The sequence below is a fragment of the Poecilia reticulata genome, chromosome 17, assembly GCF_904066995.2.
Source record: "Poecilia reticulata chromosome 17, P_reticulata-male-v2, whole genome shotgun sequence".
Lineage (NCBI taxonomy): Eukaryota > Metazoa > Chordata > Actinopteri > Cyprinodontiformes > Poeciliidae > Poecilia > Poecilia reticulata.
The window spans coordinates 8452401-8920980 of NC_088846.1; the positions used below are offsets into that span (position 1 = coordinate 8452401).

Consider the following 468580-nt stretch of genomic DNA (forward strand, 5'->3'; position numbering starts at 1 on the left):
GGTTAGTTTGCCAAAAATAATTAGTGAGTTAAAGCACTTCAGTTTTTTTTGTGTTTGTTTGATTAAGCCACAAAAGATCGTTGCTAAGGAATTTGTGTTGAATCACAACCCACTTTCATATTGAACTTCTGAAGAAGAAACCAGAATTGAATTTAATGTGATAAAATCTGTATATAAAATTTGAACAAAGATGTGACGCGTTTCTTACTTGTTGAACACATGCAAATAGGCCTGTCACACTAATCAATAAATAAATTAATCGCATGATAAGTTAAAACAAACTCGATCGTTTTCACTTGCACAATTTATCATTTTTGTCTTTTTATCACCAAAAACCAGGTGATAAAAGTATAAAGTCTGGTCTCAACTGGCCCTTATTTTGAAGGACAGTTTTGTTTACAGACGTTTCATGTGTTTCTGTTTTGTTTATTTATTTTTGGATATTTAAAATGTCTCCCAGTTCCGGTGGTAAATGTTGATCACAATTTAAAGTTTATGGATCTGTAAACTGCATCCCCTGCATTATTATTCTAACTTGAAAAGGGTCTCAAAACAATAATAAATGTTGTTTATTGTAATAACTTCTGGCACAATTGATCATCCAGCAAAATTTGTTGTGCTACGTGCAAATTTACGTGTGTAACTGCTGCTTCATCTGATTTTATTACGTTTGTGTGCGATGATGGAACCACTAAAGCCTTTATGACAAACTCTTTTTACCGCTTTCTGGAGACGACAGAGGCGAGGAATCTCAGCTCTCTGCCAGAGTTTTGAATCGCAAAAATTGGTTGTGAAGCCAGATCCCGACCATAACGCCCAACGTGTTACTGGTGTTACTGGTCTGTTGTTCTGCCTAAACCTGTCCCTGCACCAGAGGCACAGAGAGAAGCGCAGGATTGGATTTTATTGAGTCGATCACAAATTCCACCATTAAAAGCGAAGGTCTGGTGAGGCAAATAACTATTATTGCCGTTTCTGATGCAACATTCTGCATGAATCCCGAGGGTCCTGCCACTTGACGTGCGGTACTTTGCTGCCTCCTGCGTTAGACGTTGCTGTAGATTGAAGGCACGTGCTCTTGGCCACTGCAGCGTTTGTTCTTTGTTCTTGTTTCCTCAAGAACAAAGTGGCCTACCGCACCAGGGAAGTTGCAGACAAACAGCTCGAGCAGCACAGCGAGTACTGAATGTTGACCCGGCTGACTAAGCGTGAGCGCGATGCGCCAGAACAAGCCTGATCCACGGCGCCGCTCCACCCTGCAGTTCACAGGACCCAGAGTGTTGTAGTAACTCGCTATATTTACTCAATTAAATTTACCTGGGTAATGTTTTTGGAAAAGAAAAAAAAAGTACTTTTAGGAGTATTTTTAACACGCTGTACTTTTTACTTTCACTTGGGTGATTTAACACTTATTCAACTGTTCTAGGGTAATTTTGATGAACTGAATCCAAAACTCACATTAGTTTTGTTCAGTCAGATCAACTTTCTGCAGCATGGATGTAACATGAGCATCAAAATGCATGACTTGTTCTCACATATGGGTCAGTTTCCTGAGAATCTGGGATCAATGAGAGATGAGCAGGAGGAGAAACTCTATCAGGACAGAAAAGAGATGGAGAATTTTGCACAATGAAGACGTTAAGTTTACATGTAAATTACCCTCATCGGTGTTTATTGTTCAGGTTATAGAAATCCATGCTTGTAGCAATTAATTAATACACTTTGTCAGAAAACAATATTTTTTCTCCTAAAACTGAGAAATGTGAATGGTAAAGTACTGATAATGTCACAAATGTAACCAATTTAGTCAGAAGAACGGATTGAGAAAAATGGATGTCACTAATGGATTGAGTATTACACAATAGTCCTAACACAGTAGGAAAAAAACAAAAAAAACTTTTTTTTAGTAACCAGTGTATTGTGATCAGTTACTCAGCACTTGAGTAGAATTTTTTACCAAATACTTATTTTTACTCTTACTTAAGTAATTTCTTGGACGACTACCTTTTACTTTTACTTGAGTGAAACCATGTTGAAGTAGTGCCACTTTTACTTGAGTACAGTTTTGGAGTACTCTACCTACATCTGCTCAGGGCCGATGTGGCGTCCCAGTACCAAACACTGCAAAAGCTGCGTCAGATAGTCCCATATAACGTGTGCAATCCCTTTACTATCACGTAACATCGACGCAAAGCCTTTGCAGTTTAAAATCGGAAAAGCTTTCGCACGTAAGTAGAACAAAAATTTCCCTCCGTGTTCTATGGGATTCACTCCTCGCCCCTCCTCCACTAAAGGCAGAGACTCCCGGCCCGGTCCCAGTCACTCATCCCGCTCGGCTCCCCTTTGTCTCCGCTGGACGGGGGGATTGAAGAGCGTAATTGGCCGAGCCCGCTCAGGTGAAAGCAGGCCTCTTGTCTGGGGACACAAAACCATCTCTCTGTGTGTTGTCTGCAGTAACTGCAAGGTCAAAAGGACACTCCACATTGGGGGACTCACACACACACACACACACACGCAAACACTCGCATAAAATACTCCTCATTCATCCTCCAGCCCCCGACAATTGGTGCAGCTACCTGGGAAAGGTAATTATTTGCTCTCATGTCCATCTTCTGGTTTCCGCAAGATTTAGCTGTCTGATCTGAAAGAAACCAGATCAGAGCCCCATTAGGGTTGGAGAGGTTTTGGTCTTTTCTTTTTTTTAAATGTTAACTTTTTAAACAAATGTATCTATCTGCATGTTCGTCAAACAGGGATGGTCTGTTTGTGCGTGGCTTGCTTTAGGACATTTCTCTCTGATTTTTTTTAAAGAGGTTTGATAGCAGAACTTTGCGGCTGCAGGTGTGTTTTGTAGGGAAAAAATCCCCTTCAGACACGTAGATAGTTACGTTTCACTGTTCGAAAGTAAACATTTGAAATCCGACAGCCGTGTTGCGGAGAACTAAAAGTCGAGTAAAGTGCAGCAGTGCTGCTCCGGTTCCTCTCCAGCGTTGTTCCAGTGACATGTCATTTCCACGGTTTTGTGAGTAAGCTTTAAAAAATGGGACACTACCCTTTGTGTTCTCCCCACAGCACCATCTGTTCGAATTCCTTGGCATACCAAGCACAAAGCAAGTTATATATGTCGGCACAGGCATTGGCGGCATTTGTGACGTCGACAGCAAATTTTTCCATCTCTGACTGGATGTTTCATAGTTTTATGGAAAGACGTGCAAAGCGCTGATAAACTCTTGCGGTTCTTTAGCCTAAATATTTGCCTGATTTGGGAGACAAACAATAAACATTTTTTTTCTGAAAATCCACATCAAACTTTACAACAACTCTTTACCAGTATGCAAATCACATCCTAAAAGGTCGACTCATCGTGCCTGAAGAGAACCAAATCTTTGAATTCGGGATGGATCATTACTTCATATGAAACAATTTGATTAAAAAAAAAAACACACAAAAAATAAAAATGAGCTCAATCACTTTGAATACAGGATGATATGGATGGCTCGTGCCATTGAAGAGAAAGTTGCCCCTTGTGCCTGGAAACTATTTCTGAGTTGATTTGTTGATGTTTTCGATCGTTATCATACTTCTCTGACAAAAGCAATTGGATTTTGATTGTAAATCTTCGGCCAACAGCACCACAAATCCTCTACTGTGCTTGAAGGTTGTGATGATGTGCTGCTCCACTTACTCTTCACTCCACTCTGGTCTCCAGTAGCTAAAAGAAACAATCATCTGTATCACAGCCTTCGTACCACAAATAGCCATTAATAACTGTATGGAAATATTGAGATTTTTATATATAAAAACGTAAAGCAAAAGGAGATTTGTTTTTAACATGCTTGCATGAATAGTTGCATTAATTGACATTTGAATCTCAATCTGTGTCTATGATTGTATTCTATTTGCATAAATTGTAGTATAGATGTGATTATTAGATGTAGCCAAATGTGAATCGGATATTTTTTGTACATAAAGTGCCCTGAGACGACAGTTGCACGTAAACCACTGCTATACCTTCGTCATTTGACTTTTATCATAAATATTTGATTTTCTGTTTGTTGCATTGTGGCTTTGTTCAGCTGCATGGATTGTCAATGTCTTGAGCCTGATGTGATGCATTGACCCAATACATCATCATATGATATGATACTTAATGTATCATATCAGTGGTTGATTGATTGTTGGAGTAGATGAGACATTAAACCATTGGAAAAAAAGAAAAATATCTACATTTTAATGCTGTTTAAACACTGTTATCAGGGGAGTCATGATGTGTGAAGGGTGTTTTATTATCTTCTTTATTCACTTGAGCAGGAATGAAAGAATATTGCCTATTTTCCAGGGAGGGACCAGCATGTTGTTTCTAACGTGGTTTGTGTCATTTTGAATACAGAAATCAAGCAGTTTTCAGATATTATTCCAAAGCTAAATGCATTTTTAAACCTGGTTGATCTATTCAGCATGCTGAAGATCTGCTTCTGCAAAAAGAACGAAGATGAAGAAATGCAAACACAAATATGTTTTGGCGTCTGTGAGTCAGATATTCTGCTCTTAGCTGAACAACGTCTTACACTGTGGAACTGATAATATCAGATAATAAATAAATAAACTATCTATTTTCTCAATTTTTCCTGATGTGTTATTTCTTTGTCCTATTTGTCTGTTTAGTTTGTTACTTTTAGAAATTGCGGAGTACTCATTAGCTTAGATCAACATTTAGCTTCATAGTTTTAATATCGGAGCAAGACCTAGAGGAACTCCTGATAGTTTACAAATCTAGAACAAACTTACAAAGTACCATTTACTTAACAACCAAGAACAAGAATCAAACATGGAGAACCAACATCTAGTTTCATCAGAACAAGAATCCAGAGAAGTCCCTAGTAGTTTATCATTTATTGTCGACTTATTCTTATTCTTACAATATATGTAGTTTTATACTTTTAACTTTTTGTCTTTCTTTTGGTTTTCTTGTTTGTATTTCCTTCTAATTCATGTGAAGCACTTTGAACTGCCTTATTGCTAAAAATGCCCTATATAAATAAAAATGACCTCATCCTACCTCAAACTTCAGCAAGCAGTAAGAAGCAAACAACCTACCAAAGCCTTGAAAAGGTAAAACTCTTCCTTCACAGATTTATGGCCAGCATGGGTGGCCCCATCTGGAAACGTCAGTGCTCCACACTGACACTGAATACGTGGTGTTATGCACAATACATCACCCTTTGGCCTCCCACTCACCCACGCTGTGCTCTGGGTGTCTTTAGTTTCTCTACGGCCCATGACAGAAAGGCAAAGAAATGAGGTACTTGAGAGAACGCTACGTCATTTGGCGTCTGTCACAAATATTTGATTTTCTGCTGATTGCTGCACTCATGACTTTGTTCAACTTGAATGGGCTGGATGAATCGGTGTCAGTGAAATCAGGAGCTTTTGAGCAACCATGTGATGCATGCACCCAGTGACACCCCGTCCCCCGCACAATATTTGGTCTCGCAGGGACGCCGACATTCCTCTTGTTCTGGTCTGATGCCAACAACGCTGATACGCCAAGATCGAAACTCTAAACACAGGCAAGTACACGAGAACCAGTGTACGTTGAGTGACAAAATATCAAGCATCATGTGTTTTTTTTTTCTGTCTTTTTTTTTTTTTTTTTACAAAACCATAACAATGGAGGTGATTTTGCCCCTTTGTCACGCATCAGCATAGAATATCAGGAAGGTAGCACAGCATGGCCACTGAAGAACAAGCAAAGTAGAGCAGCCCTTTTAGGACGCTCTCACTTAGTGCGAAAGAGAGCAAAACCAAAATTTGCCCACAGATCACTGCAGTGAAAAAGTATTTGTAGATTTTTTTGGGGGAGTCAAACCTGACGATTCAGATCAGACAACGATAATCTGAGTAAATGCAAATTGCATCTACATCATAAATGACATCAAGTATTGATGCCATATTGAATAATGGCAATATCTGAAAAGGTAATTGTCTCGTAAACTTTGTAAAAGGCTGCAACAGCGTTGACGATAACATGCAGGAGGGCATCTCGAGCAACTACCAAACCATTCTTTGTGTGTGTGTGTGTGTGTGTTTTCTGCAGGATAAACAAAGTCCACTTGGTTTTTTTTTTTGTCACAATGTTATGGTCAATATTTCCTAGTAGAGATGGGTCAGTCAATTAGAGTGAGTCATTAAGGTCTTGATCAAACAGTGAAACCTCAAAACTATCAAGCTACCACCGCTACGTTTGAGCGACACTGTGATGTTCTTTTTCTGCAGCGCTGTTAAAGTTTGGTGTCAGATGACGGTACACGATGAATCGGTATGTTTTTCCATTCTCTCACCCTGACTCTATAGTGTTGTAGAAAATCTTGTCAATCAATAAATCTAATTTTATTTGCATAGCGCATTTTAGCAACAAGGCACCTCAAAATGCTTTACATCTTAAAAACACAGAAATACAAAGTCATAGAAACATCAGTTTCTATGACATAGAGCAGAGAGTCAACAATTAGAACATTACATTTAGTCAAGCCCCTTAATTTTTCATTGATTATGTTTCAAAAGCAACGCTAAGCAACTTTTAACTTGTGATTTAATTACAGCTACAGATCTTTTTTGGGGGTATGTTTATGCTAGCTTTCACATTTGGGATAAACTTATTCCCCATTCTTTCCTTGCAAAATATCTTAAGTCCTGTCAGGTTGATAGTAAATTACAGTCAAACAGTTGTGTATGTGCATATGTGTGTTTTCTCATTGTTACATGAGCAACGATTTCCAATCATGTTGCGTTTCATTGTAAGTCTCGTAGCTCTGCCTTCTTTAATGTGTCATAACAGGTTTTATGACACGTAAAAGAGCACTGCCTTTGCAAACACACACCTACACACACACGCACACACACGACACTTCAGGTGGTGAGTGAATACACAGCAGTCAGTGAGCGAGAGGCTCTGGACAGCACAGAGCAGTGAAACTGAAGCTGAGACAGAGAGAAGAGAGACCGGTTCTTCCAAGTGCGCCCAAATAAAAGCGAATAACAATAGTTGGCCTTTAAGTTGGTCACTTTGTTATTCAGGCCTGGAACTGCTGTGAAATTTGTGATACTTGTGCCACTTGCATAGAAGTTACAGGGAGCTGAAAAAGTGTGAGGTAAAATGGAAAGTGTCGGTGAGGTGGAATGAAAAGACAAATCATTACAAAACACACTCCAAAAACGACAGATGCTGAGCAGGTTGCCAGAAACAAACACACCTATTAATTAACAAGGAAGAACTACAAAAGGCACAGTCACCTGTTGCATAAGTGTGCACACCTTTGAACTAATCTTTTGTTGAAGAAAAATTTTTAATGAAGTTTCAGTACACACCTAACATCAGCGATAGTGAATCTGATCGTCGTGAAATTGAGTTTTAGATTCCTTGACCATTATCTAAAACAATAGTTGCCGAGAAGTTACAAAAGATCTGATTGTCCAAAGGAATCAGTCAGGAGAAGGATGCATATTTGCATTCCAGAAACATTAATTGGTTGACATTATCAAGAAAATATGTCACGGCAGTGACATTGCTAAATCTGTTCGGTCTGCCGATATTATTAAAAAGGAAAGATACAAACTGGACAGGCAGGCAGACAAAAGCAACACGACAGAGTTGGAGGAATTTTCTGATATTACAAACTGTGTCCCAGATGCAACAACAATCTCCTATATGCTCAATATGTTTAGGCCAAGAAAGGTTGAGAGAAAGAAGTCTTCCCAAGAAATTAGATTTAAAAAAATATATGCTTCAAATAACCTAATTAGAAGACAATGAGGATTGAGGGCAAGAATTGTCCTCACTTTATAATAAAGTTAGATAGAATTTAAGAAACAAAGGCATCAAATGTCCATTAGTCAAGACCTGACTTCCTGATAAACACCTATCAAAGACGACCGAATACTGAAATTAAATCCAAGAGGTGACTCAACAACAATTAGTTTAAGTGTGTACTCATTTATGGACCTTGGTTATTATCTTGAAAGGTGAGACATCTGATTAACCTCAGAGTAATTAATTGTTGACAAGGCTGCTTTTGGAGCTTTTAAGTAACTACGTGCTCAGGACGTTATCGGCCTTAGTCAAGCTCCTAATTATATCTGATCGAGATGTAATTATGTTATGTACTTTTGATCTTATTATGCTAAAAGTTAATTGCTAATTGCTTTGTAAGCGTTTGATCCTACTTAACTATTGCACCGCTGGAATCTTAAATAAACCTTTATTACGTCCCAGTTGGCTAAATGCAACATCAAGGCAAAACATTTTTGTTGTGTGTGTTGTTTCCAGAGCTCTCCTTGCTTGAACGGTGACCGTTTGACCCAACAGGCGCTCAACTTTGGCCCCAGGAAGGCGGAATAAAAGATTAGAGCACCGCTAGTCGTTGCTTTTATTACTCCCCTTTCCCATGATTCTCCTGAGTTTGTGCCTATTTCCTGTCTCCCCTCCCTCCGTGTCTTGTTGATATCTTTCTGGAAGGTAGCGAGTCTGTCTCCTTGTTGTCGTCGCACTCTCTTTTTCTCCCCGCTCTAATCATTTTGTTGCTTTTTCATGCCATGCTCAGCGGCATATTTATCCAAGATAACAACTGGGTTTCCCCTCTCTATGCGGGTGATGGAGAATAATTGCTGTTGGTGTTTGTGTTTGCCTGTGTGTGTCCCCGTATTCTGCTAAACAAATTGTTCCTGCCTGGCTGTTCTGATGTTTTGACAGGAATGTACGCTTATACTTACAAATACCCACACACACACATACCCGTGTAGACACGTAATGAAAAACAAAGAGTAACGACGGGTATTTGTGGAAGCATGTGTCATACATGTCTGAATAAAAAGAAATGGAAAAAAGTAAGCATTTACCCCCATAATTTATTCAGTAAGTGATTAAGGTTCCGTCCACTAAGCTCCAACATTCTCCCTTTATGTTTAGCTCGTTAGGTAAAACTAGCTAAACGTAAGCTAGTAAACACGGTGTTAACATTCATCCAAAACATCCTGTTAGCAAACTATTAAGCTTTAATTTGCTGTGACAAAAAATGTGAGTGAACTGTTTTGTTTTTGTTGTTGATGCTAAAAGTAGCAACATTTAGTCTTTTTACCTGAAAGTATCAACTTCTAACATTTACTAGCTTTTAAGCTAGCAGTTGCCGACTTAACTTACCAGTTAAAGGTAGCAGCTTTGACAATTTCGAATGAAATCAGAAACTTTCAGGCTTTTAGCTTAGTAGCAAATTTTACAATTTTCAGCTTTAAAACTTTTTTTAAATTATTGAGCATAGATCTCAGTTACAGAGCATAGAAAGCCTGAGCATAGTTACTGCTAGTTACAAAGCAGTTTCTCAAAAGAAAGAATGAGTCGTCACAAAAAGCTACAAGAGACACTTCAACAATTTTAGCTTTATTTTAGCTAAAAAAGCAAGTTTTAGCAAAAGCAACACAATAGCATTTTTGTTTTTGCATTTTTAAATGAAATTAGCACCTTGTAAAATTTTAGCTAGAAATAGCATAACATTTAAGCTAGCAGTATATTTGCTTTTAAGCTATGAAAGTTGAAACTGTAGTTTTCTGTTTTACTACTTTCAGCAGTGTTGTAGTTACAATTTTATTTTTCATTATTACAAAAAAGATTTAATATGAGATATAAGGTAGTTTTAGAAAAAGTGAACAAAACTTTAAATGCAAATATAAGCAAAATTAAAGTGGTTCGTGTTTGCCTGCTAACATCTCTCTCTGTCCGGGCTGTTTTTGTATGTTTGTCGGTTCACAGCTGTAATCTCAGGTAATTGTGTTTGGAAAATGTCAGCTGGAAGACTTCCTCTTTTTTCAGAAAGAGTCACAAAAGAGAAACCTGAGCCTTGGGGGGACTCTTTATCTGTCTGTCACTATACTTGCCAAGTTGTTTTTTTTTTGTTGTTGTTTTTTTTTTTACACAAGGTCAGTTTGATAAGGCCTTTGATGAGACAAGACAGATGATTGTTGTCTCCAAGGTGTAGATTTTAAAGACTAAATTGCTTCTGTTTATTTTTCTCTGACTGGCCTATAAGAGAGTGGGACCAGGAATGTAATGGGACTTTTTTTTTTCTTTTTAGCATAGGTCCAAACTAAACTTACGCACTAACAAGCACAAAGTTTTGCTTACTGCTGTGTGGATACAGTTGGCGTTTGGCCAAAAGGCCAAGAGTAGCTGCATCTGTATCCTTAAACTCGTCTGAAGGTGACTGCGGAGTGAAAGTACAGGAAGCGAGTGTGAAGTTTTTCCTCAGGAAACGGAGTCCATTTCCACTTGGCTCGCAGGCTGGACCGGAATTTTGTTTTGCGTAAGCACGGCGGGTCAAAAATAACGGAGTATAAAAGCAGAGAGCTGCAGGAGGCTGCTGCTCACACACAGGCCCCTCAGGAGGACACAGGGGGAGAGAGAGAGAGAGACAGAGAGCCAGAGAGCTGCCTGACCGGCTCTGTTGCTTTGTGGAATATGCTTTGAAAACTTAAAGCGAACTTACAAGACACTGAACATGGGGTAGAAGTGTCATGTTTAATGTTAGGGTGTAAAAAAAAACAAAGTTCTTACTGTAAAAACATTAAATTTCTTAAAGGAGATAATGCTATTACCTTAACTACTACTTTAATCTTGTAAGAAACATTTTGAAATGATAATGGTATTCTTTGACCATAGCAATTGCAATTATGTATATATTTATTTTTCCTGTTTATCTCTTCTCTCTCTCTCTGTTTCCTACTGTTAACTTATCGAGCAGGAATAAGTAACAAGGAATGAACGACCGTAGGGTGCATGCGTGCCTGTGGTGGCGGTGTTTGGGGTTTCGGTGGGGGGATGTCATTAAGGAAACGTGTCGGCCAGGCCTTTGTTTACTCCCGGATCAACAGTCTTGTCTTGATGGGGCCCCACCGCTTCACGCGTTTCTGTTCGACAAAAACAGACGGAGATGATTTGAGGATGAATGAACGACGAGTTTCAGTTTGAAGTGACCGAAAATAATGGAGGGGTTTTAAAACTGCTTAAGTTGAGTGTGTGTGTGTGTGTGTGTGTGTGTGGGGGGGGGGGGAATCGACTCGCGTCGTTTCTGCTTTTCTGCTTACCTGGACCAAAAAACGAAAATAAATAAATAAATAAATAAAGTACAAAATATGCCGCCTGTAAAATAACTTTTATTTTGTTTGTTAAAGTTTTAAAAAATAAATTAATAAAAACAGTTTAATTGGGCTGTACGCTTCTTCACAATGTAAGTGACCTGGATTTTATGTCTGCGTTTCAGGTTTGGAGTCGCCCTCTTGCTCCTGCCTCAAGGAAAATGTCAGGTTTCATGTGAATGAAACTAATATGGATGTACCAATGCCTTCGGGGACTTCGTGTTTTTTTTTTGTTTGTTTTTTTGTAAACATATATCCTCAAAAATTGTACTTAATTCTGTTTCAGTTCTATACCTCTTATTCAAACACCTGCTCATATAAACTACAGGATATTTCTCGTTAAGTTCTTTTGGCACTTTGATCTCACCTGCTCAAGGAATTCCACCGTTTTTTGTTTTTTTTTACTCGACGGGGGAAGGTCGCGCACGCACAAGTACATGTGCGTGCGATTACTGCAGCCGAGGCCACACCTCCCGCTCTGAGTTGCAGCGGCGGTATAAAAAGTCCGTTTGCGGTGTTGATGCTCACATCCTGAATCCTGGAGCGCTCCCGAGCTGCTCATGCGAACCAGAACGTGCGCTCTGCGTGCACAGATACGTCAAAGTCTTAAACTCGCATTGATTGTTATACATATATAGAGAGAGACTTTCAGCATGGCTGTGGCTGTGGCTGAGGCACTGATGCCCGCCTTGACGTCGTTTCCAAATTTCAAAGCGGTGGATAATGTAAGTAGAAGAATATATGTTATCTTTAAAGAAAAAAAAAAACGTGCTTGGTTGATCACAAGCGTAGCATTTTCTTGTTGTTTTTCCTGACACGAGCTTAAGTTATTCATTTATTCCATTGCGTTTATTTTCAGCTTTGCAACATGGATGAGTGGGTGAGGAGCGGCGCAACAGGTGGAACGGGCAGCGCGCGCATCGAGGTCGACTTGAGCATCGTTCACTCTCCGTCTGCAGCCCACAAAGACGACGACGAGCTCGGGAAGTTTCTGGACCTCGAGTTCATCCTGTCGAACACCATCTGCACCGACTCTACTGCCGGGAACAGCGACAGAGGGAGCGCGTCTCCCACTCAGCAGCAGCAGCAGCAGCAGTGCGGGTACTCTTTGCCGGAGTCGCCGGAAAGCTGCGGCGGCGGTTCTCTGCCAGACTGCCCCGACCACCCGCCTTCTCACCTGGCTCAGGGCTACACGGGCGTCGTCGGCAGCTTCGCGGAGTCGAGCCCCGTCCGCAGCCTGATGGCGGAGCTTCTTACGCCCGACATGAGTTATCCAGAGGAAGGCGCTCCGGAGAGAACGAGCAAGGCGAGGGACAGCTGCGAGTACACCGAGCTGCGGGCTCTAAACGGCCCTCCGCTCCCCCACGCGGCGTCACCTCCGTCCCCGCTTGGATACAAAATAAAAACCGAGCCCGGGGTGCAGTCGTGCATGGTCGCTGCTGCCGGAGCCTTCGCGGAAGGAGCGTATGACAAACACCAGATGCGCACAGCCGCGGCTTTTACGCACCACCAGCCTCCCGTTGCGGCGCAGGGCTTCGGCGCGCACCAGATCCAACTTCAGGGACGCACAGACTGCACGCTGCAGCCGCAAATGAGGCCCCACCACCACCACCACCACCATCACCATCATCTTCACGATCACGATCAGAACCAGCTGTCAAGCCAGTACGTGAACGCACCGTACCACCCGCATTACGCGCACCGAGGTGCGCCACAGTTCCAGGGACAGTACAGCATGCATCCCCAGCAGCACCATCCCGCCGCCTCGCTGCAGGGGATGATGCTCACTCCGCCCTCGTCGCCTCTGCTGGACTTTTACGCGCACGACGAGGCCGGCTGCGTGAAGCAGAAGCGAGGCCGCAAGTCTTGGACCAGGAAACGCGCCGCCACGCACAACTGCGAGTTCCCCGGCTGCGGGAAGACGTACACCAAGAGCTCCCATCTCAAGGCGCACATGAGGACGCACACAGGTGAGCTGACCTTTGAACCTCGGCTTCATCTCATCGGCATTGCTGTGTTGTTGTTTTGTGCAGCGCGCGGCGCCCGAATTTCTAACGTTTTTGCCACAAGGTGGCGCTGCGCTGCAAATCCTAACTTCTGTTTGGCTTTTCTGTTCGCCAGGTGAGAAGCCTTACCACTGCAACTGGGAAGGCTGCGGCTGGAAGTTCGCCCGATCCGACGAGCTGACTCGGCACTTCCGGAAGCACACCGGGCACAGGCCGTTTCAGTGTCACCTGTGCGAGCGCGCGTTCTCTCGCTCGGACCACCTGGCTCTCCACATGAAAAGGCACATGTAGGTCACTCTCAGCTTACAGACTCTCTTTATGGACCCCCGCCTCTCACCTCCCAGGGTATCACTGTCAGCATCTCCAGAGACGCAGCACAGCAGGTGGCCAACTTCTAACCGAACTGCTGTATATGAACAAAATGAAGCATTCACACATAGGAGCGTGCCGACCTGCGGTCATTATGTACTTTATAAGAAGATGCAAAGTGGGAAATGGTGGAGATTTTATATTTTTTATGTTTGTTTATTTTTATTTTTTACTTTCTACAAGTGCCTCATTTCTACCAAATCAAGTGCCTCTGGTGGTTTTTGTATATTTTTGTAAAAAATAAAAAAAATAATTATGACAAACACTGGCTAAGTTATAGTAGTTTAGTATTTAACTAATTTCTTCCATCTGCCTTTGTTCTAAGTTATTGATAAGTTGGTGAGTGCCTTAGTCAGACTGCTTATTCGCTCACTGTGGGCCGGACCCAGGATCCAGGATTGTATACAAGTATATTATTATAATTTTTTTTTCTAATTTTTACGTAGTCTGTTTCTAAGAATAAGGTAAAATCAGGTCAAAGTTGCCATATTTTCCCTGAACACAACAGATGTCATAGCCTTGCTTTGCATTGTGGGATCAGCCTGCATTTCTCTTTCAGTCTTTTTTTTTCTCATCCAAGCAAAAAAGAGCAAATTCAGGTACTATGCTAGTTTTCTACAGAGCCAACAGACACGACTTCCTTCAGTTCATCCACACACGGCTCATTTTGCGGGACTACGGTCAGGAATGAATGAATGTTGAGCGACTGCGTCTAAGAATGAAGTATCCACTGTAACCACTGGTTAAACGGCTTTTACTTGAAACTAAAATGTAAGCTTGCATATGTACTGCTGACGAAATGCAAATGTTTTCCTATGTGCTCAAGGGCTCGGAATAAAAAAAAAGTACTTTTACAATAAACATGCTCTCGTTTTTGCTCATTTCAAACTGACACACAAGTTTATATCTTTATTTAACTTTTTTTCTTTATCTGCTCTTTTTGAAATCTCTCCATCAGTTTTAATTATAATTGTCATGTCATTGAATCAAGCTAAGGCTTGAGAATCTTTTATTAACCACACTATTGCTTTGAACTTTTTTTGTGAGTGTGAAATGGTCAAGCTGCTCTAAAATATACCACAACTTTTATTGTTAGGTGATGAGTTTCATTGTACTTGCAGTGTGGAACCAGTGGTGGCACGCTGGCTGCTTTCCGTGGCTCAATCAGCCATTTTTATGCTAACAAGAAGCAAATTAGATGTAGTCCAGCACCAAGAACCAACACAACCTTCACCGCATTGATCTCTAATAGATACTACTCAAGAGAATGCAGAATATTTTCAGGACACCATTAGAAGAAACCGAAGACCACCACAGCAAAGTCAAAACAAAGTGCTGGTAGCCACTTAATGCTGCTTTCTATTTAAACTCTGAAGTCAGAACACCGAACCTGACTTTACCATATTCTGACAGAGATGTGATGTTGCACTCAGTAACCAGGAAAACCTGTAATGGTACAGAGTGATAACAATGGGTTTTATTTTATATGTACCCAAAATAATGAAACATGCTCACTAATGGTAATATTAGTGAGCATGGTAATATTTAATGTGATACAAACTGAGAGAAGGACTGATAAATTGCTACAGCAGCTTTCACTGTCTTAAGCACACAGCAGTCATAGTGGATTTTTAAGATGGAATTGGTTAGATTTGTAATTTCAGGGAATTATTATTATTATTATTATTATTATTATTATTATTATTATTATTATTATTATTATTGTTGTTGTTGTTGTTGTTATTATTATTTATTCGTTTTAAAGTTGGAGATTTCTTAGTCTGTACGAGCTTTTATTTAATAGTAATCGGTCTGAGAATCGATCAGCTTCGTCGAATGTGCCTCCGCTGCACATTGATACCAACGGAGGCGCCCAGCGCCCAACCTGGAGATTTTAACATCAAGTAACAACTCTTATTTCCCCCTGTCTTAATTTGTGACAAAAGACAGCGAGTGTAAAACGTCCAGGTCTTTTCGGTGTACTGCTTTAACACGTGCTGAAAATAAGTGGAAAATATTTCATATACCTAGAAGAACTGCAGCTGGTGAGTTGACCAGGATGCCTTTCAAAGTTCGCTTCGCTGCTTGTGCAATACTGCCCCCTAGTGGTCATGCAGTTGCGTTGTTCAGGTCAGTGAATTTTATTCACTGAAAAGTAACAATAGATTCAAAACAAACTCTAAACAGTTGCAAAAAAACAAAACTATTGACCACTGTAACTTTGACAATAAAATGTTTCATGACATGATCCATTATTTTGAAGTCAGTTCATGTCTCCGTTTTTCTGTTGCATGTTTTTTGTTTGTTTGTTTGTTTTATTTCTAGATCAGAGGTTAGTGATAATGTGTATTTCTCCATATTAACCCTACATTTCTTCATCACCATTATTTTTGAATTGGTCACATGTAATTATCTAATCCTAAATTTCATGTTTTCATTAACTGTAAACAGAAAAATCACCATTAACAGAGATTAAGGTTTGAGTACATGAGTATGTGAGTATTTAAAGTATAAAACATGTTTTACTCAGTAAATTAACTGAACTACATTCATTTTTGAACAACATTCTTATTAATTGAATATGTCCAAACATAGTCTTTAACTATACTAGATAAACCTATTATGAACATAAATCAGAAATAGTCTTACTTCAAGCAACATCTAATAAGTAAATGAATACTTGTAATTCTCAGGTATTGTATTTCGTTTTTGTTTTATAATTGTGTTTTGTTTGGTTACAAAATGTATTGTTAAAATATCACATTTTTAATATTTAAGTGCTGCAGATGAACAAACATCACATTTCACTTTCAAAGGTTTGTGGTACCACATCCGGTCTATCACTTGTTTTGGAGCACCACATCTTGATATTAATATTAATTGTTTTTATTTCAACAGTGACTTCTTCAGTGAAATCTCCTTTTATTCCAACAGCTGCAACAAGGTCAAGTGTCGAGATCAGCTGCATTTCTCTCTGGAAAAAAACAAACAAACAAAAAACAACATCGACAGGCGGCATCTTTGGAGTAAAGAGTATTTTTCTTAATACTTAGTTTGTCCACTAGATGTCCCTCTTGATTTATCCCCCCCACCCCAATCAGGAGACGTCCTGATGTTTAATTAGGTTACACCAGGGGTGAAAGTAGTTTTAAATTCGTGGGGGTCTGTCTGTCTGTCTGTCTGTCTGTCTGTCTGTCTGTCTGTCTGTCTGTCTGTCTGTCTGTCTGTCTGTCTGTCTGTCTGTCTGTCTGTCTGTCTATCTATCTATCTATCTATCTATCTATCTATCTATCTATCTATCTATCTATCTATCTATCTATCTATCTATCTATCTATCTATCTATCTATCTATCTATCTATCTATCTATCTATCTATCTATCTATCTATCTATATATAAAATTGCTTCTTTGCGTGGTTTGGAGTTTCTATGCTGATGAAATTTTTGCGAAGCGATAAAAGCTGTGTAGCTCTTTTTATTCCCTCAGCCCACTGGCACCTTGAGATGCAGTGAGACCCATATTCTGAACATAGTCTTCCACATCGGGTTGATGGGGTAACAGGTCCAGAAGGGAACCACAGACATCTCTCCCAGGCCAGACTAGACACATAGACCATCTTCATCAGTTCATTTTAAATCCTGAATCGTATTCAAAAACAATGTAATTATTATTAATAATAATGTCATCAAAAGCTGCTAACGCTTCTCATCTGATGGAGACATAAGAGAGAAGCAACTATTCTTTTAAAAACAGATATAAACATTTGTTTACCAGTTCGTTTAATAGTTAAAATACAAGAAAAGTGTATAACCAACAGTCTCATAACCAGTTTACAGGAAAGCATAGAAATGGACTCATTTATCTCCTTCCCGACCATCAGCAATGTGGGCTGCTGACGCTGTGCTGCTGTTGTTGTCGAGCTCTCAGTTACACAGAAAAAGCTGGAAGATATTAAATTCTGTCTATTGTTTACGTTTCCGCACCATACAGAACAAATGTGTTCGAGTGGGTCGTTTACAACCCATCAAATATGGAGCAGCAGCATCATTTCTTTGGGATCATCCTTTATTCTATTTCTATTCTAACGTAAAATTATTAAACCAAAATTATTTATTTTAGCTCTTCTCCAAGCAGGCAAAATTTCTTGTCACAATTTACAACAGCAGCAGCAAATGTTTATAAGTTACATTTAATTTTACTTTTAAAATATTTTTAAGTCAAGTATGATTCAAAATTTTAAACCTGAGAGAATGATGAAAAATCCTACTTAAATTAATGGTTTTAATATACCATTGTCAATCTAAACTTAACATTTAACCATTACAATCCCTGTTTTAATCCATAGCCTCCTGAAAAATACCCTTCTGAAGTCCGTCATGGCTCCTCAAATGATTAAGTGACACAGGTGCAAAGGGTTAATAGTCATGCAGAACTGATTTGACTGTTTCCATAGCAACGATCAGAAACAAGACATTCCCCCAGAACTACAGTGACTCATTGTAGCTATGACCTCATCTATGACATAGATCAAAGAACATCTGAGGTTATAAATGCTTGGATCTCAAAACAAGAGGTTATATCCAAGGATCTCATTGAGTTTTAACGGTGTGTTTGAAAAAAATTAAAATGCAACAAATCGGCTTCGCTAGTTTGTTTTTCCCCCTCTCATTTGGAGCCGGTTATTTGGTGACAACGGGAGTGAGAAAGATGTTTAATAAACTCCTTCCAGGAATTACATTTGACATCAGTAGTTTCCAGGACGAAAATTACTATGATGAGTTTGATAAATATCTCTTTAAACCATCCGCAGCTGTGAAGAAAAACCCAGAGCAAGCTGCCCCGGCTGGGGCAGTTTGCTCATCAGGCCACAGCAAGCAGAATGCCTATGATGGAGACGATGATGATGAGGAGAATGAAATCCAGAAATCTCCTAAAGTTCATAGATTAAGAAGGGTTGGAGCCATAAGGAGGAAACAGAGGCATCAAAAAGCTCAACATCAACCTCTGCTCTAAACATGGAGGCATTAAAAGAACGGACACACCAAGAGAAATCTGACCTAGGGGACAATTTCTCTTATGCCAAACAACAAACGTCCCCGGCTGGGGAAGTTTGTTGAAAAGGAGACTTGAGTGTAAAAGCTCAACCTCTCCGCTGATGGTGGCATTCAATCCAAACTTCCCCGGCTGGGGAAGTTTGGATTGAAAAGGAGACCGTTGAGTGTAAAAGCTCAACCTCTCCGCTGATGGTGGCATTCAATCCAAACTTCCCCGGCTGGGGAAGTTTGGATTGAAAAGGAGACCGTTGAGTGTAAAAGCTCAACCTCTCCGCTGATGGTGGCATTCAATCCAAACTTCCCCGGCTGGGGAAGTTTGGATTGAAAAGGAGACCGTTGAGTTTAAAAACTCAACCTCTCCGCTGATGGTGGCATTCAATCCAAACTTCCCCGGCTGGGGAAGTTTGGATTGAAAAGGAGACCGTTGAGTTTAAAAGCTCAACCTCTCCGCTGATAGTGGCATTAGAAGACTGGACACATGAAGAGAAATCGTCCTAGGGAACGATTTCTAAAGAACAAACTTCCCCGGCTGGGGAAGTTTGGATTGAAAAGGAGACCATTGAGTCTAAAAGCTCAATCTCTGCTCTGACGAAAGCGACATGAGAAGACAGGACCCAACAAGAGAAATCTGTCCTAGGGAACGCTTTCTCTAATTTCAAAGAACAAACTTCCCCGGCCGGGGAAGTTTTCTGTGAAAAAGCGACAGCTGAGACTGAATACTCAACTACTCCTTTGATGAAAACGGTATTAGAAGACTGGACCCCTGAAGAGACCACTGTCCAGGTAATGATTTTTCCAATAAAATCAGGCAGGAGTGGGCATACACAGTAAAATGAAATTCCGTAAAAAAACAGGAAAATGTCCTGGTAATTTTCTGCCAGTACATTTTCTGTTTTTTTTTAATGGAATTTCCAGCAGAATTTTTTCCGTAATTTAACAGCTTTTATATGTTAAATTTTAAACATAGAAAACTGTTAAATTATGGAAAAAATTCCACTGGAAATTCCGTAAAAAAACAGAAAATGTACTGGCAGAAAACTACCAGGACATTTTCCGTATTTTTTACAGAAAAATTTGAACTAAAATACTGTTAAATTACGGGAAACTTCTGTCAGAAATTCTGTAAAAAAACTGAAAATATCCAGGCAAAAAGTTACCAGGACATTTTCTGTTGTTTTTTTTCTTCCAGAATTTCCATCAAAATATTTTCCATAATTTAACAGTTTACGTCAAATATACCAATATTTTGTTAACCCAAAACAGAAATTCTCTGTGTTTTTACTCTGTCTTTTGTGATATTCACACATTTTTTTTTAAAAAACTGTGGACCTATCCAAATACTTTTGTCTTCCAAACCATTGAAGTCTGTATGCTATACCATATATTAATTATAGTGTAAAATATATTAATGTTAATGTATTTAATATATTCTTAGAATTTTGTTTTGTTTCAAAATTATGCTAAGTCTACAGGAAATGTAGTTGTAGAACACAAAACACTTAGTTTGAAAGCAGCTCATGCAAAGTGATATAAAAATAAAACCATTCAACAATTTGCAGATTTTATTTTGCAATTTAAGACCATAAATTGACATGTCCTCTAGTCTTTATAACTAACCTTTGCTATTATATATTAAGAGTTAAACATATTCTTGAGCTTGCTAATGTTTATCTTCTGCACATCACAACTAATTTATTGCATTTTATTATACAAATTTCAACGTATAAATTAAATGTAAAGCAATCTTGACTAGTCTTTGTAGTCAAACAATTTTGTTAATTACTATAAGATGGAACATACAAAAAATTGCTTTGGAACATGAAAATCATAGTTGTAAACAGGACCATCATTCTTCAAAATAAATGCCAAAAAATAAATGTAATACAGGTATAAATATTTAGTCAAAAATCAAATGCTACATAAACCCAGCCTAATGCCAACGGCAGTGGAAGACACTGGATTCATGAGTGTGTTCTCTCTAGTCGCTGTGAACATAAAACAAAACAGTCCATTTTATGTTTATGTTCTGCAAAAAAAGGTTAATCCAACTCTGAGGTCCAGTTACCAAGAGCTTGAAATGTTCTGTAACCAGTTCTTGTGCTTCGCAAAGGTTCTTGGTGCACCAAGTTTGATGAGATGACCAATCACGTTTAAACTTCAAAAGGCTCAAATTTCTGGACTCATTGCATAACAATATTTTCCCGCTCATTAACCAGTTTTTGTTTCCTTATTTTTATTATCATTTGGATGGTTGAACTCAAGGTGGTGCTTAAAAACAAAACAACAACTTTTCAATAAAAGGCATAAAACAGAATAGAACTCATTTTTGTTTCAAAGTAAGACAGTTTATCTTTCAATCATTCAATAAAAAAAACCCTTTCATCCCAGTAACATTTTCCATTTCCATTTCCATCCTAGTGGACGTCGTTGAGACCTCCACATATCCTCGAAGCTCCTCCCAAATGCGAAACACAGCAAGTGAATTGTCTACCGAATGGTTTTAAAGAGCCAGTGGCAAATTTTCACGCCATCGTTGCGCATTCAAAAATGATATCAAAATGAAGCTGAACCAAACAGCTGGCAAACCAGCGCAGTAAAACAAACTGTTTTCAACTTCTATAAAGCTTCGGTAATGATGTAAAGCGTTCAAATCCTAAAATCAAACGCTCATTTGCACGTCCACTGCGTTTCTCACCGATACCAGTTTAGAATGACATTTTGAAGTCCTTCTTTCAACAAGACATTTTCGTTCTTGTAATGACAAAAAAATGAGGGCCGGAACATTTCAAGAGACAGGCATCAAAACACGTCCCTAATTATATATATATATATATATATATATATATATATATATATATATATATATATATATATATATATATATATATATATATATATATATATATATATATATATATATATATATATACTCGTATTTATTCTCAAAGAGTTTTAGTAGGATTTAATTACTAAAAAAATAAAATCTATAGTTGCATATTTATAGGGCTCCTTTGTTTTCATGGCTTTGCGGTGAAAAACGCCCTCCTGCCCCCCTCTCTCACCCGCAGCCTCTCCAACAGTTGTCATGCCGACGCATGTCTCCTCCTCCTCATCCCTCCAACCTGATCGGTCCTGACAAAAAGGTAAAGTCCCCGTCTGCATGCCAGAACCTCCGAACTGTCTCCCTCCATTCCAGTAGTGTTTTATCGTCATTATCATTCCTCACACAGCCACTATTCTTTCCCCCCCCCCACACTTTTCTTTTCTTTTTTTTTTTAAAAGAATTTTCTTCCCTATCTGGAAGTCCCGAAGCTTCCACATCTCCCCACCGCACTGAGCTACCACACCTGTCTGGAAGCATCGCGTTGGCTCAGCTGAGATCTGAATTCGAATCGTGGAATTCAGCGGATGTGATTTCATTTTTTTTTTTTTGTAGTAAGATTGGAGAAATAAAAAAACAAAACAAAACAAAAAAAAAAATTCAATCACCGGGGTGACGGGAGAGGAATCGTCGCGGCATGCTTACGTGACAAAAGAATGAGCAACACATGCATTGTGAGCACGTGCGCCTCCAGTCTTTACGCTGTCTGGTGACGGTCTTGGTCTCGCCATCACCACTGTTTATTTTTTTCCATTTATTTATTTCATTTTCTTTGACATTCCGTCTCGCAAAAAAAAAAAAAAAAACATATTGAGGAGTTTTGTTAGAGAGAGGAGTGGGAGAGAGGAGAAACTGGAATCCTGGTTCCTGCAGATCGATACCCGGCGACTTGACATCATTTGTCCTCGTTACTTACTTTCAGGTAAAGTGATGCAGACGCATCAGATGTGGGAGCCTCAGTTGGACAGAGAGCCCTCACATGTTGCTGACCCCCCGCCACGGATGGTTTGGATTAGAGAAAGAAATAGGAGGGATCTATAGGAGGAGGAGGTTTTGTTCTTTTTCTAAGGGGGTTTGACGTTGACCGGGTAGGAACCGAAGACCAAGGTGATGCAACTTCCATCTTCCGTTTTTGTTTTTGTTGTTTTTTTACCGGCGGGAAGAAATGAGTCGCGTGTTTGAGCAGAAGTGAAGGGCGCGCGCCGCTCCTCATCTCTGATCAGAAAGAGATACAGGGGGTAGGTTGGGTTTCAGCTCTGGTGTGTTTGCAGCTCTGTGTGTATGCCTGCACCTGTAACCGTAGCGTGTTAAAATCAGATCAGCGTCATGCTTGGATGACGCCTGTGTTGTCGTTATTTGCAGGGTTCACGTTTAAGGAGGAAACACATGGCACTGTTGTAATGAGACCCCATTCATGATCACTGTTCACTATGCAGAAAGTGAGTGGAGCTCTGAGGAGGGGGATTAGTAATGAAGGGAGGGGCTTGATGGAAGATTTTTCTTTCCACACTTCCTGTCCTGTCAAACACTGTGCTTAAACATTGGGCTCTATCATAAGTGACACAGTTTTCTTCTATAATTAACCACTGCTATAGTGGAAACAATACTGATAAGGAAACAATACTGATGTATAAGTTGGGAATTAGCACTGTAGCAATTCCATAATATTAATGTTAAAATTATGCACTTACCACTGCTATACTAGGTGCACATTGCTAGAACTGAGTTTTAGAAGATCCTTAACCTTCAACAATGCGTCGGAAAAATCGGTCTGAGATTACTGGAGCTTTGTGTATTTAGACGGTGGCACACTGTACGGCCAGCAGCAATATTCTGGGAAGTTGTGGTGGTTAAAACACACCCACATCAGAAACCCATCATCAACCTGACCCACTGATTGAGTGCCTTGGTAATGTTTACGTCAAACTCTGACCTTACCGTCTGAAGTCGAGAATTGACGGACCAGACAACATTTTGCCCGTCTGTCATTGTCATTCTTGGTGACCGTAGGCAAACTGCAGTCTCAATTTTCTGTTCTCAGCTGAGTGTTCAAGGGTTGCTTCGTTGTTCATTCAGCATAACTTAGCTGTGATAAGTTGCTATTTCAGCTGTACAGTTTCATCCTTCACTTGTTCGCCCGTTCTCTGATCGTCAAACAAAGCATTGCTGTCCACACAACTGCTTCTCATTGGATGCTTACTCTTTTTCTGGCCGTTTTTTTTTTTGTTGTTGTTGTTTTACATTGAAAAAAATCCAGTAGATCAAAAATTTTCTCAAACACATTGGCCAACTGGTCTGGCACCAACAACCAGTGAAAGTTCAAAGAAGTGAAAGTATTTGAAAGTGTGATTATTCAATCACTGAAGTCTCCCTTTCTTTTCCTTTCTGATGCTGAATTTAATCTACCTGCTTGTTACTGGTTGATTTGTTATGTGTGGAAAGCAGTTGAGCAGGTGTACCAACGTTTTTCTCCACGTTGGAGACGGGTTTTTTTTGTTGTTTTTTTTTAAATGACCATAGAACGCAAATATGGGAAAAAGTCCTGTTGGGGACACAAACAGAAGTTTGAATATTTCCTTGCAATTTGTATTTCAAAAACTCAATAGGTAAAAATTTTGACCTAATTAAATTATAAATCTCCACCTGTGTTAACCGCCTGTACCAGATGTGAACCATTTTTTTAAGTCAGGTGCAGCAAAAGTTGCAGTGGTGGAGATTTATTGGCATAAAAATGTCCAGTTCTCTATTAAAGTCCAAATTTTCTTCCGTCAATACATCAAGCTAGAAGGGATCCTCGCTGCCTCTGATGGTTGTCAACTTAACAAGCCGAATTAATTCTTAATTCCTCTGAAAGTGGTCAGGACTGGTGGATGTCACAGAGCGTAGTTTTTCCCATGACCTGGATCAGGACAGTTTTCACAGCATGGCTCTCAGACACTTCAGTGTTGTTTTTTGCCAAGCGTTTGTCCAGACATGTCTGGACATCTGGAATTCCCAAATGCTGCGGCATTTAGAGCATTAGGAGGGAGGAGGAAGGGAGCCGCGTGGACAGCAAAGCAGAAGATGATTAAAAAAGACAATTTGTGTGTCAGAGGTGTCAACACACGGCCGTGTCGTGACGGTCTTTGCGCAGGAGGACGTTGCTTTAATCTTCAGATCTTCAGATTTAAGTGGCTTTCATTTGAAGTGACAATTATGCTTGGTTTTATACGAAAGATCTTAGTTTATAATAAACAGCGAAAGAGATGTGTGTGAAGTCACAGACAAGATTTGGGCCGTGTTTTATCTCCAGCCACCAGTAGAGGGCAAGAACGTACAGCTTAGCTTTGCCATTTGGTTTGCGCTCTGGACTGCAATAATTCAAGGATGTTTTACAGCAGTGTTTCTCAACCTTTTTCGGGCCAGCGCCCCCCTAGCCTTTATCCAGGTCCCTCACCGCCCCCCACCAAAGAATTTGTAGGGTACTTTGCACTGAGTATTATTTTATTATCAATATTACTATCACTATTGTAGATGTTTTGATTTTTATGCTTGTTTCTGTATTTATCATCAAAAATAATTTCCCAGAGAACAAAAAAGCCATGGGAATAGAAATAATTTTCACAGGCGTCTACGAAAAATGCAATGAACATTCAAGTTAAAATTGGTAGGCCTAACAGCAGCCAATCAGAGTGGAAAAAATATTCTTGTTCTGTGCCCTAAATGTTGCACAAAATGAGCAGATAAAAGATGTACAACATGCCTGTTTAAACTTTGAACTATTTGCAAATGACTGAGCTCTGCAGCATTAAAACATGGATAGAAATGTAACTACATTAATCATAGCTCTTCTTCTCTTCAGTGTTTCTGTGAGTTTCTGGTGGTGCAGCTCTGTGCTGCCTTCAGGAAAATGGGACATCAGAGCATCATCCATAAAACTTCACCCACATGGCATTTATTGTTCAAACCACAGCTTTCAGTGGTAAAACAAAAGTTCCAGATCCTTTTCATGCCATACAAATATGAGACAGAAACATGGATTATATCTTTATATAGACCTGTCTATTGATTTATAGATAAATAGTTTTACTGGACAGAAATTACAAAGAACAAATCTGGTTCTTAATCAAATTCTAATGAGTCAAATTCAAAGTGACATGGAGTCATCAGCCCCATGACATTAACACTGGCATGAAAAATAATATTGAAGAAATAAATATATCAAATCTAATTAAACACATAAATAAGTGATAAGTTATTTACTGTTATGGTCTGTAAGATATATTTATTCTCAGTACTAGATGTGGTCTCAACAAACCCATGACATTTCAACAATATTATTTTACCTTTTATCTGGAAAAGTGTCTGTTTATTCTTGCCATACAGTCTCTGTATTAATAATTGCATGGAAGGTCTTGCCATACCAGTTTATTTCTCTGTATTTATTTTAGTTTATTAGTTTATTCTTCATTCATTCCGCCCACGTTGAGAACCGCTGTTTTATAGTCTTAGCAAAGACAAGATGCAGAAATGATTTCTTACAGCCATCAGGCATACCTGATCAGAGCCACAGATGCAATTGTGAAGTGAAATAAGGTGCAGTAAATTATGTAGTAGTTTTGCTTTAAAGAAATGTGGAGTAAACTGTTATGAGTGTGGGTTATGGTTAGGCTCATTAATATGATTAATTAAAAATATCCCCCCCACCCCCCTTAAAATCTCAGTCTGAGAGTCTGAGATTTTTAGTTGAGACAAATGTAGGGAATCGTTTTTTTGTTTTTTTTAGTAATATGTGAGATTTTAAAAAAATTAGACTGTCTATATTTGCAATCGCACTCATCTATAATGTCTGTGATTTTTGTCTATAGCGATGTAATAAATATCTCCATTTACTTTACAAACAGAAAATATTTCTAATTGGTAGGGTTCAGTGGATAATGCCTCCAGTTCTGTCTCATGTTGTGCATTAATAGTCCATGGGTTTTCTTTAGTTCTAACTTTTTAATCTTGGAATTCCCTTGTTCCCGTTTTAAGTTTTGGTTGCGTTGCTTCTTGTTTCCTTTTCTAAATTTCTTTTTGCGTCTGGATTCAGTTTCTTGTCGTCTTTCACTTTTACTTCATCAGCTCATCATTTTCTGCAGTGTTTAGGCTTTGCATTTTTTCTTTTGTTGTTGACAAATATTTTTCTTACATCTACATAATTTAGAATATTACTGAAACGTACCTCACCTAGAAAACAGATCTTCATATATTGCACAGATTTGTTACACATAGAGGATACAGTTCAAGTTTTTTTTGTTGTAAAAAATAAAAAGTATGATTATGACTTACAGTTAATCAAAACCCAAAATTTAACTAATCTGAAAATTAGATTGATAGGACAAAGAAAAAAAAAGATTTTTATGTCAAGCACTTGCCCTCTAGTTCAGAAAACCCTGACCTACACAATCAAGAAACTGGTGGCTGTTCACAGAGTGCAGTATCGAATCAAATTAATGGAAAGTCAAGTGGAAGGAAAGAGTGTGATAGAAAAAAGATGGCTGACTAACAGAAAGAAACTCTTGTTTAAGAGTTCACGGAGATTCACAAAGTGTAGACGACAACTGAGGTGTGGTATTGTATGCGTTGTAGCATGAACTAGAGGCAGTTTCATAAGCTCCTTACCTAGGGTATGGAGAAAAGAGACTTGGTATTCAATTGTCCAAAGTCCTTTAGGTTCAGTGTGAAGTTTCCTTAGTCCTTGATAATTTGGGATCAAATTCTTTTTCTAAGTTTGGTTTCATTAGATCCTACCACATTCACGTTCGACCAGGTTTTGGTTGGTTTTAGCCAGATTTAGTGTTTCCTTTACACACATTTCCTCCCCTACTCTTTTGTCCAGACACATAGAAGACATCCAACCAGTATTAACCATTACTCCTGCAACTTCTTTAACATTACTCTCAGAAGAGTAACTCTTGTTACTCGTTACTCTCAGAAGCTTTCCTGACCAGATTTTTTTTTCTTCTTCTTCTTTTCCTTCTTTTAGTTTAAGGGTCTGCACACATATGCAGTCAAGGAACTGGTTGATATTTTTCCATGATTTCTTCAGTTGAACAATTCAGGAAATAGTTCATTTTAAAGGTGATAAGATTGATTTCTACTGGTGTCATTTTAGCAAGAGTTAGCAGTCGTACGGTAAAGTGTATGCATTTTTAATGACTTTGGTAATTGTTTGAGTTGTACTTGTATTTGGCTGCCAGTCGTTCACAGATTCCTTCTCTGATCACTTCTGTTCTCTCTGATTGCTGCAGGAATTGGTTTCCAACCCAACTTTTTCTGCTCATTCTTCCTCCAGTGACTCAATTCTCAATACAATTTATTTTTAGTTCCTCTTGATTTCTGGTTAGTGCTCAGAGTGAAAGCAAAAGTTACAAGCTTTGGAACTAATTTTGCAACAAATTATGCATCTAATCAAGACAAATTTCTCACTTCCTCATACCTTCTGCTGCGTTTCTGTTGGTGGTTACTGTTCTTGTGCTTCAACGCGTTTGAGCTTAAAAGTTGTAGAGTACTTTCTAATATTGAATACCGCTTCTTTGAAAACTAAAATGACAGTTTGGATGCTGAGTCAAACATATGTTAAAAAGAGGTTTAAAATATTACAGAATAAAATAAAATATTGGAAATAAATTGAACTAATCTTAGATAAAATACTGAACTAATAATGGTGAAAAGAAGGGAAAATATTCAGAGCACTGATTAGCATTATCCTCAATAATACCCCTTTAAAAGAGGTTTCTTCAAATGAATCGATACTTTTTTATACTTTACAAATGTATCCAATTTTTCTGTATGTTTTGGGAAAAAGTATATTATGGAAATGTCTTTACAAAATTACCAGTGGCACACAAGTCATGACCTCAAACTAGCCCTACATGTTGATCGTTACTGAACAATTGGCCACTATTTTGTACTTTGTAAAGTTCCTCATAGTAGAAATCCACAACTTATTGAAATCTCATACCTGAAATCTCACACCTTCCTTGGACGTAAATACCATATGTCACAGAGACCCTTCCCCCTGAGCCACTCTTCATAATGGCAAGAGGACATCCTGTTCAGGTCAGGCAGATGGGTGTCGATCGCCATAAACCAAGAGACTGCAGATTAAAATGAGACACTCACGTAAACTTCTCCATATCTACAGTCAGAGAATCATATTAAAAGTTAAGCTTTGATAAACAAGATTGGAATAAGCATAGAGAGAAAGACGGTTTGAGTGGCATTCTGTATCTGAATTAATTTGACTTTGATCGTGACAGTTCTGATGTTTTGGTTTGGTTACTGTTTCAGGGCGAAGGTGGACATATGTTTGCGTTTTTGTCCTAGCTCTATAGATAATGTAGATTGTGCTGCATGATTGCTTGTGATTTGAAACACCACACCTCCTGTTGTCTGAACGACGTCTTTCTCTCATTCGCTCCATCCATTTGTTTTGTCCGCATGCGGAGATTGTTTGGATATATAAAAGGAATTAGGCTGACCAACATCATTTGGTGGCGTAAGCACTGAAGAATCTAGCTCAACCGCAAAATGATGATCGGGCAAGTACTTTTTTTGACTTGGTAGAAATGAAAATGTTGAGAGAGTGACAGAACAGATAGAAAGGATTTGCAAAAACTGGGGAGATACTCTGTCTAAAAACACAATACTCTGTCTAGCTAATCCCCTTAAGCCAATGCAGCTGAAGTTAGCATCTTCCTTGGAGCATTTTGTCTTTGCTAAGCTACAATGCATTTCAGTTTTGTATTGAATCTGTGTGGCGTTTAAACATACTGCTCCAAAAATCTAAGCCATTATTACAGATATATGTAAATATATATTTTCTGCCACTCTCTCAACTTTTCAATTTCTTCCAAGTCCCAAAAACAAAACATACAGGATTTTAGATTTCCCTAGAAATATTGTTAAACTTCTATTAAACCTCATTCTCTTGAACCCTCTGCTGCGTATGGTTTTGTGCCGTCAGATGGAAACGGCTCCGAATGCTTACTGACCTCATTTAGTTTTAGAAAAGGCTGTCCTTACTGTAATTTTTACAATTTTTAAAATTCTTTTATTTTTTTGCAACGGACAACTGAAAATAAGCCTCACATTGGCTTCTGCACTTGCAGTCCTGGTGGATTCTTGTTGGTACGAAAATCATTAAAATTTTACTGTAACATCATTTTTATCTTTACGGTTCAATCCCATAATTTTCCCCATTTCCGTTGCGGTGTTGATGGAATTAGTCCGTGTTTTTTTTTTTTTCCAGCTTTCCCAAAGTGATTCCAGCTTTGCCGCCTCTGTTTCACATGGTCCTGAACAAAAGCTCGAGCTTAGTTAGGGCTGCTTTGAGTGCTGCGTTAGTTGTACTTGGCGTCACATACGTGCACGAGTAAGGCCGTCTATCGCAACCAAACAGAACTTGTGGAGTCCCAATCTTGCTGCCTCATATTGACCTCATTGATTATAGACACAGCTGCTTTGTGAGGCCAACAATATGACGCATTGTAAACATGGCGAGCAATAAAAGGTGGCCGCTTTGTTTTCTGGAGGCTGCTTTGTTGTACATTGTGTCAGGGCCGGGAACCGGAGGCTCTCACACTGACTGACACAGTTCATATGCAGATCGCAAGAACAGAATGTATGACTGTCAGTACGATGTTGCATCTCCCCGTGAGACAAGTGCTATATTTAACTTAACTCGCATGCCTCTTATATTGTTGGCCTTGATTATCGAGCAGCAGAAATTAAAAATAGCAACAACGCTGTCTATCGTTCTGCTGTATACTTCTCCTTATTTTACATAAAGAAACACTTGTTCAGCTTTATCTTTTCTACATTAGCATTTGCATTTCTGTTGTTTTTTTGTCATCTTAAGCAGGAGTTTAAGAAAGTACATATCTATTTCCAGCAGAGGTATGAAAAATATGGCTTTCCCTGTCTTTGCTACAGTGTTGGTTTCTGATTTTGTCACTGTTTATACAAGATTTTTTCCATAAAGTTTCAAGGGAAATGATGATGTATGTGGAAAGAAGAAGGTTTTAGAGTCAACTGTAATTTTTTTTTCTTGTACAGCCACTTTTTTTTTTTTTTTTTGGCAAATTCTGCTTAAGTCAGCACATTGCATGGTTTAAACTCGGACAAAAATGAATGTGTTTCCAAAACGAAATGCTAATCCTTCCAGGAATGTTTTAGATATGTGTATACCAAAAGTACAGAGTATATTAAAGTATTCTCTTGTCTGCCTTCATACACATGGCAGGGGTTCAGTCAAAACAAGAGGACACCATCAACAAATGGCCCCCACTTTCATATAATAGTTCAAAAGTGACCTGAAGCATTGACTTTTCTTTTCGATGAAACTAAGAGATAAACCCAAAGATCCATCCTCGATAAACTCTCTGCAACAAACATTACACCAGACACGATTCAGACAGGCAAGTGACTTAAGTTAACTTGAGACGAGGCCACAAATTGTTTGGATTATTTTTCAGTGGATCCAAATTTACAGCTATTTAAGTTTTTTTTTTCTTCTGTTCAAGTAAAACCAATGCAATTTGAAATAATCACTGAAGTCTAAGCATAAAACTCAATTTAATTTGACACCGTAAGTTGTTATTTTTACTTGATCTAAGTTATTGTAAATCATTGATTTTTTATTAAAATGTAACCTTGTTTTTTCAACTACAACTTTTGACCCTAGATCAGGGCCGGCCCACGGCATAAGCAGACTAAGCAGCCGCTTAGGGCCCCAGAGCCACTAAGGGGCCCCCTCAGTCGAGCTATGTCTATGTCATTATAATATCAAAAACACACAATTTCACTATAAAGTGATTTGCTTTTACGATAATATATATTTGATAATGTTTGTAGAAATGATTATTTCATTGATAAAAATAAAATAAATAAATTGCTCTTGGAGGCCCCTAGTGGCTGCGGTAGGTACCGCACGCTTCGCCGGTGTCAATATCTGCCGTGCACCGTGCAGAGCATCCAAACGTCCAAAGCTCCGGTCAGAAGTTAAACAGTGTCTCAAAAAAGGACTTATCCTTCAGGGAGGGAGAAAAGAAAGAGGAAGAATAGAAAAAAGCCAAGATAAAGGTTCGTTTTAATGTGCCTTGGTAATGTAACAGATTTGTAAAGCTGCTAATAGAAAATTAGCTTGATAGCGACCTGGAATGGTCCAGTTCATTTATGCTAGGGTCTTTGTGTTTGTGTGAAACTGAGTTTAAACTTTAAATGAGTTGATTCTCCTGCTTGTCTCTGTATATTTCTGAGATGTTTTTGGCTTCAAAACGCCGTTTTTGATAACGTTTGATAACAACAATTAAAACTTCCCAATGTTTGACATTGTCTAGCAAAATGTTTTTACGTCAGGCTGCATAGCTGCTACATGGATGAGCTGCTCTATGCTGTAGTTGGGGATTTGTTGTTTGCTGCTGAGAATAATCATTTTGTGGCTAAAACAAACATTATTTCATATAAACTTCTAAGGTATGTGAAACTTCTGTTAAAATCATTTGAAGGCTCAGAATCAGTCCAGTACCGGTACCGGTCCACAATCTCAAGGGAGAAAGACTCACCTGGTATAAATTAAATTTTTAGCTATTGAAGTTACTAAGAAAAATTTATTTAATCAAAGAATGTCATGAAGATGTGTGTAGAGCTGAATCAATTGCAGTTTTCTAGCCAATCCCTGGTTACCGATCTTTAAAAAGCCTGACCTGCCGATTTTGATTTTGGCTGATATAAATTTGTTTTGTCTGAAATGTCACTAAATATAACAAGAAAGTCACCGAGTTGGCAACAGTGCGGTGCATATTGTTAACTGTAAACGTTCGGACCTGACATGTTGGCTCGGTCTGCCAGTCACACCTCTCACTGTAGAGCAGAAGAGGACAGAGACTGATTTATTAACCTTTGCTGACAAAGATAAGATTAGGGGATAAGATCAGCTTCACATGTAAGAATCGGCCAATCACGATCCCCCAAAATTAAGGAAATCGATGGCCAGAAATCGACCGGCTGATAAATTAGTTGGCCAGTAAATGTATCCTATATTACACATGTATATAATATAATATAGCTGGATAAACAGTTTTCTTTGACCGATATGTTGTTTCTCCTCCATTAGCGCATGTACGTGGAAATGTTGGTATTTTAAGAATCAAAATGACAATAATTCCTATTAACAAAAAACTTAACAAAATCAGGCAAAATAATATTTTCATTCAAAATAAAACTTTTGAAACTTTAACATAAACTGCAGGTGTGTGTCTGTGTCTGGTGAATTTGTTGTTAAAATGTTTGCTTTTCATTCAGTCGGTAGAGAATCCAGAAGTTTTACTGTTAATTAAAAGTAGCGATTCTTCATAATAAAATTTCTCAAGTAAAAGTGAACAACATAGTAAAAATACTCCTTAAAAATTAAATAAAAAAAATAATAATTCTGAAGTAAATGTAATTGTACCCAACTCTGCCTGGGTCAGTATTAATTGTGTATTTATGTTGGTGTTGACATTAAATAATCTTCATTGTCTGTCTTCTGCAACTTCCCTTACGAGTTCACCGAGGCGTCTTCGTGTTACTTCCTGCTGCCACTCCTTCCAGGATTGCCCAATCGGCTTTCCCCCGGTTCTTCACGTACGTACATTAGTGGAGTTTGTCAGTGGGCTGAAGTCAGAGCTGTGTACTTTAATCACAGCGTTCAGTCCTGGCCCCTGATCATTCCTGAGAGCCCGAGCCTGCTGCCCTCTGCTGATGCTGTCTTTCTCCTCCAGCATCTCTTTGTGGACGGTAGGGCTCAAGTTTGTAACCTAGTTTTGTTTCTTTCGGCCATCTTTTATCGATGTGCAGTGTGCTGTGTGTGATGCGTGTCCCTGGGCATTTTGGAGTTTCCATGGGCTCCTGAATGTGAAGCAGGCGTAGTGTTTGCATTTGGTGGAGTTTTTTTTTTTTTAAATGTGTGTGACCCTGAACGGTTGCTATATTTGGCCCCTTTTTCTTTGCTCGTGCTGAAATGCTTTTCTTTTTTATGACTGCTTTATGGAGTCAGATCAAGCAGGACGTGATGCTAACCAGCCGCTGTGCAGCCACAGCCTCAATATGACAGCCTGTTCAGCTGACATGAAACTTTTTCCTTTTAATATGAAGTATAATTAATGCTTTTCCCTTTTGGTGGTATGGGACATGTTTTATCCTGCATTTTTTGGTGTTGGGACCTCCAGTGTTGTCGTTAATTTTTATTTTTTAAGTTTCACTTTGGACTTTGGCTGCGTTTTCACTCTTCTGTCCATTTTCAGATTAAATGTTTTGTTTGGCTTTTCTAAACTTGACTCTAACTTATCAATCAATGAGCTAAAAATGTTCCCTAAACTTCCGATAAGAATGTGTGATAATCAGTAAGTTATACCCCACATAATAACACTTCAAGACACTTAAAAAAAAACAACAACTTGCAATTCAAGGCTGCTTATAAAGATTGTCAAAAGAAAAGAACACAATAAGTTAGATTTGCACTTTTTTTTTTACCATATATTTCTTTTTATGTTTTTTGTTATTTAAAAAAAAAAGATGCTTTTTATTTATTTATTTATTTATCCAGAAATGAGGCACAATTGTTCAGAAAACCTGTTGAGGCAAGAGAGCCAGGATGGGCTGGAGATTATGTCAAATTAATAATGCCGATTCAAAAAACTTCTATAGATCTGATCATGTTTTAAGGAAACAGTTTCATTAACATGAAAAGCCTTTTTTACAGGCTTTTATTTCCCTACTCTGACTGAAATGAATTGACAGATGGGACACTGAAGTTGACGTTGTATCTGGAGCTTGAGTAAAGGGGCTATTTAGCTATTTTTGAAGCTCAGCTCTGGTTGTTCTAATGTAATTATATGTAACTATAAAACATGTAATTTTAAAGCCTTCTATGCTTTTTATTCATTCTTTTAAAACCTTTATTGGATTTCAACTTCTTTTTGTTTGTTTTCCGAAAAGGAATAAAAGGTTTCAGAGTTTTAGATTGTGTTTAGAAGAATTTGTATTTAGTTTTAAATAATCCAGTCCAGTTTTGAGAACTTGAGAGCTTACTCTTGATTAGAGGTGAAATCCTAGCGCTAACTTCAGTTTTGTTCAACAGAAGCAAAAACTGAAGGGAGGAAACTCAGTTTATAAAGACTTTTTGATGTCTGGTGTTCCACTTGAGAAAACAAAAATCAAAAGAATTTCAATTACTATATTTAATCTTTAGTTGCAAAAAAACAACAACAAAAACAAACAAATGTGACGATGTCATTTCTCTGCTTTAGTTTAACCAAATAGTTAGCCTTTCACTTAATTTTTTTTCCATTAGTTTTTTTTTTTCACTAAAACCTCATGAAAAGAAATTTCGGACAGGCTGGGACTGTAAAAAATGTTTTGTTGGAACATAAATATTTTCCGCCACCTGCCCTCAAATCCGGACTTGGGGCCGTTTTCCTACTTTGGCCGTCTTACAGCCGTCTGAACGTTTCCCTAACAGTTAATCTCTGAACACAAAAGGCCACTTTGTCGTGCCAGCTGCTTTGCTACAGTATGCAAATATCTCACTACATGCTTTCGAAATTCTTTGCGTCCGCTGTCATTGACTTACATTTTTTTAATTTAAATTCTTTTAGACGTTTTAAGACATTCGCATTTACACACACACACACGCAAAAACAAACAAACATTGGTGCCACGTTAGATTTGTTCTACAGATCATAAAGATCGATCTGAATATTCACAAAAGGGGAGGGAACGTTACTAAAAAGTGTCTCCTTTTCCCCTCCGCCCCACCATCCCCTCCACCCCACGTCTCCCACCCCTCTCCTCCCTCCTCCTACCCCTCTCTGCCTGTCACGTGTTCTTTTCACAGCTTAGAAAAGTTTCTGGATTAAGGCAGAATTGACACAAAGCGGCAACGCCACTCCAAGCAACACTTGCGAGCGGCACAGAAGCGGTGGGGGGAAACCGAGACGGAGAGAGAGAGCGAGAGAGCCCGACGCGACGGGGTGAAGGCAACAACCCGGGGGCCCCTCAGAAGACGCCGAGAGCTCCGGTAGCCAGAAGGCGGACGAGTCCATTCCAGGCAGTGAGTGAGAAAGCAGCAGAGAGGCAGAGGATCTTTGCCGACGAGGTCCTGAAGGATGGAAGAGAAGCCGCTCTCTGGGATCCTGGTGAGTTCTCCTCTCGCGCGATGACACTCAGAACTTTGGGAGCACAAAAGGCACAGGGATGCGGGTCCGCGTCTCGGCGGCGTCACGCTGCCGAGATGCAACTGCCGGACCACCAGTTGAGTTGCTCTCCGCTTCCCTTTTTTTCCAGACCTTTCTGTTTAGTTGTGACATTTGGGTACTTTCCACACACATTCAAAACTTTTCATACATTTATTAGACCTCTAGAGACTTTCTGAAATCATTCTGCTGCTCTCTGTTTTTTTTTTCCTCACCAGAGGACTGATTAGTAATTTCTTGTTTCTTCGCATCCTGAGGTGTTTAAAAGTAAAAAAAAAAATATATTTCAATTCAAAGAAGAAAAGTTTTCCTCTGTTGTTGTTGTTCTTGTTCCCTTCATATCTGATATTTCTCTTTTTTTGAGAGAGAGAGCAGGTGAGAGGCTGATAAGACATTGGGCCAAGAGGTAAATGTGTCGGTATCGGGCCTGCTCTGAAGCAGAGCGTCAGTAATGTGGCGTCATTGACAGTCAGGTCACTTCTCCCTCCACCTCTCCCTTCAGTCCAAGTCCTCCAGTCCGTCTTAAGACGGCGATAAACACAAACCCAGACTTCCAGCTCTCTTCTCTGACGTTCTCTCTTGTTTGATTCGTTGCCTTTCTCACCCGGTGACATTTTCCCAACCGACTCTGTTGCGTCCTTTTAAGATGTTCGTCCGCGTTGAGGTGCACACCAACCGTTAAATTGCGCGCTCTCTCCTGTCCTGCTCTCTGTTGGAGGGTAAAGATTAGACTTTATATTTTTACAACTTTTTTGTATGTGTGTTGTCGCTGTCATGTTTCCATTTTAGTCTCAGAAAAGCCAGTCAGTGCTTTGACTTGTGAGCCACAGCTGGAGAAGCGCTGGCATTCATACATGATGGAAATATGAAGAGGTTTTTATACATGCGTTTGAATTAAAAGTGCTGGCGGCCCTCAGGGATCACTTTTAGGAGTAGCGAGGTCAAGCAATTATTCGCTACGATTGACAATTTTAGGAAATGTTCACATGAAAGCCCCATATTCCACGACAAATGGAGCATGGAATAATCATAATTTAGCTAATCAACATTGATTTAAGGAGTTCTGGAAGATTTTGCTCTCGATTTTACTCGTTTTGTCAGCTGTAAAATTTATTCACTTTGCAAAAATGATCCACCAATCAGAAAGGCTTGACTTTGACCATCGTATAACAAGCCAAGTTGATTTCTCTTTAAGAACTATAACAAAAGAAGACATAAATACGGTATGCAAAATAACTTTTTCAATCTTTCTGCTGCCAGCATTTGTTCATTCCTTATTTTGGGCAGCAAGAGGGCGAGAATAGTTGCTGTTAAAGTTTTTATATATTTTGTAAAGGAAAACTGTTCATGGAGAGCAGCGTTTTTTTATTAGCAGTTAGCATGATTAGCATGAGCGGCATATGCGTATTCCTTGAAAATGTAGACTCCTTACTTTAAGTGTTAAGAGTTCTAAAAAGCTGCCAACATTTCCAAATCCTGTTTGTTTTCTGACAAGGAGAGGTTGGAAACTCCAGAAGACCAAACTTTCTGCTGTCTGCTGAACGAATGGCTTGCTTCTTCTTTCTCTTTGGCGCATGATGTCAATAATTCATAGAAAATATAGCGTTCTTTTAAACATCTTCTTACACCGCTGTGGTTCAATGCAGTTCAGTTTTAAGCGTTGGATTGAGACAGAAAATAGAGAAATGGGAGTCTTCTTCACTCTGCAACACAGAAGAAGGTTACTGTCAGAGCAACATGGCAAAACTGAGATGGGTTCATTCATTTGTTAGTTAGTTGCCTGTTATCAGCAAATGTCTCAGTGCAACTGTGCCAAAGTCTTTACAGCAGAGATGTGTTGTTGTATATCTTCAATAGTATTTATAAACAAATTTGTCTTCGTGTTTCAAGAGGATTCGTGGTAAGATGTGCAAGTTGTTGCCACTTTGCGGTACACTGCCAAGAGATCTAAATCTTACCAAGTATTTTTTTTTGTCAAGTGTCTAGTGTAAATATCTCAGAAAACTTTAAATATGGCAAAATGACCTTACAAGTAACTTATCAGCAAGAAATAAGAGCTTGTTTCAAATCAATAATTACTTAATATTGATTAAAAAGTTCAAGTTCCGTTGGCAGCTTTTCTCACTTATAACGAGACATTTTTCCATGTAATAAGTGAAATAATATGCCAATGGAATTAGTACTTTTTCATCAATATTAAGGGATTATTTACTTTAAAAAAAGTTGCTATATCTTGCTGAAAAGTTATTTGAAAGTGAGTTTTGTCTTATTTAAGGATTTCTAAGATATTTTCACAAGAAACTTGACAAAAAATACTTTGTAAGATTTTGGAATTTTGCAGTGTAGCAGATTACTACCAGATCCTAAGCAAATAAGAATATATACATTAAATGCATGTATATTTGTATATTTTTGTCTATCAAGAAGATGCCAAATTAACCAGAAATTTTGCACAATCCTTTCTGGTCTACTGTCACAATATTTCGAACCCAGTTCAAAAAGGTAAAACCACAATCGGATGCCATTCACAATTGATCGTAGTCCCTTCTCTAAACAACACCTGACTTCTCTGCACAAATTAAAGTGCAGATTTCTCAACTCATTTCCCAAAAACGTCCCATGAAAAACAGAGTGGAGCGGGACACAAAAGTATGTAATTTCCTACAAATACTAGTTTCGACATCTTTTTTGAAAACTGTTGCACCGTAAACATGGCTGCTAAACCCTGGAAAACAAGAACTTTTGTAGCTCGCAGATTCCTTCCAAATTTAGTCTAAGCAAAGCACGTTGAAAGTCAGGCTTTTGTCAGTCTGCTTGACCCCCACTTACCACTTCTCAAGCACTCTCAGATATCAACTGATGGCAAACTCTCAGCTTTGAGTTTTAACCGCAGCTTTAGAAAGAAGCCAATCTGATCCTTTCTTTCTTTATTTCTTGGAGTGTCTGACTTGCATTGTCAAAACACAAAGCTTTGGTGAGAATTAGTGCAAACTCTCTCCTCTCTCTAATTTCTCCCTGCCGATGGCCGAGGCCGCTGTTCCCCAGAAAGGATTGCACAGTGATGTTTGCCCACTGGTGTCAGCTGCAACTTCAAGTCATCAGCAACCAATCAAAGAAAGAAAGTGTGTGCGTTTGCGTGTGTGTGTGTGTGTGTGTGTGTGTGTGCGTGTGTGTGTGTGTGTGTGCGTATGTGTATGTTGCTCCCATTGCCACTCGCCTCTTTGTTTCCTCTTCCTCTGAGTGCGCCCACTCTAACTCCACCCTCTCCTTAAGTTCTTTTGTCGGCCGCATCCTCCTCTCGCATTGTCTGACATCCACAAGGACAATTTGTAATTGTGATTTACTTGTCTAACCTTTTAGATGTAAACTACTCACCCAAACTGCTGTTTGAAGAGGGGAACATTGCCTTTTTCTAAAAAAGTTCCTGCTCTTTTCGTCAAGTTGGATTTATCTATACTAGCCCAGATGGTTGGTGGATGGACCGGTCACCATAAATCTCGGCACACACTAGGCGGTAGCTTCCTGCTACCATTTGGCTCGGTCCGTAGCCTTCTGCCAGTACTCTCTCTCTCTTTCTCTTTCTGTCCAAACTTAAATCTCCTGCCACCGCTCACTGCTCTCAATAAAAACCTCCATGTCCCTCAATCTCCCCGTTTGTCTTTGACTGCCCTGGAAGTGGCGACTTCCACCGAGCGGATGAGCAGATGGTGCCCTGGCATTAGGCTTTTCACCGGATGAACGGAGAGCTGTCTCTTTGTTTTCACTCCTTGGTGACTTCTTTTTGCACTCGCAGTCTTTAAAGTGTCCGCGCTTCGAGATGTATGTCGCGGGATGTGAGGGTAGGAGGAGGAGAAGGAGGAGTTGGGACTGCGGCGTTGCTGATTTGTTGCATTCACATGTCGGGCGGTGTGGACCACTGCTGCAGCTCCATCAACCTCCGAGGCCAAACGGGCGGAGGAGGTCACTCAAGTCTGGACAATGATCAAAGCTCACGAGGAAACAGAGGGGGGGGGTGAAGCGCAGGGTTTTAGTTGAGTTGAAGATCACGTTTAAACCTCTTTCGTCGCCTCGTAACCACGATTGTTCCTGTGCGTTTTGTACCAATAAAAGTGTAGGAAGTCTCTTGTTCTGAATTGCGGTTTGACTTCTGCTTTTACTGATGCGCTGCGCGTCCGCCATCACACCCAGATGTCCAATGGTGCATTTCCTCAAGTCTGGCTTTTTCTTTCGCCTCTGTGCAAGTGGGGTTTGTCTTTTTCTCTAAGCCGACTCGTGGCTGTCAACGCACTGCCTGGCAGAACTTACACCAGAGAGCTTTTAGGATCACAAGCTCCTCATGTAACATTGAGTCATCTCTCAGCTTTCCTTGAGAATTAGTCTCTGTTATTTAGCACAACAGCAACAAAAAAAAAGTTTTTTGTTTTAGTTGAATTGCGTCAATGAACTGTCTTAGACAGAGAAATGTCAATGACAGTAATATATGAGAAAGGAATATATGAAATCCTGGGTATTTGCCATGGCAAAAAAAAAGGACAGGAAGAGAGAGGAACCAATGACGTGGTGCTTCCTGAAAGAGAGAACACTTTTGAGACATAGATGTTTGTGCAGTACAGAAATTTCCAATTTTACATCAAGTTCCTGTACAATATTGTTCAACATTTGCGTGTTTTGTCACATCATAACTACAAACGTCAGTGTATTTTTTTTTTGTGATTTTAGGTGATAAACCAGCCCAAAACACAGCATTATCACAAAGTAGAATACAAAATCTCCAAAGATCTGATATTTATGGGTAGGCCTTTCACAATAACAAATTTTGCTGGATGATGAATTGTTCCGGAGGTTATTGTGACAAACAATAATATTGTTGTTTTGAGATAATTTTAAAGTAATAATAATGCAAGAACAAATTCTTACAGATCAATAAACTTTACATTTTAATGAACATTTACCACTGGAACTGGAAGGTCATTGTTGATGTGCTCGAATTCTTTTCGATGTTGTGTGTCTGTATGTGTGTGCGCGCGCGCATTTGTTTGTAATACCTTGTGTATTTTTCTGACACATACGACATTATGGGGACTGAAGCCTGGTCCCCACAAGGGGAAATGCTGTTTTTGGGTCAGGGATCAGATTTAGGATTAAAGTGTGGATTGAGTTTTGGTTAGGGTTACGATAAGGGTATGTATAAGGTTTAGGCTGTAGAAATGAATGGAAGTCAATGGAAAGCCCCCACAAAGACAGCCACGCAAACATGTGTGTGTGTGTGTGTGTGTGTGTGTGTGTGTGCGTGTGTGTGTGTGTGTGTGTGTGTGTGTGTGTGTGCGTGTGCGTGTGTGTGTATGCTCCATTTCCCAGGGGTTGTGGGACTAATGTGTGATGTAATCTGTGAACTGGAAACTAAACAGAAAGAAATAGTGGATCCTACAGCCAACACCTCCATGGGGTCAGGACCCCCACACACACACACACATGCAGAACACACATTAGAATCTAATGCAAACTCAAACTCTACAAAACAAACTTTGCTTTTTTTTTTTTTTTTTTGTTACACGTTTAAATATCAGCCCGGTGTCATGCGGCACAGGATAATTATTCAGTGGCTTGTGTTGAGTCAGAAATCGTTCTCGTTCTCCTGACGCCCGACTTTGTTAGCAGTCACGCTGCGTGTGCCGACAGATGCTTTCCTCCTCGGCGTGCTCTGCACCGCGTGCTCCACGCCGACCTACAGGTGAAAAACAGACATTTTATCTCTCTCGCCATCTCTCTCTCTCTCTCTCTCCACAGTTATGTAAGAAACATATTGAGTTGCCAGTCAGTCCGTTTAGCTAACAGCAGTGCTCAGCAACCGTGTTGACTGCCTCTGAGGCAGAAAGCGCCGACAAGCAGATGTGAACTGAGAGCTAGAGATAGAGAGAGACGGAGCTTAGAGGGCAGGTGGAGGAGGATGAAGTCAGATGTGATTTGGTCTCTTATTTCACTCCGCCTCCCGACTGGCCAGCTCGCTGAAGAAGATGGAAAAAAAACCAAACAAGAAAAGATTTCGTTCAACCGTACACAGAGTCAGTCGAACTGCTGCAACTGTGGCGAGCGTACAATTGAGACACAAGCGCCACAAGTGCCAAACACGTCCACTGCTGGGCCATGTTGAAAAGGTAGCTCTCACCACCCACTGACTTCCAATGTATGCTCACACACACATACACACACATGCTTTGCAAGAGGGAAATAGGGGCCTTTGTTGTGTTTGGGACCTTCAGGTTTCACTCAGGCTGAAAATTCTGTTTTCTGATGTTTCTTTCTTTTCCACTTTTATGTGAGTTTTAATGGGCCGTCCCTCGCCGTTCAGACCCAACAAAAGAAATAAGACAAGCAAGTTAAACAGAGGGGACGTCTCTCCCTTAATTCCTTCCTCGTCCTCAGAAGTCGCAGAAATTATGGACAGCGTCCGGACACAAGAGAGTTCCTTTTTTTTTTTTTTAATTATCGTTTTCAATGGTTTCCAGTTGAGCTCTTCTCAAAAGCCTTTTCAGAGGTAATTTTAGGTGATTTGTTGCACTTGAACTGAACCTGCTCTCTGGCCATGCGGGCGTTGAATGGCAGCTGTGAGCTCCTTCAGGACGAGGGTGGCCGTTTTCTCTTCTTGGAACAGTTTGTCCCGCCTGTCTGCATGTCCTGCATGTTATTTAAAACACTTCTTCATCTAAAGCCAACTTCAGCTCAAGAAACTAGAAATGGGCCGATCGGATATAATGCAGGCGGTTTTGCACCACCGATTTTGGGAAGTTAGTTGAGTTACTTTGAAGATCTGCTAGTAACTAAATATGTTTCTCTACTTTCTAGATCGGTTAGAAATTCAGCAGATTTTTCTTTTTTGTTTACAAACTTCAAATATCAGGTTCGGGCAAGTCGAGCTTAAAACCATCTGATTTCGTTCACCAGCTGATTTTTCTCTGCAGGTTGTGTAGAATTAAGCTTCTTTTGGCTTTTACTGAAAGCCAAAAGATTCTGGCGTGTTGATTCTGGTCAAACATGACAGATTGAGGTGAAGTATAGCTGGAGAAAAAAAACAATAAGTGAACAGTCCTTAGTAGGAAAATGTTACTAAAATAATCAAACCCCTCCAGATTACAGGACAGATGTTTTTTTAAGGCTCAGGAGTTAGAAGTTTGTCTGGTAACCAGCGGTTTACCCCCTTAAACTCCCACTGTGTTCTCAATCTTTTTACCTGGCGCTGATTGAATGCTTCGAAGTCCTCTGGACTTGATAAAGTGCCGTACAAGTAAAGGCCACTAACAAAATAAAATACTGTGTGTTGCAGGAAGAAAACTAGTGTCATTTCTGAACTGCTGGTCACCGATCCGAGCCTACTAAACTATAAAACATCTAAGTTTAGACATAAATAGACTCGTTTCAATTTTTATAAAAAAAAAGGGCTGTGTTGATTCCGTTAAAACATGATGGAGCAGATTTTCGGTTTACCCTCACAGCTGGGATATGAACCATCTCCGATGCTGCATCACCTTCCTCATCTCTGAAAAACTAATGCTCAGATTTTCAGTTATAGTCAACTACACCAATGATATAATGACAATAACGTAATCAGTTTCAAAACCATGGTTTTTTTTTCACTAAAAGCTTGAAAAATTGCTTCCTCTATCTCACCAGCTTTGTAATTTTATAGATTTTCTTCTTCGCTATGAACAGATTTTCACTCACTGGCTTTAATATCTCTGCATATAATGAAGAGCGGATTAGTTTCTGATCACGAAGCAGCAGCAGCACCTTGGACAGTGCTTTGTCTGCTTAGGGCACATTTCCTATTTTTTTTCTCCACTTTTTTCTTCTTCTTCCTCTTCCTTCTTTAACTTTTGTCACATTTTCTAGCGCAACTGTGACTTTTGCCACGTGAGGCCAACTTTGCTCACGTGTTCCCCACTTTTTCATCCCCAGCAATGGTCCCATATGTTTGTAAAATAAATAAAATAAAAATAAAAAAACGTGTGTGCCGTGTGCTTTTCCAGCCCGATTTGTTCCCATGCCTTCTCTCCGATGAGCCCCGCTCTCCCCGGGGGTCCGAGCCGAAGCCTCACGCTATTTATACAGACTGAACAGCTGGGGCCCTCCCAGCCAAAACAGTGAGGGATGGGGGCGGGGGTCGAAGGGGTTGGTGGAGAAACTAACATGGAGAACTTCAGGTTTAACCAAGCGTTGGAAATGTCTCTCTGTTCTCTTTTTTTTTTTTTTGCTTCCGTCATTTGTTTCTCTCCCCCCCCGGAGAGGCCGGGTCGTGTTCAGTTCAAGCCTGCTTGACCCACGGACAAACATCACTCTGTGTCTGAGTCTCCATTGTCCCACTTTCCATTCATCTTCAATGCATCTTTCTTCACACTTCTGTTTGTAAGTGAGATTGTTGAGTTGGACAAACGCTACAAAACTTCTGTTTTCCTCTCCTCTGTGACTTTTTTTGGTGCTCATCTTGTCTAGAAGTCCGGTGAAGTTTCGCCGACATGAGGCTCTGTGATTTCAGTGCTTCCTCACACAAAAAGCTCAGGAAGAATAGTGTGGACTCTGCCCGTGCTTCCTTCACTTCGAAGCCTCTCTCACAGTCAGGCGTTCCGTCGCAGGCATGTTGAGCTAATGAGAGGTGAAGAGAAATTAACCAAATTGCTGTAAGGGACAGATATATAAATTGTATTGGATGTAATGAGTGCAGATACATTCATTGGCTCTCTTCAAAGTTTTCTTATTGAAACAGATGAAGCCACACTGCGATTTGTTTTTCATTATTTGTGTTCAGATAAAACCAAAAAATTACCAGCCATTTTTTTAAACCATAGTTGAAGAATGACAGCTTTATAAAGAGCTATGTGTGTTAGTGGTGATGTGCAGTGTTTGTTGTCCGCTGTACTTATCGTCATCTGTAACAGTCAAAAAGCTCTGGTTTGGTCTCCTTACACCACATAGCTTCCTTAGCGTTTCCCACATGCCTTTTGACAAATTCTACTCAAACCTTGATATGAAGTTTCTTCAACAGTGGATTTCTCATAGGCACTGTTGACCGGTGAAGAATCCAGCCAACACATGTCGTATGCAGAGTCTCTCCCATCTCGACCGATGAAGTTTGTAACTCCTTTTGCGTAGTCATGGGTTTTCTATGGCCAAATTCCACATGTAACTTTTCATTTCTTGATTTAGTGAACTCCAGGAGGATGTTCAGATCCTTAGAGTTTTTTTTAAGATGGCACACATATCCAGCTAAAATCTGGTCATACTCTTGCTGATGATAACTTCATGTAGAAGAACTTGTTAAAGTATGAGGCTAAACAATTAGGGATGGATGATATTGGATTTTTGGGCAATATCCGATATGCTGATACACTAAAACTCATTCGGTCAATAGTCAATACCAATATTTTTTGCCTAGAATTCTCTTAATTCTCTACTGTGGAATTAAAATACTGCGTTATCTTGGTCAATTTAGCATGCTACCAAAGGCAAATGCTAAAAAATGTAAAAAGGAGGCTGAAAATGACGTAACACTTTAAACGTGCATTATGTTCATGACTTACACAAGACAGAGCCTCTCGTCCGTCATCGATGACATTGTAAAGGATAAAAAAAAATTAAAATCACCTGAACTCTTAAGGAAAACCCAGATTTGTTGGTCATTTCTAAAATCCATGATGCAGTTTTGTGGTCAAAATATAAATGTAAATAGGCTGACTTCTTTTTTGTTTTTTGGGTAAAGTAAAATGAGGCAAAGCAAGTCACACAATTAAAGAAATCACACAGTAAACCAGACACAAGTATTGGGAGTTAAGTTGAATTTTGCGACACATCAACAGATAGCCTGACATGCCAAAAATCTAACACTGGTTTTCAATTCACCGATTAAAAACCTGCTTCAGCTGTAAAGCCATAAAAAAACATTCATTCTTAAGTGGTGAATTATAGACGAAGAGTTTCTCCTTCCCACTGAGCAGTGAGAAAAAAATGCTTAGACTGACAGTTGTCCACACACGAGCAGCAACCTCCAGTTATAACAGGAAACACAAGTCACAATTGTGTTTATATTTGCAATTTATCACTCAACGTTTATACGTTTTGCCCTTTAAAATCACAAAGCTCCTTTTCAGCCAAAATATGGAACAGCATTAGAGCGATACTGTTTATCTGTGTCAATTATGCAGTGATATTTGAAACTGTTTGTTAATCCAGATAGGAATACTTTGAAAGTGAGCGAAAAACCATGAAAGTGGAGATGAAAGAGACAGAAAAAAAAAACTGGAAGCGAGGTGTTTTCCTCCCTGCTTGTCCAAGTGGTTCATGTTTGCCTTACCCTTTCCAATGGCACTGAAATGTTAATCTGATATGAAATATGCAATATAAGTCATTAACTTACAAGTTATTCAAATCTTGACAGTCCCTTGAGCAAAAAAGAAAAAAGGATGATGGTTGATTTCATCACTTCTTTGTATTTTACATAGCACAGTCAGTTAGTCCCTGTCAGTGACGCAGAGTTTTCAAATGTATTTGTTACTGTATAATCAGGAACAGTCCCAGAAAATAAATAGTCTTTTCAGTACGCCAATAGGTTCTCATGAAATTGCGCAACATCCATTGATAGTTTTTGTTTTTTTTAGGAAATGGAGGTTTCACCTGATTTACTTTTGTATATACCAAACAGTCATTTACTAATCAGATCAATAATTGTCTTTTGGTAAAAAAAATATATAGTTATTATTTGTGGAGTTTAGTCATCACTTTTGTCAAAGAAAACATGATCTGTAACGAATCATGTGGGTACAAACAGATGAGGGAATGATGGCCAAGGCATTTGCTTCATGTTTCAGATATGCATAATATCAATTATGATACAGGGTACATGTTCAATAAAGTTTTTTTCTTCAGCATTATTAAGAAGAGTAATTTAAAATTAAATCTATTGCAAATTCTTCAGAAGAAACGATGTCGGCTAAAATTAGTTTTGGGTCAAAATTAGACAACATAACCTCCTCTTGCGTTCTCTGACTGCTTTGAGAAATAAATCTAGCGTGGAGTGTTTGTGTCAGTACCATTTTTTTCCATCTTTGAATAGCAAGAAAAAAACATCTTTATTGTGCACATTATCATCCAGGTCCCAGAAACTATACAACTGTAACAAGAAGTATTAGAAGTGGAAAGAAAAAAAAAATCACTTGTTAGAAACAGCATCTGTGCATCTTTAATTAGAGTTAAATGACCCAACGTAATTGGACATCGGCTAGCTAAACACCCTCGCAGCCCCTTCGCTAGAAACCTGCTTAAGTCTCAATTATTTTAGTAATAGATTCTCATTAGTTGAGTACAAAGGGAATTTTCCATGACTCCTCCAATATGTAACGCCACAATAAATTAATTCTGTATATATTGCATGCATGTGTGTGCTGTGGTTCAAGCACTTTGAAAATATTTCATCCATTTGACCTAATCTTGCCAACTGAACCTTAACAAAAACAAGTTTAAAGGCGTCCTTCCTTATAGAGGAAATGATGGTCTGCTACAAAGTATACAAGTGTTTCTTTTTAAAACACTTCTTTATTGTCACGTTTAACTAGTTATATCATCAAACGCATCGAGATATCAAGCAGCGATAAAATTAAAATGCTAACTTCATTTATCAAGGGAGAAAAACCCTTTCTAAGCCAGTCTAATTATTAAAAACTGTTCAATTTCTCTGTGTAAAAAAAGACAGACATGAAATACGCCTAAAGATCTCAAAAAGTTATTCATTTTAACTCGAGAAATTCAACAACAATAAATGAGAAACAAAGTTATTGATATTTATCAGTCTGAAAACGTCTTCAAAGCCTTGTTTCTGCCATTTTGTCAGATGTAGTTCAACATTTTTTGCAAACACTAATTTGTTTATGTTTTATACAGATGTCGCTACTGGTCAGACCGCCTCAATTTTTTTGTATTTAAGGAATCATAATTATTTTCTTAACGGCAAAACCACAGCCTGTGCTGCTCCAAAGGCTAAATACACAGAAAAACTAGTTTTTGTTCTGTAAAAAGAGAACGTAACACAGCTGATGACCCTTTTGATGTCATTCCATCGAAAGATAACCTACTTTAAAGATCAACTTGTCTCCCGAACAGAGATTATAGCTTTATTATTCTACTAGAATACTTTAAAAAACTCACACGCCACGGTAAATTTCTTGCCTTAAAAAACCTGCAGGGATGAAATACAAGTCATGGCAAAACACACGATCTCCCCCTATCTAACAGTTTAAACTTTACATGCGTGTCAACATACGCAGTCGTCTGTCAAGAGCGTTTCCTTTCTTTGCCCTCCAGTGCTTCCCCTCAGCGCCCTGAATGGGGTGGCTAAATGCTAATGAATCTTTTATTGCGTCCCCTGTGAGATTCTGTCACTTTTAATTGATAGACAAATGAAAAGCATCCGGTCCGTGTTGCTCGTCTCGTGTTAAACATATCTGGAGGGCCTCCACTCAAGCGGCAGCAGCCATTGTCCACGGCTATCAAACACCCATTAGGCCAGGCGCCAGTTGCTTGTCAACTCTGGACGTCATTCACCACCGCATTCGCTCGCACAATTATTGCTAAGCGACTTACTGAGTGACAGGATCTCATACTGATTTTTTATTTATTTTTTTGTCAATCTCAATCACCCCTCAATTAACAATGCAGTTTTGCCTTCGACCACTTTACTCTCTTTTTTTTTGTTTTTTGTCGTTGTTGTTGTTGTGGGCGGCCATTAGCCATGCGGTGGCAAACAGACACAAAAATGTTGGCACTCAAACTGCGGCCCAGGAGGGGAAGCGCTTAGATTTCAAAGGGTGGTCGACTCTGTGCACGCATTGCTGATGAGGCGAAAGAGGTGGGCTTTCTGGCGTGGGCCGGCCTCTTGGTGTGAAACGGTGGGCGAGTGGAGGGCATTGGCAACGTCAGGGTGTAAAGACGGACGAGGATTTGGAAGAGTCAAGTACCGCTGAAAGGGGAAGTTGTTGGTGGTCTGTGGAGTTGCATGCAGCTGCTCCTGAAAACAAATGGAAGAAATAAGGGAGACAGGAAAAAAAAAAAGAAAAAAGAAAGAGGGGTTAGGTGGTAGGGGGGCAGTAGAGTCCGGTGGAAGGCGGCAAGCTCCTAACTTTTTTTTTTGTCTGCTTGCGTTAATCTGCTGAGAAAAAGCGTGAGGAAACTTGGCCGAGGGTCCCCCCCCCCTACCAGGCCTCCCCCCCACTTTACTCCGGACAGCTAAACTTAAAGTTGAACACCCCCGCTATCACCGCCACCATGGGTCCTCCTCTCTCCCACTTACTTGCTCTGTATTCTGTCTAGGTGCTGGAGTGACAACGAGCCATTCATTGTGGAGGTAGAGCAAAAAAGACTCTGGATCTTTCCTGTGTCTTTTTTTGGGAGATGGTGGGAGTTGGAGGGGATGGGGGGATGGCAGGGGCTGGTAAAGTGGGAGGTGTACTGCTAAACAGAAGGAGGGCAGGAGTATACTCCTGAAATGGAGAAATGTGACGGATAAGAGGAAATGTAATGAGTTAGTGGAGAAAAAAAGTAAGAAACGGTTGAGTAAAGAGTAAGGTGCAGAGGGAGTGAGAGTTGGAGGGAGGGGAGAGGGGTTGCGATTGAGGTTTGAGGCAGAACTGGAAGCACAGAAGGAAGGGAGGGGGAGAGAGAAAGAGAGAGGGATGGGAGAGAGAGAGTGGGCTACCATGCCGAATGAGCAGGAGAGGCGGAGAGGAAGCAGAGCTCCATCAGATGAAATGAGGTGAAAGTAATTCAGGCATTAATCAAGCCAGGGCAAAAGGGAGGGTATACTGTTTTCTCGCCCCCCACCCCCTTTTTTTTTTTTTGCTGCGGAACTGAAAGACAAGGTGTGAATGAAGGAGCCTACAGTGGCCAGCAGAGAAGCACCACCGGGTCACAGCATCAAATCATGTCCGAGTCGAACACCGTCACGGCTTCCACCGCAGACCAGGTCAGTTAAAGCTGTCTTCGTGATTGTATCTTTGTTTTATGGCTCGCGAGCGTGCAGATATTCCCCCGGCGTTACAGCTGTAACCCTCACGCCGGCTCGAGGACCGGGAAACGGTCACCCCCTTTGGGTCTTTGAAGAAGTTCCGACAAAAAAAAAAGAAAAAGTCCCAAGATCCGGTGAGATGTATATCATCTTTAGATCCTAAATCGGAAGTTGCGAGGGTGAGTCTCCAAGAGCAACTGTGAGTGAGTGTGTTTCTTGGACTTTCAAAGCAATGATTGTTTTTGCTCGGAGCTGCCTGGACAACGGTACAGGGTCCTGAAAGAATTGAATTCATCAAGACGAGCTATTGTCTACGTCGCCTTATTTTTCGGTGATCATTCAGGGGGTCGGTGACGACTCAATACCCCCCACACCACGTGAGGAGGGGAACGCAGCTCTTTAAAAACCCGACCACGTGTGGCGGCCCTGAAAAGTTTTATAAGTAATTGCAGTGGGAAGTCCGGGCAGTGCTGTGAGAGACGGGGTTGGTAAGGAAGTGGGCCGGTCTGCCGTGTGTTTGGGGGGGAAAAAAAAAAAAGACAGAGTGGGTTTGAAAGAGAGCAGAAAAGGCAGATATTTATGCCCCCTCCCCGTTCCTCCATCAGCCCCCCAGCCCCACCGCCACTTCCAGAGGGAGCTTTAATTGCACACTTTGGCACATCATCCCCTCGCTCCGCTTCCTTTTATTAACAGTCAACTTGACTGAAACAATTAAATCCTGTGATCTGTGTAAGATAAGACGTACGGTTACTTCCATTATGGCAGGTAAAGACAAAAAAAGAGAAAAAGGGGGTTGGGAGCGTGTTTGTGGGGATGCGCACGCTGCTGTGTTTGTGTGTGTGTGTGTGTGTGTGTGTGAGCATCCGACCTCGCTGCCGGCATACATTGTTAGCCAAGTCCTTGTTTCCTGTTTCCGCCTGCTACTCTCAAGGCTGAGTCAGCTTGCTGTAGTTCTGGAGGCACTCACACACACACACACACACACACACATGCAGATTCTTACCTTCAAGCATTTACACAAACGCTCTGAGCCTTTTTCTGCGCTAACACAACAAATACTATAGTACAAATAGCTGCCCGCCTGCAAATTGAAGGGATAAGTTGTGGGTGGCAGAATGATTTTTATTTAGATCTCCATAGTGTGTGTGCACACACAGTCGTACGCAGCTACCCAACAGGGTACACTTTGGAGTGTGGGTGTACGTTTAAGTGTGCTAATCCAGCAAATCTGGACAGTTTAGATTTGCTAACAGGCGGGCACCATATTTGTCCACAAGCGTTGAGTGGCAGGACTGTAAGTCTTTGAGACTGACAGGTAGCCCTGCCTGTCCATATGGATCCACATTTATATTCATAATTACTGACCCTTTCTTAGTTTACCATAGAAAAAATAAATAAAATGTCATCGGCACTAGATTACGAGCTAATCGCTGACTGGGCAGTGATTCGTGCCTTTTAAGATGACATTTGTTCCTACCTTCCTCAACTCTTTACTTCAGTTTTATATTTTAACCATTCCAGTCTGAAAGTTTTAGAACAGTTATTCCGCCTCCATTTGTATTTCACGTTTTAGCTACAACAAATGATCTCGTTCGCCACATGAAAAATGCTTATTAAACATTAAATCTTCTCCAGGAGATGGAACTTTCAAAATTTTGCGGCTGATCTCCAATCTGGGGTATTTGCAAAGCTTTTCCCGTACCGATTTCATCCTGATTCCTCTCTAAGAACTCTAATGGAGATTTTTACAGCTTTCATGCTGTTAATAGTCGATTTTTACAGGAGCTTATGTGATGTTGCAACACTGATGATGAGAGAAGAGTTGTAAAACGAGCTGTCACCGTCATTTCAAGTTGACATTTTAGAGTGGATGTAGCTGCTAGTGTGGTTAGCACAGCGATCCTTAATCGTGGGTTTTCTAGTAGACACGTGTTGAAAACATTTTTGCTGTGTTCTGCTCAGCCTCTGTGTTATCTGCTGATCGTCTTGCTCTCGCTCGCTTCACAGACATCTCCATTTATTTGCTGTTGAAGTGGGGAAAACATTACATATTTTTCAGGCACATAATTCCATTTTATAGCAGAATGTCAACAATCTCACCTGTAGTGGTTGTAATGGATGCATCCCAACCTGCACCAGGTTGGGATGGTGCAGGGAAATATTTTTTGGGAAAAGTCTCCACTGGATCCAGAGATCACTGTGATCTCGCTTCATTTCCCGTCATCGGCCTTTGCCTGTCACAGTGCCACACCAGGCTCTGAGGTTGCTGATTTAAAAGGACATCAAATCATTAAAAAGGGACAGCGTACAAAAAGAGCAGCCAGTCAGCAATGGGTTTTTATTAAAATATAAAAACAGTTTTTACAGGTGCTCTTTTACAGGTGCTTTTTAATTGGTGCTCCGCTGCGCCTTAATGGTGAAAAAAATAAATAAATAAATCATCTCATATTGTCACGTAATTACCGTTTGGACATTGCCTTTTTTCTTATTACATTCCACTGGACTGATGAGTGTAATCGCGTTTTTTGCAGGTTTGTACTGCCTGAGTTGATTAGGTCGAGTCAAGAGCAGATGGAGCTGATGAAGCTGATTGCTTGTGTGCACACATTCAGGCAATTAAAATCCAAACAAAGTGCGGGAGTGCTTCTCTGGTTTTGTCGGAGATCATTTGATAGCATTTAACTGAACACCGACGAAAAAACCCGAAGATAAACTAAGTCCGTCCAGTCTGCAGCTTGGTGCGTCTGAGTTAAACGCTCTTTTGCTCTCGTTATCAAACATGTCGCTCCATCTTATCAAAAGTGTTGGCAGTAACGTGTTTAACAAACGCGGGTTGAATATTCATAGTTTTACTTCATATTCCAGTAATTACAGTTTAATTTGTAATAATAAATAATGTTACTGATTTTCTTCTTTTTTTTTGATAAACCGGCATCAATCGGTTTTAATCTTTGAGATGATGAAAGTAAAATAAAATAAAAAATAATAAAAATTATTATCCGTCTCTTTTCACAAAATGTTTTATTGGTTTTACAACAATCAAATCAAATGTACACGAGCTTGATTGGCAGTGCGAAGACCCTCTGCTTGGCTCTGATTGGTTGTTTCTCAGCAGGAGGTGGGTATTCTTGCAGCTGACAGAAGGACCACAGGCAGAAGGGAGAGAAGCTCAATTTTATTTATTCATTTAGGACAAAAAATGTTTTACTGTCAGGACATAGTGAGAATTGGTAAAACAAAAAAAAAAAAATATATATATATATATATATATATATATATAGTTTTTTTACAAAAATTGCCTAATGCAGCTTTAAAATATGAATTTAAATACAAATCCACAAGGGATATGCATAACTTTAGGCTTGACCGTATATTTATTACTATGCATTTTATTTGTTATTTTTGCTAGAATATACAATATAACGGTGATATAAAGTAAAACTGAGAAAATAAAAATACTCATAAACAAGTTTTGAAATAGTTTTACCATGATTGATGAGAACTCCTTTCCATGGCAATTCTGAACTTATCCTCCATACTTTTCAACGTTAGTAAGCTGTGTAGCTACTGCTGACGGATTTTAGATAACCATTTTAATCCACGTTGTCAATCAGAACTCCTTAGCTATTTACTTTCTCATATTGCGGGAGCTGCTAGTGGATTAAATATCAAAAATGTTTCAATGTTAATTACATCATCACATAATTGTAAGTCTCTTCTAGGAGGACCAGGAGGAGCTAATGGATGCCACTATAGTGCAAGAAGCAATGAGTTACCATTATATTTAAGACTTTCCTTAATCTATTATAAGAACCAGATTATAAGAACCATATTTAAGACTTGTTAAATCTCAAAAATGAGTCAGACTTTTTTTTAAACTTAGCAGCAACCTCAAAAAGTTGATTTATTGCTTTTTTTTACATTAAAAGTATATAATTCGCTCAGTTTTCTCTGCAACACTTTTCCAACACGTCTAAAGTCATTAGGATTCATATCTCAGTAAGAGGCTGTTGACCAGGCTGTAATCAAAAGCATGTTCCAGCGTCTCTTTTGTCATTTCGCAGCTCGCAGCAGTAGCCGGACCTCAGCGCGCCGGGACAATAGTCTGAGGTCATGTGTATGATTTTCAATATATGCTTGACTGGTAATTGGAGTAATAAGAAGGTCGGATGGCTCCGGTAATTGCTGAGCGAACGCCGGTGATTGGCTTTGACGTGCTTTATACTGGGAAGAAAAAAAGGAATGGGGAGGAAAAAAATAAAATAAAATAAAATCAGACAAGCTATAATTACCCTGTCATTAATTTGAAGCGATGTCATTTTTGAAAAGTCGCCATCAAGTTACACGTGAACTTTTTTACACTCTGTTGTGTTTGAATTTCTGACTGACGCAAATGTTTGAAGCATTACACCTCAAAGAAAGTAGTTTCAGCAACAAAACTGGTTGTTGTTTTAAATAGGTTTTTAAACAGACTCATTAAAGTAGGCCATTACTGCACTCCAGCGCTCACCTTTTTGGTTCATCCCTATCCATGCTGTTGAGAATAAATAATTCTGTGTTTTCCTTCTGTCTCTGTTAGCTAGTTGCAAATCTAAAGATAAAGGAAATGGCATGTTAGGAAACACCCTCAAAGCTAAGAATCGAGAATATGACCAACTAGGTAATGAATTCTTTGGGTCGTAGCTTAGATAGAGGAGATCACAAACTCTTCTTGGGTGCCATTTTGTCTGTTGTCTCCTAAAGGTGGCATGTCAGAATGGACTGGCTGTATTTTGGTATTAATAAATAGAATTCATAAATACAACTCACTGACTCTTCTTTAACCTCATATATCAAGAACTCAGCATGGAGAACGGATGATTCTCTACAATACCAGTGTACCCGGGACGTATTTAGCCTTTCTGTGCCGCAGGCTGTCACCGTTTTAGCGAGGTGCGCTATAGCTTCTCCTGTTTCATTCCATCCTAAACGTGCTGAATAGAGCAGAGACTGATAATCTGGCAGGAACGTTTGAAATAAACATGGGCATAAATGTGACATGACTAATCAAATGAGAAGCATCCACGAACATCACACACACACGCGCACACGGCGTTTACGTTAGCTTGCCGCTCATTCTCAGCTCGGCACATTACATCTGTCCTGGGAAGCCAGCAGCAGGGGCCAGCGCACAGACACACACACAAAAACACTTGGCTCATCTGGGGGCAGGTGCTGGCAGTTTATGGAGCGCAGCAAAGTAGCTTGCATTTACTCTGAGCCAAGGTTTGGCAAGCAGGGGGAAGAACCGACACATGTGGAAAAGGGAGACGGAAATAGACTGAATTAAAAAAGTGGTTGTGTGTGGATGGATGTGCGTGTAGGTGTCCCTGCGGTGGCTCCGACCTCGGGTCTGCCTCCGTACTTTGCTTTGGTTTGGTTTCTGGGCTCACAGCTGCCCTGCTGAAGCATTCGCTTGCACTGCGCAACACGAGGCAAACTAATAAGACTTGCGTTTGTGGAGGGAGAACTAAAACTTTGATTTCAGTTTTAGTTTAAGTGATAATCTACGGAACCCCCTAGGGGACATGGTGATTTTTTTATTTTTTTATTTTTGCTTTTGCTTTCCCTCGCAATAAGCAAATATTGCTTACTGCAATCATAGAGATGAATCTTCAGATTACCATCACAAAAAAGACTCATAAAACTGTCGGATATGACTTTGTTACTCCGTGATAATAACTCAGAAATAGTTTGGATGTATTTTTTCTCTTTCGTTCTTATCGGCATCGCCAATAAAGTTAAATAAATATTTTATTATCACTATTGCAGTAGCATATTCTTACACAAAGAAATTATTGTTTGAAAAACATCAGTGGTATAACAGTTGAGACGTCCAGGAAATAGACATGTATGTCTTTTTTTGTTTTTGTCAGAATTGACTATTTTTGCATTAATTAGAGTATCCAGGTTTTTACTTATTGCTTCTCTTGGTTATAAATACACAGAAGCCAATTTCTTGTCAGCACATTTCAACATGGATTAAGCAGAAATAGCTACTGATCTGAACTTTCCCTTATAATAATATAAAGTCAGAGCAATAATTAAAACGTTTAAAGCAACTGGAGCCGGGACAGAGAAGGTAATTTTCCCGTCACGCGCATTGAGAACGATGGTAAGTTTACTGCTAAGAGAACGGCAGCAAAGAGTGGGATCCTGCGGTTGCCAAGTCTCCATAGCAACAATTTATATTGAGGTTTTTTGTACACGTCAGCAGCGCCGCTGTATATGTTTTACAGTAGCCAGCCTAAACTGTCTTATAGTAATCAACAAGTTTGTTTAGAATAAAAAACAGACAGGAGCAAAGAGGTCAAAGGTAATAATATATTTCCTCCACGTTTACCTCCTGAAAATGCCTTTGCCTCAAGTGAAGGCATTTTGTAACCAGGTAACTTTACTGCCGAAGGAGCCCGAGACCTTTGACTGTACCACGCTGTTGTGCCTGCACTTTTATGCTGATTCCTGGAACTCTTTATTACAAACCAGAACTAACGAGCCCATTGTGGAGAGTTCACTTCTGTCTCGCTCTGTGAGAATGGCATCAAGCCACCTCAGGCTCATGATGCCCAACATTACGAGACTTCCACTGTGGGAAATTGGTGGGGAAGGTCGTTGTCCCTAATTACACCCACTCTGGTTTAAAACAGATATTTGTAGTTTTGTCCTGCATATGTGTGATTCCTTTTAAGTCCTGTACTCATCCTAGGTTCTATATTTGTTTTAACTTGTCTGTAATACAAGCCAGTCATATTTTTTTTAGTTGAAACATAAAATTAAAGCTTTTTAGGTACAGTGGAAGCAAATGTTAATTTGCTTATGAAGCTGCAGAGATACTGAGAGGAAGCATTAACACAGCAAAATGATGATATACTTTCACAAATTATTGCTTGGGAAAAAATAATAAAACGCAGCTACTTTTGAAACTGGTTATTTGTATACACAACGAGAAGATATTTTCAGCCATATTCTGATATTAAATTCAATTCAGTTAAAAAAATACTTCATTTTCCCAGAGGGAAATGAAATGTTGGCGTAACTCATGTCATCCAAAATTCAGAGTCATTGTTGATGCTGCCGGCAGGAAGGATTTCTGGTCAGTATTGCAGCAAATCTGAAGAGGCTTCTGACCGAAGTCTATTGCTGTGTCTCGGTTTTGTATCTCGACAAGCTAACGGCTTAATTTCCGGGCAGCAGAGACGAGTCCTGGATGACATCATAGTTTGTTAGCAAGCAAATGAGCAACTACCTCATTTGCTCATTTGCAAATCTTTGGCTGTCTAGTTGAAAAGTCGAGCAGAGAGACGTTGGAGTCGTGGCCCATAAAATGATTGAAAGAGAAGGTGGTTTGAACTTCTCCCCTCTCTCTCTGCTCTGGTCCTTCTCTGCCTCCATGTGATTCAGATATTATTTGAGATGCTAACCAGCTGCTCCCAGTTTTGAAAGCAATACCATTTCGCCACGGTTGCACATAACCATGAAAACGTCGCCTATTTCAGGTCAGTTAGGATTAATACAATTATATTTTTTGGCTGATTGCCAGAATAATGACAGAGAGAGAGAGAGAGTATTCTGATGATCTTTTGTTTATTTCCTCAAAGTCAAATGTTTACATCTACTAAGACGTCCAATTGAGAAAATCCAGATGATGATGCTTCTTTACTAGTTAAGAATCTAATCTAATAGGTACATTTAAAACATATGAGTTAATTGGAGGCACAGCTGTCGGTGTGTTTCTGGGCTAAAACGCAATCAAAGGAATCAAAGAGAATCACAAAAGTACGGCCCGTCCTTTGGTACATTTTCCAGTTGGCTGAACATACCAAGTTCATCTGTTGTAAAAAGTATTAAGTATGCACCAAGGACATGTTCAGCCATCTTACTCAGGTAAGAGTGTTGTAGGTGAACATGCTTTGGTGCAAAATGTTGATCACACACCTAAAGCAGAAGACCATCAGAAGGTAACAGAAGATTAGCTGGTAAGAGAACGTCAGTATCTCCATGGAAACAAGACCTGCACAGAAATGGACTAAAGGGTTTCTTATTGAGGAACAAACCACAGCTCCAAAACCAACAACACAGTTTTTGGACAAAGATCTTTATTGGAGGGGTATGATGAAACAAAAATGTAAATGTTTGGCCATAATGATCACTGTCACATTTGGAGGAAAGCGTAAAAAGATATGCCTGGGAAGTACAAGGGAGCAACATGTTGTTTAGCAGTTTTGCTACAGGACCCCTCCTGCAGCACATACACCGGTTCACTTTACAAAATGCAAATCTAAAATTCCCTAGTAGAGCTACAATAAGGACTATGGCAGGCAGAGGAGCTTGATGCTTTCAAAACTGTCTCATACTGTCGCAACACAGATTTCAGAAACATCTAAAAAGAGACACAAAAGTTTATAAAAGTTACATATTTCATCTTTAATATGGAGAGATACTTCTACAGTGGGTGAATGTTTATGTAAAATGTATACTATTTAAAACTTGATGGAGGGGGGAAAAATGGGATAAATCAATATTAAATTGTTGTAAAATAAAAAAAATAATACCACTTTGTATGATGCCATTTGCAGTGCAATCAGGCATTTTACTATCGTATCAATTTTAGACCAAGGTTTAAACTCAGCATTTTGCAATAAACCAAAGCTAAGAACAAACTCTCATTAGCATTTAATGTGGTGGCTTTTTGGAAGCCTAGTGTTTAATGAACTCTGCAGGTCTCCACAGAGCAAAGCTTCAATAAATCGATCCCAATTACGTCGACGTCATGACTCTCCTCCTCAGCTGCCCTGATCTGGATGCATCGCATTTACATTTCGTTGCGCTGCAAGTTTTTGACACGGGGAGCGGGGGGGAAGAAGTTTAGGCAGAACTCTGAAACTGGGTGAGGAGAAAAGGCTGATGAGGCTTATTCATCAGCTTTGTCATGGATTTGCAGCAGGCAAACACCAGGGGAGAAAAGGAGCTGATGACAAGGCTCGGTGAGGCAGCATGTTCACCGTGTTAGCAAGGAAATGCAGAGGGGGTTAGGGCTGATAATGCTTGTTGAGTCTACATGTGTGGTGTGTGTGTGGATGTGTGTGTTCTCGGTGAAGCAGCACACTTGCTTTGCAGTATGAGGGATTAACGGCGGCTCCATAGAGAGGATGTTTGTTAACACTGGCTCCAGTGGAGAGTGCTGGGAGGAGAGCTAACAAGCGGGATGGTACAATGCTGTAAATTAATTAGCCAGGATGCCAGCTGCAGGGAAAGATCACTTTGATTAACTCTGTTTTGCTGTTTTCCTGTAGAAATTCAAATAAGTTGAGTTGGTAAAAACAACTGAAATTATTTTTGACTGGATTTCCTTTTTTTTTTTCCTTCTTCTTTTTAGGAATAATTGTTTGATCTTGGATCTAAAAGTTATGGTTATGATTGCTGATTTTTTTCTTCTAGATTTGCTAAAATACGTCTTCATAAACTAACACAGTCCAAATAGCCGCATTTACACAATGTGAAGTTTTTTTTACATGTTTCCAACTTCAAACATTCGATAGGATTTTAAGTCACAAACCAACACAAAGTAGCATGTAATTTTGAAGTGAAAGGAAAAACGTGCCTGGATTTCTAACTTAAACAAAATCAGCATGATGCATCCACCGCCATACCTCATAGTGGGGATACTGTGTTTTTTGTGATGCGCAATGTAAGTTTTCTTTTCTTTCAAAAAGGGACATTTTAATTACATCTTACCAAAGCACCTTCCAGTCTGTCTGTCCCACCACATAGATTGATTGAATTTCAGTTTCACGTCAAATTAAAAGCTTTTTCTTTGAGTTTGAGTTGCTTGGCTTCTTCTTCCTGGTAGGTAAAGAGTGTGTCTAAATGTCTACAGGTTGAGATTCCTGCTGACAGCCTCGTCAGGCTGTACCACATTTGTATTAGTTGTTATTTGGCAGCCATTTTGTCTTACACCTTGTGTGTCCATATGCTTTAGCTAAACCAGCATTTAAGTTCCCCTATGTGCCATTTTTGCAGGTCAGTTTGTCTTCTGTTTGTTTGAGGTTTGGTTGGTTCTGATTTTTGAGTCTCGTTTATGGAGTTGGGTTGCCTGATTAAATGTTGGCTTTGTTAATCGTGTTTCCATACTTTTGGGGGTAAATGAAAAATCCACATTTTGACTTAAACGCCCGTGTCCTCCATGCTTTACTCCTTGGTCCTTATATGTCCACAATATCACATCAACTTATCACATTAAATGAACAAGTCCACATCTATGGAGTGAAACACCTACAGCTGCTCTTTGTAAAATAAAGGTTTGTCATTTTCCTTCTTGTATGCTATTTTGCGTCAAGCTACACGGCGACATCTCGATAAAACACCTTCACGAGGAACTGTAGCTTCTCTCCTTAAGCAGACTATGGTGCTTTGGTGGTCAAGTGGTAGAGTCAGATCCTTCCTGTTGAGCTCATCTTAGTCCTATCATGATGATTTCCTTGTACCTCAACCTTGTTGCAGCAGCTTTATTTGTATGATATATTAGAAGGAACTTTACAGAAACATGCCAAAATTCTTATTTATTTTTCATCAACTCCACACTGCAGAAACACAAAATCTTACCAAGTAATTTTGGTCTAGTTTCTAGTTTCTAGTACAAAAACTCACTTGAAAGTAACTTTTCAGGAAGACATAGTGGCTTAATTGTTTTAAGTAAGTAATTCCTTAATATTGATGAAAAGTACTTGTTCCAGTGGCAGATAAATGAACTTATAACATGGGAGAAATGTCTTGTTATAAGGTGAAATAATCGTCCAATTGAATACGTAGGAATTATTTACTCAAAACAAGCATCTACGTCTTGCTAAAAAGTTACTTTTAAGTTCGTTTTGTCTTAATTTCAAATGTACTGAAATATTTGCACTAGAAACGAGGCCAAAAATACATGGTAAGATTGTTTTAGTTTTTCCAATGCAAATGAAAAGATTTGGTGAAATGATCTGTGATTTAATAGCAACCAGGTATATTTAGGGGGGAAATGAGTGATATAGATCTGTTTTTTTTTTTTTTCCATGCACATCATCTAGCTCATGGTCGTTTTCGTATAGTACGGCAACGCTACATCCTTGTTTGGATTCTGTCTGATTCAAAGCCAGGTGGTAAAAGCCATTTGTTGCAACCTAAAAGAGACTGGCTATTCTTAAGAGAAAAAAGACCTTTTCCGGGATTTTTTGTGACAAAGACTTGAGCTCTAAAAATGCAGGAATAAACGCAGAAAGTCACCATGCTTTAGGAGAAACCAGAAGCTTCCACGATGGGTTCTAAAGCAGTCGGTCGTCATTGCGCGATACTTATGCGGCCTCGAACCGACGCTTCAATCAGCTAAGCATGTCAGCACTACGATCAACAAAACAAGTCTGTGAGCCTCCTTCAGTTCTGACTCTACAGCCGATGTTGTGGAAACACTACAGCTTGAAGACGACTCGCACAGCATTCGCTCCGGCTTTTGGCAGTTCTGGATGCCGTATCTAGTGCTCTTGCCCTAACATAAACGCGCTGCTTATGTCTGTGGCTCTGTGTATGTTTGCGAGTGGAGGGGTGCAGGTGAACAGCTTGCGAGGGCCAACAGCTCCGCGGGCCAGTCTCGCGCATCACTTGACTTGCCATTCCCCGATGAAGGCCTACGCACAAATGAACTTGTTAAGCAAAAGTGAGAGAATACGAAACAGAGAGAGAGAGAGATGTAGTAGCTCCCCCTAAACCTGCCTGCTGGTCCACACAAAATCAGCCCTAACCCTAACCATACCCCCAAACCTTTGGCCCCTCCATTGCCAACTCTCTTTCTGTGACATCTTCTCTGAAGCTCTAAGTGTCTGTCGCTGTTTCAGTCAGCCGCTGCAGGTGTCCAAATCTCTCCTGAGATTTGGACACCTGTTTTCTCAGATTAAACAATGTAATGCCATTGTTTAATCTGAGAACATCCTATTTCTGAAGCTTCACAAAGGCCTGACAGGTTGCCGTCGTCCCACACTTGTAGAAAAAGAGGAACGAAGCAAAAAGATTTGGTCTCTGCAAGGCAGTCGTGGTTACTAAAAATTCACGGGACAATTTTTTATTTTTTTAAAAGAAAAGAAATTTTGTCATTTCTTACCATTTCTTCAGTGGTAAGAAATGACTATTGGCTATATATAGGTAGATAGACAAAGATTCTCATGGTACAAAAATGCTTCAAGGTATTGAGAAACTGATCCATGCATTGGTCATTAGTAATATTTTTTTCTTGCACTGCAAGATGAAAGCTTTACAATTCATATCTTTCTTTTGATGTGGGGAGACTAATGATGACGTTTAATCTGCATGGATTATGGTTTTTAATTGAACTGCTTCACATTTAGATTGCATCTTATCTCGTTCTGTGAACATTGGATAGCTGATTTTGAAATCTGGTTTTATTAATGCTAATGTGAATTTGTTCTTAGCTTTAGTTTGTTCCTTATTGCAAAATACTGAGTTTAATTATTATTGCATGTAAAAACCAAATCTTAATACAATAGTAGAGTGCCTCTTTCTACTGCAGATGACTTTTTTTTTTACAGTTTGCCGCTGCTCTTGACACCTGTTTCTAAAAACTATTTACATAAACATTGAATCAGGACATATTACCTGGCGATTACTGTGAATAAACTATGCAGTTGTGATATTGAGAGCTCTGCTGTATTAAACAAAGTTTTGGGTCCATATAAAGGTTTTTGTTTCTCGTTAAAGAGTTTCCTAACAGCTGGTTTAGTCTTTGTGTCTCATTAAGCATAAAATAACCTGGATTTAGATATTTCAATATCACAGTTTTTGTCAGTTTGTTCATAACAAAATATAATTTTGCAGTTTATATCCAATCCCCGCTTTTTACCAAAGCTTTTTCTTGCTGCTACAGATTTAATCTGATTCCGATCGCTCCTAAACACCCTTCCTCTCTCAGTAACGACTTTCACACTGCAGATTGTTGTTACTGTGATTCTGCATTGTTGATCAGGAAAAAAATTTTGATTTTCGGGTTTCCAACTGACCAGTCGTCAGTTTGGGCCATTCGACTGAAAATCATTTCAGTCACTTCCAGTCAAACCTTTTTTTAACTGTCTGAATTAAAAGTCGATTCAGCCACGAAACAGATCGGTGTTAGATTGCACAGGTGTTTGGAGACAAGGTATAATTTAAACTGGTGCTGTCGTTCACAATCCCACACTGGCGCTTCTCCTCGTTTTGATACAAAGATTAAGCTCTGATGCCTTGGAAAAGTGAAATGAACAGATACCTGTACTTAGAAGTTACGCTAGATTTAAATATGACAACATTGCAAGACGCTTTTTATGACCATCAGCTGGAAATTACTTACTTAGCGCGTGAAGAGACGCGTCGTGTAAGTGACCCTTGGTCGAGCAACCATTCATTTTTTCCCACCTTTTATCTAACAAGCACCCGAATCCCTCTCATCTTGCTCCTGACACCCAAGCTATTGGACTCAATTAATCAGCCATGGAGGGGGATTTATTCAATCCCTGCCCAATGGGATCCTTTGGTATGTGGCCCCAGCAGTAGCAGGTTGAGAAGCTACGGTCTACACTGTCTTTAGGCCCATTACTCACACCTCGCAGCCCACCGATAAAAGACGCTTTGAGCTGCCCGGTTTCGGGGGGGATCCGGTGGGCTTTTTGTGCCACAATAGCCAAGAGGGATTCAGTCGGCACAGACAGACGTGTTTACTAAACTCTGCATAGGTGCAGCAGGGGAGATTACGTGTGCCATTTGGAATAAGTGGAAGGGTGACCATTGGCTGGGAATCCTGGACTAAATGGCAACATGTTGTTTTGCCTGTTTCACGGGAATCTTTTCAGCTCTTTTGGACCGGCTGGGCTTTACCAAAGAGCAGGAAGAGAGATTCACACAAGACAGTAACGGGGAGAGCTTCACATTTAATGTCTGCAACATTTACATCTACGCTGTTGAGGTTTAAGCACAACTTTATGGGAAGGACTAGCAACGGCACGCTTCACTAAGTTGACCTTATCTTTGATAAACAGAAAACAGTGAATTAATGGATTGATGGATGAAATGGGCATAAGCTGCTGGATTTTTCACTGACCCTGATTAATGCTAGGAATTATCAGACCTGCAAAACATATTCCTGTAGAGAAGGTGTTGAGACTGAAAAATCTGATTTTCTCCCTTTTATCAAATGCACCGTGCCTAAGCCCGCTTACTGCATGTCCGCTAACGACAACAGTCTTGGAAGCATGGAGGTTTATGAGACTATTTTAAAGCTATGTCATTTCCATGGTCCATTCATGTTGTGAGAGAGAGTAAGAGAGAGAATAGACACTATGAAGACTGATTGTTGAGAGCATTTTTAGTTTTTGAGTTAAAGTGTAAATCTGCATTTTCCATAATGCAAACCATGTTTTCTGCTAGTATAAGTTCAAATCCACTGCCGATATCATTGCTTTCAGATTGTTTCATGGCAAGAGAAAGCAAAGAAATGTATATATTTGACTGACAATTTAGTTTAGATCATTCAGCTAGTAACAGCTGGTCAAAGCTGCACATGCGCCGCATATCAAAAGTCGGGCACAAAAAGTCAGATTGCTGCATCTCTGTCAGTATTTTTTGAAGTTGCTTCCAAGCCTCCAGACATAATACAACCTTCACTGTCATTGCGTGAAGTATGCAAATGCTACAAATCATCCAAACATAAAATAAAATAAAAGCAACACAACAATGGAAACCACAAGTCATTTTAGGTTTTCAGTGCAAGCTATTCTTCTGAAGGCACACCCAAATATTGTTGCGCATTTTCGTTGTTTGACCTTTCTGCTTTCAATGTCAAGCAGATGTCGATGCAGTTTCTTCACATCCCCCCCTCTCTCTTTCAAGCTGACAGTTTGCCTGAGCAGCTTCTGACTTCTTAGTGCTCATAACTCGTGTGTAATTTTGTCCCAAAGTTAAAGATGGTGTAAGCTTTGCCTTGACAAATGACAGCTGTGAACCAGCCAGCACCTCTTTCACAGAAACAGGTAGCACACATGCTACATAACCCCAGATACTTGTTATAGATAGATTATGGAGGATTCTTAACTCAACATTCTACATTAGAAATGAGATGTATTCTTATACAAGGTTAGGTTTCTAAGCATGGTTCCTACATAATTTGAGAAAAAAACAATTTTCTAACCAGAAAAGTAACAATTAACACTGTTACCTTTTAAGAGAAAACTCTTTAAAAGTTTTATGAATCCTTCCTGTGGTAAGTTCATCCATCCATGAGAGAAATATAAACAAATTTGAGTGTGGAAAGAATTAGAATTGCCTTTAAAAAGGCTCATGAAACATTGGTTAAGCTTTTATAAGCAATTTGAAAATACAAGAGGTTAACCCATCCTGGACTATGACCAAAAGCTGTAACGGATTTTTTAACAGAATTTTATTGAGTTATATATATATATATATATATATATATATATATATATATATATATATATATATATATATATATATATATAATCTACATATTTAGAATTTGAATCCGGTGAGCTAAGCCCGACGGATGTTTATTTTCAATAACGTCTTAATTAAAAAACAGTCTGATACTGGGTACTAAGGACGGGTCAGAGTTACAGCCGAATTTCCTGTTTGTCTGTCCCGTCATTATGTAAAATGTGTCCCTGGTTTAAATTTCCCAAAACAATGAAATGAGCTTGAGGGTGAACAACACACTGTGGGCTGTAAGTCTGTGCTGAGAGAATGTCCTAAGTTCACAGGCCACAGCTGTGCAGTCAGGGGCCGACGGCAAAAATATCTGCGGCAACAAGCAATAAAAACAAAAACAGTTCCACAAGACAATTTTCTCACATGTTGATAAGAAAAATATGATGGTTTGGGTATTACTAAAGTCTATTTTATTCACCTGGAGAAAAGCTGATTATATTCCTGAACAGAACTACGATTTGACTTTTCAGTTATTGTGCATTTTTATTTGCTGAACATTTGTTGTACCTCCAGTGAATGCGTAGACTTCCAAAAGAAAGTACAAATTGTTTTTGCTCCAAAAACACACAATTTTACCAAGTATTTTTGTCTCATTTCTAGTGCAAATATCTTACTAAACTTGAATTAAGACACAATTCACTTGAAAGTAACTTATTAGCAAAATATAGAAGCTCGTTTCAGGTAAATAATTCCTTGATATTGACTGAAAAGTACGAGTTCCATTTGCAGATTATTTCACTTATAACACGGGGAAATTTTCTTGTTAGAAGTAAATTCATTTGCCAATGGAGCAAGCACTTTCTCACCAATATTAAGGAAGTATTGACTTAAAACAAGCTCCTATATCTCGCTGAAAAGACACTTGTAAGTCAGTTTTGTCTTACTTCAAATGTAGTAAGATATTTGCACTATAAACAAGAGTAAAATTACTTGGTAAGATTTGGTGTTTTTGCAGTGTTGAGATAAATACAACTGAGCATGCACTCAAGACTTAGAATCTACCAAAATATATCTATAGATGTACCGTAAAATTTTATTTCTAACCTTAAAATTCAAATGTGTTTCTGAACAGTGACGCTGGCGCACAATGTTTAAGCACATCCACTTTTTAGTGCGCAGGCTGTTACCGAGTGAAGAAGACTAAAGCTTGCTTTTCCATTTGGACAAAACTGGTACAAGCAGGAGATCTAAAATCTGGAGAACTAAAAACGGGGCAGAAAATCCGGACTCTACCACCAACACAAACCCACATTTGTTTGCCTGAAACTAGCAGTTGAACCTTCACTGCAACAACCGCAGCTTCCTCTGAAAGAGAGAGGGCGAGAAAAAGAAAAAAAGAAGACTGTCAGTAAAATGTCATCGCTACGCAGTGGGAACGTCTAAATAAATTTTTTTCAGACAGCACATGACACGCACAGGGTGCAGTAGCAAATCGCTTTTCTGTTGCAGAGATTATCAGGCCTGTGCAGAGCTCTGCGTGTTACTGACTGCTTCCTCATTGCAATTGTAGAAGAAGATAGGACTAATGGGTCGGACTGAAAGCGGAAGTATTAGAAGAATCAGTCAAACAGGAAAAAGAAGCGTTTAAACAAGAACGCTGTGTTTTAATATTGTCTGAACCAACAGTGTTGTGAGGTGCATGTGATTTTTTGGTAACACTTTATTTGAAGGGGTGTATAAGACTGACATAACATCTGTCATGTGCATAAACGAGTCTTTATGAATGTTGTCATGAAGTGTCATTCGGTAAATAATGACACTTTTAATGCAAAGTTGCTGTAAAAGTTACATTAAAAGTCCATTAAAAGTGCCAACTTTGCATGATTTTGTAAATAATGACAATTTAAGGCAATGTTGGCATTTTTAATGGACTTTCAATGCAACTTTTACAGCAACTTTGCATTAAAAGTGTCATTATTTACTGAATGACACTTCATGACAACAGTCATAAACATTCATAAAGACTCGCTCATGTTCATGACAGGTGTTATGTCATGTTTATGACAGTGTCATGTCAGTCTTATTCACACCCCGTCAAATAAAGTATTAACAGATTTTTTGTTATTGTCATTTTTTACTACGTGAAAGGAATCTTGCTGGTCCTGCAAGAATCAAGCATCTTCTTCCACTTTAGAGTTGGCTTCTGCTGACAGGGAACTAAATGGTCCAAAGTGTGTGCTGGTCTCTCTAAAGACCAGCACAAAAACGCTGCAGGTCATGATAAGATAAGATAAGATGGAAAGGAATAGATGTTCAGTAAAGGGAACAACAACAAACTATGAAAACAGACATAATGGAACAAACTAATGTGGCTGAAACTATAAAGCAAAAATTACCCACAAAAAACAATCAAACCAAAAACCCAAACATCCAAGAACTGAGACACAACCGTGAAAGCATCATGAGGCTTAAAGGTGACATGAGTGGCTCCATGATGCTTTAAATTTGTCTTGTGGATTTGATTTAGAACTGCCTCTGTTCTTTTGGGGGGGGGGTTGTCATTTTTCTACAAAAAATACAGATCTATTGGTCCATAGACAGATCTGTGTAAAATTATTACACATGTTTCTGTCCTGTATTTGTATGAGATTAGGAGAGTACCGGCACTTAATGCACTGGGTAGAGAGTAAAAATGCCTTGAGATGACTTTTGTCAGAATTTTAGTGCCTCATAAATAAACTGAACTGAATTCAATTTGTGATTGACCTTTACCCAAACTGCTCACAATTACTCCAGACTGAAGATTTAAATGTCAGTAGTACGTGATCTAAATCAAATATCCAAAAACCCTGGCAAACAGATCGAGGACAGCTGAAAACTCAAGAGACTAACACTGATAACACTACGATAGACATCCATCATGAGCTTCAACGCTTCTGCAGTGAATCAGGGAAGAAACTCTGAAAAATGAATGAGCACTAAACTTTGCTTCTGCAACCACAGGAGCTTTAGCTTTGTATTTAACGAATGCTGCCATGAGACTAGTGAGAATTCAGTTTGAAGAGACAAAAACATGAGAAATTACCTGGGATTTAAACACTTCTTAACACTTTTTTTTTTTCAGTGGATTGAATTTTGCTTGTGGAAAGAGAAAAAAAAAAGACAAAAGAGCAGCTAAAAACATCTAACTCAATCACTGCATCCTTACGTGATATTTAATCAACCAGTTGAGCTTTTCAGAAGCCGAGTTAAAAGCACTGGAGCGGCTGTGGAAAGCAAGCTAACCGAATGTTAACATTGATCTTTAACCCTTGTGCGTGCGAGGACTGAGGCAAACGTAGAGGTCTATGGAAAATGATACAGGTTTTATGTGTGTGGGGTCGGTTGGACCCCATTTCGACATACAAGGGCTAAGAATGTGCAATAAGCACCTAATCTACCTGGAAGGAAGAATTTGCATTACAACTGCAGATATTTGGAAAATGGTGTGCTTCTGGATAAACCGCTGTGATCCCAACTTATGTCACACCCGGCGCTCGGAGTCTGAGTCTGCACAGAGCCGATCAGCAGCTTTGCTGGCATTTCCATCCGAGGCTCTGAGCCGGCATTCTTTACCAGATCAGCTCAGTGGAGGGAACAGTTCGTAACGGGACGTTTTGACGGAGTGCTGGTCTCAAACCTGTGTGTGAATGCCCTCGCAGAACAATCTGTTTAGCTGGAGTCTAATTTTAGCAGTCGGAAACCAGTTGAGCGAATGTTAGGTGATGTTCATCAGTTTATGAGGGGGACGAATCACTTCTTTGAACGCCAGTACGTGTTTGTAACATCACTTTCAGGATTTGTCTAGTAGGTGCTGGTCTTACAGAACTTTGTAAAACTATTAGCACCCCTTTAATATTTATGCAATTTGTGAGTAGGGTCAAGAAAGTTGTTTGTTAGAATATCCCAGTTAAAGTCTAAGCTTAAATCTGATTGAAACTCTATAACTCTTGATGTTTTTTTTAATTACTTAAAAATGATTACCCTCTAAAAATAGAAATCATAGGAATACCACAAAAGATGTGCAGCTGTAATTACAAAGTAAAGATGTCCTGCAAAAAGCTAAATTTTTTCATCTGTATCTTGAAAACTTTTTCACTTCACAACAATGCAGATAAAAAAATTCTTATTAAAACATTAATGTTTGTAGCTCCGGCATGACAAAAATGTTTAATAGTTAAAATTTTTATTACTTAGCGAGGGACCGCAGATGATAATAAACAAAGCAGAAATCTGTCAAAAAAAAATGCAGCTGGTTATTCCTGAAGTTTGTCTTGTTAGCTGCTCTTAGGTGTTATCTGTTTCGCTCTTATACGACGGCAGAAATGTCCAAAAGTGACATGGGTTTGAGCAAGGTCAGAGCGGTTATTTAAAAGAAATCTGGTGAAAGCTGCGGACTAAAACGAAGGACAGAAGAGAGGGGGACTGATGGTTACATAAAGCCCAGATGGTCCTGGAGAACCATGTGACGGAGGAGTGGATGGACGGAGGGAAGAAGAGCGTCTGCATAAGGAGGTCCAGGGAGCTAACGCCGCAGGCTAGCAACACCTGGGCACAGAGACACTCCGTGGTCAGATACCGATGTCGCCCTCAGGGTTCAGCTAGTTGCCTTAGCTCAGAGTTAGTCATCACCTTGGGTCCGTCTTAATGAGATCCCTGTTCAACATGTGCCGCTTTTCATTTCATAGCAGTTAAGTAAAAATGAGAGTCGTTGGTTCTTTATCGCCGGAGGATGAGTCAGACGTATTTAAAGGCTCTTCAGGGTTTGTCAGCTGCACAACTTAACACCTGCTTCAAAAACTAACGCTTTGCCATCTATTTCCAAACTTACAAAGAATTCATTTAATGTCTTACTAAACTCACATCTTGTTTTCAGGTGAAGCCATCGTTTTAGCACTGTGCTAACGTTAGCATGCCTGCTCTTTGCTTTGACATCATTTTGTGATTATGTTGGCTTGTAAACAGATTTTTACTGCTACAAGTTCAATTTCATCATAAGCAGACAAAACCTGCAGGGAAAAAAATAGCTGTCTTGAATGTTTCAAAACTGCCCAGTGTTTCAGCAGCTCTTTGTTGCAGCTAACTTTCCTTCACCATCACTTTTGTGTAGACATCTGAGCACAGGAACGTTATTGTAAAGGGGGAAAAAAAAGATTTAGATATCTCGATTTAGCTGTATTGCAGTATCGCAGGATCTCCACATTTAAACAGGCAGTAACTGATAAAAAAAAATAAAAAAAAGACTGGGCATTACAGCTCTAAGTATTGCTGGAGATGGGAAGACATGCAGTACGGTCAGACCGGAGACCAACAACAAATAATGATTTGCACATTTGAATGATCCTACAGCGATCATTCAAATCTAACTTGATGAAGGTTCTAGCATGTATATTTGTACGGTCAGGTTTCAAGTTTCCCAATTCATCTTCTGGCCAAACGGTGTCTCAGCTTTCCAAACAGTGTCCCAGTGAAGATGCGCGTTTCTGATACTTCTAATATATAACTTGTGTACATGTTATGAAGCAAAATGTTTCACACATGACGTCATGGCTGTTTGGAGAAACGACACTGCTGTCACCAGATGAAATTTATGTAATTTTAGCACAACTGTCAGCCATTTTTGACCAGTTTGCTGACTGTGCGTCAGATTTATGGGAGTACCAGAAACGCGCAAAGGTTCTGACTAGAACGTTTGATTTAATTAAACTTCTGATTAATTGATGCAGGAATAGCTTACACCAATTATTACAGATTTAAAAAAAAACTTATTTCACTGTTCTTCTCACTGTTTTTTCCTTTTCTGTCGCATGTTTCACATCAACAATCCAACTTTATCCTCATATACAATTGGTAGGTTTCCGCTCTAGAAGGGTTCTGGCCAACTGTTCTTTGCAAATCTGTTTAACATACAGTCACTTCAGACAGGCTTTTGAGCCCGAATGACTTTTTGGAATAACTTAAATGAATTTAAGTCCAGATTTTGATTAGACCATCCAAAGCCATTATTTTAAGTCAACCATTCACGCTAAGATTTGAATTTCTTCATGAAAACAAAGTGGAATACATCGTTTCGTCAATTAGAAAAAGTTCTCCAAGTCCTGGAGCATCAGAGCAGCCCCAGACCATCATACCGCCTCCACCATGTTTGATGGTCCTTTTAATGTTCTTTTAGTTTCATGCCAGATGTAACGCAACATTCCCCTTCCAAAAAGTTTCATTTGAAGTGGTGGTTTATTAGATATTTAAGACAGCTTCATCTACTTCCAGAAACCAAACCTTTGCTAGGTTAGTGAAAAGGAACTAAAGGTAATGAGGGTAATTGCAGTCAGTTCGAAACTCTACAGGTGGGGCAATGGCCAGATCGGTTTGGATTGAAGGACATTCTTGTTTGAAATTTTACGTTTTTACTCAACTTTCCTTTGCTTGTTAATAGTATTAGTTTGATGACATGAAACATTTAAGAAGAAATATTTCATAATCTTCTTGAAAGCACTTTTATGACTTTCATGTAAGTGTAAGTAAAAGATGTGTTTGTCTCAGAATTTATAAGCTGAAACGTCACTGTGTAGCACAAAATGCACGCCTATACTCAACATTTTCTTTCTGTTCTGTCCCTGAGCTACTTGTTTCAGATTCTACACACACACTGTGTGTGGGCGTGTGTGTGTGTGTGTGAGCCTGTCTTGGGCACATCAAGTTGAAGGAACACCAGAGATCCAAGGGTCATTGCTATTCCCAGAGTTTCGTCTCCAGTTCTTGTTTGTCTTGTCGCAGAGTCGAGTGCAACCTGCCACGCCGCGTGTTTGCGCATCTGCGTGTGTTTTCCGTGCACGCCCACACCTGGTCGCTCGCGGTCGGCACAAGCAGTACTGCCGACATGTCTGCGGGAGCGCGCGCACAGCTGCACACGTGTGCTCCGCCGCTTCTTGCTCTTCCAAAGTCAACTCCGGGACGGAGATGTTGTAATGCGCCACCCGCTGCGACGGCGGCGTCTCTGCTGGCGGTCTCCACCCACGCACCGCTGCAGCCGCCAGCTCACTCAGAGGCTCCCCCCGAGCAACAGTGCTTGTTTTGCTGATCTTTTCTGTCTGTCGCACCTGCAGTACGAAGACCTGTGGAAACGGAGGTCAAGGAAGCCGGAGAAATTGCGTTTGTTTTCCCTCCAAACAGCTGGACTCACAGACAAGAGGGTTTTTTTTGTTTTTTTTCTCCAGAAAAAATGGCAGCTGTTTATATGGTTGTTGCTATTTTGTCTAATTATTTTTTTTCCATGCTCATGAACATGATGTCTCTGTAGGGGCTGTGTTTGTTGGGAAAAGGTCTTTATCAGCGAAAATTTACTACTTCTGAGTTATGTGCGAGCAATAACACTGACTGTATGAAGCCACAGTTTCAAGGTATCTCTGTGTTTTCACAGAAAATGTGAAACAATCTGATCTAACTGCGTTACTTAGCAAAGAAAGTCAACATATCCTAACTGATACAGCATACTGATTATTATAGTTAAGTTAACTTTTAATAAGACAAAGACATGAGCAGAAATGCAGAATAAATGTAAATGTGAAGTACTTGCTCTGCAGAAGCAAAAAGTGTTTTATTAATCTTCTAACACCACTGCTACTGTTTTACTAAATTATTCAGTTACAGATAAGTCTTACATCGCCTCTGTTGTAGGAATCAGGACTGATTTCTGCCAGCTGATTGGCAGTGCACAGCCGCAAGCAAATTATTCTCCATACAGCCAGAGAAAACGCCTACCTGGCGCCTACCTTTAATACCTGCGAGTTGTTATTGTAACAGTCAGTGTTATACTTTAGCAACTGTATGAACAGCTCCTCCTTTTCTGTCTTCAAAAGTCAAATGATTTTATGAATATATGCATAAATACCATTATAGTGGGTTATTTTTACTCAGCGATATGATACCTTGACAACACTGACACCTCCACATTGCCGCTGCAGCCTGACAACGGCTTGGCGCGTCGTCGAGCCTGAACACCATGAAACTGAAAAGCTGAAATTAGTGTTTAGAAATGACCTGGGAGGAGGAAGCAGAGATATTTAAACACGTTTTCAGCTCTTCCCCATCTAAAGTACTAAAGTCAAACATGTGCTGCGGCCCATCGTTTGGACCATTTAATCTATTTTGCCGTTTCGTCGCAGCTTTTTGCTCAACTGAGTCGGCAGAACTCAGTCAGTCGATGTCGGATTACTTCCAGCCCGTGCGCGACACCTCGAGCTCTACCTCGGCGATCTGAGTTTGCAGTATTTATCTGTCATGCAGCAGCGACACAAGCGCCGTCATGTGAGCAGCGCACAGACACAAACAGGACCGACAAGACACACAGCTGAGGGTGCGGGGCGTAGGGGTCACGGGAGAGCGGCCATCTGATGCCAGCAGATGGAGCGATGGAGGGAGGAGAGCAGAGGAGAAGTTGGAAATCAAGGCGGCACAAAGTGGATGCTGGGAGGCTTTTCTAAAGGCACTGATTTCACTTCCCATCCTTTCTGCTCCAGCGAGCCCACCTTATGCTCCACTTCGGGGCAGAGGAGATAGAAACGTCTGATAATAACCATGACACTTGAATAACCGAACTTCACATTCAGCTGAACAATCGCGAGAAAAAGATAACTCCTTCAGATGCGCCCAGCAGAGTCTTAGAGCTGTTAGAAGTGAGGCTGAGGCCAATTTACGGGATCAATAAGGTTTTCTTTTTTTTAATGTGGAATGTGAAACTGCTGGACTCACTGTAGCAACACTTATCCTGCAAAGCCACGCGCTTTCGCTGCAACCTGAAGTCACCTATGTGCCTCTCCCTTTCTCTTTGTTACAGAATGGAGCCGTTCCAGGGGAGCCCGTGAAGAAGGATGAAAACTCCCGGAGGGGGAACTGGGGCAACCAGATCGAGTTTGTCCTCACAAGTGTGGGCTATGCAGTGGGCCTGGGCAACGTCTGGAGGTTTCCCTACCTCTGCTACAGAAATGGAGGAGGTACGCTGTAGTGGCGTTACTGAGGGTGCCCGCACATCCTTACAAAAGGCCTTAAAATGTCTTATTCATTTAAAAATTGTATTTGCCCTTTGATGCGATTAATAAGAGGTCTTAAATTTTGTGGTGGCAGGAATATTTAATTTTGTTTATCATATGTAGTTTATTTTTCTCTTGAGACTTTTCTGTCAGGCAAAAGTTTAGCCACTGCCGAGTCCGTAAAAATGGCTGCCCTTCTTGGGGTCCACATCATAAAAACAGCATTTATTACAAAAGCAGTTTCACTCACATAACACATTATTAGAAACATCTTCATTTTGTTCTGTTAGCTGGTTAGAGTTTTATTTTCTTTTTACTGCTAACTAGCTGCTGAAAAAAAGCATTTCTAGCTAGTTAGCTTTTTTGTTGTTGGGTTTTTTTTAAAAGAGAAATGTTTGCTTTAAAGTTTAGAAATACCTTGTTTTAAATTATTTTTTAAAGAATTTTTCAGTGCTAGGGGCTTTTATTGGACAGTAATCTGTCAGGGATGTTGCACACAGAAGAGGAGAAGGACCAAACTGTGCAGTATATCTATGATAGAAGATTGAAAGACATTTAATTAAATTTGCCTAATTTCATTTAATCTCCGTTTACAATTTAACCACAGCATTTCAAACATGCCCAGTGTGTCGACTGTTACAGAAGCATTACCTTGTAAAAAATATACACTATGGTATTCTTTTGAATTTTAACATAAAAAAATAAATCTGAAAAGTGTGGTGTACATGTGTAAGTAGCTCCTTCTACTCTCATAGCAGTAAACAAAATCCAGCAGAACCAGTCCAGAAGTCAACTAACCCGTGTATAAAGTGAATTTAATCACAATTACAGCCACAAACCTTCACTCCTAGATTGTTTAGCGGTTGTACTTCATGTATCTGACGCACAGGTGGGATCTTGGTAGAGAGCTGCGTTCACATGCCCTGACTCTGCATGTGTCGGTAGATGTTGTGTAGCATGCAGGAGATGGCCGACTCTTTAGCCGTAGTGACGAGGTTTCTGACTTTGCCCTGGATCAGCTGGTACGACAAATTACACCAGAAAACACACATACAGATGTTTCTCACGGTTGGGTGTCTAATTTCTGCTTGAGCATGGCTGGACGGCCTCAGCTGGACATTTACTGACCCTTCATGACATGTTCTCAACACAGATGAGGTTTAGCTTTGCTTACTTGCTCTGTTTCCTTTTACTTGGAGTGCTATGTATTCCTGCTAAGTAGATGATGCAGGTTTGATTTCTTTTCAAAAGTAAAACGAGTCGACTTGCAATTAACACGTACCTGGTTCATCAACTTGAAGAAATTAAGAAATAGGATAAAGTTGGGAAAAAAAATTTTTTTTGGTTCCTGTTTGGATCCTATTTTTTCATTTGGATCCTGTTGAATTTGTTGTCTCAAACATCTCTCAGAAATGTTTCCAGGGAGATAAATGTCAAGATTAGTGCTTGAGACCAAAATTTAATTTTATTATTCATAAAGTGGACAAGCAGTCGCATTCGGACATGCAGCTCTAAGTCCACTAAAATGTGCTATTAACTCCACATTTCACTATCTAAATATGAGTTCCTCCCACAAATATCCAATTGCAAATTTACAAGGACAAACATATTTCCAACTACAGTTACCAGTTTTTGACTACGTTCAAACATTAAATCTGCAGGCGCCACAGTGCTGGGGAGGAATCTTGTTTGGGTTGGCATTTCTAAGTCAGCAAGTGATGTGAATGTTTATGCAAAGCTGTTAAGTACAATAGTTGGAGGAATATTCCTCCTCTGTTAGTTTTAGTCTGAAAAAAGGACTTTGATAAAAATAAAAATGTATTTGATTGTACACAATTATTACATATGTGCACAAATGTGTTCTGTACAAACTTGTAATAGGTTGTAAGAATAAGAACGAAGATCTTGCTTTGGTTTACAGTCATTTTCTAAGTCATTTTGCATTTGACATGGATGGTTTTTACAACTGACATGATTAGAGGACTGATACCAAAAAAAAACATACAAACAAATAATTGACACTTTCTGTGATGTTTTTTTTTCTTGTTTTTTTGTTAGTTTACGGTATTTGGTAACTATTTCACACAGTCTGTGCATTGTAAGCGGCGATGGTCTTGTAGAATCTGACACTTAGGGTGTCATAGAAATATATGTTAACGTGGGGAGGCTAATATCCGATTCTTAGCAAGAATGGACGGACCTTATGTTGTCTGACCCTAAAAGATGGATGAAAAGTGTGATTCGTTCTTTTACAATAGAAACTGCAACTTTTTTAGTATCTTAAAATTATAATGCATTACAATTAGTCTTTTCTGGGCTCAATTGAAAATTGATTCCTGTGGTAATTGTTGGTCTGTGGCCTTACAAATCATTATTGATTTTTCTCTGAAGTCAGAATTGCTCTGTCCTGCGAAGCAAGTAGGAGGCAGACTATCCATAATCAGCATAAAGTTCTTTGAACTCTACCGTAAAGCTTACAGTTTATGGAGAAACGTTTACCGTTTTCAACTTTATGTTCAGACATGAGCAGGGCTCCACCTTTACACAAATAGACGTAGTCATTTTCACGTTGTTCTGAAGCTTTTTGCTGCAGTTCGATTGAAATCAGCTATTTTCTATATATCTTTGATTAATTCTGGTAACCTAGCAATAAGAAATGGATGGACTTTGGGTTCTGTAAAAGTCACAACCTACCAGACCTCCGCCTACTAATTATGAAGCTTAGTTTGACTCATAGCTAAATTGCTTTACTTTAACAACAGTTTATCCCCCTAACACCTCCTTTGTACTTATGCAATGTTTAATGATGCAGTGCATAAATTGCCTCTCACGGTTGCTCCCTTCTAGATCTTTCTGTTATTTGGATAGCAAATTGAAATTCGTGGCAGCATTTATGCAATTAGTTCTTTTTAATTACCTGTAAAATCAGATGAAATATCGTATCTTGACTTTTCGCCCCTTGTGTCTCCACAGGTGCCTTCATGCTGCCATACTTCATCATGTTGGTATTCTGCGGCATCCCTCTCTTCTTTCTCGAGTTATCCTTCGGTCAGTTTGCCAGCCTCGGCTGTCTGGGTGTCTGGAAGATTAGCCCGATGTTCAAAGGTAAGCGTTCAAATGTGTTTTCGTCCAACTTTTGGTTTTGCAAATGAACTAAGCAAACGGGACAAAAGAAGAGTTGTGAGCACACGACATTTCTAGTCAGTGATGCAAAAATGTTGATTGACACGACTGCAGGACGTTTCACGCCTTTATTTTTGTATTTTTTTAATTCTCCTCTCCCCGTTCAGGAGTTGGTTACGGCATGATGGTGGTGTCCACCTACATCGGGATCTACTACAATGTGGTCATATGCATCGCCTTCTACTACTTCTTCATGTCCATGACGAACCTGCTGCCCTGGACGTACTGCAACAACCCCTGGAACACGCCGGACTGCAGCGGGGTGGTCGGCAGCGGCGCCCAGCTGAACGGCAGCCTGGTGAACGCCACTACCAGCCTAGTAGCCGGGGTGACGGAGGTGGTCAACCGCACCAAGAGGACCAGCCCCAGCGAGGAGTACTGGAAGTAAGATCGAGTTGCTGCAAATTCAAACTAAGATTACAAAAGTTTTTTTCTGATGCAGAGAGAAATTAGCGTTTTCTTTCTTGTCTGTGCAAATGTAATTGCACAAAGCCTTGCGAAGCAATCCACAGTTGGTATGCCGAAGACGTCTTGCTGACTGAACAACTTTTATCTGTACTCATCACTACAGTAAAACACAACGACCAGCTAACCTCAGTCGACTGAGCCCTACAGGATTATTCTATTTATGCCGATCGAAATGAAATTACACCAGAAATTACACAAGATAAGTTTGCATTGAACACAGCTCGTGTTTGCTGGCAGTCGTCAAATATTTGAACAAGATGTGAGTAAAGGTTCGACATTTGGACAGTGTTGGATTACATCAGGACAAGTGGCATACAGCATCTCACGAAAGTATTTAGACCTTTGGAAATGTTTTCCCACTGCTTCAGGCTACAGCCACAAATCATGTGAAGGAAAAACTGAAAGTGGTGCATTATTTTAAATTGCAATTTCAGATTCAAGTATGAAATGTTAGGCTGTGGATTTGTATTCAGACTCACCAGCTCTCAATTTTATTTACATTATAAGTAAGCTATAATAATACATCTATGTGATTTTAATTTCAGATCCTTTATAGAATAAAGACAAGAAGGCCGTTGTTGAGTAAAGAAATATAGTTTTAATAAAGTTAACTGCAGGGTCTGTACTTAATTAATTAATCAAAATTAATCACATTTTCATCAGAAGTGTAAAAGAAACACTGCTTTAAAATGTGTACTGTTGACGCTAACGTTAGCATTTTGGACGTCTGTGTTGCTGCAATACGTTTTGTATTGAGATGCGATTTTAGCCAAACTTCTTTTTCCACAACTTACACGCAACAATATTCTTCTCCAGCGTCCCATCAGAAAGTTTTTCAAAGCAAAAGTGAACCCCCAGCGGACCAAGAGAAGCGACTTTGTCGTCAGTCGCTGTTGTTAGCGGACGCTACTTGTGCGTCAGGTTTACAGGAGCACCAGAAACACGCAAATACAGAGGTTCCAGCAAAAAAGGGGAAAATAATTATTGTGTTGAAAACATTTCAACATGTTAAAATCTATGTAATTAATCCATTGAAATTAACGTGTTAAACTACTGGCTCCAGTTTACATATAAACTAACTCAGGGGCCTGGGTAGAAAGCCATGCCTAGTACCAGGAAATAAAACAATATTCTGTTGAGAAACAGAAAATGTCAGTAAAAATAAAGTGCATAAACACTTTGAAGTTTCTGGTTGTTGCGTAGCAAAATGTGAGAAGACATGGATGGAGAACAGCTAATTTGTGGTAGCCTCCTTTGTTATTCTACAATATGGAAACATCAGATTTGGGAAATAGTAAATGAAACGTGTCGACCATTTGATCATTCGTTGACTTTTCCTTTCAGGCACTATGTACTGAACATCTCTGATGACATAGGAAACTTCGGGGAGGTCCGCCTCCCCATCCTGGGCTGCCTGGCTGTTTCCTGGTTCGTGGTTTTCCTCTGCCTCATCAGGGGCGTGAAGTCTTCAGGAAAGGTCAGGTCACAAGTATAAATTCACAGCGTTTCTCATATTTGCAGGTGAAGCATTTCAACCGATTTCAGCAGCTCTCCGTGTCGACTGTGTCCATGTGCAGGTGGTGTATTTCACAGCCACGTTCCCTTATGTCGTTTTGACTATTCTGTTCATCCGTGGGATCACGTTGGACGGAGCTATAAACGGCATTAAGTACTACCTGACTCCACAGTGGCAGAAGGTTCTTGATGCAAAGGTACGTACTGATCTAACTTGGAAAATATTTATTTTAAATTGAAGTGTTTTATTTTTATTTTTCCTGGCATTGCCTCTGTTTCTTTGTGGTTTTCTCCCTGCAGGTGTGGGGAGACGCTGCCTCGCAGATCTTCTACTCCCTGGGCTGTGCCTGGGGCGGCCTCATCACGATGGCTTCTTATAACAAGTTCCACAACAACTGTTTCAGGTAAAGACTGACGAAAAACACGATTTGAAGGAGTGGTGCAGTAATTTTAAAAAAATTAATTCAAAGTGCAGCACAAATGTAAAAACGGTACAAGGTGATTTTACCTAAAGTACTAAAATTCACTTGCAGCTGCGTTAAAGGGACATTTCAGGATTTTTAAGGTTCTTGTTTCCTGGTGAACTTGGAGTTTTACCATCCCAAAAATAACTATTAGTAGTTGGTTACTTACAGATGATTATAATTTAAAAAGGAAATGGATGTTGGAGGTGGTGTACCACCAATCATCTTCCTGAGTGAAACACCTACTCGGTATGAAAAATATCTCCTGTTGTCCTACCGTGGTGTGAAAAAGTGTTTGCCGCTTTCTTGATGGACTTTTTTTTTTCACGTTTGTCACACTTCCTTATTTCAGAACATCAAACCAACATAAGTAAGCACATAAGACAGTTATTAAATGCATGTGTTTTATTATTAAAGGAGAAAAAAAAAAAAAAACTACATGGCCCCGTTGCCCCACAAACCTTATAAATGTCTGGTCCACCTTTAGCAGCAAATTTCAATATTTTGCAGTATTTAAAAAAAAAATTTTATAATGCAAACCAGCTAAGCTCCATTAAAAAAAAGATTCCATCTAATTAGCTGAAGGACACCCGTAAAAACTACCAGATTACATCTCTGGATCTCCATAGACAGAATGGATGTGAGGATTTGCAGACGTTCTCCATTCAGAGTCTCGCTGTGGAGGAATGACCAAAGCAGAGGATGACACGATAAGTGGTGGCCCACGTCTCTCCTCATTATGCAGGGTGACATGTGCATCTTTTCTCTACGAGTCTGGAGTGCTTCTCTTTTGGTCTGTGCGCTAAGTTGTTAGTGATGTTGCCGTGGCAACATGTAAATTCAGGGAATATAGCTTCTGGTAATCATTGTGGGAAGGGATGCATTTATTCAGCTTTTTAGTTTAAAGTTGGAGGGTTTTTTTTTCTTTCTCTAAAATAATACCTTCCCACTTTAATTACTTACTTTCTGATACTTGTATTAATTATTTTTCTACCACAGGATCACTGGTTATTATCAGTGTTTTATCTTATAAAAATATTCATACACCTTGAATATTTTTTTTTATTCTTCCACATTTTGTCATTCTTTAACCACAACTTTAAATGTATTGTATATGGCCCAACAGAAATATGAAATTGAATGGTAATGATTCATAAAAGGTATTATTACAAATACGCATTTGAAAAGTTTTGCGTACATTTTGTGTTAATATCCTTTTACTCCCAATTGAACCAGTTGTCGTTACTTAATTAGTAAATAGAATCTACTTATGTGTATTTTTAGCTAAGAATTACTTGAAAAAAAGTTTGATGGAAAATGTCCAGTGATTCTGAAACCGGTCTGTACTTAGTGTACTAGTTACATTTACTTGAGTAAATTTTTTTTTAGAAAAAATCTACTTTTAGGAATATTTTTACTAACCTTGTTCTTTTTACTTTTACTTCAATAATTTTATTGTGAAGAATCACTACTCTTACTTCAGTAAAATGTTTGGATTCTCTAACAACTGAGTGAAAAACAAACATGTTTTAACCAAAAATTCACCAGACACACACCTGCAGCTTTTATTAAAGTTTCATACGGTTTTTTATTATTATTATTGAAAGAAACTGATTTAGAACATTTTTAATTTGCCTGATTTTATTTTTCATTACTTATAGGAATTATTTTCAAAATACCAAAAATGTTACTTAACTTTATATTCTGGTTTATTTGATAATGCCATTTTTAAACATTTAAAGATTGATGATTTGATCAGTACTTGAGTAGACTTTTTACCAAATTCTTTTTTACTCTTACTTGAGTATTTCTCGGATGGTTACTTTTTACTTTTACTTGAGTAAAAATGTGTTAAAGTAGTGCAACTTTTACTTGAGTACGAGTTTTGGGTACTCTACCTGCCTCTGCTCTATCCACAATAAGTAAGAATAACTTTAAAACTATTTGACAGAGCGAGGTAACCTTTCAGCCTGTGCTTAGAGGCGGTTTGCTCTGCACAGGGGAGAGAAACCAAACAGCATTGGAGAAAGTTCAAACATAGGAAATGGGCAATAAAAGGAACGGACTTGTCATTTATTTCCAAAGGTTGTTCCCTCATGTTGACAGTGACGGTGCCAAGAGGCTCCAAGGGGTAAAGAGGAAGGTTGAAGATATAATTTGTTCCTCCTCTAGAAGCTTGAGATAGCATTATCTGCCCAAGCAGCTGCACGGAGGTGCCAACAAGCTTCTGTTCTGCAGCTCAGAGACACATACTGCTCTCCTTTAACACCATCAGTCAGCACATGCATGTGCACTTCTGTGAAGGAGAGAGCAGTCGCAGGGAGTCGGGGGAGGAAAACAAAAATAAACAGGCATTTATGTTCTGAAAGACATCCTCCTCAAAAACTTTAGCGGAAAATAGAAGGACAAAACAATGCGCAATTCCCTTGTTGGACTTGAACTACCAGAAAGTTTGAGTAAATGCAACACAGAGAATGGATGAAAAGAAGAAGCAGTCAGTGAGCTGTCACCAGGCGTCCATCCTGACTCGTTTCATCTCACTACACATCCAATCTTTCCACAGAGTAAACTCAACTCTGGCATTTAGGATGAAAGAATCATCAGACTTAAAAAGTTATGATCGATACCTACCAGCTCAGCTTACTCCAAATTAGGGATGCACCATATTATCGGCACGATATCGGTATCGGCCGATATTAACCGTAAAATTGAATATTGGACATCGGCCATTCTGTCGAAAGAAGTCACCGATATAAAAGGCGTGACAACGGTGCCTGCAGCACAGCATAACATCAAATGTGCACTGCTTGAGTGTTGACATTAAACATAATGCAAGTCAAAAGTCTTACATCATTTTCAGACTCCTTTTTAGCATTTGCATTTGGTAGCAGGCTAAACTGACAGATAATGCAGTATTTTAATTCCACAGCAGTAAAAACCATACAGTTTCAATATGTAGTTTTAGGAAAGAAAATATTGGTATTGGTATCAGTTATCGACCAAATAAGTTTTAGTATATTGGTATATCGGCTATATCGACTCCAACATTGTGCGTCCTTACTCCAAATCTTTTTCCAAGGGTATGCACAAATTAGGCCTTATCAGCTATCAGTTTTTATTCAACTCAAAAAGTTCATCAAAGCAAAAGCTGTTAGTGTTTGTTTGTAGATTAAAAGTGGTGGAAGTTGTTCGATTTGATCCATTTAAGGAAAAGGAAAAATTATTGGACAATTCGGAGCTTCTCTAGTTGTTCTGTATTAGTTTTACAACCAAATGAGACCGTTTTATTGATTCACCCTTAGTGTTTGGCATGTACACTGAACTGTGAAATAGTGTCATTACCATCAGAACAACATGTACCAAAGTCTCTGTATCTTTCCCTTCCTTTTCCGACACACAGAGACAGCATCATCATCAGCATAACTAACTGCGCCACCAGTGTGTACGCCGGCTTCGTCATTTTCTCCATCCTGGGCTTCATGGCGCACCACCTGAACGTTCCGGTGTCCGAAGTGGCTGATCATGGACCCGGCCTGGCCTTCGTGGCGTACCCCGAAGCCCTCACTCTGCTGCCGATCTCACCTCTGTGGTCGCTGCTGTTCTTCTTCATGCTCATCCTCCTGGGGCTGGGAACCCAGGTGAGAACAGGCTGAGGGTTTTTTATTATTATTATAGAAATATGAAACTTTAACAGAGGGTACTGAAAGGCAACGACGGAGTTGAGGACAACACTGGTCAACCAGCAGATTAGTGTTTTTGTTTTAGTCTCCATTTTTCTTTTTAAAAGCTTTACTTTGGCTTAAAGCATTTGCAGAACCTTTTCTCGTACAAACTTAACAACAGTGTCTGTTCTCACTCATTTATTTTTTATGATGATTAAAATAAATATAAGGTGACATAAAGTCTCTTTCAAAATGGGAAATATAGAAGACCAAATGTAGATCTTAGTTTATATAGATTTCAGTTCAGTTTTTTTTTATTAGTGGAAGTTGGAACTTTAACAAAATAGAAAATATGTTTGTATGGGTTATGTTTGTATGTTTTTTTTTTTTTTAGAAAACCTAATAGTTTGCAGTTTTATATTGGATTATTGTCCAGTTTTACGACTAGTTGTGTCCAACATCACTAACTTCTTCACTGATGGTTTAACTGGAAAATCCTGAAACAGTATTTATTTGATTTAAGTGAAAACACGAGACTGTCACCACCTCTCACTGCACTGATTCTTATAATGTTAATCGTATGTTATTCTTTAATTGGATTTAGAAAATTACTATTATTTTTTACAATTATTAAACTCATAATTGTGATATTCTGAGCACGAATTAGGATATATAGACATACATTTTTAACAAAGTTTGTTTTCTTAAGTTTTTTTTTTATACATTTAGAGCTTACAATCAGGTTTTTCTTATGTAGACAAAATGCTGGTATTATAAATCTCCATAGTCAAACTCACATATTCAACATTAACATTATTCCCCCACCAAAATGTCAAAGTTTGAACGACATTCTTCTGCTCAGCGTCGCAGGAAATGCCAGCGTGTGTCCGTGGACTGTCAAGGATCATTTTGATCTACTCTCACTATGTTGGGGATGAATTTGAGCAAGAGTTTTTCCACTTGTAATCCACAGTTTGAACTCTCTCCCTAAACCATGTTCTTGTATTTTTTATTTATTTATTTATTTATTTATTTTTATTTTTTTTTTTTTTTCCGACAGTTCTGCCTGCTGGAGACGCTGGTGACGGCCATCGTGGACGAGATTGGCACAGACTGGATAATCAGAAACAAGACCGTGGTCACACTCTCAGTGGCCGTTGTGGGTTTCCTGCTGGGCGTCCCGCTCACCACGCAGGTGAGACCCGCTGCCGCCGCCGCCGTGTTTAAACGTTTTCTCCTGTTTGGAGCACGTTTTAGCAAAGTCTCTCTTTTTTTTGGGGGTTGCAGGCAGGAATCTATTGGTTGTTGCTGATGGACAACTACGCTGCCAGTTTCTCTCTGGTCATCATCTCCTGCATCATGTGTATCTGTATCATGTATATCTATGGTAAGTATTGAGGCAATCTAACTGACACTATCCAGCATGTTACTATTAGCAATATTGTTTTGTTTGTTTGTTATGCAAACCAACCAAAATCTGACTGAAACAAACAAGTTTTCTCTTTTATTTAGTTATGCTAGGCTAATTGCTGCTACTCAGGTCTCACGTTTCAGAACAGATGAAAATGCATCAGCACAAGCAAAAGCATGGAAGGTTTTAGACGATCCAGTTTATCGTGTATATAAGATCATAATATAAAGATGTCCAGTGTATTTTATGTTTTTGTTTTTGTAGTTCGGTGGACTTCTAAATTATTTCAGCAGAAAACTATATATTATTTTAAATATAGTTGTAAATTAAATCCTTAATTGTTATATTAGAGATTTACCACAATACACAATATATCTGAGAATATCTGAGCAATCTGAAAATCCACTGCTAATCTGTTCTAGTGTTACACAAATTGGAAAAGTGATGTAACATAAATTTTCCAATTTTGGACAAATTGGCTCATTAAGGTAACATAACTTCAGTTACGAACAAGAAGGAGTCTTGAGGAATGCCTGACCGTTGTCATATGGTGTCATTTGTGTCGTTATAAATAATGACGCTTTTAATGCAACATTGTACTAAAACATGCATTAAAAGTCCATTATTTACTGAATGACACTTCATGGCAACAGTCGTAAAGATTCATGAAAATTCCTTAATGTTCATAACCAGCGTTATATCATGATTATGACATTATTATGGACACCCCTTCAAATAAATGTTATCAAAGTTTCTAAGAAATTCATAAGTCTGGAGGAGCTGCAGAAATCTAAAGCTGGAAGAAAAATTATAGTTTTTGTTGTTGTTGTTGCTACAGGCCATGTAGGAGGAAACGGCAAACATTTTTAAGAAGCTGCTCTAGTCCCCTAAGTCCGAATCTGAACATTTTGCCCTGGATGCAGAACATATTCTTTGTTGTTCAAGTGGGAGGAAGTTCAATGGTAAAAATACTTTTGCAAGACACTATAAAGAGCAGAGCCACTGTATGTTGAAGTTGCAAGAGAGGACTATACAACAAAGAAGCCAGTGAAGCATTTTCTTTTCTGCTTAAAGCACACAGACATTAAAGTCCCAAAAGTCTGACTCCTCATTGTAATTTTGACCATGAACAATAATGTGATTCCTTGAACAAAAGCTCTAACTGAACACACACAAACACACGCACACACACACATACAAAAAAAAAAAAGTTCCAACTCGTGAACTGATGAGTCCTGTTTAAACATTCCAGATTTCTGGTATTCTTCTCCCTAATCAGACCGAACCAAATGACACGCGCCGTCTTTTAATTAAAACGCCAAATGTCAGGATTTCACGAGTTGTAGCGGCACTGAAACAATTAATCGCCTCGTCAGAGCCCCTGTTCGCGTAAATGAACCTGCAGTCACCTTTTGGTTGTTTTTAAAGATGACTCATCCGCCGCCGGTTTCCAGCGGGGGCATTTCTAATTAGGACTGTGATTCCACTAAACCTGTCAGCCGAGCTGAGCAGAAGCGTGAGGAGAGTCGTTGTTATTGTGAGCGAAGGCACCGAGGGTTTGAAACGCTTTGAGGAATATAGATCAGTTATAGTCAGAGTATCAACAGGCAGGGGGGAAAAAAAAGGATCGATGCATCAAGATTTTGTTCCCTGAAAAACCTAAAAAATCACACAAATAGATGCTAACAGTTTTGTTAAAAAAAAAAAAGGATGAAGGACAGGAGTCTATGTAAGACTTGTCTTCCTGGATGAACATTTCTTTCCTCTTCTTTCCAGGTCACAGGAACTACTTCAAGGATGTTGAGATGATGCTGGGCTTCCCTCCTCCTCTCTTCTTCAAAGTCTGCTGGAGATTCATCTCACCTGTCATTATCTCTGTAAGTTCACACAATCGCACACACACACACACACACACACACACACACACACACACACACACACACACAGTGTGATGTGAAGACAGGAACGCTATGGTTCAGTAGAGTGGATGTTTAAAAAAAAAAAAAAAAAAGACAGAAAAAAACGTTTCCTGACTTGTTGACCAGTTGTTGGGGACCTGACCTACATTCCAGCTAATCTCCTCGCTCGCTGCTTTTCTTTGCAGTCCAAATCTTTCAAAGCATGGAGCTACAGTCAATAGTATTTCCAAAACAGCCAAATTAGTCCTTTCATTCCTACTCTGTCAGCTGAGAAATGTGGATTGTTGTGGATTCCTGGTCACATCTTGGGCACTTTTATTCTCTTTCGCATTTCACCTGCACAATAGGATGCCCCGGCTACAAACGCCACGTTCAAACTTCCTCTGACCTCGGGTGTTGGGTTTGTGATTTTTAACTTCCTGCGTGCTGCGAGAGAATGAAATGCTTTGTTTTGTTTGTTCTTGTGTGTTTTTGTGTGCCACAGCAGGTGAAATAAGTATTGAGGTATTGAATGCGTCACATTTTTTCACGAGACAGGGTTAGAGTTAGGGGTTATACTAACAAAGTCTAAATTATTAAAGTTGTAAAACAAGCAGGATTCTGGCATTTAAATTTTATGTGAATGGTTTTCATTTAAGTGAAATGGGGAATCGGACACAATGTCTTTCACCAGAAGGTGGCAGTAAAGTCCTTTGTTTTCTGATCGGAAGGTTGTGGGTTCGATTCCAGCTTCCCTTTGCCACGTGTTTGTGAGTGTAAACCTAAGGATTATGTGATAAACAGGCTTTGCTACACTTATGTAAAGTTTATTTGATAGGTTTGCATTAAAATGATCTAAAATAGGTCAACTGAATTAGTCATGTGATAAAATGACATAAATCTTAAAAGCTAGGGTTAAATATTTGTGTGAGTGCAGGAGCCGTCTAATAGCGGCTGATGCCAACAAAGGCTTTTCTAGAAAGTGTTGAATCAGCATCAAGTGTTCGGTACGTTTTCAGCCACTAAGGCTGAAAATCAATTGAACAGTAAAGTTCTTTGCACTAATAAATTCAAATCATATTGGCGAAATATGTAATTATGTGTGTATATATTTCGAAAGACATTTTACCAAAAAAAACAAACAAAAAAAAACATTCTTGTGCAGTTTTTGTTACATTTCTCTAAAACTGCCTGAAATGTAAAGCTGTTGCTATGAGACGTTGTGTTTGATGTTTTTCTTTCCGTGTGTCTGCAGTTCATCCTGATCTTCACGGTCATCCAGTACAAGCCCATCACTTACAATGACTACGTGTATCCCGGCTGGTCCCTGGCCATCGGCTTCGCCATGGCCCTGTCCTCTGTGATTTGCATACCCATTTATGGCCTGTACAAGATTTCCAGGTCCCCAGGGGCCACCTTCAGAGAGGTACAGTATGAAACCTGTGCTCAAACATAAATAAATAACAAAAAAAAACAACATCTCTTTACAAGTTAATACATTTGTAAACCTCATCTGAGTGCTGTTTTCTTCAGCTTCAATCGGAAAGTTGCCTAATCTAAAATGTTATAATTTGCAAAGCAAAAAGTAAACGGAAATACACAATTTAAATTGTAAAAGGAAAAGGAAAAAAAACTCCAGCAGTTTTGTTGCCGTGTGATGCCTTGTAGCTACAGAGGTTTTGCAATCCAGAATTAGCCAAATAAAAATTTTTTTTTGCCTGGGTTAATGCTGTGATCTTCGACTGCATCAGCTTGGTGTGCTGATGACAACAGAAAGCCGAAGTTGTTGCCGGAGAGGCCAGCAGAGGCCTTTTCTGAATAGTGATGTAACATGGCTGGAAAACAGAGGTTTTAATCTACAGTCTGCTTTTTAAAAGTAAGAATAAAATGTGCTCAACAAAACCTAAGGTAAAGCCCTCTGCAAAACCTTTTGCACTCTTCAAACTCTTTCCAACTTCTAAATATTTTATTGCAATTCTATGTGCTGTAGGCCAACACAGAGTAACCTGTGAAAGGAATAAGACATGCTGTTTTAGGAAACGGCAACATGTCATGGATATACAGCTTCCCTAGAGTTACCGGGATCTTCATGGCTGTTTCTCTGATTAACGCTCTCCTCGTCCAGTCTGTCAGCGTACATAGACGGGGTATCGGAGTAAAAAGGGAAAAAAGACAAAGCTACAATCTGTCGCTCTCCTGACTGTTCTCGATTGTACACCATTTTGTGTTGGTCTGTTGCACAGCCTGAAAAAGATGCGTTACAGTTTGCGGTTTCAGCTTGACGTTTGACGTTTACGTCCCTCCCTCTCCACCTTTTTTCCTCCCAGCGGTTGAAGCACGCCTGCCAAGCGCATCCAAAGTGGGGCCCGGCCCTGGCCGAGCACAGAACAGGCCGCTACGCCCCCACGGCCCCCGCTGACACCATTGAGGCCCGACCCCTGAAGGAGAAGGAGAAGGAGGAGCTAAGAGAAGAGCACAAGGAGGAGGAGAAAGCGAAGGAGACGGAGAAGAAGGATGAGATCAGCCTCACCATCCAGGGAAGCAACGGCTCCGCCAACACACACAACAACCCCAACCCCAGTGCATAGACGCCGCCTCTCTCTGTCAGCGCTACTGGGCCACCGTCTCCTCCTTCTCTTCCTCCCTTCTCCTCACTTCTCCTCCATCCTCACCCTACTTTCCCGCAGTCCTCTGTGGGGGAGATCCCATTCGCTGGAGACCTTTACATATTGTAAGGGCTTATTATATCTATCCTAACCTCTTCTATCTGTCTGCGTGTTATCTCTAGACAAACGAAGAAGAAGAAGAAGAAAAAATTAATGAAAGGATCAAGGAATTTGGGGTCATCATCCAAACGGTCTGCGTGTGTGCTATGAGCATGTTAGCCTGCGTTTATGTGTGCCGGGAGTGAGTTGTTAATTTGTTCCGCGTGATTTAATAATGACATTTGTTCTTCCTTTCCTTTCTTCTTTTTTTTTCTCTTTTTTTTCTATTTTTTTTGTGGTGTAAAACTTGTAAATGTCATCCTCATCATCAGCAGTTAGAGGTACAGTAGATCGTGGAGCTGCATGTGCTCGTTTTGTTCATGCAGTCGCAAAGAGACACGCGCCGTTCTCTGGCATTCGGTTGGCCAGGTCCGTTCGGGCCGAACAGCTTTGCAGTGGCGGCGGTCGGACAGCTGGAGACCTGATGTGGTGCTGTAGCGTAGAGGGGGGTGGGGGGGGACAGCGAACCGTGTCAGCACTGGCGTCTGACACGGAAAAAATGGAAATGAGCTTCGTTCTGCAGCCAGAAAAAGAGGCGGACACACAGAATCGCGCTAGCAGACGTGAAGGATCGAACCTGCTTTACTCAAATAGAAAGAAAGAAATGGCCCAGTAAATCAACTAATATGGCAACAAATCTATGATGGCGTTAAAAGTCGCATAAATAGGATTTTTTAGCTGTCAAAAGATTAAATATTTGTAATAATTCAGGTGATTTTATTTAATTCTGTTACATATATATTCATTTACACACTTATGCGTTGTTTTAATTTTTCAATTCATTTACTTGTTACATGCATTTATTTTTTCTCTCTAAAATGTTGAATATGATTACATTTTTTAACAATATATGTCGACCAATTTTATTCTTCAAAGATTTATCATTGGCATATGACCATTTATTTCCTTTTTTTCCCCTGTTTTGACGAAGTGACCAGTGATAAAAAACAAAAACAACAAGTAATCAATGAAAAGTGATTTTTTTTTAATTAAATAAACAATAATAATCATGTCTGAGGAATAAATAACTAAGAAAATAAGCATGAAGTGAAAATTCTCCAAATAAAAAATAGGGATGATAACATATGAATTATTACTCTACCTTTTTTTAGCCGTTTTATTATGCTGTAAAAAATGTTTCAAATATCCCAATCATTTTTGTTGGATTTTTTCAGTCCATTAATTGCTCTATTGAGCCATTTATCTAATTTCTGTTCTCACTGACTAAGGCAGGTTTGGCCTTCCGTACGTAGACTCTAAATACAGCATTTTCCACAGCACACAGTGACCTCAGACTTAGTTGCTTTCAGTTTAGGACTAAGCCTCTTGTTTTCTCATGCTGCTTATTCTTCAAATGAACCACACAGAGCACAAATATTTAACTGCACCCAAGAATATGAACGGCACTTGAGACTGATCTTCTGCGGGAATTTCCCCAGTAGTTACTTTGTTTTTCACTAAAGCTGCTTAGATTTAAAAATATATATATATATAATAACAATGAATTGTACTGTAACGCTGTCTTTTCATTCTCACAAGCATTTTTGCTTCATTTTTGATAGAAGAGGTCCTATTGCCCCATTTCTCAGGGTCCAAGTGAAGGTAAACTCTGCGGCTCCCTGCCTGTGGAAACTGTTACAGGGACTAAAACCACCGAATTTTACCCGCCATCTGAAAACACCCACATATGCACGCAACGCGAGTGGATGCAACTCTCAGAATACAAACTGAAGTGCCATCTCTTCTTAAGTCTTCCAGGCATTGTTTTTGAGTGAAGTGCGTCTTAGGATGTGGTCTCTGAAGGAAAAACCCATGTACTATAGTCGTCTGCTCCCATCTGGCATGCAACCTGAGTTACATGGGTGTGGCACATGTTACGATTTAGAAACCGACGCGGTACGTGTTGGTCCTTTGGCGTCTGTGGAACCCTTAAGTGTATTACAAGACTCTTTGTTTTCAAGCTGTTAGAGAAGCAAAAGGCAGAGAGATGCTGCTTGTTTCCCGGAAGACAACGGGATAAGACTCTGCAGTAAAATCTGTAGTTTTCAATGTAGCTGCGACGGTTATTGTTCTCTCTGTAGATGTCGTCTTTTTACTTCTAATTGTAAAGTAACTTAGTAAATAATAATAATAATAATAATAAAGACGGTATATGTTTATTTTGTACAAAACGTTAAAGCTATAGATTTGTGATTAACCATGTTTACCTGGTTTCCTCTTCTTGGACTGGAGAGACCTCCTTCTGATGCAGGTCGTGGGCTGAGTGTTTAACCGGGAAATGTCCAGTTCAGCGGCGTGTCGCGTGGCATTTATAAAGACAGAACCGACCCTCGTGGGACTTATAATTATACCCCATCCACACATCTCTTCGTCAGAAACTGTACAATGTCATTTTGTGACTCCGCATGGTGAAATGGTTTTGGTTTCATTAGCAGAGACCACTTTTTTTAATAGATTACATTAACCGTGACGTCGTTTCCTCAGGTTGACACGTATGTTTTTATGACTGTTATGCTTCAGCGAGCGCTGAGAACATATTTGAACTTCAAGTCCAGAGTTATATTGTACATTCCTATGTAGAAACAGACTACTTCCTGGTTGGAAGTAGCTGCAAACATCGCACTGCCAGTTAGCTTACTTTAGCGTAAGAAGTGAATAGGCTACTTAGCTTTGCAAAGAACAGAAATTGGTTACAAAAATTTTGACACCACCCACTATTGAGTAACACTTTTGAGGAGTACTGTACTCTGAATTAAGAATACTCAAGTTGGATTTATGACATTAAATATCATAGATCCCTAGCCAACCTCAGATTTGATTGATTTGGCTGCTGCTCATATGAAACATTAATTGTGAGGATAAATAATTTGCACTTTTAACATTCCCTATAAATTCACAGCGCACTTAATACTGTACAATCCCTGTATGTGAATATGACATTTCGGTACTTAAACGTGTCAAATGGAGAGAGAAATTGTATTATTAGCTTGCTTTGTCAATAGAAGTTGACCTAAAACAACTTGCAAAACAATTTAAAACGGTCTTAACTGAGGTGAGACCACAAGTTCAGAGCTAAATTTCTGCTTCTGAGGCAAAAAGAACTCAAACTGTTTTGCTACCTTGCTGTAACTATGCTTGGGCCGGTTTCAAAGTACACCTAGGATTAAAAAAAATTATGTTCAAAATCTGTTTGGCATTCAGTAAAAAAAAGAAGTTTTTTGTAGTGCCCAAGAAATTCCTAGTGACTGGAGTTTGTAGGAAGCAAAAAGTAACACAGAGGCGCACAGATTTTAGCTTGCTGGAAAAAAACCTTACTTGTAAGGCCAACAAATTGTCTGGAAATATTTCTGGCTGACAAAACAGTCAGCTTTTAGTTGTAGAAACTAAAAGTACACCATCCTTCACTCTTTTTAAAGTTTTAATCAGCCAACTACAGGCTAGCTATCAAATGAGAAAGCTAATTAACTAGCTAGCTAATGTCAGCTAGCTGTTTTCCTGCTTGTTTGTGGTTCAGTATTTATGGATTCACATATTTACAGATTATTCTGCCTGTTAAGAGATATTTGGTGCTTAAACTAAAAACAAAAAACAAGCAGTTTTAACTGGAGGTCCACCATATATATATATATAAAGAGCAAAAATGCTAACAAAGTTATAACATTCTTCTCATGAAATAAATACCACTGCTAAACTTACTTGGTATGTTTTATATATGTTATGGCTTAAATCTGTGTATCAAAATCAAACTAAATTAGTGTTATAAATAATGTTAATGCGTTAAGAATCAAAGTTATTTTATGTATTTCTTTAGAGAGGAAAATTCGATCTTTTCTGTTTTAAATGAAGCGGTTAGGCCATGGTATAAACTTATACTTACATTTTTTAAATTAATACCGTGAAACTGTGGCATTTTTAGGTAAAGGTTTTAAATACCATGAGAATCACATAACGGACCATTTTTATAACTTCTTTTATTTTTGTTGTTACTTAAAAAAAAACTGCATCGTCGAACTGCACCGACAGCCTAGCGACACTTACACTAGCTAACAGTTTTGCGTAGCAAAAATATATAATGATCATTTTTAAAGGCGTCTTGGACACAAATTATGTACCTACTGTTAATCTTTATGCAGTTAAGCAAGATTAATACAATCTTATCAGAAAAAAACATTTATTTTGATCTTTGTCTGGCACAGCTAAGCGCATATCTAGAAATGGTGAACCTCTCTGTGAAAGTCGCCGTTTTGCTTCACAGGAAGACATCCGAAAGCACTTCTTTGGACTACATTTGCACACAGGGATAGTTTTTAATTTGGGAATGCAGTTGCTCCAACAGACCACAAGATGGAGTAATGCTGACAATATTTAAATAGAGGGAGAGAAACACAAGACCGAGATGCCCAAACAGAAAAAAAAAAGGAAACGTGTTAATAGAGCAACAATAAGAGAAATAAGAGCACATAATTAAATGCAAAGAAGCACAATGGACATTCTGAAACAAGCACACATTGTGATCCAGCCTTTTAACTTGCTTTTGGACAGAAAAGCTTAGAGAAATTTGTCTTGACTAATCTAGATCGAATAACTGTGGATATTTTAACACCAATCATTCCAGTCATAAGGGGTATTTTACTACATAGATTTTTTTATTTTATTTTAAGGCAAAGCAAAAGCAGGGAGTATCATCCTCTTTCTAAATCTCTTGATTAGCTTCAATAAATTAAAATAAATAAATAAAATAGGATTTTGCTTGCTGAAAGATGAAAGAAGAAGGTATTCTGCTCAGCATCTAGTGGGAAACATGTAGCTCAGGCATCGTCCTGTTTGTTTGTCGGCCTGTCTTTGTGTGACCGCCATATATACCGACCCCCTTACTAACTCTGCTGGACCCTCATCTCCTCCTGCTACTGTACAGTAATGTAAAAAGAAAAAAAAACGACATAATCAGACTGTGTTTGTGTTTGCTTTTGCTTCGGTGCGGGCGGGTTTGTGTTTCCGTGGATCCGAGGGAGAGCGGGCTTTGGCTGACTTTCACTTGTCATGTTTCTGGTAGTGTAAAGTAGACGATGTCAGGTGTATTATGTACTACATGTGTAATAGATTAGCTCTCGCTGTAGAAACCTGCATGTAGAGCAGGCTGCTGTCAGCGTCGATGTCCATGTACCCCGTAATCCACAAGAATTAGCTCTGTGCTATTCCAAGACCCCGTGAAAACCGTTAGAGGAAAAAAAGAGAAATGAACAGATTTTGTACTAGAAGTTGAGAAAGAAAACTGTTGTTATCTTCGTATTTTAGGAATTGTTTATCCGTCTTTCATGACACTTTGTATTTGGAGTTGTTCCCATTGAAGTAAAAAAAAAAAAAAAGCCAGCTAATATTAAAAAAGCATTGCCAAATGAAAAAGCTTTGGATTAAAAACTTGAACTACAAAAGAATGGAGCTCTGGCGCAGACATGTGCATCACAATGCTTTTGTTTTCTTGTTGATTTTTTTTTCCCCCTTAACAGTCTTACATCTCTAAGCTGTTTTAACGCTGTGCAGTGCCAACAGTATTTCAGTGTTTACCTTGGTGTTAGCGTGCTGCCGCCTTAGTTGTGAGGCATCTGGCTGTTTCTGTCGATGTAATTGTGATGAAAAGCAGAAAATAAACACCAAAATCCTCTCTGCAACCGAGGCCGGAGCCGCACTCAGAACTCACCTTCGCGTTTCTGTGCGTGTTGTAGTCGGGAAATGTTATCTCCTTGGTAACATGGCAGTCAAATGATCTGAGATGTAACGTATCGGAAACGTAAACCGTCGCGTGTTCAACACAGAGAGTCACGTTTGCCACGATGGAGAGTAAATGCAGAAATAAGCTGAACTGGTTTGACTGCAAAACCACCAACAAATGATAAAGACTTTTAACAATTATCCTGGCAATATGCAATAAACTGACATTTGTATTTTAATTTTTAACTGCACTACTTTATTTATTTTATCCATCTAAATTTTCATTTGTGTATTTTCTTACATTTTTACTTATATAAGGACATATGTAGCTTTGTATTGCTTTTCTTTGATTTTTTTTCTCCCAGCTTTTTTTTAATATTGTCTTTCTTTTAAGTCTTTTTGTTTCTAAGTAAAAAAAAAAAATTAAAATGAGAATTTCTCATTTCTAAAATCTGAATCTAAAAGTGTCAGCTTTCTGACAAAGTAAAGCACAATATTGAAAACGTTTGGGAAAATGAAATCAATAAGATTAAACCAGTACAGAAATAAACATGCAACAGTAATAAAGTAGAAGTGAGTAAATAAAAGCAAAAGAGTAGGGATGATTACTGATTATTTATTCCACTTCATGCCACGTCATATGCCAACATAATTATCTAAAGCTCTTTTTCTTGTTGTATTTTTTTTTTTTTAACTTTGCATAAAGACTGAATTATTTCTGTATTTCTTTCTGATTGTGACAGGCTTGGTTGCTCCACTGTTCCAAACAGAATTGATCCAGTTACTAAAAAGTAATCACTTACATCATCTCTCCACAAATACTGATGCTGATGAAACATAAACAAACGTAGGATTTTTTTTTCTTTTTCTTGAGCAGACGAACAAACAGAAAAACTCTAAACTCTAAACTGTGACCTTCTGACGACAGAACATTACCTCTTGAATTTCTTACTACTGTTCATACGAGCATATTCATGCTGCAGCACTTTAGAGAAATCAGCAGTGGGTTTTTAAAATTTCCTTTTTTTTTTTTTTTTCTTAAAAAAATAAAAGCACAAGAAAAGAAAAATAATTTGTTTTCCAAGGTTACGGCGGAGAGAATTTGCAGTGTTGCATTTGGTGGGATGGAGAGATTGACAAGAGAACACAGCTCTTCTGGTACCTTCTATCATAAATATATATATACATATATATATATATATATATATATCTGTAAGTGTATTTATCTAACCATGTGTGTTCTTTCTTGTTCTTCAACCTTTAGGGCCAAAATCCATTGAACTGTCTTAGTCCTGTCACCTGTATATCGTAAACTGTTGAATTACAAAATGGTAAATAAAATCTATTTTAAAGATCACTTCCTGTGTGTGTGTGTGTGTTTAATGAAAAGGACATGTGGAGTTAAGATGTGTTTCCTTTTTGCTCTAAGTACTAAACTAGCATCATTTCTTAATAAAGGAGCAAAATGGAAAGGCAGAAACGTTTTCCTCCAAAGTAAACATTCAATCACCATGCAACTGGGTTCTTTTTATCTACATTTGTTCACCTAAATAAGTTTTCATTTTTCTGTTGAAATCCCACATTGGAGGATATAATATTTTTTATCAAAAAATAAGTGTCATACAGTGTAAAACTCAACGTGCTCTGAGCTACGGTGGGCCATCGAGAATCTTTGAAGAACCAAAAACATTTAGATGAGTGCTGATGAACAGAAAACGAAAAATCGGTGTAATGTTGGGGGAACATAAAGATATCGATTCAAAATGTATATGTTATTCGAACCGAGTCATATTTATTTCACGGCAGAGGTCTACATGTTACAGAAAACCCGAGTGCTGAGCTGAAGGCAAGTGAGGATACGAGAGGAATCTGGACGTACCTGCAAACTGTAAAAAGAGGAATGTTCAATGTTGAAACACAAGAAAACAGGAGTTTTCAGTCAGTCTGAAGAGCAAAAGTATAAAGAAATTGTTTGTGTCAAACAAATTCAACCTCAGCCTCCATCTATTCTTTTTTTGAATATATATATTGTCGGAGGCTGAAAAGTCGAGATCCACTCCAAGCAAAAGATGTATTTGCTGATGTCAACAAAAACGGAAATTCATACTCCGGCTGAACGCTCCTGAGCATCGACGTAATTAAACCACAGCTCACTTCACTTCGGGCCATAAATACTGCTTTTCCGAAGGGCAGCTTCTCTTGATTCCTGCTGTACCTGAGAGCACTTTGCATGTAAATGAAACCAATCAACCAATCAAGAGTAAATAAATCTATTATATATATATATATATATATATATATATATATATATATATATATATATATATATATATATATATATATATTCCTGTTCTAAACCTGGATGCACAAATGCTACAAAGCCTTTTTGCTTGTATTATAGCTGTCCAAACATTTCTGCTTAAATTAAAGTCAAACTGCAGGGAGAAAAAGACTTTTTGGAAAGTGTACATCGTTATATATCACAGCTGTAAGAGGTGAGGGTGTTAGTGTGATGGTCTGCGATCGCCTTGCTGTTTTTGGACCTGGATGACTTGCCGTAGTCGACAGAAACATGAATTTTCCTCCTTAGCAGAAAAAACCTCACAGGAGAAGGTTGTTAGTTTATCACCTAAAGCTCAAAGTTCAGTTGCAGCAAAATGATGAAACAAAGCGCACCAGCAAGTCTCAAAGGGAAAAACATGTAAGTGTTGGAGTGACCTAGTCAAAGTATGAACTCAAATTCAGTGAAATTAATAGGCAAGAAAACCCTTCAATGTGGCAAAATGAAAATATAAAAAATTAATGTATAGTGTAACGTAAAAGACTCAAGATCACGTTTTCACAGACATAATTCAAATTGATGGCAGCTGTTATCTTCGAGGACGGCACCACGAGTTATCAGGTTTACGGTGTAATTACTTTTCCACACAGAGCAAGGCTTGTTTGAAAAAAAAAAATTAAACCGTTATTGAAGTGCTTCATACTTTCTTTGTCAGATATTAACATTTATTTGATGCAGCCATTCTTAACTTTGTCCATGTTTAAAAAAAAAACAAAAAAAAAAGCATTTATTTATCTCACAAACTTGAAAGATCGCCTCAGAACAAGGCTCGTTTTTAAATGACTGCTTTTCATTGCAGTTTGGGGGAGGTACTGAGTTGACTGCAATCTGTCACTTCGCAGCTAGGGGTCACTGTAACGCCACACGCTGCTCTGTAAAAGAGGTAGACGCTTTTCACAAATGATTGCGAGCCAAATCGCGTCTTTCCCTCCACCTCATAAGCCATCATTTGAATTTAAAGCATTCAGGAAAGAGTGAATAAAATCCCCTTTTATAAAACCTCATCCAAAGCCTTGCTGTGTTTCCTCCACTATCAGTTAACCAACTTCTTTCTGGACTGTCCAGTTTTTTATCCTGGCAAAACAAGGCGATAGATTGCAGCGCAGGAAGGAAGCTCTACTGCATTTGTGTCTGTGGGTTGCTGTGCTGTGGGTATAAAAGCGTAATGTACGTTTCCGCCCACCGACAGCAATGCAGCAGCATCACCTCTCTGGCCTGTTTGTGATTCTGTGCTGACTTAGCCTCAGGCAGCAGGAGGCCTGTGGAGAGCCGTCTTATTGTTTTCCTATTAAAAGGGGTCGGAGAAGCTTTTGGGGTTTTTTTTTTTTTTTTTTTTAAACGTAAGCACAAAATGTGTAGTTGCGTTCCTAAACACGGGTTAGTGCCGCAGGTGCAACTAATTACAATATGCAGAACAAGCCTGGAGGTCAGCAGAGGAAGACGCTTTCTTTAAATGCAGAACAATCTGAGCTGCTGAATGAAGACGTTATCACACACACACACGCACACACACACACACACACACACACACACACACACACACACACACACACACACACACACAAGAAGGTGAACTGTATCAAAGAAGCTTGTAGTTCTTTCCATTTGAGTCAGAACAATACCGCCGAGAGTCAACGGAGGGCAGCATGGCCGTACAGAGAAACTCATCTGCATGCACTGGGATGGAGTAAAGTTCAAATCCAATCTCATGTCTTTTTTTTTATTTTATTAAATACCTTTTCGGCTTAGATGGAAAAAAAAATTGCAGCGCGGTGTTTCATTTGTTGACACGTGGAGATACTAATGTGAGCCTTTTACCACCTACAAGAAAGAATATTCCTTAAGATCTGCCGTGATGTTTGTCAGTTTCTGTCTCCAGGGAGTTGGATTTATCCCCACGGTGCAAATTGGACTCTTTGAAAAGCTGCTTTACTTTGTGCTGTTATTCTTCAAAGCAGAGAAAATAGAGAGAAATCATATATATATATCAATATGTTTTTTGGTTTGTCTTTTGTTCTTTGTTCTTTTGCTGTGTTGCTGATATCGAGATATTACTGTTGTATACTAAAAAGAAAAAAAACATTTCATGACGACAAAAGTCAAAAACATAGAACAGAACAGATATAATGATGATGCGACGTCCGATTATTTATAAATTCACGTTCTCTGAAATGTGCTTTGACGTTTGGGTAGAGACGTTTTTACAGTAAAACACTTTTAATTACAAATTTTCATTAAAAGAGTTTATTCAAATGTTATTTTTATGTGAGAAAAGCGGATTCCTTGTCTGGTAAACAGCAGCAGATTGATCACTTAGGTTTTTCTCAACCATGTTGTAACTTTAGTTCCACAGGAAACCCAACCGTCTGTCATCAAAATATGCATCATGAGACATTTGTTTGGTTTAATTTCACTTGCCAAACTCAGGCTTATTCAGTTCAGCTTAAATATTTTAAAAAGTAACAAATCCTGATCTCACTTAAAGAAATCAGATCATCTAGGATCTCACAGTCTTAGAAAAGCTCACAACATGGCGGGTCAAAGTCTGAACGCCTGACGAAGTATAAGTGTACGTTTCTGTACTGGCCTAATATGAATACTTATGGAGATTTATGGATTTGGTGAAAGAGGACAAGAGGGTAGTTGGAGTGAGGGAAGACGACGAAAATGAAGATGTGGCGAACACTGGAGGGAAAAGCTGAAAGAGAAGAAGAAGAGCTCTGGTGACTTGACCTAAAAATGGCTCTTCAGGCTGTAAACCTCTTCAATGTGGCCGAATTTAAACAATCCTGCAAAGTCAAGTGGCCCAATATTCCTCTACAGCGTTGGAGAGAGATATATGATAGCGTTACTCGGTTTTAAAAGTTATGTCTGCAACAACAACGGCTCAGTCAGTAGTTGGGGTCACAAGCACATTTCTTTTTATAAGATAGCTTAGCTTAGAAACATGCTTCTGTTCTTAATAGACAAAACTATTGTTTTAAAACTACCTTTTTTGTATTTCTTCAGGTTCTCTTTTTAAAATAAAAAAAAACTGTTTGGTGGTCTGATGTGACAAAAAGCAAAAAAATAGAAGAAATCCATAAAGTGTGAATGACTTTTTCGCAGCACCGTATTCTGTGCTGCATCCTCGTTCGACCCGTCGCTTATCTGGTGTCTTTCAGGTTTCGTCGCCTCTACACACTTCATTTTGAGTCTGCTAATTACTTGCACTTTTGTCCTGTTTTGCATGGCTGCTGCGTAAACAGTCCCCAGCGGTCAGTTGTCCTTTCGCCCGTCCAGCCGGGTGTTTTGTTGTGTGCTTGGAATCCCTGAGCCGTCCGACCCCCGCTTTTATTTCCAGAATGTTTTTCCCGCCTTTTCTCTCAACGCTCGCGGACGAAAAGCAGACGCAGAATACTTCCGAAACACAAAACTGTGCACCGCTTCGTCCTCAGAGATGGAGCTCTGGACTCTGGATGACTCTCTGTGTCTCAAGGACACTTCTTAGAAATGTGTATTATCTCTGAAAAAAATGACTCTTTTTTTGGTGGGGGAAACAAACTTTTATAACCTGAAATACACTTTTTAATACTGTTTATTTCTGCTTGGTTTGAAAGAAAAAAAACAAAAAACAAAAAATAAAAACTAGAAAATAAAAGAAAAGTAATAATGAGCTCAGTCCTTCCCGGCCCTGAAACGTTTGCTGCTCGTCTTCCCAAAGCTGCCAGGAAATCTAATGAGAGGACAGTGAGACAACAACAGAAAGAAATCAAGCAGAAATACATCACAGCACATACAGAAAAAAAAAAAAGCTCTCTAGGTCATGATACTAGCAGTTTAATTTAAAAAAAAACTTGCATTTTTCTTGTCGGGGGGGGGATTAATCTATAATTAATCCCTGTTTAAGACGGAATCCACTTGTGGATCAGTTATTGAGCTGGCTTACGTTTGAACAAACACCAAAGATAGAAATAATCCAGGAGCCCAGTGATGAATGCAAATCACTGTCTGTCATTAATCATCAGTCTTGCGTTACAATATTTCTCTCCGTATCACCAGATTCTGTTTTATTTCCCCCCCTCAATGCTTAGATAACCAAAGTCACACTGTTAACATTACGTAGGAAATATCTAGCAAATATGATGCCAAGTCAGTCATGTTGTTGGGAACCGGAAATGGCGAACAAAGTTAAATACACGGCCGTGTTATTTGAGTTAAATGAGGTGAGGAGCTGCTGATGAGAACGAGCCGCAGCTGCTGGGCGCAGAGCGTTTCATAATCTGTGCAGGAGACGCTTACTGTAATTTTCCACAGCAAATCCCAACAATGAATGTGAAACTTAAAGACCGCAGGGAGCCGGAAACAAAAGAGCAGCAACTGTGGGGTTTTTTTTTTTTTTTTTTTTTTCAAGCTCTGGAGAGTCCAGAAGCCTTTAAACACAGAAATACATGTTGTTGTTGTTGTTTTTATCCCACACACACACACAGAAAAAAAGTGCTACTTTTTTTTTTTTTTTACTCTGCAGCATGAAAAAAGAGGCATGTCACGCTATAAAATTATGGACCAGTATCAAAGGAAGGCATATGTCTGGCTTTAATTCACCATGCAGAGATAAGAAGTCATGCAGATTTCAGCCACCCTAGAAAAACTGAGCTTTTTTTTATTATTTTTTTTAATTTTATTTTACAAAAGTGCGGCGAGTATAAATGTAGGCACTGGTTATCAACAAAAGCCTCTGCAAAGGAAAGAAAATAAAAATCCATGGTATCATCATCGTCCTCCCTACAAAATCCGGTTGGGCGGATGAGGAATTTGTCCAATCCGTACCGAGCTTTTTGAGTCCCAAACATAACCCAAAAGTTACAGCAGAAAGTCACAAACGTTTGCAGACCTTTGAGCCTTTAAAAGTGGATTTTTCCTCATAATTACTGTTAATGAATTACTGGGCACAAATCATCTATTCGCAGAACTGATAACAGGCCGTAGAAAAACACCTTCATGTCAACATGTGCTGCTCTGTCAGCTGCTAAATCCTTCGTTTCCAACGCCTCAGTGAGGAAAATGTGTCTCACCAGTCCTACAAGTCTTTAGAAACTCTTACAAAATTTAACTGAATCATCTAATGTGCGTCATCTTGCTCCTAAAATCATAATGGAGGTTGTAAGAAAGACAAAACATGTAGTACGCAGTATGCTAAGAAATACAACAATCACTTTCTGTCCATTTATTTTATTTTTTTCCAATAGGGTTAAAGTTAGGGTCGATTTTTAACTAGACTCATGTTTATCTAGAGACAGTAACAACCTAAATGGACCAAAAAGAGTCAATAGAAAAACAGCCAATCACATTTGTGATTTTTGTTTTTGTTTTTTTTTTTGCTGCCTGGTCAGTGTGAGGTGAACATCTCCATCTCTGACTGCAGCTGGTGTACAGACTCATGAGGACTGGGAGACCTGTGAGTGCTTTCAAAAGAGAAAGAGAATTTGGACCCTGAAGAAAGTCCTTGTTACTTTTTCATGCCCTGGCTTCAGGCATATTACACTGAATAAAGTTATTATTTAGACCAGTAGATGGCGCTGTAAATGAAATCTCTTTGCATTCGTGAACAGGACGCAGGAGAAAACAGCACAACTCCAGAGTTTGACCTAAAACTTTTCAACCATTTTTTTTAAAGTCTATTTAATATTTTCAAATTGTTATTCTTACCATTATTTTTAGTTCAGTTACACAACTTTCACCACTTGTTGCTTGCACATCTTAGAAAACACCTTTTTACATCTTTTACAGCAGTAAAAAAAAATAAAAATCATCTCCAGTAGGCAGACAGACAGACAGACAGACAGACAGACAGACAGACAGACAGACAGACAGACAGACAGGCCGCCAGCACTGGGCTTCAGTGACACACTCTCACTGTGTGTTTTAAACTTTAAGCAACCTGGAAAACCTGAAACATCTGCTGAATCTACTATTCATGAGACACTGAGCATATTTTATTTACCCCCAAGAACGTGTGGCTCGAAGCTAAAACATTCAGAGTATAATGAGGTAAAACACGACCTGCAGGAAAAAACAGCACTATGCCGCCTTGTAACAGTGGAGAAATCCATCCATCCATCCAAGACCAAAATCATGTTCATTTAGTTAATTCATCAAAACTGAGCAGAGACAACAGAGACGCAAATAACGCGGCAAATCAGTAGAAATCAACACATCTGAGCTTTTCTCCCAAGTTCTGCTTTCAAGCAAGGAGCGACAGATTAGGCCTGGTTATTAATTACATTTATATTTCTAACCGTTTGTATTCATAACTAGCATGGGGTTTGTCTGACGGTGCAGCAGGGCCACACGGCGCGGCAGCGAGAGCCTTTTGTCGTTATCATTCTGTCCGTGCCACAGAGAGATTTGAACTTTGTTTGAGCATTATGCAGCATTTGCTTTGTTGGCTGAGCTGAATGTGCGACCGTGAGCCTGTCAGTCACCCAGTAATTGCTTCGCCACTGCCGCGTTCCTCTTCGGATTACCCAAAAGATAGCGGAGCACGTCAGCTGTTAAATTGGGGGGAAACAGTTCCTTGAGCGAGCCAGCAATGCAGACTTTATTAAATTACATGCCGCCGTCTTGGCCGAGGCTTTCACAGCATCTCTGTGTCAGGAGCAAAACGCAACGTAATTCATGCCTCCTGAAGGGTGACTTTGCATGTATTGTGTGAATTAAAAGGATAGCGAGGATTTTTTTTTCTTTTCTTTTTTTTTTTTTTTTTTTAAATAACAGAACACATTGTTTCATTGAACTGAAAGTGCTATAGAGAGCATCTACTTTGAATTATTTATGACATGCTCAGAGACCGTTTAGTGTCATTTATGGTCATTTATCACACCATCCGGAAATTTAAAAGCTGCACTGAGTGTATTTTATAACGACTCTTAAACCTTGGTGTAAAGAATTTTGATTCCATAAACAAAGTAGAATTGACTTCCAAGTTTCTTTTTAACTTTATTTGATGTTTTTAACAACACAAATTGAGTAGCAACACTGTGACAGTAGCATGTGAGTGAAAACCACTCTGTTCCCTCTTATTGACGTTTGAGTTTGTTTATTCACCACAACAGTAAATTACTTGATTTTAGTTATGTGTTAATTCCAATAATTTAACATTTTTCCCTGAATCTCTCTTATCTCAGTGTGCGCTGTACAGTTCATATTTTTCCCCCCTGAAACGCTGCCTCTTCTTCCCTCCCCCCCGTTTCGTTGCTCGGTTTGCTCTCTCCTTTCTTTTTATGGATTTCTTTTATGTTCCAAGCTTCCAGATAACGACGGCTCTGGCAGACATTTTGTCGGATTTAATGTACACGGTTTGTCTGCTGTGTTGTATTTGGGGGTTTGAATATGCTTTGGCTCGTCAAACTCGATGTTCCTCTGTAATTGTACTTCCAGGGTTTGGCAGCAGCGGAGGAGTTAGGGTGGGCGGGGGTATTCGTCTTGTCAGAGGAGGGGGGGGGGGGGGGAACTAAATAAATAAAATACGACTCGCACTGACGACCGAAATTCTTTTCCACTCAACACAAAATCACTTCTTTGAGTTTTCTAAATGCCGTCACTTCACCCCTTAACTGTCACCCTCAAAGCACTTCCATGTAAGTCAATGAGTCCGTGAGGACACCGACGCCCTCATGGCAGTTAAGGGGTTTTAACTTGGCGGGGGCAACCTGAGTGAAGTTGCCCCACAACCCCCACCGCCCTCTTCAAATCAAACAAAATTGGTGTCAAACATCTGTGCTGCGTTTGTGCAGCAAAAAACTTTCGTTTGTGTTGCTATCGTTTCAGAGATATCAATGCAAGTGTAAAGGTCAAAAGGTCAACGTGCCCCAACCGCCACCCGCCCTCTCCCAAATCAAATGAAATTGGTGTCAAGCGTTTGTGCCGCAAAAAAAACCACATTCATTTGTGCCACTATCAGTTTGAAGATAGCGGCACAATAATGTTGCAAGCAAAAGTTTTGCTACGCAAAAGTTTGAGACCAGTTTTGTTTGATTTGGGTAACGTGGGGGCACAGGGACCAGTTGACTTTTCATGACCTCTGGAGATATTTATTCAGAGCGCCACAACCAAAAAAGAAATGCAGAACAAAAAACCAGCACAAAAGTCTGAGACCAATTTTGTTTGATTTGAAAAAGGTGTTTGGGGGGAGGGGCAACTTTACTCTGTTGGTTACCTGGATACCATTTCTGTATAACTTTGCACTTATGTGTCTTTGTTTTGTTTTGTTTCGTTTGTTTGTTTTTCCATCCAAGGCATAATATATTTGCTCTGCGCATATCTTCAGTGGCGCAGTTGGTAGAGCTGTTGCCTTGCAGCAAGAAGGTTCTGGGTTCGATTCCCGGCCTGGGGTCTTTCTGCATGGAGTTTGCATGTTCTCCCTGTGCATGCGTGGGTTTTCTCCGGGTACTCCAGTTTCCTCCCACAGTCCAAAAACATGACTGTCAGGTTAATTGGCCTCTCCAAATTGTCCCTAGGTGAGAGTGTGTGTGTGCATGGTTGTGTGTGTCTGTGTTGCCCTGCGACAGACTGGCGACCTGTCCAGGGTGACCCCGCCTCTCGCCTGGAACGTTAGCTGGAGATGGGCACCAGCAACCCTCCCGACCCCACTAAGGGACAAGGGTGTAAGAAAATGGATGTATGGATGGATGGATATCTTCACTGCTAAGCTGAAAAACATAACTTATGCTGAAAACGAGTTTTAAACGACGCCGGACACTCGACAAATAAAAGTCCAGGTAAGAGAAACGACCGACTAATGTCTAATTTCTCTGCTGAGGTAAAAGGCAACATCCGTTATGCCGCTGGCGCCCAAATGTGAGCTCAGGGGAAAGTTGTTCTGACGTCCCCCCCCACCACCTCACCCTCCGCCCAGCCCAGTCGTTCTCCTTACCCTTCACGCCGCCGGGCTGTTGTGCTGTCACGCTGACACTGACTGATTCGGATCAGTGGGTCCTGAGAATTTGTCTTGACTGCAGACGGTTGGGGAAACGGACCGTTCATCACCTTAATGGAAGAGTATTGATTGTGGAGCAGGAGCATGATACCCTTCTGCAATAGTAATGGACTTCCTGAAATCACTGATGAAAAGGCATCATGGGGGAGGGATGTCCTGGAAGGAGGGAGACGCTGTTCCCCTGATTGTTGGCACCTTGTTATCTGTTTGAATGTGTGCGTGCGCCACACAGGACTCTTCCCGTTTTTTGTTTTTTTTTTGTTTTTCAATCTCTTCTTTGACTGATAAACGTATTAAAAGTTCCCCCGTAACAAATCCCGATTAATCTGCTCTCGTTTCGATGCGACAGACTTTGGCTGCAGAGTAATTACCTCACTCTGCAAAGTTGTGTCTTCACTTCCTGTAAGCTGCAAGGGAAGCTCCTGCATTGCATTTCACTACATTACATAATTACCAATCAGATGGCCGTTTCTGGAGCCGACGCCTCCTGGGACCGCAGCAAAGCCTCGGATAAAGTCACTAATCCAGTACAGGAAGACGCGGCGCTGCCGAATTTAACACAGGCGCATATAACTGATGCGATATTTATTGGGCTTCCACCCAGAGGGACGGCGTGTTTGCAGCTTTTCAAAAGTCTGTCTACCCTGTTAAATACGAGGCGTTTGTTTGTCACAAAATATTAGACTATAATTAATCATTTCAAAAATGTTCTACCTATGGAATGGCATTGATTTGTACAATTTAACCACAAAACAAACGTACTTGTTAGACTGAAATGAATAAATAAAAATACAGAAAGTAAGACTTTTCTCCATGGTCGCCTTCAGGTTTGCCCACAGATTTATTTTTTATTTTTGCCACATTAAGTTTTCAAATCTGACGAGAACATTTTTAAAAAAAATTTTATTATTCCAGTGAAATCATTCTCTCCTTTTTTTTTTTTGCACGCCTGCTTGCACTCTGCAGCTTTCTGAGGTCAGATTTGACCGGTTTCTAAAAAAAAATATTCAAAGTTTAGTTCCATCTGCAGAAGAGAAACCGCAGGAGGAGATGCTGCCACCGACACCTTTCACTGTGGACCAGGCATTTTTATTTATTTTTTTGCTTTTTTTCTTCCTGCATTGTTGTTTCCTCCACACTTTTCTTTAGGATTTGTGACTCAAACTTCAACTTCTGTTTTACGAGACCCATAAAAAATTTAAAAATAAACCTCTCTTGGGGAGATTTTAGCCAGGCGTCCATGTTTTATTAGCAGTTAAATCATCGAGAGTATTTCTGTCTCTCTAGTCAAAGGAAAATCATCAAGATTTCTTTTTTTTGTTGTTTGCTTTTTAATGTTTGACAGACTTTTGTTTTCATTTTGGTCATCACTGGGGTTTCTCTCTTTTTTTTTCTGATGAGGAAGTTTCCAGTAGATGTGATTTTTAGCCAACTTGTGGGAAAGTGTTCAATCATGAAGACTCACCTTAACTGAGGCAAATGAGCCCTGCTGTGCTTTCAGAGCACCGTTTCTCAGCCCTGGTCCTCCGGGGGGCCGGCCGCCCTTCCTGTTTCAGATGTCTCTTTGCTCCAGCCACACCTGACTCAGATGATTGAATTACTTCCCTCAGCATGTCGCCCGAGTGCTGCTGAAGCCTGGCAGCCAGCCGTTCAATTAGGTCAGGTGTGAAGCAGCAGGGAAACGCCTAAAACATGCAGAGAAAGTGAACCCTAAGGACGGGGGTTAACACACATCGCTTTGGAGTGTGCTTGGAAGAAAAACGGGCAGGAATTAGGACGAAGAATCAGGGCCAGTGTAAATAAAAGACAGCAGAAGAGCATGTCTTCTGCTAAAGACAAAGTAAGAAATTTCTAGATCAGTTTCACGTTTATGTGAAAAAATCCAATTGCGAGAAGAAACAAAATATTTTCCTATTATTTAAAGCATGAATTGAAATGCTGCATCAAAACAAAGATGCTCTCTGGGGTTGTGACATCGGACATTTGCGCGGGAAAAACCCTCAAAGAATTACAAAGCTTACAAAGTGAGACATTTGCAGCAAAAAAAACCCACAAAAAAAACACCAGATGTTCTCCAAGACTGAAGATGTAAATTTGAAGATAAGCGCATCTGGATGATTTATCAGAACGCCGTCGACGGGATCCGGAAGACCCAAGGCAACCCAACTCTCACTTTCCAGATGCGAATCCGCTAAATTTAACGCTTAAACCTTACAGGATGTCTTTTTTTTTTTGTCTCAAATGTCTGACGTAAGTCAGAGCTATCCTAGTTTTAGTGTATTATAAGTCCCTTTAATCAATGAAAATTGTTATTTATAGTCAAAGAATATCTACATTTTTCTTGTAAATATGGTAAAATAACCTAGAAATCATTGAGTTTTCTTGGTGAATATTCACGCCTTTGTTCACGTTGGTGATGTTTTTCCTTTTATCTACAATGGCCCTATAACTCTGTCCAGTTAATTTGTTCATGACTTAATCAGCAGGGTAATCATATTTTCATGTTGGTCAGTTGGGTTCGGTTAACTTTTTCCTTTAATAATACAACTAAGTATTTATTTTGTTAACATTTGTTTGACATTCTTGAACAAATAAGATGTGACAAAAGCAAAACAAAAAATCTGTAAGGAGAAAATACCTTTTTGTTTTACTTTTTGTACTTTTTGTTGTTTGAAGTTCATTGGGGCATATTTTAGGCTCTTATTTTGAAAATCTAAAAGAAAGTTGAGTCTGCCCTCCCCGACCCAAACATAAAAAAGTCTTTATGGCAGCCATACCTCATGTTGAAAAACCTGCACATGCAATCAAATAATTTCAAGCTAAACAGACGGCATAAAATCTACATTTTGATATTCTGAACAGTGAGTGCAAAGATCTGATGTGGTAGACAGGAAAATATAAAACACCAAACCGGTGATACGTAGGGCCAAACAAATAAAATAAACATCCCAGCTGTTCTTTCAACGCCTTCCTCTTGGAAAGTTTATCTGTTGAATAATCAAAATCTGGCCCAGTTTTTTCTTTAGCAGTAATAACAGTATAGTTTTACTGGTAATCTAACTTCAGACTGGTAACACTGACCAACGCATTGCAAAGTTTACCATGCTAGCTATAAAAACATGAGTTATTTTAGTTTAATTGAACTGGTGGACCGGCAGAGTGAGCAAATACAGAAGTAAAACATGACATGATGTGTTACAGGAAGACAGGAAGGCTTTAGAGAGAAATGATTTAAGGTTGCAGAAGAAACAGTGAATCAGCCACTGGTCACATAGCGAAACGTAGAAAACTCAACAATAAACTAAAGATGAAATAACCAGCTGTCAGAGTCGGGTTTGATTGTAAACGTAAAATTTCTCCACTCTGATCGTGTTTCAGTTTAACCTCTGATTTCTCACTGGCGTTTTCAGCAGAGAGAGAAAAAACAAAGAGTTAAAAAATAGAATTAAAAAAAAGAACAAACTACTCAAAACTACTAAATCTATCACTAAATGATGGGAACGGCATCATTTAGTGATGCCGTTTAGTGATACGAGAAGACGTCTCTGCTGAGACGTCTTCTCGTGTTTTTCTGCCAGCCGGAATTCGTGGCAGAACGAACAGGAAGTTCGACCCGGTCCTGTTACCGTGACGTCATCGTCGCGGTGACAGAAGCAGGTGGCCTTCAGTAAACACTCATTCATTCATTCATTCACTCAAAAAGACACGACGGGACGAGAGAGGATGTGCTCCCTAGAAAGGTTGATCATTTTAACAAAAACACAGACATGCAGTGCTGCTCATGAAGCAACTGTTCAACTAAACAAACTTTTATTACAGGAACTGATGACATCTAACTTTTCATTCCTGTACATTTGGCTTGGGGGGGGAGGGGGGGTAAATCCATTGTAATCAATGTATTTTAACAAAATCACTCATAGCAACCGTAACATTCCCTGCAAAATAAAAGTACCAAGCATTATTATTTATTTTTATTATTGATTTTATTTTATGTATTTTTTTTTTTTTTTTTTTCAAATTTACACGTTTGGTATTTCAAATAGTTTATGATCTCATGCATTCTAACAAAGGTCCCACAGAAACACAGATCCTCTACCATGCTTACAGTGGGCATAAAATGCACATCCATCCATCCATCCATCCATCCATCCATCCATCCATCCATCCATCCATCCATCCATCCATCCATCCATCCATCCATCCATCCATCCATCCATCCATCCATCCATCCATCCATCCATCCATCCATTTTCTTACACCCTTGTCCCTCAGTGGGGTCGGGAGGGGTTAAAACTTCAGACTGGTAAAATGCACAATTATAATAAATATAATATAATATAATATAATATAATATAATATAATATAATATAATATAATATAATATAATATAATATAATATAATATAAAAGCTTTGGCTCTTCTAAAACAAAAAGAGAGAGAGAAAAAAAATCTGCTCCTGTAAACTTATTTATTCAGAATGGGACATTTGAAAGCCTGTCGTACAGAGACAGGAAGTGGCTGATTTAAATAAGCCACCCGATATGTAACACCCGCCGTTGTTTACTCGACGTGAAGCTTACATCCTCTGAAATATTTGATGGAAAGAAGCCTTTTCTTCACAGAGCAGTGTAATCCCCTTATCCTGTGATGCTACATGTCAGAATCAGTGACAGCCTGTCAAGGTGTGGGGACCGATCCACAGAGCGCCGGACGACAGCAACATCCCCCAGTGTGTGTGTGTGTGTGTGTGCGTGTGTGTGTGTGTGTGTGTATTTGTGCAATTGCTGCTACAGAGCCTAATAACATAAGTCTCCAGTAGCTTGCGTTCGAATGCATTTGACAATCCCCCTGGTGATTAGTGGAACAAATGTCCGCCTGTCGCATTACAGCTGTTGTTTTCTCGGCCATTTGTGCAGCTTTCATGTCCTGCATGCTTTTTATTGGGAGATCATCTCATTACATGGTCTGAATGTGTGGGTGTGCACTGGGTTTGTCTTTATGTTTTTTTGTTTTTTTGCATTGAATCACTATTATCTTCCCAACTATTTGCTTCTGCATGTTATTGATTTTAAGCCACCAGAGCGGGTGGTGATTTCCTCACCTGGCCACGTTTACATTCATATGGAAATTACTCTCCTTTATATCGCGACAAAGTATGTAAATGGTTATTGTCAGTTTTCCTGTTTCCATCCGACTGACCGACTGTGAATCGCATTGTCCCGTTTCATCTTCTGCCCGCTTGAAAGTCACTCATACTTGTCAGTTTTAGTAACAAAGAGATGAATGAATCAATTACAATTAGATTTCTCACGATGACAAAGAGCCTGTGTCAACTTCTGCATCGAGCTTTTTCTCCTTCTCCTTTTTCTTCCTTTCTTACTTGCCCCCCCCCCCCCTTCTCCCCCCCACACACACGCACGAGAGAAAAGAGAAAGAAAAATCTCCTTCCCACATGAGGTTTCTGGACTGCAAAGAAAGCAAATGGAAAACAAAGGCACTGTTTGAAGATCAGAGGTGGAAAATAGTAAGAATAGACCTAATGTGCAGCAGGGTTTTTTTCCCCTTTCTTTCATTATTAGGAGATGTTTTCATTTACAAGCCAAGTAGAGAGAGAGAAAGAGAGAGAGAGAGAGAGAGAGAGAGAGAGAGAGTGTAAGAAAGATGACTCCTAAATACAGCAAATTCCAACCGGAGTATCTGAAAAAGGATGAAGGGTTTTTATTTAAATAATCTCACAAATTACTCTGACATTGGTAGTACACACACACACACGCACACGCACACACACGCACACACACACACGCACACGCACACACACGCACACGCACACGCACACACGCACACACACACACACACACACACCTATATCTACCTGGAAACAGACCATGCATCCTCAGTCCTTCACTGTTGGCTTCAGAGAACCTCTAATGGAAATGGAACGAGTTCAACCGCACTTCAGCCTGAACTTGGGCAGAAATGAAAACGTGCATATAGGAGAGATTGTTCTGCTTTAAATTAGCAACAACGGCCTTATGAGCCGAACAGACTGTCTCTGAGGGATGATTTTAGGGCTGGTTAACACCATTTGCTTCCACGATGTTACTTGCATGCGCGAAAATTTCCCAAACGTTGTTCAACACGTTTTGTTTCTCTGAATAAAGAAAGTTATGAGCAGCGGGGTGTGGGGAAAGCCATAGCGCTCTTCCAGGGGTTTGAGTGCGATATTAATTATCCTGATGTGAGTCGAAGTAAGCTCACGCTGGGCCAGAGGGGCTGGGAGGAGATCATTAAAATCAGAGCTCAAAACGTGCACGATGGCATCTCACACACACACACACACACACACACACACACACACACACACACACACACACACACACACACACACACACACACACACACACACACACACACACACACAATACACGGCCGATGTGTCTGCTCTTGCGTGTAGCTACGCTTCGACATAAAGTCAAACCCCAAACACACACACACACACACACACACACACATGGGCCCGGCGTGCGGACAGCTGTTAATCAAGCTAAGATGAATGTGGGTCAGTGTGGTTTTAACTACAGTGTTGTCGGCTCGGTGTGTTGGAACCATCATCAAAGGGAACAGGCCCGCGGGGAGCAGAGTGCCAGCAACTTATGTGTTTCCAAACCGGGTTTTTTTTTTTTTTTGTATGCCAGGTGAACCACAGCAGTGTGGAAGGAGGAGACACATGAAGCGATGAAGGTATGGAGGCTAAAGTTAGTATGTTAGCACAAAGCAGTCGGCTGAGGCCTTCGAGAGGATTTTATCAATATGAATACACTACGCACAAATTTTTAAAGGGGCGGTAGCCTGTATTTTCCAACCATTTCATGCCATTTCATAACACAATCAAGTAACTATGTTACATTCAGTTGTTATATAAAATGCTGTATGTATCAAACATGATGGAATTTAAGATGGACTTTGTAATTTGACGCCTTGAAATTGGACCTCTGTCTCTTTAAGAAGCTCCTGCTCCTCCTGACATGCCGTCTTCAGCGAGTCAAAGCAAAATGCTTCTCATTATGCCATTTGCAACCATTTTAAGTAGCAACAAACTACATCTTGAGAGCATAAATGCCTATATATAGTTGTATGTTGACATCAATAAGGATTCCTCAAACATGCATGAAAGAATCAAAGCAACACTCCCAAGTTTTAACAAGGGAATAATATTTTAACATGAATTTAAGATCAATAACATTGATTTTGCATAATTGAAGAATCTGTATTCAGCGTAAACAATCCCAGGCTGGATTTGCGTCGGCCACATGGAGGTTTTTCATACCCGTCTGACGCGCCGGCGCTTCTTAGCTTTAACAAATCCATTACATTTCCATCCATCCTAAACTGTGTTTCAAAGAACTTATTTTCATGTAACAGTTACGGCGATCAGATTTGATTAGTTTGCGGATTATAGTCGAATCTCCCAGACATCTGATTCTGAAATGAGCTTTCTCTTCTTCACCAACGGAGGACGGGCCGGGGCCTCAGAGGCATGCTGAGGAGCCCCGTGATCCAGGAGGCGGGACGCGTCAGGGCGGCTCTATCGCATTGATCGAATTCGGTTGAGTCGGCTCATCAGTATGCCTCCTCGACCCTCCCTTTGGAGGTTTGCCAAGCGAGTCCCACAGAGAGGAGGCCGAGGGGCAGAGCCCAGCGGAGGGACTGGTTAGCCTTAAGGAGAAGGGAACGCCTGGCCCTATTGTCAGATCTGACAGATAAGCAGAAGGTGATGAATGAATGAGTAAATGAATGAATGACTGATCCAACGATAATAGAAAACTGTCAAAAAAGAAAGACTTTCAATCTAGGAAGTTTCAAATCAAACACTGTATTTAGCTTGTCACAAAATACACATGACTTGTATGGCTCCCATCCTGACTGCCATTGCTTATAAAGCATTATTTATTAGTTGACCCAGTCAACAAAGCAAAGCAACCCAAGAAATACCTCCTTTTTTATTCAAATATGTACAAAGATGCAAAAATGCTGAAACGCTGAGTTCCTTTCAAACGAGACTAAACACCAATACCAACTGGAATACGATTAGTTTCAGTCTGGATTGTTACTTCTCTCTGTTTTGCCTCTGCAGTGCAGCGTTTTCTGTTAGCTTACTGGGTTGTGTTTTTATCATGTAAAGCACTTTGACTTGCCTTGTTGCTGAAATGCGCCATAGAAACAAACTTGACTTGATTTGATAATTAGGCGTCGAGCTCCGCGCTCTCCATAATAGCAGCTTTGTTGAGACTCTGTTTGATGCAGGAGACGAAAACCTCGCAGGCAGCAGCACAAACGCACAGCGCAGTTTGGTGTTTAGCTACATTTCCCCACAGGGATTCTCGTAGTTAGATCAGACGCACGTTTTAAAAACGAAGAGCAGAGGGCAGATAAGCTGAATCGATTCATTTTGTGTGAGGTTCACCAACTCAGTGAGTGGAAGAAAAAAAAAATCTAGTTATGTCAGCTAATCCACTACTGATGTATTGCTGACAAGTACATTCATTTTTTTTTTTTTTATTTATTTCTTTTCTTTTTGTTGGTATAACCGGCTAAATCAATTTCTCATTTTGCCTTAAGACAAGATTGCAAGTGGCAGTTTGGAAAAGAGAGCCGAAGGAACAAAAAATAAGAATATGACATTTTCACCACTTTGTCTCGAAATACTGTCAAAGCTCTTAAAGTGGCTCTTTGTATTCTCCCTCTTTTGATCGTTTTAAATGCGCTAATTGTCTTTTAGACGTCTGCGATCTCTGTAAACCTCTTGATGTGCGCAGCTGGATGGGGTCGATCTTGAGGTCACTGGGGTCTCAACCTGGTTTAATCAGTGAAGGAAAGGCAGGCCGTGTCGTCTGAACTGATGGAGTGACCTGAATTAGCCAAATTAAATCAGCCGTCTTCAAAGCCTCCGAACCTTTACTGGCAAATTTCGATGTCGCCGCTCTGGTTATGAGAGGGCTGCTCTGATGTAGTTCATGTCATCGTTTGTTTGAATCAGTAGGATAATTAATAATGAAATAAACATTGGAAAGAAACGCTGGTTGACATGTAGGCAGATCCCACTGTGGTTTCTCTTGTTTATGTAAGATTTAATCTGAAATTGTACAACTTAGGATGTCTCAAGGATGAGTTTATAAACCACTAAAACTGCTGCCTATTTCTTACGTTTATTTCTCCGATTGGTAAATGATTCTACGATTTAACTTTAAATTGTAGAAAGGAGAAAGTAGTTGGGTAAAGTGCTCAGTGATGGCTGCCATGGAGTTCCACAGGGTTCAGTGCTTGGAACGCTTTTTTCTTTTCTTTTTTTTTTTTTGATGATTCCACAGATAAATGATTCCACAACATAAGATAAATTCACATTGAAATTCTGTTGATACTCAGATTTACTACACAATTAAAACCAGACATTTACGTAGAGCAAAATTTCACATCCGTTTCTTTTCCCCGTCGTGTGACGTATCGTAGGGCTTGTTGTTGAAATGTGCAAATAAACTTCACCGATCGATTGATTGATCTGACTTAAAACAGAAAATGTGTTGCCTAGTTTGACGTCAGTGGGACTTGTTTGTATTTTTTTTATTTTTTTAAGTTTGTAAAGCACTTTCTGTACTTATTGATGAAACTACATGGATCAAATTACACTATGAGCATGTCTAGATTCTTAGTTTGTACTTTTGTTTTAGGTTTTGCCACCTTTTCAACAACTGTGCCATGGGGACAAAATGCTTCTCTTTTTCTTTTTCTTTTTTGAGTAGGCTTCAAAGTTTTCTTTTTCACTGAACTTACTCATGCAATAAATTAGAACGCATACGTTCCCCGCAAGTCTCACTCGTCAGACAAAAAGAACCTTGTAGAGAATAACGACCTTTGTAAAACACGCTTTTCATTAGGCCCACGTTTGAATTTTTTTAAATGTCATATTTTCTGAAAATCAATGTAATCTCAGAGGGCGACGTGCGTAATTAATCTATATAATGTGTCTCGGTGATAAAATTCCTAAAATAAATGGACTTCTAAATAATATTCCAACTTATTGAATGTGTTCTGTGTATAAACGGGTTATTTTGAGCCATCCCTCAGGCATGAGGACCACTTTTCCTCAGTCTGCTGTCTTTACTGCTGCCGGCTGCTGCCTATGTGTGCATTCGCAGTTATTGCTGCCATTAATTTTGTGACCCTCTCTTTGTTTTTCCTCCTCATATGAAGTACTCTCAACTCCCCAGCTGACGGAGAAAGATGGCTCCATTCCTGAGCGCGTTCTGTCATCCAGTTGTTCTCCCCCGTTGTGCGCGATCAGAGCTGAATAGGAACCAAAGTGAATATTTGACGCAATTAAATCACCTAATTTCCATATTTTTTAAATTTATTTATTTTTTGTGATTGATGCTTTGTAATTCCCTGAGTGAATGCACCAGACTGAATGTAACTCGGTTTAAATCTGGATTGAATGGCGATGGGGTTGTGTTGGAATGAAACTATATTGACCGCCTGAGTTCTGTACCATCCTATGACTGATCACTGTAAACTGAGTCAATGCAAACAAAGCTGAATTTGATGAAATGTGTCATGAAGCGAGAGACTTTTATAACATGCATTTTCTACCAAAATGACACATTGAACAAATAAAAAAAAAACACACGAAATGCTAAGCATTTATGCTGTTTTTTTTCTTTTTTTTGTCAGGCAGCATTCCAGGTAACCATTAGAAAGATTGCATAAAGTCTCTCAATAGCGTCACGTCCCACAATAGGAATGCTAACAAGCTCATTAGTGGGCTGCATTGTGACTGGAGTCTGATTCGGACCGTATGTAGCGGAGCGGTCAGAAGCGCTGCCACGTAACTTATTTGTGCAACATGGATGGAAACCGTATTCCAAACGAAAGGGCATTAGCTTGAGTTATGATTAAATTAGCGTGTTTTTGTTTTTGTTCCCTGCCCTTAAGTGACCTTAGCTGTTTATATAAGGTTTCACTTTCTTTTTTCTTTTTTTTTTTTTTAAAAGCTAATTAAAATGCGAAGCGTTTTGGACGGGTTAAGTTGTTAGTGCAGCTCGAGGCAAATGGATGGACGCAGTTTAAGCTTATTTTGAAATATTATGTTTATGATTCTCCCTCACTGGGAGCTATTAAATTCAACCACAATTACATGCTTGTTTGTATTGTTTTCCCCTGGATTTAGACAATATGTCCTATAAGCAGAGAGGATGATGAATCACTGGTGCCCACGTAAAGGTGTTTGGGTTCATCTGGTCAGTGCGATTATGTAAGTCAGCCATTGTTATGCAGAAATGTTGCGGCACATCAGATATTAAGTATCTGGCAACAAGAGCATATCAAACAGACAATTCAGACATATTCAGTAATAGTGTAAATGAGCGAGACGTCTGCATGTCCAAGGCCTTCCTTCCAAGGTGCACTGTAAAAGCATTGGATAACTCTTTAATTTTTTCTGTTTTTGTTCGATTTTCAATTTATAGGTTTGTTTGTTTTTTTCTTAATTCATTGTGATAGGCCAGATTGGAAAAAGGTTTGAACGACTAAACTTTTGAAACTCGTGAGTTGAGCTCCCTTGAGTCGACCGCTTTTTACCGTATGTTTCAACCGTCTGTCGCCGGAACCGAGGCGGACGTAGTCTGATCCATTGCTATTCGTTGAAGACCTCGAGCTCGGTCAAAAAAGCAGGCCTGAAGTCCCGCCGCGGACTCTCACTTTGATTTACACCTGTACTTTAACAGGCCCATTCGAACCAGCACATTTGATCTAAAACGTTTTTTCCCGTTGCCTGTTTTAATGTCGTTGTACTGCTGGAATGTGCATCTCCTCCCCGGCCTCTCAGTAATCCGCAGCCTCTCTCTTCTCGGATTCTCTCGCATTTCTTCTGCCCGTCAATCAGGGACGAGAAAAAAAACAAACAAACCCTACCACAGCATGACGCTTCCACAGCCGTGTTTCACTGTGAAGACGGTTCATGCGTGTGCATTTCGTATAACATTGCCTGCAGGCCAAAAATATTCTACGAACCCTTACATAGGTTGTGGTAAACTGCAAATAGGACTACTTCAATAATCGATTTATGTTGCCGCTTTTCCATGAACACCAGATTTGCTATGGGAACACAACGTGAACAGATTCTTCCACCTGAGCACCAGAGCTCTGTAGCTCCCCGTTTGGCTGCTTCTCTAGTTAATCCTCTCTGAGAGAAGGCAGATTAGCTTGATTTTTTCATTTTCTTTTCACTGATCATCCATCCTATATCATCCTGTCACGACACAGTGACAGCTTTAACAAACATGTAAAACAATACAGTTTATAAAAGTCTCACGCTGCAGCTTTAAGTGGATCAGTTGTTCCTGAAAACCCATTGAAAAGCATCCAGCATGTCACTCCCTTCCCTCCATCCGCGCACTACTTTGCACCACTTTAAAATCAAATAAAACACATTTAGGCTTACGCCTGAAACGTGATTTATTGTTGGAGGGGGGAGGGGAAATAGGCATCTTTCTAAAAAAAAAAAGGAAAAGAAAAAGAAAAGACTCTTCACTGTGGGTTTTTCTCCGGGTTATTTAAAGGTCGCCGTTCAACTTGAGTTCCCTTGTCCTTGGGCTGACAGGAATGGGACTTTTCACATCAGTTCTGCTGCAGTTTTTTTTCCTTCTTTTTTCTTATTTCCTTCTCGTTGCTGTACAGCCGGAAACACACTCGGAACGTGTGTATCTTTCAGCGTCAGAGCGTGGATCAATTTTTTATTATTATTTTTTTTACCAGGACGCTCCATGGTGACAGACTGAGGTGGGGCTACGCTGTCCACGGTGCTGAAATCACTCTCAACTGTTTTTTGTTTTTTTTTAAGGCCCCAGCAGCGAAGCGCTATGAAGGCCTATTGTAATCGTGCAGTTTCTTCTTTTTATTATGTTTCCGGCAAATGAATTAGCTTTTTGGGAGCTTTGTCAAATTCAAAAACTCACCAAATTTGGCCGAGTTGGTGTCAAGTCAGCGTGAAAATTATGTATTTCAAGGTTGTCACAAAAATCGCAACAGAAACAGCTCAACAGCGCCACCTGACAACTTTCAAAATACGGTCCCTATTGACTGTACTTCCTCGTAGAGACATCAAATTTGGTACACTTGTATAGCTTCCCATCCATCCATCCATTTTCTTCCGCTTATCCGGGGTCGGGTCGCGGGGGCAGCAGCTTCAGAAGGGAGGCCCAGACTTCTCTCTCCCCAGCCACTTCTTCCAGCTCCTCTGGGGGAATCCCAAGGCGATCCCAGGCCAGCCAAGAGACGTAATCCCTCCAGCGTGTCCTGGGTCTTCCCCGAGGCCTCCTCCCGGTGGGACGTGCCCGGAACACCTCACCAGGGAGGCGTCCAGGAGGCATCCTTACCAGATGTGGTAAGGATGCCAGAACGTGTTCGAAGTTCTGCCGGAGATGAGAGTTGAAGCTCCGTCTCAGAGGGGACTACGCCAGATGTTCCCAGCAGACCCTCACTACACGTTTGGGCCTGCCAGGTCTGACCGGCTTCCTCCCCCACCACCGGAGCCAACTCGTCACCAGGTAGTGGTCAGTGGACAGCTCCGCACCTCTCTTCACCCGAGTGTCCAAGACATACGGCCGCAAATCCGATGAGACGATGACAAAGTCAATCATCGAACTGCGGCCTAGGGCGTCCTGGTGCCAAGTGCACATATGGATGCCCTTATGCCTGAACATGGTGTTCGTGATGGACAATCCGTGACGATTGTCCAACGATTGTTAAAGATGGCGCTGGGCGGAATGTTGCCGCAGCAACAAGCTGAAGGGATTTAATTAATCGTCCCCGATCTGAACCACTTGGGTTCAGATCGGGGGGGGGCATTCCTCCCAACCACGCCTCTCCAGGTCTCACTGTCATTGCCCACGTGAGTGTTGAAGTCCCCCAGTAGAACAAGGGAGTCCCCAGGAGGGGCACTCTCCAGTACCCCCTCTAAGAACTCCAAGAGGGGTGGGTAATCTGTACTGCCGTTTGGCCCGTAAGCACAAACAGTCAGAACCCGTCCCCCCACCCGTAGGTGGAGGGAGGCTACCCTCTCGTTCACCGGGGTGAACCCCAACGTACAGGCGCCCAAATGGGGGGCAACAAGTATGCCCACTCCAGCCCGGCGCCTCTCACCATGGGCAACTCCAGAGTGGAAGTACGTCCAGCCCCTCTCAAGGAGACTGGTTCCAGAACCAGAGCCATGTGTCGAGGTGAGGCCGACTATTTCTAGCCAGAACCTCTCAGCCTCGCACACTAGCTCCGGTTCCTTCCCCACCAGGGAGGTGACTTTCCACGTCCCAAGAGCCAGCTTCTGCAGCCGAGGATCAGACCGCCAGGGTCCCCTCCCTTGGCTGCCCCCCATAGCACAATGCACCCGACCCGTTTGGCCCCTCGGACAGGTGGTGAGCCCATCGGAAGGGGGACCCACGTCTCCTCTTCGGGCTGAGCCCGGCCGGGCTCCGTGGGTAAAAGCCCGGCCACCAGGCGCTCGCCATCGTGCCCCACCTCCAGGTCTGGCTCCAGAGTGGGGCCCCAGTGACCTGCGTCTGGGCGAGGGAAAACGAAGTCCAAAGTTTGTGTTCATCATAAGGGGTCTTCGGACTGCGCTTTGTCTGGTTCCTCACCTAGGACCTGTCTGCCTTGGGTGACCCTACCAGGGGCATAAAGCCCCAGACAGCATACCTCCTAGGATCATTGGGACACTCAAACCCCTCCATCACGATAAGGTGGCAGCCCAAGGAGAGGTACATCTTCCCAACACACAGAAAATGAAATTAATGCCATAGTGCAAGTCAAACAGGAAATCGGCCATTTTGGATTGAAGTTCCAATATTGACCCCGTTTTGGCCGTTTACAGCCTCCGCAAGCTTGGACCCAGATCCAAGCTTTGGTCTCAACGTTTGCACCAAGCTGTAGCGGACTTCCTTCATTCAACACCTTACAATTAATCTTAGAATGGAGAGGTGCAGATTTATGTACTACAAAGAGAACTATCGACAAGCGCATTCCCACATCAGCATGGCATCAAACCTCCGACCAATCAGACAACACTTTGCACAGAGCTCTGTTGAAATAGTTTGAGCCACATCTGGTAGGCACATGCCTTTCTGCTAACAAAATGAAGCCGTTTTTGTCATGAATATAGCTGATGGTTATCCCATCAGCTCTATCTCCTCACTGCATCAGTCGATCGCCAACAGACGTTTGGCGCGTCGTCAGATCGCGCAGATGAACGCATCGGTGCGCGTCGCCTGGTGGACGGGTGCGGAAACGTCGCCAGGAGGCCGGAGCGGCGCTGAGCTGCGAGGGCCGTTCGAGGCTGCTTGTAGCTTTAGTTTTGTTTTCACTAGCAAGTGGCTTTTGTTCCTCCAGCCGCGAATGCACACTTTAAATTATCTGTAACAATGAATTTCACGCACAGACGAGACAGCACAATTAAAGTGAACAAATGGGGAAAATGTATATATATATATAAATATATGGACACCCCCCTTCACTAACTCCCTCCTTCCCTCCACCCCTTTATTTTCGGTTTTAATCAAGCTCAGAGATAAAGAGATGAAGGAGAGAGAGAGAGAGAGAGAGAGAGAGAGAGAGAGAGAGAGAGAGAGAGAGAGAGAGAGAGAGAGAGAGAGAGAAAAGGGGGCGGGAGCCCATTCAAGCACGGATAATTAGAAGAGCGGGTCACTATTGGTGGAGAGCATCCGGTGGAGGCAGGAAAAAAAGAAGGAATCAAAAGCCGCATAACAATATCAGAGTCTGAGTGGAGCATCATCCGCGCTGACGTTCCAGTTTTATCCCCTCAGCCTCCGCTTCCAGCAGCCGGGCTGTAAGCCTCTGTTCAGACAGACAGACAGGCAGGCAGGCGGCAGCGGGGGAGCGGCGGCGGAGAGGCTCTCCTTTCCTTGGTGATCTCAAGTGGGGACGCAGCAGCTTCCTCCCCCCCCTCCCGGCCCCCCGTTTCTTTTTTAACCTCTCAGCGGATTTTTTTTTTTTTTTTTTAACTCTCTCTGTCTCCCTCTTTTCAAGTCGTTGGAGCAAGTAGGGACTCTGCTGCGGAGCTCAAGTAAACGGTAGGTAGATGTCTCTTGAATTGTGGGTAAAAAAAAACAAAAAAAAAACGGAGAAGGAAGCGTGCTTTTGAGGTACTAACACGGAGGGAGTTTTTAATTTTTTTAAATTTTTTTTAAATTATTATTTATTTTAAAAACATCGCGACCCTAGTTGACGTCTGATAGGTTTAATCCCTCGATGCCTCCCGGTTGGTGGATAACTGCATATAACTGTCTGGGAGGAAACAAAAACACAAACACAAACAAAAACAGGCGAGTGTGACAGCGATAACCGCGTGATTGGCGCGACCGAAGTGAGATGATGTTTTTATTATTAATATCATTATCATTTGGATAAGAATCAGAACTGAACTGTTTGACCTTCTTTGTATGCTAACTTGTGATCGCACGTAGTAATAATGTGTAGTTGCTGGAAATAATGGACGAAGCATGAATGTGAAAGTTAACAAGACCAAATCCACGGTGATGCTGCTAAAAAATCAAGTTGATGTTGAGACCTGCTAATGCTTATTAATCAGTTTGTCTTTTCTTGTATTAGTATGAAAATGTAAATATATGTATATATGGAAACCGATGTTAGGAAATAGTTATTTGTTTCAAAATTATTGGTATTGATACAATACCAACAGAGTCACAGGTTCTCTACCGCCCATAAGATGGACATTTGGTGCTTTATATATACACTGCTCAAAAAAATAAAGGGAATACTTAAACACTTAAGTGAACACTTAAGTGTTTCCTTTATTTTTTTTGAGCAAATAAATTCTACAGAATTTGCCAAATTGAGCTGTTTTTTTGCAACAAATACTAGAAAAAAATGAAGGATGTTATATATATATATATATATATATATAATATGTGTGTGTGTTAAATATGTTGTATATAGATACATATATATACATATGTATATGTTATATATATATATGTTATATGAAAAATGTTATATATATATATATATATATAACATCCTTCATTTTTTTCTAGTATTTGTTGCAAAAAAACAGCTCAATTTGGCAAATTCTGTAGATCAATAAATTAATGAAGTTTATTTGTACAGTAAATTTCAGCAACAATGTAGTTCAAAGTGCTTTACATCATAAACTCCCACCCCCCACAAAAATACAAAGTCATCAACAGTTGAAACATTATGTAACTACTGGTATCTCTAACAACTCCTTCAAAATAAACAGAACCAAAGTATTTATTTATTCCTGCTTTACTTTTTGGAGTTTGGGGCTTTTAAATGAACTTTTAAGTAACAATCCATGACTTTATGTTTCCCTGAAGGTATAAATGTGATATGACAGCGAGGCCCATTTTCCTCTGGAATAAAGGCCATATATATCGTGCCACCACGCATAGTGAGTGGGACGGTGAGGAAGGTAAAACAATCTATTAAGCTCCCCGTGACAGAACCGCACCAAAACTGACGAGTGTTGGGGTTGCAGAGTCTCTACAGCAGCCATTAAATATATGGAGAGTGGTTGTCTATGCCTTCCTGTCCCACCTGAAATTGCAACAGCCACTTATCTATACCAACTGGAACTTTCTGTGCTTTGGTGAAGGGGGAAGAAGACTGAACTTTTAGGAAGATCTGACGTGAAACCAAATATGGGTACGTCAAAAAGGAACGTAGGTACAGCATGGAAGAGGATCTGTGATGTTGTGGGCCTGTTTCTCATCTTAAAATGCAAGGAGGATTTTAAATTAAAACGTGGTGGAATCTACCGCTGAAACTGAAAATATGATCGAACCAAACTTCTGCAGGTCTAACAGGTCAACTTTCTACATAGAAGTTCATAAAAGCCCCACTGAAGATCATTGGGCGAGTAAAAACGAACAAAAACTCACCCATGTTCTTAATCACCCATAGACTTCGCTCTTATAGAAAACCTTTACGGTATTCTATAAGAATACCTTTACGGGCGGGTCTTCGCATTGAGCGAAGACCCGTCTATGTGAAAAATGCAACAGTATAAGATACAATTATTGTCCAACTGGGGTAAAACAAAAAAATGGATTCCATTGAGCTGTTGCACCAGTCATCATGTTACAAACATTATCTTCTTAATGTAAGTTTGTTTTATACTCCAATTAAAAAGTTTTCAGTTTTCTCAAACGTCTTTGCAACAAACGACGATATTTTTTGACGATATTTTTTACGACCGCTGAGAAGACTTCCCAAAAGGGTGCCAATATATTTATGGGTGTTTCTTCCCCTGTTACACATTTGATGTATGTATGACAAAAATATGTAGGATTTTTAAGAGAATGTTACATTTGTAGATGAGGGTCGGTGGGCAACAAGGAGACACAAAGAACTTTGAAGAACAAATTCTCTAACTGAGGGCATCTAATTGTTTTTGTAAGCTGACCAAATTAGCCTCTCGCACGATACAAAAGTTACACAAAAGGCATCTTCATTTAATTTGTACTCAGGTACTCACACTCTCTCTGACCATCACAGATTCTGGCTTATTGCAGCAGGGCTGTTGTCTACAGCAGTGTTTGGTCCAGTGAAGTCATTGAAGCCAACACCTTGACAATTGGGGTAATCTCCTGTTCCGTCTGTTAGGATTTGCTGTCAGGCGCTTTGCTTTGCTTTGCGTGACTCTTATTACTGTAAAAGTCCGGTGAGTGGTTGGTTGGAAAAGGTCAGGGTATGAGTCAGAAGTTAACGTTTGATCTTACGGTCTCGCCGCAGACGCAAGTCAAGTCCGGCAGATCTCAAACCGTGCTCCGCAACCGCATCCGACTGCAACGTGAAAAGTGACGCTGCTGTCATTGGCTGAAGGATCCTTAAGTCGTTCTCTGCTGAGCGCAGCACACTCTCCATAGGAGTCTGGCAGAAACATTGCAGTGACGCCATGGGAGTTGCCAGGAGCGATGTGTTGTGATTAGGTTAGCAGTTGCTTACTGTTAAATATTACAAGTCCCCCACAGGGAGGACGACTACGCATCCTCATCGTCGAGCCTTAGAATCGGGTGTTTCTTTCCCCTACCTTGATGTCGGAGTTGTAAATGCACAGCTCTGCGGTTAATTGCTATTCTGCACGGGGGGAAGCTGTGTGGAGCCAAGCAGCGGGCCACTAGATAGAACCTCGTTTGTTTAACTCTAAGGGTTGTGGGATTGTGGGTTGTGTGTGGGATCTGTCTTGCACTGACGGATCTGTATGGACAAGTTGACTCCTTGGGCCTGCGGAGATTTTTAATTTTTCATTGGCTTCCGTCTGCCAGACAATGATAACTGAAATCTCTCCACAGGCCGTAATTGTATTGTGGTCTCGGTTCCGGTCCCGACCGTGGGCGGACGATTGTAAATACCAGCTGAAATGAGAGATGTATAAAAAAAAAACACAAACAAAACAAGTTGACCAAGAAAAAAAAAATTTTTTTTTACACCTTCATCATCCTCTGTCTATATGCGTGGCTGTATAGATAACCCCAATATAGGCTCAGTGCCTTGGCGTAATTTGACATCCATATGACATCCATCACTTGGAGTCGGCCGATGCTGCCACTTCCATGGTAACAATGAAACATAATTTCTGAGGATTCATTGACTCTTGCAGACACCATTACACAGCCAATATTGCAGAAATGCAATACAGTGGGTTTGATAAGTAATCATTATAGAGGCAATATTCAAATTTCGTTTTTTTCTTCTTTTTTTTTTGGTTTGGGACACACATTTTATCTTTCACTTTTATTGATGTTTCATCTCAACTGCCTTAAAGGAAAAAAAAAAAGAAATAAGCAATTTTCTCATTTACTCCAGATTCATCCATCTGGAACATAGGAGAGGGAGAGAGAGAGAAAAGTTTAATATAAACAGAGCAGAGTGGAAAACATTTCCACAAATATCCAAATGGAAGACATAGAGGATCTGAGTGGAAGAGGAACGTGGCTGCTGTTTCCGCATCCATCTTCCAACTTGTCAGATCTCGTTTGTTCCTTCGTGTTGCGAAATCCCCGGCTTTTCAGTGAGCAGCCGGCCGCACGTGATCGCCGTATGCAAATGGATCAGTGACTTACAGAAGTGGAAGGAGGAGAGAACTGCGAAAATGGGGCAAAAAAAATAAAACATTTTCAAACAAAACCGCCTCCTCGTTTTTTGATCAGACAATACAGTAACCAAGAAACTTTTAAGAACCCTCTGTGATGGGTTCACATCCGTTCGGATCAACTCCTCTGACCAGCGCCCGGCTTGTGCGGCCGGTTGAGTCCCGGAGGACGTCTGTGTTTGAACGGAAGTGACATGAGATCACGAGGAAACGCAGAAAACAGCCGACGTTGACAGATGTGCCCTCAGGAAAAGGGGAGAGGAACAGGAAATCGTAGACAGCCGCTGCCAAAAAGCATTAATTACTACACTGAACAGTGGCTTCCAGAAGCACTTGCTACCCTTGAAAACATTTCACGTTACAACCACAAACTTCAACTGGTTTTTATGGGATTTAATCTGAAAAGCCAGTACTAAGTGGTTTATTACTACAAAGTGAGGAGGGAAAGCGTATACGGTTTTCAAATTTGTTACAACATAAAATCTGGACATTGTGTCATGTATTTGTACTCAGCTCCTGGCAAACTGACAAAAAGGCGCATGAGAGGAGCTGCATAGATCCAAAACTCAGGTGGGCGAGGTTCAACCATTGGCAACTCTTTCACCGTAAAAGGCCTAAGTTTCAAATCTCTGCCTGGATATTTTTGCTTTTAGTTGTACATAGTTCTTTATATGTCCTGTGAGTAAATATATTTGCCCAGTTATCCATAACAATTGGAACTTTCAATGTCTACCAAGTTATTTTCGCAATGTACCCTTCATTAAAAGAGCGCCCCTCAGATAAATTTCGCTCCCTGCTGTGGCGGGGGTGAAATTACAGTAATAACCCGATATTGGCTGGAAAGCGCAACGCATCCCCCTTTCAGAAACCATTAGAATTTTTTTGCAGATAGTGCAAAATGTGGCAGAATTACAGCACTGCAGATTTGGCTCCATTCAGTCTGGAAGGGTTAATTAAAGAAAGTGTCAAGAAATTCACTTTGACACAAGCCACATAAAGGACACAGCAAATAGGTGGAAGAAAGCACTACAGTCAGATGAGACTAAAGATGAACTTTTTTTTTTTATTGTACATGCAAAACACTATCTATGGCAGCACATAGCATCCCAATGGTGAAACATGGTGGTGGCAACATTATGATGTGGGAATGCTTTTCTCCAGCAGAGGCAAGGAAATCTGGTCAGAGTCAATGAGAAGATGGATGGAGCTAAATATTAAACAATCCTGTAAGAAAAGAGGCTGCAAATTATTAAAGATGCCAACATGTAAATGTGTCTTTATGCTAACCACATTTTCTATTCTTTTAGATATCTCAGCCAGAAATAAGGCAATTGAAATTTGCTCGTATGGCGCCGTTCGTACACACTTTGCAGAAAACAGGAAGAAACAACTACATTAGGACAAGAAATACAAAAATATTGGAAAGTTTCAAATAAGAAATAAAGAATAAAATGCATATTTAACGGCTCTAAATAGTTAAGACCTGACAGACAACTCTGAAATGCTTTTAGACTTGGGATCATTAGAGTTTAATTCTAAAACATATATTTTTAGAAAGCAGCTGTCCAATGATTTAGAAGCTGGCGCAATATATTGGAGCTCTGGCAGCAACATTTGGAAAAAGCTTTAGCTGCCTGATTGTATTTATACAGAGACCATTAACATTACATAATCTACTGTAAAACAACAACAAAAAAAGCGTACGCTAGCTTGTCATTGTGCTGATTTTACAGAAAACCCCTAATTCTTGCAATGATTTTAAAATACCATTAGGCTATGTGGTCGTTCACGTCTACAGCCAAGTCTCTGCTATATTCCGGAGTCTTTAGTCACTTTGAGACTAATATGTAAGCTAAAAATCGTTGATTATGTGGTGCCAGATATGTAAAGTATCCCACATGTGATCTATGTTCAACCAGATTTCGAATTGCCAGATTATGCAAAGTGCTCCTGATCAGTCAAGTTAGTTTTGAACTAATTTAGCACAGTAACAGGACTATTTTCACCCATTTCCTAGATTGTTTACCCGACTATCAGTGTTACAATCAGTTCTGTCAAGTGCCAAAAAAAGAAAAAAGAAACAAAAACTGTACAAAGAATTCATAAGTAAAGACAGATACGCTAACCTACAAACCTTTAAAGAGCAATTTGAATCTGTGTGCTGATGAAACCTATGGGTATTTGTGATGTATATTTAATGTATTTACTGCAAAGTGTGCCATGTGCTTAATTATGTAAGTTAAAACCAGGGCAAACTGCATCAGGCATCAGATTTTGGAAAAACAGCCACTTGTCTTACATAGTTAGAATAAAATAAATAAATAAATAAATAAATAAAAACAGTTTGCTGTTTGCTGAAATTTGGTACAAATTTTGATTCAGGAGATGAAAAAGAAAATATTTTCTTTGGCGATGTCAGAAAAAGGGAAAGTTGTTCCTCAAATTAGGGAAGATTTACTAAATATTCTGATTAAATAAATTGTCAAAAACTGTGTTTAAAACCAGGGCAAGAAGGTTCTGGGTTTGATTCCCGGCCCCGATCTTTCTGCATGGAGTTTGCATGTTCTCCCTGTGCATGCGTGGGTTTTCTCCGGGTACTCCGGTTTCCTCCCAAAGTCCAAAAACATGACTGTCAGGTTAATTGGTCTCTATAAATTCTCCCTAGGTGTGCGTGCGTGCGTGTGTGTGTGTGCATGGTTGTTTGTCCTGTGTGTCTCTGTGTTGCCCTGCGACAGACTGGCGACCTGTCCAGGGTGAACCCCGCCTCTCGCCCGGAACGTTAGCTGGACATAGGCAGCAGCAACCCTCGTGACCTCACTAGGGACAAGAGTGTAAAGAAAATAGATGGATGTGTTTAAAACCCTGTTAGTCTTTTGGAGATGTAGAATACCAAAACAAGTGATCTCTCTATTGCTCTTTTGATTAGCAGATGCTAACAGAGAGAATGCAATCTTTATTTAGCCGTAGCTTATACTGTAGCATAAAGTGGTTTTCGGGTAAGCCAGGGTATCGTAGATATTTTGGACATTAAAAATTCTGTGGTACTTCACTGTTTTGTTTCTAAAGCACCAAAACTAGTCCACACTAGTACCACAGTGATGGAATTCATACAAGTGCCACTCAGATGTCTCGGTAATCCCATAAAGGTACTTAATATCATGCTACACTATGCACACTCTTTGTGCTACTGTACATTTCCTGATTGCTTCCTAATTACTTCTACTAGCAATTATTTGACCATGGACTCTCAAACACTCTGGACAGAACATTTGAATTTTATCCATAGGTGTTTAGGGGGGAAAAAGTAATAACAACCCTGGGCAAAGGAAATCCTATATAGATGCTTGACACACTATACAACACAAGGGTACTTCAAAAAGGACACACACATACTCCATGGACGTATCAGGGCACATTAATACCCTTGCTACACACCAGTTTCCACACACCAAAGTACATGGAGAGATACTAAACAGTGTCACTGCTTCATAGGCTACATTTTGTTCGTATCAAATCAGCTATATAGCAGATTTACGTTGTCACAAATTGCTTAAAAAAAAGAACATACAGTTTTTTTCCCCATCTACAAATATAAAGATCTTTTTTACAAAACTATACATTTTATAATCCTGTGTGATTATGGTTGTGTGTTTTCAGCTTCTGTGTATATTTTCTTTGTGGTGGAATTGATTTGTCAGTACATAGCGTCCCTGCCTGCTCCTTTCCTTAAAGCGCTCACTTTTCATACTTCCTTTGCCTTGAAGTTGCTCGTCTTTGAGCTGTTGACAAACTGCGTCACGCAAATGACCGTTTCTAGGATCTATTAGGAAACTTAATGCCCCTAGCAGACGCGAGCAATTCCCTTTGCATTATAAATACCCTATGATGGCGTCTATCGTATTAGCATGATTGTGGCCCTTCGCAACAAGAGGCACTGAGTGATTTGTTTTACAGTCGGACATTTAGGAAGCAGCAATTTCATTGATTGTGTTCTCTTATTAAGTGTCCTCATTAGTATAATTTTTTTGTTGTTTTTTTCTAATTTCATCTTGATAGTTGTATCCGTCTTTGAGAGCGATGTGAGTGTTGTCGGTGAGCTCGTGCTTTCTTGTTTTGGAAGTCATGGATTTTTCAAAGAGCTTTTGCAACATTGCTTCTGTTTCATCAAGCAGATAAAGCACTGGATTTAGAAGAAAGGACGCATGGAGGAAAAGAAAAAAATGGTGGTGGGGGGAAAAATGCGTCAGGCTTAAATGAGATTTCAAATCTCTTTTTAAGCTCTGAGCAATCACAGTGTGATGTTACAATCACCCCTGTCTGAGCAGCGAGTGCAGAAAAATAAATCTTCCATGGAAAATGGACATTGATTGCGCTGCCATGCGGCTTGCCATTGTGCCTGTCGCTGACAATTATCAGACTCAAATCAAATGGACCCCGATTAAAGCACCGAAACTTGTTGAGAGAGCAAAGAGACAAAACATGCTTGTTAAGTCGGTTTTTTTTCCCCCCCAGGTATCGTATTAGGAACAGTGCCGCTGCTTGATGCAGTTTAGAGTTTGAGTTTTTTTTCTGCTTTAGTAGCCCTATGATGCCAAAATTGGTACTTTCCTGCACACTAATCCTGCTAAATCCTGAATTCGCTTTCTGATATGAAATGGAAGAGCTGTGCACTGTGAAAAACTAATTGCTCTCGAAAAGATTTCTTCCACCATAGTTCTAGTTGAATCGTTCAGATCATTAATGAGATTTAGATGTCAGATGACGATAACCAGAGCAAATGTGACGTCCTTTTCTAGCTGGATTTGCTAGTGTGATGCTAAGGTTCTTGAAAGGACTAAAGTTATCCTTAACCATTTTCAGAAAGAAAGCTAACTGCATGGCTCCAACAATATTACAAGCTCACAAGGAGTGGCAGAGTAGCCCCATTAGATGTAATGTTCCACTTTCAACAACATATTTTCTCGAAAGTGTTGGGGACTATGATTTTTGGATTATGTGAGTCCGGCTTGTCCGTTTCGGTCAAATAAATTCACCCATCCATACATACTCTTTCAGTCCTGACCACTGATCCTTCTTGAGGCGGGTAAACTCTGAAGTGTTTTAGATTTTGTTCTGGATTCTTTTGTGACCTCCTGGATCAGTCATTGGTGGGCCCGGTTTAGTTGCCTGACAACTCATAGAAAGGCTCACAACAGTGCCATGACTTTTGTAGATAATGGTTCTCACTTTGGTTCGCTGCAAAGCCGTCTACCTACTGTAGAGATGGCTTTGTAATTGTTTTCAAACTGATAGATAATAGTGACTTTGTACATTATCTGTCGTTGGATTTCTTTCAGATCAGGCACGATGTGCTGCTTTTGGATCGCTTGGCCTCCTTCATATTGTCAAGTGATTTCTTCATTTCACAGGTCACAGAGTAATTAATCCGGAGTGTGGCCTGTGATATTGAACTCGGCTCTTCAAAAACATGTGGCTAATCACAGTTAATTTATGACTTACAAGGGGAAGGCAACGTTTGTAGCGCTATTTCTTTGCAGTAAGAAGGTCCCAGGTCCTTCTCCAAGGAGCATGCTCTCCCGATGCATTGTGGGTTCTCTCCAGTACTCCAGCTTCCTCCTACAGTCAAGCATGACTGTTACGTCTATTGAATGCCTTTATACATACTTTTCTGTCCTGAGTTGTCCTGTAATGGATTAGGAACCGGTCCAGTGACAACTAGGCACCACCACACGATGCCGGACACTTACTTTTTGTAACATTTTCCAAACTGTCAGGGTTTTTTTGGCCTTAATTAATGAAGTTATCAATTGAGTACTTGGGGTGTCTTTGTATACAATTACAAATGGGTTTGATGTTCTCAAATGTTTAAGTTGGGCAAAACAGAAGGAATCTTTAAGAGGGTAAATGCTTTTTCATAGCACTTCAAGTCCAAAATGGAAAATGTGTCTTTTGTTCAATAAAGATAAGTTATGATATGATTACATGTTAACATAAAAAAGCGTTGAAAATGTGTGCGTGCAAAGTGATACTACTCAGGTAGATGACATGGCCAGTGCATTAGGGATGAGATACTTTAGGAAATTAATAAAATGACATGACAATAAATCCACACTAATGACTCAGTTATAATTCAAAAGAAACACAAGTCCTGGTGTGTATTAAGAAAACAATAATTATCAGCATTTATTAAACGGTGAGCAATTTGAAATATGGAAATGTAACATGTACCATTTGTTTTATCGTGCATCCAAATTTCATGTATCATTGCTTTTTGCATCAATAAATTTAGTGCCGGTTCCCTTTGCCCCCAGGAGTAACCGCATCTATTTGTCAGGGCCGTGCATCATGAGAACTTATATAAAGCAAACATTCATAAAGTTGATTTTTTTTTTTTTTTTTCTGAGCACAAGGGGGAGACGGATGGAGGGTTTTTAGTCTAAACGTTCCACCGGGAGCAGCGGTGGAGTGCTGCTGCTGCTGCTGCTGCTGCTGCTGCTGCTGCTCAGAGGGTGATTCTGCTGGAGGCAGTCTGACAAGCAAGCTGCACACACACACACGCACGCACACACATGCACTATTAGAGAAAAAAAAATCCACTCATTTACTCTGTTTCTCTTCAACATAGACATTCGCAAATGCCAACCGACCTCCCCCTCCCCATCAGCTTTCATGTTGAAAATCGATGGCTGCAGAAGCTAAGAAGGACAGGGCAGTTGTGGAAAAATAAAGAAATCAATGCAGACTTATTAACTGAGCAGAGCTTCCTTTACTATACTCGCACGGAGAAAAAAAAAAAAAGAAGAAAAATATGTGTGGGCGCGTGTGTTTGACTCGTAGGTGAATGATGATGGTGCTGCTGGTTTCAGACACGAACCTCGAGCGTGTGTGAGTGTTTTCCCCCCTGACCCACCTGGATGTAGGTGCCGGCTTTTGTGCACAACTGCTACTTTGTAGGCGTGTCATGTATGCGCATGAGTGCGAGTGCAAGAGCGCGTGCACGTTTTTGCGCACCGAGACAATCTCTCAAAGTCGGTGTGTTATTCTTGGGCTAGTGCCGCGCAGTCGGGCTAGTGGCTTGGCCTCGGTCTATTTGTGGACAAAAGAATGCTCTAAGACAAATGATTTAGCACCTGCCAGTCAGAGACGAAGGATGGGAGATGAGAAAAGGCAGAGGTCAGACACTCAGGAAGGGAAAATGATCTTTCGGAGAATTGTTGAAGGGGAAAAATAGAGCAGAAAGTTGGGGTGGAAGACAGGGGTGTGGGGGGGATAAATAGCTGGAGTGAAAAAGAATTCAGCTATTTAGCTGTGGGTCATCAGATAGCTCGAGTGCTTGGGAGAAATTTTCCGTGGGAAATGACAGCCTCTATTCCTGTGGAGTTGTTTGCCTAACAGCGGCTCGCGGGAGCCCCGGCTGGCCTTCGGGCCCTGTGAGCAAGACCTTCCCTCATCACAGGAGTTACCATAACAACAGATGAGGTCGACCTGTACGGGTGGCAGCGCAGGGATGTGAACTTTGTTTCAGCCTCCAGCTCTTCAGCTGTCTGCATCGCTTCCGACACACCGACACCCACCTTTTCCTGGATAACAATCATCACGGAAAGACGCAGCAACATGTTTTTTTTTTTTTTTTTTTGGGGGGGGGGGGGGTCTGCTGGCGAATCTTTGGCCAAGAGTGAGGCTGTGATTGCTCAGAGGAGAACGGTTTGTTTGGAGTGAGAAAATAAAACGCCATGTCGAGAATAAGAGTGGCGAATGTAATCTTCAGAAATACCTGAAAAAACAAACCCTGGAGTGAAGTGTTTGCAGAAGCATTTTGGGACTCAGGGTGATGGAGGTAAATTTTGACGCGTGAGCAGCTTGATTTGATTTCCTTTTGGCATTCACTGACTGACATCTGGCATCGCAGGACCTTTGCAGCTGCTCGCGTTTTGACAGCCTGATCTGTGTACACAACATTAAGCTTTAATCATCCAATTTACACATTTTAAACTCACCGGCAACAGCGATTTATTGCTGACCCGGTTCGTTCTCCAGTAAACAAAAGCACCCACCTTCTATGAAACCGTCGTCGGGGCCTGGAGCGGCTTAGCTAACAAGCGTCTGATTGTGCAGATTACCGCGTGTTCCATGGAGGATTACTCAGCTTCAAATGAACAAATTGACCTCCCAGTAAAAAATCTAAAAGTGGGTCAAGAACAGATACTTGAAGCTTTATCTGAAACATCTGGACCCATTTTGTGCTGGAGAAAAACTCTGGGCGGCGTTGTTTAAAGAAAGCCTCCGTTTTCGTTTGCTGATCCTGGTCACGCCGTCAGTCCTGCTCGTATCCCATCAGGCTGTCATCACACTTTGTTTATTTTTTATCAGCAAAGCGATTGTCAATCAGGGGGCTTTTCTTTTTTCTCTAATGAAAGAGCGAAGAAGAGACATTCTGTTTTCTCTAAATGGCAGGGTGTCATTTGCGTTTAAGTCGGGAGCCAGACATCTGTTATGTGCAACTTTTTACAATCCCTTGAGACACCTTTTCCAATTTTTTTTAATTTTTTTAAATTTTTTTTACATTACGGTTACAAATTGTGCCACTCTGCTTCACTGGATTTGTGACACAAGGTATTCATTTTTGATGGTAAAATGCCGTAAAGTGTTGCAGACATTTCTATCTGCCTTCCTGAAGTTGAAACTTTGAGATCTGCTGCCAAGTTCACCATCCAAACTCACAAACTGAAGCACAGCATTCCTGTCTGTGCTGAAAAAAGGCATTACCTTAGCATGATGTTGCCACCACCCTGCTTCGGCTAAAAGAGCCGCTGCGTCTTCTAAATTCAATTTTGGTCTCATTTGATCAAAGAACCTGATCCACGTTATCTTTGTCTCCTAAATTACTTTCGCAAAACAGACTTCTAATGCTTTTAACAATGATTTTCTTCTTGTCCTTTCTCAATAAAAGCCACACCTAATGAACCTGACAAAACGGGTCTCTTTGCCTCTTCTTTCCCAGTCTATCAGATGAGTTGGGGTAGATGGGGAACCTATTTTTCCAAACTTTAGCTGATTGGATCAAAGTTTACTTCGTTACATGTTGAAAGCTTGGGATACTGTTTTATAACCCAACACTAATTCAAGCTTCTCCACAACGTTCCACCTCATCTGTCTACTGTGGTCCTTGGACTCCATGATTCTGATTGTTCACTAATATTTCCTAACAAGAACCACTGATTTTCTCCATTTACTTCTTGGGAAACTTCTGAAAACTGAGATGTATTTAATAGCATCAGGCTAACGATGGGATAATATCAATGCACACACTAGCGTATGGATGTATGGCCTAACCCAGAACCAACATTCAGACCAGGTTGGGGCAAAATTATTTGCTTGATGGTCCGGACAGGTTTGTGCTTCTGCGTTTAATAAAGCTTACACAATGCATACAACACAGAGAGGAAACTAGATGAAAAGCTGCTACATAATGCTGTGTGTTGAGTAGGTAGCTTACCCTGTTGAGGAAAGACAGATTAGACTGTAACAAGCACAGCACACTGCACAACAAATGTACATGCAGCCCCATCCTGCTCCGCTCCTATCAATCACACATCACAGATGATTCGCACTTGATTCACCCATATGGTTACAACAAGCAACTACACAGAACATATAAAAAGTTCCTTTGTGCCATTCAGGGCTTTCAAGTTATTACAGCCGAGGGCAGATGATTGCTTTGCTCTCTTTCCTTCAAACCCAAGTCAAACTTATTTAGACAATGCCGCACCGTAAGAGGCAACAATGTTACAGACCAGCACCTTCCTCTCCAGTTAATTTTCATGTCCTCGGTCCCCAACAATGGAACACATGATTTCTCTCTCCACGCTGGAGAAGAGACATGGCAGCCCCCCCTTTTGTTAATAAGTGAGACACCAGTGACAGAAGAGCTTATGTAGGTCACATTGTATTAATCTGGCTGCCTATCCTCGCAAATGTGCTCCAAATCAAATGTGCCACATTAAAATCCAGTTCATTGCTGATTGGCTCAATAATGCCGTACGGCTGCACTGGGAATTACTTCTCGGCCACTAAGACTTAAGACTTCCGTCTTGCTTTTATGCTCAGGCATTACATTACTGGTCTGGATTGAAGCATTACAAATGGGACACGCGTATATCAATCTGGCAGAGCAGCTCAGGCACTAAATATTAATAAGTGGCAGTTTATTTCTGGCGCAAGGCCTTTTAATCACTTGACTTAAACAAGGCCTGCGGATATCCCTGCAATTAATAAAGCAGAATATCAGGTGATCCAGAGCGGACCGTGAATTTGCGAGCCATCTGGGCAACTCGGCAGCCTTAAACAAACCAGAATTTCTGCATGTAAAACAAGCTCAACAGGATTAGAAGACGCCGCGCAGGCGCACATAAATCATTTATGATAATATGAGAGTTTAGATCGGAGCGGGGAGACGAATGCAACTCAGCCGGAAGAAACTTCTTCCACCCTCCATCGGTGCAGCGGCGGCGGCACCAGCGCAGTGTGACATTTTCAACTTGTATTATATCTCCAGCAGCGCTGTACCTTCATGCTATCTGCAGCCGAGAAACGACTGCATATGCTGCCAGGCTGCGTGTTATTGGGGAGGGAGTATATGAGGCCGTTTTGATGTGAGCAGTCAGACAGAACAATAAACTCCTTCCAGGCAGTATAGGAATAATAAAAAAAAAAAGAAAGCACGCAGCGCACGGATGAGTTGCTCAGTGATGAGTTCATATCAAAGGGATGTATCGCCGCGAGGTGCGCCACGCGGCCAACCCTGATGGTCATGATCAGATCATTAGAGCTGTTTACCTCGTGGGATTTGCTTCGAGGAGGTGAAGGTGGCTTCGGAGATTATGGAGCTCAACTGCGGGTCCCTCTCTTCCCTCGCTTCCCGTACTTACGCATGCGCTGGGAAGACAGAGACAGAGCAGCTGAAAGATTGGGTTTGTGTATGAGTTAAAAAGAACAGAGAGAGGTCCTTGAGGCAACCTGCACATCTTTTATCACATCTTTAATTTATTGAAGCCTATAATAGAAGCTACTGAAATTCCACTGAATAGACACAGCTGAATAGTAATCAGCCGGGGGATGAGGAGACATGCTTAACTTCTCTTGCCTTTTTTTTTTCTTTTTCTAAATCCTCCCTTGCTATTTGACAATCATCTCCTTATTCAATACATCTGCAGCCCTAGATATTGTCTGCTATGAGAGCATATTGCAGCATAGGACCAAAAGGTTTGTTCTTGTGCAACTGAGATGAGAGGTGGGTGTGTGATTGTTACCTGCCTTTTGTCTTCCCTACTTAGGATTTGTCTCTGAAGGGGCGTTGTGCCACTGCCATGACCCTCCTGTGGTTCTCCGGACTCACCCTGGTCATCTCCGCCCTCATCCCTCTCCGGTCCCTGGGCTGCCCCTATGGATGTCGCTGCTACAGCCTTACAGTGGAGTGCGGATCACTGGGGATCAAGGAAATCCCACAGGGTGCTCCCTCCATCACGGAGGTCAGTTGGCCAACTGGTTAAAAGTTAGAGGCTCCAGCCATGCGTAGAGGTGGTTTTCAGGTGCCCTCCCCTTCTGCATCCTTTCACATCACCCTGAAAGTGGTTGTGATTAATCAATTCACTGTGACCCTCTTTGACGCAAGCCTGAGGGAGGGACTGCGCCAGCGGCTGCGTAATTATTCATCCTTCCTCAGAAAGTGACTCTCGCACACCCACTGATCGTCTGTTAAGAAGATGTTTAACATTACATCGTCTTTCCCTACAGGGTTCAGGCCCTCCAACATTACCGCAGCTCATGAATATTGATGAAAAGCAAGTCTCGCATAAATTGTTCCATTAACCTCAATCAGCAGGTCTATCTCGTCGATCATAGCTCACCTCGACGCACGACAAAGTCGCATTAGCAATCAGGCGGGCGCCCGTGGATTGTGGATTAAAACTTGCAAAGCACTTCTCATGAAGACCAAATCAATCAAGTGTTTCTGCAGATCTCTGCAATGTTCAGCAAAAGAAACAACAAAAACCGGAGAAGTGCCACAACATCGGCTTATTGTCCTGATCTTTGACTAGCTCATTCCCTTTGGTGTTTGTCAATATTCTTGCCAAACTCTGCAAAGCACAGCAAAATGCAGTGCCTCGCAAAACTGCTTACTCCACTGACCTTTGCACGTCTTGATCCCTCGTTTTCTTTTTCTCTGTCTTGCTTTGCAAAGACGATCTTCCTCCAGGACAACGCCATAGTACAGATTCGTCTTCAGGATCTGAATCGCCTGAGAAGCCTCCATTATTTGTACCTCCAGAACAACAGCATCTCGGCGCTGGAACCTGGGGCCTTTCTCAACCAGGGCCAGCTGCTGGAGTTGGCTCTCAATGGAAACCTCATCCACCTGGTCACCCCTGACATGTTCCGGGGTCTGGAGCACCTCCGCATCCTCTACCTTGCTGGCAACCAGATCACTCGCATCCAAGACCACACCTTCAGGGGACTGCAGGTCTGGTCAGATTATTAGGAAAGATAAAGATGTTTGAGTTTAGATGTCAACAAATTAAACTCAGGATGACTTTTTCTGGATTTGGTAGAATAACATCTACAATAAATTGAGTCTGATATGTCTTGCTAATCCTTATCTTACTCCTACTGTGGTAAAGATTGACTCAGCTGCAGGTTTTACTACCTGTCAGCATTTGACAACCTTTTTTCCACGCCTGTCTTTCTGTTTGCTTTATGTCTTTCTTCTATGTGCAGCGCCTGCAGGAACTGCACCTGCAGGACAACAGCATAGAGTTGTTGGCCGAGCACGCTCTGTCTGGCTTATCGTCTCTAGCTCTGCTGGACCTCAGCAGGAATCATCTCCGCACTTTGGGAGCCTCGTTCCTCAAACCCCTCGTCAGCCTGCAAGTCCTCCGTATCACAGGTTAAATCATACTGTGTTTTATATTACTGTCTAAACTCCCCTGAATCTTTAAAATATATTTTGTGTCAGAATATTAAAGAATTAACACCACATTTAGCAAAGCACTGAGAGTTGCTCCTGATCTTTTTATATAAAGAAATGCTCCGGTGACTTGTGTTAAAGAAAATGAAGAGCCCTTCAAATTTTTGCATGTTAAAGAAATTCACCCAACCAAGGTCTTGCTTTTAAAATCAGTACTTCAAGACACCATGGTAGAGTGCATAATGGCGAAATATCCAATTAAAGGAAGATGGTGTAAAGGCCAATTAGGAGGCCAGTACATCCCAACCAGCTTTGGGACTTCTTCCTCTCACACCTTTTGTAAAGGCCGACCATTTCTGCAACTTTCTCAAACCAGCACTTTGACATCCACTCATACGTCTAGCGGTAATTGGTCAGCTGTGCACAGGTGACACAGGAGTGTGGGACTGAGCTACTCTACTTCATTTAGTCCCCGACACATTTGGTGTTTTCCAGCATGCAACAGTTGGGATTTTATTACACCTTAAAGTGTGGTTTTTAGTCCGACAGTTTTGATTTACAACATGACTTGTCATCTTGTGTTTGCAACTTTTTATAGACGTTATATCACTATTTCCATTTTCTTGGGTTCTCTGTATTGATCATTTGACTCTTTTAAAATATTACTTGTTATAAACTCTGATCAAATCAAAATGACTCAGCAACCTTGTGTTGGAAGATATTTTTACTGGAGTAATACAACCCCATGTTTTGATCACTGACTTTCACTGGAATGCAGAAAAGTACTTTAAAATGACAAAGGGATGAAATGACATTAATCAGACTCTGTATCATTTAAGTAGGGCATAAATTGATAAAAATATAAATAAAAATTTTAGTCCAATGCATGAGTTTGGCAGTTTCCTGTGGAAAGGCCTCAGAAAGCCTAAAGCAGTGGCAGTTTTTGATCAGGGCCATATGGCTCACCACTCTGGGTGTCCCTTTGGGGCGGCACAAAATGGCTCTATTTCAGTTTGCACTCAGAATAACTTTTAGATTGCCAACTCACTTGTTCTGTGAATGAGGTGTGAGAGCTACACTGTGCTGTTCACTTTGTAAGTACTCCAATTACACAGTCGCTGTCAAATGTTTCCGATATTAGGAACAACAAGACTGGATTCAATCGTGTCTAGTTCGAAATCTAAAGTCTAGTCTGCACTTTATTGTTTCACATTAAATAGGGATTTGAAAAAAATGGTTCTGGAGATGATTAGAGTTTGAAAAAGGAAAATCTCTGAGGGGCGCCATTCATGCCAGACCCCCAACTGTGCCCTCTTTGACGTGCTTAAGACTGCATATGTTCTCGTCTAAAGAAAAAAAAAAATCCAGCCTCTCATGTTTATCCCATCCCACCTTAAACATGTCATGATGCGTTTGGTTGCATCTCGCATGTGGGAATTTCTAGATTTTTATATTTGCTCTTTGCATTACTTACAAATGCAAAAAACATTAAAAATTCATCTTACAAAGTTATTTACAGAGGGAAATGTCTTTTTCCCATATTTTCAAGTGAGATATAATAAACAAACATATATAAAATATTTATGTGTTTTGATATTACCCTTACATTCCAGTTGATTTAATTCTCAATGATATCTGTGTATAAGGAGTTAATATGTAACGGAGGTGTTACACTGTGATTGTTGCAGATTGTTGAGTTAACTGCCTGGTTAGCCTCCTGTTATCCAGGATTTGTAGATTTGATCCAGTGTTTTAATAACTAGGACCAAGTAAAGAGGACTCAAAATGAATTCATGTCAAAAAGATGGACTATCTCCAAATATCCCTGGTGAAAGTGTCGGCGAGGGAAATCTAGTTTTTCGGAATGAAAAATGTGGACTTTTGCCAAGCGCTTGTGTGCACTTGGTTTGCTGTGCTGTAAACTGTCAGGCAAAAAAAATCCTACAGGCTCTCATTTTTGGATTAGGAAAATGGTATTTTGTTCCAATGCAGCTTTCTTCAAACCACACACCCCACAGAACAGAAGAGAAGAGCAGAGTCAAGTGCTTCAGCACACTCCCTAAAATAAATTATGGACAAAATAGCTTTAAAAGAAAAAAAAGGATGGATGTGTGTTTCAACAAACTCAAAAAAACATTTAGGTTAAAAACAAGTCGGTTTAAAGTTATTTTGCTGACCTACTTCTAGGTAAAGTATTGAATTATCCAATACTAATAAAATAAAAGTAGCAGGTATGTTTTAGAAAAAGACCCGAGGTCATATCAAACTAAACACAAGGAATGAGCTGAAGATGGAAAAAACAAATCTAAACAAACAACAAGAAAATTATTAAAACACAAATATAAAAGGCAACCAAAATGTAAACACCCCAGGATAGTGAGAGTGGACTGAAAGGACAAAGCGTAACCTGGATTACTAAATTTTTTTTTTTTTTTTTATAGAAAATTTCTGCTAACAACCATCACCATCTACAATAACCCCTTGAAGAATTTGAATTAGCATGAGTTACAACAACATTTAATTTACCTTTGGGAGCAATAAAGTATTTTTGAATTTAACTGAACTGAAATTGAAAATTTAGCTTTAAATATCATGAAATAGAAAGGAAAATAACCTCATAATGTCTGATAACAATTAAATGTCTGATTATTGGTATCAGATGATTATAACGGTGTTGGTATGTTGAAACCGTGTAGATATAAAAAAAAAGGCAAGAATTAGCTTGTGCCAACTACTCACCAGGTAATATGCTGTTACTTCAATTAAGTAATCTAGTTCTGTAGTGTCATTAATTAATGTCAGTAACACAGCCCACTGTCATTAACATTAATGAACATTATGTTTTGCATAATGCAGAATCCTACAATTCCTTTGTTTTATGTGGAAGTCTGATCAGGCCAAATGGTAGCATGTGAAGAATGATGAGCCTCCTTCAAGTTTTCTCTCTAATCTAACAAACTGGGCCAAAATGTTTGATGTGATATTTGATGAAAACTACCCAATATCTCTTTTGACATCATGAACCTATAATTTGGGTTGAGGAAATAACGAAGCGAGTTTATGTGAACTTTCAGTCACCTGAATGCATTGTGATCAAATTCAAGAATGTCAAGAAATCAAGAATAAATATATTTAAATCTGTCATTTAGAAGTCCAAACATGACTTCAAAACTACTTTATATATCAATCAATTTTTTCCTCCTGTCTCGTTCTTTCAGAGAACCCGTGGCGATGTGACTGCGCTCTCGGTTGGCTAAGAACGTGGATTGGCGAAGATGGACAGCGTTTGCTAAGTTCGGCAGAGCAGCGCCGCTTGATGTGTGCAGAGCCACCTCGTCTTTCCCACCTTAGCCTGGCAGAGGTTGCTCCGAACAGCCTGGTGTGCATTCCGCCTGTGGTACAACTGGAGCCCAACCACCTGACTGTGCGACTCGGCGAGAGCCTCCGAGTGTCCTGCCAGGCCTCTGGATACCCACAACCTCAGGTGACCTGGAAAAAAGCTTCCCACGGCAAGACCCAGTTGTCACCTCGAGGTCTTTTTCAAGAGCTGGGACCCAATGGGGAGTTGTTCCGGCCAGGGCCGGGCGGAGTGGTGACAGCCCTGCCTAGCACCGGGGGGATCAAGGCAGGAGGCGCCGAAGGAATCCAGGGACTCGTGCGAGGGGCCGAGGAGGGCGGCGAAAGAGATAGCTTTGATCCAGACATGGGCAGCGGCATGCTATTCCTCAGTAATGTGACTGTAGCACATGCCGGGCGCTACGAATGCGAGGCCTGGAACCCGGGTGGAGTGGCGAGGGTTACTTTTCACCTGGCTGTCAACATGTCTTCTTCCTCGTACTCATCCCAGCTCTGGCCTCGTTTGAACACACACTCCTACGTTTCGTCATCGTCCAGCTCCTTCTATCAGCCGGAAGTCCTGGACGTCAGCCAGGAGCCCCTGTACGAGCAGGACAGCATGGACTTCAGCGCTCTGGGTCCAGCCACACAGACCGCCATCGCTATTGGGATCTCCCTGCTGGCTCTCACCGCCGTTCTTCTCCTGATTATGATCTACACTCGCCACCAGCAGTACCAAAAAGAGGACAGTGGCTCCTACTGCACCAGCAAAGAGGAGAGCATCCTTTACGTGAATGACTACTCTGACGGACCGACAACCTTTGCTCAGCTGGAGGAGTACCGCGACGATCACGGCCATGAGATGTATGTCCTGAACCGAACCAAGCCCGTCATGGGCTCCGCTTCATCCAGGTGTCCAATGATGAGCGGCTTTGTCCAGCAGAAGGGAATGAAAGAAGCTCTCCTGGAACACGAAATGGTTCAGACACTGACGAGATCAGGGGGCCTGGGGTTTCGCAGGAACCCGACTGAAGGTGGCGAGGGCCCGCTGACGGCAGACCCAGAAGAACTGCTTCTCAGCCAGAGCCTTCTGTTTGGATCTCAGGTTGCCTATGAGATCCACTGCTGAAGCATCTTTAATGGGTGAAAGTAAATGTCAAAGGACTTAAAGACATTACCAATCATCTTGTAAGAATTTAAAGCATCAGATTATTATCTGGCCTTCGACAAAGAAGAGACACTCGGATAGTGATTGCAGAGGGAGAACTGGATCGTTTCCAGCTTTCCAAATACCCGCTTCTAATTGATTGTGTGACAAAAAGATGCGTTCGAGGACTGGACAGTGGTAATTACAGAGAAAACAACAATTGGCCAATGGTTTCAGTCTCCAAACAGACCCTTTAAGGATAATTACAAGTGGCTGACTTCACCAGAAATCTGTATTGTAATTAAACTAAATCCTCCCCCAAACTGTGCAGTGTATGGTTGTAACAATTGTCAGTGGTTGGTAATGAATATTTTCTATAAATGTTTTTCTTTGTTTTATTTTAAATGTTTTGTCTCCAGGTATGTTGAAGTTAATTTCATGTGAAGTAGAGCTGTTTTGTGGACCCTGTTACAAATTTCATTAGAATTAGACCAACAACAATCGTCTAATGGAAGACGCATCATCAGTGTGTGGCCAGACGGGATTCACAGGGTCCAACAAATATTGCAAAAAGTCAGAGTTCTCAACGTTCGCATCGCTTCACTTCACCGTAGGCTTTTATCTTTTGAACATGTCTTGTGTTTTCTTCATTTATGCCATTAAACCGAAAACAGGAGTTTGATCTGGAATATTATTTGGAGGTCCTCGGGTGTAAAACACAACAAAATATGTGGACATCACACAACAAAACCAAAGACAATATTTTTTACAAAAAAACAACAACAACACAGGAATAAAAGCCTCTTGCAACAAAACAATTCATAGGTCAATTTGTACATCCAAACTGATGACTTCAAGTAGCTTTCCCTGATCTTCAGTCACATTTCAGAAGACCACAAGTCAAGCAGAAGCATAGCCCAAAATAATAAAAAAATGTGGGATTACATTTAGCTACATGTGAGCTTATAGGCTAGGATTGTTTGTCTAGATTGTCTAATTGATGTTGACTGGTTAATCATGGTACATGACCTCAAATTAATTTAGTTGCAGATAGAAACACAGGTAGAGGTACAGAATTTAAATAAAAATAAAAAAAAGTATTTGTTTCCTTTAAGATTTGTTCTGGTTTAGCTTTCTTTCCCCCAAACCCCCACACATAAACATCTAGCCCAAACCCACTTAGCCAGACGTGAAAACTAACGATTTAACAGTGATCAGCCACATGTTTTTGTTCTGGTTAACCATTCACCCTCAGTGGAAGTAGACCAAAATACCTAAACGAAAACCAACACAGATTAGAATGAAGTCACATACATCTGATCTGAAAAGGTTTCCAAAGCTGTTTTAAAACTTAAGAGACTCCAGTGAACTGCAGTGAGCAACATTATTACAAATGGAGAACAAGTAGGTGGTGAAATGTTCTGACTTCAAAATTACTTCAAAAGCGCGTCAACGGCTCATCCAGGAGGTTGTGGACGAACCTAGAACAGCATCTAAAGCTCTGCAGGCTTCATTTGAAGTTGTGTTTTCTGATGTCAGATTCTGTTATAGTTCCCCTCAGTGTAAAGGGGATGTCACATAGTCGTGAGCTTTCTGAAAATATGAATAAAAATCATAGGGTGACACGTACGCCATCTGTTCTAGCTGATTGTAGATGTACAATCTACAATCAACTCAACTTGAAAATGTTCATCTCTGATTGATAGAGCATTATGATGCTAAGAGTGTACGGTTTCAGAACAGACCTTCATATAAAACCTAATGATAAAAATAAAATCATGTTTGAGAAAAATAAATAAATAAGAATTGTACTGAACAAACTCAACCATAGAGATAACATCTGGAGAAAATACAATAAAACACATTATGTATTTTGTTATGTCGTTCTGTTTCCTGATTTTTTCCTCATTTACAATTTGTATTAATTTGTACTTTGTACTTTTCAGTGGCTTAATATTAGCTATTATTATTATTATTATTATTATTATTATTATTATTATTACTTATGCAAAAATGTTTAAATGCTTACCATTTTTGTTGTGTTTTCCAATGTGTTCATTGCTTTTGATGTTACGCACATCAAAGCCACTTTGACTAAAATTGTGTTAAAAAAAACAACTTGCCCTGCTAACACCAGACTGTGACAACTAACTGAATGTGAATACTGTACATTAAGTTTCCTATTTGTATACATTAAAACGTCTCAAAACGAGTCGTTGTTTGTCCTGCTCTCTGGTCATTTCAACGATTGTGGGTGTTTCTTTGGTACGGCTTCGAGACTTGACACATTTCTGTCTTGTTACTTTTCAACTCGTGACACACAGCAAGTCCGAGTGAGTAACACTCTGTGAAAGCGGGTTTTTAAAGAGAGACTCTTGTTGTCAGTAATTGTGTTGCTCAGTCTAAGAGCTCTACAGTTCATACGCACCCTTCGCTGCAAAGTACTTTGGTTCGAGATGTGCTTTCAGAACTACTTGCAGAATAAGATAGATTGATGCTATTGAAAATGTGTTTCGCGCAGTCAAAAAAAAAAAAAAGTCTTTGCCTTACACAAAGACCAAATGTTGTATTGATTCTGAGTCAAATGCATGTCGATATTTTTTTTTCCAAAGGGTTGCTATTTCAGAATTTTATCCTTTAACACCGCAGGACACGAGCATGATGTCTGATGTATGGAAGAGCAGAACGCCGCCGTAGCTTGTTTGTACAGGCTGTCAATTCAATAGTATGTGAGGAAAGTTTCTATTGCCAAGAACTTTTACATAATAGTCTGTCAATTTGAAGAAAAAAAAAAGCAGTCACTGAAAAAGCTTCAAGTTTCTATACACTGATGTCAGAGACTATTTCTAAGCAGCGCTGCATTTTTTTCCCCACCAAATTTTGGTGGATGCTCTATATTTGATTGTCTTATTATGAGAAATATCTCCTAATTTGTAGTTGCAAATAAATAGTTTGCAACTACAACTTTCAATGTAGTTTGTACTTGTGATATCAACTAAGAATCTGAATACACTCAACTCTTTCCTACTCCCCATCTTACAGCAGTCATACCCTGAAAGCTGTCATTCGTGGCCGTTTGCTGCCAAAAAAAATGTAAATGGATTGTGCAGTTATGTGTATTGTCTTTTCTTGTAAAATGACTGTGTCATTACCCCCCTTGTATTTAATGCATGGAAGCCCAATTTCATCTGCTGTGATGAAAAAAAATTAAAATATTACATTGTCATGACTTAGCTACAGGGTTTCCCTCAGTGTATTATTAGCCTGGCGGGCCACCAGGCTTTACTTGTGGCCCCACCAGGCTAAGCATTACTTTCTTATTTGAAATGTTTTAAAAAGTTTGTATTTTTTAAAGACTTTATAGTTGGTGTTCATGTATTACTCTTGAATCTTTCGACAACACATAATTATCAAGTGATATTTTCACATTTCCTGCCAACTTTAAACATTTTTCAACTCAAAAACACGACGGGCTGATGAATGAATGACTCCCAGGGCACCCAACCACCAGGCTTAGCAAGTTTTCTTGGGGAAACCTTGAGCTATCAAAAAAAAGGGGCATTGTATCCCGAAATCAGAGTTGGGGGCAGATTTCTGCTTTTTGAAGCTACAACTTTGATTTGACTGGGTGCTCTAGCACAGCTTTTGTGGACAATGCTTTTCTCTGGAATAAAACATGTACTTTGAAACATAGGGAAATCTGATTCAAAAGCCAGTTAGATAACGCTTCACTGAAATAAAATCAGCATACCGTATATTCAATACAACCCCCCCCCCCCCCCCCCCCCACACACACACACACACACACACAAAACGCTACACACAAAAAGACGTGACAACCTCAAAACCCATCTGAACATCTCTCTATCAGGACTTGCATGCGTCGTCTGGCGCAACGGATGTGAACGCTTCTATTCAGGTCATCCATGAAGGATATAGATTTCTTTTGTGTGCAATAATATAATTCTCATTCTATGTTATTGCATGTCCCGACTGAGCCCGGCCACAATGGTTGTCATGGGCACAATGGATTCCATACTTGTAAGCAAGCAGACTAATGCTGCTGTCACAGGCCGTATCTTTCTTTCTGTCACACTCAGAGTGGGTGGACAGAACGACAGAGCCAAAGAAAAAAAAAAAAAAAAGTACAATGCTGCAGTTAAAATATTGTTGAATTTTTTTTCCCCCTATGATTTTCCATTCTCTTTTCTTTTGTCAGGCAAAAAGTACGATAGAAAAAAAAAATTACATCACGTCAGAGAGCAGTGTGGGAATTAGCATTTTCACACATGCTAAAAGCATTTTGGTTAAGTAGCACAGAGCATAATTAACCTTTTCCGAAATCAAGTGGCACTTTGTCACAAAACCTGCACGCAGAGCATGCGGGAGCCATGTTGAAAGCACATTGTAAAGCTCTTAAAACTGAATACATTTGATAAGATTGAAGAGGTGCCTTTTTTTTATGGTCAAGGACAGTTTTGAAGTTCACAGTGTCGCTTTTCTGAATGCACTTTTTAAAGAGCACGTGTAAGGATGCCGAACGTTTCAGCATCACGATATACTCTGCGAAAGCCTTTATCGCCGCAGGAGGTTTCCATCTATTCGAATTTGATTTCTCATGGGTTTTTTTTTTTTTTTTTGTGGCTTTTTTTTACATCCGAGGCAGCCCGTGATCCCATCAATCACCATGCGCAGTGAGGATGCAACAAAGCAGGGAGAGTTCACGGTTCACATACAGATGCTGCTCTCCTTTTTCTCTCTCTCTCTCTCTTTTTTTTCTCTCCCCTCTGGTTTCTTTCAAGCATCGGCTCTCGTTTCTCTATGAACTTGGCGCGGCGCGAGAGAATGAATTCCTGTATGAGGTCAAATGTGAGCTATCTGGGACTGAATTATTGATGCGGTTCGGCCCGGTCTCAACAACGGATTTTCTTTGGAGATGAGTTTGTACAAAATTTCTTTCATGTTTGTCGTTGATGTGAGAGCGTTGGACTTTTCCTTTCGGATAGACTTTGATGTTCAGTTGAATGCTTACATTCAGCATTGCAATTTTTATTTTATTTATTTTTTTTTTTTATCAATTCCTATTTAATTTAATTAAAAAACATCAACTATTGAAAGGCTGTGTGCTCTTTTTTTATGTGCACACAAGATTAAATATTCTACATAAATATGTATTTTTAAAGCAGCAATATTTGACTGCACAGTTCTCAAAGGGAAAAAGGCAGTTTAGCTTGAATGCCAAACACTAAGCAGGGTTATTTTTATTCATGGCATGAATGAACAGCGTCTCTCACCCTGGATAATAGAAAACGAGAAAAATCAATTCAGATCACTGCTACGTTTTTTAAACCAGCACTGCATCTGTCAAAATGACAACAGAAATAAAAACATTTAAAATAATAAAATAAAACTCAAAAATAAGAGAACAAAAGCCCACCCCATTGGAAAACCATAGGATCATAATTCAGCAGAAAGAAAACGTACTGATGAATTGCACCAAAGCCTCATTTGATAAATTTACAAAGAGCTTTCCTCTCCATCACTCATGCTTTTGCTTCAAATGAGCACATCTTGGCTTCTGTGCAAAAAGAAAACAACAACAAAGAGTGCTTAACAAGAAAACAGAACAACAATTAGTCTGAATTTGGGCCTCTGGTTCTATCAAGTGCCACATTAATTCCCAACATTTAGCCAAAGTCTCTGTTCCTTATTACAATATTGATGTTTTAGAGGGTTTTTTTGTTGTAAAAAATGAAGAAAAATTCTTGACCAAACTGCTTCATTTCGTAGCACCTATAGCAAGACTCCAACATTTCCTGCTAGGAGTTTACATACGCCTATAATCAGCATGCCTGCTGACTTCATGTTAGGTCATTTTTTTCCAGTTTAAACTGAAAACACATCGTACAATTTTAGTCACTTTTCAATGCAAGTATCGGGTGAAGTCGACCACATGAGTTCAAAAATGATACATGAAGGGTCAAATACAAAGGAACATCCTCATCCTTATTTGGCTAAGGCTGCATTGTGTAACTTTTATTTTGTCTTTATGTCAGTATAATATGAGACAAAAGATTTGTGGGGAGGGATAACAAAAATAAAAATCAAGCTCCCCTGCTGTCATCTGCAGCACATTGGTTGAGTTTGCTTGATCAGAAACAACCAATCAGAGCCCAGAGGAGGGTCTTAGCACTGTCAATCACCCTCTTGTACACGCTGCTCAGACACTACCGCTTGCTCTCTACTACGATGGAGCTAGCTCACCACAACGGAGCCGGCCGTGAATGATCAGGCTTGTTAGCAGGCTTAGTAGGTCGTTTCTAGACCATTAGCACATTGAGCAACACATACACAAGGTTGACTGACAGAGCTAAGATCTTCCTCCTATCTCCATTTGGTTGTTTTTGACCGGGAGCAGCACATTTTGATAGACGGCGATAATAGCACTGGGAGGAAGTGGAGGAGCTAAATCTTTTCACAGATTATCTGTCTCATATTGTCAAGACTTAGTGACAGTTTGAACACATATGTAAAAATCATAACTTTTGACTATTGGCAATTCCCCCGTCCCTCTGCTCCAATTGGTTTAAGCGGGTAAACAAAATGGATGAACGGTTTAACCGCGGAGCAGGAATGAGGTTCAAGCAGGCCGGGTTGAGGGATGAAGGAAGTGGACACGATGGATGAGAGTACGAATGAGTAAGTTTCTGGCTAGAGAGGAGTGAGGTAGGACTTAAGAAAGGAGGTAGGGGTGATGAAAAGGATAGAGATGAGGGTTGAAGGATAGGGATGAGAAACAGGGTAGGAATGAGGGATGACAGATAAGAGGTAGGAGAGATAAGGTAGGGATAAAGGATGAACACTGGGGAATGAGGGAGGATGGAGTTGAAAGAATGAGACAAACGGTGCTGAGCATAAACAGACTCCTGGGCAATTAGGTAGGTGCTTGAGGTTTAAATCTGTTTCCAAATCTAAGGTAACATACTATTTTTTTTAACCTTTAGTACCTCTTTGTGATGAATGTACGGCGCCTGATCGGGAACCATGAATTTCTTGTGATAACCATCTGATGTACTCGCGGAATGCAGAACCTAAGGTGAATGGACATGCTCGCGTATTAAACGACATGCTGCGCATTTTAAATTCCCCACAAACATGCACGCGTAATCACCGAGTGCAGCTTCGTGTGTCCATGCCGAACTGTCCTCAGAAGTCTGACCGCATTTGCAGATATGCAAATGCATCCTCCCACCACTCACAGGACAAACTCCCTGTCTATCTCTGAACTGGAGTTCGCACTCCGTGGGTGATCCAGTCGTTTCTGTGCAGAGCTGAGAGCAGGTGGAGAAGCACAGAGCAGCAGCAGCAGCAGCAGCAGCAGAGTTGCCACCTGGATCTTTTCTCGCTTTCTCTTTTTAGGGAGAAAAACAAATCAGTGTGAAAATGAGACACAGCTGCCTTCTAATTTCAAATGATGCAGCAGAAATCTATAAGATTATTTGAAAGGAAAGATTCTGGGGCGGAACGATCTCCCGAAATGGGCCGCTGGGGCTGTTGCTAATAAAATAAATAAATAAAATAAATGAGATTTGAAAGCTGGAAACAAAGGCCTGCTTGAGAGACTTTGGCATTGAAGACGGCCAACAACTTCAGTGTGTATTTCTGAGCCGTCAGCAGTTACACTGACACTGAGCTGTGAAAGATCACACGTTATTTATCTCATGTTGCGCTGCCTCCTTTGTAGCTCAGCTGTGACACGGGGAGAGGTGGGCTCACTGAAAGGCTTGTTTCAGTACGTGTTGACACATTTCATTGCCACCTGGGAACACTTAGAGCTGTCCACTTCTGATTATATCCCAAAAGGCGTAATAATGCCGTACAAGAATCAGCCTCACAGCGTGAGAGCAGCTGAAAAGTCAAGCGCTACATAGACGGGAGAGCTTTGATCATGGTTGTGTGCGTAGACAAACAGACAACCGTGGACACAAACAGGAAGAAAGTAAACATTAAGAACTTCAAGCTGGCTGCATGGTGGAACAGTAAGGACTTCTGGGTGCAAACCGTGGATTTGGGTCTTTCTGTGTGGTGCTTACATGTTCTTCGCTGTGCATTTGCGGGTTCTCAGAGGATACCTTGACTTCTCAGTACATAAATGTTGGGTTTAGTTGAGTTCCCTAAGTTTACCCTTAGGTTATCCTGGCATTTGCCTTCCTGCACTTTGCCACTCAATTCAAATCTCACTTGCAGTACTGTCTAGGCTTTATTCCGTTGACTTAGATTACTTCCAGTAGAATTTGTACCGGGCCAATCAGCAAACAGGAGGATAAGTTGTGAACGATGACCTGGATTTTCTGCGCCGTTTTAAAATTGTAGTCTGCCTGTAGTTTTAGCGGAGGAAGTGAACAAAGTCGTTCAGGCTGTGTTGGTCATGCTTCCGAATGTTGAATTAACATTAACATCCATCTTGTTCGGTTCGGCATTTCTCTCTGTGCAGTGGGAGTGCAGGCATTTTCTGGTAAGCTTCATAGTGTCGTACCGGCACACTACATATGTCATAGGGAAACTTTAGCGAGTGGGTAACATTTAAAACTTCAACAGAGTCCATGCCTCCAGAAAGCAAAGTGTAGCACAAGGGGCTGGCTGGTTCTCACCAGGCTACCCCTGGCTGTTAGCATGTTAGCATTTTCGTTTCTCCTGGGTTGTGTACCAGTCTTGTGATGGAATGGTACTTTTAAAAGTCCCTTTAGTTTTGTATAGCTTTGAAAATCTATTTAGGGTTCTTTTTTTGTTATCAGTGTCCCCTAGTGTTTAAGGCCCCCCAAATACTTGCCCATCCTTAACTGCGCCAAGGCTCTGGTGTACTAAAGGACACCCATCAACCCAAACATACATTTTTACAATCACCCAGGCAGACTGGGTGTCACAAGGTCAGGGTGTCTTCTCGGTGGGAAACGTGTTCACAATGAATTGTTTTGCACGCAACACTGAGCTGATAGCGTTGAGAGTTGGCGCAACAAGGAAATCTCGTCTGTGGACGGTGTAAGCAGAGCCTGTGTGATTCACAGAATGCTCATTACGTCTCAATATGTGGGGGCCTTTAGCTTGCAGTAAGTTTTATAAATAGATTTTGATGTATTTGTTATAGAAAGAAATACACATCCAAGCAAACATAGTTCAGAACTGAAGATAAAAGCCATAGCAACTGGTTTTTAACTACATTGCCACCACTGACCAAAACATCTCAAATATACTGAAATTATCCATCCATCCATTTTCTGTACACCCTTGTCCCTAGTGGGGTCAGCAGGGGTTGCTGGTGCCTATCTCCAGCGAGACATTTCCAGAGTACCCGGCTTCCTCCCACATGTACATTATCTCTGTATGCACAGGGAGAACATGCAAACTTCTTGCAGAAAGACCCCGGGCCGGGAATCGAACCCAGAACCTTCTTGCTGCAAGGCAACAGCTCTACCTACTGCTCCTCTGTGCTGCCATACTGAAACTAGTAAAATAAAAAATAAAAATAAAAAACCTATCAATATACTCTCAAAGTTTACAAAGTCAGTCTTTGGTCAATGCTTATTTTTTCCTGCCTTTAGAGCAAAGATTTTTTTTCTGCTGCATTTGCACCAACGCTGTTTGTTGTGGGATTGTCTGCAAGGTGAAATAAAGTTTATAACTTTCATAAGTAAGTTTCGTAAGATTGTGAGTTAGGAGGACAGGACAAAACAAGTTTTTCTGTATGACAACTTGTCATACAGAAATCATCAAAATACAAGCTATGCAACACAAAAATAGCAGTCTACTGGACAGTAGTGCTGCCACAGACTGGCGACCTGTCCAGGGTGACCCTGCCTCTCACCCGGAACGTTAGCTGGAGTTGGACACCAGCAACCCTCCCAACCCCATTAGGGTGTACAAGGGTGTACAGAAAATGGATGGATGGATGGACAGTAGTGATTGTTTGTCTCAGATTGTCTCAGAAGTGGCGTAGGGACTGTACTTAAGTTGAAACTTAAGTTGAAAGGGAAGTTGCATTTATTCCTCGTTAAACCTGCAGTACAATATGAACGATAATAAAAAATATCCTCAGACTCAAATGGTAAACTTAATCCCAGCCACAATGGGAGATTGTCCTTTCAAGTTTTTATTCTCTATGATGGCTACTTACTGTATTCAGGTTAAATTCTTATGAATAAGTGCAATATGAAAATGTAAAAGAAACATATTTCAACTTCATATCACCAAACACAGCAGACTGCAGAGTCCTTACAAAAGCAGTCACTTTTTTTTTTCTCTTTTGATGAATTAATTGTTAAACAGCATGTATTGCTACGGCGACAGCACTAAGAGCTGCATGTGGGTTAAGTTTTCCAATAAAATGAAGTTGTGTTTTAGACATTAATGAATCTGTAAAAATGCTACACTAATTAGATCATAAATAATAATTTTCCTCCATGTCGCAAGCAAAACCAAACAGCTATATTATTAATTTGCATTATATTGATTAGCATATACTAGCATCGTGGATTGCTTTAAGCCTTTCTGTCAATAGCATCTTCTCAGCCAGGGTGAGCTTCTGTATTGTGATTTCATTTCTATACCGAACAGATAATTAAATCCTGATGTAGTGACTCATTTCTTGCTGAGTAGTTATTTTAATACTGTTATGGCGTCCATCAAAAATTGCCTTTAACTTAAAAAAACAAAAAAACAAAAAAAAAACTATAGCTATAATCTGCCATGCTGAATACATGTATATTTATTTCTATATTTATTTATTTCATGAAGTTTTATTACTTTTAGAACGGACCTGAAGGTCCATAAGCAGTTTATCACCAGTGCCATCTTTCAGTGCAAAGCTTTGTAATCTCGTGTTGCACATTTTATACGGAGACAAAGAAAGCTGGCATTGCCTTTGTGACCCTGATGTAAATGATACTCCGGCTCCAGCACGTGTCCTTCATCCCTAACCGTCACGGTGGCTGCATCCTTCCCATCATCTCGCAGCAGACGAATGTCACACAGAGAAATGTGAGCGGCTAGATGAGATTGCAGACCTTGGCCGTGCTTCAGATAACTTCTAAATATGGAACCAGTGAAGACTGAACAGCAATAATGCTGCGACAATAATTTTTTTCTGCGCTACACTACCAGCGCAAATTGGAAAACATTTTTTTTTTTTATCAAAGTACATAAAGGCAAGACTTATTTTGAGTATATTTAATTCCCTCATTTTTCATTTTTGAGAATAAACCAAATGTTTTGAGAATACATTTTGAAATGAAGTTAAACTGAACGCAAAGTTTGTAAAACTTCCTTTGTAGACGTACCAGAAAATAACCCGCTGAACATACTTTGACACATTTCTAGGCAGTGGAGCCTGAAATCATTCATCATATGTCAACAACGGCTACCTCCAATAAAGCACACACTCTCATCAAAGGGTTTCACTTTCAAGGATATTGCTGTTTGTTAAGACTTTAGTCTAATTAATGTTTCGAGGATGTTTCAAGGACTTTAAGGCGAAAAATTCAAGTGGAGCTGATCTAGTTTCAGTAAGCCAAAGACAGCCCCCCAATGTCGCAGGTGAGGTGTTTGTGAGGATCCAAATGCAGGCAGAAGTGGGGCCGAGTAAATGCAAGGAGCCAAAAATGTCTAAAGAATACTTAAAATTCACAAACTGAGATAGTGGTGAAAAGCAGAATGAACCAGCTGTGATTAAAGAACCACCAAACATTGCGCGAAGCCTATTCTGGTTCCCAGACTTGTGCCACGTGTTTCCGAACATCAAATCTGGCTCCAGTAAGACGCAGAGGAATGCCTGGTTCTTCAGTGTGAGGAACAACTGTGGTTTCACCTCTTGGGATGTTCAAGCCAGAGACATAGAAACAACAAGCTTGGTGGTAGACGGGGACCACAGAGGCACGCAAGTCATTCATCATCTTGCTATAACGTTCGTCTTCGGTGTCGCTTAATGCTCTCTGTTGATGACACATGCTTGGTTCCTAAACAGAGGCACACAAACCAAACCTGTTATAGGTCAAAAGTTCTGTCTCATGATGATCAGTGGAACAAGAGATAGATGGAGACGACAGGCTCTCTCGCATACTTCATCCAAAGTGGATGTCTCTCTGTGTATAAAAATGACCATTTTCGTGACATATCTACGTCAACGAGAACCGATTTCAGCACTGAGGATGAAGTACGACTGGCCATTAAGAACCAGGGAGAGATCAGCTAGATGAGAACAGCAGGAAACAGAGACAAAAGGAACCAAAAGAAATGCATGGCAGCACAAAAATACTGAATTCAAAGAGATCAAAAAACGGAAAACACACAAATTAACATGCCTTAAAACACAAAACTCTCAGGAAATAGTGAAACCCATGAACCAAAGAATGCAACTTTAAATGCAAGAAACTTAATCTGCATCGCATTTTGAAAAGTGGAGCCATACCGTTGAGCGTTTCTACGGCTATGCTTACTTTGTTCACTGAACTAGCTCTCTTGTGCGTGTTGTGCTGCATTTAGGACAAGCATAGAAAATCCCCCACTCTTTCTCCACCATACTGTCACAATGATGCGCACCGTGCTTCGGTTGGGTCATTATTTGTGTTGGGCAGAATTCTTACTTTCGCCTATGAGTTGTTGACGAAAGTTAAAGTTAAGTGTTGGCAGCATAACGTCCACTTGTCAAGTTTGGTCTGGGAGGGTTTTCGGGGGACCAATAAGCATCTTTAAAATGACTGGCGTAATGCATGGAGTACGACAGCCTTTCTCCTCGGGGAGCTGCTGTCTGGTGGCCGGTGCTCAGAGCCAATGCGGAAGAACGCGGTGGAGGTATTTATACAATTGAGCGGATAGACTGAACACTGCAGGGAGCTGTGCTTTAGATGTGTAGGTTTATAGACAAACCAGAAAATAAAATTCATATCATCTGGGTCTCAACAAATGGGTGACGGAGCACATCATGGCGGTACATAGCTGGTAGATGTGCTTCTATGCGTGACGAACAAAAGTGTCAAATCCCGTCGCTAACATGGACACAAAAACTATAAACGGCTGGTCAAGGTGAGAGCTCATCACCTTCTTCCGGTTAACTTAGGAAGTGAGCCATTATTGTTACAAGTTAATTTAATCTAAACTGCAGAAAAGTAATTGTTAGGGAAGCTCAAATATGAAAAATTGGGCTGATGTTGATATTCGGTAGTAACCCTGCTGTTATGGTAGATTTACCAATGTTTTATTTTATAAATTTTTTTTATCAGATTACTCGATTAATTGTAAGAATAATTGATGGATTTCTCGATTACTAAAAATATTTGTTTACAATGTGACTACAACCCTCAAGAACAACTTTGCACAAAGTTCCAGGAGCAATTTTGTAAAGAGCATTGGCACAGGGTAAAAGTAGTAACTCTGTGCCTCAGGGATTCACAACAGTACATTTTTGTGCCCAAGGCCAGAAAACTCCCAAGATTTCAATCTCATCAAAAACCAGTCACCCACCCAGCGGACCAAAAATGATTTTGTGACCTTAAACTGATATACCGTGAGATTCAGTGCACCAGAGCAAAGAGGAAAAGTCTTAAAAAAAAGCCAGACACTCTTGCTTTGACTATATGTGTTGTATTTCTCCAAAAAAGCTTTTGAAATGTACAAAATTTTAAAATGTTTGAAATTAGTCAATATTGATATCTGATATTAATCCTACACTGAGTCACTGTCACATAACTGAGCATACCCTACATGACCAAACCACTACTGCCGCCTTCTGAAACACAAACACAAGTAGCAACAAGATCATGGGGGAATTTTTCTGCCATAATTCGCGAGCACACGCTTTCAGTCTGAAAGCACGATTTCCTGTCCTTTGTTCTCAAAACTTCTCATGCTTGTGCTTACATTTTCAATTTGGAACAAGGACTTTATGTCTTTCTTCTCAAAACTTGTAAAGTTTGTATTCAAAACTTGTCTCTGCTCGCTTGCGAAACATTTTCTGCACGGTTCGGCAGAGAAATGTACCGTTGTCTGGCAACCTCTCAGCCAATAGAGTGTAAGTGTTACAATGGGTGCGTTTGTTTTCTTCTACATAATTAGTACGTCGCGTTATTGTTTGGATTTGAATTCGTTTGTTTTGCATCCAGCATGCAGCTAATTATAAATACTCTGTAATGTTTTTCATAAGACAACAGAAGAAGAAAAAAACGCATGTGTGTGAATTAATTTCAGTCTGGCTAATTAATGTAGACTAATCCCATTAATTAGAAAGCACAAAGGTAAAGACTTTCAGCTAAGACCTTTAAAAGCTCAGGCACATGAAGCCTGTTGATTTACTTCATCTGTTTTTATTCAGTGTTGGAAAGTTGACTCCCCAGACTGAAAGAAGTTGGCAAAACTATTTCAAAAAGTGATATTTGCACATGTAAACACCCTTTTCAATCCACTGCGCAGTAAAAATCAAACACACCATCATCTCACTCCTTCGGGCTAGCTTCAAGCTAGCAGAGATTCTGATATGTTTTGATAGATTACATCAGGCTCGCTTAGATGTGTGTCAGCCAATCAACACCACGATGCTGTCTAGTTAGGCCACGGCTGGAACCGCGAGTTATCCAAAACACTGCTGACAGGGAAAATCCTGCAATGCAATCTGTCTTTAGTCACTAATAAACAAAGCCATTAAGCTGCCATCTGCAAATTCAACAAAAATGCAAATGCTGAACGTGCCTGTAAATCCAAAGCTGTTTATCAAGTGGGCTTGTCAGGAGAGGAGGGAGAGGAGGGGGAGAAAAAGGAAAGAAAAACACGATTCCACCAGTACTGATTTTTGGATGAGCAGAGATGCCTGAAAGGGCCACAGGGAATGCCAAGCACCAGACAACATTAGGACCCTGCTGAGAAGGAGCTGCGCTGGTGGGAAGTCGGTACTGAAGATTCTTCGAGCTGTAACATAAAAGCCACAGTCGTCCTCATCGGTGTCCAAATGATCGCACTCACCCTAATGTTCCCTTACGCCTCACAGGGGGGTCAGAATCGAGTCGTCGCTCCAATAAACAGTGTGTCGGAACCGGTACCAGAGAAGCCTGAAATAGTTATTGATCGCTTTGAGTGCTGCTGTTTTCTTCAACATCATCTCTCTCGCAAAGAAAGGTAATTGTTAGTTATGACTGGGCTCATGTTGAGATGTATTTTAGGACAACAAAGACTGTTAAATGTTTTTTTTTTTTCCGTACTTACTGCTTGTTGTCATTAAAAGAATGATCAGAACCGTACCCAGGCGTAAGGGAACGTTATAACCACAAATGCCAATGTATTAGGATGTTCCGCAAAGCAAATCTAAAAAATGTGATGCAAATTTCTATTCAGCTCCCAGAGCAGCTTTTTCATGTAGGCCAAAGTATTTTTAAAGAGCAATGGCAAAAATGGGGACCGTATAAAGCAGGAATAGGTGTAAAAAAAGGGGGTTGTAAAGGGTAATAAAATTTTCTTTTATTCTCAAAAAGCCCAATTTTATCTGAGCTGCAAAAATGATAAATATAAAGTTCAAGTTATCCAGCAAAGATGATCTTTTGTTACGTGAATGGGCCGTGTAATTAGTGTAAGACTTCTAATTAACAAGGGCTTCAGCAAAATTATGTCTATGAGTAAGAATGCCAGAGATCGTAAACAAAAGGTTTTTTTTATCAACTTCCGGAACTTTTAGAGCTCTCAGTAACAACAGCACCACATGCTGACGAAAACAAGAATTACAACCACTATGTGAAATAAAAGCAAAACAGGGTTTTATATACAGGATATATATGTACAACTACCCTTTTCTCACCTGGTTACATAACATAGTTAGATAATAATTTAGACTCTTATCTTAAATGTGAACCCATATGCTTCAATTGTCAGTCACTTTGCTGCTGCTACACTGGAATCTCCCCACTGTGTGATAATGCAGGATATTTGTATTTCTTTTTGTGCTGAAGTCACCTTTCTTGCTCAATGCATCTGCAAATTCATTAATAATGCGTGAGTGTGTGTGTCCCTTTAAGCACTGCCCATTAAATTAAATCCACCGAGACTGTATTGAAAAGCTGCACACTGGACATGACTGCCAGGCTAAATGAGTAAGTCAAACAGCAAGAGAAAAAAAAAACTTGTTTCCCCAATCTAATTACTGTGCCATACTTAATAAATAATGTGACGAGAACATTGCGAGGGTGAAACAAGTCACCTTCTATGATATGGTCAATTGAATTGCTACTTTACTGCTATTCCACAAAACCAGGGTTTTTCAACGATGAAACGGGCAAACAATTAAGCGTGAAGCATTTAAATCGGCGATGTGGATTGTGGGCGATGGGCTTCGCTGGAAGACGAGCCCAGAATCAGATTCCTCTCTAGGCCTCGTACTATTCCAGGCTGGCTCTGCAGATTAAATATTATTCTACGAAGACAATATTCTGCTAACTCCTTTCTGTTGAAAGCTGCCAAGCAATAACAGTCCAATCAAATTATTTACTGTCCTCTTGTCAGCATGTCGTTTTCCTCTGTTTCGCTCTCTCTGGAAGGCAGAGATAGTCGGCATCACATTCGCGCCGGGCCCCGCGTCGGCTCGCTATCCCCATTGTTATCAATGTGCATTTAACTGCAGATGATGCGAACACAATGCTTCTTGACCCAGTTCGGCCGCATTGTGAAGAACGCCGCTCCACGCCGGCATTGACATTTAAAATCACAATCCTCATTTTGAAGGGATTTGAACCGTGGCGCGGCGCAGCACACCCCTCCCCGTATGTGAATGGTTAAAACTTTATCTTTTTCCTGCTCCTCAAATGAAGCAGCTCCAATTCAAAACCTTTTTTTTTTCCGTGCTTGTGTGTGCGTGTGTGTGTGTGTGGATTAGAGGTCAGAAAATAAATCCTTGCTATTATTGCGAAGCTGTGTGTTTTGTTTTTTTTTTGGTTTCTGTGCTGACCACAACTTTAATAAATGTTTATGCATGGAAAATAACAGTGACTCTAAACATTAATCCTAAACATCTGCAGCTTTCACATGCGTGGGCACTGGGGTATGAATAAACATAAAAGTTTCTCTGCTTGTTGTGCCCTATACCTTTTCTCTCTGTGTGTTAGTGTGATGTGAGACAGCTTCCCTGGTTTCATTAAGAGCAAAAAAAAAAAAAAAAAAAAATGCCTCTTGTGGCATTTTTTCGAAAACGAATTGAAAACTGATTTTATTTAACATTATGCTATGAGATTGGATATTACTTTAATTCATACAAGACAGAAAAGCCAAGTAGCAGAACTGCACAGCCTTTAGTGGTTATCAAATAGACCATTTTTATTGAATGACCCATTAAGATTCTTCTGGGTTTTTTGGGGGGGTTTTTTCCACCCAATGCAGTTTATTCCCTCAAGCTCAAGCATGGGCTTTATTATGCGAGCAGGACAAGATACCCCTTTACATATTTTGTGCAGCATAATACCTGGATAGAGCAGAAACGTTTTAATTATAACGAGGGTACAGCTTTGCATTTGATAGCTATTGGTATTATAATGGACAGACAGTCTTTTAGACATTTGGACCTCATTTTCACTCACTGAGTAAACAGGTTTAACAATTAATGAGCGGTAAAGAGTGCATGTCAAGTTTGGAAAAGGTCATTTTAATTGTATCTTGGGGGAAAAAGCAAATAAATAAGCTCTGTGCTCGGATGATCCCTCCATCCAGTGCGGGTGGTGGGAGACAGAAGAACTCTGGTTTAAAAATCATTGGCTGTGTTTCCTTTGACCTTAAAACTACACAAATTGCAATCACGAAAATGAATGTACTTAATGGAAACTCGACAACTTAGAAAAAGCTCATGCATTTCAATAAAATGTTGGGGGGGCGTTCGCGCCAGTGCTTGTGTACTTCGTAAAACAACTACCGGATGCTACTGCTGGCGACATCAAGTGGCAGGAGGAGGATGGTGTGGCACGATTTTTAATGACTTATCATGCGAACAAACTTTTCCACGGGTGATTAAATTGAGTTTGTTATTTAATGAAAAAACAGCAACAACGAAACAGCTTGGGTATTGAAAGAGTTTTGCATACATTCGTAATGGCATCGTGGATACTGTGGGAAAATGATCCCAACAAACTCAGTAAGTGTTTACATCCCTCCCAAGATGTGTACATCCCTGTTGTTTTGCGCTGTTTTTCACAGCTTATAAATGTTACCAAAAATATGCGTGCACATCTTGTGCATTTTTCTTTATTTAACTTACCCTCAGTTGGACACTTCCTTTGATCTGAGTGTGTTATTTTAAGAAACTGTACATAATTATTTTTCAGACATTTTTTAATTTGGTCTTACTGTAAAGCCTCTTATCTTATTTTTATATGTCTTTGTGTATGAATATGTATGCTTCCACCTAACCTTAATTTTCTGCTGGGACACAAGAATTTCCCCACTGTGGGGCAATAAATTAATAAATAATAAATGAATACATTTCTTGATCTGTGACCTGAGTACAAATTTTGTACCCCAAACTGTCAAGGTGGTATGACACTTGAATCCTTGAATAATATTTCTATTCTATTATTTCATATCCTATTTTAAATAAGATAGAATCCAAATAAATAAACAAATCTCAGGATAGGTGTCATAATAAAATGCTACATGTGCAATATGTCCAGTCCTTAAACTTCCATGCTGGTAAATATTGCACGTAGAAGTATTATTACTGTTATTATTAAAGCTTTCGGGCGAAAGCAGTTCAGCCACGGTATGGTAGGTCATGTAAACTCATGGAGTGGAGTCGGCAGAGGTCACCGACTTTCTTCAGATTAGCTCAGGACTGTACAGTGTGCAGAAGTGTAAAGCACTCCGTCACTGGACTCCAGAGAGGAGGACATGTGTTCTTTGTAGGGACGAACCAGGCACCTCTATCTGGCCATCCGGATGACCAATTGGGGTTTGCCAGTTGCCAGGGGAACAGCGCTCGCCTGGCTGCACTGTGTCAAGAGTAAGGTTCGGTACAGAGGGGACTGCGGTACTGAGCTGCCTGGCAATTTCCTTTCTACGCTATTCCGCTATATTCTCATCTCCCTTCATTTTGTCCATCTAGGGCTTCTTCCATTGAATACGATTTCTCCAGTTGAATTTCAACAGAGCAAATCACTATTAACTGTCTGCGCCGTTCTACAACTGTAGTATGTCTGTAGTTTTAGCGATGGCAGCAGAGGAAGTGAACGAAGCCGTTCTGTCCGTGACGCTTCCAAACATTGAATTGACATTAACGGCCATCTTGTTTGGCTCACGCTTCTCTGTTCACCCCGGGAGAAGCGCAGGCACCGTCTGATAAGCTTCATAGCGTCAAACATACGCATTGCATATGTCACAGAATAACTTTAGCAATTGGGTAAAAATGATAACATCAACAGAGTCCATGCCATATTTTCAAGCATTTTTATGTTTTGATGCTTGTGCTCTTATGGGACCAGGAGTGGAAAAAGACATTTAAGCAGAAAAAGAAAGAACTCCAACCACAGGTGTCGTTAACCGATTAATGACATGATCAGTTTTTTTTAACGACAAATTGATTATGTCTTTAAAACTGCAGTAACTTTTATGAAAAAACCCCATATATCTTACATATTTAAGACTGTCAAAACATCATGACCGTAATCAGCCATCACTATCTACAATAACTCTTTGAAGAATTGGAATTAAAATGAGTATTTCATTTCCTTTTGGAAGCAATAAAGTATTTTTAAATTTGAATTTCAAAAATATAACACAACATAATGGCAGTTTTAACAAATATGTAAAAAAAAAAATTTCAAAAAAATAAAAGTTACATACTGCAGCTTTAAAAAAATCATAATTAGTGTTTACCATCATAAGAAATTCTCTTAATTTATGATTTCACGCAACAAAAATGGTGACGCACATTGCCAATAGTTATGATGCTTGGGAATGCTATTCTTTAGCATAAAGGGCAAAGCACAGGTCACAGCAGATGGAGAAGTTGGATGCTGATAAACATGGAACAATCCTGGAGGAAGGTTCCAAATGTGTCCACCTTCCAGCAGGAGAACCACCTCAACCACGCAGCCAGAGCTACAAAGGAAATTTGTCTCGAACACTCTGTACCAGTTCCAAATGTAAATCCAACTGAGAATCTTTGGCGAGATTCGAATGCTGGTGTTCAGAGATGCTCGTCGTCCAATCCCACTGAGCTTTAGCTTGGAAAAGAAATAATAAATGAATGGGCAAAATTTCCGCTCGCTGGATTTGTAAAGCTGGATGGAGACGCACTACAAAGAACTCGAAACTGTATTTGCCTTGGAGGCAAGCCGCTCTTTTCAACATTTTAAGCATGTATAAAAAGAAAACTAGAGAACGAAATCCCTTTCCTTCCACTTCTCATTTATGAACTACCGAGTGTTGATCTCTTACAAAAATCTCAGGAAAATACATTCATGACTGTACATTCAAGCTTTTCTTCCCTTCCTTTTGCCCATACTTCCAGATGTTTGCACAATCCTGTTTCTGTGGGCTTTACAAGCGGTTCAGACGTTAAACGCGCATTTCTGACATAAACCAAAAAGCATTGAGGAAGTGAATGTAAATTTTCAAAGCGCGCTTGAGAAATGAAAAGCACTGAGATCACTTAAATATGGCGGTGCTGTGAACAAATTTTCTTTTAAAGGCTTCATTTGGTTTCCTTACTCGTGCGTCTCACGGACAACAAAGGTATTTTTATGTTTTCTAAGAGGTAATCTTGTTGCTCTGTCCACTAGGACAAGAGGTTCTGTTATTGTGTGCATATGCTTGGCCTACATGCTAATAGTGATACAGAAGAAAACACACACACACACAAAAAAAGTCTTTATCCTTCAGCCTGGCCTTTCGGAATTTCAAAATGATGTCCCTATTATCCGACGGGGCATTATACCAAACAAGCAGAAAACACATTGATTATTGCTGCCTGCAAACAACGGAGCTAAGAAAAAAAAAGCTTCCAGGAATGCAATTTATAATGTATGTAGACATAAACCCGAAGTGGAGCGTTTTCCGAAGGAACGAATGGAAAACAAACACGAGTTGTTTGAATATTAAGACGCTGCAGTTTGCCTCACAGAGCCCTGTGGGGAGACGCAACAGCCTCCCTGCTTTTCTTCCGCTTTATGTGCCGTTTGAATAGGAAAACAAAAGAAACGCTCCTTTTGTGCATGAATAGGCACTCTGCGTCAACAACGCATAATGGGAGGAACGCATTTCATGCAGCGTTGACCTCCATCTAGTGGCGGAACCGCTTCAGCTTGAAAGGCATCAAGATTAATGATGGAGCTTCTCTAACGCCGAGGAGCGGAGACCACAATGTAGAGAGACAGAGACAGAGAGAGAGATGAAGAAAAAAATAATAATAATTACAATAGAGACACATGAACACTCAAGAATGTAACAGTGCGATTCGCTGAAAGCAGTGGGAGCCAAATTGTGACACTGCAATGTCACAATTAATTGAATTTAATTGAAAATGACAAATCCTATTAAAAAAACTACCACGCTTTTAATGACTCAGGAGAGAGGCTGTGACTCGCGTGAAATTACAACTACACCCTACGACGGAGTCACAATCGCAAAACAGGCGGCGAAAGTGAAAGGTACGGCCAAAAAAAACCTAAAACAATAAGAAATATTGTACAAAACAATACAGAGAGAGCTCCCATTTCAGGGGGGTGAGTCAGATTTAGCTCCTGTGCCACATTTACTGAGCCGTGTGATTCTAATTAAAGCCGGGTGCTTCGCCCGACGTTGTACAGCAAAATCAGCCCAAGTTCCGAGTGAGAGACGGTAAACCCGACTCAGCGTCTGGAATATTCATCTGAACATGTAGTGGCAGAATTCCCAGCGCGCCTTGTTTGCTGAACTCTTGAAGCTCCCCGGAATCCCTCAGGTGGCTGCAGCAGCACAAGGCCTGGCTAACCTTTGTTCTGACAGATGCACCGGAGCTCTGCATAAACAACCTGGCGCTATTGTTGTTGGCCGACTCTGAACATTGCCAGCAGAAATCTCCCGGTTTTTTTTTTTGCCTAAACAGCAAATTATTCACAAACAAAAAAGTGTCAAAATACTAAAACGCTTGCAAAAAGAAAAAAAATATATATATATATATTTTTTTACATTAACAGCAGACATCGGTGTCAACGTACAGCACGGTTTTGCAAGACTATCCGCATCCCTTGAGATGGATACATGTTTTCCGCTTTTTTTCTTTCACAAATAAAAACATGTAGGTGTTCAGCCCCCTTCACTCTGTTACCTCTAATTACAAGAGAGTCCTCCTGTGTGTCATTTGTTCTGTAAAGATTTGTTAAAGATCATTATTAGTCAACAAGCTGCACCGTGAAGACCGAGGAGTGCAATAAATACGTCAGGGAGAAAGTTGTACAAGAACCAATAGATTAATTCAAAGCATTGTCATGCTATCGCATGACCCAGTTAAAGTCCAGATGGAAATCCAAATTAAAATCCGCAGGAAGACTTGAAAATGCAGATCTGCAGGCAGCCGTCATTCAATCTGGCTTTTACAAAAGCTAAGAAATAACTTCATCTCATGAAACCCCATAAAAACAAGTCTTCTGTTTCTTTCTGTTTTTGTGTTTCACTGCTTCAAAACTTTGACCAAAATGCTCTTTATCTTGATAGTTAGATTTAATTTCCTGCTTTTAAACACAAACTAAAGGACATCTACAACTACCAATTGTAGATGAACCCATTGCTCACTGCATGTACGTACGGTAGATGTTGTTGTCCTCTTCCCCTAGCTTCCCGTTTAGCTTTTAAGCTAATGCTGTAAATAAGAAATTGTCCTTAATGTTTTGCCTGGTTAGATGAAGGTTTTACTAATTGAGCTGCTAGATTCCTGATTACCAAGTACTAACCCAGGAGACTAGAGTATAAATATACGTCATGTTTTTGGGATGATGTTTTTTAGTAAGTTTGAAAACCGTACAGCCTTAACAGCTAATCACTTCCAATATGTTCTATCAAAGCTTCCTGGTTGTAACATAGCAAAATTTGCAGAGGTCCAACAGATATGAATGCTTCTGCAAGGCAATGTCCATGCACGCGCCGTCAAACAATATTTATTATTTGCATTTGTTTTTGTTTTTTTTTGTTATTTTTCCAAAGAGGAGCTAAGTATTGATTTACGTTGGTCAGGATCGAGTGCAGCCTTTGCTCAGCGGCTCCTTTGACAATCTCATTAGCCTGTTCAATTTACTATTCCAACATGTTGTTTGCAGTTGGTAATGAGAATGAGGCACTTCAAGCATGAAAAGGAGGGAAGATTCTTTTCTCTTTTTGTAGCTCAGATGTATTTTGGTCCTTCCTCCTGAAAACGAGTCCGTCTCAAGGGAACTTTACCCATTATCTGCTACTATTTTTGTCGTGCCCGTTTGTTTAATTGGTCATGCTACTTATGTTTTTGGTTTTCTTTTTATTGAATGAATTCTTGCTTTCTTGTTAACAAGAAGACAAAATGGCCTTGACTCTTTCCCTTCGGTTTTTAAAAAAATATTCCTTTTGGGTATTTTTTTTTCTCCAGCAGCTACGCAGGCTCAGAACTTCCTCTTATGAAGATAAAAACTAAACTCTGCATTCGGCCATTTGTTATCAGAGTCTAAGGATTCATTAACTTCCCCAGCATCATAACTGGTGCTATTTGTTCATTTAATTAGGATCCAATAACAACAAAAAGATAAATTCCCACAACAGTAGAAAAAAAAGAAAGTCCTTGCAGTGTTTATTGGTTTATTTTCATGCTTGCCTCTTTCTTTTGAAATATGATCGCCTTTCTGGGTTCAATACGTGGAGCTGAATGACAAAACACTCTTAACGGCAAATATGCACATTTTTATTTAGCAAAATGTATATTTTATATGAGTGGGGGGAGAAAAAGCTCTGAAACACCAACCAGCTCCCTGCTGATAAATGATGTAGTTTATATAACCATAGTGTTGGATTGTGTATAAAAAAACCAAACCATTGGGTCGATGAGGCGTCCACATACGTGTACGCTAAACAAACCTCGTAATAATATGAAACGAGATCATCCCGGGTGGAACAAAAGGCTCGCACTGCAGAGCTGTGCTAGGGGGAGGCTGACCTGGTAGCATTATGCATCCTGCAGGCACATCCTCATCAAATAAAAATCTCACACACTCCAGGTCGTCTGCATGATGCAAAAGAAATTCTGTGTAATGGGACTGGACTAACTCTTTCCGCTCCAAGCGCCTCCCCCGCCCGTCTCTCGCCGTCCGCCCCTCGTTTTTGCTTTTAGCTTGATAATGAAGTCGGTACGAGGGGCTGGAGGAGGATTCTGATCAATTTGTAACCAGCAACATTCAATGCAGAGTTACAAATAATGTTATTTCATTTTCAGAGGTTGGGCAGCCGTGACGCTTTCTCATTCAGAGGTTCCCATGGCCCATATTTTGCGAGCAAAATGAATCAAAAGCAATTCGATTTTGTTTCAGCGAGCTCTGGACAAACTTCCAACTCAATATTTATAAGCATTTTTTTGTTTACCAGAAATGGTGAAGCTCATTTAAATCACTTGGTGTTGGGTTGTGGTTCAGGTATTGAAGAAGTGATTGTTAAAAGTTTAAAATTAGCCTCTTGACGCATTTAAAAAACAGTTATGTCGTTTCTTTGGGATTATTCTCCTGCTTAACAAGCCTCTGGTCCAAAATTTTTTTACCTTGGATGAAAGATAATTGTTTCAAGGAAGATAAGTTGAGTCACTGACTGCAGGGAGGGAGAAACTTGAATCTTCTGAGCTGAGCAACATGTTGCTTTTCACTGAAAGTCATTTTAATATTTTGGAGTGGACCAGTCAAAGTCCTGACATGGATCAACACCAAAAATATAATAGTGCGAACACCAGAGAAAACATGCAAAATATGCTTATTATCACTTTAAAAAAAGCTCCCTGCTGTAAAGCCAACAAAGGTTTTTTTTCCCCCCCCCGATTATAAAAGTTGACCATTATGATCACAAGATTTCCTTTAAATAAGCTAAAAATGGTAATAAAATAAAATAATGAAATTACCCTTTGAACTTTCTGAATCAGTTTCAGAGAGAATCGATTGCATAGATGAGTAATTTGTTGCGTATAAGAGGCAGATTAGAATCAAATGTGAACATCATCCGTGTTTTTTGGAATGCATGTATGAAAGCGATGCAAATTTGTAAAAGCAGCACATGCTGGACGTGTACTGTGGTTCACAATGCAAAAAGAAAAACAATGATATCGAGTGTGCATGCTCTGACAAGTGGAAGGAAATAAAAGAAATTAAAAAAAAATTACATTCAGTTTGTGAAAGTAACAATAAACGTTGCAGAACATCAGATATCAGTACACGTGCACATCTTGGGAATCCTTGTTAAGGAAAAGTACTGCTGCGTTTTGAAAGTCACCTGCTTCTCTCGAGCAGCCCTGTGGGAGACATTACAAAACAATACTCTATAAATCACATGCACAGCAGTTTGGGTTTTTCTCGATCAGCAGGGAGAAGCCTGTTCAAAAGGAGCTTACGCTGAATTTCGCCCTCATCTCCTCCACGTCTCTTGGAACCCGGTTGCTCTCTGGAAATGAACAGCGAGAGCATTTTAAGTAATAATGACCAAATTTTTTGACTTTGTTCACTGCGTTTGATGGAATCGTTGCACGTTGGAATCGCATTTAAGGAAACGAGTTGCCTTACTGTGCAGCCTCCAGAACTTTATAGCCAATATGGCCACCGCAGCCAGGAAAATGACAGATGAGCAGACCACCACAGATGCCAACATGGGACTAAATAAAATAAAAAAAAACAGATACACAGCCTGCTGAGGCCATCCGCATTGATTCAAACTGAAGGCGCAGCACAAATCAGCGACACTTCGCTTCTTCTACCTGTGGCTGCTCCAGGTCTCCCTAGTGATGGGTTTGGCTGGAGGCAGGTCTGGGAAGGACTGGCTCGGCACTGGTGGAACTGCAAGAGACAATGCGGCATTAGACGGATAGTTCAGGTAAACAAAAAAAAAGAAAAAAAAGAAGAAGAAATTGAAAAAGAAAAATTGAAGTAGTGTGCCAAGCACAAGAGAGTTTGTTGTGCGATAGAAACTCGATGTGTGGCATCAATATTCTTGACAGCTGTTATGAAAAAATCCATACGCTGCAGCAGAAGCTCCTGCTACACAACATGATGACATATTGATGCTAAGAGCAGCTTCTTTGCGTTTTAATGGCCGCAAAATGGACATTAGTAGCAACAATTACAAAAGTAATAAGAAGTTCAAGTGAATTATTTTCTCCTCGTTGCGATTTTTAAAGGTTTCTGAGCCACTTGTGGTCTTTAATGACCAGTGGATGGACGGGAAGAAGGGAGGAGAGAGAGCGCGAGGGAGGGGGGGAGACATGCAGCAAACGGCCTGGGGCTAGGAACTGAATCTGGGACAGCTGAGCGAAGGACTGGAGGCTGCGGTGCGCCACTGAGCCATGTGGCGCCGCTTTTTCTTCATTATTGACGTTGTTTTATCAGACATGAATGTCGTTTTAAAATCTCTGCGGACAAACATGAGTGTCGGCGAAACTGCGGCGTACTGAGAGGTTTCCAATTCCAGACGACGCCGAAGCAGCCCGTTGGTTCTCCCTGGTTACCGGCTTACAGTTTGTCCAACCTTTGTTGCCAAAGTAAGTTATTAGATGTTCGCTAATTAATGTCAAGTGACATTAATTAGCGAAAAAGCAAGAATTCCAGATTAAAACCATAGCTAGAGAAATATGAATACAAACCATTGGAAAAAATATAACCTACAAGACGTTTAAATGCACATGCTAGTAAACGCACCGTTTATTGTAATAGTAAACGTTTAAATCATGAATGAGGAAATAAACTGTCTGCTAATAGACACAGGGGAAAATGAACAAAGTTAGAACGAATGGAGCTTTCAGCTGCTTTCAAAAGGAGGAAGGAATCTGAAGAAATCAGTTTTCCTACTCGGTTCCAAACTGGAGCTGGAATTCCGAACTGGAAATCCAGTGGGATTGCTGAGGTACTAAAAACTGCTAGCAACAACAACGCCTATGTTTGAATTGTATTTGTTTAAAGCGAAAGAAAGTAATGGAAGTGGCGTTACAAAGTGGTTGAAGTGCTATTAACTTCACAATTATTTTATACCTACATCTTCCACTGCATTTGCACAGCAGCCATATCGGACATATGGAACTGCTGGTTGAACTTTCCCAGCTGGAATTCTGACTTCAAGGGCATTTCTGACTGTTCATTTATAAAATATAACTTTCTACAAGTGCATCATCCTTACCTTTATCTCTCTAATCTGACTTTTGAGACGCATTACCTTTGCACTAGCGGGTCTAATTCAAAGCACTGCCGATTATAAAACAAAAAGGTCTCCTGAGTTGGAATTCTGACTGTGAAAATCAAAGGTTTCCCAGTGACCCAGACTTATCCAGTATGGCTCCCGCACAAAAGAAATGTAGTTGATATTGTTGGTATGAACTATTTATTAGCACTTCTGAGGGTTTTTATCTACGAGCGTTGACTTTATAAGTATGGCAGAGAAGCTAAGAAAGGCCTGCTAGCTTGAGCGCATCGTCCGGCTTATTCTTTGCAATCCCCATTTTCTCCTTGTAAAGACTTTGACAATAACTCTGCAGCAGATCCACGTTTGTTCTCTCATGTAAGCTGTTTTATTCTCAAACACAATAAAACAACAGCAAGTGAGTGACTTTTAAAAACCTCAGAAGCAACATGTAAAAATCTATGGATGTATCCAACAAAACACGCTAGCTACACGGCTTCACTTTAGCAGGTTGAGAGCTGAAAGGATTTCATTGATTGCAAGAACAGAACAGTTCAAACATGACAGCTAAGCGTTTTTTCATTTTCTTCCTTTCAGCAGCAAATATTCCCTAGACAATACGAAGGCCTCGGGGTAGACTCTTATTTAGCCTTTCTTTAGTCTGGGAAAGAACGTTTGTGCTGCAAACTATTGAAGACATGAGTTAAGCTGCCTTTTTTTGTGATTTTTTTTTTCAGTTTTGCCTCTCATAAAAATACTATTGCTGTGTAATGCAATAAATATTACACTAAATATTTTTGAATACATCAATGAGATTTTCCATGGAAGAGCGCAGAAAGAATTATATCTTTTAACGGCTCAGTTTTACCATTAAGAGTAAAAATTGGAATTAAAAGTCAGAAAAATGATCGTGTTGCTAAAGATGTACTATTACATTCACGTAGATTTTAGTAAACTAGATAGGCTACCAAACTAATGCCCAAGTTGAACCCATAAAGCCATTCCTTCAGTTTACTTTCTTTAATGGTTTTAGCATTTTTTTACTCTAAGGCAGTGGTTCCCAAACTTTTTCTCCTGCGCCACCCCAGAGGTTTCCACACATTTTCCCACAGTTTGGGAACCTCTGCTCTAAGGTGATTACAAAGACCACTTAAATACAGCATATAACATTTTGCCATCGTGTCACATTATTAGCACCAACTTCAATTAATTTTACTAGAATTTTAAGTGATACCACAAACCACAAAGCGGAAGGAAAAGGCAAGATGGCCAACACTTGCCTTCAACACTTTTTGCCAACAAAAATGTGAAAAGGAAGGCGTCCATTTATCTGAGTTGTTGATTGAAGCACCCTTAAGTCCAGTTACTCTTTCACTTATTTTGAGATTCGTCTCTGGCATCTTTCTGTCATCTTACACATTTACAAACTTTTGTTCTTGTTCATTGTTCTATGCAAATTAGCTCGAGCTCAGCCAGCCTGGATGGAGAATGTCTGTGTGGATCAGTTTTAAAGACTTGCCACAGTTGGATTTAGCTCTGGATTTATAGGCTTGACTTTGTTTGTGGCCCTGCGGCCTGTAACCGGCTATTTTCCTGCGTTGGTCTGTGCTTAGTTTTGCCATTTTGCCATCGACTCTGTCTAACCAACTCCCTTTTCCTGCTGAAGAAAAGCACATGCACAGGTTAATGGCATGTTCAAGGAACCGAGCATCGGCGGTGTATAGCATTTTGGATGCAAACCAGAAGAGAAGTCCAGCCTGTCGGTTTTGGTGGACAGCCAAAACCGACAGGCTGGTTGGTTACACATTTGTGCCATACTGTATTTTCAGATGACAGACTGAGCTGTGTTCAAAGCAATAGTATGCCTCAAAATCATTCACAACTGTCTCCCTGACCTATTTGCTACCGTTCCTTTGTATTCGTTATGCTGCTTGTTAGTTAATGTTCTCTAACAAATCCCTGAGGCCTTCACAGGAGAAAAAAAATAACTGGATCTACACTGAAATTTTAATTACACTTTTTTAGATTAGTTTGAGCTTCAGCTGCAAGAAGAATTTTTTAAAAGACTTTTTTTTCCCTCCCTTTCACCACATTGCGCTGTCTTTTGTGTGCGTACCATAGAATCACACCGATGTTCAGTAACATTTGTAGCCATACTTAAGGCAAAATGTGGAAAAAGTTCCAGGCTTATTAATAATTTAAAGAAGCGCTGCAACGAAAGCTTCTCTAGCTCATAATTTATCACATAGAATTACATGTTGAGATATGCGTTAAACGCAGTGATTTCCAAGGAAAGCAGATGTCGTAGGTTTTTTTTTTGAACGCCTGCCTACCGGTGGTGGGTTGTGGTGTGACCAGCACGTGCACAGCTGTCTTCTGCTGCCCTGCAGAACACCAGTACCACGCCGTGTCTTTCATCTGCAGCTTCTTGAAGGTTACAGTGAAAGCCCCAGTTCTGTCATCTCTGATGGCCACGGAGGAGTCTTCGTAGCTCCCGTCAGAACCCGTCGACAGGCAGGATCTCCAGTCGCCACTCCGACACCATTTCTTCTCGCTTTCTCTGTTGGCGGGCAGACACAGGGGAGTCACCGAAAGCCGATCTTCCTCTCACACGAGTGAAGAGATTTCTGGTCGTCAAATGCGAATGTGAAATGTTATCGGCGGTGCTTTAGCAAGTTGGTCTCGCGGTCTGGTATGAAATCGGCCCGGTGGTATTTGGAACAAAAGAAAAAGTCAAATGCCTGTATCTCTCACTGTAGAGGCATTCGATTGTGACGGCGCTTCCCTCTGCTCCACTCATCCTGCTGTTCACAGCTGACATGCCTGCAGAAATCATCAGGACAACGTGTCGTTAATACAGGTGTCTAAATAAATTAGTATATCATAGAAAAGTCTATTTAAAGTCAAATAAAGGCATTAAGACAAGATGAACGGAAACAAAAAGAAAATGCGTGAAAAAAATCACAAGAGTCCTTTAGGTAGTCGTAGTATGGAGTGTCTTAGTTGATCCGGTTCATAAATGGAAAAAAAGCATGGTATAACATAGAGAAGAAAAACTAAATACATAAAAATAAAGCACCCTTAGTTGCATTACATTAGTAATGAGAATAAAAATAACAATAATATTACTTAAAATGAACAAAAACAGTTTATTTCAGTAATTTGGTTCAAAAAGTCAAACTTGTGGTCTTAATTTTATGTTTCAAATGTTTATTTGATGCTTATATTATGGCTTACAACTAATGAAAACCCATAATGTGGTTTGCAATAGTTTTGAATTATTACGTAAGACTAATGAAATGTAATTTTCCAAATCCAAAAAATACAGTCTGTATACAGCAAAGTATAGGCAGTCAATGCTTGGCCCGAGCTCCTTTCGCATGAATGACTGGGTCAGCCTGGGTTGTAGGCGGTCGGCCTGTCGTTCTGGAGCACAGGTTGCTTTGATAGTTGCCTTCAGGCCACTATCAAATAATACCAAACAATGATATTATACATATCATTGTTTGGTCTGGTGTCTAGAGTTCTTCTCTTGACAATCAATGTATCCACAGACTTTCTATAGAATTCAAGCCAAACCAGTTTGCTCACCAATCGAACACTGTTGCCATAGTCATTAAACGGGTGTTTGGTATTCTTTGCGGTGTGAGCCGGTGCCAAGTCCTGCTGGAAAGTTAAATCAATATCCCCATAAAGCTTCTCAGCAGAAGGAAGCCAAATGTGATCTCAAATGTCCTGGTAGACGTCTGTGCTGATTGGGACTTGATAAAACACAGTTGACCAACACCGGCAAAATTAGCTGGCTCCACAAATCATTACTGACTGTGGAAACCTTCCAGTGGACTTCAAGCAAGACGGATTATGTGCCTCTGCACTCATCCTCCAAACTCCGAATGAAACTCAGCATTTATTTTCACCTTGAAATACTCAGACCTCTTCGGTCTAGGAGCTGCTCTAACGCTTTGTATATTATTTTATTTACGGATATAAAAGATTATGCATGTATGTACTTTGTTTTGAAGCAAGTGCTAAGTTAAATATAAATTGTGTATTTTAACATACAAGCATTAGCAATAACTTAAGATATTTGTTAATCTAGTTGGCAAATGTAGGCATATCTGGGCATGACTACAACTGCAGAATAGCAGCAAAGTCCTTCCAGTGTAATTCGTAATATGTGTAAAATATGCATCAACCAGCATTCATGGAACACACATGCCTCCTTGGTTGAAAGAAGACCAGCGGGTGTTTAAGGTGCATTTTTGACAACAGCAGATATTAGCTATTAGTTATAGCTAATATCTAAAGTTAGCTATAACTTTAGATATTTGTTAATCTAGTTGGCAAATGTAGGCATATCTGGGCATGACAACTGCAGAATAGTAGCAAAGTCCTTCCAGTGTAATTCGTAATATGTGGAATTACCAGGTAGACTGTTTACCAAGGATCCTTTCCTTTCACTCAATTTTCTATTTATATGCTTTCTTATAGCATATAAAAAGACAAATCTATATTAGCAGTTGGTTTTTGTGGCTTACCCTCTTTGTGGAGGGTGTCAGTGACTGACTACTAGCCAAATGTCAACTCTCCTATACATTTAGTAATTAGCGAACATGTTTATTTAAATTAGATTCGTTTTATGTAATCTTACATTTGTTGAGCGCCTGGGTTTGGGTTTTTTATTCACTGTGAGTCATTAAAATTAAGAGAAACATGAATTATTTCGCTCTTCCTGTGCTTGATTTATAAACACAAGTTTCCCATTTTGAACTGAATTACTGAAACAAATTAAGCGATTAATGGCGCCCCATTTTGGTGCGCTTCAGGTTGTGACCACAGGTTGAAAATCCCTCCACTGCTCACCGTGAATAACTTTAACGTTTGTAAAAGTGGTGTCGTCAGCTTTCCACACGCCACCTATCTCCACGCCGCATATGTACCACCCCGACTCGTCCTCCTTCAGGTCCTTCATGGTCACGGTGAACACCAGCTGGACCGGGTCGTCGAAAATGCTCACTTTCTTCTCGGCCGGGTCGACCAGGTGGTGGTCATCGGTTCGAGCCAGCGACGTGCAGAACTCCCTGGTCCTCCCCTGGCACCAGTATTTCACATAGCTGGCGTACTGGGGCTCATAGTGGCAGGGGATGGTGAGGGAGCCGCCCTCCAGGACGGCAAACTCTTCCTCCGTGGTAACCTTACAGAGAAAGGCTGACAGAAAGGGGACGTGATGAATACTGAGCACAAGTTTAATCTTCAGAAAAGGTTCAGCTGTGGAACAGGAAAGTTATTTCTTGAGGGCTTTTTTTTTAATTTTTTTATCTGCTGCATGGAATAGGGAAAGTGGCCTTGACCATATTTGTTATAAGGGTTTCCTTTGTGGCACGGGAGTTTGTTCCTTCTTTTTTTTTTTTTTACTTCCCTTTACTTGTTATTCTGAAAACGGATTATCCTTCCTATAATTCACAGGATTAAAGGGCTAACAAAACCAACCTCAAACATACCCACCGCCTGCAGCCAAACACTGTGAGAGCTTGTGAGACTTAGAAAAACATTAAATCTCTCGGTGCCTTCCAGCAGAAAACAGCAGCTTCAACAACTTTCAAGTCAGTCTCCCCCCCAAAATGATTAATGTAGAAATGGAATAAAATGATAAAGTGGAGCGAAGCGCAAAGAGTATCTTATGACAAAGCGCTAGTATTTGCTAAGTGCACAATAATAAAGTGAGGAGGCAACAGCAGAGGCATTAATCATCCTTTGTGTTAAACTCCATCAACGGTTGAAAATGGGGGTTTTTTTTCTTTTCTTTTTTTGGGGGGGATCAGTTTCTGACCTCAGCACTCATACCTGGAATCCATGGTAACAAGAAGAGGGTGATCGTGAAGAGCTGCGACATGTTTTGACTTCACTTTTGGAGTTTGTTAAGCGGACTCACCACCCAGTGCAAAACACTTTGGGATCTGGGTTCCGCAGCTTCTGTCTCTTCCCCCCCAGCTGGTCATGTGACCAAAAGCTGGATCCAGATGTTCCAGATGTTAACCACGTAGGTGCCAAACGGACAAAAGGGACGTGTTAAGATGGCAGTGGAATGAATGTAAGACATGAATAATTGTTGGAAGAGAGCAACATGTTAAAGTCGCAGAAGTAACTGCGAGACAAGCCGCTTTTGGTCGTCCACCGAAAGCAAGATTCGTGGAATGCTAGAATTCCTTAAATGTTTTATTTTGAAACAGCATGCTCATCGAGCCGGAAGGTCATTCCAGCTGCTTGACTTCAATTTCCATCATCCTAGTGGGGATGGGAGTTCACAGTGGGAAATTCAAAACGCTGACTTAATATCCACATCAGTTGTATGACCACTTAACAAAAAATATATGCGGTTCAGTTTAGTAAGAGGGCTATTCATGATGTTTACTGCATATAGCTAAAACTAAATATGTAAACTACATGTTTCTCCCTGTCTGACATTACATAAAAAATAAACGTATCCTGTTGTAGATCAGCTAGCATTAACGAATTCTTTGGTGAAATTGTGAAATTCTATTAACTTGATCAAAATTCAGTTTGCTTACCATTTCTTAGTGACCTTCCTGAAGCTTCCTTCAGTAGTTTGCTGCAGTTCTGGCCCATTCCTCCTGACAGAACTGGAGTAACCGGATCAGGTTTGTTGTCTGATTTTCTATTGAACTGAGATTAGATCTCAATAAAGGCCACATCAAGACACTCATTTTGTTGTCCGTAATGCAGGTTTGTAGCTAATTTGACAGCATGCTAAGGCTAATTGTCCGTTTGGAAGGCACCATTTGTGTCCAACTTTTTTTGAATTCAAGGCTGATGCCTTGAAATTCGGCTGATGTTCATCATGCTCATATTTTACGAAGCGCACCATTTCCTATCCAAATGTAAAAATTGCCATCATGGCCAAGCGCTTCAGTTTAAATTTTATATTAAATCACAACACATCGCCAAAAACGATTTGTCCCTAAGTGAACAAGTTTTACTCTTATCACAAAGTTCGACAAAGTAACATGCAAGCCTCTGGAGCAATGTAGCAATTCTTGTGCTGCAAATGACAACTTTTTACTCAACATTTCAGTAGAAAATTCAGTTAGACATTAAAAAAATAGACGAGTCTCCACCTTAAGGATTAAGGATATTAATTATATGTAAGAGACTGTGTTTTCAAACAGGTTTGAAAGCCAAGTAAACCAACTAAAATTCACTTTATGCAGATTTAGTGGGAAATTCATGAGGGTTGGCAGGAAAAACCTGGGGATTATTTGAATTTGCTGGTTTTGATCAACTTTTAGAAACTGCAAGAAAATAAGGTTTCTTACAACTTTATAATGTGATAGAAAAAATACAGGTACATTTGAAAGAAATAGTACAAAAAAAAATCTACAGAATTTTTAACTCTTTACTTTAACAAAGCGAAAAACATTTATTTCAGGTTGTAATATTTCAAGCGTTATTGTAATTTTGATGATTTTGGCATATAAAAATACTTAAATCTTTCAAAATATTTTAACTTTATGAGATATGCCTGTATAAATTCACGCTATAACCAAGCATGGATTTATTTTATTTTATTTTTTTGAAGGTTTGCTTGGAGGGAAAGGAAAGATGGCGTAAGAGGTAAAAAAAAAAAAAAAAAGTTTAACTAAAGAGCTACCACTGAATGTAAATGGATAGATTGGGTTAATTTGGTTAGACTAATATTGAAGTTTTCAAAAACCAAAATATAATTCTGTAGTCTTTATAAGAAAGCTAAGTTGAGCTTTTACAGATTATCAATATTCAGAACAAAAGGCCAAATCAGCACACAAGCGGTTAATCAACCTCCCTCCACAGCCACCTCAGACTTGATTACTAGAGAACCTGTGGTGAGTTGATTCCTTTACAAACACAGAATAAATACAATTAAACTTTGGAGACATCTACCTACATAGACATCTTTCAATCATTGTTATTCATGCGACATTTACTCGGCTACGTCGATGAACAAAAAAAGAGTTTTTTTCTCCCAGTCCTAAATTCTCTTATCTGGACCTCCATTCATTTCCACTTGTATAACTTCTGACAATTCAAAGAGACGAGGTCACCGTTACACTTGCTTTATTTATGTCAGTGCAAAAAGGGAATGCTTTACAAATGTCAACATAACAAAATCATTGCTTTAGGAAAATTGTACTGCATCAACAGTCAGATGTAGCGTGTAACTCAGTGTTGATGCCGGGATGTTGTCGTCCAGATCAGCTGCTGAAAAACTGTAATCTTTAAGAGATTTGATGGCTTCTTTAGAGATCTGTAGGGAGGAAGGACAAATTAGAGCTTGAGTTAGTTGATATGGAGATAAGAAATGTGGTCTTTGCTGTTGGCATGATAAAAATAGATCTACCCGCCCCCTCCCAAGCAAAATAAAATGCGGCACTTTAACCGTTTCTGTGACAGTGGAGAAATAAATCGTCATGGTTGGAGGCATTTCATCATGCCAAGTTACAAAATCTAATGAGATTCTGCAAACAGTCACTTCTTAATATTTTTATTTTTATTAAATGTCTAAAACAAACACCTTCACGAATGGGGTAATGCGAATTAGATCTGCGTTGGTTTCAGCCGATGAAGTTCATCACGACGAGATGCAGGACGGTGTGAGCGAACAGGAAGTCGGCGAAGGCCCGCTCCGGAGAAATGGACAGGAAATCCCCTTTGTTCTGAGGATTGATCTGGATGCGAAGACACACTGGGGGAGGAGGGGGGGGGAAAATTGAAATGAAAATTATATTTAATTTTGAGATTATTTCTCCAGTTTACATCCATATTAGTTTTGCCATTCAACATCTGTTTTAGATCAGTTTTTGAGCCATTGCACAACTTGAAAAAATTATAGCAACCGTGTCCATCGGAGTAAAAGGTTATTGGGAAATCAACAACTATTTCCAGATGGCTTTTGCTCTTAAAGTCACAGTCCACTCCATCTTTAAACTGCAGCTTCTGCAGTTCTCCGGTCGCGCTTCTGCTCTCCGTCTTGACCGAGCTTGGCTTCGTGACGCACAAAGCTCTTCACCACCAGCTGCAGACTCGGAGCAGGTTCTACGCTTCTCAGTGGACCTCCCAGAGAGCAGAAAAATGAATTTGGCTGCCAGTTTTACTCAACTATTTTGGTACCCATTCTGCAGGCCAAAGCACAAACACACAGGGGAAGGATAGCTAAACTGTGTCAAGGGCCACTTCAGCAGCAACCTGCTCGGTCGGCTCGTTGGGCAGCAAGAGTACATGAACCTGGTCAGGCTTAGGCTGCAATAATGCAAAACATTTTTTAGTACTGTGCAAAAAAGTATTGAGTATATTGGTTTACAATTTCCTTTATTTTTTGTTAAAGTTGAGGAATAACCCTCTTGCTACCATTTCTGGTTTGAAGGGCACAGTTAGGACTGCAGGATCAAAACGGTCATGACCGAAATCTTTTTTACAGTTTAACTCTTACTGTTAAGATGGGTGGCTATCTTCAAAAGTTACCCTTTCCTCTGGTGTCCTTTGTTATTGGTCCTGCTTTTTCTGCTTTTGCTAAATTACAGTTACAACATTTAAGAAGTGTGGCAATTTACTGCTATGGGACTAAATAAAAAATAAAAATGAAAAAGCTTACCTACAACTAAAACGTGATGTCAGTTCTCCCTTCCAAGCCTTAAGTTTTTAGAAGATGTTAAGCTGTGTATAGCACTTAAGTCATATATTGGAAGTCTGCACCATTCTGACCTTAGACCAGAAAACAAATGATTCTGACCAATGGTTTAAACTTTAACCAACAGAAAAATGTTGTAGTGTAATCTAACTTTTTCCAATTAAGGACAGAAAGGATTTCTTTTACTCAGTCGTCTTAAAAAGGTTATCCTTGCCACCATTTAATCATTTTTGGTCTTTATGTTGGTATTGGGATGTCACAGATTTGTACATTGGAGTTGGTCCAAATTGCTGCAGCATCACTTTTTTTAATTGGCACGCTGCAGTGAGAGCCTGTTAGTCACATATATGGTGGGTGGTCTCTAACTCTGCACTCACTCCCAGTAGATGACTGAGATCTGCACCTACATATACAGTCTGTGGAATGAACTTCCTTTAAATATGAGGCCTGAAATGTTAAGAACTTGTTTGAGAACCTACTTTTATTTTCTTGCTTTTTGACATGGATGTACATTTAATATATCAATATTCCTACTGTTGGGACAATACAGGATATTTTCATTTTTCTTTTATTTCAATTAGGGATGACAATGGCTCAGGAGTTTGTCCTGCAACTGGTGGTTTGTGTCTTTGGACAAGACATTTCTACCACCTATTCATGCTGGCTGTGTGGCTTCCTTCCTTCCTTCTGTTAGTCTTTTGAGGGCAGGCTAAACAGTAGTTGTGGCTACAGCTTAGCTTACCGCCATCAGTGGTGTGTATAAATGGGTGAATAAATGTAGTATTTTAGTGCAGTAGTGTAAAACGCCTCGGAGGTCTCTGGACTACATAAAGCACTATACAAGTACACACTATTTACCATCGTATTCCTGATCACTCATATAGTGTTCAGCAGTTTGTCTAAAACTAACATTTTATGTGTAAAGTACTACGTTGACTACTTTGATGTACTAATTTAATATACATCATACACCTTGCTATACAAATATAGCAAGGTAAATAACCAATAAAATGTTATTTGTACGCGTAACTTTCTGTATTCTTTCAACGACCTAAAATAGTTTAATTTGAACACAAAAAACAGATGGCAGTTTGTTTTAGCTATGTTAGCCAGTTAGCATGCACAGAGGCCACGACACTACCTGAACATTATAAGCGGAAGTATTGTGTTGTATATTCCGTGACCAGAATAGGTCACAAAAATATTGCAGAAACAGCTACCTGCAAGAATAAAAGAGCCCACGCAGGAGATGAAACCCGACAGAAAGCTGTTGAAAGGAAAGGTTCCAACGAGGAGACAGTAGAGGAACTGCATCGCTCCGGTTAGCAGGATGTACAGCAGATAAGCGTCCACCACTTTCAGCTTGTTGGGCGTCGTGGTGGTGTACTCCTCCAGAAACCGGGATATAACAGACACGACTGAGTTCGACATGATTTTTCTATTTAAAAAAAAATCTAGACTGAGGTTAGCACACTCCTCTTCTTCACTTCAATCAGTGACGTGTCCTCACCAACCGGAAGCGGCCTCGGTGTTACACAAATATATTCCGAATAACTCATCATGACAAGCAAGGAGCGTTTTAGGCTGTGTAACTAGTACGTCAACTTAACCGCCCTATTGTGAGTGGCAGTTTTGTCGAAATGCAAGTGATGCGATTGATGCCTGTCATCAAATCTACAAAAGATTGCAAAGATTTATAAGTAATACAAAGTCCATCAAAACTTTATGCTGCGTAAAGTTTTGAAAAATAAAAAGTATTTTTCCTTTTTATTTGTCCTTCCTGTCTTGTCGTGTTTTTTCTTTGTTTTTATATTTATTACTTTTGTATGAATGTGCTCCATTTGCCTTTCATTTGCTGCTGTTACATATCTGCTATATTTTTTTTATTATTATATACAGATCCAAGACGGGTTTCAACAGGTTTTAGAAAAACAGAATAGCAAACCGGAAGTATATTTAAATAAAATTTGCCACTCACGATATCTTAGACGCGATGACGTAGAGATTCTAGGGTCTACGTCTTCTACGTTGTCTAGCTACGTAGAGCAAAGAGGTAGAAACAAAACGATGTTGTACTCAAACATCATTTCAATATACAATTTAGTTGATTTATTTCTAGTGTGCTTGCGCTTTAAATGAGCTGATAGATTAGATACAGTCTTTTAAATATAATTTTTTCCTCTGGTCTACTTTTTTTTGACACAAACAACAGCATGACATTATTTAAAATATGTTATATAGTTGTTGTTTTTAATATTGTTTTCATTTTCCCATTTTTTTGTAACCGAACGGATTATTGGTCAACAAAAACACTGGTAAATGTGTGTTTAATTACATTCATGTTTAATCGCAACGGCATTTACGCTTTTGACACAAGTAAATACGAGACACAATAAAATGTCTTGAAGGCTTGCCGTTGCATGCTTCGAGAGACGATCTTTGCACCCGGTCAGATGACGTAGGAATGCACTGGTTACAAAACATATATACATAGGCAAACAAGACGGCAGGTCCTAATGTCATTTCATAGAAGACGCATGATAAATCGTCTGTGACTTAGTTTGATCTGAATGTAACAGCCAATGGATCCTGCTCCAGCTCCAGCTCCCATCCAGAACGACTGTGAGACAGAGTGAGTAACTTCCCTTACCTTTAACAGCACCTTTCCGCCTAACGTCATTCCTTACATTAGGTAAACTTCTGGAAAACAATAATAAATTGATGTATCGAAACAACTGTTGATGTCACTAAGGAATAAAAAGAGTGATGCGTCACGGTGGTAGAAACTGTTTCCAAGTTTGGATTTCAAACATCGAACGCATTCATGTAGCTTACTGTAACATTACATCATCTGAAAAGTTGCTGACGTTATACAACATCAGGGATTTTTATCAGGGATCTGATGTTGTACAAAAGTTGAAATTATAAATCTGGAGCTCCCGTGTGGGTGGTGTTCCATTATTAATAGTTAACAGTCATTGTCAGAGCAAACATGTTTGACCAGCAGCCTGTAGCTTTTGATGAATAAACGGGATCAGAGGTTATTGACACTAATCTGCAGTGACTCAGAGAACTGCCTTTGTTTATTGGTGGTGCAGGTGGCAGCTCTTACCTTTGCCTCGGATTTTTTTCCTCTATTATCTGATGGCATCACCTGACATTCTCTATTTGCTGGCTTTCCCCTTTCCTCAATTTTTTTTATCTTTACAACAGAAGTTAGGAAAGTGAAGTAGAGGTGAAGGTGGAGTAGATATGGTAAAAGGTAATGGCTGACTCCTTTATTTAATCAGTTTGGTTCATCAAGGAGATGAATGAATCACCTCAGTTCAGTTTCATCACTCTTTGTTTCAGATTAGAGACTAAAACAAACAGGTGAGATGAACCCTATAGTGAACTGCTTTGTTATAAAATACTAATAAGAAGTAGCAGACTATGGGAACATGCATGTTGCCTTTGGCAAAGCATTCAAACCCTTAACATTGTTCAAAGTTGTTGTGTTTTTTCCCTTTCTGTGAAAGATTAACCCAAAGTAGTACGTAGTGGAAGGAAAAGAAGATGATTCTGACCAGCTTCTTGAGGCTTTCTATTAACAACGGCGGTCTTCTTCGAATTCAGTTCAAATTCAAAAAATACTTTATTAATCCCAAAGGGAAGTTAAATGTTGTAGCTCATTAATTCAGATTCTTCAGAGTTATTGAAGATGGCGATGGCTGTTGGCGGGAAAGATCTCTTGTAGCAGTCTGTATTACAGCGAATCTGAAGAAGCCTCTGACTGAAGATGCTCAGATTTGTTGTAATGTAGTAAATGTACTTATTAGCAAGCTTTGTAAAGTGGACAGTTAATGGTTCTCCTTTAAGGTCTTGCGACAAAAATCATGCAGCTCTGCACCTCCTCCAGAGTCTCCTGGTTGCTTATCTGATTAATGTTGCCAATAAATGTCCTGTCAGTCTAAACTTTCTTATCTTCCTTGGTCTTCATGATGACATTTGCTCACTAAATTTTATTTGGGGCTAGCAGAGTAAGGACCACACTTTTCAGATTGTTGTTTTGTAAAACACTTTGCAAATAATTAGTCCTTTGTCTTCCACCTCAATAATTGTTAGTTTTTTTGCTGGTTTGTCATAAAATTTCAATATAACCCATTGGAATTGTATTTAATATGAAAAATGGGGGGAAAGGTAAGAAGGGGTAAGAAGACTTTTGCAAAGCTGTTTAAATATTACTTTATCGTTGCTATGGGTGTGTGGCTTGAACATGATTTTAAAGCATGGTGGCTTTGAAATGTGATTCTCTGTAATACTCCTCCCACCCTCTTGTCTCTCTCTAAGTGTGTGGGCATACTATGCAAATAGTGATAGCATTGACTAACCCCGTATTTGTTCCTTAAGCATTGATATTTTGCATTCAGCATGTGCTGAACGCTTCCTGTGCTATCTGCACTCTCCTCATTCTTTACATGCTTCTCTTTCCACTTACTTTGATTAGGTCAAGTTCACTCTGGAGCTGGTGGCCCTCCTGGTGTCCAACCTCCATGTCCCTATTGAAGACTACAGAGTCTAAGATTCTTGCCTGTAAGACTGTGTTGACAGATACTGTGCTGGCTGATTATGTAACCACTGAGTATTGATTAGAAAATGCAGTTTACTGCTTCATTGCTCCTCTCAACAGGTATTAAGAATGATTTATGGGCCAGGTTTGTGACCCTCGCAAACCAGGACCGCATATGGACTCTGTCTCTTACCAACAAGGGGACTCCCAAATCTGCAGAACAAGGTAACGAGATTCTTAAATAGCCTTCACAAGAAGGAAATAGGCGTAAAAACATAAACTACAAGAGTTTACAATAAGACAGCTCACAGAAGATGCATGTCTTCCTGTTCCTGTTTTTTTTTCCCCCCCGCCCAGCACCTAAGACTCCCTTGGTGATGGTTCATGGCTTTGGAGGAGGGGTAGGGCTATGGATCAGGAACTTGGACGCCCTGAGCCGTTCGCGGACCGTCTACGCCTTTGACCTTTTGGGCTTCGGCAGGAGTTCGAGGCCTAGCTTCCCGTCAGACGCTGCCAAGGCAGAGGAGCAGTTTGTGGACTCCATTGAGCAGTGGAGGCAGGCTGTTGGTCTGGAGAACATGATCCTCCTGGGGCACAGTTTGGGGGGCTACCTGGCTACCTCATACACAATTCAGTACCCTTCCAGGTAATCGTCCATGATATCCTTACCATCTATACCTTGTACAACGGTTTGTGTTAATTGGACATTCCTTAAACCTGTCTAATAACATTTCACAATACAGCATACAGAGAGAAGAATCTTTGATTAGTTATCTGAGCTAGCCATGGAAGAATATCTGGTGAAACACTACCGTGTTGATTTTAAACACCAGTTTCATCTAAAGTCCAAGTAAACTCTTCATGTTTTCCTTTGTGATAGTAGGAGAGAGAATAGCGTCTACCCGCAGCATATTAGTTGCTATGGAGACTCCTAACATGGCACTCTTTACTGCAGTTCTCCATCAGTACTCATCAAAAATGCTTTACCTCTATTACCATCTTGCTTACTGTGCATGTAGCCTGTGGTTGCATATAATTATTCAACCGTCACTGTAAATTAAGTTTATCCTCAAAATATTGAAACTATCAGCTGTTTGCAATAAACGGGAGCACCCTTTACTGTCCCAACATGCTGCAAACATGATTAATAGCCAGATAGCAGAGTTTCTGGGGAATGTTAGACTGCTCTGGCCTGCCAGTTCATTGACATTCTTGGCGTTGGGTGCTGCAACCACCATTTTCAAATCCCACCAGATACATTTTTAAAGAGTTCAAGTCAGGTAACTAAGCTGTTTTTTCTAGTATCTTCTGCTGAAATCAAGCCTTAGTGGCTCCTTGATGATTGCCCTGCTTGAAGGTCTAACGACACCAGAGATTCACCTTCTTCACAGATGACTTGACATTTTCCTCCAAGGATTTCCTGATTTGTGATTGAATCCTCAACGTACTGCATGCTTGATTTGAAAAGTTCCAGGTTTCCCAAAGAACACAAGCCTTAACATAATGCTACTTTATTCTACTGATGTAGTTTTGAGCTAACTGGAGCTGACTTTTCTTGTGCTTTTGGGTCAGTAGTGATGAGGCCATTTAGTACAAGCCTCACTGGGGAATCTGAAAACCTCAGTGGTCCCATCCGCAGAGTCTGTCTGCAGGTCTTTTGCAGTCAATCAAGCAAGAGAGCGTGAGTCCGTTGTTGTAACATCACTGTGCGAAAAATTCTAGGATCTGTTAAGTAAAATTACTTAGGTAAAATTGCACCATCTACTGACCATTCAATGTGATACACTACTGCCTTTCTCTGCTTACGAGCTGATGCACGTATCAGCCGCATAGCGTCTTTATTTTAATGTTTCCAGAGTGTCTCACCTTATCTTGGTGGACCCCTGGGGTTTCCCTGAGCGAGCCAAACCAGAGACCCAGCAGAGTGAGGATCAGGGCGCTGAGGTGGTCAAGAGGCCCACCATTCCCAGATGGGCAAGAGCAATCGTCTCGATTGTTTCCCTCTTCAACCCGCTGGCTGTTATCAGAGCTGCAGGCCCATGGGGTACGCATGTGGAAATGTGATTCTGCCTCTGCTATGTGTTACATCAAATGTTCCGCCATCCTCATCTCACTATCTGCACTTCATTTGTTCAGGCCCAGGCTTGGTGAACAGGTTCCGCCCCGATTTCAAAAGGAAATTCGAGGATCTCTTTGACGATGACACAATGACGCAGTACATTTACCACTGTAATGCACAGACTCCAAGGTAGGGCCGAGCAAAGTCCCGTTTCCATCACCGATTTTCACAAATAAAAATGTAACGCATAAGAATGCTGTTTCTTTTTTGTTTCCTCTGCTTCTCCCAGTGGGGAGGTAGGTTTCCGGGCCATGTCAGAAACGCTAGGGTGGGCTAAGAGGCCAATGCTGCAGCGAGTACATCTTCTGCCGCCCTCCATGCCCGTCACCATGCTGTATGGGGCTAGATCCTGGGTGGAAAGCTCATCTGGGGACAGAGTAGCCGAGATTAGGGGCAAAGCCCACACCAAAGTGCTGGTAAGTGGACGCAAGAGAGCCTCAATACTTGATGGGCCTTCTAAAATTATTCATACCCCCTTGGGCTTTTGCATGTTTCAACAGCAAAAATCAATGTTTTTCTTTGGTTTTATTTGACAAAGCAAGAGAGAGTAGTGCAAAATTGTGAAAAGTAAAGGAATAGCTTGGTCTATCTCATAAAACCCAAACAAAAAATTTTGAGGTTTGTAAAATGACAGAATGGGACGGGAGGGGAACTTCAAACTAATACTACTACTTTTAGCAAGGCACTTTGTGGGTCGGTAACTAGCTGTGTATTTTGTGTTGCTTCCCTCAAACCGTTCCCCTCTGCAGCTGGTAGACGACGCCTCACACCACGTCTACGCTGATCAACCAGACAACTTCAACAGAGTGGTGGAAAACATATGTAAATCTGTAGACTGATGGCATGTGTGTCTGCAAAAGACCTGGCGGTTCTGCATTGTATCTGCACAAGTCGTCGAGGCGGACTCGGCCCCGGAGCCTGTGCATGCGAAGCACTCTGAATCATTCTGTTTTGAGGCATTTGAATGAATCTGATGTAATTCTGCTGTCTTTCTTTTTTTTTTTTTCCCGTAAATCGTTGTTTTGCTCATATTTCATGGCTGGTTTATTTAGTACGTTCGCATTAGTATTTATTACGTGATTTACTGGTTACTGTTTTCAAACAGAATGTTAACCAAACATTTAAAAATGTTTATTGAGTTTAATATTTGGTTAACGCAATACATCCAGATGCGCCTCTTAGGATGCTCGTGTTTTATTGTTTTCTGAGCTGCCAGATGTGGCCACTGATTCATAATTTATTATGTGCCTGACAAGGTGTTCTTTCTTTGCCTTCTGTGTGTCATATTTCCTTTTTACATCATCACACAGCTGTATTTTATAACCTAAAAACTTATATATATAAATGTGTTTCCCAAACCAGCAATCAGTGGTGTACTACATTACCTTTCCACTAGAGGTCAGCACTCAATGTTTATGTAGCATTCCGGCTCAATATGACTGAAAAACGCACAAGAAATCTTGTATGTTTTCAGTCCCCACACTTGTAATATTTACATATGTATTACTGTTTTGGGCCTTAACTTTAATCACATGGTGACCGGTGAACATTTGAGCAATAAAAGTTCTACAGTGAATCTGACTTTTATGGAAGAGTGTCAAGAATTTGTCACAAAAAAAAGCTATTATGGAATGACTTAGATCAACGCATGTCCATGTGTGAGAAGGGCTCAGTCAAAGTCTAGACTTAAATTCAATTGAGAATTGTAGGCAAGATGTAAAATCTGAGGTGAAAAACAAAAAAAAAAAATTAAAAGCAAGAAAATGTAGAGTTTTATTATTAAATCCTGTTTAGATTCATAACACGCTAAGCCCATTATCGAACATTAATAAAAGTAAAACTGATTTATAGAATCTTCGATGCAACAATATAAGAGCCAACAATATTTTTAAAGTGAAATTTCTTCCATTCGCCATCTATTTCTAAAAGGTAAAGTCTGTAAAGTAAGATCTTTGACATACTTGTGTGCATTTTCCCCATTTCTCCATTAGCTTCTACTTTTCACAGGCTCTGACTCAAGGTTTAACATAAAGAACTGTTTGAATATCGATGTTTAAATTGTTATATGTTGTAGCTGCACACATAAATTGGCCTCGTTTTGTTTCGTAAAACCGAAATACACACAGACGTTGATTTTTTTAATATATTTTGTAAAAAAAAAAAAAAGTTAAAAATTAAAGGGTTTGTTTTTCAGTTTTTGTTATGCTTGAATTGTTTAGTATTGTTAAAGGTCATTCTGAATATCCAAAGCAGCACAAATGTAGTCGAGTTGATTGACACCCATTTTGTCTGATTTGAAGAAGGTGGGGGGGCTGGTTGACCTTGGATGACCTCTAGAAACATTTCTTTATATCTTTAAAATGATAGCGGCACAAACGAAAATTGTTGCTGCACAAACGTAGCACAAACGTTTGACACCAATTTTGTCTGATTTGAAGAAGGTGGAGGGGCCAACTTCACTCAGGTCCAGGTTAGCTGTTAGCTAATAGGAAGACATTAGCTGTTAGCTAATATCAACAAGCTTAAAAAAATTATTTTACACAGCTTCTCCTTATTTGCCACAAGCTGTCACAGACAATAATGTCCCTGCCCCGTCCCCCCTCTCACCCAAAGCCAAGGTCTCATTGCGGATTCATTTTGTGTCCACACGTCCTGCTCTGCGCTGCCGAGTCCGAGAGGCGCTGGCAGAGAAGTCGCTTCGCTTCAATCAGCTTGCCTGTCTGTCAGTAAGAATCTACCACTTATCTTCATTAAGTTTGGTGCAGAGGTGGAGTGAGGTCAGAGGATGAACTCATTAAAAATTGACATGAGCCAGACTCACTATCTTTTAAAAACGGCAAGAGAGGACTGCTGGCCAGTTCACATGTGTCCTTACTATAACTTAAACCAACAGAAAGTATTTGAAGACTGGCCTTTAGAGTCATTGAGATGTAAAAACATGGTATAATTAGATTCTAAAACAACAATATAAATCTCAATTAATACCATGACATTCGTTAAGCTAGGAACACTGAAAAGATGAAAAACCTTTGCTTATTTCTTAGGTATTTCTTAGACAGAAAAATGTCTTTAATTTGTCAGTCAGTGTATAAATCCCTTCTCTCTCATCCTCTGAGCTCGGTCCTCTACCAGAGGCCTGGGAGCTTGAGGGTTCTGCGCAGTATCTTGGCTTACCTATTCTTACTTAAATCAGGCTTGTATGCTTTACTCAAGTCTCACTAAAATGTTTATTCAACTCAAGTATTGTGAGTAATGTACATGTTTGGCCTGAGAAAAGTACAAGACTACGTTATTTTGAGTAAACTGGATTTGACTATTTTTGTTACTGGAGTGAACGCTTCAGCTCAGCGGTGCGCAGGAAAGTGTGGGAAGCTTCCAGAACGTTTTTAGACTTGAACATTGAACGTCTTCAGTACTGTAAATAAGTAATTATTTTAATCCCAAATTCTTCTCTGCAAAATAAGAGCATGCATTTCAATCCTTAGACATCCCTAACACGATAATTATGAATAATTTCATTTTACGTTGCTTATGTTAATGAAAATGTAGGTTTTACACAAATTTAAATCCTAAATGTAAATTTAAATCCTAAATGTAATTTAGGTGATATTAAGTCATTCTCCTATGAAAATCTAATTAAAATTTAATATAATCACATCCTCTTTGATTTTCATATAACCCACGTTATAATAAACAAGTAAAAATTTTAATGTTGACCCATATGATTCTAATGCCGACACTTCAAATTAAAACAAAACAGTTTCAAAGTGATCTTCATCCTCCTTGATTCTAAATAAGCCCAAGTTTATTTAGAATCTGATTTCATCGTCTTTGGTCAAAGTTAAACATATAAAAAACCAAGTAATTTCTGAAGTTGATTTTCAACCGGACATTGTGGTGGTGGATAATCAACAGAGGAAAGCCGTTGTGGTGGATGTAGCAATACCAAGTGACTACAACATCAGGAAAAAGGAGCACGAGAAACTGGAGAAATACCAGGGCCTCAGAGAGGAACCCGGGAAAAGGCCTGGAATACCATACCAACTTTATTTATGAGGCACTTTATACACCAATAAATTGATTAAAAACAGAAGAAAACTGACCAGCAGTAGAAGGGTTAAGAACATGACAGAACCGAGCTGCAGCGCATGCTTTAGCTTTAGCACAGGACAGCGTTATCTCAAATAAAACAGGCATATACATAATGAGTCACCAATCACTAAATTAAAAACTGGTAGACCTTAAGATGAAACCAGATCAAGAGTGTGACCATGCTCATGGGTAGCAGCAGTCACGGACTGCACAAAATTAAAAGAATCGATAACATTAAGAAATGACTGAGCCATAGGTGAAGAAGGACGACAGACATTAATATTAAAATCACCAACAATGAGAACTCGGTCATACCTTGGCATGATATCAGCCATGAAATCAGAAAAGTCATTTATAAAGTTTTTGTTGTACTATGATGGCTGATAGACCGTCGCACACAGCACAGTGTGAGAGCTGCTGAGTTCAGATAGGCTAATCTCAAAGCTAATCCCAATAGTAATTTTTTACTGCTTACAAGTAAAACAACTTTTAAAAACAGTCACTATTCCTCCACCGGACCCCGACATCCTTGGAGCATTAAAATAGCCGCAGTTCTGCGGTTCAAGTTCTTTAAAAATGCTGGAGTCACCCAAACCACTTGTCCATTATTCTGTTACAAATAAAGCATTCAATCGATGAGAGGGAAAAAAATCCCTAATGATCAAAGTTTTACTTGTCAGTGATCTGGCATTTACCAAATCGAACCTGGCAGAAATCGGCGGGTCTACACCATCAGCTGGCGTCCGGTACTCCCAGCAAAGAGGCCGCAGGTTGCTAGGATTCACTCTGCGTTTACAGGACCGAGGAGCGCAGGGCCCCTCGGGGCAGTCACCTCCAAACTGGAGCAGTGGCTAAAACAGGATCCCAGGAACAGCATCAGACATCTCAGTACAGAAATGTGCAGTTCTAGGCACAGCCAAGATACTGCGGCTCCCAGGCTTCTGGGAGAGGACCCGAGCTCAGAGGATGAAAGAGTCCACCTGCGGGGGGTGAAAAGGGATTTGTTATAAATATGTATACATAATCTTTGTCTGAGTATCTTCAAGTAGGTTTGATTTTAACTAGTGTTTCACCCAGCAGTAAACTACATTATTTTTTTCTTATGTGCACAACTATCAAACATTTCCCAAATACAATGTGACCCCAACACTGAAACTGTGAGTTTCAGTAACAGTATATGTTGAGTAACTGAGGGAAATAACATGAACATATAATATTTAGGGCTCTCCAACAAGCACCATGATGTGCAGAAGTGCTCACATCCCATAACTATTTCTAGCATTTGCAATGCTGCAGCCACAAATTTCAAGACATTTTACAACAAAGATGATTACTACAGATCAACGCAAAAACTGCTGCATAACTGTAAAGTGTAAGAAAAATAATTTGCAAACTTTCTACCTTTCTGATAACATTTCAAAACTTAGAAATTTGACTCGTTATCTGGGCCCCGTCGGAGAACTTGGGAACAGGAAATTTAACAAGGCAAGTGATATCAGATCTGAACTTGTCCGAATAATATCAGATGATACATAGGGTGCTCACAGAAAGGAACATTTTAAGGCTGCTTTTAAAGCGGGTGCTTCTGCTTTTTAACAGAATTCCTTTAACTCAAAAGAGTTAAAGCCAATTCTTAGGAGTTTAAGATAAATAGTGTTTTTTTCTCATTTCTGCCTTTGCAATGATTCTGCTTGAACATCTCTCTCTGTAAATATTTCTGTCTTTGCTCTGTAGACTATACTAGTTATCACAAAACATTAGGCAATATCAAGAACAGTTCGTTATAACTACAAAATTTCTGAAGAAATTTAAACGGGGCCTGCCAAAGTGTGCCTGTCAGTTGGAACCCAGCACTCTGATGCTAAAAATTAGTCTCAATGCTAAAGTAAGCTACAATGTACTAAATAGCATGTAGAGAGTCACAAGCATGCAGAGTAACATGGATTTACTCCATTCAGTATATTAAAATTAGTGTATAAGCTGAAATTAGTCAAAATGGTGATATTTGCCTAAATGCAGCCAGTGGCATGTGGGCTATAACTAGCATGTTGTCTTACAATAACTTCCTCCATACAGTGTGCTAAACATGGTTAATAAATAAACAAAATAATTTTAGGAAAAAGGCTACTGTTAATGTGAGCAGTAGTTACATTAGCAATGTTTGTGATAATATTTGTGCACTGCTTTCTGATTTTTACTTTTGCAAAAATAAAAGTAAAAAGTAAAAAGTGCCACGAAGTATTGTTTATTTCGTGGCACTTGGTTACCAGTAAACACACTCATCTCTTAGCAACTGATTAGCAACAAAAATTGTTATTGTTAAAAAAAACATAAGATTTATTCTGCTGTTTTGCAATGCTACTTATTTTACCTTAACAAGAATTGTGCAGTTGGTGAATTTTGCAGAAAAGTTAATTCTTTTTGTCATTAGTGGTAAATATAACACAAAACACACATTCAACACAAAAGTAAAAATCTCAATGCAGTTCGTTTTCTCTTATCTCTTAACACCAAATTAATAATAAGTAATATTGTTTATAAAACACGAGCTCTTTCAAAATACTGCTTATCTGCTTGGACACAAGACATTTACAGTTCGTAAATTTTGCAAAAGTGAAAATCAGATGTTTACTTTGTGAACTTGGTTACCAGAAAATGCGATCATCACTTAGCAACAGATTAACATATTAGCAACAAAAATTCTTATTGATCAAAAAACATAAGATTTCTTCTGCTCTTTGGAAATATTACTTATTTTACACTAACAAGAATGAATTTTGTGAATTTTGCAGAAAAGTTTTTTTTTTGTTGTCATTAGTGGTAAATATATTTATTAAACAAACATTCAACACAAAAGTAAAAATCTCCATTTATACTTCGTGGCAGTTCGTTAACAGTAGAAAACCCGCTTATCTCTTAACACCAAATTAATAACAAGTTTTATAGTTTATAAAACATAAGTTCTTTCGAAATAATACTTACCTGATTAGATACAAGACATTTACCGTTGGTGCATTTTGCAATAGTAAAAATCCGAAGTTTATTTTGTGGCATTGATTACCAGTAAACTCACTCATCTCTTAGCAACAGATCAGCAACAAATATTGTTATTGTTCAAAAAACAAAAGATTTCTCTGCTCTTTATCTTACACTATTTAACAAGAACTGTGCAGTTGCTGAATTTAGCAGAAAAGTGTTGTTTTTTTGTTTGTTTTTAGTGGTAAATATATTGTAAAACAGACATTCAATACAAAAGTAAAAATCTGATTTATACTTCGTTGCAGTTCGTTACCAGTAGAAAACGCTCATCTCTTGACACAAAATTAATTGTAGGTGTAGAGCAATAGCTGCCTTACATGCATTGCATGGAAACATTGAAAAACAGTGTAAACATTGGTGTTTATGCTATGACAAAGATGTACTTTGTTTATTACAGGTTACTTCTGAAAGTGCTTGATTTCACTTGATTTTATTTTGGGGTATCTGAGTAATAATGCTGTATTCAAATGCACCCCAGATTTTTAAATAAAAAAATAAAAAAAAGTAAAATGATACGATTATTTTGATTCCCCAATAAAATATCAGGCTGCAGTGGTTTGATCTACCAATTAAACTATAATAAATAACCAATAAGTGAAACATGACAAACTGTGGCTCAGTTCAAAGGGTGTAAATAACAGTATTTTGTTGACTACTCCACTGCAGTGATGGAAAAAGACTTTATAACTGCAGATGGTCACATTACAGGGACAGCACAGATATGGAGGACAATTCACACACAGACTCCACTCTTAGCATTCATTTGACAGCCATACTGGAGCTAAAATGATATTTATATTTATACACCTTGTGATATTTCTTGGTATTTTTTCACTGAAGCACCACAATTTGTACCTTAACGTATTTTTTTATGGTTATATGTGACATAGCAAATTAAAGTAGAGTGTAATTGAGAATAGAAAGTGATATGTGATTAATAAATGTTTTACAAACAAACAAAAATAAGTGTGATGTTTATATGTAATCAGCCACTTTAGTCAGCACTTTGCATTTATCTCCATCAATGTTCCATTAAACCTGAATAGATTTTCTGTCTGTTAAAGAAAATCATCCAAACATCATAACGACATCACCAAGTTTCACTTTGTGGATAGCAGGTGAAGTTTTCCTAGCACAATTAGGGGTTCATCATAGAACAGATTAATGTTAACAGATTATTGGTGCGTGCGCTCATTTTTTAAAAAATAACCTCCCTTCTTAAATCTGGTAAATCTTTGTTGTGTTAAATATGTGCTTTGATGATGTAAAGACCAAAGCATTTGGGATTACATCAGCCTTCCTGACGATGAGATGCAGTTAAGGCGTGCCGTCTGTTTCAACTTGCACAGAAAGCCATACTCACTGCTCAGTAATCCTGTCATTATGTTGCATTGGGTTTTTTTTAAATTTGAGATGATGAAAGATGAACAACATAAAAAACGATCCAGCGAACAAAAAGAGTTTTGCAAACATCTTTGCAAAAAATGTGCAAAGATGTTTCCTGGGAGAAGCATAGTTCCATAGTCTTGTTTTAAAGGCAAAAATAAAAGGTGAAAAGATCTTATCAAAGTTTTAGTGAACTTTATTATTGTCACAACAAAATGATACAAAACCTCCCAGATAGATAATAGATAAATAATATTAGTACAGACAGTTTTCTTCACATTGTACACTGAGTGCTATAGTTCAAGAAGCCACAACAAGAAGACATTTTGAGAAATCAAGGATTCTGGATGCAAACTTACATCAAAAGCAGATTTTTTTTGGTTTGTTTTTTAGAATAATGCATGATCCAGTTCTCAGACAAAAAAAAAATAGAAAATAAAAATCATCAGATATCGCAACAATATGTTCAGACTTTGCTTAAGTTTATGTTTCTGCACAAGATTTACTGTTTGTACAAAAACCTTGTTCACAAATTGTTCTGGGGTAATGAATCTGATATTCTTTGATTTTCTCCTTTTGCTCAGCTTCTTTTTAAAATCCACTTGAAAAACCGAAGCCACTGGTCTAATCGGTAATAGCGCTACTGAATCGCATTGTTCCTGTTCTGTGCAATCACACGCTAACAGAGGGCTGACCTACAGTTTGCATGTGTAAATTGGCACTGAGGGCTATTTGGCCAATCACAAATATTTTAAAACAAAAGCATTTTTGGTGCAATCTCAATTTATAGGAAAATAATGTAGGCGCAGAAAAAGGGAAGTAGCTCTGACTGCAGTAAATCTAAATGAAGACATAAAGTTTTGAGATAAAGACCGATAGACTCAACCAAAGCCAGGTTCATGCCCTTCCCTAATGAGAATCGTATTGTTCTGCACTCCGGTCGTTGTGGTTTCTGTTTGAATGAGCGAGTTATCTGCAATGTGTGACAAAGATGTCGATGTTATTGTAACCAGATGATGGAGAGGCACACAGGAAATCCAGAATATCTTCTGGAGGGGAAATGATTTGCAATTCAGCAGTCAAACAAAGGTTATCTACGACTCTGACTTGGAACCTTTTAATGAAAAAAGAGGCACGAAAAATTCAACTTAAGCTTCGATTTCTCCGCCCTTGGTTAACTGTTTTAGTTTGTTTTTGTCTTTTAGCAGTTTAAAACGCTGAAAACAAAAGAAAGTGTTAGCAGACGTCTGAAAAAAAGCGTCAGTAATTTGCATACGTCCGTTTCTAGACCTGACGCGAGATTCTCCCTTCATTTGAGCCGTGAGAAGTTCATTTTGTCGGTAACTTTCACATTAAGACATTCTAAATGAACAATACACAAAGACATTATTTACATAACCACAGAGTGGCCCCACTGTGAACCTTCACAAGTTTTAGTTCAGTGTTTTACATTTCACTAAAATAGGCTTACATATTTAATACTTGTTAATCAAAGCCTGTGTTTCATGTTCCATGTATTCAATGCCTTCTGCATGCATGAGAGAAGTGATAGCATTTATAATAGATAAATAAAAAATAGTAATAATAATACTGATAATGCTACAGTGGTTAATCGTCATTTCATTGTTCACAATGACAAAATTGTTTACATTTGTAGGAGTAAAAAATAAACAGGACTGCTTTAGGTACAGGAACTTAGCACGCTTTGTAGAGTTAGAAGTTCTCATTGTTCGTTAACCATGATGTCAGCTACTCCATGCACTTGTGTGAGCTGTTTACAGTCAAGTGACGCCACCAGTTTTCTGGGTCCAGGTTGGGTGGGGATGAAGTGCTCCGTCACTGTTACTGTAGCTTGGCCTCCGACATCACTGAGACACGCAAGGAGAAATCAAACGTTAGTCGAAAAAGGGAAAAAGAATGGTAAAAAGAAACAGATACAGAAAAAAAAGAAGAAGTCTTCTTACCCTATGACCACTTCATGGCCCTTCTGGAGGCCCAGGCCCTCCACCCTGAACACGACATCCTTCAGTACACGTGACAGCGGGTTGGTGAAGGCAATCTTTGCTGACATCTCCTTACCAACCACAGCTTCACCCAGAGGCTGTTTTTTTTTAATGAAGTAGAAATTAATCAGAGAAAAGAAATTGAATTGAACAGTTGAACTGAATTTGTGTTTGCTATGCTTGATTTACAAAAGAAATGCAAATACAAAATGAGATTGTACCGTAATCTGGAGGTCAGGTGTACGGAGCCTGAAGGTTGTCTGGTTGGCCAACACTTGCTTGGTTTCACTGACTCTTCCAGACAGTGTCAGCATCAGAGCAGCCTGGTCCACCAACTGGTTCTGGTAGTGCTGGTACGGCAATAACCATTCAATAATCTTCTCTGTGTGTGGAGAGGAAAATACATTTTTACCAACTGAACTCTCCCAAATTTCCAAAATTACATTTTTGTCAGTACATATTTTTATCAGCTAACTCTATATGGTATCAGGAGATTTTTAGCAGCCCGTGTTAGCAAACTCTAAAGAGAAACTTGTATTGCAAACTATTTTGTCTGACCTAACAATGTGCTATAATTGTATATCAACATTCTCTTGATCCTACAGTAAGTTTTCACTTTGTCATTTTTGACCAACAGAAAATATTTTTACTATCTATAGATAGTAAGCATTGCTAGTTAATAGGAATATTTACAAGAACATTTACAGAAACATTTTTGCTCCAAGTCTTGACGTTGGACTGGACAGTTATGTTCATTCTGTGACAATTTTATGGGGGTGAAATGAAACAGCAGAAGTTCAATGAGCTCTAATGTTGCTTAAAGTCTCATTGACAACTAATGTTCTGCTCATAAGCTTGATTATTTATTCCTCTTCTTGTTAGTGTTATTTTCACATAAAGCCAGTTTTACACTTATTGCTGCACACACCGAACATACTGTGTACCACAGAACTTAGTAACATTCACAACCATATGATGAAACCCTTTATTTTAGTTACATTTATCACTATAACATGCTAAACCCACATGCTCTACTTTGTTCTTGAAAGCTGAAATGATTTAGGCCTGTTTAGTACTTGGACAGGAAAACAACTTAGAATAGCTCATCAGTTGTTATTACACTGAAAAATGTGGCAGGACTTAATTATCATAACAACATAAAATCCCGGACAAGCCCCCAATTTTTTAAATTTTTTTTTTGCAGATTTGGAAAAAAACCCCCACAAACATTAATTTGCATTTTAATAAACAACATAAAAAAAGAACTTTGAAAATCAGACCTTCATTGGGCAAAAGCTCCACGGGGATCTTGTCCTTCTTAATAGCGTTCTTCAGCACGCCAGTATAGTACATGACAGCCACCTGGCTGTGTAGAGTCGTCTGGCGGGGCTGTGAGCTCTGGTTTTTTACCACAATGCTCAGCTTGGCGTCGTTGCCCATCCTAGGCCCCTCGCCATCAATCTTCACCTCCACGCTCACATCCTCGGCTGCAGGAGTGCAATAGACGTCTGGCTTGCTGCCATACCGACAAGCTGTCTCCACCGCAATGCGCTCCTCCTCAGACTCTGCTCAGGAAGCGAATAATTAGGTAAGTGAACAGGACCATGTAAATTTACACCAGAAATCGTACACCCAAAAAAATGCAGACAGCGATACACATTTCCAGATTTTAAAATGCATGTGAAAAGTTGTGTAGTTTGGGAGGAATCTCTGGAGAGAAAACAATTTCTTGAAAATGATAATTTCATGATAGCAAAAGATATTTCTGAAATTATTCTGTCCAGCATTACGGCACTGCTGTAATATTAAACTGATATAGTTCAAGTAAAACATCCTTTTTAGTACCTTCTGGATGTTTGTACTGGTGTGTGATATCGTTGCGCTCATCAGAGCCCACAGCTTTGGTGCTGATGCAGTGCCCAATGGCTTTCTTTTCACTGTAGATCTGACCGAAAGTACCGTCAAGGTTCCTCTGCCAGTAGATTTTATCACTGTTCACCTGAGAGTCGAATACCAAAAAGGATTATCAGCTTTAACGATTGATGAAATGAGAAAACACTGTTTAATGCTCAGTTGTTTACAACTTGGAGGCTCGAGATACTAATTACAATGTTTTTAATTCAAATAGATGGTCCTAAATCCTCTAAAGGAGATGTTTATTGGCATCTCCTTACCAACAGCACTAAATGTTGGCTGTAAAATCGAAATAACAAGCTTCTTTAGGCAAAGAGATTATCTGCAAATCCTTAGAAGATTCTGTTTACAATCGGGATCTTGTGAAAAAGTCCGCTTACCTCAGCAAAGACAAAAGGCGTGTCGTGTTTGAGGTAGACATGACCAGAGCGGATGGCGTTGACAGAGGCCGGGCCACAGCGGAAGGTGCCCTGGCTCGTCTCTTGGGGTGTGGAGTCAACAGCCTGCCAGCCTCCGTTGCCAGGGGGTAGGTCTGGTCTGGCCATCCAGCAATCATTCCACACGTGGAAATTCCTACAGCCGAAAATGTTTGAGAGAGTACACTTAGCTCCGTCATTACAAAACAGAAGCATTGTTATTTATAAAGTGGACTTTTCATGCCTTTAATTTGACTGTTTTTAATGCAGGGGTTTTGGAAACAGGAGGTTTGATTGCAGATAAACCAAAGACGATGTTTTGATCGTCTTTCTTGCTTTCTTTCTAGTTGTTAGGGATGAAGGGTTTATTAAAAAGCAACTTTCTTCACACATCAGAAACACCAGAACATGAAAATGTTGGGGATGAATTGACTGGATATCTGGTTGCTTTATGGCGAAAACAATCCTATTTTCTCCATAAGTCATCTGTGGAGGAAGGAAGGGAGATTTTTCTTGTTTTCCCCAAGGATTATTTTATAATATGTGGATGGGGAGATATTAGTAAATATCAAACAGAACTTTGGGTTTTGTGGGTTGAAACGAGCTGCAAATAACCAAAGCACATGACTGCACTTAAGCATTCCAGAGTAAGGGGAGTGCTTTTGGAGAGGACCTAAATTTAAAGTCTGTTCCAGAGGTATGTATTTAGCAGCTGGCATTTTCACACATGTTCTTATGGTATGGACGTATGGAATGGTGACCTGTCAGTGAAAGGCTCAGTATCTTACCAGATAGAGTCACTGTTGAGGTGCTCAATTGGCTCCATGTTCTCGTCAAAGTAAACATCCGTAGTGAGGGACACGTCGGTGTCGTGGGCAGACTGGAAGTTGGTCACGCTACGGGCTGGTATGCCGAGGCACCGCAGCACTGAAAAACCAGAAGACAGAGAACGTGTCAAAAATGACGTTTGCGAGTACATTTTGTAATTGATCTGAACCGAGTGCACAGAGTGTAATACCGCATGTAATTTTTGCAGATTTCACAGAGTGAACTTTATTATTCTGGCAGAATGAAGGCAACACATGTAGCTCAGTTTGTGACAAAAGTAGCAGGTATGACAGGAATGCCAGTCTGATGGATTTAGGCTATAGATGAGCTACGGCCTGCTATCGGGGGCACGCGCTAAAGTCGGCGAGCTATCATGTGAGGTTCCCCGAATAAACGCACAGAGTTATAGAAAGAGCTCGTCACATGGCCTGGTAAGATCAGAAAAAATATTTGGACTCTTAATCTGGTTGACCGTTTGAGCTGGTGAATTCGAGAAGACATTACTCAGGATCCTCTCTCGATTCTTCAGACTCCAAAAAAACACGCAGAGTCTGCTCCGTCCAGATGCCTTCAAACAACTTTCACCTTCCACTCTGGTTCAAACACTCCCTACACTCTCTTACACACAGTTATCACACAAGCAGAGTTGAGTGATAACTAGTGATATTTACTCAGTTACATTTACTGGAGTCATTTTTAGTGAAAAAAAACAAACTTTTCTATGTTGTACTTTTCACTTTTACTTGAGTAACTTTATTACGAAATGTCGCTACAAACAAGCTTATCTTAACCAAATATTCGCCAGACACAGACACACACATATGCAGTTTTTGTTCATGTTGTATACTGAAAGAAACTGATTTGGAAAAAATTTTCTTTTGTCTGATTTTGTTATTTTGTAAAATTAATCTCATTTCAATTTTTAAAATACCAACGTTTCCACATAATTTTATACCTTGGTCCGTCTGTTGATGTAATTTTTAAATATTAAATGATTAATGTTTTGACCAGTACTTAAGTAGCTTTTTTTTTTTTCTTCATCAAACACTTTTTTTTTACTCTTACTTGAGACATTTATTGGACGGCTACTTTTTGCTTTTACGTGAGTAAAAAATATATTGAAAATATGTAACTTTAGTACAATTTTTGGCCACTCTACCCATCCTTGCCCACTAGTGCACCTTCTGTGTTATTTTTCTTCTCTCTCTCACCTGTTGTAGTGACACCAGAGAAGACCCAGCACTGGCCATATCTCACGGGTACTCCTGTGGACGAGTGGTACTTCCTCAGGATCTCCACGCTGCTGCTCCACGCTGCAGGAGAGACGCCGTCAGAGTAGTTCCCTGACCAGTTCCCAACCAGGACTCCGTAGTCGTCCTGGGCGTTTATCTGAAACACAATTTTATTTGCACTTTTTCCCCATTTGTTTTCATTTAAATCCCATAGTCTCGTGTATATTGTATGCATTTTGCTCACCATGGCAGATACGACTCTGACCACGTTGACCGGATCCCCTCGGCCAGATGGAGGCATGTCGCTCTTCTCCAAGACGAACAGACATGCGTCCAGGATTCCCTCATGAAACTAGCAAAAAGAATTTAAAAAGAAAAGCGAGATTAGATTCCAACAACTTGCATTTCCTGTTGAGTGATACATAACCAAACACAAAAAGGTTGTAACGTTTAATGTGGTAGAGCAACAAAATGCAATGAAGTGAAGAAATTGTGAAGGTGGGTGAGAAGGAAGCAAAGTTTTTCAAACTCTTTACACACAAAAATTTGAAAAGTACATCACCAACATAGATCAACAATGGTGGAGGGAGAATAATACTCTTTAGCAGAGGGCTGGGTAAGACTCAGAAAATCAGAGTAAACTGGAAAAGGTCCAGATCTAAATCAACTAAATTGTTTTCCAGTGATGCTCTCCACCCAGTCTGACTGAGCATGGGCCGTGTCTCTAAATATGTATAGACCTGCAGCTATAATTTTAGCAAAAAGAGGCTTGAAAAAGTTTTTGACATAAGGGGACTGAATACAAATTAACTCCACACTTCTCCAAAATGTATTTGTTAAAAAAAAAGAGAGAGGGAAAAGTGTTTTTTGTTACCTCTAAAAATTGGAAATTACTCTTAGCTGGAGTTGAAGTAGCTTTAATGCTACTTGTCCATACGCCATTCTGTTTCCCTCATACTTATCAGGTTCTGACAGACGAGAAGCTTGCTCTGTTTTGAGGGCCATGTGGAAAATCTCCCAAAATTTTCCACTTTATTTTAAAGCTTTAGTAGATGAGAGAACCCTTACAGGCTGACAGCGCTGTAATCCTTCATAAAGACAAGCTTCTAGTCCGTACCTGCCCAAAGTTCCACGTGCGGGCTCCGATTTGCTTCTCTGTCCCGTAGTAAATCCTCCCAGTGTCATTCAGCACATACTCCTTCCTCTGCTCTTCGTCATCCAGGAACACGGTATCCTCTAGAAAAATAAAACAAATACATGAGATATGAGATATTACTGTAATTGTTTGGATGTAAGACTTCAGGAAATGCAGCCGGCAGTTTTCAGATTTCACCCAATCCGGTAGAATCAGTTTCGGGCGTTGGCCCGTTCATGAAAACGACCCAAAATCTACGGTTTTATCAACAATCAATGACCAAACTGCTTAAGAATGTGACTTTTTCTCCCATTTCATTGGACCAAGCCCCCAAGGTCAGGAAACGGTTAAGAAACACAATGAATCCATGGACCTTACAGTGTGGGGCCCTCTGTGGCTTATGGGAAACGGCCTGTTTGGACAGAAATCTGTGCCACAAACTTGGGCGTGGGCCACTTCACATGAGCAACTTCTTTTTCCAACTTTTATTTTCCTCCCTTGCTATCAGCTGCGTGATTAAACACGAGTGGAAAAAAGACAGAGAGAAAAAAGATTGAACAGTCACGGGAGACAACTGGGAGAAAAAGGGGGAAGTTATGTTTAGGAGAGTAGAGAGGAGCGGGAAGGGAGGGGCAAGAGGGAGCAAAGAATGTGTGTTCGGGACTTTTAAAGGAGAAAACATGCAGAGGTGAAAGTGCAGGATCTGTCAGTCGTGACTGTTTCACTTCTTACAGAAAAAAATAAAAATAATTCCCGGAATGTGGGAAGAAACATCCAGGAGGATGTGAAGGAGGAGACTCAAAAACAGGACTGAAGGGAGTGAGGTTCAGGTCAGTAGATAGCAAAAAAAAAAAAGAATCAGGAAATACACATGGATGTGATAAAAAGCCAGGAAGAAAGCAGGTTTTCCCCAGCTGCACGGATCACTCCGAACTCAGCCCTGTGGCATTTTATACAGTAATTGTTGGATTTAGACTTTTTTATGAGCACGAGGGAGAGCTTGGGTTTAGGAAGAAGAGATTAATAGGGAGAGAGGTGGATTGGGCTCACCTCCAGAAGAAGCAAAACCATAATGAAAGACAGCTTTTTATTCTTTTTATATCAAGCTCAGGTTTGTTTGTTTTTTTTAGTTTGCTCCACTGCACATGGTCTTCTCTCCTTCAAATATCCTGCACGGATCATTTGCCAAACCCATCCCGGTAAACAATGAAGCTCATTTTCTTTTCTTATCTGAATAAAATAATAAGTGCTGCCTATGACGAGATAAAACAAACTCTGATTTTCAACAACACAGCGATTCATCCAAGAGAGGCTAGGAGTTTTAGAGCCGTAGCTAAAGGGAGATTTAACACTGTGAAAGTGGGTTTCCACTCTACTATTTTACAGTGGAGATGATGTGTTCAGGGGAATGTACAGAATGTACAGATTAATTTTGGAAACTAAAACAGCTAGTTTTCCTTCTTTCTTTTTTTTTTTTTTACAATAATGGCTTTGTGTTCATCTTTCTTCCATTAGGGCCAGATTTGTTGTCTTGTTGACACATTCCTCCACCTGACCGGTGCATCTCTGCTGTCGCCCAGAGTTACCATGGGTCTCCTTTCAGTCTTTCATCCCTTTTTCAAGGCACTAGAAATATGTATGCCGCAGCAAAGGACTTGATATTTTCAATCCCCTTTTGGCAAACAGACTTCTCAACTCAGTGAGAGGGAGGTGTTCAGAGAAAACCACATTATGAAGCGTCGCATCATTAAGCGCCTCAATTTAACAGCAGAAAACGGGAGGCTCATTGAAATTCTGGCATAAGTCGGAGAGCAAAATCGTTAATCTCCGATGGTCCTGCAGATGCCTGAAAGGCGGCAATAAAAAACACCCACAAGTCACAAATGCGCTTTCCTCCTTCGCTCTGATTTAAAGGTGTGTTTACTGTGCACGTCGCAGCGACACACATACCGAACTCTCGATAAAACCGGCTAGCCTAAATTTAACAAGTGAAATATTTGAAGAGTAACCAGTGCTGACACACTGTGCCTCGGAGGAATTTCATCTAGACTAATGTAGAGCAAAACAAGAAGTCATCAGCATTGATGTTGTGATGTGGATTTTCCGTCAGCCCCCACCACCTGGCACCCCTAAATAAAATCAAGCTGACGTCCCAATAAAAGGAATTTGTAAGCAAATTCCACCTGTGTGTAATTTTATGTGAATTTAAGTGCAGCTTCTCCGTTGAAGGTCTTGAAGGTTTAGTGAAGAAAAAGCTTCACATAACATAGCAGACATGGCAGCGACAAAATTGTGTGTCTATAATAAATTACATAAAGGCTTGTAACAGCAATGAGACAAATTGTGATTTTTTTTATTTTTAAATTCAAGAGGTGTGGACGCTTTAATTTCAGGCTCGTCCTGGATGAAGAGCATATTTTCCAAACTTGTTCCATTTACATATCAGATTATTTGCACATGAGATTTGCTACGTTGTCTGTTGAGGAAACGGTCAGAGCGTGGCGGAGTGTGTAAATGTGGCACCTTATGGTCCGTTTCTCCTCAAAAGCAAACTTGTTTCGATCTCAAACGCAGCCGCACTTGAGAGGCCCAACCAAGTGTGCCAAAAGTTTTGTATCACAGCCAGGGAAGTTACATAACTCACATTCTTACTCACAGTCATGCTGCTGCTGCTGCTTGATGGACAGCAACACACACTTGGATTCTGCTAAACTTTCTCACTCATCTGAAACGCTATATCAGCACTCGGAGATTAAATGTCCAAACAGTCGACTATTTTCTTTAGGTATTTGCTGTCAGTCTGATTAAAATGTTCCTATAGCACTGTAAAAATGATATACTAACAACACTATTCTAGAACATTTTCCAGGCATGCAGGCTAAAGCTGCCTTTCATTTCCTTCCATGTTTGTCTCCTCTTATCATCTTGGACCAGCCCTTCTTTTCCTCCTCTCCTCCACATTTCTACCATACCTCCGTGTAAACCCTGTGCCCCTGTTCCTCCCTCCCTCCCTTACCGCCTACTGCTTACCTTCACACCAAGGGTTGAAGAGGATGACGATGTCCTTGCTGGGGTTGTGAACTGTTGGCTCCTCGTCCTTCGCCGACTGAGTCGTGACAGTGAGGCCGAACAGGCCGATCACGGCGTTGGCCGGGGAGTTCACGGACAGCTTGACCTTGTTGCAGGTCTGCTCTGTGACCTTGGCCTCCCAGCGCTCGTCCTCCAGGTGCTCCACCAGAGGAATGATGACGTGGGTTCCTTTAGACACAATAGGCAAGGGACCTACGAGGCACAAGACCGAATGTATTTTGTTGGATACAGATTGGCTTATTTGGAAAAAAAGCTGCATTTGTTCTGGTAGTTTAAAACTCTTCATAGTTGACAGTGCTGGCCACGTTTATTTACACCTCCGCATCTCTAAGATGTGTAAAAAGCATTAAAAGCAATTCATCTTTTCTTGTAGCAGCATAATTTCACTCAATATTAGTCTTATTCCACAAAAGGAAGACAAAGACTGCTAAAGTCCCAATGGAGATGAACAAATTCTATGTTTGCATTTGTGATGGTTGGACAGAAAAGTTTATTTTTTCTGGAATTACTTCCAAACATTCAGTTTGGATGTACTGCCATAGTCAATAAATTAAAACATCATTGAAAAGTGAATTCATTTCTGTAGCTCTACCCATTGTGAGAAACACACAGACTGATGTTTTCAAGCCTTCGTTTCTATCAATGGCGTTTATTTTCCACTTCCAGCAGATGAAAACAAGACATTTAAGATTAGAATATTACACCAGATCAATAAAAAAAACATCTTAGAGAAATATGGCCCAATGAAAGGCGTATTTAATACCTGCTTAAAGGTTATTATTTTATAAGCTACTTTTAATCTTATAAACAAACCTCAAGGGATTGCATCTTCTGAAATATGATTGTATCTAGCATCCAATGGTTGCTGTGGAGATTTGGTGACTCCACCAGATGGTATTCTGCTGCATGTCTCTCACCATTCTGATGGTCTGCTTTAGGTTCAAATGGTTCATGGCGTTCTGTCAGTTCTGTTGTAAAATATTTATCATATATGAAAATAAACCCATTTTTCTCGTCTCACAATTTCACTTAAGATGCTTTCTTTTTTTTTCTTTTTTTTTTTACTTCCCTTTGAGATTGCAGCTAAATTTTTCCTTTTGATAAAATACAATAAATTGCAGCACAGAAGAGACAGATAACAGCAGCTTCAACTTGGAAAAAAATAAATGTAACAGTCATGTTATCTGCTTGATAACATTAAACTCCAAACCACCATCTGCATCCCAGCCTCTCCCAGCTGTGCACAATTTTTCTAAGCAAGCCAACCTTTAAGCCTGGAACTCTTCCAAGGCATTTTTTCCATTTGGAAAACAAAGCACAAGTGTTTGTGTTTCAAAAGCTGTTTAAAGTTTTTTTTTTTTTTTTTTTTAACACGACCTGTTTTTTTTCTTATTGGCCACAAAAAAGCCCACTAGCCACTCTGAAACAATCTGAATACTTAACATTAAAGCCTTAACTCTGCTAAACTTGGCTGGGGGATCATATTCGTTTGACTCTTGCGTTAAATTTATGGAGAAGCTGTTATTCCCCTTTCTGACTGCATCCAGGACTCCTTGCCCTTCCTCTCCTCCCAATGAATATTTACGCAAAAAGGAAATCTAATAGAAAACAGAATGTCTTGTCTAAAGAAACAACTTGGTCTGCAAAAGAAAAAAAAAATTCAACCTCTGTCCAGTTGCCCAGAATTTAGAAACTCGAGCCGAGTCAACCACTTGCTGTAAAAACATCCCCTTCGAATGCAACTGAGAAAATCACGGTAGTTACCTAAGCCATGGTTGACAGCAAACCAGTGCCTAGCAGTGATGTAATGGCAGTTTATTTTCGAGTGCGTACTATGAGGACGGTGAATTCCAGAGGGACGGTGTCTGGTGTCCTGATGTCTGGAAACTGTTAACTCAGAGGAATGGTTGGGTAGAATCCAAATGCTGTGCCGCAGCTTTGGTTCGACTGCAGCTCAGCATGCATGTGGTAGTTATACATAGTGACCACACTGCACATAAGCTGGGCTCACTGACAGTATAAGTTCACATGCAGATAATACTAGTCACACATGCAATGGAAACACTATTTTTTTTTTTGCTGTTTTTTGTTTCTTTAACTTTGCATTGTTTTTGTCATCAGACGTCCCATTTCTGTGCTGCTACCACCCACTCTGTTCCACAAACTAGTGCACAATTATGGTTAAATTTCAAATGCAACAGCTATGACATTTTAGTAAACTGTGGTAGAGGACTGGCTGTGTTTGTTTCATGGGGTTGTTTTAAGTAAAACCCACTCATCTAAGAGAAAAATGTCTCCTCCCGACCCGAAACACTGCCACTCGTCACTAGTTTCTGAACTTCCCGGTTGAGAGAATCAGTCACGCTGCATTGAAAACAAGATCTCCAATAGCACTGGGGTTCCTCAGGGTTGTGTGTTCAGTCCACTGCTTTTCACACGACTGCTTCCAGTCATGAGGGAAATGAGCATCTGCAAAATCCATCGATTTTACAGCAGCTGAACTCATTTGTGGAGGTAATGAAGATAAAACCAAACATTGAGGCCAAATCGCCTGATGATCAACAAGGAACAAAACAAAGATGTTCAACGACTTCCAAACTCACACTCTGGTGTGATGCACATCTAAATACAGTGGACAGAATTTAGATGTGCATTTGTTTGAGATGCTGAAGAGGAGAAGAGACGTTTACAGAAGATAATGATGGGAGCAACGAAGAATAATTTAACTGCTTTCACCTTCTCCTGCAGGAACAGTTTTTTGTACATTTCCAGAGACTCTTCACTGCCTCTCTATAAACTGCTGCCTTCAGGCAAAGCAGCAGACTGCTGCTCAGCTTTCTGCCCCACTGAGCTGCAGTTACGTTTTTATAACTTTACGTTATTTTCCTTATTTAAGGACACAGGACCATGCTGAGGAAGGAGCTATCAAAGCTGGGACCACTGTGTCAATAAGTTTGGGAATAAGAACCAGAGAGATTCAGACTGTACCTTGGAAACCCCACTACAGTAATATTTCTTCATGTTTTTTGGGGGTTTTTTTTAACTACCTGTTTTCAGCTCCAAGTGCATTTTATCCGTGTCAGGACTGAAAGGCCTGTTGAACTCTATCTCCATCTGGAAGGCCTGTCCTCTACGGATGATCAGCTCGTCCCCGTGGTACAGATCGGTGTGATGCTCCGTCCTGTTCGGACCACTCTTGGAGCTCAGGAGGTCCACTGAGCACACTGAGAGCTTGACATCTGAGAGACAACAGGAGGATGAGAGCTTAAAAACATTTATTTAGTTAAGTCTGGTTTTGCTCGATTGTTTCAGAATGTCGAACGAGACTTTGATTCTACCTCCGAATTCCTTCATTTCTCCATTCTCAGGCTTTGGCTTGGCAGGCTCAGGCGTCGTGATCGGGGGCTTGGTGAACTCCACCTTATCCGTGATATCGTAAGACTCGCTGTTTTGACGCTTGCAGCAGCACGGGCAGATCTTCCTGAACCAGCGACGGCAGCCTCTCTCCTCCTGCTTCTTCCCCACTTCGCTCTGAATGGTCAGCTCCACCCGAATGGGCGGGGCCGCTCCGGGGAAACGCCCGATTTCCGACGAGCTTCGAACTGTCAATCGCTCACCTGGCATTCTGAAAAATGAATACATTTTTCTTTTTAAAAATTGGTATTTTATTTCCAGACAAAAAAGTAAAACACTTAATTAAAACTTACTGAACACACAGCTGCAACCCAGCTGTAATGCCTATTTTTTGTTAAACAGCAGTCGATTAACTCAAAATTTACAAACCCTACTCATAACCCTGTAATGAAGAAATCAAAAAAGGAGGCTTGTTTGCGTTTCTCCAAAAACAAACCAGACAAAAGAGTTCGGATTGGAGACATTTTGTTGCAGTACATTTCATTCCACCTCTGCAGCACTTTGCGTGATTAAGCCAACATCTGTCAAGCTCTCTCTCTCTCTCTCTCTCTCTCTTTATTTTCACATCATGAAAAGGTCAAATGTCTTTTTTTTCCATCTTTTCCCACAATTACTTCGTATCCAAATCAGACTCTCAGGCATTCCCGAGGCATTAAAAGAGATTTTGCAGACCTTGTTGCGTACACTCCCTGTGTGATCTACCATAACTCTTACGAGCAGCTGGATTTCATTTGCCGCACACCCCGCATGCACATAAACATAAACTGCAAAGTAATGTAGCTTGTGCGATCACGACGTCTTTTAGCATGCCTGCAACCTATCGGTAGTTTAGATTCATTTGGAGAACATTTATCTTGCTGTCACACCCCAGATTTAAAACAAAGTCAAACTAGTCAAAGACACCAGAACTGCACTTAAAAAAAAGCATTTTCATTTAATTATCTCTATATAAGAAAAACCATCCAAACTTTACAAAGTTGTAAAAATCATTTACGTCTAATTTTGAGCAGATGTAAGCAGTGAACAGTCGAATGCATCATTAGTCATTAAACAAAACCTAAGCTAATTTGCAAAAAAAATAAATAAACTGAATAAATGGATGCTTCCATAGGATTTAAGGAGGCATAGGAGCCTGGCACTTTCAGTAAGATAACTAACTTAGAAAATCATAATGTTTTAACAGTTTATTGAAATGAAATAAGAGGTTCTGTCAAAAGAAAACAAAGGCGGAAAAATATTAGGATTGACTTTCGAGAGAGAATTGGTGCAACGTCTAAAGATCTGGACTTTAACTGCGCTCAGAACTTTCTGTTTTCTAATTTTCATTCTGCATCGACGTTGTTACACTCACCACATTTCCTCCACGATAGACTGGATTTATTTTGTGACAGTACTTCAAACATCCTATATTGCCTATGCGTTACTTAGAGCAATTAGCCTAAGGTTTTCTTAGAACTTTGCGTGATTTGCTCTTGCTTCTGCAGCAGCTACATTTTTCATTTCCAGTGTATGAACAGCATGCCTCTCTTTTTGAAAGGTAGTTCTTCACTAACTCAATTGCTGGTGCCACGTCATGGCTGATTTGTTACAACTCAATGTAAAGCTTAATGTTTGATGCATGCTAAGGAATTACAAATATGGCGGCTAACTCTCTGCTTTGTTTCCAACTTTCAAACACAATGACTTCATCTAAGCATCGAAGGTGTACATTTTAGCTTTGGTAATGTTTAAACTCCCCCCTGCTTGTAGACATGAACCTCTTGGCTTCAACACAACAGATTTGGCTCTTAAAGAGATAATTACATTTTTATTATGATTTTTTATTTTATTTTTTTTAATGCCCTGAATACTTTCATGTGCTTTGCTTTTTGTGCGTTTATGAAAATTCCTCCAAACTAGCCAACCAAAGGTCAGTCTTTAATTGAAGACATGGGATTTCCTGAGTTGCCTCTTGAACAATAATTATCTGTCTTCATATGTTATCATTTAAAGTGTTTCTGGGATGCCTACCTTCTGTCAAGATCCCACAGTTTGGCACACCTCCAGCTAAAGACCAAATCTGTGTTTAAACAGACAAATCCACTGATAGCCTCCACTTATATGTCTCAGGGCTTTCTTATTGATTTCTGTGTTTAAATATTTGTATCGAGTGTTTCTGAGATATCTTGGCAGGCTGATTTGGGTAAAGGGCAGTGGTAGTAAAGCTATGTAGCAGAGGCCAAAGGTCAAATGCATGTATATGTGCGTGTGTGTGTATCTGAGTTCCTAATCAGACAGCAGCTCTCTTCCTCCACTGCTTTCCACATCAAACGTACATTAACAAAACATTTATGCAAAATGCAGAAAATTATCTCCTACTCATAACAGTAAAAAAAAAACCATAAAAACCTACAACAAAAGTTGATGTACTTGACAGTGTTGATCTTTTTTTCTAATACTTTAACGCTCCTGCTTATACTGCGGGCATCAGCTGAGCCTGAAATGAAGCGGTCTTCATCCTTTTGTCCTCCCATTCAACTCAATATATTGTTAATGATGACAGATGACTGGACCTGAGTGTTTGGTGATGTGAAGCGTACATGCAAAGCATCTATCTGCATTGACATGTCAAAAAGCATTTCAGTAGTTCGTATGTATGATTCTCCACCTTTTTTATGATGAGTACTGTCACTGGGCGATAGGTTTTCCAACTACCATCAAAAGTTGGACTCTTTCCTGCATTTTTGGAGTAAAATTCTGATCATTCCTAGATGAAAATTTCAAAAGGAAAGACCTCCCTTTTCACCAACCCACCCCTAAAGATGCTGTGAGCTGAAGGTGAAAGTTGCATTTGCTTGCTTCCTAGTTTCTAGATAGATAGATAGATAGATAGATAGATAGATAGATAGATAGATAGATAGATAGATAGATAGATAGATAGATAGATAGATAGATAGATAGATAGATAGATAGATAGATAATGTTACGTGTTACTTTCAAGAAAGCGAATTTTAATCAATTTTAAGAACTAACAGCCTACGATAATTTCAAAATGGAAAACATTATCAATACGTTTATTTTGTTTTAAAGTATACCAATTAAATTCTTAATTTTTGGTACAAAATCGCTCGTTTTCAAAAACTTGCCCTAAAATGTATGCATGTTGAATTCAATACGGGCTACAAACAATACTCTGTCGTTAAAAATAAAATAAAATTGAAGGAGAAGCCGCTGCTCGCTGGCTACAACCCAAAAAGTGATGATAAGACTTTAACCAACGACTTTCAAACTGAATTTGGAAAATGAAGAGAGCAGAAAACAGCCGGTAGTCTGAACAAATTGAGAAGCTCCACGGTTTGCGAAGATTTCATAAATTGGCATCACACATTATCTTAGATTTTACGTCCTTACAGGACACCAGAATAAAGCTTCGTTTGAACATAAAACTGAATATTAAAAAAAAACATCAATAAAAAGAGGTTGAATCGAATCTGACCTGGCTGGATTCTTCTTCGTGTCAGCGGTGAAAACTTCTTATTCCTCCTGGGTGTCAACGCGGCGCTCTAATAAAGTTTTGCTGAAAACTTTTTGTCGTGACGTTCGCCGCTCTCCGTGTTGAATTTTTTCATGTCCAAGAAGGAGCAGCAGCTGTACTTAAAGCGAATACACGCCCCTCTGCCTCAATGCTGAGCCCCACCCTGAGGTGCAGTGGAAGTCACCCCACCCTGAGGTGCAGTGGAAGTCACCCCACCCCGGGCCGGGAGGTCCCGGTCCAGTAAGCAGGATTTGGTAAGCGGTGCGTCAAAGAGGGCAAGTGTGCGCTCGTGGTGAGCGATGAGTAGCACGAGCGCGTACACGTATGTGCTAATATGTGTTAGTGTGTGAAATCGACAGGATTATGCAATAACTTTATAATAAAGCAGAGGGAAAACTGGAGAACGAGCAGATAAGGTGCTTTATCCGGATCAAATAAAACCTTCTGATTTGTGTGACCAGTTGACCTTTAGAAACCAAAATTCAGCACTACCTTCTATTTTGGGGGAATCACTTGATTACAAAAGAAAAAGAGAAGGAAAAAAGAGCAACTTCCCCTTTCATTTCTCCTCTATTTTATTAGCCAACAGAAAACTTCCAAGCAAAATCCCATCGTGACCCTTAATCTATTTAAAGTTGGTGGGTTTTTGATATGAGCTAGGTGGCTCACTGCCCAGGGCGGCATCTTATCGGGGTTGGCTGCACATCACAGCCGGTTAGCTTAAGCTGATATTTGATCTGAAACTGGAGCTTCACTGCTAAAGGGCCTTTCCTGATTGTTTTCTTTTAGCAATCTGAACTTATATTTTGTCTCGGTAAAAACTGAAAAACAAAATGAAAATTCACTGGCCAAACTTAGCTAACTTAGCTAAAATATTTTTTTTAAGTAAATATTCTTGCATTAAATGCAACCCATTGAAGAACCTTGACTTAAGATGAGCTACAACAACATTTCAATAAAGTGCTTTTGAACTTGAATTTGACATTAAATAACTAAAACTGTGAGCTCTTGTACAATAATAACAGGTTATTATGTACCAAATAAAGTACTGTCCTCTGTGGTATCAACCAAATCTTTACTCCACCACATAATGTGATGATTTGACAACCAACCCTGGAACAAAACATTGATGGAAATATTGGAAAACTTCCTAAACAAGGATTGGAAACTTACATCAGACAATCAGGGTGAGTCTTTGTCAGAAAGCTCAGCAGAACGTTTGTGTTTTTCTAAATCACATCATGACATCATGTGAACTGTAGTGACTTAGGCAATTCATTCCTGGATGTCTGCTGACTCCCACCTTAGTCCGACACGCTGCTTGACAGGAGGAAAGTCATTTTACAAGAACAGATTCGCTTTACGTGTTTATCTTGGCATCACGCTGTGTGATAATAGTAGAGTTAGGAACACTGTTACCTAACTCTACAATCGACTCCTGGGGCTTTAATCAATCAATCAATCAAGTTTATTTGTATAGTACATCTCAGCAACAAGGCAGTTCAATGGAAACATAAAAACATCATAACCACATCATGCAGTGAACATCAGTGACAGACATTGCATTTCGTCAAGTACCAATTGATACACATCAAATATGTTGGTCAATGTTTCAGTTATTATGGCTCAAAAGCAAATTTAAACAGGTGGGGATTTTAGCCCTGATTTAAAGAAACTCAGTGTTCATGTGACCCGAGAGGCACGGCAGGTTGATACAAGAACAGAAGATCTTTAATGCATTTTGGTGCTGACCTGTTCAGTAATTTATAAACTAACAGAAGTATTTTTAAAGTCTGTTCTCTGAGCAATAAGGAGCCAGACTTTAGAACTGGGTGATTTAGCTGTTGTTCACCTCAGACACTGGAAAATGTTGGGATTAAAGATGGCTGGACGTTAAAACCACTGCAATGTAGTGTAACATTTACACAGTGTGTTGGAAATGTAAAATTGGATGGATGGATGGATGGATGGATGGATGGATGGATGGATGGATGGATGGATGGATGGATGGATGGATGGATGGATGGATGGATGGATGGATGGATGGATGGATGGATGGATGGATGGATGGATGGATGGATGGATGGATGGATGGATGGATGGGTGGATGGATGGATGGATGGATGGATGGATGGAGAAGTCCAATGTAGTCATTCTGTTCATATTAACCATATTAACTATAAAGATAATGTTCAAGATGAACTTTGTTATGTAAAACTGCAGAAAGTACAATTATAGATTAATTTATTGATTTTGGGAGGGTTTGTTTTTTGTTTTTGTTTTTTTGCTTTTACCAGAAGATATATTGAACAAGCTTCATTAAGAATGTTTGTGACATGTACTATTTTTGATAAATCTCTAAATTATAAATGCTCACCTCAAAACCAAACTTACCTTTGAATGCTAAAAGTGAAACAGCTGATTATTTCTTTATTTGCACAAAGGCTCATGGAAATCAGCCTTATTTTTTTATCAAAGCTTAAGATGTGACAAAGCAAACAAAAAGGCATTATTCTAATTTACCAATTGCACGTTTGCAAAATTTAGGCAATTTTAAGTAGAGATGTATGAGCTTAATATTCACTACTAACCAGCTGGCTAGCTTTGGGACAAAAAGAATCATTCTTACTTGAAGTGAAGGCACTATTTGAACTGCTTTTTGTTGTTTCTAAAAGAACATTCCTATAATTTTAATTGGGCGTGCCATCTTTGATTTTCCTATCGACTTTTATATGATTCACTGCTGTGACGTCAAGAGCTGTGGATGATTACAGTAGTGTGAGGAAATATGTGTATGCATCTGCTCAGTTTTGTCGATTGCAGCATTCATTCATGGCTTACTTTACACAAACTGATTCATGCGCTGCTGCCGCTGCTGTTGCTACAGAGACGAACACAAACAGAGGAAGCCAAGGGGAGCTTTGCGGGTGTGCAAATGATTTATCTAGGACAAGGTTATCCGCTCGCAACGCCCTGTGTTTGTGATTAAAAACTACTACGTTTTTGCATAAAGTTGTTCCATTAATAAAAATGTGTTTTTGTTTGTTTGGTGTTTTTTGTTGTTGTTTTCTGAAAAGCTAAGAAAACCACAGTCGGTTAAAAAGTTTGACATGCATTTGCACTCAACCCTCCACCACCAGTACAAGTATATTTTATTACAGTTACCGCTGCAAGTCGCCAATTAAGTCTGAGTCAGCTGTTTAGTACAAGTCAGGAAGCATCAAGCGTTAGTGCAAAAAAGGTGTGGGAGTTTGTTGATTTTGGGTAAATTTCCACAAAGACTCTCAAGAAACTGGAGGGACTAACTGATGTAATCTGGAAGTAAGTATATAAAAACCACTTTGATTTGATTGATAAAGTAATATTTGAGCATACTGTTGTCTTGACAGTGCGACACACTGGCGACCTGTCCAGGGTGGAGATAGGCACAGGAAGGAAGGAAGGAAGGAAGGAAGGAAGGAAGGAAGGAAGGAAGGAAGGAAGGAAGGAAGGAAGGAAGGAAGGAAGGAAGGAAGGAAGGAAGGAAGGAAGGAAGGAAGGAAGGAAGGAAGGAAGGAAGGAAGGAAGGAAGGAAGGAAGGAAGGAAGGAAGGAAGGAAGGAAGGAAGGAAGGGAGGAAGGAAGGAAGGAAGGAAGGCAGGAAGGAAGGAGGAAGGAAGGAAGGAAGGAGGAAGGAAGGAAGAAAGGAAGGAAGGAAGGAAGGAAGGAAGGAAGGAAGGAAGGAAGGAAGGAAGGAAGGAAGGAAGGAAGAAGGAAGGAAGGAAGGAAGGAAGGAAGGAAGGAAGGAAGGAAGGAAGGAAGGAAGGAAGGAAGGAAGGAAGGAAGGAAGGAAGGAAGGAAGGAAGGAAGGAAGGAAGGAAGGAAGGAAGGAAGGAAGGAAGGAAGGAAGGAAGGAAGGAAGGAAGGAAGGAAGGGAAGGAAGGAAGGAAGGAAGGAAGGAAGGAAGGAAGGAAGGAAGGAAGGAAGGAAGGAAGGAAGGAAGGAAGGAAGGAAGGAAGGAAGGAAGGAAGGAAGGAAGGAAGGAAGGAAGGAAGGAAGGAAGGAAGGAAGGAAGGAAGGAAGGAAGGAAGGATGGATGGATGGATGGATGGATGGATGGATGGATGGATGGATGGATGGATGGATGGATGGATGGATGGATGGATGTTGTCTTGACGGTTCTATTTATCCATCCCGCTGAAATCTAGAGGGCCACATAAAAAAATATGGTGGGCCGGATTTGGCCCCCGGGCCTCGGGTTTGACACATTAGGTTTGCAGCTGAACCTTTACTCTTTCAATTTTAGATGGAGCTGTGTGAGAGTTTCAAAGCTTAGGGTCTTAAAATCTAACCCTGCCTTAAGCCTCTCTAAAACTTTAGTCATATTGTCTGTTGTGTTCTTTGCTTTTATTGATGATTGGTTCTTTACTATCAATTTATATTAAACCTCTGAGGATTTCATAGAAAAGCTCTATTTATAGAGACTTAGTCACTATGTAATTAGGGTAGCAGTTTACTACCAACTCAATCAGACACATTTGATCTCATTTCAGGGCATCAGAATAAAGAGAGTGAATCCAAATGAACGCCGTTTGCGAAAATACGACTTTGGTTTGGTTTGTCACATAAAATCCATCCCTCCACCAACCCGTCACCAAATAAACAACAAAGCTTGTGGTTCGAATGCAGGAGTGTGGAAAAAGTTCAAGAGGTCCAAATACTTTTTCAAGGCACAAGGTTATAAATGGTTTTTATGTTTAAAGCTCCTCGAGGGAACTTTATCTCAACTTCGGCCGTCTCAAAATATGCACTGCTGCTGCTTGAGGCGTTGACGTCGGCTCCATAAAACATGCAAACATCCAGACAAGCAAAGACAAATAGCTCTAATTCGACCTCAGCGGCGTGACTTTCTTTATCGCCTTGTACGCTATAGATACACGCTCACATCTGATGCCGCCATGCGAAGACACGATGGAACTGAGGCTTTTGTTTTGTTCTGTAGTTCCTCTCTTGCACCTCTTTCTCGCCTTGCTTTCTCATGTTTCTCGCATCCACCCTCTTGGCCATGGGCTCAGCAGCAGCTGACTTCCTGTGCGTTGCATTGCTGCCCCACACACACCCATCCTGACAGAGATTCTAGCCCATAGCAACGTGAACTAAGTCATGAGAGCGAGATGAGGTTAAAAAAAGGACAGTTTCTGATCAAGTGTTTCCGCCTCAGTTTGGGTTGATGTTCTCTACTTGGCGATTTGGTCCCACACGAGAGAGAGAGAGAGTGGATGAAAGAAAATTGAAATCACATAGTTTTTGAGGCGCGTGCATAATAAAAAAAGAAGTGTTTGTCCTTTTGGTTTCTTTAAAGACTTTTTTTTTTAACTGAATAAGTTTTGGTTGATTAGTTGAATCGAGATCCCTTTCTGTCAGTTTACCTCAGATGGAACCAGAGAAAACAAAAGAGTGTTGTGATATGCAGAGAACTAAGCAAAGGTTTTTATGCCCACAGCACCTTTTGTTTACATTTTGCTAAATTGTAGCTATAGACAGCAGTGTAGTTTATAGCTGGCAGACTGAAGCTGGCTGAGAGTAACACATGGTGTTTACAAGTGTGAACAATTATCCAAAACACTTTGTGTCTTTTTGTAAGCTTACTTCTAAATCAATGTTTTACAATAAAAAGCTGAAATTACACCTCCAGTTTACATTTTGAGATGATTTCCATATATCTAGATGCTGAAATTGCACAGAGGAATTTTAGCATCTAGATATGAAGAGATCTACCCCAAAAGGTTTCTTTAATTGCTTAGATCAAATCTTGATCATGCTTTTGTCCAATCTGACTAAGAATCCTCGACAACAACAAAGTTTCTTCCTGGATTGCCTTTAATTTAAAGTAACATCCTACCATCAACTCTGACCAGCTTCAGTTTTTCTCCTGAGAAAAGTCCAACGCTCCTAAGAACACCTGCAAACGGCAGGATGGAAAGATCATTGTTGTGATTTCAAGGCGTCAAATCACAAAGTCAAATTTCTTTTGAGTCACGATTGATATAAACAGCATTTTTCTAAACAGAAAATTGAGGGTAATGTTAAAGTTTCAGCCCCAGCCTGGAAAAGGCAATACTCTAACGTTCAGATATTAGTTAAATACCTAGAATGACGTCAGAGTAGAGGAACGCAATTTGTTACTTCCATGCTCTATCACTGATACAAGTGTTGGGTGTCCTAAAATAGACACTCCTTTGAAGCACCTTGTTATCAAAATACATTATTAATACAGAGGCAGTCATCTTCTTTCTGACATTGCTTTGGTAGATCAAATGTTCAGTTATCTCCTGTAGTTCGGTCCGGTCTGACCCAGCTGGTTGTGTTTTTCTAAACCAGTGAGACACGGCTGATTTTCCACATATTCCTGTTCTGCTAAACTTGGCATTTGGAAAAGTATTCATACCTTTCTACAGGCTCGAATTAAAATTGTTCTGCATTATAAGTAACATAGTTAGTTGTGTTACAAAATTGTGCAACCCTTCAATCATCGGCGGCGGTCCGTCTTTACAAGGCACTTAGTTGTCCTGGATTTTATTAAGGGGTATCAGAGTAAAGGCTCCTAAAAACAATGTTTTAATGTTGTGTCATGGGTCAAAGAGTTTTTATTTGTGAGAATTATTCAAAACCATGAATCATTTCCTCTTCGGTTAGCCAATATGCCCCGTTTCGTGTCGACCCATGACATAAACGGCCTCTGAAATACGTTGAACATGGCAAACTGTGGAAAAGTTCAAGGGGCACGAATTCTTCCACAAGGCATAAAAAGTGTTTATGATGTTCAGATCAGTATCTATGTGCGTTTTGGCCTGCGAGGTTGTTACTAAAGGATTAAAGAAGAGAAAGCAATGAAAGCTGAGGATTCGTTGTCATTTTTTTCACAAACATCGTCAGAGCTATTCAGAAATTCCTGCTCTGTCACAACATTTTTCCTTTTGTTTAAATTTCCATTATAAATTTCAACATCTTGTATTGCCTTACTTGTGATTCATCGAACCTTACACCCATAGATCAACTGTAAGTAAGGAAGGACACCGTACGTCACTAATCCGTGGAAGCAAGTTGTGAAAAATGCCGTCATTTAGCAGTGTGGCAGGGGGCCTCCATGATCTGCTGCCCCTGCTTGTTTTATTGCGTCATTGTCTCAAACATGCTTTTAAGCTTAATTTCACAGAGGGGGGGAGAAACAGGCTGTAGTAAAGTAAGACCATGTCTCTTCAGAACCACTCTGCCAAAACAACAGAAATGACCAAAAGAAACTAAACCAAAGGAAACATAATGAACACATAGAATGTTAACAAGTCTGTTTTTCACTAATCCGCTTGGTGTAAATAAGTAAGTTGAGAAAGCAGCTTGCTTTGTACTGAAATTGAACCCAGCGGCACACCCATCACATTTTTCTGCTGCTAATGAAAGTGCAAGCTGTTTGATATCAAACGCGTGATGGGATCACATGCGGGGTTAAAAGCTGAGCCAGTGGTCTTTGCTCTTCCTTTTTCTTCCTCTGCATTTTTTGATCTGGATAGAGTGTGTGATTGATCGGTTGACTGACTGAATCACTTACATTTGCATTCATGTCCACATCTCATTTTCCTGTCTTGTCAGGACAGGATGAAGAGGAGTCACTGATTAAGAGGAAGCAATAGACCAACATAGTTACTACACTGCCCCCTGGTGGTGTTAACTAGACTCAAAGTGTGATTGTACTTTTTAAAAAATATATATTTTCTTGCACAAAACTTTCTTTTACAAAAATCACAGCATTTGACTCTCAGCTCAGCTTCTTTGGGATTAAAAGGGGGGGAAAATCCACTAACTTGTCTTAAAATCATCATGAGATTCTTTCAACATGTTTGTTTTTAAAAGCCTCTGACCTTTCTGACCCTCTTTTTTTTTTGTTTTTTTGCTGAAGTTGTTGTTTTTGAGCTCTGGTCTCTGAATTTGGAACAAATAACCACCCAGGATTTAATATATGTCACATGACCAGGTGGGAATCTTGAGTGCAACTTCATATGTCACTTTTAAATACATATGTTAGCATAGAAAGAGTTGACATTGAAACAGAAGAAGAAGAAGAAAGAAAGAAATTGTATCATTTAACTGTTGGGGAAAGCTCCTAAATTATAAATTTTTTGTCACGATTAAGTGATTCAAAATGACATCGATGGAAAATAATGGCTTTTTATATAATTGTTTAGCTTCTATACACGAGCCATTACTCCAGTCCTGTAGGTGGCAGTATTGCATCTCTAGGCTACTTTTCAGGTGCACAAACAGGAACTTTACAGAAGAAGAGGAAGAAGGACGCTTCTTTGGTCTCACACGTGAGTTGTCATTTTGTAGTTTTCTTCAAATAAAATGTTCATTTTGTAGAAGAAAATATATTATTCTTTTCACTGACAGAAATCTCGCTGTCGCTCTTTTTCGGTTTTGTTGCAGCAGGTTAGCAAGAACGGGTCAAAGTGCTGTTTGTTTTTTTCAGCCGTACTCTTATGTTTTTTTAATAGAAATTTAATCAGTCTTATAATGAACTTGAAATAAATTGCTAGTTCAGAGGAAGCATTAATATTTATTAATCGACGATAAATTCGGCGTGCATTCAGTAAAAGCAGAAAATACATTGAAGGTGGATTTTTATAGTAGCTAAAATCACTATTACTTCCTTAGTTAAGGCTTCCTCCAGCTATAACGCCTAATTTTTGCCTCATATTTATGAGAACTTTTCCCACTTTAAACGTTGAAAAGATATTGAATAAAGTCAGCTAATGCTTCTTTATCTCATTTCTACCAGAGAACTGGACTTTGCCGTGTGTTGAGATCCCAAACATGCTGGCTAAAGACGGAGAAAAGCTACAGAAAGGAGGTGCAAGGAAGAGGAGGCACCCTGCTGAAGATGGAGGAAGAGCAGAATGGAAGAAGGAAAAGAACAGAGGTGAAGAAGGAAAAGAGGGACAAAAACCAAAGGGAGACGGTGGCAGGAAGCGACTGGATGCTCTGAGTGTTGGCTACTTCCGCCGCGTTGGGGAACGACTGAGTGAAGGCTTTGAAGAAGATGAGGAGAGAGGTGAGATGGATTTCCTTCTCTTCGGGGGAACTGAAGATTAAAAGTTAGAATTGCAACTAAAGATCAGATACTGTGACTTTTCTGTGTAACATTACATCAGTTGTTCATATGAAGAAAACATTTCCATATCTTTGTCCTTCACTCAGCTGCTTTATTTGTCCTCATTTAAGCCACAGAGGTTAGGATTTAGCTTTTATTTCTTACCTCATGAACATTGAACATATTCAGCGCAAGTCCCTGAGGATCTGAGATGATTGTGTTTTCCCTCCTCTTTTTAAGAAATTAAATCCAGAAAGAGATGAGGATAGCAGTAGGAAAACTGAGGCCTAACGCTGACACATGATTGGCTCAGAATTTGTTTGTTGTCCATGCAAGTTGTACATTTATATGGACTAAAGACCTACATTGGGGCCATAAAGTTTTTTAAAAAAATCAAACTGAAAAAAGTTTTGAAACTTGAAAATTATTTTGAAACTAAAAAAAGAATAAAGAAATTATATATATACACACACACACACATATAAATATATATTTTTAACTTTGATACTGAAAAATAATTAAAACTGAAAATAAAGATTTGAATCTGAAAAAATAGTTTTGAACTTTTTTTTTCAGTTTCAAATCTGTATTTTCTGCTTAAATTTGGTTTTTCATTTTTAAACTGAAAAAAGTTTATATAAAAAATGTCAGTTTTTAGGTTTTGAACAAGCTTTATGGCACCAGTTTAGCTGTGTTAGGTTAAATGTGGAAAAAGTTATGTTTTTTTCCCCCCACCCTAATAAACATGGAATTGACCAGGTTTAGAGCCAGTGTATCTATTAAATATAAGTTGCATGTATAAAATAATCTTATATGGGTAAGACACCAAACTGACCTCATGGTCATTCCTTGTGTAAATTCTCACTGGCATTGCTGTGCGTTTCGAATAAATATATTTGCAATACATTTGACAGAGATGTTTGTGGGGAACGTCCTCGCCGAGGTGAAAGGTAAAGCCGGCCTGGTGGCCACCGACCGGACGGGAAGCATCACCCTGCAGCGGCTGCTCCCGCTGTCCAGCCCGGACCAGGTGGGGGAAGTCCTGGCCGAACTGGGCGGAGAGTCGGGGGCGGGGTTTAAGGAGGTCTCGTGCGACCGCTGTGGAGGCCACGTCGTAGAGAGCGCGCTCAGACAGGTGTGCAGGTGGGAGGGTAAGTGTGAAATATATGATTATTTGCTTAATTCTTCTGAGTTGTATGAAGACTTTAATTGTTATTGTTGTAAACAAAAGCATAGTAGGGTCTAAGTCAGAAAAGTGGCAACATATAGGTAAAAATTTTGTTCATGTGTGATGATAGCATTTTTGTATTTCTTATTCCACAAATAAAAAGCCTTAAACAAAGAAATAAATGTTTAGGTTTACATGTCCTGATTGTTCTGCTGTAGAGTTCTCTCAGAAGTATCCGTCCAAAGAAGAAGAAGAGGAGGAGGAGGACGAAAGCGCCGGGATGCTTGAGAGCCAGGTGTTGTCCTTAAGTCTGGTGGTGAAAGACAGCGTCTCAGAAGTCATCAGACACGTTCACGGTTCGCACGTGGTCCGCACACTTTTACACGTGCTGGCGGGCTGCGTCGGACCTCCTCGCACCGAAGCCCAGCCAGGTAAACACACAGAGGCGCCTTGACGTGTTTTAGTGACAGGTGCATGTGGCCGATTCTCAAGCTTTTGATTTTTGTGTTGTTTTTTTTTTTTGCCCTGGTAAAACGGACTTTTCCTAATTCCAGATGTCTCTTTAAAAAGCTGTAGTGTAATTATATATAACAATATAATTAAGGTTTTGCCACCCTTTAAGTTTTGAGCAGCCATTAATTATTTCTGTCATTGACAGCACCACTGGTGGAGAGCGCGGTCACTTTGAAACATTTCAAAATAAATATAAAATTCTAATAAATGTGAGGTTTTCAACTGAATTAGTCTTTTTTAATGGAAGATTATTGATTACTGCTGAATTTGAATTCCACCCTGACTTCATTACTGAAGTGAAAATAGTCAACTTCAAGTCTTCTTTGCTTCATAGTAGCATCCACACTGAAGAGTGCAGCTGTCGGCGTGACCTGGTGGTGATCTTCTGCTAATGTGACAGGGAAAAAAACCCCCCACAATTTTGCAATTGCCGTGTTTCCGCTAAGTAAGAATTCAGTTAAAATCACAAGTGAATAAATTTGTTTTATTTATTTTTTCTTCAAAGTGTGGAAATAGTTACAACATATATTTAATATTGCTAAAAGTCAGCTTATCAGCCATTGGCTCAAATTGTCACATGGGAGAATCCTTAGTTGACCATGTTGGTGTGTTGCTGAACAGTGACACCTGCTGGATTTTAAAAATCACTGCAGGCAGCCTGAACAGAGACGTTCCAATTTGTGGTGAGGACAAAACAAACGGAAAAAGCCCAAGGACATTTAAAAAAAAAAAAAGTGTCACAGAATACTGCATCTTGTTTATGCAGACCATGACTTTGTTGATTGAATTAAATCAAATCACTCACTCACATCTTTGCAGGCAGTAATTGGACGTTTAAAGTAGGGCTTTAATTCCATTTAATTCCCCTGTTCTCCAGGTACCCTCTAGTTATAAGCTCCTCCGTTTCTCGCATGAGTTGCACCGGGCCAATTACCCGACCAGAAGTTTTTCTCCACAGAGTGCCCATTCATGCCCAGACTAACAAATAACGACTCCTCTCCGCTGGTTTGATTCCTGCCAAACGTAACGATGTCCCTGGGCTGTGGACATCATTCACAGCAACTACATCTGTATAATGTGTGCGTGTGTGTGTGTGTGTGTGTGTGTGTGTGTGTGTGTGTGTGTGTGTGTGTGTGTGTGTGTGTGTGTGTGTGTGTGTGTGTGTGTGTGTGTGTGTGTGTTTTCCAATTGAAATAGCGAGGGAGTATTGATGCAAATTGCAGCAATTGCTTGCTGAAGGTTTTAAACTCTTTTGTTTTTCTGAGAGAGAAACAGAGAGCTGGCCACATTTTTATTGCTGTTCCTGTTTCAGAAACGAAATAAAGCTTTTTGGTTCCTTTCCAGCATGTGTGATGGTCAGGGCGTCTGACTTCACGTCCGTGTCTCTCGTTTGATGTTCTGCTTCAAATTAGGTGCCAAAGAGCACCGGGCGGCCCCCCAGCTGACCGACTTTGAGATTCCCACCTCGTTCTGGTACGAGCTGAAGAGCCTCACCGAGACCTTGATGGAAAATATTAATCGTAAGCTGCCTTTCATCATCACACCATCTCTGCACTCGCCTCTTTTTTTCTTTCTCTTCTTTTCACCGGATTATAGACGACTCAATTCTTTCTTTGTACTCCCGTCACAAAGAGAACATTTTAGCACAGAGGACTGGAAAATCTGATATCGACTATGAAACGTGTGTTTTTATTTTTAAAACGTAATGAACAGATTGCTTTGGCATAAAGAAGCAGGCAAGGAAATGTTAATCAGATTCAAAAGACGTGAGGAAACCATTTTAATCCCGTGGTTTTCACCCCGATGTCTGTTGAGACCTGAAAGCAGCAGAACCAAAGTAAAAAAACTAAATGGATGAATATTAATACAACCATTTCATTTCAGTAGTAAAAGAAAAACAGATTGAAGTCAATAAACCTCTTTGCTAATGCTCATGCAGAGGTTTAAGCTTCCTTTACCTAAATCCTTACTGTCCGGAGAAACTATTTTATAAAGTACAGCCGGTGTTTTTACCTCAACTCTTCTATTTCTTTTTAAGCGACTGTGTAAAATAGCCAGCAGCAGATTTCATGCCTTCCCATTAGCCTCCAGTCGGTGGCAGTAAAGCCTCTGCAAGTACTAATAAGAAATGTCAGGGCACAAAGACGCTGTCTTCTGCTAAATATTATGCGTACAGATTGTTTTACTCACAGTTTGGACAAATGTTCCTGCTCTTCAGTCACGTTACAAACACAAGCTAACCTGAGCGCATTCTGTTGGGGCTCCGTTGTAATTGTTCTTCCATTTGTTTGTTCTTCAGTGAGCGTTACAGACGGAGCTGCCAGCGCCGTGTTCCAGACCATGCTGACCGTGTGTCACAGAAAACGACCCAAACTGTGCAAGCAGCTCCTGAAGCGCACCATGGAGTACCTGACCAGCCGCAGCTCGGCGCCCGGAGTCAGGTCAGAGGTGTTTTGGTTTTTCTCGGTAAAGGGTTGCTGTAGCAGAGATATGACGTTGGACGCCCTTTTATCTCGTCCCCTACAGTCCGCTGCTGGTCTTCCTGAAGGACCAGGCCTCCAGTCGCCTCATAGAGACGGTCATCCAGCTCTCCCACAAACCTCTTCTCCGCGACCTTTACAGGAACCACTTCAAGGGCAGTTTGGTTGACCTCGCCCTCCATCCTATCGCCAACTTCCCCGTCCAGAGGCTGACAGCCGCCTCGGCCGAGCATAAACTGGTAGGCGGTGTTTTGTTTTTGTTGTGGTGGAGTCACGGGGGCTGAAGAGTTCGCTACTTGACGGCTTTCCCGTCCTCAGTTCCCGAAGCTGTTCGACGAGCTGGTCCAGGGCGTGGAGACCGTCTTGGCCGCGGGTCACATGGGCGTGATCGTCCAGCTGGCGGAAAGCTGCGCGCAAAGCGGAGAGAAGCAGGACGACATGATGCGCTGCCTTCTGAACGTGAGCCTCCCAAAAGGTTTTGTCCTGCTACAAACACAGAGGAGTTCCTCCATCATCATGTCAGCTCTGTGCCGTGTTTCCCTCCAGGCTTTCCACTGCGCCGAGCCCGGCTCTCGACACGTCTGCTGCCTGCCGCTCTTTATGTCCTTGCTCACTTATGAGATGTATTACCAGACCGATGCAACAGAGGGCAGCACACAGAAAGAGGTAAACCACAAACTCTTTACATAGCTGGTCTTTTTTTTTTTTGTTTTGTTTTTTTATTTTTACATTTCAGCACTATTTATTAAATGTTGTTCAGTTGAAGTTGACAAGTTCAGTTAACATTACGTTAAAAAAAGTCAATATATTTTGTTTTACTGAGGTTTGTAATACATTTAATACTAAACTAACTTGTTTAGATCTTCTAATATTACATGTAGTTCTTGAGTTGCATCGTATTCACAACAAAACCGATTTCTGCCATCTGCAAGCAATGTAAAATTGTGGCAATTAAGAAAAAATACAAATACAAATGAAAATAAAGGAAAGAAAACACATTGGTGCCAGTAACGAACCTTTTAGAACTCCATTTAACACTTTTAGTAACTGAGAACTTTATTGTTGTTTTTTTGACAGACTCAAGTCTATTTTCCCACAATTCATTTAACCTCTACGCCCACATAGTTGTTTCTTTGTTGTGAACAATGATAAAAATGAAAACATTCATCTGAAGAAGACCTTTTTTTTTTTTTTTTCCTCCAAGATCTTTCTCCCGCTTTTGTTTCAGTAGCTTCAACTCTCTGAGGAAGTTCAGGTGTCACATTTGATCTCGCCTGTTTTCCCCGGCGCCTCATCAGATTGTTTTGTCGTTTTCAGGTCCCGCTGACTTCCATCTGCTACCACGGTTCCCGGCTGGTCCAAGCGCTGGCCAAGTTTAAGGAGCGCTCTCACCTCCTCAGCAGCCTGCGCACCCTGAGCCCCGCCGACATCCTCACGATGGCCTCTGACCCGTCCGGCAGCCACGTCCTGCAGGCCCTCATCACCACATCCAGTGACAAAGGCAGGGGCAAGATCCTCAAGAGACTGGAGGTACAATATGTTCGCTGGATTTAGTGTTGGGTTATTCGCGGAGTTCAGAAATGTGAATGTCCGTTCCTCCTCTCAGGGCCAGTATGTGCAGATGGCCTGCTCCAGGCTTGGAAGCCGAGTCCTGGAAGCCGCGTGGAACAGCGCTTCGGTCAGCCAGAGGCAAAGCATCGCGCAGGAGCTTGGTAACGTTGATGTTTTTAGCACTTTCAGTTGTATTTTTTTTTTTTGCTTCACTTTCTTTAAACGTCCTTCTCTTCCAGTACCCAGCGAAAGCAAGCTGAGGTCCGATCAGTTCTCTCGTCACGTCTGGGCGAAGTTCGGCCTCTCCCACTTTGTCCACAGGAGAGCCCACTGGCAGGAAATCCAGACGGGAGAATCTAAGAAACGGAAACTTTTCAGCGACCTTCTGGAATAAAAAGCCGCAGATTAGTAAAATTGTTCGGTGATTATTTGTTTGTTGATAAAAATAAATATATATATATATATGTTATGACTCATTTGCTGATTTTAGATTTTTAATATACAACTCGGTGCGAGAAGAGATGTAACCTGTAGGTGGCACTAGAGGTGCGTGTATGGTGAGGTTGTCCACCACCTCAGACTTTTATCAGCTATACAGGATCAATAATGGCTGTGATACTTGATTCCCATTGGTGCAAAAAAAAAAAAAAAACTAAAGAACATTTTTAAACATTAAAAGAATGTTAATATTCTTGTTACAAATAAGCGTTGGTATGAATATATGTCTACTTGCTTATTGTCTGATTCTCGTGGGAGGCTTTTATCGCAGTGGAAATATGGATGGACATTGTTGCCCATTTTTTTTGTTTTGTCAAATAATTTATGCTCCATGCCAAGTGGTTGTAAACCATAATTTGAAAGATTCCTCGTTGTCTAGACTTTAACAAGGCAATTTCAGCAACATTAGCCTTTTGTAAGCCTTACGTCCGTTTTGGTCTCATCTGACTACCTGACTCGTTAAAAACTGCAGAAGTGAAGTTTCTTACGGCTTTCTTCTCGCCGTTCTTTTTAAAATGCCAGACAGTTGAGTTTCTGTCTAAATATCTTTACTGACAATTTGTCCAACCCGGGGATCTCTGCAGCTCCTCCAGAGTTGCTTGTTTCTTCTTTAACGCTCTCACTGCCTGGCATTCAGGTTTATGTGGTGATACTCATCCTGGTATGTTTGCAGTCCCACGTTTTGAATGATGGATTAAGCTTCACTTTGAGGGATGTTCAAAGCTTGGGATGTATTTTTTCATTTATATATTTTTTTACTTCTCATACGTGCCTTGCATGCCTTCTACAACATGAGTACTAATCTTCTGATGGTTCTGTTATTATTCTGGCAGCCCTGGCCATCCCTTCAACTTTTCATCTTTTGTAAAATCCAGATTAGTGGAGAACGGCATGAGGATCACAACATTTGATGAGGCTGCATCCTGTTCACTGTTCATCCCAACTCGTAGCTTTCACCAACCCAAGTTTAATCACGTTTCCCTCCCCTCAGTGACGACGGTTCAGGCTTCTCTTTGCTGTTTGTTTGCTGTAACTGTGCGCTCATATAAAGCAGGGGACTCAAGTCCCCTGCTTTCAAGTCCCCAATGCTTTCTGCTCATTGTGTGCCACAATGAGCAGAAAGCAGAATCAGATGGGTCCCCCCTCCCCCTCCTACAGGGTCAGCCAGGTCTGCTTTCTTTACCAACTCTGCTCCTCCATCATCAGTAATACCTCCATCCCTGCCTCTCCTCCCCCTCCCCAAAGGAAAGCAACATGCAACTCATTAGCTATGCACAGCGCTCACCGAAAATAGTCTTTCTTCGGTGGAAGCCGAAGAGGAACTTCAACAGGCTTTCCAGTGGTACTCAGTGGGTGGCTTTGAGTCTTCTGAGCTCTCTCTCTGCCTCCACCCCCCTGTGCTTGCATGAAGTGCTCTTTCTTGCCCAAGAACCACAGAAAATGCCCACTGAATGAGTCAGCGCCAGGGAAACACAAAGAGGGAGGATATCTGTCACAGTTTGAGACGCCGATAGGGTGTCACGGAAACAAATTCTGTCATATCGTCCCCCCTCCGTTCCCTCCTCTTTCCCCTCCTGTGGGCGTCAGCGGGGCTGTCACATGGCTGCTGTTATCTGATGGCTTTTTCCCCCCTTCTTTTTGACCTGTTTTAAGTGTGATGAAAACCTTTTGTTTTATCCCAACCTCCATATCGCCCTCTTTCAGCAGAGTCTTCTAGGTCGTGGAGTCATCCTCCGTTTGACCTCATCGCCGACAATCTCGCGCACCCCTCACAGCCGAGAGGGGTTAAAAAGTGAAATCGGACCTAAAAAAACACCCCCCTCTTCCTTCTGAATATCAACATAAATGTAGGACATTTCAGATGCCAAAGGACTTACTGTCTCCTTGACAACGGTCTCCAAGCAACCATTACTCCTCAAAGCTTTCTTCCAACCCCTTCGTCTCTCCGTCTGACTCGCTCCCTCCCTTCAACCCCTCTGCTTCTTTGCCAGTTTGACTTCCTCTCAAGAGTTCTTCAGCGCATCCACTCCAGATCGCGCCAGCACCAGAACCAGAGGACTGATGGGCTCTCATGACAGACCTAGGGAGTAAATGTGTAGCCAGATTTTTTGTTTTTTAACAATAATATGTACACATTTAGTTTCTTTTGGTAACTAAACTAGGTGTGTTTATGTTGCGTTTGAAGGGGAATAAATAAAACCCTCCAGTGTGAGTAGAACAGCAGCTCACATTTCATGCTCTGAACCTAAGTGATGATTATGCAAAAAAAAAAAAAAAAAAAATTTCAAGCTTTCAGCAAATCCAGATCTTAAACCATGAATAATCCATCAGACATAAATTTAATTTTGGAGGCATTTCAGGTAAACAAACGCTACAAAGTTATTTTTAGCTGCTGCGCGTTGTTTCCTCCAAGGTAGAAAAGTAATACCCCAAACATCACAGGAGTGATTTGTCTTTAAATCCAGACTGTGGAGCAGACATAAGCTAAAGCTCTTCATGAGTAAACAACACCCGGTGAGGATGTGATGCATAACTCTTAAACGGAATAATTATTTTTCCAAGGTATTTGACAAAGAAAAATGGGGGAGGAGTGTGTGAAGCAAAACAACTTTAAAGTAATTTGGGGTTTTTTGCTGTCGTTTTGTGAAGTAGAGATACTTCTAGGAAGTCTGAACTTCTCTGTTGACTTTAAAGGTTTTCTTGTGCGATTCCTCTACATCACGTGTCAAACTCATGGCTCGTGGGCCAAATCTGGCCCGCCACAACTTTTTATGTGGCCCTCTAGATCCTAGACTAAACACTGCTAAGTGTGCTTAAATTTAAATATTTAAAAATTATTTTATCAATTAAATATTTTATCAAATTGTTGCAGTTTTTGTTTACTGCCAAATTATATAAATCAGACCCTCCAGGTTCTTGAGAATTATTGTGGAAATTCACGCAAAATCAACAAATCCCTGCACTTTTTCACGCTGAGAGTTTATTTCAGATTTTCTGTCAAAATTGTCAAAAAAATTCTTTCTACTAAACAGCTGCCTCAGCCTTAATTGATGTCAGATTATAGTCCAGGATCTATGTGGCGAGAAATAAAGTCGCATTTATCGTAAATATCACAAATATTCCCAGATTAGTACCACAAACACTTTGAATTGTATTGCAAAAAAAAAAAAATCACAAAAAGAATCACAAAATTCTGGAGGGATTAGGAAGATGTAGAGTAGCATTACTTAATTTTAATAATTGATATTTTAAGAGTTTGTGAACAGGTTTTATCAATACATCCTGGCACAGCCGGACCTTTAAGAGCATTCATGATTTTGATTTTGATAAAAAAAAAAAACACCAAATGGTACCATGTTTATTTGTAAAAGTGAAACATAAAACCAGCATTCTGAATTTTATCCACTCTGGAACCCAGTTTCAAAATGAAAAGCTTCTCTCCCAAGATGCCAAATCTGTCTGGATGCACCTAAATGACAAAAAAAACAAACTGTTGCAGATACACCTAAAATTGTTTCCATGTGAACGAGGTCTCATCTTCATCCACTTTCCCTTCAGCTCTCTACCATCAATCTCTCTCGCCTTGCATGAGTACTTCTATTTTATCATCTAGCTTTTCGACTGTCGTACTAAAAAAGGCACACAAGCAAAGCAATATTACTATGTTGCTCCCAGCCTTTATTGCAGTGAAGTATTTTGATGCCATTGTGTTGGTCAAGTTAAAAAAATCTCATGTTATTGGTCATACTTTTTCTCCTCAGTTGATGCTTTTATATTAAAACGTCATTTGAGAGAGAAGGGAAAAAAAGCAATTAATAAATGGATCAGAACTGTGGTTCTTGCCAAGAGCGCACATCAACAAAAAGCCAACGAAATAAGGAAAATTTTACAAGAAAACATCATATGTGCAGTGAAGTGAGTAATAACTGTGGCGATTGCTACAAATCTTGTCTCAAAGCTGCTCTCAGAGAGAGAGAAAAAAAGAGTAAACTCATCCAGACTCTTCCCTCAGATATTTCAAATTGAACTTTTGTTGAGAGATTACCAGCAGGTAAGTATCTGTAGATTATTGTCTTTGTGATGGGATTTGGATGATGTGTGAACTTAGGGTCCCACCTGGTATAGCAGGTCACTAAGGAACTTTGTTACTAGCTTCCTCAGCCTTAATTGTTATCACATTAGGGACCCTTCCCCCCACTTTTAAACTTTACTGATCAGCTTTAATATTTAGAAATGGTCTGCAATACCAAAAGTAGTTTTAAAATGGCAGGAATCTGATTTTGTGTTGGTCCTGTGCTCACATGAAACTAGCTGGAGTTCAAATGCTAGCAGTGACATTCAGCTAGTAAGCCATCGACTATCCAATACCCCTAACATCTTTATAGATCCCTGCTTTTTAAAATTTTTACAATATCAGAGTTATATAGCCATATCTGTTAGAAACGGTGAGTAAAGCAGGGAGGGAATTGAACTGCTCAGTCAAATAACTGATGCTAAGCTAGCAAGACAAACAATACAGGTTCACCAGCTTAGCAAGTTTGTGTTTATGACATACCAAAGTGTTAAATTGGTTTAAGTACCTGTACTGGGGTTTAAAGCAATGGTTGTATGCTTCAATCAGATTAATTTGTTAAAGCTTTTTTTTTTTTTTAGAACTTATAAACAATATCTTATGGACACTTAAACTTGCTCCTTATCATGTAACTTTAAAATAAATACTTTATGAAAAACTTCAAGCTTAAAAATCAGCTGAATTTAAAAGGCTCAAGGTCAGGGTCTTAAGGAAAAAGTGGAGAATCTCACCAAAGTAGATAAAGGAATTTCTACTTCTTGCTTTTCCACAAATAAATAGGTCATTTATTTCACTGCTTATCTTGAAGTCGGGATAAACTCATTCATATTTCCGCCCCTCCTGAACCAGTATACAATTTAAAGTCAGCCCACATTGTGTTGACACTGCATCTTTTCGCTGCTCTGCCCTAAATAAGTGGTGGGGTCCTTTGGGGTCCAGTGAGTCATCTGACAGGCCCCGGCGTTTAATTCCTTCACCTGGGCAAAACGGCTGCTGTCGCCTCCTGATGCGCCCTTTGAAAAAATATCACAGAAACACTCATAAAGATGTCAAACCAAACCGTATTTATTCCCAGTGGAGGGGATGAGAGTGCTCATTGGACGGTGACAAACGAGCGGGGATGTGTGTGTGTGTCGGTGACGCCGGCACGCTCCAGGAGAAATCTCAACAACGTTCCCAGAGCGTCCTCTGGATCTAAACCCCTGAAGAAATCAGTCACATTTAGAAGTTCCAACAGATAACTTTAAAAAAAAGAATAAACAAAACAATAAAATAGAGAACATCAAACAGCCACAGGTAGATTTGTTTTTCGTGTTTATCCTCCAAGAGCCTCCCTGTGGTCCGTGACTCAGCGTCGTTCAAAGAGTCTCGCCTCAGTCGCCTTTTCTTTCATCGTTTGCCTCGCGTCTTGCGGTAAAGGGTTCGCTGTGCTGGCTGCCCACTGTGCATTCAGCAACAATATGGCTTGAGTGCTGATGTGTTAACCTGGTATATAAAAGTCTGAGATGAACACACTGATTGCAGTAGCTGCTGTGGTTTGGTAACAAACAAACCCTCAACAGCAGTGCGGACAGAAAAATGGTGTGGACGTGTAATAATAGTCTTGCCTTTGGGTTGGCATCGTTTCAAACACTACTGGGATTGTGCATTTGCTAATGGCCACTGAGGTACTGTAAAGTCAAGAAACTGGGCACTGTAAAACCTATAGGGTTAGCTCCTGTTAATACGCATGCTATAAAACATTGTTTTTAACAAGTATACATAATAAAATGCTATAAGTCTCTACATTGGTGCGTGCTACCTGGGTGTGTGTTTGTGACTCCATTCATCCGTCCATCGGCCTGATTAGGCTTTAAAGTCGGCACCTTGATTCTGCTGCTGATTTTCTTTCTCCCGATCCGTTCAGGTAATGAGCGATCGCTGATTCACCGAAACCTGGAGCTGAAAGGCAGCCCACCTCCTCATCCGCTTGTCCCAAAATTGCCTTCGCTGATGGTTCACCGCCACCTGAGGCTGTCTGCTGTAATCATTCACCTCTCATCTTTCTCGCCCTTGTCATCCCGCGTTTCACCCTGTAATCAAACCTCTTGCACATCATCCGATTTCTTCCACTCACCTGTTTTGCTCTTGTCTTTTACAAACCCCCCACCCGCCTCCTAAAAAAAAGTCTTTCAGTTTGTTATATTTTTGTGTTAATGTGGAGTGTGTTTTCGTCCCCGTCTGTGTTCGCGGGTCACAGTGCGCTGAGGTCATGGCAGGACCGGGACTTCTGCCGGAGGATCTTGCTGCCCCGGTGGCGGCTCATTTCCCGGTAGCGGCCGCGCTCCCGGTCGCGCCCGTACGAGCGGGGCACCAGCCCGGCCAGGAAGCGCTTGGCGCGACTCGTCAGGCTCTCCCGGCGTCCCGCTGCCGGGTCGCCGTCCGTCCACCCGGGGCCCACGCAGTCCCCTCTCGCGCTCCGCACCGCCGCCTCCAGCAGCTCGTTCGTGCCGTGCTCCAAAGAGGCGGAGAGCTCCAGGTAGACGCAGTCGAACATCATGGCGCTGGATTGGGCCTCTGGAGGGGGAAGAAAAGCAAAGAGAGGAAGACAGATCTCGTTTTAGAAACCTGCTGCTCATTAAGACAAAGTTTCTCACAGTAGCAGCTGCAGATGCCAATTAGAGACAGCAGTTGGAAATCAACAAATGTTAAGATCATGAAGGTGGCACATAAATGTTCCTCCCTGCTGTTTGTGTGATATGCATTACCGTCTGATAATACCTTCAGATCAGCTGCTGTTTGCGAGACTCAATCTCATAAGTATCTGTCACTTCTGTCACACCTCGTTGTAGCAAATAGTCTGGTAACAGCTTTTTCTTTTTTTTGTGAGAATGGGGTTTATGATTCTTGTGAAAAACAGAACTGTGTATTGTGCATCTGAAGTTTAAAGTAGATACTTTGAAGGAAAAGATAAATTGAGTCTTTTTCATGGAAGTGGAAGCACATTAGACTTAGTATCACTGTTTTCGTGACTCCAATATTGTCTAATGCAACGGGGAGCATCTCTACACCCCGTTGCATTAATCACATATAAACATAAATATAAAAATAAATTAAAAAACAGTCAGTATTGCACAGGGTTAATGTTGCCTGTACGTGTTGGGTAAGGTGAAATCTATTTGCTGCGCCTCAGATAGAGAAAATGGTTCCTGTGTAAACGGTGGATGAGGACAGGTGACGGAGTGTTTTGTTGACAACGTCGTGTATCTGAGCTGGAAGTGGCTTTTTGAGCCTGGTCAAACAAACCGTCATGATAAGGAAAGCTGACAGATACAGATCATCCGGCTACAAATGGGCTGCACTGTCAAGACAAATGACTGTTTTTTTTTTTTCGGCTTCTTTTTTTTACCCCCGTGTGCTTTTAAGTTCACCGCTGCTCTAAACAGAGGGAGGGGGGAAAAAAGAAAGCCGCTTTGTACTGAGTACTGTTATTAAAGCACAGTTTTCCAATTCACAGTGACTATGAGGTATAAGAATGTAAGAGGGTAACACTTTGGTGGCAGATGGAACAGGTCAGCCCCACATGAACTGTGGGTGGGTGTTATAAAGAGACCATGAAGCACTCAAATGGAATACAAACAGAACAGCAAAAAAAGGAAGCATATTAAATAAATATTTGAAAGCACCAATTATGAGTGGCGGGGGCAATGGGGAGATGTGAAGCTGTAATTTTACTCTGAACATATTTAAAAATGCTGAGTAATTCTGAAATGTCCATTATCTCCCAGCTGCTGTTAAATCTCTCTACAAACACATTGTGTGGCATCATACTGGGAGATTGAACAAGTGCCTTCCTTCATAAAAATACACAACTTGTACATTGTACCCAGTTTCATGCACCGAATGCCACATCCATCTGACAATATTCTTGAAACTGAGGTGGAATTAATATAAATAAATCCTTGTCATTAAATCAAATAATGACGTTTTAAAAATGGAGAATAACTTTGTGAACTGCAATAACATTTGAATATGTACTGTAAAACAAAACAGTTTGTTTTTAGCAACATTGTATTATAATGTATTGCTGTTACACAAATGCGTCAAAGATTGCCTGGAAATGAGTTGGAAACAACGGGGCTTAGAAGAGGAAGAAGACGACGATGACGACATGTTTTAAACTCGGGTGCCAATTTTCACACAAAAAGTGAAGCTTTCAAGTCCAGGTCTAGAGGGAACACCTTTAATAAATGAACTGAATTCAAGTATAAATCAAGCAATGCCAGGTAGCATTAGCAAACGAAAGTGAAGCACAGGCTATAGGGAGGCAAAAAAAAATCGTACTCTTAATTCCCACGAACATGATCTTAGTTATGTTAATTCACATTCCCATGTTGCCAATGGCTTGTAATTTGAGCTCACCTTATAATCTTATGAACACCCAAGGATCCTGGATCCATGTTCATTTATTATGAAGAGTAAAACTGTCTGAGGCGCAATCATTATTAATTAGATTAGAAATACCAAATAATACCATACAACTTGCTGCTTTCATTTATTTTCCTTAAGCAACTAAAGTGTAATCTACATGATACAAATGTATGATGCAACATATAAGCAAGAAACTGAATGGTTACTTAAAATGAGAGTCAAAGTGGAGAAATAGGCTGGCAGAGACAAAAAAAATAAAAAATCTTTTTCTCTTTTGGAAATTTCAAAAATAACACAATGCATGTTTGATGTATTCAGAGTGAAATCCAATGAACATTAACAGATGTTCTCTCTTAAAAAGTTCTTCTTTAATGATCTCATTATTTGCTTTGGGAAATAAACAATTTTTTGTATGTTAGGAAATAACAGTCAAGTTTCTTTGGATTTCAATGCAGTTTTAAAAGAAAGCTTGTATCAGTTCTGTGACCCTGATCCACCAGGACGGTCTGAGCTTTAACCCTCCATCAATGTTCATATTCTTGAGCATTGTAAGCACTTCATCTACCTGATTTTTGATGGCATGAGCATTCAGTGCGAAAGGCACAGACACAAAAACAGGCACAGATTTGATCTGGGTGTACTAATCCGACCCCAGCAGCTGTCGAACCGCTGCTCTGGCACATAACAACGGCAGAGGTAACGGTGGGAGGAAATAAAGCAAATCCCAAACTGGATCAGCAAAAGGATTCGCCCTAATACCAGTAGCAGCTGATTGAATGATCTGTCAAGGGCACTTGGGAAAGTGAATTAAAGAGACAGGCAAGAAGACAAGCGAGGGGAAATAAAAACAGAAGATGGAGTCAATGCTGTGTAATATCAGAAAAGGAAGACCATGTGGAGGATAAGAGAGGAGAAAGCGAGGGCAGGAGAAGAGTGAAAACACGGCACCGGGTGAAAGGAGAGAACCAGCGTACGAATTAGAGATGCGCTGACAAGAAAGCCGACCGTTGACCGGCCAGTCGGGATGTCAGAAACCGCATCTAGTTCGTGTCGTACGAGACACAGCCAGGTTCAAATGACAAAAACGGTCTATTAGAGGTACTGATGCTAAGCCTGTCACAATAAGCAATTAATCGCATCATAAATTAAAATGAGCTCGATTATTTCCACGCCAACGATTAATAGCTTTTGAAGAGTAATAATTTTGTTTGCAGAGACTTCATAATTTATTTAATTTATGATAAAATGTTTGGTTTTTGTTTAATGTTTTTGTCTTTTATTTTGAGCATCATCCGGTTCCACTCTTGTGAAATTAAGAGTTTATTGGTCTTTCAGAGGGCAAGCTTGAATTATAATACCATTATCAACATTGTCGCCTTCCTAAAATAATGGCCTAATACATTTTTTTCATAAAGTGTTTTTTTTTCTTCCAAAATTACTTTAAGCAAAAAAATACAATAAAATAAAAAATAGGCCATTATTTTAGGAAGGTGATGATATGCTACTTGAAAATGATCTCAAAACAACGATATTATCGTTTATCACAAACATTTCTGGGACCATTTATCATCCAGCAAAAATTGTTATGATAAACCTAGTTGTTCCTGAAGAAAAGAGGTTATCTACAATCTTAGCGATGTGTCTTAAGTGATATCAGAGGATGAACTAAGGTGGAAGACGCTATTTACAAGGAAACAGTATTTTTCACTGCATTTTGAGACATTGGTGCAGATCCTTCAGGATTTGAGAGAGTGACATAAGAGGAAGACCGAGAACGAGGTTGCTCATTATTATTTTCTTTACTACTTTAAACCTCTGTTAGAAATTGAAGAGGATGGATTTCAAATTTGTTTCTTTTTTGCATATTTCAGAGTATTTTCTCTAGATGCACACTACAGACATAAGCTGTAGAAGTCGGCTTCGAATCTCAGCTCTGTATTGTCTTTGCCTTTGTTATAGTAAATGATTTGGAGGCTCTCTCACATGGTGTGACACAGCATTTCTGCTTCTGGTGTAAAATAATTGATGATGCTCAAAACATATTTTGAAGACTGTTTTTATGTCTTCTTTAATGAGAAACCATTCAAATTTAGAATCAGCCGGTCAATTTCCGACTGTTGCGACTGAGACTAGAAGAAAGTGTGAGGAAAAAGGGACAAAATTAAGGGAAGCAAATCTGAGATGGTGAGGAGGCAGAAAGAGAGCAGGAAAAAGATTGTTAGGACAAGAACTGGGTCAGAGAGGTGTGTTTAGATTAGAGAAAGAGAGACGATAACATGCAGTGTGTGACTTTTTGCCGACTAAGGGAAGCGAAGAACAGAACAGAGGGAAAGATAGAGATGAATAATAAGAAAAGACGACTGGTGTAAGGTGGCAGATTAAGCACGCATACAGAGAAAGAGGACGGAGACGGACTGAGGGGACAGACGGACGTGAAGAACGTTGACTATGCAAACAGAGTGCGGCTACTTATTACTCCGAGCCCCGAGGAGCAGGGCAACGGCGTTGCCACACGGAGCAGATGATAAATATGTTCCACTGTGACAGTATGTGAAGCTGTGTGTGGCAAAGATGGAAACAGACAGCAGGAAGGTGAGAGATACCAGAATTAAAGTGTCACCGTACGCGCCGTAAATAGATTTTATGAGATCAGCACTCTGAGCCGGGGAACCGGTTCTTTATGGAGGTTGTTAGGCAGCCGGGCGGGGCCACTCAGCTTCCTACGACAGGCTAGCGCATCAAAAGACATTAATGCCTTGTGCTCACCAAGAACATCGGGACTCTTCTCAGGCACCCGTTTCAGTATTGCTGGCCCTCGTTGATGTTCTTTGGTTGACTTTTTTTTCTTAGACTTCTGACTGACTTTTCCCATCCACTAATGTCCAACTGTACATGATAGCCATCACTCAGAAACATGTTCCTGAGCTATTCTGCAGAGAAGATTGGAGAAAACTTTTAGTCTATAGAGAAACAAAACTTGTAGACCTACCATGAAATGAAATGTACCGATAATTGTAGTAAGATATCAAAAGGAGGGATATAAACCTTTAGAGTCCAGAGGAGAAAAAAAGCAACCATAGCTTAAGGATAAAGAGAAACAGATATTTATTCTTTCTTTTTTAGCGTTTATTCTACATAAATCCTGCAATGGAAAAAGATTTTTAGAAAATACTTCAAAGGGCAAATTAAAGCAAAGATGTAAAAACCAACTTCTGTCTATCAAGAGGCAACACTGAGAACTTGCCTATTCAGATTTTTAAACGTCAGATTTTATAAACGCGCTCAAATTCCTGTTAAGTATTCCTACTACTTATTCCGCACCCTCATTATTATGCAGCATAGTAAATGCAAATACCAGATGTTTGCTGTGCCAGAAGCCTCCTCTCCTCTTCTATTCAGCACTGTTTATATTCTCTCAGACCTTCATGTTGCTCCGTGAGAAAAGATGAAAAGGAACACCTGAACAGCAAAGCAGCATGAGAGCAAAAGTGCCAAGATCGATTCACTCCAACAGGATGAAAAGGAGGAAGTGAAGGTGCAGTTGGGTTTCAAAGAGGCTGGCAAGGTAAGGGGTAATTGAAGGAACCACAAAACTGCCTAAACTGGGCAGAGTGGAAGACATTTGCCATCTGAATTCAGACTGGAATAACCCGAGCAACACGCTAGTCTTAATTTTAAGCCCCACCTGTAGTTATGTTTTATATTCTTTTGAGTGAATCAGTTATCAGTAGTCAGTACCTTACCTCCAGTGAATAGTAGTCAGCATGAACTGACAGTGCAGAACAGGAAGGGATTTCTCACAACACAGCAAAAACAACAAGTACTCAGATGTATCCATTTCTGACAGAAATGCTCATTTATTTTTTATACTTTTGTACATGGATGCTACTTTAGTTACTTACTATACATAGTTATAGTATAGTTAATTAGTTATAGTTAATTACTATATATGCTTTTGCATCATATGAGATATATATTTTTCAGGAACTCAATTCACGTCTTTATTATTCTGATCAGAATTTTAAATCTATTATCTGGCATTAAAAAGGTACATTTATGTCCGAGTTTAGTTTGAAAGGTAAAATATTCCTTCCCATGTTGCATCCATGAATGTTTTATGATACTATAATAAGATATTATAAAGACAAAAAATTAATAATAAATTTAAAATTCTCAGTATCCCATTAATAAAGTGATAGGGTTCTTATGTCAGAAAACATAATTAGTAACGGTATGACAATTTTATTTTTATAATTAGTTCCAAACAAATAAGAAAAACTGTCATTTAGCAAAAGCATAAACATTTTCTGTTTAGTAAGAAAGTGGACAAGATGACAGTCATTGCTGTCAATGCCTTAAATACTTGAAGGTGAAGTACACACTTCACCTTATTCAACGTGAAGAACGTACCTCGAATAAAGCCGAACAAGTAATTATAATACAGGCTAAGAACAGGATCTGGCTCATGTGAACATATTCATCAGCAGCTCTGTTAAATTTCTGTTTTACATAAGTTGCATTTTGAATAGATTCTAGTAGACTTTTGTCAGCTTTAATGTACACTTTAAAACGAAAAAAAAAAAAAAAAAAAAGCTTAAGTGGTGACGGTTTTAACAGCGCTGCTTTGCAGCAAGGAGAACAGGCGTTTGAATCTTTTTGGCATTTGGTCTGCATACAGATTGCATGTTCTCACAGTGCATATGTGATTTCTCTCAAGGTGATGCTTTCGAATAGAAAATTTAAGCTCAAGCATTACAAGTTTTGAAGTAGATGAAATAGAGCAAAACAGAGCTTATACTTTCAAATTGAAAATATAAGCTCTTGACTTATGGCAGCAAAATCCCCCCATACCCTGGCTCATTCCTTCATTACAAAAACATGCATGCTAGGTTAATTGCCGTCTTCAAGTTGCTGTAGGAAGTAGTGTGTACGTATTGCAACTCCAAAAAGTTCAGAATCTGGACAAAGAAAATGTCTCGGTTTACATTTTAATGAATATTTGTATTTTGGAAGAAATCCTTTTCTTTTTGTCATTGATTATCAGCAAAATGTAGATTATTTTGACAACCCCAGCCAGTTGGACTGCACCAATTAGCACAAGGCAGTGCAGCAATATCAGTGTGGGTTTCCCATGAGACTGTGTAGTTTGTTGCTGTTCAACTGAGCAGCATTCATTTTACATTCTGAATTATGCATGCTGAAACTGCTTTTTTGTATCACTCCTAATCAGCTGAGAGTAGTTGTTCTGCCAGTATAACTCTATCAGGACCAGAAGCTGATTTTGGAGTCTTTTCATATTTTTCCCCCCACTTTTATGGAATTGAAAAATATCATTAAAACACCAGAAATGAGGACAAACGGAAACAATTAATGTGGAGTAATTGACAGCAAAGCTCTGTTGTCCGTGCTAAATGCATCATGAAGTTGTGACCTTGTCAAGTGGCAGCAACAACACTCGAGATGTGATGCCAGGAGAAACCGTTATCCCATCAGCACCACCAAGTACTGAGTTCTCTCTGGAGCTAACCACACTAACAGGGTTCCCTCTTTAGCTTAGTCTTTCATTTTTCTCTCTCTCTCTATATTTTTTTAACGTCTGGTTTGAAACATCTGTGGAATGACGAAGCTCACAGCCTGAGGCCTATAATCATGAATGTTAATCAGTTGGGTCATTATGACTCAAAGTAAGCCGACGCCAAGCTAAACAATGGTCTCATGCAAATGAGGTTTATGATTAGCTAATATAACTTTTCATGAGGATTTTGAGTGCGAGTTGTTTTATATGCATAGAAATTACTCCATTTGGGGGCTAAGGTCTGATTAGAAATTAGCCTTCCTCAACTGTGAGGACATCTTTTTGCACATTTTTGTCCATTATGACTGTATCTACTGCGCATAGCATTTTCACAGGTCCCCATTTCCCATCACTTAAATTATCTCTTGAATGAGAGCAATGATAATATTCATGTTAAATCATGAACACGCTTTAGTACCGTCCATTCGTCCATCCCTTTGGAGTGTCCTTTCGGTGCGCAACTAAAAGCTTCCTCACTGCAAAAACGAAATCTTACCAAGTATTTTTTAACTAGTTTCTAGTGCAGATATCTTAGCACATTTGAAATAAAAACTAACTTACAAGTAACTTTTCAACAAATATAGGAGCTTTTTTAAAGTCAATCATTCCTTAATATTGATTTTTTTAAAAGAGTTCCACTGAGATTTTCACTTATAACAAGACATTTTTCCCATTATATGTGAAAAAACTACAACTGGAACTAGTACTTTTTTAAAATCAATATTAAAGAGTTGACTTAAAACAAGTTTCTATATCTAGGTTAGAGGTTGCTTTTAGGCAAATCCTTACTTATTTTAAGTGTACAAAGATATTAGAAAAAAGCTAATTAAATTGCTTCACTGCAAAACACAAAACCTAAGTGCACAGAAAACAACAAATTACATTATATTTTTACATTCGTTCTCTGTCCGCAGCAGTGAAGCTGATGTGACAGATAAATATGATGTTTTACATCATCAGTGACCATTTCTTCAGGTCATCCTCGAAATCTTGGACAAAAAGACATGCTATGATTAAATTATCCCATCTAAAGAGTAAACTTTGATACTCATGTTTTCATCCGTATCATGCAGTGAATTTTGATAAAGTTTATGTGAGGCATGATAGGTTATAAGATGGATAAAGAGCAGAACAGCAACGAATTTAAAATATTTAATAATAAAGCAAATGCCAATTTACAATTGTATACTATATATATTTTATACTATATATATATATATATATATATATATATATATATATATATATATATATATATATATATATATATATATATATACATATATAAAACTAATAACAATAACTACATTTTATTTATGTGAATACATGTAATACATTTTAATAATTATTATGGCAATAACAGAAATATTAATTTGTTGTTTAAAATCAAGTAGAACCTTTGAAAAAAATATATTTTTAATTTAAACGATGAACAGTGTGTGCCAAGGCAGATCAAAGAGAGCATTTTCTAAAGCAATGTTTATCATCACCCACTCTGGTGAGGGTCTTCCATTTTGAATCAACGAGGATATGAGATCAGTTGACTATTAATGAAGAAATGGTAAGATGTAACTCTGACAAAATAAAAGCAGCTGAAATATGGTACAGAACCTCACTTTAAGTTTGAATCCGTATTTGTTTCCGTAATTTAGATTCTTTATTTTGACTCTTTTTAGAAATCACAGCAGGAGTTTTACAATTCAACTCTCGTTGATGGAGGTATAATGCAAAACAAGAACATTTTCAGGCATAGAGGGCTAGTCAGGCATATTTTTCAAATATGTGCCACAAAATACAAAAGTCTGCTGGACACAATAGCCGAGAATGTAAAATCAGATTAGCCATAAGCAGAGTGTGGCTGCAGCACTCTCCCACAGCCTGCCTGTGCTAAACCGTGCTCAGTCTGAGGGTTTAAGAACTCATTGTGACTCTTTCAAGGACGGCAGAAAAAGCCTCACTCTCTCCCACCATACACTCGCACAATGCATCACACACATCTCCTTTAAAGATGAGATTCCCACTCAGAGACTTGCACACACGCATCATTCTCGTACACCCGTCCTTCCCTGTGTCACTCCTCTTCCTCTCATCCTTCTTATCACAGCCCTCGCTTTAAAACAGCCCCGCCGACATCAGGCAGCGAGTAGATGGGGTGAGAGATGGTGGGAATGCTCGTTAGCACATCGAATGTGTCTGTGGACGTGCAGCCGCGTGTGCACATAAGGTGGCTCCAAAAGAACACAAAGATAGCAGGAGCTGCGGTGTCCTGCTAGAGGCAGATAATGTAAATAGAGACCTGCCATCTGGAAAGCAAAACAAAACAAAAAAAGGGGGGGGGGTACCCAAGGGGACAAAGCGACAGCTCTTGCTTTTGCTAACTTGACGTGTGGCTGAAATTGCTGAGATTACGGCAGTTGCTTCAGGTTCTTCCATCTCTGTGTGCACACACTGATTTCAAATTGTAATCAAGGTCAATTGTTTTGCTCCCACCGGACTCCCCTGTGAACTAATTTCTATTCTAAACTTTAATGAAATCTAGATAATAGCTCAGCCTGGCAGCACGCCATGAAACATTCACCAGAGTCCAATGAATTTACTCAGAAACATCCCATCAGATGATTCTATTGAGTTCATTTCTGATTAATCCAGAGCAGTGAAACCACATTGAGCATAAACTTAGAAATATGTTCTGCCGTCACTGAGCTCACAATGACATGGATGATGTAGCAGAGAGCAGCTGAGGCTGATGGGAAAGCTTTGAAGACAGCAATATAGCTGTCACCATTTAGGATTAATAGTCAACTAAAATGCCACAACAGTGACAACGTCAAGGCAGCAGGATAGCAGAAGTGACACGCACTAGTCTATGGAAGGTCAAAAGTGCCATAGTTCAACACCTAAATAAAATCCTAAAATATTTTTGGAGTGTGTCACTTCTTAATCAAAAATAAAAGAAAAAAATTGTCATTATTTATACAATGTTTAAAGGTCCTATTAATATGATTGATCATTTTTATTGACTGTGACTCTCATGCCCACCAGGTTTTGAGATTTCTTTATTTTTCACAAATGTTTTTGAACAAAACGAGATTTTTGGAATTTAAGCGATAAAGCTCTCAGCTGGAATGCATAAACAAGGCAGCAGACATTGAATTTTATTCACTCTGAGGAATTAGTGTACATAATATACAGTGGTGGGTAGTAATGAAGTAAAAGTACTTCGTTACTGTACTTAAGTACAATTTTTGTGTATCTGTACTTTACTTAAGTAGATTTAATAATGGGTACTTTCTACTTTTACTCCACTACATTTTACAGCGCATTTACGGCGCCACCTTAAGTCCCTGAACTTCACATTTTAACGGAGAAAACCACAACGCGACTTGGATATAACGAGTAACGCGACACTTTTGTAGAAATGTAGTGAAGTAGAAAGTACAGATACTTACTGTAAAATGTAGTGGAGTAAAAGTAGAAAGTATCCATTATTAAATCTACTTAAGTAAAGTACAGATACACGAAAATTGTACTTAAGTACAGTAACGAAGTACTTGTACTTCGTTACTTCCCACCACTGGCCTGTTGTCACCCATCGCCTCCACCTTTACTCGCACGCGGAGCTCCAGACACGCGCAGTGGTTACCTCTGAGCGGGAGGAGATGTCTATCTAATCGTCAGTAATATAATAGCGCTGCATAAATCCATATGGCAACATGTAAAATCAGCAGCTCTTTGCTTTCACAGACGGTGGGGACTGCATCCAACTTTTAGCGTCACTTGGAAGGAAAGCTTAAAGAAAGGTAAGCTCTGTGGACGTGATGCTAGCAAAGCTAGCTGTACAGAGACACAAGTTGCATCTGCGATGAAAAAAAGTTGTCACTCATGCGCTGAATTATTGTGTGGAGGTGTTGACTGAGGTGTCCAAATATGGGACAAAGCTGTGACCAAAGTCTGCATGGACCTTAACACAGGGCCCGCCCGTCATTGGCTAATGCCCATATTACATCACAGCGCAGCTATCACGTGGGTTACCGGCTCACAAACTCATGCTAATGTACATTGTGGACTACCAGACCGACAGAAAGTTTTTGCGTCAGGACTCGAAAAAAAATGGTTCTTCACTATAAGTGGGGTATCTGTACAGGCGATGTCAGGTATCCTGATCGTGTTTGTGGAACTAAAATTCACAGATTTCCAAAATCTGAAACGGAAAGCCTTGCTTGGATCAAAGCTTGTGCAGGACCGCATTTGCAGCTCAACCATCATAGGATCAATAAGAACAAAGGAGTGTCTGCTGGCGTAAGTATTATTGCTTTGCTTTCTTTGTGTTTAGTGAATAATAAAAACAAGTCAATAATAAACACATCCATTATGAAAAACTTTTAGCCAAGTACAGCATAATGGCAGTACCGATACAACTTCTACATCCTGAAGCCTGTCTGTTACAGCCTTACGTTAGCTGAACAGATCAATATGCAATGTGTACCGTATCTGACATACATTAAAGATTTTATTTCACCTGAAAAGGCTTTTTACTAAACTGTAATCGTGTTAGCCACGCTAGCACCGAGTACCGTGTATAAGTCCTAGGCACATTCAAACCCTCAAAACCATGAATGCCCGACTTACCCAGCCTTGCAAGAACAATATGCATCAGTGATCTTGTCCACAGCTATATTTATGCTGAGGGTGTGAGGATCTGCTGTTTTCCTCATCGACTGGTAGCATTTAGCTGCAACTCACACAATGTTAGAGGCATTGCGTGGCTAAAACATCTTGATGTCGTCCAAAAAGATGACATGAACTTGTTGGTTCCCTTGTCCATTGTCGTGGCTGATATATTGTGAAAATCCGGCAGAAATGCTAAACTAATCAACTCAGAAATACTCTGCAGAGTCAGTCGAAACGAAAAATCCCATATAAGCTCTGCGAGGAGGTTAATGTGAGACATGAAGTCACGTGGGACTTTTGAGGGGCGTTTCTATGCGGAGCTTGGTAAGGTCCATGGATATGACATTCAGGAGCAATCTAATTCTTCTGGACGGATCTTTACTGATTATATTTAATTCAGCTCAAAGTATTTAATATCTAGGTATTTTATGGGGATGTGGATCTTTCAGATCAATTTGAGAAGCAATTTTGATAGGTAAAACTAAATTTTTTTGTGTCACGTAGCGTGGGGTGCTGGTCTTGGTCTTGATTGGTCTTGGGTAGGTGGTCTTGACTACAACTCTGCTACGTGGCTCCTCATTTGCATGTCCTCCCCAACCCACCTTCTTTCACCCTATCTGTTGGATTTCTTTCAAAATAAAAGCCACTAGTGGCAAAAAAAAGTGAAGTTCATGCTATGTTAGGACAGGAGACGAGATGTTTCCATCCCTAAAATTATCTAAATCTAAACTATGTTACAGAGTAAACATAATAAAAACATGCTTTTCCTGTGGCATTGTTCATTAAAATGGCACATTTCTAATGTATTAAAATTAAATATGATCGGTTCTCTTAATGATATTGTATTAGTGATTAGGTATTATTCAGCAAGTACTTTTACTTTTAATACTTAAGTATTTTTAAAAGCCAGTACTTTTTTACTTTTACTTAAGTACAAACGTTAATGTGGTAATTTTACTTTGACTTGAGTACATTTGTGTCTGTGTATTTGTACTTTTACTTAAGTATATTTTTTGAGTACTTTCTCCCCCACTGATTATATATAGTTGTGGTACTTTATTAAAAGACATTCATAAATTGTGATTCATTTATTCCAATTATCAACTATAAATACTTGACATAATAAGGAGCTTTATATTTCAAATAAATGTTAAAGAGACAATGAATCAATAAATAGACACATAAGACGTGTATTACTAATGGTATAAAACTAGATTGTTGTTTATTTAATGCAGTGAGTATGGTACATAGCTACCAAGGTTTGTTTTTTTGGAAAACGGATATGTCTGTGTGTGTTATGTGTGGGAGAGAGGGCATGTATTATTTGCACACTTCTATTCTGGGCTTTTAGGCACTCCTTATTGAAAACAGCAGCAAAAGTGTCAGGATAGATAACTATAATTACAAGAGATGTTCCATTCAAGATATTCCATTTGAAGAACTGCTTGAAGGCAACACAAAGAAACAAAGACTGCTTTAAATTTTTTATCTCGTGTTCTTCACACAGTAACCTGTGAAATTCTCTGCATCCTCTTGGGGTGCAGAGGTCTGTCAAACTGTTACCCCACCATAATAATGCACTAGTAAAATCAACTTAAAACAACTACATGATTGTACGTTTTGCTCCAACCACAGTTGTTAGTATTTCAAAGCAATACAGAGTAACATTTTTGGAGATTGTTTACACTGTGCCACGTCTGGCATAAGATACAGTCGAGATTTTTTGCTAGAATTATGTAAGATTAGGTCTTTGGCTGATAACAGTCCCAATCCAATGCAATGTATAAAATACTAGCCTTAAAGTAAAGTAAAATATCACACATCATTTCATTTGTTTCATTGATGATTCATTTCATAATGTATATCATATTTAGCCTAATTTACTATAAAGCTGCTTTGATTCTAACAAATCAATGTTCAAAACACTTTCCATAACTTCAGATTTTTGTGCAGACTTCTCTGCATTTAAATTAATGTGTTTGTCAACACTGCATAAACACATTAATTTAAATGCATTCATGCATTTAAGAAAGATTTAAGTTTAAGTTCCATAAAACATATCACTGAATTTAAAGTAATAGAGAGTGGATCTCGGATTTGGATTTGTTTTACGTTCTATGAAAAAGCATGCTTTTTAAATTTAGTTTTAACTGGGTGAATACAGCCATAGTGATGATTTAATTTACAACTTGATTTGTGGACACATTCAAAAAACAGATTAAGTAAAAAGAAAAAGTTATACACCGTACAGTAAATCCACAATATAACATTTGCAGCATTGCTGCTTCATACCCTCTTTTGTGACTGTTATTATATGTAGTTATAAGCTTGTAAAATAATTTTCTCAACCTCCCACTTGAACAGACCAAAAAAGTAAATGATTTAATACTTGGTAGCATGCTATAATTTTCATATTCAGAAAATAGCCCTTTTTTTAATAACTACTAATGCAGTTTGTTTAATAAATATTCATGGTCAGTGTCAATAAACACCAGTTACATGAACTACAAAAACATTAGCAATAATTATGGAGATGGTGACAAAACTTAATTTAATGAGTGTTTTGAAGAGAGTGATTTTCTTTGCATGGTTTGAAATTTGGAATAGAGCTCCCAACCTCTCTATTAAAACAGGGGAAACACCGTAGCATACCATAAGCACAACTCACATTATGCAAGGAATATTTATAGGTTTATATGACAAACCATGACACAAACCACAATATGGACATTTACAATAAATAAAAAAAATATGTTCAAATTAAATATACTATAGGTGTCTGCATTTACCTTATTGTGTTAATTAATCATCACCTCCAATCAAAAATCTTTGTGGTATAAACTACCAAAGGCTTTAAATCAATGTTTTTCTTTGCATTGTTTGTAAAAACAGCACAAATCCCCTTGTCTTTTAGTCTATATTACTGGGCAGCCTGAGAAACAGATGGAAGGAATCATGTTTTACACCCAACAACAGACACATTTAACAATGAGAGTCAACTAGAACTCATTTGATGGCACTGTGGTCAAATCTAATCTGCAATCTGTAAGAGTGCCCTCTGCTGATTAGAAAGTGACATTGTAGATAGAAGTTAAAGTGAGATATTCAAAACCAATTTTGAATATACAAGTTCCCTGCTTAAAGGAGGACTATTAAAACCTTATAAAACCGTGGTCCGCAACCAACGGACCTCGGTCCGGATACGGACCCATATGCCATCCCATCCGGACCCGGAATAAATTGTTAAAATATTTGTTAATTTTGACGGGAGAATTAATTTTAAACCGTAGCATTTATTTTTTTCCCCTATCTGACACAAGTGCTTTTACCAGCACTGCACTGAGCAAGGATTGGAAGCTACAAACCAATCGCGTGCGAGTCATACTAACCACGTGGTTCAACTAGCGAATCAAATCGCCAGCCTGAACTCAGAGCGAGTTGTATGAGCAAACCGAAGCAGAGGTTTGTGGCCAGGCACAGACATCCACGCAGTGTGATATAAGGAAGAGGAGGTGAAAGGCGAGCGAAAAGCGATTGAAGCGAGAAACGCAGGGAGGTGATACAGGAAGACAGAGCGTGAATTACGGTCAGAAGAGGTGCAAACACTATGGCGCTTTCTAAAAAGAGAAAAGTAGATGCCGAAAATCGAGCGTTCAACACGGAATGGACTGATGCATACATGTTCATTCTTCCACCCGCGAGCACGAAACCAGTGTGCCTCATATGCTCCGAAACCGTGGCACTTATTAAAAGTGCCAATGTCAAGCGTCACTATGAGACTAAGCACAAAGCATTTGACCAATCATACCCCCCTAAGTCCGAACTCCGGACGCAGAAAATTCGAAGTCTCACTGCCCAATATGATCAGTCCACCAGGGTATTAAGCCGTGCTTTCAGCGCACAACAGCGTGCTAATGAATGTTCCCTCCGTGTTGCTTGGGTTTTAGGGAAACACAAAAAGCCCTTTACAGATGCAAGTATTGTCAAAGAGTGCATGACTGAAATAGCAGAGGCGTTACTTGATGGTAAAGAAAAGATGAGCTCTGTGACAAAATAGAGAAAATACCCCTGTCAGCCTGCACAGCCACAAGGAGAAGTGAGATACTAGCTCAAGATTCACTGTCCCAGCTGGAAGAAGCTATTTGTAAGGCACCGTGTGTTGGCCTGGCTGTGGATGAATCTACTGATGTGTCTGACAATGCTCAGCTATTGGTTTACATAAGATTCTTAAACAGGGAGAAAAATCAGTTCTGTGAAGACCTCTTAGGTGTGACTCCCCTGCAGACCACTACCAAAGGAGAAGACATCTACCTGGCCATTAAGGAACTGCTAGCAAAGCGAGGAATAGAGCCAAAACAAGTGATATCAATAACCACTGATGGAGCCCCTGCCATGATAGGGAGAGAAAAGGGAGCTGTGGCAAGGTTGAAAGAAGACAACGCTGACCTGATCTCTTACCACTGCATTATTCATCAGGCTGTCCTTTGCTCCACCCTGTCGGATTATTATGCTGAGGTGATGAAGACAATGATGAAAATCATAAACTTTCTCAGGGCATCTTCTTCTTGTCAGCATCGCATGCTCAGGGAATTTCTCAAAGAGGTTGATGCAAACTCTGATGATCTTTTGCTACACAACAATGTTAGATGGCTCAGCAAAGGCAGGGTGCTAGAGCGATTTTGGTCAATTAGACATGAAGTAACAGCTTTCTTGGAACAACTGGAAAGTCAGAAAGCAGCCAACTTTTCTGTCTTTCTAAATGACAAGAAAAACATGGGTATCGTAGCTTTTTGGCTGATATCATGTCACACCTGAATGGGCTTAATTTGCAGCTGCAGGGAAAGAACAATTCCATTTGTGATCTGATGACAGCTGTCCGCTCATTTCAACGAAAACTTCAGGTGTATAAAGAAGATCTGCAAGGAGACTACACACACTTCCCAAAAGTGAAAGAACAGGTGCAGGGTCATAGAGATGTCTCCTCTTTTGTTGACTTTGTTGACAAGTTGATTGAAAACTTCAGCGAACGCTTTGATAGCTTCAGCATTGGAGAGGAGCTCACCCTCTTCATACAGAATCCATTTCTCATCACTGATGTCAGAGCATTCACAAATGATGTCACACATCACTTCAAGTGGGCAAACACTGGGCCTCTCCAGATGCAAATGATTGACCTCCAGGCAGATGTGGCCCTGAAAGAGCAGTTTGCAAGAACCGAATCTACCACATTCTGGCTCCAGATGGTTTCTGAGACAGCTTTCCCAGATCTGAAAAAAGTGGCCCTGTTTATCTTGACCATGTTCGGCTCCACATACAGCTGTGAGGCAGCGTTCTCTACAATGAACATAATAAAAACAAAATATCGTTCCAAGCTCACCAATGAGCATCTGCACATGTGCATGAGAATGGCCCTGACCTCCTTCAAGCCCAGATTTAAAATGTTGGCAGGGCAAGTCAAAGCTCAATTCTCACACTGAGCAAGGAAATTGGGGGAAGACAGATGTAAGAGAAATCTGTAAGAGAAATAGTTCAGGTGTTTTGAGAGTTGTTTTGTTGAGCAGAAATATTGAGATTGTTGAATCAAAAGGAAACTGAAGCTGCTATTTTTTATTAAGCACTTTCTTTATTTTTGAATACATAATTTAGTTATTTTTAATTTAAACTGCAGCCACATAATATTATCCTGTGTTTCAGTGCTAATAAACTTCTTTGAAATTATTTTAACCTGTATTATTATTTTTTTTAACACCATGTATTCCGATATTGTCATACTGCAAATAGACGATATTGCGGACCTCTGCTTCAGGAAATTTCTTTGAACTGGACCTCCTCACAGTTTTCTTGAATACCCCTGTTATAAAAGAATCAAAGTAACGCTGGCATAGGATACTATTTATATACAGCAAGTTGGGTTTTCACTGCATGGATCAGCTATAATTTCTCTCACATAAATTCATGAACGCATGGCACTAATAACAAATGCAGTGATTTAGCTCAGAACAGTGTTCATCTTAGCTTTACAGCCTTTTGAGAGAAGATCAGATGTTTATAATATGATGGCTGGGTCTGCTTCTCTTCAAAATGACCACTTTACAGGTTGGACAGAATCATGACCAAAATGAAAACTAAACCATGGCTTTAAGCTTTTAATGTAACAAAAAAAAAGAAAACAGAAATGCAGACATAGATGCGGGCCATGATGTGATTGTTTTTATATACAACAAAAAACCAACTATCATTACATTACTAAATATTGTGCTGATTGTTATAGTTATCATATTGTCATTTTGCTTTTGATTCACAGATACATTCAGAGAACCAGAAAACACAACAGCCTCTGACTCTAGTACTAGTTGTTAGGCTTGCTTTTTGTGCAGAACACAATTGCTTCCTGTCACTTTGTTATTTTGTAGAGTAACACTGGGAATCTAACAAGCTGCTATTAGCTGGGCTATAGAATCGGTTAGCAAGCCTGAAGTTTGCTGTGTAACAGACCTGCGGCTGTAGACTCTTAAAATGCTAGCCATGCTTTTTAAAAAGCATTGCCTTAGTAACAATAATGGGAAGCACTATGACCTTTCAAAGAGCCAACTTCCTGTCTTGTAAACAACCGAACTGCATTGGGAAGCGGTGAAAAAGGGAAGTGAGGGCCAAGCAACCGTTTTATACAACTGGACAAAAACTGAACTCACTCTAAAACTTTCTAAGGTGTCTTTTGAAAGGAACACAAGACTTCCCTAAAATATGTTTAGGCGAGTATGTAGAAATATCATACCTCTACATTTAGTTTGAGCCGTGAAGCAGTTTCAAAGTCATCAGCAGTTATGGGTGCGTACAACTTTAGAGACCTGAGCTCTACCTACCCTCTGAGCTGATTTCCCGGGACCGGACAAGGTCGCTCTTGTTGCCCACCAGGATGATGGGCGTTTGTGGCTGGGACTCCCTGAGAAGGAGGCGGAGCTGGGCGGTGCGGTGGAAACTTCGCCTGTCGGTCACTGAGAACACCAAGATACACACGTCACACTGCAGAGTGGACAGGTCCTGGGGAGCGCAAAACACACAAACACACACGCATGTGTAACGCTTGCAAGACTCTGCTGGACAAGATTGGTTTGCACACATTGAGTAGGGATCAACTTACACCAGGCCAGGTGTGGAATGTCAGGTAGGCGCTACATGCGACACAGGATCTCTTACATGCCATTAATGGATTAAAAATTCGTCCTTGAACATTTCTCTCTCTCCCTACGACACTGGAGCTACTGCCAAACAGGCACCAGTCAAGTTTTTAGCAGCGTCCCATGAGGACGCCGTGGAGGCTCTGGTTAACTTGACTGCCTGCGTGTCATGCTTCACTTTGATTCTCCTGACCCTCTTAACAATGACCACTAAGAGCCCGCTGGCACTTCCTGTCACAGAGGCTCAATTAATGTGAGTGGCTCTGTCAGAAACAGCAGTTCAGAAACTGCCTTCAAGCGTCTCTGTGCCCCCAGCACTCCCTCTCTGGTTCAGATGGCCGAGTTCAGATTGGACTGAATGAAGTTTATCAGGGCGAATTGGGCCACGAGGAGATTTGTGCATTTCGGAGTTCACTTCTGCGTTTGTCCGACTTAGTCGAAGATTATGCAGATCTAAAAAAAACAAAAAAAATGATCATATCTAGAGATGATCTGCAGACGACCAGCTGACGACTTGCTGACCTGGCTGTTCATCACAGACCCTAAATCATATTACCTCCTTAATCTGGTTTAGTCAAAAAAAATCTAACATGTGGCAGATACCGAAGGATTAAGAGTTCAACAAGCCGAGAGTCCTGTGCTTGCAATTAAATGCAAAGCAATTGTGTTAAAACTGTGACCGCCTTTAAATGTTGGTTAAACATTCATTAAAGGTGGAATGTGCAATGTTAAAAACAACTTCATGTGAACAGACCGGTCTCAGTTTTAAGCAGATGTAAACAACTAGCTTGTTGGAGGAAACTAAAAAATATTTGATGGCAAAGAAGATAATCATATTTTAAATATCGATTAATCATTTATGTCCTAAATTAAAAATCTCTGCCTGGATATTTTTGATTATTTTAATTGTACGTGGTTCTTTAAATGTCCTGTGAGTAAATATATTTGCCCATTTATACATAAAAACTGGAACTTTAAATATCTAGCAAGTTATTTTCGCAATTTACTGTCTATTAAAAAAGTGCCCCGGTGAAATTACCGTAATAGCCCAATGATGGAAAGCGCAACATCTCCCCTTTCAGAAACTATTGCTTGGGAATATATAAATATGTTGTATTTTTTTTAGCTAATAATAAAAAAATTTCACGTTAGCATAGAAACAGAATAAAGGATGATCCCAAAGAAATGATGCTGCCGCTCCATATTTGATGGGTTGTAAACAACCCACTCGAACACATTTGTTCTGTATGGTGCGGAAACGTAAACAATAGACAGAATTTAATATCTTCCAGCTTTTTCTGTGTAACTGAGAGCTCGACAACAACAGCAGCACAGCGTCAGCAGCCCACATTGCTGATGGTCGGGAAGGAGATAAATGAGTCCATTTCTATGCTTTCCTGTAAACTGGTTATGAGACTGTTGGTTATACACTTTTCTTGTATTTTAACTATTAAACCAACTGGTAAACAAATGTTTATATCTGTTTTTAAAAGAATAGTTGCTTCTCTCTTATGTCTCCATCAGATGAGAAGCGTTAGCAGCTTTTGATGACATTATTATTAATAATAATTAGTAGAGGTGTGCCGATCGATCGGTCACCGATCATAATCAGCCGATTCTCGTGAAAAAGTGAATGATCAGCGATCATTGGCGATCATTCTTGTTGCCGATACCGATGACTTGCATCTCATTTCCCAGCCTGTCTGTGCAGCTGGTCTCCTCTTTCCTTCACATTGCGCAAACACGCAGCAACAAATCCTAAGCGATGTTGAACTATAACGCACTGAGTGAATGGGGAAGTTTGCATGTTGCGGCGGAAAATTGAAGCACGTCAAAATGCATCAACCCAACGAAGCTAATACGACATAAAAACAATGCCATACTTGACGGAGTTTGGCTACATCGAGGCTCACTGCAGTAAAAAAGACATATGGAGGATCAGATAGCAGGTAAAGCAGTGCACAGCTACAAACACTCACCCGGATTAGCATGATGGTCAGAAAGTAACAGTTTACAAATAACCTGCAAAATTATTTAAGTCTTCGAGCTGCGATGTAAGACGCTGGTTCTGCTCTCGCTGTTGAACCGCTGCTACGCGCTACAGGTAGTAATATTTCACAGACGGAGCGTCGCTTCTGCTCCACCTGGTAGTGACTCTCACACCGAACCTCTGCTTAAAGCTGCAGCATCTAACCTAAAAAAATACATTTTACATACGTATTAAAACTTTCGCTGTCCTAACATGAGACAGATAATCTCTAAAAAAATAATCGATCTCCTCCTTGCTGTGCATAATTACTCCGCTCAGTCAGAAACAGCCACTCAGAACTAGCAGTAATCAGCTAGCCGCCATGCTATCAGGAAATTTTCATTCAGTAACTCAGGATTGTTTATTGTAATGGATCCTGTATTTGCCTTTGAATGTTAAGTTTTATACTTGAATTTTTTTGGCAATGTTGAGAGGTTTTATTTTGGCTCTTTGCATTATTTAGCCTCTTCAGAGCCTTCATATGTTTTCAGTCATTAGCGATAGCAGTACAATTTGCACAATGCCTGTTTTGTTTAGTTTTCTTCTTGGAAAAAGTTATTAAAAACAAGTTTTTGTCTAAATTAAGGTGAATTCATGGTTCCTTTTTCCACATAATGTAACCAGTAGTGTTTATGATTTAAAAATAAAATAAAATTATGTGATCGGTATTGGTGATCGGCCTTCATGGGTGATCAGTATCGGCAGGAAAAAACCTGATCGGCACATCTCTAATAATTAGACTGTTTTTGAATACGATGCAGGATTTAAAATGAACTGATGAAGATGGTCTATGTGTCGAGTCTGGTCTGTGGTTCTCTTCTGGACCTGTTACCCCATCAACTCGATGTGGAACACTATGTTCAGAATTTAGGTCTCACGTCATCTCAAGGTGTCAACATTGCAGCCAGTGGGCTGAGGGAAATACAGCTCCATATTGTAGCAATGCAAGAGCTACACAGATTTTATTGCTTCGCAAAAATTTCATCAGCACAGAAACTCCAAAGCAAACAAAGAAGCAAATTCCGTTCTCACTCTCCACGGGGGGTCTCTCTCTCTCATCCTCTGAGCTCGGGTCCTCTACCAGAGGCCTGGGAGCTTGAGGGTTCCTCCAGTATCTTGGCTGTGCCTAGAATTGCACATTTCTGGACTGAGATATCTGATGTTGTTCCTGGGATCTGTTTTAGCCACTGCTCCAGTTTGGGGGTTGGTTATGTCGTTCCATGTAAGCTTTCCCTGCCAGCATCTTGCACCCTGCTGTTATGCGTTGGACTGTCTAAGGGACCTCCTTGCACAACCTACACCTTGGGTCTTGTCTGGTGTGATAGATCTGAGCCTCTATTGCTCTGGTGTTTAGTCCCTGTTCCTGTGCAGCCAGGATGAGTGCCTCTGTGCTGTCCTTGAGTCCAGCTTTTTCCAGCCATTGGTAGGATTTCCTGATATCAGCCACTTCAGTTATTTGTCGGTGGTACATCCCACTTAGGGGCTTGTCCTCCCATGACGGTACCTCCAGCACCTCGTCCTTTGTTCCCCATTGTCTGAGACATTCGCTGAGCACATCGTCTGTTGAGGCTTTGTCCTTGATGTATTTATAGATCTTGGATGTTTCATCCTGGACAGTGGCTCTTACACTCACTCTGCCTCCTTCCTTACGGCTAGTGTACAGTCTCAGGGTGCTGGATTTGGGGTGGAACCCTCCATGCATGGTTAGTAGCTTCCGAGTCTTAACATCCGTGGTCTTTATCTCCTCCATTGGCCAGCTAATTACTCCTGCAGGGTATCTGATTACTGGTAAGGCATAGCTGTTTATCGCACTGATCTTGTTCTTGTCATTGAGCTGGCTTCTCAGGACTTGCCTTATTCATTGGAGGTATTTGGCTGTGGCTCCTTTCTTTGTGACCTGGTCAAGGTTGCCATTTGCTTGTGGTATTCCCAGGTACTTGTAACTGTGCTCTATGTCTGCTATTGTTCCTTCTAGGAGTGAGAACCCTTCTGTGTAGATGACCTTCCCTCTGTTTGTAACCATCTGCCACACTTCTCTAGTCCGAATGACATCCCAATGTCAGTGCTGTACATCCTGGTGGTGTGGATCAGTGAGTCGATGTCTTGCTCGCTCTTGGCGTACAGCTTGATGTCATCCATGTAGAGGAGGTGACTGATTGTGGCCCCATTCTTGAGTCGATATCCGTAGCCAGTCTTGTTGATGATTTGGCTGAGGGGGTTTAGGCCTATGCAGAACAGTAGTGGGGACAGAGCATCTCCTTGGTATATCCCACATTTGATGGACACTTGCAGGTGGTTTGCAGTTGGCTTCAAGGGTGGTTTTCCACAGCGCCATTGAGTTTGCAATGAAGGTTCTTAGAGTCCTATTGATGTTGTACATCTCTAAGCATTCAATGATCCAAGTATGTGACATTGAGTCATAGGCTTTCTTGTAATCAATCCATGCCGTGCACAGGTTGGTGTGTCGGGTTTTGCAGTCTCGGGCGACTGTGTGGTCTACAAGGAGTTGGTGTTTGGCCCCTCTGCTATTTATACCTATGCCCTTCTGTGCCGTGCTCATGTATTTATCCATGTGCCCACTTATCTTAGCCGCTATGATGCCTGACATGAGGTTCTATGTTGTAGAGAGACAGGTTATTGGCCGATAGTTGGATGGGACTGATCCCTTTGAGGAAAAAAAAAAAAAAAATATATATATATATATATATATATATATATATATATATATATATATATATATATATATATATACTCTTTTTTCAAAGAACCCCCAAGAATTTAAAACTACTTTCACCCCTGTGTATAAATAATTGATCGGTCCTGACAGGAAGGTAAGAAAACAATATTTTGACCACTCATGCATTTTGTTATGCTGCAGTTTCCAGAGAAACTGATATCAAGTGGTTGGTATAGGTGACATGTAACATAATACATGTTATACAGTCTTATGTATAACTTATACTATGGAACTGTGATGTTTTATTAATCAAGGCCATCCTACCTGTAACTAATCCAGTGTCACAGATGCACAGTTGGTTCAAAACAGAAACTATGAAAGTTTCCAAAAGCTTACTGTGAAACATTACGAAAGTAAAATGAGCAACAGTTCAAGATCTAGAAGTTTTATCTGTAGGAAAGCAGTACAAAAAAAGCCACCTGGATACATCACATCTAATACCCAACGTACTTATGTCCTCCCGTAAAGGCAATGCCAGAAAATGAGAAAACAATCTGAGGTTTACAGATGCGCAAATTGACGTTATTAAAGAATAAGGATTGCAGTGAGCTCATATTTACAGCTTCCTATTGTATTTTCTATAAACCTGTCAGAAATCCTCACCTACTGGCTCATCAATGCAAATTGTATTTCAAGAGGAAGAACAGCTCTGGAGCCATAAACACTTCTGAGTGGATCAATACAATAGCACAAATAACCCCGTCTGTCTGAACTCTACATCACAAGTGTGTTTTGAACGCCTTTAAGACAGAAAGATCTCTGCAAATTCGCTGACCGCGTGTGTCTCCGTATGTAAACGTGTGGATGCCCTTGTCCCCGCTCCACTGCCCTGAAGGTACTTTAAATTTCTGTCCTCCAGATTTCAGACAGCTGAAATATTCACAAGGCTCCAACGGCGAGACCTCCGCGCTCTGTCTGTTTGATGGAGCACAGGAAATAGGCGGGGAGACGAGAAGGCAGGAGGAGAGGGAGCTACCGGCCACCTGTCACCCTCCGAGATGGGGGGGAAAGATGATGAGGTGGAGGAGGAAGAGGGATGGAAGTTAAGAATGCACAGTGAGGGACTGAGGGGAAACACAAATCATTGTAAACAAACAAGTAAAGACACAGACGTCAATTAGGATCACGACGGAGTGCTTCAGGAGAAACGCTGCAACCGAGTTAATACTTCTCTTCATCTATCGCAGGCAAAGCAACTCGGGACAGAGCCAACTAATGCTCCCTCTCCACTTCTTTTTTCTCTCGATTAAGCAGCTCTGCTCAGCTCACAGAGAGCGGGCCATCTGTCAATACATATCCCTCTGACGCGCAGACGCACACAAACACAAAGCCACCGGGGCCCACACACGCAGAATAATTTAAATCATCTGTAAATACAGTCAGTCATCACTGAGCAATCAGGAGAATAACAGTGAAATATTTTAATAAGGAAAGACTTCATGCTGATTAGGGCTGTGTTATTTTAGACTTGGTTCACCACGCACACAGGCTTTACCGTCCCCCAGTTGCTAAATACAGAAGTGATTGGCTGAAATTACAAATATGAAATACTTTGCTGTTCTTGAAGTTTCTGGTTGTTTTGCTTGATTTGCGGTTGGCTCCTTAGTTCTTGGTTTGTCGATACTTATAAACAAAAGTTAGAAATTGTTCTTATGTAAATTTTCTTGCTAAGCTGGGTTTTTCAATCACTAGAGCAGAGAAACTTAGTATTATTTAGCCTTTAACGTTTTCAGTCTCAGGGATGCACTGATTGTTGAAATGATGACTGGAATCTGCCAAAATTTACACTCGACTGACTCGACCACATAGATGATGGTGGTTCTCAAAGCGTGGGATGCACTGGCCTAGCAACTTAATATTTTTATTGGGTGTTCTCAATTTTTTCTCTAGGTGCTGTATTTTTACTAGAATGATAACCATTGGCATAATGCCACTTGTCATTCAATCCATTGGATTTGTCAGCAACCAATTGGCAGTAACAATTTGTTCAGGTTGGGTTAGGGTAACCCCTGATCCTCCCACATGCTTCGTCCGAAGCCAAACAGACAATGCGCAGTCATGTGATTGTGGACCGTTTGCTTCTGCAAACACTGTTCATACAAAAGCACAGACCTTAAATTCTCTGTTTTGCTTTCGATGAAGAGGTCAAGAAGCTAACGCCACACGTTCCTACGACATTACAATTTCCATCCAGTACTTATAAACCACTTTCCAGGATTACTATGATAGGAGATGTATAGTGAAGAATCGTACAAATGTAGATCATTCCTTACAGTGTTAGGAATTCACAAGTATTCATGTCTCCTGGAGATACAAAAACCGGACCCTAGTGAAGAGAAGTATCAACAATGTTATCCGAACGCATTTCCACATAAAAACACAGGAACAAACTTCTGATCAATCAGAATCGCACAGAGCTGTCAAAATATATGCAATCTTGGTCGCATGTCTACATCAATGAGAACCGATGAAGTTTGTCAGGGCTTTAACCCTCACCTCACCACTAACTGTATCAATCCATCCAATCAGCTGCAATATGTCGGCCCACTTTAAGTTAACTAAGAGAGGAGTAAAGTTTTTAATTTATTATCAAACCCTTATTTGACCCACAACATTGAAAATAGTTCATGTAATTTTGCAGGACTATATATATATATATATATATATATATATATATATACATACACTGCTCAAAAAAATAAAGGGAACACTTAAACACTTAAGTGAACACTTAAGTGTTCCCTTTATTTTTTTGAGCAGTATATATAGCTGGTTGCTGTCTCCTGTGAAAATGTATGCGCTTAACATCCACAAATACACAGCTTGATTCCAGTGCATATGAATTTCTTGTTTTAAATCGTCAAGCTCAGCTAAAACTGGGAGTCCATCTGGCTAACTCACAGAGACACGACGTCCATCTACAACAGGTCTTTGACGTTACTCACAATAACGTCAAAAAACTTCACTTGAAAAAAATCCAAACAGTTCCTTTAAATCACAGAGGACACATCTTAGTGAGAGAGATGAGAAGAGAAGCAGGATGTATACCTTCCTGTTGGAGTTACAGCACATAGTGAGATATAAAAATCCCTGTTTGTGTAGTGAGTGACAGCTGAAAATGTGGTTTTTTTTTAGATTTACTAATAAATGAATGCTTTAAAAAAAAAAGTTGCCTTGGACAGTATTGCGTTATACACCGACCAATTTTTGGCCAATAAAATAAGTGGTACCTCTCAGGTTCAGGATTCTGAAACAAAAAGTGTATTCTCTCATTTCTGGTACATTTTTGTATTTTTTTAACAAGTTAGAAAAAATAAGTAAAAGACCTAAAATTACTTTGAAATATTGTGGGAAATTTCTTTCCATTTGAGTTGCATGCATATTTTTTATTACTAACTTGAAGCTAGAAACAGTAAAGTCTTTAAACTGCTGAGGTTTTGGACAGATCGTAAAAGTTATTTCCAGCAGATGTTTTATCATCAATGTGCTGCTAAACTTCCCATCCTAACAACGGTTGCACCATATTAGGAATCAGTCGCTGTGACAGTACAACAGAATTCCCACAAGTTTTATCTAAATCAGGCATGGGCATCCAGGGCAGCAAGGGTCCATCTGTTTCGCCAAATATATTACTGGCAAGAGCATACAGTATGATACTTGGAAATGAAATAGCCGACCGATTCATTGCAGTCCAAGCACTCCCCTGCGATGCTGAGACTGTTGCATTGTAATGAAGAAAACTTTAGGATTCTGAATATCTTAATTAGGCATAATTAAAATAAAATATTGCAAACTTTATCAAGTGGACTCCAAATTCCAATGTGCATCTGTAGGAACTCATCATCATGACTTTGTATTAAAATGAGGGTGGCTTTAAATTTGGCAGATGATTGCTGCTTGGGGCTGCATCCCAAATTAGCTCCACCATATGCTTCATCTTTCTGCTCATCACTTATCTATCTTGTCTCTAGGCCTGTCACGATAAATTTTGCTGGGCAATTGTCTAAAAAATTATTGCGATAAACGACAATATTGTTTCAAGAGGTTTTGCCATTGATTTAATGGAAATGACTATTAATGCATGTGATTTTCTGCCATAGGTACACTTTATTTTCAAAAGAACACATAACAGTGGAACTTATAAACTAACAAAACAATTAAAAACCAAAATAAAATGCATTCAGTCTCCATTAACAAAAAATGTACTTTGATAAAAACTAAACAACATAAAACCAAAGTGGAAATAAATACTGCATTCAACCAAAAGAGTGCAGATTATGAAGTCTGCATACTATATTGCCCCTCAGTAATCACTAGATTTAAATAGAGAAGATGGGCACACCCAACTACATGATTTATTGCCCCCATTTTTCTCTTACGACAATCTTAGATCGTTGGCCGATCCAAGATTGTCGCTTGTGGTTTCATAACCGATCATCCTGTAGTGTGTGGTGGGTTACGGTAGGTCATCGTGGCCGCTCCGATCTAAATCAGGGGTTTTCCCGGACTGGGATCGTTAACGCTGAATATGACAAGTAGCCAATCAGAAAGCGCGGATTCTCCTCCGCGCTTTCTGAGGGGAAATTACAGAGGGGAATCCCAACAGCTGACACTGCGCAACCCAAAATCCAGCGGACCTCGGAGATTATATGCGGAAACATTCATGTTTTGAACGTTTCGTGCAAAGAATATAGAAATGACAAGGGGAGGAGTTGGAGCCAAATTGCTTCCGCAGTTGATAAACCCGGTAAGTTTTCAGCTGTTCTTCTTTAACGTGACATAAAATGTTATAATATTTTCATTCAGTCAGGACTTTACATAACACTAGCCACATGCATCAAGGTTCTAGTAAAGCATTGATTAATGCCTGATTTTAAAATTAGTTAACTGGAATTTGTAGCCATTATTTTGTGCCCATGTGGCTGGACACCACACGGCACGACGAACCCGATCGAACCGTTATACCTAGGATTTCTGTCAGCTAATGTGTGGTCTGGTTTTGAAAATGAAAAAAAAAGCAGAATGAAATTTACCGCCACAGGCCTACTTGTTTCTACTGTTGATTTTCAGATAATCAAAACATAAATCTGCAGCAAAATTATATGGGTGATTTCAAGTCCTTTCATAAAAGCTTAGAAAAAAACACACACATCAAAACTGTTTCTGGAATCAGGGAAACAAATAATATTTTCAAAAGGAGGACTTTTTAAAAGGTCATGAGCAAAATCTTCCACTTTTTCTTATGATATCAAATGACTGGGGATTTGCAGAGCGTGGGCTACCCCAAGCAAATTCAGCTTAAATGCATCATGTCTGATGCAAAAAGAAAAGTCTGGAAACCTCTGGCCCATCCTGCAGCTTTGGGTGTCAAAATCAGACAAAACTGCACAAATTTGACATGCAAGGAAAAAATAAGACGTAGGTAGAATGCAGTTTACTGCCAAACGCAAATGCTGTGATAAAGAAATGAAAGGCTGATGTATGCTCTGAAACTTTTTCAAATGTAGTCACGTTACAACCATAATATTTAATGCACTTGACTGTGTGCATTGGGTTTGGGATTGGCATTACAGACTCAATAACTTCGAGTAAACACAACCCAGGCGTTTTTATTAGACGCACTCAAAGAATCAACACAAACCTCAATGAGCCATTTAAATCTCCATGATATTTCAGTCCAACACTACACTTCACATAAAAAAACAACCAAGGGTTCTCTTCTTTATTGCTTTGCTCTCTCTTCAAACAAAGCTGTAGTCAGTATAAAGAGTTTTCTTTGCTGCATTTTTGCAGAGTGATTGACTTCTTGTCCTCATTTGCAGATTATTGGACATAGAAGCCAGTCATTCCTGGGCTCCATAATGCTTTCATATAACTGCATTGCTCACATACATTAGTGTGTATCCAGAAAAAACACTTAGCTGTTGGAGTCCAACACAGCATTTGAAACCATTAACATTAAGGACAATGAATCACCTATGAGACATAATTTGCATAATAAGCTGTGGCTGTAACAGCGCTCAAACTATTATTCTGTCTGATTGTGGGGGGAAAAAAACAACACAAAAAGCAAACACCAGAGCAGAATCTGACCCTTTTTGGAAAAGTGCTTGAGCGCGCATGGGTAGCATGCATCCGTCATTATACAACATACTCCTCTCTGCCTGGGAAACAGAGCCAAACTGATTGCAATCTATTGACTTTTAAGCTGTTTGCTTTGCAAAATAAGATATGAGGGTAAAGCAGCTCAGGGCCTTTACATGGAACACAAAAGGTCAGGCGTATCTCCACCTGCCTTCACAAACACGAGCTCGCATGCACCGATAAATACATAGGCGCTCCTGCTACCATTTGGCTTTATCAAAAGCAAACATGTACACTTTGCACACGTCTGGCGCTTTGATTTGCAATCTATCTGCAAGTCCGACTGACTGTCTGAGCAGAATGAAAGACCGGGGAGATCGATAAAGACACAGGGGTGATGAATGGAGAGATTGAAAAAGGACAGGAAAAGGAAGCAAGCAGAGAGAGAGAGAGAAGAAATATAAAAGAAGAGAATGTCTTTATGTGGCAAAGGCAAAAACCTGACGACAGCATGATGAAGCTTGGTGAAGACGGAGCGCTGAGCTGGTACTTTTCCTCTTTTTTCCATGTTTTGCTGCAAAGAGGCGAAGTGCCCCACAGGAAATGCATTACTAAGGTCATAGCTGCATACGCTGCAAAGGCAAAACACACATCTGCTCGTGAATTAACACACATACGCCAACCACCAGAGGCCAACGATTGCTGAATTGAACCCACCTCAAAGCAATGTACTGTACGACAATACATGCTGTTGCACACCGTGTCAAACCACCTCCTCACACAGTCGCATGGCACATACACTAAGGCACGGCGTAATAGTGAGTGTTTCTGTATGACCCAGATTTGAGCCTTCATACAGTATGTTGGCATGCGGAGCCTCCAGCCTGTCCATTAGCAAATCCCCGAATCCCTGCGCACTAGTCATGCTGTTCACGCCCGACCTCTGACCTTCATATTTAGGTGGAGAATGAAAGAGGATTTGTGTCTTGGCAACAATGTGGTATAAGTAGTAAAAGCATTATGGGAACATTAAATTAAATATACTGCAACATTTTTGGCAAATAATCTTAGAGTTAGTGCATTTATCTTACCAATTTCTTTTCTTTTTTTTTACGCAGGTTGAGGATTCAGGAAAAACAGGTACCCTTCACATACCAACAAAAGAAGATGGAAGCTATTATACCTTATTCTGTTGTTTATTACCAACAAAAGTACTTCAACAGAACAGAATATAGACTAAGGAAAGCTATAGCAGTGTGTATGTGTAGAGGCGGGCTATGGTGCAAATTTCAGTGAGTGCTATAATAATTAAGTGCATTTAGCCATTTAATTTCAGTCTACTTTGTTGTTACAATATCTCTCCATAAAATCAATAAATGTAAACATGATGAGCACACAAGTACCGCTGCTTTGTTTCCCTCCTTATGTCAGACGGAATGAATAAAACATCAAGCTGCTGGAAACCAAGCATATGCGAACTGAAAGCTGATTCAATAATTATGGTCTTTATTATTAAACGTATGCAGTGGTGTTTTTTCTGCAATTTTCTGCAACAGATGCTAATGTTCATCCAACTGACTAAAATCACTTTTGACTCTCCCAATTTTGTGTTATCTAGATTAATATTGGAAAAAGATGGCAGCGAATCTGATTCATAGTCATCTATAGTAATAAATATGAGAAGCTATTTCATTGGTCTTCATCCCCTCCACACCACAAAAACACTTAAATTAAGGTAACAAATGTCTTGTTGATCACACGAGTACCGTAATCATTCTGATTATTGGTTCACATTATTTATTTACAGCTGCGTTCAGTTTGAACAGCACAGTCAGAAACCCTCACTGTTAACCAGCGGTGTTCCACAGAGCTCAGTCCACGTGCTCAGTCTTTTAATTATTAATCTTCAGTTTAACTGCTATGCAGATGACACACAGCTGTGCCTGTTTGCCATGGCCAACTCTTTTGTTCCTGCCTGTTTCGTCAGGTTATTTAGATTAAATGAAGATCCAAGTTGATTAAAATTTTGTCAAACACAGATGAAAAAGAACATTTCTGCTCTTGGTCGACTCTTTCTAAAATGCTGCATTTCTCATTCAGGACGGGCAGTAACTATTCATCCATCACTTCATGTTGAGAATGTAGGTGTAATCTTTGACCCAGTATTTTGAAAAATATATCGGTACTCGTTCTTCCTCCTCATACTTTCATTTTCACGCCACCCTTTGTCAATTTCTCACATTAGATTCTTGTCGTGGTTGCATTGATCATCACAGCTGTTGCTCTCTTCCTGTGGTTTATCCCACAAACCTCTGCTGGTTGAACTCAGCCGCTCACGTTATCACCAGAACCTGTTTCACTGAGATCCTTAAATAACTCCTCCTCGTCCCTGTTAAATATCTCCTCCTCACGTTACAAGCTCCATAATCCAACTCCTTTGTACCTCTCTGAGTTGTTCTAACCTTACGCTACATGCCAAACTCTCCCATCTTTCTCTGTTTTCCAGCTCTCCAATCCATCTGCCAAAACATCCACAATGAGCTTTAGAGCTGTCAGCCATACGGTGTCCTGTCTCTTGAGCATTTTCCTTCTATCTGCACAATTGTTTGTCAGTAACTTCAAAAACTTGTCCTGAAATTCACCTTTTTGAATATTCATCTCACAGTTGTGGAAAAATTAGGACACTTCCTTAAATTGTAATTATCTCATTATATATCTGACTAATTTCTGGTGAACAACACAAATGCTACATATTTTATTTACTAAGCAAATTAAATTGACAAATGTGCAGGAGGTCACACACTTTCTATTATTAAATTGTGGTTTGCTCTTGGGGTGAACTTTGATTGTAAGACAGAGGAACAATGGCAGTCGTTATTAAATATAAATTTTTCTGCACAGTGGAATGGAATGGTTGATTACAAAATTAAACAGGGTAGTCCTTCTTCTAAATATCGAGCAATGACAATTCAATCATTTGTACCAGGTGTAATGAATTTGTGTATGATCTCCATCATTTCAAGGAGAACTAAAGAAAGCATTTTTTATTACATTTTCCAAAACTGACAAAAGGTCTTTTGTTCAGTTAAAACTACAGAATGTTGTAGCGTATCCACGTTTTTCCACATGACTGTTATTCAGCAAACAAGGTTAAATAATACAGCTGTAACTTAATTTTATTTGACAGTTTAAATATAGATGTGTTATCTCTAGTTCATCACTGTGATTGTTTTAACCATATGTTGTTATTGGTTCAAGAAAGCCCAGACAAATGAATCTATTGTTTTTAAATGTTAGCTAAAATGCTATAAGGATAGCAACATGCTATAGTTTATTTTTTGGAAATAAACTAAAGCTTTATATTACATATATAAAGCTATGTAAATTAAGAAAAGAAAAGTAAAGTAGTATGTAAAGGTTTGGAAGTATGTTAAGATAAAAAATTACACAGTTTAATGAAACCTTAGCTATTCAGATATTTCTTGAAGTGCTAGTGAAAGTGTTGTTGAAAGAACTTCATTCAGTGCAGCTGATTTAACATGATATCCAAGTTATAATACTTTGCCAAATACCCACTGAACTATGAAAGCAAGCGAGGTGAAGCAGCATAATTTACACGAAACTCTAAAGAAAAGAGATGACACCTATGGGTTTTTGTTTTTATCTGAAGGCATTCCTATTGGATTTATGAGACACAGTTGCTCACTGCTTAGCCCAGTGTTTTTCAACATTTTTTGAGCCAAGGTACATTGTTTTAATTGAAGAAATCACAAGGCACCCCACCAACCAAAAACTTAAACAAAGATACTCTGTAGCCGCCTATATTACATATATAGCCATTCTTATCAAAGTGTCTTGAATAGGAATCAAATAAACACAAAAATTTATTTTTTATCATATTTTACATTTCTTATTTCAAATTGCACATAACATGTCCACCTCAAAAATACACCTGAACAGTGCCACAACACTGTTGTATGTGATGCATGAATGTTCTAATTCTCTTGTTTTAATGCAAAATGCTCTGTACCTACTGCTATCTAGTGATAATAAAAGTACATGATTACGCCGCTAGTCACTACAACAGCAAAGACACTCAAAGATGGCATTATTTGCAGATAATTCGTTTTCAAAAAATGTTTTAAGACCAATTACCGTATTTTCCGGACTATGAGTGCACCATACTATAAACCGTACCTTCAAATTTTTTGGAGCCCCCCCCTGGAAACTTGCATATATCAGCCGCACCAGGCTACAGGCCGCTGGTATCTCTGCCGCTCTCGGTTTCCCATAAGGACCCAGCAGAGGGCTGCGTCCTAATAACTGCTGGATATATTAAGGACGCAGTTCTCCGTCTCCAAATTCGGTTTTGTTCACGCCGAGTTTACGTGCAGCGGCTTTATTTCCCTCCTGTACTGCCAGATCGATACTCCTCAACTTAGAAGCTGCATCATATGAGTTTGAAAATATTTCTCCGTCGTGCCTGCTGCTAGCATGTGCTCGTTCTAAATTAAAATTAGCGCGTTCTTCTTTGATTTCCAATTTTGACTTCCAATGATTCACTTCCTGCTAAAGAGCCCTCTGGTGGTTCAAGAAAAATTAACAGAAAAGCCGCATGTTCAAAGTGTAGGAAAAAAGTAGCAGCTTATAGTTCGGAAAATACGGTAGGTGAAATTGGATAATTTCCACGGCACACTTGACGATCACTCACGGTACACTAGTGTACACAGTGGTTGTTGTGCCCTTAGGCTAAGCCGGTGTTTTTCAGATAGATTCCTCATTGATCAACAATGACATGCGCTTTTACCCAGCGGTTCCGTTAATCTCTCGTACTTCAGAGCTTATAAACTAAGAACCAAGGAGAAGCTAAGCAGATGGGACAGAGAGCATTGCGCACGTCTTTTTCCACGATTGTATAAGAATTACAAATAAAGCCAGGAATGAGCACTGAACCACTTTGTGGACACGCTTCAACCGGTTCTGGTTCAGAATCTTGTTTTTGAAACGGTGGCTATTGATGGAGGACAGGATCGTTTCAAGCGGTGACTCGATTTCAAGCACAGTCTTTTAAAGTCCAAGTCACGTCTCTTACCACCAACAAGTGATAAACCAATTTGCTTATGAAATTTACTCTGCCTATAAAATTGTACTGCAGTAGAGTAGGCCTAATTTAATACATAAACATTTCAAAAATGGTCTTAAAATTATAATTTAACATGCAAAGACACTGCTTTTAGCTGCTTTAAAAAAAATCGCAAAACAGACAAAACAGAATATTCACAGCATTAGAAAGGAGACTTTAAACTTCCAAATGAATCAAGCAAAATGCTCCTAATGGAGAAAAAATGTGAATAAAAACTTCAACATTATTTATTACAACTAAATATTGAATCAATAATTCTGTTGAATGGTGCAAACGCTGCAACTTTGAACTTGATTTTCTACCACTTTGAGTTTGGTACACAGCAAAAAGAGAACAAACTAAACTACTTAGCAAGCAATACATACAGCTCTAGTAGGATGAAAAAACATGGAAGAACAGGAAGAAGATTAAATGTCAAGAAATTTCCTTCCTTGGGCTTGATTCAACACCAACCTGTCTCAGTTCCAAGAACTGGCAGAGTGATTCTTGCTTCCCTCCTCTAAATGAACAACAAAATGTAGCTACACAGCAATTACTGCCCTCTAAATTACATCCTTAATTTTTTCTTCTCTAACCTCCCAAAATGTAAAGGGCATCCAAGTTTTTAAAAAGGTCAGCAGCTCACTTTCATAACTGCATGCATGTGCATCGTATATTTTCCCAGGCCTACGGCAGCACCAATCTGCTGTCTATGATAAATATTTTAATTTCAAGTTATCAAATAGTAATGAAAAGGCTAAAAGTGATCCAAGTTTGATTCGAATTCAGCCATGCTGGAGTACTTGGACAACACAAACGTATTAAAGAGAATGATGACAATGCTCTCCAGGGTCTCAGCGAGCTGTGTAAAACATTCTTGTCGATCTAAAGCAGAGGACATCACAGACCAGCTAGGTCAAGGCCAAGTATGTCAGCGTTTCTATTTCTGGCGCATGGATGACTTATTTAAACCATCCTACGTTTCATGACACCCACAACACTCACAACGCCCCAGCGTCTGCTTGAACAGACTCTCTGCCTTCTGTGCATGTGTGCTGGAGGTGAGCACATACACAGATGCTCCAATAAATTTCAATATCAGAAAAACTGCTTTAGTAAGTACAAAATCAGTTTTTAGATGATAAATTCATTTATTAAGAATAAAAAAAATAAAAAGGCTATCCAAGTTAGTAACATGTAAAATAACTTAGTCAGAATTAAATTGTAAATTAGCTGGAATTGTAAATTATAATTTCTTGGAAAGCTGAGTTCAGTTTCACATGCCTGTTTGTAGATTTAAATAGCAAAATTATTGCGATTGGAAAAAACAGTGTTGGCTAGGAAATCTCACAAAGCAACACATCTGAGTCTTATCTGAAGGAATTCAGAAACTTTTATCACAAATATTTGAGGCTTTTCTCAGTGAGATGCCAACCAAATACATAGGCGGAGGGGACGGCTAGCCACTAAAAATTACATTCAAGTTACGATACAGGGCGTCCCAATACAACTTTTTCACTTCTGATACCATACAGATAATGTAGCTTTGAGTACTGGCTGGTAAGATATTGAATCACATATGATTTTATTACTTATTTTGTTTTGTGGAATGTTATAAAAGGCTTCATCAAGTGATGCTACTCAAGCAGAAAATGAACAACTGATCCTTTTATTGTTAATCAATACATCTGATTTAGATGACGGCTGATATAATCCGATATTCATTTTCTGGCTGATATCGATCGCTTTTGATATTGGTATCAGATCAGGTCTACCCTAAACCGGACCCAGAACAATCTGTAAAACACTGCATAATGTTATAACTCGTGTGTGTAAAGCTGAAACTAAATGGTATTTCAGGAACAGAGCATCATATTGACAGGAAGACTCGGTGGTGGTAGTGTGGCTGCTTTAGTACCATGGCATGTTTTATGGAGCAGGAAACCTCATCCAGCAGTGCAATGATCCAGAACACACCTCCAAGTCCCCCATCTGAATGTCTCAAAGAAAAATGGTGATTTTGAAGTGGCCTAGTAAAAGTCTGGACTTGCAGTGGAATGACCTTGTACAGGCCTCCAATGAGACTGAATCAAAGCAGTTCTAAAAAGAAGAATAGGGCAGAGATATAAATGAAACCTTACACGTTGGTTTGGGTCACTCCTTTCCTTTAAAAACTGAATTAACGATTTAAAAATCCACCGTGTACGGACTCAGGTTCTTTTTCTTCTGTTTAAAAATTGCTTGGTTATCTGAAACAAGTAAATGTGACCAAAAGAAAGAAAAAACAAATAGTAAACAAATCTGTGTGGGGACAAATACTTTTTTCACAGCTCTGTATGAAAATCTGTTCTTCCCAGTTGGCTCCACTTGGGATTTGTTGTGTCCAGTGAAAATTCCTCCTCCTGCTGCTCGACCTCGCCGTCAATCAGCTCCGTTGAAACGCAAAAGAAGCACTTCAAAGAGCAACTGCTGAGCACAACAGCTTTTTCAACGTTTTCCCCCAGTTTGTGTCGCGGGGTGAGATGCTGATTTTGTTGCCGTGAGAGAGCGACCCCCGCCCTCCACTGCCAGCAGTGCCGCATGCTGACCATTCTAGCATGATGCCATGCGTGAGTGAGTGATTAATCCTGCCCTTGTGCATGCTCGTGTCTGTGCATGTTGCCATGGTAACCGGGGTGTAGGTCGGGCTGCCCTGCGGAGAGCACTCGCAGCTCGCTCCGAGGCCGGAAGCCCTGCCTCTCGGGGACTGCGAGTGCTGGCAGAGTATCCAGTGCCACCGCGAGCTGGGTTCTGGCACTGACTTCATACCTGATTTACTGGATTTTTTTTTTTTTTTTAATTGTTGGGTTTTATGTGCACATGACTTTAAATCTTTCAACACAATCTCTAAAAACACACAAACAACAAAAACATCAGGAACGGGAAGCCGTCCAGTAATCCCTGGAGTCTTTCCAAACTTACGTCCACCGTTGCTGCTGCTGCTTCATCCCTTAATGCCCTGCCTCACTTTTTTTTTCTTTTTTTTTTTTACATGCAATGAGTAACAGATGCAATTAACTAAAAGTGAGGGTTTTTTTCTTTTCTCCACAAAAACGCTGTGAGAACAAACATGAAGCCATCTGGGGCAATTAAGAGCGACAACAGCTGCAGGACGGAAGGACAGCTAGATTACTCGTGAGAAATGAGCAGGTTTTTCTCTGGGGTTCTTCAGAGTTAAATGCAGCTCCATGTGAATAATTCAACCTGAAGAAGGAGAAGGGCCCCTGCTGGGCCAGTGGACATCAGGAATAGGATGATCTGCCCTGCAGAGTAATTAGAGTGCTCTACTGCCCGATTATCTCATTAATATCCATAAATAACAGCATGCTGTTTGATCCGGTATAATGTCATAAGGTGCGGTTTTGACAAGCGCTTGCTGCCCTCCCCCTCCCCCCCCTCCACCGCCTGTTGTGGCTCAATTTTCCACCGCTCCAGATTTGCAGTATAATGATGAAGCAGAGCAATGACAAAAAAAAAAAAACATGCTTTTAGCTTTAGAATTGGATTTTAAAAAGAGTTTTCCAAATGAGAAAACTTTAAAGAGTTTGAAAAGTGCGAGTGCAGCCGCTCCTGTAACTCTTCCACTCGGAGACACACGAATGGCCATCAGAGAAATGGAGCAAATAGCCTTCTCTGTTTCATGAGCGGAGGCAAAGGAAGGCTGACATTGGAGGAACCGCGGATACTTTAACATGAGGCTTGACTCATCTGTGCCGTTCTCCATGCCTCGGTGTTCGCATTGATGTTTTCTGTCAGTCAGCCAACTGGAGTTAGCCTCGAAACTTTCTCTTCTAACTTTACCTTGGAATAGAAATATCAACCTGGGGTTATCCTGAGAGTCAGACTTTTTCGGCTCTACGCTAACGGATGTCACGTTTCGAAAAGGAACGTCATAAGTCAAATCAGAAACATTTAATCTAACCACTGAATGAGGTAGGTGATTCGTCAAACATAACATTTAGGGTGAATAGTCGTATCGTTAGGAAGACATTGGAATCAGATTGGGCATCGTAGTTTAAGTTTTATTTGAGGTTTGAGATGCTAATCAGCTACTCCCAGTTGTGAAAACATATTGGCATGTTTATGCATCGTTGCAACTGTCTGAAAGTAAAACAGTATGAGCAAATAGTTGCAGTTGCACAGAGTCCAAAACCAGAGGGAACAATTGTCCAAACATGGAAAGTGTGAGACAAAGCATTTCTGCCCTGCAACATAATCAACATAATCGCAGCTGTAAGCTGTTCATGTCAACTAAATTTCAGCTTAAGAGCTTAGAATCATTGCCACAATTATTACGTATGAAGTGAATGCAGTTAAAAATAAGGTAATCTCAAAGGTGCAGCTGTTAAATTCTGAAGCCTACATCGATATCCATGCAAAAGCCTCCCAGAACTGAATTAGCTATTAAAGATACCTTGTAGACATGTGAAAAGTTGCTTAAAATGCTGTAGTAGATGCATGTAATTTCTACCATTCTTTACTAATATAATGTCATCGAAAAGTTAGAATTTATTATAAAAATTAAGTGAATTATGACATAAGCGAATTGACCAGAAGACAAAGATAAAATCTGCTTCCCATTTAGTTGGTCTAAACACACAGACAATGCCCGCAGTACTATTCACGCCTCAAACTGTCAGAGAAAAAGTTCAAAACCAACCTGACGAGCAAGAAATAAACCAGCTGAATTGACTGTCACTCACCTGTTTCCAGTTGTCAAAAATGATGACTTTGCTGTCCTCGTCGTCCACCGTCACCGTGCACTCATAGCCCTCACCTGCAGACAGACATCAGTGTCACATCCATCAGCTTCCCCACCACTTCAGAAACAACACAACTACTGGGCTATAATGTGTTGAGACAAAAACATCCTTTCAACCACCAAAGCGGGACAATATCTAGATTGTGCTGCAGAAAGCAGAGCAGTATTCGCTAAAGAATGAAGTGTCTGCAGATTTCCAGGCGCAGTCTTAGAGTGCCAGCAGGTTAATGCCATTTTTATCAAATGTTCCTTCACTTGGACCTGAAAGTGAATCCAAGTGTCAAGGAGGATTTTTAAATAAGTGAGGCCAGATGACATTCTTGCATAGATATCTTTAAAACTGCTGAAACTACGCAAGTCTTATTAGTGGGAGCAGCAGAAATCAAAGTGGGTAATGAAGTGAATTTATATAGAGCTCTTCAAGTCACACTGACCAGTCAAAGCGCTTTACTATCAGCACATTCACCCAGTCAGGGGAGAAGCTGGAATCAAACCAACAACCTTACAGAAGACTTTAATTCACTGTAGATGGATAGTGGATGGATAGACACTTTGTTGCATTACTGAGCATTGAAAACCAAAGGACACAAACTTAAATCTAAAGATTTTCAGCTATGCTCAGAGTATAACTTATATTACCTTAAAATCAAGCAAAAACAACATCTTATGCCATAGAGATGAGAGGATTTTATTCATTTTTTACAGACTGAAAGTACTGTCTATAGAATCAGATCAAACACTGTGTTCTTAATTACTTTATTCTGTATGGCATGTTCCCATTCTAACAGAAGTATCAAATCATTGTCCAGTGATTGTGTATGATTAATATCCGTTATGGCTTAGTTTTACTTAAGCTAAACTGTATTATGGCCCACAGTGAGGAACAAAGGTTTTTCTTGATCTTTTAAGTACCTTTCAGCAAAAACAAAAAATACTTGGGCTGAAAAGGAAGGTCCAGCAGGTTCTGCACATTCTGCTCAGATGCCCTCACACTCGTCCCTGTGGGCGATTAAAAAGTCTGACATTCTGCACCCGTTTGTGTCGAGTCAGATCTACAGCTGAGCCTCAAAATTATTCACAGTCCTGGCAGGTTTAGATTTAAAGTTTCATGCAACCAATACGTTTTTTTATTTTTCTGATTGGAAATGACACGGGCATCCTCCAAAAGATTAGAAGACAAAATATAATGGCCATCAGGATAAAAGTAATTTCTTTTTTTTTTTTATTATTTAACAAAATATATATATGTTTTGTTAAATATACTCAACAAACAAATGTCTATATTGTCGTTACATCAGTGTTATTTTCCAGTCAGAAGAAACATGTTGGTTTACCTCAAACCCAGCCAGGGTAATGAATAACATCTGGCTCGGCTGAATCTTTATAAACAAATTCCAAGGCTGTGCAAACTTTAAGTGATGCTTAAAGTGCAGTCCTATTGCTGAATATGCGCTCACACCCTGTGACCTGTAGCTTCTCAGCGACTAAAAATGAACATCAGGTATTTGGATCCAGGGCAGCAAAGGTCCATCCAAATGGCCAATTATATTATTGGCAAGTCGAGCGTGGAATGCGTAGTTAAAATATAAAAAAAGCCTTGGAAATATTATCTCTGAGTCGTCCTTTGCCATTTTGACAATGCAAACACTGGCATTGCAATGCTAAATGTGATTCAATTAATTGTGCAGCTTTAGATTAAAAAAAAACTTTGATAATGACCTGACTGTGTAATACTGTTGAAATGTAGTGTGTTACTGTACTCCACTTTGAATCTACTAGCTCTTTAAGCATATATGTGGAACTGATTTTGTTAATTTTACTCTATAAATGCCTTGGACAGAACATCTTCAACAGCGTATCTCTACTAAAAACCCCAACCTCACTTACATATTTGACAAGGCATTTTCTCAACTTTGCACTGACACAAAAGTTTTAAAAGATTTTGAAGCTAAATAAGGTTTGTCAACTTCAAATTTCAAGTTAATTTGGAATACGAGAAGGCGTAGTAAAAAAAAGAAAACTACTGCTAGAAAGTGTCTTCTTGTTTCTGAATATGGCGCAGTGATCCAAGAGCACAACAGGAGCTGATGTAATGAATGCTTTTCAGTGTGGGCCAGGGGCATGTTGGCTGTCACCTCGGGGTGACAATGACTGATCGACTAGCTGGCTGAAGAGTCGAGGGCCGCGGCTGATTAGCCCTGGTGTTACACTGAGCTGTGTGTCAGCAGATCTGCTGACTGACAGATGCCACACCGGAGCGCAAAGAAACGTCTGACTTTAGCTGCTTTAATGTGACATATGCTTAAAAGGAAAGAAGCGAGGTGTTCTTTCACACAAAAAATTACTTCTTCTTCAAGCTGCAGCTTGAAACCACAACTGAATATTTGTGGTCTATATGCAAAATGGTTTGTCTGGCTAAAGACTAACAATGCACATCACCCTGAGAACATGAGGGGAAGGTGGCTGGGGCTAAATACAAAACAATTTTGAAAGAAGACATGTTACACTGTGTTGCAGTTATCTGGGAAGTGGGAGCTCATGGCTGGGTCGACGTAAGACCCAAGGTAACAGCGTTCGAGTTAAGAAGTTGGAATTTCAACATGGCGATGCCCATAACCATTGTTTACAGTCACTTTTACAAACATCATTTTACACATTGCTTTCCATAAGCAAGCACCACTTTTAGTTTGTTTGGTTTAGAGTTGCAGGTATTACATGTAACAGTGATTTTCAACACACTCTTGCTTGTGTGCCTTGTAAAATAAATGTGTTTTATTGCCGAAAGCGGCCATATTGAAAAGCAAAGTCTGCCTTACAATTTGTAATTGGGCAATAGTCGGAGTTGCTCCCAGCTTCCCAGACTCACAAGGTGTTCCAGTTGATTATTTAAACTGGGAAGTTCCCAGTTCCAAGTACAACTGGAGTGCAGCAAAAAGGGTTGAAGCTGTGGTCCTTTCACCACCACCATGATCTCAAACAAAACAAAAAGCAAGAGCTGCATGCATATTCATTTATGAATGGTCTAATAAAAATGTGGCCCTGATAGCTGCTGTTCTGCTTTATGTCTTTTAAAAACAAGACAAAAGAAATTCAGTTTCTAAATGTTCAAAGGTAGAGATACACCAAGAGTCTTGAAGCTTTAATTGTTGTTCAGTGCATTGATTTGTTATTTGCAGAAAGTTTTGAAAAAATTACAGATTTTTTCACATTGGTGGTTGGTTGTAACATCAGAAATTGTAAAAAAATAAAAAAAAAAAAAATTGTAAAGTACTATAGGACTATATGAGTGTGCACTCTCTGATGTAGCGTAGTGTAGAATCAGGGTTTGTGACTGCAGAGACGTATTTCACCAGGCCTGCTCTCTGCTCCCATTACCGCACATCTGGCTCTGGAGTGGACACAGCTGCTCTTACCAAAAGATTCTGCTTCCAAATCTTTTTAAACAGGACACTTTAGGCTCAATAAAAGCACAACAGGCAGCTTTAGACAGGCGGTCTAAAGAAGAATAGCATAAGCAAGACTGCCAATTGTCCAAAATAAGCTGATGACAAGATCCAGACCACTGACATGTCTCTCTGCTGGATAGGAAAATATGAAGCTGCTCAAAACTGGAATATAAAAACTAAAATGGAGGACTACAAAAAATATAGGGTATTAAGATGTTGACTCATATGATCTTATTTTTTTATGCTTGTTTATTTGCTTGGACTTTTAGATTCTGTTGGATCTAGTTGATTATTTGGTATGCGCATCATACTAAATGTGAAAGCAGTCTCCTAATCTAAATCCCATTCAGGCAGTAAGTGGCTGATTAACCTAGATGTTTCATTTTAATGCTTCAGATTTGTATTGAACTGACTTTGTGGCTCAGAGAAGAAATAAGTTGATCTTGCTAGAATATTTTTTGTCTTCTAACAAAGCTTTAATCTCCAACGTCCTTCACATCAGGTGTGCCACAAAGACCCATTTCTTTTACTACCGGAGGAAATTATCCATAAAAAAGATGTAAAAACACACCCTGCCGCTCCCCGTGGTTTCTAAATGTAGGCTAAAGATATTTGTAATTGAACTGATGAACAAAGTGGCCAGTATCAATGTTTAGGTTGTATTTTGGTAAAACCATATGAGCAAAAAAAAAAAAAAAGAACTGGGCAATCTTTAATAGTCATAAAAAAATGTCTATTTCATCATTTGTCTAAAGAGCGGTTAAGAATAATCTTCTCACTATGCACTGTGGATAGAAATGGGAAGAAATCTCTTGAAAACTAATTGTTAGAGACTTGAAGCAAACAAACAGAGGAACCCTGGGATCCTCCAATTTTTCATTGCAACCATTAAATGGTAAATTGACTATATTTGTATTTTGTTTTATCAAGTCTGAAGACTCTAAAGCACCAAGTCATTTACACACTGATGATGGTAAGTTTCAGTTTAGCCACAGCTTCCCTGAGATAGACTGACTGAAGTGAGGCTGCCGTTCAATCGACACCTCTGGCCACCAGCAGCAGGCTGGTGGCCAGAGGCAGGCTGGGCAGGTGACCTTTGCCTTGTCAAAGGACATGACGAGTGAGACCAATGGAGCAGGGGCTTCAAACCAGCAGCCCACCACTTACAGTACACAACTCTACCCCTGCTATCGTTAGACGATGTTTAAATGGCGACTGCTTATTCGGGAGTGATGTCAGCAAAAAGCCTTTTTCTGGAGCAACTGACTTTTCTTTTTAATTAAAAAAAAGTACAATTTGTCGTAATAAAGTCTAATTTCAACATTTACCCAGCATGCCTGAGATTATAAAACTGACATTTAGAATCTGGTCCAAATTTATGCAAAGTTATACGTATATACGAGGGGGTACCCAAAAGTTTCCAGAATGACGCTGCTGCACACGCAGTTTTTGTAGTACACAATTCTGCCGCTTTTTTCCGGCTTCACAGCGCGGCTGTGAAGTTTTCCTTCCTGCTCCGGAAAAAAAGCGGTTGATCATCAATTAACATTTCACCATTTTTAAAGCGGGTGAACCACGAAAAAACTTGAGCTTGACACATAGCGTCATCCTTGTAAGCGGTCTTCAACATTTGAACGGTTTCCGATGCTTTTTTCCCCGAGCAGGAAGCAAAGCTTCAGCCGCGCGCTGCTCATAGAACTTCTCCATGAAGAAAAACGACGGCTGGACAAAACAGCTCTTACAAGAAAATTCACTGCGGGTAGACGAAACCTTCCACATCAACGCCGCTTGGCACACTGATTGAGAAGGCGTGGTTGAACAAATAACTAGCGGCAGAATCGTGTGCTACGAAAACTGCGCGTGCAGCAGCGTCATTCTGGAAACTTTTGGGTACCCCCTCGTAGACTAAATCAGCAGTCTAGTCTCTGTCTTGGACGGGTAGTTAGTCGACATGGCATCGGAATCATCCTATAGAAACCCTTTAGGTTATGCTGAAGAAAAGAGCACATCATGATTCAGGACTCTGGATGAGCTGGAGATATGGTGCAAAGAGGAAAGGTCAAAGGTACCTGTATTTGTGTGCTATACCCTTGTGAACCTTTATGGAAGAAAATTAGGTGATGTTCTATGATCTAAAGGAGATTGTACAAAGTACTGACAGCAGATATGCTAATAATTGTGGTACCAATGTTCTTGTCAAAACAGTATTATAAATAAAAGGTTGGATTATAATGCAAAAATATAAATGTATTATGTATCTGACATTTTCTTTGCCCACAAATGCAAAAGGTGCTGCATTTTTGATAAAGATCTCCCACTCAATGTTCAATGCATTACCACAAGCTTGCGTCTCAGAGTCTATAGAGAGCGATCTGTCCGACTGTCCGGCCAGGGATAAGGCAAGCGACGACTTGCCCACGCCGTTCTGTCCCAGCAGCACTATCCTCAGCGCCCCTCCGTGGCTCTGGTACGTCGGCTGGGACGCCGCCAGCTGGCTGAAGGAGTCGTCTCGAGGCACCGCTGTGTCACTGATAGGCAACGTGGTGGGCTCCTCCAGGCCCGGTATCCAATCACAGTCGTCGGATACGGCCTCCTCTCGCCGCAGCTGGTGCTTGACGGGCAGGGGCGTGCTCCCTCGCCGGAGAGGTGGCGCCGTGGTGAGAAACATACTGTACTACAATTAAATAGAGAAAGATAGAAGATGTAAGAACAAGTACAAGGAAGGATGGGAGCAAGTTGACGGCATATGGTTTCTTTGGATGGACAACGAGCTTTAAAATGCTTCTGAAGCACATCTGCCTGTCAGACCGCTAAGCACTGTCTGTTCTAGTAAATGTTGTCGGCGGAAAATTTGCTGAAGGGATGCCTTCCCATGGTGCCTGTGTGTGCGCAAAGAAGAGGGAGGTGATAACACTGAAGGTGAGGTTCCAGGGTGAGGAAGAAGATGCTGATAGACGAGAACAGAGTCAAAGGACAAAACAGAAAGGAGAGGTAGTAAAGGCTGGCTCGCTGGGCAGTGAGATGAGCTGGACGTGTAGAGGCGCTGAGGGATTGTAAGAGACAGTAGGCTGATAAAGACAGTGAATAAGGTGGAGACCTGAGAAAAGAGAAGTATCACAAGGGAGAGACGGAGACAGAGAGGCTGCTGCTCGGTGTAACAAAAGGTATAATCGTGATCCGGAGGCGCCGACTATACACTGTTCATGGCGACTGCAGCACGAAATCAAGTGAAAATGCAATTTCTACACTGTGGAGCATAACTGAACAGTGGTGTGCTGGAGAGTCCACATGATGAATCTAAGGTTCTGCACACATGCGTATGCAACTGCAGCACGTCCACCATAGATGACCCTCATCAATATTAATACAGCAATTAATCCGGCTCCAGCAGCACCACTGGGCATCTGTGGCTCAGAGTCTGTGCAAATTCAACAAACCCCAGCAGCAATTAAACAAAGGGCAATGATACAGAAAATGAGAAAAAATATTAAGATAATGTATTAAAAAAACACACACAAAAAGAAAAAACAGTTTGGTAAAATACAACACACCTGTTTCATTAGAAATGGATTCTGACATGAAATGATAGAACAAGCTCGGGTTTACTATTGAGAAAGCTGGAATGAGATCGCATGTCACCAGATCTGTCAACATTAGCTAGTCTGACTTGAGAAGCACTTTGCCATGAACTTGTGAACTATGTTCAACATTGACAATGGATGACTCTTTTATTTTGAAGTAAGCTGCCCTGTTGTGTTGTGTTCAGGAAAAGAAAACACAGTGAGTCAGATCAAATTAGGGTTGTTTAACAGAAGCTGTAGCGTAGCGGAGATCAAGGATGAGGCTGTGAACAGCACATACACAAGCATGATTGACAGCACTAAGACCCTCCTCCTGGCTATGATTGGTTGTTTCTGAAGGCTGTATTTCTATAGTTAGCAGGGGAAGCACAGGGTGAAGGCAGAGGAACCCGATTTTTTTCAGACAACATTGCAACGGCTTTACCAAATATATTAAAAAAAGATATATCCAAGCTTTAAAGACACTACCACTTTTTCAGACTATTGATTGATCATATTTCTTTTTAAAGAAGGACATTGTGTCTTGTTTTTGCAAACTTCACGTTGTGAACCATCTTGTCTCATGAGCTAAAAGTATCGCTACACTGCAACTACTGAGGCCTGGATTCCACCTGGTTTAATGTCTGTGTTGAGCCACGTTCCACAAATAAGTAAACCACACAGGTACAGAAGTAGAAGGCAGCAATCGATACCAAACCTGAACACGTCCAACTGTTTCAGGTTAAAATGTTTCCACTACCACAGCCTCTCTGTCGGAGGCAGACTTTAAAAGACTTTAAAAGAAGGTAAAGAGACAGTAGACAGAAGCAGGAAACATTGGGTTTAACCTCAGGGAAGCTGAGCTGGGCTGCATTAGAATGACTGACTGCTCTGGTGTAAATGTAGTGAGAACTTTGTCCACCTTTCGCATCCTGTGTGGACACAGTAGGACCTCCGCACTTCCTTACTGGCCTTAAAATTAATAAAATGCAACAAAGGTTGAAATAATTGAAAACATATGCAACAGTTGTAAAATTGCTTGTGTGTAAATAGCACAGCACATTAAGAAGTTTAAAGTACGAAATAGTACATACATAATTTAAGTGTGCTGCATAATGTTGTAGTGTACCGTAAAATCAAGCAATAGTTGAATGTTATAATAAATAATGCAACACCATACAAAGCCTGAAAATATTTTTCAGTGTCAAATAATATTTATTTCACAAACCATGTTGTGTAATGGGGGAACAACCACGTCATTCTCCCCCCAGCAAATAAAAGGAACACAACACTAAGAGATATGAAACACTGGGTCTTTGTTCTGGAAAGGTCTTTTTGAATCTCAGTAAATCTTTTTGCTCGTCTTCTCCATCAGTTAAGGCCATCTTAAGAGTTTGAAGCAAGATTTAGTTCCCAGTCACTGGGATAATGCTGTCAACACAAGCGGTAAGGAGCAACAATACACCTGCATGTGTTTGCATTCAGCTGGCAGGAAGCTCTGCTGCGGACTGGTCACAGGTCACAGCCGCCTGCAATGCCAGGAAAACTTTCTTCATTTGGCATTTAAGATTAACTAAAACCTTCTTTGTGTGTAAACATATTTCTAATATTGCATAAAAGAAATTAAGTTGCTGACTGTACAATCTGCAGACTGTGCCAATTTTTTTATCCGATTAATTGATTTTATAATCAAGATAATGGATAAATTAATTGATTACTAAATGAATCATTAGTTGCAGGCCTATTTCTACCATGTCAAACATTTTCTGCTAGCTAGTTTAAAACCACATAAAGGAACACATTGACCTCACAACTATGTCTGGTGGTGCAGGGAGCAATCAGGTTTATATTTATAATGTATCTATACACAGAAGTGTGGATCCTACAGCTGCTGACAGTGAGTAAGAAGTAGAGTACATCGCGGACAGGTCGCCTGTCCATCACTCGGCTAACACAGAGAGGCAACCCTGCTCTCTCACACCTACAACTTAAATTAGATTCATCAATCACCCCAACCTGGATCCTGTTAGACTGGGAGACGAGTCCGTGACTGCTCCACATGCTACCTTTGATACACAGTATATTACAAGGATAAACCGCTGTGTAATTTAATATATTATGTCATATATAATTAGCAGATATGCATATATTGTATGTAACTATGTGTTGGAGTTGTTAGAGTGGATTATAGCTGTGAAATACGGTGATTGTTGTATGTAGTAGAAATCTACAGGGTAAAGACGTTTATTATTCTGAATATCCTCTAAATAAATCTGCTGCAATTGTCATCAGAAGTTACCAAATTAGTAAACAGCGTCCATAACTTGTGATTAAATGTTGGTGCAAATATAGCTGCCCTGTGAAAAGTTCAGAGGTTTAGTGAGGAAACCGCATCATGAAGACCAAAACAGCAAACAAGTCACACAGAAAGATGGTTAGGTTATGAAACAATATCCCACATATTGAATCCTCAGCTCAGGTGGGGATATTCCTTTTTTTTTTTTCAGCGAAACAAGAAAGCTGGTCAAAGTTGACAGGAAGTTATTTGATGCCTAATACAGAGAAGTCCTGAATGAAAAGATGTTAAGACTTCAAACTGTGTAGTTTAAAACAAATCATATTCATGTGTTAGAATTATTCAGGCAACTGGCTGAACGAAACCCAGCTAGTGGCAACAATTGAAAATTGATGCTTTTAGGGACTTCTTATTGTCTAGCTGAATGAGTTGGAGCTATTTTGTAATGAAAAATACAGAAAAAAATTCCTATCTCTTCATACTGATCATACTTGCATCGCTGCAGCTAAAAGGTGTTTGGATCTGCTCAAAGTAAAATGGATATAATGCAAATACGGCACACACTGTTTTTTAGATTTTTATTTGTGAAAACTTTGTAAGCCGTGTGATTTTCCTTCACAATTATGCCCCACTTTGTGAAGTGTAAATACAGCCTAGCAAAGCAAACTGAGAAGGGATGGGTTTTTGTTTTTCAGCCAAAAAACATAAGCAAAAACTGAAATAGTATGCAATTTTATTAGGAGCTACAACAAATAGTTGTAATGTCAACTAAGGCCACACAGTCTACTGATTCACTGTACAATATGGCATAATATTGCATATACTTAAGTATACTGTAGTGTTTTTATGTCTATAAAGATGCCAGCTGAGGTGTGGCAGATACACTATGTCTTACACAAACGCACACACACGTTTGCGCACTCTAATCACTCTCACGGAATCAGCGGGGGTTCCTCAATTAGGTTAATTGAACGAGCTAATCAATTAGGCATGCCTTGAGTGTCTGCAGCAGAGACAGGAAGCCGTGACCGGGCGGGCCGAGGCAGTGTGTCAGGGGTTAATCTGCTCCTCACCAGGCTTGCAGAGAGAAACTGGGGCAAACAACGGCAGACAATGCAAAATTAATACCACGGGCAATGTTTGTGTTCTCTCCTCCCGTGGTCTGTTTCAGAGTAGTAGCTTCTCTTCATTATGCGGCAATTCTTGAATGCTCACAGAAACAGAGCATAAATTATGAGGGCTGATGGTAACCTAATAATTGGAAAGGAAAATGTGACTGTTTAAGCCATAGTTAGTTCAAAGTCCATTTGTTGCGGTTTACAAATGCCTGACACTTTAGCACGGGTTGTTTAAGGGAGCACGTGAGATAAAGCAGAATGTGTTTTGGGGAAAATAATGTGACAGAAGCTGTGTGTTGTCCACCTGTGCGTCTATTCTCGGCCCCAGCGCAGAGCGCACGTTGTGTGTGTCTGTGTGTGTGTTTGTGTGCGTGTGTGTAAAGAGGTGTGGTGAGAGTGCGAGTGGAAAATGTGCGTCGCCTCTTACCTGGTCAGCCATGGTGGTCAATAAGCCTTCTCTTTATGGAGCCGGGAGAGCGGCGTGCTTTTAGGTCATCTGCGCTGGCTGTGGACCCGGCGTCACATTCACAGCGGCGCACCGGAACAGAGAAGCAGCGCGCGCGTTCATCTAACTGTGCTCTTGTTATTCCTGCCCTGGCGCGTGGGAAACTGGGATAGGCGGTAGTAGGTCTGTGGAGGAGGAGGAAGAGGAGCAGGGTACACCTGGGTCTACGTTCCGATTAAGTAGCGGCGTAAATGTGCTTGGGGAAAGACAGCAGCGCCGCAGAACATCCCCACTAGTGTTCTCCTTGTCCCACTGGACGGCCGTGTCTCAGCGCCGCCCTCCCCACCTCCTGTAATACCTGCATCTATCTCTCCTCTCTCTTTCTCCTCGTGTGTGTAAAGGCGCGTCCCTCAGTGAGAGTGGAGTGATCCTCCGACGGGTTGGGTTGGGTAGGCAGGGGATGTTCAGTAATGGAGTAAAGGAGTGCCCCTCACTTCCGCCTGTCATAATTAATATCAATCAGCTTTATGCTATGTGAGGCTTCCTCATAGTAGGTGCGCCTCACCTGGTGCGTTGCCTTTCACCAAGGTTTTTAATGGGAGACAACTATGGGGAGCGGCCGCCAGAGGGCAGCAGAGAGAAGCCTCCAGGGAGAAAAAAACGAATAAAAAAACTGATTAGTTCTCATGAACTTTTTAAGCACAGAAACTCGTTTTTTTCCATTCTTTGAAAACAATGAATATCATTTGTGGGATTGGATTATTTGTTTCTGTAAATCTGCAATGAAATGAAATAACTTTATCTGCTGGCTCCAGAGCATCATTTTAATTTTCCCACCAATTTCCATCCTCTCCATGAGACTGTTATACATCAAAAGAACGTCTTCAATCAGCGACTTCTTCAGATTTTCTGCAGCACAGACTGCTACAGGAGAGCCTTCCTGCCCACAGCCATCAGAATCTGCAACAACTCTTTGAAGAATCTTGAATAATATGAGTTACAACAACATTTAATGTCCTTTTAGGAGTTGTAAAGTATTTTTTCAATTGAATGAAACATGGATGTTAATTCCTATTCTTGAAATGATGCTAAAAAATCCTAAAATAAAAATGAGATTTGCGTTTGGTGGGAATTTGTTTTACACCCATTCAACCCTGACAACCTAACCTGTCAGACTTATCCTCTGAATGTTGAATATTTTGCAGATTTTTCAAAATTTTAAGTTTTCAAGCTCTTGGTGGCTGCAGAATTTAGATTTTTAAAAAATATTTTCTGAATAGACCTAAGCAGTATATTGCAGATTTATGTGCTCAGGTCTTTAATGAAACCTTAATTTCAATTGAACGCTTCTGTGGCATTCGAGAAAACTTCCCAACTTTTGTGGAAATGAGGTTATATGTTCAGAGTTTGCTGGTGCTTCCGGGCACATGAAATGAAATTTTCACTTTTAATCCTTTCTTTCTGGAACATCCAAGATGTTAGTTGACAAATTTCAGCTCAAGGCATAATTTGATAAATAAAGTATCCCCCAATTGCTTAAATCATTGATTAGCTGAACGATCCAATGCACCAGCTGCCAAAAAACACTAGAGGAACTGTATTTAAACTGCAGCTGAAGTCAGAAACAATGAGAGCACCCACACTGAAATGAAAGGCTTTGCTGCCAACACTTCTCTGCCCCTGGCCTTTCAAATTGAGGTCCAGTCTTTCTGCTGGAAGGGAAGTGAAGTGGAGCACATGCGAGCGGGATTTATTTTATTCTAAAGACTGTTTACAGGAGCTGGGTCAGCCTTCAGATTGCGCCGTGCAGCTTCGGTCAGTCGTTGCAAGAGCCGAAGGGATGAACGTTTGGGAGGGAGGGGGAAAAGTTTCAAAGCAGTTCGGATGGATTCAGAGCGATTTTCTATGTAAAATTCCTCATAATATCAACTTAGGATCAGTATCCTCGTCTGATTCAGGATTGTTTTCAGCTGGGCACAGATTGATTTAATTTCACAGACCAGCTGTGTGATCACAGGCTGTGAAGCTGTCTGTCCACACAGGGGTTGGTGAATTGAACCAAGCAATTTCTGCAACGAGACTGACAGCTAACTAATAGGCATCATGTTAATGGACTCAGTGGGTTCCTACTGAAACTAGAATGCTAAAAAGCATGCTCTCCTGCAAATTACCTCCCGACAGGGAGGGCTTCCACTGTAGAAACGCATGTTTACGGACCTTGAAAATTAGGCCTGATTTTATCCTGGTGAGCGAACGTTAGCATCCAGTGCTTGAATCTCTCTGCAGCGACAGGGTTAGCGTTAATATTCAGACACTCTGAACTTTTCAACCATTTGGTTTTTTTTGCATTACGACCACAAACTTTGACAGGATCGTCTCAGGATTTTATCCTGACAGACCGACACAAAAGCAGTCGATAATATGTGTAGGGAAAATGATTCGTAGTTTTCAATTTACTTTTACACCGAAAAATGCCTTCTACGTGACCTCGGTAAGTAAGGGTCACAGAGCGTCTGTCAAGAACAAAAAATGCAAAACGTTTAGTTAGGTGTAAAAAAACTGGAATGAAAGAGTAAAATACCAAATACCATAAAGAAAGAGAGGTGACGAAAAGGCATGGAACATCGTGACACCAGCTTCTATTGGTGACCAGAAACCATTTCTGCCACTTAGTGCAAATTAATATCAGCTGGTTTAGCAGCAGCTGATGGCCTGCTTAAAACCCTCCTGTTGTCCTCGAATCAAAATGACCAAGATTTGTATGCGTTTTCCCTATACACAGAAAATGAGGACAACAGGAGGGGGAAACGTGTCTCATTACCAAGAAAGCCAGAAGAAACTGTCACGATCTGTTGGGTTTTGCGTTCCTGTGTATCCCTGCGTTTCCATGTCTGTTTACTTAGTTCTTTCCATCCTGCTGTTTCGACTCTACGCCTTCCTAATGTTTTTCTGCAGCTCGTGTTTCGTGATTTGCTTTTCATCTGCTCACTCACTCACCTGTGTTCTGAAATATCGTTTCTCTCGTTTGTCACCAGATTCTCTGCCATCGCCGTCGTGTTGCTCGGTTTGTTCCCAGGTCCAGAGTTTTGCTGATTGAATTCTGTTTTTGCTCATGTCGTGAACAATAAATCACCACGGATTCGTGTGCGAAGGATTGACCCAGCGCAAAAAGAGTCGGTGAGGTAAAGGCGATTCACATTTATTGAATGCAAAGATGTGTCTTTGGGATCACACTTACTCAAAACATCTGACAGCAAAACATATGACGCGATCAGAGATTTTACCCCCAAAAACAGTCTTTAATTGGAGACTACCCCGCCCAAATAATCACACAATAACCCTGTTCATAGTCTGTTCAACTTTTCCCTCTTCTTGAGAGGTCTGTTTTCCGGAATGAGCGTATGATAAAACCCAATCCTCAGATGAACTAACCTTCCACCCGTATCCCGTCTGTGTCCTCACGTAACAAAACCTAAGAATCGTCTGAAAGATAAAATGTCCAATCAATCAATAGTTATTTGTCTCAAAACGCTTGAGTAACCTAATAATTGTTTAAAAGATAAAATGTTAAATCATAACCTAAATCTGCCTACTAATAAGCAATCATAACACAGATGTGTTATGATTGAACACTTTTTTCACGTCACAGAAGTCTTGCTGTCAACGACCAGATGTTGTCCTCTAACCAGGAAGTGGTTAAAGGATGATGGCACGGCGCAGTTTTTAATGTTTTGTAGCATGAACAAACTTATTCACATGTGAGATTTTTATATACTTATAATATACTTCATACTTATAATGAAAATGCAGCCACAGAGAAGCAAAGAACAAGCTTGAAAAATTTGCAGGTCCAAAAGAATTCAATAAGTAATGCACCAGACCTCATTGGCCTGTCTCCACACTCATGACGCAAGACTCCACTCCTGAAGAAAAACCATGTTGAAGCCCACTTTGAGCAATGCGTGCGACTCATTTCTTCATATGGAACTGACTAGCTTTGAATGGATCTTGAAAATGTTCTGGCTAAGAAAGGCTTGTGCACAAAATAAAAAATTAAGTGTTTAATGCATTTCTTCCCATTTCATTACACATACTTTATTGACGATATGCTTGGGTTCTTCTTGCTATTTTTCCAAAATGGCTAAATTTGTCAAGTGCATGCCGTCAGCAAGTTCCTCCACCTGAGGTGTGGATTTGTGCAGCTCCTCCAGATTTACAGTGGGCCACATGGGAGTGGAAGGAGAGTCTGAACAAAAGAAAACCCAAATTTGACAAATGAATCAATCAAATACCAGAACATAACCAACACAAGTGGACTAAAGTGCAAAAATGAAACACGAAATCAAAGCAGAATTCAATAATTACTCATGACACAAGCGTATTTCTCTACCAAGAAAGCCACAAAAATATATAAAAGATTGCCAGCATTCAGATTTTATCACACACAACATAGTAGACTGTAAACCTACCATAAACTGTAAATGAGAGCTAATGTTGCTCAACACAATCCACAGACATACATAAAGGTGACATAAAGTAAACAACAAACAGCCCAGCGCACTGAGGAGACCTTAAAGTCCCAACTCTGTGGTCAGATAAGTGCACATTTTATTTTGCTATAATGAGAAACTGACACAGAGACTTCAAACCGGGAGATTAAACGTCCCTGGCTGGGATGATGACTTGCATATGTATCAAGGTGTAAACGATGGAGACACATTCACTGAAACCCCTGACATCGGTCGTCATCAAGGGAATGTTTTATTTCCCCAGAAGCATCACAGGACATCTCCACACCTCGTTCTGAGTGACTTAGAGCAGCATGGAGTCACAGACACAGTGGCTTGTGAGTTTAGACGGCCGCACTGCAGTCTGGATCCGTCTACAGTGGAAAACGGATTCCGCATTATGAGGAAAACGGACTTTACTGACATTTTGCTCCAAAGGTCTGGCTCCGAATGTGTCTTGCAAAGCCACAAAATCTCTCTTTTTGTGCTAATCACTAAGCCATTTCCCCCCCACATCATTTGATGCGAATGAAATTTTGTTTGACTGCGACTTTAATGAGAACCAAACAGACAAGAAGATCATTATCTTTAACTTTGGCGTGTGTCTTAACTTGGTTCAGTTACATAAAAAATACATTAAAGCAGCTTAGAAGAAGCTTGCTGATTACATGAAAATAATTCTGACTGTAAAGAATAAAACCTCACAACACTAAATGTTATTTGAACATTCTCAGCTCTGGGGTAGGATTTCACAAAAATAACACACATTGAAATATTTTGAGCTCAGAACTGTTGCTCTAAAATGACTATTGATTGAACAAAGTAGTGTACAAAAGATTTTTAAAAAATTTCCAATTTATTGATATGATTCAGCAGGTACAGACGGCAGATGAATCATCATTTGGTGAATATATTTTCACTATAAAAGATCAAGTATGTAGGTTTTCCGACAATCATTTTTCTTAGTCTTGTAATAAGATCTTAAAAATACATTTCAACTACCAGAGATCGGAGTTACAGTTTTTTCTGCTAATTAAAAGTCGAGCTACAGCTTTGTGGATAAAACATACTATAACTTGTAATATTAATATTTTTACTCTGGCTTTCCTGTGAGACATTTAACAAAAAGAAAATTGACAATTTTTTTCTTAAATATACACTGGTGTGCAAACAAATGACAAATTATTCATACTGATTATCATTTCATGAAAAAAAAATATTAAGAGTTTAAAAGTGGGTCTAATAAGAACCTAGAAAAAGAAGTTTTACATTTTAAGCACGTCTAATTTATTGTCATATTTTCAGTTGGAAAAAAACCTATTTTTGTGACTTTTGAGATGACTGTAGGTATAAACAGGCTTTGCTAAAAGTGGGGTTTGTGAGTCACTGCCGATATATATAAACTCTGCATTAAATAAATCCTCCCCGTGGGAATTACACAGCGATCAATGACAATTAATCAGCTGGCATTCTCCATAAGGCCATTAAGTAGTGCTGTCACACGCTAAATCGATATCACTTAAATGCCCATCCAGATGATGGAAAATCACTTCCTTATTTTTTTTTTTAAACGATTATCTCCCAGAGTTTTCAAGATGTTAAATCTTCTTTCAGCTCATTCTGCTCCGTGCATTCAGCGCAGAGGAGCCCCGCATATGTGTGAGGGATTCAGCAAACACGCTAAATAAAAACGGGAAGGGGCCTCTCAGTGGAGCCTGCTGAGCATGACTCTTTTCTTTTTTCTTTTTTTTTTTTTAAGCTTTCGCTAATCTTCTGACTTAATTAAGACAGACTCATCAAGGCATGGCAGCTTACTGGGTTGCGGTGCATCATGAGAGGATCACGGTGCGGACAGACGACGAAGACAGACAAAAAGATCTCATTAGCCGCCAAGATGATATCGACACAAAGACAAAAGAAAAGACGGTGAGGGTTGTCATTTGGTTCTGCGGTTCAAAAAATGTCAAGAGGTCAAGAAGTAACTAGCATTTCATGTTATCGCCACCTTTCTGTTTATTTGGTTGAGGTGTATTAGTGGAAAGAGTAGTTCTCTTGCAGTCTTGAAGTTGCAGGCTCAATCCCAGTCTGCCACGTGTTGATGTGCCGTTGGGAAATTTAAAGGCCACATTTTCTGCTAAGCTGTGAATTGAGTGTATTTGTTGGTGGAAAATTGCAAAAGAGTTTAAAGTCAAATCAAAGCAGACAAAAACATTGTTTTTAATCTGAAGGGTAATTTATGTTTCACTGAGTTACACTTGCATATTTTACAAAGAAATTACATTATTACGATGCAAAATATACATTAGATACAAATTCAAGGCACTTCAGTAAGAACAACATTTAAGCTCACTCTGTCATCTTCTACATCTGGTCAGATAGTGAAAGACGGGCATGTGTGTGCAGGCAAAGTTCAGAATCCATATGGAAACATATATAACAAAAATAATTTCTCAGATAACCAATCACACCATTGTCAAATCACGTTTCTATAATGACCCAATAATAACATTAACAATATCACGTTATACGCTGTGCAGACGCTTTATTTGCACTGAAGATTCGCTCAACTTAGCATGTCAAGTGCTTGAAGCGGCTTCCCTGCACTTAATTTACATTTAGGTTCATCGAAGATGCATCAAATTATGTCAATTTGTTACATGATAGCTTAAAAAACATATTCAACACTTCCCAAGTTTCTATTGTTAAATGGTGATTTTTTTTTTTCAAACTTAGAGTGATTTTTAAGTGTCTTAAATCACAAATATAGGAGTAAAATATATATATATATGAGAACATCAGACAGCACTGTTATAAGGAAAACAAGAATTTATCCAAGAATCAACACAAGCTACGACAGTTTTGTGAGACAAGAAAAACAAAAAATTATCAGACAGAGCAATCTGAGATGCTACTTTAGAGCAGTTCAAAAAGCTCTAAAGTAGCATCTCGTCATTAAGGTAAGTGTTCCTAAAAGGATCTGCTTTTAAATCTCTAAGACCATAAGAAATAAAAAAAAGAAGTGGGCTGAGAATGACAGAGTCTTGTGGACGCACAGAGACATAAAGCCTGATTCTCTGGCGCCCATCCCTTATAGCGAGGAACTAGAAGGAATGATTAACGGTTAGGAGATTCATCGCCACAGGCAAATTTTGTGATCTTGATCCAACTTGGATATTTCCTGTTTCTGTTTCACCCTTATCTGCAGGAAGTGGTTTGATATTTTCCAATTTTGTCACACAGCAAAACAACAGCCTCAAGGAGAGCTCCAGGCTGAGAAACTGAAAAAAGCAGCACCGTCAGTCACGTCGTGATCGGTGAAGGTTTGTGAGTTCAGTCGCATCATCTGGGACGGTCTTGACCAGAGATGAAGCCGTTCAGTGTTTTCAGTACCGTACTTTTCTTGTATCTGTGTAGTTCAGCATCCCCCTTTGATGTAAATTACATTCAGCACCACACTTTAGTTTTTTTTACCTGATTATTTTAATTAGTGGATGCTCCAAGGTCTGCAACACAGAGGTTCTTTTAGAGATACACTTTCAAAGAGCTTATCCTGCCCTTTTGTGGGTTCCATGTTTTAGGCTTAAACAGGATTTGCATAACATTCATCAGTCAAATAGGAGAGCTCCAGTAATACTCTCATCTGATTCTCTGCAAGAAAACAAATAAGCCTGTACGGCTATGGCTTTGCTTTTTTTTTTTTCAGCTCTCTGAAATTGCTTCATGTTACAAACCCAAGTCTCCGTCAATTTGGCTGCAATAGAAACCAAATGGTGACATCCAATATTTAGATATCCCTGAATAAAATACAGAACAACCGATTGCCTTCACAAGCCGCCTTCCTGGATTCGTCCACATCGATCTCAATATATAAATGCAGCTATTCTGTAAAGCCATCAGAGATTTGTTGGAGAAAATGGCAGAAGGGTCGGGAATAAAGCAGGGTTGGGTTCAAAGACAAACAACAAAGCTTCGAACGTCTCACAGAACATTGTTCAATGACTTTACCCCAAAAGTCAGACAGAAAAACAAACCTGAAAATTGACCGACACACAAGCCGTTCACCCGGACCGACAGGCGAGGGCACGCCGAGCGTTAATCAGGCAAACAGCGAAGATCCCCATGGAAACACCACAGGATTATTCATGCACTCCACAAATCTGCTCTTTTTGGGTGAGCAAGCAAATGAAAGTCTTTGTTGGAAGAGAGTCAACAAGAAACCTTGTGAAGTCAATTGAAATTCGACAAAAGTTACACTATAATAAACTCAAACCGCCGTCCCTGCAGTAAAACACGGTGGCAGCAGTATTATGCTGTCGGGACACATTTGCTCAGCAGGGAAAAGGAAACCGGTTGTGGCGGATGGAGCAACATTCAGGAAAATATAGGAGAAAAACTTGTTGGAAATGTTTTGATTTTTTTTGTGTGAAATGTTTCGTAATCTGCACGAATTGTTTATCGATCTTCACATTTATCCGCTTTGTGTCGATTTCTGCCGTAAAATTCCTACACCAGCTGTCCTAAAGGTAAATACTGGAGTTTTATAAGCAGTTTATTTGAGTAAAGAGAGACTTGAGTTTAAATACACATCCAAATTTTTACTTTTAGTTCCTGGTTGTAACACGACAAAACATGAAGAAGTTGAGGGGGTGTGAATAGTTCTGCAAATCTCTACATTCAGACGTCTGCGACACATAAAACTGCACCATCGATAGAAAACAGCAAAACAAATTACACAGCCTTTCTCTATTTCATTAATGAGTATAACCAAGTTACAGGCAGTACACAACATGACCTTTACATTGTGATATTAATCTACTCTGGATGCAGATAGGATCCACTTCTAGGCGAGTAATTTCCCCCCCAGCAGAGCAGATGCAATACTTTGTGTCAAATCTCTTTTTAATAGCCACTTCTCAGCATTCAGGTTCCAAACAAGCCAGCGTCTTTTAATGTGCGTCAAAGTCAGAGGGCCCTCTTTTCATCGAGGTTATTACCATGACATTAAATCCAGAATCGGCTGCCTCCGAGCTTTTCAGGGAGATTTCTAAAGGCGCGTCGTCTCCTGTGTTTCCACTCTGTAATGGGGGTTGCAGGGCTGCGCTGCGTGTTGTGATGCATTGCTGCGCTGCACCATAGATGGTTCTAACAGACTGCAAAGAGCGACGCCAATTTTCCACAATGCAGATGCCGTTTATCTTACTCACGATTGCTTTTTTTTTTTTTCTCATTGAGGTTAGGGTTTTGTGTGTAAAATCCCTATGGGGAGTTTTGGTTTATATTTGCTTGAACGGGTTGAGCCAGTCAGGATAGGTTTAGCTGATGCCCTTCAGCACCAAAAAAGCAAACTACTGCGGTTCAAGTCCCACGTGTGAGTTAAATCCATATATTTAGGTTCAGTGACCTGAATTGAAATGATGATTTGGGCTGTGATACACAAAGCAATCGCTTTGTTTGGCTTTTCAGTTTTAATATTCCGTTCGGTTCGACTCCCTCTTCCAGCTGAAATTGACCGAACAGCAAGTTGCTAAGTGTGTCTGGTATTGTGATCTTGGACGTAAACCCTGTTTATAGCCCAGAATGGGGTCTGATTATGATCCAACGTGAGAGTTTATTGTTGCCAAGAGCCATGAGTGTACTCGTTGCGTACACGAACAGTGCATCCTGTGAATCACGTCTTTGGACATGCGGCGTTTCATTGACGGCACGTGTGAGCTGGACGAGAGCGAGCCCAGCTGCTGCCAACTTCACTGAGTCAATCTGTGCATCGGGCCTTGCCGATTGAGCGGGTCCAAGGCCGCGCCGGGTGCCGGCAGACACGGCGGCCGAGCCGGAGCAATGCGCCAGCGCTGCGCAGGCTTTCTCCCCAACTGCTCTCGGATGAAGGAAGGCAAGAGAGCTTTTAGCTGGCGCACGGCCGGGCGTGACAACAAGAAGTACAGCGGAGGGTTCCAACACGGAGCCAGGCACACCAACAAAATGGCTGCCAGAGAGGCCACCTCCCACAGCAGCGGGACCCTCGTCAGGGTTTGCTCAGTGGGCCCGGACGAAGCGGCCGGTGGATAGAAAGTAGGCAAAGTCCAAGATGGGCCAGCGTCTAATCTGCTGGTGGGCGACGCCGCTGAGCTGACGTAAGGGGACAGAACATTGACGAACTCGAGCGCGTAGTACGGCAACCAGCTGACCGCAAAAACCAACGTGGAGCCAATCAGCAGGGCGGTGGCTTTCTTGTTGCGTCTGTCGGCAACCAGGCTGCCTCTGCAGCGGTGGAGGTGGGAGATGATGAGGCCACAGTTGATGGCGATGCACAAGAGAGGCGCCATGTAGTACACCAGGAAGGCAGGGACCAGGAAGAAGAGCCACTCCTGTTGACCGACCGACCAGGTGCATCCGCCGTCAAAGTTGATGTAGGTGACCTTCGGCAAGGCCATGGTTAATGAGACCAGCCAAATGGCCACCACAGTGCACAGCCTGAGGGAAACAGGAACAGAGTATAAGCTTATTTTTTGTGTAGAATAATGTAATCTAGAGATCTTCAAGAGGCATGTTAATTAGATGGGACAAGTAGTTTCTCTTGATACGCAAATCTCATAGAATCACACCCCAAAAGAAAAAGTTTGAAACTCTGTTCTTCTAACTATACCCCAAACATTTTGCAAATGGAGATGAAATCTGCACCTATAAACAAAATATAGTTCCATCCATCAGACTTTGTCTTCCACTCTCTTCAGAGTGACTTCCAAGGGAAACATCCAATCATGTAGCCATTACCTGCTTCACCAACCTCACCGCAACCTTAAAACGCATTGACGCATTTCAAACCACACGTGGGGAACGACCTTTGCGACAGTTGGATTTCCCATTAAAAACCTGTTCTCTGTCCCAATGTGAATTTGCCTCTAAACTAGCTTAACAGAGGGGTTGATTAATGTGTTACACAGTTTAAATTAGATGTCTTCCATCTCAAATCAATGAAGCTCCCACAGAAGCCGGTAAATATTTACTTTAATATGTTACGAGGCAGTGAACTGCAGGCTGCATGTGGTTTCAGTCTATCGGCAATTCAGATCCTTTCGGATGCATTACTAACCCTCACTAGAGGGAATTTTTGTTTTTGCAATCGGTGTCTTTTATAATTATGAACGTTCTCCAAGTTATGAAGAACCAAGATACTGCAGACATTATTGAAATTTGTATCCTTTTAGGAAATCTTGCTCTACATTCTTCAACAAATGCGCTCATGGCTTTATGCCATGAGACCAACTATGTGTTCCTATAATGTAGAAAAGCTAAAGTTCCAAATAATTTTTAGTACCTCATATTTTGCCTGCATTGTAACACTCTGCTAAAATATTTTTCTTTTTATCTGCCAATACAGGTTTTAGCTGCTTCCTATTTCCCTTAAAGAGAAATTCATTGTTTGCAGATCTGCAACGGGAGCTTTACAGTGTAGGAAAACAGTCCACCTCTCTCAAACGTATCTGGGAGATTAGTCGCAGCTGCACAAAGAGTTGATCGTCAACAGATCAAGAAACCAACAGACTCCATGAAAGGAATGAATCACTGGTATTGAAAGAAAGGGAGGCTGTATCTGTCCCCTTTTTATGTCAGAAATGTTTATTGGAACGAAAAAAGATCGGATGTTTCCGACCGGCTGGCCAGCGGTCAGGATGGGTCAAGCTGAAAATAGTCCAACCAGTCGATATCTTTGTGCATCTCTACACATTTTAACAGTTGAAAATATTGGATATGGCTGAGCATCTTTAGTTGTGCCTTATACTTGTACTAGCCATGGTTTTGTAAAATGTGTAAATTTGCTCAGACACACAGATGGTGCAAAAAACAATTTCCTAAAATTTAAACAAATTTTATGAAATATTTTCTAACATATTTCGAGATAGGAAAACAGTATGACAGCAGCTCAACCTTGGAACTCTATTGGACATGTTAAATATAATACATTTAGTTTTACCATAATATTGAGTTGTATCCCTCAGTGTAGGATGTGGTGAGTTTGTCTGATTACTTTTCACCTCCACATCTTTTATCTAGAAAAACAATCTTCTAGAGTCTAGACATTAACATCCATGGAAATCTTTACAACACATTGGGATCAGTTTTACACAGTAAGGTGCCAGCGGTTCAGGAAAAGTGAATAAATGCCACAGCTTCAAACATGTGATCCATATGGCACATCTGATTTGGAAAACATTTTCAATATGTTTTTGTGCTTGCAAAATTTTCATATTTCATGAATATTGCAGTGAAAAACCCAGTCCAGTTTCACTTATATTTTGGGGGCAGTTTCTGGTAAAAAAAAAAAATGGTAAAAATGTCTTACTTTTCTAAGATGACTTAACCAGAAAAACGAAAAAAAAAAAGATCCACAAAGAACATGTTACTCCATTTCAATGCCATCCAAAAAGGGTCAACATTTTGTGAAAATGCCTTTCAACAACAACGGACTTCATTATTTATTACTCACACTTGCGTCAGACTAACAGGCGGCCTCATCCGTGGCGCAACAATGCGATACCTCAGCACTGCCAACGCTGCCAGGCTGAAGATCTCGACTCCTACTGTCACCGAAGTCATGAACCCCAGCAGAACGCAGGTCCCGCCGCCGAGCTGCCAGTTCTGGAAGCTGGCGCTCAGGAGCACACAGGGCAGGGTGAGCAGGGCTCCAAGGTCCGCGAGGCTGAGGTTTAGGAGCAGGACGGAGCTCGGCTTGGAGCGGCTCCGGGGATTCCTCACCAGCACCAGCCACAGCAGGAGGTGACCTCCGACCCCGGCGAAAAGAGAGATCAGGCTCACCATCGGCAGCACCACTGTGAAGGAGATGGTGGTGTTGGTGGAGACCACGTTGAAAAGGAGGTTGACAATGGCAGGCATAGCTTAGGGGAAATCTGAGAGTGCAGAAAAGAGAGAAAAGAAAAGAGAGGAGAGATTATGGGCTATGGAGATTTTTAGCTTCGAGTGCCAGCGAAAAGTTTAGATAAACTCACACAAAATATTCTCAACTTGAATTAGGTGAATATGTTTGAATTTACTGGGGAATTTCTTTAACATACACTAGTTTTGCATATGAGGTTAGATGTGTACATACACTACACAAACATTTGAATAAATGTTGTAGATATGCTTTTTGCAGTCATCAGCAAAGTACTGGCATAACACTCGCTGAATATTTGACCACTCTTTCATTTCTTTTTGAGAGATAGTACAGTTCATTTTAATTGCCTACAAACAGAGCTGAGCTTTGCGCATTTCCAGAAACTTGATACCTTTTGGGACATTTGAATGAGTCCAAGATCAGTGTGTCAAGTGGAGGTGATGTGAAAGAGCATGGAGGTTGTCATCTACCATTATTTCAGATAACATTCGACAACAAGCTAGTTAGCTACAAATATTCAACAAGTTGTTGTCAAATGTTTGTAGCAAACTAGCTTCAAATGTTGACAATAACATTTGAAGCTATTTAACATCTGAAGCTAGCTTCAAGCATTTGACAACTTGTTCTATGTTTACTAGCCAACTAGTTTCAAATGTTAACATTCAAAGCAAGCTACAACCATTCGACAGCAACTTCTTGTCAAATGCTAGCTTCGAATGTTGCTAACAACATTTGAAACTAGTTAGCAAGCTATAGATACTTTATTGATCCCAAAGGAAATGATGTGGCTTCCATTAGTACAGACAATAACCTGAAAGACCCACCAGATAAAGCGTAGTAAAAAAAATCTATGAAATCAAGAATTTTACATTAACATCACTGCATTTGCTCAGAACAAAAGATTGTTTTTCTTCACTTTGCAAATCTAAAATAGGTAAAGCAACTAAGGGGAAACTCATAATAAATGCAAACTTCTATTTTAACAGGCCAAATCAAAACTTAAAAAAACAAAAAAGATAAACAGAACAATTATCATCCTAATAATCAACAAACTGCAATCTATTATTCATATTTATACAAGCTGCCTCCACGGGATTCCTGAATCACTCAGAGCTCACCAGGCCCACCCCGTGACTGACAAGCCCGATGATTCAGACGAGACAGCGCGTCTCTCAGGAGACCAGGGCAACAAACAATCGAAGACATCTTCAAGTCGCCCGCGTCACGACGCAAGCAAGACGACTCACCTCGGTGGGCTCAGGCAGGCGTTTTAAACAAACAGGCGGGTGAGGGGAGCTCTTGTTCCCACGGGGGTCGACCAGGATAAAACACACAAAAAGCTGCTGTAAAAGGGAAGAAAGAGAATAATCTCTAAGAAAGAGCAGGTAAGAAAAAAAAAACCCTAAACAAACTGTGGGCTTCTTATTTAAAACAAACAATCCCCCCACATACATTTATTCTTAGCACGCCGAGCCTCCCTAAATCTCATCTATTGCATCATCAGAACAACTTCAGTGCACCTCAGTGTGGTGGTGGGATGCATCATAGCGCCCACTTTGGCAAACTCATCCACAATAGTGTGTGTGAATGACAGATGGACAAAAGAATGAATAAATGTTTGTTCATTCTTTCACCCATCTGTCCCTGTGATGCTGAGTCTCACTGAGGCTTAGCAATCCTGCCCTGATTCTTTCTTTGGAGGTGGGTGATTATGTGCTCTTTGGTTGTGAAGCAAAAAAAAAAGGTCACGGAGGAAGGTCACGGAGTCGGGGAAAGCTGAAAACAGCTATGCCGCTTTGCCAGCATGTAACTAAAGTGAGCAGGAGGCTTTGATTTGAGGGGAAACACACGGTGACTTTAGAAGTATTTTACCAGCTCTTGAACTTTTCATGTTTTGCTTCGATATCCGCAATAAAGCTCAGCAATCAATCAATCAACTGGCTTTCAAAGTCACTTAATTAGTCAACTGAATATGTGTGATTTAATCATCTCAGTATGAATCCAGCTGTTCAGCGAAAGCCTCAGAGGTTTGTTAGCAAACAGTGAACAAATGCCACTAGGGAAACCAAGAAACGAAATACAGCCTAGAAAAAAAAATAAAAAAATCAGAAGTCTCATTTAGAAATTAAAGCTACATCCAAAACAAGGCTTGAAATCCATCACTGCATACATTATCTGGACCTTAAACATACACAAGCCTGATTGACAACACTAAGACGCTCCTACTGGCTCTGATTGGTTGTTTCTGACCAGTGGATTTTGTTTGCGGATGGCAGTAGAACCACAGGGAGGGGGTCAAGAAAGTAGATTTTTTTTCACAGATTATCTGTCTCATGTTAGACGTTATGCCATGGTGAGAGTTTTAATATATCAAAAATGTGTTTATAAAAGTTACTTACTGCAGCTTTAAGGTTTGTGGTGGGAATGTGGCAAAAATTTATAAAATTCAAAAGATATCTAAAAAAAACAAAAAAAAACTGTTTATAAAAAACTAAATAGTTTTATTTAAGAAATAAGTCTGAGGGCAACTAGATGTAGCTATTCATCTGAATTTCATAAATTACCGCATCGCTGTTGCTGCTGCAGGAGGAGCAGAGATCAGAAATGGTGCAGAGGAGATGAGAGGGAAGCCTCCCAACAGCACAGATGAAGAAAGACAGCCGAGAACCAAAACGTGACGGGAAGAACAGAAACATGAAATGCACAATGGACTAAACTAATTGTGTTTAATTTTAGACACATTGACCTCGAGCTGAACTGATGAAGAAGTTGAAGCCGATTCCAGGCTGTTTTCATCACTTTAGTACCGGGGTCACAGTTAGATTTTACCTACATTTGTAGCATGAAGTCATTTCTAATGGAAATAAATTGTTTTGTTTTTCTTAACGCATGTTTTGCTCCTGGAGTTTCTTTTCGCTTCACTAACTCTTTCTGTTGCTGCCCCAGTGAGCCGGGTTCCCGCTCTGGGCAGCCTGGTCTCCATGTGTGATGTGACCTCCTCCCCGGGAAGTTTCTCAAGAAAAAAATGATTAGTAAAAACAAACAAAAAGGGCAAAAACTTCTGGGCTTCTCTTTTGCCATCCAAAAGATCCAAGGAATAGAAGACATTGTTTTAAAAAGATGATCAAAAATCAAGGATTCTATGGAGTGTGGAAAGAAAAAGGTTTTTCAGTCTTCATTCCTCATACATCTAGCCTCTTTAAAAGCTTTATGTGTTTTTGCAAGATCCTCATTGAAAGCATGAAACCTGGCTCACTCAGGTTTGCAATAAACAGGTGTATTCACACTCTAAACTTCAGCTCAGCAAAAGACTAGAAACTTTAGAATGAGTCTGGAAGGGTAATGATATTCTCATGTTAATGTGCCGAAAGACGTTTGCAGAAATAATCAACAGGAAAAACCGCAGGAGACTTCGGCTGCGTCGTACGTCACAGTCACACGCCCTGGCCGAGTTAAAAAAAAAAAATCAGGAACGAAGTCGGCCCTCCAGCTATTACCTGACCCGGGTGGATTTAAAAAGGAAAAAAGAAAGACGGAGCAGAGCCGGAGGGAAATAAAAAGAGAGGACGTTAAATGACCGTTCTTCACTTACTGAGAAAGGTGACCTGCTGCTGGGTAGAAGCCCCTCCACTCACCGTCAGCTGATGTGCCGTATAAAGAGGAGAAACAGAGGGCACACACCTGTACTGCTCCCCATGCTCACTCCGCCTCTCAACTCCCCATGCTGTCCTTTGGCCATGTATGCACGCATACACACACATGTTTCCATGACTATCTTTGTGGGGACTTTCCATAGACTTCCATTCATTTCTACAGCCTAAACCTTATCCTAACCCTAACTCTTCATTCACACCTTAGTCCTAAATCTAACCCCTGACCCAAAATCAGCGTTTTCCCTTGTGGGGGCCAGGCTTCGGTCCCCACTAGGAGCAGTGGGTCCCCACAACGTCGTATGTGTCAGTAAAATGGTCCCCACAAGGTATTACAAACAAACACGCGCACACATGCGCACACACACGCGCACACACACGCGCACACACACGCGCACACACATCTGTACACTCTTGCAGATGAAGTATGAGAGCCTGTGGTTTTTCCAGCATTCCCTCTTCCCCCTTTGGCATTACATAACCTCCAACATATTCTGTGGTTCCTAATTTGGCTTCTGAGGTCAATAGTAGAACTTATTATAATATTACAGATTTGGCATCCCCATGTCAGACCATGTCTTCAGTTTTCTCACTTTTATTAAAAAATCCATGCAAAATCCTTCAATGTCCAGCAAGTGTAACAAAAGATCAATTGTAATAGAATTAAACTATCTTATTTGATTTAATTTAACAGTGAAGCCTATGAAAAGTAAAATCTACTGACTTAAATGTGGACATACTTTGCATTCTATTTAGTGGACTATTTAGTAATGGTCTACTTCTGCTGCACAGACATGGCTACATAATTTTAAGCTATAATCTTTGTTCAAATTAAATTAACTTCTTGTTATTTCATCATATAGTTGATAGTGTATATATATATAAAAAAATAAGTTATTAACTAGCAACTTCATCAGTTCAGAGTTAAAAGCTGTCCGGGATCTGATTTAGATCTGACTGGCACCTACTCACAAAAAAAGAAAAAAAAAAGAGTAACTGGAGGTATTTGACTGGTTTTATTAATGTTGTGGTGACATAATCATTCTATAGAAATAAAGTAACATCCAGTCCTCATCTGTCTCGATCACTTTCTGTCAGTGAGAACGCAACCTGAAAAAGCCCGACTGTTCAGCGACACTTTAGATTAAAACGCATGAGTCACTCACTCCATCAGTGAAGGGGAAATATGTAAATACACACTTATATATATATATATATATATAAGTGTGTATTTACTTATATATATATATATATATAAGTGTGTATTTACATATATATATATATATATATATAGCCTGTTACGTACAGTGGAAAGCCTGTACGTAACAGGCTTTCCACAACATAAGGAAACCTGAAAAAAAAGTCTGACGCTTGGTGTTAAACCTGAGTAGAAGTAGTATTTATTAAACACATCAAAAGATTAAATGCAAACTTCCACCTTTAACACTTTACAAGGGTTGAGAGTGAAAGAAAATCCTCAGCTTGTCCTAAAGCGGTAGATGTAGAAACGGTGGATGACTCATTGCTATCGGTAACATCGTTGACCTCTGTTCTGGTGATCGTCGCCCCAGTGAGGCCTCTTGAACCTCCAGCAATCCATTGTCTACCAAAGACTTCCACCGCCACTCAATTTAACATCATCCCTCAACCTGTAGCTCTGGCCTCCATTTCTAAAACGCAAACACACATCGAAACAGAAAAGGCTTGCAGACACCCACACAAACACACCTGGCCATGAATGCACGCACGCACGCACGCACGCACGCACGCACGCACGCTGCTTTAATCTACTCTAATTGCTGGCAGCGAGACGGAGTTGCTTTTAGGGAAACAAACACACGGGTCAGAGCGTGATAGAGCGAGGCGAAGGAAAAGGTTGGAAGAGAGTTCAGAGCCAGGCAAAATGGCGTGATGGAAAAAGGTGTAAGAGGAAAAACAAAACAAAAAAACAACTGCTGCCAAAGAAGAGTGATTCGCGGAAGCCGCCAAACCCGCTTCCTGAGATCATAAAGATAGGTCAACCTGAGCGAGGAGGGCTTTATGAACCTGAGAGGAAAAACACGGTGACAGCTGTGTCACGGGGAGATGACTGAGTCGTGGAGACTCGAGACTGGAGCCGGAGGAATCTGGAGAGCGCGTTCGGCCGGGCTGTGTCACATTCTGTTCTCTGTTCAAGAAGCTCCAAGGGCGGCTAATAGAGATATGGCAGGGAGACGGAGGCATTTAGGTTTATGGGCTCTCTGGTTCACTTAGCAGTTCTAATTACAGGACATCAACGTTGAAACTGTCTGCTGTGATTATGTTTGGTTCTTTCTTTTAATGGTAACTTGTGCAAACTCTATTTCTAGAGGGTCACACAGGGCACAACGGTTATGTTTTACATTTAAAATAAAACCAAGATGTGTCGGGATTTTTTTGTTTTCAGCTGCAGATGTGCCCTTTGCTACAAGTGAAATGAAGACATTCAGCAAATGTCTCATCTTCCAAGGTGGACACGCAGAGTGATATCAAGCATGATCTGCAGTCAATGGGGAACAGCTTGACGTTTGAGAATGAAGCTGACAGGAGGCGGTGGAGATGTGCCTGCCTGACACGCTGCTGGTGCTGGGAGGAAGACCTTACAGAGTCCCATCTCCGTCTGGAGTGTGATCCTGACCGACTCCTAGCAGAACAACACCTACAAGTAACTTTTCAGTAAGATATAGGAGTTTGTTTCAAGTCAATGATTCCTTAATGTTGAGGGGAAAAAAAATACTTCCACTGGCAGAACTCTTCACTCTCCATAGATTCTGGGTCAGTAGATAAACACCAGAACCAGAACCAGACTGCTCCCAAAAGAGCATTAGCTTCTGGCCAGGTACACCCTATTGAAATCCACCCTTGACCCTACAAAAATGTAAAGAAATAGCTTTTACTCTTTTTCATGTCATACCACCAGTGTTCCCACTCCCAAACTTTCTTCTCAGCACAATGCATTCTAGTCCATGTCCCTTAAGTTCAGCCTCCAAGCATGCACTCCAATTTCCATAGTCAAGCTAGCATCACACCACCATGCCCAGAGTCTGAGCACCAGCAACACAGTATCACGGGGATACTGTCCTGTTTTTCCTCGGACAGTCACAGCACCCTTGTTTCCAGGACCTTCATTACCTCCACTGTAGCCGTCTTCTGTATCGTGGTTCCCATGACTTGAAACACTTCGGGGATGTGACATCAGAATCATCCTCATCAGTAGTGGCGTCCCCTGAGCATCCCTCATCAAATCGTCCGTTGCAATCTCTACAGCCTTCATCCTATCCTGTTTGATAAATTGTAATGAATGTACTTCTCTGCCAATTACTATAATCAACTGCGATCAAGTAGTTTTTCCCGAGGCGGTAAAGCTCTTCATGGCGGCGTTTGTTCTCTAAGGCCTTCACCAAACAGCCGGATGGGATGATCAACCAGCACACTCAGGCGGGCCCCATTAACTAATTAGGTGACTTTTCAGGATAAATGGCCACCCTTCATAGGGGTATCAGGTAAAATGGGGCTAAAGATAAAGCCACATATATATGACATTTTATATAGGATGTTATTTTGTTAGCTTATCTCAAAACATGCACTGAAATGTGTTGTTACAACAGGACAAAATATGAATATGTTTGCAGGGCACTGTTTTTATCATTCCCTTAGTGAGCCACTTGATTCATAATACTCCCTCCTGACTGCTTCTAGAGCTTACAGCAAGCAATTTGAAGGCTGGTCTTCACACAGCTGAGCATAAATAAGAACATGGCAGCCTTCACGTTCACTCTTCCTCCGTTTACATTACTGCCACTGACTTGCTCAGAACTCCTGGATAAAAGCTGCTTGTCCGCATGTAGATAAGCCAGCGCTTAGGTGTTTCTAAGAGGATTATTTGCACTATGTAGCATTTATGATGACAGTACCTCACTCTAAAGGCAACATTTTGGCTCAGACGCTAAGCTGAAGTCTTTTGTCAGGTGTATTATTACTGAACAGAGAAGGCTTGTCAGGATACAAACCTCCGTTTTTTTTAGACTCAACAGGCTCAACACCAGCTTTTATAAACTCATTACCAGACAACCAGTGTTTGTGTAGAGGGGTCAAATGACTTGCTGCTGACCCATTTGTCTTGGTTAAACACACGTAACACACACCTTTCAGCAAACGCCATATGAGGCAACCTCAAACCATCTGAGTGAATTAAAAAAGAAAAAAAAAACAAAACAGCTTTATTAGATCATCTTTATGTTAATGCATAGGTTTACTTAATCTATGATGAAGCGTTCACCTGAGCATATGGCATGCCGAACAGGCACCATATGGGGTGTGTGTGTGTGTGGAGAGACAAAGAGGGATTTAACCGGGCTTATCTGAGGACACGTAGGATGTGAATGCTACACTCCTGGCTATGATGAGGCCTGGCAGTGCAGGAGATCAGGTGACTGCATGGAGGGAATTAAAAGCTCCTCATTGTCAGGAGGATCATCATTGTCTGAGAAAAGGCTGATGGACGTCCAAACGCCTGGGCTCACTTATGCACAGAGGGAGCAGGAAACATGGGCTTGTCTGCAAAACACATGCCAGACACGTGAATGTTTAATTCATCGTGGTCGTGATGTCGGTAGCATTTGGCAAGTCTCCATCGGATCACAAAACATTGATTCATCCACGACAGTATTGATGGAGCATCGTGTCTGGGCAGCCACAGTAAAGAACTGCGAATCTGAGGGTTTCAGGCCAAATTGTCAGTCTCTGCTGCCACCTGCTGTACAACAGTGGAAATACTCATTTCAGAGGACCCTCTACTACCATCTGCACTTGGCGCTGCTTTATTCTAGTTTTTAAACAGTTTTTAATATTTGGTGAAGCTTCAACGACTGTGGACATTACATTTTCTAAACATTAGTTGCTTGACATTTTGATATCCATGAGTTTAAGAGCTAACCCCTGGATATAAACTTGCTGGTTAGGTTCCCCCGTTAGCATGGAGTTGGACTTCATTTTGCCTCCAGAACAGCCTTAATTCTCCATGGAACAGATCCAAATATTCCTCCAATATTTTGGTCCACATGGACGGGACGGCATCATGTAGTTGCTGCAGATTTGTCATCTCTTCATTCGTGACGCAAACATGTTATTCCATGTTCTCAAGGTCTTCGATCCCACTGGGATATCTTGACTGTGGAGGTCGTCTCAATATCAGGGTTTCTGCGGGCCTCCCCAACTCAAATTTAGGACTTCTAAAGGCCATTGTGAATTAAATTTAAGACCTGTATTGCGATAGAAAAAATACAAAAGAATTGATGTAAAATAAACTAGCCAGCTTCTCTAGCTATCAAGGGTATGTTGGCAACTAGTTATTGTGTCCTACAACCGCTTGGAGTTGCAGAATGGAATGGTGTGTGTGTGTGTGTGTGTGCGTGTGCGCTGTGTGTGAGCTACTCAAATTTAGGCCGACAGAAAAGTCCTGCGAGAAAAGAAAAACATTAAATCAGTAATTCTTGAGAATAGGGACAAAATGGGTTTTAATTTTCCCATAATTTTTCTTTTTTGTTATTTCTCAACCTTATGTATGCAAATATGACAAATAATGGTTTGGAAATGTAAAGATGCTAAGGTACAGGCTCCCAGTTGCAACATTTTTTTTTTTAAATTACATTTTTAATCGACCTGTTCAATAGAGTTGGAAAATAAATAAAAAGGATTTTTAATTCAATTTATTGATACCTTTATAATTATTTATATGACTACTTATACTTAATTGTCATAATATATAATTTTAGTATTTCTTTAATTATTTTACTATTATAATGTATTGAGTTCTTCTCCTGAACAAGGGCTTTTACAAGCATCATCCACCGACTACAATGTTTAAAATAAAAAATATTAAGCAAATACCTGGAAAATATAAATTGTTGTGCTCACATGACCCAGGTTAGCTTAGTCAAATATTTAAAAAAATATATTTTGTGTATATTTTATTCAAATTTTGTGCTTTATCCATAGGACCCGTTTTGTCCCTATTCTCAAGAATCACTGAAATATGCGAGATTAAATAGTTCTGCCACATAATGCAAGACCTGTGATTAACGTGTCCAAGGCCAACTAATATTTTTTAAAATGAATTTAAGACAATTTAAGGCCTTAATTTAACAATACATAAATTTAAGACGTTTTAAGGGTGTGTGGACACTGACCTAGAATACAGTGAACTCATAGTTAAAAAAAAAAAAAAAAATCAAGTTGAGGCTATTTAAGGTGCGTTGTACTGCTGGAAGGAGCCACCAGAATGAGCCTCACTGTGGGCAGAGAGGGATGGATGTTGATCAGCAGTAATACTGAGAGTCAGTTAAATATTTTATCTTACAGTTACTAAAATACTTAGTGACTGAATGTGTGCCAAAAATACCCTCTAAACCATTACACTATCAGTTTGAACCGTTGATATTGCAGTTTTAGCAGCACCGTTTAAAAGGTGCTGCTAAAATCGGGTCTTAACTCACAAGCGAATTTTAGCAATGATAAAAAGGAATAGAAGATCTAATTTTAGCACAGCTGACAAGTTATTTTCACATTTAACCCTCAATCAAACAATGAGTGAGGACAAAAAACCCCACCGAACTTTATGATATTGCAATTTTTTAGATGTACTTGTCAAGCTCTTTTTGACATTTCTTTGGAAATATATTTTTTAACCAACAAAAAGCAAAATAGTTCTACTCTCATTTTGTCTTTTTAATTCTTGCATTTAATTTATCGATTTTTTTTTTAAACATCATTTTAGTGGCACTGTTATTGTTCCATATTTTCTGCTCTGTGTGTTGCAGTATTGACATGTAGATGTGGATCGCTGTTACTCGGTAAGACAGGCAAAAACTTAACAAGTTTCACATTTCACACACTGCTTCCTTCTATTAATTCAATTTTATTTATTCTGATTCATAGAAGCATTTTTAGAAAATATAATTATTTTCCAGCAATTAAAATCAGATTAAAACCACCCGCCCGGCTGATTTAAATACTCTTGAAGAGATGGGAGAGAGCTAAGTTCATGGTAACAAGTTTCTCAATCAACATCAGCATACATCGAAAAAAAAAAAAAAAAAAAAAAGACAAAAAAACAAACAGAAACAAAAAAAGCATACTCACAAACACAGTTATCAAATATTCTATTATCATAAATTAAATCCTGATTGTGAACTAACAGCAGTACCACAATGGTTAGTGCATTTGATCTACATCTCATTAAAATAAATACAGTACAAACTCACTTTTAGTAATCACAGATTGTCAGTAAAAGGTGGGGGAAGGCGACGAGGAGACATCTTTTAACATTAAACGACTCGCACAAATGCATAAAACTCCCTTGAGCTCACTGGAGAACAGAACTACTGCGTGCGCGTGTGAAAGAATCTTCTCGTTATGCGAGAGAAACCATAACGAGTGCAAGCAGTTAAAAAGAAGGTGTACAGAACATGCACTTTCAGCAACAGATTGATGAAATGGCAAAGAATCCCCTGGACGAATCCATTTTTCAGCTCGAGTCCGTGGTGGGAGAGGAGGGCAGGGTGTTAAAAGCTCGTCTCACTCCAGTTCTCCGTTCTCCAATCTCTTCTTCCCAGCAGCGTCTTCTCCGTCCCCAGGTAATGTCATAATGCTCCGTCTCCGTTACCGCCTTCGTAACCTGCAGGAGAAAACGTAACGGGAGATGGAATAAAAGCTGGACTTATTGAATTGTCTTGTTAAGGGATCAAATGATAGGCAACACAGAAAGGGTTTCTGTTACAAAAGCGGAAGCGGAAAAGCAAAAGGTCCTAATAGTTTAAAGTAGGAGTAAGTCCAGACGTCTGGGCTCAAGGTTTTGATTTCGTGGCGTTTCGCATCCCGATCTGATGAAAGGTTACCAACGCCCGGTAATGAAGTGCTTTTTTCCCCAAGGACTCACATTTAATGGGACGCATGGCCATGACAATAAATAAAATGTTCATTTTTTATTGCTCTATTGAAAGTCTTTCCACGGACAATGACAGTCTGACCTTTAGGAACCTTGAGCTCGAGCCAAAATCGGCTTCCCGTGCTTCCTTCCTTCCTTCCAAAGCTGCTTAATTAAAGGACAGTTTTCTTTTGCCACGTCTGTGTGAGCAATTTTCTGCCTTTAGTAATGCCTTTAGCAAGTGACATGCAGGTTGATTAGGTAGCAATCGACTGGCTCGCCCATCATAAACACCATCATCTCATTAAAACTGATGTCATGTGTGCAGAAAGCCGTTTAAACAGCCTGGACATGATGTTACACTGGAGTTTAAATCAGAGGGAATTAAGCAGATTTTATAAAAAAATAAACAAAAAATCAAGCCCTTTCATGTACATGAGGTAAATGTGTGGCTTCTGATGGGCTCCCATTTTGTGTAGTTGATGCATACTGGGATTAATGTTGTAGACTATACAGCGCTATAATGCAGAAAAATAAAGTAATTGCTTCATGTCACATTTTTACCCTCCTACTGACTTTCTTTGAATGAAAATTCAATGTTCTATTCATGGTCTTTGATTGCCTTAAATCCACATAATTAATGCTGATTAAGTATTTGGACTGCTCCATGTTGGGCTACTCCAAGCATTTGACATGCTGAGGTGAGAGAATCTTCATAAATGCAGACTGAGCATAGGCATAGCAAAATATGTAAGGTGATTTAGTGGGTTATTGCTGCAAAATTGACAAAGTATAGGTGGTGTTTTCTCTTTGTGAGGTCATGGCTCATAATTTTGAGATCTGAAACTTATATGACAGCCTGACATATAAATTTGTATCAAACTATTTATGCTAACCCAGCAGATGGAGACATAATACTAGAGTCAAGATGCTGATTTCTGGTCACTGATTTTGCAAAGCTGAATCTCTAGGTTAGATTTTAGCCAATCCTGACTTCTGTTGAAGGATTAGCAAAAGAAAAAGTGTCCGGTATCAGCAATAAAAAAACACGAACATTAGAAACATTCCAAAGTTAAGAGTTGTGTCTTTGATGACTGAACATTGATAAACATGCAAAAACTGAAATCCTCCAGGATATGGGACGTCAAAACTCAAAAAGTAAAAAAAAAAACCCACCATATTTAATTCACTACTTTACAAGACACATTGAGGGACATTAATGTTTGTTCTTGTTTAAGGAGATCTATTCAAATGAAAAAACAAAAAAATAAATAAAACAAGCTGTGTCCAAATGGATATTTTAAAAGACTTTGTGTTTGTTAATTTTTATGTTTAATGTAACTATAGAGTAGCTTCCATACGCCTCTCTGTGATTATGAATTATTTACACGGGGACCAGAGGTGTTGTCAAATTGTGTGTGTATAAAGGGGCGTGTCTGTGTGACACAGCTCTGCAGGTTAGAGGATTTTACGACTACTTTAAAAAGGATTAGAGTTGAAATAGAAAGTCTCTTGAATCAGCACTTAGCATGCTGAGCGTATGCTACTAAAGCGAGTATTTCCTGTCGACTGTTACCAGACAATTAGACTTCTGAAAGATGGTCATCTTCTCCCAACCCAGCAGGATGGAAACACCTAAATGCAACATCACTTTTATACTTTCATACATTCGGCTTCCTGAAGACAAAAAAAAAAAAAAAGGAGCAGCCAGGAAACTTCATCTGCCTTCATTACTAAATGCTTCAATGGAGCTAAAAATAACTAAATCTTCCTCCCTCAGTGGCAACTTCCACACCAAAGAGTGTTGTTGTTTGAGTGACATGTTGACAAGTTTCCCAATTGGATAAAAGATTGGGTTTTCAGTCAACCGATTTCTTAGTGGCTCTCTATAAAGGAGCCTTTTCTCATCCATCGATATCACTCAAAATGTTTTTATTCTGGGTTTGTTTTCTTGGGAAGAAAAAAAAGAAAGTCAAAAAGCTAATTTTCCATCTTTCTACCAATCCAGAGTATGATCTGTTGTTTGACATTTTTAGGCTTTCATATCAAAGACAGGCTTTCTTTTCCTCTTGCTTTCAGCGAGCGCTTAACATTTTAGACGTTTAGATAACGTAAATGACAAGTCTGGAACAAACGCCGGTCGTCTCCCTTTGTTTCTTCAAGCGTCTGCAGGAATTTCGATTTAAAATTCCAAACATTCGGAGACAAAGCCGTTTTCATCAGTCTTCAGAGGAAAACCTAATGGTGACATTTTACTTTTGTCACCAGGCAGACGTATCCGGTATTGATCTGCAAGAGGGAGAAACTGAGACTTCGGTGTAATAACTGAAGCAAACGATACGAGTGCGCTGAATCCCTGATATGACGGATCACAGAGAGCAATCAGACCTTTCATACTTGAGATAATTAGCTCTACTACTACGAAGTCAAAGATGTGCAACCTCACTGAGTTGAAGATTTTCTGCAGCAGAATTTTAAGATGCGCCGCTCTGGATTACAAGGGTAATTGGCAGTGGGCTTCGCCTCATCATTAGCATTCTTTCAGTTCCAGCAACCCCAAGGTCGACGTCTCCAGCACCGCGCTGCTCAGAGTGGAAAATGATGATGAATCAGCTAAACTCGTCTGGCAATTATCACAATAATGGAACCGAGGAAAAGAATTAAGCACGAGAAGTAAAAGGTGGAAATGAGAAAGTTGTCGTCTGCTTTGTCGACGGAGGCTGCCAATGGAAGTGAGACATGCCTGGAAATTAGCCAGATTATCCCTTTAAATGATATTCTATGATCTCTTACTTTGATCAATCATTTATAAAGCGACTGTACGGCCTTGCTTTTAATGCGTAGGGTGTGACTCGTGCGTGAGGGGCTTAATAAAAGCGAGGTTGAGCAAAAATAGCAAACACTGAAAAGTGAAAAAAAAAAAAAAAAAAGAACAATTTTTGTTCAAAAACACATGCATTATAAAATTGGGTGGAGGGTAATTAGTGGTCACACCACATGCATCAGAAAGGGAATGGAGCAGATACATACACCCAGCAGGGAAGTCCAGGGATCTGTTTCTGTACTGGGGAAAGGTGGGCTTTTTCACAGGGAACCTGCGATCTGAGGGCCTCTCCAGATCACAGGGCTTGTCCCTTTCCATGCCTGAGAGGGGAAATGTCAGGAGACATACACAGAGTGGGGTGTGGGAATTAAAATAAAGAAAAGGAAGCAATAAAGGTGGTGGATAAGCGATAAGATGCCAGCACAGTCTAAAGGGTTGGAAGAATACAAAATAACAGACCCATGCTGAGTTCATAAGGTACAGAAATGAAAGGAAAAAAAGGCACGATGACACTGTTTTGAACAAATGTAGAGAGAAATGCATTTATACTCCAGCATGCACAAAGAAACGCCACAGCAGGGGGCCGGAAACAGACCATGTCAGAGGAGCAGTACCTATGTCAAATGAGTTGGACTTCCTGGTGTGATGGGATGTTTTGGGGAATCCATTATGATCTGCTTCCTCATCTGTGGGTGTATACGGAGGGGGGTCATCATCATTATTCACCACATTCTGCCCAAATGGTTTACTATCTTCATTTAAGAACAGGATTTATCTGTACGAGTAGAAATGAAGCTGATAAATGAAAAACATCCGACTTCTGCTAATCGAAATGAGGAGAATGTCTGAAAATCTTCAATAATAATAATAATGACATGAAGTACAGACGAAGTAAGAATGGACATTCAAAAATTAATTTGAATCGCCTCAATTAAATATGTAACGGTGATCATTTTTAAAACACTTAACTTGATACACAGAAACTGCTCTCAACTTTTGTGGATTTTTATTCAGATATATTCTAGGATGTGGTAACAAAATTAACGGTAAGGTGTTATAAAAAGAGTTTTAGCTTGAAAAACAGTGAGTGCTGTTGTAACGACAGAGTCAACATCGGTTTACGGCTGTGTCCAAATTGTTCAGTCCTTAGTGAGGATTATTAGGAAACCATTTTCTAAAAACGGTATTAAAACTGTCAAATCTAGACAGTAAACATGTTCTAAGGCAGGGGTGCCCAGACTTTTTGAGAGCAAGATCTACTTTTTCTCTCACCAGCCGCCTGAGATCTACCTCATGACACAAAGACATAAAAATAGCAAATTAAACTCTATTGACTTATTTTATATGCGAATATACATCAGTTATAGCAGAAATAATAAAGTGACAGAAAACCTAATCCAGTTTATTCCTCAATGAGATTCTGACACTGGGAGCAGGTTACCGGTTTCTCAGTCAGCAGCTGGTTGCAAACCTGAGGCCAGCAGGTGTCAGTCAGTCATGGTGGATCTGAAATTTGGTTTGATGACTGAAATATGAGAAACTACAGACTGATAGGAGGAACCAAAGAGCCCAGTAAAGGTAAAGACAAATTTTCTGAAGTCGGGATATAATTAATTTAATTTCACATAATTATCGCGGTAGAATTTGTTAAAACTTAATGAAATATATTTGTCCTATTTGATGATGTGACGTATGCTCACAAACGAACGAGGTAATTAGTCCAAGTTTGTCGTTCAGAAACTACAGCAGGTGTGATGAGCCACAGCAAAGGTAAACAAAGGTAAAACAATCCGAAAAGACGATCAACTCAAAACCACTCCTACCTTTTTACTCTCGGTCTCTTTGTCGTTTAAGCACACCCATTGCCATGGCAACCGCCTGCGCCCCGCAAGCCGAGCAAAGATTACATTAAAAACACAACATTCAGTCCGTTATGATATCAGGTTTCCAGGCTTGATGTTTATTTCTCGATTATTAATAAGCCTCATGAACACAGCGGTGGTTGAGTAGCTAATTTAAACTCCTACTCTGTTCATCAGTCGGTCTTTGAGTCGCCTTTTTTTCTCTTTTTTTTTTGTTAATGGAACCGAAATGCACTGAATTGCGCAACACCTTGTTGAAACAATAATTACTGAAATTATTAATTTTAACATGTTTCATTGACTTTTTATAATTATTCTTTTTTAATGAAGCTACAAACGTTTAGGATCTTAGTGAATATTTTTGATAAGCCTGTCAGAAGAGGAAGTGCTGGACTCAGCGTCCTGGCAGCGTTCAGTTTGTCACCTGCCGAGATCGACTCAAAACCTTTCCGCGATCGACCGGTCGATCGCGATCGACGTATTGAGCACCCCTGTTCTAAGGTGTGATATAATTTACAAAGTAAAGAGAAAGGAGCAGTGTAGTGACTCAATCAATGTAGGAAGTGTCTGTTTGTAATGATTATACTGTTTTACAGTTTTTTTCCGGTATTCAACCTATTTAACAACGTCCAGTCTGAGTCACAGACCACGAGGTTAGGGTCTTGGGGAGCCGTTGTTCTGCAACATTTAGGTATATCCCTGGTCCAACATATCTGATTTAGCATACTTAGCAGATTCAGGTGTTTTGAAGACACATCTAAAGTTGCGGGACTCCGGGTCTTGAGGACCGGAAGTTTGAAACCTCTGGTTTGGAGACTAAGTTTAGTCTGAAATCTAAGATTCGAGTCCCGATCTCTGGCTACGACCATGTAACGGCATTTTAATAATACCGTGGCTGATGACGGTGGGATTGGCATCCTCTAAGCCAGGGCTCCTCGTCTCGCTGCTCATGTTGTCTTCAGACGCTGTGTGAGCTGGAGGCGAACTCTTCTGGTCGTTGTTCTGTTCTTCGAGACTCGTGGGAGTTTTCGGTGAAGTCTTGGTCTTTTCCGGAGAGGTCTTGTCTCTCTGGAGGTCTACACTGGGCTGGCGGCAGAGAATAGCGTGTGTTTATTCCATGTTTCATGTCTATTGGCCTGCGGCAGAAAAAAAAAAAAAAATCCTATTTATTTACCACATACCTTTTTGGGAATGAGAGGACGTTGTCCCTCTGGTCCTCGTCCTCTCTGCTTCTCTTCCTGCGGTCTTTCACTCTGTTCTTCTCCCTCTGGCATTCCTGCCTCTTCTGGTAACAAAACCACAGGAAACTCCATCAACTTCGTGATCAATCAAAACTTTGTTTCTGATTTAAAACCAAAAGCCCCGAAGCAGAGACTCTGACAGAGAGACTTTATGGGCTCCGAGACGCAAGCCATGACTGAAGAAAAGAAAAGCTGAAGTAAAAACAAATCACAAAACAATTCTGACGAGGCACAGTTCCCAGATGAAGCCTCTACGTTTAGACCTGACAGCTTTTCTTCGTGGCTATGCTACAGGTAAATCGGATTGTCTAAGAAGGTTGTTCTGCACGTTAAAGTTAGCATTTCAACCAGTTTGAAACTGTGAAGTATGCAGAGCCTTGACTCCATTGAACCCCTTTGCATCCACATGATTCGAATTTGAATAGCTTCAAACAAACCGAGGTTTTTTTAGGCGGACCAGAGTTTGCTTTTATCGATTGTGCATTCACAACTCCCCAAACAACCTGGACTTTCTAGGTAAACAAACTAGTTAGATTAAAGCGTACTAAGCAGGGTTATTGTGAATGCACCCTTAATGTGCGAAGCTGTAATTGCAGTTAAAATGATTCCAGAAAAGGAAGGCTAAATCCAAATGGATGATACACATGGCTTTTTTCTTTTTTTTCCTAAAATACTTCACAATCATGCCCTTCCTTGCGGGCATCTATCAGAAATCCCACTTTTGCAAGACGTTGCACACCACAGAGGCTTTCCTGTCTCCAACAATGTGTCTGCTGACAGATCAAACTCTATTTGCCGTAGAAGTTGCACTACCTGAACTGTCCTGCAGATGTCTCTGCCTTATCACAGCCAGACTGGGCTTGGAGCTGTGCGGAGGCGGCTCCGGCCTGGCGCTGCCAACACCGCTGCTCTGGACGTCTTCTCCCGCCTCGGTCCGCGCCTCAGTCAGTGGGACGATCCTCTCCTGCCTGGCCGTCTCCATCTGCCTGTCCGTCTGGTGTTTGGAGGACGCCACATGTCCGTTACTCCGCGGATCTGTCAGGGCGTCCGAGATGGCGTTTGATCCGTCGGCGCTGTGCTGCGACGACTCTTTGATGTCGCAGGTGCTGCTGCTGTCGGAATCCTCGATTTCCGCCCCAATGCAGCTGTACACCATGCTGACCAGATCTGTGGACTGCAGCACAGGGGGAAGGCCGCACGCAGAATCCCAATTAGGCAGAATCAGATAAATGTTTGCATCGTTCACACCCGCAACTCTGCTTTTTGTGGACGTCCTGGTAAGATTTTGTTGAAAACAAAACGAATATTATGATTCCAAATATCTAATTATTGAAAGATTTCTAACTTAATTTGATAGGGAAAAGAGTCAGAGCAGACATTTGGTTCTGTAAGAGTGTGCAGCAGAGATTTAAGATAAGCCTTAATGTCTATGTTTCACACAAGCAGCTGCACAAATCCCAGACATAAAAACGCTGGGAGTAGCAGGTGGTGAGCACAGCAGGCAGCTCTGCTCCGTGTCATCACATGGGACTACAGAGGTGGGAGCAGGGAGCTCATGAACTGACATCTTCATTATAAAGCAAACTTTATAGCCTAGCTTTTATTGTTCTGTACATTCCTTCTTTAATCATGCAATAATCTTCAAAGCACCAACTATTCTTGAAATCTGATTGGCCACCCTGCCTAGCCTTCCCCACCATATGTGTTAGCTTGTTCATAGCCATCTACGCCAGTAGATGACAGAAATGCTCCTTTTTTACAACCACCATTAATTATTTCGTTGTCGTTGATTATTTCAAGTTTATATTTTTAAAAAAGGATATTACATATCAATTAACATTTACATGTTATACATGAGATTATAGCCAAGTGGCTAATTTCCATGCCCGGTTCCATTGGCAGGTTGATGCACTGCATATGCAGGGGTGAAAGTAGAGGGGTACGGCAGGGCACTGCGTACCTCTAAAAGATTTAGCGGGGGTACGCAGTACCTGCAAGAGAGAGGAGCGGCTGTCAGTTGTAAAAACAATCAACGGGTTCACTGTGCAGCCGTGAGTTCAACCACTAATCAGCCGTGACTGATTAGTTTTTCAAGAACAATCTAAAACACGACTTAATCAGTTAATAAATAGCTTTATCCCCATTTCATTTTGTTTCTGAACTGTTCGTGCTTTACTAGAACAGGGCTGCAATAATACGTCGATCTCAACTGAACGCCGCCAGGACGCTGAGACCAGCACGTCCTCTGGCTGGGTTAAAACGCTCGTAACTTTATTAAAGAACAGCAACAAAAAATCAACAAAACGTTTTCAAATTAATGACCCAACAACAATAATAATTTCAGTGATTATTGTTTTAACAAGGTTTTGCGCAATTCTGTGCGTTTCGGTTCCATTACCAAAATAACTAGCAGAGCAGGAGTTTAAAATTAACTAATCAACCACAGCTGTGTTCGTGAAAGTGCTTCTCAGTAATCGCAAAATAAATATCAAGCCTGAAAAGCTAATGTCGTAATGGACTGAATGTTATGTTTTTAACGTAATCTGCTGAGCTTGCGGAGAGCAGGCAGTTGCCACGGCAACGGGTGTGCTTAAATGACAGAGACGGAGAATAAAAAGGTGTGAGTGGTTTTGAGTTGATCACCTGTTCGGGTTATATGTTTAACTAAGTATTTAACAAACAAATGGCTTCTACCGGCATAATTATGTAAAATTAAATTAATTGTCTAATATTAAAAAAATAAAAGTTTTATTGCTCTCTGGCATCTCGCTTTGAACTCAGAGTCTGAGAGGCTTTTCCTCTATCAAACCATTTTTTCCCCTCTTATTTAGTGGAAATATTGATTTTGATTAGATTTTCTCCAAAATAATCTTTTTCAACCTTTATAGCTCCACTGTCGGAAATGAGGATCTAACATTTACAAATGACATTGAAATAAATTATATATATATATACTTTTATGTCATAGTACCCCCAAGAATTTAAAACTACTTTCACCCCTATGCATATGGTAGATGAAAAAGCAGACTCAGACTACTACACACAAAAAACACTCTTCATAAAGAATAAAAGGGAATAATGAAACAGTTATTTGCTATTTGTAGTTCATAAGGATTCATTAAGTTTGACTTTAAGTTGATAAGTTGAATAGAGTTAGCATAGCAGCGCTAAAAACAGAGTTGTATACAGAAAAGCAGTCTCAGACTACCATACAAAAAAACTCTTTACTAATGAGAATATGGAGTTATTAAACAGTTATTTGCCATTTTTTGTCGTCTGTAATGGTTCAGTTTCTTTGACTTTAAGTTGATAAGTTGAATAGCGTTAGTAGGGTTGCCACCCGTCCCATAAAATACGGAACCGTCCCGTAATTGGCTGTCAAATGTAGCATCCCGTATTGAATCGATACGCAACAACAATTTGTTCTGTATTCTACAAATGTGTGTGTGTGTGTGTGTGTGTGTAATAATAAAGAAGTGATCACAGAGTACTTTATATAGTAGGCTGCCTCAGTCATTGTTTGACTCACGGTGTTGGTGTTGCGATATTGTGCCCAACTGCTTTTTGGGTAACAATTAGATGAAATTGCAATTTTAGTGTGCCACCCTTCTCCAGCTTGTGCCCCTGTAGAAGGGGCATAAAGTGTAGAAAAAATTATCTAGTCACGTCTGAGTGTAACTATTGAAAGAACTAAGATAATAATAACAAAGGTCATATCATTCTTTTTAATGCTGCTATCTGCTGTTGCACTGTTCGGCTGCAGAATAATTTTGTTTTTAAACTGAGTACACAGATCCCCTTTCAAGGATGCTCGGCTCGGTCTCCAAACTAATCAGACAGCGTGTCAACAGCTGCTGGCTCCCAGGGACGCTCCGTTACACTATACCTGTCTTTGGATGGAGCATGGGGGGCTGGCGGCCCTCAGTCCGTGAGCAGGTACGCCCTGAGCTGGCCGAGGTGAGGACAAGGTCCCGTTCGCTCCTGGAACGGCGCTGTCTGGCCTCCCTGGGTCTTTAGGGTGCTGAATCATGGAGTAGACGTTCTCTGAGGCGCACCTGGAAACACACAAGGCCTTGGTGACCGGACAGCTGAGGTACAAATATGTTGGTCAGATGCAGCTAACCATTAGCTTAGTGATCGATTTTTATGTAGATCATTCTGACGATTAATCAATTAATCGGATAAAACAATTTCCACTTAAGTTCATTTTACACAATACTAGAAATGCAAATAATAATTCAGATTACTTTTTTAAATAAGAAAATAAACATTTTATTGCCTAAAATGCAGTAACATTTAATACTGTTTTGTACACATGATCATTTGTGGCAAAGTGTGAATCTGCAGCTACAAGTAAACTTCTAGCATCAGCATGTGAAAAGTGCAGCCCTTTCTTCTCGACTCTGCATAAATACAGTGTGTGGCTGATCTGCCGACTATTTTTTGATTAAATTAATAATAACTGTAGCGATGAATCAATCACTAAATTAGTTGACGATTATTTCATGAATCAATTAATCAAGATTATTCAGTTTAATTGTTTCAGCCCCGCCTGACTTGTTTTCAAATTGCATTAAACATTTGCAGTTAGTAAATTTTGTTTATTTATTTTTTAAAAACAGTTTATAGAATAAATGCTGTTTAAGTCAGAAGGTTAAAAACCATCATAATTAGAGGGAAGGTTAATGTTTTGAGCTTTTAGTGATTCACAAACGTTTTTATTATTTCAGGGTCAACCGGTCATATAATAATGACAAAAAAAATCAATTATTTTTGAATCAATATTTGGCAAAACAACTTTGAACTTATTGTGAATTTTCTCTGTTGTCCAACATATATGACGCTTTTAAGCTTACAATGGATTTACAACAGAGTTGAGGCTAAGTCATTCCTCAAGCTTGATATTCATCCAAATCCAGCTTTATTTGTTTGGTTGGTTGATCTTCGTCACGTTTGAACCCTCATCTTTGTTTATCCCAGCTTTACCCACCATCACAAAAAGTACGACGACCTTCATGCTGTAAAAACTTTCACAAAAGTTGTTGCAAGAAAGATAAAATTTTTTTTTAAAAAGCCATGGTGAAAACGAAGAGAAGACTTGAGCGAAAGCAGCAATAAAAATCCCATCTACCAATTTATTATTCGACATTAAACAACATCACCTGTTTTCCAAGAGACAAATTAATGGGCTGGCCTTCAAGTGAGCGACCTCTTTAATTCTCTCTCTGATTAGCTCGAAAGTTTATGTAATGTGTTTTCACTGCTCAATAGAAGTGTTGTTTACCGGCAGAGCTAACGGCGTGACCGGTGTTCTAAGCAGACCTGTGAGCAGAAAAACAAACCGGAGCCTTCGTCAAGTGTCACCTTTTCCTTCTTTGATCAGTGACATAGTTTAATAAGCGAGCTCCCACTGAGTGCTGCCCTCGGCTCTCTTCTCAGAGAGGGTAACGATAAGTTGGGAAAAAACAAAACAAAAAAAAAAAACATAGTTTGCCTGCTTGTATTTTCTCCATTTGGCAACGCGCCGCAGTTTTAAAAAGTCGAGGAGTAAATAAGACCTGCCTGAATGTACAGAGAGCCGTAAATTCAAAGCGAAAAACAGCTGAAGACAAGGAAAACATTTCCCTCCGCTGAAATATTTATGAATAGTAAGCGTTGCGATTGCATACGGCTGGCTTCCTATAGCAGCCATCACAACTTAAACGTCCCTCCGGTCGCCTGCTCCGACGCGGCTCACTCACTCAGACTCCTGGTTGGAGAAGGTGGAGTTGCGATTCTTGCGGAACCCGGAGAAAATGGACAGAACGCTGCGCCTCTTCTTTCTCCTGAGTGATTGGGCCTGATGGAGGGATGACAGCTGACTGAAGGAAGAGGGATATAAACACAAAAAAGACAGAAGAAGTGTGAATGCTGGAGAAGATTGGAGGAGGAAAGTTAGATGGATTTTTTTTTTGTGGAGTTGCAATGATAAAACCTGTAAGAAAAAAAAAGTATTCAGACAATGCAGCCATACATTTTTATGTATTTTCTAAAAATTTTAAGTGCAAGCAAAACCAAAGTCGCAAACAGCCTCCATAGTAAAACATGGCGGTGGCAGGGTAATGCTGTTGGAAAGTTACTTTCAGCAGGAAGAGGGAATCTGTTTTGATGTAAAGATTAAATATGTAAAAAATGTAAACATAAAGAAAATCTGTTAAAAAAAAACAAAGTTGCAAAGGATTTGAGACTATATGGAGGAGGTTCATCACCCTGAGGCAAAATTAAATGACCTAGTTAAAGTTTATGCCTAAATCTAACTGAAAACCTGCAGCAAAACTTTAAAAAATGTCTTTTTTAATAGAAATTCTCCATCTAATCGGATAGTTTGAGCTGTTTTTCAGTTGCTTACAAACCACGGTTAATTTTCTTCACCACTTTGCTCTAAAAAAATACATTTCAAGTTTTTTTGTTGTAGCGTAGCAAAACATGGAAAGGTACGTAGTGTTTCCCATTTTCCGAGATTTCTGCTGATTGTGAAACTCCAATCAGTAGTTATTTTTTATCTACTATACAAGCAAAACAAAGGATAACAAAAACTCCCTGAAAAACAAAACATCTTTTATGAAAGGATATCAGGGCTGTTGAGAGGATGAACTGATTATGTAATATCAACATAGAAGTTTTTGACACTATGATGTGTTTCACAGATTTTGAATGAAAGGTTTATAAAGGGATTATGTTGCACACAAATGTATCATTACTGGATCAAGAAAAAAGTTTTCGCTGTAATAAGTGTGAGGGACGAATGAAGCCGACTGCGCCTCCAATCTGAACGCCTCCATGTGTAAATACTCACATCAAATCAAACAGACTAGACGTGACAGATATTGAAGACGGTTGGTTATTTTGCTAAAAATAAATAAATAAAGACCCAATCTTTGCAAATCGTAGACATTTGTTGCCGGAGCGGGACGAGCCAGAGCGAGCAGCTTCCCGTCTACAAGCCGCGATTAAGGCGACCGCCATTTTTCTGGAAGTTCTCAGTCTGGCGTGTTTCAGATCCGCCGTTGCTCCAGTGTATCTGATTTAAAGTGACGGGCCATTAAACAGCCGCCAGCGATCCCGATGACCTGCTGAGGGACTAATTTAATCATTTAAATCGTCTGTGATGGAGCAGAAAAACATCTAAAACACGCAGGAAGGCGAGTGCAGAGGATGAGAACTGGGGAAGACATGGGGACGCACTATGACACTAATTTCCTTCTCAGTCATTTCATGAAAATAAATAAATGTATAGTTTTGTGATTTATTCACCAACAGTTGAGCAGATTGTTAAAGGACCAGGATCATTTAGGAATATGGTGGCGATACCAACATTGATTTTGTTCTGCTGATGGAACTTTGTGTAAGGTCTGATGTAAAACAGAAGATGTGAAACTGTGGAAAAGAACATTATGCCCCGTTTTAAGAACAAAGATAAACGGCGCATTTGGTCTTTTTCTATCCCAGGAGATTTTAAGCAAAATTCTAGCAAATTCTGCTTTAAAAAAACTGAAATAGGATGGATAGTGTATAATAGATGAATAATAATCCAAAACCTATGATCAAAACCAAACTTTTTCACCAAGTCCAAAATCGACTTCTTCCATGGCAATCAGTCCACAAACTATAGAAACAAAGCAAAACAAAAACTGTGAGGTGAGGTGAAGAGAAAAGACCATCCATACTTTAAAGATGACTCTCTGTACATTTTAACCTTTGACAATATTAGAAAAAATCTAAGCATCAGTTTTAAGAGTGACGTGTAAGCAGCAGGGTCACCAACAGCTGTGGTTTGTAAAAAAGTAAAGAAAATACAATCTCAGTGTTTATTTTTTTTCTTTTACTGAGAAAAATCAACACAAAAGTTTGGATTTCTATCTTAAGACTAATAAATAATCTGCTACACACACACACACACAGCTAATGATTTAGCTCGTTCTCCTCATGCAACATGAGTGTCCAGCTAAAGAAATCTGAAAACTCTCACCTTTATCATTTTGACTTGAGAAGTAATAATCTTTTCTTTTAAATCATAGAAGACCCTCCTTATGAGATTCTCTGCAAAGCCAGGCTGTAAAACCGAATAGCAATCTGTTGATTCTCCCCTAAAGCAATGACCTTCACGTAGATGTAGTCATCACTAGTTTGATCGATTGGCTGGAAATTCATGCTTGCAGCGAATCAACAACGAGTTTTGCGGCCAAGGCTGGATTCACAGACTTAATGGTTTGAACCGCGGCCGCGCGGCTCTTTGATCCAGCGTGCCACAACTCGACCTTTCAGTTTCATATCTGGAGCTAGCTGCCGCGGCTCTGGTATGGCATCACTTTGCCACAAATGGAGGCAAGGTCACATTTTTACTGCGTAAAAATTAGTGGCATATTTCCCGCTGTGGAGTTTCAGAACAGAAAATAATAATGTTAAATAGAAAATAATAGTTGCATTCATAATGATTTGGGTTTTTACAATAAGAGACATCAACATTTTAGTCTGCATTTCCATGAATTTACACGTAGATCTGTTACCTAAAGCTCAGAAGAGAAAGTTGGGCCAACATATCGGAACAGACAAATGGATGAAAGTGTATAAGAGATTACAATTATTCCAATGATTAATTGATTAATCAGATTTTAAAAAATTGTCACTCTGCAGATCTTTCATTTAACCACTGCACACAAACAGAGATATAGCACTCTGTGATCATTTGTAGCAAAGATTGCATCTGCAGTATTTTGCTCTTTCAGCAAATGTCCTTTCATAGAGTCTTGATATTCAAGTTAACGATTAATCGATTACTAAATCAGTTGAAGATTATTTCAATCATCAATTAATCATCATTAATTGTTTTTGTTCTATAATAAATTCTTTACTTCCAAAAACTGCTTCAAATCTCTGACCTGCCGACATCCCCCCCAAAAAAGAGCATTTCTTGTTCTGTGACTCTTTCAGCACAACCTCTTTCACACGATGCTTTTTTCTGTTCATTAATTCTCCTCTTCGGGAGCAAAAATGAAAACTCTCTGTTGGTCTAAGTGTGGAGAGTAAGTGTGTTGTTGTTTTGGCAGTGGGTGTGTTGGGTCATTATCTTGCACCAAGATGAAATATCTGCAGGTTTTGTTGCATTTTTCTTTCTTTTTCTCTAATTTTTTTAGAGGTTTTTCTCTTAGCTTTTTGGACAAATTATTGACTATTATTAGCTATTACTATTAGCTATTCCTCTAGCTAATAATGTTTTGCATCCTCTGGTGAACCTTCTATAATTTTGCCCATGGAACGTTCTTGTGACTCACTCCTGCCCTCTGCAGGTTGGCAATTGTATCACTAACGGTTGTTTTAGAGGGATTTCTTAATAAAAGCTCTCATGTCTCTGCTGTCAGCTGCTAAATTTGCTCCTCGCTCGAACAGCTTGACAGATATTCCAAAACAGTTCTTCTGCTTTTTTTTTTTCTTCAGTGTTTGTATAAAAAGGTCTGATTGATTTTCCATCTTCACAATTGCTTGACTTTCATCCATAGGCAGCCGTCTGCTTTTTAATGTTAGTTACACCTGTTATTATGAAAGACGTCTTCAGCGTCATGACCTGACAGAGTGTAATTTCAGCAATACATCTCAGAGACATATTGCAGTACTTTTGCCCTTGAACAGTTACACATGATGCCATCTTTTTTTTTTTTATTTGTCTAGATGTAAAAACCTGGAAAAAAAGCATCTCATATGCTTTGATTTCAAATCTAAATGTTTACAATCTATGGGATAAAAACTGAAAACCCCAGTCTCCGTGTTCCTCTAGATGTGGAGGGAGAAATGCAAGAAGTTTTTAAAAAGCTACACATACACAGAGCCGTAAATGATTCTTCTTTCTATTGCAAATTGATTGATTTTGTGTCCATTTGATGAAGGAGCGCATACAGAGGCAGTTCCAGCCTGTTTGGCGAATAATTAATTGAGTGTACTGAACTGTTTGGATAACTAGGATCAGTCGGAGTGAATGTGTGATTGCATTGAATTGAATTGAATTAACTGGGTGACATAAATAAACTGAAATGAATTGAGTTTTTTAAAAAAGTGAAGTGTGACTCAATGCAAAACAGTGAGAAAAAGTCTTTTTTTTTACAGTGAGTCTGCAAAAATACTTATAACTTTATTAACTTAGTCTATTAGAAACCATGAAGCAGCTAGTAGGACAGTAGCTAATTTAAAAGAAAAATAACTTAATGAGTCAGCTACTGATCCTAGCTGCTTCGAAAATGACATTTCTCAGTTTGTTTAGTGCCTAGGTAACCTAACTGAGAAGTCATTCAAGAGAAACCCTTGAATGGCTTCTTTAGCAGGTCAGAGGTCATAGAGCAACAGGTAAAAAAAAAACTAAATCCGATGTGTGACCCCACCTGTCAGGCAGAACTCTCTTGCTGTAGAAATCTGGAAGTCCATCCTCCAGCATACTGACTCCTCCGTTCTCAGAGGAATGCTGCGCACACATAAACACACACACACACACGCACACACCCACACACGCACGCACGCACAAATAAGAAGAAGGAAAACAACAAATGATCAGTCTGCCAAGTCCACAAGAAGCGGAAAGGATAACAAAAAGGTGCGATCGTTTCAAAAGGCTGGTGGATCTGAATCCAACGCCAGCAGAAGTCCGTCTGTAAAACACCTCCTTTAACACGCCGCCCCAAATAAATTTGCACCGTTTTAGAAATGAGCTTTGAAAGAGACTAAACAAACAAACTGCTCAGTTTGTTGATGCCCCGCGGTCTCCCGGGGAGACGGCGGTTCGCTATTAACATTTGAGTCACAGAGACACATGTGGCAGCTTCCTACTTTGAAAGGAACTTATTTTTGGAAGGTGCCTCTGGCAACAAACACAAAATGAATACCAAAAGTTCACACATAGAAAAGGAAAGAAGGAAAAAAATTAATAAATAAATAATCCCTCAAAGTTGCACGTGTTGGGATTATGGTTGAATCGCTGTCGATGTGAGTTCAAAAACAAACAAAGGGAACTGTCCGTCAAACCTCTAGAAAACGTCAACATCTTTTTTTCTACCAAAATATCCCCAAAAAGCATAAACATGCTTTGATCAGCATGACGCTGCCACCACCGTGTTTTACTGTGGCAATGTCACATCAAAACAGTGTTTTGAATGTAGACTAAAAAGTTACATTTTGGTCTAATTTAACCACAGCAACATGTTTGCTGTCTCCTGTATGTGGCTTATAGGAAACTGTTGAGATAAATTGTTACAGTGCCTATAAGAAAGTATTCACCCCTTTGGATGTCAAAGCCTTTGTGTTGCTTTTGCAAATCAATCAACAAAATTGGGCTTTTTTAACAAACAAAAAGCTAATTTCTAAAAGATAATGACAATTAAGTGAAATTCTTTCCATAAAATAAGTAATTGTGTTAATATTCACCCTCTTCAAGTCACTATTTAGTAGATGCGTCTTTGGCTGCAGCCGCAGCACGGAGGCTGTGTGGATAGATTTGCACATCTGGATGCTGCGATTTAACTCCATTCTTCCTTGCAAAACTGCTCAAGCTCTGTCAAGTTGAGTGGAGATCAGTTGTGAACTGGGCTTTGGCTAGGCCACTTCTGAGCATCCACCTTCTTCTCTTCAAACCATTTAGTTGGATGTTTCGGGTTTGCTCTCATGCTGAAGTTGTGGTTCTGTTGCAGATGGAAACAGATTGTTTTTACTCATTGTACCATCTACTTTTACAAGCCTCTGAAATCCAGACAATGTTCTTAGGTTTTTTATTTGTACTCATCCCCTGACTTATACTTATTTGCTTGGAGTGTCTGATTAACCACTGAATGCACCTTCCACAACCAGCTGACTTTATAGACAGTCTCATTTGATCTCCACTACTGGCTCCAGTTGAAAGGACCTCTGTTTAATTAGGTCAGTCACTCCTAATTAAACAAAGGGGGCGAATATTTATGTAAGCATCTGTTGATGTTTCATATTTTCATTTAGATATCATTATCTTGTAGAAATCTGTTTTCACTTGGACACTGAACGATTTCTTTTTGTAAATTGATTGTTTCGCAATTAAAAGAGTAATGCATCCAAAGGGGGGTGAATACTAATATATAGACACTGGACGGGCGTCCTTTGCTTTCTTCTCACCACTGTTCCACAAATGCCAAATTTATGGAGTTCACGACTAATATTTGGCGTATCAACCGATTCTCCCACCTCGGCCGCTGATGTGAGATGACGGGTCGAAACCGAGCTCTGTGAGATGTTCGAGTATTTCGATAACCCAGTCCTTCCTCACAGCTTTATTCCTGACCCGTCTGACAGGTTTTTCTGTCTTTTGGATGCTGTTTGCTTGCTAATGTTCTCAAACCTCAGAGATTCACAGAACGGATCTCTCTCCTCATTGGAATTCTACACACTTTTGACATTTTTTTTAACTTAAATTTTGGAAACCATTAACCATTTTCTCTCCGATTATTAATCATGCACTACTTTTTGTTTGTATATAAGAAGGCTATACAAACAAAAGAAAAAAAAACACCTTCAGTCTGTGGTGGTAACATGACAAATTATACTAAACTTTAACGGGAGGGGAGTGATTTTTTTTTTTGCACGTCACATCAGAGGAGTCTACTCACAGATTCAGGAGGAATGTGTGCAGCTCTGTGTCGTCGCGGCGGGCGTGGCCGGACGTGGGTCACGTGACGCAGAGGCGAGCCATTGGTGGGGAGAGTGGAAAGGCACTCCCAAGAGGCCGAGTGAGTGAGAGACGTCGAGTGGGAAGGAGCGGAGGGAGTGGGAGAGGGACTGGGCTCGTCACCTAAACCTGAGAGACAGGAATTAATTGGGACAGAGATCTCTCTATCCTGTCGCGTTTGACCTGCAGCACATTAATCAAATATTCTTCTGCTTCTGCTTCACTCTCCTTTGATCTAAGCTGCGTCGAAAGCAAGCTGGAACAGAGGCAGAAGACTCACTCATTCTGGTGGAGACCGGACGGATCCTTCTGGTTCTGGAGCTCCGCTTTTTGATCGCCATGGTATCCTTTACCAGGGAAGATGAAGACACGATATAAGTACAGTGCATTGCAAAAATGTGCATCATCCTTGAGCTTTCTGGCTTGCATGAACAGCATGAGGTGTGGTGGAAATATAACACAGTATCCACTTAAAACATAGTGGTGACAGCATCATGCTGTGGGATAACAGCGTCAAAGCTGGAGACTCTAGGAAGACAGCTGAATACAAATGCCCAACACACTATAAAGTCCAACTTAAGTTTTCAGTTGTAATAAAAATGTTAAGGAATATAAACATAAAGCAGTAAGTGTTTGCTTTGCATACAAAAATGCATTTGATCAATATCAGAAATTGGTCTGATATCAGCCAAATAAAGAGCATCACATGGAAAAATGTCATGTTATAAGTGAAATAATCTGCCAGTAGAACTAGTACTTTTCTTAATCCATATTAAAGAATTATTGTTTAAGGCCTTGTTTGACTTAAAACAAGGAAAATATTAAATTTTTTCTGCGAAAAATGTACTTGAAAGTTGGTTTTGTCTTATTATAACTATTTTAAGAAATTTGGACTTGAAAAACAGACAAAAAATTACTTGGTAAGAAGTTTAGTTTTTGCAGTGTACAATCACAGATACAAGCATTCTGTCCCAGCATTTCAATCCAGCAGTATTTGTATCCTGAAAGTAGACCCACTGGTTCATAATAAATGGGTCAGTAGTTATCATATCTGTTGTTGTTGAGTATTATCACTTGATCAAGTCTTTTATAACATTTCACGCTATTAAATACGTATTAAACGTCTATGATTCGTGCTATCGTATCGGGTCAATATCGGTATCGGCCAACACTCAAAGCTGCGATATGGGTATCACATCGGGATTTTAAAAAGTTGTATCGGGACACAGTGGGAAATTTTGTATGGTAGTGGGTTCTGTGTTAAAATCTTCATCGATATCACGCCAGAAAGACGATAAACATATTTAGACTTCCCATCATATCGTAACAAACACTTACTATTCCGAGGTTCACTCCAAAGTCCTCATCAGGGAAATCTAGCGATTCAACAAGTCTTGAATGTCTGACGGATCGCCTACCCGTCCCGACATCGTCCCAGCGCTTCGCCTGAGAGACCTGTCGTAGCTGACGCAACACACACACACGCACGCACACACACATCAACAACATTCAACAACATCGTCATTCAAGTGTTCACATCAATCAACCGACTGTCCTTAAATGTGGTGTCCTAGGAGAGGTGGGTCTGTCCTCTCTGCGTGTCAGGTTCACAAACAGAACAAAAGGGCGATTTGGTTTGGAAAGCCTGAGACAAACATGAATTACACTCAATTTCTTGATCATCAAAGCAAAGCGAGGGAAGATAGAGGACAGGCTGGCACTGCAGCAAAACACAGCAAGGAGAATGAGACATAACAGTGGAAATAGTGAACAGAATGTAAATGCAGTTAGAAGCCTCTCCTGGTCTGCTTTTCAGCCGTGTTCATTTCAAAGATTACATTATGTAAAGATTGGATCCTGCAGCATCAGATCATAAAGTTAACTACCTCAAAACCAGGCTTCTGTGTTGCTCGACAGCATAAATATTTCCCCTACAAGGAAGTAAACATTTCTAGTGACGGTGGTAAACACTAAAATCACAGCCACTTTGACATAACTCCAGATATTACAGGTTTCAATTCCTTCAAAATAAGATTTCTGCTGCTGGTTTTGATTCACTTTACATTTCCATCATTTTCATCCCGATGAGCTTTGACTTTAATCTGCATCATCGAGGTGAGAGGAGAAGTCGCTTTTCAATATTTTCTTTAGGTTGCATAAAGGTGTTAACAAAAAACAAAAATTTATATTAATCATATACATTTATAACCATCTTCATCAATAATTTATGCTTTTAAGATGCTTAGCAAAATTGATTCATCAAAATCTCCTGAATTATTTCATTATTTTGTTTAACTAAGCTTATTAATACAGTAACGGCTTGACATTAGGTGAAAGGAGCTTTAATTATGCTTTGAAGAGGCTGATGAAATTGAACTTTGAGGCTAAACGTCAAGAATCTTGAGGAATTCAGAGCAGTTTGTGTGAATCACCATGTATGGTGGCAGCGGAAAAAGTATTAGCATCTGGAAGAATTGAGCTACAGAGTAAATTATTCTTGAAAGTAGAGATATGTCACAGTTAGAGGAAAAACTTTTTTCTGGTAAAATAGAAAAAGAAGAAATAACTCAACATCTGCAACATGACACAATTAGATAACAATTAGCCAACAGCTAGCAACTCAACATAATACAACGTTAGCATAGCACCTAGCATGCAGAATGTGGTGAAATAATAAGGTGTTATTTACAGTCTAACTCAAGCTCCTTAGCGTAAGGCAGAGTTTTTATAAAAAATACATTAAGGTTTAATAAAACTGAAACCTCTGCCCAGTTTTCAAGATGAAATACGTTAGCATGAAACGCTGCGACAGCTGAGCTAATTTCACTCATTATGTTCCTGCAGCTCAATTAAGAGGAGCTAATATACAGTAGTACTACAACAAACACGCGTTTTCTACCATCTAAAAAGAAGTCATGCATTAAAGGGATATTACCAGTACCAGGGTTTTATGGGTGGTGTAAAGCTCCTGCAGGATCTGATCCACGATAGAGTTTGTCAGATAGGACACCACGGACAGCTTCACCTCCCTGCACACGAAGAAACGACAGTTCAATCAGCATGTTCCCCAGAGTCCTGCGTGATTGGAAGCTTTGAATCTGCTGCGGTTCTCACTCCAGAGCCTGGTTGATGTCTTCGGCCGCTCTCTCCATCAGAGCGCTGCGGATGGCTGAGCGAGGGATGGAGACTTGCTCGGAGATGGAGGAGAGAGGCGGGCTGAGTCTCTCGGCGGCCGAGCAGGACATGGGACACAGCTCTCGGCAGAGAGACACCATGGAGTCCACCACCACCTGAACAGGCGACATTGTGACAAGAACCAAAGATTGTTGGAAAAGTTACTGTTGGTTCGTCGAAATGTATTCATGGCTGCCTGTGCAACGCAGCTGTTCAATGTGTTATTAAGCTAATGAATCATAAGGTCTGTTCGCACAGATGTTCGCTTCATCTGTTGGATCCAAACGGCTGAAAAAGCCCAACAAGCAAAGTAATTAAACTTTGCAAAGTTTTTTAGATTCTCGATACATCCGCATTTCCGTCTCCCTTTGTAAATGATTTTCATAGGAAAGGTTAGCAAGTTTGTGTGTTTTTTTTCCCCCTGTGGATTTAAAATGCAACACTTCTTTTGAAGTCAGCATGCAGCATTAATGGGCAATCTAAATGCAACCAGTTCGCTCCTATTTAAATAACAGTAGCGTAAATGGAAATAAAGCGGTGATTTACCTGCAGCTCTTTGTCTGCGGCCTTGGCCAGCTCTCCGGCCAGCGTGTCCAGCCGCTGCTTGACGGGGCCGTCCACCGACAGGACGTGGGCCAGCTCGCACAGGGACGGGTATAGCTGACGGAGACACAAACAGCCAGCACTCACTAAATTAAATTCATTAAGTCTCTGAGCTAACGATTATAGGTCTGCTGTTGTTGCATCAAGACCTCTCAGGTCAGGTCTTCTGGTTCTGGTTCTGCTCTGCATCCCCAGAACCACAACCAAATGTGGAGAAGCAGCATTTAGCTGCTATGCACCACAAATCTGGAACAAACTTCTAGAAAACTGAAAAACAGCTGAAACACTGAGTGCCTTTGAGTCTAAACTAAATCTAATCTCATTTTGACCTAATTTCTTTTGTCTGTGGGTAGAAGTTTGGAAATACTTGGGATTTTCTAAAGGGGCAATGATCTCAAAAACACCCTAAAACTGGTGTTGAAACAGATCAAAGTAGGGTGTGCTGTGGTGGCGCAGGGGTTAAGCACAGTCCACATATGGAGGCCTCAGTCCTTGGCGTGGCAGGTTCGATTCCCTGCCTGGCGACCTTTGCCGAATGTCTTCCCCTTCTCTCATTATCCACCTTCCTGTCAACTAACTATCAAAGGCCACTAGAGCTGATAAAACTAAAAAAACAAAAACAAAAACAGATCAAAGTGAAACCTTTGAAACTTTCATCTGGGCCTGTGTGTGTAAATTTGCATCTATGACAGGGCAGTGTTAATTTACAAGCGATGGAAGCTTTTCATCTTTAGTTGTTGGCTTTAATAATAGCACAATTATTTAAATTGTGCTATTTAAATAATTTTTTTAGTATCATTATTGTTCTTTCATTTTTTTAAGAACCAGTCTGAAGCTGACAAAGCTAACCAGAAATTAGCTGGAACCTGGGGCAGCCGACCCAATCAGCTGTAAGTGATCCAAGAAAATAAGATGAAAAAATTTAATACTCAAGAAAATAAACAGGGTCGCTCCTGAACACACCAAAACATGCTGACACCACACACTAATGGCAGCAGTGCAGGAAGGCTGGATAATTAGTCCACTGACAATTTGTTTGTTTGTTTTTTTCTTACTTGCTTTAAGCTGAAACAAAAGGACGCTTCTGTGTTTGTCTTCACCTCTGACAGCAGAGTCTGAAGCTCCAGAAAGAGCCTTTTGGTCTGAACATCGGAATCAACGCTTTAAGCTGGTTCGCGATACAGAAACACAAAATAAAAACACTCCTTTTACTGTTATTTGATTTTTCACAGAATTTTTTTAACCTGTTGATTTGACACCATTTCTCCAGTTTGAAATGTTGGTATAGTAAACGTCCTGGTTGTTAGCCTTAACACAACCTTTTTTGGGCCAGCGCCCCCCTAGCCTTTATCCAGGTCCCTCACCGCCCCCCACAAAATAATTTGTAGGCTACTTTGCACTGAGTATTATTTTATTATCAATATTACTATCACTATTGTAGATGTTTTGATTTTTATGCTTGTTTCTGTATTTATCATCAAAAATAATTTCCCAGAGAACAAAAATGTCATGGGAATAGAAATTATTTTCACAGGTGTCCATGAAACATGCAATGAACATTCAAGTTAAAATCAGTAGGCCTAACAGCAGCCAATTAGAGTGGAAAAAATATAATTTTGTGCCATTTTCTAGTTGTTAAATCTTGCACAAAATGAGCAGATAAAAGATGTACAACATGCCTGTTTAAACTTTGAACTATTTGCAAAAAGACTGAGCTCTGCAGCATTAAAACATGGATAGAAATGTAACTACATTAATCATAGCTCTTCTTCTCTTCAGTGTTTCTGTGAGTTTCTGGTGGTGCAGCTCTGTGCTGCCTTCAGGAAAATGGGACATCAGAGCATCATCCATAAAACTTCACCCACATGGCATTTATTGTGCAAACCACAGCTTTCAGTGGTAAAACAAAAGTTGCAGGTCCTTTTAATGCCATACAAATATGAGACAGAAACATGGATTATATCTTTATATAGACCTGTCTATTGATTATAGATTCAGTTTCTCCAAAGTGTCATAGAGTCATCAGCCTCATGAAAACTGACATGAAAAATTATACTGAAGAAATAAATATATCAAATCTAATTAAACACATAAATAAGTGATCCGTTATTTACTGTTATGGTCTGTAAGATATATTTATTCTCAGTATTAGATGTGGTCTCAACAAACCCATAACATTTCAACAATATTATTTTACCTTTTATCTGGAAATAGTGTCTGTTTATTCTTGCCATACAGTCTCTGTATTAATTATTGCTCGAAAGGTCTTGCCATACCAGTTTATTTCTCTGTATTTACTTTAGTTTCTTAGTTTATTCTTGCATTTTATTCATTCATTTCCATTTAGTTTCATTTGATTAGTATTATCCTCTCTTGGTTTACCACTATGTCCACTTTAGTTTCTTTCCTTTTGCAACATTTATTTTATCGTTTATTGACCATCAGTAATTTTCACTCATCACCTGCTGCGCCGCCTAATCATCATGTGTTTCACATCATGGGTCGATTTTTCAATGTTCAGCGTCGGATTCTCTGTTTTTATGCCATAATTCACATCTAGTTCGTCGCTCCGTTTTATGTCCTGATTCTCTTGTTTCAGAGTTTTGCGCAATGTGAAAGTCTTTTTTTTTTAAGCCCCTAAGGTGCAGGGCGGTCGGGAAGCGTATCGATGGGGAAAAGTCAGACTGACATTAACCTTTTAAAACAACGTAAACAATTTCTGCATTCTGATTACTGAAATTTAAAAGTGCTGTGTTGTTCTATCACCCCCGTTTCATACCGGACCACTTACAGCACCGTGTTAACGCTATAAAATGAACACTCGCTATCGTGACATCACCCATGGAGGGATTTCTTTATTTCTTTATTTAAATTGGTTCATTTTTCAGAGGGATACACAGTGAGGGTATCTTTAGCTACCAGTAGCAGGAGAACGGAGCTGCGCCAAGAAGCTAACAGAAGCTAACAAACACTGAATAGAAGAAGAGCTGCCATCGATACAGTTGCAGCCAAGCATGGTTTAATGTTACACAATACAGTTTTACCAAGTTGCTCAAAGTCTAAACTGGCATTGTTGTGCATTTAAAGTGTAAAGTTTACCTTCGACCAAACGCCCCCCAAAGGCATCCAGCGCCCCCTGCCGTCCTCTGAACGCCCCCTGCGGGGCGGTACCGCCCACGTTGAGAACAGCTACCTTAACAGGAAACACGTGAATTCACTATCTTCTTCTTCTTGTGTCATAACAGACCAATCTGTCTGGTCTGGTTTACTAACAATCACTGGCAGCTGTATGTACAGTTTTTTTTGTTTTTTTTCATGCTCCACTCCACATCCTCTGTTCCACCCCAGTCTGGGGCAGTGGTTCGGTGCATGGATATGTGGGGCATAAAAACTTAACCGGTTCAACTAGAGTTGACTCATTTGCTTTCATCTTCTACCAAGCGTAGTTCAAGCATCGTTTAAGAATGCATAAAACCTTCAATAATAGCCATTTGTCTGTAGCTGCTGCTGATTTCATTTACATCTAATCAGAAAGAAACATCCCAGCATTACCTTCCTGCTGTTTGAGCTTTGACAAATTCTGTTCTTACACCGCTACTGCTGACCTGACGGCTTATTCAGCTTAATTACCTGAATATTAAACTATTGGCGATTCATTACAGGGGAGATCCGAAGCTCGCTGAAGCAAATTTTTCAAAATTACCCTGTATGGACTTTTCATTACAGACTCAATAACATAATTGGCCATGACTAATTGAGCACCATCAATGCCATTGATCATACCTCGCTTTTTATTGGAACGATCCGTCCCAAATTCTGCGTTGATGTATGAGTGTACCAGACCAGGGGGGTTAGTATGTCCAGAGCGAAACAGAGAGAACATTCTTGAAACAAAAGCTCTAAAGAAAACTTTAAAAGTTTGGATTTTTCATGTCCAACGGTGTGTGAGGAAATGTTTTACATCCGTAGAAGCCAACGCACAGGATTTCAGCTTGTAGAAGCAGTATGTAGACAGGTTACATGCTGAAACTTCTTCGAAAGTTTCCATTCATGATTCCTTTATTATGTATTTTTCAGGCATATGGTGCCACTTTATAGCACAATCAAGTAAATATTTTACCTTCAGATGTAAAAAAAAAATAAAATGCAAGCACAAGTTTTAAAAAAATTGACTTTGTATCATAGCTGTATCTGATGAAGTTGGCCCCTGTCTCTTTAAGAACTTCCTTTCGGGCAAGTCATCACAACAAGGCTTTTCAAAGCAGTCCATTGGTGCCGCTTCCAACCGTTTTTAGGAGCTCAGCATATCCCCAGTTCCACCAGGTGTTTGCTAATTGCTGCTGCCGCTAGTCTGGAAGAGCTCAGCTGGAGACTGAAGCTCTAAGGTGGAGTTTTTGGCAAATGTGCAGCGCACTGTCTGAGCAGGCGTTGAGCCACACCCACGGTGGTTGCCATGGGAGATTAAAGGATTTCTCACACATGCATGAATGAGTCAAAGCAACGCTTGGGGTATGTTTTTTTTTTATGATTAAATAACTTTATAGCATTATAGAAAGCTAAAAAATAGTTGATTTTGTTCCTTATTTAAAAATTTAAAAAAACTTAGGACTGACCTTTGTTATTTTATGTGCCTGGAGTGTTCACTTTGTCTGTCTTTGGGAAAATGTAAACCTTTTATTTAAACTAAAGGAATACTTTGCTGTTTGCACACTGCCGGGTTCCTTTTCATTGACTGTAGCACTTAAAACTGCACCAGTTATAATGACTTGCATAAACATTCTTGATTTTGTCATTGCAAGCGTAGACTTCAACGTCTATGACTTTGACAGTCGAGCACTGAAGTGTGTCAAAAAAACAAAATCCAGAGGAAATAATTCCTGTAACTCTCATTTGCAACAGTATGCCCAGTTAGCCAAAGTATGAACTTTTCTCACACACACCCACACACGCACACACACAGCTCACTCACAGCTCTCGAGTTTCTGGCCTCTTTGAGGATTTGTCTGGCAGTCTGGACCTCGTCTCCGTCCTCGCAGGACTTCAGGACACAAAGCTGCTGCTGCACCCTCACGCAAAGACGCTCCATCACCTAAAATACGCAAGTTAATTTCAATGTCCAACCCAAATATTTCACACACACCACATATTTTTAGACGTAGACCTGTTCAGCGGTGCTGGTGACGAGACCCTGGTGCAGCCTGAGCGCCTGCTTCTGAGAGAAGCGCTGAGTCTGGTTGTTCCTGAGCAGTGCGCGCTGGATCTGGCCCCCCACAGAAAAAAAACAACAACAAAAAAAAAAAAGAAAAAACAAAACACAGGTTTGAGCATGAGGCAGAAGACAAGTTCATTTGCATGGTAATAGGGAAACAGGATTTAGATCCCTTGCAATAGAAAGGAGTGACTTTGATTTGTTTTCCTGACTCAGCAAATGGAAAACAAAGGCTGGGTCATCAAATTTTGCAAGATAGAACATTACGCAGGGAATTATGATGTTCAGACAGAGCAGGGGAGGGAAAAGAAAAACACTAATTTGATTTTTATATATATATATATTTAAATTAACCAGAGAGTGCTGTTACAACAGCAAAGGTGACCTGGCATAACAAGAGCCGACATATATCGCGCTAAAAGTGCATTCCGGGGGGATATGCTGCTTATTTTTGTTTTTTCTGGCAAAGCAGAGCTTGACGAGGAATGTAAACAGACTGCAAAGTCTGTAGATGGCACTACTACCGACAGAGGCAACATGACTGACCCATTTCGGAACCGAAAAATACTAATTCAGGAACGGATTCTGTCCGGATCAGCTGCTATCACACGCCTCCCTGTCGTAGTCGCACATTCACAGGTTCCATCCAAGTGCAGAATAAATTTAGAATAAATTGGACCTTACTGATAAAAAATGTATGACTCTGATGTGGTTTCATTGTACAAAGTACACTGCTCTGCAGAAATGATTTCTCACTAAGCCTGCAGGATGTCAGGAAGCCTGGCGCTGGGATCCTTTTGCTGAAAATGCGACAGTAACAATGATTGCAGTTATGGAATCACTTTTCTCACATTACAGCCACAGATTTATTGTATTTATAAATCATTATATTTTCTTTAAATGCATGTTTTTAGCATAGAATGTGCTATGTGTGGCACATCGATCCAGGCTTAAAGTGATTTTTGGTACATCAGCGGGGAAGTCGACGGCAAAATCATCCAACAGGGTAAACATATTACTGGTATACATAATTTGGATGAATGGAAATTAAAACATAGTATTCTTTCAAATATTTCATTCTTTTTATAATAGAAATACTACAAAGACTGATTACAATGAGTGAACTGAGAAGCTCAAATTCTTATAAATTCCACTTTTTTTTTTACATTTTGTGAGAAACTCTAATGTATTTTGTTCAGATTCTGTGAAGTAAAGTGACAACATAGTTTTATTTTGAAAATGTAATATGAATATGTGTTGAGGCTGCAGTAACACCAGAATTTCCCCTCTGTATGACAATAAAGGCTATTTCTGTTTTATTCTAAATGATACATGGCTTTATACTTTTTTAAATTAATTAATGGCAGAAATTTTAATTTTCCCAATAAAACTAGCTGCTGTACATGTAGCAACACAAACTAAAGAGATGAATACAAGTGGGCACCGCATTCTTTAAATTATTTGTAAAAATATATATATTCAATCCATATATAATTTCCCTTCCACTTCACAGATATCCACCCTTTTGTGTCGGTCTGACACATAAAATCCCAATAAAAGACACAGAGTTCAAAAAAGTTCAAGAGGTACCACAATCGAAATGACAGCATTTAAACGATAAGTACGTCAACCACACTGTGAAGTAAGTAAGTGAACGACGTGTTAGCACTTCTGACCTTGGCCAAGGCTTGTTCGGTCTTTTCCGGGGCGCCGCGGTACGCCTGAGCGATGTCACAAAGGGGGAGGGGCATGAATTGCAGCGTGAAGTTGCTAAGCGATGGAGAGAGAAGAGAAAGAAAAGTCACTTTTGCGTGGATGAAAAGAAAATGATCTTGATGCTAACTAGTACAAACAAACAATGCCCACAGCTCCTCTCTTACAGACGTAGCCGGTTCCCAAAGATGAAAAAACAAAAAAAGAAAAAAAAAAAAAAACACCCACATGCCTTTGTCCACACAGACAAGTTTAGAAACTTTTGCACTTCCACAGATCTGACAGGCACACCAGTCAGAAGACTGATGAAATGCTGTGAAACAGTAAACACTTCAGAAGGATGGTTATCTGCCTTTCATATGTCTCTGTGAGGGATCTGTTTTATGAGGGAGCCCCTTGTCTTCAAACGGACAAAAAAATAAAAACCGGCTGGTATACGTAGCGTTCGGCTTACTGCTCCAGCGCTCTCGCCACGTCTTGGAAGCCGACTCCCGTGGTGTTGTTGCGATCCCACGTCACGCTCCTGAAGGGTGGGGATTAGGGGGGAGACAGACAGGAAATAGAAAGGGACAGGCTCAGAAATCAGGAGGAAGACGCTCAGCTGCCTTTCACACCTTCCTGCTGTAAGACGGTCACAGTAATTGGTTGGCTGTAGGACGATGATTGGATCACTCTTTTCCTGCATTGAGGGAATACAGGAAAGAGAACAAGCCATTTAATGAGCCCCTGTGAAATATTCCACTTCCATCCAGCATCTGTCCAACCTTTTTATACCAGTTCTTGTCCATATTCCCTTTGCATCCGTCTCCCCGTCTCCGCCCCAACACGTTTTGCCCTAGAAACTCAAATCAACAAAACCCAAATCTCTCACTCTCTCCAGGTGGTCTTCCATCCACATTCCTTCCTTGTATTTATTTCTCCTTCTTTCTTTCATCCCCATTTCCAACCATTCAATCATCCACTCCCCCCAATGTGGATTTTGTCCTCATTTGCGGCTTCTCATGAGCTCCCATTATTTCTTTTCATACCTGTATTTCCAGGCACCTAAAGAGCTACGCAGCATCATTTCTCTCACTCCTGAGTGTTATAACAAACAGGATGCCTGAAGGACTTTTATTTTCTTATGATGATTCATCGCTGAATTCCCAGGAGTGCTTAGTTACGTTTTCGCCCCCTGCAATGGTGAGCCTTTCCTCTGAATCTCTGCCTCTAAGCAACTCTCCTGTCTGCGCTCCGCATCTTCATTTTTCTATTTATTCATACCCTTTCATCCGTGTCGACCAACTTCTGCAAGTTTGGGTTGCTTGGTTCTCCATGGAAAATCTGTTGGAAGTGCTATTGATCCCCTTAGAATGTAGAATAAAAAAAATATATATATATTATCAGGCGCATACCTGAGTGTCGTATTGATCTGCAGAGCCTTGCTCAGCATCTTGGCCCCGGAGTCCTCCAGCAGGTTGCCGCTCAGGTCCACCTTCCGGAGGCAGGCGTTGGAGCCCAGGGCGTTGACCAGCACTGTTCCCCGGTGGCGAAGCCTCGAGTCGGCCAGAGAGAGGGACTGCAGGGCCTGCCAGATTCAATTTGGGAAAAAATGGGACAAATCTAGTAAAGGGTTAAGGATCTTCAGATGACAACTGTGGGAGAGCAGTTGTGGAGTAACACCAAGAACTAACACCAAGAACCACTGAAGTCAACAACATGGAAATCTTCAAAGACAAAACAGCATCAGTTTTCAGAGGTTGTAGGATTTCTCTTTGGTTAAAGACCACGAGTTGTTTCTCTTGCTAGCACAAGACTCACATGTCTGTTTTGCTTGTATTTACCCAGAATGCCTTGCGCTGTAGCACACTTCCTGCTTATGGAGCAGTCGGTCGATCTGCTTTGCGTTCATGCGTGTATTCAAACCACAGAGAGAGACGTCGGTTTTTGTGCGGACTAGAGTTTGATTGTGCATTTTCGCCTCCAAAACGGACCAAACTAGTTTGATTAAAACACAACTGATGTGGATCCACACTGAAACTCGACGTTTGACGCTTTTAAAGTTTGACGTTATCGCCTCGGCGTGTAAAAAGGGACAGGCTGCCATGCGGCAAACTAGTCCAACCGCGCAATCCCTTCTAACGTGCTCATTTACACTGATAGGCGTAAGAGTTCACGCGCACACGGTTTCGTTTTCGCTGTGTTAAAGAGCGTTGTTGTGAGCCGTCGCCATCAACAGCAGTAAATAATTGAGTAAGCGAGTTGTCATGCTGGATTTGCCGAGCTGAGAAAAACAGAGAGCCTCTGGAGTCTCCCGGATAGACTGAGACCAAACGAACCATTCATCAGGCCCGCAGACAACATGACTTGCGAGGATGTTTGCACCTTATGTGTGTGGCAGGTGGGGACTGAGCTTAAACAGGCATAAACGAGGACAAGGATTCAGCTCGGTGACAAGTGTGTGTCTCTGGGCGTGCGAAGCGCACGCGTGCGTGCGGCGACAAATTTGTGAGGCGTGTGTAGGCGTGCATCTGTGCATAACATCACAGATGCATGCATGGGTACAATATGTTACATAATCGAACTCACACACTCTTCTTCTTGCACCAAATGAACTAGTTTCTGCAGGATTTCATCCAGCACCCTGAGGAGGCACAAATGGGAGGGGGAAGGAAGAAAAAAGAAAAAACATTCATCATCTGCATCAACTTCACCACCATCTGTGCCGCCGCTCCCCCACACCCCCCACTGCGGTCCGTACCTGCCCTTGATGTTGAAGTTTTTCCCCAACATCACGTGTTTGAGGGAGGGGTGCCGGGAGAACGCTGGGATGACGGCCAACAAGTCGGCATCCAAACCTGAACCAAAACAGAGAAGCGCATCAAGTCAAAAAGCCAGCAGGACTAAGCTCTGTGGAGTCGTTCTGAGATCCTGCTTCAGAGAAGATCTTTAATCACCGCCATGGAAGTGCCAGTAAAGCATGAGAACAGGTGTTCAACTTTAAGCGTTTTAGTTCTGGAAAGGAAAATAATAGCATATTCAGAGAATAAAAGTGGGTTTTGCCACGAGCTACAGTCCTGTAAATAAGTACAGAAAAATTTCTTGTTTTAGTAGTAAACAAATATAACCAGTTTTATATATATATATATATATACACATAATGTTCAAAAACACCTGGAGTGCTGTTTTGATTCTTTCACACATTCAATTCTTCCATCTCCCATGGCAACCATTCAGCTTTACAAAAACCCTGTTTGGACCAAGCACTGCCTTCAAGGCACAGCTCCTCCTCGGAACCGCAGCTTCCGAGCCCCTTCAAACTAGCCAGCAGCAATTAGCAAACACCTGGTGGAGCTGTGCATCAACTCAGCTCATTATACGAGCTACTTCTCAGTGAAACGCTGGTAAAAATGTTGTTAAAGGGTTTAAAAGACGAGCAATGTTGTGATGGCTTCCTGAAGGCAGAGTGTCAGAAAGAGCATGAGTTTTTAAAAACAGAGGCCGAATTTTAAGGCATTAACTCAGGAGCCATATTTGATATATGCAGCATTTTTATAAAAACTGAAGGTAACTTGATTACGTTATCAAAAAATTTCTTAAATTGAACCCATATAACAACATGAAGTTACTTTAGGTCTCAAAAAGCAAAACCTCATAAACCGATCTAAAGAAAAAAGTGGTGAACCTTCCAATCAAACTTACTACAAATGTGCATCAGTCACTCAATCAGATTGTTGCAAAAGATCTCAGGGCAACATGTAAAGTTCTGCAGCTCTCACCTGCCTCAATTAAGGTCAGAGTTCATGATTCAACAATAAGAGTAAAAATGGTAACCATGGAGAAGTTAAAGTAAAAATCTCAGCAGCGCAAAAGTGAACATAGAAGCTTCTCTTAGCTTTGCCAAAAACATCTCGCCGAGCCTGAAGATTTTTGGAAAAAAGTTTCTGTGGATGTGCGAGACAGAAGTGGAACGCCTTGGATTCTGTGTAACTTGTTAAGTTTATTACGCAGCTAACAGTATTTCTGCAAGACACCGTCATACTTACAGTCAAATGTGGTGGTTTATCAGTCAATCGATTAATCAATCAATCAATCGAGACTTTTAATTCCGATGCCTTTTAGTCGGAAATCTGATGGCTTTTTGTCTATGCACAGGAGAAAACTCAAAAAGACTTGTTACTGCAAATTATTGATGACTGTTCACCCCATCAAGTGTGAAAAGAACAGCAATTATGTTTAGTGGGCAATTACTTATCTTTCTTTCACAAAGAGTTCTTAGTAACTATAATCATTTGAAAACTGCTTTTGATAATAACTCAGGTTGTCTCGGTCAGATATTTAAAATTTTTTAGCAATCTGAATCGTTTAAGTGTGACAAGTAAATTAAAAACACAGAAAAATGGGGAAATATTTCCTCAAATCGCAGTAGGTTTGTGTGTAAACTCGTTTGTTTTTAACAAGTGTGAACGGCTTAGAGAGGCAGTTTTTTCTTCATTGTGAAAATGTCTCATTTTTGAAGAGAGAGACATTTTCACAATCCACAAAAATTCCAAAATATTCCCAACTGCACGCCAACACACACCTACTCACCCTATTTTGTTAAAATGAGGGAGAAAAAGAGAAAGCGGTAACCATGGTAAAATGTGACTGCATCCAAGACTGAAAATGCTTCATTCAGAGAGCAAAAAAATTATATATATATATATATATATATATATATATATATATATATATATATATATATATATATATATATGAATACAGAAAACAGCTTAGATGATTAAGCGGGAAAAGGCGCAAAACTTATTTTGTCCACAGGTTATTGAAAAGACTATTTTAATGTTACTGATTCTACGAAAACAACTCAAGGATTTATGCATGTACTCGTCTTATTTGCTTTGTTGTAAAAGGTTTGCAGAAGAAGTCAAAAGTATTCGCTGTAACTGTTGCAACATCAAAGAATCTAGTCTGGTCTCGGCATGCAGTAGCTTCAAGGTGAATGGGAGTTCTTTGGAGTTTCATGAAATTCCAGCTATCTGGACATGAAATACTTGGAAACCCGCTTTGCATTACAAGAATAAAATGTTGAAAAATTAAAGTGCACTGAAAAACTGGAGATTTGTGGTATTCTGTTACACACACCTAACACTACCCTGCGCGGCTGTTACAGGCACAAATATTACAGGATTCTGTTAAGATTCAGTCTGAGAGACTAAAAGAAAGCAGTACATAGTCGAAGAGAAGTGGGACAAAAATATTCACCCCTTTAGATGTTTTACTCTTTTTCATGCTTTTATGAATCAATCAGGGGCGACAAAAATAGGCCTTGTTGACAAAATATTTACCAAAAAAAAATCTCCTTAATGTCAATGTGAAAACTGATTTCCAGGAAATAATGACAATTAAAAAATGTCATTATTTTCATTCTTTCATGCATGTGTGAGAAATGCTTTAATCTCCCGTGGCAACCAGTCAGCTGTGCAAACAGAGCGCCGCCTTCGAAACGTAGCTGCGGTCTCCAAACTTCCGCCTCACAGCTCTCCCCCACGGCTTCTCCATTCAGCTCCTTCAGACTAGCCAGAAGCAATTAGCAAACACCTGGTGGAGCTGCTCGTCTCCGGAGCTCGTTAAATTAGTTACTCCTCAGTGCAACACTGGTAAAAACGTCGCTAAAAGGTTATCAATGTCAGAAGGACGACGTTGAGATGAGCGTCAAAGAGAGCAAGAGTTCCTTAAAGAGACATAGGCACAATTTCAAGGCATTAAATCAGGAAGAAAATTTTCTTTTAAGACATGATTTATACAGTATTTTTGTTTAACAAGTGAAGGTAACAGTTACATGATTGTACTATAAAATGGCTCTATGTGGTTGGAAAACACATTATACTGCCTCTTTCAGGTTGGAACAAGACAACATATATTAGTTCGATCTTCCACCATCTATACCCACCGTTAGCGATTTGTACACAAACTGAAGCATTCACCCCTCAAATTAAAAAAGGTGATATATGATGTATTTCCATTCAAAGTTTCTTTTTGTGCGACTGAAAACCACCTCGGCTGTAGCAGAGCGAACGCGCTGTGGGGGTGTGCCGACAGATTGAAGTTTCTCACCGTTATCAGAGACGTCTAAAGTCCCCACGCACGAAACGCGAGGGAAGAGCTCCTGGATCACGGCGGCACCCGCCGACCTCAGCTGTGGGGAGGAACAAAAAGCGAAGCTGAGCATGACGGGAAGCTTATCTGAGAAAGATCACGAGTGGATTCATGCAAGCAGAAGAGGGCCGGGGGACGATACCTCACAGCCGCTGATGTCCAGGTGAAGGTCGGAGATGTGAGGGTTGTTGGACAAACCCAGGAAAAGAGCTCTGAAAGAAAACACGAGAAAAAAGAAAAGGGTGAAAAAACAGAGAGGAAAATAACAATGGCGGAAAATGTGGGCAGAAGAGGTGAGAACGCTGATAAGAAATTAAGAGAACAGGTCATTAACAAAAGAGAAAACTGCAAAAAAATAAATAAATAAAAGATTCCTCCTTAACATAAATCCAATCTTGAATCTTCTCCCTCTGAGAATCTGAATGGGATCAACACCCCGGCGCATCTTGTTCCATATTTTGCCGTGCACACCTAAACATTTTAGAACCTTCTTAAAAAGATTAGAGAAAAGTAGCTTAGAAAGAAGAGTTGCTTCAAAAAGCTTTCAATATTTATTAAGGCCAAACAGTCAGTTCTAATGGGACATAAAAAATAATGCAAGTGCACAAACTCAGCTGGATGCGTCAGCACAGCAGGAGCATGCAGGAAATTTATCTTCCTGTGAAAAAAAAAATGTAAGAATGATGCACCAGAAGGAGGTAAGCAGTAAAAAAAGTCTGTTCCATTTTGGCTGGCATCCATCATGCAGAATGCAGCTCTCTGTTTGCTGCCAATTTTGCTTTGTTTTTTCTGCTATTGATTGTGGTTTTTTTTGTTGTTGCTTTTTGGCTCTTGCTTGTTAACAGCAGGCTTGTACACCTTACAGGGGCAACTGGAAATTCACTGCGCTCCGTTTATCCCTGTTGGAGAAACTCTCTCTGTTTTTGGCCACTGTGGTTTCAATAGCAGATCTCCCGAAGCTGCCGAGAACAAAGTCCAGTCGGCGCAGGAAGCTTCGGTCCGGACCGTCTGATTGAAGGCCAGTCCACACGAACGTGTCAGTCGACTGGATCTACTGTAGAAGAAAACATTGGAAGACTATTGTGCAGATGGCGAGGGCGCAAACAACCCTCTGCACGCACGTGCTATTTTAGTCTGCAAACCTAAAACAATACGCAAAGAAAAAAAAATCATCCACAAAAAGGAATGAAGATTTGTTTCAATGGTAGAAAAATCTGAAGGCAGTCAATAGTCCATCTTTTAGGTCTCTATAAAGGCTCCCTCAGTCTGCATAATGCAGATATGAATACAAATTGAGAAAAAAAAAAAAAAACATCCAGAGTTGTGGAAAAGTATTTGCCCACTTTGGTTTGTGTTGTTTTTACTTTTTGGACACTTAAATCACACCTAATTTATTACTAAACAAAGACAATCTAATAACCAAATAAGAACTTAGAAAGAAAAAAAAGCTATCCAAACCAACCTGGATCCATGTGAAAAAGTCATAACGCCCTTTATTAAACCAAGTTATTAACCACATTTTTTGGCTCAAAAGCACCTGTTTGACAACATGAAGTAGGCTACAAAAAGTCTCAAGAAGCAAGAAGACATAAAAATAAAAAAGATCATAAATAAATGCTTTATGAAGAAAACAATGCTTAATTCAGATAAATAAAAAACATGTCTACTTATGCAGAAGTAAAAGAGAAAATCAAAAAGATATTAAATTGATTACGTACGTAAGAAAAAATCCAAAATTACAAAAGTAAAGGAGTAAATAAAAGTTCAACAACTAACGTGAAACATTAAAGCGGAGATTCAAATTTCTGACATTTTAACACACCAATTATAACCTAAATTAATCGTTTTAATGACTGCCGCCGTCACCGCTGCTACTGTTGTATTCAAGTTCTCACTCCGGCTTTAGACATCGTCAATGTTCTCCTCAAGGCTTTTCACCAACAGCGCCTTCCAGCATCGTAGGTGGGTATATTTTTAGCAGGAGCGGCTCCGTGCAACGACAACAAACAAGTTCTGACATTTCTACCAACCTTGACTGACAAACAGGTGGATCTGTCAAGACTGCTGAGGGATTTATTCAAGATTAGAGTGAATGAGTTTTCAATTAGATTTAGTTGTTTAGTTGCTAGGAGAGCTAATTCAGACTCTTCTTTTGAGGCTAATAGCATACCGTAGTCTTTTTTTGTTCTTGTTTTTTGTTTTGTTTGCTTGACAATTTTGATTTTCTTTCACAACATGGTATCACCCGTGAACTCATCTGATCAAATAACACTTTAATTCAAAAGTAGCGAGTCATGTTGTTGTAGAAGAGGTTATAAGATCATGTCCCTAATCTTGCGTCTTATTTTTACACTAGTTTCACTACGTGCAGTGAAACTCCTGCATGCACACATTGCAAAAACACAAAATCCTACCAAGTACTTTTGATCTAGTTTCAAGTGCAAATATCTCAGTACACTTGGAAAGAGACAAACTAACCTAAAAGTAATTTTTAGCAAGAAATGGAGGATTATTTTAAGTAAATAATTCCACGACAATGGACAAGGGAACCAACAAGTTCATGTTATCTTTTTTGGACGACATCAAGATGTTTTAGCCACGCGGTGCCTCTAACATTGTGCGAGTTGCAGCTAAATGCTACCAGTCGATGAGGAAAACAGCAGATCCTCACACCCTCAGCATAAATATAGCTGTGGACAAGATCACTGATGCATATTGTTCTTGCAAGGCTGGGTAAGTCGGGCATTCATGGTTTTGAGGGTTTGAATGTGCCTAGGACTTATACACGGTACTCGGTGCTAGCGTGGCTAACACGATTACAGTTTAGTAAAAGTTAGCGTGGCTAACACGATTACAGTTTAGTAAAAAGCCTTTTCAGGTGAAATAAAATCTTTAATGTATGTCAGATACGGTACACATTGCATATTGATCTGTTCAACTAACTTAAGACTGTACCAGACAGGCTTCAGGATGTAGAAGTTGTATCAGTACTGCCATTATGCTGTACTTGGCTAAAAGGTTTTCATAATGGATGTGTTTGTTATTGACTATTTTTTTTCATTCACTAAACACAAAGAAAGCAAAGTAATAATGCTTACGCCAGCATTGATCCTACGACAGTTGAGCTGCAAATGCGGTCCTGCACAAGCTTTGATCCAAGAGTGAAAAAAAAAAAAAACCTGATTTGTCAGTAACCACCGGTCAGAACTGTTGGCGAGAAAACTGGCTGATAACGACCACCGCCTGACTGATTTGTTTTTTAAAACTACTTACCAAACTACTTAGATATTTACTGTATGGGATCAAAACTGCTTGTATTGCAGTTTATATTTTTTGCCAACTAAGTAGATGCCTCTTGTTCAAAGACATTCCAAATGAGAGGAGAAGAGATTCAATTACCAAGTGGCTGTCACAGGTGGTGAAACATTAGTCAGAGCGACACAGTCAGCAGAATGCTCCCAATACAGGCAGAGCAGGAAGCACCACACACAATCAGTATGTTATACGTACATGATTAAAACAGAGGATATGGTCATATAACAAACAAGTGTTACATATCAGACATTATTTTTGTTATTTTTAACACTAAATCCTAATTGTGAGTTCAGCTCAGGGTACAGTTACAATCACATGAAGAGCATTAGATCCCATATCACACAAATCTCCACCTGCTGACAGCAGGGACCCCGATTTACTGCTGGGTAATTACGGCCGTGTGAAGTAGCAGAAATATGATCATTAAAGTGGTGTGTAAGTTCATTCACACAAATTCAGAGTTATATTTCTAATCCCCATTATTTAATTAATACAAAAATGCATTTTTCCTCATCTCTTCAACACTCTGAGCTTTAGAGCTTGTACAAAACACAAGTTTAAAGGCATTATGGCTCTCCATGCAGGGCGCCAAGAATTATGGGATTCCCCAAACATTCAAAAATATTTAAAAATAAAAAAAAAGTAAAAAAATTGTGTTCACGTGCTTACAGTTGGAGAGTGGACAGTCCTTTTGTTGCGCAGACTGTAAACACTTTGAGAACATACGGAGAGTTAGTGATGCTGACGTGGAGCAAGTGGTAAATTAAAGGGTGATTGCAAACTAAAGGGGTAAGTAAAATAGTCTGGAATATGCTGGATCATGTATAGTTATAAAATACTAAATATTCAAACTGGTCAAATATCATTTGGATTGTTCTACATCGCAAAGAGATTCTTTAAAATACCACTAGAGATTCACAAAAGCCTTAAGGTATTTGTGCATGTACAAAAAAATTAAAAACAAAACATAGATGCACTGATCCAGTATCGATATCTGTCTTGGTCGTGATACTGAAAAAACATTAAAGGTGCCGGATCCATATGGGCAGATCTATTCAGTCTAATTCTATGCTTTGTGCTCTGAGTAACATCATACTTTATTATTTATGCCACATTACATTTAGATTCCTAATTGCACTTTCTAACCGATCTGACAGAAGGTTTGCTGTAGTTTTAATTTTATGTGTTTAGTCAACCTTTTGTTTTTTTTTGACAGTTTCTTTATTATTTATTCTACATTGGATGTTACACTCCTAGTTGAACTGACTAAACAAATTAAAGTTGTGTTTACATGTCTGAAAATGTGTGTGAAGTTATTGATGTATCTAAAGTGTGCTGGATTGGTGCAGGGTTATGAAATTAATTTGTAATTCAGTATATTTATGTTTGTGTCTAAAAGAAAGAAACGTTTTAAGTCAATTCGACACTCAGATTTAGCATCGGTTTTGGTCGATACTAAATCTGAGATATCTAAATTAGTATCGGATGTAAAAAAAAATAGAACTATGTCATTCAGATCACTCAAAGTTGGACTTCTTAATGTTATCATATCATAGATGCTTTAAAACACTTTTGGATTAGAGTAAAGGTTTTGGAGATATTTTAGTTTCTCCAAAATATCTTCTGTCCATAAATACAAACTAACGCTATTTTTAGTCCAGAATATATTCAATTAAACTTTTTGTTTGGTTGTGATTTTGTGAGTTAGGTGACAGAAGAAAAGCATTTCTGTTGCCTTTCGTGGAAGAACCGCCACAGCTGAGCGCTCTTTTTTTTCCCCCCAGGCAGTGGGAGCAGCTACAGGATGGTATTTCTTAAGCTGTAAATTCTTGGTGAAATAAATAAATAATATATAAATGAAATAAAATCACTCCTATACTTCTTAGATGCAAGAAGTTGTAATCAAAGTACTTGGATTGCAAGAGTGTCCCAGGCAGCAGTTTCTTTTACTTGTGAGTTCAGCGTGAGGTGAGAGGCTGGTGGAATGTGTGTGTGTGTGTGTGTGTGTGTGTGAGTGTGAATGTGTACGAGGGAATAAGGCACTTCTCTGGCTGTGGAAACCCAAACAGGTCATTTTATGGAAGCAGTCGGGTCTAGTTCAAGCAGCAGTCCTTGTTGAGAACTGGAACAATTTTAGTAGAAAATCCCCTTTATTCTACAGCGTGTTTCCACTCAGTCTTTATCTCCCCTGGGCTCAGGAACAATGCTCTGCAGACATAGACTGGAGATCATTTGAATACAAAAGGCTAAAAAAAAAAAAAAAGCTTCCTCTGTGTGTATTCTGAGGGATCGGCATCAATAGGCTGACTAAAACCGTGATTTACACTTGCAAGGTGTACGGTACCTATGTTTTATAGAAATCTAATTTTGTGGCTACTTTAGTGCCCTTACCCTCACTTTAAACTTTAATGCGACTATTTTTATAAATAATCTCAACACGCCACTTTACTGTCGATACTGCTTTATGGCCTTCATTAGAACAGAGTCTGGCAGGGACGCTGATTTATGCATCACTTGAAAAGCGACAGACCTTTAAAATGTATTCATTTACTTTTTTACAGGTCACTGTCTGTAAAACCAGCTTTTAAACTGAACGCGTTCGTTCGAAATTCAATTAAAAACGATTTGAGAATTAATTTCAGATGCTTTGTCCGGCCTATAGACGTCACTTCCAACAAAGTCTGGCTGGCAGACTTTTGAGAGAGGCCGCTGAAGCCCACGTCTCACCTCAGAGAATCCGGCGGGACCTTCATGGAGGCCAGGCTGACGTGGGTCAGGCTGAAGGCCGAGCTGAAGAACTGGCGGAAAGTCGGCAGAGAGTCTCTCCCTCTCCTGGGAAGGCACAACAGAGCAGAAAAAAAAGAGAAAAAAAAGAAAGAGACGTTTAAAGAGAGGGAGACGGATCACAGCCAGCCAGACACGACAGTACATAAAAAGTGCTTAGACGAGAACAAGAACAGATGGAAGACTGAACGAGAAACAGAAAGAGAACAACATAAGGCAGAGAAGGGGGGGGCGGGGGGGGAGCTTATAAAGAGCGACAGAAAGCATTCAGCAGATAAGCGGGGAGCTGACGGGGACGAAGTGTGGCTGTGCTAAAGCAGACAGATGTCGGTGGAGACATTTAGGTCAGTATTACATCCAGGAGGTGCTATATAGTACTGGGTCTTGGCATTTATTACCGCCACCACCTTAAAAGGTAAGAATAACAAATCAGCCAACCATCTGCTTGGCAAATACAGTAAATTAGCCTGTCAACAGGGGACAGAGAGAGAGAGAAAGAGAGAGAGAGCTGGTTCGGATGTGTTTAGCACTCGTCACGGCAACCGATCTGCCACTTCTGCTTCCCGCTGTACGGGTAATTCACCCCATCGGAGGATGGGGGGGAAAAGGGTTTCTAGGGAACGCAAGGTGAAGTGATGAGTGGCAGAGGAAAGATGGAGTTTGTTTTTTATCAGGAAATGATCACCTGCTTCATCTTTTTTTTTCTTCATGAAGCTGGTATTTTGTAAAGATGCCTTTTCCTGTCTGTTCATCCTGAGTTCATCTATTATGGCGAGGTAAATCAGAAATACCTGGCCTGTAGCTGCAGCTGTAATATCACCTGAATCTCCGATATGGATTGTCAAGCTGCCCTCTGCTCTCCTCTTTGATTGCTGAGCCAATTTAAAAAAAAAAAAAATTCCCCACATCTTTATGCATTTGCCACAGCTGGTGCGTGGATATGAGAGTGGTAATGTAACGTATTAGGAATAAAATGACGAATCATTCTGCCTTCCCGGTCCCTGGCTCAGTTCAGAACATTTCATGCTCCGTGCCCACCACGCACCCCCACCCGTCCCATCCTTGTGTATGTCGTGACCCAATGCTTTATGATGATTAGGAGTCAAAATTAGAACAATCAGAGCTTGACTGATAGCTTGCCAACTTGGGCTTTAGGGATAATGAAAGATTACAAGCTTCAATGGATTTTGTTTTGGATTGTGTTTCGTTTTATTTTTTTTCAATTTCCACAGGCTGTAGGTTCACACACACACGCACACGCCCACCCCCACATACATACACACAGGATATTACTAGAATGAAGGATAATTATTTTCACTATAACTCTTTAGGAATCCTCCCATCTTCAGCATGCGAAGATGGGATCGACACATTTATTCAACCACAAGTTGAATAAAAGCAACTTGTGGTTATTGAAAACAAAGTAGGATTAATTAGTTTGCAATGCCTCTAATTGTTTAGACAAATAAACATCCCTTATTTTGTCAAATACAAATAGAAATCTGAAAAGTGTGGCGTGCATTTGCATGTAGTTCCCTGATTCAATATTAATTAATTTTTTTTGTACATCGTTTCCAAAACAGATCAAACTGTGTTGAACTGGTTGAACGTATTTGCATTCACAACAGTCGTGCTCCAACTCAGTCGAGCTCTCGTTTGTTTGAGGAGGTGTGAAAACCTAACTGGACGCTCCAAAAAGGTGAACTCTGGTCTGCATAAAAATCTAGGTCTCTGGTGTGGTTCAAATACACATGTGGATGGCCAAGGCAGCTCCAAATGCAAGAAGTGGACTTTAGCGCAGGGCCTGCTGGGTAAATACAACCAAACCAAACTCACTAGAGATGGTGGGGGAAATAGCTTCCAATCTTTTGATAGAGACAAAAAGAAAAGTCCTACAAGCTCTAAAATCTGACGCCGCTCCAATGCTGTTAACATTTGGTGAAGAAGAAAGCAGCACTTGGTAGCTGCGTTTTCATAAGCCATAAAATTACACAACTTGAAATCATAAAAATAAATTTGCTTCGTGTAAACATATCAATTTTGAAAACAACAAAAAAAATCCCCTTTTTCAATAAAAGAAACAACAGGAAGTAGCAGGAGGAATTGGAGGTTGTGCTTCTGCTTCTGGCTCCACCAGAGCTCTCACAGCAAGGTGCAGTTCATAACAATTTTGTGTCATTCAAATGTGTTGAATCCACGGCTCTTCTGTAAGATCACAGACTACAATTTCCCCTACACGATGCATATGATCCAAATATGAGGTCTTGTCACTCCGCCTGAAAAATGTCTGCTCTGATGGCTGACAGATGATGGTTGAAATATGATAATACATGATAAGCTCATGTATGTGTTTATATTCATCACTGACATGTTTAATGATGCATCGCGTGAACAAGTTCATTCACATTTAATTTTCATTTCATTTCCTAGTGGAAATTTGGAAATTCCCTAATTGCAAAATTGTGGAGGTTTTTTTTTACCACCTTAGCAAAAGATAGACAAAGATTTGGCATATTTGTAAAGGAAACGCAGCTGTTGTCTTCTTCAGAGGTTTTCTTATCGTTTCCTTCATCAGTTCTTGGTGCAGCGCCACCACAGGCCAGGAGGTGAATGGGTTTTTCAAAAGGTTTGGCTCATTTGACACAGAGCAGTATGAACGCAAATTGAAAATCTAACAAATGCTGCAATTTTGGTCCCGAGTCAGACCGAGTCTACTGGACCATCAGGGGTGAAATGAAAGCACCCTGACAGAATTTCCTCAAATCTACATAAAAGCTATGTATCATCTTCCTTACGCTTGACAATTCTGAACCACTTTGTCGCGATTCTTGTCCCAATGATCCTGGTAAAATCCAGATAATGGCTGTAAAGTGACAAAACATGAAATCCTCTAGCATATTCACCCTGCAGAGATAAAAGCATGTTAACTTGGCACGGCGATAAAAGTGAATAAACGAGGCACGAGATAAAGATGGAGAAAATGGAGAGCAAATGAAGTTATGCAGGCTAAAAATGGAAAGGGTCAATAGAGAAAAGGAAGACAGAGCCATCGAGATAGCTGTGAGGGGAGAAGCAGGGGAGCCGCATTACAGCCGCAGTTAGAGCGATAACCTCCCTCTCTTCTTTTTTTCGGTTCATTTCTAACGATTAGCATACAGCTTGTCGAGTCTCTCCACAGATACGATACACAACGACTTGTGTCGCCCGGGCAGATACGGTGTCGCCATCTCTCTCGCGTTACGCTCCCCGGAGAGCTTTATCAGCAACTTTGAGCCACAAGTGCGCGTGTGTGTATGTGGGTGTGTGTAACAGCATCTACACAGACGGCTTCATTGTCTCTCAAAAGCGGAGAAGACACGTGTACGTGTGCGGCGGACAGGGGAAGTGATCCAGGCCCGGGTTTCGTATTCATGAGAATCAGCAGCCCCGGTCGTTCCTTATCGGCCCCGTTCAGCCTCGCGGTTCCGTGCTGTCACGGCAACACCGGGGCCGCCTTACCGGAAGTGTGGATTAAAACGCCAGAGGACCGGCGAGAGGTGGGAGGGGTGAACTATGGACAGGAGGAGGGAGGGAAGTGCTGGGAAAGATGATGAAAGGTGGTTGGGGCAGAGAGGAAAAAAAGAAAAAAAAAGAGTGGTGAGGAGACATAAAAGAGATCCAGCAGATGCAAAGACAGAACAAACACACACACAAAAATGCATTCATGGGAGCCTGGGGACTGCAACAATAATAATTCCCCATCTAAAATTAGTCTCATTTTTCACCAACTTCTCCCACTCTGTAATTCTGTAATGCAATATGCTGAGCAGGGAAGCTCCCGGGCCCCTGGGGGACGCGGTCTGTCGAGAGCCGGAACCGCTCCAGCCTTCCAGCAAAGGTAAACAGAGAGACACGTACGCATAAAAAAAAAGAAAAAAAAAAAAACTTGTGGGCATTCAAACGAGCGCCTGACAGACTGAAACCTTGTTGGCAAACAGAGACGTGTTCATGGACGAAAAAAACCACCAACACATTCTGCAAACACATATGCGGGAACAGAAGAACGAATCAGCGGAAGAGGAGAAAATACGCTCAACTCTCTCAGCATAGATCCCAGACAAAACATTAATATACCTGAGGGGGGGAAAAAAAGATCTCTTAATAGTCTCCTGAGTTGTTTTTTTTCCCTTCTTCTTTTAAAAAAAAAAAAGATAAACAAAGAAAGATATCTGATGCCCACCTGTGAGAGAAGGAGTTCTTGGACAGATTCAGGTAGGAGAGGTCGGCGCAGCAGCCTCGCAGCAGGGCCCCGAATAGCTGCCAGGAGAGAGACAGATCAATACCAGGTCTGTTCACAAATGTTCGGCGATCGTGTTGCACAACAGTTATTTTAGCCGTGCAGAGAATGCCGGAGCGCAGAATGAAGGACATCAAAAAGCAAAAGCATCACAAATGAGACAAAAATAATCTGGTGAGAAGTGTTTGTGATTTATTTCTGACATGCATTTCTACGCTTTTACTTCAAATTGTAGAAAGTTTCCAAGTTTTAATTTCAGGAAGGTAAAAAAGCAATTTCCATATACATTAGAAATGACTGCCAGCATACATACTTTGACCACTGACTGATAAGAAAAACAACTTCTTATTAGTTCCAAGAAAAACAAATGGGTTGGTTTGAGAAAACCAATGGGGGATTCTGGATCAAGTATGCTTTGTTTCCACATGAGTAAAGGCCAAAAGACTTCTTATAATTAATTACTGTTTGCTTTTCAACTCGCCTTTCAATTAACCTCAGGAGAACCCTCTGAACTTATCTGGCGGCATTCTGAGGCAGACCAAATCCACCGCCGTCAACGACTGGCCCCAAAGCGCCAATGTACTTCAAAATAAAAAACACAAAACAAAAGAAACAAGCGACAACTGAAAGGAACAACCACAGCTCTAACTAAATGAAGAATAAACCAGCTTAATAGAAAAGATTGACCTATGGCAGAGTTCTCCTTCTTTTCCTATATTTTAGAATTTCATTACTGAGCTTGTATAGGTCTGACTGCCTCACTTTAAGATGTTTGTAGAAATAAATAAGAGTAATCCTTCAGCTGGGTTTCAGAAACCAATGCAGGACATGAAACGTGTGAAAACGGTGTTGCATTAATTGTATTAATAATTTAAAAGAATTAAAGAAGAAATTTAAAACGTAGTTCACGTATACAGTAACTAACCTACAGAAAACTTTGCTCTTTGCCATTAACTTCTGTAAAAACATGCCTGAGCATGGATGAGCAGCTTTTTCCAATTTTTCGACTGGTATCTAAAGATGTTCGTTTTTGGTCTTTCATGCCTTTGAGGTTGGAAGCCCTCCTTACCATCGCCCTAATCTTTAGCTCCTTTCATAGAGTTTTATTCAGATTCTAGTCTGCACAACTTTAATATTGTTTCCATGGAGAGGAAGCATGTAGACAAAAATGAAAAGACTGCTTTAAGCCTAAATCTGCCAGGTATTTGAATTAAATTATTCATTACTGTAACCCACTAATCATAAAGAAACATAAAACTCAGTGGTTGTTGTCCTAAAACTAAAAGATAGTGGCAACCATCAAAATTCATCAGTGCAGCCGATACTCCTTCGTCTATTAACTTTACGCAGGTCGGTCAGGGAAGGGCCAAATATGGTCAAGGAGCCATAAAAGTTTAGTTTCAAGAAACAGATTAGCTTTAGAGCTGCAGCTAGTCAGAACTCAGTCCACAAAAAAGTCTTGTTTTTGTTTTCAGATGTGTCGCAGTTGTTTAGGTGAAGGCTCTTCTATAAATCTTTCAAACGGCTTTAGGTAATTATTTACACAAGAGCTCAATTTATGGGGGAACAAAGTGAAATCTCTTCGGTGAAGCACGAAGAGATTAAAATTAAAATTGTCCTGAAGTAGGAAGGGTAAAACCATTTTATGAACACAGAGGTGAAAGCTTTAAGCTTTACCTATGCTGGAGACTCTTATTTTGAAAAGAAAGGGAAGGAAAGGAAGCAGATCTTGATTTGTCATATTTGCCTAACAAAGACACATTGGGCTAGCTGACAACAAAGTTTATTAGCATAGCAGCATTCATTGTACCACTCTTAGTTGTAAATAAACATCTAACTCAAAAATCAGGGTTCCCAAAACAGCAATTGCATACTTTGACGGTTTTTTTTGTTGTTTTTTTCTTATTAAAAATCGTTCAACGTTGGCAGAAGTCTGATTTGTCTGAACTCCACTCTGACACCTTGCTTGCTGTAAACATAGTATCACTTTAATTGATGTAGAAGACGCTGTAAGAGAGTAATCTGCTGCAGTGGGGGTTGCACAACATCCGGTAAATATTTTACTGCGACATCATCGCTGTAAATTTTAACGGCGAAATTGATTCCACTAAAGATAATATTCCTGACATTCTCCTTTATTTACGATTACACAATGATCTCACCGGTCTCTGTGTGCTTTTAGCATCACAGCTGTAAAAGCACCGACAAGTCCATCCAACGCAACAAATACATTGTAGATGAATAAAATCTTTCACAATTGCAATGTGCCTCACAGTAATGATGCTCTGATAGAGCTGCATGTTTAAGCTACGAGACAGAATTCTCTTACTTTTGTTCATTACTTCACACAGTCACAAATCACGCTGCACTTTTTACTACCTGCTTATTTTAAAAACCATGTGTGAATTTGATGAATTCCATTGTTCGAGATATGACCTTTGACACTATTTGCACTACTTATGAATCTTGAAATTTCGCATTGGGGACAAATAAAATCATTTGATTTGGATTGAATTGAATTCTCAGTGTTTTCACTGCAAAAACACAAAATCGTAGCAAGTATTTCTGGGATAGTTTCTGGTGTAAATATATTAGTACACTTGAAATAAGACAAAACCAGCTAATAGATTGTGTTTCAGCAGGATATAGTAGATTGTTTTAAATCAATAATCCCTTAATATTGATGAAAAATTACTACTTTTATTGGCAGATTAGTTCACTTATAACATGTAAAAGAATATCTCGTCATAAAAGTGAAATAATCTGCCAATGGAACTAGAACTTTTTCCTCAATATTAAGAAAATTTTGACTTAAAACTCCTACTTCTTTCTGAAAAGTTACTTGTGAGTTAATTTTGTCTTATTTCAACCGTACTGAGATATTTGTACTAGATACTCGACCAAAAATATTTGGTGATATATATATATATATATATAAAATTTCTTTTTTTGAAGTGCTAAAGCAATAATGATCAAATTTCTCAACTGAATTGCTTAATCCCTTCACCCATCCTTACCACACTCCTCCTTCAGACCGACTCCCAAAGCAAGCAGCCTTTTAAATAAAAAGACACACCGTCGGAGATACAACTATAACTTATTTTCGCCAATTATTTCTACACTCTGATCCATCACTGGGTTAATGCCGCCCGGCTCCAGCAGCCAGCGTTCCTACCAATCTGTCAACGTGCGTACGGAGAGCGCTCGTCTGTCAGATATAACTGCACTAATTCTCGCCAGAGGGACCAAATGAGCAATAAGAGTTCAATCGTATAGCACTGAATCAAAGTTGAGGCCCATATCAGGAGGAGGGGGAAAAGAAAAAAATTAATTACCTACTGTTCTTCAACTTCTTATCGCACATATTCATCAAATGTACAGTTTTACATTAAATGGGAAAGACATCCTCAGAGACCCTTAAATTAAGCATGCTGAGACACATTCGGTTCCTGCGTCTGCAGTTGAATAATCAATGTAAACCCATAATACTATCGTCCATCTATCAATGGGCGTATTAAATCAAGCGCTCCTCTTGTGAAAGTTTTTGGTCAGCTTTAGATAAAGAGCTTTAAATGAACGGAACAGAGAGCCAATTACTCTTAGAACAAAATGACCCGAATGTGCTTGTTGGACTCAAGAGGACAACGTTAAACGCTTAGAGAAAGAGAGAGAGGGAAAAAAAAAGAAAAAAAGGGAGCGTCTCGTCATTAGCGAGAGGTTACGCTATCGGACAGGTTCAGGTATTTCTTGACAACGTGATCCATCACGCAGCGTCACTAATCAGTCACAGTCTGAACACGCATGCAGATTCAAATCAGAAGCTTATCAGTAATTCAATTTAAGATGCTAACGCCAAAAAAAAAAAAAAGATGAGTCTCCCTGGGACTTCTCAAGGATGAATGAAATGAAAATGGAGAACACGACAAGACGAGCGCATCCCGGAGAGAGGCGAGTTTGAGAAAATATAAAAAAAGCCGAATGAATTCAAAACAAAATCTGTGCCCCACATTAAAGGGAGATTGGTTTCTCAGGGCAGGCTATTTTTCTGTGAAACGGATTCCTGCTTGACAATTTCTTCTCTAATGGGGTGTTTAAAGTGTGAGGTGAGGCGCTGCAGGAGAAGCAAACAAACAAATCACAGAAAACCAGAAAACTAGGAGACCTGAAGCAGATAAAATCATTGGGACAATTTTTTATAAGTGAACACAAAAAATATCAATCAGAAAGAAAAGTCATGGTTTCAATGTTTACGTGAGAAGTTAGTTATCCATGTTACAGAACGTTTAAATATTTCCAATGACGCAACTGAGATCAAATTTACATCAGATGTTAGCAACTACTTAATATTGCAAATATTAGTAAATCGAAGGAAATGAATTTCAACACATGAAGTTGGAATGCCGTAAGGAAAACGTATTGCACGCATTTGCAGAATTTCATCCAATACTTTATAGAAAGCCTCTCAACATTTGCTTGGTTGTCATTTTGACTCATTCTTCCACACAAACCATCTGCAAATCTTGAAATCTTTTTGGCCTTTCCCCAGATTTTCAAGTCAGGTGATTAACTGGAACACTCTTGTAGTTTTGCTTCGTTTCTCCCAAACCAATTAACAGTTTTCTAAACTATGTGGTTGGGACTGTTGTTTGTATGTGGCTAGGAAACTAACAGCACTCATTTTAACATTCACAAAGTTAAATTACGTGGCTGTAAACATTTCCATTAGTATCATTTTGCAAAATTAGGACACTTTTACTGAATAAGCAACCTCTTTACAATCCTTAGGTAACATTAAGCCCATTAATATTAATTTTCACATAGCAACAGCGATGCTTTCTAAATGCTGACAGATTTCAGCTGGCTTCTTGACTTTCTATGCCTTTTTACCAACAACTGGAGAGACTTTTGTATCAGTGCTTTCGTAAAAAATACTTAAACAGTTCATTCCTCTTTTCGCCTGTATCTGTGTAGATGCTCTTCAATAATAGCTCTTTGTATTTGTGTTTACAGTTTGCTGTAAGTACAGACTTTTCTCTGATTTGTGTATTTACACACACCTTTTGAAGCCAAAAAGGATTTTTCATGTTCGTATTTACAGCAGTCCACATTAATTTGCACCTCTGGTTAGGATGTGTGAAAATGAGTAAAATCCATTTATCTTTTATAACAGCAGTGTGCTTCTTGTCATTGAACATTTTCAGTATTTAACAGTGAATTTTGGAGGTTTGTTTTCCCTCTCTTATCATCCCTCTCTCTGTGCGTACAGGAAAGATAATAATGGACGCTCAGTCAGCCTGGCTTGAAACAATTTCCAGTTTTATTTTGTTATTAGTTGGATAAGTTTAGATTAGTACTGGAGTTGTCAGAGGATCTCAGACAGTGAGATATTTTGATATAAAAACACAAAATACAACGTAACAATTTGTGAAACCTCACCTGGAGCATTCTTTCTGTAGATTCGGTGTTCTCTGAATGAGTTTTAGCTCCACGTTGAGCTAACCCCCAACTTAGCTCAACCCCATATCAGGGGTCTTCCCTTCCTGAGTTAGATGCATCATTACACCCCTTCTGAATCGACTTATTGATTTCCTCTGGATTATTTCTGATGTTTTCCCTTCTCCAAAACCATTTCCCTAGTACTAGTACAATGAAACAGGGACAGAAAAAAATACAAATAATTTGCAAACGCAGACCATTAGCCACTGCTAGCGCTGAAGCTAGCAGTGGCTATTTGATGTATGTGTTTTTATTTGATGTATGTAAATTTCTGGTTCGAATTGTATGTAGTCTGCTTAATTTATTAATTTTTAGAAACAAATAGCATTCAGGAAAAGACAAAAATATTTTTTCATTGTGCACAAACAAGAGGTGCTACATTTAAAGCATTCAATTTCGAAGGAATTGCAGAAAGACAAGCCAAAAGCATTAGTGTTGACAGCCATCAATCATGTGTCATTTTTTTTACAGTCTTATTTGCCAAAAATATATCAAAAGAGGAACGGAAGCATTGCGAACAAAGAAATAAATGAGGTTGGCTGCTGCGTTGAAGACATAAAAAAACCCCCAAAAAAACATTTCACTGACCTTTATTCACACTTTAAATAAAATGAATAAATATTTACCAGGTTGAAATTAAATACTGTGTAAAGTGAGCAAATTCAATATTTCATGGCATTTAGGAAATACAAAATATGTTTTTGAAATCATGACTTCCTTTTATATAAATGGGAAAGGCTGTCCAACGGAAAACTAAGGAAAAATGCTGACCTCCTGAACCCAATAAATGGCTTTGCCACCCTTGACAGCACCCGTTTCCATTAAACGTCCACAAACAGTGTTTTACATCAGCGCGGAGGAAGGCTGGCACATTTTTTTTGGCAGAATTGCTATAATTCGCACACAATAAAGCGTTTTTTCTTTTTTTGAGGTTATGCCATCTCAAAGAAATCCAAGTCTAGACTTCAACAAAGCCACATCAAAACAAAACATTTAATTTTATTGTTTTATTAGATTTTCTAATTTATTAGATATTGTTTTATTGGAGTTTCTGGTGTGTTTTAGATTATTGTCCCGCAGCAAAAAAACCCAAGTGTGTTTAAGTATGAGAATACAAACTCTTGGTAATTCTCCTTCAGGATTGCATTTATGGTACACTGTAAAAAAAACAAACAAAAAAACTAAACGTAGATTTAACGGTAAAACGCCGGCAGCTGGGGTTGCCAGAATTCCACCGTAAAAAAAATTACGGGTAAAATCAGTTTTTTGTTTTACGGTGAAACTCCGACAGGTGGGGTTGCCATAAGTGAATTAACGGATCCAGTACTTTCAAAGGTAACAGTAAAATGATCAGACAGGGTGACATCAAAGACATTAGAAGTATTCACACCCCTCCTGATAACCAGGTTCGCATATGTTGAACAAGCTGAATCAGACCAAAATTATTAAGAATTTACTTGCAGCTAAACTTCATATTCCAAATAAATATAGAAAAGCTAACATTTATAGCTCTTTGAGGTAGAAATTTGTCTAAGACGCAACAAACTAGACCAGGGGTGGGCAACTCCAGGCCTCGAGGGCCAGACTCCTGCAACGTTTAGATGTGTCTCAATTTCAGCACACCTGAGTCAAATAATGAGGTCGTTAGCAGGGGGAGACCCTGACTGCACTTAGGAGGTGATTCAGCTGTTAGATTCAAGTGTGTTGGACCAGGGAGACATCTAGGAGTTGCAGGGCACTGGCACTCGAGGACCAGGATTGCCCACCCCTGAACTAGACCAACCCCGTCATTACCGCGTCATAAATGGTTTTGTTTTTCATGTTGTACAAAGTTTTAGACCAAATAGAATATATTACTTTCCCACACACTGATAAAATAAACCTGACGTGAATCTCTCTAGTAAAAATTTTATTTGGATAGTGGCCACTGCGTTTGTTTTGGTTTACTCACTTGGAATATTTACTTTTGGCGTCATTCGAAAACCTTCTTCGCGTTATTGAAATGACTTACAATGTTGGCTTTTGTTCTTAAAACAATATAATTTATCTGAACCAATAATTTGATATTTGGACCAAATAGCACTAACAAAAATGTTTAATTTCTTATGAATAACTTGATTTTAGAACTAGTCTTACCTACACAGTGCCTAATCTTGCATAAATATTTGCGTCTACATAGCCAACAGTTTATACAGCATCAACTCTTGATTTGTTTGTACGTTTATAACGTTGCCAAAAAAAGAAATCGGTTTGTGATTGGTAATGAGAAAAACAGCCGTACATGTCTTTTTAATTTGGTGTATGTAAACTTCTGGTTTCAACTGTCCCTGCAGCCGACGCCGATATGAAAAGAACCAGGAAAAACAACAACAACATCCGTCTTCATCGCCCAACCTTAATAGAGCCGCCTGTGCTGTGTGCCATCAGCATTAACACAGCACTCATGAAACAGACGCGAGGAAAGGGTGAACAATAAACGCGACCTCTTAAGTAGAGAGTCAGACTTTTTTTTCCCTCTGCCCATAATGCCTTCGGAAATAAAGACACCAGAACGTACCGACTCCCGCTTTGAGCTGACATTTTGTCTTGAATAAAAACAGTGACACAATCCGAAAGGCCTTATCAGGCGGAGACATACGGAGGCAGACACATTCACAGACAGTTACTGAACTCTTCTCAGACAGAACGCACTCACACCCCGTCAGCTGCTAGCCAATCTGCTAATGGGGTGAGACGCTGCTGGCGCGCAGATTTGTAAGCCTAGACGCAGAAACAACAACTTTGTCACTTTGCCTTAGAGATATATTTAAAAAAAAACACTACGAGTTTCATAAAAGACGTCTGTATAATTCATGAAAGACTATGGATTTCCGAGGCGGTGCCTCCTTGGAGCTTTCACAGAACGTCTCTATAACCGAGTCAGCTGAGGTTTTTTGAATGATGGTGCTATTCGCATTCAGGACAGTAGCCGGCTCACTTTTCTTGGCCTGAATCCCATACCGGGAGATGAAATCAGACAGCTCTGGGAGGACGGAGACTGTAAAAAAAAAAAAAGAGGAAGGAAGGAAGTACAAACCGAGTCCACGGTGCAGTCTGTCCCTGACAGGTCTAAATGGACCAGGCAGTTGGGCTGGGCCAAGAACAGGTACAGGTTCTGCAGAGGAAGGAAAACAAATGACGTGTTTTAAGCGATTAATACATTAAAGACTTTTAAAGGACATTTTTGTGAGATAATTCAGGTGTGTTCATGTTATGCACACAAACTTCAACATATTTTATTTGGATTTTATATAACAGACCCACACAAAGCACAGCTTCCTGCTTTTGGAGCGGTCTCCAGTCCGTCTTTTTTTTCACATACGCATTTGAACTGCGCCAGAATTCACTTCAAACGAACCAAGACCTAACCGAGTCCGCCTAGGTTTTCAGGTGGACCAGAGTTCCCGGGTATTTTTTGTCCGCATCAGAGATCGACTGTGCATTCACATCTCCCCAAATGAACCAGACTTTCAAGCAGAGCTGAGTTTCAGAAGGTCAGTCTGTAGACGCTGTGCAGACACGGTGAACTGACTGGGTGATTCACTTTTCATGCTTTCACAATATTGCCAGAAGTAATGCAAGAAAGCTTGAAGAATCTTCTTTGGTGTAGTGGGGGAAAAAACCTGAGGATTTTGGGCAGACTGAGATGCCGGCAATGATTCTCAGTGTTACCGGGGATAAATTATGGTACATTTTTCAACTCTAAAGTTTTTGAAATTTGTCAGACATGCTTCTTGGTTAGTCTGAGATGCCAATTCTAGCAGGTCTAATTCATCCAGTCTGTTTCTATGCAGCTTTTCCTGACAAAAATACTTCATAAAAACAGCAGACATGGTCCATGTAGCTTAATAAGTGTCACTCACTGTGGCGTCCTCTCCAGACAGAACCCCGGGGTTCTTGCTGAGGTCCAGGTGCAGCAGAGAGTTGGAGTAGTCGTCACTTGAACACAGAGCCTGAGACAATGAAACAACGCCTGGTGGAATAAAACAGAAATGAAGGGATGCATCATTTAGCCAGCCAATGACTGATGATCACATTTGCTTTTTTTGTTTAAGTGACAATTTCAACACTGTCGGTGAGCATAAGCAACTATAGAAAAAATAAAGCGTCAAAATGAACTAAAAGAGGAAAAAAGGGGGGAAAACAACTAAAGAGGAGTTTTTTTTGAAGAAGTTGTCATAAGAAAGGAGCTATAAAAAACATTTTGTCTCTGTCGTACTTTCAGAGTGTTCCCTGAACCAAAACAAAGGTCAGATCACAGGTCTGAAGTACCTCTTGTTGCACAAAAACACAATACAGCAAGGGAATCATTAACTCTACAGAAGAGATACTGAGAGGTGGCAGTAACTAAAAAACAGGAATCACTAAAGCCTGCCGTTTGCTCTGTGGTGCATCTTGGGCCCTCAGCAGCAGGTGCAGGAAGCACGCTTTGCCCATTCTATTGCTTCAAAGAGCATCTGTGCTAGAAGGCAGATATGGCACGTGTTGCTCGAAAGCAGACGAGGCGCTAAGCTCCTCATCCCTTAATTTGTAGCGATTAAGAGGGAAATGACAGGAAGAGGGGACAGAGAGTCTAATCCTCCCCCCACCATCCATCTAGTCATCAGCTGCTGTGAGTGGGGGGAACGTTGGAAAGCCATCAAGATGACCCGACTTTATCGCCAGAGTGTGTACATGCTGGTTTTCTGGCGCACCCGTACAGCGTCTTTCTACATTCCGTAATGCTACAACCTCTAATTTTATGGAAGAGACGAATAAATATTGAGGTTGAAGAAAACGTCAAGTCTACGTTTTTCTACAGGACTGTCAGGAGATGATGGGGAGATATATGGAGCTAAAACAGGGGTAACCCTTAAAACATAAAATTATTAGAGGCTGCAAAGGTCCTGGGCTGAAGGTACATGTTCATTAAACAGACCTACAATGTTAGATCCAAGCATATTCATATGTTAGAATGACCCAGAGCAAGTCCAGACAAAACGTGAAAGCGTACGCTGACAGAGGCTCTCCAACTAATGATCTGACAGAGCAGGCTCTAGATGAGCTGAGCTGGTTTTACAAAGCGCTGATCAAATACAGAACACACCATCTTCAAATTGTCTCTGGAAAAAAGAAAAACTTTGAAAGCCATGCTTCTTTTTTGGTTCCCTTCACAATTAATCACTACTTTCTGCTGTTCTATCACGTAAAATCCCATTGAAATACATTAAAGCTGATGGTCGTGTTCTGAATAAATGTAGAAACAACGAACTCACAAGGCACTGTCCTGTAGGTGTTTAAGAATCACATGAAAAGGAAGAGGAGGGGGAAAAGAGAGAGAGAGAAAGAGAGATCTATAAATATTCAGCAAAAAGTGGTCAGCCTCTCCAAAGTCACGCCAACAACTACAACTCAAGGTCAGACCAACTGCATCCTGCTGAATCACTGTCTGATCTTGCTGGCTTTTAAAAAAACTCATTTATAACGCGCTAACTTGGTGTCAGGGTCACTATCTGGAACGCACACGACACTTTTAGCCTTAAATATTGCATTTAGCCTATCCTTATTTAATCGGCTGCGTGAAGACGCACAGGAAAGCTGCCAAAAGATGAAGAAAAACTGAAGACATTTGCTTAACAGACACACTTGATCAACTTTAACAAATGTGAGAGAGTCATTGACTTTGTGTTGATATGAAAAATCGTGTGTGTGCGTGTGTGTGAACTCTATGTCAAGCACTGCAGAGAGCAAAGAGGCCATTTTTTTGCTATCAGCATGGAAAGAGCTGCAAGGCCATTTTCAAACAATCTGTCATCCATTGTTTTGCAAAGAACAAGCCTCCACAGTTACAAGAGCAGTAGAGGAAGGAAAATTCTTATCATGGGTGTCCAGCCAAACAGTTAGCATTGTGTCAAAGTAAACCAACATGTCTGACCAATGTTTCCGACACCTAGTTGGATCTATTGCACAAATAAGGTGGTCAGTCTTTATGGTCAAACATAAAGCTATCAATTGGATAGCTCTTAATTTGACTCATGCAACAAGACAGCTGTCTTAAACCACAGCAAATCCACAACATACTGACTCTAGAAAAAAGAGAAGGACTGAAATGTGAGAAAGTTGTCCAATTTAGTCACTGCTCCCTATTGAGATGTTGTGGGATTTAACAGAAATGTTCAGTAGTGAAAGTCCACAAACTTTAAAACAGCGAAGAAAAGCTGCACAAGAGGAGCTGCTTCTGCAACTACGACCGAAACTGGGTCAGAACGCTACAGGATTCAGTCAAAAATATGGCAGAAACATTTCCAAATCAATCGTCTGTCTCCTCTTGGACACAACACATCTTCGGCTCTGACGTCACCCATGTTTAAACGTTGCTCTTCGGGATGATGCCGTACACAGAGCAGGCATCGTCAAAAAGGCTTTGTGTGTAATCAAAAAATCAAAAAGCTTTAAAGAATCGAAGATCATACACCTCTGCACACATCACACAAAAACCTTTAACTACTGATAGAACTAAGGAAAGAAGACAAAAGGTTCTACGTGACAGGTCAAAGAAATGCGTTGGTAGATTTGTAAAGCAAAAAAAAAAAAAAAAAAAAGAAACTTCCTGGCACCTTGAAGCAATGCTAAGACTTTAGAAAAATGTATAAGCCCAGTAGGGAGTCTCCTTTTTTGTCTTTCTTGGTTTGACACATCCAGATGTCAGTTGTATATTTTTTTTCTCTAAAACTTGTCTTTTTAAACCTGAAGTCGGTCTCACTCAAAGTGTGTCTGAATTTAAACTCTCGATGACGTAACTCACAGATAAGATTGAAAAATTCGTCCTTCGGGATGAATGAAAGGTTGATGAAAGGAAGATTCCTTTAATCGTTGCTACCTGAAAGTTAATGAATCACCAACTGTAGTTTTTATACACCGTTTCTCCCTTTAGGCTGAAATTATAATTTGAAAAAATTTGGCAAATATTTTAATTTTTATTAATGCAGATTGTTAAAATTTGAATGAATAACAGAATATGAACTTTTTTGTTTTGTCTTATTTATTAGGTGCTTACTATCTGTTGCAACACATAATGTAGATATGCATATTACATTGATACATTATTTAAGCTGAGGAAGATAAGATCTACCGTATTTTCCGCACTATAAGGGACACCTAAAAACCTTCCAATTTCCTCAAAAGCCGACAGTGCGCCTTATAATCCGGTGCGCCTTATATATGGACCAATATTGAGCCGCAACAGGTCTAGCAACTACGGTAAGCAGCTGCCGACTTCATTTTCCACAGTAGAAGAAGTGCGCGGTGCATGCTGGGATAGTTGTCAGAACGCTAATAAAGTTTGATAATACATTTAAAGCCGGGGGGGGGAGTGGGAAGAAAGACGGAGACTGTGGCGGCAGCGTGTCGGTTGGTCAGTGTTTCCCAGAAAGCAGTTTGGCACAATATCGCAACACCAAAACCGTGAGTGAAACAATGACTGGGGCAGACTACTATATAAAGTACTCGGGGACCACTTCTTTATAAATGTAGATATGGATTAATAGAGTACAGAACAAATTGGCAACCCAAACTGAAGTGTCTATTCTATGCGCCTTATAATGCAGTGCGCCATATATATGAAACATTTTTTAAACGTTTTTGCATTAATGGTGCGCCTTATAGTGCGGAAAATACGGTAATAACTTACATTTAGTAGAGTAACTTTTTTTAAAAAAAAAACAAAAGTACTTTTAGGAATAATTTCATTACACCATGCTTCTAACTTTTGCTTGAGTAATATTACAATTAGCTGAGACATTTGAAAGTTAAAAAGAAGCAGTAAACACAATATGTAAATAAATATATAGTCTATATAAGTACTTTACCCTTATTACCTTATGTATTAGTTTAATACACAAAAATATTAGAAAAAGTGTTTCTTCTTCCTTCATTTGATTTCTTGCATTTGTGTCATTTATTTACACAGAAAAAAAAAAACTGGTCTAATAATTAATCTGAAATCCTGTTAAAGACAGAAATACAAACATATATGTTATAATGCTGCTTAAACCCTAATTTAACTGTAAATGACATTAAAAAAAGGTGCGTTATTTTTATTCATAACAATCATTCTTTAGCATATTTCTATGGAAGATAAATGTCAAATTAATATACCCATAAATGCTATAGAAGATTTAAAAAATGGCTTGAAATATAACAATCTAAAAAAAGAGGGCTATTAACAAGAATATATGTGGATTTGCTTTTGCACACATAATCTTTTTGAATCAACAATTTTGTTCGAGGACGGTCGTATTGTTGAGGATAAAAGCAACTGGGGCACCGCATACAATCGCATGTAGGCATTAAATAAAACAAATAAATAATAAAAAAAAACACTGCTTATAATTCTGACCCCAATATCATTTTGAAGATGGGTCATGCGTAAAACGGGTCTGTTAATCTGTGCGAAAAAGGGGCAAACAAAGTATTTGAGGCATTGAGGTGGATCAGTAACAGACCTTTTTTTCCACCCTCGACTTTGTGCCACGTCTCATTACGTTTAAGAAAGCTCAGCGATGTCCCAGTGAACAAGGTTAGGCTCAAGGCCTTGCTCTGCCTACCCTTGGAGGAGAGAGACGTCTTGGAGAGATTCAGGAGTCGTAGACCTTTGTTGAGCCGGCAGACTTGTTGAATTAGGTTGGAGACTCCTGGATGAAGACAGGGAGGTGAGGGGAAAGAGAAAAGATGAGAAAGGGCCCCCATTTAATAAAAAAAGGTGACTAATAATACACAGAGATAGGGCTTACTTATTCAATTTAAATATTTGCTTAAACATTTCAAACACAGAAAAAAAAGAGAAATGAATGCCAAGTAGAGTGTGTTGAAAAACTGACATAAATCAGTTAAAAATGACAAAGTTCAATTATGTATCTGATTATACGGAAGAAACTGAATTAATCAAGGCAGCACAAAAATACTTAAGACTGATATACAAGACTGTCAGCTAAAAATATATTTTTCTAAGAGAAATGTGCATTTATATTTTAAATAATCAAATAAAACAAACATGCATAAAAGTGGGTGCCAAATGACTTTTATCTCCGTTTTCCTCTGCATGCCTTGGATTAAGCCAGACGCAGACCATGTGCTAAGCCAAATTACGTAACGCAGTTTCAATTGATTTTTTCCCCCCCTTAATCTACAGCAATCACGACGGACACATAAAAGCCTCTTCCTTATTAAAAATCTGTTTATTTTTATGCTCAGGATCCCTGCGTGATCCTTAGCTTTTTTTGTGATCATACATCTTATTTAGTGGCTGCTGTTGTGTTGCATTTGTAATCACAATAAAAAGGCCTGCACATTGTCAATACTCATAAACACACGCCGACACACCAGGGGGCTGATACGTGTGAGCGCAAGGAATCCACTGAGGCAAGTGGAAGTGACAAGTGTCAGACGGAGGGAGAGAGGGTGTAGGGGTGGGAAAATAAATTAGCTAATGAGGGAAGGTGGCGTGCGTGCGAAAGCCTGGCTCTGGCTTAACACAAAGCTCAACGGTGTCTCCTTGTAAGGGTAAGCAATACAAGGATGATGGATTGTGAGGGATTAGAACGGGTTGAGGATCCGCCGAGGCAGCGAGATCACAGGGTCACCCGAGGCAGAGGCTCCCAAAATTCATTTAAATAACGTTATGAGGAGAGTTGTGAAAGCAACGATTGGTCAAATGCGCTGGCGTTAATATCAAGTCAATTAAACCAGAGCAAAACGACGACAACATTAACAGCTGGTGTTTACTTGGACCTTTTTAGCTTGGACCTATTAACCTGCTAGCATAACAAATCAGGAAATGGTTTGTTAGCCATTAGCTAGCTAGCTAGCTCAGAACACAGAAAATATGAAGCGCTGATTTTTCTCACTTATGCAGCTGTGTCAACTCGCCCCTTATTTCCTACTTGATTTCCTGCTTAATTTTTGTTGCAATAATGATATTATCTACACTTGCATGTTTACTTGTTTGTAGGTGAAACATGGCGCGTCTATGAGCTAAAACCTTAATTAGCGTAGGGTGCAGACAAATGTTTTTGAATATTTCCAAAGAAACTAATGTGTTAAAAAAAAACTGCGAGCAAAAAGAATTGTTTTAGTGGATGCTTCAAAACACTCAACAATCCTCAGTGTTTTAGATATGTGTTCATTTTAGTTTTTATGCTAGAGAAATAAGATTACTTGCTATAAGAGCAATTACACAAAAAGCTATTAGAGGGTTGACTTCAAGTTTTATTACATTTTCAGTTTTACCTCTGACTTTAAAATATTAGCTAAAATAAACACATTTATTTAGCGGGTCGTTGTCATGAGTTTATAAAACATGGGGCTAATTTTAAAGTTGTCTCAGAGTCAAAACAACAGTTAATAAATGTATAAATATAAAAAAAACTATTCTGCATCCCCAGAACCAGAACCAAACATGAAGAGCAGCTTCAGGAACAAAATTTGGAACAAACTTCCAGAAAACTGCAAAAGACCTGAAACACTGAGTTCCTTTAAATCAAGCCTAAAGCCCCACATGTTTACAGTTAAATGGAAGATTGACCAACATATTCAAAGCACACTGATGATTATGATGATGGCACTCGACAGAATGTAATGTTTGCTCCTGGTTTAATTGATAACTTTGTTGTTTTTATTAGTTTATTTTTGTGTTTTTATAACGTAAAAACTTTGAACTGCCTTGTTGCTGAAATGTGCTATACAAATAAACTCCATTGATTGAACATAACTTTAATAATCAACATTTAGTATTGTTATAAAATTATGTTATGCATTTTTGCTTTAAATGTTCTTGTTAATACCATCTTGTAGTGGTATTTTGACTCAAGATTGTCATAAAATTAGAATGTCATAATCGCCTGGTGCCTGATTATTATACATTAGTTGGGCTTTATACATGCTGGTAAAATGGCAGAAACACATTAACATCTTTTAAAAGTGTGCTATGACCTTGTTTATGCTTTTATTTAAGGAGTTGTGTTTCTTTGGTGATGCTCACAGTGTCATGGTAAAAAATAAAAAATAATCTGAATATAATCATTTTCCCATATGTCCCACCCCTTTGTCTTCATCACCGGTGTATGCACCATAGGATAGCAATTTATTTCTACACTTAAAAATAAAATAAAAAAGTTTCAGTTGTGACGACAAAAGGAAAAAGAAAGAGCCTTTTATCATGAGAAGCACAGATAATCAAACACAATGAAAGGTGGATGGGAGGATCGCCGAGAGTGAGGGAGCTGCAAGGACAGTGATTGATTCAGGGTTCTTTGAAAGCAAACAAAAGCTTTGCTCAAGTAATAGTCAAAGAACAATAGGATGTGCCCGCAGAGAGGAGTCAGTGGGAGGGAGAACGAGTTCACCGAGTCGCTACCTTGGTTGTCAAGTGTGTTATGAGCCAGATTGAGGGAGTGAATCACGGAGGCTGGGTTCTCTGATAAAGCCGACGCCATCTTCTGTGGAAAATCCCTGGAGAGAACAGGAGAAACAAGAAATTGAATTCCCTGGAAAAGCAGTGGGTTCCCTCCTGCTTTCAGCAACTGAATTAAGCTGAACTTCTGAGGTCACTTTTGTCCCCACATCCACAAGGTCAGAGCATTTGTAATAAAGTGGTTTTAACACTAGCACTTCTTTACGTCTAAAAATCTGTCTTATCTAAAATACGGAAAAGGTGAGCATGGTTGTCAACTCTGTTATTTTAAACATTTCTCCTCAAACAAGTATCCATCAAAACAATTCCCGCTTTTGTCGCTTGCATTTCTCGTATTGACCCACCTGCAGAGGGATTACTGTCCCCATTTAGTTCCAGTTTCAATCACTTCGGTAAATACAAACAAAACTTAGATCGAGCCAAAAACAGGAATTAGGTTGAAACTTTCAAAATGGTGAAAGCACAGTAATCGAAGGATCAAACATTTCTCACAGAGCTTAAAGGACGGACGTCACTGGAAGTTATATTTGTCTGCTGGCCAAAGACTGAACTCGGAGTGAATACTAATGCTCGTCTGTGGCTGTTGTTTGCCAACACTTTTGTATAGATCGTTTATCCCCAAGTGCCATAACAAATCAATTATACAATACGGGCTTAAAAAAAAAATCTTCCAGGCAAGTTGAAACAATAAAATAAAACATATAAAAACTCCTATAACCATTCAAGAGTCTATTATGCTAATTTTTGCACCACAGAAATGTAAGCACCAAGATGCCACTAGATGTGTGATCTGAAGCGTGCAATGGAAACCACACAAGTTTGGAAGCAACTTCCAATTAATTCCTTTTCACTATGCCTTAAAATCCGACGTGAATTTGGTGGATTCCGGGATGCGCATTTCACTCTTTTCTGTCATTGCTAAGCATAATGTCCTCAGTTCACCTTTAGGTAAGCATTAATGTTGCCAGACCATCGCTGCATGTTGACAAAAAGGGGCTTAGTTTTAGGTTTGAGAAAATTTGCACAACCTGAGAGCAACAGTTTGCATATTTATGTTTGCAATGCTGTTGCTAAAGCCAGAGGAGGTCAGATTGACAAAGAAAAAAAAGCAAAGCAAGAAAGATATAATGTGTTCTGACACATGAATATGTATGCAATAGCTGATTTTATGGTGAAGTGAACATATTAAGCATATCTTTAGGGATCAGTTTGATCTTGCATCCAAACATTTCATCTGATGTAGGTAATTTGATTCTTTTAGGTGGGTACTTGATTTGTCATAAGATTCAATACCACTTGGACAGGCCATTCATAATAGACATGGGCATCACTGCCGTTAATATGGAACGTATTGAAGCGCTTTGCAAATATGGTTGCGTGGTTTTATTTAATCTCATGTGACGCTGTGCAGACGGTCTGTCTGTGCTGATGAAAATTCATTCTGGGTTTTAGAGACAACCTGCAAGCAGCAACAAGCTATAGGGATGTTTCTCATACAGTGTTTTTGAGCCTATTTATTGCATTTTGTGGACTGAAGATCAGCTGGAATCAATCAAGAAGAGGCCATGTTTGCAAAATGCTTTTGAAAAGGGCGAGTCAACAAGAAAATGGCCTCAAACTGACCAGTGTATGAGCAACATCTTTGGGTTCAAACCAACAAGTGTATTGTTATGGAATGGCCAGCCCAATACCCAGACCTTTACCCCAGGGATGGGCAAACTTGGTCCTGGAGGGCCAGTGTCCTGCAACTCTTAGATGTCTCCCTGGTCCAACACACATGAATCCAACAGTTTAATCAACTCCTAAGTGCAGTCAGGGTCTCCAGAGTCCTGCTAACAACCTCATTATTTGACTCAGGTGTGTTGAAGTTGAGATGCATCTAAAAGTTGCAGGAGACTGGCCCTCGAGACCTGGAGTTGCCCACCCCTGCCTTAACCCAATTGAAAACTAATGGGAATGACTTCACACATGCTGCTTCTGAGGATAATCTCAGAAATGGAGGAACTGTGGAATGTGGTCCAATCAAAGGTGCCAGAAGTCAGTGGTCTCCACGCAACACAGATATGAAGCGGCTCTCAGAAATATGGGGTTATGCCATCAAATATTCATTCAGTGACTCACAGCAACCCTAAATCTTTAGGCATTTTTATAAGAAGATGTGGAAGGAAACGTACTGGTGTCATCTGTAACACAAATTCAGTTTTGCTTATTGTTTATATGGCATGACTGAGGTAATTTAATTGGATTTATTTTTGCTAAAGCAAAGGTTTAACTTGTCCAAGATAAAAAAAAGAGAAATAAACTATGAGCACTACTTGTATTTCATTTCTCATTTAATAACCCTTTCAGCTCCCAAATGAAAATAAATTCAGGATGCTAGTGCGTGACTTTATATGTGACATAATTTCACTATTCAATTGAAAATATCTTTTTGTTGTTGTTTTTTGAGGGCAGGAGTGTTTTTTGGTGGACTTCTACTGCACAAAGCCGGGTGCCTTTCCCACTCAAAGAGCGTCACTGCCAGGAAAATATAAAACCCTGCACCTTTATGAGGCTGTAAATTATTTCTCCCTGAGGCAGCAAATTCATCTCAATTAATGGTAAATAAGAAAAATGCCCTGCTAAGTCTTAGCAGCATTGCCCCGCAGGTGGACAGTCCTGCCAGCTATTGCTTGCGATTTCTCAGCGATTTCGGCAGATAAACACCGCGTTCGTCATCAAAAGGCAGACGGGAGGCTTTATCGGAGCTTTGCTGGATGAAAGACCGAGGCTGAACGGAGGTGAGCAACGGGGAAGAGGGAGAAGAGGCTAGACTGGAAAGGTCAGGCCATCAAAGAAAAGGAGGAGAGTGAGGCGAGACAAGAGGGGATAAAAGAGGAAAGAGAGAAAGGCTTGAGTAAAAGAACGGGGGGGTGAAGGAGTGTTTTAAGAGGTAAAGGTGCGAGAGAAAGTAGAAGAGATTAAATTGGATTCAGCTAAAAGAGGTGACAGGGTAGGCCGGTCATTTTTCAGGGAAGTGGAAACCTACGCTTTAAGACCGGCGTTCTCCAGCGTGAGCTCCTCCAGACTGTTGGACTTGCTGACCGTGTGCAGAATCTGGTCCACCACCTCTGACCCCTGTTGAAAAATGCAAAGCAAAATCTGTGGCTGAGGCTTTCTGGTGGGAAAAAAAAACTAGTCGGCCTTAATGCACATACAGAAACTAGGGTGAGGGGAGTGATTTATCTCCATAATGTACTTTGATTTAAGCAATAATAAAATCTGAAAAGTTAAAAACTAATTTCATTTGCATCGCCTTCCAGAAGACTATTGCTTTTTATTTATTTCAGAAATGTATTCCTCGCAACTTAAAGAGCTGAAACTGAGATAAGTCAAGCATCAATATATGGAGAATTATAGATGAAATTAATATGCAGCAAAATCAAAATGCAATTCATTTCATCTTTACCAAAACTTTAAATAAAACTATTTGAGCTATTTCGTTAAAGCAATTTAGATAGTTTTGCAAGTTAAAAATGTCAATTCCAGAGGAGAAGTTCAAGAACAAGAAAAGCAGAGTTTTGGTCGTCTAATCAGTTCAAGTTTTATGGCAAACGTATGAAATTAAAGCAACTCTCAGTGTGAACCCAAAACTATGAGCACTATAAATAATTAATAAAGACTTAGTGAGTCAGCTGGAATGTGCAGCACTCTCCTCTTCAGCCTTTGCTTTTCAAATTGAATCTTCCTTCCTCGAATAGTCTTAATAATCCACCGTCGTGCACGAATGCATTTTCTAACGTGATACGTCCGTACCGCTTCGCTGACTGCAAAACAGTTGCATTAAAAAAAATCTTCACAAAAGAGGAAAAATGTAGATTTTTCAGCTTCCTACTAAAAATAGCTCTATGCGATGCCTCAACTTTGATGTGTAAATCAGTTACGAAACGCAGCGATGGCTTCGACTTTGAGCATCAGGTGTGATAAGAGTGTAAAAAATATATATCTTAATGAGGGGCTAGGACAGCATCAATGACACATAATTCATGATTTTATGCAAACATTTTGATATGAGCCATCCACAAAGCAATAAAACGTTGGCTGGAGAAGAAAAATCCATTCAGATTACATGCAGCTCTGAGTAAGACTGTTGTCAATTTAGGTTTTTTTTGTTTAGTTGAAGAGATTCTTTATCAGTGTGAAAAGATTATACTGAATGGGATTTTTAAAAACAAGAATTGGTCAATTTAGGGTAAAAATGTCTCTAATCCATACGTAATGTATACAATTATGCCACATATCAATAAATATTATCCATAGCAGTAAATACAATGTCAGCATAACACAGCTTCAACTCTTCTAGAAAGGCTTTCCACAAGGTTGAGGAGTGAGTTTATGGGAATTTTTTGACTGTTCTTCCAGAATTGCAACAGTGAGGTCAAACACCGATGTTGGACATGAAGGAGTGGCTCAGTCTCAACTCTAATTCGCACAAAATGTGTTTTGTGAGGTCATGGATTTGCAATTCTTCCACCCCAAACCTAATCATCCACGTCTTCATGGACTTTGTTTTGTGCTCTAGGTTTCTCCAAACTGTTTCCATAAAGTTAAAAGCATGAAATTGTCCAAAATGTCCTTGTAGGCTGCCGCATCAAGATCTGATCTTACTTAAACTAACAGGCCAGGCTTTATTCCTCAGAAATACTAATATCATTTATCCATCTGCACCAAAGTTTGTATTTGACACAATGCAGTCTCCTGGACAGATCCTTAGAAAATATACTTTGATCACACACTTTTTGTCAGAACTGACATGTTTCTTGCTGGATGGTTCATCACTTTTCTTGGCAAAACTGGAAAACGAATTTAAATTGTCTGGTTTCCATACGAAGACCCGCCTTTTAAGGCTAACCCACCAGCTTTTGATCAAATAGAGGTGGGCCGAGTTTCAACCTGCTTTAGTAATCCCTAAACCAGTTTTAATGTGCGATTGTGATTATGTTGGAACTGTCTATGGTGCCCCAGTTTCAACCATTAGATCCAGTCTGTCACCTTCAGATGAAAGGAACTATGGATGTTCAACAGGAAAAAGCTGCCAAAAAGCCAGTGCCACTGTTCAGAGTGAACTCTGAGATCTTGTGCAGAAAGAAAGAAGGCGCTACTCTAAATTTGACACTTTCAAGCTCAAATGAAATTTTCATTGACCCACTCGTACAATACAGATGCCTGGTCAAACAAGAAAAAGGTTGAGCTGTTTGGCTACAATGACAAGAAGAATATGTGAAGTTTTAACCAGGCTTTTAAACAAACACCTACTGTCCAGCATGGTGGTGGTAGCATCATGCTAAGGGTCTGTTTTGCCAGCAGTAAAACTGTTGCATTAGATAAGATGGATGAAATAACAAAATACAAGAATTACCTTAACGTTCTCCAACTGAACAGAAACAAAACTGAAGTTATTATCTATGGGCCTAAAGAGGAACGTTCCAGAACGAGAGTAGCTTCAGCTATTGCAGCTAGAAACCAGTGATCAGACCCAGAATCTGGGTGTGGTGACGGACTCAGACCTGAACATTCAGAGCCACATAAAGTCGGCCTTCTGTTACCTGAAGAACATTTCCAGGCTTAGAAGACGAATGTTGCAGCAAGATTTAGAGAAACTCATCAATATGTTTATCTTTAGTCGCACTGATTACTGCAACAGTGTCTTCACTTAAAAAAAGCCAGACAGCTGCAGCTGATCCAGAACACACTGCTGGTCGCATTCTCACTAAAACCAGGAAGATGGAGCACATCGCCTACGTCCTAAGGTCCTTACACCGGCTCCCTGGAGCTCAGGTTTGTTGCTTGTTTCATAATTGATGAGTAGCTGATGTTTTCATAATGCAACTGCCTTGTTGTTGAAATGTGCTACACAAATAAACTTGAAAAAAACTGGATTTGAAATTTAATTGAAGCCTCTGAAAACGCCCACCCAAATATTAGTGGACTGCATGTACATATTGTAAGCGTATAATTTTGGCCTTGAGTAGATAAGAGAAAATCAATATAAAAACACTACTTTTATAAAACTGAAGTTATTATCTTCAGTTTTTACATAAAACTTTACAAATTTACATAAAATTGTTTTATGTAATTCTTGTTTTTAGAAATATTTCTATGTTGTTGTTTTTTTATTTGTTCAATTATATAGTAAAAACCAAAAATCAAATGATTGATCAAATTATTAATAATGCCAGCAATAAGTATCTAATAAGTCTAGGCCAGGTAATTACAGCATCTGGTACAAAGGTTTGGAATGGATAAATATATGAAGAAAAAAAATGTATTTTCATTACTATTCTCATGTCTTTGCAGTACAGCTTGGTGAACCAGGTGTTGTAGGCAATGGATGCCACAATCACTGCCAAGTCCCTGGAAGAAACAAACACACACACACAAATTAGATAGAAAATTCAAATGTTTAAATTAGCCAACGCCATCTGCTCAAAAACATTTTATGTCAACCATCTATAAATTCCCATTATGTTGGGCCAAACTTTTACTTTGCTCTCCATTTGGTAAAAGAGCAGTTTGTCATTGTGACAGGAAGAACACCCCAGGCGGGGTTGCTTTCCTAAAGATGACTGATACTGCAGCTCCACCAGGGAGGGCACAGGAAAAAAAACAGAAAAAGGAAAAAAGGGAAATGAGGGGGATCGATGGATGGGTCAGTGGATTATTCAATAAAGCCACACTTGGAATCTGGCTACGGACCTCAAATACTGGTCCGTAGCCGAATCTGTACCGCGAGCACAGATTTGCACGTTTGAGAGGGAGGGAAGAAACGGAGAGGGAGGGTCGTCGTATTCTCCGAGGTCCAACTAGAGCTGTGCTGCCTCTGCACCCGCTATACATCATCTGACAAACAGGTAGCTAACATACGGCGAAGGCACGAAGAAAAAGAAGAAGAAGCCCACAGATGGGAAGGGAGAAAGATGCAGCGATAGGCAGGAAGAATAAAAGAATAATAGAGAGGGAGAAAAGGTTAATCTAGTCAGGAAGGGTCCAGTAGCCACAGATTTTCAGATATCCCTGCTGCTCTTGGAAAATAAAATCAGCTACAGGCTGTGCTCCCGTTTCATTACCAAGCGCAACCGTCATACCAGTCCATTGTGACTAACAGCTGAGTCCGTGTTTGTGCCCGAACAGATGGAGCGCATGTCAAGATCCGTCATCAACGCTGAATCGTACCGACAGCGGGACATGTAATTGACCTCTCACTGAGCCAAGGGGCGTGGCGACTCGCACTGTACACGTCGACAGATATCGTTTTCTACAAACTAATCAAACAAATTCAACTGAACCAGCTCAAGAAGCGATAGGGGTCTTTGCAAGCCTCTGCTGAAGCTATGACTTACGCAGAACCCTTCCGAAACGGACGAATTCAGAGGTGTAGTAAAGAGAGGACAGCCTATAAACTCACTGAACTGAAGAGGCAGTGGTTGGAAATGATACACAAAATACTCTGGAGCAAGAAGTGAAAGTTTCTCCGGCAGCTTTACAAAGTGACGACAAGCTGTGATACTTAACTAAGGGAGTGCTGCTCAGTGGTTAGGTCTGAAAGCCTTGGCGTCGCACCGCCATATTTGTTTGGTTTTGAATGTACAAGATGAAAATAAGCATGTATCATGCGTAAAGTTGGGGAGCGAAAGTCCCCATCGCTTCTTTTCTCATCGTATTTTATTATTTTGCAGTTCTCGTCTCTATGTGCAAATATTCCCTCAGATATGTTTGATTCAACCCATTTGAGGGCACTCAGACATAACGGTTTGGAAAATGAAATAATAATATATATATATTTTTTAAAAAACACTAAAATGTGATACCATCCCGAAAAGTAGAAAAAAGTAACCAGCACCATTTCTTTTCGTTTTAGATACGCCAACCTACAAGGCGAGATAAGAGGAAGTGCAGCAGCGGCTTAACTTTGTTTCGATCAGTTCTGAAGTTGCTTCGGAGATAAGACGCTCAGGCTGCTTGAAATCAAAGTTTCCCTGTCGCGTGAACGTGCTTGCAACTTTTTATGGCAACGAGCCATGTTAATTAATTACAAGAGAGTGAGTTTTCAAATGGTCTCTTTGTCGAGCAAAAAAAAAAAAAAAAAAACTTTCAGCAAATGTCAAGACAATGCATCTAAAGGTGTCTGAATTTGCAGAGACAGAGCAGTCGGCAGGTTTCACTGGAAATAGCTCATCTGATAACGCATGGATATGCTTCAACGCTGCTATAAATCAACACTAAAATCTAGGACTTTAAGTATGACTCACTGCCTGCAGTGGTGACAAAATTAGGCCACTGGTTACACATTGTTGTCCAGATGAAATTTTGTTCAACAAATAACCTCAGGCTATGACAATCTGGAAACCTGCATCTGTTTGGTACCATTAAGAGACAGAGAGAGAGAGAGAGAGAGAGAGAGAGAGAGAGAGAGAGAGAGAGAGAGAGAGGACTGACTGATATGTCAGAATGTGCCAAAACTCTTTCCTGAAACAGATGGATGACACAACGGAATGAAACAGAAAGGCTTAGCCATTTTTACAAGCAGAACATATGAAAGCATCCAAATTCAAATTTGACTGAAAAAAAATCACATTGCTCTGCTGTCTCTGCAATGTGTTGTCATCCTGCAAGAGGTCAGACAGAATGGTGGCAGGTAGGGCCCGTGACTGACTCAACGGAGAAAAATGGGTCAAAACAAGTAAATTTAGGATACCAACAGGAGATGGCAGAGGCAGAAAATAGTCGTCCCCTTTCAGTCAACAGCAAAGACCAAAGACAATGTTTGGACGGACGTCAACCAACGGGGAAATAAAAAGAATCTCCACGTCACTCATGGCAACGCAAGACGAGATCAGACGGGAGAGAGACGGATGGAGTGAAAATGTGCCAGGACAAGAGGGGTTGCGAGGAAAAGTGGCGCGCGGCAAATAGGCTCGGGCCTGCGAAGAGTTGCCTTGAAATGACAGTTGATTATTTCCTAACAGTTTGCTTTGACAACCCAAAGACACGTCGCTTCGCTTAAGGGAGTAACATCTTAAAAGGAAGACATTATTTCCAGTGGAAAAAAAGCTTCCAAGACGGATGCGGTTTCCGTTTTGCCTCGATGTTATGAGTAAAGCGAGAGGAGAGCCGGGATCGGGGTTGGGACGCGGAGGGGGAGGTTTTGGCGTTGACCTGCCACTGATGCGTCTCTAAGGCGACAGCAGCAGTCACGGAGCTGAACTGGAGTGCATCTGTGAAGTGATCTCTGCTGACTCTGTCATGGGGACTTGTTTGGCTGCAGTGTCACTGCAGCGGCGCAGTGACACGTTGAGCTTTTTGTGAATTAACGAAGCATATCTGATGCAGACATCTTCATTTCACTGATACGGCTCAACTAATTTGCGAAAATGGGGCTGATGTCAGAAAGAACCGAAAGCAGGCAGCGATTTCAAGCAATGACTCATCGCCGTATTTTCATATCAGCCTTTATCGTTTATCAGCTTGCAGTGTTTTTGAAAAAACGCAGTCCAAGTTTGAAATGTACCTTGTAGCCAAGGTGACAGTTTTGGTCATATTAGACCAGGGATGTCTAAAGATTTTCACAGACAAATAAAATCTTAAACATTTATTTATGTACAGTAGGTACAAGTCAAAGTATTTTCTTTTATTAACAATTTGTCTGTTTTCATTGATTACATTTTGCTAAAATCAGCAAGCAGTGCCCATTTGTTGCCAGGTGTAAAATAAATAAATAAGAATAAAATTAATTAAAATAGTCAATCTAAAACAAATTTTGGGAAATATTTACCTTTTATTTAATGCTGCAACTCTACAAAATCCAGTTTATATTTTGGATCAATACTGACACTGTCATGAGTTGTGGTTGGTGGTGGTGAGGAAAGACGCAGAGACCCAGGTATGAAGATGATAATGATGGTTTTAATGGAGAAGATGCTCAAACAGTCCAAAAACAGGCGACACAGCACAGAAGTTAGCACGCAGCTAAATACCGGTAGCACTGACAACAAAGACTGACACAATGAGCTAATGCCCACACAGGACTTCACAGTTCAACTGTGCGGGCAGACTGACTACACGTACGTTACACAAACTTAGACAAGGACCCAACGAGGAACACAGACAACAGGTGGGACTAAATACACACGGGGTAATCAAGGGAATGAGACACACCTGGGAACCACACACAAAAAACTCAAAAATAAACACACAGAAACACGGATCATGACAGACACAAATACATTTTCAACAAATATTAGACTACTTTGCTAAATTATTTGGAGAATATGTGTTAAAAATATCTGTTGCACTCCAGCCAACTTGACCAAGCATAAGCTATTTTCTACATTTCTGTTTCTAGATGTGCAAAGATCGTCCTTTAAAAGTATTCGACTCAGGGGGGCTGAATCCAGAAACGAATGCCACACTTTTCAGATTTAAATCAGCTAAAAATATTGAAAACCATTTAACCTTTCCTTTTCTTTTTACCGTTATATGCTGCTTTACTTTGGTTTGTCACGAACAGCTTCAATTGAAAAGAATGAATGCTGCGTTTGTAATGTGACTTTACAAAAAAGAAAAAAGAAGAATCCAAGCAAGGCTTCACTCTTACGATGAAAAATAGAAAATAAAAAAATTAAAAATCATTCTTGTTATTATGAGAGCATTTCATGTACTGGGAGCAACGCAGCTACAGATGTAACGGAAAATAAAACGAGCCTAAGAGAGCTTTTCAGAACAAAACATTTATAAAACATAAGAGAAGGATGAGAAAAGCAGTCAAAATCCTCCGTCAAATCATTTTAGGAACAGCAAAATTCTTGAAAATACTCACCCTAACCCAAAAACCTGAGTTAAGAAACGAGAGATTTAAAAAAAACAAACAAAAAAACAAAGGAGCGAAGTGAGCACGTGGCATGTTGCAGCTGTGCAACTCCTTGATTCTTCCTCTGACAAGCATTTCATCCCCCTTCTGTGCTCCAAGATTACCAAACATCTACAAAAAAATGCAAAAGAGAGCACAAGACAGAAAGGGAGCCAAGGACTGAACAAAAGACTGACACTGAATATTTTACCCAGACAGGATCTTATTAGATTAAAAACACTCCACTTTCATGTGAAGTGACAGCTGATGAGACGCCATGCATCATCTGGGAAATGCTTCTGCTCCAAATGCCATGACGCGCAATAAAAAAAATAAAAAACAAAAAGGAGAAGTTTCACAAAACAAAAGTTCAGCCAGAAAATACTAGAGCAAAAATGAAACCCCAGCCTGCTGGGGGTAGACACCAACCCACCTGCGACCCCTGCCAGGATGCGAGGGTTGAGATAACAGATGGACACATGAATTATATTTTAGTGTTTTCAGGCGTGTACCAACAGATTTCAGACAAAACAATAGCGGAAATCTCAGCTACATTTGAAATCCTAGGCAGTTTTCTGTCACGGTTTGCTTTATGACCTGACTTTAGAAAAAATGTGAGCCACTTTGTTCGATGGCGCTCGAGAAAACTCGAGTTCAGTTTTAAATGGCATGCCGTGATCTTTACCCTCAACCATTTCTGCCAAAATTACTGAGTCACAGCCGGAACATTGGAATTATTATCTTTAATTATCATGCTTTTAAAACCACACAACAAGTCTGTAATGGGAGGGTTATTTGGGAATATTTTGGTTAATACTTCAAAATCTTTGCAGACATTTGGGGTCAAATGAAACCGTGTTTCAGGGAAGCTTATTTCTATCCAATAATGTGGGCAAACAGCAGCTTTTATCTTGGTATGGACCAAAAAGGTTACACTGCTGCTGCTGGAAGTAAAACATTAATAATATATTGAAGAGTGATTATTTCATGGCATATAGAACTAGTGTTTGAGTCTATGTGGTTGACCTTTAAGCTAAATATCAAGAGGTCAAAAAAAAAGAAATGGTTAGAATGCAAATCGTGCAGAGTACCAACTTGTATGCTACTATGTAGTTTGAGAACACTGCAAGAAAAAATTGATCAATTTTGGGTTTTAGAGGTTCACTTTGTGATATGTGGATTATAAGTACATTGCTTGTTATAAACTTACTTTATAATATTGTGGTATATCTTTCAAAACTAATATAAAATTAAATTATCTGAGAGATTCTTTTGATCACCTGACCGCATCGGAATATCCAACAACCCGGAAATACGGTGATATGGAAAGGTTAAGTGCATAGGCATGACATGGTATGTTAATGAGTATAAAATGGAAAACAACTAAATAGTGATGCAGGAGTAATTAAAATTAATATGGCTGGCTTCGCTGAGGACACGACTGGACTGATGTCAGACCAAATGAAGCTTCCTGACAGGGCGAACAGGAGCAGGGATTGTTTTTAAAGACCAAGGCTGGAGTAGATCAAACCAAGCAGATACACGGTTCTGCTGCCACATTCAATGTTATTCATAAAAAATAAAAATAAAAAAATCTGATTTGTACCACTTCCAAATGTGGCGCTAAATCGAATTTTTATCAATCGCTTTCCAAGCTGTCACTTTTCATCTGACTTTTGTCAGATAAAGTCGTATCCCGACAGACCTCTCTGCAGAAGTTGCAGTCAAAGCGCCACAAAAGGTCATTACTATCCGTTGTACCTTCTTTTTTTTTTCTTAGCTTCCTTCGTCAACTGATCTTCTGACAACACTGTCGGCTCCCACTGCTCGACAACTGCTTCAAAAATCGCTCCATTATCACGTCGAAGTTATTTTTCTGCGCTTGCAGGTCACTTTGGAGTCATAAATCGTTCACCCACAAGTCTGATTATGTGTGGCTGATGTTAATTAGCAGCATGACCGACCACGCAAAAGAACAAACAAAACAACAACAAAAAAATCGGATTTCAGCAAAAGAAACAGAGTTGAGCATCAACATCTACCGTGTGAAAGTAGCCATTAAGACGCCTTGAGGAAATTAAACAACATGCAAACCTTTTTAAGGCAACACAGGAGACCTGGAGCAGTATCTGCAGTGAAATTTGGCTTGCATGCCACACTCTTCAGATTACAACATGTGAAAATTGTGAGAACCGAGTTCATGAGCAGTTTCTGCAAAACCCAGGCCATCCACAAAAATCCAATTGCAAATTTCTCAGTTCAAAGTTAAGGGGAGTTAACAGCCGAACTCAGCCACTTCGACACAACTTAGTTCCAAGTCTCATTTAATTTGGTAAGCAATTACTGCTCAAAACATTGGATGTTTTCTTAATTCAGATCCAGCGCGTAACGCATCGCGCTGATGAAAGGCTTTTTGAAGAACGTCAGGATTTCTCATTTAAGTATTAAATGAGACATTCTGAAGCAGTTGAAGAAATATTAGCAAATCTCACACCATCCGTGACCTTGATGGTTAATCACTTTTACACCGACTCATTCAGCTGCGTCTCTGTACTGACAAAGACATGGCTGAATGTGTGAATCAGAGAGGAGAGAAAGAAAGAAAAAAAAGAAGGAAAAGCCAGGCAGACGTCAGTCAGATATCGACTGCAGCAGAACTGACAAGTATCAAATGTGTTTGTTATTTTCCTCCGGTTGCTAAATGGCCCTTGGTGGAGCTGCAAACAACCTTCATTTATTCATGCATTTGGCCTGGTTTCGGTGCAACGTGTCAAGCTCGATGTGCCGGAGCGGTGTGGCGCCGCAGCCGAAGAGTTTGGCTCGACCTGACAACGCTCTTTGAAAGCAGCAGCAGACGCCGGCGAGCCTTAACGAGTCGGGAGGTTTATCAAAGTTTGGATAAGTGTGTCACCTGCTGTCGAGATGGCTGAAGTCCAGCAGGTTGAACTCCCGGTTGTCCTGAGAGTGATAGATCGTGTCAACGTCCTGAAACAACAGAGAGGCAAACAAAAGTAAAGAAAAAAAAAAACAAAACAAAAAACTTTGAGAACCGGGTAATTGAGATATATGCATTCATTATTATTATTATTATTCCCTCAGCTCCACTGCAGTGTTCTCTCTAGTTTTTCATTTTGAGTGCCTAGAGCAGTTTTCTGTCTTATCAAACACAATTTTACCACGGCCATTAAATCAGTCGTTGGACAGGCTCCAAGTCCCAGTGAGAAAAAAAAACAAAAAAAATCTGCATATTTGCAAAGGTTGTCAGTCAAGAGAAGCAGGAAGTTCTCAAAATCTTGGACTGGACCTCAAGCAACATTGATTTTGTTCCTTTTCACTCCTCCTCCCCCCCAGACTCTGGAGTATTTATTTCCAAATGAAATACAACATGTACTTTCAGGGAGAAGTTTGGACCACTAAGCAGCAAATCAGCTTTTTTTCTTTTTTGTTCTGTTTATTGAAAATAAGAAGAAAAATCTCCTAAAACTTCTTAAACAGGCTTAAACTGGACACGGTTAACCCGTTTCTTCTGCACCGTTTTCTATCATGTTTTGATTTTACTCAACTTTCTATTAATATTCATGGATGCAGCACTCTGAGCACCCAGCTTCTTTAGTAGTGACCCTTAGTTGTTTATTCTACTTGCAGAGGATGTTGTGTTGAACAATATACCATGATATGTTATGATATAGCATATCTACATTAGAAATTCTTGGTCTTATGCAGTTAATATTAAATACAATGGTAATTCAGTAAGAGGGACTCGTGGAATAATAGTTGTGAGAGGTTGAAACTGTTTTTTACTTTTCAAATTAGCAAATTATTTTAATAAATTGTTTTTACAACAAATACAATAAGATTTGATTATGATTATTTATTTCTTTTTTTACGAGTTTGACTTCAGACTCAGCTGAAATTCCTAGGAGGAAAATATAAAAATATACAGGAAAGATTGCATTGATTTGATTTTGATGATGCTGCGTGTTTAAAAAGTGAAAGATATTACACAATATTAGAAAATAAGCTAATTTTTCAGTCTATACTTTGTTTCTGTACTAGTTTTGCCTCTTTTTTTTCCCAAGATTTTGTGCTCTTTTTCTTTTAATGACTTGTGTATGGAAAGGTTAAACTGACCAACACAAATAAATATAACACTTAAAATTTATCAGAAACAAAAACATCAAATGCATCACTTCAAGTATGACAAACCTATATGAGTTTCAATATTTCACCAATTAGCCAGTTACGTAAATACGTCTACATTTTGATGATATCCTAACTCATTCAGGTACATCTACTAAATCAATATTGATCGTATCAAAAAGGAATCGAATTAGCATCAACGTGGCCTTCTCACCCACTGGACTTCTTCTTTGCAGCCGATCCCATTGTAGTCGCAAAGGGCAGCGTACGTCTCAGAAAAACCGCCTGAAATGACGAGATGTGTCCACAAATCACAAACAGACGAGGTCCAATACAAAAAGAAGTTAAATAGAAATCTGAAGCTTAAAAGAGATGAGGTGCATTAAAGTTAATGTCACAATGTGAGAGACTGAGATCGGCTGTGGTACGGTGAGATGAAAGACAACAAGAAGATCTTCAAAGAGCTCTTCATGTAGATTAAGAAGATTACAAGCAAAAGAAGAAGAAGAATTCGGGCTTCTCACCCACTTTCGGACAAGTCCTAAAAAGTTTTTTTTTTTTTATGGTGTAACTGTCAGAGCGGGGAAATGGACTCTCAATTGCAGTTATTGTTGATCTCCAGCTACGTGGGCATGTGTGTGCAGAACTAACCACAGGTCTTCGGAGGTTCTAATGACGATTCGGAGTTGGGTGAAAACTTCTGGCTGCCATCAGGCACGTCTCCCTCCGCTCGGCAAATCGGAGGACTGAAAAAAACAAACAAAAAAAAAAAAATCGTTCAGCCGCACACAAATCTACAGGCAGGTCATGTCGAGCTGTGCTGCAACTTAATGTTTAATACCTGCAGTGAAAAAAACAACAACAAAAAAACAAGCAGATGTTAAGTAGGTGTTTGTTTCTCTTGGTTACTGTCCTGCAGCCATGTGTTGGCGTGAAGAATGTGGTAATTGCAACAAAGGAGAAGATCAGGTTTAGATTTCTAAGAAAGCAGAAATAAAAATGCATGTCTGGAAATGAATAGCTGGGAATGTCGAAACGTTTGACTGGCTTCAGATCCATCTGACTACTCATCGCGCCAGAAAAAAGAATTTTCCCCCTTACAAATATCGTAACTTTTTCTTTGCCAACGTTTCAGCTGTTTCACCCGGATTCAATCTGGGATTAGATTTAATTTTGCAAGTGACGAGTAATTCAATCTAAAAACTATTTTCCCACAGGTTTTGGGCTGTATTTCACACTAAAGACCCGACTAGGCATCCCCTTGCCGCAGTCTGTCAAAAACAGGGCTGACTAACCAAAAGTGTTAATAGTTAAACAGTTAAAAAGCCAACAACAAAAACTAAAAATCACTGCAAATTAACAAATCACTGAAATCAGTTTTAGCGGAACACCCACAGCGCTTCAGGCACATCTAAGATGACACAGATCGCTCCCAACAGGAGCTGCGAATTAAAGTCTTGCAGATTTAGTTTCAGGTCGGACAAAACGAGCAGACCGCTCTGCAAACGACTCCCTTTTCTTTCCCCTTTTCAAAGGTCTGGCACAAGGCGGCTTTCAAGCTTTGGCGCAGCCCACCCGTTTATTGCTGGGCAGGCTTCTGCTATTAGCAATAATAACAATAATGCATTTCTCCTTTCTGGCCGAGTTACACAAGCGCACAAAGAGAGCATTTTAACAAAACTACACCAACCTACACGGCTAAATTCTGTAATCTTTTTTTAAGGTTATTACAGAGCCCTGTTTGCACTGGGGAAGAGTCTCATTTGCAGCAGGCTCATTTTTGTTCATTATAGATACTTAAGTCAGAGCCGAGATGCATCAAAAGCTTCTACAAAGTCAAAGCTGATTATGACATTGTGCACTGGTCATGAATAAATAAAAAGCAGAAAGGAGAATTTGATTCCTGAGACGCTGGTTGGCAACCTAACAGAAAATACTTCTGATACTATTGTTTATTTCCTGAAAACTGACACTGAGTATGCAGAAATCTGTGAGAAACTGGGATTTTAAACCAACTAAATACATTAAACACACCATACTATACTGGAGGAAACATGACTTTTATTTTTGCACAAATGTCAATAGGTTGGATTCTGGAGAAAATTAACATCCAGAGCCTTGCAAAAGCATAACATGCCTAAAACATTTTCACATTGCCGCATTGTACAAATAATCTTCAAAATATCGTATTGAGATTTTGGCTGATGGACCAACAAAATGTAGAGCCAAGTTACGAAGCAACAGGATACAAGGGTTTTCAAATGATTTTACAGATTAAAATCTGAAAAGTGTGGCGTGTGTTTGCACCAACACCACTTTAGTCAATACTTTAAAATCGCCTTTTCCTGTAGTTGCAGCAGCAGGTTTTTGGGGTACATCCCTTCTAGCTTCGAATAAGTAAATGAGGTTTTTGCTCATTCCTCTGTGTAAAATAGCAAAAGCTCTGTTAGTTTGGATGGAGAACTCCTGACGCCATCAATTGCCACGTCTTTCTAAGGATTCCCAGAATGGATTCAGGTCTGAACTTAAGACTACCATGTGATATACCGAATCTGCTTTATCAACACCATGTGTGTGGTGCTATTTAGGACTCATTGAATAATCTTTTTTTTTTTTAAACATGAAAAACCAATATTTAGTTTTATAACTCACTAATCTTTTTGTCTTTCTTTTGGTTTGTATTTTCTTCTAATTCATGTAAAGCACCTGGAACTTCAGTCTTGTTGCTGAAAATGTGCTACATAAATAAAATGACCTTATCTTACCTGAAAGGTCAATTCAAGAATGGTGTAAATTTGGCCTGCCAGAGCAAGCAGTCAATGCAGACGGAGATTTTAACTGACAAATTTAAATCTTCTATAAATAGATTTTTTATTCTGGTTGCTGAGAATAGACTTTGCTCCATCCATTTCCCTTTTTCTCACAATCATGCACTATTTTTTGGAAAATGTCAAAAAAACTGTAGCTTGCGATCATAATGCCACCAAATGCGAAAAAAAAAGTACGAATCCTTTTACTGTACTGCACATGATGTTTGATTGCATCTGCTTCCTTTTTGTTTTATGTTGATAGAATTACATCATGCTGCTGAATTCAGCACACATCGCGCTTAATCCTGTTTGTCAACAAACCGCACACACCTGACCACATTCGCGACCTTAATCTTTGCCTTATCACCAGAATCAGCATTGGGCGCGAGTTATTTTTATACCACCTGCATTTTCCACTTCGGCGCAGCACAACCAATCAGTGACACGGCTGTGCAATCAAACCCACATCATCATCTCCCCCTCTGTTCTCTCCGCTCTTTAGTGTCTTTAAATGTGCTCACTGGAAGCGAGCATCTACCGGGAGCCGGATGAAAAACAGCTGTTAAAAGTGCGTGGAACTGGACGGATGTGGCATCACGGCCCTGAGCGCGCCAACAAGCAGGACGAAGTCAGGAACATCAAAGACTGAGAATCCTAAAATAAATCGGACTTAAACAAAAGACAATCCACCCAGGACAAGAGGCCAGTTCAAGAACAGCTTCTTGCATATAGAGTGAGGGTTTGCTGCTAACTCACTGCCAGTGGGTTTTTTCGGCTGCTTCATCTTCCACACATGAACCTCTTTATAAACAGCAACTGCTGCCGAGTCCTAAAATGTACCAAGGCAGAAATAAAGTCGCTGCAAATTACAGTGCCGATAAAAACAAATCTGACGGCTAAAGAAGAAAACAATACGATGATGCCGGCTCGCCGACACGAAGGTCAGTGTTGTTCGTCTCAGATGACAAAAAAAAAAAAAAAAAAAACCCACAAAATTTTTTTCTCTTTCAAGACTTACGCATAAATTGAGTTGTTGAAGACGCGGGAGAGGGCGTAGTTGATGTGGTTGACCACGTGATCCAGCTGCTCCTGCGTCTGAAGGCGTAGCGAGAAGGTGGTCTTGTCTGTATCGATGACCACCTGATTATAAACATGAGATCAGTTTTTCTTTCTGCAAGAAGTTACACTCATTGGGTGGTTCACACACAGGTGAGCTTCTGACCTGGTAGTCTGGATAGGTGTTCATTGCTCTGATTTCCAAAAAGTTGAAAGTGACTTCCACCTGAAAAAAGAAAACGGGAACAAGCTATCACTTTGGTTTTCAGTGATGTGCATAATGTATGCACAATTTTTAAGAAAAACAATCTGTTAAGGATTGCTACAACATTAATTAGACCCTGGAGTTTAAAAAATATGCAAATGGGGTTAAAACAAGAAGTCACTGCCTGCTGAACCCAGAAGACAATGAATGCAAATTGACCCATAACAATTTCGACTAAGTCTCGTCTTACACCTTAAATATCTATGATTAAATTTACATCTCATTATTTCTTGTATAACCTTTTACATCAACTTTTGTTTTATAATTGTTTAACACAAATTAATAAAGAATGCATTTCTTTAAAATAAAAAAAGAAAAAGCCAATTTACAGCAAATGTCATCGTGAGGTTCTTTAAAAGTCAAACAAGTCCAAATCAAATACAGTTCTGTTATGTATAGTCATTTCACATGAGCCAGATTCATTCCAATTAAAGCCAAGAATACAATTAGATTCAGATCAAATGAAAAAGGGGAAGTTGATTTTATGGTAAGAGACATGACCTTCCAAGATCATTTCTTCTTAAACTTCTTCTTTCGTTGTTTTTGGGCTGCAGTCAGCATCTCAAAGGTCTTTTTGGAGGGTTGCCATTTAACATTTTGGGCCCAGAGCCTTCAGTAGTAACTGTCTTGATGTGTCTAACCTTAGAAACAATGACTTATTGCTGCTCCTGACCAACAGATTCCACAGGAAAATGGCAACCATGATGAGTCCACAAGGAAGACTGCCTCAACCTACAAGTAAGGTGAGTAAGATAGGTCTTGAAAAGAGTCCAATTCATCAACCCATATGCTTTTCCAGTCATCTATTAACTCACTGATGAAAGGAGATATAAGCCACTGATGTCAAGACGTGGAAGATTCTTGTAATGCATGGAAGGTTCTACCCAAACTCCGGCATCCTGAGATTGTATGTCAAGCAGAGGAAGGAGTTTGAGGACTAATGATATTTAGGGCATAACAGCAAAGAACCAGGAGTACATCAGGAAGATGGCACCCAAAGACGAGCTGTTAAGTGAATGTGTCAGGCCTGAGAACAAGAACAGGACTAGACGACACCATCAAGCGACAGGCCTCTACATGGCGCCAACAGGGTGACGGAGGTAATCAATGTTGAAAACTCCCACTAATAGCCAAAGAGGCCCAGACTGATGGACAACACAAAGGCACTAACTATTGCAGCAGGTTTTCAGCACAAAAATGGTAAATATCTGGGTTTGTCACATTGTACATGACTCAAGATTCAGGCAGAGCAAAGATGACCCAGGAACGGTCCAGCACATAATAGCAGGGTTTAAGATGGCAGCCAGACAAAGACTTCATGGGTCCAAAATTAATAGTAGAGTAGAGAGCAGAAACAAATTAAGGTCTCAAAAAGTAAAAAGAGAAGCTGTGGAGAGTCCAGGTCTCATTGGTGCCAGTGATTATTGGTGCACTTGGGGCTATGATGACCCTGAAATTGAAGAGGTTTCTGCAGTAGATTGCACAAACAACCTTTAGGATCAGCTGAGATACTGCACATAATAGGAAGCTTTACTAATGTCTAATTTCAGTTTTAGACTCCGTACTGAGGGAACAAATTAAAACTATCTGGATTAACTATTTACATCAAAAGCAAGGACAAGGACCAGGAACAGGAACAAAGATTCCCTTTATGTCTGTTTCTGGCTTACACACAGATCATCCCGTTTTATTGGGAAATAAAAGTTTGATTTGCCTCAAGAATACTAAAGTTTCTTTTTTTTTTTGCTTTCAATATTTAAGATACCTTTCTGTTGCCTTATACCAGTGGCCACATATCACTTTTACGGTATCATTACATACCATCATCAGAGTTGTAAATATTACTTCTCCATTCTCTGCTGAGGATTTTGTTTTGCCTCTGCATTAGCGTGAGCTCACGTCTGGCAAGCAAAAGGCATTAAATTCCACTGAGAGCGAGGAACATTTACCTTGGTGGGCACTTTGACAGCGAAGAGATACAGTCTCCATGTTGCCAGGACCTGAGGGGGAGAACACATTTATTTATTTATTTTTCTGTCACTGAGCCGCAAACGCAAGATGCAAATCAGAGCAAACAAAAAAATAGCACGGCACAAAAAGAGCGCGAATCGTCTCTGCAGTTCATCCAAATGTCTTCGCGAGTCGAACGGAGCACTCTAAACATTAGCCTGCTAATGGCGGCGGGGTTAGGCAGAATGTGAAAGAAATATAATGATGAGCCTGCGAGTCATGTGACAGACTAATTTATTTCAGTAAGTTGTGTTGATGGAACTAAGTAGCAATTATTCAACAGATGCCTCATTGTGCTAGAGAGAGAGAGAGGAAATCCTTGGTAAAACAGGAGGGAGATAGAAGACAAAGACAAAAAAACAAAAAATGAGGTGCTTTTTGTTGGCAAAAAAAAAAAAAAAAAAGGGCATTACCATTTTAAAGTGTCTGGGGTAAAACAGGAGAAGCAAAACGAGAATATATTAATATTCTGCCCATCCTATTAATCTCATTTATAATTCAGAAATCCACAATTAGCATACCCCATGTATGCACTGTGCATCTCTTCTCCACTCCAACTCTCTCTATTAGTCACACTTCCTCTGTATCTTTTCCAGTTTAGCGCTTAGTTCTCGTTCTGTCTCAGTTCTAATTCTCTTTCTTGTTTCATGTCAGTCCATTGGATTTTTTTTTTTTTCATCTTCTTGGCCCGTCCCTAATTTCTCCCATCTCTGTGTGCCACGCTGTACGTCCTCTCTGTCGGGTTTGTGTCCAGAACCCCTGACACCTCACTCCATCCCCTTGTGCCCTCAGCCCTTTCCACCCTCGGCTCCCTTCGCAATTCAGTTTTTTCTATTCCTTTTCTGCTCTGTCGCTTTCAATTCCTCAAGGCCTTTCTGTGCTGAATGGCTAATGGCGCCCTGCAGAGAGGCGGAGAGAGGAAGAAAGAAAATGAAACGTACAGAGACAGACAGAAAGAAAGAAGAGGGGAAGGGTAGATAGAAACGCAGAGACACTCGATTTTTTTTTTTCCCCCCGTTAATGGACTCCTCGGATTCCTCTTAACGATACCACATCGTCTCCCGGCAGAGACAGCGTTACACATCAACACCCGGTGTCTTAAATATACAGACACGCATAACGGACTCCGACAGAGTTCTGAGGCAAAACAAAGGGAGATGGAATAATACCTCCCATCAAAACGGGAACAAAAACCAGAAAATGAATGCATCTTCTCTGAAGATCTGAAGTCAAACAAGAAGCTTGAGAACAAGTCTATAAGCGGCCGTAAATCCAGAGACGAGCGGGGTCCTTCCAGACGGAGCCGAGCCGAGACATAAACAACTAATTATAAAGTGACTAATAAAAGCCTTCAAAAGGCCCCGCAACCTGACAAAGGGTCTCCTCGTGTAAACAAAGACATCAATAATGCAAGCTCGCCAAAGGGCCAGCTGGAACCTCAGAAGCGAGCTTGTTCTGAAGACTGTCCCTCCATCATTGCCTAAACAGACAATGACGTATCATTCAATGACTGTTTAGGCCCCATTAGGGACGAACACAGCAAAATTATCTTCCCTTTAATGTGCTGCGTTAAGTTGAGAAATCTTAATGGCGTTAGCTTAGCGTAACGGAGACAGTGGGCAACAATGGCAATTAACCTCCTACGCATGCCATAGTTCAGCTAACCTTCCAGGAACCTCTAACAAAGCAGCGCACATCAATCAGACAATGAACTCTTTATGCCCCTATCGCGATAAGTATGGTGCAGGCAGTACAACGATACACTATCATTAGTCCCATAGTAGCAACATTTATTTGACATAAAGCAACATTTGAGTAAAAAAAGAAAGCAGTAAATGTAATTGTTCTGAAATGTACTGAACAAAGAACGACTTGGGTCACAGACTTGGCGTTAAAAGCCCCAGGTTGCATCAATATACGTCCCTGTACAATATGCAGGGCGCCTTAGGCTACAGAATGTCAATCTGACACTTGTCAAGCAGCTGGTGGGTGTGTTTCTGTGTTAAATAAATAAATAAATGATAAAAACTTATATGAAGAAAACCTATAATAAAAGGTGAATCGAAGGTTGCCTGAGGTGACGCTGCGTCTCAGGCACAGACGGTAAAGTGGTGGCTCTGCTGCATGACTGTTGTGGAAGAGGTTCAGAAAAAAAAAACAAATACTCTGAAATTCACCTTGCACTCTCAATAATCTAACATTTGGGCTTAATAGTTCAATGACATGACAGCATTTTTCATAAATTACATCAGAAGTATTTTGGGCTTTTTATAAGGACACACTTTACAATGATAATGCTGGCAAGCTACAGGATTGTAGCCACAGCTACCATGGGGCAGGTTGCTACGCTGCGCCAACGGCCCTTCTGACTGACACCAGCTGGCAAGGTGGGTGAAGGGTCTTGTTCAAGGACTCAACAATAGAGACAGATACAGCAGGGGCTCAAACCGGCGACACACCGATTGCAGGACGAACCCCCATCTCCGTCACCGCCATTGAGTGTCAAATTCTGACTTACAATGGATTAAATAGAAAGTTGGCATTACGTGTTCTTAAAGCTGGCATGTCCCACAAAAGAGTCGCAAATCTTTCAATTAAAAAAAGCATCTGGGTGCTGAGGTGGTGCTGGGGTTGACCACAACCCACATAAGGAGGCCTTAGTCCTCGACACGGCTGTCGCAGGTTCGGATGGTGGATGAGTGTGTGGTTGTGTGTTTACTGTGGCACTGAGCTGTGACAGCTTCTACACTAAAGACTGTTGATGTGTATTGGTGGCTCTCGTGAGTGTTCACTGATTGGATTTTTGAATTTCCAACAGCCTGAATAAGCTGAAAATCAACTTATTTCTCAGTGCATCTCTGAGTCCTTTTGTGGGGTGGAATTATAATTTCCCTCCTTATCCATATTTTATACTTACAAATACAAGTGAGTTACGCAATAAAATATGTGGTAGATACACCCTAAGGTATACTTTCTAGATGGGTTTATAAGAGCATTGATGTAATTTTGCATAAAGATTATGTCCTTGGATTGGGAGCACCCACTTGTCTTCGGATAAATGAGTTGTCTCAAAACCACAAACTAAGCCACAAGAAAGAATATCCAGCAATTTATTATTAATTAGCCCTGCCAGCCACAGCTTAAGACAAACCCCAGCAGTCGAAATCAGACTATTTGGCCTACTTGTTGCATTCTTTCTGCCAACACTCGTCCTAGAGAGCTCCATCCAAAAAGCCTAAAAAGCTGCTCAAATATTGCTCTGGAATGATTGGAGATGAGATGGTCAGCTTCTTTGATGTGGTCAGCCAAGCAACCAGCAAGTGACAGTTTAAAAAAAAAAAAGAACGGATGAAGGATGTGGCAGGAGAAAGGACTGGAATGTAAAGATGACAAGATGAGAGGTACAGAGGTGCCCTTGCTGTGATGTGTGAGTGTCAGAAGCTCCAGTTCAAAGAACCAACCAGCCAGCCGGCGAGCCGGACCCAGCAGCGACGCCGCGAGAGCAGGACGAGGCTTGTGTGTCACTCAGGAGTTCCTCTGCGCCGCACGCACAAGAGAGCAACTTTGTCTCTCTTTTCGCACACACACACACGCACGCACACGCACGCACACATGCGCATTCATGAGGGAGGTTCAGAGGGCGGGGGCTTATATTAATCTTAAGCTGTCAGGCTCTTGCACTTCAAACGAGATGTGGTGGAAATCAAAGCATTTCACTGGATCGCGTGTGATTGCACACGGGCGTGCGCCGCGCCAAGCCGCTCCGTGACGTAGCCTCTGAGGAAACAAGCAGGGGGGTCTGTGCCAGATTTGGTCACCAGTGGTATTTTTGGCCCGACCACAAGGGCATCTCAAAACGAGCGCACAGAAAAGCCCCAACACGCTCACATCGAAGCGGACACATGCTAACATGTCGCACATTCATGAATATACAGACTGGAAAAACTAGTCGTACCCCATGGACTGTTTCATATTTTATCACATTTCAACCACAGTCTTTGATGCATTCTGGTAGTATTTTATGTGATGAAACATTAAAAAGTAGTAAAAAGCATTTTTAATTTAAGGATATAACTAAACATGGAATATGAATGCCAGTTACAAGAAGAAAATATATACTGTAGGCCTGAATCAGGTAGGAGGGTGAATAATTTGGTCTTAACTGTGGTTCTTGTGCTGAAACAAGAATAAGCCGTTGTAAAAAAAAAAAAAAACAACTGCACAACCTAGTAGCTAAGTAACTCAAGAAATTAATTCAGCTTAAAAAAAAGAGCAAAACCATGTCGTCCTTCAATCTGTTCATGATCGGGAAAATGGAGATGTCCCTGATTCTGATGTATGACAAAGGGATAAAACTAAATGAGGAAAAAAAAGAAACATAGAACTTGAAAATATAACAATGCGCTGGGTGTTTTTTAGAAGAAAGAAGGATATAACTATTCACACTTCATTCAGATAATAAAAAAAAGTCTAACTCCTGGCAAATAGACAAAGCCAAGATTAAAAGAGGGCAGGAAGGAATAAAGAAGACTGACAACGTGTAAACGTGGTGCAAGATAAACGCAGAGAATGACTGGGGTTAAATGGCTGCAGACAGACAAGACGGAGAGAAGGACAAGTGTCTGGAGTGAAAAGAGAGACGGGAAATGAATAAGATGCAGAGGGGGCAGAAACAGTCGCAGTCTGCCTTTAAGTCCTGACAGTGCATGCTCACACTCATTCACACTTTCTCTCTCTTCCCCTCTCCCTCCACCACGAGGGAAGAGAGAAGGTCAGCAGTCACACTTCACACTCACTGCCACAGGCTAGCCAACATGTGTTAAGATAATCAAAGGAAATTTCAGTCCTAATTACAGCGCCGAGCGCTCAGCAAGCGCCATCAGACGGTAAATATAGAGGCTTGCCGAGAAAAACAACTTTTCGGAGGCAATCTCGCAGAGACAGAGACGTAAAAAAGAAATTCATGGTGATGTTCGCTATCACATGAGCATATTATGTTTCAGAGAGATTGAGACTGCTGGAACGCGGGACTCACGGGCCCCAAAGCACGGGCCGTGTCTGCTTCAGAGCTTTGTGCTGCGCCTTCCTCCAGAGCCCCAGAACACAGCTGGAGGTCTCTGGGAAACTGAGTCATCTCGCAGGCTCACTTTCACCATCTTGAATTATGTAATTCACAGAGAGCGCTTTAGGCTTTATTTACTATCAGAGCGGACTTGTGGTGTGTCAGACGCGGTTTTTCTCAACGACGGCTTAAAATGAGGAGGACTGAAAGCAATCGCGAACAAAGACTGCGAAGCTGATGATTCAAGGGTTTTTTTGGTTTGTTTGTTTTTAGTAAACATTTGACAGAGTATTGTTGAGTCGACCTTCTGAAAATGAAAAGGGAATAGCAGAACCCAGGGAACGAGGGCATTAACGAGAACAGTACCCAAAAGGCTCCTGGTAACACAGGAGGAGCCAAAGAGATCCACAGTTCAGGTTAGATGGTGGCATTTATCGTATTGTTTATCGTTTACCGGGATGCATTTCTTATCGTGATGATATTTTGATTCATTGTTGTCACAACGTACTCAAATTAAATAACCCCTAAAACGCTCCATATTGTCAGGACTGTTATTTTTACGATTGTTAACCGTTTCTTCCATAAAGGCTGTGGAGAATCATCCATTCTCCATGCTGAGTTCTTGATATAACAGGTTGAAAAAGAGTCAGTGAATTGAATTCATGAATTCCATGTATTAAAACCAAAACACAGCCGGTCAATTCTGACCTGCTACCTTTAAAAGCTAACATGCAAAATGGCATCCCACAAGAGTTTCCCATTCCCTTTGTCTCTCTGAGCTACGTCCCAAAGAGGGCGTCACCTAGTGTGTCATTCCTTACCCCAGCTCTCACTTTTTAGGTTTAGCTTAGCTTTAGCTTAGGAACTAGCTAAAAGAGATAGAGGGAAAACACAGAATTATTTATTCTCAACAAGGTGTACCACTGAATATCAACAAATTTAAAAATTATAATTAAACGCAGTTTCTGTGTGCATTTCAGCAATAAAAATCACTTCTTAACTTCTTTATCTGATTGCGTATTTCAAATGGCAATCTTTGAGAGACTGTGATTGCTGTCATGCGGTCACAGTCGTACGGTTACCTAAAAAAGAAAGAAGTAATAAGTTTTGTTATCACTTGTCGTCATCACTACAGTAGCACAAACTATCTAGATAAATCTTTAAGTCCATACCGTTCACACCTCGTTCAGGAAAGAGGATCTCAGGACAAATATCGGTGCACTCATCAAATTTGGCCCCATGCAATTGTTGCTAGGCGATCTTAACTTTTTTGTTTAGCAACATACTGCCAAAAGAATGAAGCTTTTTTCTTCAGCAGGCAGAGAAGCTGGACAAACCTTTTCTTGCCCATCATGTAAAGCATTATGTGTGGCAGAAAATTAACTTTGCCTTTTGCTCTGAACAAATCACCCCCACTGGATTAGGGAACATCATAGTGTGGGATTTTTTTTTTTAATCATTAAGAACCGAAAAGCTGATCAGTGTTGATTAGAAAATGGATAAAGTTAAATACAGGGAAAGAAAAGCTCCAAAAGATTACAACAGAGGTACGCCTTAAGCAGAACAACAATGTTGCACAACCACAACAGTGGAAAAGTTTAGATTGAGGAATGTAATAGAAGATTTGAAAACTGCTGTTCAAAGATGAGCTTCATCCCTGATCTCAGATTTTTATGACTATACAATTTAGAAAACAAAGCATCATTTTTCCCTCCACAATAAAATGCTACTTTATTTTAGACATAAAATCCGAGTTTTGCGGCAAAACGGGACAACTGTTCAAGGAGTTCAGGGCACTGCAAGTGCGAAAGGAACTGGCCGTCTTCCAGCTGGAAGACAAAGTTGCAGACAACATTAAACTTCACACACAAGGCAACTTATTCATATTGGCAGCCAGGCGCTTCCTGCTGACGATGCAGCACCAGGTGTCACTGGGGTGAAGCAATGAAGTTTGCAAGAGGAGAACGCTTGCTCAGAAGCAGGTTTTCAACTACGCAATTTCCCCGAGTATGAGCAGTGAGCTTTAACTTTCCAAGTTTCACTCTTGAACTTAGCTTTTTGCAAATTACACCCAGTCCGACTTATTGCTCAGGTTGGTGGGACGTATTCAATAAGTAAATGAGCCCGGCTACTGAACTCCAGGGGGAATCATGTGGAAAAACGAGACATTTTCTGGATTTGGTATTATATTTCGGATGCGCCCATGAATACGTCAAGAGGTAGAACGGCGAGGGGCGCATCCACTATATGGCATCTGTAAGTGGCTAAACAAAACATCGATCTATGCATGATCCGTGAACACGTATTTTCCCAACCACTAAAAAACAAAAAGATATGGAGCAATGCCTCAGGAGAACCTCTCGTTCTCCCGCTCGTGTTTTTTTTTTTTAAATGAGATGTTCAACAAAACTCAGGAGTTTCTTTTTTTCTTGTGAGCATGAAAACCTCAAATATGCATGAGATGGCAGGGCAAAAAAAAAGAAAAAAAGATGAGGATTCAGATGAGGTTTGGCGCTTTTTCCCCCTTGCAACAATCTAGAATCCCTCAGGCGGCTGCATGCTACAATTGCTCACCGTTTTCTTTATCGGAGCTAAAAACACTAAACGCTGAGGCAGCATTAGGAGCCGCTCTTGCCTATCGGTCAGATCAGGTGTCTTGAACAGCTTTGGCGAGCTGTAGTGGAAACGGCGCTTCCATGTGCCATTAGACGTGTCTGGATAACTTGTTGGAGGAATTGAAATTAAATAAAACTAACGGCGTAAAGCAAATCAAAGTCTCCCAGAAGACGTGCGCAATCTCCAGAGATCGTCCGAGGAACTTATCGAGCTTCAGATTTACGAGCCTCGCGTTTCGTGTACGGCCCAACTCTGCAAAAAACTGAAAATGTCATGGGGTGTGGTTGATAACGGTGAGGAGATGACGCTTAGGCCCAGATTATGGTGAAAATGATGAATTTAATGACGAAGACCTCACAACAAGGAACAACAGGGAAACAGCACGAGGAAAACTGGCAGCACGGAGACTGGTGACATCAATAGACGTTCAACAGGGACCATAGACAAACTATTGACAAGGACCCGACGAAGAACACAGACAACAGGTGAGACTAAATACACACGGGGCAATCACGGGAACGAGACACACCTGGGAGACAATCAACGGGGAAAGACGCAGAGACAGGATTAACAGGGAACAGGATCACACAGAAACTCAAAAATAAACACATAGAAACACGGATCATGACAGTACCCCCTCCTCAAGGGGCGACTACCAGGCGCCCAACAGAAAAAGTCCAACGATCAAAAAACAAAAAACAACCCAACAGGGTGGGCGGAGGGGCGACGGCAGGAGGGCAAGAGTCCAGAAAACAAAAACTAGATCCAAAACGAAACTCTAACACCGCAAAACCCTCCGGGGGCCGACCACGGCAAAGGAGGTAGACCTCTCGTGGGAGGTCCGGCGGGCGGCAACGCAGGAGGCGGAGCTTGAGCCGCGGTGGGCGGCGACGCAGGAGGCGGAGCTTGAGCCGCGGGGGGCGGCGACGCTGGAGGCGGAGCTTGAGCCGCGGCGGGCGGCGACGCTGGAGGCGGAGCTCGAGCCGCGGCGGGCGGCGACGCTGGAGGCGGAGCTCGAGCCGCGGTGGGCGGCGACGCTGGAGGCGGAGCTCGAGCCGCGGTGGGCGGCGACGCTGGAGGCGGAGCTCGAGCCGCGGCGGGCTGGTCGGAGCGCCGGCTGCTGCAGGCGCTGGAGACTGGGGCTCGGGCGGAGCAGAGGCCGGGGAACCGGCAGGACGGCCGGCCGGAGTCTCGGGAGGAGCACCGGGGAGCTGCTCACCGGCAGCGGACTCGGGGAGCTCTGGAGCTGGGAGCTCGGGCGGAGCGGAGGCTGGGGGACCGGCAGGACGGCCAGGCGGAGCAGAGGGCGGGGGACCGGCAGGACGGCCGGGCGGAGTGTCGGGAGGAGCACCGGGGAGCTCGGGCGGAGCGCCGGCTGCTGCGGGAGCTGGGGACTCTGGAAGGACACTAGGGGACTCTGGAAGGACACTAGGGGACTCTGGAAGGACACTAGGGGACTCTGGAAGGACACTAGGGGACTCTGGAAGCTGCACACCGGCAGCGGGCGCAGGAAGCTCGGGAAGCTGCACACCGGCAGCGGGCGCAGGAAGCTCGGGAAGCTGCACACCGGCAGCGGGCGCAGGAAGCTCGGGAAGCTGCACACCGGCAGCGGGCGCAGGAAGCTCGGGGAGCTGCACACCGGCAGCGGGCGCAGGAAGCTCGGGGAGCTGCACACCGGCAGCGGGCGCAGGAAGCTCGGGGAGCTGCACACCGGCAGCGGGCGCAGGAAGCTCGGGGAGCTGCACACCGGCAGCGGGCGCAGGAAGCTCGGGGAGCTGCACGCCGGCAGCGGGCGCGGGAAACTCCGGTGGCCGGGCTGTGGCGGCCGGAGACGGGCAGGCTGCGGCAATAGGTGGAGCTGGCTTAGGTCTCGTAGCTAGCACAGCCTTTACCGTCTTCAGCTCCAATTCTACCTCCTGGTAAAATTCCACCAAGCCCAACCGAGGAAGGAGCGGGATCCACCTGTCCAGCTGGATCGCCATACGTGTGGCGGCGTTGAGGCGGCTGAACGGCGAAGATGGTTTAGACATTTCCTCGTCGTATCTCCTGATCTCCCTCAACAGGGAACGACGGTTCCATCTCCCTCAACTCTGATTGGCCCGGTTAAAATTCAACCAGAGAAATTTAACTTAATGAGAGAAATTCCAGACAGTACTGAAGGGAATGAGAATTGTGCAGAATTGGGTAGAAAGGCAATGTCCAGGGAAATTAAAATGCAACAAAGAAGAAAAGACAGAAGAAATCTGTTAAAAACCAAATTACTTTTTCAAAGCATTGCATTTTTCTAATAGCAACTAACAATCTGTAAGATGTGTTACTTTCACAACAGCAGGAAAAGTTTTTCTTTTTGTGTTCAATTTTTTCTGAATTTCTGCAAAATCATAGTAAGTTTACTCATGATAAGGTGAGAATGTTGAGCTGGCTCAGTTATTCTCCTCAATTGTTAAAGAGACAAGTGCAAAGGTCCTATGACCTTGTGATATTATACTTCAAATGACTCAGTCTACCTTGTATTTTTATTGCCACTGAGCAATAGATTTTCAATTTCTTTCAAAGGACTTGATTTTTCCAAAGGTTTCCTTTTTTTTTACCCAACACCAACACTAAAATGCATTCTATTTACATCGTCATAGACCTTCCTTGCCGCAGTCTCATTCAGGCTTTCATGGTTTCATTTTATAGGCAATGTTCGGGCATGATTTCACACGGCTGCACGTTTTGAAAGGCGGCGATGCTCGTCAACATCTGTTTCTGAGATCCACGTGAGGTGATTCAGTTAACAGATCCACTTTCACGGGGGACGACGAACAACAATCCAAGCTACCAAGGTGCTGCATTTTTGTCTGTGGCTGGATGTGAGCTTCCTACCTATGCAGGGCTTATAATAATAATAATAATAATAATAATAATAATAATAATAATAATAATAATAATAAAAATATCGCATTTGATTTGACCTTTCAGAACACCCAAGGACACTTTTCAACATTAAAAACACAAATTAAAACGGTTATAAATGTCTGTAAAAACACAAAACCATGTAATAACTAAAAAAAATTAAAGTGAGTTTACATTAGACATATAGAAGAGGGAATTCAGGAAAAGTAATGTTCTTGGTTGTTTTTGACCTCGTGTTTTTGGGGTCATTTCGGCAGGATGGCCCCCTGGGAAGCTTCATCGCTGTTCTGTGAAAAAATAATGGCTCTCACTGTGATTTGTTTGATTTCCAAAGGGCGTCTGCATCCGTTTCCAGACTTCAAGAAGTCAGTGATGTTGCTTCTCATCAGTTCTTCAGTTTATTTTTATATCGGGGCTTGATGTGTCACTTCTACCTACATTTTCACCTACTTCAGTCATTTTTCACATAGTGCCAGATTGTAGTATTTATTCAAGTCAATTGTTTTACAATATATATTGTTTATTTTTAAAAGTTAAAGTGTGACAAAAAAAGGCAAACCAAGACAGTAATGGTTCACCAAAGAAGAAATCTTCCAGAACTAAATCCTGGAAAAGCTTTAGGATGAGCAAAAAAATACAACACGGAACTCTGATTCTTGTGAAATTATATTGGAAAAGAGTGAGTGCTTTCCCATTGACAAAGGAGATAATACAGAGTACCGACAGAAGGGATAATAATAATTGGGCTACAAGTTTTGTTAGAAACAATATTTTATCCATCCTGCTTTCCCTGCTGTAACCTAACAGATATTTTTAGACTGTGGGAGGACACTGGAGTGCAGAAAGACCTCTGGCTGGGATTTGAACTGAAGACTTTCTTCCAGCAAGGCAAGAGTGTTACAACTCTACCTAACACTATCCAGCCCAAACAATTCCTGAGCATGAGGTTTTTTCCAAGTTAAAGGTGGCATTCTAAAATGTTTCGGTGTGAGACGTTTCGTGCACATAACAGGAATTAATTTTCAAGCTTCCCCCACATGTTTGCCGGGTTGCTAACAAACGAAGGCAGCGCTGCGTCATCGTTTGTCTATGAGACGAACCTTCACCCATCAGGATGAAAGCTCACTTTCACTGCAACATCTCATTTCAACCGGTTTCAGCTTGTAGAGTCCAGAAAACGGGGAGCCACTTACACTTATGAATGATTTATGTGCAACAGGGGGACTTTAAAAGGCAATTCAAAGCCATAAATCATCATTACATATTACACCCACCACGAGTTTCATAAATTACAAACCTGCTGTAAACATCACACACACCCACACCCTCTTCCCCCCTCAACCACACAACTATACAGTCGCTGAACATCCAAGCACAACTAAACCTTCAGACGGAGCAGCAGCTCTTAGCCGACCTCGGCTCTTTGCGCCGAGTTCTCTTAAGCAGCTTCCCTGTGTTAACCGTAGAACCCTGGGCAGGGATGAGCACCCGAGTGTGTCCAGGACTGTCAAGCAGTGACTCGCTCAGCAAGTAATTGGCCTATTATTGGTGAGAGCACAGAAACCGCAGAGTCAACAGAGGATGAAACGGAGCAACCGATCAGGATAAATAAGTGGCGGAAGAGCCAAATCGGCAAGTGGAGCATCACAACACATCAGAGATTTCCTCCGCACTTTCTCTCTCTCCCTCTCTCTTTCTTTCTCCCTGCTCACTCCATCCTTCATTCACACTCCTCCAGTGGGAAGCCCTCCCCTTTTCCTCCATCATATTCACTGCCCCCACCTCACCCGCTCTGCCTTTGAAGATGCTTTGTTTTCTTGACTTGCCTCTAATCTTCAAATAGGGTGATCTAATAATGGCCGCAAGAGTGCATGTGCAAGCGAGTTCTGTAGCTCTGAGCCTTATGTGTGTGTCTCTGTGTGTGTGTGTGCGTGTGCGTGTGTGTGTGTGTGTGTGTGTGTGTGTGTGTGTGTGTGTGTGTGTGTGTGTGTGTGTGTGTCTAAGCGTGCTGTACATGTCAATCTGCACGCATGCTGTGTGGTTGGATGCGATAGATGCATGCGTGTTGACGCGTCCCGACACGTTGCCCTGGGTGCAGTTTGGATGTCATGCTGTGCCCTCCCAGGGTCTGTCTGAGGTGTGTGTGTGTGTGTGTGTGTGTCACAGAATGACGACTGGTACAGTCAACACACAATGACAGTTGGATATTAACAAACCTCCAGAGGGGGAAAGGGAGGCGGAAGAAGGAGCAAAATTTAGAACAAAGGCTTAATGATGTACATAAACCAGAAGCATAAAGCACCAATCTATTTTACTCTACCTCCATAAAAAGTAGAAAAAAATGGGAGATGTCGTAATGACGGCTATGATCTTGACCAGTTCGTTCCAGTACCACATGCAAAGAAGGTAAAAGGAGCAAGTTACTGCAGTCTTTTCCTGCAGGTTTAAAAAATAAAATAAAATACATTCCCATGTGAAAGTAAGAAAATGTTCTGTGGTCAACATTTGGACTTACTAAAATTGTAATTTTCAATGTAGTTTATTGGGATGTAATATGGTACACTTACAAAAACATTCACGGAAGTAAACGGTGCATAATATTTAACCGTTTGGGATTTTTTATGGGTGAATTACATCGGTCTTTAACCTCCCAGGGTACGAACACATCTACAGAACGCCGTACGCAACGAGTCGACTCCGTTAAACAGACGCTCCCTTTCACCGCTTGCGACGTTTTCCAGATTGTGGGTATTTGGTGCTCAGGGTAGGCTGAATAAACCACTCCATTTACAAGCTCGTCTCTTCAGCCTTCATACGGCCAGATAAACGCATTCATTAGAGCGAAAAGATTACCTTTAAAGGAAGAGAGACCTTGACAACGAGCTGGGATGAATTCAAATAGTCTATGAGTTCTCCCTCCTCCCCTCGCTTAGCAGCAGAAGCGGCCGGGGTTTATTTGGATAGTAAAAAAAAAAAAAAAAATCTTGTAAGGCAAAGACCTAATTGAATTGCTTTGGATGGTAAGAGGAGCTCAATACCCCTTAACAGGTTTGAGGGAGGATGAAGGGAAGGTGGGGAAGGGCATGAGAAGAAGAGGCACAGGAAGTGAGCTTGGTGGTGGAGGGGAGATGACAGGGTGGAGAATAATCGAGATGGACAGATAAGGAGGGAGGGAGGGAGGAAGGGAAAGAAAATAAAGAGAGGGGGGTTGGGCTGGAACAATAAAAATATATGCCAGAATGGAAGAGAGATCGAAAAAGGAAAAAACAGAAAAAGCGTGGAGAGCGACTAATTCACTTATCAGCATGTGCATCTTGCTGTCTTCAGGGGGAGGTAATGAGCTCACTCCTGTGCATAACGACACCATGTGAGTAAGCGATCGGTCACTAACGCCGCTGACTAATTGTCACTTTCTCATAAGCAGCGGTGGCCTCGGCGCCGGCAGGTTCCTCCGGCGCGTCGCGAGTTGCCCACGGGCCTTCTGGCATCCGCATTTTTTTTACTTTAAAACAAACTCAACAAACGCCACGCCAGCACACGACGTCTGGGCTTATACGCTCTCTCTCACACACACACACACACCACCACCGCCTGTGGCATTAAGGTCATCCTGCCACATCTAATAAACTCTCAACAAGGACTCAGTCGACAGTGGCATGGTGTCCACTTTGCTCTGCTTAGGCGGCATCTGTCCTAAGCCTGATTTGCAACGCGTCTGTCGGACGTCTCGCGAAGCAAAGCGCAATCTGCGACTTCTTACGACTCCCTCCCGTTTCTTGGAGTTTGGTCCGACTGAAGCACTTAAATATCAAGTTGAGTTATATTTTTTTTTTTCTCCAAGCTCATCTACCAGTGTTCACAAACATGGTCTCTGTTGGTGGAAGAAAACAAAGGGTCTTACCAGGATTCTGTCCTCTGACTTGCCGCCTCTCGTCTCCTGCTTGATGGCTCGCACAAACTTAACGGGCTGTTTGTCCAAAACCTTCTTGATGTTCTCTGGGAAAAAATTTGAAAGAGGAAAAACAAAAAAGAGAGAGAGGGAGAATATGAAATAAATAGTGATCTAACAGATTAACTTAGAAGACAGCTAAAGGTTTTTTTACAAAGAAAATTTATACAATATAAATATACAGCCGGGGCTGAAGAATTAGTGTAAAAGCTCGCATAAGTAAGCACCATATTTACTGATAATCAATATTGACTGAAGTCAAAACGCTGCTTGCCAAAATATTGCTGTTTTCTTCTTTTCTGCTCCCGGATGGGTCCTTACCCAGTGGTTTCCCCACATGCAGCGTAGAAACATTGAAAGTTACTTCAACCACAGAAACAGTGACAGTTTTCCCATTCATAAATAATAATTATTTTTGTAATGAGTGATTAGAGTCGTTCTGTTCCAGGACTGTTCAGAATCAGTCCCATAGTTTTGATGTTAGCCTGCATCATCTATTCCAAAACCTGTTTTCATGCATGCTCAGTGTCATTGTCTCGTCAGAAATCCCAGCAGAGACAAAGTTTTAGCCATCCTACTGAAACCGTCAAGCCCAGAAGACAGGAAAACAGTTGGCATTTTGAGTAGCAACCCAAGAACCATTAACACTCGAACCTCTAATGAACTGGAAGCTGCTGGTACACCAGTGTTACAGTCAACATGGACCAAGAAAGTGTGAACCGGGAGAGAAGCCCATACTCCCAAACCTTTGAGTTTGACAGTGATTGACAGCTGCTGACAGCCAAAAAGTCTCCTACACAAAGGTTTTATTGTAAGAGGAGCAGAGGCGCTGCCAGGAATCTTGGGCCCTATGACAAAAAATTTTATTGGCCCCCCCCCTTTTGCACCTGCTGTTACAATTTCTTGAGTCTATCTGAACCATCAAAAGCGTCACAATTTTAAAGGCAGGTAACTGCCTTGCTTTCTTTGGTCCAATACTGATAGTAGCACAATATTTATCGCTTGTGAATTTTACGTGCAACAGTCCGCAAACAATGTGCAAATAGGTTGCTTAAATTTTTTTAAATTAGTTTTAGATTACTGAAAGATCTCTCCCCACCAGCAACAGTCACAGGCCATGTGCAAAATATACATGAAGCAATCCAGATTTCTCAAAAAATGCTATGTAGTTGCATTTTATTCAAGCTGCAGTATACAACTTTCATTAAAAATATATACTTTTTCTGTGTCATGACAATTTGTTATGAGACAGATAATCTGAGAGAAAAGCAATCTCCTCTACCCCTGAGATACTATTGCTGGCTAAAGATTGTGATTTACTGCAAAACCCACCTCCTGTTCTGATTGGTTGTTTCTGGGGCGAAGGGAGAAGAAAGAGGAATTGATCATTTCTCCGACTGTCACGACAGCTTTAACAAATATGTACTTTTGTCTTTTCTTCATAAAAGTTGCATACTGCAGCCTTAATTTCACTTATGAGAGGGCAGGTCATGAGGGACATGGGAATAGATTTAAATGCAAATTTAGGTAAAACTGTGTTGACTGGCTCCAGTACAGACAGAAGGCTGTTTTGTCATTATCATTTTATAAAGATTGTTTGAGTTTCAGTAATATATTGTTTTTGTTGTGTAATTGTAAAAAGAGCAGAGAGAGAGAAATCCCTATAGATTCCCTGGAATGAGGCTAACTAGCTTGTCGGTGTTGCTCACCTTTTTCATTGGGGGCAGGGGTTAAAGGTTATGCTGATATCAGGGACTACAGCTGCTGCTGCTGACTGACTCTCCTGTTGTTAAGTGTGGTAAAAAGTACAGGTACAAGTTAAATATATGACTATCTTGGTATGTTATTCCTTAATTCATTAAATGCTAGTAAAATGGAGGCAAACTGCGTTGATATTCTCACAGACTACTCACCTCTTTGGGAGAAAAACTGGGTTACAAATGGACACTCTCGTCTTTTTTTCTCTCGCTTTCTTTTTTTTTTTTTTTTTTTTTGAAAACCGGACTTTATAATGTTTCTTGGCAGCATAGAAACTTTCGCAGTTGTTCCATCTTCTACTGAGTGCAGCGCGTCACCGTCAAGCGCGCCAAGCAGGAACGAACCATTTAACGCAGATCCAGGGGGGTGTTTAGGGCAAATTTGAATGTGTGCTTTTTGATCTGGGAGAGGTAACATTAAATTTTTACTGCTAAAAACAATTTATAAAATATATGATTAATTTTGTAATTGACACTACCCCATTTGTTTTCTATTTCCGTGAAGAAGAAAAAAATATGTTGTGGAGGCCCCCTGTCGGTCAGGGGCCCTTGGAATTGTCCTAACTTTTGCCCCTGAAGAGGAGATATATGTGCAGCCATTTTACAAAATCAGCAGAATGTTCAGGGGTCAATGTGAGATTTCCAAACCAAAGAACATCAACATGTCTGTGGCTGTATCATGCTCTTAAGCACAAATAGCTCATTATTTTTTGCAACTAGTTCACTTGATGAACTGGATAGGACAGTGAATAAAAATGACTACTGGAAATTCTTCAATTTCACTTCAAGTTAACATGATGATTAAAACTTTTAGATGTTCCAGCAGGTTAACGATCTTGAAAAAACAAGTTAAAACGGTAAAGCAGGCCAACATTAACCATCTGGAGAGGCCTTCTCATAGCTGCTCCAACTTTAGTCAGTAACTCAGTGAGAATACTTCAAAAACATATTTAAGTGAACTTCACTAATTCTGCTGGGAAGACTAGTTAAATATACAAAATTGCACCACAAGTAAAAAGGAAAAAAAAAAGTGAATGTTGAAATTGAACTTCAAGTGACCTTAATGTGTCTTAGGAAAAATTCACACTAAATTTAAGCTTCCAAAATTTTGTTTCTACAATTCACTGAATCTGTTGTGCAACCATTCCGCACTGGAAAAAAAAAGTTCAATTTAATCATAGAAAGCACACAGTGATTTACATTTATGCAAATATATGAAAAACTGCAGAAAACTACAAAGTAGCATCTTGAGCTGCTACAGCAACAGTAGCAGCTCAAGATGTTATGAACAGAAGAACAGAGGCGCTCCTGTTGTAATGGGGTTTATATATTTAAAGTGAAAACCACAGTAACGATTGTAGCAATACTTTGCTAGAAGGACGGTTGTTATTCTCAATATTCTGTTAGTTTTCTGCTAAACTTAAATCCCTGAAAGTGACTGGGGGAAAAAAAAGGCCAATTTCCCATGTGAATTCAGATCCCACCTTTCACTCCGACCCCAATTTAGTTATTTAAATTGATACGAACCTTTTAAAGCTAAATGCTGACAAAGAAGTACAACTTAATATGGTTAATTCACTGCCAATATAACACGAGAATTATGACTTCTATATCAGCACACATGCAATTTCAGCACATTGGGTCTTCACCTCTAAGTGAAATATTTGTAAATCATATTCTGAGCTTCGGCGTTAACAGCTCTCGAACATGATCAACTGCGCTTTCCCCATTAACAATGATTTGCTAGAAAAGGGAAATAAGATTTAACAAAATATAAAAAGGCATTTTGTGCATGCCATGATAATCACCATGTAAAAATGTGCTTTATGTTGGGGTTGAATAACTGAACAAGGACCAGCCAGAGAGTGTAATATACAATAATTTCTTATTGTTAATACGGATTGCTCATTTAAAGACAGCCATACAGGAGACGTACAGTCAGAGACAAAGAGCTTGCGAGAACAGCCACATGGAAAACTAACAATTAGTTCAAGAAAGAACTGAATGAACTGCTTCACTGCAGTGGATCGGTTTCAGAGCTACAGCGCCTTTTCAAAAGTATTCTTACCTCCAATCTTCCGCATTTTGTTACGTTGCAACCGTAAACCTCTGAGTTTTATTTGGATGGAGTTTATGTGCCAAAAATAGTGCGTGATTGTGAAATGGAGGAAAAATACATTGTTTTCACACATTTATTTTGGCTTATAGTTGCGATCGTCCCTCTTAAGCCACAACTTTGTAAAACCACCAGCTGCCAGGTTTCAGAAGTGTCTAAGTTTCTGCTTTATCTCCTTTGCAAAGTAGCTCCAGCTCAGCCAGACTGGATACAGGGTGTCTTTGAACATCAGTTTTCCTAATTGGATTTAGATTTTAACTTTGATTAGATCATTCTAACATGTCTATGCTTTGATCTAAATCATTATTTTCTAGTTCTCTGTGTTAAAAAGGTTGCTCTGATAGAAAGAGGACCTGCACCCCTGTCTCAAGTCCTTAGCAGACTCTGTTTTGTTCTTTTCTACCAGAATTGCCCAGTAATTAGCTTGATCCATCACTTAGCATTTTGTATTTTTCAACAAAAAGTCCAATTTTGGTCTCATTTGGCCAGAGAGCCTTCGTTCACGTTTGCTATATCCTCTGCATGGATTGTGTGAATTGTGATTGTATGTCTCTCTTTCAACAATGACTTTTTTTCTGGCCACTCTTTGAAAAGAGAAAGAAACATTTGTGGAGTGACGAACCAGTCCTGCCAAAAGATTCCTCCACCTGATCAATGGATCTCAAGAGCTGCTCCGAAACAATCGCTACTGTGATTAATGCTCTGTTCCTTCCTCTTGAGTTCAAGTGGATGGCCATGTCTTGGTAGTAGATTTGTAGAGAGCTGTCAACAGATTCCTGGCTCTGGTCTCTCTCGGGTTAAAGTTACCAAAGGATTCTCGTCTGCTTTGCTCTCCTTGCCCAGTCTGTCGATTGTAGGTTGAAAGTTATGTCGTTGGTAGGTTTGGAAGTGTACCACGCTATTGATTTTCAAATTTATTGAACAAAGAACAGTGAGATGTTCCAAGCATTGACTACTGTTTTTATGACCCAACCTTGCTGTAAACTTCTTCATCGTTTTCTGTCGAGTTCCTTGGTGTTCAGAACTTTTTTTTTTTACACCAAAACTGCACAACAGTTTTCATTTAAGATAACACTTTCATATGTAAATATGTTTAACCCAAAACTCCTCAACTGGTATAGCTTTGGTTTCACCTAGTTCAAATTCACTATAGTTATAATATTTTGCTGCATTTTAGGCAGAAAGCTATTTTATTTTCATATTTGATGCATTTCTTATACATAAAAAAAGGCTTACGTGTTTAAATGAAAAATCTACAAAATCCAAAAACCTGTATTAGATTAATCATCAGAATAATCGATAATTAATCGATCAGTTACACCGCTAGTTTACTATTGCTGTTTACTTACATTGATGCCATATTCTAATAAGGAGACTTGATGCCCCTGATTTCATTTTGGGGTATCAGGTTAAGGGGGCCCAACAGAAATGCTTGTCACAGTTTTCCATTCTTGTTTTTTGTAAAAACAAAAATTGAAAACCACGTGTAATTTTCTTTCCACCTCACAGTCATGCACGTCTTTATTTGATACTACATGGTGCTGTGCTGCTTAATAAGGTTCACAGCTGCAAAGTGGCAAGACATGAGAAAAGTAAGTCTGAGTTCTTTTAAAAAGCCAATGCACAACCTGCGAGAGAGTTACACCACGTCAAGCTGATCGACCCTCCTGTAACTCACTGAGACGCGCTCGAGGCTTCCTCCACTTACATTCAATTTCCAGTGTTGAGCCACAACACGTTCCGCTATTACACAAACATAATGTCAACCTACATCTTCTGTCGGCAAACACGCGCGCATGCCAACAAGCTGCGAGATATACCCGTGGCCCACATCCCAACCGAGCCCGCCACTCGAAATGAGCACTCATGGAGCTCAGCAGATGGAGATGCAGCGAGTCGTGCTGTGTCACGACACTCCATTGTGTCAAATTCTCCCAGACTTCTCCCACCAGATTGCAATTCTCCCCCGTCCGGCAGCGGCGGTGGAAGTTGGCTGTCACGCCTGATCGAGCAGCGGCAGATGCGGGGAGGATGAGGCGGGGCGGGCGCAGGGAACTCGCTGGTGGGTTGAAGGAGGGATCAGCTGAAGGCAAACATGGAGTTATTGGCATTAAGGCTGGGTAAGACCCAATCACTTAAACCATTTAACTTACTATGCGGCGCCCCGTGGCCTGCCCAGGTGACCTCAGCTTCTGCTCACGAAGGTGTAAAGAGGGACATTAAGAGGAGGAAGGATAGAAGCAAAAACAGAGACTCCCCTGCTCACTTAATCTCTGTATGTTTGAAAAATTAATGTGCACTTCAAAAATGAATGTCGCAGGGCGAAAAAAAAATACTAGCCACTTGTGTTATTTGCTTATATTTATATACATTATATTTCAAATGAATATGATATTTAATAGTCATTGAATTCTAAAATTAGCTACTTGTTAGATACCAAATACCAATATAAAGACAAAAAGTTGGTTTGCGTAATTTAAGGCTCAAATATTTATTTGAATTGCTGAGGAAATCTTTCAACTTACTAAAATTAAAAAAAAAAACTCTCATAAGACTTGGAATTACGAACGATTCTGTGTGGGAGCAAGATTTGTGGTTTGCCTCCAACATTAGCTAGCTTAGTGACAAAGCTAACACTAAGATCAAGTTCGCTAAAAGGTGAGTTTTTGAAACCCTAAAGCAGCAGCTGGTCATTAATGGTACATTTTAACTGTGGTTGTCAAGGCAAAAGTTGGAAGTGCACCTCTTAGAATAAATTTGAACAATCTAATCCTAATTCAGTAGTACTTAAAGTCTTGCATAGCAATTAGCAATGCCAAAAATGCTAAAGTCAAACATGCTAGCAAGTCAAGTTTAATAACCCTGAGGCAGTTCGTGCTGATGATGGAACCTGAGTTGCATGTTGAATAAATCTTTTAACTTACTAATACTTAAAAACATTCATAAGTATTGAAATTAAGAACAATCCTACGCCAGAGCATTGCGGTTCGCCTGTGATGTTAGCTGGTTTAGTGACTGAGCTAACGTCCAACTTGCTAACAAGTTGAATTTTGCAACCCTGAATCAGTAGTAGTCTGTTAAGAATGACACATTTCAATGGGAAAGGTGTACATTTCATCTCTTAGAATAAATGTAAGCATTTATTGCTAACTCAGTAACATTTTAAGTCATACACATCTTAGCGATACCAAAAATGCTAAACTTTCCTCAAAAGAAAGGCAGCTTAAATTTCTTTCAAGGGCTATACATGATGTCTGGCTCTAGGAATCAGTTAGTAAGAATGAAAACTAGTTCTTTGGATTTTAAGGATGCTGGCCTGTACAAGACAAGCTTTCTTCCCCTCTGTGAAGCTCCATTCGTACTCTGACCGTATTCCATGATGAATCCAAATAGCATAATGCTTCCACCACCATGTTTTGCCAGGACAGTGTGATTATTGTTAGTGTTGGTTTTCCATCAAACACAGCAATTTGTATAAGCCAAAAAGGCATCCCCACATCATGATGCTGTCACCCACACTGTCTTTTGAATGCAAAGCTAACTTTCGTCTCGGCCTCATCTGACCCGATAACCTTCCTCTGAATGCAACCTGGGTTTTTTTTTAATTGTTTTTTTTGTTTGTTTGTTTGTTTTTTGTCAAATCCACAAAGTCTTTCTACAATTTTCAACAGTTTTCTCAGAAGCTTTATCTCCACCCCCTTCTCCACCTTGCCCTCCTCTGGCAGGTGAGTGTTAATGAACCAAATGCCGCCTGGTGCTTAGACAGAAGGGGCTTGACAAAGTTGACCTGGTAAACAGCGGGACTTAACTCGCCGCATCAGGATAATCAACAGTGAGAGACGCGCCTTCTCCGACATCCCATCGTCCAGACATGTTGATGCGCTTTGTGGGCTGCACTGTCCGAGAACTCACAGTGTAACACACACACACGCACACACACACGCACCTCCACCATCACCCTCCCCAGTGCATGCTGCTACAGCCTTCTGCACGCAAACAGCTCCCAGTCACATCCCAGCTCCCACGCACACATACACGCACACACAGAAGAGAGAGAAGGAGGAAGAAATTCATAATGCATCCATAAAGCGCAGCGAGCTCACTCTTAAAGCCTTAAAAATTACTCGGAAAATAAACTGGACCCAGCGAGCGCTTCCAGTTACAAGGCAGGTTTAGTTTTATGGACAGATGAGCGCCAGAAGTGAGCATCCACGCACAGAGATCGATAGGACCACAGTTCACGCAAGCAAACGTGACAGTTTTTTTTTTTTTTTTTTTTTGTTAGTTTGTTTTGCGCTTCCAGCGACCGCATGTGGCGTTAAACTCGTTTTAAATCAAATTCAGAGAGAGTGTGTGTGTGTGGGGGGGGAAGCATCCAGTGATCTGTCCCCCTGCGCACCCTCCTCGTTCGTTTCAAAAACACGTCTCGACCCCACTCTGCTCCTGCTAAACTTACCTGTGATTTCCCTGCTCACGCTGACAAAGCCGGCAGCCGAGCTCTCCTTTGAGGCCATGGTGCGCCGCGCCGCGCCGCGCCGCGGTCCGTCCAGCCCTTCCGGCCGCTTCTCCGTCCTCTCTCAGACGCCCAGTCGCTGACAGGCGCTGCCCACTTCTCTGACGCTCCCGTCTCCCCCGATCCTGAAAATATCCGGGTTCCAGCAGGGGCCCCTCGGCGTGGCAAAAGTCCGTAAAGTAAGCCGCGGAGCGCTGGCTGCCGCGGTGCGCACTAGCAATCTCCACTTCGGCACTCAGGAAAAAAGGAAAGAGGGAGAGAGAGAGGGAGGAAGAGAGAGAGGGACCCAGGCACACAGAGGAGAGAAAGGGAGACTGATCACGATAAGGTGGTGGATGCCTGTTTTTTTGTTGTTGTTTTTGTTTTGTTTTGTTTTGAAAATGTAAAAGAGTTCTGGGGCCAAATTCTGCAGGGCCAAAAACATATGGCTCCCATCCGGTGGCTGCGACAACAAAAGTTAGGGGAAATGGAAGAAAGGGTCTTAATATGCAGCTGCATAGAAAATTGTTAAAAAGTTAATTTAGTCTACATTATATTTAAAGAGTCAAATTTACATATTAAATAGACCATTTACACACAGATTAATCATGAATGTCCTCAAAGAGCCGCTTGTGGCAGAATGCATCGATTAAATGACCCTTTAAGAAACTTAAAATGTTATAGTTTTCTCTGCGTTCGATTAGTACATATTTATTTTCAACATCTATTCACAACGATGTAATTTGGTCCAATACAAATATTTGACTGATACAATATTACAACTGATCTGATATTAAAGTTCAATGTCTGTCGCCCTCCAGACTGTAGAGGGAGACATAACTTATGTGTGTGGCAGCTGTGATTTATAGTCATGTTCCTTAGAAACTTTGCATTTTAAAACAAAAAGAAAGTTTTTATTACACAAATCTCAACCTGAAACTACAGACTCACACAGTGTCCAGTATTTTCTTTTTTTGGGGATGAAAAACCACCAATTAACGGTTGTGTCTCATCTGCCGCTCGACGATACATCACAAATGACCAATGGGGACCAGACACCAGTCAATCATCTTCTCAAACTCTTTAAAACTAGTTTTGTTTTTGTCCCCTTCCTCATGACAGTTCTGCTGCTTTTGGCTGTTCTGCAGGAACGTGCCATAAGCGTGAGCTGAGGAAAGAATGAAATACTCTAAACCTAGATGGCGGCGCTCGCTTTTGACGTGATTAAAAACACAGAGTATCTCCACCTGCAGACGAAACTGCTCCCTGCATCACACTCTGCTGCTGTTGGGAACTTAAAGCTGGACCCAAAAGCAGATTGGACTGCATGACTCTCCGCTCTTCCTCCAGACTCTGGGACTTTGATTTCCAAATGAAATCACAATTAAACACAATCTTAATCTATGATTTGCACTTTAAATTAGAAAAAAAAAGTGTGTAAAATCACTGCAATGAACCTACAGAAATAAAAATTACTTTTAAATTGATTACTTTAAATCAGTGTCGTGAATTGTGTGGTTGAAGCAGGAACAAATTGCAGAGAGCAAAAAATTAAGACTACAACAAACTTACAGTAAGGACATAGACTGAGGGCAGGGTAGGAGGCAGGGCCATGCAGAGGCCACTAAAGGGGCAGGTGCTCAGAAACAAAAAAAGGGCCCATCTTACCGCATTCTGGGCAGAATATTAACAAAGTTAATATTAACAAATTAACTCAGCTTTCAGAGTTTAATAAACAATGATTAATTACAAAAATGTGACATATACAATCAAAGCTAAGGAGAATCTCTAGATCATACAACTATGCATATGTAAGATATTTTATTAGTAATTTCTTTCTGCAGGTTTATTTTGTTATAGGAAAGTATTGCAATATTCAAACCCGCAATTTAGCAAGATATGTAAATCAGAGCTGGACCACCAGACATATTTTGTCTTTACAGAATTACACAATTAAAAATATAAACAAGGGCCCAATGCAACCTTTTAATGTACTGTAATCTATAAAACCAAGAACTGCCTGTTTGCTGCAGTGGAGATGCAGATGGTCCATTCAGGAAAGCAGAGCTGCATCAAACCTTAACGTGGAACTGCAGAAAAACGAAAAAAACAAAAGCAAAAATTGAATTGTTAATGCATGTCACCATGAGAAAAGCATACTGAGTTCTGCTTAAAAAAAACTTTTTAAAAAATTTAAATCACACATTTTTGACTCATGAAGTTAACTTTCTTTTTTCCAAAACAAACTTATTTGCGCTTGTCAGAAATCTTTTCTTGGTATTCTAAGTTTTTGTTTGTGAATCAAAGTTTTGCTTGTGATTCTCACATGACGTCTTGTGCAGGGCCTAAAATCACAACAAAATATTTCTGCTGTGTGCAAATAAATGCTTATGTTTGGTAAAAATTTGTTAATTAAAAAAAAAGTATTTTAAACAAAACTTTTTTTTAAAGGAATCATTACATTTCCAAAAGTTTTGATTACAATTTTATTTTACTTAACTGAGGTAAGTTTTTTTTTTTTTTGCATTGAATAATTGGGAAACAAATTTAACTTCATACTCTGCGAACCAGACCCTAAACTTAAAGTCTGGGTTGAGTTTTTTTCCCCTTCATTAATGTCACTTTCATTACATTCATTATATCTATCATGGTAATTCAGGGTGAGTTATTTTTTATTCTAAATGAATATCCTTGTTGAACTTTTATTTAAGTGTTATTCTCCTTCAAGATACATTTACCTAACGCCAGAATAAATGAAATGTACATTATGCAGCAAAGGAAAGTAGAAGATCAGACATATATCCATTATGGAGATGATCGGTGTTGGACGGGTGATGTGCCCCTATTGCATAAGCGATACTGAAGAATGACTGATATCATTAAAGATACAGGGGAGAAGCTTTTTAGTTATCTAGCTTTGCTAGCAAAGTCATTAGCTAGCAGCTAGCTAATAGCACAACAACAACAGCCTAATGTCTGTATGATAAAAATAGTGAATCGATAGATAAGAACAGTTTTTCCTCACCTGGCTGTCTCCTCCCGCTCAGTAGTTCTTCAGAGAAAGGCAGACGCAGAGGCCTGTCAGTGTCTGTTGTATTTCATTACCTCTCTGCTTAAACCGCGACTCCGAGCTGAAGCAGAAACGATACTTCAACGTTTTCCGTCATCTGACAAGTAGCAAGTCTACTCCACTTTATTCACCAAAAAAATTTTTTTTTTATAATTCACCAAAAACTGTTCTGTAATCTGGAACGTTTGCTAGTTGAGGTCCGCAGTTAGCCGCCTTATCTCGCTGCGCGAGAGGCAATTGCGTCATGCGTCACGGGCAAAAGGTCAAAGGTAACAAGGTGACCAGAGGGCTTAATATGTTGTACAAAAAAGAAACAAAAAAGCAAATAATTTTAATACATGTTTTTATGTGTCAGAAGAGGGCTTAGGAAATAATAATACCAAAAAAAAAAATTGACCAAAAGGGCACTTGGGGTCAAGGAACAAAAAGGACAGATGCTCAAGCACCACCAGCTCCCCCCTCTGCACGTGCCTGGTAGGAGGAAAAACCCAGTGAATAATGAAACCTGGGAGTTTAAATGTAGACGAGATGTGATCAGCGACATGAGAACAGGTGAGTCTAATCAGGGGACTGGTGAACAGCTGTGAGAGAGCAATGAATAGAGGAAACTGAGTGAATGAAACTAATAAGTATGACACGCAGAAAGCCGAACTAGACACAAGATCATCTGCAAGTCAAAAAGAGAAAAGAGCCCAACAATAACAAGAGAGAATAAAACAAACTTTATGGAAGAGAACAAGAAACAGGTAAGAAACTGACAAAGAAATGAAACAATAGTGAGCAACACGGGCATAAATACATCTAGGAAAAGAAACGCAAAAAGGAAAACAGAAGCACACCTATCGATCATGACAACTTCAGCCGTCAGATGTATTTCTGGGTCCAAACACATCAATCAGGTTTTTGAATTCTCCCATCAGCGTTCAGGCATTCAGCTCGCCAGAGGCCAGAAACACTCGAATCATTTGACAGAGCCAAAAAAAGTTTGTTTTGTTTTTCTTTGAAAGAAAACCGAAACATTAAATACCCGTGGATCATGACAATTAGTGTCATTGTCATGCTTAGGCTTCAACAGAGAGCCAAACACTTCAACTTAGAGATCCAGACTCAGTCACTTTTTACTGGTCTGTTTAAGCGAGTAAAACCATTTTTGCCATTTTAGAGTCACTTCGGTCGACTCCTGGAAACGTTCGCAGCTGTCCCGTGTTTTCTCTATTTGACGATGATGTGTGAAGTTCCAAAGTCTTAGAAACATTTTGTTTCCCTGTCCAGAACAATATCAGTCACTTTGTTTCACGTCTGTGATGAGATCAGGACATGATGTCTTTGTGATTAAAGGCACTGTCTTATTTTCTCAGAAAGGTTTATGTGGAGTAGCTACAAGTAGTAAGTATCCTGCCCAAAGTAAATAACAGAGGGACTGCCATTTGAAGAGTCATGAAGGAATTCTCATAAGACACACACAAAAAAAGCAGGGTCATTTTGCTCTTCAGGGCTCAAAGTGTTTCTGGTCAAAAGAGACTTTGTTGGTTCACTCTATACATTTGTCAGCCATCTCAAACTAAATCCATCATTGCCAGAAACATGAGAAAATCTTTTGTCATCATTGTGAATTGTTCATCGTGGCAACTCACAACAACGTGTTGAGTAGTCTGAGAAAGCAAAAGTTAACCAAGCACTTTCTGACGTTTCCTGGAAACATTAAGCACCGTCACTGCTGCTGTGACTCATGTCCTATTGTCTTTTTTTTTTTCCTCCAGCAATGAACGCCTCTACGGCTGTTCCTGAGTCAAAATCTCATAACAACAGTGGAGCAACTTGCTCCTCGTTACATCCGTGTCTGTCGGATGCTCCTGGTGACAGGTGAAGCTCGCAAAGCGTGACAAAAGTTAGCATCAACATGTTACATCAAGCTCCCGCGGCGTGACGTGTTCAAGACCTTCACGATATGTGAAGTCCCACGGTGTGCGCTGGGCTTTTACTCAAACTGACGAATTAACTCTTCAGCCTGTCACTGAGTTCTGCAGGAGCCCGCTAATGACCCACTCTTTCAATTCAGGTGTGTCGGAGCAGGAAATGATCTACAACAGAAAGGACACCGGCAGTCAAAGACTAAAATAGCCAATCCTAGAAAAATCCAGCTGAGAGCGGGGGGCTGTTCGACGAGTTTCCACCATCAATCTGTCGTCGCGGGCTCAAAACTTTGCTAGCAGCCATTTTTGAGACGAAAGACTTTTTTTGTTGTGTCGCTAATTTTCGAAGGCGGCTTCTTCATCCACAAATGTGGGCTGACCGTCCATCTGTTTTACCTGCTTAATTCTTCCAGGGTTTCTGGTGGCTGTTGTGTGACTCCTATTTTTTCCATTCCTGTTCTGTCCAGTGATGTCTCTTGCATACAAACTGGTTTTTAATTCAGATTTTTTTGTGTGTGTGCCTTTTTTTATGTTTTGGGCAGTCAAAGGAAGGGCACTGTCAGAAAACTAATACATGGGGAAAAAAATGCAAACTCTAGAAGGATCTCAGATGTTTGAAGTTCAAAAGCAGGACCATATTAGCAACTGCACCGCTATGAGCAAACAAACTAAAAAACAAAGATATTCCCTGAAGGAGCCAGATTGTGAAGAATAAGACCTATTTGGTACAAATACAGAATGTCTTGCATAGTTGAATTACTTAGTGGAAAGCTTAGAGGTTGAATTATGTTCTTAAAATGACTAAAATTTACTCCCAGGTTAGAACATGTAGAAACTTATCAATAACAACTTATGGAAATGCATATAAGATTTGTCAGTAAATAGATTTAAGTCATAGTGCTGAAAAAATAAAGACCAATCTCCACATGTGCGTAGCAAAAATAAAAAAAGTTAAATGAAAGAGAAAATCGCCAGAACATCTACAAAATTGGAGTAGGCAAAAGAGAATCCAAACTAAAATTGAAAAAGATGAAAAAAAACAAAAAAAGAATTCAACTACATTCAATAAGCCAAAAAAAAGAGAGAAAACTTTTCATCTATCTGAAGAAGCATGACCCCCAATCAAAAGGCCTTTCTTTTTTACACATCACTGTGGAAGGCTAATTTGCAGCCTTGATAAATGTGTTTTCAGACTTATTTTCCTGTAATAATACGAGGACAAAAAGCAAAACGGAGCCATACATCAAACTGTTTTCACTCTGAGGCCTTCTCCTCGCGGCCGTGATGGGATTTGCGGCGGCGCGTCGGGAGGCCAGGTTGGAGCTCAGGCTGAATGTAACGCTGATATATGATTCATCCACTCGTCTGAATGGCTGCTACTTGTCAATGTCGGCGCTTGTGCAACACAGTTCAGACGTTTTTATCAGCGGCAGCCGGAATTAGACGGCGCCGTTTAACTCCTTTAGTGCCAATACATCACTTTCTAATATGACAGATCTGTTCAGGAGGACGCAAACAAATGAGCTGCAGCAGGTGCGGCTGTCTCCGGATTTCCAAAATAAGAAAAATATTGCCCCCTAGCCCCTCCAGGGCTCCTGAGTTGTTCCACAAAAGTAAGGGGGTTGGGGGAGACGAGGAGAGGGGTTTCCACATCCTCGCCTCATAACGTATGAGAAATCTTTGTGTTTGCATCTCGCCGAGAGTTGGTGCTGATGAAAGGAGAGCCAGAGGGGGGGCATTATGGCAGAATGAAAACCGGGGTGGGGGCGTTGAAAGAGAAAGGCAACGCGTACGAGGCTTGAATAAGAGGTTTATAGTCTGGGGGGGCTGCAACCGTCTCCAGGTTTCATCGGGTTAAAACTTCATCTCTGTTCAAAGGTGCGCTTGAAAGGAGCTGCCATTATTTATTCATCAGCGCTGCATCTCATGGATACGCAGGAGTCGGGACTCTCAGTTACTTTTCCGTCCACTGTATGCATATGAGTCTGCAAGCACGAGCCTGAATGAAAGGATTCACATGGGGTGTTTCTGAGGGAGCGACGTGTTCACGGCTGACCAAGAAGAAGATGATGTTCATTGATGTGCTTTTGTTTTTACTGCAGATAATTGTTCTCTCTTCGGCACTGCATCACAGCTCATAAAGACTCACGGAGAGAAGGAAAGAGAGCCGGCTGATTTGAGAAGCAGGATTATTTAAAAATCACTCCTCACTTCTGTGACTCCGTCTGTAGGTTGGTTGTGTTGCAGCGCCCCCACTGGGTCGGCCTGCCTGTTACAAGAACAATAACTCACCTGCAGGGTAAATGGCACAGGGAATGTGGTTCAGTGCTGTAGCATTCACTGTGCTAGCATTCACAAACTGCATTCAAGATGTTACATGAGATGCTTTAATACATCTGACTGCTATAGGCGGGGGTGTGCACTCTCCATCTGAACACTGGGTGAAGAAGAAAAAAGAAGAAAAAAAGAAATAAATCTAAAGTTGTGTTATGCTGCCCTCGTCTGGATGGAAACATGTAGGCATCCTGTAATGTTTTGAAAAGGCAGGATCTACGTCATCATACGGCATCGTAGCAAGCAGGAGTTTAAGTAGCAAGTCATCAATATGCAAAGTGGAGATGAAAAGAAGCCAAAAGGAACTGGTTGCGCGGACCAGATGTACTGGTGGCTACTATTTTGAATGCTTCTTGAATAAGTAACATACCGCTTTTCCACTTCAAATTTAAAACTAAATGAACTTTGAGACTGTTTTAAAGTGGCGCATAATTGTGGGGTGAAACAAATCATTTATGGTTCTCAAATGCTGTGTCGAAGCTTTGTTAAGACCATATTTTGCCCATTCCTTCCGAACACAATTGCTTCAGTAAGTGAATCAGGACGGAACATAACTATGGAACCTGATACGTGTTTGGACTGTTCCTTTAGATTACTACCCCCATTATAGGCATCTCAAGAATGGACAATAAGCTATAGGTCTGTGACTTTTTATCTACAATCCTTGAGGAAATAGTTGCTAACAAAGTGTGTGAGCATTTAAATAGTAACAACCTGTTAGAAGAGTTGGTCAGGTTTCAGAGCTCATCATAGCACTTGTGAAAGTTGCAAATAATATTATCTTGGCCTCAGATAATGGACTTGTGGAGTACCACAGGGTTCTGTGCTCAGATCAGTTCTTTTTGCCACGTATGTTTCTACTTGGAACAAAAAAATAAAAAAATAAAATCAAACCACGAGAAAAATTTCCACTGTATGCCTGTTTGTACTCAGCTATATAAATCCATAAATCCTGATGAATCCAATCCATTAGGAAGATTACAGACAAGTCTTGAGGACGTAAAAGTCTGGATGGTCCCTAAACTTTCTGCTTTTAAATTCTTTTTTTTTTTTAACCAGAACCTCTGAAAAAGAAAGCGTTTAGTCACTTGATCTGGATGATACTAAATAGGCCTCTGGTAATGAAGTAAAGAACCTCAGTTTAATTTTTGGCCAAATTAAACAAGCTCTTAGTTCCCTTCATCTCTGAAGCTAATGGCTAAAACAGTGACGCTTGCCCAGTCTCTGCCTCTCCCACTCAGGCTGCCGGAGCTTAAACTGACCACTTTCCTTCACTCCCTTCATCTACTTCTCACCAGGTAGCATTATTTGCTGTTTTTATACCGTTGAGTTTATGTTTCAGGTAAGAAGTCTACCTGCTGCACTGACTAACTCTGCAATCTCTGCACCTGAAAGAGCGTGTTGCTATGACGGACGATTGCGTAGCATCATGGAGTACAGTAAGCATCAATCTGAGCATGCATGTGTGACAATGGAAGATTTTATTTTTAAGTGGCTCGTTCTTCTTTCCACTCATAAAAAGGTCAGAGTTGGAAAGTATCTGACTATTAAGTGTCTTTGGACACTTAATTTTTTGTGTCCAAAGAGGGATTGAAGCTCTTTGTGGTTTTTAATGCATGTTACTGCATTTTTTCCATTTGAATTTGTGTGACTTTCTATAATTTCATTGCCCAGTTTTTCCTGAGCATAAAGGAATACATTTTATTTCTAAAAAAAACAAAACAACTAAAAACCACTAGGTTGCAGTCAACAGATTCTCCCACATAAGCTGTGGCTTCTCCACCACGGGCCTCTTGGGTGTTTTCTTTGATTAGTGTTTTCTTTGTGCTGCCTGGCAGTTTATTGCGCTACGACGTGTTGGTCACACCTCAAGTGTGTGTGGTTGCCAAAGAAAACACGTAGGGATAGGAACAACATCGCAAGATGTTATAATTAACGCGTCTCATTAGAGGAGTTGCAATATTTGTCAGGATTAGTCTTCATTACACAGCGGAGCGGGAATCTTGTCTACGAAATGGTTTTCTTCAAACTCCCTGCATGGCGAAATCAAACAGAAAAGCCTTAGCAAGTGAACATAGTTTATCGTAGCAGTCATATAAAAAAGTGCAGCCTAAAACACAATTAAGAAACATGAACTTATTCGAAGAGGAGCCTGAAATGGCAAGAGCCTGATGAGCTAATTTGGGAAAGGCTGGGGTGAAGGGAAAATTGCCATGTCACCGGATGAATAAAGACCTACAGCTTTGGTTCATCAAGCAGCCCACGCTGTCCATTAGAGCAGCTGAACCGGAGGAATAAGGTAGCTTTAAATGAACCGGCTTATAAATGAAACACAGCGAGTTTCATATAAAGGCTGCTGCATTTTTCTCTAGCCTAACTAACATTTTTAGCAGATGCGCTGCACAGTTTGTCCTCTACATCTAGGGCCTCCCGGGGGCATACGTTTTCCTCGGCCTTTCGCTGCGTCCACCCCGCTCCGGAAAGCTGAATCATAAGCGGCCGGTTGCTAAATGAGCCCGCATGCAGATCAGGAGCAAGTGTGAAACAGCTGGCTACACACAGGCAGCTCGACTGCCTTTGCGTGTTCAGCTTCCCCACCAGAGGCTATACACTCCACTTTGGCTGGATTCCCGCTGTTACAACACTCCACTTCCTCTTATTCATCTTTTTCTTACAAGTTTGCCTCAAGAGAGAGAGAGAGAAAAAAAGCATTGGGCAGTAAGTCTGTGAATTATTTGAAGTAACACGGGCGGGTGGTGGGGATGGGGGGTGAGGGGGGGGATCACTTTTAATACCGGAGAGTGGATAACAGCGTGAGCCGGACTCCTCGGCTTTCCATTTCATGGCTCCACTGATCTGTTAATGTCACACATCGAAGGCCTGAAAAGAGCACTGATTGGACACTAAAGCCTGAAGGGCTTCCCTGTCCTTTCTCAGACATCGACGACGACTTGGATACGAAGATAACTGCTGAGATTTGACATCGCCCCGCGATGAGACCTTCACTTGAATAGGTTTCAGTCACACCGTTTACTGAAACTATATTTTTTTTCTTTTGAGTTTGATGTGGAGAAAGTCAGCTGCAAAATGTGAATATGTAGTTTTTCAGTTTAGAGCTCCTCTGACCTGCAAGCCGGAACATTTTTGGCGAATTTCGAAAAGTTAAGACAAAAAAATCCTGAATGATACAATCAATAAATGCCAACAATTGGCATCAATAATGCCAATTATAATCCATCATTGGCAATACGGTGTTGGAAACCGATATTTAAACCGTACAGAAAATTGAGCTGATTTCCGTTTTTTTGTAGATAAAGTGTGTGTCAGCTGGATGAAGAAACCTCAGGATTTTAAGGAGCATTACGTTATTTTATTGTATTGGGACTTCATTTTTGGTGAGTTCTCAAGCATTTTGACCAAAACAAAAGGAAAAATTTGAAAAATATGAGGTCCGTTGGAATTCTGGTTCTCAACTCTAATCTGTCCAAATGTCACTTGATGATGATCGTGATGATGACGACACTGGTGGCAGTAGCAGCAATGGTGCAATCAATCAAACATTTTAAAATAACTTCCGTTTGCTCATAATTTGTGAATAAAGTTGTTCAAATATCATATACTGTAAATAAGAGGGCTAAATATTTTTGCATCACTGATAAATTCACAGAATACATGTAACCGAATACGTACTGGAAGCTGCTCATGAGCGATGCGATATCCCATTCACCACCGTTCACCTAAACGCATCACATTTTCGTCATGCCCTTTGACCCAGACTTATATTGAGCCGGGTTCTGGTTCTGCTGGAGGTTTCTTCCTGTTAAAGGGGGAGTTTTTCCTCTCCTCTGTTACCAACATGCTCTGTATGAGAAATTGCTGTAAAGTCAACAACACAAGCCATCGCCTACCGTTTCTGCGTCCAGGAGCGAATGCTGCAAGTCACCGACTCGATGCAATCTGCTGGGTTTCCTTAGGAACTTTTTAAACTGCTTTGAATAATAAAATTTGGCCTAACAGTCGTGTTTGATAACAAGTGTCATTTGGAGTGAAATTATTTTTATGCAAAGTCCCTGGAGATGGCATTTGTTATGAATTAGCTTTATATAAAAACAGGAAAGACCATGATGGACACAGAAAGAGAACAAGTGGACAGAGCAATTATTCAGCATGTGCTCCAAAAGGTGAACACAGAAACTGTCCATCTCTCTGGTTCTGCTGTTTTATTTTATACTTCCACAGGAGGGCAATATGGCTTACCTTTGAGGCTCATTTGATTTCATTGCATTTTTGCATTCAAGATGCAAAAATAATACTAAAAATAAAGGTTAAACTAGCAATAGGCTCTCAAAAAGAATTGTAACATAATTGTAAAATTTTTTTTTTTTAATGCATTTTTTGTAGTTTTTGCAGTGTCGACAGAAAAAAAAAAAGATTGACATGAGAAAAAAAAGAAAAACCTCAAAAGACATCTGTATGATCTACGGCCAGTGGTTTGTTATTACTATTAATGTTTTAATTTATTTTAATGGAAATAAATCAATCTTGTATTCAGCTAAATTTCTACTTTACTGGTTTTGTCCCGATCATTTGCTCATTTCTGCCCCTGAATTTGTGAATTGTAGCAATTTCACCCTCATCGATTTATCTTTGTGACCTCCCTCCCACATATTGTGAAGAACGACAACAAGAAGACACTCAATATCACAGATTACTGACACTTTAGACAGCAATTTGTAAATGGCAGTGGCAGGATCACGCTTTGAGGATGTTTTTCCTCAACAGGGACAAGGATGCTGGTTGGAAATTAAAGGAAAAATGTGGGAAATTCAGGGAAATCCTAGAGGAAAGCCTACAAAATCCAACTGAAAATCTGAGGCAAGGCTTGATTTTTGGACAAACAGGCGATGAAATTGGTGTTTCCAAGAAAAAGGACAACAAACCAGGAGGGATGGGCCATAATCTCAGCAGATTAACATGTGAAGCTTCAGGAATAACTCCAGTATTTGACCCAAGTCACAGAATTTCAAAGCAAAACTCCCAAGAGCAAATATTCACACAGTTGAAAAGGCAATTCAGCAAAATACTAAAGGAAAGTTTGTCGAACTTCTAAATCTGGCAAAAGACGAAACAGGAAGTTCAGTCTGATATGTCGCACAGATTGGAGGAGGAAAAATAGCTGCGTGCATTTTATATGATGCATGTATGAAAAAATAAACAAATTAAACTCTGTTTTATAATCAACACAACAAAAATTAATGAAAGATTCTGTCAACACCTTCGGCGTTTCTAAACCCGGCGAGCGCGCGAGGCCGAAGCCGCAGCAGCAAAACTCTCTGCGAGTCTTTATTTCAGAACAGGAGCCTAATGACAAATCCATTGATCTTTAGACAAACATTAACTGCTTTCTCTCTGAAGAGAGTCAATAATACATCAAAGTGAATCTGCAATCCAAGCACTTTATCTCAGCTGCCAGTCTGTTGCGCAGCATCGACGGCACAAGAAACAGAGACCTGAAAATGTGACTAAATGGATGTTATCGCTGGCCAGCAATACTTCACAGCCCTATTAGCCTGATGCTTAAGGGAGAGAAGCTCCATCGGCCACCGGATATTTATAGCGCTAAGGCGTGCACTAAATGCTTAATATAAAATGAACTCTCAATAAAAACCACTAACACCTCTTTCTGTACATTGAAACACCTTTGGAGTGTCTTTTGCTATAAATAGGAAGATCATTTTAATGTTTGTGTCCATCTGTGTGTTTTTATTAATCAGTCATGTTTTGAAAGCTAATGGAAAAACTGGCACGAAATCAGCCGAGTGCTTCCTCACACTCACCTTGAGTCGCTGCCATCAGGGACGGTTAGGGCATTTCTTAATGTGACAAACAGCCAATGGGGGCGGGGGGGAAAGAACAACTTTAAGACCTGAAAATAATATCTAAAGAATATGCAATTTTCATGCAGATATAATTAAGGGTCAGAGATTCACCCTTCAGCGCGACAATAACTCAACACAAACAGCTAAAGTCAAATAGCTGAGATGAAAACAACTTCTGAAAATGTGTCCCAAAATTTCAGTAAAGAATCAATGGCGTGACTTGAAAAGTGATTTTAAGGCCAGTTTGTTTTGCTTTGATGCATGTAGGGAAGAATAATGGGAAAAGAAAATAACTGTTTCTACGTTTTATCGAGTCTTTTTGATTTAGTTTCTATTGCAAACAACTTAGTACACTTGAAATAACTAAGTAGGAAGATGTAGGAGCTTGGTGATAAGTCAATAATAATAATAATAATTAAAGCTGCAAGCAGCCTCGAACGGCAGCGCCGCTCTGGCCTCCCACGTCCCACAGAGCAGATAATGGAAAACTCACTACTTGGGGTAGAACTGAACCAGATATTAAGTGGCTAACGTACAAACTGCCAGTGGAAAAAACTCCTTAAGGTCTGATATGCTTCATGCCAGGTGCCAAAGCTGGTGCTTATTGAGCCAATTTCATGACAGAAACTGCTTCATTTTGTTAGCAGAAAGGCATGTGCCTACTGAACTCGACACCAGACGTGGCTCAAACTATTTCAACAGAGCTCTGTGCAAAGTGTTGTCTGATTGGTCGGAGGTTTGATGCCATGCTGATGTGGGAATGCGCTTGGATAGCAGCGTTGATGGTTCTCTTTGTAGTGCAAGTTATTCTTAGGGAGGCTCAAATGTGAAAAAGTGGACATGCTATAGTAATACTGCTGTTAATAAAGACATAAAATCCCCCCCAAACATTTTTTTAAAATAAAATCTGTGATTTAACCATCGAAATACCCTCCGACAGAGTCACCATAACAATTTTTTAAAAGTCCGTCGGTGAATTCAGGCGTCCATCTTTTGCAAGTGAGACGGAAACACAGCGTTCGTGTTCATGCATTAGTAGGAATTAGAGTAAAAAGCTCCACAGTTAAGCACACTCCATTTAATTCAACAGCATCGCTTTGAACCAACTGAAGTGGAAGAAAGGGGTAAATGCTGGAGAATTTAAATCCGTGGCAGAAACAGATGGGAGTCACGACTACTGCGGGATCCAAGTTACAGCTGGATTTACTCACTGGATGACGCAACTCCCCTGAATGCGTCTTTCTTGCAAAGCAGCACTTTAGATCCCCGTGTGCTACATTGTCGGGGATTGCGATTTAAAACGCAACACAAAGTTATTAGACCGTGCAGATGACATTGGGCTATAGTCTAAATTGTATGTAAAGGACTTCTGCAGTCCGGAGAACCTCAGCTCAGTGAGCAGTTTAGCGGCACCTGCAGATCTTTATTCATTCAGACGTTAATTTGCTCTGCCCATCTGGTCCCTCTCCCAGGGCAGAAATCCTCCCTCCGCCAGCCCGCCACGCGCACTCGGAGCAAAGCATGACTAGCAAAAATGAGTCTTGTTTTGGCTGAAAATGATCTGAGGCAAAAATGAGAATAAGTAACGTGGTACTCATTCACAGCAACAAAGCGGCAGCCCTATTGTGTCAGGCAATAAGCATAGTTAATGCGGTCGGGTTCTCCGGGGACCTGACTGTGCATTCACGAGCAGGAACATTAACGAGCGCAGAAATGAAAAGTTAAATTGATGAGCGAATGAAAAAAAAAAAGAAAAGCAAAAAGCAACGGAGTAGATTTCACTTAACGGAGCAGCTCGTGTTTGTCTCCTTTAACAACAAAAGGCTTCTGATCAGGATTAGTTTTCTGTGGGGCGGTGATGTTTTAGATCTCATCGTTTTACATTTGGAGAAAGTTCGCAGTAAGGAAGAGTCAGGGCCGCGCAGAGGCCACTAAAGGGGCAGGTGCTCAACAACAAATAAAGGGCCCATCTGACCGCGTCCTAGGACAGAATATTAACAGCCTCTCAGCTTTCAGAGTTTAATAAACAATGATAAATTACAAAATTGTGAGATATACAATCAAAGCTATAACGAACATCTCCATATAGAGCATAACACTATGCCTATGTAAGATATTTTATTAGTAATTTCTTTCTGCAGGTTTATTTTGTTATAGGAAAGTATTTTCATATTCAAACCCACAATTAAGCAAGATATGTAAATTAGAGCTGAACCACCAGACATATTTTGTCTTTACATAATTACACTATTAAAAATATAAACAAGGTCACAATGCAACCTTTTGGTGGACTGTAATCTATAAAAAAAGATCTGCCTGTTTGCTGCAGTGGAGATGAAGATGGTCCATTCAGCATAGCAGAGCTGCATCAAACTTTATCGTGGAACTGCAGAAAAAAATAAAATAAAATAAAGGCAAATATTTAATTTTTAATGTCACCATGAGAAAAACCTACTGAGTTTTGCTTAAAAAACTTTTTTCTCACATGAGTCGTGGGCAGGGCCCAAAATCACAACAAAATATTTCTGATGTGTGCAAATACAAGTTTATGTTTGGCAAATAACTTTTACACGAGACAAAAATGAGTTATTTAATTGAAAAAAAGTTTTTTAAACAAAACATTGTTTTTAAAAAAGAAATCATTACAATTCCAAAAGTTTTGATTACAATTTTATTTTACTTAACTGAGGTTAATTTTTTTTGTCAATGAATAATTGGGGAAAAAATGATTAACTGCATACTCTGCGAACCAGACCCTAAACTTATTTAGTTTGGGTTGAGTTTTTCCCCGTCATTAATGTCACTTTCATTACATGCATTATATCTATCATGGTAATTCAGGGTGAGTTATTTTTAATTCTAAATGAATATCCTTGTTGGACTTTTATTTAAGTGTTATTCTCCTTCAAGATACATTTACCTAACGCCTGAATAAATGCAATATACAATATGCAGCAAAGGAAATTAGAAGATTGGACATATATCCATTATGGAGATGATCGGTGTTGGACGGGTGATGTGCCCCTATTGCATAAGCGATACTGAAGAATGACTGATATCATTAAAGATACAGGGGAGAAGCTTTTTAGTTATCTAGCTTTGCTAGCAAAGTCATTAACTAGCAGCTAGCTAATAGCACAACAACAACAGCCTAATGTCTGTATGATAAAAATAGTGAATCGATAGATAAGAACAGTTTTTCCTCACCTGGCAGTCTCCTCCTCTCAGTAGTTCTTCAGAGAAAGGCAGAGGCCTGTCAGTGTCTGTTGTATTTCATTACCTCTCTGCTTAAACCGCGACTCTGAGCTGAAGCAGAAAAGATACGTTCAACGTTTTCCGTCATCTGACAAGTAGCAAGTCTACTCCACTTTATTCACCAAAAACGTTTTTTTAATTCACCAAAAACTGTTCTGTAATCTGGAACGTTCGCTATGTTGAGCATTTCCATTTACTTGTTTGGATCAACTCAACCAGGCTCAGATGTTGAAGCTACGCTGTAAAAAAACAGGATGCTGAGGTTGCAAACTAGCATGGAGTCCACATCTCAGAAAAATTGAGAGTTAGACCTCTGGACTTAGACATTTTCTGAGTGTTGTGCCTCTAGTAAGGCACAGACCTACCAGTGAATGGGACAGTACGTTTCCATAACTTTTTTTTTGGAGGGGGGTTGGGGAGGTGAAAGCTCAAAAGCTCCTTGTGCAAAATTAAGGAAAATATTTAAAATTTTGCCATTTACATCAACCTATTCTAACACGATATTTCAAAGTATGCTTAAAAAAACATGTTAATTGAAACATGGCTAGAAATTGACCACCTTTTCCCAAAGGTAATTTGAAAACATCTTTTAATGACACATTATTACTATTTTTATCCTTTTCACTTCTAGAGCCAAAGCAATGTTTTAATGTTTTTATTCTTTAACATCCAAACTGTGTATCTTCATGCAAAGCAGAACATTTTTTATTTCAGAAGATATTCAGTAGAATGGGAGCGTGTTTCTGTAAAGTTTTTCTCTTGACATTTTCCAAGCCGAGCCGAGTGGCTCTCTGTGTTTTCACAGTGGAAAGACGGGGAGATCCTCACAGAGGACCTTTCCCGGTTTTGTCTCTCGGGAAACCGCCGCGTGGTTACGTTTTGACACCTCTTCCAGAGAAAAGGTTCTACATAAATTTTACAAGACGACTCAGCTTCATTATTTATTTAGTCTTTATCCAAGATCAGAAATGACACCTTGTCTTGGCTTATCAAACCCAACCTCAGCGGAAGGAAATAATGAAGGTGAAAATACATAATTATGACAAAAATGCTTGACTTGTGACATTGTGACAATCCTCACCAAGATTGTTTATTATTTGCATTAATTTGGACCTAAGTTGTTCCTGTAGAAACGCGACGTACTTACAGTGTCTTGCCATGTTAATCCTTTATACATTTTGCTACATTATGTTCACAAACTTCAATGCGTTTTGCTGATATTTAAATTGGCCAACACAGATTTGTGCAAATTGTGGATAGAATGAGTATGATTCACTTTTTTTTTACATTTTTATTTTTTTTTTTACAATTTTTTATTTTTTTTTTACAATATAAATGTTGGGACATGTCTCTATGAGCTGCATGGTAGAGTAACTGGTAGAAGTGTTGCCCCGCAGCAACATTCTGGAGTCGTTCAGCATGTAGTCTGCATGTTTTGCGTGTGCATGTGTGTGTGCATGTGTGTGTGTGTGTTCGTTGCCGTTTGTCCTGTTTGTGATTTACTGGCGACCTTTCCAGGGTGTATACCCTTCCTTTACTCCAACGACCGCTGGAGATGGGGACGAATCGACTTTGGAGCTTTTTGACCATTTCTCAGATTAATGTTCTCCTCGTCTGGCCTCTAAAACTGAAGATAAAAGTCATGAACATTGTTTACCTACTAGACAACCACCTCTGACAGCACTGGGATTTATTTTAGGCTATCAGAGTGGAGAGTAAATATAAATCCATGCTATACGTTTAAGAGGTTTCTTTTCCTTTCCCTTCATGAATATCAGCTACTTTGTGCTGGTCTGTCAGAGAGAATCTCAGTGAAATGCATTAAAGTTGAAGGTGCAACTCAACAGAACGTACGCATTTGAATACTTTAAGTCCCTGTGCCTGTTTGGATCAATCTATAAAACAATGACCAGGGAAAAACAAACTGGCGCAGCAACACGTTGGAAGATCAGCAGCATCATTTGATTGAACAACAACACACACAAAAAAAGAGTAAAATGTACAGGTGAGGATATACGGCTCAAGTTTCTTTCCAACAAATCTTATTAAGGATCGTTTTGGGGTTTTTCTTTAAACCAGTACAGCCTTAAATTGTCCACCGGGAGCCTGGTGCAGGCGTTATCAGACCGGTCAATCTTGACAGTCTAACAGAGCCGTCAGTCTGGTACAGAACCGTACGTCTCTTCTTCTGTGATTTCGACAAAAAGAAGAAAAAAAAAGAAAAGAAAAAAAATCATTTCACAAGTTTCACATTCCCCCAACCGAGTGATAAACGATTCACTCAGCGCTCATCAGGCAATCATGACCCGTCAACTTTGAAATAGCTGCACTCAAGTTGAAAAAAAAAAAAGAAAAGAAGAAGCTTTAAAACAAGCTCATAAACTCATCTCCACATTTTACTCTGCAGCGTTTCAAACTTTGTGCAGGTAAATGATTAATAAAGGTATCCATTTATATGCAGCTCGTTTCGCTCCCGATTTTGGAAGAAAACCCCCGCTAAAAAAAACAATAGAAGAAACATTAGCAGTGTGATGGATCATTTGTTGCTGATGTTTTAGTGATCCTGGATCAGTCAGCGAGCTCCATTCTCTGCCCGAGTTTATTTCAAACCAACAGCACCGCTGTGCCTCATCAGTACGTCACCGATCGATCAAAGGCTCCAAATCATATTACGGTACTGTTTCAATAACCAGCGAGCAACAAAACACACCAAGAAAAAAAATCCCCATCTCTTTTCCTATCTACAAAAATGAACTTTCTTTCTTATTTCAGGGTTTCAAATGAAGACAGAGGGAAGAGTGGAGTCCAAGTGTGGGAGAAAAACCGATGCATTTTTGCCATTGTAAAAAAAAAAAAAAAAGGGACGACAGTATCAAGTTCTGAAGCTCACTTTTCAAAATTCTTCAAAGAATATCTTTCTCAAGGATTGGCTTCCTACCATCCCATTATTTCTGCACCTTCTAAGCATGTTTTCACAGAAAATGATTTATTTCTTTTTTTAGGAGAGGATCCGTGGTAATTACTTGAATCCTTGGAACTCACATAAAGCGTCCAGAAATATAACAGTTTTTGCAAGGATATGTATTCGCTGGTTTGTGTGTAACATGTATATTTAATTCAAGTCATAACTGGCCAAGTGCTGCATTAATTAAAAAATAACAGGGAAAATATATCCAGACTCAGGCAGTTCAAGTGTCCTTAAATATGGATGAGAGCAGCTACTTGTTAAAGATGAATTCTCCTTAGAAACTATGTTGTTTTATTGGAGTAGTCATAAGGCGCGTTATGATAGAGCTAAATGATGCTTATTTTAAAACCCGACAGTGCCTTCTAATATTGCCAAAAGTGTTTTCTTGACAGCATTCACATACATAAACATGAATAACATTAAATCCCATGGCTTAAATTCGTTGTCACCACATCATTTGTGGCTACAAAAGCGTCAACTCTACTGTAAATACTCTCCATCAGGCTTATGAATGAGTTCATGGGAGTTTTAGTCTGTTTTTCCTCATGTTCATTTCTGAGGTCAGACACTGATGTTTGCCAAGACGACCAGTCAAGTTTATTTCTATAGAACGTTTCAGCCGCAACTCAGTTTGAAGTGCATTACGTTGTGCAGTCATGAGTTATGACACAAGCAATGAAAATTACGTTTTGTCTAATGACGTCAAAATCATCACACAAATACGTCAAATGTTGATCAATGTTTCGCTTATTACTAATCAAAGTGCAACTCTAACTCAGCAACTCTGTACCATTTCAAACTTTCACCAAACTTTATATACACTTCACAACGTAGTCAGGCAAGTGTTGTTCCCCTGGCAACTGACAAACCTAGACTAGTCCATTGAGTTGCTAAAGTGTGAAGCATAATTTGATACTCCATAGGTAGGAAGCTCAGCAAAATCATCGAGTAATATTGTTATAGATATTATTGCGAGAAATGGTAATACTGTTGTTTTGAGACCATATTCAACTAACATAATAATAATAAATGCCTATTAATGAAAGTATACACACTCAAAAAAACCAACTCATTTCTAGACAACATTTAAACACTGGAACGAGAAAACATTTCAAATATCCAAAACAAATAAAAACAACAAAAACAATATTTAAAATGGATTATGGAGTCTCAGCAACCAAAACGGCATTTCAAAATATAATAGCCATTTAGCTTAAACAGGGAAAACGGGCAAAAGTGGCAGGTAGCACAAACTAACTGCTTCGTACTGGATGCCAAACGTTTGCAGCGTTTCTGAAAATCCCGGCTTTTCGACGATTTAGCGAAGCTCTCTACACACCGTTCCTGAGCCAGTCTGTTAAAATTTGGGAGGTCTGTACCTATCGATGCAGTTGGTGACGTCTATGCCTACCATCCACTGAGTCCACTGGGAAATTTTATAAGCACATCCACTTTGTGGCACAGTCGCTGTCAGAAATTTCAGAAAAGGAAAAAAAAAAAAAGACATGTCACATCTGCACAGAAAAGATGTTTAATTTTTGAAGCAGACTGCAAGGACCGGACAGTCGTGCGAGGCACACCATGATGATTAAATGAAAATCTATATTTAATTCCCCCAGCAGAGCTGTCTTGGTGTCGGATTTTATACATTTGTGGCCATGATGACTGGAACACTGGGATTTAATGATTTGGAGCGATATTTCTGGCAATATAATGTACCAACAACTCTTATAACGATGTATGAGGAGCCTTAAAATAACTTCACGTTTCATTGCAGTTGCATCATTTCACACTGAACAAAAAAAAAAAAAAATCTGGGAAAAATCCAACTGTAGTGTAGTTTGAGTTCACATAGTCATCTGGGAGAACATCTGGTAATAGAAGTGCATTTTTGTCAACATTTTTCAGTTGATTAGATTCTGTAAATTTATAATTAAGTGGTGTCTACACTGATCTATTTTTTCTCTCTCGTTTCAGTGTAATAGCACAAAAATGAGAATTTCTTTTTCTCCCCATTTTCCATCCCACTTAGTGATCAGGATGGTAAGAGAGACACACACACACACACACACACACACACAAATCCAAATCTCACAGTTAAGAGAACTGCAGGAAAGACTCCAGTACCGTCTCTATCCCAGCTGGCTGATTGGCAAAAGTACAAAACAAAAATAATAATTTTCTGCTGTAACATTTAAAGTTTGCTAAACTGTACTGAACTGCATGTGGAATCCTGTGTTTTCCTCAAATGAGATTAGGATTGAGTTTATCCTCAGAACCTCGTTCTGCAGATAATGGCCATGTCACTCCTTAACCTAATGCTTTTACAAAACCTGTGGGATGTGCTGAGAAAAAGAGATAACAACAGAGAAGAGATTAAACATTGCAGGATAGTAGTTCTCAAGGAATAGACTTGGGCACCACTGTTCTAAATAGATTGTGCAAAGACGAAGAATGAAATGTAGCTTTCTTTAAATGCTCTAAACTGCTAAAATGCTGTGGGAAAAAGACTGGAATGACAAGAGCTGTCCTATTGACAAAAGTGAGATTGTACAAAGTATTGAACGCAGGGCTGCCAAGAACCGTGTCAGCACAAATTTAGTTAAAAACTCATTCTAAACATGTTTCCCCTCACCCCCACTCAATAGTCAAATAAATGCATTTTCTTCTAATTGTTTATGTGAGATTAATCTGCTGAAATCACACGCTCCATTTTACTTTTTTTTTTAACGCATCTTTATCAGTGGGACTAATAAATGCAAACAGCACTAAATAAGTAAACATTTATTACTGTAGCAAGTGTTAAAATGCTCAAAAGCAGGAAAAGGCTTTATCTTTCGCAGATCAAAAAGGCTTGTGGTGAATTGTGGGTGGTGGTATGGGATTAGCAATGAAGTGTTTAGGATTATACGCATTTATCCCCCTCTTAAATCTTAAATGCGCTTATGTTTGACAGTATTAGCTAAATAAATGAGATATTCATGTTTTTTTTTTGCCTGGAAAGTAAAGCGGATACAGGCTTGGAGGATGGTGGAGAAAACTCATGTACTGTAGATTCTTTTGGTTATTTCTTATAAAATGTGCAACGCAGCGGAGAATCTTAAAACTCATGTGCCACTGGCCTGTCTTGATGACAGATGGACCATTGTTTTTGACGGCGCTGAAGTTATAGTCTTGAAAATCTGCATGTCATGCTGGAAAACTTTACACCAAAGTTGCTACTAAAAACACTTGAGACCTCAGAAGTAAATGCAGCAGGAGTTTAGATTCTCTAGAAATCTATATTTTCTGCTCTTGGTAGCAGATAAATGTAATAAAAACACTTTTGATTGTGGGCACAAATGTAAAGAAAGGAAATATGTAAAACATCAAATCCTAGTATTTTGGTCTAGTTTCTCGTGAAAATCTGTTAGTACCCTTAGTACCCAACTGAAAAGTTGCTGAAAAACAACTTTTCAGCAAAAAAAAAGGGAGCTTGTTTTAAGCCAAAAAATGTCTTAATAATTTTTAAATATGACATTGACAAATAAAAGTACCAGTTCCATTGGCAGATTTTTTAACACGCAACAAGACATCTTTTTCCCTATAAGTGAAATAATCTGCCAGTGGAATTAGTATTATTTTTTTAAATCAACATTATGGGATTATTAACTTAAACCAAGCTGCTATATTTTGCTAAAACTTTTGTAATTTAGTTTTGACTTAAAGTATACCAAGATATTTGAAGTAGAAAAATACTTAGCAAGGTTTTTTTTGTTTTTGTGGTGTAGTAAGTATGTGACTTGTTTATGATGCACTCTGTTTACATACCGTGTATGTTTTCGTTGGGGGAAATTTAAAATGTACAAAATTCGCAGACCTCGTTTCTTCTTCTTTTATGGCGACTGGCAGGTAGCGTTCAGATGTGCATTACCGCCATCTACTGGAATGGTTGTTTCTTTCTCCTTTGTGCTTATTATCCAGACTATCGCGGACAATCCACAATCCAGAAAGCTCCTCCGCAGCTCTGATTGGCTAAGCAATGTAACGTGATCCTCTGCAGCAAGTGATGGCAAAGCGGGGGGCGTCATCACGACTTTACACAAACTGTCTTTACCTCGGTGGCAGAGGCTCCGTCGAACCCCTGGGGTTCGATCGAACCCAGGTTAAGAACCACTGCATTAGAGGAACGGCAGGTAAACCCAGTGTTAGACCCAGTGTGAAAACTGCTATCATTAGAAAAGTCAAATATGGACTGAATTATTCTACAAGGATTTAAAATGTTGAAAGCACAACAAATAAAGATTTGGGAAACCTTTAGTGAGTCTTGCTTCATTTTGAGATGGCTGTACAAACAATCTGAAACGCACATCAAACTTTCAGATTCCAATTTGAACATATTTTGAAAACTATATAGAATTGTTATTTCTTTTTACAGTACACTACTTTGTCTTGGTCTAACGTAGAGGTTCTCAACGTGGGCGGTACCGCCCCCCCAGGGACGTTCAGAGGACGGCAGGGGGCGCTGGCGGACATTTTTACAAAAGGGGGTCGCTGGGATGCCTTTGGGGGGCGTTTGGTCAAAGGTAAACTTTACACCTTAAATGCACAACAATGCCAGTTTAGACTTTGAGCAACTTGGTAAAACTGTATTGTGTAACATTAAACCATGCTTGGCTGCAACTGTATCGATGGCAGCTCTTCTTCTATTCAGTGTTTGTTAGCTTCTGTTAGCTTCTTGGCGCAGCTCCGTTCTCCTGCTACTGGTAGCTAAAATCACGATACCCTCACTGTGTATCCCTCTGAAAAATGAACCCATTTAAATAAAAAAAATCAAGAAATCCCTCCATGGGTGATACCACGACAGAGAGCGTTCATCTTATAGCGTTAACACGGTGCTGTAAGTGGTCCGGTATGAAACGGGGGTGATAGAACAACACAGCACTTTTAAATTTCAGTAATCAGAATGCAGAAATTGTTTCCGTTGTTTTAAAAGGTTTATGTCAGTCTGACTTTTCCCCATTGATACGCTTCCTGAACGCCCTGCACCTTAGGGGCTTAAAAAAAAAAGACTTTCACATTGCGCAAAACTCTGAAACAGGAGAATCAGGACATAAAACGGAGCGACGAACTAGATCTGAATTATGGCATAAAAACAGAGAATCCGACGCTGAACAGTGAAAAATCAACACATGATGTGAAAAACATCACGACAATTAGGCGGCGCAGCAGGTGATGAGTGGAGATTACTGATGGTCAATAAATGATCAAATAAATCTAGCAACAGGAAAGAACCAGGGACAGATGCCCTGGTAAGCCACGGAGGCTCTGTGGGTAGAGCAGTTGTCTTGTGATCAGAAGGTCGATGGTTCAATTCCAGCTCCCTCCACATGTCAATGTGACCCTCGGGCACCCAACCCCGCAGCTGATCTGTGCATTAAATAAATGTGTGAATGTGACTCTAGTGTAAAGTGCTTTCAGTGGTCAAAATGACTGGAAAAGTGCTATGGGGTGAGGCGCTGTTGGTGTTCCCGCTAAATCCTGAATATACCCAATTTGGGTTGTCTTGGAGTTTTTATCGCAGCCTGTGGGGTTTTCCATGACTGGGAACGAGAATACGACCTGCTGAATGTGACAGGTAGCCAATCAAAAAGCGCGGTGACGTCAGAACAGAGGGGAATCCCAAACAGCTGACATATCGCGCAACTGAGAGTCCGGTGGATATCGGAGATGATATGTGGAAATGTTTATTAAATCTAAAAGGTCATTATTATGTTTATTCAGTTAAAAATGTTAACTATGAAAAAACATACTCACCTCCAATTCATAGTGCAGCAAATAGAGCGGCTGCTCCCGTCGTCTTTAATCCACCGCCTTTTCTTTTTGTTACATCTGTTATCTCTTAAAATGACTCCACAAACTATCACTATTGTTTCTACGTCGTCATCCGTGTTTGGTTATTCTAAATTCCCGCTATGTTGGGGGTTTTACTGGATTATCCTCTGGAATCGGGATGCTCGTGACTGGAATCGGTTCGTGTTGCTCCTGCCTTGGACACACGAACCGATCGAACCTGTTGGACTTTTATCAGCTCTGTGGTCACAGAGGTTTGGAGAATCAATTCTTAAATCTTTCCGTCTAAACCAGACTTAAGACTCACAAGGCCTCTCGACCTCTGCCCAAACGCTCTGACTCTGGTCGCTATGGTAACGTTTATATATCCCTTCAAAATAAGATACAGATGTGCCACAAAAACAAACATTTTACTTTCAGAAAAATTTTAAGTCACGATACTGACTAACGGGAGCCCTGAGCTTGTTTCTCTGCAACGAGACGGTTCCATCTGGGAGTGATGGGAGACAATAACACTTGAAGTGTTGCTTATATCCACAGCCTGCTTGGTCTCTCTGTGGCGAAGCAGCTTGAAGCTTCATTGCCTCATTAGCAGTCGGTCACCGCATGTTACGCAGAGCGGCTTGTAACGTGGGACTCACCTGCCGGTCCGGGATAAATCCATTCTCCTGTCTCTTCTCTGGGCCTTTTCCTCTTCGCAAAGAAACTTTCCAAAGAGATCTGATCTGAGATCCAAAGACTCATTTTGCTGCTTGTGGCCTCAGTGTTGGCGTGCAAGTGAAGGATTTTCAAAATAAAAGATCCTCCAGACTCAAATAATACACAAAACGTAAATATTTCACTATTTCTTGCCTGGCCTGGTACCAATTGGTCCACGGACAGTACCGGTCCACGGACCGGGGTTTGGGGACCACTGCTCTATGGTTTGTGAAGAGATTTTTCTTTAAGTTTTATGATTGCTCTTGACCATGATCTGTTAAAATGAGCAAGTAAGCTGAGATACAAGCATGAGACAGTGACTTGTATGCTGCACTCACAACTTAAAACTTAACCCATCCAGTGTGATAAGTAGTCAGAATTCAGCTGACTCGTACAAGTTTTACAATCTGATTCAAAACATTAGTTAATCATTCATTTGCATTCAGTGAAAACAGCCGAGTCATTAAAACCGCATGGAACTGAGGAAGTGTAAGCACACAAGACCACCAAGCTATTTATAGATATTATGGAAATGTGTCCTTTCTTCGGGAATTCTCACTTCTTCAGAACAGCAGCAGGGAGGTCAGGCTTGTTGATTCTCTGCTAGTTACAAATGACGCTGTAGTGATTGTGCTGCAACCAATCAAATAATCGGAAAGCCTTCACGAGGAAGTGCCAGAGCTGTATTTATAGAGGAAACGTTACCGGCCACTCGGTCGCAGGTTTGAGCTGTGGAAAAACAGTGCGAGTGGAGTTACGAAAAGACTTTGGCCATAACTGAAGATGAGGCTTGTGCTCCCGCTCCTGTTGGCAGTTTGGGTCAGCGCTCCGTCCGGCGGCTGCTCTCTCCCCACCTCGTCATGCCTCCAATCTCCAGCAAAGTGGTGCTCGTCTTTAGACTCCGCTGTTCAGTGTGGGGTGAGCTTTTTAGTTCTTCTCTAAAACTTGTTTTGCTTTTGGCTATATTCTGCTGCAAAGAACAAAAAGAAACACTTGTGACATTTTTGCCTTAGGGACAACTAACGCTAACCGGCATTTATCCTAAGTCGAAGAACAGTGGGAGACTCGGTAACAACACGAAACCATGACAACTGGTCAGCTTGGTGTCCGGTTCTTCCTAGCTTTTTATGACTGTAGACATCCGTGTTTCGCCCTTTGGTCTCTGCTATGGAACTCAAGAATATTAAGTGTTCATTATTTTATTCAGGTCATGAAGTCAAAGAGGAAGTTCTTAGTAAAATAACCTGAGGGGAGAAATATCTAACAAAAAAAAAACTAACAAAAAAAAAAACGAGGAAGTAAAAACAGGACAGTCTTACGCAGCCTTACAGCGTCACAGACAAACATCACAGTCAAGTTTTCTAAGTTTGAAAAGTTAAGAAATCCTCTAAAATTCTAAACAATAGAAACGTGGTTATGAAACTCAGAAATGCTGCCATTGTCAATTTATGAAACCGGTACTAAACAGGATGGAAATCCACACCTTGGTTCTGTTCTGCCACTAAAAACATTAGCATTCATATTTGGTTCCTGTTTGGTTTTTTTAATATGTTTACATATGTTTACAAATAATATGGCAATACCAGGTTGAAGAAGGGAAATGATATCAAACATAAACCATGACAGGGTGAGCCTTTTGCATTTTGGTAAACGTTTCTAGAAACTGGTGAGCACCTCACATCCAATACCAGCCAAAAGGTCTGACTGAATAAAACAACTTTAAGGACTATGTAAAAACAAACAAACAAAAAAACACACATGATTTTGTGATAATCACATGATACCGCAAATAAACCAGGTGTTTTCTGGCAATTACAATAAAGGATCAAATGGATACCACATCTTTAAAAGTGACTAAGCATTTCCTGTGAGTTATTTTGAGCCAGCTGAGGATGAGGACACTGTTTAAACTCTGTAGAGGTTCAATTCAGCTCATGTTTTTTGTTGATCTGATGTAATATTTTAATCCTAAATCTCATGTTTTCAATAACTGTAAGAGCAAAATCATCATAATCAACAGAAATAAGGGCTTTCAAACATTGATTGTATGTAATTAATTTATATAGTGTGTTTCACTTGATGAAGTTCCTGAATTAAAAGGACTTTTCAATAATAATATAATCTAAAGATCTATGCACTCACCTACTTGTTTCTTTCAGCTTATTACCACTAGCTTTTTACAAATTTAGTAGCCCCAAATAAACTATTTCATGCTCATGTACATACTTATAGTATATTTTCCTTGCTAATTAAGCATTTTCTTTTATTAATAATGAAGGTAATTACTCACAACGTTTAAACTGGGTGTGAAATTTAATTTCGCCCCGTTTGAGCCAGTCGACTCTTACAAAATCTGAGTGATAACGACCCCTGATCGAACCAAAATAACACAGTGAAATTGGTATTATTAGTTGTGGTGTAGGGCTGCACTGATACTGTTAAATGTTGGTCTAGTGATATCAGGTCTAATAAACTACCTTCAAAACTTCAACTTCTCTTCTGTAATTCAGATTCTCTCTGTGACCGCTGGCAGTGTCAAATGGGGTCACCTGACACAGGTGATCCCACACCTGACACACCTGCTGGTGTGTCTGTAGAATGAGGAAGTAAGCTGAGATACAAGCATGTGACAGTGACTTGTATGCTGCACTCACAACTTAAAACTTAACCTATCCAGTGTGATAAGTAGTCAGAATTCAGCTGACTCGTACAAGTTTTTCAATTTGATTCAAAAGATTAGTTAATCATTAATTAACCTGCTGGTTTGTCAGGTGTGGGATCATCCACATCTACTGGAAGGATGGGTAAAGTTAAGACAATTGTTCCAGGCACCAAGCCCTGAGGAACGCCCTGATTAACTGTGCTGCAAGTGAAAGATTAATCATTGACGTTTCCTGAATCTCTACAACATATTCAAATCTGTGGAAAATATTACTAGGAATTAATAATCAAAGTCTACATAGTTCTCAAATTAAACTGCAGCTGTAATGTGTAGCCTTTAAACCTTGATGCCCAGAGCAGCAAACCTTGATGCCCAGAGCAGCAAAGGCAGAGGAGTCTCACCCAGATTGAGACTCCTCTGCCTTGGCCGTCTCGCTGCAGGTTTTGAAGCAGTGCCTGGAGTCTGACTTCAGGAGGAGCCATCAGACCGAAGAGCCAGTCCAGGTCGGGCTGTACTATGAGAGCCTGTGTCCTGGCTGCAGGGGGTTCCTCACTAAGATGCTCTTCCCCACCTACCTGCTGCTCAACGACATCATGTCTGTTACTCTGGTACCCTATGGAAATGCACAGGTAAGCAGCTGCTTAATAGAAATATTTCATATATGTAAAACTTGGATGTTTTGTGAAGGATTTTAATTGTCTCACCCTGGCAGGAGATGCCCGTCGCTCAGAAGTATACCTATGAGTGCCAGCATGGGAAGCAGGAGTGTCTGGGGAACATGATAGAGGTAATCACAGAGCCATGGAATCTGCTGTAGACAGACATACTTTAGGGTTATGGTGTGAATACTGTGTGTTTTATTCATTTGATTATTTAATATGTAAAGGCCGAGGCTCTGAATGGGGTAAAGGGTATCAGATTCACCACGCTCCCGCACTGTCAGGATATTTTCAATGAGAAGTCAAACAAATTTAATTTTCTTTGGCTGTGTGGAGCTTAGAGTAACGCAGCGCAGCCCCTCCTGCACATGTTGCTGTGTGTTGCTGTTTAGCTGGCTGAAAGAAATCATGTAAACTTTCCCTCACTTACATGATAGCACTACTAATTAACTCAGCTCATTTTACTCCCAGATCAACTAAACGGTTGAATATTGAATCAAAAATATATTTCCTCTAAATGAGGCTCCAATCAGGCTGGTTATATAATATTATACATTCATAACCCTGGCAGGTTTGTTTTAAAGTAATCTTTTAATTTCACCAGCATGTTTCTATATAGTAAAGTGTTGGAGTGACTTGCATTTCACAGAAAACCTGTGCAGGAAGCAAACGATTAGGGTAATGTCAAGGAGTCCTTCTATCCTGGAAACATTCAGAGCTCATCACCAAAGATAAATTGTCAATATACCAGTTCAAATACAGCAAAGGTCTGACCATATGGAGAGCTGTGTCATTCAAAATTAAATACATAAATGTATTTATGTTTTTAATGTCATTACCATACCATAGCATAACCATACCAGACCATACCAACTTTATTTATAAAGCACTTTAAAACAACCATAGCCGATACAAAGTGCTGTACATTAAAACACAACATAACAAAAAATTTAAATAAAATTAAAAAAAAACTCTTACAGTTTAAAAACAAACAAACATACAATTTAAAACTAGATCCTGCTGGAGTTGAAAGCCAAATAAAATAGATGGGTTTTAAGACGAGCTTTAAAAGTGGACAGTGAAGGGGCCTCTCTGACCTGCAAAGGCAAGTCATTCCATAACTTAGGGCCCATGACAGAGAAAGCCCTGTCCCCTCTGAGCTTCCTTCTGGATCTCGGTACCTACAAGAGCAGCTGATCTGCTGACCTGAGAGACAGATAGGGTACGTAGGGATGAAGAAGCTCAGAGAGGTAAGCCGGGGCAAGATTATGCAGTGATTTAAAAACAAACATAAAAAAAAAAAAAAAGACTAATAAATACTCAACTATGACTAATAAATACTCAACTACATAAATAAAGCTATAGTTAACTAAATAGGCGCCCTATAAAAAATTATTTTATTCAAAATTATTCATCAGGATGAATAATTCTGGTCTTCATGTACTTTGGAACATCTGGTACGTTGATTATTCATCAGTCAGTTTTGTCCCAATGTTGTTGGAAAAAAAACCCCAAACAGCTCAGAGATTTATGAATAAACATTTTGGGAATCACAGGAAAGTGTTATGTTCACCGTTTTAGGTTGTTTCTAAAACCATTATTGGAAAATATTTTAGGAATACAATTAAGGCTTAAAGGTGAACATTGTTACTAATGCTGTTTCTATTACTCAGCAGAATTGTGCTTCACCAAATGAATTAGTTCCTCTACTTTCCCTAGACCTGTATAATGAACATGACTGATATGGCTTTCCCAATCATCTTCTGCATGGAGTTCTCTGCTGATGTCATCGGCTCAGCTGAAAGTGTAAGCAGGTTTTTTTGAGTGAATGCTTCTCTAGCTCGGCTGTTTTTGTTCTCGTCAATAAATTTCATTTCTTGTTTGTAGTGTCTGAAAGTCTACGCCCCTGATTTGAGCATGGACAAAGTAATGAGCTGTGTTAATGGAGACATGGGAATGCAGTTGATGCACCAGAATGCCTTACAGACCAAGGCATTGAACCCTCCCCACCAGTATGTGCCCTGGATTACCATCAATGGGGTAAGCCTTTCAAAAGTCCAGGATTTTATGGATAACCAAAGAAAGTCCATCAGTTCTGAAGCCAGCAGTTTGATGCAACTCATAAAACTTTACCAGACAGACAGTGTCTCTGCCTCAAGGCAGCTGAAAGGAAGAGCCACTTATTTGTTGCAAAATAGTTCAAGTCCAGTCAGATTGGATGGAAATAATCTCTGGACAGCAATTTTCAAGTCTTTCCACAGTCTTTCTATTGGATTTAGGTCTGGACTTTGACTAGGCCATTCGAACACACAAGTTTTTGTTTTCATCCTGCAAAGTGCTGCAGCATTTTCTGCTGTTCTGGTTTAGCCAAGTAGGATGGACAACCGCTCCAAGATGGTGGCCGTATTTCCTGCGCCCCAGCAGCCAGTGCCTGGTTGCTCTTCATTGTGTCTATTCATCTAACAGCTGCAGGACACAGGTCTTCCAGGCCTGCTGCAGGGCTGGGTCTGTGGATGCTTAAGAGCTAACCTCTTGCTCTCCACTGGGTTATTGTGGAAAGCTTCTATTTCTTAGTTCTGACTGACCTAGTGCATTCGTCTATTTTAAAGCCAGACCCTAGAGTTTATTTAAAATGATATTTATTTTTTTAATAGGTGCATACAGACGACCTACAGGAAAAGGCCATGTCCTCTCTGTTCACACTGGTCTGCTCCACGTATAAGGTACAGTTAATGTCTCTGATCTGACTCTTCATCTTCTCTTTTCTTACAGTGAATTAACATGTTTTGTTTTTGTTTCTCGGTTACTTTCAGGGAACAAAACCTGCTGCCTGTGGAGGGAGCCAGAAACTACACTACAAAAGTTACTGCCACAATGAATGAAGAAGCAGCTCAACGCTGCAGCCTCTAAACTGAACACTCAGAAATATTGGTTTTCTTTGTATCTTTTTAATTTTGTCTCTAAAAAAGATGGAAGATTCTGTTCACTTCATTTTTAAAACTTGCACAAATAAATAAAACCTTCTTTCCAAAATATCTGAAATCTGATCTGTTTTTGATGCTTTTTCACCTAACACATAAAACACCAAGAAAACAAACATTGCATTTTGAAATTTTGATGTGAGGAAATGGGGAAACACTTCAAGGAATATAAATTTTTTTGCAAATAAAGTAAATCTGTTATATGCCATTTTATTTTTATTTTTTTTATGTGAAAACTAAACACTCGACAAAGCAAGAGAGAGAGAAGCAGCAGCAGCAGCAGCAGCGTTGAAGCTTCAGGCAAAAGTAGCTTTAGACTTTAAACAGAAGGTGTTTCATCCAGATCCACTCAGAGTTCATCCAACAGTCTCTGCCGAAAGTTCACTCTTCGTACAGTTTCAAATCGTGATATAGTATTTAAACCTCTTCATTTGCAAAAATCAAAGTCATAAATTGTAAATATTCCAATATTCTGAACTCTTTTTTTTCTTGCCCCAGTGATGGAAACTTTAACAGGTGCTCACTTTGAAAGCTCTACTGACAGCTGTATTTTCTCGTCTTTCCCAACAGCAATAAAAAAATAAAAACCTATATGTTCCACCTTCTGCATCCTCAGAGGCCAGATGACAGCAAGTCAGCTCGGTTATAAAGCCCTACCATGTCTATAAGTCTGGAAGTATGAAACAGTCGTCTTGAGACTCGGGGAGTTGTTGTCCTTTAAGTCTTAAACTCAAGTCTTTCTGCGCCGAAACCTCTCACTGGAGTTTATTATGACCTCTTATGGCTGCTGCTCAAGAGGGATTTGGGACTAATAACTGAAAATATGGAAATGCTGTAATTTAAGCTCAGGCTTGGCGAAAAGCAAAATAAATACAAACGGCATATAAGGGAATAGTCCGATCTGCTTTATTAGTTTTGTAACTAATAAACTTCTGAAGAGGAAGGAGGGGGAAAAAAAAAAAATCAATAATTAAGTTCCCTAGTGTTTGCAGCTTGGATTGATATCATTCAGCATGAAGAAATATGTACAAAGTGAAAACATCAACGTGAGCAAAGAAACTTTTTCTACCAGGGGGGCCGAAATGTGGAAGGAGAGCAGATCGGTGGACGCGGATGAAAGAGAACTGCCACCGACTCCGAGGCTTCTGAGGTGAGACTTCAATAATAAAAAATAAAAGTCATAGAGAGCAAAAACGGGGCCGGTAAGCAAATTATTCAGCATGAAATCAAACAGAGTCCGCGCATACAGCAGCGCTAATAAAGAAGCACTTTGGCTTTAATGGGAAAGGAGTCAAAACAACACATTTAATAGTTGTTCTGTGAGTTGTGTCTACTAAAGCTGAACGCTGCATAATGCATCCGGTCTCATCAGCCTTTCTACATGGCAACCGAGATGTAGTCAGAAATCAATAAAGCAGGATGAAGGGACCAATTATAAACCCAGCAAAAAAAAAAAAAAAAAAAAGTTAATAATACAGTCTCCTTACCAAGCTGAACAGAGGACGGTAATAATAGCGTTCAGATTATTTCATGAAACATTCATAAGTCATTTCGGAGCAACACATAAAATGAAGTGTGCCTGACCACATTAGAGTCCCCAGATGTGATGGTGTTTGAGGTTATTATGCTTTTCAGCCACATGGAATCATTGATAGCATAATTAAGTGTTACTTTCAGTTGATATGAAAATGCAATAGATGCATCAAATGTGACTTAAAATAAATCTGACTTTGTAATGAAATGGCTTGAAATTAGGGCCTCTGTCTCTTTAAGATACTCCTGCTCTTTCTGATACTCCACCTCCAGGAGGTCATTAACCCATAAACAACTGTTTTTACCCGCCATTACAATAGAAAGTAGCTCAGCAGATGCGCAGTTCCACCAGGTGTTTGCTAGTTGCTGCTGGCTAGTCTGAAGGAGCTGAGTGGGAGCGTTGTGCGCCAGGAAACTGCAACTAAAAGGAGAAACCTTGATCCTTAAAGGTGACGTTCGGTCCCACCAAGTGTTTTGCACAGCTGAGTGGTTGCCATGGGAGATTAAAGGATTTCTCAATCTTGCATGAGAGAATAAAGGAAACACTTCAGGGATGTTTTTGAGGAAATAACATAATATAACTTAAATCTTAAAAAAGGCGTTTTTACGCACTACTCCCCCTTTAATAAAGTAAAAGATACTTTGGTATCTTTTTACTTTATTAAAGGGGAACTTGGTCGATAGAGACAAATGGATGGATAGAAATCACCTCCCAAAAGAATGTCAGCAAAGATCAACAAATGCAAACAAGGCAATACTCAAAATAAATAAATAAATAAATAAATAAATAAATAAATAAATAAATGATCTAAAAACTCAAGCGGCTGAGTTTAGCTAGGAGTTTTTATTTTGCCAACATGCAAATCGGAGGCAACAAACACAATGAGTTCCCCTGAAGGAGTTTAGTTTTAAGACTGACACAAGCATTTTTAAATGCATCAACTCCTCCGGACATTTTGACAAACACCATTTCACCATTTTCTCATCTATTGAAGACCTTTTGGAACAGTTTCTGCTGCTGCATATCATCTCACAGTTCTGCTCTTTGTAACAGAAATGAGTCATGGGGGACACACACACTCTGGAACATCTGCACATCAGTGTGTATAAAAGCACTTTTTTCTTTTTTTTTTAGCATGATGTAATAGGAACCTCTGCTCCAGGCTGACTTTTAGTGCAGGAGTTCACACTCAGGTCAAAACTCAGTTTTAATGCCACAGAGACGATGTGTAGTTATGCAGTTGTAGTGAAACGTTTCTGCACTTTTTATCAGCTACAATCCTGGGGATTACAACGTTACTTATATGGTTGAATGGTTGCATGCTTCAAATGTTGATTAGTCAATTAATATGTAGTTATTTTTACTGCAGTTTCTTTTTGGTTCGGCTTAAAAGAGGACATTTATAACAAATCAATTGACAACATTTATTTGCGTTTAGAATTTTTTAAAACTTTCCATGTCTGAGGTTTTAACAGAGCCCATAAAGACAAGCCTCTTTTTAATAAAAAAAATAACAACTAATGCATCATATTCCCAAAAAAACATGCAAACGGCACCAAAGCATCCAGAGTGCCAGATATTACAAAATTTATTTTTTTTGTTTTCTGCCCTTTTGTACTTTAAAGATGGTGGAAAAAAATTGTCTTCACTTGTATGATATTTTGGTTACATGTACTCTGTAAGATTTCAATAAAATCCCTAAAACTATTTCCTATTTTACTTACTATAATACCATGCGATTATATGTAGGGAAATAGGAGAATTGTCCAAATCATTTCTGGCTGCTCTCAAACTGCTGGTTTATGGAAATTAACCAGAGAAATGAGGTACAAAGACATAAGATGTTTTATTTTTGAGAATAATAATATAAAATGTATTTGTCATAAACTGAGTAAAGATTTTTTTTAAATTCCCAAATGATTTAGTAAAGAATCGAAGTAAAAAGTCAGGTTCGACTTAAATATATACAATTTACAATGTGTGTGTGCTTGTCTAATTCCTTAGTGATTGCAAAAGTGTTACGCTGTTTAGATTAGATGTGTAAAAGTATTTAACATCTTTTTATAGGGTTGCGGAAAAAGACACTTGAATAACAGATCATTTAATATAGAGCCAATACAAAGCAGATTCTAACTTCATTAGCAGCTGGCCACTGTACCGAAGTGCTATGTTTTCTTTAGAGTAACACTTTTAAGCAGTTAAACCCATAAACATTATTCATTTCCACTTCAATGACACAACTACATTTACATCATAAAATCCAAAAGAAATTGTTGGCGTTTTTTTTTTTTTTTTATTCCATCTGAAAGTAAAAAAATAAAACCCAGACATTTTTGTGGACGGGCAAACACCATGGCAGACTTAGTGAAGAGATGAAAACACAATAAGACCAGGCCCGGAAACGAAATAAAGAAAGCGAACAGACAATTGGCCAGGAGGAACCCAAGTCTGGCCAGGCTTTTATTTGCTGTAATGAGTCTACAGAAGAAAGACGGATGGTTGGAAGGAAGCTGACTAACCCGTTTTGCTGCTGGGCAGGTGAGTAATAACAGACCGCCTTGTTTGTTTGCTGTGTCTTGTTTCACTTCTTTGGTGTGTTGGAAGAGTGACCACTTCACCAGTTTTGGATAAAAAAAAACAAAAAAGAAAAGCCGAGTTATTACATTTGACTCTTTTTGTCGGAGTTTGATGAGTCGAAGGGGTTTTGATTGATGACTGCAAAAAAATTTGTTCATCATGCACCAGATGTTGTAGCATATCAAATTTTAAGTCTTTTTTTTTGTCTGTGAGGACTAGAAGTTTTACCCTGCTTAGTCTCCTAATGTTGTTGCTGGGAGGTGGTAGTTTGTTTTTTTTTCTTCCTTCTGTCAGCGTCAATATGAAATCTACAAGCACTGATATCCAACTGAGATTTGTTCTTACCACAGTGAGTGTAGGAGTAAGTGTTTGTTTGAAGCACAGATCTAAATCTTTATCCAGGTCACATTTCTATTTTTAAAGGTTAAACCAAAACTGAATTTTAAAAACATCAGTGCTTATTCATACTTCACACTAATGCCAGGTATCGAACTGCAGTCGTGACCAAGGCATTTATTAATCAACGCAGTTGTGGTGTCCATGATTAAAAATGTTGTTAGTGTACCGCTTGTGGCTGTGTTTGGTGCAGCCAGTTATTTGCAAAACTACACATTATTGCTCTAATAATTCACTTTTCCCCTACAGTCTGTTTACCCCCCTTCACCTTCCTTTCACACTGAAAGAGAGTGTGTTGCTGATGCTCCTGAACAACTTTCCACGAGTACGAGTTCAGCAGAGAGCAGCTGAAACACTAGTGATGAAGTTTTATAATGCTGAAAGCAAACCGGTAGGTGAACAGTTCTCTTGCAATTTCGCCTGTGCACGATTCACTGGAACCACTGGACACACATTTCGACCCGATTTACATCAAAACATGCTAAGGCTAATGTTAGCCTTAGCATTAGCTTAGCATCTCAGAATGCATATTATGTATATTTAAAAAAAAATAAACAAAATGATTTGCAGAGCATTTTAAGAAAGCAACTTTCCTTACCCACCAAAACATGAATGTAGCCTAGTATGTCCTGAAAGAACTGTGGTTAAAATAATAACATCTTTGTTAAAAAAAATACCAGACTTCAGCTTCCTGGACAATGTTGGTGTTTGATATAAACTGCATACAGTCACAACCCTGATGTAGACAGTGTTATACTGATTAAATGTTGTGTGAATAGTGCATTTTAAATATTGTGTCTAAATGTTTAAGAATATACGTGGCACACTTTTAAACAATTTGCTCTATCATCAGATTGGGACACAGAAAATGCATAGATTTACTTGATTTGTACTGGGGACAATAAAATATTGACCGAGCCATTTCTAATCCTGGCAGGAGGTGTGATTTGTTGTAGCTATAGGAGAAATGTTCTTGTTTGGTTACACTTTCCTCTCTCAAAATTAGTCTGCATGTCGCTCTTTAAAGGAATTACCCCTCGGGCAGCAGACAGACTATATCCACCTTCATAAAGTGTTGGAGGCTTTTATCATTTATTATGTGGGGTAGCCCCCATCTGGCCACCACTAAGCTACGACCCTGGACTGAACTGGAAACACTGACCAAAAGACAGACAAAGCAAGACAAACATTAACACCTCTTACTTATAAAAGAATTCAGTATTTCCATCATATATACTTTTTGTAAGAACTGGAGCACTTTTCTACTCTGGTTGATTAATATTTCATTTATCCACATGAAACAGAATTCTCTTCTACATCTCAAAGAATAACGATGCCCAAACATCCAAAACCTGGTGAAAGAAGAAGCAAAAGACTGCAAATGCTATATTATCGCGTTAATTTTTGAAGATGTTCCGTGTTTAGTTGCATTCCTCGCGTTTGATGGAGTTAATGCTGTTAGTCGTTCAAAGTACCCACCGACATTCAAATTCGAGGCAAACACTTGGGCAAAGTGCTGTGGCGCCGGAGCCCCCTGCTGTGATAATCTCCTGACATGAAGGTTTAATTCTTCCATCCAGCTTTTTACGCCGGAAGTTTTCTTTGAGATGTTCTGTGCCTTGCTAAAGTATTCATAACCCCTGAAATGTTCAGAACTTCACGTTACATACAGCCTAAAATGCCAAGGTAACTGTCGGGACTTCACGGGATAGACCAAAGCAAAATAATATCTGAAGTGGAACCAAAGTGATGTATGTTTTTCTTTTTTCCTCCAACTAAAAAGCTGAAGAATGTGTCTACGGTCACCCCCAGGTTTCACTGTTGGACTTCTGAGTTTTAGAAATGATCTGCACTCTTAGCAGCATCCATGTCTTCTTGCCTGTTTTACAGTAAAGCCGTATTTCTCAACTGACAGCTTTCCCGTCAACAGGTTTTGCCACCTGAGGTGCAGATCTGTGAAGCTGCCACACTAAGCTCCTCGGCTGCCAACCTGATTATTATTATTTTTATTTCATTTTGTCTCTGAAATGTTCTCAGCCCCACCACACCGTTTCCATAGCCCCAACCCTGCTTATAAACACCTCCACCGCTCTTTTCCCTCTGGTCTTCGTGATGCCGCTTGTTCTTTGAGAAAAGGCTTAAGTGATCTGAATATTTCTGCAGGGCACATGCATACATTTTTCCCCTTTTTGAAAATTCCACACGCTTCCACGGGCTTGGCGAGGCAAATCGAGAGAGCTTTAATTGACCTTAGGTGGGAATATGAATGATAGTTCGAAGCAGCAAGTTAGCTCCGTAATGAGCCGATGATCTGTGAAGGGTGTTCCCTCCGGCCATGCTCCAACGGACTCCAAACAGCACCGGAATAAATAAGCAAGGAGGAAGAGGAGGGTGGAGAGGGGGGAGGGGGGGTGAAAGTTGGGAAAGGTTCTGGTGGGTACCGTTATCCCCAGCAGGTGGCAGCAGACACAAACCAATGAACTGTTTCCGTCACATATGCTGTGTGCAGCCGGCAGGGGTTTGTCATGTCAGTGTGCTTGGACATGTGGTGGGCTTTTTAGCTCTAACAAGCTGTGCTGGATTCGTGACTCGGTGGGAGATTTGAGCCATCAGTAAGTGTCTGGATTTTATTTTTTTTTTTTTGCTCAGATTTTAAAGAGTAGGCGCTCATGCACAAGCATTCACACGGGCGTTTTCAGAGAGGGTTGAGTTCCTTTTTAGCAGGCTGACAAGCAGTTTCTTTAATCACACCCTGGTGTGATGCAGCGCTGCACTGGTGCACCCCAGAGAGGCCGGCTGCAGCTAAATGAGACGTTTGGACTGAACTGAGTGTTTCCAAGTGATGATGATGAAACTGAATTTTTTTTTTTTTTTTTTGCATTTGTTGAAATATTTCTCCTCGTTTCTGTCGAGGATCCATTGATCGTTTATCACGTTGGGAGATTTTCAGTCATCCGTATTTAAAATCTTTTACATATATAGCGGCATCTCAACCTTTTTCTACAATTCATGTTTTTTTTTCCCCAATTGGTTTTTCTCTGTCAAACACATCTTATATCTTAATTAAATTTGTCTAATGAGTCTTAGGAAATTCTCCTCAAAATATAACAAAACAAAATAACAAAAATATAACAAAACAAAAAAAAGAATTGATTTTACTTCCAGAATTATGCAGACCTTCTGCATTATTGGTTTAAGTTTGAGCATTTTCTCTAAATTAATCAAATATTTTCAGGTTTCTCTACACAGATCAACATTTTAAGGTCCAAACTTTAGATGTTTGTCTAAAATTTCTTGTTTTTCTTTCTTTCTTTTTTTTTTAATGCTCCAGCATGAAAATTTTAGGAAAGAATTCTGTCAATAATTGCATTTTGGCTTTTAAGGTGCCAGGTAGCAAACAATTTCATAATGGTCAATAATCTGATACCTGTTAGTGATGTAATCACTTTGGCCATTTTTAATGCAGTAAACTTTGTAATGCGATATCTTGCCAATAGCGTATTGATGTTTTCCAAAGGTTAAAGCCAAGAACATTTTTAATAATAACATAACGTTACATTAACATTCATTCGTAGCAGCAGCCGATAACATAAAGACACATGTAAAGGACTGCATGCGTTAGAAATAAAGATATTTTTGTGGAATTTTGATCATTTGCATTCATTAAAGACGAGTTTTATGCAACACTATTTCTCCTCATTTGTGGCTTACATTTATTTCCTATATGAATCATTTACATGATATCCAAAGGTTTCACATATAAAGGAAATGTATTCAGTTATTTGCTTTAAGCTGCACGCAGTTGGTGAATGCGTTTGTATTCAGGAAGAGAATAGTAATCATGAGACCAACATAATGTCAGCTCGCATCGACCAGTAATGCAACACCGTTTTTACTGTCAAAATGTATTGCTCAGCTGAAGCGCTCTATTACATTATTGGCTTCGTTTCATCCTGCATAGTTCAACTCGGAGACAAACTAAACGTTTTTGGTTCGATCAATCCAGACTTGACGTTTTGGTGGTGGCAGCTTCCTGCTCTCTGGATACTTTTCTCACGATTTTACTTTAGAGTGTTTTGACGGTTGATAAAATTGTGAGCATTACAAAGATTGGAGAACGTTTTGTTGTGTTTCATGGCAGAGCTGAAAATATATTGCAAGACGTGAAATGTTGATGAACACCATCAGATAAATAAATTATACAACTGAAGTAACATTTGTGGTTTTTTTGGGGAGTATTTTTTCTCTCTTTTTAAAGAAATATGTGACATAACTAAAAATATTTTATCATGCATTTACATCTGTACTTTTCATCACATCGCCCGGCCACCTCAGGACAAACGTTTAATGCGTAGCAGTGCATGAATGTCCCCAGATAGATGGGAACAACCTCAATTAATATAAAACGTAAAACTCCTCTGCCATGTTGGCTTACTGAGTCTTCACCTGTGCAAACAGAGCGTCTGCATAGTGTAGCATGAGATTAAGCAGCATTATTAGGAGATCACTGTCGCGTCATTGGAAAATTCCTTAACAGTGCATAACGAATAGCAAAAGGTGAAACGCTCTCGCAACTGAACTTCTCAAGAAATTCCCCCAAAATCCACGGCCCCCTGACTTTACTGGAGGTCAGGTAAAGAAAGTTGATGTTGGAATGTTGTTTACTTAGAGCAAGACGTCTTCATATATCATTAAATCTCAGTGACGTGACCTGTGAATGAGGGACATGTTTAACTAAACTACCATAGCAGCATGTTAGGATTCTTTGGTAAGTGATAAGAAGCACAGCTATGCTGTTTGATAAAAGAAAATACGAATGTGTTTTTAGTGCTGCAGACTTTGCTCCTGTTTTGGTGCCGCTTCACAGTTTAAGCGCCGTCTGATTCTCATTTTACCATCACCGCGTGTCGTTATCTACATCAGATTAATTTAGTTAGGATTGATTCCAGCTAAGTTGTTCATCGCGGCTTGATAAGATTTCTTCACAAAGACTGAATACTTTCATAAATTGTTTTTCTTCAATTTATTCTTAATAAAGGAGAAAATACCCTCTATTATTGTAAAGCATTATGAGTACGACTGATGAGAGAAGAATAATTGGATTTGTTCTAAGACTCGTGTTAACCAAAACAATATGCCGGTTTTTTTGTTTTTGTTTTGTTTTTTTTCTAGACAACTTCTTATGAGTGTTGTGTTCGTTTCAGCGAGCGGCTGTAAATTAAAATTCTATCAGCGATCCCCAAACACATTCAATATTTCCATCTGATAAATGCTGCAGGCAAAACAATCACAGAGGAGTAAATAACTCAATCATAAAGCTTAGAGCCAAAAAGGCTGATAACACAATATGTAAAACTGATTCAAACTGGATTCCATTGATTCGAACAAGCGTGAAGCAGCTGCAGGAGACGAGCTGAGGAATAGGCTGATCTTCAATCAGGAACAAAACCAAGTGCTCAAAACTTCTGCTGCTCAGATTCTCTTGAAATCGGACGAATTTGGTTCGATCATATTCCGTCAGATACGTGGAGTAACGTTCGCATCCCCAACTGAAAATACAATATTTATTTAAAACGTTACATAATGTAATGAGTTCGTCGACTACAGAGGGCCTCGCTGGAGACAGAAAACTAATGATTTGGCCTAAGGAAAAATGCCTTGAGTCAAATAACGGGTTCTGGAAGAAGCACAACCTGAAGCGCAGTATGCAAAATGTGCAACGTTTCACCGACCTGCGCGACTGAAACGTCAAAGTGCAAATTCAGTAAGAGAAAATGACAAAAGCAACCGGGATTTTTGTGTGAAACACCAACACAAAGTTGCACAGGACAGTTGATTAGTATGATAAAGATACATTTCAAACATTTTACACCCAAAAAATAATTAGAAAAAAAAAATCAGTTTTCTAAAAGATTACATCAGTGGGACTAGATTTGTGTTCATTTGTCAGATTCAAAGTAGTTTTTAAAAAATAACCTTGGAGCTGGTATTAAATTGGTATTTATTAAACTGGTATTTCAACTGATATTTATAGTAGACATTTCTGTATTAAAAATGGGTTTTATTGATCTGATGTACTCTTCAATTCTTAAATGTAACATTACCTTTGAGTGGAAAGTCCTAACAATAAACAGAAATAGCTAAAATGTCTGATTGTCATGTTGCAAAATGTATTTTGCGCTTGTGTTTTGAATGCAAGTACATATATACTTGTTTTTTTTTATTATTTTGTTTGAAATAAAGGTACACAGTAAATAAGGCTGCAAAACTGTGTGAGAGTTGAATAAAATATGCCGTCTAATAATATTCCAAGTTATTGAAAATGACTAATTCCAGTTATATTTCCCCATTTCAACATGAAACATGATAGTGGCTCCACCATGCGGCAGTGAGACTTTTCTCCTGCAGGAACTAAAGCATTGGGAATACTGTGTTATCCTCAAGTTAGACATAAATGTAACTTTTTGGCCAGCGTAAAAATGTCTGCGTGTATTGCAACATGGCTATGAATACATTTGCAGTGCACGATTCGTGGAAAGATATCTTCTTTTTTTTTCTTGGGCTGAGGAGCACTGAAAATTATTCCTCTACTACAAAAGAGAATATTTGGTGGTAACCCACTCATCACAAGTGAGTTGGTGCTTGGAAGCTGGCCAGTTCAGCGAACGCTGGTGCAACTCCGCCAAAAAAAGCAGAGCTCCATAATGTGTACAGGATAAAAACAGGCGTATCTGATCACAGCGAATCCCTATCAACATTTCACCAAAGGCGTTACAACCTCGCCGAGTTATTATTCCGCGCACTTCATTGAACAATTAACCAATCTGACACAAAGCACTAATGAACGTACTTGACTCTCCCTCGCTTCGGCTCTGTTTGCGTGTCAGTAATTGGTTATCATGTTCACTCTTTCTTTTTTCGGTCTCTAATGATCAGCCGTGTAAATAGAGTCTGTCACCTCCCGACGACTCACACGCATCCCGAGTCTTCAGCAGTCGCATGGAGACATTAGTGCAAGATACGATCGCCCAGCTCGGAGCTGTGAACCAGCCCAGCTCCCTGGAAACCGCTCCGAGCAGATAAACAAAAACCGAAGTCCAGACGCTATCTGCTGGCCTCACCGTTTCAGAAGTATTTTGCTGCTATTTGGATGTGAGGGGGTCGAGGGAAAAAAAAAAAAAAAAGGATGCACCTGAACTGCTGAGCAAATATTCCAAGGACATCTACCGCCTGGCGAGTGCTCGGATGTTGGGGTGCGTTTGAGGGTCTTCCTGTCCCCCAGGCCGAATCCCGGACCTGGTCAAATTGCCTGGTTTCCTTCAGGCAGGGGGGGAAAAAAAGAAAAAAAGAAATCTCCTTTTCAGCTTATTGCAGTCACAGAAAGGGGCTGCAGGGTGGATTATGATGCTCTTTGATAGATACTACCAATGAAGCTGTGAACTATGGATATCATTCACTGAATGAGCTTGAAAAGAAGCAAAACTCCGGCTTTTATTTTTAACAACATTATGCATGTTCTAATTGATCAGCAACATAATTGTTTCGTTTTCAAGCCGATCTCTCCGCACAGAAACCGAGTACTGTAGCATGTAAATGTGGATAAGAGCGCGAGCGTCAGGCTAAGTGCTTAACAGTGTCTTTGAATGATCAGTGGCTGGTATTAGGAAGAAGCTCTATGGAGGCATGATAAGGGATTATGTCGCCTCGAGTGGTACCATAGCAGAAAACATGACAAGAGGCAATCCTAATGAAGATTTCTGACCAGTAATGTCACGGTTTTAACCTCAACGGCTCCCAGCAGAGCGCAGTTTGTCAGCAACACAAGCTGCGTGCTCTAAATCAACGTGACTGTCACACACAGTCCAGTCAAGGTTTCAAACACTTACAGTTTCGAAATTGCTGAACTCTTCTTACCGTTTAATGCGCTTTTTAATAAGGCTACGTTTGCAAAAGACTGCTGCCTGGAGACTGCTGGTATTCTCGGATGTCGATTGGAGAAAAAGACAGCGCCGCCAAGACACCTTGAGTCAGGCGTAGTCGTCAAGCCAGGTAGCTATGGACCTTACCACAGGGGCCGCGTTTCATTGGCTAATGCCTGTTTTACGTCACAGCGCAGCTACCACGTGCGTGACCGTCTCACAAACAACACAAGCTACAGTAGCGAACACATGCTAATGTACGTTGTGGACTAGCAGATCGACAAAGTTTTTGCGTCAGGACTCGAAAAAGAATGGTTCTCCACCGTCAGTGGGGTATCTGCACAGGCGATGTCAGGTATCCTGATCGTGTTTGTGGAACTAAAATTCACAGATTTCAACCGTCGTAGGATCAATAAGAACAAAGGAGCGTCTGCTGGTGTAAGTATTATTGCTTTGCTTTCTTTGTGTTTAGTGAATGAAAAAAAGACAGTCAATAATAAACACATCCTTTATGAAAACCTTTTTGCCAAGTACAGCATAATGGCAGTGCCGATACAACTTCTACACCTTGAAGCCTGTCTGTTACAGTCTTACGTTAGCTGAACAGATCAATATGCAATGTGTACCGTATCTGACATACATTAAAGATTTTATTTTACCTGAAAAGGCTTTTTACTAAACTGTAATCGTGTTAGCCACTCTACTCGTGTTAGCCTCCGAGTACCGTGTATCAGGCCTACGCACATACGAACATTTGCAAACAGAAATTACCCTCAAAACCATGAATGCCCGAAAAACATCATATTGTCAACATTTGTATTATGTACCACTGAAGTATGATTGTACTTTGCTCTGCTGGAAAAAATTATTAAAAATCTAAGTTCAAAAAAAAAAAACCATAAATGCCCGACTTACCCAGCCCTGCAAGAACAATATGCATCAGTGATCTTGTCCACAGCTATATTTATGCTGAGGGTCTGAGGATCTGCTGTGTTCCTCATCGACCGGTAGCATTTAGCTGTAATGCACACAATCTTGGAGGTATCGCGTGGCTCAAGCACCTTGATGTCGTCCAAAAAAGATGACATGAACTTGTTGGTTCCCCTGGCCATTGTCGTGGCTGAAATATTTTGAAAATCCGGCAGAAATGCTACACTAATCAACTCAGAAATACTCTGTAGAGTCAGTAGAAATGAAATTACACATAGAAACTAAGCACCGCGAGGCTTTGTTTGTGAGACATGCAGTCACGTGAGACTTTCGAGGGACATGTCTGGGCGGAGCTTAGTAAGGTTCATTGACCCTTTGCCGTGATGGACATCCAAACAACCTATGTGTTCCGGTAAAGTTTGTCAAAAAAAACAAACTGTAACTTAATGTCGCTTTTATTTAGATGATTTCACTTCAAAAATGGCTATGGGATGCTGAGGCTGTAGAAGCAGACAAGGATGCAAACTTGTCATTTTATTGCAGACCTTTTAATGAGGAACGATATGGCGACGATGGATGAAAAACGTCAATTAGAAGAATTGAGAGTCGTCGGTGTAATCACGGTTTTGAAGCCAACACTTTTTACGAGGTAAGAAAATTACCTTGTACCATCTAAGTATGATTAGTAAGAAGCAAACACATATTACATTATGAAAAAGATATGTGTCTAACCTTTTGTAACCATGGTTAGAAACATGGTTACTAATGGTAACCATTACTATAGTAACCACTAGGTCACATGCTAGGTTAGCATATAGGTGATATGCAGCCTAAAAAAAACTGATGAGCATCTAGACTTTTGTACAATTTCAAGTCTGCTCTGGTGTCACGAGAAAAACACTTTATGAGATAAATATAAATCACGCAGCATGAATTCAGTCAAAGTCTGCAATTTGATCAGGACAGAGGAGGTGTGGGTCGAGTTCTAAGCTAGCAATTTCCAGCTTTTGTAAATACCGCCGTCTGTGAGCCCCAACGAGGTGCGTTACATTCACAGACAAATTAGCTCAACTGGAAGAAGTATAACGACTATACTGAATAAAAAAAGAACTTGGGAAAGTAATTTCAGTGACTTACTTCAGTACACCAGATAGACTTTGTTCCTTCAGATCCTGCAGCCAGAGCAGGTCTGTGGGAGGAGCCGACTCAGCACTTCCTGTTTGAATCGGTGTATGATGTCACAGATTGCATCACTGGGCTCTATCAAATGGAGGGTTTTCTTTTTTTTTAATCATATTGTTTTTCTTTAAAGTGACCTTTTGAGTTGATCTTTATTTTAATTGTTTTAGTTTGGAGACCATTTAGTTGAGCATATGAGCTTGTAGATTAAATAAATAATCTTATTCCTGCTTCACTGTTTAGGTTTTGTTGTTTGGTTTGACCTATTTTCTAACAAACATAACAACTGGGGACTGATGTCAGTGAACCAAGATGTCAAAAGATAAAAACCACTAAGAACCTTGTATTGTCTGCCAACACTGATTGTCACCTCCCTTGATGCTCCAACTGCACTACCTCACAAAAGACTCAAAAAATATTGTTTACCAATATGCAATCTCACTCAGTTTGAACAATTATGCTAGGATGAATGGGGTAGAGTTTGATTTAAAGACCTTCATTGCAGACCAAGAAGTTTCTGATTAAAAATGACACAGGGATGTTCTGAAAGATATTAAAGAAGATTAATGGGCATACTTTTTGACCCCTCATTTTGTGCCCTTCTCAACAACCAGTGGAAAAGTCTCCGTTGTCATAGGCTACACGATGAGAATCTCGTCCCCAGTAACTACTGCCCCTTTGTCCGCCATCAATTTGGAGGTGATTCCAATTAACCCCTTTTGTCCCTAAAGTGTAAATACCTCCCATATAATTTAGCCCCAAGTTCCTCTCCACTAATTACCCCGGCTAATCCTCCACCTTCCCCACCTGAGCGAAAAGCGAGCCCCATGCTCCCGGTCTCCCCCCGTTACACTATGGATTCCCTGTCAACTCGCTATGGGGGAGATCGAACTCTAATTAAGATTGTTAATGAAGATTTAATTTTCCACTTCAAAGAAACCGGTGAACTTCGAGAGCATCTGCAGCAAAAAAAAAAAACCATGAGTGAGAGCGTGAAAATAAATAAATAAAAAAAGACAGAGGAAGACCGTATAGGCGAGAAGTAGAAGTGAAAGAGGCTTTTGTCGAAACTACTACAGGCGCAGATGGAGGCAGGAGCTTGCCTGGAAGCTGCTATAAATCTCACAGAGATAGAGGCTGTCACGTCTGAAAAGTTATGCTAAGCTTGAAATGCAGGTCTGCTGAGATCGACTGCAGTTCTTCACACGTTAGCTGTGCCTGGAAGACGCACATGCTTGAAATTCAGAGATGCACGATCGTGAGTGTGGTGCAGAGCGAACTCACACTGTGCTGAGTAGCCAGAGGGATAAAGTATGTCAGAAAGGTTCAAACAGAATGAGGAATTTCAATGGACATAAACACCCACCCCAAAAAAGAAGAAGAAAAAAAGAAACATACACGCAAATATGCACCCATACACCAGCTTGTGTCCTGTGATGCAACCCCGCAACATTGACTGTGTGCAGCTCTCCAGCTCTGTTTGTAGTCAGACACTCCCAGGTGTGTAGCGCTATAAGAACCCATTTCATCTCCAGCTACGCCATTAAAACTATGATCAATTATGCATGCTGTAATTATTGACAGAGCCGTGACAGTGCACCTCACCTAGCCTACTGCATTGCAGTGCTGACACTCGGAAGGAGCCGGGCGTGGGGAAGTGCGCGCTGGAGCTGGAAATTGATAAGGCGGCTCTGCTGGTTACATGTTGATGTGTTTTATCAGGTTTGGTGGTGGTTAATGCAAGTTAATGCCCTATTTGGCCTCCAACTGATTTCCCATCCGCCTTAGATAAAGGGTGCTGCTCGCAATGAGGGGGGCAAGTCAGCCTCCAGCACCTCATAATTATGGGAAGGCATCGCCTCTGACAGAGATGGCAAAGGCTCTTACTATCGCAGCCTGCAGAATCAACTCTCACCCTTCACAAATATGATTTTCTGTAATACAACAGACTTGCATATTAACTGCTAATATGCTCCTCTATCCTTCCTTTCTCTCTCTCTCTCTCCTTTCTTTTTCCTGACTTGAGGCGGGTATTATCATTGTAATCAAGCGAAGACCCAGCTAACACGATCATTCTCCAAACCATCATGTAGTAATAATCCCCTCCTTCATATTTGATTATTGTAATAAATCTTTTTAACTAGCTACTCTGTCACACTGCAATGGTGCACATCTCCGCAATCCATCATCCAGCAGGACAAACGTTGCAGAAATCAGGCGAGCCGCAAAGGTTGTTGAAGGGGCCTCATATATTTCGCCAGCAGCTGTTGGGTTTGCTCTATTTGCTTCTGCTTTGGAGTTTGAAATGCATTTTTTTTTTATTCCCTCCTCCTCCCCCGCCACCATTATTTGTCTTCCATATTGCCAATGCGCAAATGAAGAATATTCCCTCTTTGTCTGAAAGTGTGATTACTCTGCAGAACTCTCTGTCCTCTATTACTGACCTCGCATCCTCCTGTCAGAGGAAATCAGACCAGACAAGGTGTTCCTTCATCTTGCCCGCCGGCGCTCACGCACGCTCACACACACTCGCACGTATACCTTAGCCTTTGGTTCGGGAGTTTCAAAAGACCAATTTGACGAGGCACACCCACTGTCTCGCGAGGAGACACATGCTCAACAAGGTGCTCTCGCATTTGTATGCACCGCGGGTTGACAGGGGCCATTTTCTCTCAGACGGAGAAGGAAACGTCGACACGCAACAGAAGGGGCTGATTATCTGTAAATTTGGGAGACTGGCGGAATAGGCACCCTGCGGGATGCACTTGCATCCTTGAAAAGGTTCTGTTTTTGTTCAGAATTTATGACTAGAAATGGTACGACAAGTATCACAAATACACTCTCAGGATAGGTTTGTGGAACTGCA

General features: G+C 40.1%; 12 protein-coding genes and 1 long non-coding RNA gene across 23 annotated transcripts; 6 read left to right on the top strand and 7 right to left on the bottom strand.

Annotated features, from left to right (window-relative positions):
- The first annotated feature begins 11564 nt into the window (after positions 1-11564).
- Positions 11565-14420, top strand: klf17 (Kruppel like factor 17). The gene is made up of 3 exons (XM_008433013.3): positions 11565-11909; positions 12044-13154; positions 13306-14420. The coding sequence occupies exons 1-3, from the start codon at positions 11838-11840 to the stop codon at positions 13479-13481; spliced, it is 1359 nt and encodes a 452-aa protein (XP_008431235.2). The 5' UTR covers positions 11565-11837; the 3' UTR covers positions 13482-14420.
- A 4827-nt stretch (positions 14421-19247) lies between these two features.
- slc6a9 (solute carrier family 6 member 9) lies at positions 19248-95866 on the top strand. Of its 4 annotated transcripts, none has more exons than XM_081598076.1 (14): positions 19248-19396; positions 35395-35695; positions 74164-74320; positions 77330-77461; positions 77647-77923; positions 79352-79484; positions 79585-79719; positions 79823-79926; positions 83387-83624; positions 84709-84843; positions 84936-85035; positions 86836-86936; positions 88213-88383; positions 89285-95866. In XM_081598076.1, exons 2-14 carry the CDS (start codon positions 35666-35668, stop codon positions 89543-89545), a joined length of 1974 nt encoding a protein of 657 aa, XP_081454202.1. In that variant the 5' UTR covers positions 19248-19396; positions 35395-35665; the 3' UTR covers positions 89546-95866. The 4 variants fall into 4 exon arrangements, with proteins under 4 accessions (XP_081454202.1, XP_081454201.1, XP_081454200.1 ...); XM_081598075.1 differs by lacking the exon at positions 19248-19396 and adding an exon at positions 21684-21756; XM_081598074.1 differs by lacking the exon at positions 19248-19396 and adding an exon at positions 22122-22416.
- A 26586-nt stretch (positions 95867-122452) lies between these two features.
- lrrc24 (leucine rich repeat containing 24) lies at positions 122453-145308 on the top strand. The gene is made up of 5 exons (XM_081597772.1): positions 122453-122882; positions 138280-138474; positions 139188-139466; positions 139721-139889; positions 143129-145308. Exons 2-5 carry the CDS (start codon positions 138313-138315, stop codon positions 144373-144375), a joined length of 1857 nt encoding a protein of 618 aa, XP_081453898.1. The 5' UTR covers positions 122453-122882; positions 138280-138312; the 3' UTR covers positions 144376-145308.
- A 10567-nt stretch (positions 145309-155875) lies between these two features.
- On the bottom strand, positions 155876-178219 carry pigr (polymeric immunoglobulin receptor). Of its 2 annotated transcripts, XM_008433007.3 has the most exons (9): positions 177604-178219; positions 176623-176967; positions 174501-174582; positions 174093-174319; positions 170348-170426; positions 170157-170245; positions 169988-170037; positions 169870-169888; positions 155876-156401 (listed from the first exon to the last, which is right to left on the bottom strand). In XM_008433007.3, exons 1-9 carry the CDS (start codon positions 177650-177652, stop codon positions 156343-156345), a joined length of 999 nt encoding a protein of 332 aa, XP_008431229.2. In that variant the 5' UTR covers positions 177653-178219; the 3' UTR covers positions 155876-156342. The 2 variants fall into 2 exon arrangements, with proteins under 2 accessions (XP_008431229.2, XP_008431228.2); XM_008433006.3 differs by lacking the exon at positions 155876-156401 and having other exon boundaries at positions 168192-169888; positions 177604-178213.
- On the top strand, positions 170840-189690 carry abhd4 (abhydrolase domain containing 4, N-acyl phospholipase B). 4 transcript variants are annotated; one of them, XM_081597774.1, is made up of 10 exons: positions 183892-184073; positions 184655-184703; positions 184793-184813; positions 185928-186013; positions 186111-186215; positions 186348-186636; positions 187847-188034; positions 188127-188238; positions 188339-188525; positions 188859-189690. In XM_081597774.1, the coding sequence occupies exons 4-10, from the start codon at positions 185974-185976 to the stop codon at positions 188946-188948; spliced, it is 1011 nt and encodes a 336-aa protein (XP_081453900.1). In that variant the 5' UTR covers positions 183892-184073; positions 184655-184703; positions 184793-184813; positions 185928-185973; the 3' UTR covers positions 188949-189690. The 4 variants fall into 4 exon arrangements, with proteins under 4 accessions (XP_008431234.2, XP_008431232.2, XP_008431233.2 ...); XM_008433010.3 differs by lacking the exon at positions 184655-184703 and having other exon boundaries at positions 183891-184073; XM_008433012.3 differs by lacking the exons at positions 183892-184073; positions 184655-184703; positions 184793-184813 and adding an exon at positions 170840-171127.
- On the bottom strand, positions 179855-182974 carry dad1 (defender against cell death 1). Its single transcript, XM_081597775.1, has 3 exons — positions 182662-182974; positions 180329-180499; positions 179855-180061 (listed from the first exon to the last, which is right to left on the bottom strand). The coding sequence occupies exons 1-2, from the start codon at positions 182870-182872 to the stop codon at positions 180369-180371; spliced, it is 342 nt and encodes a 113-aa protein (XP_081453901.1). The 5' UTR covers positions 182873-182974; the 3' UTR covers positions 179855-180061; positions 180329-180368.
- Positions 189691-196801: 7111 nt separating the features above from the next.
- Positions 196802-214300, bottom strand: tgm1l1 (transglutaminase 1 like 1). The gene is made up of 14 exons (XM_081597751.1): positions 214134-214300; positions 210583-210869; positions 210292-210483; positions 207185-207436; positions 204137-204255; positions 203264-203371; positions 202999-203176; positions 201748-201886; positions 200924-201116; positions 200475-200628; positions 199910-200194; positions 198851-199011; positions 198591-198727; positions 196802-198494 (listed from the first exon to the last, which is right to left on the bottom strand). The coding sequence occupies exons 2-14, from the start codon at positions 210866-210868 to the stop codon at positions 198350-198352; spliced, it is 2349 nt and encodes a 782-aa protein (XP_081453877.1). The 5' UTR covers position 210869; positions 214134-214300; the 3' UTR covers positions 196802-198349.
- Positions 214301-214407: 107 nt separating this feature from the next.
- nop9 (NOP9 nucleolar protein) lies at positions 214408-229471 on the top strand. 2 transcript variants are annotated; one of them, XM_008433003.3, is made up of 13 exons: positions 214408-214426; positions 222458-222516; positions 222984-223256; positions 224210-224446; positions 224682-224894; positions 226389-226496; positions 227276-227417; positions 227503-227695; positions 227775-227915; positions 228003-228122; positions 228774-228986; positions 229063-229168; positions 229247-229471. In XM_008433003.3, the coding sequence occupies exons 3-13, from the start codon at positions 223019-223021 to the stop codon at positions 229399-229401; spliced, it is 1866 nt and encodes a 621-aa protein (XP_008431225.2). In that variant the 5' UTR covers positions 214408-214426; positions 222458-222516; positions 222984-223018; the 3' UTR covers positions 229402-229471. The 2 variants fall into 2 exon arrangements, with proteins under 2 accessions (XP_008431225.2, XP_017165295.2); XM_017309806.2 differs by lacking the exons at positions 214408-214426; positions 222458-222516 and adding an exon at positions 222523-222634.
- Positions 229472-234618: 5147 nt separating this feature from the next.
- Positions 234619-287599, bottom strand: rem2 (RAS (RAD and GEM)-like GTP binding 2). Its single transcript, XM_008433001.3, has 5 exons — positions 287032-287599; positions 281968-282304; positions 276126-276199; positions 255097-255274; positions 234619-236133 (listed from the first exon to the last, which is right to left on the bottom strand). The coding sequence occupies exons 1-5, from the start codon at positions 287041-287043 to the stop codon at positions 235811-235813; spliced, it is 924 nt and encodes a 307-aa protein (XP_008431223.2). The 5' UTR covers positions 287044-287599; the 3' UTR covers positions 234619-235810.
- A 5625-nt stretch (positions 287600-293224) lies between these two features.
- On the bottom strand, positions 293225-305284 carry LOC145548070 (putative neuropeptide Y receptor type 6). Its single transcript, XM_081598569.1, has 2 exons — positions 300040-305284; positions 293225-298025 (listed from the first exon to the last, which is right to left on the bottom strand). The coding sequence occupies exons 1-2, from the start codon at positions 300444-300446 to the stop codon at positions 297302-297304; spliced, it is 1131 nt and encodes a 376-aa protein (XP_081454695.1). The 5' UTR covers positions 300447-305284; the 3' UTR covers positions 293225-297301.
- A 5731-nt stretch (positions 305285-311015) lies between these two features.
- carmil3 (capping protein regulator and myosin 1 linker 3) lies at positions 311016-419599 on the bottom strand. 3 transcript variants are annotated; one of them, XM_008432998.3, is made up of 40 exons: positions 418892-419599; positions 410515-410609; positions 395977-396027; positions 393929-393988; positions 393725-393846; positions 390548-390642; positions 390111-390181; positions 388668-388741; positions 381189-381264; positions 377900-377988; positions 374815-374909; positions 372008-372094; positions 367286-367395; positions 366460-366537; positions 357831-357907; positions 353555-353659; positions 347655-347724; positions 347471-347552; positions 344118-344214; positions 343946-344000; positions 342772-342944; positions 341832-341900; positions 341341-341434; positions 339617-339715; positions 339425-339544; positions 334399-334512; positions 333793-333968; positions 333620-333707; positions 332017-332142; positions 330959-331025; positions 330620-330807; positions 328376-328455; positions 323708-323827; positions 321853-322021; positions 318780-319140; positions 317907-318010; positions 317616-317811; positions 315478-315549; positions 315070-315183; positions 311016-311790 (listed from the first exon to the last, which is right to left on the bottom strand). In XM_008432998.3, the coding sequence occupies exons 1-40, from the start codon at positions 418947-418949 to the stop codon at positions 311756-311758; spliced, it is 4212 nt and encodes a 1403-aa protein (XP_008431220.2). In that variant the 5' UTR covers positions 418950-419599; the 3' UTR covers positions 311016-311755. The 3 variants fall into 3 exon arrangements, with proteins under 3 accessions (XP_008431220.2, XP_017165625.2, XP_017165626.2); XM_017310136.2 differs by lacking the exon at positions 315070-315183 and having other exon boundaries at positions 418892-419596; XM_017310137.2 differs by lacking the exons at positions 315070-315183; positions 315478-315549 and having other exon boundaries at positions 418892-419597.
- Positions 419600-445524: 25925 nt separating this feature from the next.
- Positions 445525-451233, top strand: LOC103478897 (gamma-interferon-inducible lysosomal thiol reductase-like). Its single transcript, XM_008432994.3, has 7 exons — positions 445525-445795; positions 447980-448168; positions 448252-448326; positions 449918-450004; positions 450086-450238; positions 450853-450921; positions 451012-451233. Exons 1-7 carry the CDS (start codon positions 445661-445663, stop codon positions 451078-451080), a joined length of 777 nt encoding a protein of 258 aa, XP_008431216.1. The 5' UTR covers positions 445525-445660; the 3' UTR covers positions 451081-451233.
- Positions 445539-448031, bottom strand: LOC145547991 (uncharacterized). The gene is made up of 2 exons (XR_014084259.1): positions 447941-448031; positions 445539-445847 (listed from the first exon to the last, which is right to left on the bottom strand). It is a non-coding gene; the product is annotated as an uncharacterized LOC145547991 (long non-coding RNA).
- Positions 451234-468580: the final 17347 nt, after the last annotated feature.

Excerpts from the sequence above, each read along its gene's own strand:
- klf17 (XM_008433013.3), top strand. The coding sequence starts at position 11,838 with ATGGCTGTGGCTGTGGCTGAGGCACTGATGCCCGCCTTGACGTCGTTT. Across the intron at positions 11,910-12,043 it reads ATTTCAAAGCGGTGGATAAT|CTTTGCAACATGGATGAGTG; the intron begins GTAAGTAGAAGA and ends GTTTATTTTCAG. Across the intron at positions 13,155-13,305 it reads GCACATGAGGACGCACACAG|GTGAGAAGCCTTACCACTGC; the intron begins GTGAGCTGACCT and ends TCTGTTCGCCAG.
- slc6a9 (XM_081598073.1), top strand. The coding sequence starts at position 49,713 with ATGTCCGAGTCGAACACCGTCACGGCTTCCACCGCAGACCAG. Across the intron at positions 74,321-77,329 it reads CTGCTACAGAAATGGAGGAG|GTGCCTTCATGCTGCCATAC; the intron begins GTACGCTGTAGT and ends GTGTCTCCACAG. Across the intron at positions 79,927-83,386 it reads TTCCACAACAACTGTTTCAG|AGACAGCATCATCATCAGCA; the intron begins GTAAAGACTGAC and ends TCCGACACACAG.
- lrrc24 (XM_081597772.1), top strand. The coding sequence starts at position 138,313 with ATGACCCTCCTGTGGTTCTCCGGACTCACCCTGGTCATCTCCGCCCTC. Across the intron at positions 138,475-139,187 it reads GTGCTCCCTCCATCACGGAG|ACGATCTTCCTCCAGGACAA; the intron begins GTCAGTTGGCCA and ends TGCTTTGCAAAG. Across the intron at positions 139,890-143,128 it reads GCAAGTCCTCCGTATCACAG|AGAACCCGTGGCGATGTGAC; the intron begins GTTAAATCATAC and ends TCGTTCTTTCAG.
- pigr (XM_008433006.3), bottom strand. The coding sequence starts at position 177,652 with ATGTCGCAGCTCTTCACGATCACCCTCTTCTTGTTACCATGGATTCCA. Across the intron at positions 174,320-174,500 it reads CTCTACAGTGAGAGATACAG|AGAAAGCGAGAAGAAATGGT; the intron begins GCATTTGACTTT and ends GCCCGCCAACAG. Across the intron at positions 170,038-170,156 it reads AAAGTTCTGGAGGCTGCACA|AGAGCAACCGGGTTCCAAGA; the intron begins GTAAGGCAACTC and ends GTTCATTTCCAG.
- dad1 (XM_081597775.1), bottom strand. The coding sequence starts at position 182,872 with ATGTCGAACTCAGTCGTGTCTGTTATATCCCGGTTTCTGGAGGAGTAC. Across the intron at positions 180,500-182,661 it reads GGGCTCTTTTATTCTTGCAG|TGTGTCTTCGCATCCAGATC; the intron begins GTAGCTGTTTCT and ends CTCCTCCCCCAG.
- abhd4 (XM_008433010.3), top strand. The coding sequence starts at position 184,024 with ATGGATCCTGCTCCAGCTCCAGCTCCCATCCAGAACGACTGTGAGACA. Across the intron at positions 186,014-186,110 it reads AGAGTCTAAGATTCTTGCCT|GTATTAAGAATGATTTATGG; the intron begins GTAAGACTGTGT and ends TCCTCTCAACAG. Across the intron at positions 188,035-188,126 it reads CAGAGCTGCAGGCCCATGGG|GCCCAGGCTTGGTGAACAGG; the intron begins GTACGCATGTGG and ends TCATTTGTTCAG.
- tgm1l1 (XM_081597751.1), bottom strand. The coding sequence starts at position 210,868 with ATGCCAGGTGAGCGATTGACAGTTCGAAGCTCGTCGGAAATCGGGCGT. Across the intron at positions 207,437-210,291 it reads GCACTTGGAGCTGAAAACAG|GTCCCTTGCCTATTGTGTCT; the intron begins GTAGTTAAAAAA and ends TGTGCCTCGTAG. Across the intron at positions 198,728-198,850 it reads CACCTGACCTCCAGATTACG|CCTCTGGGTGAAGCTGTGGT; the intron begins GTACAATCTCAT and ends AAAAAAAAACAG.
- nop9 (XM_008433003.3), top strand. The coding sequence starts at position 223,019 with ATGCTGGCTAAAGACGGAGAAAAGCTACAGAAAGGAGGTGCAAGGAAG. Across the intron at positions 224,447-224,681 it reads ACAGGTGTGCAGGTGGGAGG|AGTTCTCTCAGAAGTATCCG; the intron begins GTAAGTGTGAAA and ends GTTCTGCTGTAG. Across the intron at positions 229,169-229,246 it reads AAGCATCGCGCAGGAGCTTG|TACCCAGCGAAAGCAAGCTG; the intron begins GTAACGTTGATG and ends CTTCTCTTCCAG.
- rem2 (XM_008433001.3), bottom strand. Across the intron at positions 255,275-276,125 it reads TTTTTGACAACTGGAAACAG|GACCTGTCCACTCTGCAGTG; the intron begins GTGAGTGACAGT and ends TGCGCTCCCCAG. Across the intron at positions 236,134-255,096 it reads CCGGGAAATCAGCTCAGAGG|AGGCCCAATCCAGCGCCATG; the intron begins GTAGGTAGAGCT and ends TTCCCCCTCCAG.
- LOC145548070 (XM_081598569.1), bottom strand. The coding sequence starts at position 300,446 with ATGCCTGCCATTGTCAACCTCCTTTTCAACGTGGTCTCCACCAACACC. Across the intron at positions 298,026-300,039 it reads CCTGTTAGTCTGACGCAAGT|GCTGTGCACTGTGGTGGCCA; the intron begins GTGAGTAATAAA and ends TGTTTCCCTCAG.
- carmil3 (XM_008432998.3), bottom strand. The coding sequence starts at position 418,949 with ATGGCCTCAAAGGAGAGCTCGGCTGCCGGCTTTGTCAGCGTGAGCAGG. Across the intron at positions 334,513-339,424 it reads AGGCCAGAAACTCGAGAGCT|CTATACCCGTCCCTGTGCGA; the intron begins GTGAGTGAGCTG and ends TGTCTCCGTCAG. Across the intron at positions 318,011-318,779 it reads ACATCTGCAGGACAGTTCAG|AAGAGGCAGGAATGCCAGAG; the intron begins GTAGTGCAACTT and ends TTTTGTTACCAG.
- LOC103478897 (XM_008432994.3), top strand. The coding sequence starts at position 445,661 with ATGAGGCTTGTGCTCCCGCTCCTGTTGGCAGTTTGGGTCAGCGCTCCG. Across the intron at positions 448,327-449,917 it reads GTCTGGGGAACATGATAGAG|ACCTGTATAATGAACATGAC; the intron begins GTAATCACAGAG and ends TACTTTCCCTAG. Across the intron at positions 450,239-450,852 it reads CCTGGATTACCATCAATGGG|GTGCATACAGACGACCTACA; the intron begins GTAAGCCTTTCA and ends TTTTTTTAATAG.